Source organism: Ambystoma mexicanum, chromosome 13 (genome assembly GCF_040938575.1).
Source record: "Ambystoma mexicanum isolate Mex_15411 chromosome 13, UKY_AmexF1_1, whole genome shotgun sequence".
Lineage (NCBI taxonomy): Eukaryota > Metazoa > Chordata > Amphibia > Caudata > Ambystomatidae > Ambystoma > Ambystoma mexicanum.
Genome location: NC_090938.1, coordinates 653559043 through 654135758, shown reverse-complemented (window position 1 = coordinate 654135758; position 576716 = coordinate 653559043). Strand labels below are relative to the sequence as shown.

At 47.2% G+C, this 576716-nt stretch overlaps 1 protein-coding gene across 2 annotated transcripts; it reads left to right on the top strand.

Annotated features, from left to right (window-relative positions):
• Nucleotides 1-181729: 181729 nt before the first annotated feature.
• On the top strand, nucleotides 181730-449070 carry SP2 (Sp2 transcription factor). Of its 2 annotated transcripts, XM_069634642.1 has the most exons (7): nucleotides 181730-182003; nucleotides 216116-216192; nucleotides 221650-222579; nucleotides 290721-290979; nucleotides 338508-338682; nucleotides 379906-380099; nucleotides 447789-449070. In XM_069634642.1, exons 1-7 carry the CDS (start codon nucleotides 181976-181978, stop codon nucleotides 447887-447889), a joined length of 1764 nt encoding a protein of 587 aa, XP_069490743.1. In that variant the 5' UTR covers nucleotides 181730-181975; the 3' UTR covers nucleotides 447890-449070. The 2 variants fall into 2 exon arrangements, with proteins under 2 accessions (XP_069490743.1, XP_069490744.1); XM_069634643.1 differs by lacking the exons at nucleotides 181730-182003; nucleotides 216116-216192 and adding an exon at nucleotides 221009-221096 and having other exon boundaries at nucleotides 447789-448029.
• Nucleotides 449071-576716: the final 127646 nt, after the last annotated feature.

The following is a 576716-nucleotide window of genomic DNA, read 5'->3' as shown; positions in this document are numbered from 1 at the left end:
ATGCCTAGGCTGATCCGTTTTAGGGTTGTGGGGCTGGGAACCACTCTGATGGCCCTTCGCCTCAAGTCATACGCACTAGCCAACTCTTTAGATGGTTTGAATATCGCCACATCAAAGCCCAAGAGCAGCAAGATCATTAGTCTGTTTGCATATCATTTCCGCGGTCTCAGACAAGGACGTGGTTATCAGCACCCAACTGGTAGCACTGCCAATTTGTGGTAGTTCCAAAGAGGAAATATTGGTGAGTGTCAGCTTGGATAGCGAAGGAATGAGCCCAAACAGCTAGAAGAGCCATGACCGATTCAAAAAAGGACTTGAGTCTGAGAGGTCTTTCTCCACTATCTTCACGAACCTCGGACCCAGAGAGTGGCTTCCAGGCAATTTGTCTTGCCCGATGATTCCTTACGTTGTTGTAGTTGCTCCACAAATTGAAGCCAAGAAGGTTGGCTGTTGTTATCGCGGCTTTTGGAGTGGGCTGTTGAAGGAGCCTGCACATGGTGGTTTTGGGGGTGAGTCGGGACTGTCTGCTCAGAAACTGGCTCGGGCAGTCTTTTCGGATGATGGTTTCCACTTGATGGATGACTTTGCCTATCCTTGCTTGTCCATACTCAACGCACTCCTTTAACCATGTCCAGACCTCTGCCCCACTATCCGGTTCATTAGCTATGGCTGGCATCATAGAGGGAATGGTGGTGTGCTGAATTTTACCAGCATTTCCAGAGTTTCCCGAAGTGCCAAAATGATGTTCTTTATGAGGCGCTCTTTGCATAGACCAGGCCCTCCTTGCCCTTCCCGTTAGATACCGTGGCCCATCCATCTAAAGGGCCACGTAACCGTACCTGCCTTGGTGAACTTTCACCCATTTCCTTGGTAATGGTGTAGTATCCAGAGACTGAAACGGGGTTCCGCTTGTTTGTAAGGTCAGGGTGTCGAGTACTGACATGCTGAGAACCCATACATGTGCAGCTAATGGCAGTGTGGCTGTTATGATCATTGATATGGATCATGTCCAGCGGGCTGTTTAACATTGACATTTTAGCACAAAGTGCCTCAAGGGCATGACCCTCCGAGTGAGCCTCAATGTTCACTGTTTTCTTTTCTCTTTCTGTCTCTTGTGGTAACCTGCTGGGTTTGGACCCAGAAGGCCCAGCCAGGGGGCCACTGACTTTAACCATCTTGCTTCAATGTGCTTTGGGTGCCACCGTCGGTTGCCTGCCCACCTTAGGTGAAACAGAACATATTGAAAATGTTCACCAGCAACTATCCTCTCCATAATAATATCTAAGAGGGAAGTGGTATTTAATTGATTTTCTGCCAGTTTGGTCACTTGTAGCAAAAGGGCTTCCAATTTCGATTTGATGGATTGGATAGCCTAGCCTGCAAGGGACCACCTACGCCCTCACCAGAATCTAGGTCATCACTGTAGGTTGTGTCCATTTCCGATTCACTGTCTTCATCAACACTATTGAACGTAGAAACAAATGTGTCTAAATCTGGACTACCGAACAAGTTGGTAGCTGGAATTTGAGTGTGTACAGGAACTTCTCCACCCAGGGATTTCCTTCTAATATTTCCCCAAAGGTTGAGGAGAGATCCATTGTTGTCTATCGTGAAAGAATTGGCTATAGAAGGGGTCTGTGTCGTGGCGTTTGATGGTTCCCACTGGGTGCTAACCAGTATAGGCGGAGGAATCCGAGTTTCTTTGCACAGTGAAGGGAGAACTAACAATTTGTTAAAGTAGCCCTTGATTTTTGTTTGTCTGCCCAGCCCAGTTGCATCCTTTGGGCCTTTCTTGGCTCGGGGCGGGCCAATTTTTCCCTGTGCCTGAGGGGGCGGGCTATGCCCACGTTTCCCTCTTAAAGTCGAGGTGCTTCGAAGTGCATATCTATTTTTCTTGGAACCCACCTGGTTAATGGCGATGAAGCAAGTTTTAGGGTAAAGGCAATACAGACAAAACGTTCCCCTCTGTGCAAAATAAAGTCTTTCCAGTGACTCAATGGGAACACAACCCCGCAATCACTGTCTCGAGTCCAAGAGTAGAGAGATAAGGGTGAGGAAACAAGTGGGGGGAAGGAGGGAAAAGTCCAATCAGTCAATCGGCCTTTCCACCGCAGCACTTACTTATTATGGGGGGGGGCTCATGCCACACCTCCCACGGCTCCCGCTGACCAATTTTCTCTCCCACTTTCCGCTCCGAGTTCCATGGAACAAATGGCTACAAGAAGGCTCCTGCAGTATGAGTCCTTCTGGTGCCCTGCGTCCAGGAGTAGCCAGCAAAAAAAGATTCTGACCACCGGAGGCCACATTCTCTCCCACTCACCGCTCCGCTCAATTATATTATACTAGAGTAAAACTGAGGGTCATCTACATTTGGCCCATAGACATTCATCAATACCATTTCATTCCACATCAGTGTACCATGTAGTAATACATAACGACCTAGGGGATCCAGCTGTGCTTTCTTATGCACATATTGTATCGACTTGTGAATCAGAGTCATTACTCCTCTACATTGAGTGGGGTATGTCATAAAAAACCTTTGTGTGCCCCAGTTTCTGGCAAACCTCTCACAACCAGCAGTCACAGCATGTGTTTCATGCAAAAACAGATTACGGGCTTTGTGTCCCTCCACATACAGCTGGAGTCGCTGCATTTTACTTGAATTGCCCAATCCCTGCACGTTCCAGCTCATACATCATAATGTCTCAATCCCCATTAAGCCAGCGGATAACACAGGTCCTGTATACATAGCAAGCCCGTTTTGAGCACTGCAAAGGAGTTGCCACTGGGCAACGCTACACATTAACATCAATTACGCACATGTCAAGCACATTTTTTGTTTTAACCCCAGGAATCCCACCCCCACCCCTCTCCCAATCAGAGGAATGTATATCCCACACCCATCAACCCAACAACATTTGCATCTTAGCATGGGGGGCTGTTCGCCGACTACAACCCGGGAATCAGCACAGTTATAACATAGCATTATCTTAACCATATTACAGGGTTCATAGTTTAAAATCAACAATGTTCCAGATGAGAGATTTGTAATGACCATACCTATCTGAACAACTGGAATCAACGCTCAGATATAATCTACAGGCAACAGCTAAATGGTGCCGCTGAATATCAACACTTCGGCAGGTATTGGTCAATGAGTTCGCTCAGCCAGGGGAGAGTTTGTCTAGAAACTTCATTGCCTCTTCAGGTATGGTAAAGAAGTACACCTTGCCGCCATGTTCAATGTGCAGTTTAGCCGGCTATAGCATGGCGTACTTCACCTCTTGGTAACAGATTCTTTTCTTTACAGCCATGAAGGATTTTCTCTCCTGCTGGACCACAATGGAAAAGTCAGGTAGATGGGAATTCTGTTGGATCCCAGCAGCAGCTCTCCCTTGGCTCTTGTCGCTCTTAGTATTGCGTCTCTGTCCCGAAAGTTGAGCACTCTGGCTATTATTGGTCGGGGTGGTGTGCCCAACCTAGGTTTGGGGGGAGCAAGGGCATGATGGGCAGGTTCAATTGGAAATTTGTGGGAATAGTTTAGCGGCATCCAGTAGAGTTTGGAGGGTCTGCCCCACAAAGTCTTCCATGGGGACATCTGCACTGTCCTCTGGAATGCCTATTATGCACAAATTATTGTGCCTTGATCAAGATTCTAAATCATCATTTATCTTACCAATGGTAAGCACCTGCTTTGAAAGCGGCGTAACATCTGCCCTGATTGCCAGGTCCATTTTCTCCATGCAGGCTTTTAAGGAGCTGATCGTGCCAATCATGTCATCAAGCTTAGTATGTATGGCAGTAAACCCCTTTACGCATATATTCCATCATGCGATGTAAGTCACTAGGTTCACCCTGCTCAGTTGTGCTGCCCACAGAGCCACCTACCTGTCCCACAGTTTTAGATGCAGTTTTGGCAAACATGTTTATGGAGCTCTGCCTCTTTCCTGTGCCTTTCCTCATATCGCCGCTGTAGTGTTCCGGCAGAGAGGGCTCCACCACAATGTATAGCAGGGGTAACAGGGGAAGGGGCGAGAGAAGTGCTGCTGTATTTGGTTGTATGATAAGGCAGATCACAACACAACAGGATATTCAGTCCCAGGGCGCAGTGGTGCACAGGGGTTTTGGTACAGCCCGTTCTCTGTTGCGGTCGCCTCTCTCCTCACCCCAAACAGTAAAACCAATGAATGGGGGCCTGCAGCATAGCGGTTTCTTTGATCGAAGGGGGTGCATTAAATCAATAAGTGACTTTCTGTCAATGGTGCTTTACTCCATATGCAGCTGGGCCAAGTGTGGTCGGGGTTTCAGGGTTGACTCTTCCCCCACGCCGATACAGGAGGATAAGAGAGCTCCAGGTCCCCATCCAAGGCGTCTGCCCCACTGACCAACACTCCAGCAGGACTGTAGCTCCTGAGTGTGTGCATGCCACTTCAATAGTGCACATGCCGGTCTTGTGCATATTGGGCAATGTAGTTTTCAGCTTCGCATATCAGGGCAGGCCATCCGCTCAGCCAGAGAAGTATCAGCCTCGTAGGTTCCACGTCGGTGTCTCACACGTTCAGTTGGTTTCAATCCACGGGCGTCTGGGCTGTGCGCGGCCAGCATGAACAAATAGGCCTCCCACTCCTTCAGCATCAGGGGAGGGACGGAGAGCCGCACACTCACACGCCTCCCGCCTTTTCCTTGGCCGGCGCTTACCGCTGTCTCAACGCTGTGGGTGGACGTGGGCCGCCGCGGGGCAGCACAACTGGAATCAGCCGAGTGGTGGTTTAGCCGTAGCACGGCTATTCAGGTGGGCGGTGTGTCAACGGACACAATGGGGAGTCAGGAACTGGGTCAGCCCACTGTCGGAGCTCTGGGTTTTTAGCTCGATGCAGTGGTACAGTTATTCTGACACATTTCAGTGCAGGTATTAGTCAACGTGCACCCTGAAAAAGCTATTTTAGCTGCGCAAAAGTCCAGGGCTGCGGAGCTCCTCGTTTAGACAGCCATCTTTGGTCACGTGCAACGGCGCCCCCCACTGGCCATCACTACTGCCCAAAGACTGCGCCCCCCTGGAAAGAGGTAGGTAATAGCTGTACCAGATGTAACTATCTCTGGAGGGCAAAGGAAAGAGTTTTGCAAGCTCTGTGTAATTTTTCTCCTACTGCAGCGAGCCTGGGTTTGGCTTATGTAAGACCCTGCCTCTTTTTCTGGAGTTGGAAAGCAGAGAGGCTGAAGCATGTGGTGCTTATGGCATAGTACATTAGCTTTCAAGACCACACTGGTGTCTTCTTCAGATGCAATTTGCACACTTATATAAATAAAAAGGGATTGTGTGTTCCAAATAGATACCCCCACTTTGTGGCTTCAGAGTTCTCTTCGATCTGTAGATGATCCGGGAGGAGAGGTCACGAGATACAGTAAGCGCTCACCTCCTGACATGGGGCCAGCATAGGCGTGTCCAGGGAGTGGCCTGGAGTGGCACGTGCTACACCTGCAATCTGATTGGCCACCCAAAAAGCCACCCCATTATCCTAAACTATGATCATTATGTGTGTGTGTGTGCGCTCGTACTTCATGCCACCCCTGCATCAGTCAGTGCCCCACTTGGGCCAACCCAGGCAAAAGAGTCTGGACGCGCCACTGGCGGGCCAGCCTGTACTTTGCAAGTTTGAATCCTGGCACGGCTTACTCAGCTCTTCATCCTTATGAGGTCGATAAATTGAGTGGTAGTAAATTGGGCATGAACAACAGCTATTTTTATAGCGCTCAAAAGCAGAGGAAGCCTGCATGAGGCACTATATAAAAGCATTCCATTATCATCTTATTCTTTATTGCCTGAAGGTTATTCTCTGGAAATAATACTCCGTTACCCTCTATATCTGTGTTCCTGCGTATCCTGTAAGGCAAAATGACACCACTAACCTTTAACAGTGCTATTTAATGAAAATGAAGAATGCCGTACCTAATAATTAAATTAATATACTTTGAATGTACGCAGAAGCACTTATGGGGCGTCTTGCTTTAGGCTCTCTTGCTAGGGCGCTTTAGGAAAACCGCCAGATCAAACGATGCTACACCGTGCACTTCCGCTTCTCATTCCGTGTTCCTGTTACCCTCTGGTGGTCGGCGCCAAGGATTTCACGCACAGCGAAACCCACCGGAAGCAGGTGTCCCCATTGCAGACGCTGCAACAGCTGGTAGGATTAACCCCCTCCCCGCCCCCACTCCCTCACCAGTCAACGGCATCTTCAGAAGTCTGGGCGGAAGTCTGTCTGATGTTAATACGGGGACGCAGTCGCAGTCAGAAACGGGAGTGGTTTTTTTTCTCGAATGTGCGAATTTGTGTTTTGGGGGGCTCTGTTTTTCAGGTTTGCGCGCCGATCCGGATGTTTCCAGTGGTAGGCGGGCACTTGAAGATGGGCAGGACACTGGCACAGCAGGCTTGCTGGTTTTGTACAACTGTACGCAGGGGTGGACTGCCCTATAGGGAACTCTGGAGATTTCCGGGTAGGCTACTGCTCTCAGGGCCTCTTTTGTGCGGTAACCTTTTTTATTTTCAAATGTTCTGATAGGGAAAGGGTTGGCCTTGCTGAAAATGCATAATATGGGGCCACTTTGATAATGATCTCCAGGGCCTCTTTTGGTTCCCAGTTGTTATGTCCTGGCCTGTGGTCACTCAGGCAGACCAAGGCTGGGGGAACCCAGCCGACATGCTGGGGGCATCCAGCGGGCATACAGCAGACGTACCGTGACAGGGGGCACCCTGCCAGCCCATGAGCACATGTGCTCTTCCATAATGGCCCAGGCCTAAGGACAGCGCTGGCATTGCCCAGCAGGGGCACCAGCGTCCACAAGCAGAGTTGCCCAGCAGAGGCTCTACCAACGTGGATGGCAGCCATTATGGACAGCGTTGCCCGGCAGGGGACCTGTCTTGGAGAAGGGCCCTGCCGGTCAGGCCCCCAGCCAGATACACAGCACCAGCATAGCGCTGGTAATAAGGACACAGCACACAGTGGTCAGTTGGTTCCAAGAGTGATAAGCGGGAAGCTGCTCATTTCTTTTGTTTTCAAAGTCACGTGGTCACTAGCACGAGCCATGGGAGATACTATGCTCCCAGGAGGGGTGACACACCACACTAATCCACCCCTGACTGTATGCCAAGCAGTGCACCAAAATTGCACGTTTAAAATTGTTCCGAGTTGAGCTATTTTGCATTGCGGTCCAACACTGCTGAGCCCCGGTTATGTAACGTTTGAACGAATCAGCGTTAGATATTGGGCGAATCAAAATTTGGCCATGGAATGAAATAGTTTTGCCCATTTTTTATGACAGCGCAATTGGGACTAGAGCAAGTAGGGCTTGCAGCAAATGTGGCCAAGACCCCATTATGGAACATTTTGAGGCAAGGCAATTGAGCACACTAACTGATTTTTCATTTTTTTTTTCTCCAGGAATAGGAATACTATAAAAGTATTGGTCTGGGACTTTGAAGCAAAATCTGTTTCCTTTTATGTCACGCAGCAAACATAGTACACAATCAGACTGTCTCCTTTTTGCCCACATGCAAACATATTTCAACAACACGGATTGGAACAAACCCAGTTAGCTTCTTGCTGTATTACACAAGGAGCAGCACTTCTGCTAAGTGCGTGTGCTCATTTTTATGCATCAGTGCAAGCGCTAGATAGTGATAATAAATAAAAATGTGCACCAGTGCAAAAAAGTGAGCGAACACATTTGCAGTTTTTGTGCCTTCTGCATAACAGGGAATGGAGAAAACCGTTTTGCCCCCAGTCCATAGTGCATGGCATGCCTGCAGTTCTGCAAGGCCGTAGCAATGGAAAACTGGCCCTCTGCATCTACTGTATTTGCATCGGTACATTTGCATATTTTCTTTTTCATTTCATTTCATTTATTTAAATATGTATGTAGCCATCACTGGCTTTGCATATTACGCATAAAACAAACAATACATTTTAGCACTTTAAATTACACTTTGTTAAAAAGAGAGAAAAATTACAGAACTTCAAATCCATCTAAAAACCGATTATATATCACATATTTAACAAAATATACCAGCTGACAATTCTTTCAATACAGATAAAATCATTTCAAAAAAATTTCATCATATGGTACATTAAATTAATATCATTCCCATCCAGGAGCTGTAACCAAAAGTTCTCAAAATGTTCAGTGGACTTAGAATTATCATATCGCTTTACGTAATTAAGTCTTAGTGCATTAAGGCTTTCACAGTTACATATCAAGTGTTTAGTAGTTTCAATTATGTCATTACCACATAGGCGACACAGTCTCAACGATCTTGCCATTCCTAACTTAGCACCCAAAACTTCCATCGTATCCATTTTATTAAATTTAAATAGTAAATGCCTTCGTACTATCCAAGGATGTGGAAAAGCTTTTTGATACTTAGGAACTTCTTTTTCTAGACAAATTTTCAAGAAACAGCCCTCCTGTTGCTACAGTTGCCACATGTATCATATCACGCTCTTTCGCTTGATTGTATATTGCCATTTTTAGCTGCCTTTTTACGTATTCTTGCGACATATTCAACCAACTTAATTCGTTCCCTTTGGCCCACTTCTTATATAGCATACATAGATGCTATATTTTCTTTTTGAAAAAAACGGGGGCAAGGTCCGTGTACACCCCTTACCTGGTTGCTATACCCATGTGATATCAGGGTAGAAACCATGTGACCCTTTATAAACCCGAGGAAGGACATGATGGACATGTGAGTGTCAGGGCTGAGAAGGGGTTGGTTGAAACATTGAGCTGATTGAGAGCTGTCAGCATGTGCTGTATATCAAGTGACTGAACGTTCTTTGTGGGTCTGGGTAGATGGAATTGGTGGCATCCGGGCGATGAGGGATACATGCTATGTAACATGGCCACCGCGAGGCATGAGCCAGGGCAGTGACTTTGGCGCATTGCAGCCCAGAGTGAAGGACGCCGTGCATGACCGCCACGAGGCAGGAGCCCGTGAAGTGTTCTCCGCACGGTGTGGCCCTGATCAAAAGGGAGTATCGGTAGATGCCAAATGTGATAAGGGCGGTGTCTGCAGATAGGCACCCTGTGAGGAGCGGCCCCAAAACACAGGGTACACAGTGGCTCCCGGCAGACAGCATGCCACCAGAAGGTCACACCGACCTGGAGGAGGGACCGGAGGAGCATCAGCCTCCCTATCGTTGCAGCTGCCCACAACGTTCACCCTCACTGACACTGGCAATCTAGGACTGCGATGGGCATGCTGGATCAAGGATTTTAAGGTTTACATTGGAACAATGGGCCTAGAGGATGAACACATAATAATATTCTAACGGCTCTGGGCCCAGCAGTACGTGACATTCTGTATGAACTTTTGGATAATGTAACAGCATCATTCGAAGATCTGAAGGATACATTATCAACATACTAATGTAGATTATTAAAAGACCTATTTTCCACACAAGATTAAAGGGAAACCCGGGACAACTTTGTAATGTGACCGTGCATCCGAATAAAACACTGTGAGTTCCACAGATACTGCAATGTACAAGCATTGAGGTCTAAGGTGATAGCAGTGTGTGAATCCCCAATATTTAGGAAAAAACGACTTCAAAATCAGAGATCCCTGGAAGAAATACTAGTAATGGCGTGCACAGAATCGGCCACAGAACAACAAGTGGCGAACATGAACACGGTTAAATTACAACCTCAACCAAAATAATAGGAAACCATTAACAAACTTACACCAGCACAAGGTGACAACACACGAAGAGCAGAAAGGCCAGATGTGTGCCGCATGCGTGGGTGAAAAATTTTTCATGCAGTGTTTAGGAATGCGCCCATGACAGCCCACCAGAACATAGCGCTGCCTGGAGGACAGCACTCCACAAGATGCTCAACAAGTGGTAACAGAACGAGCCAAGAACGAAAGAAGCTCAGATACCCTGGGGAAGAGGACAACAAATATTGGTCCATAAGAGAATATCGCTCACTGAAGAGGAAAGACACCCAGCATCCAAGAAGAAATGTAAGGTACATGGAAACAAGATCTCAGTCAGGGAGCGAATCACCTTCATCCACAGATGACCAGATGAAAAAGGGATATGTGTGGGAGCATTGGGTTACGACACAACAAAAGAACACAGCCCCACACTGGTGATGCATGTCAACAACATGGCAATGGAATTTCTTATAGGCACAGGTGTGACAGTCAATGTACTCAGTGATGAGACATACCAAAATCTACACCACCCACCAAAATGAAGATCATTGATGGTAGATATGTCTGTATGGCTGGAACATTCCACTCCCCAGCAAGGAAATGTTCTCTGCAGTATGGATGGAACTGCACATGCTCACGACAGAAACAAACTGCAGATGCATTTTGAGTTTCAAGACGGCAGTGGACATGGGTTTGGTATACATTTTATACCACCTCATGGTGCACAAGTACATGGCGCAGGACGGAAACGTGGAGAAAGCATTTCCAGCGCTGTTCAAAGGTTTGGGAAAATTACAAAACTATAAAGTACAACTACACATTGATCAATCCGTCAGACCAGTCGGCCAACACTATTGGGGCATACCAATCAACATTCAAAGACGGGTGGAGGAGGAAATAAGAAGACTTCTGGATCAAAATATCATCGAAACAGCGAAGGGACCACCCCCTCGCTATCCCCTATAATATCAGTCCTGATGAAGTCAGAGGAGAGGTCCACATGATTGCGTGTGGACATGAGGAGACCAAAGGAAGCAATACAGCGCAAACGATGCCAGGCACCTAGAATTACGACATGATCCACTTACTAAACAGTGCAACCGTATTCTCAAAACTGGACCTTAACAAAGGTTATCATCAGCTGGAACTGGCACCCAAGTCCCGCTATATCACCACGTTTGCGACGCACATGGGGCTATATCGATAAAAGCGCCCGAGTTCCGGAATATCATCCTTCGCGGAAATAAGAGGAAATTCATCAAGTAATCAAGCATGTGCCAAATTGTTTCAATTTCAGCGACAACATCTTGGTATTCAGAAAATCAGTGAAAGCACATGACAACACACTCCATCGTGTCTGTCTAGCACTGGAGGCAGCTCGGTTGATGCTTAACAGGGACAAATGTGAATTTTGAAAAAGTACACCGAAATTCTTCATGTACATATTCTCCAAACAAGGCATAAAACCAGATCCTAACAAAGTGACTGCATTGAATGAAGCCCCAAGGGCAAATAATGTTGCAGATTTACAGACATTCCTGGGATTAGCGAACAGATATCTAAAAAAAACAATGCCACACTGAGTGCCCCCATACGAGAGCTCGCAAAGGACAGCAAACAGTTCTGGTGGACACCAGAATGCCAGGAGGATTTGAAACAATTCGAACAAACATCACATCAACAAAAGACCAGGCATATTTCAATTCCACCAGAGAAATGGAGGTGACTGTAGATGCCAGTCCAGTAGGGCTGGGCACTATCCTCACCCAACACAATCCCAAGACACCACACACCAGATTCATTGTGTTCGATGCCAGCAGGAGTTTATCGGTCACAGAACAGGCATATTCCCAAGCAGAAAAGGAGAGCCCGGCTGTGGTATGGCCCTGTGAACATTTCCTCTATGGAAAGGCCTTTACTAGTGCCACTGACCATCAAGCACTTCTCACCATATATGGGAACCCAAAAGCTAGAATTCCACAGAGAATTGCTAGATGGGGTTTGCACCTACATGATTATAAATTCACAATTCGACACCAGCCGGAAAGGAAGAGAATCCAGCGCACTACTTATCCCACCACCCCACAGGATCAGCGAGGGTGGAACACTCCATTGTGGACACATCCTTCAATTACGTCATGCATCAGATTAAACCTTCACCGATTGAATGGGCCACTCCTCAAAAAGAATCTGAACGAGATCCGGCGTTGGCCATTAATGCCAGATGTATAGCAACCGACAAGATGAGACACGCGAAGGATATGGCAAGGAATAAAGACTGGCCATGCAGGAAGATGTAAACAGTCTAACACTAGTCCAAGAAGAGCTCACGACCAAGAGGAGCACATAGTCCTGAAAGGGTGCGCAACTGTACTGGTTATGTCACTACATCAGCAGATCATTGACCTAGCCCACGAAGGACATCAAGAAGTAGTGTCAATAAAAGAATTACTAAGGCAGAAAGTATGGTTCTCAAAGCTCGACATCAGAGTAGAGGAGACGCTACGAAAGTGTGCTACATGCTGTGTGGTTGCCCCGGGCCCACTATCCAACCCACTGCAAATGTCAACACTGCCAGACGGTGTGTGGGAAGAGGTTGCAATTGATGTTTCTGGGCTGGTTACAGATGGATCGTATGTGGTGGTGGTAATCAATGAATACTCAAGTTTCCCTGAAATACAGCTAGTGGCCTCCACAGCAGCGATATGCATCCTCCGGGTTCTGGACCATGTACTAACGGCCTATGGTATCCTGAAAGTCATCAAGTCGGACAAAGGTCCGCCATTCACAAGCCCGGACTTTGTAAATTTTGCTCAACACATAAGTTGCAAACACTGAAAATTCACGTGACTATGGCCACAGGCCAATGACACTGTTCGAGCAATTTATGGCAAACATAAAGGGGGTACTACAAATTGCTAACATCACTGACAAACCGTTCAAACAAGTACTATACCAGTTTCTGCGAGACTACCGACACACTCCACATAACACCACGGTGGGGGGGGAGCCCGGCAGAACTAATGTTTGGGTGGAGAATAAGAACACGACTGCCTCAAGGGACAGAGAGAGAAGAGCTCCAGAATCGGGACCATCAGGTCAGAGAAAAGGATGCAGAACAAAAGAGGAAGATAGGTGATCAAGTGATGGTGAAGCCATCTCAGCGAAGAAAGGAAGATCCACATGTGTGCCTGAACCCATGACGGTGACACACAAGAATGGCACCATGCTCAAAGTGGGAGATGGATAGAGAAGAACCATCACTCAAAACACGCCAGGGAGTGGGAGACACGCAGTGGCAGACTCCTAAAAGAGGAGGCGCTGGATGTGACTCCAAAGATTGTATGTAGGCGAAGGTGAAGCATAGGATGAGGAGTGGAAAATTGCGACATAAAACATGTCGCCAGTGAGCCCATAACTACATAGACAGGGGCGTCCCGTCAGGACCCAAATAAAACCAGTAAGGCTCATAGAAGAGATGGCTTCGCGTGAACTCACTGTTTAAGAAAGGGGGAGATATAACATCGCAGTCAGCCACATTATGTAATGGGGGTTAGAGTTGGGGGAAAGAAGGGAAGTGACGCGGAGGGCTCGGAGGATCTCATTGGTATGATTAAAGTGGTTGGAAACAGTCTTTCCCGTGTGGGGTCCAATTTGTATTAAATAGGGGCCTTGAGTGGTTACTGAGGCCCTGGGGGCACTGGCACTTAGGACACACAGAGCACGTGGCTAGCCGTGGCTGCATGTTAGGGCAGCAAGCTAGAAGATCTGTAAAATATTCAGGTAGGACATGGCTCACAGAGAAAGCATGGAATGGCCAGAGAATGGACCTGCGTTGTTCGCTGGACCAAATACTCCAAATATAAAATGTTTACGACGAGCAAAGAATATGATGTTTTTAACCGTGTCTGTGAAATCCAGGGAGTAGCATACCCTTTAACAGCTAAATGGCCTATGTTTGGTGAAGCACTGCTCACCCTCTATGGATTGCTGGGAGAATAGCCCTTATGTGCACTGAAAGAACTGGCTGTTGAAGACGGAGACAATCTCCTTAAGGGGTAGCAACTGCACTTGTGCAAAGAACAATACTTTCAATGCATTTTTGCACCACGGTGAAGTTTGCTGTGGTGCTAATACCAGATTACAGAAACTTTACACTGGTGCAAGTGCAATTTTGCACAGTATTAGCACCGGGGCAAACTTTGCCCTGGAACAAAAATGCATCGAAAGAGGAGGTGAAGGGAAAGCTTTGCCTTAGTGCTAACACCGTGCAAAACTGCAATTGTAATGGTGCAACGGTTATTTAATATGGCCCGAATGTGTTTTCACCAGGTGCTAATACAGTTCAAAATCGCACTTGCACTGTGCAGAGTTTCTGTAATCTGGCCCTTTGAGTTAATGTCACTTGATTTTACAGAATCATGTAAGGTGGCATTTTTATATACATCAAAATCATTTTACAAACGTTGATTGCTGCAGCCGATTAAAATATTGATTAACAATTAAATTACAATGGACAACGACAAAATGTAGTGCTCTTTCTATCGATGGTGAAAGAAAGTGGGGTTTGAACTTTGCAAACGAAAATGGAGACACAGACGTATGAATAAGTATATGCACACATACAGAAATGTTTTTAAAAATTGAGTTAAGGTCACAAGCTATTAAAAAGCAAAGCCTACAAACGTTGGGAATGGCAGCATTGAGGTCACTACCAACACTTCATCACAACAAAAAGTAAAGTCTGCAAACAGGACAAAAATGTAAACTCTGCAAATGTTTGGAATGCCAAGGGTAAGATCACAACCAACACTTCAACACAACAAAAAAGTAAAGTCTGCAAACAGGACAAAAATGTAAACTCTGCAAATGTTGGGAAGGCCAAGGGTAAGATCACAACAAACACTTCAACACAACAAAAAAGTAAAGTCTGCAAACAGGACACAAATGTAAACTCTGCAAATGTTGGGAAGGCCAAGGGTAAGATCACAACAAACACTTCAACACAACAAAAAAGTAAAGTCTGCAAACAGGACAAAAATGTAAACTCTGCAAATGTTGGGAAGGCCAAGGGTAAGATCACAACCAACACTTCAACACAACAAAAAAGTAAAGTCTGCAAACAGGACAAAAATGTAAACTCTGCAAATGTTGGGAATGCCCAGGGTAAGATCACAACAAACACTTCAACACAACAAAAAAGTAAAGTCTGCAAATCTTGGGAATGCCCAGGGTAAGATCACAACCAACAAAGCAAAAAAGTAAAGTCAAATAAATGCTCCTAGGGCAGAAAGGATGCAACCATTAAAACGATCTAACTGCTCTCAAGTGAGGATTACACTGTCCGTTTCACCGTACTATGATATTTTACCCACTTGCTTCTAGAAAACATGTTCAAAGTTGTTTAATAATTCAATTTAAAATCTTGCCTGTCCCCAAAGCTGGGTGCTTTTGCCTTTAAGTAAAGACAGTTCACCCTCTTTTTCTGCGCCAATGAATTGTTGGCAAAAGCCCCACTGACTTCTCTGATTGGGTGGAATCTAAACTCCCAATTGCTAAACTGCTACCTATCAGCCGGTGTCTCTCCTTCCTCACTACTCTAAAATTCTTGGACGACTCGTCTTTAACAGGATCCCACCTACCTGAACATTAAGGACCTCTGTGTCCCTCTCCAGTTGAGATTTCATAGCCCTCATTCGCCTCTCAAAATCTGACCTCGGCTCTCCAACATAAACTTTCCTCTGTGCTACTCCTGCTGGGCCGCTCGGGCCACCTTTGATTGCCAACGGCAAGTTCAAATGTCTTGTCTCGTCCTTAGTCATATATCTTCTCCCTCTGATGTACAGCACTTGATGCAGTAGAGTTGTCTTGTTTTTGTGAGTGTTTCTGAGAAAAACACCTTACTCCCTCAATGAATAAAAATCTAAATGTTGACCAATCAGGAGTTTGAAATTTTCTGGATGCTTTGTTTAACTGGAATGAAGCACGTTTCAGTCAATCAGAAGTCACGGAACATGCTGCCCCCGTTTGGCCAAAAGGCCATCTCATGCCCAGGTGGGTTATGATGGACAGACTGGCTACAACCCCCACCTCCATTTGTTTAAAATGTATATGGGGGTGGGGTAAGGGGTTCAAATTGGTGGAGACAGTTTAAAAGCATAGGGAAACACAGGGTTTGGGGGGAACCCCCAAAGTAAAAAAATAAATAAAAAATCGATAGTTTTCATTATAACACTTTCGTTATTACAGCATTCGTTGTAATTTCATTCGTTAAAATCACATGTAAGCAATATTTCTCCCATGGTTATATCTGATGTGCCACAGGGGCAGAACCACCCGGGCCAGGGAAGCTTGTGCAAGTGCACACTGAGCTTGGAAGGCAGGGCCCATATTGATCCAACTCTGACCAGGAAACAGGAGAATAAACAAAAGTCCAACCTCCCTCGATGCAGCACAAACCTTCGATGATTGCTCTCAGATGCCTCTGTTTCACACAAAACTGCACCACAGCCCCTTTTTCAGCCCCTTCACCAGCGGACCGTGGACTCCTAGTAAAGCCTATACATACCCCTACAAAGGGAGGAGATTCCCCGTGCCATGAATGAGAGGGTTATCCAGCCCCACTTCTTTGCATTATCGGCTTTGTGCTAAAAAGCAAAACTGTAAGTCTCAGAGGCAGGTATTTAAGTGGGACAGGGCTAGCCAGGGCAGAGTCTGGAAGTCTCTGAAAAGTGCTCCTCAGCCAGGGTTCTGCCAGGCTCCCCCCTGCTAGCCCTAGTGGCAAGACCCCCGCAAGCAGCCCGTCAATCCAACATAGATGGTCTCTGCCACATGGTGAAAGGGCAGCCTGTGGGGGTCAGCGCTTCTGATTAAGAAACAAAGGGAGAGGCTAATGCACCAAAAGTTAGGATAGCAGTGTGCCCGCCTTTTCTTTTATTTCCTAATCAGAGGCGCGGAATCCTGCAGGCAGCCCTTTCCCCACATGGCTATATTGGGGGAAAGGGCTGCTTGTTGGTGTCAGCGCCTCTGATTAAGAAACAAAAGGAGAGTTGGGTGCACTGCTATCCTAACATTTGCTTCACCCACCTTTTTGTTTCCTAATCAGAGGCCCATACCCTTGCAGGCAGCTCTTTCACCAGGCAATAGTGACCATCTCTGTTGGGTGAAAGTGCTGCCTGCGGGTGTTAGCATCTATAATTAAGAAATAAAAAAGAGAGGCGGCGCAGCTAACCGAATGATAGAAATGCAACCGTCTCTCTTATCTGGCTCCCAGTGCCTGCCCGTTTGAGCAATTTCCATCCCCTACGCACTGCCTATATTTAGGGCTCGTCCCCTCGGCCTGCAGCTTAAAGTACTGCTCATGATGCAAGAAATAAAACCAGGATTGGATGACCTACCCATGCATGGCATGTGTACAATGGATAGCCGCGTAGTGTACACAGCAGTGGGTGCTACCATACTTCATCCCTTCGGCGACTCGTTTTTATGTTCTTCCAAGTAGCTAATCCAATAAAAACTGCAAGTCCCAGAATGCAAAGCTTATACCCAGGACTAAATAACCCACTCACTTGGGAACACTTGGGCTCTGCTGTCGACCTTCGTGGCCTCGAGTGTGTGCTCTACTAAGCGCTTAGGCTTGTGGTGTGCACAATAAAAATTGTATGCATGTAAAACAATGTATTTATGTGGGTAAGCTCCCAACATAAAGATTTATTGTAGAATGTGAGAGAAATGATTGGACTTTCTGTCTGAGGTCACTCCGTGTAAAAACAAATGTTTCCAGCTTGTGCTACTTAAATCCAGTTTTCATTCAACTGCAGGCGGATATTAAACACACATGTGTGCACATCAGATACCTTCGGCGAAGAGATGTGCACATGGTGCCCTCTTCTGGCAACACATATGTCTGCACCTCTACCGAAAAGAGATGTGTACATTAGTTACAGCTCTGCGTAAAAGATTCCAATGCTATTCAAACATGCTCTTTGTGCGTGTTTTGCAAAAACTATTTCCGGTTTTAAAGGCATGGCAACCATTTTTCATATACGACTACTTGTCTCTTCTGGTGTCAAACAGTGCTATGAGCCATGTCTGCCTCATCATTCGTTGTTACCGGCCCTCTGACCAAATATGACAGATTGCCACCCTCTCTCACAGTGCCCCCGTTGTTTCATCCCACCCCATACGCGCCCTACTTCCCTCCTTGACCGTCCTCTCTGTTCCTCTTCCTTGCAGCCTGTGCCAATCTCCAGACACCATCCCACATCTTACCCTATGTCCCCTCCATGCCTCCTTACTCCATCCTCCACTCTCCCCCCATACGGTCTGCTGGCCACTCCTCCCCCTCACGCATCCCCATGCCAACCTCATCCGCCCTATCTTTCATCATCTGCTCCCTTTCCTTAATCACCACCCTCTTCCTCCTCTACCAACCTCACCCGCGGCTCTGGAGTGCCCAATCCATCTGCAAACAAACGTCATTCCTCACTGGCCACCTGGATCCGGCCACTCCACACTCTCTGTGATGGCTGTCACAAAGATCTGCTTCTCCTCGCTGGCTGTCTTCTTCTTCTTGCTGTTGGATTTAATCCATCAGCTTTGTTTTTTGAATACCGAGGCTTGAGCCTCATTACTCCATCTTCTCGGGTTGAGTATATAGTTGTGGGTTAGGGCTCTTCTTGGTCTGTGTGGTCATGTCACAGTAGTGCTGGTTTCACGGTGTCTTCGCAGTGATGGGCCACGGGTAGCAGTCAAATGGGTTTTCAGTGGTGGCAGTGAGTCTTCTGATCAGAGGGTTTGGGTTCTGATCCAGTCCTTGGCAGAAGTTCTTACTAAGCTTCACTAGATGTTCGTCCAACATCTCGATGCCCAGTTCTCTGTGAAGGTCAGCTATCCTTGTGAAGATTGGAGCTCCAGACGATATCTGCAGGGCCTTGTTCTGGACTAGCTGAAGACTCTTCCGGTGTCACTCATGGCAGGTCATCCATGCTGGGGAGGCATACGTCTCCGGACACTGCCTCTTTATCCTCTGTTAAATGCGACATAGCTTATGAAATGACATAGGAACATGCTTCTACAGGGGTTATTTCCAAGATGTGCGCATGCGTAAAAAGGAGCAGGCGGTACATCCACACTCAGCCCTCTCCAGGTGGAACAGGAGCTATCAATAGCGCTATATGAGGATCAGTGGTCTGAGATCTGTGCTCTGACTAGGGATCTGCAACCTGAGGCTCTCCAGATATTTTGGACTGCAACTCCTATGATCCCTCACCATTGGCAATGCTGGCTACTGCTATTGATATTGATAATTTATTTGTATTGCGCTCGTACACAAGTGTTTCAGAGCGTGACGAGGCAAGGGAGGTGAACAAGGGAGAACAAAAACAACAGTCTTACTAGGCCTAGTGAGATTGAGAATGCGAAAGTGCATGGGAGAGATAAAGGGGTAAGTGCAAAGGAGGGGGGAAGAGGTGGAAAGTGCTGAGAAAAAAATAAAAATAAGTAAATAAAACGTGAATAAATACATAAATAACAAAAAGCAAAAAACAATGGTAGAGCAGCCAGCAAGTGGCAAATGCTAAGAACAAGGCAACAGACAGGGTGTGTCTGAATAAGTGCAGAAAAAGAAAGGGGGGGCTGTAGGGTTACAGATACAGACCCCAGTGCAGGGGATTGCCCAGAGGCAGTGCGGGTGGGTGGTTGGGTGAGCAGTTACCTGGGCCCTAAAGAACAGAGGGAGAACAGGTGCACAATGCTGAGACAGAACAGATCAACAGGGGAGAGGAGGAGAGAAGGCAGATGCAAAGAAGAAGGTCTTGGGGTGCTTTGGGAACAGCAGATGGTTCTCCTCAAGTTTCAGAGTGGCAGGGAGGTTGCTCCAGAGGGAGTCCCCAACTGGAGACAGAGATCTACCCCCAGCTTGTTTCTTAGAAAAACGACTGACTCTGAGGGAGTTAGAGGTGGAGGAGTGAAGGGCGCGGGATGGAAGGGATTTATGGAGGGACAGCTGAAGGTATTTTTGACCCAGGCCCCAGAAAGCCTTGTGGACAATGCAAAGGGTCTTGAATTTAATCCTTGTAGCCACTGGGAGCCAGTGAACAGATTTCAGGGCTGGAGAGATATGATCCCAGGGCTTGAGGCCAAGGACAAGTCTCTCAGTCCTGTTCTTGATAAGTTGCAAAGGGTGGAGTGTAGAAGCAGGTAGATTTAGAAAGAGGCTGTTGCTATAGTCCAACCTTGAGAGAACAGGGCTTGAGAGACAGTGAGTTTCTGGGGGAAGGAGAGGAAAGGCAGAGTACCTCTGAGGAGGTGCAGTAGGTATTTTGACTTTTTTGAGACATCAGAGATGTGGGCAGAAAGGAAAGCGTGGAGTCAAAGATTACCCCGAGGTTCTTGGCCTCACAGGTGGGGGTAGGAGGAGGGCCAAGGGAGGCCGGCCAGAGAGTGACAGGAAAGGAGAGTGAAGGTGTGCCGATGAGGAGGATCTCAGTCTTGCAGGCATTCAGGCAGAGATCATTGGCGGCACACCAATCCTGAATGTCAGATAGGCAGTTAGAGATAAGAGAAGGAGAAGAGGTGGCAGAAGGAAGTCTAAAAATTAGTTTGAGTGTCATCAGCATAGCACTGGAAATTTGAGCAGAAAATGTCAATGCAGTGGGCGAGAGATTCCAGGTATTGGTTAAAGAGTCAGGGTTAGAGGTTGAAACCCTGGGGAAACCAGGAAGTAGAGAGGGAGATAGAGGAAAGGAAGGACCCAAGTTGGACCTGGGAGTGTCGATCAGAGAGGAAAGAGGTCAACCAGGCCAGAGCCTGATCGGTGATGCCCAGGTTGTCATGGAGACGGTTGAGCAGGATGCTATGGTTGACTGCGTCAAAGGCAGAAGAGAGATCGAGTAGGATGAGGACAGAGTGAATGTTAGAGTCAAGGTTGGAGAGCAAATCTTCACAGATGTTCACGAGAGCAGTTTCCGTGCTTCTGGCAGCTCTAAAGCCAGACTGATGGTTGTGGATACAGCCAACAGAATCCGAGTGGAGGTTAAACTGAAAGATGGCCAGCTTTTCCAGGAGTTTGCCCAGAAAAGGAGTAATGGAAATTGGGCGATAGTTAGCCGGGCAAGAAGGATCAGCTGTGGGTTTCTTGAGAAGAGGATGCACAAGAGAGTGCTTCAGAGGGAAGTGGAAGGCTCCTGAGGCAAAGGAGTGGTTGCAGAAATCAGCCAGGGCCGGAGCGAGGGTGTCAATGTGGTCCTTTATGGTTTTAGAAGAACAGAGATGTATCTGTTTTGACGAGACTTTCATAGATGGGACTTGTCTAGCGGCCTCATCAGGTGAGAAAATAGGAAAGGAGGAGAAATAGGGTGGGCGTGGCTGAAGGAGGGTCTGAGTTCACAGAAGGAGGGAGGGGAGGAGGGCGAGGGCAGGAGAGGGTGGACAGGATGACCTGTGTTTTTGAGATTAAGTAAGAGGCATGGGCCGTGCAAAGAGCCTGTGAGGCGACAGGAGGGGTAAAGACTGCAGCAGAGTTGGTCAGCTCCTTGCAGATTTTAAAGAGTACGGCCGAGTTGTTAGATGCCGCATAGACACAGGCTTGGATGTGGGCTGTCTTCATAGGGTGGACAGAGAGTCGGTACTGCCTTTGGAGCAGGCAACTGGCTAGTTTATTAGAGGATGAACAAGAAGCCCTCCATTTCCTCTCAGCCGCCGTACACTTATCTTTAAGTGTAGCTAAGTCAGAGTCATACCAAGAATTTCACTTGGCTTTGGGCTTCAAATGGATCCTCATGACAGGGGCAAGAGCATCAAGAGTATCGGAAATAGAAGAGAAGAGTATAGACAGGGCTGTCTCAGGATGTGAGTCAGCCAAAGGTGGACGGGGGAGGGAAGTTGGCGTCGAAAGCCTCCAGTGACACACGCTTCATGGGCCGGATGTCCGAGAAGGTAGGTGGCAGTGTTGGGGTAGGCTTGACCTGAGGGGCAGAGAGGGAGAGATGAGAGGAGAGAGTGATCGCTCCGGGATAGAGGATTAGTCAGAGGGATAGAGAGGGGGAGGTCAGAGGAGATCAAGACATCAGGTGTGTGCCCTGCCCTGGGTGATTTGGGCCAGAGGGGAGGATAGAAATGGAGAGGGAGTCACAGAGGTCACAAAAGAGTACAGAGGAGGAACAAGGAGTGTCAAGATGGACAGAAGCCATTCCCGTACCAAGCCAACCATGTCCAACACATACCTTTTTTTCGGTCATTTTCACGCTTTCCCCCCAATCTATGGCATTTTCCGCTACCTAGTTGTTGCCTGACCTACGCAAATCACCCCTTCCTAAACTTGGAATTTTGTCAACTTTTCAGAAATATATGCCTTTCTGTCCTCCAATTCGGCTTTCCTACCCTTTTCTTCCATTCCGTCCATGCATGTCGAATTGGCAAAAATGGCCAAAACCGCCTACCTCTCACAAAACAGTTGATAACCACATCAAAATAATGTTTTTCCGTTACCACTCAACCTGTTCTTGAAAGTCAGGAAATTGGGGATTCAGCACAGCAAACCATGTGTTCCTATCTCTTACAAGGAAAAAACCACAGGCTTCTTTGTACATCATTTTATTGTCATTTTTAGAAAAAACCCAAACTTTTCACCCTTTTTGCTTATTTTCTCTCACCCCCCTACAGCAACCTAGGATTCCTGGGTGGCGTTACGACCGCCTACATGTGGGGAAAAAGGAGCCAAATTTGGCCGAGATATCTCATGTAACAAAAAAGTTACAAAGCATTGAATGGCCACATACCGAAATCACCAAAAAAGGCCTTGGCACTGGGGGGAAATACCCATGGCAGTTAAAGGGTTAAGGTCACCAAGAAGTTTAGTGGTTGAGGCCAGGAGAGAAGAGGCCCGTCCACTCTTGGAGAAAAGAGGTGATCTGACCAGGTGGTCGGTAGATAGTAGCCATGGTAAGACAGTGGCTAGGAGAGTGAGCCTGCAGACAAGGCATTCACAAGAGGAGTATGTCTGCGTGGGAATGATAGAGGCAGGAATCCACTCAGGAGAGATCAGGGCTACACCCCCTCCAGACCGGATGAGAGTTGTAGTCCAAAACGTCTGGAGAGCCAAAGTTTGCAGACCCCTGGTAGAAACATAATAAGCGTCAGGCGAGTGTTGCCTGTACACACTTTGCTGTATAAATACTCAACAAATAAATAAAATACACCGTGCATCTGTGCGCATAAGCTGTACTGCACGCCGGCTCAACTAAGGAAATACGACCCTCAAAAATCAGACACATGCCATGAAAGCTGGATCGCCACTGCAGACTTCTTTATACATATGGCTTGGTGCTGAACTAAACTGGTTTGTTTTTGGAGGCAGTTCAGAATGTATGAGAGATTCTGGGGCAAAATATCACACTGCCCATGACTGAATGTCTATTGGGATTTGACACGAAGGACAAACTATAAAACTACCCCGTTTCCCCAGATTGGCCATAGTCCTGGCTAAAAGGTACATAGTGCTGCGCTGCATGTGAAAACCTGCACTTTGGCCCGTATACACGGGCCAGTACATTAGTGTGATTATAAAAGCAAATGTTTTTGGTGAGATTAGAGAAACGCTTAGAAACTGTAGACGTCGAAGGATCAAGAGTTTGAAATAGTGTGTCCCTCACTATTACAGCATTTATAGGAGTAAATCAACTCAATGGCTAAAATTAAGACCCGAAAACGGTCCCAACAGACATAATTACGTGGATGTCAGGCTCCGATGCCAGGTGGAGTGTTTGTAATTGATGTGTTCTGTCTTTTCTCTTGTTTTTAAAGGTTTGTATAAGCCAATAAAAAGATCTTTAAAAAAAAAATGCAATTGTGTGGACTGTGTGCACTTTGCAGCACAACAGGATGCATTCAAGATATATAGATGCTGAAGCCATGGGACATAATTGGGGATTGTTATTGTTCATGTAATTCTTCTGTGTGAAAATGATACTATTAAGCCAGGCTGTATCCGTATTGTTCTTTGTTAACGTTTGTAAGGGAAAAAACAACTAAATAAAAATCTGTTTAAAAAAAAACCATGTAAAAAATATGATCTATCTCTCCAGTCACTGGACAGTTGAGGATGCCACGCATCTGCACCTTCGCTGCAGGCATCGCTCCCCACTCTTCTTAACGCCTGCATCTATTTTTCCGTTGTCCTTACTAAGGCTCTTTACTCCACTACATCCTTAAACTATGCTAGACTCTTATCCTCCCTTCCGACGATAATCCCTGTAAACATTCCTCTAAAAAAAAAACACACTCCACGTTCTCCTCTCTCCCCACTAATAACTTTGCTTCCTTATTTGCCTCCCAAAATCTCTCAAACACGTGAGAGCCTGTCCACTCTCTTATCTCTCCCTCTTCCACTCCCAATCCTACCACTTCCACTCTCTCCTCCCCGCCCCACTTCCTCCACCACTGAGCTCCTTCCCATTCTACACCCAGCAAAGCCCCCCTGTACCTCCATCGACCCTATTTCACTGCAAATAAGATCCCACCTTTACTCCCTCGTTAACCTCTCCACGGTTATCTTCTGGGCCTGCTACTGTCATTCCCAAAATCAAGAAACCAACTGCTGATGTAACAATCTCTCTTTCTATCGATGTCCAGAAATCCCAAATTCTCGAAAGAGTTGCCTTCAATCAAACTATCAGCTACCCCGAGGAGCACTCACTCTTCGACACCCTTCAGCCAGGCTTCTGGAGCAAACATTTCACAGAAGCTGCTCTCAATCAGGTCTCTGGCTTTCTCTCAGCGCTTTCACCTCTCCTCCATTCTAAATCTACTCGATCTCTCCTCAGCCTTTGACACTGTTGACCAGTCTTCCCTCCTTTAAAACCTCCCTTGCCTGGGTATTTTCTTTTTTACACTTAGTTTATGATTGTCTTCCCAAAAAGGACAAGGCCAATAAAACAGAAAACAAACCAACCAAAACCAAGCACACCTACTGTCATACATGGCAAACAGGTCACCATCCCCACATTTCTACAGCTTAATACAGTCATTATCGTCCCGTGAGCAGGGTGTGATCCCACCCCGCTTACACTCCGCCCATCAGCCCCTTACAATATATGCGAACTGAGACGTTGGTAGCTAAGCAGAGTCCATGGCACAGCTATCCAGAGCATGTACTGCAGAATCCTGACTAGAAGCCATGTTTTCTTGACCAGCCGTTGTACTATACATATACTCTCTCAGCGGGTTCCAGAAGTCCCTTGGTCTGCTTCGGCTTGGCAATATTAATGCATATTGAGTTTCACAACATTCACAATTGTTCAAGCAGTTCAACCATTCCAGGAAGCTAGGTGTCTTCCGTGGGCTTTAAGGACATCTCAGTTGACTGGGTGGACTCTTCCATCTCTGGCCGATTCTCCATCTCATGGATTTCCTGCACCTCCTTCCCTAGTTCCCGGTATTCTAGAGTCCCCCAAGGTTCAGTCCTGGGCCCACTCATCCTCACACGTGATACGTCCTCCCTGGACAAATGTATCTCAGCTGTTAGCTTCTACTATTACCTCTTCACCAATGAGACCCAGATCGTCTCCTTTTCCTTCTTCACCCGCGAACACAGCAAAAGCTGTCTCACTGTTATTGTCACTGGGTGGCTCTATGCTGCCCGATGCTGAACTCATCCAAAACAGAACTGCAACATCAGCCCCACCCTTCCGTCTTCCATCTCTACCCCTCTTGTCTCCCTTACTCCCTCATGACTCTCAATCTTGAGGAGCTGTTTGTCAGCGACCTGAGACTCAAACAATTCATCTGGCAATGGCCACTGGGCCGGATTAAAACACCCAACATATATTAATCTTCTTGCTCCTCACCTTTAATTCCACAAAAACCCTCTATTCAAACCTCGTCTTAGGTAAACTGGAATACTATTCCAGCTTAAAACTTGACCTCCCCCTCTCTACTCCATTAACCCATTATCTAAGCCAGTTCTACCGAGAACACTCTGCTTGCAAGTACTAAATGGTATATGCATATATTAATAACCTCCATTGGCATTAGGTACAGTGGCAGAGCCATGTTTTGTTGCCGGAGGGGCGAATTGCCACTCAGGGGGGCGCCGCCGCTGCACCCCGTCCCGCACGTTGCACCGGTTGTGTCAGAGAGGGGTCGGGGTCGGGCCGGGGGTCACTACCCTTTTCTTAATTATGGGGGTATAATAATTGGAACTGTTGACGCTTAATATTCAAGAAAAAACCGGCAGGGTTTTCAACCCAATATATATTTAATTCGTAAAACCTTACACTACTAGCCACATCTATTATCAGTTACACACCACACATTTGTTATGTAGGAAACGTCCAATTAAAATTTAACTTAAATGTGACAGTGAATTCTAGAGATCTGAACCAGATCCATCCATCAGCAAGGCAAAAATGAAAAATTCAGTAATCATTAGCAAGCAAGCAATATACCATACTGTCCTGGTAGTAACCAGGCCAAACAATACAAAACCACAGACTGCAATGGAAACATGTTTTAATAATTTTCCTAGATTCTCTGACACATTACACAAGGTTGTCTGCCTGGCACAAACAAGCCATTTGGCCCGACATTAGAGTTTGAAATAAAATACTCTGATCATATAAATACCAGATTGGGAGTAGGACCAAAATAACCTTTTGTCCCAACAACAGACATATTGATCCTCCTGAAACAAAGCTAAACATTAGCAAACAACTTAAGTACAATTGTATACATCCTTCAGTGTAATTGCCATTATTCCCTGAGTGCATCAGAGCAATATCTTTTGTAAACATTTCTTAGTACCAAAAAGCCAACATGTGACCAAACATTTGAGCTGAAAATAAATATCCCTAATATCAAATGCTTGTTGCATAACAATGACTCAATAAATACACACAAACATATACAATACATGTAATGAGGCTGAAACTGTTCCTTCAAATGCAAGGTGAGAATGAGATTGTTTCCCATGCGGCGGTAGGCAAAGGAAGACTAGTGCGCTCGAAGATGTTTTGCTGTGACAGATTAAGACCAAGAAGCCCTCTGCAACAGCAAATAAACTATGGAACATCTGCGCTACAAAGCCTTTCTGCATGGGTTCATTGAAGCAAATGCCTGAATTATGTTATCAAAGTCCACAGTGTCAGTCAGGCCTCTTTCAATACTTACGAAGGCTACATTTAAAAGTCTCTCTACACCCATTGTTGACTGTAAGTAACTTATGATCAACTTCAAGCTGCTAAAACTGTTCTGCGGCTGCACTACTTACAGAAAAGTGAGAAATATTCTGTACAAATTAGAAAGTTTTGGGTTAACACTGTGCATATCAGTGGCTATCAAGAAAGGCAGCACATTGTTCATTATTAACTGCTTGTTGTCAGAGAATATTTCCCCATACAACCCACCCAGGTCCGCTCACCGGCCTTGTGGTTCTGCACCTGGTATGGCCTCCCGCGGCCTGTGCGTGATCGCCAGGCAGCACCAGGGAGAGATGGACAGCCGGGAAGCCCCCCAAGACAGAGACATTCCTGCTGAGCATGTTCGCGGTGTGAGCCTGAGGAGAAGCCTGGAGGAAGCTTCAAAAGTTCTGGATTTTGCTAGACAAGTCATTAAGCACCAATCACAAGTGCATCACCGACAGCACATGAATACTTGCTCACGCTACTACTGCATTTGGAGTCTTGGACCCAGTTATGAAAATATTCCAGGCGATATGATTGATGCCCACGGGGCACCGTGCACAGGCGCAATAGCCAGATAGGCCTGGCAAGTCAGAATCCATGCGACTCCCGGTGCTTTTGGGCCACCGACCCCTTCAAGTGTTAGCTTGAATGGCAGTACAGAGCTGCACACACTGCGCGCAGTATGTTTCTGATCAGCCTCCTGAGAGTCCTGCGGACCCATTGGCTAAAGAGTTAGCCTAAGCCAACCGGAGTGAGTAGAAAATCAAATGCACTAGTCAGGTCGCCGTCGCAGACCATAGGTCGGGTGATAGGTCCCCAACAAGACGACTCTGGTGCCCCAAGACCCAAACTTCAACTCCCAACATTATATCGCTGTACTAGGAGTCTGCCGCCGCCACCCAAGAGCTCAGTCTGTGTACAAAGCCTCCCAGAGTCTAGAGAGAGCAGCTAAGAGCGCTACGAACGAAGCCACAGCGATGGCAGCAGAGATCTGCTTGCTATAAAACTGGTTAAGTAATATAGCGCAGCCTGGGAGGGGAGGGAGGGCTAGGGCAGGCCAGCAGGGCGCCTTGCAAGTCAATCCCGAGTGGAGATGCCAGAAGGTGGAAGGGCTAAGGATGGCTCTGGCTCTGCTCCACCTCGCCCTGCGAGCATATGGGCTACTCTAAGGCCCCCCTCCACCCCCAGCTGCCAGCAGTGGCACCCTGCTCGCTTCCATAGAAATGGAATCCCAAGGCCAGCCGGCCCCAGCCTGATGATGTGGGCATTACTGCACAGCACAGTCATGTGCTGTTTTGTGGATGTGCACATGCACACACAATGTCATAAACATAATATTGTCAGACAGTAAGACTCGGTGTCTCTCTCTGTCTGACTCAACTGCACAGCACAGCAACACAACACACAAGTACACAACACAAGTTGTACTGACTTAGTTACTTGTCTGTCTCCAGTTGACTTCTTGACAGTTGACAAACTTCGACACCATCCCTGAGACCCACTGACCTGACTTAAGTGGACAGGACAGTTGAGTTCACTCCGTCCAATTCCTTCAGAATTTGGGCCGGGACCGGGCCTGGCTCAGCCTGGCAGTGGGCAGCAGCATATCACAGGGCTCCCAGCAGAGCAGGTCAGCTGGGGGACGTGGGCACGCGAGGACTGGAGGATGTGCCGGACAGGCACAGACACAGCCCACTCCCAATACAAGGCCAGACAGGCCTGGGCTGCTGATCTAACTGAAGAAGACTCTGGCTGACTGAGACAGACACAGACAAGACAGCGTGGTGTGTGCCCCATGCCCCGTACCGTACAAAGTACGGCACGATGGAGGGCCTGGGGGGTTAGGTGGAGGGTGGGGGACGAAACGGCGCGAAAAGCAAGGGGAAGGGCAGCCAGGCGGTGCCCCCACCCATGGTGCTGCCAGGAAACAAGCAACACAACAGGGAAAGGTGCGAAGGAAAGGCAAAAGGTGTGCCAAAGGGACAACAAAGGAGCAGGGGAGTATAAGTAACCCCACAGAAACCAAGAGAAGGACAAACCAGGTAAGGAGCTCACCTCATTCGGGTAAGTTCCCAGGGCCTGGAAAAGGGATATAAGGAAACGTTTCGTGTTTTGCCTCTGCAGGCTTTTCGTGCTTTTGTCCTAGCTCTCCCCCCACAGCAGTTAAGGGCAGCGTAAAGAAGCTGGAGGCAGACCTACCATCGTCGCTGGGGCCGTGAGCAGTCAGCGACCGCTAGCGTGGAGAAGATTGCTGATGCCTCAGGGACCGTGTCGGGAGCCAGAAGTCGGTGAGCGCCGGAAGGAGCCAGGAGGACAGCAGCGGTGTGGCTGAGAAGGAGCCGCGGCCAGGGAGGAAGCCGGCGGTCGCAGCGGAAGTGCAGCGATGAGGACCGAAACAGCGGACGTGCATGCTGCTGGGAATCCCTTTCATCAGCGGGTAGGAGCGCCGTGACAAGGCCCGGCGAGGCAAGAGAAGACGCATGGTGTAGCCCGCGAAAGCCGGGCGAGGAAACGAAAGCACGGCAAAGGAGGGGCGTGGCCTATCCAGGCCCACGTGATCAGAGGGAGCGGACGCACTGGGAGTCTAAAGGGAAAGGCACACGTAACGCACTGAAGGAGCGGACGTGCTGGAACATTAAAGAGACAGCGCACAATTAACGCATTTTGTGCCACAATTGAGGGGAGAAGGCCCGGCCGAATACATTTACAGCAAAGCACGAAGCAAATCAGTGGGGGAGCAGGGCCAAAGGAGGGGGCAGCATCAGAGAAAATATTCTTTGCTCGGTTGACCGCACGATATTTAAAGGAGAGGCAAGAAAAAACAACAATTGAAGGCAATTTTGATCGTGATGGCAGAAGAAAGGGCAAGAAGAGCGCAAGAATTCAGCACGTGGGCCAAGAAACGGAAAAAGAGTTTGAGGGGAGAGGCAGCTGGAGGATCGGGGAAGCAGAGCACGGAGGCAGAGACAACGCTCGGCCACAGCGAGCGAGCCAGCGATGAGGGGTCGCACCACCCACACGAACGAAGGAGGATGGCAACCTTTGCCCGGGAGGCGTTGCCTGGCAACCAGGTTCAACAGAAGTAATTCGGAAAGAGAAACACGGCAGCAGCAGGCCTAAAAGGGATCGATACGGGGGAAAACAGGCACAAGGACCCCGTGGCACAACGGTAGCACCTCTGACTCCAGATCAGAAGGTTGCGTGTTCAGATCACGCTGGGGTCAAGTAAGACTCAATTTTTTCACGAAGAGGAGCTCCAACGGGCGGAAAGGGGGGCTTTACTGACAGCAGAGCCAAAGCGGCTTAAAGGGGCGGCTACACAGAAGCGATAAGCCAATCCCTGTGGTGCAGTCAGTACACGCTGTGATAGTGTACCCGAAAGGTTGGGGGGTTCGAGACAATCCTCCAACAACAAAAATTCTGAAAGCGTTGTGACAAAACAATTTCAATTTTCTGAAAGCTAAGAGCGGCAAAACCAGAACGCAATTGAAGGCGAATTGCTAAAAATGGCAGATGGAAGATCAAGAAGAGCGCAAGAACTCAGCGCATGGGCAAAAAAAAAAAAAAAAAGCTGAAAAATAATATGGAGCACAATGGGTGCTGGATGTTATGCAGAAGGAGGAAAGGGCAAGGGCCTTGTCGCCTTTGCTGCTAGAGGATTCCAGCGGCAGCGAGGAGGAGGTTACAATACCGCAAGGCCAGAAGAGGGCGAGAGAGGAGACAAGAGGGTCGCAGAAGCAGCCGGAGGAGCCTAGGAAGAGGCAAAGGAAAGAAAACAAAAAAGGTACTGTGAAAAGTTATAATAAAATTGGGAAAAAATTGTAAAAATGTTGAAAACATGCATCACGGCTCAGGGTAAGTCGCCCAGAAGCCATGGGGCACAGAAAGCACGGGGTCGAACAAAGGGTGGTGTCATCTGAAATGGAAAGTAGCGAGGACGAAGAGAGGGACCACTTGCAGGCATGGGTAAAATGGAAGGAGGTAATGAGTAAGGATAAACAGAAAAGGGCAAGGGTAGAAAGTGCAGGTGACGGTCAAGGGGCAGGAGGGCCAAGACCAGCAGACAACGGGGTCCCCATACCACAGGGGGTGGCACAAGGGATTCCGCCAGGGTCTATTCCCCAGGGGATGAACCCCAGCTTACCGGTGACACCCGCAGGTTTCACCCATGTACCAATACAAGGGACAGTCATAGTCCCAGCAGGGCCACTCACTGGCACAGCAGGAAAGGAGGGTGACCCAGTATGGTAGGCCCACGGTTGGTAAGGACACCCAAGGCCGGTCCATGAAGGCACAGGCATGGCACATTAAGGAGAAGGTAAAGGAGAAAATAGGGAGAAAAGAGTTCATAGATTTTTTTTGAAGGGCCCGGATAGCTCAGTCGGTAGAGCATCAGACTTGCTCTGCTAGAAGGCCAAAAGAGAGGACAGAATGCATCAATAGAGGACATAAAGGAGGATGAGAAAGGCTTATTAAGGTACCAGAGAGTTTTTGATAAATGAATGGCGGCTTTTCAAATAATGTCCACTATTATACTGCGAAAATACCCAGAGGACGGGGTACCGTTGGTGGCATACCAGCAGAGAGTATTGAAGGTACAAAGCATTTAGGGGGGGAGTATGGAAAGAGTATGACCACAAATTTAAGAAAGAAATGGTTTGCTTCCCAGATTTAGGTTGGGATGAGGAAAACTTCAACCTGTGCATATTTAAGGTTTTAAAGGAGAAATGGGACACCAGGGAGCAAAGTGCGGGAGGATATCATAGAAAGCAATACTGGCAAAACGATTACAGAAGTGATTACAAATAGAATAACAAGGGTCTCAGAACACCCCAAATAATCTGAAATCCACCTTAGAGAACAAAGAGTTTGTGGGCAAGGGGTTTCATCATCCGAAACAGAGAGCAGCGATAATGAGGAAGGGGATCATTGGAAGGCATGGGATAAATGGAAAGGTGGCGTAAACAAGGAGGGGGAGGCAGGGTCGGAACCCAGAGGGACTCCTGCCCCAACACTTCAGGGGGCACCAATAGTGCCAAACTCAGGAGGGGTACCGCAATATACCAATCCACAGCCAATAGGACCTATAGGAGCAACAGCAGTACCAGTGGCAGGGAACCCACCGCAGGGGGTGGCACCAACAGTGGTAGCAGCTGCAGTTAAAGCAGACAAATAAAGGGGACCTCTCATGACTAAATACGGCAGACCAACAATGAGAAAGAAAGGGGGGTCTGGGAATCTCTCTACCAGCACGAACACAGCCCAATGACCTGTTCTTGGGTGAATAACCCCTGGGAGAGACTCTACCAAGTCTTTAGCTCACTGTCCTTTTCACAGAGAAGAAATTTCCCCGCATATCAGCCTTTGTCCTGCCCAGGGGCAGTCCAGCGCCGAAATGCTAGGCAATTCTCCTCTGAACAAGAGTACCATCAGTAACCCCATACACGTGTTTCAGCCTTGTTGGGCATCATCAGTGAGGTGAAACTGTTGCCTCTCTAAGAACAGTGAACTGGTAGAGAGATTCCCAGACCCCCCTTTGTTTTGAATAAATTAACTTTGGGTTTCACCCTAAGTTAACAGGGCGATCCAGACGTGGACCTCTTGCTCACTGTTCTTAGAGAGGCAACAGTTTCACCTCACTGATGATGCCCAACAAGGCTGAAACACGTGTATGGGGTTACTGATGGTACTCTTGTTCAGAGGAGAATTGCCTAGCATTTCGGCGCTGGACTGCCCCTGGGCAGGACAAAGGCTGATATGCAGGGAAATTTCTTCTCTCTTCTCTGTGAAAGGGAGAGTGAGCTAAAGACTTGGTAGAGTCTCTCCCAGGGGTTATTCACACAAGAACAAGTCATTGGGCTGTGTTCGTGCTGGTAGAGAGATTCCCAGACCCCCCTTTGTTTTGAATAAATTAACTTTGGGTTTCACCCTAAGTTAACAGGGCGATCCAGACGTGGACCCCTTGCTCACTGTTCTTAGAGAGGCAACAGTTTCACCTCACTGATGATGCCCAACAAGGCTGAAACACGTGTATGGGGTTACTGATGGTACTCTTGTTCAGAGGAGAATTGCCTAGCATTTCGGCGCTGGACTGCCCGTGGGCAGGACAAAGGCTGATATGCAGGGAAATTTCTTCTCTGTGAAAGGGAGAGTGAGCTAAAGACTTGGTAGAGTCTCTCCCAGGGGTTATTCACCCAAGAACAAGTCATTGGGCTGTGTTCGTGCTGGTAGAGAGATTCCCAGACCCCCCTTTGTTTTGAATAAATTAACTTTGGGTTTCACCCTAAGTTAACAGGGCGATCCAGAAGTGGACCCCTTGCTCACTGTTCTTAGAGAGGCAACAGTTTCACCTCACTGATGATGCCCAACAAGGCTGAAACACGTGTATGGGGTTACTGATGGTACTCTTGTTCAGAGGAGAATTGCCTAGCATTTCGGCGCTGGACTGCCCCTGGGCAGGACAAAGGCTGATATGCAGGGAAATTTCTTCTCTGTGAAAGGGACAGTGAGCTAAAGACTTGGTAGAGTCTCTCCCAGGGGTTATTCACCCAAGAACAAGTCATTGGGCTGTGTTCGTGCTGGTAGAGAGATTCCCAGACCCCCCTTTGTTTTGAATAAATTAACTTTGGGTTTCACCCTAAGTTAACAGGGCGATCCAGACGTGGACCCCTTGCTCACTTTTCTTAGAGAGGCAACAGTTTCACCTCACTGATGATGCCCAACAAGGCTGAAACACATGTATGGGGTTACTGATGGTACTCTTGTTCAGAGGAGAATTGCCTAGCATTTCGGCGCTGGACTGCCCCTGGGCAGGACAAAGGCTGATATGCAGGGAAACTTCTTCTCTGTGAAAGGGACAGTGAGCTAAAGACTTGGTATAGTCTCTCCCAGGGGTTATTCACCCAAGAACAAGTCATTGGGCTGTGTTCGTGCTGGTAGAGAGATTCCCAGACCCCCCTTTGTTTTGAATAAATTAACTTTGGGTTTCACCCTAAGTTAACAGGGCGATCCAGACGTGGACCCCTTGCTCACTGTTCTTAGAGAGGCAACAGTTTCACCTCACTGATGATGCCCAACAAGGCTGAAACACGTGCATGGGGTTACTGATGGTACTCTTGTTCAGAGGAGAATTGCCTAGCATTTCGGCGCTGGACTGCCCCTGGGCAGGACAAAGGCTGATATGCAGGGAAATTTCTTCTCTGTGAAAGGGACAGTGAGCTAAAGACTTGGTAGAGTCTCTCCCAGGGGTTATTCACCCAAGAACAAGTCATTGGGCTGTGTTCGTGCTGGTAGAGAGATTCCCAGACCCCCCTTTGTTTTGAATAAATTAACTTTGGGTTTCATCCTAAGTTAACAGGGCGATCCAGACGTGGACCCCTTGCTCACTGTTCTTAGAGAGGCAACAGTTTCACCTCACTGATGATGCCCAACAAGGCTGAAACACGTGTATGGGGTTACTGATGGTACTCTTGTTCAGAGGAGAATTGCCTAGCATTTCGGCGCTGGACTGCCCCTGGGCAGGACAAAGGCTGATATGCAGGGAAATTTCTTCTCTGTGAAAGGGACAGTGAGCTAAAGACTTGGTAGAGTCTCTCCCAGGGGTTATTCACCCAAGAACAAGTCATTAGGCTGTGTTCGTGCTGGTAGAGAGATTCCCAGACCCCCCTTTGTTTTGAATAAATTAACTTTGGGTTTCACCCTAAGTTAACAGGGCGATCCAGACGTGGACCCCTTGCTCACTGTTCTTAGAGAGGCAACAGTTTCACCTCACTGATGATGCCCAACAAGGCTGAAACACATGTATGGGGTTACTGATGGTAGTCTTGTTCAGAGGAGAATTGCCTAGCATTTCGGCGCTGGACTGCCCCAGGGCAGGACAAAGGCTGATATGCAGGGAAATTTCTTCTCTGTGAAAGGGAGAGTGAGCTAAAGACTTGGTAGAGTCTCTCCCAGGGGTTATTCACCCAAGAACAAGTCATTGGGCTGTGTTCGTGCTGGTAGAGAGATTCCCAGACCCCCCTTTGTTTTGAATAAATTAACTTTGGGTTTCACCCTAAGTTAACAGGGCGATCCAGAAGTGGACCCCTTGCTCACTGTTCTTAGAGAGGCAACAGTTTCACCTCACTGATGATGCCCAACAAGGCTGAAACACGTGTATGGGGTTACTGATGGTACTCTTGTTCAGAGGAGAATTGCCTAGCATTTCGGCGCTGGACTGCCCCTGGGCAGGACAAAGGCTGATATGCAGGGAAATTTCTTCTCTGTGAAAGGGACAGTGAGCTAAAGACTTGGTAGAGTCTCTCCCAGGGGTTATTCACCCAAGAACAAGTCATTGGGCTGTGTTCGTGCTGGTAGAGAGATTCCCAGAGCCCCCTTTGTTTTCAACAATGAGAAAGGACCCACAGGGCACGTCCACGAAGGCAAGGGGATGGTATGTAAACGACAAGGTAAAGGGGAAAAAATATGGAGAAAAGAGTTGGTTGACATTTATTCTCTGCTAAGAAGAGTGATATGGGTCAATTGAAGATATAAAAGAGGACAAGAAAGGCGTACTGAGGAGGGCAACAGTAGTAAAGAGCTTCGACAGCTGGATGACTGCCTTCCAGACAAATGCCCACCATTATATTACAGAAATTCCCACAGGACTGGATAGCATTGGTAGATGAGAAATCGATTGCTTTCCGGATATGGGATGGGACTTTTTTAACCTGACATATTTAACGTATTAAAAGAAGAGTTGATCAGGAAAAAGGAATCACAGAAATGGCTAGTTATGCAAGGAGAGGAGGAATATTTCAGGGGCAAATGTCTACATATGGGGCGTGCCAGCTCATGGCATATGGATAGAGGGGAGGTTTAGTCCGGCAAGGGGCAGTCAGCTAAAAGGGAGGAACAAGGCCACCGTGACAGAACTGCAAGCATTAGCTGAAAAACTAAATACGGCGGGAAGGGTCATAGAACAAGGGAAAGTGGTTTTCTAAAGAAGCATTGCGCCAAGGACAAGGGGGACAGGATGCGGCTCCACATAGGTAGGATACGAGGAGGAACCAAGGGGAAAAGAGTGTTGCTCACGGGTGCGGCAAGGGAACTTGGCGTTGGCGCAACACTAGGGTGAGAGTGGTGCACGAAGAAATGACTAAAAGCAGGGCAAGAGGCTGCATGAGCTAGGAATAACACGCAGGCGGGAATTGTTTCCTAGCTGGGTAGCATTATGTGCAGTGGGAGAGGAGCTGAATAAAAAAGAAATAGTGGTGCAGTCGGATAACATGGCAGTGGTGCACGGGTCGAGTAAAGGGGGTGCATCATGCCCAGTTGTATTAAAAGTGTAGTTGTCACCTTGGCGCATTTTCAGTGGCGAGAGGTGCAGGGATCCAAAGCCAGGCGCCAGAAAGGAGAAAACGCCCACGCCAAACAAGGCATGGGTCCAATCAAAAACTCTGGAAAGGGAAGAACGGTTGACTATAAGGTTAACTCAAAAAGTAAAAAAAGAAAAAAAAATAATAATTTTTCGGCGGAGAAAAGGTGTGAATGCTTGGTAAGGGCATTGGCCAAAGGGAAAAGGAAAAGTGGAAATGTCCACGAAAAGCTCTGGAATGATAATAACGGTTAACTACAAGGTTAACGCAAAAAGGAAAAGGAAAACCGCAGGGGAGTGCAATGTAAAAAAAAATTGCGGCAGAGAAAGCGTGTGAAGGTTTGGAAGAGGCATTGGCCAAAAGGAAAAAGAAAAGTCCATTAAAAACCTGGAAAGGAAAGTACGGTTGACTACAAAGGTTAACTCAAAAGGGAAAAAGGATACAGGGCGGGTCATAAACAAGCGAGCAAGGAACGCCCTAACGTACAAAACAGGTAAGCAGTACGAGAAGCAGGTAATAAATGCAGTGGTGGAAACAGGAGCGCAGGAGGTGGGTGTAATTTCGGCAAAAAGGGGTGAATGTTGGGAAGAGGCATTGGCCAAAGGGAGAAAGAAAAGCTGGGCCGAGGCATACCATGGGGCTTTCAGGGCAGGGGAACTAATGGCCCGTCACACGATAGATGGGGAGGGCCAGGCAAAAAGCGAGGTTAGTATACCAGTCGGGTAGAGGGAGAGCAATATACCTGAACTGCATCGGAGAGAAGGACCACTACCATAGAGGCAGCAGCAGCAGGTATTCTGCGTAGCATGGCACGCAATGGGGAAAAAACAGAAAGTTTCACATCAGAATTTATAGCACGGAGAATCTGGGGCGCACCTGTCGACTAAGGGAAGGGGTTTTTTTGTTATAGCAACATTCTCAGGGCAGATAGGGGCGCTTTTGGGGGACCTGAGCGGCTGAGGCAACATCCTCTTAGGTGTGGCGGCACGTGTCCGGGGTCGGATGCCCAAGGGTAACAAAGACTTGCTGAGGAGAAGGCTGGGCATCTCCTCCAACCCTGGACACGATGTGCCCAAAAGCATCTGGTGTGATGTATTCTGTTATGTTATGTTTTGGTGTTATTTTCGGTAGAAAATAAATGAGCCTACGGCCTATAAGTTTTCCACACCCAAGTCTGCTTGTCATATTATTCCATAGCCGGGGTACAAGGAACAAGAGCGAAGGGGGGGGGCCCACACTACTCAGCCTATGGTGCGTTCGTGGAGCGTGGAGGACGTCCTCAGTCACTTCCAAAGGGCAAAGCAAACAGCAAGGCACTGGTTGGCTGGGATTTAATAGATTTGCTACATTTACACAAAATGTGCCTTGACTGCTTCGGTCCTGGGCTCCACATAGTCTGGCCTGGTCGGGCCGGCCGGGGACGGGGGAAATTGAAACTAGTGTTAGAAGTGTGTCACTTTCGCTTCATAGTGAGATCTTCAGACATTGCACGAGAGCATCAGGCCATCAGCCTGGCTTCAGGCAATGCCTGAGCACCTCACCCCCTCATCCCCCCAGGCCGGCGCCACCACGGGGCCAGCATCCAACATCAAACTGTACTGCTCCTGTGCCCTGAGCTCTGGCATGTGGCCCGGGCCTGGCTGGCTGCTGCTGCCCCCTCACCCCCTCCTGAGTCCTGCATAATTAGCATCCGTTTCATCCGGATGGGAAGGAAATCGTTACCACATACTTGCCAACATTCTATGACCAAAAAGATGTGGGATTTTTCAGGTTTCAAAAGTAATAATTCCCATAACAATGACATCACGGGAAAATACAAACCATACATTGTTGGCACCATTTAAGCATTCTAAAATACACAACCCACCAAATAGCACAACATGGAAAGACGCTGAAATGTTAAAACTGCATAATTCTTAATCGTAAGACTTAACACCAAATGTAATTAACTAACTTCACAGAAGGTAATCACACAGAGCTAGTAGGTGACGTTTGCCACTGCTCTGTAGCAGCAGCCCAGGCAGTAAATATTTATTGCAAGTTGAACACTGAATGACATTAATAATAATAATTTGGCATGTATATAGCGCTAGGAACCCTCAGGTATCTGAGGTCTGCTTATTATTACCCACGGTGTGTGGTGCTCATTGGCCCTGCCGGGATTCGAACCTGTGCAGGCTCTGCACAGATGTCAAAGCGAGTGCTCTACTCGCTGTGCCACTTGACATTGCGACTGATACCCCCCTCAGTCTGATAGGCAGATGCTGCGTGATGGTGTTACACTCTGCCACTTGCCTTCACTATTGGTTCACCTAAAGGTTGTCCCAGCCACAGTGCAGGACAGAGTCAAGTAGCTGTCAGGCCAGTGGATTGGTCTGAGCGGCTGAGCCCAATCAAAGTAATCACCTACCAGCCCACTGTATAGACAGACTAATGAATGTGTTGCGTACTTTGTCCTGGAGCCTGCCTTAGAGTCAAATAAATGACCTGCCACTGTAAAAAGCAGTAGGAACTGTCACCCAAATCTGTAAAAAGCAGTAACCTACTGCCTAAATCTGTAGGGTTGGCAAGTATGTTATTATCCCAGGCAGGCTGAGTACGGGGGACTCTCCTCTGCTGCTCCTGGCCTGCCTGGCATGGCACCTTTGTATAAAAAAAAGAAAAAAGTATGGCAACTGCTGGGTGCCACACTAGGGGGGCAGCCACCCAACCCCCAAGCCCCCTCGGCCAGCACACAACCTTATGTTTTTTTGCATTGCAGATGTAGAGAATCATTATATTAATATCAACTCCAAAAATGTCAGCCAGGCCAGCAGCCATTGTAGTGCTTCACACAGAGCTATGTGCAGTGCCGCGGCCATCACCATGGCTATGGTTAACCCAACCATTACTTGTTATGTTTGTTTAACATCGATCTCTGCAGTGCACTGCCAAAAACACAGCAGCCTGAACCCGCTGACTTGGCATGAATGTACTGGACATGGTCCATGGACAGTGCTGTGTACTGTAGTCGGATATGGGGGGTCGGGCCGCGGGACTCGCAAGTGGTCCTCCACTTCAATAATTATAATATTGAATAAAATACAGTGGCCTGTGGCAGCCTGCCAGCAGTGCCACACCGCGGCGGCCCGAGCCATGCCTCTGAGCAGTCTGAGCACAGACATTATGAGTTACTCACCGTAGTGACTAACGTAATCCTAGTCCATAGTCTGCTTTCCTCCATACTGTATGGGTGATTACAACTGAATGTAGCCCCGGGGTAGAGAGTTGCCCTTCATAGGAAAACAAGTTCCTTAACACTGCCTGACCAAATGCTGTGTCCAACCTGGAGCTGGCATCCAAGCAGTAGTGCTTGCAGAAGGCCTAAGGCTTAGCCCATGTAGCCTCCTTGCTGATAACCTACCAAGGGACATGCCTCTGGAAAGCAACCGCTGTGGCCTTAGCTCTGATAGCGTGGGCATGCCTATTTGCTGGGAGAGGCTTGTGCTGCCCCTCGTAGGCCTCCTTGATGACTGTAACCATCCACCTTGCTATGGAGGCCTTGGAAGCCTGATAGCTGGGCTTTGACCCACCAAATGTGACAAAGAGAGCATCTGATTTGCGGAAGCTCCTGGTTCTGTCCAAGTAGAATTTTAGAGCACGCCTGACGTCTAGACAGTGCAGAACCCTCTGAGCATCGTCCTTAGGGTCCTCGAAGAACGTAGGTAACGCTATCTCCTCATTCAGGTGAAAAGAGGAGACCACATTAGGTAAGAATGCGGGGTGTGTTCTAAGCACCACCTTGAAAAGTTGTATAAGGCTCTGAAGCCACCAGTGCCTGGATTTCACTGACCCTGCGTGCAGATGTAAGGCCCACCAGGAGAGCTGTCTTAATGGTGACTAACCTGATGTGCGTGCTGTCATAGGTTCAAATGGTTTATGCGCGAGGGTGCCCAAGACCATGGTGAGGTCCCAAATGGGGTGTGGCTTCTTGATAGGCGGGTAGAGGCCCGCCAGGTGTCTTTTAACCACCGGATTAAAGGATGAAAATACCTCCTCCTCCGAGTTCCAGTAGGCTCCGATTGCCGCCAGATACGTGCGACATGTGTCCACCTGCACCCCAAGTATGCAAGGTGTGCAGAGAAGGATAGGAAGTCGTCCAACGTGCAAAACAATGGATGGGCCTCCTTTGATTCAGCCCAGTGGCAAAACCTAGTCCACTTGCTTTTGTACTGGCTCCCGGTAGCATCGCTCCTGTTGCTTTGTATAATGTCTAGGTTAGCCTGTGACAAATGTAGATGCCTTAGTGTGACCTGTTCAGTAACCATGCTGCAAGGCCATGTTCTGGGGGGCGGGGTGGATGACTGTGCCTCTCTGCTGTGAGAGTAGGTGACCTGGGCCCAGCGGAAGGTACACCGGAGCCTCCTCCGACAGGCTGAGCAGTTCCAAGAACCATGGCCTCGTGGGCCACCACAGAGCTATCAGGATGATAGGGAGGTGCCTGCCCTCCCTGATCTTGCAGATTACAGTGTGCAGCAGGGCAGTGGGAGGGAAGGCATACGGGTTTATGTTGACCCATTGGATCTGCATCGCATTCCGAGAGAGCCCCAGCCCTGTCCCTGCCAGGACGTGAACTGGGGGCACCTCCTGTTGGACCAGGTGGCAAAGAGATCTACCTGAGGATGACCCCATCTGTCAAAGATCCCCTGAAGGACCTGTTCGTTCAACTGCCATTCATAGTTGTGTGCACCCAGCCTGCTGAGCCTGTCCGCCTCCAGGTTGGACTCCCCCGGGAGGTGGATTGCTGCCAAGTGCATGTTGTTTATCAGAGTCCACTCCCAAATGTTGACTGCTAGAGTGCAGATGGGAGGAGACCTGGTGCCACCCTGCTTGTTGATGTAATACATGCTGGTGGAGCTGTCCGTTTGAATGAGGATCGCCTTGCCGCTGATCATCGGGAGGAAGGCTTTGAGAGCGAGCCAGATGGCCATCCACTAGAGCCAGTTGATGTGGGCCTCCTGCTCCTGAAGGGACCAAACCCCATGGACACTGTGGCTGTCCAAGGTAGCTCTGCAGCCCTCTAGGGATGAGTCTGTGGTAATGGTAACCTGCGGTACTGGTTGACGAAAGGGACTGCCCCTCTGCAAGTTGTAGTCCGTGCTCCACCAGACTAGGTCCTAGTGGAGATGAAGTGGGATGCTGACCAGATCCGCCTGGGAACCCTTCTCGTTTCTCCAGGAGGCTGCGAAGTGCAACTGCAATGACCTCATTTTGAGCCTTGTGTGCGGCACTACCAGGAGGCATGCTGCCATGATGCCCAAGTGGTGTTGGCACCACCATGCCGAGGTCACAGCTCTGCTGAGAAAATGCCCCATGGCCCTCTTGATTGCTGTGATCTTGTCCTCTGAGGGGAAAACTCTCTCGGAGCTTGTATCCCAGATGAGGCCCAGGAATGTTAGGTTCTGCGTAGGTTCCAACTGTGACTTCTTGAGAGTGATGGAAAATCCCAACTCGTGTAATATAATCATCAGGGTGGAGGCGGTGTGGTGTCCTGCCTCCGGAGACCTTGCCCTGACAAGCCAGTCGTCTAGGTATGAATAGACATGGTGACCTTGGGCCCTGAGAAGGGCTGGCATTGCGTTCATCAGTCTTTTAAAGACCCTGAGAGCCGAATTGCGGCCAAAGGTAGAACCTTGTATTAGAAATGGAAACCCATGATCCTGAATCTCAGAAAGGACTGATGGGGTTGCCAGATCGGGAAATGTAGGTAAGCATTCTTCAGATTCAGGAGAACACGTCCAGTCTCCCATGCACAATGTCTCTGCTATAAGCACTGGGGTAACTAACTTGAACTTTTGAAGAGGAAGGGAAAGGTTCAGGGTGGAAAGGTCCAAAACAACTCTCAGGCCCGCCTGGTTCTTCTTGTGTATGGTGGAAATCCATGAATAGAAGCCCAGATCCTGCTGGGGTGCTGGGACTTCCTCCACTGACTTACTTTCTACGAGCGAGCGAATTTCCACCAAAAGAGTTGCTGTCCCAATCTGTGGGAGAGGAGGGGAGGAGAGAAGAGAAGGAGGGAGAGATAGGCAGAAGCCACTGGATACTACAGATAGGATCCAGGGACCTGCAAACCTTGCATGACAGCATTGGGAGTGAAGGGCAAGCCTTCCCCCCCACCCGAGACTCGTGGATCCGGATGGGAGTGTCATGCCCTTTTGCCGTCTGAGGCTCGGGCTGAGGATGGGGACTGAAAAAAGCCCTTGTGCGCCGCCTTGTGCTGCTTGCGCTGGTGGGGGCTTGGGGATCTGTCCGGTTGCCTGGACCATCTTTCCTGGAAGCCCTAGAACCCTCTGAAAGACTGACCCTTGTCTGAATGCTGGTGCGTCTGACTATATGTCTTAGGAGTTGCCTTAGTGAGGATGGATAAGGATTTGGCAGTCTGGGAACTGTTCTTCTTCTGATCAAGTTAATTGTCCGTAGTGGAATGGAACAGATCGCCACCCTCGAATGGAAGGTCCAGTATACGCTCGTGGATGTCCGGGCTGAACGTGGTAGCCCATAGCCAGGCTGTTCTTCTCATGTCCATGGCAATATAAATGGCACAACCTAAGGTGTCAATGTGAGCCATCGTGGACTCCATTATGTCCTGCGCTACAATCGTGGCTTCGGCTAGCCCCGCCTTGAAGCGTGCCTGGCTCTGTACCGGGAGAAGGAAGTCAACGATTTCCTGCCAGGACTTTTTATTGACAGCAGCGAGCATAGCGTCCGCATTTGACTGACGAAGATGAAGTGAAGCGTTGGAATAGATTTTCTTTCCATGTGCTTCCAGGATCTTCTCCTCCTTACCCAGGAGTGCAAAGGCTGAAGTAGACAAGGACGATTGTGGCTTGGAGTAGATTGAGGCTGCCACGATCACTGAGGAGTGTGGCTGGGGATGTGCCGACAGCACGTGGGTCCCCTTCCATCTGCCTGTACTTGGCGTTGAGGCACCAGTTGGTAGGCTACGCCGAATGAGGTTTAAGCCATCATTTTTTGGCAAGTGCCACCACGTCCTTTTGCATTGGAATCCCTGTTCTAGCCATGGGGTGTAGAGTGAGGACCTCCGCCAAGAACCCCGCCTCTGGTTGTTCTACCTCGGGCTCTGGAAGCCCCAAATAGTCAGCTATGCCTGCAAGCCTCTAGTGAAAGGCCTTGGCCGATGAAAGTGTGTCAAGGTCCGCCTCGTCCGTGTCCACCAATGTGTCCTGTTAGTCAGGTGCAGCTGGAGGAATGTTGGGAGCTGGGGGCAGAGGTGTACTGACAGCAGCCGGCAGCAGCTAGTGCAGGGCTGCCAGGACTGTTGGAGGCATGGGGGCCTGTGTAGTGGGAAATGGCATGGGCAGCTGCAGCTGCATCGGAGCCAGAGGTGCTGGACACAAGGGCAGAGTGGCCGTGGGAGCTAGCAGCAGAACCGGAAGGAGCATGTCCTTGATCACCTCCTTGAGGATGATGCGCATCTGTGGAGACCTCATAAGCATCAGGAATTTTTAAAAACACCTGTCCTCACAGGCCGCTGGAGCGCTTGGTGGTGCGGGCGTGGGTGCGGGCCACTGATGGTGCTGAGAACTGGGAACACTCTGCCTTGCTGCATGCGGGGTGTATCTGCCCTGCAACGCTGAAGGGTATACCGTAGGCCACGTGCCCGGTGAAGACCATTCTCGTTCCCCTACCTGTTCCCCCAAGGGGGATGGTGTCGGGTGAGCCGCCATTTTGTCCGGCCCGGCGGCCATTTTGTCAGTCTGCATACCATGTGCCTGTTTCGTGGCGCTTGCCACGCTGGGCCAGGCCTCTTCCTGGACTCTTGGCAGTGGAGGTTGAGGCCTACCCTGCACCACAGGACGGGGCCTTGTAGGCAGAGTGCCCTTGGCGGAAACCCGGTAATAGAACCTTGCAGTCCCTTAAAGGCATGGTCTAGTAAACATTTTTATTGTTGATTTTAGAAAAGTTTCCTATGGACCTTACCCGGGTTTTCGTCCATTAAACGCACGCGAAAACAAGCACCAGGGAGCCGCCTTTTTCTGATAATCCTATCTTTTCCCCCATCGCCCTGGCTGACCTGCTTTTGCGGCACTAAATCAATTCCCCCGCCCCTGAGCCTGTCATCAGCAGACTCGTACCGCCCATTTCCCAACGCCAAAGCACGTCTCGTGTCAACATTCGCTGCGCTTCAGCTAATGACGTGTCGCCATGGAAATGGCAGGACGCCTCTCTCCTCAATAAGTATAAACAGACCGTTTCACAACACACAACAGCCGATTTTCGATTCCATTCCTCTCTCTGTGTTAGAGTATTCTGTGACTCGTTTCAGTGCTCTGGTCAGCTACCTTCGCCGCTTGTAGCCCATGTGAACAGATACCAGTACCACCGCTATCAATTATTTTAGTTTGTTTAACACACAATGGCTACAATAATGCCCTACATGTACGAGCCCGAGTATACCGAGGAGGAACTACTGGAAAGGGAAGCACGCGAAAACGATGGGGATTCGGACGGCAGTTGGCAGGATGAATCAACAGATGAAGAGCCTGGGCTTAGTCGAATGGACGGCATCTCCACCTGGTGCACATGCAATCGGTGGGAGCTAATGCCAACTGAGGACGAGAACTGCTGCTGCCGAGAAAACTCGGGATGCCTGGCCTACATTTCGGAAGGCGAGCCATGACCGCAATGCATCACCGAGCTGCCAGACTTCAGGGCAGCCTGCCTCACACGGGCCGTGTTGAGAATAATGATGGTGCTTATGCACGAACTTCGAGCAACTGTTCGTCCTCGTAATCCGAGTAACGAGTAAGTATACTCTGCTTGTCATGCCACTCCTATTTCATGTTCTTCTACTATATCCAAAATTACATCTACATATCATTGTAACGCATGTAAGTCATTCAATAGTGTGCATTGTCTAGATAGCATTTGTCCGTGTAGAATGCCATTAGTTACAAGAATTGTCATTGACAACAAACGTTTATTAAACTTATCTGGGTCATTTAAAAACAGTTTGTTTCATTCCTTTTCACAGGTGGTACAGGCTGGTGGCCTATCGTTCCTTTACATGGTGGCTTCACGGGAGGCTTGGACACCGCGTTCGAACAGTGATACCCGCCTGTGCCGTTTGTGCCATTAGAGAAACGTTCGCGAGTGACAGCGGTCAGTACAGGGGATTTTCTCTCGCTGTGCTGCAACCTGACCTGTATAATCTTTATAGTCTTGCATTTTTGTTTCATGAAAATAAGATACAAAATAAACCACCACATATATTTTAACAACGTTTGTCTCGATTTTTTAAATTAATCACGTGTGTCTCCATTCAAGGATGGACGTCAGACATATGTGCTCCGAATGGGTGAAGGTCTGGTTGCTGTGAAGCAGGGTGGTCACTATCTAAGCTAACATAACATATTCTCGATAATACATGCACTAAATAACACTTGTTCAAAGTCTTTCAGTAGGTTATGTCTCTATAAAAGTCATACATATATCTATACTAACAATTACCATTGGATTATACAGGCCTTAGGGTCTTGGCCACTATAATACACCGGTTGAAGTGTGGGTCTGTGCTCACAAGAATCTCCGGTATGTGGCATTTGTTATTGATAAGCAACGATATACTATCATTGATATAAAGGCGATATACTGTATATTGATATAAAGGCGGTTCGCGCCGGTGGATGCGCGCTGGCATGGGGGGCTGTGACGGGCGCAAACGGCCAAGGTGCCAAACTACATGTACACTTCAAAAGGTGTCCCACGCCAAGGGGCCATCGGTCACATGGCCTCCTCAGACCCCGTGTCTCCAGGCAGGCCTCCCCTGAGGCAGGCCGCCCCCATGCAATCCACATAAGTGTGTCTCCATTCAGCAGTCTTCCTGTGCCTTATCTGCACGCCCCAGGGCCATCCATCCCACCCCCCTCTATCAAAGGCGGTTCGCGCCGGTGGATGCGCGCTGGCATGGAGGGCTGTGACGGGCGCAAACGGACAAGGTGCCAAACTGCATGTACACTTCAAAAGGTGTCCCACGCCAAGGGGCCATCGGTCACATGGCCTCCTCAGACCCCGTTTCTCCAGGCAGGCCTCCCCTGAGGCAGGCCGCCCCCCTGCAATCCACATAAGTGTGTCTCCATTCAGCAGTCTTCCTGTGCCTTATCTGCACGTCCCAGGGCCATCCATCCCACCCCCCTCTATCAAAGGCGGTTCACACCCGGGGATGAGCGCTGGCATGGGGGGCTGTACGGGGCGCGAAAGGCCAAGGTGCCAAACTGCATGTACACTTCAAAAGGTGTCCCACGCCAAGGGGCCATCGGTCACATGGCCTCCTCAGATCCCTGTCTCCAGGCAGGCCTCCCCTGAGGCAGGCCGCCCCCCCTAATACCACGACATACATACGTCATTCATTCACAAACACATCCCAGTTTCTAATACTTTAAAAACCACTCAATATGTCTCATGAGAACATCTTTGTGCTTTGCAAGTCAACTCTTGAACGTGCTACCTGGGAACCACTGAGATCTATGCTAATCTGCTCGTCGTCGTGCTATCCGTGAACTTCTGTGACCGCTTCGAGCATACCCATCAGTGCGCTACCTGTGGCCATCCACCTATTCTCCCGCAACATACTGCTCTGCTTGCTGAACCCAACTGTTTGTTGGTCAAGGTAAGGCCATGTATCCTGGTTATATTTCGCAGATTTTTAAATTTCTATCTATTTTCGAGTAGAGTACACAATAGTGCTATGTTCATTGGTCTCATTGGTATTGACTTGAGTTTCCATTGCTATGCTATCAATAGATCTATATATTTTCATCTGTGACTATTGTGATTGAATTGCATCCTTCGGGGGTCCAGTCAATAATGTTAGCATGTTTCCTTCTCGTGCAAGACAGAACATCCAAGGGACGAGTCACATGTTCAGATTTCAGTCACATCAATTATACATTTCTGCAACTTATGCAAATACTAAGCAGCACATAATGAACTGGTATAGTTCTTGCGACCAAAACAAACCTTGCATTGATCATTGTATGATTCATTTACTTTTGTATCAAATCTTTACTCTTGAAGATTGTATAATGATGTCGATATTTACTTTTCAGATTTATCAACAATGCCTGCCTGTTCGATTAGCGGTTACCCTTCGAAGACCCATGCGAAATCTGAAGGAACTACAATGCATGTATTCCCGAAAATTGTTGATCGAATAAGAGAATGGGTCAGACATTGCGGATATCCACTGGATGAGCTGGAAAGTAGAGTCCAACAAGTCTTAGAGGACAAGAGGGGTGATCGATACCGCATCTGCAGCCGGCACTTTTCCTTGGACATGTACACAACTTCTTGGGTAACAAAGAAGAATAAACGGCGAACGACACGGAAATTGCGCGAAAACGCTATTCCCACTCCATTCGTCCACATTCCGCTACCGGTGAGTCAAGTGTCCGGATTTAGCTTTAGGCCTTGTGGTAGTGTGTAGGTATCCGAACGGATTAATTGATATTGTAGGTGTTCTATCCCTTGTAATAATTTCGATATTGATTTGAGTGTATAGTTTTTTGAATAATGACATTTATCAATAAATTCTTTTTCGATTTCATAACCCACAAACGCAATGTATATATATATATGGGGACAGGGAACTCTGCTGTATTGAGCATTTTTCAAGTATTCTGTCGGCTTACATGGCTATTTTTAATATTGGCATTTCATTATCAATCATTAATTGACCTTTACAACTTCTTGACTATCCCTTGAATCTGAAGCAAGAACATTCTACATCCTTGACGTGGTCGCAGTTATCAACCACTTCTAGCGCGTATCAGGTAATCTTACTAGGCTAATCCGCTACATACTTGTTTTATGCATGTCAAGTAATAGTTTTATTCTATCGTGTAATTATTTTACCGAATGTTTGGTTACTGCTTTCCAATTAATATACACCTTAGTTATCATCCACTGGTGTTTGTTTTCAGCTATAATTAGTGTTATCCATACTAATGCAAGTACTGTCTTTCAGGGAGATGCTGAAGCGTCCGCCACATCTACAACATTTCTAGATGTTTTTCAACATCAGGAGGTATGGATACTGACAGCTCCATCGAACGTCATCATCAGAGCTGGAATTCTTGTCGTTTGATTGTTCTACACAATGTTTCATTTGTGGTTAGCCGTTGATATGTACCTGTGCTGTCGACCCCAGGTGTATATTATGTTTTCACAATTGTAATCCTCACTAATGCAAGTACTATGTTTCAGGCAGTTGATGGAGCGTCAACCCCTGCACTTGATGCAGAGCCTGACATTCAAGTATACGAATCGGCGCAACAGCTTTCGGAAGTGCGCACTACATTTGCAACATCCATAGATATTCTTCAGCAGCACGAGGTATGGATAATGACAGCTCCATCATGCGTGATCATATAATGTGATTCCATTTGCTATACTTTCTTCCCTATTATCGCAAGTGCTGTGTTTCAGGGAGACGACGGAGCTTCCACCACAATCACAACATCTCATTTAGATGATGCAGATGTAAAGGAATCGTTGAAATAAGTCAATGAAATGTGATCATATTTGGATTTTCATTGATTCTTTTGGACAATGCATCATTTGCGGTTATCTCTTTATATGTACCTGTGCCGTCGACCCCAAGTGTGTGTTGTGTTTCCAATATTGAAAAGCATACTAATGCAAGTACTGTGTTTCAGGGAGATGCGGATGCCTCCTCTCCAATACAACCATTCATGGCAGTCCATGCAGAGCCAGTGGTATGGATACTGACAGTTCCATCGAAATAGATCATCACTGGTCGAATACTTGTCCTTTGATTGTTGCACACAATGTTTAAATCGTGTTTGGCTATTGAGATGTACCTGTGTGTTCGTCCTCATGTGTGTTTTATGCTAACAATATTTTGATACATAGTAATGAAAGTACTATGTTTCAGGGAGACGATGGAGCCTCATTCCGTGCTGTCTATGCGGATACAGAAAATATAGTCCTTGCAGCGCAAGAGGAAGGGAGGACATGCGGAAACGAATCGGAGCTACAGCGTGCAGATGTTGAAGGTCGAGTCAAAAAAGTTGCAAAGAAAAAAAAACAAAAAAGGGTTAGTTACAAACAGTTCATAACTTTAAAAAAATGTTTGTGCTGGGGACTATTTTATGTTTTTTTCCAGTCAATTCTACTACACTCCATCTTGTGTTTAAACTGAACATCCCTTTTCCAATATCTCCTCCAGTTACCCGTGGGTGTCAGAACTATACACACACAGACAGTGAAGCGAATGAGAGATGTGGCTTGCCAGACCGTGTACACTATGGAGGAACTATTAATTGAGGCGAGGCGTGTTCAGGCTCGAGATGCTCATGTCCAATGGCCAGAACATGAATTAATTGTGTTTGGAGACTACAGCAAAGTTGCATTGGACCATAGCTACAGTGCGACCGCACCACCACAAGAAGATGTTATTAAATGTATTGAAGATAGCTCTGAAGTAGTTGCAGATCAATTTACACAATCTACACCCGCCAAAAATTTGCCACCAAAAAACCTGTCGACATTGTTGTGTTCTCCCATCAATGTTGAAGTAATAGATGTTGAAATGACAGTGAATGCACCAGCCGCAGCATCCATAGACGCATCAGAACTTGATATCAGCGATATTACTTTCCAATGTGTTGAAATCTCCACAACGTCAAAGGCCGAAACAACGTTGACGCAGGATGACAGTCTAATGAAAGAGAGCAAATACATTGTATTCGACAGTTGTTTGATGGAAATTATAAGTATGCTGAAATGTGTGCATTCCATTAGAGGGAAAGTATGTGGGAAGCCATTGATTAATGTGACTCGTCAAATAAAAGGCAGTAACGTCAAAATAAATGCCGCCTGTAGATTAAATCATAGGTTCTCATGGTCTGCACAACCAATGCTGGTGAAAATGCCAGCAGGCAATCTACTGTGTGCAGCTGCATCACTTTTTAGTGGCTCCAGGTTTAGAAAGTTAGAGGCTTTCTTTCAGTTTGTGGGACTCCATTTCATTTCTAAAGCGCTGTACTACACATACCAACGTGATTATCTGTTTCCGGCCATTAGTGATGCTTGGAAAATTGAACAATTGTCTCTAGCAAGTACATTCGAAGGCAAACGATTCAGGTTAGCCGGCGATGGACAGTGCGACAGCCCTGGATTTTCTGCCAAGTAATGCACCTACCACTTTCAGGACATGGATAGTAAGAAAATTGTGTGTTCGGTGGTCGTGCAGGTAACAAAATGTACATCGTCAGTGGCCATGGAGAAACTAGGTTTTATAAAATCAGTGGAATATCTACAATCGAGGGGAATGCACATCGACCTCATAGCCACGGATAGACACGTTTCAATTGCCAAGACAATGAGAGAGCAGTTCCCACATATTAAACATCAATTTGACGTATGGCATCTTCCTAAATCAATCAATAAGAAAATCTCGGCTGCAGGGAAAAAAAAAGGTTTTGAAAGTATTTTGCAGTGGTCACATTCTATCACCAACCATCTTTGGTGGAGCTCAAAAACTTGTGAGGGGTTAGTGGAAATACTACTTGAAAAATGGCGGTCACTGATGCATCACTGTGCCAACGTTCACCACTGGACAGCAAATGAACATTTCCACCAATGTGAACATGGCCCTTTGTCCCCAGAGGAGGCATGGAAGAAGAAGTGGTTGATTCCATCTTCACCGACACACAAAGCCATTGAGAAGATTGTTTTCGACAAAACTCTATCAAGAGATTTGAGAGGACTGACAGAATTCTGTCACACAGGAGATTTGGAGGTGTTCCACAATATGTGCCTAAAGTACAGGCCAAAGCGCTTGCATTTTAGCTTTTGGGGCATGAAACATCGCACTCTACTAGCGGTCTTGGCCCATAACAGCAATGTCGGACGTGAACAATCTAGGACTAGGGGTAAAGTAAGGATGCCTCGCTACACTAAGGTGTTTTCAAAACGAAGTAAGCAATGGGTGATCAAACCAGTCTATGATGAAATGCAGTTCGACTTTGTGAAAGGCCTTTTTGTTGCTGTGTTAGAGAAGCTCAGATATGGAATTTTGGACGTTTCTGTGCAGAGCAGTGATCCATTGCCACCGAACATTGCGACTGTGCCATGCCCACCCGATGCACAGCTGATTGTGAAGTACAAATCTCGGTTTAAATAATTGCAATACGATTGTCTTTTTGTAAATAAATGTTATTGTACAGTGTACCTGTAAACCTAACCCCTACCTTCACCATCATGGGTGGCGAACAAGCTGGTTGTCATCTTTGAATTCTCTCTATTCACCTCACATATGTGTATGTATATATTTTTCTAATGTCTCATCTCATGTAAATGTAAATGCTGCGCACTGTTAACGGAGGGGAGGCTTGCGTATTGCAAATAATAAAACAAACAAACAAACAAACAATAAATCTCACTTTTGACTCAACTCCTGTGGTACTTTATACTTTCCCTGACCTTCCGCCAAAAATTAAATGTCTCAATTTGGGCTGCAAAGCTCGCAGACAACGGGGACAAAATTGGGGCACTTAGAACGCGCCAGCCAAGCGGGCCGTGGCATTTGGGAGAGAAGCCAGTTCGCATTTGCACATTGAGGCGCACTACATAGACGGATTCCAAACTTCAAGTTCTCATAGATGCCTATACTACGTGATGTTGCAAATAAAGAATGCGAAGGACAGCGCCCAGATGAGGCCCACAAGTCGCACTAGAAGTATAAGTGTCTATTGTTTTTTGACCTTGAGACAGGGACCATGCCGAAAGAACTACATTTGAAGGGAGTGCGCAATAACGTAATAGACGATAAGGCAGAAAATTCAGAAACTAGACCGAGTTTCAGTTTTAGGTCAGTATACGAAAAATCATTGTTAAGAGCACGGTCCGTTTTACAGACTGCATTTCGAAGAGACACAATGGAAATTTCAAATATAATGTAAGTAAATCTTTACACGCTTTTATACCAGAATGAAGATTTAATGAATGGGTGCATGAATAAATGAATGAATGAAGAGCTAGGAAAAGCAAGTAAAACTGTTCGTAGTGGGCACATGGGCATGCAGGTCCACTGGTCTCACCGATCTCGCTCCTTGGCCCAGCCACTTTTCCCTGCACTACGGGACTGTCTCTGTATCCTTCAGCCCCTTCTCCCGGCATTTACCTTGCACTTGCCACCAGCTGGCCCTATTATTTAATTTGTATTCAACTAACCATGTACAGCCCATCCCCATGCGCGATCAGAAAGACACCTGGCCTAGTAGGATCGTTGTCTGTCTGCCCTTGTTCCCCACCTGCCTCGTCACGCCTAGTAACACTTGAGTATAGGCGCGTTACAAATACCATATCATATATCATATCTGTCAAGATCTCTGAACTTAAGGGAGAGTGGGTTTCAATCCTCTCTCCCGAACCACAGAAGCCGAATGGATCGACCCCTCCCACCGTGGTTGGCACGGGCGCCTGACTTTAGAATTACAGGTAGCCACGTGGCAGCCAATGGGGGGAAGACGGAGTTAGGGAAAGGGGATGGATAAATAAAGGAAAGGAAGGGAGAACAAGACATATACAAAATAAGAACACCTAGTTTAATTGAAGGAATTCTTCAATTATTACTCCTGCAACCTGACCTGACTCCTGAATTCACGTAACCTTACAAAACCTTGTGCGTATACAAAGAAAACCATTTGCATTAGAGAACATGCCTTGTCAATATTGTGTGCATAACCTTGTCCCACCCAGATACTTCATAATTCATGAAACAATGCACTGGGAAGGCACCTAGTATCCATGTAACAGGCGTACTAACAAAATATCTCTCTTGCATTCAGCAAAATTAGCTTCACAAAAATGGGGGCATCATTTGTATTTTACAAATCACTGTCACAGACCAGCGTAAACATAACTGCATTGAAAGTCAGAGATTCCCAAAATCCCCGCCGTATCTCTGCAAGTCACTAAACTTAACACAACTTAACTTTATGGCCCGGGGAGTCATCCGTGACTGACCCGGACCTGAAGAGAATGAGGCAATAAACAAGTTTTCACCGCCGCAGCCCAGCAAGTAAAATAAACATAGGCACCACTTAGCTTTATGGCCCGGGGAGTCATCCGTGACAGACCCGGACCTGCAGAGAATAAGGCAGTAATCAAGTCTTCATCGCCGTAGCCCAGGAATCAAGATTTCACACGGCATAGCAAGCGTGATTCCTTCACGCCTTCTCAGCCTTCTGCTTTGCTCCTGCTCCTGCCTGCTGCCGTCGCCGCCGCCGCCCGTGCTCTCCATTCATTAATCAACAGCACTGAAGCATGGGCGAGCGGCCGTTATGAAGACCCGCACTAATTGCAGATCACTAGCAGCTGTGACCTAACGGCCCCCTGAAACTACAATGCCTACTGGGAAGTGTAGTTTCTCCGTACCTGCTTTCGTTTACTCCACAATCCTTTATTTCTGACATTACCTCCCCTTCCAGGGCTCTTCCCAGGACCTGCCTTTTCTGGATACTTTGCATGAAACATTCTTACCAGACGAGGTGCATGTACTGCACTAGCAGGTTCCCAGGAACAATCTTCCAATCCATATCCAGTCCACTGGATGAGGTACCATAACACTTGTCTTCTTCTTTTTGAATCCAAAATCTTCTTTACTTCATATTCAACATGATCCTTTTTGTGAATGGCAGGTGGTCTCCTCATGCGTGTTCCAGGTACTGCAGGTTTAAGGAGACACACATGGAATACCGGGTGAATTTTCAGAGACTTAGGTAAGTCTAATTTCACTGCAACCTCAGACACAATCTTTACTATTTCATAAGGTCCAATGTATTTAGGAGCAAATTTTCGAGATCCTACCAGCGACAAGTTGCGTGTGGATAGCCACACCTTATTTCCCACCTTGTACTGAGGAGCCCCCCTTCTCTTTTTGTCTGCATACATTTTATATTGATGTTTTGCATATTCAAGATTATCCTGCGCCTTTTGTCTGATGTTTAGAATTAATTGCCTTCTGTCTTGCAGTACTGGAAGGTTTTCAATCTCTGGTAACTGTTCTGGCAACATTTCCTGTATCTGCCCATATAAGCACTCATTGGGGGACATTCCCAAGGATGCATGTTCAGCATTGTTATATGTGAATTCAGCTAACCATAATGCCCGAACCCACGACTCCATACCATCATGTAAATAACAACGCAGGTATTGTTCAAGCGTCTGATTAACTCTTTCAGTTTGTCCATCCGTCTGAGGATGATAACTAGTGGACAAAGCACAATCAATTCCCAACATCTGACAGAAAGCGCGCCAAAACTTGGATGTGAATTGTGGTCCTCTATCAGAAACAATAGTACGTGGTAGCCCATGCAGGCGGACCACATGCTGTAAGAACAATTCCGCCAATTTCCCTGCTCCTGGAATTCCTTTACAGGGCACAAAGTGAGCTTGTTTAGACAAATAATCCACTATCACCCATATTGTGTCGTACTGATCATCTGGTGGTAAGTCTGTAATAAAGTCCATTGATATGTGTGTCCAGATTTTAGTGGGAGTGGGCAATGGTTTAAGTAACCCTGCCTTTTTTGTATGATCAGATTTACTTCGTACACATGTTTCACATTCCTGCACATATTTGATCACCTGTTGTCTCAAATTCGGCCACCAAAAGTATTTTTCCACTAGAGTCTGTGTCTTTTTACTCCCTGAATGACCAGCCAAAGGGGAGTTGTGGCACCAATGCAAAGCCTTCTTTTGGAGTTCCAAAGTGGGCAAATACAATCTTCCATCATAGTAAGGAAGATTCCCTTTAAATGTTTCCAAAGGGTTACTCATTCCCCAACTTAGATTCTTTTGATTCTGCATTGCTTGTTTCACTTGTGTCATCAATTTAGAAATTACTGCCCCTACCACTTTCTCTGCAGGGATTATGGACTTTGTTTCCGATACCGGGTTGTCCAGGTTTTGTTGACGGGATAAGGCATCTGCCTTACCATTTCTTTTTCCTGGCCGAAAAGTCACCACGAAATCAAACTCATTGAAAAATTGAGACCACCGTAATTGTCTTGGGCTCAATGTGTGGGCAGTTTTAAAGTACTGTAGATTCTTATGATCTGTCACAACCAACACCTGATGTTTAGCTCCCAGTAGATAATGTCTCCATTCCAGGAAAGCAGCTCTGATAGCTAATAGTTCTTTATCTGTAATGGAATAATTTTGTTCGCATGGAGTAAGTTTTCGTGAATAATACGCTACTGGGTGCCAACTTCCTTCTGAATCTTTCTGCGATAACACCGCCCCTATAGCCACATTGGACGCATCGGTTTCCACTTGAAACATCTTATCCGTGTCTGGGTGTCGCAACACTGGAGCTGATGTAAATGCCGTCTTTAATTCCTGAAAAGCCTTTTCTGCATCCTCATTCCAACAAAAACTGGTTGCCTTTCTTAATAGTCGTGTTATAGGGGCTACGACCTGAGAGAAATTAGAAATGAATCGTCTGTAAAAATTGGCGAAACCCAAAAAAGACTGAATATCTTTGACACACTGGGGTTTGGGCCAATCCAAAACTGCCTGTACTTTGTTTTTGTCCATAATTATACCCTCTGGGGTCAATATGAAACCCAAAAACTCCACTCTTTTCACATGAAAGGCACATTTTTCCAATTTCACATATAACTGATGTTCTTGTAATTTCTTTAACACTGCCCGTACATGACTCACATGTTGCTCTTGTGAATTTGAGTAAATTAGAATGTCATCAATGTATACAATAACAAAAATGTCCAAAAACTCACTCAAAACTTCCTGCATAAAAAATTGAAATGCTGCAGGAGCGTTACACAAACCAAAAGGCATCACCAAATACTCAAACAATCCAAACTTAGTTCGAAATGCAGTTTTCCACTCATCCCCTGCTTTGACCCGAATCAAATGATATGCCCCACGTAAATCAAGCTTGGTGTAAATCACCGCTGTCTTCACTTGGTCCAACAATCCAGAAATTAAAGGGAGTGGGTATCTGTTTTTAACTGTCACCTTATTTAATGCACGATAATCAATGCATGTTCTCAAGGTACCCTCTTTTTTAGGCACAAAAAACAATGGGGATGAAACGGGTGATGTAGAATGTCTAATAAACCCTTTCTTTAACATATCATCCAGATACTCTCTCAAATGTTGATTTTCAGTTTCCGTTAATGCATATATTCTACTACATGGTAGCTTAGCCCCAGGTTCCAACTCTATGACACAGTCGTATGGTCTATGGGGGGGTAGTTGTTCCGCTCCTCCTTTATCAAACACATTCACATACTCTTGATATTGCCCTGGAACCTGTGCTCCCACCGCCCCCACTACTTGTGCTGCTGGTGGTTGATCTGCCAAAAACAATGCAGGGCTCACTTCTTCTTCAATGTGACCCATACATTCCGTACTTTCAAAAAATATCTCTCTAGCTACCCAATCAATTCTTGGATTATGCTGAGTTAACCAAGGAATTCCTAAAATAAGACCGAACTGGGGAGCTGCTATGAGATCTAGTATGATATCCTCCACATGGCCAGACTGACACCTCATTTCTAGGGTTTGAGTTTGCTGACAAATGGGTCCCGAAATTAAAGGTGACCCATCCACCGACTGTACCCCTTCCACTTGAGTCTTTTCTCTCAAAGGCAACCCTAGTCTTTTGGCCAAATCAATGTCAATAAAATTTCCAGTAGCCCCTGAATCTATCATGGCTGACACCATCTGTTTATTACAGGCAAAAATCAAAGTTACTAGTATATACAAGTGAGAATTACCTTTTCTTGAAGTATTTGCTACCCACGTGGGGAACTTTTCTACCACTGAGCCTGACACCTTTGTTCCCCCTAAGGCCGGCCCACTCCTTTTCCCGACTCGACCTTGCTCTTATCTCCATTCCCTACCTTCTTAGGAGTATTTGGACAAGTACGGATATAGTGTCCTGGCTGGCCACAATACAAGCATAAATTATTAGCCTTTCTCTGTTCCTTTTCTGTGGTCGATAATGGTCCCCTAACTCCTCCAATCTGCATAGGTTCCCCTTCACTGTTTCTGTTCACCCTACCTCTATCCAATCGTACAAAAGGTACCACCTCGGATTTTTTCCTATCTCCCTTTCGCTCATTCATTCTATGATCCAACCTTAATGCTAAATCAATCATAGCTGTACATGTGTTGGGTTGAGGCTCCACCTGTGCCATGGCGTCCTTTAGTTCTTCCTTCAATCCTTGATAGAATAGAACAGTTCGTTTATTCTCTGGCCAATCTGTTTCGATTATCAGTCTATTAAAGTGGGTCACATACGAAACTAGATCTCTGGTACCCTGTTTTAAAGCCAATAACTCCTTGTCTTGCGCCAATGACACTTCCCTTCGATCAAATAATCTACCGAATTCAGCCTGGAAATTATCCCAATTATACAATAATTGATCATCTTTTTGTACCAAAGGCATCGCCCAAGCAGCTGCATCTCCTGTTAGGTATGAAATCACAAAGGCAGTTCTTGCTTGAGTAGTCTCAAAGGCTGATGGTTTACACAAAAAATGTAATCTACACTGGGTCAAGAACGTCATGTATTTTTTTGGATCCCCAGAAAATCTTTCCGGTGGTGCTAACGGCACACTACTGGGTGCTTGAACCACCACAGTGGGCGTTCTACTTGTAGACGACCCTGCTTCCTCCAATGGTGTCCCTTGTGCTACTAATCCTTGCACTTGATTCTTCAACGTACTAGATTCCTGCCTTACATGTATCAATTCCACCTGAATATCTTGTAGTACCTTTAACACTTCTGCTAAAGAAGGAGGGTTATCCATTTGGCCTGGGTGGTTCAGTACTCCCGAATACGGGGGCTGTTGATTCTGTCAAGATCTCTGAACTTAAGGGAGAGTGGGTTTCAATCCTCTCTCCCGAACCACAGAAGCCGAATGGATCGACCCCTCCCACCGTGGTTGGCACGGGCGCCTGACTTTAGAATTACAGGTAGCCACGTGGCAGCCAATGGGGGGAAGACGGAGTTAGGGAAAGGGGATGGATAAATAAAGGAAAGGAAGGGAGAACAAGACATATACAAAATAAGAACACCTAGTTTAATTGAAGGAATTCTTCAATTATTACTCCTGCAACCTGACCTGACTCCTGAATTCACGTAACCTTACAAAACCTTGTGCGTATACAAAGAAAACCATTTGCATTAGAGAACATGCCTTGTCAATATTGTGTGCATAACCTTGTCCCACCCAGATACTTCATAATTCATGAAACAATGCACTGGGAAGGCACCTAGTATCCATGTAACAGGCGTACTAACAAAATATCTCTCTTGCATTCAGCAAAATTAGCTTCACAAAAATGGGGGCATCATTTGTATTTTACAAATCACTGTCACAGACCAGCGTAAACATAACTGCATTGAAAGTCAGAGATTCCCAAAATCCCCGCCGTATCTCTGCAAGTCACTAAACTTAACACAACTTAACTTTATGGCCCGGGGAGTCATCCGTGACTGACCCGGACCTGAAGAGAATGAGGCAATAAACAAGTTTTCACCGCCGCAGCCCAGCAAGTAAAATAAACATAGGCACCACTTAGCTTTATGGCCCGGGGAGTCATCCGTGACAGACCCGGACCTGCAGAGAATAAGGCAGTAATCAAGTCTTCATCGCCGTAGCCCAGGAATCAAGATTTCACACGGCATAGCAAGCGTGATTCCTTCACGCCTTCTCAGCCTTCTGCTTTGCTCCTGCTCCTGCCTGCTGCCGTCGCCGCCGCCGCCCGTGCTCTCCATTCATTAATCAACAGCACTGAAGCATGGGCGAGCGGCCGTTATGAAGACCCGCACTAATTGCAGATCACTAGCAGCTGTGACCTAACGGCCCCCTGAAACTACAATGCCTACTGGGAAGTGTAGTTTCTCCGTACCTGCTTTCGTTTACTCCACAATCCTTTATTTCTGACAATATCATTCCTCACGCATGTAGACTGTTGTTTATCATTGTGTGTTGGCCTCGATTTATCTCGTTACTTTTCGCATTGATTTTAGAGACGAACATACTCCATTGAACTACCCTTGCAAGCAAATAGTTTCTGATCGGCCGTAATAAATAAAATGAGTAATATTAATGAAGTTCGGCTAGCGAGACTAATTATCATTTTTTTGTTTTCATAACAGGTATTTGATCCCTTACTGCCACTGCCATCTGTTTGAGACACCGGTGGATGGATTCTTCAGCAGACACCTGCAGCTTCGTGTCAACAACTGGAGCACGATCACCATATTATGGGACGATCGCCAAGGGCCCACATGCCCTTACGCTGTACTAGTGGCTAGAAGCAACATATCAACCTTTAGGATGGACTAGTGCCTAGTTGATGGAACAGCCTTGCGGTTCACCGTGCTTCCAAAGTGATTCTTTTTACGAAAATGAACACCCTGTGTACCATAAAGGAACAGCGCGTGACTCAAGATGAAACGGAACAGTTATTGCGGATACAGATAAAAGAAAATAAATGGCTTCCGGAGTTCATATGTCAATTGCTGAATATTCTCTAAACATTTAATGTCAAATAAATGAACTTTACCAAATGTACCGTGTTGCTGTTTCATTTTAAAGTACAGTTTCATATTCCAAATTGTGGCGCGCTGTGTTGTGAGTTGATCTGCGTTGGTTTCCGGGTTCTGTGTAGAGTTGCGCAGAGGTCGACTGGGCGCGTTTGCCTACGCAGCACAGTAACGTCATGGGGAGAGGCGGGAAATATGAATGTTTTGATAATGTCAGGCTCAGGGGCGGGGGAATTGATTTAGTGCCGCAAAAGCAAGTCAGCCAGGGCGATGGGGGAAAAGATAGGATTATCAGAAAATGGCGGCTCCCTGGTGCTTGTTTTCGCGTGCGTTTAATGGACGAAAACTCGGGTAAGGTCCATAGGAAAGTTTTCTAAAATCGAGCCACTTAGGCTTAAAAAAACATGGCCAACCCGTTGGGACAATAACATTTTTTACTAGACCATGCCTTTAACGTTGTCACTGGTAGGATCTCACGACACCTCGGCCGGTATCTGAAGCAGCATCTGTACCTGCACTGCGACCGTCTTTCCTGGAAGCCCTAGAACCCTCTGAAAGACTGACCCTTGTCTGAATGCTGGTGCGTCTGACTATATGTCTTAGGAGTGGCCTTATTGAGGATGGATAAGGATTTGGCAGTCTGGGAACTGTTCTTCTGATCAAGTTCCTTGTCCGAAGTAGAATGGAACAGATCGCCACCCTCGAATGGAAGGTCCAGTATACGCTCGTGGATGTCCAGGCTGAACTTGGTAGCCCATAGCCAGACTGTTCTTCTCATGTCCATAGCAATAAAAATGGCATGACCTAAGGTGTCAATGTGGGCCACCGTGGACTCCATTATGTCCTGCGCTACAATCTTGGCTTTCGCTAGCCCTGCCTTGAAGCGGGCCTGGCTCTGTACCGGGAGTTCCAGAAGGAAGTCAACGATTTCCTGCCAGGGCTTTTTATTGACAGCAGCGAGCATAGCGTCCGTATTTTGCAGTCCCTTAACGTTGTCACCGGTAGGATCTCGCGACACCTCGGCCGGTATCTGAAGCAGCATCTGTACCTGCGCTGTTGCTAGAACCTTTTAGGTCCCTCCCGCTCAAGCGCTTCCTTGGGAAGGAGTCGCCTTTACGGGGTGCGGATGAAAAAACAGTACCCCTACCTTGGGCCTGGACTTGTGCCTGACAAATTCCTTCAAGTCCTCTGGAGGCGACCTTCCAAAGAGCTCCCTCCGCCGAGCTATCCTCTTCTTCAGAGCGCGAGGTGTGAGCGTGTCACACGCGGTACAACCCTTCCAGCAGTGGTCGGAGCCAAGGCAGCGGAGGCCAAGAGCGTGGGAGTCAGACTTAGGGAAGAGCCCCTCGCAGGCAGGGAGGCTGTTCCATGCGCTGGGGAGGAGTGTGGCGCCAGAGGACAGAGGTATCTAAATAAAGACAAGAAAAAAGAAGACAAAAGTACTTCTCCGGGGAGAGCGTGTGGAATTACTAGGCTGGAGGCCTAACCCTGGAGCGCTGGTGAAAGCGGTCCGTTCCCGTCAAAGCTGAAAAGAGGACTGAGGAGTGGGGCCAGTGGGCAGAGTCAGGGGAGCGCATGCTCCCAGGGCTGCGCTCCCGAACGTGTCTAAATTTAAAGGGGAAGTTCAGTTTTCTGGTGAAAAAGGTTCTGTCTCCCGTCCCTAGCGAGGGACACCCATACAGTATGGAGGAAAGGGGACAGGACGTGGGAGTATGTCTGTGACACTGTGAGTGTGCAGATATACAGCTACGTGGGGGCACGGCCGTGCGGGCGGGCACCCACATTAAATTAATGGCAAGGGCGTCGGGCACACACAGCAGGCACGATTGTGATGTGGTTCCACAGCCCACCAGGAGCCAGGGGGTCAAGCAGGCCCCTTGACCCTCCTTCTAGCTCTGCCACCGACTAGGTAGCCTTTGTTTAGGCTATTTATGTCTGTCTCCTGTTCATGCAACAACAGGTTCGCTTTCATTTATGCATTGACCTACCCACTGTAAATGCACCCAAGCCAGGAACTGGCTCCGTAATTGTAAACACTGCCTATGCACGTCATTTCTGATAGAACTGACATCCCTCTTATGCAATAAAAATGCAATCTGGAAAAGAAATGTGTTCAGAGCGCTCAGTTTTCCCAGACCCCGTGTAAATGGGTCACGTGGTCCTCTTTTTTTCTATGCATTCTGGCACCTTTAGTCCCAAACCTAATATGGGAAACCCAAAGCTACCAGTTCCAGAATGCATAGAATAAACTCACAACTAAATACACGAAGAAAGGCATTCACTGGCTTTCTTCGACCCGCTTCATTATGAAAGGATTCCCGGCATTAGCGCAAGAACCTCACAAGGAAACTAACTCCCAAATGGAGTTCCCGCGCAGGGATTCCACAGGGTAGGCCAGGCCTGAAACGTACACACAAAGACAGGAGGCAATGGTCTCCATAGACGAACAGGTATACTTATTCAATTAGAGTGTTGACTTTTGGGCACTACACTGACCAGGGCGAAGTTCGAGGTTTTGTATTGATATTGATTTTTTATTTCTATCGCACTCGTACAGTGTTTCAGAGCACGACAAGGCAAGGGAGGGGAACAGGGGAGAACAAAACAGCGATCTTACTAGGCCCAGTGACATTGAGAACACGCAAGTGCATGGGAGAGAGGAGGGGGAAAAGTGCATGGAAGGGGGAGAAGTGGAAAGTGCGAAGCAGAGAAGAAACAGATAAATAACAATAAATAAATAATAAAGGCAACAAACAGTTTTAGTGCAGCCAGCAATTTGCAAGTGCTAGGTTTAAGGCAGCAGACAGGGTAGGTCTGATAAGTGCAGGAAGAAAAAAGGGGGGGCGTTATGTGTACAGATACAGACCCCAATGCAAGGGGAGGCCCGGAGGCAGTGCGGGAGGGTGGCAGGGTGAGCAGGTACCTGGACCCGCAGGACAGAGGGTAGCCAGGTGCACAGTGCCAAGAGAGAATAGATCAGCAGGAGAGAGGGGGAGCTAAGGCAGAAGAGGAAGATCTTTAGGTGCTTCCGGAACCGGAGATGGTTCTCCTCAAGTTTTAGAGTGGCAGGGAGGCTGTTCCAGAGGGAGGCCCCAGCTGAAGACAGAGATCTACCCATTGCTTTGACAATACCAGGTGTTGTCACCCAAATAAATGGTACTCTTTTTGTAATAATCTGTTTAAGGTTCAAAAGAAGCAAAGCACCATGCTAGAATTAGACCCTATGTATGCAGGGTCCACAAAGATCTGTGAAGAGATGCATATATGTGAACCTGGCCCCATGGGCTGAACCCTATTAATTTGCCTCGTCTCCCCAGCTTCGCCTCAGTGATCTCTCTCTATACCCCCCTCCCCCTCCCCCCGCCGCCCATAAGTGCATTCTTTCTCCTCTGTCGACCAAGTTTAATCTGCATGCAAAATAAATACTGGAAACATTCTAAAGGTAGGAATGAAACAAACTACTGCCAAATATTCTTATACAACTTCTTCATTTACACTATTGTTTCATAAAAATATATTGAACGAGAGCTATCAAACCATGGCCATTATTAGCACATGCCATTTTGCATCCGTGCAAAGTTTATAAATACAGGACTACAAGTACCAGAATGCTTTGTTATGTCTGCCTAAAAGCCCAGACTGGCTGCTTGTATCTTGCTCGTCGCGCCTTGAAACACTTGTGTATAGGCGTGTTATAAATGCCATATCATGCCACACCTGTGTGAACCTGAGTTGTACTACTCAAGACTTAGACATACCCCAGGAGAGCCTACATCTGGTTTGCCGAAATAACCAAGTAACATAACCAATGAGCTCTGAGAAACAATTCTTTCATATGTAATTCGAAGGTAAACACTGACCTTCAAATAGAGCCTTGCAACAAAAAATATGCTTTACAATATATTTAAAAAAAAAACAGCAAAAATGGCATCCCCTGACATCTTTGGACGCAGATAGGAGCGGGAAATGTGAAAGTCGATGATATGCAACGAGCAGTCACTTGACAGTGAAGTGTCTCTTGCATTCAAAGATTGCCGATTGTCAGCAAAGCCCAGTCTACTCTGGACGATGAAAGCAACGTCACTAGGGAAGGAGGTGATCCCCCAGAACTGGCAACCATTAGGGAAGGCTGGAAGATGAAGTCAAAGAGTCGCGGGGAAACACCATGACAACTATGACTGAAAAGAATTCACTGATGTCTCCTCTTTGTAGTGTGTAAGTTGTTACAGAGATGGACGCTCCTGAGAGGGGCGTGAGGGGGCAACATGCTGCATGCATGCCAGCATGTCCCATTCCAGTAGGGTGATGCTAGCCCAATCTCGGTTTCAACTTTGTACTCTGGGAACTGAAGTCCTAGGTTTACAATGGAGAAATATTGGACTACACGTCCCAGAATGCAAAGTTAAAGCCAAAACTAGACAAGCATCTCCCAAATGGAACGGGGAATGTTGGCATTTATGATGTTGTGTAAAACGAAATGAGCAGTGGTGGGAAATGCAGGGTTTTGTTTTTTTTCTTTTTCCATACAAGCAATTTTTCTGCCCCTTCTTTCTTTTTGTCTTCCTTCGCTGCTCTTGTCCCTCTCTATAACCTCATTGCTCTAACTGTAATTCCTGTATTGCATTTAGCAATATCAACAAAATATGTTAACAAATAAAACTGACATTATTGGTAATGAATCGCATCAATCATGTTAGCCCATGGTTGTATCACAGCGATGAGTGCTTTGTTTGTTTGTTTTATTACTTGTATTGCGCACCAGACCCAAGGGTAGCCGGGCGCATTGCATACGACAACTTACAGCTTAGTTACAGAAACACAGAGGCAAATATGGAGACAATAAATATACACAAAAGGCAAAATAATGGTACAAATATTTACAGTCCTACTCAGACAGGCGGTAAATGCTGAGTGGTAGATGTGTGCAAAAATACAGTCAAACAGTGGAGGGACATGCGGAGTAGGTCCAGACAGTTAGTAGTCTGTTATTTGTCCGCGTCTTTGATCCACCTTGTAAAGTTGTGTCGGAAAGTGGGGTATGGTTGATCTGCCCACAGGGTGGTTGGTAGGGAGTTCCATAGTTGGACTGCTTTGACCTGGAAGCTACAGCCACCAACTCTAGACAGTTTAAATCTAGGTGTTGAAATGTTGTTGGAGTTAGAGGATCTGGTGAGTCTTGTTGGATTTATTCTCGTGAATCTCGTAGAAAGGTAGCGTGGTGCGGCATTGTTTAGACATTTGTAAACAAGTGAAGCCACTTTTAGCTGGATTTTGTCATGAGTTGAAAGCCAGTTATTGGCTCTTCTAAATTCAATGATGTGGGCTCTCCTGGGAATACCTAATGCTGCTCTAAGCACGTTGTTCTGCAAGATTTGAATTATTTTGATAACTTCCTTGTTGGCCCCAATGTAGAGCGAGTTGCAATAGTCCAACTTCGATAAAACGAGAGCTCTAGCAAGTATGATGCAGCTATTATTGGATAGGACAGGTTTGCCTGCTCTTATCAATTTACAGGTATAGGCGGTGGCAGAGGCCATCGCGTTGACCTGCTTGTTGAAAGAGAGGTAGAATCCAAGTAGAAACCCAGAGTGTTTACCGCATGACCGGTGGTGATTTGATTGCTATCAATGTTAAAAGAGGAATAGTTAGGACCCAGTTTTTTGAGGGTAGAGGGTGTGCCAAGGATAATGATTTCAGTTTTGTCATCATTCAGGCATAGTCCGTGAGTGGCCATCCATGCCTGGATGATGAGATACACCCTGTTCTTGTCGTAATCACCAGTAAGTGGTAGGAGAATCTGAGTATCATCTGCATAATTAGTGTAGATGATACCAAGAAGGTCCAGATCATCGAAAGGGGGCTTTGCGAAGATATTGTAGAGTGTGGGAGAAATGCAGGATCCCTGTGGCACGACGCAAGTGATGGGGATGGAGTCTGCTGCCGCTGTAGTGGAGAAGACTCTCATGGTCCTATTATTGAGGAAAGATTGGATCCATGCTGTGGCTTCTTCAGAGAAGTGTGCAGCCATGTCCAGATGCCTACAAAAGGACCTTGTGGTCAACAAGGTCGAATGCAGCTGAAAGGTCCAGAAGGAGGAGTAAGGCTGGTTTCCCTTGATCCCTCAGCTCGTCGATTTGTGCCTTTAGGTCTAAGAGGGCTGTTTCGTCCTGTGCTGAGGACGGAAGCCATACTGCCGTACTCCTAGCAAGTGGTTAGTTTCTAGGTGTTTCTGTATTTGTGAATAAGCCATTTTATCTATGATTTTTAGGAGGAATGGCACGGTAGTAATTGGGTGGTAATTCGTGGGCATGGCTGGGTCTAGAGTCTGTTTTTTAAGTAGGGGGAGTACCCAGGATTCTTTTAGGTTACTTGGTATAGACCCTGTTGCAAATGAGGCATTGATGAGTTTTGAGATGAAGGGAGCCAGGTCTCTGGCTGCGTCCTTTATCAGTTGGGCTGGACATTAATCTCCCTCGCACTTTGATGGTTTGAGTGACAATATAATTCTTTCAGTCTCAATAATGGATACTTTAGAGAACTTGAAGCGAAGGGTGTCAATGTTATTTTTAGGAGCGGTGATAGTTATTTTGGGCATGGTATCCAGACTAAGTGAGGAATATTTCTTGGCAATTTTGGATTGGAGAGTTGACACTTTATTGGCCAAGGCTTGCTGAATATTGGTGCACCATAGTTTGTCTTTGACACAGTTGTCTGGCACTGGGATGGGAGATTATATTTCCTTTAAGATGATGAAAAGTTACTTCATACTAGAGTTGGCTTGGGCTATTCTAGCGTTGTAGGTTTCCCGTTTAGCCGAAAGTATTTCCTTTTTGTAGAGGATGGATATATCCCTCAGAATGCTTTGGGAAAACATACATACTTGTAGCCCTCTGGACCAATTTGATCCCAGCTAGCTATTTTGTATTTGTATTTTATTTTTACTTATAAAGCGTTATAAGCGCTATACGCCAAAGATGCACGCTGGTCCTCTGAGGAAAATAAAGAACTAAAGACAAAGACACCACAGTGCTAATAATGTATTTATTGTGTAGTGCTTGTACTGTTTGTAACATCTACCGGTTTTTGTTGGACTAAACTATCCATCCGACCATAGAGGTGGATGGAATGTACAAGGGGAGAAATTAAGGAAATAATTGACAAAGCCTCCCCTGCCCTTGAATGGACTTCAACATTGACACTGAATCACCTTTCTTTGGTAATGCCACACACCACGAGTTAAAACTCCACACACAGGATACATCTTAGAACAACACTGTATTTTTCAAAACTACCACTGGGTGGTACTATTAAGTATAAATTGCTTTATATATTTTACGTAAGGAAAACACAGCTTCAAACTATGTGTAAACAAGAGTAGCTGTGCTGGGGGTCTGATTAACTCCATACATTTCCAAAACGAGCCGGGAATGGTTGAATACAACCCTGATAACCTATTAGTCACTGATGAGGCCCAACAAGTCTGAAACATGTCTGGGGATGCTTTTGGTCTTGTGCAGACGGGATGTGACCAAGCGGTGGTGGCTGGACTGCCCCTTTTGGGGTGGGACCAAGCATGATTTGCATATGGTTTTACGTCTTTTCTAATGGCTTGGCAGGTGAAGATCGATGGTATGGAGGGTTGCCCAGAGCAATGTCAGACGTTAAAATTAATTGTAAACCTTCCAGCCATCACCCCTTTTGTTTTGCTATAGTCACCCCGAGTGGGACAGGTATGCCCAGACGTGGGCCCTGGACCCGCTGGGCCTTGAGACCCAAGATGAGGCCCAAAAAAGCCAAAACATGTCTGGGGATGCTTGTGGTCTCATGCAGAAGGGATGTGATCTAGCAGTTTGGGCTGGACTGGCCCCTTTTAGGGTGGGACCAAGCCTGATTTGCATATGGTCTTTCCCTTTTGGAGTGGTTTGGCAGGCAAAAAACGATAGTCTGGAGGGTTGCCAAGAGCAATGCCAAAGGTTGCAATTAATTATAAACCTTCCAGCCATCACCTCTTTTGTTTTGCTCATTCACCTACAACCTACATATTGTTGCTCAGCACCTATAGGTTATTCAGAATAACTTCACTTATTTACACTGTCTTTTAGAGAAAAGTGGAGATTATCTGAACATTAAAGGGGGAAATACTGGCCAGAGCGAAAGTTAAGGCACTTGGGACTGAAACATGTCTGGGGATGCTTGTGGTCTTGTGCTTGGGGCAAGTTTAGCCAAGGCAGGCGGGCGAGAGTGAAGCTCTACTGCAAACACTTTCAGCAGAATGGGGTACTAATGTATAAGTTCCGCAGTAATTGGGATAACCTTTCTTTCTCCTCTTGTATTCAGACACTGTAGCCTGCAATGTGCAGCGAAGGGAAGTCATACCAACCTTCCTTCTTCTTACAAATTACAAATTGCGGGTCTCTCAAATTTAGCAGGGGTTCTGTCTCCTAATTGCATTGTATGATGTTTAGGTTGCACTGATAGGCCTCTCTCCCACGGTGCGGGTCTCTCAAATTTAGCAGGATCTATCTTCCAAAACTGCATTATATGAGGTTTAGATTGCACTGATAGGCCTCTCTCCCACTGTGCGGGTCTCTCATATTTAGCAGGGGTTCTGTCTCCTAATTACATTGTATGATGTTTAGGTTGCACTGATAGGCCTCTCTCCCACTACACAGGTTTCTCAAATTTAGCAGGGGCTCTCCCCCCAAATTGACGTGTAGGAAGTTTAGATTGCACTGATAGGCCTCTCTCCCACTGCGCGGGTCTCTCAAGTTTAACAGGGGCTCCCTCTACAAACTGCACTGTGTGGTGTTTAGATTGCGCTGGTGGACGTCTCTCCTCACTGTGCAGGTCTCTCAAACCTAGCAGGAGCCTTGCCTCCGAACGGCACTGTATGATGCTTAGACTAAACTGACAGGACTCTCACCCACTATACAGATCTCTCAAATAATCTAACTGCACTTAGTTCAGTACTCTACCAATCCCGGAAACCCACCACTACCTGACCCAACTAAATCCCATACCAGCAGACCGTTAACACCCTAGCCCCCCCCCCCGCCCCACCGACAGTGCACCCTTAGGAAATATACCCTACCCACCGACAGAAAACAACACTGAGCCAGAGAGCACCCCAGCGTATCCAGAGAAGGAAAACCGAGGTCACTGCGACCGCACAGCACAGCATAGAGGACCAACTACCACACCACGCCTGCACCTAGACTGGAAAATGGCCCGTACCAGAAAAGGACGCAGAGAAAGAGAACAAGATCATGCAACAAGAGACGCAAACACACAACACCGACAGAACCCACAAGAAACAGCCCCATTGGAAGAAAACACACCTAAAACAGCCACAACCGGAACAAAATCCACAAGAGAAAAATCCTTATACGTCACACCTTACCTCGCAACAACCACGGTACACCGACACCCCAACACGGAAACCTCGAAACATGCAAACATTTCCTGATACACGCGGAAAAAAGACGGGGGCACTCAACAAGAGAGTGGGAGGGCTCTGACCCCATTACCCCTTACATTACAAGAACAGAGGGGCAACATCGATTTCCACTACATCCCGCACAATACGGCGAAGTACCAACAACCAGCAACACCACCTCCCACCCAACAATCGGACCCAATGAAGAAACCACCGCTGATCTTCAGCCGAGTAGCATCACAGCAGAAACACCAAGACTAATCAGCCCTGTTATCAACTTACTAGACCGCTTCAATGAAGAAGCAGCTGTCGCCGTTCTTCATCCTACCGACATCAATGCGGAAACTCCACGAACAGACAATTACAAACTCGAGCAACAAATAACCTCAAAACAAAATCTCACCCAGAGAATGCACTGTAATCTAATAAACGCAAGGTCAATGTCCAAACACTCAACGGAAATATACGACCTTCTGTCAGAAGGAGGCATAGACATCCTATTTGTAACCGAAACATGGCTAGACGACAACTACAAGATCACCCTCAACAACTGCCTGCCTGAAGACTTCAAATGCATCCAAACAAACAGAAAATCCAAAAAGGGGGGGGGACTAGCGATCATCCACAAGGAACAAATGGCCATCAAAATGGAAGAACCATTAAACATCGATAAATGTGAGTCCTTAATATTACGACTTTCAGTAAACCCCAAAACCAACCTGAAATTCATACTGATATACAGACCACCAACCTACGATGCAACTTTCGTAGACGCCTTCACGGAAGCGATCTCATCACCAACAAGGATCTCATCACCACGGCACCCACAATTCAAATACTTTGGAGCAACCACCTCATTATTCCGTTCATAATCACAACGGCTGCTCCGACAAAAAAGCAACAAGAAAAGCAACCCATCATGATGAAAGGAAATTGGAGAACCATAAAAAACTCCAACCTAACCAAGCTCCTAGAACTCAGCAAACCACAAGCATTTGACCTAGGCAAAAAAGTTGCCCTACTTCATACCTGGATCGCAACAACCCTTGACGACATCGCCAAAGAAAATCCCTTCACCCCATCACGCAAGAAAACTACAGCAAAATGGTTCACCCCACTACTCAAAGCCATGAAAAGAAAAAACGAAAATTAGAATCTGAATGGAGGAACAACAACAACACCGCAAACAAATTGAAATTCCTACAACAGATCCGTGCATATAAAAAGGAAATACAAAAAGCGAAGAGGAAACATTAAGACAACCGAATCTTCATAGCACCAAACGCTCAAAAAGAACTATTCAAAATCATAAACGAAATAGAAAACCCACCAGCCTGCAACAACAAGCCAATCCCATCGACGAAACTTTGCGAGGACCTCGGAGACCACTTCAAAAACAAAATAACCTCCATCCAACACACCATACAAAACAGACCAAGCGTTCACAGCTCAAACCCCACTGACACAGACGAGGAACACGCAAACAAGCTACGAAACTTCCCAGAAATATCAGTTGAGGCTTTCGTCAAACTGGTAAACCAAAGCAACAAATCGGGCTCTCCTGAAGACCCTTGCCCCCCGGACATATACAAAACAATCCTCAAACAAGGAACCCCCATGGAATACCACAGGAACCTCCTCAACCTCTCAATCTCAACAGGTAAAGTACTGCAGGCCTTCAAATCGGCATACATCAAGCCGCTACTCAAAGACACAACAGGAAAAGTAGAGGATTTAGCTAACTACAGACCCATCTCCAACATACCCTACATAGCCAAACTGCTAGAAACGTATGCCTACCAAATAACCCAAGAATTCATAGAAGAGCATTGCCTACTAGACCAGGCACAAGTTGGCTTCAGACCTATGAGAGGAACAGAATCGTCTCTCCTCTCAATATGGGACGACCTAAAAACAAACGCAAACTCAGACAACAGCACCGCCCTGATTCTCCTTGATCTGTCTGCAGCCTTCGACACTGTCAACCACGCCATCCTCATAAAGAGATTAGAAGGACTAGGGATAACAGACACTGCCCTACTAGTGATCAAATCCTTCCAAACAAACAGAACAGAAACAATATGGATGAAACCTTGTAAATCCAAACCCAGAGTCTCCACGTGCGGAGAGTAGCACAAGGATCATCCTAATCCCCGCTTCTATTCAACATCTACATGTACCTATTAATCAAACTCATCAAAAAACACGGCCTCACATGCTACAACTATGCCGACGATACTCAAATAATCTTCAACATACAAGACACCCGAGAAGAAAACACCACACTAGAGAATTGCCTTTGTGACATATTCAACTGAATGAACCTCAACCATCTCAAAATCAACCCAGGCAAAACAGAGATAATGATTGTTTCAAAAAAGGGAGGAGACATCAAGTACATCCCCTGGCCAAGAGATCTCGGCACCACACCAGAACCATCATCAACTGTAAAAAACCTAGGGGTCCTGATGGATAACAACCTCACTCTGGAGCCACAAGTAAACTGGGTAATCAAGAAATATTTCTTCCTCCTGCGAGTAGCAAAAAGGATCCTACCGTTCCTGTCATTCACCAACAAAACACTTACCATTATCGCTCTGATCATGTCCAGAGTAGACTATGCCAATAGCCTATACCTGGGCATGCCCGAACGACTTCTAAAAAAACTGCAACGCATACAAAATGCAGCAGCCAGACTCCTCCTCAAGCTACCCAGAAGAGAACACATCACACCCGCGCTAAAAATACTATACTGGCTACCACTGAAACAACGAATAAAGTTCAAGGCCATGTGCATCACGCACAAAGCAATACACAAACAAGGCGCAGAATTCCTAAGCGACAAACTACGCCTACACCAACCGACAAGAACACTAAGATCAAGCACCGACATACGCCTGGAACCAAAGCCCTACAACAGAAAAAAACTTGGAGGATCATCTTTCTCTCACCAGGCACCCAAAACCTGGAATGACCTACCTAAGAATATACGGAATACAACAAACCACCTAGCATTCAGGAAACTCCTCAAATCATGGCTCTTCAAAACGTAACCACAACGGAGACGCACTAGAATGCCCAGACATTAAAACAATGACGAAAATAACCCCAATCTCGACCGCTCTCAAATTGGACAAACACTCAAACCAAAGAACCAACCATTCGACAGATCATAAGACATCATGGAAAATAGCCACAAAGGAAGGCTGCAGAGACTGACCACATACCTAGACCCAGACGAATGCCCCAAGTGACACTCCCACTCGTACGTACCGGACGAACATATCCAGACCGGCAGACGCATCTAGATAGATGTTGGCCTGCGTCGCATCTGGATAGGATCGATTGAAGGATAACATGCCCGCACCTAGGAAAAACGTGAATGCTAACATGTGCCACACCTAGAGTTGTGAACACCAGCCTGCGTGGCGCTCAGATGGAGTTGTAAATGTTAGCATGCCCACACTAGGACGGGTCTCTAGACACTAGCCTGCGCCGCATCTGGATGGGGGTGTGAGGGTTGGCACGACTACACCTGGATGGAGTCCTAAACATTGGCCTGCGCCGCGTCTAGATGGGAATGTGAGGGCCAACAGGTGCCACACTCAGACAGAACTATGAATGTTAGCATGGTAAAGGTCAGGTAACCGACTAACCAATATAAGCTCAAACTCTGCATACTTATCTCACTCAAAAAACTCACACAACCATCTCTCGCACAACAAACCGCACGCACTTCAGAACACTGCAACAACACATAAGCCGGAACAACAGCACACGCAGACTGACTCCGATCCGATACCCGCACCAAAGCTCAGCACCCGGTGTATACTGAGTTGAAGCTGCCAACAGAACACCACTCCTCTCACTATCCTACTCCCTTCTTCACCTTACTAACCCATCCCACCTTTATCGTTTACAGATCCGCCTGAGCGCCTGGGGACCAATTCCGTTGGTGACGGTGCGCGGTACAAATACCTTTAACATTTAACATTAAAGGTACCATGGCTCGAATGCCATGGTTCACAAGGTAAGAATAAGTAGTAGCAAGGTGTGGATCTTTTCTCTTGCACCTCACTGGTTTGCAGGATTTGGAGCAGGAGTAGCTCTACTACAGTTCAAAGTGGCGTAGAGAAGCCCCTCAACGCTCACACCAAAGAAAATAGGACCCACTAGAGAAAAAGGCCCAGACCACCTCTTGCAAGGAGAACATGTTTTTATTTGCATAAAAAGTCAAGTACGCGATAGCAAAGAACTCTGCTGCCACGAAGCGCTCTAACGAAATCTACATGAACGGCAGCTTATAAGGACAAAAAACATCACAACTGACGTACATCACCTAGGGTACAAATCCACGTAGCTGGTTTGTATTTACCTGTAAGGAAGGCATGGTATCAAAGCAAGACAGACACAAGTGATCACAGTTTAAGGATGTTTATTAAACTGTACAAATGGGTGAGATAAACGCCTAATCGAAACCTAAATCTAAAATGGGAGCAAGCTACGACCATCAAATAATAATAATACAGTATTAGTGGAGTATAGTCAAATAAAAAGGGCCTATACTAAAAGAAAATATTGCCAATCCTTACCGCTATGCTACGAAATAGTGTGGGATAATGCTTACAACAAAAGAAAGAAGTGTTCTCAAAATGATAAGTCAGGATATATAAGCCGGGGCCTCCCTTCCCCACGTTTCTAGCACGGGGCAAGGAGGACACTTGAGCATGGCACACTCCAAGGCTTTTCTGGCACAAGGGTGTAACTCATAACATAGTTCAGGATGTCCCACGATAAAGTCTCTTGCTTACACCACAGTGTCTTAATTGCAGGATGTCTGCTGTGCTTATAACAAAACAAAGTTTCTTATGTTTCAGGCTTTACTATTTCTCACAGGTCTCCCTCAGACAGGATCGAACCTCTCACCAGTTTCAAGTCTCTAAAAATGTACAATTCACAACAGGCCTCCCTCAGCTGGGATCGGGCCTGTTACCTTTTTCACGATTCCACAAAGTTCAATGTGCCTCCCTCAGCTGAGGTTGCACCTTTTACCTTTTCATTCGCACAGCTTTCCCTACAGCCGGGCGCAAACGCCAGTTTCACAATTCCCACGGTCGGATTCACACTTCCCACAGTTCACAATTTCTAAATCTCATCAGAAAGCGGGTTTCCCTTCCCCAAACTTCCTCTTGGCATCCCTCCACCGGGTTCACATTTGCCACTGTTCACTCTTCAACAAAAAGACATTCTGGACCCATTAGGTTCTTCCTTTTACCAAGTATGGGTCTCAGCCCCGAGTCAGGCTTTCTCTAAAGCCCCCAGTCAGGCTTCACACAGTTTATTCATCACAATTTATGCACAGGCGTCCCTCAGCCGGGTTTACGTCTGCCTCCACAACGTGTCAAAACATCTACAACGTGTCAAGGACTTTCGATTGTACAAGGGCTTAGGTTTGTCACTTGTATGACCACCTTGACACCTCACGCCGGCCTTCCCTATGGCCTCTTGGTACTCATGGTTTCGTGAGAGGGGGCACCAGCCAGAGAACTTTGACTGGACCACTATCTCTGGTGCCAGTTTCTCTCACAAAGTTCACAGGGGTCTCCCTCTGCCGGGCTCGTACCATTCTCACAAAGTTCACATGGGTCTCCCTATGCCGGGCTCGGACCCCTCTAACACGGTTCTCAAGGGTCTCCCTCAAGTGGGCTTGGATCCCTCTCACAAAGTTCACGATCTTCAAAAATGGTTTTGGGACTTCCAGTCCAAGAATGCACTGTCTGAATTGTGCTCCCACTTCTCAGCTCCCCAAAACGACATTTGGCATTGGGAGCTGCAGGAGCTAAAAGGGGATATTCTGGTAGGGTCAGGGTCACTTTCGCTGATCCTCAGAGACCTGGGTTTGCCTGACTGGCCAACGGGAGAAGTCTTATGCCAGGCAACCCCAGCTGCCCCTGGTCTTGCCCTCTGGAGGTACAGCCCCCTCTCCCCAGTGCAGTCTCTCCTGTACTCACAGGGTCAGTGTCAGGGTGGTTTTCTCCTCCTCCAGGTCTCCCAGGGTCTCTACAGCTCTTATGGTCCTCTTCTGGCTTTGTGCACCTTCCAGCATCCCCAACTTGCTCAAAGTGTGCTTTCCTGCCCAGCCTTTTATACTTCCTGGGAGTGGTGATTTGGTTCAAGTATGCATGGTTGTAAGGGAATGCCCGACTTTGCCTGTCCTCGTTAGCGGGACAAAATGGTGGTCGTCCATAGGAGTTACTTCCCCAGAGATTCCTATGGGAAATCCTTATTCCTCCTTGTTGCTTCCTCTTTTTTCCTGTATTTGAAGGACAGAGTGAATGAAGGGGATTCTGGGAAATGTAGTGAGTTGTAGATTTTAGGAGAAAATCGCTTGGATGTTTAAAAAAAGGTTTGTCAACAAAAGTACAGGGATTATGGGGTTTATAATGTTCGATTGAAGAGGAGGGAAGGTTATTCTCAGAAAGGGGGAAAAGATGGGTTGTTGCGGAAAAATATGTTTTCTCCTGCCTTTTCTTAAAGAGAAGTACTGGGGTAAGATGGGACTGTGGTGGCAATATCCCATAAAGACAAAGGGGTTGTCGGGTAGGGGTGTATCACAGAAAAGGGGATACTGCGTCTCGCCCAAGGGTGTTCCTTCCACGGTCCCCAAGGGCCTCTTGCAGAGGTGATCCTCCCTCGCTTGTCCGCCCCCAGGGTCGGGATCCAAGCTCGATGGCCCTCCCCTGGCCACCTGAACAAAGGATCCCTGGGGTCAATCAGTGAGAACACCCTTAGGTTTTTTACATACCCCAATTGAAACCATCATCATTGCACTGCTAAGCATTGCTTTAGCACAGCACCAAAGTCCCATCTGGCAGGTGCAGAAGATCACCAACACGAAAACCCTTACTGGTACCAGCAGTTTCACGATCGCCCCCAGCCACGATGGTGCCCAGGAAAAAGGTTGTTGAACCAGTCACTTTTTTGAATGCCAGCTTCTGTTTGCATGTTAGTGCTGAGGGTGTGCAGGGCCCCTATTATGTTGGCGAGGGACCCGTTGTCTACATCATTAGGAGTCACATAGGTGCAGCAATTTTCTTGCCAACCCCTCCTTCCATGGCTGAAAGGAGGTCCAGCAGATAGCGGTTCTGCAACATCATCAGTCGGATTGCTCCATCTTGATAGTGTTGAGGCCTTGTTCGGTGCCATATCACATCATATCATTGGCCAGCTGGATCACTTCTGAAGCTGTTTGCACTCCTGGTAGCAATAACAATGCAAAACACGTTTCTTCCTTGCTGTATAGTCTATATTGATCTGGTATTTCTTTGAGAAACTGTGAGGAATCTTAGGACAGATAGTTGGACCTTCTCCTCTGCAATGCTTCTACTACTTTTCTGGCAGGATACAGAATATAGGCTGCTGTGGCATCACTATTGTGGGGGCATCAGACACTGGTTCTGGTGTTGGGGCCGACAAGGCGCCTGGTCCCACTATCAAGTGCTCTTCAGGGTCCACTAGAGTGCTGAGTGCAACAGGCCCAGTGAGCAGGTGCGCATCCATAGTGGCGGAAGGTGCATAAATGCATGCTAGCCGCAGACCCAATAGTTATCCATCACGGCTGCTGTCCCTCTCTTGAACTCTGGGATGTATAATGTCATATTGAACCTGCTGTTGGTCCCCGCAAAGACGATTCCTTCATTGTAAAAACACTGTTCATATTCTTCCTGCTTTTGCACGTTTACTGGTTTTTCCATTGCCCCGATCCATGTGAGTTTCACCACATGCTCATTCCAGTTCTCGCTGCATACAGCATTCACCTTTTGGATCACTTCTCCTCCGAATCCTCCGAATCCTCCTGCCATGCAGCTCATTGTAGCTTCTTGCCATCTGTTTGCCACACATTTCACACCCTCCAGCTTCAAATAAGGTCTCTGTAATGTGAGAAACCTAAAGGTGTCTCTCTGTCTAGTCCCCGGGGATCTGTCATCCAGGTAGCCAGAACACAGCCATCGCTTTTGGATCCAGTTCCTAGGGTTGGACCAGTGCGAGAGGATCACCTGAATGGGGGTTGCTTGGGGAGTGGGTGTTGGACACCGACGGGTGTGACGCGGTATCCCCCTTCTTTAAACACCTTTTCCCCATCCTACCACATAGAATATTCCAAAACAATGCCCTCCCTTTTCCGACACGAACACTTTCGCACAACACGAAAGACAACCGACTAAGACCAGAGCCGTGTAACTGACATGTCCCAATACAAGGGTCAGGCAAAGTCAGGTAATTGACCAGAATCACACACACACCTGATCGCCCTTTCCCTTCCCCACAGGGATAAAAGGGGGAGAACGACAGCACCCTACAAGCAAGGCAGACCACACAACGTGAGTGCTAACTCAGCACGGCAGTTCAAGAGGAGGAGAAAGGCGGCGCAGACCGAGAGGGTGACAAGGAGAGAAGCAACCTTGCCCTTTCACGACTAAGGCCCGTGAAACCTCAGTGAAAAGAATGATAAGTCTGTGAACAAAAGCCAGCGTGTGTTGCAACAGATGTCAATGGCACACAAGACCCTCGTCCGCTGATTACTAAGCCGGGGAGAGGTGCTTGTCTCTGTGTTACCAACCTTGACTCCAAGAAAAAAGAAAGCAAAGCGGTTGATCACAGCCGGTGAGTCGAGGGGAGTATCGATAAGAAACTCAACTGTGTTAAACAAAAAGTAGCCAACGGCTAAATTTAACTTAGAAAAGCATAAAGATATTATTGAGGAAAGAGGGGGGAACCAGCAACAGAGGTGTTCAGCACCATGTGGGTGCTCACGCAGGAAACCTTGGGCGATTACTCGATGGTAGTGACTACCATAACCAGAAGACCTTGGGAAAAGGTGGAAGGGGTCAAAGTGGTCATACAGGGGTTTTGTAAAATCCTCTGTACCATCAAAAGTCATGGACCGACAGATGATTAAGCTAAGGGAAATGAATCCCAGCTGGTGAAGTGAGCGTATGAACAGTCTGTTGCAAAGGGTGGGAAGAGTGAACTCAGTCGAAGGATGTCCACACTGAATTGTTTGAAAAGACATTAAGATTCGGGAACACAGGGAGTAGTGCAAGACAAGGAGAAGTGAACTGTCCCCCTTGTCATTTGGGGCCCGAGCCCGACCAAGGGAGATCTAGGGGTGAAAAATCATTGCCCAAAGTTCTTTGAGAAAGGAACTGTTTATTAGTTGAAAACGATTTGTGAGAGGTCTACGCCCGGAAGAAGGAGACCCACGAGTGAAACCTTCACCCAAAGTATATGTGGAACATAAATTTTGTTTGTTTGTTTTGTTGAGCACATCAGGCCCTCGAAGGCAAGAGACTTGTATTGAAAAGAGACTTATCCATCAGAAAACCTGATTGCTGGTACGGAACTGTGGACTCTTGTTGGGAAGGCTCAAGTGTGTGCTGTGCTCAGGAGATCTACCTTGTCCCGTGCTCAAAACGTGGGGAAGGGAGAACCCTGGCAATCATATTGTGACTTATTATTTGGGGAAACATCTTTCTTTATAGAAACCCCATCCCATACTCTTTCTGTAATTAGTTGTAAGGAATTGGTATTGGCCTTTTTATTTTGAGACAACGCTGCAAGGACTGCCTTATTTTTCATTTGATGGTCGACGCTTGCTCCCATTTTAGATTTAGGTTTAATTTAGGCATTTTTCCACCCTGCATTTACAGTTTAATAAACACCCTTCAACTGTGATCACGTGTGTCTGTCTTTATTTTACTTCACTCCCCTTGCCTTACAGTATCTCCTGCTTTCACAAATCTTAATGTCTTTTCAAACAATGCAGTGTGAGTCTCCCACGACATGGTTCACCCTGTCACCACATTGTTCATAGGGACTTCAGGCCTCGCCCCTTCTGTTTAGCATCCCTCCGCCGGGTTCACTCTTGCCAATCTTCAATATCTTTTATACAGTTCATCTGGCTTTGCCCTTGGTTGTCAGCATACCTCTGCCGGGTTCACTTTTGCCAACTTTACGAAACACAGTTCATTACTGATTTCACCATGCAGAATTCACTTCCCTTCTTCACAATCATCTGTCGGTCAAAGACTTTCGATGATACAGTAAAGGCTGCTAAATGTTGGAACGCTCTGCCTCAAGACTTGAGAGCTGACCAACCCTACCTACACTTCAGAAAAAATGTTATAAAACACATTATCGCTTCAGACCCTTAGCCTCCGACCTTTTTAGGTTATGCCCGTTATTCCAGCTTACCTGCAAGCCTAATGACACACGGAGGGTATGACTATGCACTTTGTATTTCTGCACACTATTCAAGGCTTATTCTTGTAACTATAAAGGCCATCTTACTTCTGTATATATTGGCACATTCTATATACTCTGTATTTATGTAATTTCTGTACCTGGTGTATATTTGTAACTATGTAAGCTTTGCATCTTCATACTGCTGCGCCCTTATACCCAAGGGTCTGGTGCGCATAACAAATAAACAAACAAACAAGCAAACAGAGGATTTTACAAGACCCCTGTATGACCACTTTGGCCTCTCTTCGCCTCTTCTTAAGTACTTTGGCTATGGTAGTCTACCCTCGGGTAATCGCCCAGAGTTTTCTGCGTGAGCACCCACGTGGTGCCGGATGCCTTTGTTGCAGGCTTTCCCTCCACTCCACTTTCTCAATAGTTCCTTTGTTTACTAAAAGTTCAATTAGCCGTTTGCTACATTCGTTCAACACAGTTCGGTTTCTTTACCGGTTTTCCCCTCGACTCACTGGCTGTGATGAATTGCTTCGATTTCTTGTATGTAGTCAAGGCTGGTGCCATTGGCCCATGCGTCTCTCCCCGGGTTGGCTGTCAGCAGAGGAGGCGCCCGGCACCATTGACATCTGCTGCAAAACACGCTGGCTATTGTTCGCGGTCTTATGATTTCTTCTCTTGAGGCTTCATGGGTCTCTGTCGATAAGGACAAGGTCACTTCTCCCCTTGGTGTCCTCTCGACTTGCGCCGTCTTTTGCCTCCTCTTGAACTGCTGTGCTGACTTAGCTCTTACGTCGTGTGATCTGTCTTGCTTGTACTGTGCTCTCTTGCGCCACGTTTTATCCCTGTGGGGAAAGGAAAGGGGCATCAGGTGTGTGTGACTTTGATTAACTGCCCGACTGTGCCTGACGCTTGTATCGGGACATGTCAGGTAAACAGCGCTATGAGTATGTTGTGTTTGGTGGGGTAAAAAGGTGTTTGTGTCGACAAAAGGGGGAAGTAGATTGTCAGATTGTCCTACAGGATAGGATGAGGAACGGTGCAATATGGAATTACAACCCTCGTATTAGAGGGGTTTTTGGTGATCTCGGAAGGGTGGGTTTTGGAGGGATTTTGACATGAGTACGAGGGTATGTGAGGCACATGGGAATGACCAGAATTATTAGTATGAAGTTAACAGGGGGAATTGTGGGATAGTGTTTTGTCTGAGCAGATGGGGAGTGCAGGAAATAGTGACTAGAGGGGCATGGATAAGAATAACCTGGAGTATGCGGGTAGGGAACAGAAAAACAGGAATTATGGAAGCTGCAGTTTTGAAGTGCAACAGGGTTTGGGCTCCTAGGATATTTATCGGATATGGAGGGGATGTCAGATTGGGACCGGAGCGGGAAAATTTCAGGGATCTCACCCTCCTCGCCTTCTTCTCTGGTACAATACTGCGTCTCCCTTAGGTTATTCTCCTGAGCATAGCCCCGGGCTCCCCTACCAAGTGATCTATTCCCGCTTTCGGTCCCAGGGTTGGGATCGTAGCATATCAACCCTTCTTTGGCCACCTGAATAAGGGTTTTTCAGGGCTCGCCCGGGATAATACCCTCAGGTTTCTCACATGCCCTTCCCCTATGCTGGTTGGACAGTGGTGTTTCATCTGGATATTCCATTCCATTCCAGGTTGTTGGTCCAAGCCTTTAAGCATATCATTGGGATTGTTACTGCTGGGATTCTCGAGCCTTTCCTGGTTGTTTAGGACGTACGTGGGAGATGATTCAAAAAGTTCTCTCACCTCTTTTTCCCCTTTCTATTTTCCTCTCCCTTTCTTGCATGTCCAGTAATTTCTCCTCTTTCTTGACAGGGCACATTTCCATACTGTAGTCCGACTCTAGGGAATAGGCATTGTTTGGGTTGAGAGGTCTATGACTCATCTAGAGACCTAGTAGATGTTAATTCTTTCCTGTTCCTATTCAGGGGGCTAAAAACAATTTCCAGGGTATTATGGTTTGCTAGTTTTTGTTCCTCTTTTGTCAGTCTGCCCACTATTTTCCCCTCTGAGTAGTAAGGTTAGGGTTCCTGAACTTCATTTCCAATAGAAGGGGTGTAAAGACCTCCTTCTGATGTTTCATGAGATGGTATTTCCTTCAAGATTTTATATATTAGGTTTTCTTTGGGTATTTCTCTTAACTCAGACTCCATAGATATTTTCACTCCCAACTTTCCCTCTTCGTCTGTCCTAAAACTGTGGGAATAGGATGCATCCTGTACATCTTTCCCCCTCACCTGAAATGAAGTTGCAAGTAGATTCTTTAGCGACAGACTTCTGTACTTCCGTTGCCAAATGAGGTGATGATCTATTAAGGTTTCGACCTCCAGTGTTGCAGATTTGGATCGTCTGGGGAGGGGAAGGGATGGTCTATTGGAGACTCATTCAACCTGCTAAGGTTTTGAGTGTTTCCCTTAGATGGGGAATTCCGTATGGTCTCGTATACGAGGGTTCCCAGTACTTCGCCTCAGTGAATATTCGGAGGACTGCAGGAAAAATTGAGTAAGACAAACTTTATCTCATCTCCACCAGATAGAAGGGGAATGCCTCTATAGTAATTTTCTTTTGGGGTACCACATATATGGCTGTGCTGGTAGAATAACCTATTTGTAAGTCCAGAGAGACCACAATCTTATCCCTTTCAGGTACCAGATAGTCTTGAGGACATCAGAGGAAATAACTATTGCCCTCTTCTGTTTTCTGTTTGGGCAGGATGGCCTGGGCTTTTACAGGGTGAAATGCAACTCCCAGTCTAAAGGTGGAATTCCTGTGGGGTTGTCCAATTTTCTCATGACTGTTTTTATTTAAACTTGGTTCTCCATCGTGCCCAATTTGTTTCAATTGAGCCATATCCCACTCTGACACCATATGTAAGGAAGTCATGGTGGCAACAGTAAAGATAGACACAAGTAATCACAGTTCAAGGGTGTTTATTAAACTGAAAATGCAGGGTGGAAAAACACCTAACCTAAACCTGAATCTAAGATGGGAGCAATCGTTGACCATCAGACAGATAATAAGGCAGTCCTTGTGGCGTTAAGTGAAAATAAAAGGGCCTGTGCTAAGAAACACCTATTGCTAATTCTTTACAACTAATTATACAAAGAGCGTGGGATAAGGGTTCAATAAAGAAAGAAGTGTTCAAAAATAATAAGTCAAGATGTGATTGCCAGAGGTCTCCCTTACCCACTTTTTCAGCACAGTACAAGGTGGGAACTTGGAGCACGGCACACGCTCGAGTTTCCTCAGCATGAGCCAACAGTTTTGTATCAGCTATCAGTTTCTTCGATGGCCAAGACTCCTTTAACAAAAGTCTCTTGCCTTCAAGGTCTAATGTTCTCGACAAACATACACAAAGTTCTATTCCACAAATAGTTTGGGTGATGGCTTCACCCCGGGTCCTGCTGTTCTGGACACAGACCATTCAGAGTCGTCCCTCAACAATTCTATTAAACAGTTCTTTTCATACGGTAGTTAGGGGGTGACTTTCCACCCCTGAATCTACCTTGGCCAGGCTCAGACCCCAAATGACAAGGGGGATACTTCACTCCCCTTGCCTTACAGTATTTCCTGCTTTCACAAATCTTAATGTCTTTTCAAACAATGCAGTGTGAGTCTCCCACAACTTGGTTTACCTTGTCAACACACTGTTCATAGGGACTCATGTTTCGCCCCTTTTCTTTAGCTTCCCTCTGCCGGGTTCACTCTCGCCAACCTTTACGATACACAGTTCATTATGGGACTTTAGACTTCGTCCCTTCTGTTTAGCATCCCTCCGCCGGGTTCACTCTTGTAAATCTTCAATGTCTTTTATACAGTTCATCTGGCTTTGCCCTTGGTGGTCGGATTCCCTCTGCCGGGTTTACTCTTGCCAACAGACACAACTGTACCGACACTTCAACTAGAGATCGACTTGAAAGGAAACCATAACACCAGTCAGAAGACAACGCCGACACTAAAGCACAAACCAAACTATACCCTCAAAATCCACTGCAACCTAATAAATGCAAGATCCATGTCAAAACACTCAACAGAGATCTTTGACCTTCTCTGCGGCAAAGGCATTGACATCCTATTCATCATAGAAACATGGCTTGATGACAATTACAAAATAACACTCCAAAGCTGCCTCCCCACCAATTTCAAATGCCTTCAGTTAAACAGGAAAAATAAAAAAGGAGGAGGACTCGCAATAGCATTCAAAGAACACCTGAAAGTAAAAACAGACGAACCTCTTAACATCAAGAACTGCGAATCCATGGTCATACTATCAACGAATCCAAAAACCAACATTACATCCATACTGGTTTACAGACCTCCGTCATACGATGCGACCTTCGTCGACAACTTCATAAAAGCCATCACCAACATAGCCATCGAACACGAACATCTAATAATCCTGGGGGACTTCAACATTTGGTTAGAAGAAAAACACGCCAACTCTCAAAACTCATTAATTGGGCAGTTAACAATCATGAAACTACAACAACTGGTCAAAGGGGCAACACACTCGGCTGGACACACACTTGACGCAATCTTCGCCAAGAAAAAACATATCACCAAAGCACCACTGATACAAATACTTTGGAGGGACCATCTGATCATTTCTTTCGTGATCACACTACCAACCAAGTCAGCATTGAGTCCCTCAAGATCTCAACCACCACAAAAAGAAACTGGAAAACCGTCAAAGCAAGCAACTTAATAGAACAACTGGAGATGACCAAACCGTCTACAGCAGAACTGGAGTTGGTAGACCAAGACAGGAAAACAGAGCTACTCCACAAATGGATTGCTGATACAATCGAAAACATTGCCCCGGAAAAACCATTTACCCCATCAAGAAAAAGAGCAATGGCAAAATGGTTCACCGCATTACTAAGCTCCATGAAAAAGAACAACAAGAAGCTGGAATTGGAATGGAGGAAAGAATACGACCAACACAAGAAAATCCAGTTCTAGAAACAAATACGATCATATAAGAAGGAAATTCAAAAGGCAAAGAGAAGGCATTATGATGACAGAATCACCAATGCCACCAACACACAAAAAGAAATGTTCAACCTCATAAACGAAATGAGAAACCCACAAGGTTGCCTCAACACTCCAATACTCTCACAAAAACTATGCGACAACTTGGCAGACCATTTCAAAATCAACGACATCCGACAAATCATACAAAACAGACCAACCAACCCTAACACTCAACCAACCGGACCTCACGAGGAGTCACAGCACAAACTCCAAGGCCTCCCGTAAATATCAGTAGAGACATTTGCCAAGCCGGTAAAACATAGCTAGAAAGCTGGATCACCCAGGGATGCCTGCCCCCCTGACATCTACAAATCGATCCTCGGAAAAAAAGGAACGCCACCAGAATACTACAGAAATCTCTTTAATCTGTCGCTCTCAACAGGGACTGTACCAGAATCCTTCAAATCAGCATATGTTAAGCCACTTTTGAAAAACAAAATGGCGACGTGGAAGACCTCTCCAACTACAGACTGATTTCAAAAATTCCCTACCCAGCAAAAACTCCTAGAAACATACATCTACAAACTAACCCAAGAACAACATGTAGAAAAACACTACCTGCTAGACCAAGCACAAGTCAGCTTCAGACCCACAAGAGGAACAGAATCGGCACTGCTATCCATCTGGGACGGCCTAAAAACAAACGCAGACTCCAACATAACCTCAGCTCTGATCCTGCTCGACATCTCCACAGCCTTCGACACAGTAAGCCATGACACCATAATCAAAATATCAGAAGACATAGGTATAACTGACACGGCACTACTCTGGATTAAATCATTCCTAGCAGACAGAACAGAAACAATAGGGATACAATCCTTCAAATCTACTCCACGAGTTAACAACTGTGGAGTACCACAAGGATCATCACTTTCACCACTATACTTCAACATCTACCAGACTCCAGTAATCAGGATCTTCAAAAAATACAACATTACATGCTACAACTCCGCAGATGACACTCAAATAATCTACAAAATCGAAGAGACTCATCCCGATCACTCAACCCTAGTAGAATGTCTAAAATAAATCTTTGACTGGATGAATGCCAACAACTTGAAAATCAACCCAGGGAAGACAGAAATCATGACTATATCCAATAAAACAAGAGAACAATACCTACATTCCCTGGCCAACAGAAATGGGAACCCCGCCCACACCATCTAAGGTAGTAAAAAACCTGGGAGTCCTAATGGACAACGCCCTGACCTTAGAACCACAAGTAAACGCAATAATTAAGAAATGCTTCTTCCTCCTTCACACAACAAGAACAATCCTATCTTTCCTCTCCTTCACCCACAAAACAATGACAATCATCACCCTCATCATGTCAAGAATCGAATACGCAAACAGCCTCTACCTCGGGATGCCGGAATACCTCCTGAAGAAATTACAACGCATCCAAAATGCAGCAGCCAGACTCCTCCTCAAACTATCCAGAAGAGATCACATCGTTCCAGCACAAAAAATACTGCATTGGCTCCCAATCAAACATTGTATCACGTTCAAAACAATGTGCATAACACACAGGGCAATCAGCGGACAAGGAGCAGAATTTCTACAAAAGAAAATAATCTATAAACCAGTTAGACTCCTCAGATTAAGCAAGGAAATTTGCCTGGAACCAAAACCCTACGTGAAGAAAAAACTAGGGGGCTACCCCTTCTCCCACCTAGCTGCAAAAACCTGAAAAACCTCCTGAGAGAAACACCAAAGACCACCTAAAATTTAGAAAACTTCTAAAAACCTGGCTCTTCAACACTATGGAACCAAATTGAAAAAAATTAATTAAAAAATAAAAATCTAACAGGAAACGCAAAGAACAGATTGACAGAATATATGATGGCACAGACAACACCCAGGACCAACTAATGGAAATCCCTACAAGAACAAGAGAGACGACGCCAGGTGTAATAGAACACAAGCGACAACCCCACAAGGACAGACATTTAACATACATGCCCAACTCTAACAGCAACCTTACCCACTCAGAAAGGACGTAGGGCACGGACGTAGAGCGCAAGTAAATCAATCCAAACCTAGGCTACAGCAAAGACAAACTGAGATAAAAGGACTAGCCCAATACAAAGACGGAAAGACAAAAGTAGCTAAGTTAGCATAATGACAAAGACATGAGACAGCCTTATCACGCTGAAACCTAACCACTCAAAGGAAACAACCTTCTCGAAATCATGAAGGAAATGCAATAGGAATATTCATCTCTCCTAACATGGCTACTAACCAACCCCAAAACTACTAAAACCTCTCCCCTCCTCACACACCTCTCACACTCTAACCAAATACAACCACACCTCTTAAAGCCGCAGCAACCCGCACGCACTTCACCACACTGCAACAACAACCACACCCACACCACACAGACCCCCAAAGAACAGCACACAACGGTCTCAGAACCGAATAGCACACCAATACGCTCTGCGAACAGTGTTAACTGAACCGAAGCTGCCAACAGTACTTCACAGCTCCCTTGCTCTTTTCCGTACTTTGTCCAACTACCACGCTTAACCTATCCCGCCTTTTATTACAGAACTACCAGAGTGCCAGGGGACCACTCCGGTGGTGATAGTGCGTGGTACAAATATCCTTTAACAACATAACAACTTTACAAAACACAGTTCATTACTGATATCCCCATGAAAAGGTACTTCCCTTCTTCACAATCATCTGTCAATCAAAGACATTCGACAGTGCAGAGAATTTTACAAGACCCCGGTATGACCACATTGACCTCTCTTTGCCTCTTCTCAAAGCCTTCTGGCTATGGTAGTCTCTACCTTTGGGTAATCGCTGGGAGTTTTCCGGGTGAGCACCCACGTGGTGCCGGACGCCTCTGTTGCAGACTTTCTCCTCACTTTCTAAGTAGTTCCTTTGTTTACTCAAAGTTCAATTAGTCGTTTGCTATATTCATTCAACACAGTTCGGTTTCTTTATCAGTATCTCCTTGACTCACTGGCTGTTATGAATTGCTTTGCTCTCTTGTCTGTAGAGTCAAGACTGGTACCCTTGGGCCAAGCATCTATCCCTGGCTTGGCTGTCAGCGAAGGAGGCGCCCGGGCACCATTGACATCTGCTGCAACACACGCGTGCTATTGTTCAAGATTTTACGATTTCTTCTCTTGAGGCTTCACGGGTCTCCGTCAATAAGGGCAAGGTCACCTCTCCCCTTGGTGTCCTCTCGACTTGCGCCCTCCTTCTCCTCCTCTTGAACTGCCGTGCTGAGTTAGCTCTCATGTTGTGCGGTCTGCCTTACTCGTACTGTGCTCTCTTGCTCCACCTTTTATCCCTGTGGGGAAAGGAAAGGGCCATCAGGTGTGTGTGACTTTGATTAATCGCCTGACTTTGCCTGACCCTTGTGTCGGGACATGTCAGGTAAACAGCGCTATGAGTCTGTCTTTCGTGGGATAAAAAGGTGTTTGTGTCAAAAAAAGGTGGAAGTAGCTTGTCAGATTGGGGAAACAGTGCTATCTGGAATTACAACCCTCATACTAGAGGGGTTTTTGGTGATCTAGGAAGGCTGGGTTTTGGAGGGGTTTTGACATGAGTAGGAGGGTTTGTGAGGCACACAGGAATGACCAGAATTATTAGTGTGATGTGAACAGGGGGAATTGTGGGATTGGTAGTGTTTTGTCTGAGCAGATGGGGAGTGCGGGAAATAGTGACTAGTAAGGGGTGGAAAACCAGGAGTATGCGGGTAGGGAACAGAAAAACAGGAATTCTGGGAGGTGCAGTTTGAAGTGCAACAGGGTTTGGACACCTAGGGTATTTACCGGATATGCAGGGGATGTCGGATTGGGACAGGAGAGGTCTAATGGGAAGAAGGGAGATAGATATAGTACAGCCTACGAAGATTTCAGGGATCTCGCCCTACTCTCCTTCTTCTCGGGTACAATACCGCGTCTCCCTTGGGTTATTCTCCTGAGCAAAATCCCGGGCTCCCCTACCCAGGTGATCTATTCTTCATCTTTTGTTCCCAGGGTTGGGATCGTAGCATATCAACCCTTCTTTGGCCACCTGAATAAGAGTTTCTCGGGGCTCGCCCGGGAGAATACCCTCAGGTTTCTCACATTGTTAAGTGCTTTGCAGCCTGCATAATGTTGGATAGACCAAACATTGGGCCTCCAAGAGCAGAATCTCTTGTGGCATTTATACTTGGGGTCCCCCGACGCATGTGGTATCAAGGAACAAAACTTAGCACCCCCATTTACTCACTTTTCGTCCACTGGGCGCATGCCTGTGTACCAACTATTACTTAACTCTGGATGGTGCACATCCTCTACCACAGCTAGGCCAAGGCCTCTGTACAAACTTAGCTCTTTTTAGCTGTCTTCTGAAATGTTTCGAGGCAATAACGTGTGAAAGATTGAACCTTGCACTAATGTTAGAAAACACCATGGGAAATAATAATGGCATGACCAATTCAGTGAACCTACTCATTTTTTTAACAACTTTATTTATTTCGGTTACAGCATTATCTTTGTATTACATGTGTTATTGTGACTCCCTTTACATTTAGTATGCATGCGGCTTGACCATTACCCCCTCCCAGTGGTCCCTCTTCTGCCACCTCTTTAGTCCGTGGTGTTCTGATTGGTTGCAGACCCATCAGGGCTTTGGGGGCCCAGGAAGTTCGATACCAGATGGGATTGAAATGTTAGTGCCGGGAATCATGAGTGGTAGTCCAATACCGGGGCCCAGCAGTTGGTGAAGCGGTGGAGGGCACCCTCCTTAGCTGCTGTGACCTTCTCGGCCACCGGGATCTCCCAAACTTTTATCCACCAGAGGGCCAAAAGAGGACCTTCCTGGGCTTTCCACTTCTGTGCCACTGTGATCTTGGCTGCGAGCAGTAGGTGTGTGAGCAGTTTGGCAGATCGACCTGATTTAGGATAACAGCCTAGGCTCGCCACCCCGAGAAGGACCACTTCCGGGTCCATCGGAAGTTTGCGTTGGGTGAGGTCTTCAGCGATCCGCAGGACCTCCCTCCAGAAGGACTGTACTGTCGGGCATCCCCACCACATGTGGAAAAAGGATCCCTGTTCGCCGCAGCATCTCCAGCAGCTCGGGTCTATGCCAGCGTTGCAGTGGTGCAGGCGAACTGGGGAGTAATACCAGCGGTGAAGAAGCTTTAGGGTGCATTCCTTGTTTGCGACGCATCTAGAAATCGAGTTAATCCTGGACCATATCTCCACCCATGTTTGGTCCTCTATGGGGTGTCCCAGGTCCGCTTCCCAACCGGGCATGTATGGCAGTCTAACTTTTAGCATGTCCTCCTGGAGGAGGCGATACAGTTTGGTGATCCGACCCCGGCCTATGTCTTCCCCTATCGCCTGTTCAAGGGGGTGGGGGTCCCGAGTGGCTCCCATACGGACCACGGGCTGCGAGATGCAGTGACGAAGTTGGACGTAAGCAAACCTCTCTTGCTCTCTGATATCATCTGTGTGAACAAAAGATGCATTGATTTGATCAGTTTCTCCATATGATGTGGGCATACCAGTCATATTAGCATACAATAGGGACCTTTTCACATAACAATTGGCAATATTAGTGGTATTAGTAACATTATCCTGCCCCCCCTTTTATATGACCTCCCCATATAAAACAACCTCCTAAATAAATCCCCAATATAAACATTGACTGAGCAAATAATCCAGCAACACAATGCATGAAACACATGTAATGTACAAGTAATGTAAAGCGCTTTGGCGTAAAGTGCTATATAAACACAATAAACACATGTAAGTGGACGAAAATGTAGTAACAATAGAGTAGCCATTCAACCTCAAATATTTCTCTATTCCAAAGAAATGTTCACGAGAGTTCATGTTTTATTACATCCAAGAAAAACAAATAGAAGAAAAGAACGAGTGAAAGAGAGAAAGAGAGAGAGAGAGAGAGAGAGAGAGAGAGTTCGATACCAGACGGGATTGAAATGTTAGTGCCGGGAATCATGAGTGGTAGTCCAATACCGGGGCCCAGCAGTTGGTGAAGCGGTGGAGGGCACCCTCCTTAGCTGCTGTGACCTTCTCCGCCACCAGTATCTTCCAAACTTTTATCCACCAGAGGGCCAAAAGAGGACCTTCCTGGGCTTTCCACTTCTGTGCCACTGTGATCTTGGCTGCGAGCAGTAGGTGTGTGAGCAGTTTGGCAGATCGACCTGATTTAGGATAACAGCCTAGGCTCGCCACCCCGAGAAGGACCACTTCCGGGTCCATCTGAAGTTTGCGTTGGGTGAGGTCTTCAGCGATCCGCAGGACCTCCCTCCAGAAGGACTGTACTGTCGGGCATCCCCACCACATGTGGAAAAAGGATCCCTGTTCGCCGCAGCATCTCCAGCAGCTCGGGTCTATGCCAGCGTTGCAGTGGTGCAGGCGAACTGGGGAGTAATACCAGCGGTGAAGAAGCTTTAGGGTGCATTCCTTGTTTGCGACGCATCTAGAAATCGAGAGAGAGAGCGCAAAAGGTGCTTAGCAGCATTTATATTTTGTAAATGATGTACACAAAATAAAAAAAATGAGGGTACTGAGGCCATGGACAGTTGTGCTTTAACAAACTGTATTATGGGTACTTCAATCAGCGTGTGCTGACACACGTTTAGCAGTTATTCACTTTGTGTGGGGGTGCAGCATTGGGTGCTTTGCAGACGTCCGAAAGATGTATCCAATACCGCAGCTCCCTTACCTTTACCGCCAGGGAAGTAGCATAGGCAATGGTGAATGGACTGTTGTACCTAGGCTCGCTCCACCGACGGACACAATTTCTAATGTACACTAAGTTGCTGGGGAGAAGCTGAAGTAGTGGTGACATCAGTGAGGTAGTTGCAGTGCTGGATGCGTCTACAGATTGCGGCAGTGCAATCTGTTAAGAAATACATTTTATTGCTTTTGTTAAGTTATAAAGATAATCCCTGAATTTGTCCCCCAGAACGGACGCAGCCCTGTGAGCATCAAATGCTTTTTTTATGAGAGACAAGGGCGTGTGCATTTGCCGCCCAGTTACCACCTCATGTGGTGATAAATGATGATCCTTGCAGGGCTGTGTGCGTAAGCTGAACAGTGCCAGGGACAAACAGTACACCCGATTCTTCTGTAAGGTGGTGCTTAGCTTGGACAGTTTCCCTTTCAACAGACCATTGACCCTCTCCACAACCCTGTTGGCCTCGGGGTGGTAAATTGTGCACATTTAATGCTTGATGCCCAGTAATGCTGTGATTTCCTTAAACAACTAATTGAAAATGTGAGTGCCATGGTTGGATCTTAACACATCGCACACTCCCCATCGAGGGGAAAACCTGCATAACCGAGAATTTGGAGGCACACTTTATGTCAGGATGTGCACAAGGACCTGCCTCCACCCATCGGGAGAAGGGACACACCACTACTATTAGGTTAACAATAGCCATTACACCTTTCCCCATATCCGCGTAGTCGATATGCAATTCGCGGAAGGGCCCAGTCAAGCGGGGCAAGATACCTCGGATTGTTCTCAACCTATATCCAGTACTGTAAGACTGGCACGTAGTACATTTAACCACCATTTTGGATAATAACTCCTGCAGATTGGGGACAAACCAGTCCTCCTGTTAATCTGTGGTGATATTATGTTTGGACACATGCGACGGATGGTGCACCTGGTCAAAAGCGACCAGTAGCAACTCCTGTGGCATGACCACCTTGCCCGTTATATCTTGCCACCACAATAAATCTGTCGGGACTGGATACATCCTCTTCTCACCAACAGATCCTTCTCCTCCTGCGGGGCCCGTCTCTGTAGTTCAATAATTTTAGCAAGTGGCAGTGAATTATAGGATTCAGGAAGTTGAGTTCGGCTTTGTGCTATCACTGGATATTCTGAGTGTTGGGCACAGGGAGATATGTTGCCTGTTTGGCTGCCACATCTGCGGCGGCATTACGGAGTTAGACCTCGTCTGTGACATTGGTATTGGTGGTGCATTTTACTACTGCTGTTATCGAGGGCTGTGAAAGTGCATTTATTAGCTTGTCTAGTCATGTAGCATGCTGTACTGGGAACCCGTCAGCCCTCCTAAACCCCCTCCGTTTCCACCATGCTAAGCCAGAGTGCACCATTGTGGTGACGTAGGCGGAGTCAGAATAGACAGTCATGCGACACCCCTGGGATGCTCGGAGCACCTAAATGAGCGATAGAAGCTCTGCTGCTTGGCCTGAATAATGCATGGGCAGTCTCTTTTGTACAATCACTTCGTATTCTCCATACACTAGGTGGGCAACTGCTGCACCAGTGTGCCTCAGGCCTGTCCCTTGGTCAATAGTTGCTGAACCGTCAATGAAGAGGACGCCCCGCCCTGAAGAGGGCTATCCTTTGCTTTGGGAATGTCTTCCTCCTCCCCTCAAATGTTACGCAGTCATGCATTGCAAGGTCCTCGCCAGTGCACATTTCTGTGAGAAACGTGGCAGGGTTTACAGTCTTGTACCTCCCTTTGAGCATGTGTGGGCTGGACAAGATGACCTCATATGCAGATGCCTGTTTCCACTTCTTTTGATAGGAGATATTGCTTTACTCAGGGTAGCACTGCGCCTGCCTTGAGTGTTATTCTGACGGGTGTCACTTCCTGCAAAAGCCCTACATCGTGGGCACTGGTTGTCCATAGTTGCTCGGGGACCTGCTCTAGGTCTTTGTCAGTAACCGTGGGTGGGGCAACAAGGGCCATCAAAGAACATTGCACTTTACAATACTGCAAAATAATTTCACGCGGAATGCAAATAGCGAACACTATCTCTCCATCATGAACCCAACCCTCAATTAGCTCTGCATGGGACACCTCTCTCAGAGGCACGGTGGGGTGGATACACAACACAATACCCCACTCGCACCCATCTGAATCAGTTCCCATGACAACAGTTATTTTCGCAGATACTACTAGGCCTTGCAAATCCAATGAAAGTATTGTCCCTTCCACAAGCTCTGGGGTCACAACAGGCCTAAAAATGAAATCAGATGGTTCTCGCCAACATGATTTACCAAATTGGGGCACTGCGTCAAGTAAAACTGTGATCCCGCACACAAACATATCCGGGTCAACCAGTGTACTGAAGGCAGGGTATCAACAGTAAGACAGACACAAGTGACCACAGTTCAAAAGTGTTTATTGAACTTCAACAAGGGTATTACCATCAGGGCTTTCTGTGCCCAAGTCTCTTTACCTATCAAAGTCTCTTTATGCAGAGGGCCTTATACGACAAATCAAACGAGCAGTTCTTTTCCACATACAAGTACTCAATTCAGGTGATTTACCTTTTACCCCGGGTCCCCCTCAGCCAGGCCCAGATTCCTTTAATACAACAATCGTCCCTTTGCCACCTCTCTTCTGGGCCCAGATCCTCTTTCACAATGTTCATATAATATTATTTCTCGGGTCACTCACGGTTCACCCGAGATCCCCCTCCGCCGGGCTCAGATCCCCTTCTTAATACAATGAGTCTCCCTCAGCTGGGTTCGGACCAATTTCAGTTAGCATCAGGTATCGACGACTTTAGAAAGTGCACAGGGTTTGGCTTGACCCATTGCAGGACCACTTCGATTTCACAATTCCTTTTTACAATTACCACCTCTCAGTTGGATACCTAACACAGACCTTTGAATGGGCACCCACGTGGCGCTAGACCACTCTGTTTACGGTATCTATCATGGCTTCAAAGGTTCAGTCACTCATCTACTGTTGAATTACATTTGCATTGCTCGTCACATACGCTTCACACACTGTTCTCTTTAGTTTGCTGTATACAATGTTCCCGTTTGCAACCTTGGCTTCAACACAGGCCGGTCTGATATCTGTCTCCCCAACTCACCGGTTGTGCTGACTTCACGGGTGCTGTTTTGTTGTGGGAGCCAAGGACAGTACCACGGCGGCAAACGATCCTCCTCGCATGGCTTTCGACCCAGGAGAGCCCCGGGTACCTCCGTCACACGGTGCAGGCTTCTTCAGCTTTCATTCCAGGTCTTATGTTTCTTATTTCCAAAGGCTCTTGAAAGTAACAGTCTTTCTCTGAAAAGGTCAAAGGCACTTCATTCCCTGTAATCCTCTTCGGTCTTTCCGTCTTTCTCCTTGCATTAAACTGCCATCTTGGAACTGCTGATTCCTCAAGTGCTTTGCCTTGTTGCCTTGCTCAGAGTGTGCTTTCGTGCTCTGCCTTTTATCCATGTGGGGAAATGTGATGGAAGTCAGGTGTGCGTAATGATCAGTAATTGCCTGACCCTGCCTGAGCATTGTATTGGGACATGTCAGGTACACGGCTCAGGTGTCAGTCTGTTTTCTCTCACAGTGAACTGCCCGTCAGAACGTGTTTGTGTCGGTTAAGGGGGGGACGCTTGAGTTCCTAAGTATCCTACCTGGTAGGATGGGGAAAAGGTGTTACAGGGAAGGGGATACAGCGTCTCACTGTCAGATGTCCCACTTCTACTCCCGAAAACCCCTCATCCAGGTGATCTGGATGACAGATCCCCGGGGCCTAGCAGGTGAGACACCTTCAGGTTTCTCACACTGGGATGCCGTGAACCGCCTCCTCCCCTCCTCTTGCGGATATTATCACCATTGCTCTTATTGCGCACATTCATGGAGCGGCACACACTATCCCCCTGTCTCTGAAGGAGATGGTCATATTCAATTTGCTCAGGAGGTCACGCCCAAGCAAATTTATTGGTGAGGTTTACGAATATAGTAAGGGTGCATGCACAACTTTCCCTCCTATTTTTATTGCTACCTCTTCTGTGTATGGAACCATGGCGACAGCCCCAGAGAAGCTCTGCATGTCAAGAGTTCCACCTGATAGTGGGAAGTTTGCCTCAGTGATGCATGATGTAGTGGCACCTGTGTCAACCATAAAGATGAATTGTTTATTACCTATCTCAGCGCCCAACAAGGGTTCCATGTCAGGGTGGGTAGTCATGGATAGGACTCTCCTAGTCAGGATATGTGTTTGTTCCCGGGAACTAAAAGTGGTTTCTCCCATCACACTCATCCTCCCTGTACGGGGTCACTGTCCCATTTGGGACTGCATTGGCTGTAGGCGTGAGTCCCCCATACGATTGGGGTTGTGAGGTCGCTTGCATTTGGGTTTTGGGTGGGGCAGACAGCTGTGACTGCGGGGGCCTTGAAGGTAGTTGTGTGTATGCCTGGTATATTTAGTTAGGGATATATGTGGCCATGGGGGCAGGAATTCTACTGGTCGGGGTTGCTGTACCAGTCCTGCCACAATATACGGATTGTACCCTGTTTCCATTCTGTTCCTGCATTCTCTTGCAAAGTGACCCGACTTCCCGGTCGCCCAATATTGTACTGGCCCTGGACCCCCTCTCTGTCCCATACCTCTGAATACTCCTCTGCCCCCTCTGAACCCTCCTCTTCCCTGCTGCTGACCGCCTCTGTACTACTCGGAGTGTTGTGGCTGTGGAACGCCTCCCTGCTGTCCTTGTCCCCCTCCAGGCCAAAATGCTGCTATCCTCGCGCTGCTGCCTGCTCTGTGGAGCCGGCTTGTGTCACTGCCATTAACGCCCAATCAACTGTTATTTTAACTAATTTCTTTTGAACCAGTTTCCCTTCCTCAGCCTGCAGCCTCTGTGCTGTTTCTTTTTCCCTCTCTTTAATTCTCTTACAATGGTGTATAATTATAGATTGTATTTCGGCCCACCCCTTCACCTCGATACCCACTATCTTCTTGAGCACCTTTTGTACCTCTTTGGGCAACCCCCTTTTAATGACTAAATAGAAAAGAGGAACTGATCGGTCCCACTGGTCTGCCATCTCCGCTCTCCACATCTCCTGCAAAATGTACTGCGCTGGGTCTTCATCATCCCCCATGGACTGTAAGTCTGGCGTGTCGGGTATGTTTGTCGCAAGGCATTCGCACACTTGTGCTCTGATGTTGTTAAAGGGTGCCCCGTCATGCACGTCATCGTCTAGTTTAACTCCGGGGTATCCAGCATTAACCCATACATCCCCAGCTTGATCTCTTACAATAGCTACAAGCAAGCTTTGTATGTCTTCCACAGCTAACAGAATCCCAGACGTGTGCTTTTCAAATGTGTATATATATTTCCAGACCCCCGAAGTAAGAGGCGGGAGCGCCTTTATCAGATTACTCTTGTCCATCTGGGCCCAGGGCACATATTGTGCTCTCCCAGGGCCTTTGTGTAGCAATCGCAGCTGTGTGCCCATTCCTCGCCTTACTTTCTGTTTATCACTTCTCTTTTTCCATCTGCCCAAACCTGTTCCTCACCTGTTCGGGCTCAAGCTCTCCACCCGCGCAATAATCCCTGCCGCCTCCTGCACCTCCTTTTAGTCATCTAACTCATCCATCGTGTCCCATTCTCCGTCTAATAAATCCCTGACCACATCCCTGACCGCATCCCTGTCCGAACATACTGTCCCATAACCTACACTCTCCACTCCTCAGTCATTACTTTTCCCCTTCTCGATATGCACGTCTTTTATGGTGGTGCTGTCCAACCTAAACAAAATATGTCCGGCCCTCCATTTGTCCAGTCCACACTGTGGTTTGCTTTCCTCTCCCTGAGAGCCCTCAACTTTGCTTGTTCTCCTTGTAGCGCTTCTAATGCATTCTCTAAGTCCTTCTGTGGCTTAGTATCTTGCTGTGCTGCAGTGTTAGATGTTGTGTCATTTGTGTGGCGTGGGGGTCGTGCTGTGGTGGGTGTAGACACATACGTTGGGCTTGTGTATCCTGTGGCTAGGCGGTGGTAAGTGGGTAGAGCACCCCTCTAGTCGAGGGTTGTTCTACTGCCCCTGGGGCTGTTGGTTGAACTGTGGTTGGGGCGAGGCTGTCACCATTCTGGGATCTCCCCTCATCATTATTCTCTACGTCCTCCACCATTTTCTATAGATCTAAAATCTCTTTCCTCCACTGAAGCTTCTTACCTTTGCACTTAGCCACTAATAACGTGGACATATCGCTTGTACCCTGTTCTGGCCATGGACGTGGCATCCCTCCCTGTGTCTCTGACAACCACTGCTTGTGGTACTTTTCAATTTTGTCCCTATACAACTGCAAATTGCTATACATGTACTCCAATGGAGACATTAACCCCATATTAATGATTGTTACGTTTGATACCCTTTTATGCTATAAAGGTGCACAATTTGTCATAAATGTCACTACCCGTTCCCCATCCCCATTCCCCCGTCACCCCTTGTGTCCACTCCCACCCCTACACACCCTCTCTCACTCCTCACACTCCACACTCGTATTACTTCCACAGGCCATCCCTCGGCCTTCACCGGTTACACATATAATATTAAATACACTAAAACAATAAACTAAAATAAAAAGCTAAAACAACAACCACTACTTCATTTCATTCCCCCACCAAAAATATGCTGGGAACAGGAATCCGAGTTCTCTAACTATAAAGAGCTCCTACTTTTGAAGCCACTTTTAACATATAGAAAATATGGCACCACCTTCTCTCCTAGCTCTGAAAGGATCCCACACTTCTATTTCTCTCGTATTCTTACAACGATATCCTTATATCAATACAAAAATAAAACCATTAAAAAAAACTACATGGTCATTACCCATTTCTCACCTCAATCACACACTTGCTCACTAATCATCCTTACTCCCTCTCCGGCACTCTACACCCTCACTATCTCCTTGTTCTCCTCTTTCCCTCTTAGTACACACCCCTTGTTGTTGTCACCCTCAGCAGGTCCATCCCTGTTCCTCTAAAACCATTAAGGACCACATTGACACCCTTGCGCCGGCCTTTGCTGATTTCTGCAACCTCTCATTTGCATCTGGCTCTTTCCTCTCCCCTCTTAAACACTCCCTTGTGCATCCTCTCCTCAAGAAATCCACTGCTGATCGATCATGTCCCGCAAACTACCGCCCAATTTCCATGACTCCCTTTTTGGGTAAGCTCCTGGAAAAGCTTAATCTCCATTCCGACTCTGTTGGCTCCCTCCATGACCACCAACCTGGCTTCAGGGCTGCTAGAAGTATGGAAACTGCTCTCCTGAACATCCGTGAAACCCTGCTCTCCAACCTCGATTCTAACATTCCCTCTGTCCTCATCCTACTTGATCTCTCCTCTGCTTTCGATGCGGTCAACCATACCATCCTGCTCAATCGTCTTCATGACAACCTGGGTATCACTGATCAGGCTAAGGCCTGGCTGACCTCTTTTCTCTCTGATCGACCCTCCCAGGTATAACTTGGGTCCTTCCTATCTGCTATCTCCCTCTCCACATGTGGTGTCCCCCAGGGGTCTATCCTCTCGCCCTGGCTTTTCAACCAGTACCTGGCAACTCTCGTTTACTGCATCTCAATGTTCTGCTCAACTTTCCAGTGCTATGCTGACGACACCCAACTCATTTTCAGGCTTCCTTCATTCTCCTCCTCTACTTCCCTCATCTCCGATTGTCTAATCGCCATTCAAAATTGGTGTGCCACCAATGATCTATGTCTAAATGCCAACAAGAATTAGATCCTCCTTATTGGTACACCATCACCATCCTTTCCTCTCACTCTCTGGGCGGTCTCCCTTGGCCCTCCTCCCACCCGCACCTGCGTGGCTAAGAAGCTTGGGGTTATATTTGACTCTACACTTTCCTTCTCCGCACACATCTCTGATGCCTCCAAAAAATCTAACTTTTTACTTCACCTCCTTAGAGGTACTCTGCCTTTCCTCTCCTTCCCTCAAAAGCTCACTGTCTCCCAAGCCCTGGTTCTTTCCAGACTGGATTACTGTAACAGCCTCTTTTTAAATCTACCTGTCTCCACTCTCCGCCCTCTACAACTAATCCAGAACAGGACTGCAAGACTTGTCCTTAGCCTCAAGCCCTGGGATCATATCTCTCCAGCCTTGAAATCCCTTCATTGGCTCCCAGTGGATGCAAGGCTTACATTTAAAACCCTCTGCATTGTCCACAAGGCTTTCTGGGGCCTGGGTCCAAAATACCTTCAACTATCCCTCCATAATACCTCGCCTCTCGAGCCCTTGGCTCCTCTACTTCTAACTCCCTCAAGGTTAGTTGTTTTGCAAAAAAACAGCTGGGGGTAGATCTCTGTCTTCTGCTGGTGCCTCCCTTTGGAACAGCCTCCCGGCCACCTTGAAACTTGAGGAAAAACATTTTCGGTTCTGGAAACTTCTCAAGACCTTCCTCTTTGCCTCTACCTTTCGCCTCTTTCTCCCCTGTTGATCTGTTTCTTCTCTTGGCATTGTGTACCTGGCCACCCTCTGTTCTTTCGGGCCCAGGTACCTGCTCACCCTGCCACCCTCCTGCACTGCCTCCAGGCCACCATCTGCGCTAGGGTTCTGTATCTGTACCCATACAGTCCCCCTCCCACTTTTCTTCTGCACTTATCTGATATACCTTTCTGACTAACTTTCACCTGCCACTTGCTGGCTGCACTACCATGGTTTATCGCCCTTATTTATTATTTATTCTATTTAATATTTATTTATGTTTTCTCTCCTCTTCCTTGCACTTTCCACTCCCCCCCTTTCCATGCACTTTTCCCCCATTTTCCTTTTTCATGCACTTTCTTAAATGTCACTGGGCTTTGTAAGATCGCTGATTTTCTGTTTTTTCTCTCTTGTTCCCCTCCCTTTTTGCCTGGTCGCGCTCTGAAACACTTGTGTATGAGCACGATATAAATAAAATATAATTTAATTTAATTTCATTTCAAGAGGTGTACTTACATCTGCATGTTCACCCACGCTCCTCCATCACGGGATCCCAATAACATCCTGAACCTTCCTAGGAGCAGCTGTAAGGAAGGCATGATATCAAACAGTGAAGACAGACACACGTGATCACAGTTCAAGGGTGTTTATTGCACTTCAATGGGTTGGTAAAATGCCTATCTAACCCTAAATCGAAGGATGGGAGCAAGCTACGACCATCAAATAATAATAATGCAGCCCCAGTGGAGTCCAAGTCTAAATAAAGGGGCCTAAACTAATAAACCTATTGTCAATTCTTATTTCTAAATACAAATGGTGTGGGAAATAGATGTATGCAAAAGAAGAGTGTTCAAGAAACAATGGGGGTCATTCCGAGTGAGCCAGTAAGGGATTAACAACGCCGGTAATGGTGCCGGAGCTGTCAACCCCTTACCGCCTCATTACAAGTCTGCTCGCGGGAACCCGCTAAGGGCGCCTGGTTTTACCAGGCGCCCTTAGCGGGTCTCACGAGCAGACCAGGGTGCTAACAACGGGCCCGTTATTAACGGGCCGTTGTTAGCACCCTCCCCATTCCCATTGAGCCCTATGGGGGCTCGAATGGGGAATGGTTCCTCGAATAAAGAATTACCGGGTTTCCAAGGTCGGAATGGCCTGGTAATTCCTCATTTGAGGAACCCGGACCCGGTGTAAATACCAAATTCATGTAATTGCCATGTTTCTTTGCCTCAGCAAGACTTAAACCCATTGCCCATGTTATAGCATTATGTCCATGTTAAACCAACTGCTTTTTGTTCCGCGCACGAGGCCCAGGGTTTTCGCCTTGAACATATATTACTCATAGATTTAGGAATGTTCCCTCTGCTCTCCTTTCCTGTAAAGGCTACATAAATAATATCTGTTAACGCTCTTGCACTTCCCGTCCTGTCTAAAGCTGCCGTGCGAGTCAGCATGCATTCACTGACCCTGGGGTCTACTCTATGAATGATGATTGCTAGCATCCGCACTCTTCCCCGAATCGTAAGCATAAAGCGTATCTATATTTGGAGTTGTTATTTTCTGGGATATGTGGGAAGGGGAACTTGTGTCAGACGCTCGTGCATCACTTTGTAAAAAGATATGTCCTGCTATTGTCCGGCAGCCCATGAATGGATATTATTATCGCTACCGCGGCAAGATATGTGTAGTTTGCAAATTCCCCACTGTGTCAAATGTGATGAATTAGCTTGTTTATACGACCACGCATGTTAAAGATTACACGTGCATCCTGAAGGATATTTTGACGTGCTTAGATAAGCTATATGAGTAATGACCATTTGCAATGTCCGGCCTTTGTAAAATGTCACCGCAAGGGCTGGAATAACAGCCAAAAGTGTTTTGGCAGGAAACTGTATGTTAGGAAGTGCCTGGGCTTTGCGCCAGTCATAAGACTCAATGTAAACGTTTTCCTATAAAGAACATGCTCACTGTAATGTTATCAGCTCACTCTAGATAGCATCCCTATGGTGCATCTTGCAGTCAGCCCTTCCGCGGAAGCTTTGTATTGCAATAAATGATTGTTAAACTCACTTACTAGTGTGTTTATTGATGGAGACCTCCGCCTGGTGAATTTTAGTATTGACTAATTGGCTTCCCTGACTGATGGGCCTTGCAGATGCAGTCCATCGCTTTGATGCGTGCCTTCCATTGAGCTCCTGTCTCCGGTGGACGACTTAACTGGGCCCAAACACTATTGCACCTTTGAATGCAAAACAGCACGGTCCTCCCTTGAGACGGAGATCAAGAAGAAGGAGAGAACGACTGCTCTGCCAAGGACCAGACGAACCAGACAGAGGGGAGGCCTCGTTGGTGCGGTGAGTGCATTTGTGTCTGCAGAAAGTGTATTGGTGGATGGTAAGCCACATTGGTATCAGTTTTATGGTACGTATTATTTTTGATTGTAGTAAGGATATTGTAATTAATAATGGGGAATTTGTGCGATAGAAATAAGAATGAGGAACCTATGCATGCGCCTGCTGAAGGCACTCCATGTTACACTATGTTAACCAATTATGGGTTGGGGGCGGTACAAGTTTTGTAAAAACTGGGAGGAATACACAAAGAACTCCATTCAATTTAAATGGCCCAAAGCAGGCACTTTTTGTATATCCACAATCGAATATCTTGAATTAGTGTTATTAAAAAGAAAGGTTCGCCCCGCCCAGCACGATGCTATTCGCCAGTGGCGAACAGAAGCGATAAAGCAGAAAATGTCCCAAGATAAAAAGGATAGGAAAAAGCAAAAGCGAACCTTATAGGAGAAGGCATGTGAATTAGATAACAAAGAGTTTGAACGCCGGCTAGATGTAGAGGATCGGGCTGCATTGCTAAAATTCAGTAAAGGCATGTACCCACTCCTCCCCAAGCCAGAGAAAGAGATAGTCAGCCTTGACAACGAGGCTGATCAGGATACAATCAGATTGACAGAGAACCTTTTGCGATTAACAACACCTGTCAGACCCCAGCCTAACGGCGCGCAACTTGCCCCGTCTGCACCCCCTCCCCCTGAATACCCACCCCCATATTGTACCCAGACTGGTATTATGGACCCAAATGGTGTCGAGGAGCAGGAAATGGGGCACTTACCTAGACAGGGGCCCTTCTTCCCCCCGGTTGAATATGCAAGATTAGAGCGCCTGGCACAACAATTGTTTGGTAAACCGACCTCAGGGATAAAACAAAGGTTATATACCTGCCAAAAGAAGGAATTTCGACAGGTAATAAAAATGCATTGTGACCTTCTTCATGCATGGCTGAGGGATGAGGCTGAACGCCAGTGGCCCGTGGGTTTGTATGATATTTATAAGGCCATTGACACTGAGAAAGATCGGGCAACCCTGTGGCACCAATATGACCAAATCATTGACGAGGTAACAAAAGTTATGAAAGATTACGATGATCAGTTAAAAGGGGAGGAAGAGGAACGTTGTAGAAGAGAGCAGTCTTTGCATGATGCCAAACCAGGTGGGATATTGGACGGATCTATTTACCACCCATAGCAAGGCAACCCGACTGGTATGCTTGCAAGAGCTCTTGAACAAAATGGGATCAGAATGTGAAACAGGAGGGCGGGAGGATGTTTGCAAGAAGGTGAGAGAGTGCCAGGCTGAATTGAAAACGTATAAACCGAACTGGGAAGCGGAGGATCTTAGGACGGGTAGATTGTTCAAAGAATTATTGGAAGTGTTTCTCCCAGGGGCCCAGCTGGTCCAAGTAATGGCACCACTGAGGGAATGTGCGCCCATTGTTACAGCAGCCCACGACCCAAGTGGTAACCAAAACTTATGTCTATGTACCCCTCGCTAGAGCAGAACTGTTCAGTATAATAAAAAGCACCCCAGACCCTAGGACCAATGCCGCGGGATTCTACAAAGAGTTGAGAGCGCTATTTAAAATGTGTACCCTGGCTTTGCAGGACATCGACCCTCACGGTAACCAAAACTTATGTCTATGTACCCCTCGCTAGAGCAGAACTGTTCAGTATAATAAAAAGCACCCCAGACCCTAGGACCAATGCCGCGGGATTCTACAGAGAGTTGAGAGCGCTATTTAAAATGTGTACCCTGACTTTGCAGGACATCGATCATGTAATGTCCACTGTGACCCCGGCTGATGTATGGGAACCTTTTAGATCTCGGGACCCCTCTGGGCATGCCATCGATTGGACAGAATTAGAAAAACAGGATACAGACCGGAAACCAACTGTCCCCATTCCAGAGGACCTAAAAACGCTAGGGGTAAGAATATTAAGGGCACTGAGTAGCGTGTTGCCAGAGGTGGATGTGAATGTAGAAAAAATGGATGTAGTTATACAAGGCCCTGCAGAAACAGTTGGGGACTATTTTCTGAAATTTGAAAATGCATTCAAGGCACACAGTGGCCAGTCTGTTGGCAACCACACGGGTCAGAGATATTTCGCCATGGGCTTTGTGAAGGTTTTACGAAAAGGAATTAAGAAACCACTTAAATTGGGCGAGAGTACTTGGCAGGCAAGCACCCCATCCCAGATCCTAAAGATGGCTAAATATTACGAGCGACAGGAAGAGGAAGAAATGGAAGGTAAGAAACAGGCAGATAGGAATCTAAAAAATAAGGTGCTAATGCAACAATTGGTGCAAACGCCTTACAGTTAGCCGAAGGGCCAGAAACCCCAGGTAAGAAACCCTACAGGTAACACTGCGCAATGGACGCCCCCGCGAGTAGACCAATGCTCATTTTGCAAGCAGACGGGACATTGGAAAAATGAGTGTCCCATATTGATGGCGCGGAATGGTCAACCGGCGGGTGGGAGAGGAAGGGGCCGAGGTGGACCCCCCGCAGGACCACCTCAAGGCCAGGGAAGGTTTGTAAACCCCGAAAATAATGTATTCTCAAACAGCGCAGCGACAAATGGTTCGAGTGGATGGCAATGAGTTTGTGGAGGATGAACTGAGTGGAATGATGTTCTTTGATAACACAGCAGCAATGAGTTGAAACGCCCCTAGTGAACCTGGGGAGATGGTGTCTGTTCCTATAGGGGAGCAAATCCAAAGGGGTTAGTGCTTCACTGTCCAGGACTGGGGATTAGATTCTGGAGCTGTGAGGTGGTAGTCCGATCTGGATCGGGTTAGCTGTTCATATTCTGTGTTCTGTATAGTTTCTTTAATGGTTCCCGTGGGTAACAAAGGATCAGAGATATTTGCCGCTTGGAAATGCACAGATTAAAAAGAATTCTTTGGCCAAGGGGCCAAGTGTTGAGGGGAGGCTCTTCTAAAATTTCACACTCATACCATCTGGGAGTGTGCTGGAGCAGTTGTTTACGCAATATCTTATTCCTTTCGATTGAGATATTTGTTATAGGTCATGAGAGCCCTCATGACCTGTAGGGTCGACCGGTTTCAATGGCTAATGATATTGGAGCCATCTTCTTCAGGACCGTTGTTCAAAACAAGGGGTAAATCAAGAGGTTTCAGAGTGTCTGAAACAAGGACAAGCGCTGTAATGTAGGGATACAGGAAGGGTGGGGGGAGAGAAACAATTATAGAGCATGAAGGCTCATGGGTATAGTAATTGTATCCTTGACAAGCAGTAATTGCTAGACACCTTACCCAAATAGTAAGAGGAACAGTGTGACTCAAACCCAAATAAATTGGAGGTGCAAGGTAGCAGGAGGATTGAGGTGCCTGATCACCGGTGTCAAAAACAGTGACTCATCAAAGCGGGCAGGGGGTGTGAACAGGGAAGGGGGAGGTGATAATCCGGTGGCTGGACGTGCTGGGAAGGAAAGAGGAATGACTACATGTGGTCAAGGGTACCTCTGTGCAGGCTGGATGTGCTGCAGGAGGACTGTTGCTGTCTGAACGGCGAGTTAGAGGATACACACCTCCAGCTTTTTGCCTCAGATTTTTCAAGCATTAAAACATTATTTCCTACAAAACCGTTGTTTTTGTGCTACCACGCTTGATCCATATTTAACGGTTAAAAGGAATCCAACGGCTTGTCCGTGCCCTCCCTTGGTTTTTTACCCCAACAACATACCCTGTTTGTTGTTATACTCTCTTCGCGCAACTGTCCCAGTTGCTGGGTTTGATTAACTCAAATTTAATAAGAGGAAGGCCACCCTCCCTCTTTCCAGTTGTTACTCAACACTACGGTGTGTTTCAGTGCTCTCATCAGCACCCCCCTTCCCCCCCCTCCCCCCCTGTTTTTTCACATCCCTTTGCCCAATGGCCGATGGACATTTCCTTGCCTTTGCGGAAGAACTGGTCAACGGGATTCTTGCCAACCCCTCATTATTAGGCATTGACCTTACCCCACAGAACATCAGCAATAACGATGACACGTGACTGGTTGGTACTTATCATTAATACCGCTAAAACAATCACAGACAACCTAGTACGAGAACTGAACGAGAAAAGTGACCTTTTGAAAACCAAAATAGCCATAGATATTTACACAGCAAAACTAAGTCTACTGGACACCACACTGAAAGAATTCAAGGAAAACACCTTGAGCCGAAAAATTACAAAACTGAAAAAAGACCTTACAGCATTCACGCATGTGAAAGTGTACCCCTATGTAGGGGAAGAATATTTTTCAGAAGAGGCGAAACAATCCAGACGAGACGCTGCACAACTACGTTTCCAAATCCTCCAACGAGGCAACGCTAACCGCTCTTGGAACAGCTCGAGCAGCAACTCTAGCAACAGCTCGGCCAACAAAAACTGGAACAAGAGGCGTGTACAATTCGGTGGTCAAAATCAAGAAACCCCCCCGCGGTTCCTTTTTTAGGCCCACGAGGGAGAGGTCAGCACCGGGCACGATGGCAGAATCACCCGCCGCCCACGATAGTCACCCGCAGCAGAGGCCAAGGCAACATACCAGCACTGCTCCCTCATTGATTGTCAACCAGTCCACGCATTTATTGACCAGAGCAGAACAAGAAATTCTACAGAAGGGTCTATCCTTCATCCCTACAGCACGGTACGACCCTTTCCAAACACGGGTCGAATGCACACAACTGATGCGAAAAATAAGACTGAAACAGTACTTCAATAACGAGACCATTGAAGACACTGACGCCACAGGCTTACGCCCACCTTCACAATTCTTCCCTCCACACTGTACCAACACTCCAGAATCAATTACCTTCGAACAAGCACTGCTTAAGAAAATAGCAGAGTTCGAGCGGACTATTCCATTTATCAACAATAACTGTACTAAACCCCAACTGACAGCCCTTTCTGATTTAGCTGGAAATCCAGACATCACCATAAAGCCGGCTGACAAAGGGGGAGCCATTGTCATCATGGACACCACCAACTATATCAACATGGTTAACACCCTCCTGAGTGATAACACCAGCTACAAAATGCTCCGCATGGACCCCACACTCTCCCTTCAGGAAACAATAGCTCCTATCATCTATGAAGCAGAGGCCGAAGGTTACATCAGCGCCCGTGAGGCTGCTTTCCTCTCCCCGCCTCACCCTCGCATTCCGGCAATGTATGCCTTACCTAAAATCCACAAGGGCATCGTGCCACCACCCGGACGCCCCATTGTGTCCGGCATTGGCTCAATCCTAGAACCACTCTCTCAATTTGTTGATTTTTTCATAAAGGACCAGATTCCGAAAATGACTAGCTATGTAAAAGACTCCACCCATATGCTGAACCTACTAGACACCTTGCAGTACGATCCACAACAAGAATGGCTAGTCACTATCGACATCGAGTCTCTGTACACTCGGATCCCTCAACAAGAGACTTTGAACATGCTGAGCAGGTTACTACATTCTGGCATCGAATTACATGGCGTGCCGCCCACCTTCATCCACCAACTGGCAGAGATTGCATTGACCAACAACTATTTCCTGTTTCAAAATACCGATTACCAACAGATATCCGGCACTGCGATGGGAGCCACTTTTGCCCCCAGCCTAGCAAACTTATATGTCGACCTCTTTGAACAAGATCACATCTACCCAGCCACCAACCCTTTTGTCGCCAATCTTGGCATATGGCGGAGATACATAGATGATATTTTCATAATCTTCAAAGGGACAGAATTGGACCTGGTGTCCTTTCACGCCTGGCTGAACTCACTGAATCCACACCTTCAGTTCACATTAGAAAAAGATAAGCAATCTATACATTTTTGGACCTTGCAATCTCAGCCAATAATGGGGGACTAGTCTCAAGTGTGTACAAAAAATCTACCGACAGAAATTCCCTTTTATGCTACTCTAGCTACCACCCTAGAGCACTCAGAGACAACCTGCCTTTCGGACAATTCTTAAGATATCGCAGGCTGTGCAGCCAGACCCCCACATACACCACACAGTCCAGCCTCCTAAGGGAACAATTGGCAGCAAGGGGATATCCGCAGAGAATCATCAGAGACACTTACAAAAGAGCCAGAAACATTCCGAGATCTGTGACCCTCCAACAACACACGAAACCAGTCAACACCACAGGGATCACAGCAGTATTCAGTTACTCGCCCCTCCTCAACAAGATCAAACAAGAAGTCAAGAAGCTATGGCCGATCTTGAACACAGGAGACACTACCATCCCCATACCCCGTTTCGCCCTCAAAAGACGGACGAACTTGCGAGATAAAGTGGTAAAAACACTAACACCCACCACTCTACCCACAGGACCCAATCATCGCACCCTCTGGAACACAGTACCAGCCAGAGGACATGCACCCTGTGGCAACTGCTCCATGTGCCCCCAGACATCACGCACGACAGAGATCGACATAGGATGGCAGACACCTTGGAGGCAAATGACATTGACCAATTGCAATTCCAAAGGAGTGATTTACATGATCACATGCCCCTGTGCCCTTAGATACATTGGCATGACTGCCAGGGCAGTTCGGATACGCATGGTAGAACATAGGTCATGTATACGTACCAACAAACTTACTGCTCCCCTAGTCCAACATTTTACAGCTGAAGGACACACAGCAGACTCATTTAAATGGACCATCATAGAAAGGGTCACACCCCCTGTGAGAGGGGGCAACTTTAACAATATTCTCTTTAGAAGGGAACAGCAGTGGATTTACAAACTCAACACATGCTCTAAAGGACTCAACGAAAACATCCAGTGGCACGATCTAGCAGTGCTACCATAGACTGCCTGGAAGATAGGCCTTGTTCAGCTCACATCTCTTCCCTGGGTTAAGGGTCCGTCTGTGTGATTGTGTACTTCACACACACCCCTCCCCTTTTTGGGTTCTCCTGCCACATTGACATCCCTTTGTCTGGCTGCTTCTGGCCCCCCTCTAGCGCCCCGCACCGGGCCCCATTTTAGATTTACCCCCCACGCCCCTCCAAACCCCCCCCCCTCCCTGTCCATCCCACCCAGCCTGAAGCGATTTAAAATGTGCACCCAGCCCCCGGGCACTTTTTCCAGCTGGAGCCCCGTACAGCATCCAGCAGCTGTTTACACGTGTTTTTCGGGACTATTCACGGGCGATCGAGCACGTCTTCCCTGTGTGGACCTTTACCGCTCCACACAAGACGTGGCCACGACGCCCGCTGACGTCATTTTGACGCGGGATGAGTGCGCGCTTCTCCTTTGTTTTTAGAGGCGGTTGGCCTTGCTCCGACACCGCGCTCATTCGGAGCTGCACCATTGAAACGAGCAGACGCCTCCACGGAGACGCTAACCAGGTACTGTCCTTGCCTCCTCTGTACCATAGAACAGCCTGTTGCTTCCAGCACCTTTGCTAAGCCCCTTTTTTTTTGACAGAACCCTCTCTCTGCCTTCCAGAGCCACCGTTCAGACAGCGACAGTCCTCCTGCAGCACATCCAGCCTGCACAGAGGTACCCTTGACCACATGTAGTCATTCCTCTTTCCTTCCCAGCACGTCCAGCCACCGGATTATCACCTCCCCCTTCCCTGTTCACACCCCCTGCCCGCTTTGATGAGTCACTGTTTTTGACACCGGTGATCAGGCACCTCAATCCTCCTGCTACCTTGCACCTCCAATTTATTTGGGTTGAGTCACACTGTTCCTCTTACTATTTGGGTAAGGTGTCTAGCAATTACTGCTTGTCAAGGATACAATTACTATACCCATGAGCCTTCATGCTCTATAATTGTTTCTCTCCCCCCACCCTTCCTGTATCCCTACATTACAGCGCTTGTCCTTGTTTCAGACACTCTGAAACCTCTGGATTTACCCCTTGTTTTGAACAACGGTCCTGAAGAAGATGGCTCCAATATCATTAGCCATTGAAACCGGTCGACCCTACAGGTCATGAGGGCTCTCATGACCTATAACAAATATCTCAATCGAAAGGAATAAGATATTGCGTAAACAACTGCTCCAGCACACTCCCAGATGGTATGAGTGTGAAATTTTAGAAGAGCCTCCCCTCAACACTTGGCCCCTTGGCCAAAGAATTCTTTTTAATCTGTGCATTTCCAAGCGGCAAATATCTCTGATCCTTTGTTACCCACGGGAACCATTAAAGAAACTATACAGAACACAGAATATGAACAGCTAACCCGATCCAGATCGGACTATCACCTCACAGCTCCAGAATCTAATCCCCAGTCCTGGACAGTGAAGCACTAACCCCTTTGGATTTGCTACCCTCCTGTAACGCCTTGCACTTACGAGTTAGAGGATACACACGTCCAGCTTTTTGCCTCAGATTTTTCAAGCATTAAAACATTATTTCCTACAAAACCGTTGTTTTTGTGCTACCACGCTTGATCCATATTTAACGGTTAAAAGGAATCCAACGGCTTGTCCGTGCCCTCCCTTGGTTTTTTACCCCAACAACATACCCTGTTTGTTGTTATAGTCTGTTCCTATAGACCAGAAAGGACCGTATGTTAAATTGCAGATAGGACAGTACCCCACCGTTAGATGCTTGGTCGATACCGGAGCAGGTAACAGCTCGGTTGACGCCAAGGCCGTCCCCTCAGTTCCACTATCGGGTGAAAACAAAGTTTCCGTAGGGTTTGGTGGGGAACCCATATGTACTCCAGTGTCCCAGAGAGTTGAGAAGTCTATATGTGGAGTGAAATTGACTAACAAATAGTTACTTACTAACAGGTGCCCCGAGAATCTCCTTGGGTTGGATCTTTTGAAAGCTTTAAATGCAACTATGTATTGTTCCCCAACAGGCGTTCTTATGACCATATGTAAATCCAAAATTGGTGGTTGTTATTTGGTTGAACCATTGCCACCAGAGTTACAGGAACTGCCTGCAGAGCTTTGGGCTGCTGGTAGTAATGATGTAGGTGTTTTGAACATTCCCCCTGTTGTGATCAAGGTAAAACATGGGGTCCCTCTACCCCGAACCCCGCAGTAAAAAATATCTCCAGAAGGGGAAGCAGCATTGGTAAGGATTGTACAGGATTTAATGTGACGTGGGGTTGTTGAAGAGTGTGATGACAGCCCATGTAACTCCCCGGTTCTCCCGGTTCATAAGAAAGGAGATGAAGTGACCCCGTATAGATTTGTCATTGATTTTAGGAGAATTAATAAGGTTGTGGACCCCAGGTATCCAGTTGTCCCCAGTGTAACAAGTATTCTCACTATGGTCCCTCCCACGGCCACTCACTTTAGTGTCGTGGATTTAAAAAACACCTTTTTCTCTATACCCATAGCTGAAGAATCTAGATAACTCTCCTTTGTGTTAGCACAGCGACAATACAGGTTTTGTCGAGCACCGCAAGGTTACACAGAGAGCCCGGCTATCTTTAGCCAAGCACTAAAACAGCAGTTGGATGAAATTCTGTTGCCCTCTGGTGTGATGCTCAGACAATATGTGGATGATATTCTCATTTGTGGAGATACTGAATTAAGTTGTAAAGAAGGTACCCTGATTGTGTTACAGCATTTGGCATACCATGGCCACAAAGTGTCGCTCAAGAAAATGCAGTATGTACAGTCCAAGGTTGATTATTTGGGATATGTCCTCACTGCAGAGGGTCGATCACTGTCACCTGAGAGGGTACGGTTAATACAGGAAATGGCCTATCCCAGTACCTTTAAAGAATTGAGACGACTGTTAGGTATTACCTCATATTGCCGTCATTGGGTCCCAGAGTTCTCCCTGATAGCTAAGCCCTTGTTACAATATTTGAAAACAGAAAAGGATCAGACACCCTTCACTTGCACGCAAGAAATGAGGGAGGCCTGCGATGCTCTGAAAAGCGCATTGTGCAGTGCCCCGGGGCTCGGGACACCCAATTACGACAAGCCTTTTACTCTTTTTGTACATGAACAGCACGGTTGTGCCCTATCTGTATTGACACAGGAACAAAATGGAAGGCAAAGGCCTTGTGCTTATTTTTCTGGCACCTTGGATAGCGTGGCTGCAGCGCTTCCCCCATGTATGCGATCAGTTGCTGCAGCAGCGGTAGCTCTTAAACAAAGCGCTGGTTTAGTGTTGGGAACTGCCGTCATTGTAAGAGTTCACCATGCTGTGGATGTATTGCTCAATAGAACTCAGACTCAACACCTCACAGCTGCCCGCTTAACGCAATATGAACTGACATTGTTTGCACCAAATGTAACTATCATGAGATGTAATACTTTGAACCCGGCTTCCCTTTTGCCCTTGCCGAGTGGGGAGGGAGATCAAGACATGCATGATTGCCTTATACGCACTGATGAGTAGACCCGAGGTAGGGTCGGCCTGAGTGACCTTCCCCTGGAGGGGGTGATGGGATTCTATTTTGTGATGGCTCATGTTACAAACTGGAAAGTGGGGAGACAGTGGCAGGGTACGCAATAACAACTGAAAGTGAAATTGTCCATATGGAACGCATACCCGAGTTATCAGCGTAAACTGCAGAATTAAGGGCATTAACAAAGGCGCTGGAATTAAGCAAAGATTTAGCTGTGACCATCTATACGGATTCAGTTTATGCACATGGCGTGGCCTTTAATTTTGGTCTACTATGGAAAGAGCGAGGGTTTCTTACCTCGCATGGAACAAAAATAAAACATGGTAATTTGATAAACAAACTATTAGCGGCATTGGCTGAATCCGCCCAGGTGGCTATAGTGAAATGCTCCGCCCATAAAAAGGTGGTAGATTTTGTGGGGCAGGGGAACGATTTAGCAGACCAGGTGGCTAAATATGCTGCAGAACACTGTAAATTGCCCATTCCAGAGTGTAACATGCTGCAAAGGAATGAGGAAGGGAAAGGGGATGAGGGCGGATTGGGAAAGGGCCCTGAGGAGATAGTAAAGGACATTCAAAAGGAAGGGGCAGATTGCGAAATTAAAGTTTGGACTAAAGACAGTAACAATGGACAAACTTCTAAAGGGGTGTGGCTGGACAAAATCAAAATTAGGTGGTTGCTCCCTGACAGTTATTTACCCATGGTAGTCGATATGGCACATGGGAATGCCCATGTTAATGCAAGTGCAATGGAGGACATTCTGAGCAAAGTATGGAAAAACCGGAAAATTGGATCCTATTGCAGGAGATGGGCAGCACAGTGTGCCGTCTGCCTCCAGCATAATGTGGGCAAATCTGTGAAAGTACCAGCAGGTAATAGCAGACTTCCTACGCAGCCATTTGAGGTGATGTATATGGACTTCATACAAATGGAACCAGTTGCTAAATTAAAAAATATTGTCTTGTTATGAGGTGTGGGTTCTCTGGTTGGACGGATGCTTACCCCCTAAGAGACAACGCTGCTATTTCCACAGCTAAATGCATCCTGAAATACTGGGTGCCCCAGTACACAGTGCCCAGCTTTCTGTATTCCGACAACGGAGTACACTTTACAGGTCAAGTTGTGAGGTATGTATGTACTGCCTTGGGTATCGATCAGCGATTCTATTCCGTCTATCATCCCAAGAGTGCTGGGATTATTGAACGATCGAATGCCGTAGTCAAAAACAAACTGGCAAAAATATGTGCCTCTACAAACCTGAAGTGGCCAGATGCCCTTCCCTTGGCATTGTTGAGTATGCGGACCACTCCAAAGGGAATGCACAATTTGTCTCCTTTTGAAATTGTAATGGGCCGCCCTCCAAGTGCATGGTCCGTCCCAAAGCCAAGAGTTATTGGTAATATTGAACAACCGCTGTTGAGGGATTATTGTGCTGAGCTCACGCATAAACTGTCTATTATCCATCAACAGGTGAAAGACACAGCCCCGTCAGCTTTGGAAGGAGAAGGCCACGCCATCAAACCAGGGGACTACGTCCTCGTGAAGAGTTTTGATCGCACCAATTGCTTGCAGGCCCGCTGGTAGGGGCCATTTTTGGTCCTACTAGCGACGCAAACTGCTGTGAAGGTTGCTGGCCACATAACGTGGATCCATGCCAACCATCTTAAAAAGGCACCACCTCAGATAGTCCACTCCCTGACCAAGGACACAGGCCACTTCGCAGCCGAACCTACGGAGGACACTCCCAGGTATCATCTACGCCCTAGGAAGCAACATCGATTGCCTATGTTTGAACTCTGACATCTGGCTGAGAAAGGACTTGGTAAAGGGTCGGAACAAACAAAGGACAACCGAGACACAGATGAAGCGGTCTCAGCAGCCCCTCCTGGGTATGAAGTAGCCCCACCGAGACACAGATGAAACGGCCTCAGTGTCCCCTCAAGGGTAGGAAGTAGCCTCAACGAGACGTGTCAAGGTAAGGTGCCAGAAGCGGTGACTGCAGGACGGGTTATACTGTGCAACCCTTGCGATCTAGCGCATAAACGGACGGCACCGTTAGGGTAATTGTTGGGGACTTTTGAACATTTTTTTGTAAATATATAATATATATAACGTGTGACATTTGACGGCCAAGTTCCGGAACTCAGCCATTTGGGATTAGCCCTGTGCGAGGGAACAAAACAAGTTGTTACAATGAATGACGAGGACGCAGGGCAGAGGCGTCCACGAGTTGACAGATATGCATGCACCCCAAAGGAAAAGCTCTTCTTATCCCTTGTCTGCATTGTTATAACAGTAGGGTCCGCAATATTCCTCTGGTACCTTGAGCACCATGATATTTATGCTGCCCATAATTTGCTGCCTCCCACGCCTCAGCCTCCAACACCAGAACTAGTAACTATTCCCCATATAGATCAGGAGTATCGGAAAAAGCACCCTAGGAATAGCATCCTCACATGGATGAATGAAACAAACCATATACTAAATAAAACCAACTGTTACATATGTACATATGTTCCCCATAGCCATGAAAGCGGACCCGAATGGTACGCGACTCCTGCTACAAGTGATACATGCGTGCCTTGACGAGATTATTTTTTGCGTGCCTCCCGAAACTATACCGAAAATGTGACACTCACATTTGTGAACAGGAAAAATGAGACAAGCACTCAGACTGGACTACAGGGAGGAATTTATATTCCTCTAACACCCAATGTAACTAGGTATCTTAATAGATCCATTTCCTTCCCATATAAGGAAATAGAAATGATTCCTCTAACCGACTATATGAGAGACAACAAAGCAGTACTACCACACCCAATCCCTGTACAAAATATAGCTCGTAGGGCCCCCTTTTGCTACCAGCGAAACAAAACACATGCTCAGGCTGTTTTCATGGGTAGACACAACTGCCAGAATATAGTAGATTTGAATAATATATCCGCACCCTTCAGTCCCCCTAAGGGGGCAATGTTTATTTGTGGGGAAGAAGCATACCTCTGGTTACCCCGCTATTGGAAAGGTAGATGTACCGTTGGATACGTAATGTTAGGTTTGCATTTCAAATCTGTGGAGGAAGTGAACTTAAAACCCAAGGTAAAGAGAATAGAAATGGGTACACGGGATTACCAGCGAAGGAAAAGAGGTGTTATTACTAAAGAAAACACCACTTGGGATGAATTCTTTGATTTCCTAAAGGGCATAGTGATGCCCATGGGAATAGTTATGAATTCCAGAAGCATTAGGCACTTGGCTAGATTAGTAGAAAAGGAACTAAATGTGACCGGCGACATACTGGCAAACCTCACTAAAGAAGTACAAGCAGTCCGGATGGTCGCATTACAAAACCGACTAGTATTAGACACAATGCTGGCAGAGGTAGGAGGGGCCTGTAAAATAATTGGCACTTCCTGCTGCACTTTTACACCTGATTATAGCACCGATATCTTTAAAGGGATCAACGAGATGCATAAAATGGCAGCTCAAATCCATTCTGAATTTGGGTCTGGGGATGGGACATCGTGGTTCTGGGATCTATTACGGAGCTGGGGATGGAAGCTCCTCACCCCTCTTCTTGTCATAGGAGGATTAATAGCTGCTTGCTGCTGTTGCATTCAGTGCTTTCCCTTATGTATGTCCGTCATAGGAGATTGCTGCAAGAAAATGATGGGAGCACTGGCACCCAAACCCACTAATACCATGGCCACCAACGAGATGATAAAATTAGAGGAGGCAATAGAGGGGTTACAAAAAATTGATGTGTCGGACAACGACAATGAAAGAATGCATGAATACAAATCAAACCATGTATATTACTGATAAAGTCTTGCTGACGCAAAAGGGTCGTTTGTAAATACCAAATTCATGTAATTGCCATGTTTCTTTGCCTAAGCAAGACTTAAACCCATTGCCCATGTTATAGCATTATGTCCATGTTAAACCAACTGCTTTTTGTGTCCGCGCACGAGGCCCAGGGTTTTGGCCTTGAACATATATTACTCATAGATTTAGGAATGTTCCCTCTGCTCTCCTTTCCTGTAAAGGCTACATAAATAATGTCTGTTAACGCTCTTGCACTTCCCGTCCTGTCTAAAGCTGCCGTGCGAGTCAGCATGCATTCACTGACCCATTGGGTCTACTCTATGAATGATGATTGCTAGCATCCGCACTCTTCACCGAATCGTAAGCATAAAGCGTATCTATATTTGGAGTTGTTATTTTCGGGGATATGTGGGAAGGGGAACTTGTATCAGACGCTCGTGCGTCACTTTGTAAAAAGATATGTCCTGCTATTGTCCGGCAGCCCATGAATGGATATTATTATCGCTACCGCGGCAAGATATGTGTAGTTTGAAAATTCCCCACTGTGTCAAATGTGATGAATTAGCTTGTTTATACGACCACGCATGTTAAAGATTACACGTGCATCCTGAAGGATATTTTGACTTGCTTAGATAAGCTATATGAGTAATGACCATTTGCAATGTCCGGCCTTTGTAAAATGTCACCGCAAGGGCTGGAATAACGGCCAAAAGTGTTTTGGCAGGAAACTGTATGTTACGAAGTGCCTGGGCTTTGCGCCAGTCATAAGACTCAATGTAAACGTTTTCCTATAAAGAACATGCTCACTGTAATGTTATCAGCTCACTCTAGATAGCATCCCTATGGTGCATCTTGCAGTCAGCCCTTCCGCGGAAGCTTTGTATTGCAATAAATGATTGTTAAACTCACTTACTAGTGTGTTTATTGATGGAGACCTCCGCCTGGTGAATTTTAGCAACGTCTCTTTTCCAATAAAAGTCTCTTATTGCAGAGTGCCTGGTCCAGGAATGATGTACCAAGTGTGTGGGTATAATGAGAAAAATGGGTAAGTATCCTCTTTTTTGTTTTTGGGGGGCCCGACTCTTCAGGGTTCTATTAGTCCAAAGGGGAAAAGAAACGAGTGAACGCTACCCCACCCTTCAACGCACACGTAATGCGAAACAACCTACAGAGGGCTAAGGTGTATTTCCATTAGCCATTCATGAACAAATAAAAAGGTTATGATGCTGTTAAAACAAAATGTATTCTGAGTAAGGTATCACAATAACAACAAAAACAAACATTTGACTTGAGTTGTCATTCACAATACGAGAACATTTAGTTTTAAAAGAGTGAGGTTAGTAACAGAGAGGTGATTTCATGTACTGCAAACAGTGACAGCACATTTCTACTACCAACACTATTGCGTGTTTCCAGTTCGGAGAATAAACATAAACATATTTTCTGGTTAACACAGATTGGAATATCCTCCGAACTGTCCTCAGGACACTGGTGCTACAGGCAGTGGGAAGTTGTTTTCAAACACGTTTGGTGATAGATGTTCCTTTTCATCTAGATAAAAACAGATACAAATGTATCGGAATGGTGTATCTAATGTACGTAAGATCAATGAATTACCCTTAGCATAGGGTACTGGTATCTGGAGGTTGTAACCTACTGTCATGATTCCTAGCAGAAACCACAGTGTAGGGAAGATCTGGGCTCTAGGAATGGCTGGTTGGCACAGGTTGCGGCTTAGAACTGGTAATGCCACCTTCAAAATGGCCACTGGCTTTGGACACTCAGTGGGAACCAAGATGGCCCCTGGCAAATCCATTCAGAGACATCCATGGTGGTCTAGTGGTGCTGGGTGCAGCCCAGGGCTATATAAACCCCGGCCTGGGCCACACCCAGCGCTTAGCGTTTTCTCCAGCTGCAGAGGACAAGCTGCGTAACGCTTGCCCTGTATTCCCAGTCACCACATATTACGAGGCAACCTTTCTGCTTACCTGATCGGATCCGGCTCTGCTGCAAATACCTACGTGTTGGACGCTTTCACCACCGCTGAAGTCAGCATTCCACTGTCGCTTCCCGCGGCACCTGCAAGGCAAGAAATCACACGTTAGCAATTCCAACTGCTTCCCAGGTGCAAGCAGCACACGTTAGCAGTGTTCATCATCCCTCATTTTTACCCGCTTACCTCCGTGTTCAATCAGACCACTTCCCCCTGCTTTTTCGCGTCGGAGGCTGCTTCAATATCCAGCGGCCTGGAACACCGCAGGAACCCTGCAAAGAAGGAAAGACATTACACGTTAGAACCGCTTGGCAAGGGAGCGGACTTCTCTAACAGCTAAAGGACCCAAAGGAACTCGTAAGCAGCGCCCTACAGCACTGCAGCTTACAGACATTAACGCGCAGCTCTGCATTACATTAGAAGGACATCCGTAAGGACATATATTGTAACGTGCCAAGCAGGAACACTTACCAACCACATCACGTGTGCTGCAGCAGGTCTGAGTGCCACCACTTCCAGTGAAGCAACTGGAAGACAGACGCCCACCATTTCCAGTGAAGCAACTGGAAGACAGAAGCCATCCCAGTGAATCCTGCTTTAAGCGTAGATACAAGGTGAGCATATGCCCAGTTTGCCTACCAGCCAGTTCATCTAGGGGAAGTGGGGAGCTGGGTGGTAGGCACAAAAAGACACAAGGCACTGCATCTCACCTCTTTTATTGTTTCATCACCTATAGATCCACCCGAGGGTCGCACCAAAATCATCATCCCAAAGGCCTCCAAATCACTCCCAACCTACCGTGTGCTGGGCTGTTAGCCTCTCAGCTGGACAGTGGGAATGGAGTGGTTTGGGATCAGCAGCCCGCATAGCTTTTACCAAGAACTGCACATTCGGCAATCCAGACCAGGCACTCCTGCAGGGCACCAGAGGTAAACGTTACAGAACACTAAGCCCACGTGCATACGCCCTGCCCGAGTGTCATGGCTTCGGAGGTCGATCAGCTAGCCGCACTGTTGGGCGAACTGCAGGCAGAGGTATACGCTGCCTGGTCAGAAACAAACGCCATGAGGAAGGAATTAGTTGTTAACAGGGAAAGAACAGAGCTAGCTAAGCGTTTGACTAGGACGCAAGCTGGACAGACCCCATTACCTGGCCCACCTGATGGCGCTGCAGCAGCTCTCCCTCAGATACAAGTCACTACCCTGGCCACCGTCCCTTTGGCCCCAACCAAGAGATACACGGGGGACCGACACAAATATGCTGTCTTCATGAATCAGTGTTGACTCCATTTCCTGTGCCATCCAGGGGTGTTCCCGACTGACCAAACCAAGGTGGCCTTTGTCCTATCGTATCTAGGAGGGCATACAGCCAGTTGGTCAGTGCCGCTGGTTAACCGGGACGACTCTGTTCTGTACAGTTCGCTGGTTTTCAGCAGGAAATGGACAGGCTCTTTGCCCGCCGAACCCAGGGGCATGCTATGGATGGGGAGTTGCTGGCCCTTCGACAGGGGTCTCAGGACCCGATAGCGTATATTACCACATTCAATCGACTGGCGGCCGAGACCAATTGGCCCGAAGACAAGAGAACTATCCTATCTTACCAAGGTCTCCAAAGCGAGTAAAAGGACGTGTTGGCACAGGTTGTGAACCCACCCGAACGATGTGCAGAATATATAGATCTGGTGGTACAGCTGGATCACCAGGTACAGGAAAGGCAGTCTGACCGCTCTTGTTTTGAGGACCGACCTCTGTACGTACGTCCCCGGGAAGTTCCCCGAACCACAGAAAGTACGCCATAGCCCATGCAGTTGGACGGCATAAGAGGACCATTAACCAAGGAAGAGAGGGAGTGATGCAGGAAGCAACAGCTCTGTTTGTATTGTGGCAAGGCAGGACACTTCTTAAAGGATTGCCCAAGCAAGACCCCCAGAAACTACTGGGGGCCATAGACGTAAGCATTGCAGAACCCAAGGAGCCGTCTGAAAACTCTATGGCTTGACAAGAATGGAGATCGGCTTGTCTGGAAAGGAAAGGACGTTAACGGTCTCACACCTTACAACACTGGTAATCCTACTATGCCCCGAACAGCATCAACGGATGCATGCACTAGAAGCATACATCGACTGTGGAGCAGTAGGGAACTACATGGACATGACTGTGGCCCTACGAATTGGTGTGCCCATTCAAAGACAGGAAAAAGCAGATAACATCGTGTCTGTGGATGTATATATTGTAACGTGCCAAGCAGGAACACTTACCAACCCCATCACATGCGCTGCAGCAGGTCTGAGTGCCACCACTTCCAGTGAAGCAACTGGAAGACAGACGCCCACCATTTCCAGTGAAGCAACTGGAAGACAGAAGCCGTCCCAGTGAATCCTGCTTCAAGCTTAGCTACAAGGTGAGCCTATGCCCAGTTTGCCTGCCAGCCAGTTCATCTAGGGGAAGTGAGGGGCTGGGTGGGAGGCACAAAGAGCCACAAGGCACTGCATCTCACCCCTTTTATTGTTTCATCACCTATAGATCCACCCCGAGGGCCACACCATAAGCATCATCCCAAGGGCCTCCAAATCACTCCCAACCTACCGTGTGCTGGGCTGTTAGCCTCAAGCTGGACAGTGGGGAGGGAGTGGTTTGGGATCAGCAGCCAGCACAGCTTTTATCAAGAACCGCACATTCAGCGATTTGGACCAGGCACTCCTGCAGGGCACCAGAGGTAAGCATTACACCTCCCTAATATGTCTTCTCTGCTTCTTGGGCTGAGAGTGGGACGGACTATCGTCTGTATAGTAGCGTATTTCAAATTGCTCTGGTGACTGCCGTACAAGCCCAAATGCCCCTTTGTTAAGCACATTAAGGGCTTTTATGTTTTTCTGTCACTCATTCACGACTCGCAACAGCTCCTTGGCTAACTAATACTTTGTGTTACTTAGCAACGGTCCCAGCTGCCTTTGTTGTTAATAAAGCTGGTTGAATACACACAGAACACTAGCCCAGACGCATGCGTGTGAAGGTGCCACTATCTGATCCACACGCCGGAGCAGACGATCGGTAAGTCTGACTTCCTGAACATTTTGTAAAATATGTCCTTTATCCTCAATAATACGCTGCTGTCCAAGAACTACCTGACATTCAGTCACTGTTTTCTTGCCAACAACATAGTCACGATCGCTAATCATGATCGCACAGCTCACTCACAGCTCACTCGGGCTGTATACACGACGGACTAGTAGGTTGCTGGTGAAACAACAGTAAAACCGGAATTAAAATGATGTACATCTGAATGTGGGCAATAGAGCTGCACAGTGTTTTATGACAAAATATATTCAATTAATTAATTAAAACACCCACTCATGGCAGGTGCACCTACAGGGCAGTATCAAGTCAAAGGAGGGGGAATCCTCTTCCCAGTGACGGGAAATCTGGAATACAGTCCAATTCAAAGTATAGGAGCCCAACATGTGGCAAAAAGAATCATTTGTTCCATTTGAGCTGAAAAACAAGCAATCCCAGGTGTGAGAAACCAAAGGGTGTCTCACCCGCTAGTCCTCATGACCATGTCCTACAGGTGGCCAGGACACAGCCATCGCTTTTGGATCCAGTTCCTGGGGATGGATCAGTGTGGGAGTATCACCTGGGTGAGGTGTCTTTGGGCAGTGGGGGTGAGGCGATTGATGGCGAGAGGCGGTATTCCCCCCTTTCCTGTACCCAGGACCCCTCCTATTTCATAGGATTATCTGATGTCCCAACTCCCCCCCCCCATTTCCATACTAACACTGGGCCGAGGAGGAGGTTGACTGAGAGTAACAAGGCTAACCATAACACATCCCATTGGATATGTCCTGCTAATTGGGTCAGGTAAAGTCATGCACTTGATTTTAATCACATACATCTGATACCCCTTAGCTCTCACCACACGGATAAAGGGCGGAACATAGAGACACACTTTGAGCAAGGTGGAACACGAGAAGCAGCAGAACTTCCGGGGTGAAGGCAAACCTACTGCAGAAGAGCGACAGATCGAGGGACGAGAGCCAGGGCTGAAGGAACCCAGGAGTTCCCTGCAGGAAGTCATCGCCTCCAAAGAATCGTAAGAGATGTGTGGAGGCCAAATTCCAGACAAGAAGACCGCCTTGTGTTTCAAAGGCGTTGTAACCTCCTCGGATGAACGACAGAGTTGGGGAGGCGAGGCCAAGCCTGTGATCTTAATCTTGACTCAAAGATAAGAAATGAATGCACACAGCCAGTGAGTTGGCGAGCGACATGAAAGACCGGTGGTGTGATAAGGGAAGATTGAAGTTGCAAAAGTATATTGCACAATTGAAGGCTGCACATGTGTGGATGAGACGCAAACAAAAGCAGACCTGTGGTGAACTTTAAATTTCTGATAACTGTGAAGCCAGTGATATAGAGTAGCGGAGTGGTCCGGCGTAAGGAAATATCCCACTCGAAAGTCTCTTGGAAAGGTGAAATGTTTTATTCAAAAGCAACAAAGTGAATGAACATTAAAGAGCGTGATGATCAAGATTGACCCTGGCAAAAGGGGAAGTAGAAAGGTGAATATTTAACTCTTGTGCTTATGAAATTGAACTCCATAGACCAGGAAACACTGGGGCAAAAGAATGTGAGTTAAAGGGATAGTCAAAGTGGTCTTGAGGAGGTCTGTAGTCAAAGCCTTGCACATTCGAAAAGTCTTCAATATCAGAAAAAGGACTGAGCCCAACTGAGGGAGACTGGAAGTGAAGTGTGGTAAGTTAGGGGAAGGGGACACCTAACAAAGGTGAATAATGCTTGGGGAAGGGAACCCCACAAGCGCTGTGAGTCCGAGCCTGACCAAGGGCGGCCTAAGTAAACTTTTTACTTTGAAAGGTCCAAGCCCAATCAAACTTTTGGTTGAACTGCAAACCCTTTTGTTGAACTGTGAAAGAACATTTGTTAACACTGAAAAAGTGACTTTAACCTGGAAGGCCGGCGAGCCTCGATCCATGATTTGAACTGCTTTGTTTTGAGAAACTGAGCCAGAGTGTGTCATCCGGTCTACGGGGACCGCCTTACTCTGTGCTGTTGAACGTGGGGAGGGGAGTTGACTCAGCCACTTTGATTCTTTGTATTTTCCCACTGTTTTTCTTTGCATACATATTTCCCTTTACACACTATTTGTATAAGAGATAGGGCAGGCATTAGGTTTTGTAGAGTAGGCCATTTTGGTTTGACAGACCGAATAGGAGTGCATTTTCTTTATTATTTGATGGTAGAGACTACTCCCATCTTAACTGCATGGCATAGTAGGAGTTTCCTGAACCCAGAGAATTAAATAAAGGGTTTACAAATTGTACTTTTATGTCAGTGTCATACTTGTGATACCATGCCTCCCTTACACAGGGCAACAGTGGGTGCTGAGGTGACTTGGAAGCTGAGAGGGGTTTCAGAATTCTGAGCTGTGGAATGTTCCAGCTCTGCTGACTCATTGTCCGATGATCACAGTGCTGTCCATTCAAAGATATGGCTGTTGTGAGGGGCCAGAAGTAAGTGTAAGGAACTCATGGTGGTAACAGTAAAGACAGACAGATGTGATCACAGTTCAATGGTGTTTATTAAACTGTATACAGGATGGAAAAACGCCTAATCTAAACCTAAATCTAAGATGGAAGCAAGCGTCAACCATCAAATGAAAATAAGGCAGTCCTAGTGGCGTTGTGTCAAAATAAAAAGGGCCTATACTAAGTGTGAGAAACCTGAAGGTGTCTCCCTGGCTAGTCTTGGGGGATCTGTCATCCAGGTGGCCAGGACACGGCCATCTCCATTGGATCCAGTCCCTGGGGGTGGACCAGTGAGGAAGGATCACCTGGATGGGGGGTCCTCGGGGAGTAGGAGTGGGACACCAATGGGTAAGATGCGGTATCCCCCTTCCTTTGACACCTTTTTCCCCATCCTCTCACGTAGGACATTCCAAACCTCTGCCCCCCCTTTTCTAACACAAACACTTTCGCACAACACAAGGACAACAGACTAACACCAGAGCCGTTTACCTGACATGTCCCAATACAAGGTTCAGGCAAAGTCAGGCAATTGATCAGAATCACACACACCTGACAGCCCTTTCCGTTCCCCACAGGGATAAAAGGTGGAGCCAGAGAGCATAGTACGAGCATGGCAGACAGCACGACAAGACGGCTAATCAGGCGCGGCAGTTCAAACAAAGGAGAAAGACGGTAGGAATGGAGAGGGTGGAGTGGAGAGAAGTGACCTTCCCTTTTCATCCCAGACCGGTGGAACCTTCATGGAAGAGAGCCTAAGACTGCGAACAATAGCACAATTGTCTTGCAGCAGATGTCAACGGTACACAGGGCAAGCCTATGCCGATAAGCAGGAGCGAGGGAAGCTCCTGCACCCGTGGTACCAGCCTTGACTCCAGGAAAGCAAAAACCAAGCAGTTCATCACAACCGGTGAGCCGAGGGGAGAATCAATAAGAATCGGGCTGTGTGGAGTGAGAGAATCGCAAAGTGGCAAGTTTGAACCAAGTTTAATGTACCGTGTAAAGAACTGCAACAAGTATTGAAGGGGAGACCAGCTGCAGAGGGAAACCGGAACCACGTGGGTGTTAACTCGAGAGACTCTGGTTGAGCCCCATATGAGAGAAACTACAGATATCAAAAGGCCAAACGGGAGCCATCGGAATAGATCAAAGTGGTCATACTGAGGGTGAAGCAAAACACTTGTACAATCGAAAAACTTGTATCTATAAACTGTGTGAAAGCAAGGGAAGTGAATCCTAGAGTGAGAGGAAACCAGGGAAGCGAATCCCGAGAGGGTTAAAGTCTAAAGTCCTGAGAAAGAGTGTTGACAGACGTAAAACCCGACAGAGGGATGTCCACTATGAACCGTTTGAAGAGACATTGAGAAAACAAGGGAAGTGAATCCCGCTGAAGAGAGAGAAGGCTCAGCACCCAGAAGAGGGGGACCAAGGGGTGAATCCATCACCCAGTGAACATTGGAAACTGATCTTCATTTGTTTGTTAAAGAAACTTTCATTTTTGTTAGCTGAACATGTCAGGCCCTCGAAGGCAAGAGACTTTCAAGTGAGACAAGACTTGGCCATCAGCGGTCCTGAAAGCTGCCATTAGAACTGTCGCTTCGTACTGGAGAAGCCTGAGACTGTATTGTGCTCAAAGCTCCCATCTTACCCTGTGCACAAAACGTGGGGAAGGGAGACAGAAGCTACCGCATCCTGACATATTATTTGAGAAAACTTCTTTCTTTTCTTGAGAACTATCCCACAACCTTTCTTGTATTAGTTCTAAGGTTTGGCAATAGGTTTATTAGTATAGGCCCTTTATTTGATGCAACGCCACTAGGACTGCCTAATTTTTAATTTGATGGTCGACGCTTGCTCCCATCTTAGATTTAGGTTTAGATTAGGCTTTTTTCCAACCGGCATGCAGCCTTCATTGTTCAATAAACACCCTTGAACTGTGATCACTTGTGTTCTTCCTTGTTGACACCATGAGGTCCTCACATATGGTGTCAGAGTGGGATGTGACTCAATTGAAACAAATTGGGGAACCCTACAATTTCTAAAGCTTAGTCAGAGAGCCTCCAACCCTTCCATTGCCACCAAAGAATCAATAGGGTTTGATATCTGTAGCACTAGGGAAGCTATTGTTCCCCCTGGGAAAAGAGGAAGGATTCCTACAGATTTCGTTTTGATTCCCCCTTTGGGGTGTTACATACGATAAGCCCAAAAATCTGGCTTTGCATGGAAGTTCGGGATAGACATTTTAGCAGGTTTTATTGATCCTGGCTTCCGAGGAGACGTGAGGTTCTCTTACAGAATCATGGAGAAGTCCCTTTTGAGGTACGTCGGGAAGACCAAATTGCACAGGGAATTTTGGAGAGAGCTCTTTTCCCTCAATTCCAAGAAAGTGAACCTGATAAAACAGAAAGAGGTAATTTAGGCTTTGGAGAGGTTGATAAATCCCCTACCATTGAAGAAAGGATAGTAGAGGAACCCACATCTATCCCGGCCTAGACTTTGCCCAGCGAACTGATCCAGTCCTCGTTGAACCTTTTTTACAAGCAATTCCTGAGGAAGAAGGCCTAGAGAAGGGAAGTGATTTTTCTTCTTAAAACTAGGGTTACTTTACAGAAAGGAAACCTCCCCTGAAGGATTAGTAAAAGCTCAACTGGTAATACCTAAAATTCACCAAAGGTTTGTGCTAGAAATCACACATTCCCATCTCACGGGAGGACATTTGGGCCAAGCTAAAACCCAAGCGCATATTAGTGGAAAGTTTACTGGCCAGGTATCCACGCCGATATCACAACTTTCATACAAACATGCGTGATATATCAAAGACCAACCTACACGTTCCATTGCCTGCCCCTCTGAACCCGTTGCCAATTATAGAAGTCCCCTTTTCGCGAATTGGCATTGAAATAATAAGACCTCTGGAAACATCTAAATTGGGCAACAAGTATGTCCTGGTGATCGTGTATTATGCAACCCAATACCCTGAAGCATTCCCAATGCGAAATAATACCACTCTGCAGATCCTCAAACATCTTCTACTGTATTTCTCTAGGGTTGGGTTTCCCAAAGAAATACTAACAAATCAGAGTTCAAATTCTATAAGTAAGCTTATGGCTGAAATCAAAGAGCTACTCCATATTACAACTTTGCAAACTTCTGTGTACCATCCCCAAACCGATGGTCTAGTAGAAAGAGTCGATAAGACCTTGAAACTAATTCTACGAAAATTGGTAGACAAGGACGGGAATGACTGGCAGCAAATGATTCCATGGGCACTATTTGAAGTGAGGATAAGCCCCTAAGCTTCCATAGGTTTCTCTCCCTTTGAGCTACTCTATGGAAGAGAACCGAGAGATGTCCTGGACATGCTCTGGGAAACCTGGGAAGAACACGAGGAGGCCCCTATTCCAATAACACAAACTGCCACTAAAATGCGAGAACACATGAAATTAGTCTGGGACTTAGTTTGTATTCACATGGTAAAGGCCCAAAACCAGCAAAAGGCCAGTTACGACAAAAAAGTGAATTTAAGATCTTTTTCTATCGGACAGAAAATACTAGTCCTCTTACCGACCTCAGAAAACAAACTTGTCTCCTAGTGGCACGGATCTTATGAGATAATAGAAAGAACGGGAGCGTGCACGTATAAGGTAACCAGCCAGACCAAAAACACAGGATCCACTTATATCACATTAACCTCCTAAAATAGTGGAAAGAAATCCTGTCAGCCACCCATGCCAAAGTTCTAGACTGCCTGCTTCCCGAAGACATAGATAACTTTGACTTAATTCTACCCAAGTTATCTAGCCAACAACAAGAAGATCAAAAGAATGTAAGTCTCGTTCCCTGATGTATTCTCAGAAAAACCGGGAAAAATAAAAGGTACATATCATTATATTCAAACAACTAAAGGCAAAGTAGTTCACCTATCACCTTATCGTCAACAGGTAGTGATCGAGGAAGTTAACAAAATATTGAAGGCTAATATTATCAAACCTTCCTCAAGTCCCTGGTCCTCTCCGATCATGTTGGTCACTAAACCTGACTGATCCTGGAGATTCTATATCGACTTCCGTCAACTTAATGCCATATCGGACTTCGATGCCTATCTCATGCCACGCATCAATGACGCATCAATGACCTAATTGATAAACTAGGAACAGCCACCTATCCATCTACCTTGGATTTAGGGCTACTGGCAAGTTCCCGTATATGGGCTAGATCAAGGGAAAACTTTGTTTTCAACACCCCTAGGCTTGTTCCAGTTTAAAGTCCTCCCTTTCGGCCTACATGGTGTGCCAGCTACGTTCCAACATCTTATGGATAACATTCTACAACCTTATTCGGACTTCTGTGGAGCAGAAGCAGAAGATATTGACAATATCATCATTTATAGTAAGACCTGGGAAGACCATCTCTTCCGTCTTTATACCATCATGAAAGTCCTTAGGAATGCTAGTATAACTGCAAATCCAGCTAAATGCAGATTAGCCCAATCCACATTGAAATATATTGGCTTGTCCGTAGGGAACTGAACTGTACAGCGCCCACATGAAAAAATAAAAGCAGTCTTCGATGCTCCAACTCCCAAGACTAAATGAGACCTTAGAGCTTTCCTTGGGTTGATAAGGTATTACGGTAAATTTATCCCCAACTTTTCGGATAAAACGGCACCATACAGGGTTAGGAGCCGGCCTGTCCCAAATTTGCGATGGACTACAACACCCCATATTATACACCAGTTGCAAGTTATTCCCACGTGAGAAAAACTACTCTGTGGTGGAACTAGAGGCCCTAGCCATCAAGTGGGCCATTATCCATCTCAGGTACTATCTATTAGGAAGAAAGTTCACTCTGGTTATTGACCACTGACCCTTAGTCTGGATTATCCAATGCAAAGAGTCCAACCCTCCGGTCATGCAATGGTTTCTAGACCTACAACCCTATTGTTTCACGGTGGAGCACCGGAAAGGAAAAGACCAGGGAAACGTGGATTTTCTTTCCTGGTTTCCCTGTGAAACAAATGTGGCTACATTTCATGGAAGAAGGGTATGTGAGAAACTTGAAGGTGTCTCACAGGCTAATCCCCGGGGATCTGTCATCCTGGTGGCCAAGACATAGGTTTCTCAGTATAGGCTCTTTTATTTGAGGCAACACCACTAGGACTGCTTTATTCTTCATTTGATGGTCGACGCTTGCTCCCATCTGAGATTTAGGTTTAGATGAGCCATTTTTCCAACCTGCATACAGCATTCATTGTTCAATAAACACCCTTGAACTGTGATCACTTGTGTCTGTCTTACATGTTGTCACCATGTGTTCCTCACTTAGGAAACCTATTGCAAAACCTTACAACTAATACAAAAAGTGTGTGGGATGGATTTCAAGGAAAGAAAGAAGTGTTCTTAAATAATATGTCATGATGCAGTAGCTTGGATCTCCCTTCCCCACATTGTTAGCACGGGGTAAGCTAGGATCTCAGAGCACAGTACACACTCGAGCTTTCCCCCAGCACAAGTTGACAGTTCCGTTCCAGCTTATCAGGAGCCTTGTTGGCCAAGATGTGTTTCTCTTGAATGGCGATTGCCTTCGAGGGCCTGATGTAAATAACAAATAAAGGTTCCTTCAACAAAAAGGAAAGTTTGTTTTTTGGTTTCACTTTGGGTGAGGATTGTTCACCCCTGGGTCCCCCTCTTCTGGGCGCTGACCCTTCTCGATTTTATTGTCAGAAATAAAGTTCTATTTACAACCTCTCAAATCTTCCAGCCTCCCACTACCGGGTTCACTATGGCTTCTTTGTCTCGCACTTATTAAAATGTCTTTCTGAACAGTTCCTTGTGGACATCCCTCGGCCAGGTTCATGTCTGTCAACACACTGTTCCTTGGGACCTTAGACTACGCCCCTCTTTACAGACATCCCTCCTTCGAGTTCACTCTTGCCGTTTCAATACTTTCAACATTGGCGGGATTCACTTCCCTTTTACTTTCACTTCTGGCTTTTACTTTCGGCAATCTTTAGGTTGATGACTTTTCACGCTTGGATCCCCTCTGCCAGGCTCTGACCCCTTCTCGACTGTTATCCTTCCTCCTCCGGGTTCACTGTGGCTCTCGATTAGGGTGATAGTGGCTCACCCGAGTCCCCCTCTTCTGGGCAGTGACCCCTTATTTACTTTCACAATTCTCTTTATCCACAGTTCAATACTTGCAGGATTTGCTTCCCTTGTTTTCTCTCTATGCAGGATACACTTCCCTTGTTTTTTTAACCATTTGTAGATCAAAGTCTTTCGATTGTACAGGGATTTTACTTGACCTCCTGTATGACCACTTTTACCTTTCTTGGCATCTCTCCTATGGCCTTCTGGTATGTATTTGCAGTTTTACTCAGATGGGGATCGACCAGAGTCTCTTTAGTTAGCACCCACATGGTTTTGGTTCCTTCTGCATCTGGTTTCCCCTTCACACTTTTTATTGTTGTTTGAACTTGGTTCAAACTTGTCACTTTGCGAATTTCATTCACCATAGCCTGGTTCTTATTGGTTTCTCCTTTGACTCATCGGCTGTAATGAACCGCTTGGCTTTTCTCTTCATTGGAGTCAAGGCCGGTACCACAGTAGCAGGGGTTTCCTGTGCTCCCGCTTATCAGCGTCGACATGCTTTGTGTACCACTGACATCTGTTGCAGCACACTTGGGCTATTGTCCTTGGCCTTTCGATTCTCTCTGTGGAGGTTTCACGGGTCTGCGTCGAAAAGGGCAAGGTCGTGTCTCTCCTGGTCAGCCTCTCGATATTCTCTGCCTTTCTCCTCCTCTTCAACTAACGGCCTGAGTAGTTGTCTCATCCTGCAGTCTGCCTTGCTCGCACTGTGCTTTTATCCCTGTGGGGAAAGGAAAGGGCTGTCAGGTGTGTATAATTCAGGCTAACTGCCTGACTTTGCCTGACGCCGGAGTTGGGACATGGTAGGTAAACAGGTTTATCATTAGTCCGGTTTTGATCACAGTTCACAAAAGTGTTAGTCAGTTGTCTTTCATATCGGAAGAGAGTGTTGGTATCAGAAAAGGGGCAGGGATAGAGTTTCCAAGTGTTCTAGGTGGTAGGTTGGGAAAAAGGCATTAGATGGAATTATAGGTTTTGTGCCAGGGAGTTAGTTAAACTTAGAAGAATGAGACAAATGGGAACGACCAGGATTTCTATCTTGAAATAAACAAGGTGGAGTGTGGAACGGTAGTGTTTCATCTGAGAAGGTTGGGAGCGCAGGAAATAATAATCAGAGGGATGGGGAAACAAATGACTAGGAGTATTTTGGGCAGGGACCAGGAAAACAGACATTCTGAGAGGGATGGTTACTGAGTGTATCAGGGTTTGGGGCCTTAGAGGATTGGTGATTTACGGAAGGCTTGTTGGATCTGAATAATGGAGATCTTTTAGGTGAAAGGGAGGTTGAGTTGGTACACCCTATACAAGCTTTGGGAAGCTCGTCTTCCTCATTCCTTTCTTCGGCATAGTACTGCTTCTCACCTTGGATATTCCCCCAAGCATAACCCAGGGTTCCCCTATCCAGGTGATTCTCCCCCACTGGTCCACCCCCAGGAACTGGATGCAACAGCGATGGCCGTGTCATGGCCACCTGAATAAGGGATTCCCAAGGCTTTTCTTCGAGAATACCCTTAGGTTTCTCACATAAGACTCTGACAGTGTGGTTGCATCTTTGTGATCAGAAACTTTTATTATATGAAAAGAGGTTGGAAAATGCCTCTTTGTCCCTAAAACTAAGAGGGGTTTGCCTGCCTCTAAGAAAACGAATGAAACTGTCAGAATGTCCAAATTATAAAGTCTGCCCCTGTTATGTCTCACAAAACCTACTTCTGTCCCCAAAACATTCTTTCTGGTTCCAAGCAACAGAAAAGTTCCCAGTCTCCGGCAAAAAGTGGCAGAGATAAAGACATTTTCAAAACTGTAGGATTCCAACGTTAGAATCATGGCCCCTTCCCTTAGGATCCTTCTTATAGTGTTTCTCCCTTTACAAGGCCACTCAGGCCTGTATTTGCTTCCACAAATGTCAATATGCAGTTCACAAGAATGTCCTCCTTATGCCTCTCCTATTAATCCTATCAACTTGGCACATTCCAATTGCGAAGTATAGGATTTAGTTGCACTGTGTTTTCTTCTCTTGTTTTGGGTGCAGGTCCCAGACTCACAATATAACTGCTTGGTTCACTCTCCTGCCAAGCAGTTATCCTTTTGTAAACTTCCTACTTGGGTGCGGGTCCCAGACTCGCAACATTCAACTCGACTTGCTATACTCCCCTGCCAAGCCTTCATCCTCTCATGGACTTCCGTTATGGATGCAAATCCCAGTCTTGTAATGTTCACAGTTGCTTTGTTTACTCTCCTGCCAAGTAACAGTTCCAACATATGCTATCTCTCTTTAGGTGCGGGACCCAGATTTGCAATATTCTGTGTGGTTTTGTTTCAGATTGTCGTATGGGTGCGAGTGCCAGTCTTGGATTGGCTTTTGTCTTTGAATTTGAAATGAGCGCGGGTCCCAGACTTGCACACGGTTCCCAGGGTTGTAGGCCCACATTCTGTGGCCTCTGCCTTCACTCCTTCATTCCCCCAGACATCCTGTACCACTTGGGTAACCCGCGTACCTGTTTGCTTCCCACTGAAAAGCACCAGCATTTTCGGAGCAGCGACAGCTTCTCTGGAGGTTCCGGTCATGTTCGAGGCTTTGTTGTGGCTGGCAGCAGCTTCCTGGATGTCTGCTTCTTGCCGGAAGTGGGTCTTCTCTGCTAGGCGCTTTGCCGGATCTTGGGAGGCCTGGAGGTTCCAGATGGCAATGATGCAAGCAGTACTGGCTTCTGGGACCTTGCTCATGTTCTCATCCACCTTTCTGGGTCATCATTGACCATTGCCGTCAATTTGTCCACGAGGAACATGTGTTTCAGTTTGTTCTGCCATTCTTTTTTACTTGGGGTGTTCGGGCTCTTCCATTTTTGTGCCAGGGCTACCCTCCCCGCCCATAGCATCGTTTTCCACATCCTGGGGTATCTATACACATCATATTCCTTCGGTGGGAGACCGAGTAACATAGTTAGTGGGTCGTGATGGATTAGTTCCCCAATGATCTCTTCCATCATCCCCTCAATTCCTCCCAGTATCTGTGTATCTTCCCGCAGGGCCACCACATGTGCCCTATTGTTCCCACCTGACCGCACCTCCTTGGGCACTGCAGTGAGACCCCTGCAAACATCTTGGACAGCTTTAGCGGTTCTCGATCGCCAACCCTGTAGGACCTTCAACTGTGTTCCATGTCTGCCGTGAATAGGATTCCATGGAAAGCTATCTTGAAAACCTCCTTCCATGCTTCCTCAGTAAGGACCTCCCCCGCCAGTTCGTCCCAATAATGACAGAACCCTCTCCTCTCTGTGAGGTCATTAGTATTCAGTATTTTGTACAATTTAGACACCATACCCTTCCTAGTGCCGGCCGAGTCTAGTGCTTTCTCGAAGGGGGTTAGCGTTCTCTTAAACGTTTGCTCCCATTTTTGGTCACTTAGAATGCCCTTCAGGCAAAGATATTCAAATATGGAGGTTGCTCCAGGACCCAGGGCCTCTGTAACTTCCTCACATGTCAATAGTTTGCCTCCCTTGAACAGCAGGCCCACCCTTTCCATGCCTTTGTCCGACCAGTGCTGTGCGTTCCTGAATCCCCTGTTTCCCAGTCTGATTACCGGGCCCCACAGAGATACCAGTGGGGAGGGCCATGTCGTGAGGTGAGCAGTGTGTTTCCCCTCCCTCCATATAGACCAAAGTACCCCTAGGGTTGGGTGGTGCAGTAGTCTACTGGGGATGGTTTTTCGTGGTGCCCAGAGAAGGTCCCGCACCTTGAGAGGGTGGGTATCCATGTCCTCCAGGTAGGTCCAGTATGTGTTTGCATTATCTTGCATGTGTTCAAAGAGTATCCTTAGCTGGGCCACCCAAAAATAAAGACGGAAGTCAGGGAGACCAAAGCCCCCTTCCTCCCTCAGGAGAGTCAGGGTCGTTCTCTTAGTCCTCAGGGTTTTTCCTTGCCAGATAAAAGTCTGAATTGCTTTCTGTCGTTTGCTAAAGGTCTAGTCAGGGACTCTCGAAGGGAGGGGGACATGAAGAGATATAGGAGTCTCGGCAGGACATTCATTTTCATACGTCCGTACCATGACAGAATCATGCTGCCTCATCGCTTCATGTCCGTCTGGACCTCCGCCACTATAGGATCATAGTTGGCTGACGTCATTTCTGTGAGGTCCCTAGTGAGATGGATACCCAAGTAACGGATCAATGTTTTCTCCACTTTTATCCCCAGGAACTCGTTCAATGGGTCTAATGTTGGATCCTGAGCTCTGATAGGAAGTAACATGGATATCGATTTATTAATTTTCAAGTACGAGAATTTCCCAATGGCTTCTATTAAAGTGAGTAGCGGGGGTAGCGAATGGTGAGGCCGCTTCAGGTATCCCAGGATGTCACCCATGAACAGCGAGAGCTTAAATTCTACCTCGCCTCTCTGTATACCCCTAATGCCTGAGTGAGTTCTCACTGCTATGGCGAGGGGGTCCATTGTAAGAGTATATATATTAATGGGGAGAGGGGGCATCCCTGTCTTGTACCCCTCAAAAGCTTGAACGGGGCCGAAAGCTCTCTGTTTACCTGCACCTTTGCTATGGGGGCCCTATATAGGGCTGCTATCCACGTTCTTATATGCTTCGCAAATCCCATCTTTCGGAGGCGTAGCATCATATATCACCATTCGACTCTATCGAAAGCCTTCTCTGAATCTATAGAAAGCAAGCTCGCGTCGAGGTTCCGACACTTGTGCATAGTGGATCAGATCTATCGTCTTCTGGATGTTATCTGAGCCTTGTTGTCCCCTTATGAATCCCACCTGATCCCTGTGGACTAGCAATGGCATAATTCCCTCTATTCTCTTGCCTAGTATCTTTGCTAGGATTTTAACATCCGTATTTAATAGCGATATCGGTCTGTAGGAGGAACATTCAGTGGGGTCCTTTCCTTCCTTGGGTATGACCACCATGATTGCCTCCATCATAGTTTCGGGAAGGATGTCGCCTGCTAAGACAGTGTTAAATACCTTGGCCAGGTGGGGGGCCAGTGTGGATCGGAACCTCTTACAGCATTTCATTGAGAACCCATCCTTCCCTGGTGAGGTGCCTCCCTTCATACCCTTCATTGCCAGCCCTACCTCCTCCTCCTCAATCGGGGCCTCTACGCTCTCGGCTACCTCTCTCTCCAATCCTGGGACTGGGGTCTTCTGAAGGAAGTCCTTGACCTGGGCGTCCTCACCATCAAATTCCGACTCGTATAGTTTCTCGTAGTAGCTCCGAAAGGCCATTCCCATACTCGGGGTATCATAGCTTAGTGTCCCTGCCTCTGTCTTCGTAGCTATCACCATTTTGCTTTGCTGGGCCTCCCTAAGCTTACACGCTAGAATTTTATCTGCTCTGTCCCCTTTATCATAATATTTTTGTTTGAGTAGCTGAAGACTTCTCTCTGTTTTGTTCAGCAGAAGTTCTTTCAGCTGGGTTTTATATTGGTATAGGGCCGTCGCCTGTTCAGGGGAGATATGGCTGTCCGGGGTGCGGCCCGGTTGTAGTTCTGCTATTTTCTCACAGAGGGTTTTTTCATGCGCCTCTCTTTCCCTTTTCTTTTGTGCCCCTATTTTGATGAGGACCCCCCGTATTGTTGCTTTAAATGCATCTCACAGGGTGTGTGGTCTGACCTCCCTGTTGTCGTTCAGGGCGAAAAACTCCATTATGTTATCAAGGACCGTTCTTGCTGTCACCTCGTCTTTTAGTAGGCGTCGTTACACTTCCACCTCCCTTTCTCCGACGACCCCAACTCCCCAATAAGGTTATTCTCACCAGGTCGTGGTCAGACCAGGGAACCGAGTCTACCCTGTGGTTTGTTACATATGGAGACAGGGAGTTGTCGTCAGGATGTAGTCGATCCTGGAGAACGACTTGTGTATCTTTGAATAGTATGTGAATGGTGGGTCACCCATAGCCATGGTCGGAAGCGTATCTTCGAGGCCCAGCTCCTGGCTAACTCTGCGGAAGCTTAGTGACGTGGGGTCATCGGGGGCATGAGGCACGTGTGGCTTTAACTTCTTTCTGTCTCTCAAGGGGTTCAGGACCATGTTGAAGTCCCCTCCCACTATCAAGGAACCGTGTGTAAAGAGTCGGAGTTCGTCTCTCACCTTCTCCCAGAATTGTGCCTGAGCTTCATTGGGTCCCTAAACCACTGCTAGAGTCAACAGGGTTCCCTGGAGTGTTCCCTTCACAAATAGGTATCAGCCCTTCGGGTCTTTGAGTGAGGTCTCCGTTATACAACCCATATCCCTTGCTAGCAGGATTGCCACCTCTCTCTTTTTAGATTTATGGGAGGCGTGTAGGACCTCCCCTATCCCCCCCTCTTATGTTGGGTTCTTTTCCTCTAGCCCAATGTGTCTCTTGCAGGAAGAGAATGTCCAGTCTTGCCCTTTGTAATTCCCTACATATCAGGGATCTCTTAGTGGGGGTGCTCAGCCCTCTATTATTCAGGGTGCCCACTTCCAGCATTGGAAGCTGATAAACCATTATTGTAGTCTGTGTTTTCTTCGTTTGTGTTCCCCAAAGCACCAGCTTGTCCTATTCCCCTTCTCATTTGTTCCTCTTTAACTGAACATCGGTCGGCCGTGTTCATCTGCAAACTGTTGGGTCCCTCCTCCTTCTCTCCTCCCCCCTGAATTGAACCAGAGCCACTCCCCCCCTGGGTGGAGCGTGACCCCAACTGTCCCCCCATCTTACCCACAACCATGGCAACCAAAGCTTCCTTCGTCCCCGGCATCCAGCCTGATAGTTCGAGCATTCCTGGTACTCGGCCGGACCACCAACATGCCCACCACTGCCACACTATTGAGTCATCTACTGTCTCTATTGAGCCCCCCGTCCCCACCTCCTTATCAGTGAGTTCTCCCTTTAGTGAACCCCCCATACTTGCTGTTCACTGAGAGTGTTGTCGTGTCTTATCCCCATTTCCCGGATCCCCTTTCACAGCCAGGCCATGGTCTCCTTCATCCTTCAGGGCTTTCTCGTCTTCTATCTCTTTTCCTGGGGTTGGGGGGAGAGTGTTCAGTTTCTTAATTTTTCTGGATCCTGGGATCTTCCTCCTGTCTCTCTGCCTTTCTGTTCCACTTCCTCTTGCTGCAGCTTCCCCCGTGGGTCTTCTCTGGGATTCCGGGTCCTCTACGTAGTCTTGGATCGCTCCTCTAATGTCTTCCTCTGTGACCAGGGTTGTTTTTTGACCCATGTATTCAAACGACAGAGAAAATGGATACCCACGTCTGCATCTTACCCCCTTCTCCCTCAGGCATTGGGTCAGAGGGTGGCACATTCTCCGTTTAGCCAAGGTATATGCGGATAGGTCTTGAAATATCATGATCCTTGCGTTGTTGTATGTAATGTTCCCAGCTTTCCTAGCCTCCTCTAGCACCTTTGTTTTTTCCGTGTAATAGTGAAAGCAGACCAAGATGGAGCGTGGGCCTCCAGCTCTGCCACCCGCCCTGTGTGCTCTATCTATTGTGGGTTCCGTGGTTGCTTCATTTCCGAAGAGGAGGTTGATCACTCTATGTATATCTCTTTCCGTTTCCCCTTCCGCCTCCGGGACACTGAAAATTCTGAGATTATTCCTCCTCTGTCTATTCTCAAAATCGTCCATTTGCCTGGCTCTCGCCTCATCTCTCTTTTCCAGTGCTGCCAGTCTCATGTCCGTCTGCATTTCCTGGAGTGTGGTCGTCGACTGATTAGTCTCGAGCTGGAGCAGTCTGTCCTCCACCTTATCTACCCTTTGGTCCATTTTCTCCAGTTTTTGGGCTATGTCTGACCACATGTCTCTTATTTCCTGCAGCACTGAGGCAAAACCTTTTTCCATTACTGAGGCGGCCATCGCTGTGCCCTCGGCTGCACCATCTCGCCTCCTAGGTCTGGACTGACCCTGGTCCTCGTTGCCTCTTGAAATTGATATTTGTGGTGGGCTTCCTTCCAACTCATATGGGCTCCCCGAGTGCTGTGGTAGTAAGTTGGATGCTATACAGGCAGCTATCTTGTGCTCCTCCCAGATTTAGTGCTTGATGTCATGAAAGGTGTCCGCTGGTTTCTGTCTGTTGTCAGCTGTGAGTCTGGGGACATCACCACTGGTGTTCCCCTACCTGGATATCTGCGCCTGAGAGTTACTCTGGGGGTTAGTGCTTCTGGGCCTGAGATCGAGTATGGCCTCAGTTGGGGTCATCTTGGGCGGGCACACGCCCCAGGCTGGGGCCCAGGGACCACCACCCAAGGTATTGTAGACTCCGGGGCTTCCCACTGCGGCCCACATGCAGATCGCCTCTGGTGTGGTGTCTCCCCTTCCATGGGCCCTGTGTTGGGAAGTTGACCCCAATGTTAGTGCTGGGAAACCGGGGGTTTCTCTGGATTATCAAAGGCGGGCACTCGTCCCAGGCCGGAGCTCAGGCTTACCACCCTAACAGGGCTGATGCTCCAGGTACCTCCTGTCCCGGTGGGGACCGCTCCGAGACTAGAGGCCTGGCGGACTGGCCCAGGAGGGGCGTCCGGTGAATGTTCAGGCCCCCTTATCATTCAATGTGGCATGCTGTGCCTGTTTGCTGCATGTATAGGAGAGCCTCCTCCCCTCTCCAGTCTCCCGCTGCGGTGTGCCTTTGTTTTCCCAGGGTATAATCAGGTTTGAGGGCTGTTGCTCTTGTGTGCCCCTCCCTGCCCCCAGCTGGGCTGTGCTACGTCTCTTAGAGCTGGGGTGGGGGCTCTCCCTGGAGGGGGGGTGCCCGCATTGGTCAGGGGCTGTAGTGGGGGGGCCCCCATCTATGCTAGGCCTGCGGGCCACCACGTTCCCCGGAAGGTCGGGGAACAGCGTTGCTCCCCGCTCACGCTACTACTGTGGTGTTCTCTGCTCCCGCTGCTGTGGGGCGTGGGGGTGATGGCCTGCCATTGGATTGAGACCTCCCGCCTGCAGGACTCGGAATCAGCCAGTCCGGAAACAACGGTGGCGGAGGATTTATCGCCACTGGTGTTTCCGAACTGGCTGACTTGTAATGAGGCCCATTGTCTTTCTGAGTTTCGGCTCTTGCAGCAGTCTATGTTTAGATCACAGCACACAAAAAGGAAAATGCTTTCAAATTCCGCTCTTAAGTCATCAATGTATTTCATGACTGTATCCAGAAAGGATTCTCCATCATTGGCTTTAATGTTCCAATATAGATTGGTAAATGCTTGCGTTGTTTTTGCCGCCGATGTTTGTTGATCGTCTTGCATTATCACTATTTGGATAAGTGGCGATTGGGACATAACACGCACTACATTTCCACGTGAGTTATTTTTTATGATAGTAAGTAGGCCAAGAAGCAAGTGAAGCCATCCAGCATCAGAGTCTTCTGCAACCAGCATTCCTCTAGACAGATAATCTCTGATGTCAACAGTTCCTGGTTTATGTTTTCGAGCAGGTGTTTAAAACCTTGAGAATTCCAGGAAGAAATCTGGAAACTGTTTAACTCAGTCTGGCATACAGTCTATTTTTTGGCTGGAATCACAAGGGTAGAGGCAAGCCAATCCCATGATTTGACATTGTCAGCTTTCGTCTCCATAGGAGCTGTATTTAGACCCTTGGATACTTCATTGACTTCGGGTCCCCCTTTTATGATGATATGTAGAGCATTTGGGCCCCGCAGAACGGTTGGAGAAAATCTAATTGGCATGGCATTGACATTGTCTTCTAGTTCATCAAGGAGTTGATGATTCCAACTAATGATTTAATTTCCCAGCTGGACTCTTCTTAAATGTTACACTCACCTGTTCTCCACAGGGGCGCCGAACGGCGCTGGACGGTCCGGTGTTGAGTGGTTCCTTGTGTTCCCCTCCGATTACCCTTTTCGTCACAAAGCAGGTTGCCTGTATGTTATGAATGGCGGACTCTCCATCCTGCGACTGTGTGCAGGGGTGCGTAGTAGTTCAAGGATCTAGTTACTTCACTGCTCCTGCAGAGTTCCAGACAACTGTGACTCAATGGGTAAGTCTTTATTCCAAGGTATTGATTGCTTAAGAGTTGAAGTTTCCAAATGTTCACTCCTGTGCCTCTTCCTTACAGGTTTCCCCTTGGTGCTTAATATGGAGCGGGGTCCCTTCCGGAAATGGTAGCTGGCTTCCAAGGTAGGTTTAGCGGCAGCGTTATGCAATAATCTTTCCACACGGTATTGGTTCTATGCGCACCTAACCTGCTGTTCTTGTATTCTGCATGTGCGGTATATCCAAGGTGGAGAGTGCGTGGTGATGTCTTGCGGGACCGCAAGGAAGTGCTGCCTTCAGGTGAGTAGCGGTGCTGCGCAAGATTTTAAAGTCTGAATGAGGCCTTTCCCCCACTGCGCGGCTAACCTGATGTCTTCTTTTGTTTTCTACAGATGCAGTAGCTCGGGAGCAGCAATTGGATGATGGATCAGTGATCGAGTGATGGTGCTTCTATGGATCGCTGGAATGAGCAGCCCTCTGGTAAGTATTAGCGTTGCGCTGCTAACCTGGTGTCTTTTCCTTTGCAGCTCTGCAGATGCAGTGACTCTGAGCGACCGAGATGGAGCATCAGGTAAGAGTCTTGTTCTGTTCTCTTCTCTCTCTTTTGTCCTTGCAGGCAACACGAGAGGACGGGACGGGCGTGGCTGAAGACAGGCCTGGAGTTTGCAGACACAGTGAGCGTTACGCTGCAGGGGTGCAGAATAATGCAAAACATGTTCTGTACTGAAGGCGTGGTTTATATAGCCTTCAAGAAGTAGTTCCCAGGTAAAGTAGTCCCTCCAACCACACCCTAGCAATTAGTCCCTTGGTAAAGTAGTCCCTTCAGCCTGCCTCAGACTGGTCTGCACTTGGTTCTCTCCCTTTGAAACCTGCCTTACTTGAGATGGCAGCATGAGCCTGGCGCCAACGGCCGGTTGGTCTGTTCCTGGTGTCTGGGGGCAGGTACCGTGACAGAAAATGATCAATTCCCTTCTGAATGCGTTGGATAAGATAACCAATCGTTTGGCGCCTGTCAAAGCCAGGAAGGTTATTGACAGACCTACTATTGTATGGTTTTCGGATGAACTCAGAATCCTGCGGGTCCAGAAAAGGAAAGACTTCTACCAATGGAAATAGTCCTGTGATATTTATGATAAACAAAGGTTTATCATCTCAGCTAAGAACAATAAAATTGCAATAATTACTGCGAAAAAGACCATTTATAATGCCAGAAATGATGAAGCAAAACATGAATCTACAGAGATTTTTAGAATCCTGAAAGAACTTGAGAAACCGAACATTACCCAGGAGGACAGTACTATGAGAGATGCGGACTGGTGTACCAGTGTTCAAAAAGCCATGTTAGAGAAGTTAAAAATAATTAAGAGCACCATTGATAAAGAGAAACTCTTAGAACAGACTTCTCTACCAGTCCCCGATGCTGGATCCTCTCACATGGCCGGGACAGATGCTTCCTGTGAGACTCCTACTTTTAATTTCAGACTTGTCTCAGAAGCAGAGCTTAGATTCATTTTATCTAAGCTTAAACCCTAGGCCTTTAAAGGGGATACATTTCCTGCCACAACAATTAAAGCCTGATCAGAATCCCTCATAAGCTCTTTGACAAGAATTGTTAAGGCATCTCTTAAAGAAGGTTGTGTCCCGACGTGCTTGAAACAAGCATGGATGACGCCACTTTTGAAAAAAATAAGGTCTTAATCCCTCAATTGCCACCAACTACAGACCTATTACGAATTCCCCATTTGTTCTCAAACTCTTGGATAGAATTGCATACAAACAAGTTGTAGCTCATCTAGAGAATAATTCTATCATTAATAAATACCAGTCGGGCATTCAGCCGGGCTTCATCACTGAATCTGCTCTTTTGGATCTTAAATCCAACATGTTGAGAAGAATCAATGAAGGACAACATACGGTGCTTATGGCTTTGGATTTATCTATTGCGTTTGACTTGGTGGATCACCCGCTGCTTCTCCAAAGACTTCGGAAAGTTGCTAACTCAATGACCATGCTTTAGCCTGGATCAAATCTTTTCTGGGTAAAAGAACTATTAGGGTCTGTAGTAATATGTCAGAAGCCTCTCCTGTTCCTTCGAAGTATGGAGTCCCGCAGTGTGCCTGTATATCACCTATTTTTTGAAGTATATTTATGACCCCGCTTTTAACCCTACCCGAAAAGAATCACATCTGTTTTTGAAAATATGCTGATCACACCCAGTGCCTCTGCTAGGCCATAAAGACCGCATATGGAAACTAAGGCACAATAACCATATACTAAAGTGACACGTCAGACACGAGGTTCGTTTTCCAAACAAGTCTGGTTTATTTCAAAGTATTCTCAGTTGGCCGACTGGGTCTCACCGCCTCACGACGTGTGTTCCCAAACACTGTGAGATGCGAAATAAAGCGAGCAGCGCTCAAGCAGCAATATATATACATTAGACATAGGGCCTCATTCCGAGGTTTGCGGTAAGTATGGGTTCTTACCGGCATGGCGGAAAGACCGAGTCCGGTCTGGTACAACGCCGCAATTTACAGGCCATTCCGACTTCGCGGGCACGAGCTTTCCGCCATGCCGGTAAATCCCCTAGCGGCATACCGCTAAAGGGCCCGTAAAACCCCTTAGCGGCATGAAGCGAGACGGTCGTTACAACACCGCCACCGAAGCTCTGCTATCCGTTATTAGCGGTGACCGTAATTTACGGACACCGTAAATTACGGTCACCGCTAATTAACGGATACGGAAATTACATCATCGCACAGGAACGGGAAGGAGCGCGGCGGCCATCTTTAAAAACACAATCCATTGCCATCCCCTTGATACAGAACCCGGAGGAAGATTCTGAACCTGAGACTTCCCAGCATTCACCTATATCATGCCGAAAGCACTCAAAAAAGGAGCCGCACGCCTCCGCAAGGAGCGCTTTACACAGGATGAGCTACAGGTCCTGGTAGACACCCTGCATGCCAATGCAGAAGTGGTGTTCAGCACTGATATGCGCAAGGCCACCATAGCAAGAAAAAAACAAATATGGGACCTGGTTGCCCAGAGGGTGAGCGCTGTCGGCAACACCCCCCGCACAACAAGGGACTGCCGCAAAAGGTGGGACGACCTCCGTCTCAGGGTGCGGGCCATCCTATCGGCCAACAGGACCCAGGCCCTGGAGACAGGAGGAGGCCCAGCATCTCCAATCAAGATGATGCCCTGGGAGCAGACTTGTGCCGACATGATGGGCCCTGAATCCATCGAGGGGGTCGGCGAGATGGAGTGCGGTGCCCCGTCATCCGCAGATGGAGGTGAGTGTCATGAGTGAAGACAGTAAATGCATTCCCAATTCAAGCCACCGCCAAGGGATGGGCAAGCAGTCATGTCACATATGCCCCCCCCCCCAATCATGCCGTAACAAGTGAGACCCAGGCTGATGCCACTTGCAAGGCTACAACCCATACTGCCCATAGCACACAAAGAGGCAGTCACTGTGAGTCAGCACAGTACTCTGCCAGCGTGATTGACCCAGACACCTGCATGCATTTACCATCCTAGCCCAGATCAATGTCCCACTCACCACCCAAATGTCACCCAAACGCTGCAACACCATTCTCATACCATAGCCTTGAAGCGATGCTGACCCCCAAATCATAGCTAATGCCATCTCTCTCTTCCACCCCACAGGCAGCGGACATGAAACTGAGGGCCATGAAGCCACCCAGCCCTCCACCTCCAGGGGCACAGGCAGGGGACAGCGGAAGCCTGTAGGTAGGAGGAGGCCACAGGCAACACCATCTGCACCAGCAACCCCCATGGAGGCTGCACAACCCCCACCCACACCCCTACCCATGCCTGCACTGGGAACGGACACATACCCCACATAGACACATAGTCCACTCGGAGGAATCCAGTGTGGCAGGGGAGCACGCTGCCATGTGCCTCATCGACGAGCCGGAGAGCCCTACATCGGTTCACCTATCTGACGTGGGGGAGACATGTGACACAGCGTACAGGCCGGAAACACCATCTCACACACAAGTCGCACTCAGCGACTCTGGGGAGAGTGACACCCCAATCCTTACAGGCCAAGGAGCACCACCTGCCTGTCCTGTATCCTCCTCCCCTGCCGAAATCCCACATAGCCCTGCACGGTCAACACCACGGCTGGCTACCACATCTGCCACACCATCCACGGATGGAGTGCACGGGCAGCGCATCACAGCCCTGCTGGAGGACTTCCTACGGGACAACCGTCAATCACATTCACAATGCCACAATGACCTGCAGGCCCTGGGTGAGGTAATCACTTCAAACACCAACCGCCTCTGTGAGTTGCTGGGCCGGATTGCTGATGCACTGGAGGCAGCACACCCAAGACCACAGCCCCAGTGGGAGTACCCACCATCACAAAGTTCATCCACACAGACCAGCCCTGTCCGCCGGTCAATGCGGACACTCCGCCGCCAGAACATGAATCCCCCTGGCTCCGGAAGTGGCCAATGAACATCCTGGCACACACATTTGGGAGGGGGAGGGGGGTGAGGGTGTGTCATTGGGAGTTGGGGGGAGGGGGGGGTGAGGGTGGGGGTTTTGTTGTACACGTTCAAACTTAAACTTTTTAATACACTGGTTGTTCATTCACTAAAACAGAGTGGACATTGATCATTTTGCTTGTGTATTTTAATGTCGCACAGTACATGGTGTACATGTATCCCCACACCCCGTGCCCAATGTCCTCTCATCCTGAAACCCTCAGCTGACTTGTGAGTCAGAAATATTGTCCAATCAATGCTTGACGCACAGAACGTCCCTCCTGTGCATCGGGACCCGGCTGCTGTCCTGCCATTCCTACCTCCTCCCCCTCATCGTCATCTGGTGGTGGCATTTCCACGTCAGGGGGCAGTGGCACGTTCCGACGGATGCACATGTTGTGTAGCATTACACATGCCATGGTGATCTTGGACACCTTCTCGTGGCTGTAGATGAGTGCCCCACCTGAACGGCTGAGACTACGAAATCGTGCCTTCAAGAGCCCGAAGGTCTGCTCTATCACCACGCGTGTACGGGTATGGGATCTGTTGTAGTCCTCCTCGTGCCTGTTCTGTGGGTTGCGGACGGGGGTCATGAGCCACGGCTTCAGAGTGTAGCCAGCATCACCTGCATGGAAGTGGAAATGAGGTAATCGTGTGTGCCCTCATGCTGGAAAATTGTACTGGTCATGCATGGCCACAGATGATTACTGGGATGAGCATGCATCCCCCCCTTCCCGGCCAGGTAGAGTATGAACCCCCCCCTTCCCAGGCAGGTGGAGTATGAACCCCCCCCCCCCCTTCCCAGGCCGGTGGAGTATGAACCCCCCCCCTTCCCAGAACTACTCACAGCCCCAAAGCAACGCCATGGCCCATTCAGATGACTCACCAAGCAGCCAGGCACGACGTCCGGCATGTCGCTCCATGTAGCGTGGTAGTGTTGAGTTCCGCAGAACCAAGGAGTCATGAGTTGATCCGGGGTATCGGGCATTGCAATGTGTGATGGATTTACTGGCATTACACACCATCTGGACATTGATGGAGTGGTATTGCTTGCGGTTGCGATACGGCACCTCCATGGCATGCGGGACCACCAATTCAACGTGGGTGCAGTCGAGGGCACCTATGCAATTTGGCATGCCTGCCAGTGCATGGAAGGCAGCTTTGGTGTCGTAGATCTCCTGGGGAGTCTGGGGTAGGGATATGTATTCCCTTGTGTGGGTGAGGAGGGCATCCAACACTTCTTTGAGTATCCGTGAAAATATGGGCTGAGAAATGCCATGCATTTGCCCCACTGTATGCTGGTAGGTGCCTGTGGCAAGGAAGTGGAGAACAGACACTACCTTCAGTAGAGGGGGGATGGCAGTGCGTATTTCTATGCGGCTCACGATATCATCATGTATCATGTCCACTATGCTGGTAATGGTGTCCCAGTCAAGCCGGTACAGGGTGTGGATCTGCTCTGGTGTGAGGTTGAAGGGGGTGGCTCTGATGCGGGGGATTGGGGGCTGCCGGCGTGGTAATGGTGGCTGCACCGGTAGGGCATGCTGGGCCTGTCTCACCCTCCTTCTCCTCCTGTGTATCCTCTGTGGTGGTGGCTGTGGTTGTTGTTGTTGTTGCTGTTGTAGTTGTTCTTGCCTTGCAAGCAGGGCCGCCAGCTCCAGGAATGCTGCTACAATCGGTATCATTTTGGTGTGGGAGGGGGTGTGGTGTGTGGGTGTGCTCCTTTTGTGCTGTGCCAGACTCCATTGCCTCCACCTGTGCTAATTGAGTGCACCTGTTCCTCTTGGAAACACTGCTCAGGGTCCTTTACACCTTCTCAGCGATACCGGTATTTACTCCATGGCGGTAAGGTACTTTGCGGTCTTGTGGAGGCCGTTTTTTCCATGTCCGCTTTACTTGGGATCAGCTCCGGTTTACGCCATGCCGCTAATTACGGCATGGCGTGTCGTGCGCGTGCCACTAAACCGCTATTTACGGCATCGTACTTTACGACGCCGTAAATAACGGTGTGGTGGGTCAGAATGGGCCGTAAAGGGAAACGATGCCGGTAAGACTGATATGTCTGGGATATTTCTTCTTTGTGAAAGATAGTGAGCTAAAGACTCTGGGTAAGTCTCTCGTAACCAGGACTAATGTCTGGCAGAGGGACTCCCAGGACCCCCCTTGTTAATCTGCATATTTAAGTAACTTTGGGTCTCACCCTAAGTTACTAGGGGAATCCAGACGTGGACCCCTTGCTCACTATTCTTAGAGAGGCACAGATCCACCCTACTGATGAGGTCCAACCAGACCGAAACACGTGTCTGGGGTTTCTGTTGGTACTCTTGTTCAGAGGAGAATTGCCTAGCATTTCGGTGCTGGACTGCCCCAGGGCAGGACAAAGACTGATATGTCTGGGATATTTCTTCTTTGTGAAAGATAGTGAGCTAAAGACTCTGGGTAAGTCTCTCGTAACCGGGACTAATGTCTGGCAGAGGGACTCCCAGGACCCCCCTTGTTAATCTGCATATTTAAGTAACTTTGGGTCTCACCCTAAGTTACTAGGGGGATCCAGACGTGGACCCCTTGCTCACTATTCTTAGAGAGGCACAGATCCACCCTACTGATGAGGTCCAACCAGACCGAAACACGTGTCTGGGGTTTCTGTTGGTACTCTTGTTCAGAGGAGAATTGCCTAGCATTTCGGTGCTGGACTGCCCCAGGGCAGGACAAAGACTGATATGTCTGGGATATTTCTTCTTTGTGAAAGATAGTGAGCTAAAGACTCTGGGTAAGTCTCTCGTAACCAGGACTAATGTCTGGCAGAGGGACTCCCAGGACCCCCCTTGTTAATCTGCATATTTAAGTAACTTTGGGTCTCACCCTAAGTTACTAGGGGAATCCAGACGTGGACCCCTTGCTCACTATTCTTAGAGAGGCACAGATCCACCCTACTGATGAGGTCCAACCAGACCGAAACACGTGTCTGGGGTTTCTGTTGGTACTCTTGTTCAGAGGAGAATTGCCTAGCATTTCGGTGCTGGACTGCCCCAGGGCAGGACAAAGACTGATATGTCTGGGATATTTCTTCTTTGTGAAAGATAGTGAGCTAAAGACTCTGGGTAAGTCTCTCGTAACCAGGACTAATGTCTGGCAGAGGGACTCCCAGGACCCCCCTTGTTAATCTGCGGTATTCCTTTACCGGCATCATTTTTCCCTTACCACCCAACTCGGAATGAGGCCCATAATCTTTGTGAGGGCAATTCGATCCGCCCACATACATGTCATGCAGGCTAGGGTTCAGTGATTGACAATTATGACACGTTATGACAAGTCTTCATTCAGCCTAAACATAGTTATTCTAGCAAAGGCAGCAGAGACAGCTTTCTGTTATGGGGAACATGGAGCTCTGGCTCGGCAAGGATATCGTGTTCTTAGCAGGGAAACATTCCTTACTACGTTATCTGTGTGACTTGGTTCATGAGCTAAGGGTCAGATAGTTCTGAAGCAGAAAATACCATTCTCTGCGAAGGAGCACTGCTAGAAGAATATAATTCATGTTTTAATTGCCTTTTACTACAGCGTTTGCAAGACAACCCGGCACCTGGTCTGCTGATTAGATGCGGCTTCTGCTCGACTTCAAGGACTTAGTGAGAGAGAAAAACAATGTATTTCTGCACAGTTTGACATTCCTGTTTGTGTTAGTATTTCAGCATTCAGGCCGTGGCCTCGCACAGTGTGTGAGCTCGAAGCATAGAATATATTTGCAAAGCATTTTGACAGAAAGGAAAAAAGCAAATGGCCGACATTACACAAAATGGACGCCCTTTGGTTACATTGACGATTCTTAGGTTGCGATGTTTGTCACATGATGTGATTGGTTTCAGGACAACATACTATACATATCATTCGACTATAGGGTTACTTTTCTGGTTTAACACCTCATCACCCTGACAGGTAACTAACTATCTGTAGGATGTGAAACGGATTAAAAAGATCTATAGTCTGATTCATAGCTGGATGTGTATAAATGGCTTGGCACTTAATTGTGAAAAGACAGAATTTATGATCACAGGTTCCAGCCGTAAACTGAAAAATCTCAGTACTGATTATTCACAATTCCTTATAGGAGGCTGTATAATCAGGACATAAAATAAAATAAAGACTTTGGGGGTTACATTTGATCAATTCCTCTCAATGAATGCCCAGGTCAGTAGTCTTGTATCTGCGACGGCCTATTACATCAGATTATTATGCCATATTCGGCCATATCTCTCTCAGAAATCTTGTGAAACTGTAGCAAGGGCAATTATTAGCTCTAAGATTGACTACTATGGTAGTCTCTTGGTAGGCATTGGGAAAAAAGAAATAACTAGACTCCAAATGATTCAGAATAGTACAGTTAAGGCCATTCTAGGCCTCAAGAAATTTGATGCCAGGAGAAGTCTGCATTGACTCCCCATAGAGGCAAAAATTAAATTTTGCTTGCTTACGACCACATTTAAATGCCTAGGCGGTCAATTCCCAGCCTATGTGGCAGACAACCTGAAGAGTAAGAAAATTACCAGGAAATTGAGATCCAATAATCTCAAACTATTAGAAGTTCCTATGACCAACCTTGTTTTCATCAATAAATGGGTGTTTTGGGTAGCGGCACCCAAAAAAACAAAATGCCATGACATTGGATCTCAGAAGTTGTGAGTCCTTTGGTATCTTTAAGAAAAAACTGAAAACACCCTTATTTGGTCAGGAGATTCATTGCTTCTATTTGATAGTGTTCAGGCCAGGTTTGTCTTTGTCATCTGTGCTTAGAGCCTCTTTCCTTGGCACCCGTATGCCTCTGGGCCGCTTGGCCGCGCCAGATACAAATGACAAAATAAAATAAATAAGAGTATATATATGAACCAGAGGGTCATACCTGCAATATTTATGTACATACAGAAAATCATATGAGAAAATCCTGGTAAAGCAAGATACCAAGTGAATAAAGCATATAAAAAGCACTGGTAAACCAAAGACATCAGGCAAATAAAGCACATGAGAAGTCCTGGTCAGCCCAAGACACCAGGGGAGTAAAATATATATGAGAATTCTGCGGAAACGATATGATATATTTTATTTGTATCGCGCTCGTGCACAAGTGTTTCAGAGCGCGTCTAGGCAAGGGAGACGAACGGGAGAACACAGCACAACATAAAAACGATCTTACTAGGCCCAGTGACATTGAGAATGCGTAAGTGCATGGGAAAGGGAAAGGGAAAAAGTCCATGGAAGGGGGGAGAGTGGAAAGTGCGAAGCAGAGGAGCGCAGATAAATAAAATAAATAGAAAATGGAGGCAATAAACGGTGGTAGTTGAGCCAGCAAGTGGCAAGTGCTGTGTTTAAGGCAGCAGACTGGGTAAGTCTGATAAGTGCAGAAAAAGAAGAAAAATGGGGCGACTGTTTGGGTACAGATACAGTCCCCAGTGCAAGGGGTGGCCAGGAGGCAGTGCAGGAAGGTGGCAGGGTGAGCAGGTGGCAGGGTGAGCAGGTACTTGGGTCCAGGGGACAGAGGGGGGCCAGGTGCACAGTACCAAGAGAGAACAGATCAGCAGGGGAGAAGGGGAGTGAAGGCAGAAGCAAAGAGGAAGGTCTTGAGGTGCTTCCGGAACCGGAGATGGTTCTCCTCAAGTTTTAGAGTGGCAGGGAGGCTGTTCCAGAGGGAGGCCCCAGCCGAAGATAGAGATCTACCCCCCGTTTGTTTCTTTGAAAAACGATTGACCCGGAGGGAGTTAGAGATAGAGGAGCGAAGAGCGAAGGGGAGGTATTTGCGGAGGGATAGCTGAAGGTATTTTGGACACAGGCCTCAGAAAACCTTGTGGACAATGTAGAGGGTTTTGGATTTAATCCTTGCATCCACTGGGAGCCAATGGAGAGATTTCAGAGCTGGAGAGATATGATCCTAGGGCTTGAGGCCAAGGACAAGTCTTGTAGTCCTGTTCTGGATAAGTTGTAGAGGGTGGAGAGTAGAGGCAGGTAGATTTAGAAAGAGGCTGTTACAAAAGTCCAACCTAGAGAGAACCAGAGCTTGGGAGACAGTGAGCTTCTAAGGGAAGGAGAGGAAAGGCAGAGTACCTCTGAGGAGGTGCAGTAGGAAGTTTGACTTTTTAGAGACCTCAGAGATATGGGCCGAGAAGGAAAGTGTGGAGTCAAAGATGACCCCAAGGTTCTTAGCTTTGCAGTCAGGGGTAGGAGGAGGGCCAAGGGAGGCCAGCCAGAGAGTGAGAGAAAAGGATGGAGATGGTGTGCCGATGAGGAGGATCTCCGCCTTGCTGGCATTCAGACAAAGATCATTGGCGGCACACCAATCTTGAATGGCAGTTAGGCAGAGAGGAAGAGCAGGTGGCCGAGGGCAGCCAGAAAAGGAGTTGAGTTTCATCAGCGTAGCACTGGAAATTTGAGCAGAAAATGGCAATGTAGTGAGCGAGAGTTGCCAGGTATTGGTTGAAAAGCCAGGGTGAGAGATTAGACCACTGGGGAACCCCACAGGGAGGCAAGATGAGGGGTAGAGAATACTGCAGGGTTGGCAAGCTCCTTGCAGATTTTAAAGAGTTTGGCCGAGTTGTTGGATGCCGCAGAGACACAGGCTTGAATGTGGGCTCTCTTCTTAGACAGAGAGTCAGTATTGCCTTTGGAGCAGGCGACAGGCCAGTTTGTCAGAGTATGAGCAAGAAGACCTCCATTTCTCTTACGTTTAAGTGTAGCTAGGTCGGAGTCCTACCAGGAATTGCACTTGGCTTTGGACTTCAAGTGGATCCTCAAGACAGGGGCAAGAGCTTCAGAGCATCAGAGATAGAAGAGTAGAGAAGGGACGGGGTTGTTTCGGGGTGTGAGTCAGCCAGAGGGGAGTGGGGGGAGAGAAGGTGGCAGCGAAAGCCACAGCTGTCACACGCTTCATAGGTTGGATGTCGAAGAAAGTAAGTGGCAGTGTTGGGGTGAAGTTGGCTTGGGGGGGAAGAGAGTGAGAGATGGGAGGAGAGAAGGCAGTGGTCACTCCAGGAGAGAGGAATGGTACGAGGAATAGAGAGGGGGATGCCAGGGGAGATCAAGTCATCAAGTGTGTGTCCTGCAGAGCGCGGCGGGCCAGAGGGGAGGATAGAGAGGGAGAGGGAATCGCAGAGGCTGTGAAAGAGCAGAGATGAGGGACAGTGAGAATCGAGGTGAATATCGAGGTCACCACGGAGGAGGAGTTCATTGGTTGAGGCCAGGAGGGAGGAGGAGAGGTCGGCCCACTCAGAGAGAAAAGAGGTTATTTGCCCGGGGGGCCGGTAGAGAGTAGCAACAGTAAGAGAGTGGCTAGGAGAGATTGAGAGCCTGCAGACAAGGCATTCAAAAGAGGAGTAAATCTGAATGGGAATGATAGTGGCAGGAATCCACTCAGGAAAGATCAGGGCTATGCCCCCTCCAGGTCAAATGGATCTGGGTGCAGAGAGAATCTTGTAGCCCTCAGGGAGTAGAGTGTCAAAGCTTGTGACAGAGCTAGCCGTGAACCATGTCTCCGTAAGACCGAGGACATCAAGGTCCAGTTCTTCAAGGAGGTGGCAGATGTCAGAGGAGTGTTTGACATCAGAGCGAGAGTTGAGAGTGGCAAGATAAAGAAGGTTGCCGGCCTTAAAGACCTTCCGGGGAGGGGTAAAAATCAGAGGTACGCCCTGCGGAGTTGTGGAGGTAGCTGTAACGCTCACCTGATTCCCACGGAGGCGCTGATCCTGGCTGGGCTGCTATTGTTTCTTCAATTGAGAAGCGTAGAGCTCGGACGACTCTCAGGACTGGGCTTCCTCTTATCGAATGTCTGACTTGCAGGGTAAGTTTTCTTAGGCGTATAAATGCTGAGCTCTCCATCCTGCGTCTGGTGCAGGGGTGCGTGGATTCCAGTTACGTCACTGGATGAGTTCAGTGTTGAGGCTCAAGTCTTTTAAGGCCTTAGTTGTGGCACTGGTGCTGGGATGCCGAAGATCGATGCCGCCGTTACTGCACGAGCGGATGCCTGTAAGTATACTGTAGTCTTTAGGCTTTAAAAGATGGGCACCTCAATAATGTCCCTTTTCCTTTGTTTCAGGCCTCGGGATGCTGTGGGCGTAGTTTTCCGTTGCCGCTGCACGTGCCGATGCACATAAGTATAATGTTCGTTGGCCGCTTTTAATGGCACCTCTAATAATGTCCTTTTTCTAGTTTTCAGGTGCCGGGATGCTGCGGGCTTTATATCCGTTGCCACTGCACGTGCCGATGCACGTAAGTATAATGATCGTTGGCCGCTTTTAATGGCACCTCAAATAATGTCTTTTTCCTGTTTTTCAGGTGCCGGGATGCTGAGGTTGATGCGGCCGCTACTGCGCGTGCAAAAACTGGTAAGTTAAGATGAATGCGACTGCCTTCACCCGAACCCCCTTTTAATTATGTCCTTTGCCTTTCAGGTGCAGAGAAGCTGCCGAAGAGAAGGCCGCGGTTAGCTCCGTTGCAATCACGGATGGATCAGGTAAGCGGGCGCGGCTGCGAGCGAGTTGCACTTTTCTAACCTTATGTTTATTCTTTGCAGGTTTTGCCGGTGACTGGATTCCGGGATCTGGTAAGTATTGTTCTGTGTCTTTCTTCATCCACAGGTTGCTGCGCGGAAGCTGAAGATGACTCTGGACCTGGAATGCAGGAGCCGACTCAGTGAGCGTCCTGCTGCTGCTGCAGAATAACGCGAAGCACGTGTTTTCTATCGGGCGTGGTTTAAATAGCAGAGAAGTGCTTCCAGTGTGTGTTCTTCCACCGGTTCCACCCAGGTAAGAAAAGAGTTCCTGAATGGAGGGGATAGTTCCTCCCAGCCCTGATGGCTGGGGACTTCAACCAGACTGGATTGTTCTGGGTAAATATGCAGCATGGTCTGCCTCAGGTAAGTCCACCCAAGCATTATTACACTGTTTATCAATATGAGCCCGGCGCCTATGGCGCCGGGACTGAAACCCTTCATGAGCCTGGCGCCAAAGGCGCCAGGACACGGTCCAAAGGGCCCCTGTAGGGGTCTGCTGGGTCCGGAGTAGTGGAAGACGGGTCTGCTTCCGAGGGCGCTGGGCCAGTCCGGGCCCCTCGGGAGTAGCGCCCATGACAGCACCCCCCCTCAAGGCCCCTCCCAAACTTGTCCTCCCCGGGGGTTTTGGTTTATCGGGAAAGGTTTGGTGAAATTTCTGGACTAGACGAGGAGCATGGACGTGGTCATAGGGTTCCCATGACCTTTCCTGAGGTCCGTAGCCTTTCCAGTCGATTAGGTAGAATAGCTTCGATCTGATGATTTTAGAGTCCAAAATGTCTTTTACTTCAAATTCGGGCTCCCCATTCACTTGAATGGGTTCAGGAGGATTGGTCAATCTGGTTCCAGGTTGCATGGGTTTCAAAAGAGATACGTGAAATACAGGATGTATTCTCATATGGGTTGGCAATTCTAATTTAACGGCCACTGGATTAATTATGGCCGTAATTGGATATGGTCCCAGGTATTTGGGGTTGAAGGTGCGAGGCCCTTTAAGCGATAAATGTTTGGTGGACAGCCAGACTTGATCCCCAACCTGGTATTGAGGGGCATTGCTTCGGTGTTGATCTGCTCCTTTTTTGTACCTCTCTTTAGCTTGTTGTTGATGTGCAGTCGCTTCCTTAAAAGCTTGGGTAATAACGGTGTGCAATTGATCCACGGCGGGTGTTCCAAGATCTTGAGGTGGATCAAGGTTGGAGGTTCGAGGATGAATCCCATACAAGATGTAGAAGGGACTCTTCCCGGTACCCGAATGAACTGAATTGTTGTAAGCATATTCAGCTATCCAAAGGATGTCCTTCCAGTTACTCTCCGACTGTTGTAGCATGCATCGTAAATATTGCTCGAGAGTCTGGTTTGTTCTCTCGGTTTGCCCGTGGTCTGGGGATGATGGCTGGTCGAAAGTCTTACATCGATTTGAGCTAATCGACAACAGCTACGCCAAAAGTGGGAAATAAACTGGCTCCCCCTATCTGAGATTAGTACTGACCGGAAGCCGTGTAGCCGGACGATGTTTTCAAGAAATACTTTGGCTAGGACTGATGCTGAAGGTAAGCCTTTTAGCGGAATGAAGTGGGCCATTTTAGGAAACAGGTCCACAATAACAAGAATGGTGTTGTACCCGGAACAGGAGGGTAAGTCTGTGATGAAGTCCATGGAAAGGGTATGCCAGGGACACGGTGGGATGTCTAATGGTTGCAGAAGACCAGCCGGCCTTTTCTTCTGACCCTTGTTTTTAGCGCACACACCGCAGGACATCACAAATTCCTTTATGTCTTTTCTCCACGAAGGCCACCAGAAGTGTCTCTTCACCCTTTCTGTGGTTTTGGCAATGCCAGGGTGACCCTCAATTAATGAATCATGATAGCAGGAGATTACCTGTCTTTGTAAATCGGCGTGTGGTAGGAACAATCGTCCTTGGAAATAAGGCAAGTCATTGCTTACGGTGAAATCTTTTCCTTTTTGTAACCAGTTCAGTAAGTCTGGTGAGGTTACAAGTTGTTTAGTTTTTTCTTCAATATCCTCAATGGATTGTGAAGAAATCAGACCCACGATCCTTTGTTCAGGAATTATTGGTACAGGTTCTGGATTGGCAACGTTATCTCCCATTCCAATTCGAGAAAGAGCATCCGCTTTGCCGTTCTTGTTGCCGGGGCGATAAGTGATCACGAAGTCAAATTCAGCAAAGAATAGAGCCCAGCGAAGCTGTCTAGAGGATTGAGCCTTGGCGGTTTTCAGATACTGCAGATTTCGATGATCGGTGATCACTGTGACGGTGTGTCTGGCCCCAAGGAGATAATGCCGCCATGCCTTAAAGGCTGATTTAATCGCTAGAGGCTCTTTGTCTGTGATGGTGTAGTTGATCTCAGGCGCCGAGAACTTCCAAGACCAGAATGCCACAGGATGCAGTTGGTTAGTCTCTGGATCTCTTTGTGATAGGACTGCTCCCATTGCTAAGCTGGAGGCGTCGGTTTCAACGATGTAAGGGAGTTCCGGGCGTGGGTGTTTCAGTATTGGCGCCGAGGTGAATTTAGCCTTTAGCTCTTGGAAGGCTTGTTCTGCTTCTGCGGACCATTCAAAGCGTTTATTTTTTCTTAAGAGGACGGTGATGGGTTGTACCACTCGTGAAAACTCTGGAATAAATCTACGGTAAAAATTGGCAAAGCCTAGCATGCTTTGAACGCCTTTCACGGAAGTAGGAGACGGCCATTTGAGGATAGCGTCTACTTTTCTCGAGTCCATGTGGACTCCTTTGGGTGTCAGAATAAATCCCAAAAATTCAACCTCAGTGACATGAAAAACACATTTTTCGAGCTTGGCAAAAAGTTTATGTTGGCGAAGTTTTTCAAGGACGGCCCTAACATGATTTCGATGGTAAGCTTCTGAAGATCAGTACACAAGAATGTCATCTATGTAGACGACAACGCAGACATCAATGAGCTCTCTGAGGACATCATTCATAAAATATTGGAAGGCGGCCGGTGCATTGCATAGTCCAAAGGGCATCACTAGGTATTCAAATAGCCCATACTTAGTGCGAAAGGCCGTCTTCCATTCATCTCCTTCCTTGACCCGTACCAAGTGATAAGCTCCCCGGAGATCAAGCTTAGTATAAATACAGGCGTTTTTTACCTGGTCAAGGAGTTCCGGGATCAGAGGTAAGAGGTACCGGTTTTTTACTGTTATCTGGTTCAGAGCACGATAATCTATACAGGTTCTGAGGTCACCTTCTTTTTTTGGTACGAAGAACAGAGCCGAGGATGCAGGGGACTTCGACGGACGGATAAAGCCATTGGCCAGGTACTGATCTAAATACTGTCGCAGATGAAGGTTCTCAGGCTCGGTAAGGGTGTAAATCCTACTGCAAGGGGCAGTTGCACCGGGTAGCAAATCTATCTGACAATCGTATGATCTGTGGGGTGGCAAGGTGTTAGCCTGTTCCTTTTGAAAAACATCTTGGAACTCTCGATACTCTAGAGGTAATTGTGGACCGTCAGCCGTTACTGACGCTAGGCCAATGTTGGGTCGTGGATAACAAGTTGGTGTGCACTCTGGGAACTTTATCGTCTTTGCTCGCCAATCAATCTGAGGATTGTGTTTCTCCAACCAAGGAATCCCTAGAATTACTTGGAATTGAGGAGCCTTGATCACGTTGAACACAATTACCTCCTGATGCCCGTCTTGGCCTAGTATCGTCACTTCAATAGTGGTATGGGTCACTGGTCCGGAGGCGATTTCCGTCCCATCCACCGTGGTAATGACGTCTTTAACCACCTTTGGACAAAGAGGTAAGTTCATCCTGGAAGCCAATTCGCGGTCCACATAATTTCCTACTGCTCCGCTATCAATGTATGCCTTAATTGCATGCAAACTATCCGGTTGCTCTGGGTTTACGAGGACCATTGGCATTATGAAGTGCGAGGTCAAAGAACTGGTTTTTACGCTCGGCAAGCGGACCTCTACACTTGTCGGGCGAGGACGTTTCCCGGCTCAGGCTTTTCAGAACTCTTATCAGAAGCTCCCACTGTCTTCTTAGGTGGTTTCACCGGGCAATCTCGAAGAAAATGTCCTGAATTTCCACAATAGAGACATAGTTGCATTTGTCATCTCCTGTCGCGTTCTTTCTGGGTTAGGGGACCCTTTACAACCCCAATTTGCATAGGTTCGACGGCTTCAACTCCTTTGGTGTGACTTTGAGGCTTAGGGAACACTCGTGTTTCAAACCTGGATCGATCCGCCTTTCTGTTTTGTAGTCTGTGATCCAATTGGACCACCAAATCAATGTACTCTGAACAATCCTGAGGAGGATTCACTACCTGGGCAAGGACGTCTTTGAGTTCGCCACGCAAACCCCTGTGAAAAAGCGTGATTCTTTTGTCCTCAGGCCATCTGGTTTCCACGATTAGCCTATTGAATGATGCAATGTAGGCCAAAAGATCTTGATTGCCCTGTCGTAGGGAAAGGAGTTTGTTGTCCAGGGCCTGCCCCTGGGAATGCCTTGCAAAAAGTCTTTCCATATTTGCCTGGAAGGTCGGGAAATCACGAAGGATCGGGTCATCCTGTGTAACCAGAGGGATCGACCAATCAGCGGCACTGCCGCTAAGATACGAAAGCACAAAGGCTACCTTAGTCTGGTCAGTCGGAAAGGCTGCAGGTCTACAAAGAAAGTGCAATCGGCATTGATTTATAAACACTGCAAACCTTTTAGGGTCACCAGAGAAGCGTTCAGGCGGTGCCAATGGCACATTTCCGGGTAGGTTGATTTGAACAGGATTGGCTGAAGCCGCTGGGATATAGCTCCCTCCTGAATTAGGTAGCGGGGTTTGCCCCGCTTGTGTCTGTAATAACTGTCTGGCAAGATCATCAGTTTGTTCTTTTGATATTATCAATTCCCTCCTAAGGGCATTAGTTTCCTGGCGGGCAGCATGAACTTCAGCTCTTAATTCCCCTAATAACTGGGCCAGTTGGTCTGTGTCAGAAGTTTCCATAGCGCCTGGGTAGGAGGTTATTGGTGGGCTTCCCGTTCTGTAACGCTCACCTGATTCCCACGGAGGCGCTGATCATGGCTGGGCTGCTATCGTTTCTTCAATTGAGAAGCGTAGAGCTCGAACGACTCTCAGGACTGGGCTTCCTCTTATCGAATGTCTGACTTGCAGGGTAAGTTTTCTTAGGCGTATAAATGCTGAGCTCTCCATCCTGCATCTGGTGCAGGGGTGCGTGGATTCCAGTTACGTCACTGGATGAGTTCAGTGTTGAGGCTCAAGTCTTTTGCGGCCTTAGTTGTAGCACTGGTGCTGGGATGCCGAAGAGCGATGCCGCTGTTACTGCACGAGCGGATGCCTGTAAGTATCTTTAGTCTTTAGGCTTTAAAAGATGGGCATCTCAATAATGTCCCTTTTCCTTTGTTTCAGGCCTCGGGATGCTGTGGGCGTAGTTTTCCGTTGCCGCTGCAGGTGCCGATGCACGTAAGTATAATGTTCGTTGGCCGCTTTTAATGGCACCTCTAATAATGTCCTTTTTCTAGTTTTCAGGTGCCGGGATGCTGCGGGCTTTATATCCGTTGCCACTGCACGTGCCGATGCACGTAAGTATAATGAATGTTGCCCGCTTTTAATGGCACCTCAAATAATGTCTTTTTCCTGTTTTTTAGGTGCCGGGATGCTGAGGTTGATGCGGCCGCTACTGCGCGTGCAAAAACTGGTAAGTTAAAGGATAGTTCCGGGACTCTTTTTTTATTGTCCCTACGGTTCGGCCATGTGTTTTTAAGCATAACTCGGTAGATCGTAGAAAACTTTCCTATGGACCTTACCCGACTTTTCGTCCATTAACGCACTCGAAATCAGCCGCCATTTTCTGATAATCCTATCATTTCCCCCCATCGCCCTGGCTCACCTGCTTTTGCGGCACTAAATCAAATCCCCCGCCCCTGAGCCTGACATCAGCAGACGCGTACCGCCCATTTCCCAACGCCAAAGCACGTTTCGTGTCAACAATCGCTGCGCCTCAGCTAATGAAGTGTCGCCATGGAAATGGCAGGACGCCTCTTTCCTCAATAAGTATAAACACACCGTTTCACAACACACAGCAGCAGATTTTCGATTCCATTACTCTCTGTGTGTTACTTTGAGTATTCTGTGACTCGTTTCTGTGCTCTGGTCAGCTACCTTCGCCGCTTCTAGGCCTTGGGAACACCTGTACCATCTCTGTAAATTATTTTACTTTCTTTACCACACAATGGCTACAATAATGCCGTATATGTACGAGCCCGAGTACACCGAGGAAGAACTACTGGAAAGGCAAGCACGCGAAAACGATGGGGATTCGGACGGCAGTTGGGAGGACCAGTCAACGGATGAAGAGCCTGGACCATGTCGCATGGACGGCGTCTCCACCTGGTGCACGTGCAATCGGTGCGAGCTAATGCCAACTGAGGAGGAGAACTGCTGCTGCCGTGAAAATTCCGGGTGCTTGGCCTACATTTCGGAAGGCGAGCCAAGTCCGCAATGCATCACCGAGCTGCCAGAGTTCAGGGAAGCCTGCCTCTCACGGACCGTGTTGAGGATGATGATGGTGCTTATGCACGAACTTCGCGGCACTGTTCGTCCGCGTAATCCGAGTAACGAGTAAGTATACTCTGGTTTTGATGTCAGTGATGCCACTACTATGTCATGGTCGTCTCCCACATATAAAATTACATCTACATATCATTCGAATGCATGTAAATTGGTTCCATATTGTGCATTTTCTAGATAGAATTTTTTTCAAACCAGAATGACATTTTTTACCTGAATCGACAGTGATAAGAAAGTTTTGTCATTTTAATACAGTTTGCATCTTTCATTTTCACAGGTGGTACAGGCTGGTGGCCTATCGTTGCTTCACTTGGTGGCTTCACGGGAGGCTCGGACACCGCGTTCGGAGAGTAATACCTGCCTGTGCGGTACTTGCCATTAGACAACATTTCCCCAGCGACAGTGGACAATACCGCGGATTTTCCCTGGATGTGCTGCAACCGGAACTTTACAATGTGTAATGTTTATTATTTATGTTCAATTGAAATTAAGATCTAAAATAAAACCCAACATATATTTTAACAATGGTTGTTTTGATTTTTTAAATGAATCTAGTGTGTCTCCATTGAATAGTCTTCCTGTGCCTTGTCTTGTCACACCACATGTCTCCGGCCAGCATCCTCCCTCACGCTGGCCGCCCACCTTCAATCCACATAACCGTTGAACCCATATGCAGCAGACATACATATGTTATTTTGCGGGTTGGCATCAAGCCTCCCGGCCTTGCCTCCTCCCCCAAAAATACTTACCACACCACTTTGTTCAAGCGTTGGCAATAAAAGGAAGGCCGTTGGATTTTATTGATACAAAACATGGTTATAGGTAAATAATCAATATGGTTGATCATAATAAATCATCCTTTTGGGCACCGGGTACAGAGATGACCCCCTCTGGCCCGTGCCGCCTTGCCACCACAGGCCAGCCTGCTGCTGACTAACTGCCTAGGCATCCAGGGTCTCCAGGGTGAACTGCACCCATATATTCTCCTGGGAGGCTGAGGTATTTATAAACTCACCCCCCTGCCTTCCATGTACTAGATCCTTCAGCCTGCCTCTTACATGCAGTGAGATGGCCTCTCCTTGGTGAGGCCCTGCGGCAAACGAGTCTTGTCTGCACGACCAGCGCCCTAATCCACACCCCCCCCCGCCCTATCAAAGGCAGTTCGCACCGGGGTACTTGTGCTGCCAAGTGGAGCTGTCAGGGAGCGATAAAGGCCAAGAGGTGCCAAAGACCATGTACACTTCAAAGTGGTCTATAGAGCATGGGTTGTTGTTCCCATGTCTACCTCCAGACCCCGTGTCTCCTGCCAAGCATCCCCCCTCACGCTGGACGGCCCCCTGCAATCCACATAAGTGTGTCTCCATTCACGAGTCTTCCTGTGTCTTGTCTGCACGACCACCGCCCCAATCCACCCCCCGCCCTATCAAAGGCAGTTCGCACCGGGGTACTTGTGCTGGCAAGTGGAGCTGTCAGGGAGCGATAAAGGCCAAGAGGTTCCAAAGACCATGTACTCTTCAAAGTGGTCTATAGAGCATGGGTTGTTGTTCCCATGTCTACCTCCAGACCCCGTGTCTCCTGCCAAGCATCCCCCCTCACGCTGGACGGCCCCCTGCAAACCGCATAATGCCACGACATATACACGTCATTCATTCACAAACACACCCCTGTTTCGAATTCTTTATAACCCACTTCATATTTCTAATGAGCACTTCTTTGCGCTTTGCTAGTCAACCCGTGAAGGTGCTGGTTATCTGCTCTTCGTCTCTGTGAACTTCTGTGAACACTTCGAGGAAACTCCTCAGTTTGCAACCTGTGAACTGCTCCCTGTTCTACGACAAGAAACTACTCTGATCCCTGCATCTAACTGTTTGTTCGTCAAGGTAAGGCCATGTACCATAATCATTTTGCGTCCAATTTCTTTTCGTTCAAGACAGTACATGCAAGGAACTAGTCACATGTTCTGAGTTTACATTGGTATTCATAGAGAATTGTTGATCTTTACTTTTCAGAACTTTCCACAATGCCTGCCTGTTCCATTGGCGGTTGCCCTTCGAAGACCCATAATAAATCTGAAGGTACTATAATGCATGTTTTCCCTAAGACAATAGATCAGATACGAGAATGGGTCCGATATTGCGGATATCCACCGTCTGAGCTTGAAAGTAGAGTCCTAGAAGTCTTTGCGGACAAGAGGGGTGATCGATACCGCATCTGCAGCAGGCACTTTACCTCTGACATGTACTCCACATCATTGCTAATAAAGAAGAACACACCGCGAGCGAGGCGAAAATTGCTCTCAACCGCTATTCCCACTCTATTCGTCCACATCCCTCCACTGGTGAGTCAAGTTTACGTATTTATCTCTCGGCCTTGCGGTAGTGTGTAGCATTAGCTAACAATAATTTCCCCATTTATGTATCCACTCAATATGAAGGCGGAAGATTCTCCATCCGTGTCGTTATTGCAGTCATCAGCCACTTCAAGCGCCTATCGGGTAATCTTACTTGGCTATTCTGCCACTGACTTGTTTTAGGCATGTAAATCAATAGTTTTAATTTATTGTGTAATTATTTTACCTAATGGTACACCCTTGTACTCGTCCTCTAGTCTTTGTTTTCAGTTATAATTATTGTTATCCAAAATAATGCAAGTACTGTCTTTCAGGGAGATGCTGAGGAGTCCAACGTATTGACGACTACCGTTGATGTCACTCAGATGCTCGAGGTACGTTTCCGGACAGTTCCATCGATGGAGATCATCAGATCTTGCATTCTTGTAGCGTGATTGTTACACACAGTTTCTTTCGTTTTTAGCCATTGATATGTCCTTCTGTCGTCGCCCTCCTATGTCTCTTCTTTTTTCAATATTGTGTTCATTACTAATGAAAGTCCTATGTTTCAGGGAGTCCATGGAGCATTAGTCCAAGAAGAAGGGGGGCATGCAGTTACGGGTCGGCAAGTGTGCACCGCAGTTACATCGTCCCTTGATGTTCTTATGCATTTCGAGGTATGGATACTGACAGTTCGATCAAGCGAAATCATATGACGTGATTACATCCGCTATACTTCCTTCTTTATTAACGCAAGTACTATGTTTCAGGGAGATGACGGAGCTTCTTCTACAAGAACATCACCCCTAGTAGTTGATGCAGATCTCTGGGTGGTGACACTTCCAACGATCGAGCAAATCGAATCATATTTACATATCCATTATTTATTTTAGACAACTGATCATTTGTGCAGGTCTATTTAGATGAGCCGTTGACGCCTGCACAAAGTTTATGTTCTTTTTAACAAAATAGAAAACCATACTAATGCAATTACTGTGTTTCAGGGAGTTACTGAAGCATCATCTTCAATAATATCATCAATGGAAGTCTATGAGGAGCCCGAGGTATGGATCTTGACAGTTCCATCTAACTAGATAAACAATGCGTGAATAATTGTCGTTTGAATGTTCTACACAAAGCGTTCATTCGTGTCTTGGTATTGAGATGTACGTAGGTATTGTTCCCCAAGTCCATTTTGTGTTTTCGATATTATTATACATACTAATGAAAGTTCTATGTTTCAGGGAGTCGATGGAGCGTCAGTGCGTGATGGATGTGCTTATCATGAAAATATAGTCGTTGCAGCGCAAGAGGAAGTGGAGACATGCACACACGAGTTGGAGCAACAGCGTCCTGATGTTGAAGTTCGAGGCAAGAAAGTTTCAAAGAAAAGAAAGCAAAAGAAGGTTAGTGTCCTGGTCACTATATTATGTTGTTTTTCACTGTTAATAGTTCAATACTGTAAGTTGTGTTTAAACTGAACATCCCTTTTCCAATCTGTCCTCTAGTTGCGAGTGGGTGTACGAACTAGATCTACACAGACAGTGAAGCGAACGAGAGATGTTGCTTGTCAAACCTTTTGGCAGGGACTTGAGACTGGAGATGCATCGTGCCAATGGGAAGAATATGAAGTGATTGACAACGGATCTATACCACCACCAGCCATTGATAGTGAATGTCCTCCTGGTAGTTCGGATGCAGTCGGAGATCAATTCACAGAATCCACACCCGCAAAAACTAAGACCGCGAGAAAGTTGAAGAAATTGTTTTATTCACCCATCGCCGGAGAAGGAACAGATGTTGCAATGGAAGAGAATGAAGTGGACGACAATGAAACACCATCAATATCACTGAACATAGCGGAAGACGATATCAGAGATTCTACCTTTCATGTGAGTGACATGTCCTCAACGTTACAGGCCGAACCAGCTGGGATGCAGAGTGACAGTATAAGGAAAGAGGCCAAATTCATTGTATTCGATAGTTGTTTGATTGATATTATTATTCAGATGAAATGTGGGCATTCGGTTGGTGGGGAAGTATGTGGGGAGCCATTGATTAATGTGACTCGTGCAATTCGAGGCACTAACCTTAAAATACATGCCACCTGTACAAAATATCATCCTTTCTCATGGTCTGCACAACCCATGCTGGGGCAACTGCCAGCAGGCAATCTACTTTGTGCAGCGGCTGCACTTTTTAGTGGTTCAAGTTTTAAAAAGTTAGAGTCTTTCTTTCAGTTTGTGGGAATCCATTTCATTGGGAAAACTCAGTTCTACAAATACCAAACCGATTATCTATTTCCAGCCATTAGCGAAGCTTGGAGAATGGAAAAAATGTCTATTGATAGTACATTCGCGGGCAAACGGTTCAGGCTAGCCGGTGATGGACAGTGCGACAGCCCATGATTTTCAGCCAAGTACTGCACCTACCACTTTCAGGACATGGAAAGTAAGAAAATTGTGAGTTCGGTGGTCGTGCAGGTGTCACAAAGTACATCCTCAGTGGCCATGGAGAAAGTTGGCTTTGTAGCATCATTGCAAGAACTACAGTCGCGGGGAATGGTGATCGACCTGATAGCCACGGACAGACACGTTTCAATTGCCAAGACAATGAGAGAAGAGTACAAAAATATAAATCACCAATTTGACGTTTGGCATCTTGCAAAAACAATCAATAAAAAAATGTCGGCTGCAGTTAAAAAAAAAAGATATGCAAGGTATTTCACAGTGGTCCAAGTCAATCAGCAACCATCTTTGGTGGAGCTCAAAAACATGTGGAGGGTCGTTGGAAATTCTACTGGAAAAATGGCGGTCAGTAATGCTACACTGTACCAACGTTCACCGTTGGAACACAAACCAACATTTCCACAATTGTGAACATGGCCATTTGTCCACAGAGGAGGCACGGAAGAAGAAGTGGTTGATTCCTTCATCACCCACTCACAAAGCCATTGAAAAGATTGTATTTGATAAAACTATAACAAGAGATTTGAGGGGACTCACGGAATTCTGCCACACAGGAGATTTGGAGGTGTTCCACAATATGTGCCTAAAGTACAGGCCAAAACGATTGCATTTTGGCATGGAGGGCATGATAAATCGGACTCTTCTAGCGGTCTTGGCACATAACCATAATGTTGGCCGTCAACAAAGTAGGACGACCGGAACTTTAGGGACGCTTCGCTACAATAAGGCCTTCACTAAAAGAAGTAAACAATGGGTGATCAAACCAGTGTTTGAGGATATGCAATATGAGTTTATTGAGAGACTTATTGTTGATGTCCTAGATAGGCACATACATGGAGTTGTGAACGAACCTGTGCAGGGGACAACTGCATTGCCACCCAACATTGCCTCTGTTCCATGTCCACCTAAAGAAGAGCTCATTGAGAAATACACATCACGGTTTAAATGATTGTAATTTGATTGTCTGTTCTCTCGAGTCTCCTCATGTCGCAGGCCCATTGAATATGTGTATCTATGTAATGTGTAAATAAAAGTGATTGCTCTGTGTACATGCAATGTGTCTCTCCACCCTTGCCCCTCCCTTCACCGTGCAGTAGTGCGAACCACCCGGGTGTCACCTGTGACTTTGCTCTCGAGTCTCCTCATGTCGCAGGCCCATTGAATATGTGTATCTATGTAATCTGTAAATAAAAGTGATTGCTCAGTGTACATGCAATGTGTCTCTCCACCCTTGCCCCTCCCTTCACCGTGCAGTAGTGCGAACCACCCGGGTGTCACCTGTGACTTTGCTCTCGAGTCTCCTCATGTCGCAGGCCCATTGAATATGTGTATCTATGTAATGTGTAAATAAAAGTGATTGCTCAGTGTACATGCAATGTGTCTATCCAACCTTGTTTATTTGCGCATTAAATTAAACCAAACAGTAATATAAATCATTTTTCAAAAAATATAGAATGTCTCCGTATTTATGGTTCTCTGGGGCTGCAAAGCACGCAGACAAAATGCAAAGATGGAGTGTAAATTTCAAGTCCTGTGAGATGGCCTTACACTGAATGTAGCTAACTAGGAATGTGTGCTCGTTCAAAGTGAAGGTCAGCTGCTTTGATTTTTTGCTCGGGTGCCGGAATGGCCCACGACTCAGTATAAGGTTCTATTGTTATTTGACCTTGACAGGCCGGGACCATCCCGAAAGACTTCTTTTTGGGGGTGTGGTGCAATAACGTAAGAAACGATAATGAATAAAATTTCAGAAACGATAGCCATTTAATGTTCGTTCATTAGAAGAAATAACGTCGGCATAGAAGGAGTGGTATTTCGGGGCTGCCCTACGCACAGACACAATGGAAAATGCAAATATAATGTAAGTAACTCTTTAGATGAGTTTATACCGCAATTTAAACTTGTTCGTTCTATGTGGCATATTGTTTTGTACCGCGCACTATCTTGAGGAGAACCATCTCCTTTTACGGAAGCACCTCAAAACCTTCCTCTTTGCTTCTGCTTTCTCTCTCCCTCTCCCCTACTACAACTGGTCCACTGTCTGCGACCTCAGTCCTGGGCCCTTCCACTCTCCACCTGCACTGCCTCCCTGTCAACCCCTGCACTGGGGGACTGTCTCAGTATCCTACAGCCCCCCCTTGACGTATAATACCCAGTTGCACTGTCCTAGCTATGAAATAATTTCCCGACCTAATATATAAAATGAATAATTTTAATAAAGATCTGATGGTGAGACTAATTTCATTTTTTATGTTTTTCAAACAGGTACATCATTCATTATTGTATGTGTCACGAGTACCAGACACCGGCGGATGGCTTTTTTAACCGCCAGTTGCTTCTCCGCGTGAACAACGTTACCACCCTGACCATTTTATGGGACGATCGCCAAGTACAAGTATGCCCTTACGCGGTACTAACGGCTAGATGCAACATACAGACCGTTGTGGTGGCCTAGTGCCTCGTTGTTGGAACAGCCATGCGATTATCAGTGCGACCGAAGAGCTTATTTTATCGTAAACCAACACCCTGTGTACTGCACACGAACATCGCTTGCCTCAAGACGAACTATTTTGGATCGAGAGCAAATAAAAATGCAAATCGCTGAATATTCTCAAAACATTTGATGTCAAATTAAATGTACTATGCCAAATGTACAATCTTGCCGTTTGCTTTTAAACCACAGTTTCATATTCCGAATTGTGGCGCTGTATTGTGAGATGATCTAAGACCCTGTGTACAGCAAAGGAACATCGCGTGCCTCAAATGAACTTTTTGGAACGTGAGCAAATAAAAATGCAAATCGCTGAATATTCTCAAAACATTTGATGTCAAATAAATGTACTTTACCAAATTTACAATCTTGCGGTTTAATTTAAAAGTACAGTTTCATATTCCCAATTGTGGCGCGCTGTGTTGTGTGAGCTCATCTGTGTTGATTTCCGGGTTCTGTGTGGAGTCGCGTAGAAGATGCCTGGGCGCGTTTGCCTACGCAGCTCAGTCACGTCACGGATAGAGGCGGGGAATATGAATGTTTTGATAAAGTCTGTTTCAGGGGCGGGGGATTTGATTTAGTGCCGCAAAAGCAGGTGAGCCAGGGCGATGGGGGGAAATGATAGGATTATCAGAAAATGGCGGCTGATTTCGAGTGCGTTAATGGACGAAAAGTCGGGTAAGGTCCATAGGAAAGTTTTCTACGATCTACCGAGTTATGCTTAAAAACACATGGCCGAACCGTAGGGACAATAAAAAAAAAGTCCCGGAACTATCCTTTAAGATGAATGCGACTGCCTTCACCCGAACCCCCTTTTAATTATGTCCTTTGCCTTTCAGGTGCAGAGAAGCTGCCGAAGAGAAGGCCGCGGTTAGCTCCGTTGCAATCACAGATGGATCAGGTAAGCGGGCGCGGCTGCGAGCGAGTTGCACTTTTCTAACCTTATGTTTATTCTTTGCAGGTTTTGCCGGTGACTGGATTCCGGGATCTGGTAAGTATTGTTCTGTGTCTTTCTTCATCCACAGGTTGCTGCGCGGAAGCTGAAGATGACTCTGGACCTGGAATCCAGGAGCCGACTCGGTGAGCGTCCTGCTGCTGCTGCAGAATAACGCGAAGCACGTGTTTTCCATCGGGCGTGGTTTAAATAGCAGAGAAGTGCTTCCAGTGTGTGTTCTTCCACCGGTTCCACCCAGGTAAGAAAAGAGTTCCTGAATGGAGGGAATAGTTCCTCCCAGCCCTGATGGCTGGGGACTTCAACCAGACTGGATTGTTCTGGGTAAATATGCAGCATGGTCTGCCTCAGGTAAGTCCACCCAAGCATTATTACACTGTTTATCAATATGAGCCCGGCGCCTATGGCGCCGGGACTGAAACCCTTCATGAGCCTGGTGCCAAAGGCGCCAGGACACGGTCCAAAGGGCCCCTATAGGGGTCTGCTGGGTCCGGAGTAGTGGAAGACGGGTCTGCTTCCGAGGGCGCTGGGCCAGTCCGGGCCCCTCGGGAGTAGCGCCCATGACAGCAGCCTTAGGAGTGGCAGAGGAGGAGGAAAAAGTGGGCAAGGTAGCCAGGTAGTGAGAGGAGGGGACAGCTGGAGATAAAAGGAAGTTGATGAGGCGAGGAAAACGGCTATCGAAGAGGAGGAGATTGGCCTGAGGACCTTGGACCATGACACTGCCATTTAGGTAGACATTAAGGATGACTCTGGAGGAGTCAAATGAAGCCATGAGGACATTCCAGCGAGTGCCACCATTAATGGGAGAGGAGGAGACAGGACAAAGCACATTCCCCTTTACGCACGTTTTGTATAAGACATAGGGCAGTTATTAGGTTTTGTTAGTAAAGGCCATTTTGACTTTACATAGACTGACTAGGGCTGTGTTTTCTTTATTATTATATGGTAGAAACTGCTCCTATCATAGCTATAGTGCAAAGTAAGAGTTTTTCCAACCCCCAAGAATGTAATAAAGGTTTTGAAATGTGTAGCTGTTGCGTCAGTGAAGCTCTTGTGTCCGTGTTATACTTGTGATAGCATGCCTCCCTTACAGGAACATGTAGTATATCCATTCAAGTTCTCCTGAGGACTCTTTGTCGCTCTGCACTTCCTCCTCCTCATCCTAGTACTAAGGAAGCTCCTGTCAGGTCATCCTGACTCTTCCTCTTCTCAGTAGGTATGTAGCTATCAGTCTCACAGAAATACATGTGGTGTGTAACATGCAGGTGGGATATGAGGATGTATGGGAGGTGGTTGTGGGGTCAGAATACTGCATTCTCCCCAGTTGTCCTCCCTGATCCCCAGATGGTGAGTCTCTCCCCATGAGATCCTCCCACTGAGTACCACCCCCAGGGAGACTATCAGGTACTGCCCTCCCTTCCGTGTTCTCATGGAAAGGTGCTCGCCCTCATGGAGAAGTGACGACACCTCAGGATTAGTCACATATCCTTCCTCTTCTTAAGCTGATGATGCGGTTTTCTGCAGCTTTCATGCTGAATAGTTTATTCGCAGCTACAACACTACCTCCTTGTATTTCTGTCCTCATCCCGATTTTAGCGATTTGGGCCATCCACTGATTAAAACGGGGCACCGTTCTGTCGATAATCAACTAAGTCAGCAATTTGGGAATCACTGTCACCCTGATCCACAGTTTCTTCCCCAAGACGGTGATGGGGATTTGTGTCTGGGGATACCCCACACCGTGACCGTGGATACGTCTGACTCTTTCTTTTCTCATCTTCATCCACCCTTGGGGGAAGTAGCTCTGATCTCATGGCACATCTGCTGCTTCCACTATCTAGTTGGGCCCATAATTTCTTTCCTTGAAGAGTGACGGGGACTCTGTATTGAATTTTGTTCCCTGTGTGTGTACAGAAAGATGTTTGGGTCTTTCCTACCTTTATTTTTCCTACCTGTAGCGTGAGATTTCTCTGGATTTTCTTCCCAAAGTGCTATTATCTCACTGTGCTGGGCATAGAGGATATTAGCATTGGGAAGTCTAGTACTCAATTCCTTAATTCCCCCATCTTGACTGTGTTCTTTTACTGATGGTATGGTGGGGAAATCGACCCTATTTAAGGGGCAATGACTCGCAAGATGGTCAGACACTCCATAAACATATCTTGTCCCAAGGAGCAGATGGGGGTATAGAAGATGGTACATTTCCACCTTCCCCATCTACTATCAGAATGTCTGGCAACGGTTCGCTGTCCCTAGGTCTTTTGGGTGTCACCAACTCCTGGGAACTAGGAGGATATTTAATAAAACAGATGGTTCTCCCCTCTCTTAGTGTACTATCTGGAAGATATGCCAACATGAAGTCTTAGAAGGAGGGATTTTGAGGGTCTCCTGTCTCAATTCCCCACTTCCCCCCTAGATTGCATACATGTTCCCTAATAGAGGGTAGTGATGGTACTCTGGTGATAGGGTTGCTGGTGCTTTCTCTTGCAGGTGTCATAACTAAGGGTTCACTAATTTGAAGAGTTGGCTGGGAGTTCTCCTTCGGTGGTTCAGGTGTTCTAACCCTTTCAGGGTGTGCAGTGGTATTCTCAGCTCGAAGGTGATCTTCTGCTCTTCCAAATCATATAGTGTTGTTACCCCAGTGCGATGATATTGAGGTTTTAGCCTCTACAACTTTACGGTTTTCTATTTCCACGTGGAAGGAACTTTCTCAAGATGTTAGGGAACTGGGGAGGTTGATATTTTCCCACAAGGACTTGCCCTCGGCCTGTTTGTAACCAAAATGAGGGTCTAGTGCAGTCTTCCCTTTTGAGTGATAGAAAACATTTTCTTGTGCCTCCCTCTCCCTAGATTGATTCTCAGGGTGATCTTCCTCCTTTTTTCGATGCGTCTGGCAGCATGAAAGCTCCCATGGGTCTCATATATCAACCGTCCTATCAATTCTCCCCTTTCAATCTTACCTGGGCTTGATGAGAATTTCAGGAGGACAAACTTAATTTCCTCTTTACAGTACAAGTAGTGTTATTAGCTCCCTTTTTGGCTACTTTTTCCAACTGGCATTATAAAGGTGACAAAAATGGTGGCGAGGTTTACCCATACGTCGAGATTATAGTCTTGTCTCTCGCAGGAACCATATACTCTTGGGGACAAAAAAGCTTATAACTCTTCCCCTCCACGTTTTTCCACGCAGGAAGAATGGCTTGAGAGGTTAATGGATGAAATATTACTCCCATTCTAGGACTTAGATGGTTGTGGCTTACGCCAGTTTCTACCTCAGTCTCAAAAGGAGGTGTTGAGCAGGCAGAATGGTCTGCAGGGTTCGAAATTAAGGGGAGCTATTTAGCTCCTGCTTGTACCCTAGAAGAACCTGGTTAGCTTCACACCAACAGCCACCAGGAGCTACCTTTGGCTCCAAGGCCAACTGTTGCCAAACCCTATGTGAATTTACCTAGGACACATCTACGCGACATTTAAAGCACGAGGGGTCATAAATAATGGCCAACATTGATGTTTCATACTTATGTGTAAGTTAGATCTGCAGAATGCTATCTCCTAGCTCATTAGCCAGTGGTAGCACCTGGTCACTGGCTACTTTAAGCTCCTGCTTATCCAATCTTAATTTCGAGCCCTGTACTTGCACCCTTTCTTCTTTGGGTCTAGAGATAGTGGGGTAGAAGGACAGAGCATCTAACTTACTGCTCGCAAGGGTTCTCCAGTTTGTGTGAACTAGTCAGATCCCACTCCTAACACCACATGTAAGGGTGCCGAAGGAGGAGACTGACACACAGGTGGCATAGTGATTGCTATAGATGTTTATTGAAGATCAAAATAAAGAGACCTACCCTTCCCTATGTCTATGAGGGGTTTCCCTGCCACAACTGAAAGTGCTAATAGGTCTGTCAGGGTGCCGTTGAAACTAAAAAGAGAAAAAGAGTCTGCCGTCCTGTGTCAAACATCCATATCTCTGTCCCTTACACTTATAACTAAACTAAAGTTGCCCCAATGTTCGTGGTCCAGGAAAAGGACTCCCTCCTCCTGGACTGGATGGCACAATTCTGTTGGCAAGACTCTCACAAGGGGGAACGACTCCTTTCCCTTGACTTCAATACTTCAAAACAAAGGATTGCTGGCTTTGTATCAAAAGTTCATTATTTCTTCCCTCCAGGGGGAATGACTCCCTTCCCCTGGGTCACTGGCCTAATCGCCCAAGCAAACTCAATTACCAGGAGAATGGCTCTCCTTTCCTGATGTCTGGCTCTTAGTGGTTTCCCCCACACAAAGCCAGGGGGAATGACTCTATTCCCCTGGACCCTCTTTTCACTTGGTTTCACAATGCCAAGGGAATGACTCCCTTCCCCTGCCTTCCTTGCCTTTAGTTTCACAGCTCACTACACCAGGTGGAATGACTCCCTCCCTCTGGCTTTTCTGTGCTTTACTTTCACAGTTCACAATGTCAGGGGGAATGACTCCCTTCCCCATGCCTTTCTCAGGCTTTTTATCACAGTTCACAATGCCAGGGAGAATGTCTCCCTTGCCCTGGCATTTCTCATATATAAACTTGTTGGTGCGAGGCCAGACCTGGGTTTCTTTAGAACTTCGTCTGGGTAGACCTGGTTCACTCGCCTGCCAGCTACTGCCATGAAGAAAATGGCTAGTGAGGATCTCCTCCTCAAGTTGCTTGTCCCTAAACCGGTTTTCTCCTTTGTATTTTGTTCCCGATATACCTGGTTCACTCTCATTGCTTGAGATATTCTCCTTGAGTAAATCTGGGTCCCAGACCCTGGGTTTGAGGTTTCTCTTGCCCCGTTTCTCAATTCTGACAGCCCATGTACCTTCTGGAAAAATGCAGGTTCTTCTCTGACATCTTGTTTGGCTTATCGCATTCTTGTGTTGCTTCCGCAGCATCTGCAGTAGCACGGCAGTGTTCCCTCTGGGCGGGTTGCACATGTTGCCACAACTGTGCGGTCCAGTTACTTCTTCCACCCGGACCCCCACTCTTCCAGTTCCTTGCACTGCCCAGGCACGGCAGACCGGATAGGAACGTCTCAACTCCTTTGCATGCATTCCGGTCAGCAGCAGCCTCTCTCTTCCTTGGTGGAGCCCCTCGATACCCGCAGATCATCCAAGGAGTAAGTCCTTCTTTTCTTTTTATAATGAATGCTGAACAACAACTTGCATGCCCATTCAGGTTCTCCTGAGGACTCTTTGTTGGTCTACACTTCTTTCTCCTCATCCCAATACTAACTAAGGAAGCTTCTGTCAGGTCATCCGTACTCTTCCTCGTCTCAGTAGGTGTGTAGATCTCAATTTCACACACATACATGCAGGTGTGTAACGAGGACATGGGATATGAGGATTATGACGAATTCCAGGGTATTGTCACGGCTCCCATGGGGGGGAGCGCCTTCCCCCGAGCCCACAGAGGATGATACGTCGACCGACTAACTTACTACTGCAGATGTTTTTGCTACATTCTTTCTTAATAAAGTGTCACATATTAAATATTTTTTTCTGATAAGGTTTTGTATCCTAGGTTGGATTCTTTGCAAAGAAGAATAACAAATTGAGATATTGGAAGCAATCATTTTAAAAATTAAATGGAACTAGTCTGAAGAGAAGGGAAATTGAAAGAATGTATGTTTTAATTAGACAGGTTTGCAGATTAAATTGTCAATTTCTTTTTTCTTTTAAAGGTTTGCAACAAACTAAATAAAACATAACTATATTCTATTCTGCTTTTCACCAGTTTCTGAGTCTGATGTTGTTGAGGCAATTACTGGGTCTAATTTTACAGTAACTCCTTTTGAGCAGCTACCAACTTCCTTAGGTAAACCGGTCTTTCATTCTCTTTTTTCTTATCTAGCTTGTATTTTTAATCTATCTTTTCAATCAGGTGTTTTTTCTCAATCCTTTTAACGCCTGTTGTTATTCGTCTTTTAAAGAAACCGAATGTACATTCTGCAGATCCATCTGCTGGCCAATATCTCTTTTGTCTTCTTGTTTTAAATCATCAGAAGGTTTTGCTCATGCAAAACGTTCTTCTTATCTGAATACACATGGTTGATTCTCTCCTTTTTAATCGGGTTTTGATTCCAGTCATTCCACTGAGATAGCTTTTCTAGCTGCCTCTAACTCCATTTTGCATGCTCGTCAATATAAGCTATCATCTATTTTGGCTTTATTTGTTCTGAGTGCGACTTTTGACACTTTTATATCACTCTGTACCTTTTCCTTTCTTCTCTTGGGCTTTCTGGTTCTGGTCTGATATGGTTTGCTTGTTAACTTCACAATTGCTCTTTTTCTGTGTCTTGGAAAGGTCAGCATTCATTTTCTTTATTACCTCCACTTGGAGTATCCCACAGTTCAGTCTTGGGTCTCATGCTTTTTGCACATTTTACTACACTGGTCATCTCTTATGCTGCATTTTAGATCTAATGCTCTGTTTATGCTGACGATGCTCAGATTTATTTTTCCTTTTATTTTTTTCCCTTAGGATCTTCTTGTTCATCAGCCATTGAATCTTGGATGCCTTTTCATTTCGTGTGTCTCAATCTTAAAAACAAATTTAAAAAAAGATGCTGTCCTGCTTCCAATTCTGTCTTCTCCTGTTTCAATTTGCTTCCCAGTACTATTTTTGTTTCTAGTTCTGCACGCAATCTCGTGATTGTTTCTTGATTCTACATTTTCCTGTCACAATCATATTTTGACCATGGTCGGTGCTTGTCGCCATCAAATTTGTACCATTCGTAGAATTTGCACTCTCGTCACTTTATCCTCATCAAAATTACCTTTGCTTAAATTAGTGTTCTTCACTTTATATTGGGTTGCTTTGCTATACTTTATTCTCTAAATGTTTCTCCCCCATGTCTCTGTATTTGGTTGAGCTTCGTTGGCTGTCAATTCTGCAAGGTATGATTCATTTTTTTAATGTATTGGTTTCAAGCTCATTCATAAAATTACCCCTGGTTTCTTATTTTTATATTTCAACCTAACAGCTGCCTTTGTTCCAGTTTGTTTCTTTTCTCTACTTGTCTTCCTTGATCACCTTCTCGTTTCCATTCATTCCAACATTTTAGCTCCAAAACTATATTTTTTCCCCATTGATGTGTATTCTTCTCAAACTCTTTCTTTACTTAAAGAACATTTAAAAGGATATTTGTTAGCATAGGCCCCTTATTTATGTGATTTCTGGTAGAATTAATAAAGCTACTTTTTGAGTTGTTTTTATTATGGTCCTGGGCTCAAGAATGCTTTGTTGGAATGTACATTTCAAGTTTTGCTGTACCTTTGGTGCTAGTTTGAACTGTGTTCCAAATTACATTCCGCTCTTCTTCATGATTCTATTAAGAGCTTTGGATTAAAATTCGATATAAGCAACATTAAAATAAATAAAAATAAATGTACTCTCACAGAACCTTGTAGGCAGGTTTACCTTTCTTTGGGGGATCGATTGATCAAATGCTGAAATCGGAGCTAAAATAGATTTGAATAGGTTTGAGTACCACCATGCTTAAAATAGCTCAGCAAGTTTAGTGTGTGTTGCAGAACTGTTTTATTATACCATATCACAGTACTCAATCCTGGCGAGGCCAAGTCAGCCTGTCCTTTCTCTAAGGTTACTTGTGCATATAAACACTGTTGATAGTGAACACTTAATGTGCAACAAAACTACATACCTGCAAAAAAGCACTAGTTCTAAAACTAGCAGAACATCATTATGGTGCAAGTCTATTTACCATACCGAATGAAGTGCGCAATGCGTGGGTCGGGAACAGGCCTCGGAAATTCTGAAAATATCACTAGACCTGCAGATCTAGTTACTTAGTTTACCTACTCGACCAAAATAAATACACTTGTCCCATTATAACGTCAAACAAAATTACCAAGTGCTTTCTGTTAAATGATGTATTGCATCATAAATCAATTCATATTTGGCACAATGCTGCCATCCAGAGGCCATCCATGCACAGTGAAACTTTTATTTGCTATTTACATTTGTTTACACTAAATAGTAAATACAACTTTCAAGCCTCCCTGCACTTGCCATGAAGGTTGAGGACATGCAAAGAGTTCTCTGCCTTCACTTAATATCGACTATGCAGCTTGGTAAGGAGACTTTTGCGAGCCCTAAGAAGAGGTGGTTAGGTTGTCGGATTAGGACAGTGCCAGCTTTACCGTAGTCTGATACTGTGATCCTGGCCCAGATCACCTTACAGTGGCAGGCTGTCTTCATTAAAAAGGTTTGTTTCTCACATTGTGTTGGTGCTCTAAAACCCATTGCCAGCTCTTTCATCTAGGCCATTTGATTGGAAGGGGTTCCTAGATAGGAGCACTGGGCAATTGTCAAAGGCCTCTGGTGAGCTCATTTGACCCAAAGTATTATTTTTCAAGAATTTAAAATGTTCTTCTTCAACTCAGGAAAAACAATCTTCACCTCTATGTCAAACAACTACTATAAGCATGTGAACTTATCAAAGTTTAAGACAACTGCTGCTTGATGTATAATAAGATGTAGAAAACAATGTAGTTATGTGCTGAAATTGTATACTGCCTTAAATCCCAGCTTCACCACTTAACCAATGTCTCTGATCCTGGCAACATATTTAATCTCGTGTCTAACATGTCGATATTTCATTCCATAATTATTTAACAATTTTCAGACACTAGGAGTTATGTACCTCTCAGGGTAAGGTATACCTTCCTTGTGACTGCTATTGTTACATTTTCTTGATAGAAAACAAATATCACACCATGGACTGCGAATGTTGCCTTCGAAATGCCTCTTGTTTATTATTCTCATTCTAGCACAGATGAAGGGAGCTTGGGGCTATAAGGGACAACCCATGCTTATTTGTGTTTTATCAACTATGGGTTACAATTTGGATGAGAGGTGGTGTACAGATATTTTTGGCTGCATTCTTTTTTGTTTGAGAGGGTCCCCAAAAACACAGTATCAGATGAATAAAGGCAGAAGGAAGGTGGTAGTGGAACTGCTTGCCCCTGTCACAATAGATTGTGTGATTAATAGAACTTGAAAATAGTGGAGGGGGAACACTCTGGAGACACACCCCTGCTAAAATGCATTATCTTTGTAGATTTGTCATGCACATGGAGTTTTAATCTGAAGTTACTTCGAAATGTCCCTTTTACAATTAAAATGTGTGCACAATTTGATATATAAAGAGAGAGAATTAAATAAACATTTGTTTTCTTTTACTTTAGATCAAGATGTAGAGGCAGCGATTTTGAACAATATCCTTTATTGAAATGCAAGCAGCAAAGAACAATAAAGGAGTTGAAGAAAAAAAAAACAGAGGACAGCATTCTGTAATTTGTCACAGGTGAACATGAGTAGAATCAACAGTCTATAAATATCCAGGTGTCTAAGGTCCATCCTCTTCTTTGCTGCTGTAAGTCAAGTTCTGTTTTGCATGCTATAACAAAAGCAATTAGTTCATTGTTTTACATCCATAATGGTTATTTACTTTAGGTTTGCAGTACTCTGCAGGCAGCATGGCCCTTCAGGTGAGGTTGAAGAAGCGTTGACAGCCCATGTGTGTGGTCGACATCTGTGAGACTCCCACCCAGGTCCTAATAGGTACGTGTGCATCAGTGTGTGTGATGGCCACACGACACCACAAGGCACTGCCTGGACCACCAGCGTTGGCTGAGACCAAGGCCAAAATATACTTGTTTGGGGGTGATCATCCACTTCCCCTCCAAGGGGTATTTACAACGTCCCATCACGCACGCCAACCGCTCAATCAAGGCCAAGTTCTTTGTGACCAACGTCAGCCTGCACTCTCTGCTGAGCTGCACAGCGTCGGAGGCACTGGATATAGTGCACTTTGCTCTCTCGGTTTACCAATCGGACATCCATAGCATCACTGAACGATTTGCAGGACTTTTCGAAGGGGTAGGCAAGCTAAAAGGGGAACCTATACGCCTACACATCGACGAATCGGTGAGACCAACGGCGCTGAAACACCAACGCATTCCTTTTCATCTAAGGGCGCAGGTGGAGCAGGAACTTCAAAACCTCATAGACCTGGACATCATTGAGAGGGTGTAGGGTCCTACTCTGTGGGCATCTCCCATAGTTGTGGCGACAAAACCCAAACAGCCTGGGCGGTACGCATTTGCGTGGATATGAGGCTGCCCAACCTGGCCATCAAGAGGCAACGTCACCTGATGCCAAAGCTGGACGATTTGGTGGGGGAAGTTTCAGGGTGCCAAAGTATTCTCAAAGCTAGACCTACGTTCAGGTTACCACCAGCTCGAGCTGAATCCAGACTCCCAGTATATCACCACCCTCAGTGCCCTGTATTAATACAAGAGGCTGAGTGAGGATTTGTGACGTGGGGCTAACCCTGCATCGTGAGAAATGCAAGTTCTTGAAAGAGAGCATGGAGTTCTTCAGGTTCATTTTTCATTCAGGTGGGATATCACCAGACCCACAGAAAGTCAAGGACATTTAGAGAGGCCAGGGCCCCAGACACTCCCTCTGAGGTGCAGAGCTTCCTGGGGATGGTGAACTACTGCGGGAGGTTTATCAAGAACCTTGCCTCACTCTCGGATCTGCTCAGGGGCCCTCACAAAGAAGGACACCGCCTGGATGTGGTCAGCGGAGGAGCAGAAAGCTTTTAACACCATCAATGCTGGGCTCACTGGTGAGGAAACAATAGTGTTCTTTGACCCCGAGAAGGAATCTGAGCTGGTCGTCGATGCCAGCCCGGTGGGTCTTGGGGCGGTGCTCCTCCAACCAGACCCTCATGGGCAGATGCAGCCCATACCCTACGCCAGTAAAGCCCTAACAGATACCGAGCAACAGTATTCTCAGATTGAGAGAGCAGCACTGGCAATTTTGTGGGGCTGCAAACATTTCAGATATACATCCTGGGAAAACCGGTCTCAGTCGTCACGGTTCACAAGCACCCCATTCCCATCATGACAGGGGAATCCTCCAAACCACCCCCGAGGATTGAGAGGTGGATGCTTACTCTCATGGAGTATAGGGTGAAGCTGCAGTACAGGCCCGGCAGGGATAACCCAGCGGGCTACCTGTCCCGCCATCCTAGGGGCAGCAGCGCACAGACTGGACAGTCAGGAGGGGACTGTGCCGAGGTCATTCGGCATGTGGTGGAGGCAACCATGCTGATTGCCTTGACACTGGAGGAGTTGTCCGTAGCCTCAGGGACCGACGAGTGTTTACAACTGATACAAACTGCCATGGGCAGTGGGGACTGGAAATTGGTCCTCGCGGACCTGTCCAGGAAAGGAACTGCTGCGCAGCACGACCTGCAGGCGCTATGGCGATCGCGTCATGAACGGTCTGTATCCGATGAAGGATTGCTATTGAGGGGAAGGCAGTGGATCAGGTATTGAAACTCGCTAACAGCAGCCACCAAGGCACTGCCAAGACAAAAGCGCGACTAGAGCCAAAGTCTGGTTCCCAGATCTAGAGAGGAGGGTCGACGAGTACGCACAACGGTGCGTCTGGTGTCAAGCGGCCGCCCCAGTGGCCAAAGAACCCTGTATCGAGTCCATGGAGAGGAGCGACAAGCCATGGAGTACTGTGCATGGAGACTTTGGATCCACCAGGAGGGGCATGTACTTCCTAGTCCTCATGGACCAGTGGTCCTGCTACCCGGAGGTGGAGCTGGTCGAGTCCACGTCCAGTGATCACACCATCCAGGCGCTGGACAAGATCTTCGCCACCCATGGGTTTCCGCATGAGTTGTGCTCAGACAATGGTCCCCCGTTCCAGGGCCGCCAGTTTTCTGCTTTCATGGATGAATGTGGCGTGACGCACAGGAAGGTTACCGCAGGGTGGCCATGTGCCAGCAGGGAGGTGGAACGATTTATACGGACTCTCAACAAGGTGTTCTGGAACACTCAGGGCCAAGGGGGAGGGAAATTGAGAAGAAATCTGTACCAATTCCGCCATGAATATCGATCCACACCACACCAGTCCACAGGGGTGGCCCGAGCTGAGGCCCTGTTCAACCGGTGCCCCCGTGGCCTCCTACCTGAATTTGGAGGACAGGCCCCTGCAGTCGAGGACCAAAGGACCCTGGAAGCTGGGGACATCGGAGGCCGGTAAACATCAAAGTAGGGAACACCGTACTCATACGCAACCGGTATCCCGAAGGGAAGTTGTCCTTCAACTACGAGCCCACCCCCATGGGGGTGACTCATGTCAACGGCTCGAAGGTGACGGCGTCCGACCGGAGAGGAAATATCACGAGAAACTCTTGCTTTTTCAAGGTCGACATCCGGGATACCCCCAAAGAACCTTGAGGGCGGGGTGTCAACCTACACCTCCAGTGCAGCACCTGGACTTCAAGAAGACCCTGGGGATCCAGTGCCAGTGGAGCCTCCCCGTGATGTGAGCAGAGGAAGGACGATATGCCCGCCAGGAGGGTCGACGATGCCCGACCCGCTTCAAGGACTACATTATGGACCTGAGTTCCTAAGGGCCAGAAGGGACGGTAACTGCCCACGTTGGGCCTCATCTAATTTGTCTGATGAATATTGCTGTGTGTGAGTGTGACGTTGACATTTCTCCGTTTAGTGAAGTTGTAAGACTGTTTTGTTTGTTATGAAAAAAGAAGTGATGTACGCATGCGCGACCCAGAACGAGGACGCACATGCGAGTTGGAATAAAGAGAGCCTGTGCTCGGCAGTTGCCGCCGGGACTCTGTAGTAAGCAGACCTGTGTCCGCGAGTTCTTTCAGGTACCGGAGCTGGGGGCCTAACTACGGAGGGGACCCGGGGCTGTAGTAACTATTCAACAGGCAGGTGATGTGGCAGAAGGCTTAGTTAGTCTGTGTAACTGCCCAGGCCGCCTCAGGCTTGATATCCGGCCCTTTTGGAATTATCCACAGATTTTCTTAGAGCCATGTATGCGGAGGCACTGCTGGACCTGGCCGGGAAGTCCCACAACACCCGGTGTCCCTCCGGTTAGTAGCGTGGAAGATTACAGGCAATCCCTGGATATCCAGTCACATTCATCTACAGCTTCTTCCCTCGTCAGGAGTCTTGGGCTCCCAGAACTTCCAAGGGTTATCGAGCAGCTTGTCATGCTTGGGTTCACTGGCATTGATCCCATTAATTGCCCTTCTTTTCTTAGCCAAGAGAAACTGTGTGGTTAAATGTCTGAAACAATATGAAAGCGCAACAGCCGATCTCTGGGTGGCAAACATGACAGCTATGAATTTCTTTCCACAAAACTTTTCATTGGCTTTCTCTACTACCTCCATCAGATAGGTTGGATGTGGCTTGCCTCTGGCCGGCATTGATCCTTCCCGTATTTGCAGCCATAAACCAAACGCATGTTCCTACATACATAAACGAAATTGTTACACATCAGCTGCGAGTGCCAGGACATTTCAAACAAAAAATTAAAGGGACCTCACCCAATTTATTGCCGCGGACTTCCAAAAACACGTGACAAGCTCTCAACTCACACGCTTTTGGCGGGTGTCACCCGCCTTGTAAAGGGCTGACTCACCCGCCAAGCCTCCTGCACGCCAATTCTTTCAAATGGGCGTCTCACCCGCCTTTGCAACACAAATGGTTGAGAGCTATGCCGTACCTTGAGCTACGTTTTTTGTAACATGTTTCCCTTTCGGTGCTTCCCGGTTTTTTTCCTCCAGGCTTTAATTCCGCTCCTGTTTCCCGATGGGAACCTTAACAAAAGTACACAACGTACACGTAACGTGCGCGTGTCGCACGGTTGTCACGTGATGTGCCGTTCCGCCAAACCTCCGTCTGTTTGTGCTCGTCTGAACCCAACTACGCACTCCCGTTCCCTCCGCACTCTCCCCTACTCCACACAGTCGCTTTCCTTTGTTTACTTCCTGTTCCCTGGCCAGCCCAGTTTACGGGCGGAGCCAATTCGCCCGAAGAGCAGTAGAGATCTATTCCAGTGGCAAGAGAGGAAGCCGAAGTGTCCTGCGCATGCGCACCGGGTACCCTGCCTTCGCAGGCCCGCCCAGGAACGAAGGCTGTAGGCTACTATAGGAGCGGTTTCCAGTCAGTCAGGGACACCGGCAGCGCCGCTTGGGCCTGTAGTTGCCCACCCTGGACCATAGTTGCTTGGCTTTTAGCCTGGCCGGGTTAGGAGGAGGGGCCGGCTTTACCTGAGGAGTCTGAGCTGGATGTCGGCCACACAGAGTCTGGGCTCTGGTGAGTAAAGGGTTGGTCGCTTTGACGGCACGATTGGTGATTGGGGTGAGAAGGAAGGGGGGAGGGGGCATGGATGGATGGGTGTGTCGGAGTAGAGGGGGCGAGATGTGGCAGGGGGCGTGGTGGAGGAGGTGTGCTGTCATGTGGGTCCAGAAGCACATAAGAAGGCAGGGTTGGGTTTGTTGGGTTTGTGGTATCGACACGTTTGACTTTTTTGTAAGCTAAACACCAAGAGAGGCTGTAGGCGGGGTGGGGGGGACTCGCTATGGGGGACGTGGTATGTGGCACTAATCGGAGGGGTAGTGTTAAAGGGACCCATTTCATGCACCTCTGCCACTTGTATGGTCTTTCGGATAATTTTCGGGTTCTTGGAAAATGGGTGCAGTTGCCTATTTGACGGTGATAGGATAGTGTGGTTGTGTTTGGGAGGGTACAGTAGAGCTGCGTGGTAGAGCAGATAGGGCGTGAAAATCCTAAACTACCTACCCAATATTCTCCACACTATCACCGTAGTGACTTTGAAGTTGGATACTTGTCTAAAGAATTATATATGCGAGCCAGATTTCAGCTGTATAGAGAACGAGAGTGTAAATATAAGTACCTTTTCTTGCTTCCAGTAGCTCAGTTGCCTCAAAGAGGAACAGATGACATCCTGTGCAGAGAAGTTATAGGATGGAAATGCGTTGTAAAGATACTAGTTAGAACTGCATGATGATTAGGAGGGACCAAAATGGTGAATAACATCAAGGACGGGTTGAAAGGTGCTCCTTGTGGTTCAAGTGTGCCCCCGTCGGAATTGATTATCAATAACGCTCACAAGTAGTCTGGAGAGGAGGAAGACTGATCGTCCCGAAAAAAATAGTTGAAACTTTACAACTTTTTTCTGAAATCGTTGAAATTTCAGTTTAAAAATCGTGAGCTTAGCCGTTCTGGCCTTTCTTTCACATATGTGTTTTGAGTAATTAACCTTTGATGTAACTTTTGCGAAATTGTCAAGCTTTTTGCTTAGAACATTCTGGCCATCTTATCATTAGAGGATTTGAAGTTGGGCGAGGCAGGAGGTGGCATACATCAGGGGAAATTGAGATGTGGCGGGTTAAGGAACCAAGGAGCCTGGTATTGGGTTGCCTAAGCTGAGTTCCAGAAGCAATTGTCTGCTTGAGACTAGGCTGATCAAATCAAATGCTGACTATATCTTCCAGATGAGGCTTGCTTGATAAGTATGCACTTTATGCTTTCTAGCATAGATAGAAACGAGACGCTAACCCCACTGAACTACAAATGTATGTGGATGGATACATTAAACATTTCCTGACTCCAGGTGGCATTTAAAAACAAAACTCTTGAAATGCTGCTGTTGGCCCTGAATTGAATAGTTGCCTTTTGTTAACAAACTAGTACTATAGTGCAGTAGTTTACATAGAATACCTAGGCAGACACAGTATCTTGCCATTTTAAGGCAAACCATGTCATATTAAGTTCAGTTTTGTGATATTTGATGTTTTTACCCTTCAAACTAGCTTCTTGGCCATCCAAAAGACATAAGCGCTCTGCCCTCATAAAATATTGGGCCGGTCACAGTGTATCATCGACCGTGCTATTATGGTTCACCATCCTCCCACACTTGATGGACAAAATGATTTGGAATGTAAAGACAAAAGGAATTCGTTTTTTTTTTTTTAAGTAAAGTTCAAGGCGGTACTGCAGTTGTTTTGGTGGTGGCAGCAGTGTTCTCTAACAAATCTGGATCTTTCTGTTACATTTGTCTCCTTCCACCCTATATATTTTTTTCCCCTTAATGCATAGCCTCCTTCTTATGTGACTTTAATGTTTAGAGACCTGAAGGATCGTCTAATCCCTGAAGGATAGTGTAATTCCTGCAATATAGAAAGGTTGGGATATTGTCTCGACCAGGTGTCAACACCCCTGTAAGTATTGTTTGCTTTGAAGGGCACTTGACCGTAAGAAATTGGCTTCTGTGGAGCTCTGCATACACTAGAGTGTGGGAAGATATTGGTCTTAAATGCTGTTACAAACTATGCACCACTCTGCATGTGTCACCCACGTGCAAATGCAAGATAAAATCAACCTGCAACGTAATAACTTGCATCCTAAGACCCCAGGTTACATCCTGAAAAGCAGAGAAATGCCACAGACTTGCATGAGCAGTGTTTGGTAAGAATTGGTGCAATCACACTTTGTGAGATTACACAGGACTTAACTGCTTGGTATTAGGTAACCTACCTTTTGGTATTAGTCTGTACTACACACGTTGGTACTGTGATTGAGCAGCCTGGCCTATCTCAAGAGTGGTGAATGTGAGCAGTAGAGCTGTACAGATGAAATTCATCAATACGAGTAACCAAATAACACTTACACTCAAGGATTCAGTTATAAATATTTATTTAACATCAGTTTCAAATGAGCATTCTTTAAAAAGGCAATTGTTTGTAACGTTTCAAGCTAACTTTCTAATTACTTTTCATAATCGATGAAGCTGGTGAATACTCTTTGGAGATGCCTATACATTTCACCTACACACTGAATTGACTTCAATAACAAGGATAATATTGCATTAATATATCACACCAATATACTTTACAGGTTCTGAGTTTCAGGAAGGAAGGGTTAAGGAAAATATAAAGGTTAAAACAGTTTCTTATAATGTGAGGACAACTGAATCCTCCAATGAAATCTAGGTAAGCCTTTCCCAGCAGTAACACTATTCAGCAAGCTACAACCTATGGAGGAACAAGCAATGTCAAAGTCAATGGATTTAGAAAGGTGATTTTTAGGGAGCCAGGGCAGCCAAATTCATTTGGACAAAATCTAGAGTTCTGATGCTGAAGACACACAAGCTGTTAGGCCTGTGCAAAGGGGAGTTGAAATCAACTCAAAGTTGAGCAAGTGCAAATTTCAAGCGAGACAGCACGACTTAAGGTAAGTACCCCAAGCCCAAACAGTACCTATGGTTCGAACAGTGGTCCAGCTGGATTTCTTCTTGCTACATCCAAGCAGACCCTGGTTTGTGAGCCTCCGTCACAGGGACAAAGGGGAGGACGTCTGGAGGGTCCTGCGGCAATACTCTGAAAGGTCGTCGGCAGCTATGTGCTCTCTTTCAGCGGCACTTTGCATTGTCAACGCTTCGCAAACAGCACTGATGCAGATTGAAAAGCTCTGGTTGGACTTTGCTTGCTCCCTCGGTCCAGGACCCCGGTGAGGAGACTCTGGTTTGGGATTTCCTGCTTCTGGAGTGTCCTTGGGAGGACCTGGGAGCTTTAGTTCCGCAGCAGATGTTGCACTCAGTTATGGACACTGGACCCCTGACGTTGGGCTTGTGCAGCAACGGAGAAGCACAGCAAGCCGGGGATTGCACCAAAGTGGATTTCGTCTCTGGGTTACTTGGTCCCACTAACCCAGGGGTGCACAACTGATTTTGACAGAGGGCTGAAAGTATCTTACACGAGGGCTATAGTGGGCCGAAAAGTAAAAGTGGGCGGAACATGTCAGGAGGCTTTTTCAACCCCCAATCTGTATTAAACACATGGAAAAAGAATGTTTTTGAGGGGGTAACGATTTTTATTGCATTTCAAACTTACATTTTGTACTACACATTTTCCATTGTTATCATTTATTTCAATGTAGTTATTGTATATCGTCGGTTTAATTAAATATATATATATATTTCATTTACCCTTGATTGGACATTCCGTTATTTTGGGTTGCCCAAGAGGAGTATGGCCTTCGTTGAGTCCGGTTTCCTCAAAAAAGCAAAGGGTGTACATCTCCTACTGTGCCTGTTTTAGCTTTATTATTGAGTTCACTCTTGGAGTGCAACACTATGCCCCATGGCCCCCTCACCCCCAACCAACCACTATGCCCCATGGCCCCCTCACCCCCAACCAACACTGCCCCCTCACCTCCAACCAAACACTGTGCCCCATGGCCCCCTCACCCCCAACCAAACACTATGCCCCCCTCACCCCCAACCAAACACTGTGCCCCATGGCTCCCTCATCCCCAACCAAACACTATGCCCCAAGCACACTCAAGCATGCACCCATACAGACCCGAACCCCCCCCCAACTCGGCATACACACTCTCAAGCGTGCACCTATACAGACCCAACCCCCCAACTCAGTACACAAACTCTGAAGCATGCACCCATACATGCATCTCAAGATACACAACACGAACATTCAAAAACAAACCATCTCAACATACACAAAAAACAAACATTCATACACATCCGACACGCCCCCCCATCTCAACATACACAACACAAACACACAGACGACTTACCGGAGACGTGCTGGAAGGCAGGTAAGCTGAAACGCTGGCGAGGTAAGTGGAATCGTACTACGGCTGGCGTGGCAAGCAAGGCTGAAATGCCTTCCGGCATCAAGCCTTACTGGCCACGCCAGCCGTAGTGCTGGCACTCCATTGGTGCAGCGTACAAGCACTACGTGGCTCGTTGGAGTGACGTGGTGCGTGTGTGCTGAGCCAATGACAGCCAGTGTTTTGTCAGGCACGGAAGACAACAAAGACTTTCCTAATGGAGGGCGGCCGATGCTGCTTGCGGGCCGCCCTCCATTAGGAAAGTGTTTGTGCCTTCCGGGCCGGACAAAACAGCATGGCGGGCCACAACAGGCCCGCGGGCCGTATGTTGTGCACCCATGCACTAACCCAAGGAAAGAAGTCATCCCTTGCAGAGCTTTTTTGTAGATTCGGCGGTTACAGCGGGCTTCTCGTCACGATTTCTGCTTTGGATGGTTCTTCCAGTGGTCGACTCTGCCTCTAGTCCCAAAACCCTCGCCTTTTTAAAGCAAATTTTCCCATTCATGCACGGCCTCGGCTGTCAATCACACAGGAGGGTGGCTGTCCTTTCAGGACAGCCAATCGGGACTGGTTTTGTTCAGGCACTCCCAGAGACAAAGGACATGGGAGTTTCGTGACCCTCACATCCTGCACTTCCAGACACACTGGATCCAGGGGCGGGCTTCAGGGCTGAAGCGAGCCCTTTGTGCGTTTTGCCTTTGGCGGGCATCTGTCTCGGCGCACAGAGTAAAAGCCAAGAAAGACCTCACAAACAGAAAATGGTGAAAAAAGAAGACTGGCCATTTTGACAAAATGATCACCCATTGGTGCTGTACTGAGCTGAGGCCTGCTGTAAAAAAGCACACTGGTAGTAAAAATGAAACCACTCCTACCAGCCATTTTAAGTAGTGAGGGTAGCAAAACATGTTACATGAGAAAGTAGAATAAGGGGCTACTAAGTAACCCCCCAGCACTCCACATAAGATGGTATGTGCTGGACCTACAAAGGAAAAATAATTTCACCTTACTATTCTTGGGAACAGTAGTCCACCCAAGATCATTCTCGGTGACGCTGTACAAAGGGTGCTGTGTGTCACTTACAAAAAGCAGATGCCTATGGAGTTTGTCTGACTTCAAAAACAGTGAAAATGTAAAATCCAAATCGGTGGGGCGGGGGGGAGACACATGAGTGAGAAAAAGGTCCCACTCACTCGGGAGTTAAAATGACTAGGTCCAGCAAAAGAGCTGGGGGGTCTCTAAGGTTGAAGGGAATGAGCACAGAAATTAAAATTCTCCCTAACCAGCCGGTCTGCCAGGAAAAAATGAAGACAAAATAACCTCTTAATTTATAGATCAACATTCAGTTGCTGGCATACATGAATTTAGCACCGCCTTTGGATCTTAAAATATTTGTTCCAAGTTGCTCTGTAGCAGCTTCGTTTTTTTTTTTTCTTTTTTCGCTTGAATAAATCGTGACTGAGCACCAATTGCTGTGTGTAGCACTACTCTCTAGGTAACTAACTGCAGCATTAGTTGTAAATAGAAGCATGGCCCATGTTCGGGAATAAATGCACATAGCATGTCCACATTAGCCTGACTGGCACAAGATGGCCAATCCAATGAAAGTAGACACAGACTAACAAGTAGAGCTCTACAAGACTTGCAAGTATATGAGATATGGTTTTTAATGTCTGGGCCCTCGGAATAGGGGATGGAAGCGGCTAGCCCTATGCGTTGTATGGTTGAGCTCTCTTGAGAAGAGAGATGAGCCTGGAGAATCCACTCCATTGTGGAAATCATTAAAGATTATGCTATTCCTGGATGGTGATATTGTCAGAATTGGGTCCAAAGAGTTCAACAAGCAGTTGCCTTGTCCCCCCCAACCCCACCCCCTTTTTGTATCGTATTGTTAAAACAATTCCCTAATTGAGATGTTATTTGGCTGTGTCCACCTAGAACTTTACTTGCATCTTTTCTGAACTCTGTTTGATTTGACTATTTTATGTATTTATTGGTAATCCACTATCAGTAACCTAGCAAATGCGTTCATGATACAGACGACCACAAGTACAAATGTTGCCCTAATGCTTAGTTTCCATGCTTTTCTAAAGCGCGCCACCTGCTTTACAGAGTTTACAATGTTTGCTATATTTAATGGTGACCCTCAAATGTGTGCTGTGGTCCGGTTTATGTAAAAGAATGTTCTTCTTGAATGAAGAGTGCTGATTTTCTTTGGTAGTTGTGACAGGTGTCTATGTAATGTCTACCTTACTGGAAACTGCCAGTGGCAAAGAAACAGTTTACTTTAATAAGAACAGAAAAGGGTGTCTTAAACCGGCTGCACGTAACCCCAGGTACAACTTATCAGTGTCCGTCATGGTCTATAAATTACAATTTCCATACGCAGCTAGTTCATACAATTATTAGTATTTTAAGACACAGGCTGTGATTTTGCACACTCAGCGTATCCACAACACTTTGCAAAGCTTGCAGAATGAGCTTAAAGTAAAACGCCTTGAAAAAGTGGAATTGCTTGTCCAATCAGCTGATTTGAGAATATTTGGGAATCCGCCCCCCCCTCCCCCTGAACAAAGATGATTTTGTGGCCCTGGCTTCTCTTGTCAGGGGCTCCAAACTGGGAAACATCTATACCAGAAAATGACATGACCCCGCAAACCCACCTGACGAGAGGGAGTAGGTGGAAGACACAGGTCCAAAATGTTTCTTACAGGCAATAAGTGGGTGTGTTTAATTTTTTTAAAAATATATTTATTTGTACATTTTTTTTTATTTTTTTTTTTATTGGGGTTTCTTGTATCGGTCATGGCTCTTTCATACTGTTTTAAACATTTCACCACACACAATTTCTCTTGATCCAGAAAAGCTGGATAATTAACTGGAGACCTTTTGTTTACATCTAACGCCTCAACTTCCGACACTGTTTTAAAGGAAACTAAGCATCACGTTCAATTTTGCAGACCATTGTTTCAGTGACTGCGTTTTGCTAGAAAGCCATGACAAGAACAATGTTCATATCCCACAAGGCTGAGTATTTAGGTCCTGGCGATTTGAGTACCATAACCTCTTTAAGGAGGCAATGCACTAATGACTGAGAGTGAATGGCTGTCATCCACAAACCCATGCCCCGCTGAGCTAGCCAACCTGTATATATTCAGAGTAAAACAACCATTTCCCTGATTAAACAGATGGAGACAAGAAATGTACTAACTTTACTGGAGATGCCTAAACGAGCTCCCGTGATCTTCCCCACACACCAGCGAACCCAAGCTGCTGGATAACCCTCAAGTTGGGTGGGGGGTTGGGGGCAGCATTCCCTGACGATGGAAGAAGCTGAAGTGCTATCCATATGCCAAGAACTCGTGAAATCCTCCACTCCATTAGCTGCCGGAATCCCTGAAGAACAAGGTTGACCTGCTCGTCGTCTGGGTTCACAAAGAACATCGACAAATGATGGGAAGCATCCACTGGGATCTCTAACAAAGTCTGACACCAAGACCGAGATGGCTATAGCAAGGTCAACAGAATCACTGACAATTGTTTAACGATTACATGCCGATACAGTCTTGGAATCCTGAGGAACAGAGGGAACGCATAACCTTTGATGGTGCACAATTCTGTTGAAAAGCATACCAATCCACTGCTTCTAGTTTGGACTCCCGCTAAAGAAATATGAGACGAGAAGTAAACGAATCCACCTCTAGCAAACCCCACAGAGTTGCTCACAGAAAAGACTGCTTCCATTCCATAGGGTCACAAAGATGTATGGAATACCGCCACTGTATTGTCTAGGTCCAGTAGATACTCTTCCTGTAGCGCAATACGTCTGTCCAGACAAAAATGCCCGGGACAATCTCCCTTGCAATCTCTTCCAGCAGTTTACAATGGTGGGCTCCACATGCAACTGCATTAGAAGACATATAGACCTAAATTGATGATTGCCTTCCTCTCATTCACATGCGTGCGTCACAGTTATGCGATCCATACCGAGCGAGTGTTGGAGGAGCAGATCCTGCTTCAAACCTAGTGAGTTATTGTTCATTGCATATATATGCTGCCCATTCCAATCCCACCAAGTCAAGTCCCAAACCTTGCAGAGCCAGTCTTGGAGCGTGGGAACGGCCGTTCCCTTCCAGCGCTGTGCTATGAGCAACACTGCTGCTAATGTTGGCATAGCCTGAGCCTTCTTTCGTCCTTTGCATTTACGCTCCATGTGCCCTTCGTCCAACCCTAGTAACACCACCTCCGGCGGTGCTCTTGCATTTTCCCCAGAGGCCTGAACCTGTGATTCCTGCACCTCCTTCCAGAAAGGCTCGATTTTGGTCCATCTCCACCAAATGTGGGTCCACGTGCCTGCCTCCCCACACCCCCTCAAACACTCCCATGAGGACCCAGGGTAAATCTTGTGGAGATGAGCGAGGGTATAGGGCCACCTATATAACGCTTTATACCAACATTCCTGTGGTTGGTATACTTTGAGCACAATTGGTATCGGCCTCGTCTCTCCCAGTTGTCCCTGCTTATTTACCTCCAGATTGTCCTTTCCATGTAGGGCCATGTAGCCTGGGGTCTAGCCTCATCTAGGATTTTGTAGAGACTCTAGTATAAGACCCTTTGACCCATCATGTGTTAAGAGGAACTTTTCGAATGGGGTAGGCTGGCGAGTAGCCGCTGCCTTGACCTCTGGGTCTTGGAGCCAGTGCTGCATCTGGAAGTGGTGCAGCCTCTTGTTTTCGCCCACCCCAAAGCATTTCTTCCATTCAGTAAAGGGTCTGGCTGTTGGCCCCTGAAACATGTCCCGCAGTCTGTAGCATCCTACTTCTCGCCATTGAGTAAACAAACAACCCTGGTTCTGTTCCCACTGAAAAATGTGGGTTATTAAAGATGGGGCTGAGTAGGGATGGGAAGGTTGTGATCCATATTTCCCTGCCAATTTGGCCCACGTGTCTGCCACCAGTCTTGTGATATTACTCTGGTACATGTGCCTTGGCCTATGCTGTTGCAATAACCACAGTACCTCCCTCAAGATTGTGCCTCACCGCCGCTTGGTCCATTGCTTTCCACTGTTTCCCCTTGTGCCCCGAGAATCATTCCTGTATGATCCGCAGTTGGAATGCATCAGAATACAGTTGGACATTTGGGAGCGCCATCCCTCCTTCCCTCCTTGGGAACCTCATTAGAGAACGGTTAATCCTTGGTCTCTTACCTTCCCATATAAAATTGCCTGTTTTCCCCAGCTCGCCAAAGAAGCTATTCAGAACCGCCAGGTAGATCATCTGAGGGAGCATCTCCATTTTCACCTCTGCCCTTCTGCCCACCAATGAAGTCATCCACCTTTGAAGATCCGCTTTAATAGCTGACCGCATAGGTGGGTAATTGGCCGCATACCAGCCAGTAAGTAGTGGAATTTTTCCAGATTGCCAAATACTTGGTCCCACCCCCCAGGGCTCCATATGAAAGCCATGGAAGCCTTCAACTCCCTTCCTCTTACATAAGGTTTAGTAGTTCTGATTTTGTTATGTTAAGGCCTGAGACTTACCTGAACTCCATAACATCTCCCCACATGCTCTCCAGGACTCTCCTGGCTTTAAGAGCCATAGTAACATATCGTCTGCAAAAGTGGCTATTTTATGCTGTATTCCGTGCACCTCGCCGGACTTCAACAACGGCTCCAGGTATATTGCATACAAGAGGGCACCCCTGCTTGGTCCCTCTGCTTAGCTGAATGCTACGGGACAGAGACCCATTAACTGGCAGGCGCGCCACTGGTGTGATGTAATTAGCCTCATCCATTTGTAGGACGTTTCCTTACGGCTCCATCACCTTAAACAAAAAGGACCAGGCCTCCTCAGCGTCGAGGGATGGAAGGACCACAGGAGTTGAGGTCTTGTGGGCCTTCTCCACCAGGTGTGCAACTCGTCTGACATTGTCTCTGCCAAAAGGTGGCCAAACCCTGATTGACCTGGGTGAATTAATCGGTAGGAGTCCCTCTAGCCTATTATATCGGCTCCCAACGAGGCAACATGAACCCTATCCAGGAAGTCCACCATCAACTGAGTCGACAGATTCTTGGACGAGTACAAGCCCTCATAGTAGCTAGCGACAACACTCCTGAATCTCCTCAGTGGGAGAGTGATTGGGTCTTTGGCCGTCTGTTATATCAGTGATGGTATTGCTGCCAGCTGCCCCCCTCAGAAGCCGCGACAAGAGTGTATCAGCCTTATTGGCCTTTGTGTAAAAACGCTGGCGGACAAACGGTAACAACCTCTTTGCCCTCTTAGTTCTAAAGTCATTAAACTAGCTCACCGCTTGTCGGTATTCCCTCATTGACCTTCTGGAGGGGGCAATAATTGCTTATTCTCTTACACTTCAGCCTCCAGGTGAGTCTCGAGTATCCTCATTTGCCTGTCACTCTGTGCTTTTAAGGCAATGAGATCACCCCTAATTGCGGCTTTAAACGCGTCCCACCGGGTGCTCTTCCCCCATGTTGGAGGCTTTGTTTAAATTAAAAGTCCCATATCTTGTCCTCCAGCTTCTTAGTCTGGCTGGAGGTGTGAAACATTCGAGAGAATCCCTTCTTATTCTTGTCTGATCTTTCCTCAGGAGATATCTCCTGGACCGCAAGTACATCTGGGCCGGATTTCCTAGTGAAATGCTCAATTTTTTCCTCTTGAGAGAGGAGTTGAGCCCTCTCACATTATGTCTCGTCGACTTAAGTCATTGTCCTGATGCTCCCCTCCCCCAATCTCTCCCTATAGCCTCTCGTTCTGTTCCTCCTCGCATTTGGCCCCTTCGATGGGGATATCGGTGTACCTTGGTATGACACTGGTTCCTTCGCCCTAGCTGCTTGCAAGACTGCATGTAGTGCAAAAAGCCGCCAAGACCTCTCGTCCTGTTGTTGGACCCCCTTGCCATTCTGCTGGTTCTATGGGTCCAGTCCAGCTCAATCTCTTCCATGCTCTTATCTCCCAGGAGGTCTGCAAAAACCCTCTGGACCTCTCCCTTTAAGTCCGTGACTGTCTTGGGCAGATTCTTTTGCCTTATGTTGATCCAATCGCAATTGACATGTCTTCCATCTGCAACTCGAGATTTTGCATGGCCGCATTGTCGCTCTATGGCTTCACTGTGTGCTGTTGTATCCTTTTACATTTCCTGGAGTCTCCCTTCTCGAGGAGGTCTGTCCTTTTCCCCCAGCTGGCCGGCGTTCTGTCTTGTTTCTGCTAAGGCAGAGTTGAGGTCTGATCTCAATAATTGGAATTGTTCTTGAAAGGTTTTAGTGAGCGATATTTGGATGGCCATCGGATTGCCGTGGAGATCCTGTGCCCACGGGTTCTCTGTGGTCCGCCATGTCGTGGGATGCCTTATTTGTTCCCCTTGTGTTACTCTGGGCCCCATATGGTGGAGAGAGTGCCTTCATGTTGGCCTTTGACATCTGCCCTCTAGTAGTCTTCTGTTATGGGGACCCCCTGGGGTCCTCTTCACATGCAGTTGCTGGTCCCTCCTCTCTGGGTATTTATGTGCTTTGTTCCCTCACTAATATTTGGGTGGCGGGGGGGGGGGGGGCAGGAGCATTCTCTGTGAGGAGCATCACCCCTGATGACGCCTCTTCTCACTGCCCCAGCAGCTTCAAGCACCTTTTCTCACCTTGCGCTGCTTGTGGGCCTCGTTTGGGGATCCTCTGATGGGACAGCCTCCCCAACAGTTAGTTGCTTCTACTATCTGGGCCCGCTCCCTGGTGGGGAACATGCTCCTCCCACCCCCAGGGAGGTCAGGGGGTGTTGGGTGAGGACAGGCTAGGTTCACTCTGCTCCTGCAGCTCACCTCCTGACTGCTGGTGGCTAAATGGGTAAGTTCAATGCTGTGGTGTCTCAGGATCCTTCCCTGTTCACCACTGCGGCCACATGCTCTCCCTTTGCACTGAATGCAATGTAGTTACCCTCGATGGGCTCTCTCCTCCTTCTCTTCTTCTGGGAGGGGTGCGCAGCAGTGTACACCCTCGCTCGTGGTCAGCTCACTCCCAAGCTTCTATGTGCTCCTTCCAGCGGCTCCTGGATGTGCACCAGCAAGGCTTTTCAGCGGCCCAGTCAGCCCATCCCCCTCTTGATTGCCAGCTATATGCTATGCTGCTTGCGTCTCCCCTTGGGGGGGGCGGAGGGTTACACCTCCCCAAGCCTGCTCGCTCCTTGTATCTTGCGGCGAGGCCTCGGGAGGGCACAGTCCAGGTGTTCCCTACCTCCTTTTTGCTCACCAGGGCTTCAGATGTCCCTCTTCTGCCAGGCGGGGCCCCTCCCCGTCACGACATTCACTTGCTTGCTCACCGCTGCTGTCCGATGTCAGGAGTGCAGGCACACATCAACAGCCCCACCTCAGCTGTCCCAGCGTGGGGCTGGCAGCAAATTACAGCACCTGCCGGCATGGGATGGGAAAGTCTGGGCAAACTTCCGCTCTGGATAGCTGTTCCGGATATCCTGCCCGTTTGGCCGCCGATCTCTCTTCTGACCGTAGTCTGCCTCTGGTTCCAGGCGGGGACGTGCTCGCTTTTCGTGAAGCACAGCTCCTGCGGCTGCAATGCGCTCTGCATCTCTTTTTTTTTTGGGGAAGAACGCTTCCCAAATAGATTATTCACTTATGACCGAGTGCAATTCTAAAATATCACTGACTGCGTGACAAATCTGAGGATTTCGTCCTTTCTCCCCTAGGGGGAGACCTTTCCCATGGGCTAGGGTGGTGCGTTCGCCGTACAAGTCCCCCTCGGGGTGATACACAGGTGGAGGATCAAATGGCAGATAGGATGACCCTTCCCAGATAACACAGTATAATCCTGCTTTACATCAGACCCCCCCCCCCCCCCCCCCTCCTTACAAAAGTCCAACCCTTCCTCCTTATCTTTAGATGGGGTCAACCTTCTTTGCTGTCGGATAATATCTCTGATCTGACTAGAATACCAGGGGACACTTGATTTTCCATATAAGAACTATAACATTACTGTCAAGATGCGCAGAAGGATACACTGCAGTTCTCTGGAGTGATCGGTATCTAGTCTTCTGAAAAATTTGATGGTTTGTTCTTGACCAAACATGAAAGTGCAGGAGATTAGATGCCTGTCAGCTGGGACAGGGAGAAAGAGCTATCCTACGAGGAGGAAAGTAGAGGGCTGCTGGCAGCCGATGAGCAGCTGCGAGAACCACATTTGTAAGCCCGTTAAAGAAGGGACACACACAGAAGAAGGTGGTACAGTGCTGGAAGTCCAGAAGGAAGGGACACTGTGAGCAAGCTCCCGAGGCAAACCCTGGGGAGATGGGGAGAGAGAGAGAGAGAGAGAGAGGGAGGGAGGGTGAGACTGAACCCATGAGGATCAAATAAGAGGATCTGTGATCCTAGAAGAAACCGAGACGGTCCAGAAGGAAGTGTATGTTTGCCAAGAGGATAAACCCTCATTTTGTGATGCAGCTTTGCTAATCTGGGACTCTCACACATATGAAGGGCTGGGAGTAACCAGGGAAAGGAGCCATGTCCTGGTTACTGGGACATTGATTGTTAAGAAGCTGAACATTTGTTTTCCTTTGAACACTTCAGACTTTGAAGTGGCAAGAACTGTCACTACATTTACTTTGGGACACGACAGTGATAATTATTTGGACATTCTGACAGTTTTCTTGCAGGCACCGGATCCCCTTTTAGTTTAGGGCTAGGAAAGGCCTTTCTCCAACCCCTTTACTTTTATGAATGCAAGTTTGTAGCCAAACCATGCCACCCTTGTCTCCGAACTTTACTCCTGCACCCTTAGTGGTAAAACACAATAGAATATACACAAAATAGAAAGTAGAGAAAGAAGAAACCACTTATCGCTTATCGGCTGAAAGAGCAGCAAAGATAGAGGAGGATCAGAACCAGGATGTGAAATCCTAGAAGGACAATATCTTGATTGTACATTGATAAGTATTGTTAATTGAATTTGACACGTTGAAATCCATAGTGACATCTTAATTGCTTACCTATCGCTTTCTGTCTTCTGCTACCCTTCATCCTCCCACCCCCTTCACCCATCTTTCCTTCCTCATTTCTCTTCCCAGTGCCTCCCTCTTGCCTCTCTGTGGGACTGAACAAGAAATCTGGTGGGCGTGGCATTCCACTATGTTCTTTGCATTTGGTGATTCTACCTCCATGTGAGGAATTTTTATGATGTGTTTTTAACCAATGTGCAAGTGACCCTCTCGGAGGCTCGTTTGAAGAGTTGCATATTGCGATTCTGCCAGGGGTATCTGCAAGTGCTTGCAAAGGGGGAGAAGGGTCAAACGAGCACCTAACCAGGCCAGTTTCCCCGGCCTTGTTAATATGGGTGGCAGCCCCTGTGTCAGGTTGAGGTCCCTCCAGGGAGATGACGAAATCAGAAAAGGTCTCGTTTTACCCATCCCTCCTCTGTGCCATCGGGTTAGTGTGAGGACCCTTATTTCCAGCCTTGCCTCCTAAAATCGATAGTTCCCATTATATTTGTCTGTCAGATCCACCCCTAAAGCTATGAATGCAGCAGAGGAGAAGACTGATGTGTCAAGGGGCTCTGGAACAGGAAAGGGCCAAAGCATTAAGTATGGTGAATGGTATAGGGCCTCCACACTGGAAGAAGATGAAGAATGCTGAATTACACAGCAATGCACAGTCTCTTGTTATTGACAAGGTAAGTCCATCCTGTAAAATTAAGGTCTGCTGGACCACCAGGAAGCCATCAACACCCTCCCATGGAACATTTATCAGACCATGTCCCGAGTTGTGGAGCCGGAGTAAAAGCCACAACATTGACTCTCCTGAATGGCCATCACTAGTCCATGGCAAACTTGCACAAAGAAATTGGAGGCGGGGGCGGGTACCCCTTATTTTTGTTTTATTTTAAAAACATTTCTCTGTGTACTTGCACATCCTAGGGGGAGGGGGGAGGGTGTGGGGGACATGTTTGGCCAGGGGAAGCCACGCAGTCAGTCAAGAGCTGGGGAGTGAGACGAAGGGACCAGGAAGGAGGAAGTGTGGGTTATTTGTGTGATGTCCGCAGTGGAGGTGGACCAATTGACCAACAAACGAAGAAGCCGTGGCTTCTGGAGATGTGAAGTGGTTCTGTAGTGCAAGTGGGGATGATTGGGTGGCAAGTGAGTAGGATTTTGTGTAAAGAGTGTATGGTACAGAGTGAAAGGAGGGTGTTTGTGAAGAGTAGTGGGAGGAGAAGGGGAGTACTAAGAGGGGAAGAGTAGTGAGTGGAGGAGTGGTTGCATCAAATGGTGGAGGTGAGTAGGATGAGCAATAAGGCTCAGTATTGGTGGGATGAAGTAAGGTGGAGGGGAGTGAGAGTAGAACCGAGGAAGAAAGTAGGCGTGATTTAACTAACCTGAATCCAACCAAGGCCTGGTCCAAAATCCCATAATCATTATTCTACTAACGTCTGATAGAGCGAGAGAGGGAATGAATGAGAGAATGAATTTATTTGCACACCCACAATGCCTTTTTAAACCCACCATAACTTTCTGTGTGATGACTTTGTGAAAGATTGCTTGGGTATATTTTCATCTGTGGAATTCCCTGACACGCAATCATTAGTTCTGCTCTCCTGAACACCTGTGAAGATCTGCTCTCTAACCTTGATTTCAGCATGCCTTATGTCCTCCTCCTCCTCTTTGATCTTTCCTCTGCTTTCGACACGGCCAACCACGCCATCCTGATCAATCGACTCTGTGAGAACCTGGGCATCACGGATCATGCCCTGGAGTGGCTGACCTCCTTCCTCTTCGACCGACCCTCCCAGCTTTAACTTGATCCCTTTCTCTCTGCCACCTCTCTCTCTACATGTGGTGTTCCCGAGGGCTCTAACCTTTCAACCTCTACTTTGGCCCACCTGATCTCTGCCTTCTCTAACTTTCAGTGTTCTGCAGATGACACCGCTTTCCTTCAGGCTCCCCTCCTCTCCTCTCTCTCGCTCATCCATGAATATCTGCGATTCAGGATTAGTGCGCCTCCAACGATCTCTGCCTTAATGCCATTAAGACTGAGATCCTTCTCATTGGACACCTATCCCCGTTTCTCTCTCTCACTCTGGCCGCCCGCCTTAGGCCCTCTTCCTGCGAGGCAAAAAACCTGTGTCATCTTCGACTCCACTCTCCTTCTCTCCTCACATCTCGAACGTTGCCAAGAAGTCCCACTACCAGCTGCACCTCCTCAAAGGGACTCTTCCCTCTCTCACTTTCCCTCAGAAGCTCATTGTCTCCAGATCCTTGGTTCTCTCTAGACTGGAATACTGCAACAGCCTCTTCCTCAATCTGCCTTCCTCCAATGGCCGCCTTCCGCAACTAATCCAGAACAGGACTGCAATACTTATCCTTGGCCTCAAGCCCAGGGACTGTATCTCTCCAGCCCTGAATCTCTCTGCTGACTCCCGGTGGCTGCAAGGATCAAGTTCAAGACCCTTGGACAAGCCACAATGTTTCTAGGGCTGAAACCCACACCACATCCAACACTCTCTCCCAAAATACCTTCCTTCTCGAGCCCTTCACTCAGCTACCTCCAACTCTCTAAGAGTTAGACTCAGACAGAGATTGGGGGGGTAGATCTCTCTCTCCTCTGCAGGTGCCTCACTCTGGAATGGCCTCCCTGCCCCCCTCAAACTTGAGCCGGGACCACCTAGTTCCGGATGCAGCTCAAAGTGTTCCTCTTCTCCTCTGCTTTCTCTCTTGCTCCCCTGCAGACCTACCTGTGTGCTGTACCAAATGGTTGCTTGGCTACCCTCCAGGCTCACTGGGTACCACTTACTGCCACCCGTAAGGGAAATGTTGCGTAGCGGGCTCACCGCCCTAGCCTCATAAGGAAAGGCTCTCTTCTGGGGAGAAGTGACTGAATTATCTGTCGATTTGTCACAATCCTTATTATTGAACTCCTTTCTACATAGATTGTAAGTGTGCAATATTCATTTAATGTATTGTGTATATACTTTTCTAAAAGACCTAGAATTCTTTTGCGTGGTTTTTCTAAAATAGTAAATTTAGAATAATTTGCATATCTATTTGAGATTGCTCATTTCCATCTCTGTAATTGCCTGTACTTTTTTCTACAATGCGTTACGACATCTGTCATCAATACACGTAACGTTATCACGCTATGTGATATGACGTTTGATACATTAAGCTGCCATTTTATCACCACACTTTGTCGGTTTTCTGACTGAATTCTTGTTCAGTTCCCAGAACTACACTACTAAGGCCGAAATTGAAGGTAAACTACTAGGGTCCAAATGAGAGACTGAATTAAAACTCATTCGAACCCTTCCTAAGATCTTGTACTTGCTACAGTCTTTTATGCCCACAGAAGACTAAAATAAACGGCATACCTTATTCCCAGGCATGCCTTCATGTTATACACAGATGGTATGGGTTATCTGCATACGTATAATGTGAGAGGTTTTCCATTGATAGGTGGAGAATGTACATAAATTTAGTGTAAATAGTTAGGGTGCATATTTTATGTAGACTAACTTGGCACTGTTATAAGCTTAGAATTGTTATCACTAGCATTCCTTAGTAGAGCACAACATGTCAATCAGTTCCTGCGAATATTCAGAATGGTGGGTAGTTGAGTCCTGGCTTCAAAGGACTGGGGCTGCTGCAGCCTTATCAGAAAATAAAGAAACTTGTAAAGACTTAGCAATGCCTGCTGTCATAATACTGGAGCTGAGGATTAAAAGAGCAGCAGCTCCAGACTGTCACTATCAGCATTTGTAAGCACAAAGCTCCTGGGAGATGCCGCAGAACTGTGAGGGACGACGTGAGGATTGATCCGGACAGTTCAGCATCTAGAATGACAGAAACTTACGTGAGGGGCTGTGGAGCTGCGAGAGACAACATGGGGGAGCCAAAAGTGACCTCCCACAAGCCAGCAGCCAGGTTGGTGGAGGATTGGGCTGTGCGCGAGGATTGACGGGAGGAAACAGCCAGCTGAAAAGCCCTGGCGCTTTGTTTAACATATTCTCCCACTGCGAGCAAAGTCGTTGCTGCGGCCATTTTAAGGTCCGGTGGAGCTGCAGACAGTATCCAGGTATAATGCAAGCACAGACATTGATTGGTCAGGCAATATAGCTAAGCAATACGCCCTGAGAAGCCGGTGATTGAAAAGTGCAACTAACGCACCAATTTTGGTGTCGGGCAGAGTGGACTGAACATTTGTCTTTTAAACAAGAAATCTTAACTACCAACAGTAATTTCAAAACAAGGAATCTGACTTCCATTTGCCTACACTTTCACAAGCCTCTACCCACATAGTGCATTTCTTCTGGGGCAACTACACCAGCGCTATAATTCCAAGTCCCGTCCTATTTTTGACCCACCAGCGTCAAATCGGGAGACTGGAGGGAAGGGTTTCTGAGGTACTTACATGGAGTGTATGGAAGCAATTTTGCTGCAGATCGAAAAGACTTGCTTTTATACAACTGCCTATGCCAAGAGGGCCAAGTTAAGTTGCCGGATTCGCAAAGTCATGCGGCAGAAGGACTATCTGTTTTTTAACAGAGCTTGCTAAAATTGGACAAACACTTGATCGTTAAAGAAAACACATTCTTAGCGAGATATCACTTCGCGATAAGGAATCAAAAAAGTGGAGCGTCAATTGAAGAGTTTGTCAATATTCTACGTGGACTGGCCATTAAGTGCGATTATAGTCACTGCAGAGATGAGCATGTTGGAGACCAGCTAATAAACTGTGCTGATCATACGATCAGGGTGGTGCTGTGGAGAGAGGGAGCCAGTGGCATGGGGTTTTTTTTCGCTAGAGAGGGCCATGGAAGTTGCGAGGATGGTGGAACAAAAACGGAAAAGTGCAACAAACGGAAAAGTGCATTGAAGCTTTGGATTCTGAGCCTGCAAAAACGATATCCAACTAAGTTCAATTGAAGCAGTCAAAGCACGGCATAAACAGCAAGGACACGAGCAATATGGTAAACAAGAAGAGCGGATGTCTAAGGTAGGGAAGGGAAGACATTTGTCAAAAGGTGTTAATGTGGAAAACCAGATCACATGACCAGCGATAAACAGTGTTTTGCGCATCATGTGAAATGCAGAGACTCTGGGAGAAAAGGTCATGTGTCGCGCTGTTGTAAACGCGAACAAGTGTCGAAATGGTTCAGGATAGTAAGTATGACACTTTAACCAGGTAGACTGAAGCAGCAAGGAAGATGAATCCTGCGTAGTGAATGCTGTTGGTGCGCCCCCCCCCCCCCCCCCCCCCCCCCCCCCCAGATGGTAAAACCCCATGCAGCGATAATGGTCAATGCAGTGTCCGGTGAACTTAGAAATGTGGAAGCAAAAATGTAACTCCTGTGTTTTGCATGAGGCAAGTGTGTCAGCACATGCATACAGGGATGTGCCCAACAATATTGTGTGGGGGTTCTGGCACAAAAATGCCCAGTGCATGGTAAGAGGGACCACCAAAGGAGCTAACTTGTTATCTTGGGATGCCCAAGCTGATCTTTGCCTGAGCCACCTGATCATCTCTTTCAGGTGGGGGTTAGACACAAGGTACCAGGAGGGGTGGAGTCTGTGCAAATAAAGGAGACCAACATGGTGAAGATGTTTGCAGAGGTTTTTGCAGAAAAGATGGGATGCTTAAAGGGGGTTTGTCCATCTAATTGGGCTAAAGCCAGGCGCTATACCTGTAAGGTAGAGAGCTCGTACTATACCTCTTGTCTTGAGGGTGTATGTGGAGAACAAATTGAACTGCATGCTGAGTGAAGGAAGTATTGAGGAAACGGATGCGGTGAATAAGCCCCATCATGGCTCTACGCAAGGCAAATGGGAACCTGAGACTGTACATCGATCTGAGGGCACTTCACAAGAACGTGATGCCAGGCAGATTTCCTCTTTCTAAAATAGATGATTTGCTGGTGAGTGGGAAGAGCCACAATGTTATTCAACACTTGTTTGAAAGCAGCTTATCACCAGGTTAAATTGCATGCTGACACCATGGATCTTACTGCTTTTTATAACACGGTTTGGTCTGTATCGCTGTAAGAGAATGCCTTTTGAGTTGGTGTCCGCCTGCAGCGTGTTCCAAAGACTCATGAATAAGTTACATAAAGGTCTTGCAGGCACTTGTTACCAGAACGACATATTGGTCTGGGGCAAGAATGTGGAAGAGTATGACATGCGGTTGAAAGAAGTGTTGAAAAAAGTAGCAGAGGTAGGTTTGATATCTGTGGATAAATGTAGATTCAGGTTGAAAAAAGTGTACTACGTGGGTCAAGACTTCTCTTTAGAAGGTGTGAAGCCAAAGTATGCCACCATTGAGGTGATAAAGAGGAGGGTGCCAAAGGATGAGGAGGAACTATCTTCCTATTTGGGTGTAGTTGAATTCTATGGGAAGTTCATAAAAAATCTGGACGAGGGAACAAAGACGATGAGGATGCTGGTGAAGAAAGGTGCACGATGTGAATGGTGCGAGGGGTGCGAAAGTGAATTTTATGACATAAGGAATTGTTTGGTAAATGTTCACATTTTGAAGGGATTTGAGGATACATGGGGAGGTATTGTTGTACACACGTGCGAGTGAGAATGGTCTTGGATGTGTTTTAATGCAGAGAAGACGTGATGTATTGAATACAGTAGCCTTTGCATCACGTGTCCTAAAGGAGGCAGAGAAGCGTTATTCCGTTGTGGAGAGGGAAACATTGGCTTGTGTGTGGGGAATTGAAATGTTCTGTCAATTTGTCTGGGGCAGGAAGGTTGTGGTCGTGATGGACCAAAAACCATTGGCTGGGACTTTCACCAGGAAGGGGTTGGATGGGATCTCATGGAGGATCATCGGGTGGATTTCCTCTTTGCAAGGGCTCAACATGGATGTGAGGCATGTGAAGGGGGAGTTGAACGTTATTGCTGATGCATTCTCGCAATCCCATAGAGGACAGCGAGGAGAAATGTGAGGAGGAAGGGGACGTTTTTGTCAACTGCAAAGTGGCCAAGGAAAGTTATTGGAGGGAGGGGTGTGTGCAAAGGATTCGATTAACGAGGTAGTGGTGAAGTGTGTTCAGGAAGGATGGACGATGGAGTGTGATGAGTTGGGTCACAGGAAGGTGAAGCAAGAATTGAGCGTCGAGAGAGGGATTTTGTTCCGGAGGGAGCGACTGGTTGTGCCAGAGGGCATGAAAAAAACATACTTCAGATTGCCCATGAGGGGCATTTCGGAGTAATACAAAGGGTCTACTACGTCAACATTTTTGGTGGCTGGGAATGGACCATGATATTGAGTCATTTTTGAGGGAATGTGAGGCGTGTAGGGATAGAGAGTGCCTCTGATGAGACTGGTATAGCCTCGCAGTTTGGTCTGGGATGTGATGGCCATGGACATTTTGGGTCCCATATCGATTAGGAGATCCTAGAGTGCGTATTTTGTGGTGCTGGATGACCAAATGGCCGGAGGTGTGTATTGCGAGGGACATTAGTTCCACTAGGATCATAGCCTTTTTGGAGTCAGTGTTCTGGAGAGAGGGATTTCCCGGTAAGATTGACAATGGTCCACAGTTGTAGGAAGAGAGATGGAGGCATTTTTGGAAGATAATGGGATTGGTCATTCTACAAGAGCTTTGTATAACCCTAAAGGGGGAATGCCACTGTAGAGAGATATAACGGGGCATTGATGGAAGTAATCAGAATTGCTTGTGCGACTTCAGGTGATTGGGAGCGTGCATTAATGGAGCGGGTGGTGCAATATAGCATTGCACCACATGAGGCTTTGAGGAAGAGGGTTCCAAATTCCAGGTTGGATGATGAAAGGTTAGCGCTCATGAGGAAGTGGTAGTGGGCATGATACGCAACAGGATGTGGAATGTGCAAAAGAGGTCCAAGGAAAGATACGATGAGAGGAATTGTGTGTAGGAGTGTGTTTTGAGAGAGGTTATGTTGGTTAAGGTGAATAAAGGTAGAAGCGTGGATAAAGGTTTTATGAAGTTCTCATCACCATTGAAGGTTGTAAAGGACCTTGGCAATACCGTATTACTGAGTAATGGAGAGAAATGGGGGGGGGGGGGAGAGTGGCTATTGTGAAAGGTATGAAACTTAGTCGCGATTGATGATGATTTGTGGTGCCCTCTTTCTGGGCACTGCCCATGAGGATTCATGCTATATCAACACCTGGTAAAGAGAAGGTGTATTAACATGCATATGTATAATGTTGGAGGTTTTCAATTGATGGGTAGACAATGTACATAGTTTGGTGTAAATAGTTATGGTGCACATTTATGTAGAATAACTTGCCACTGTTATTAGCTTCGAATTGTTAATCACTAGCATTCCTTAGTAGAGCACACAACACATGTCATCAGTTCCTGAGAATGTTATGTTTCAGAATGGTGGGCACTGGGGCTTTTGCAGCATTATCAGAAAATAAACTTGTAAAGACTTGCCAATGCCTGCTGCCATAATAGTAAGCTACAATGATAATTGAAACGTGTGTGAGAAACCTGTAGATGTCTCACCCGCTAGTCCCCAGGGACATGGCCATCGCCATTGGAACCAGTTCCTTTGGGTGGATCAGTCCGGGAGGATCACCTGTATGAGGGGGGTTTTGGGGAGTGGAATTGGGACACCGAAGGGTGGGGATGCGGTATCCCCATCCCTGTAACACCACCACCCTCCCCCCATCCTACCAGGTGGGATACCTAGAATTCCCCCACACCCCTGCAACCCTCTTTCCGACACTCTGTATTAAGCGCATTATAAATAACCTATCATATCACTCCTGACTTCCATTATCCTTCCCCCACACGGATAAAAGGCGTAGCAAGAAAGCACACTCTGAGCAAGGCAAAACACACAAGGAAGCAGCAGTTCTGAGATGACTGTTTAATACAAGGAGAAAGACTGCGGACCAGAAGGGTTTGCAAGGAGGGAATTGCTCTTGGCCTTTTCAGAGGAAGAAAACTGTTACTTTCACGAGCCCTCGAGGATAAGAAACATAAGACCGGTAATTAAAGTTGAAGAAAGGTGCATTGTGTATCAAAGGTACTCGGGGCATTCCTGCATCGATAGCTGAGGCGGGGAGGAGCGATTGCCGGCATGGTACAGTCCTTGACTCCAACAACAAAGCCACTCCAATAAAGCCAACACAGCCAGTGAGTCTGGAAGACTGATAGCAGACCGGTCTATGGTAGCACCAAGGTTGCGAGCGGCAACATTGTATGAAGAAATCTGCAAAGAGCAAAGCTTAAGGCGTGTGTGATGCGTGATGCCTATGTGATTGAATATCCAAGGAGTGATTGGGTACCATATACAGAATGGTCCGGCACCACGTGGGTTCTCAGTCCAATGGTCTCTGTTGGGTATCCAATTGAGAGTATGAAATTGTGACCTAGGAAATCAAAGTGGTCCTGCAATGGGTTAAGCCGAACTCTAATTATGAAAAGGGGCTCTGAGCCCGGAAGAGGGGGATCCTGGGTGAACCGTGAGTCACCCGAGAAAAGGTATTGCTGATGTGAACCCGACTGAGGGATGCCAACAAATTGTACTGAGACTAGTCTGAGCCCGGCTGAGGAGACTTGTTGTATAAAAGGGGTTCTGAGCCCGGAAGAGGTGTATCCAGATTGAAGAGTGACTCGCCTAAATTGCATGTCTTTGAGAGAGCTTTTAGTTTGTTTTTGGTACATCAGGCCTTCTGAATCAAGAGACTTTGATAACCTAAGAGACTTGGGCACAGAGGCCCTGATGTTGGTAAAGGAACTGTGTCCTCGTGCCGATGAAGCCCAAGAGTGTACTATGCTCGAGTGAACTGCCTTGTCCTGTGCTGAACATGCGGGGAAGGGAGGTCAAGGGCCAGAACATCCTGAATTATCATTTTGTGAACACTTCTTTCTTTTTCATGGACATTTCCCTACACTATTTGTAAATTATCAGTAAGGATTGGCAATAGGTTTTTAGTATAGGCCCTTTTTTATTTTGATGAGACTCCACTAGTACTGCATTATTATTATTATTTGATGGTCATAGCTTGCTCCGATCTTAGATTTAGGTTTAGATAGGCGTTGGTCACACCCTTGATAAGGTTCAATAAACACCCTTGAACTCTGGTCACTTGTGCCAGTCTTACTTAGATACCATGCCTTCCTTGCACATGATACCAGCATATCACTGACATTGCTTCTTAAGATTTCAGACCTTCATCACTATTTTTAAAATCAATTTTTTTACCCTTTGTCAGACCTTGACATTTCATAAGAAAACCGTGCAGATGTTCCTTGTTGGACTGACCTCACATTGGGCAGCTACTTGTTCAGAATAATTTCTCATGTCCTTTGAGCATAAAATGTATTAATTAGGATAGTAACACATTCTCCCCGTTTCTACTTCATTTATACCATGGAACCTTTACCTTTTTAAGGTAAATTAACACAACAGTGCACACAGGTGAACCATTACTGAATATTATTTGTCCCAATCGCAATACTAAAAAATCTTTTACATTATATCTTTTGAGAATTATGCTCCTGATGAAGGGATTTGGTCCCGAAACTGAGCTACGGATCTCGAGATTGCACTACTAAGAATCGCTTGTTTAAATCAAAAATGTATCAAAGCCGGAACTCTTTTGAAACCTATCACCCCACATTCCAACAATATTTCTTTAATTGTAAACATTTTTCTTTTTTTAGTTAACTGCTAATAGGACGGGATTAATTTTAAACATTGGGGGACCGAATGTGGTTGGAAACAGTAGTTCGAGGGGATTGGGTCCTCCAACGTATTCCATATCTATGACATGTAATCACCACAGCTGTGCTGCTTCGGAAACTTTTTTCTGCGTCGATGACGTCGATGCGCCGTGGTCGAGGACCTCGTCTGACGTCATCCGATGTGATAAGTAGGGCGCACGACGCCCGTAGCCTCAGTTCCGTATTTTCCGCAAACGTGTTGCTTCGTGAATCTCGGTTAACGCCTCGACTCTTTGGAGTTCTGTTCTTCGAACCTGTTCGTTTTGTGAAAATCCTTCGTGTGAAGATGTCTTCTACTTCGTCTTCGACCCCGCGTCCGGGCTTCAAGAAGTGCGGGGAGTGTGGGTCCAAGATGTCGGTGACGGACTCGCACGATGCCTGCCTCTGGTGCCTTGGGGAGGCCCACGACACGGATGACTGTATCGACTGCCAGTCGCTCACGTCCAAAGTCTTACGCGAACGTAAGAAGAAGTTGTCGGTAGGTCGGGTGTCCAAGCCCCAGAAGTCGAGGTCTGCGGGGCTTTCGACGGATGATTCAAGGGGTGACTCTCCGCGTCATCGTCGGAAGTCTCATGGGTCTCCTTCTAGGAGTCGGTCTCGCCACTCCTCAGCCTCTTCGAGGCATTCTCGGAAGCGCCGCCGATGCTGGTGGCGCTGCATCTGACGTTGACGCCGATTTCCTCGACGCCGATGCCTGTTCGCTCGACGTCATCGACGCCTTTCGTGTCGGAGGTACCCCGTGGCACGGGGGAACCCCCTAGGAAGGCTCTGGTTAAGAGCAAGCACTCTCGGGAGCCTTCTTTTCACCACCTGGAATATATTTCAGAGGCGGATGAGGATTCTGATGGCCTGGTTCCTAGTCAGGTTCCAGATGAAATTGTCTCGGGCCATAGTCAGTTTGACGATTTGAGGCAGTCACTGCATGATGCCAGTGGACTGGACACCTCTCCGGAGGTGGAGTTTTGTAGGCCTGAGCCTGGCTCTCATGCCGATTCCTCGTAGCGGCGCCTTATGGCTAGGGTTTCTGAGTACTTGGGATGGTCTGCTCCCCCAGGGGAGTTTGTGCAGGATGATCTAACGGACATCCTTGATGTTGGTCCCCCAACTGACCCGGTACTGCTGTTCCATATGGCTTTACAGAGAAGGGTGGCGGCGGCTTGGACTGCTCCGGAGAGTCTCCCGGCGGTGGGCAGATCCTTGTCGCGAAAATACCGTCCAGCCAGTAGCGACCCCTGCTACTTGACCAGGCACCCCACTCCGGAGAGTTTGGTAGTGCAGGCGGCCACGGCCCCGGCAAAGCAGTCGTCATACCCTACCATCCCTCCTGATGGGGACGAGAAACGTTTTGATGGATGGGCGAAGAAAGTGTTTTCTTCTGGTGGTATGGCGCTTCAGGCGGCCAACTCCATTTGTGCCTTGTCTCGTTTAACACACACTCTGTGGAACTGTGTTGCGTTAGCGGCTGAACATATTCCCGAAGGGGACGAACTGGATGGTTTCCTTGCTATGGTCCAGGATGGTAAGGATGCCATGTGGGAGTCCGTTCAGTCGGGTTTGGACTTAGCTGAATGCGTCAGTAGGTCCATGGCGGCGAGCACCGTGATACGCAAGTTTGCGTGGTTGCGGAAGTCGGGGTTTGCTCCTGATGGGCAGTCCCGGCTCCTCAACATGCCCTTTGACGGTGAACACCTTTTTGGCAGCAAGGCTGACGAGAGCCTGAAGAGGTTGCAGACCTCAAAAGCTGCAGCGAAGTCGTTGGGCGCTGCAGTTCGCCAACCTCTGCCTTTTCGTCCTAGGGGACAGCAGTGGAGGGGTGGTTCCTTTCGCTATTACTCTTCCTTCAGTAAAGCGAGAGGAGCTGGCAGTCAAAGCGGCCAACGCAGGGGTACCAGAGGTGGACGAAAGGGTACCCGTGGTGCCAAGGCCGCTCGGGCAGTTGCCTCTTTGCCCTCAGGTAACGCCGCAGCCGCTCCCTCTGTCATGAGGCCATGTCCCATGATTCGCCGATTGGGGGAAGGCTGGTGCAGCATCTTGTAGAGTGGCAAGCCATTACTTCAGATGTGTGGGTTCTGGAGATCATAACCCACGGCTACTGTCTTCCCTTTCGGCACAGGCCTCGCGACAATCCACCGGGGAACCTCTCTTTGCAGAGTCCGGATCCGCTCCTTGCGCAGGAAATTCAAGCCCTGCTGGAGAAAGGCGCCATAGAACTGGTGCCTGTAGCAGAGAGGAACAAGGGATGGTATTCCCCTTATTTTTTGATTTCGATGAAAGACGGGGGATTGAGACCCATCATGGACTTGCGCGGTTTGAACAGACTCCTCAGGAAGGACAAGTTCAAGATGGTTACTCTCTCTCAAGTCCTCCAGGCCCTTCAGCTTCAGGACTGGTTGGTGTCACTCGACCTCAAGGATGCTTACTTCCATGTGCCGATCCATCCCAAGCACAAGAAGTACCTGAGGTTCGCGGTTGGCAGCTCGCACTTTCAGTTTCAGGTCCTGCCGTTCGGATTGACCTCTGCCCCGAGGGTTTTCACCAAGCTCATGGTGGTGGTGGCGGCAGCGCATCTCGGGCAAGGGGGGATTCACGTCTACCCCTACCTGGACGATTGGTTGATCAGGGGGAGCTCTCCCGAGCAAGTCCTGGATCATCTGTCCGTCACCTGCCACTCCCTTCACAGGCTGGGCTTCTCTCTCAATTTAAAGAAGTCCCATTTGACGCCAACACAGCGGCTCCAGTACATCGGAGCAGTGCTCGACACTTCCCTGGGGCAGTGTTTTCCTCCCCAGGTGAGGGCTCTTCACATTCAGCAGATGGTGCACAAGTCTGCATTCTTCTGGTGCCAGAGGCTCGCCTGCGGATGAGATCTTTGCAGTGGGCACTCAAGACGCAATGGTTGCAGTCCTCCGGCAGGATGTCGGACCCGGTTCAGGTGCCGCCCTCGGTCGCCCGGGACCTTCTGTGGTGGGCCGTCGAAGGCAACTTGATGAAGGGGGCTCCATTTTGGCTTCCCTGGCCGGAGGTGACGATCGTGACGGATGCATCCCTCACGGGATGGGGAGCTCATGTCAGCGGTCGTTGGTCTCCGTCGGAGTCCAGACTCCATATCAATCTGTTGGAGCTGAGGGCCGTCAGGCTAGCCCTGAAGGCTTTTCTGCCGATTGTGCGAGGAAAGAGTGTCCTGATCCTGACGGACAACACAGTGGCCATGCACTACCTCAACAAAAGGGGGGGGGGGGGCAGGGTCACTTCCTCTGTGCAGGGAGGCGATGCAGCTCGAGTTCTGGGCCATCCAGCAGGAAGTTTCGATCTCTGCAGTTCATCTGGCTGGTGACGAAAACGTGACGGCGGAAGCTCTGAGCAGGCAGAGAGCGATCTCTCACGAGTGGGAGTTGGCTCAGGAGATTCTTCTGGAGATCTTCGCCCTTTGGGGGACCCCTCAAGTGGATCTCTTCGCCTCCAGTGTCAACCGGAAGTGCGAAAGGTTTTGCTCGCGGGAATTTCCTCCAAAAGGAGCCTTAGGAGACACGTTCGTGGTGGAGTGGTCATTCCCGCTGCTGTACGCGAAAGGTTGAGGTATAAGGATTGGGACCTCCCTGAAGACGTGATGGAGGTGTTGCTTTCGGCCCGAAGGCCAGCAACAAAGTCTCTGTGCCGTTGGCGTAAGTTCTGCGACTGGTGCAGAGTTCAGAATGTGGATCCTTTTGCATGTGACATCCCCATGGTTCTGCCCTTTTTACTTTCTTTGGCCCACAGGGGCTTGCAAGTGGGTACCATTAAAGGTTACCTGGCGGCGCTGTCCATCTTTAAGCGCACGTCTGAAGAGTGTTCTTACTTTAAAATCCCTTTAATTTCACAGTTTCTGAAAGGGCTCACTAATGTGTTCCCTCCGTCACCTTTCCTGGTGCCCGGTTGGGATTTAAACCTTGTTCTTAAGTTTCTTATGGGTGCTCCGTTTGAGCCTTTACATTCTTGCCCTTTGAGGCTGTTAACTCTGAAAACTGTGTTTTTAGTTGCGGTTACTTCCGCTCGCAGAGTGAGTGAGTTACAGACACTTTCAGTTAAGCCACCCTTCACTGTATTTCACAAGGACAGGGTTGTCCTTAGAGTTCGTCCTTCTTTTCTTCCGAAGGTAGTGACGGAAATTAATTTGGCCCAGAAGGTTGTTCTTCCGGCATTCTATCCTCCTCCGCATCCTGGTAAGGAAGAGGAGAGGCTCCATAGGCTTGATCCTAGGAAAGCTTAAGCTTTTATGTTTCATGCATGTCCCGGGTCAGAGTGGACGATCGACTCTTTATTGGTTACGCTGGAAAGCGTTTGGGGCAAGCTGTGACGAAACAGACTTTGTCTCGCTGGATTATTTTGGCCATCTCGGAGTGTTACCGCTTGGCGGGTAAGGACCCACCGGCTGGCTTGCGGGCCCATTCTACCAGGGGTATGGCTGCATCTACTGCCCTGCAGAGGGGTGTTCCTATTCGCAACATCTGTGATGCAGCCACCTGGGCTTCAGTACATACATTTGTACGGCACTATTACCTCGATTCCATCCGAGGACAGGATCTGGACTTTGGCAAGGCGGTCCTTTGCTCTGCTATTTGATTGGCTATTCTAAATTTTGATTCTAAATTCTTTCCCTCCTCTTTGCTCTGGTACTGCTTTGGGAGTCATAGATATGGAATACGTCGGAGGACCCAATCCCCTCGAAGAACAAGTTACTTTCTTACCTGGTAATGTTCTTTCGATGGGATGGTCCGACGATGTATTCCATATCGCTCCCGCCCTGCCTTCCCCGCTGCAGAATTTCTTTTGCGATTGCAGCTTACGTTCCGCAAGGCTTTGTCTCTGACTGGCAGTTGACTAATGTCACACGTTCTGGGGGAAAAAACTACAACTGAGGCTACGGGCGTCGTGCGTCCTACTTATCACATCTGATGACGTCGGACGTCGGAGGAGGTCCTCGGCGACGGCGCATCGACGTCATCGACGCAGGACGCAGACGCCGAAAAAAGTTTCCGAAGCAGCATAGCTGTGGTGATTACATGTCATAGATATGGAATACGTCGTCGGACCATCCCATCGAAAGAATGTTACCAGGTAAGAAAGTAACTTGTTCTTTGGTGCTAACTGCACTGGAATAACACAGAGAAAGAGGTAGACAATGTTTATCCAAAACGGTGTATGGTTGCCATGAAGACATGAATTAGATAATACATCAGGTCCATTTGAATGAGGAGAAATAATTTGTTGCAGGTGGCATTAAACCCATGAATCTTGCAGTGAACGAAAAAAGAAAAACATACATTTATGGTACGATACCAACAGATTGTTTTTGAAAATAGCGTGAAACAATTACAAAAAAGGAAAACCTTGAGAATTTTTACAATTAAAGAAATATTGTTGGAATTCAAAACCCTCTGCTTTGTCCACAAGGCTTTCTGGGGCCTGGGTCCAAAATACCTTCAGCTATCCCTCTGCAAATATCTCACCCTCTCGAGCTCTTCGCTCCTCTACCTCGAACTCCCTCAGGGTCAGTTGTTTTTCAAAGAAACGAGCTGGGGGTAGATCTGTCTTCAGCTGGGGCCTCCCTCTGGAACAGCCTCCCTGCCACTCTAAAACTTGAGGAGACCATCTCTGGTTCCGGAAGGAGCTCAAAACCTTCCTCTTTTCTTCTGCCTTCGCTCCCCCTTTCCCCTGCTGATCTTCTCTCTTGGCACTGTACACCTGGCCACCCTCTGTCCTCCGGGCCCAGGTACCTGCTCACCCTGCCACCCTCCTGCACTGCCTGTGGGCCACCCCTTGCACTGGGGTCTGTATCTGTACCCATACAGACCCCCCCTTTTCTTCTTGCACTTATCAGACCTACCCTGTCTGCTGCATTAAACCTAGCACTTGAGAATTGCTGGCTGCACTACCACTGTTTGCTGCCTTTATTATGTATTTATTATTTATCTGTTTCTCCTCTGCGTCACACTTTCCACTTCTCCCCCCTTCCAGCACTTTTCCCCGCCCCCCTCTGCCATGCACTTGCGCGTTCTCAATGTCACTGGGCCTAGTAAGATCGCTATTTTGTTCTCCCCTGTTCCCCTCCCTTGCCTTGTCGCGCTCTGAAACACTTGTGTACGAGTGCGATAGAAATAAAATATCAATATCAATGAGGGGTGATGTGTTTCGGTATTTGAAAATGAAAAATTACAAGGCATGTTTCTATTTCTTTTGTGTTCTTTCCTTGTTTTTCTGTTTGTCAATACATTTTATTTTACCTTAACATTCCTCCCCCTTCACCACTCCCTCATCTCTTTCATGATACAAATGTGCATGGATATGTTGAAATTATTTTGTAATGAAGCAATGCATGTTTTTGCAAAAATAAATGCCCAGATTTGAAAAAGGCACGAGATGTGCCGAAACACGTGTTATCACATGGGATCTCCTACGGGAGTTGAGATATGATTATAATACTTAATCCAAGTCTTGAACAAATCTGTGGCGCAGTTCTTGTGTTTGAGATAACCCTTCTGTGCATGTATCAGAGGTGGGAAATTGGTCCTCCATTTTCTTCTCACATACGCGACACCTGAAATTGAAAGGAAAGTGGTTGCAGGGCATGAGATGCTGATCTCTGAAAACCCTGCTTGATTTGAGTGTACATTTTGAAGCCTGCCCAAGTTAAATGAAGTGTCTGACATGCGTGGCAAGCCAAAAGAAGGACTCTGACCAGAGGACATGTTTGCCGGTAGTTTTATTTAAAATAAGAACTCCTCAATGACCCTACTTCTAAAAGGGAGTTCCCTTCAGTCCTTGGTCCAAACCTATCAACTAAACTGGCCGTACCACTTAGCAAAACCTAAAAAGAAATGGGTTGAGTGCCTTGCACTCTAGGTTCTTCACAAAGGCATCTCTACTTGTCCCAGCACTCCCTCCTGGGTGTTGATCCAGTGGTTGGAAGTAAACAAGTTCCACTCGAAGGAAGCAGTTTGTTAATCCATCAAAGTGTTAACGATGATCCTCTGAAAGTTTACACAACAAAATCAACATATTACCATTTACCACTTGTATCACTTCTACCATTGGTACAGATGTTATTTTGGTTGTATTTGAGAAAGAGAATGCCATGAGAGTTGGTGTATTATTTAATGCTCATTCATGTACATTTGGTGCCAGATTGGAATGCCATCATTTGGTGATGACCAACAGAATACACATTTTCTGTCCTTTATCCCCTTTTTCTTTTTTGCGGGTGAGGTGAAGAGTGGGCGGCGGGGGGGTAAGGGGGTGCAGGTGTTGATTGCCACATCTATAAGGAGGTTAGTGTTTTCTTTTGTATACGTATAATTGATCTAATCTTATTTTTGAATGACCAACACAAAGGAGCTCATTTGGTCTATTTTTATCAATGATGTATAGGAAAGCATATGATCCCTTTCCTGATGAAGATTAGATAATAGATGCGAAACACGTTGCGGAACACTTAGGACAGAAGCCAATCTACTTCTTATTTGCTAATCCAGATTTTGTTTCTATGATGGGTTTTTTCTTCATTGAATTAATCCTCCCTGTGGAATGAATCATTTTCAGTTTGATTTTGGATAATTGTTTATTGTACTGATGCTCTCTTCAACACTCTTGTAAAAACCTGACTAATTCTGAAATTTTTACTTTTATTAATTCTCTTAATTTGTGTTTTTTCTTTTGAGTGGTATGTATTGAATAGCACTCTTAGCCCAATACTTAAATGCAAGTGGTTCTTTGCAATGCAGCCCCTACCTTTATAATCTCTGATCCACACAAGAGTGCATCAGATATATACTCATCTTTATTGTGTATCATGTTGTTCAGGACAGGAAAATACTGAGCAGATGGACCTCATTTAAAGACCCCCTTCCACAACATTTATTTAATCAAGCCCGTTTGTATTGTTTTGTTTGCAGACACTACTTGCGCATTTTTGGACTCTGACTTTCTAAGCTTTTGAAGGGTATTACGGTGACTTGACATGTTTACAAATGTGCTTTACTAAGCCCATTTGCAGGCCTCAAAATGTGCGCTCGCCAGTAGCCATTGATGAGTCATAATTGTCTTGGTCAATAACAAATGGTGATCTGTGTGCATGTAGAGAATTGAGTGGGTGGGTGAGTGACATTTTGTGTCTGGCTAGTAGCTTGCAACTTGACGTTTTTACCCCTCCTTTTAGTATTATGTGTTTGCAAACACTTGTGCCTTGCTGCCGCTGGAACAGTAACGGTTCCTTCAACTCCCTCACTCTCATCCCTCGCCCAGCTGGCAGAGCAGGCCAGATTGCATAATCTCAACCACTTCCTGACCCTATGCTAATATAAATGACGTATAATGGGTGTTTGTGGGGTCGCTATTCAGTCAAACATCTTCCATGATCTAGATCTGCCTTAGACATGTCAATCCTACTCTGAAAAATCATGTGCAGTAATTTTGACTCGCCTACTTGAGACGCAACTTTAAACAATGCAGGATATTAAGTAGTAGTCTGGGACTTTCTATAGATAACGGGAGCAATCTGGTCACGTTAAGGGCAAGCCACAATATGTCCATTGCGAAGTAAGCAATGGTGTGTTGTGAGCATTTGGTGAACTGGCGTTCAGGCGAGGGAGGGATTGAGTTTTTTTTTAAATGTTAGCCTTAATTTAAAATTGCGTCCATTTGTCCTCACAGGAGTGTCTATTCTGGACTTCATGAGGCTACTTTAAAGGATATTTATATCTGCTCCTGACGTTTTTGTTTTTGTAGGTACAGGAAACATTCTGAAGAATGACTGTCCCTGGCAGTCTTGTACTGGCAGGTGTGCAAAAGCCTACACCATCAGAGAGGAGACTTTATTTTGTTCATGCTCCCCAGTCCATCCTCTGTTTTTGCAGCCATTTATGAGTAATTCAACTTTATTTACAGAACAATCCAAACTCTCTGGCATCCTATTGAAGCTATTTTGTGGGCTTAATTTGGCTTCTTGGTTATTGGACAAAATATAATGCCATTCTATTGTTTCGATGACGATGAGCTCTTTTTTGGTTGTCACTTATTTCAGACTCGCAGGATAGCATGACGGCTACGGCAGCAGTGAGTCCCAGTGAATACCTGCAGCCCTCTGCAAGCACCGGTCAGGTAAGAGCAAATGAGTGTCTGATGGTGATCTATGAAATGCTTTTGAGACGCTGGCAAACATACTTTTGACCGTAAAGGACAAATGCACAGTCTTCCATAAAGATGTAGCAAAGGCCCCCTTAAACATTGTGCCAATGTAAATGCAGGAGGGACCTTTTAGCCTGATGCTTGTGGTCCAGCACCTCCAACGCCAGTCAAATAGTTTGCTACAGAGCACTTAGCCTTATTTATTACATGAACCTTTGGAAACCTGCTTTCTTTGTTTTTTGAGTGAATGTCGGCTTGTGTGTTTGTCAGCTCGGAAGTCTGGTATCGCAACCTGTCCTACCCTATGCCTGTATTTGCGTCCCTTCACCAGCTGGGGGGTGACCGCTGAACGTTTCTGTAGCTACTGGCGGTGTCTGTCCTTCCTGGCCATGTTATGTCAAGTTATTGGGTGCTCTACAGTGTGTTATGATCTGACCTGTGGCATAATCGAGGGTGTGTATCTTTGGAATGCGCTGTGACTAAGTTGTGGTGACCTGATCGCGTTCATGTAAGTCATCTGATTTGAAGTTGTGCTTAGCTGAAAGGTGAGTTTTGCCTTTGAGCAAGGAATTGTCACAGTATGCTACCAATGGGTGACTTCCATCTGTCCACTAGTGCATCATATTTAATGTAATTGAGTAAGGTATTTGCAGAATGTTGAACCCATTAGATGTACTTCCATCCTCGATTGCTGTTAGTTTACAAATCGAAATTAGGTGTGCTTTCATAATGTATCTGTTTTGTTCTGCCAGCTAAACTACTACTCACTCCCTTGCGCTATGTACTATGTTTCTCCCATTCCTATTGTGTGCTTCCTTTGTGCGCCTGCGCCCTGCTGTCTACTCTTTCCCCTGTGGCTCAGCTGCTCAGCCTGGTTAAGTGTACCACTATGTGCCCCCTCACAATGGCGCTCTCTATCTCTTCTATCTTCACTAACTGCTTCTCTATCTCCTTTCCTTCACCGCTCACTAAGTCTTTCTAGAAAAAACTCAGACACACTGGGCTCCAGCCCAGGCCTTCCTATCGCTGACACCTATGTCCGTGCATCCGCCAGAGATCCTCTTTGTCGTTCCTTCTCCCGATTTATGGACTCTTCTTAAGGTCACTCTGCTCTTTCCCCACTCTTCCTCACAGATCTTTGGTGGCACCCATTGGGAGGTCCTTCTTGCGGCGTCCTCGACTTCCAGGGTCATCATTAATATCTATCGAAATGGTACCGTCTTGGTACAAGGGACTCAACCCAACAACCTCCTTTTTGTGAAGCCCCCCCCTTTTTCCACCTTCCTCCTCACTGGCTCCCTTGCCGTCTGCACCTATGGCTCCCCTGCCTGCTATGCACACCTTGGCTACCTTGCCACCGCCTGATCACACCGCCTCTTACTATGGCTCCTTTGACATCTACTAACCTGGTTCCCTTGCCCACACACTCTGCACTAACAACCTCGTCAGCCTCTCCCACACTGGTGCCCTTGCCACCCACTGCTGATGCATTTGGGGCTCCCTTGCCCCCTGTGACCCTTCCTGCACTGAATTCCTTGCAAGCTACCACTGTCCCGGCCCCCTTGCCTGCACTCCTTTCGGCCCCTCTGCCTTCTCTTGCTTAGATCTCTCGGGCACCCTCGCTGCTTACGCTACCTCTGTCCCCTCCACCCCGCCCCTTAGTCTCTCAAAAATGGCAATCTGCTCCATGTTGCCACGCTTCACTCTTGCTCAGCAGTCAACCTCCTTGAACATCTGGACCTTGATGTTCTTGCTCTCACTGGGACCTTGTTTAAGGACCGCTATGTCACGAGTTTTGACACACTTCTCCCTGAAGGCTACAAGATCCTCTCTAAGCCCAGGCTCAGCAGGTCAGGAGGGTGGAGTTGCCCTGATCTTTCCAGAGTGGATCCCTGTTTCCACCATTCCCACTCGGGCCTACTCCTCCTTCGAATGCCTGGTCTGCATGCTCTCTGTCTCTAATCACTCTTTCTGTCTCTCTTTTTTTCACCAATCACTTTCTCTCCTCTCACTTGAAGCTTTCTTCTCCTTTAGCACTGGCACACCCTGCACTGCCTCCCACTTTCATGGTCACCCGAGTGTCTCCTCCTCTTGCGGCTGACTCCCACCCTGACACAGTCCTCTTAACTTTCACCTTTCCATCTCCATTACTCTGGACATCCTTGCCCCTGTCAAACTCTTGGTACGACTCGACTTAGCTGAGCTCAAGCGCAGCGGAACGGAAATGGTGATCTTCAGATGCACCCTCTGATAAGCTAGCCTGCCGCCTTCTGCAAAGGCAATATAGACTCTGCACCTGGTCCAAGAAAAGAGTCCATATTCAAGCCTGCATCTGCGTGGCATCCAATAACACGGCCAAACTTTTCAGTCTGCAAGGAACTAGCCAACCCTACTGCAGTCTCATTAACAGATCAGGCCCTGGTGTCGCTAGCGTCCTTTCTCTCTGACCGTCCTTCCCAGGTGGAACTTGGATCCTTTCTCTCTATCAATCTCTCTACTTGTGGTGTTCCCCAGGGATCTAATCTATCCCCCTGGGTTTTCAATGTCTACATGGCCCCTTTGGCCCACAAGATATCTGCCTTCACCTCCAACTTTCAGTGCTATGCGGATGACACACAGCTGTCCAGGCTACCCTCGGCCTCCCCTCCTCGCTCATTCCTGACTGTCTGCAATTCAGTCCTGGTGTGCAGCTAACGATCTCTGCCTTAATGCCAGTAAGACAGAGATCGTTCTCATTGGGACCCCTGCTCCCGCTTTCCCACTTTCACTCTGGCCAGCCTCTCCTGGTCCAGCGCCCTCACTCACTAGTGAGGCAAAAAATCTGGGGGGGTCATCCTTGACTCTACACTCCCACTATCAGCTGCACCTCCTCAAAGGCACTCTACCTTTTCTCACCTTTCCCCAGAGACTCGCCGTCTCCACAGCCCTGGTTCTCTCCAGACTGGACTACTGCAACAGTCTTTCTCAATCTTCCTACTGCTACTCTCCGACCTCAACTTGTCCAGAACAGAAGCACAAGCCATATCCTTGCTTCTCTCTACTTCTCCCCTGCTAACCTCCTTTCTCTTCTCCCCTGTTGCCCTCCTTTCTCTTCCCAACCTGCTCAGTTCACGGACTGGTCGCCTGGTGCACCTCTAGAGCCACTCAGGTCCCAGGCTCCCCCGCCAAGCCTGCACTTGCCTCTGCACTCTACTTGGCACTACTGCAGTCGGAATTCGCTCCATGAGAGGGGAAACCACTCTGCACTTAACCCAGGCCCTTTGCTGGACTGGACCCCTCGGCCCCCTCGCACTTCCTGTCTGCGCACTTGCACGACCATGAACTCACTAGGTCGGTCTGTCCTGTCCTCCCTGCGCCCACCCCCCCCCCCCCCCCCCAATCCCTCCCTTGCTTGGTTGTACCTGAAATATCCGAGCATAGGCGTATTAGTGTCGACCAATCAACCGGAAATGTCGCCAGGGCTAGCACGGTAGTTTGGTTTAGGTAGATTTGACTGTATGCAATTCGTTCGCAGCAATTTGACTGAAAAACAATTGCACGCAAGAGCGCATTCTATGCGTATTTATTTTATTTAAATTTGTTTGTCCCCCCGCCTCCAATTTTAACGAAGCGGACACCCCTGCACCCCCAAAATTGCTAAATACCAACCTTGGATAGCATGGGACACCCTCGCAACCCCTGCTCTCCAGGGTTGCTATTTAGTAATTTATGTGGTCAAATTGGCCCGAAGGCCAAATCACTCATGTGAAATTCAACCAGTGATTGTTAGGTCATTTCAAATAGGCTAATACCCGGTAGTTTATTATTCTGTATGTCCTCCTCGACCCCCACCTCTCACCAATCTGTCATGCACTTGTACTATCTGACAAGTCGTTAAGGCATAGTACTGTACGACTACCAGTACTTGTCGGCATGTTCTTTCCGCTGTTGCAATTTGTGTGAATGTTAGTTGCTGGTGCATGTTTAGCCGCACTCTATAGTCACCCTGTGTAAGGCTGTGTGGTGATGTACTTGTAATATGTTTGCGGTGTTAGTGGGCATTCGAAAGGGCGGGGGTCCAAAAATGTGACTACCAATTGTAGGCCAGAGTCTGCACCCTGATGATGTGGCATAGGTAACATTTCTAGCCCAATAAGAATTGCCAGGGTCTGTAGAGACCGGACTGCTACCTTTTGTGTTCCCATCCATCCCTGTGATTGCTGCTGGTCTTCACCTGTACTGTTACTGCTGCCAGCGTCTGATACCCCTTTCTCTCCCATGGGCACTGTGATTTATTCCAGTCTGTCACCAAGCCCTGTGACTGGTGTATGTCTGGTTACTTGTAGCTTTGTAACTGCAGCTAGGCTCTGCTCAGTCCTCCACACTTTACACACACCTTACTCGGCTCTGCTATAGCAGTGTCTCCCCGGCCCTGTATGTATCACTACTAATATTTTGTTTCCTGTCGGACCTGTCCTCTTCAGCCGCTTTTTAAAAATTAGTTTTTCCCACTTCAGTGTATTGTCTGCAAGTTGCCTTGCTTATTCTGAAAAGGAACAGTGGGCATATTATTCAGGACACTATTCGGCAACTGATGAGCAGCTGTCCCACTTCCTGAGTACCCCATCACATAAATTGTACCACATTCAAAAAACGCACTGCTGTAGCGTTTGTTTACTTTGCACATTTTTTGATTCCGAACTAGCTTTTTTTTTTTTTACGCTGTAGGTATTTGAGGGGTGCCCATATCTGATTTTGTTGCTTGCCTGTATTTAACATTTTTTTTTTTTTTTTTCCCCTCAGTTTGACTTTGAGCTAGTGGCTTCTTAAGGACCGGCTTGTATGTTTTAACAAAAATATGGGGCTGATAACACCTTTGCACAGGATCTGCATTCATGGTTTGTGTTTTTTGAGCAGTCCAAGTTATTTTCTATAGCCTATGTTTGGTGCTGTTGTAGCTTTCATGGTTCTTTTCCTTTTGGTAAATGTTAAATTATTTACTTGTATTGTATTTAATCTTTACTGCTTTGTTTGACCAGGTTCCCTTTTGAATTTCCAAATTAAGCCCTTCTTGATTAAGTCTTTTGACCTTCAATTTAGGGTGCTCTTGTATCTTGGGATGTGTGTACATGTTTACGATTAGCCTCAGAGTCTACTTGTGGAGTTTTGTCAGAATAGTCGGAATAGGCTATGGTTTTGTGAGGGGAGGTATTTTCTCATTTCGCTTACTATTCCAGTTTTATTCTATCAGATTCTTGTGCGTTGCAGTCCTGTCTCGATTTAGCAGTTTAGCTGTAGGGCTTTGAAGGACCAAAGCTAACTTGCATAAAATCAGACTTGGGATTTTAAATTTTTGGGGGATGATTGGTGATTTGTATGACATTTCGCACTGCCAGCAAGTACTTTAAGCCAATATGGTAACTCTAATGGACCCTTTCCTCTATTTTCTAGGACTCTCAGCCATCTCCTTTGGCCCTTCTTGCAGCGACATGTAGCCGAATTGGTCCACCAGTGGTGGAAGAGGCTGTTGCCCCCCCAGTTCCTTCGCAACCAACACCTAGAAAACTGGTGCCAATCAAGCCAGCGCCAGTCCAAGGCAAGGGCAACTTTGGACTCCTGTCCTCCAAAGGAAACATCATTCAACTCCAGAGCTCCCAGCTGGGGACTTCTTACCCTGGAGGGCAGCTTGTTTTTGCCATTCAGAACCCTCCTGTTATCAACAAAGGAGCCTGCACATCTGGCACTGTGCAGTACCAGGCGGCGCCACAGGCCGGGCAAACGTTCCAAGTCCAGCAGAACCTGGCAAACCAGATCCAGCTCATCTCCGGCACCAACCAAACCATGAGCGCCACCACCAAGCATGTGCCCATCAAACCGTCATGCGTCCAGAAATTTCAGGTGGCCCCCGGCTCCATGCAGAGCATGGTTAACATGAAGACATCTGATGGCTGCACAATCACTGTCCCTCTCAGTAACCTCATTGGAGCAGGGGACAACAGCACAACACATTATATCACGGAATGTCCCCCAATACTGTCACCAAAGACCAACAAAAAGACCAGGAAAAAAAATGCAACGCTGTCTGCCATGTCCCCCACAGCTAACCTGGGTGAGCAAGTAGAGACTGTGCTGATCGAAACGACAGCAGAAAACATTATCCAAGCAGGCAACAACCTGCTCATCGTTCAGGGACAAGGACAAGGTCAGCAAACTATGTTGCAGCAGATGCAGCTTGTGCAACCCAAACAGGACCAGACAGTGGTGCAAATCCCCCAGCAGGCTCTGCGTGTTGTCCAGGCAGCCTCTGCTACTCTGCCAACCGTTCCACAGAAATCCCAGCAAAACTTTCAGATTCAGACGGCTGATGCAATGTCCACCCAGGTACTAACTTGTTAGTGCCGCTTTGGGGGGAAATGGCAGTGGTTTGTTAGCAGATGGCAGGTGAGGCTGGAAGGAGATCCACTGTGGGTGTGCAACAACTGTGGGTGTGCAGCCACTAAAATAGTGGCTTATCCACTTCTGACATTGTTGACCAGTCTTGAGCAGGCAGGGTAGTGTGTATGAAGTCAACATGATTGATGGTTTGAATGTGGTGAGAGAATCGGGGCATCCATTTATTGAAGCAGTGTTTTAAAATGTTACTCTGTAGCAGGTGATGTTTATTATCTCATCAGTAACTAAGCTGAACCTTCAGTTTGGAACCCTTTTGCGGGTGATGTCTTCTAGGGGATGGTCATGGTTGTTCGCTGCAAGTAGATGTTCTGCTTTATGAGCCCTTTAAACTTCGTATTCTTGGATGGTACAGCAGTCTAACTGACCTTTTGTAACCCACCCACCTCTCCAGCACTCATAACTTCATATTTTCCCTCTTTAAATCAAAATTATAATTGTTTGCTTAAATTACCAACTGATTTTCACACCGTTGCATAAATCCTATTTTCCTACCCAAATCTGAAAGAACACTTGGACTAATACTTCTCTTGCAGTATTTAGTTTGTATAACACATCTTTGGATTCGCTTTTTTTCACACCTTCACCTGACTTAAATGGCCATTGAAAGATGCTGTTTTATAGATTAATGTATGTACCAACCGGAAGCAGCTTTGAAGTTGTTGCATATCCTGAACATCTGGAAAGCAAAATAAGAATCACAAATAACTGGTGAAGACTAGGTTTAATGGCAATAGCAGAATGCATTTGAATTTCTTTGAAGAACAGGGATGTCGATCAGCAATTATGGCACGTTTACTGATGGCGAAGGCATTCCCAGAACAGTTCTTATACAATAGCGCAAAGATGGCATGTGCTGCACTATTTATTAGGGGTTGATTGACGTGAGACATAGAGCAGGGACAAGACAAATCAAAACAACTAATGCATAATTTAAAAAAAGTAATTTTGTCTATTTGTACGTTACTACTTTCAGTTTGAAGCACTTGCCCCCTAGTAATGTTACCTTTTTTTGTAAATCACCTGTTTCTCATATATTTCTGAGGCCTGTAAATCTGTTTAGATTCACATGCTTTGGTCGCCATTTAGTAGCTAGCTTGGAGTTTTACATCTTGTATTTTCAAATTGAGGGGGTAAAAGGAGTGGTCGACAGGGTGTCTTGCGTGTGCAGGTACCAATGATCCTCCACGTGTTGACGTCCCCCAATTGTTTGTTTTTCTGACATGTAACAAGTCTGCTGCGTGATTGTAGGCTGTTCTTGAAGTGAGCCCCAGCCCCAATGTGGGGATGGTTGTTGCGCACATGTGATTCTAAACAGATACAAAGCACAGAAAGATTATTACTAGCTAAATAATGTTGGCTTTCTGAAGCTTGTGAATCTGCGTGGATTAGCTAGCCGTACCTGGAGAAAGTGGCGGGGGAGCTGAAGGGAAAATCGAAAAACGATTCTTTAGTAATGCCTGGCCCGCTTGAGGAACTTCTCTTGCTTGCAGGTCTATGAAGTAATGTTGTGTGCACTGAACACCATGTTGCTGCTTTGCAAATTGCATCTAATTTAACATTTGCAATGAAAGCGAATGTTGCCATGACACTAGGTTTGGAATGTGCTGTATGGGCTGACAAAAGAGGTTGTGTTTTTTTTATTTTTTACAAAAAAACTTTTTCATTATATCTCATCGTTTGTTAAAAAACATCAAAGAAATGGATGTGTTACAATTAATAAAGAAAAGGGAAATCCCATAAGGATCCTTAAAATATCCTCGATAAAATAATCTCTACAAAATAAGTCTATGCAATGTATTCAAGCGCCAGAAAATTCTTTAAGCTTTAAATTATTCCAGTTCAACAAATTTCCCACATCTAGACGATGCAAGGGGTTCTCTCAATGTTTAATAGTTTTATCCAATTATCTTTGTCCAGAATTGACTTACTACGAATATCAGCTTCTTGTCAATTACCAGCATCAATGTTGCCCATCTATCTTCGGGCGATAGAACCAGATTTGCTGCCAGTAGCATTGCAGCGAATCACTGTCTCTCGCCAGTCAATGCTAATCAGGTCATAATGATGTGATGCAGTGATTCAATCTGGTCGTGTTGGTTACAGAAGCTACCGGTTGTATAATCTGCAGCGAGTTGTATGCTTGTCGCAAGAACTTCTCTTGTGGGCAATATGTTGAGTCTCATCCTTAAAAAGAGGTCTCTGGTTTGCTGACATGGAAGAAAGCCAGGTACGAAGGCAGCTGGTTTAGGGCTCCATTTTCAATTACTCCTCTTATTGCGAATTTATACGGATCTTTCTTATTTGTCTCTATCCAGTCAGTTCTTTGCAGCTTTCTTTTGATATCTAGTGGTTTCTGCATCACAGTTTCCTGTGAAGAATCGAGAAGTCCCAACATTTGAACACAAGCTTCTTTCCACATTTCCAGGGTTGAGGCGCGAGAGGTAAGGGATCTGGATTTTAGAATGGCAAGCGGTGGATTATTTATTTATTTGCATTTGTAAAGCGCACAAGCAGCCCGCAGGCATTGAGGCACTGTTGCAGAGATTGTCTTATGCACATATTTGGCTTGGTTACGCAGAGATGGTAGGCTCTTGGTTCCATTGAGCTTAATAAAAAGTGTTGCATTAGTTACAAGAGGTGAAATTGGTATAGGAGTGCGCACTAGCTTGTGGTAGTGGAGTGCAGCAGTCGGGTGATCTAAGGAGAGCTTAGGTGAACAGCAGGGTTTTGATTAGTTTCCTGAATGTCAGGTGAGATACAGTATTCCTAGCATGTGGAGGGACGGCATTCCAGTGTGTTGCTGCCAGAACTGGAAAGCTGGATCCTCCTGCTCGTGCTGTTTTAGGAACGGATATCCTGTTCGCATAGGCTGATCTGGTGGGTCTCGTAGGTTCTTGCTTAATAACCCTTTGCACCAGGTATTGGGGTGCCTGGTTGTGGAAGCATTTGTGTTATGGCCAGGGCTTTGAAGGCTATCCTCTCCTTGATAGGGAGCCAATGGACTTGTTTTCGTGTGTCTGAAATGTGTTCCCTTTTGGAGATGCCAGTGGCTGCCCTAAGGGCGTTATTCTGGACTGTCTGTAGTTTGGAGAGGTTTTTATTGGAGGTTCCTAGGAAGAGGGCATTACAGTAGTCTAATCTTGATCCGATTATTGCGCTTGCAATGGTAAGACAGTTAGGCTTCGAGAGATATGGTCTAATAGCATTGATAAGTTTGGAGTGATATGCAGAGGTCGAGGAAATGGCATTAACTTGTCTGTTCATGGAGAGGTCAGAGTCGAGGTAGACTCCTAGGGTTTTTACAGTTTGCAGTACTGTGATTGACGAGTGGTCAATGGTAAAGAAACTGTTTATCCAACTTCTTAAGCGTGGCTGGTGAACCGATTATCAGAAGCTCGGTTTTATCCCCATTGAGGCATAATCAAGTTTCTGCCATCCACGTTTGAATTGTGGAGTAGGTTGACTCGAGGGTGGCCTTATCGGCTTCGTAATCACCTGTGAGGGGAATGAGGGCATGTGTGACATCACCATAGTTGGTATACATGATGCGCAAGGCATCCAGGATTTGAAACAGTGGCCTGGTGAACAGGTTGTATAGAGTGGGGGAAATGCAGGATCCTTGAGGGACTCCACATTTGATGAGGCTTGAGAATGCACACGCTGAGTCGGAGATGACTTTCATAACCCTTTCCTGAAGAAACGAGGTGATCCAAGCTATGGCTGAAGTGGAGAAGTTGGCGGCAGTGGAGAGGTGGTGACAGAGAGTATTGTGATCCACCAGGTCGAAAGCCGCTGATGGGTCCAGGAGCAACGCAGGTTTGCCCGCGCGTCTCAAGTCCATTTGATTTTCTAGGTCTATGAGAGCAGTTTCAGTGCCGTGCCGTGCCCTGGGCGGAATCCTGATGGTCTTAGACCAAGCACCTTGTTGATTTCGGGATACTTCTGGATTTGCAGGTAAACTGCTTTGTCCAGAATTTTTAAGAGGAAGGGGACTGTCATGATAGGTCTATAATTCCCTGGGGCATTTGGGTCTAGGGTTGGTTTTTTAAGAGGGCGTACCCATGCTTCCTTGAGACGGGTGGGGACGCGGCCTGTTTGGAATGATGCATTGAGGAATGCAGTGAGAAAGGGGGCAAGAGGGCCGGCGCAATCTTTAATAAGTTGAGCTGAGCAAGCATCCCTCTTGCAGGCAGATGGTTTGATTGAATTTAGGAGAGCGATAACCTCCTGTACGCTCATATCCTTAAACTCGAAGGATGAGGCGTTATTGCTGGTCATAGTCTGTGCCAGGGTTATCTGGTGAAAAGGGCTTGTTGATGGGCTAAAATTTTGTTCTGGAGCAAGATGGGTTTGTCCAGCATGGCTGTTTGGATTTGGTTGCACCACTCATTAATCTCATCTGACAGGGTTTTCCTGTAACGCCAATTTGAAGCATATTCTAAATATAGGAAATTATTTTGGCAATAGTAGGATTTTCCTCCAAAAGATCGCTTCTAGGCAGTCCCAAATTTCCCAGTGCAGATTTAGGAAGGTTTCACTACCGTAGTTTGGAATTGCTACAACATTTTGCCTGTAAAATGTAATGAGGCTTTAATGAGAACCTGACAAATTTTAGCACTACAGGCTCGAATTCCCGTGTCTGCGCCCACCTCTGGGTATTAAGTGCATCATAAATAACCCATCATATCAAAGGTTGAGGGCGTTGGAAGCTGAGGCCCCTCTTCCCAAAGCCTGAAGCTCCATTCGAATGAGCGGGAGCTTCAGCCCTTAGAACAAAAAGGTCTCTGCCTCCAGCGGCCACACCTTTTCTCTGGTAATGGTGGCACCGGCCCACAGGCCTCTCTTGATTTGAAGGGATGCTTTGCAGGTGCCAGCACCACCATTATGGATTAAAGGCATTTTTGCTGAAGCCTGACTCCCTCGCACATGAGCGAGGGCTTCAGCTTTTAGAAATAAAGTTGTGTCCTCTAGCGGCCGGTGCTTCCAGGGGACATTAATGAGCCCGGCAGGGATCCCGCCTCAGATATATTTCTGAGCCTAACAGGGCTCGGACCCCCTATAGCTCAGCCCACTTAAAGCTTATCTGCTACACAAGGAGAAGAAAAACAGAACTGAGGCAACGGGTGCTGTGTGTGCTACTTATAATTTCCAATGACGTCACCCTCGACGTAGGCCTTCGAGGGACATCGAGTCGACACTATCGACGCAGGGCGCCCTCTGCCGAACAATTGCAGAAGCTGGACACTACATGTCAAAGATGAGGAATACGTTGGAGGAACATCCAGTTGAAAGATTGTTACCAGGGGTAAGTAACTTGTTCTTCTCAAGGCATATGGATTGTGGGTCAGTCATTGCTGCAGGGTTGTGTAAAGTCCAGCATCCAATCCCAATATCTTGTCCCACTATGGTTGCAAATAAGGGTGGGTAATGATTTCAAGGGGTGGCCTAGGGACCACGTGGGCATCTGGTTCGGCGTGCTTGGTAATTCATTGTCTCAGAGTCTATGCAGCGATGGGCACGGCGATCTGTTGATGCAATCCTGTGCAGCACTTCGGGTTGTAGCCACTGACAGAATTTTAGCCACAGGCAGAATTTGTTTTCCCCATTCAAACCTATCCCGATTTTCAAAAACCTCACCACATAGCCAGTCCCTGGTGTCCATGCCCACTTTAACCCCATTGCCAGTGTCTCATGGTCATGGCCAGTAGCCAGATTATCAGTCATGGTCTTTGCCCATGACTCGGACAATCTGTCCACTGGCTATACCTCAGTCGCCAATGCTATATCACTATTTTATGTACATACATTATGACACTTTTCAAAAATAAGACACAAGCACGTTTGTAAAACCATGCTTACAAGTCCTTGCCAATGCTTCTTTATTTTTTGAAAAGTGTCAAAATGTATGTACGTAAAATAGCCCTATAATTTAGCTCCCAGTTTACAAAATCCATTCAGACTTTGCAGAAAAGGTTGAGTCTATAATCTTTTGTACACATTTGTCAAACGGCAACCAAGTTATAACCCATCTAAAAATGTTAAAACCCACCCCTCCTAATTTTGCCCCCTCTTCACAAAATCAACGAAACTTTGCAAAAACATTAAAATCTGGGTCTTAAATCTTTTTGCAAACATTTGTGCAGATTCAACAGCACCAAACTTTGTAGACCCATTGAAGGTCCCCTCTAGAATAATATCACATTTCAGACACTTTGTTGAGTAGCGCCAATGTTATATGCCATCCACATCTGCTTTTCACCAACCCTTTAATGCAAAAATATGTATTCATGCCCCCGAATAGCTGTAACGTTTGCGTATGTTACAGGGAACTGTTCGTGGACTTCGAAGGTTGAAAACCACCAGTTTGTTTTTTGGCTTTTTATGGCTATATCCAATCCCTACCTCATCATCCCTCATTCCTCCAGAGATTGTTTCATTAGTTTGACGCATGCAATGTTGTGTTTTTTAATGTTTTATTGCGATGTTCGCAGATAACGGGCATTGTCCGTGAAACCAACATGGCGGGCGCTTCCAAAAATATGACGCACCTCACGCTTTTCACCATCCAATTAGCGAGCGCTTCCGATGTCTGTGACCATCATGCCATTCTCTGGACCAATCGGAGGCCTGTTGGCGGACAGAACAGGGAAGCGAGTCTGCTGGCCAAACCCAGATATCACAAATTCTTTTGACCTACTTTTTGGCTGTTTAAAAAAAAAAGACTAAAGACTGGACCGATTCACACCAAATTTACCAACACACACTCTCGGGACCAAGCCCCAGCTCCTACCGTGAATTTGGTGAAAATCTGTCCAGAGGCTTGGACTGTAGGTGTGAGCAAATAATATTTTTCCATTGCGCAGAATCAATCTGACGGGGCCATATACTTTATTTGAAAGGTTTTCTGAGGATTCGTCTGGGGGGCAGTTATAAACCTCCCAAAAAGTGCTCTTCTTATGGGTTGAGCAACTGAACCATAACTACACTGCCACTACCGCAGGCCGTGTAATAATCTATAATGAGAACTGACACCAAAGGGTGCCTGGGTCGCACTAATCACACGGCAGCACAGGCGAAAAATGGGTCTGGAATAAAATGATTTTATTTGTACAATAGTCCACACGAGAAAAAGCAAGTACAGCTACACGTTTCGTACCACTTTCGGCATTCTCAAACAGATTTTCACATCCTGAGGACAATCAGGGGGCCTTTTTGTGACGGGGCAGAATGGAAAATACTCTGCCTTTACATCTAATGTACCTGTAACCGGGGTCTCTAGGCAACGCACTATGAATGAACTGGTCATGGATATTTGTATACACTTTAGCTCCCGCCCCCATTACTTCGCAAGGTGGTCAAGGAACTACTTCAGGAACATCTGGCTCTGATTCTCAATGTTCCAAAATGGGTGAGACAACCGTGGTATTCTCGCAGCCAGTGTATTAACTAATCCAGCTCTGCCCAGTTCACAACCTGCTTGCATCAACGTGTGAACACACCAAGACCTCACACTACGAACATGAGAGCCTTGCACCCAAAATGCAAGTTTGGACATTTGCAACCACGCTGGATGGGCATGAAGCGCGTGAAGCAAAGAAACCGAACACTAGACACTGCTACTTGTCATTTGATGCTGAAAGAAACGTGTACATCCAATTGGCTTCTTGCTGGCAGATGTTCTTTATCTTCCCTTTAAAAGTCTTGACTCGAGTTTAGTTTACACCTCGACGGCCATTCGGCAGCATACACTACCTGACAACACAGTGTCATGGTGGAAAGTGAGGCAAGGCCAAAGCACATTTACTCATCAGTCGCGCAACACCTGCCTGCCTGGGAACTAAATACAGTCATTCAAAGATTAATCGGGCCTCCGGTTGAGCCAATACATAAAGCCCCTTTAACGGAACTTGTTTACAAAGTATCTTTCCTTTTTGCAGTTACCTCCTATTAGATTAAGTGAGCTGCTAGCTTTTCTGTCAACAAACCCTTTGTCACTATACACAAACGCCTTACCTGTTTTTTCTGGACACTTGAATGCTTCCCTCCAAAATATACTTCAAAATTCAGTGTAACCCAATCATTTGAATTACCGGTCGTCTTCCCCAACCCACAAATAAAGGGGAGAACACCCTACCTATGCTTACATACTCTATGTCCGAGCAGTGATGTTCCACCCTGTGCTCCAGATAAGATTTAACGTAAAGTGGAGTAAAATGATTTTTGGGGGGAGTAACAAATTACTAATGTGAGTATATTTTAATTGAGTAAAATGTTAACTGTTCGTAATAAAGACCTAGTTCATGCACATAAGATACATTTTTACATCTTCAGATCAGGCAGTAATACTAGTAGTGTCTTCCTTTGACACTACATGTAATACTTGCCCGAACATATGCATGGAACTGTGTGGCTGATGGCAAGGGGGCAGGCACCTTATGTGTCAGTTTTTCCTTTCTTTTTCTTGGGAGTATTTGCCCCTTTTTAGGGAGTAAAAGTGGCTGATAAAGTCTGTAGGGGTTGTTCCACCTCAGCCAAACCAAGGAACTGCAGAAAACCAGTCAGTTCAGCTCCCTTCACAACAGGAAGGGAGGGTGATCCTGTGACAAAATTTGCCATTGCAAGATGAATTGTATGTGCCATACAGCTGTACATAAGCACGTTCTGTTCCCTCCTAGAGCACAGTCCAGACGTAGACCTGTGGCAATGTTAGATTTTGTTGCAAATGCTCCATTAGATGCAATTTCCAAAGCAGCAACATGGCGTTCAGTGGGCACATTTACATAACATTATTTCTGATGCTTGTTATTTTGCTTAGAATCACATGCTGTGCTTATAGTCCGACATCTAGTGGTAATTGCGGAGTATTGCATATTTCTTTCGAAGATCGAAAGCGGACATCGAGATGGGCATGACTGTAACACTACCCCTAACGTGACGTGCAGTGTAAACAAAATCCCTCATGCGTTGATGTCCCTCATTGTTTTTTCCGCCCAACTAGTTGGTCGCAAGAGTTTATATTGTTACTTTACCCCATGACCTACGGTCGTCGAGCCTTCTGACTACTTCTTTTTGACGACTCCTAGTGGAATTCCTGCCGCCAAAGACATCCGCCACTACTCGGCGACTGGTGTGCTGATCGACGTCTGTCGGCCGTGTGGCCTCAGGCTTCTGACCAGGCCCGTACAGTAGGAGAGAGTGGGGCCCTGGGGTTATTCTTTTTCGAGAAGGCATTTCCTTTTCCCTTCTCGGTCTGGCTGCCATCTACCTCTGCTATGGAGAGGACACCCTTTAAAATTGTGTCCGTTGTGTAACAGCAAATTTCTATGGAAGGACACCCATTGCCGTTGGGAACACTCCAAACTACAGGTATAGGAAACCCAACCTTTGGTATAAGCTTGTAGTACACAGTTTTGGTAGCGTGTTGAGCAGCCAGGCTTATCTCAAGAGCGGTCAATGTGAGCTGTAGTGGAGTTGCACAGAGATTTACAATTCAAATAAACTCTTACACTCAAGGTTTCTTGAATAAACAATTATTAATGTATTTATCAGTTAGAATAAGCCTTCTTCAGAAGGGAGCAATATAACAGTAACACTCAAATACACTTCATGAAATACACACTCTTAAAATCTCTAAATCAGTAGATGCCCTTTTGGGGTGGCCCACAGACGCTACCTGCACCCTCGGGTGACTTCAATTGCTAAGTTGCTGGGGACATTAATATGTCACTGTTGCATTTAGAATCATATAGTAATAAGTCAAAGGAAAAGGTTATTTAGAACATACAAGAGACCACATATTCTTAAGCCAAAGTCAATGGGCAAAAGTCTATATGAGCTGAAGCACTTCTTTGCAGGCAAGTAGAAATTCTTTGCACAGTGTTAGTCTTTGAAGAAAAAGAATCATCAAATGTAGGGCTACAAGCAGATTAGACTTGTGAGTAGCAGAAGATGCAAGCAACTCTACAGTAAGAGGTACATTCTCTCAGACTTTCCAGTACCTTTTTGTATAGAAGAAAAAGTGCAGCAGATGACTTCTGTTCCTGTGCAGCTCTGCAGATCTCGCTGTTCCTGGGCCTCAGTCGGGGGGACAAGAGGAAGGACTTCTTGGCACTCCTGCACTGCAATGGGACGGTCACCACTCGCAACCGGCAATCTTGAATTCAGTGGCTGTTCAGTGTTTCAGCTTCATGCGTCTACCGAAAATAGCAACACTGCGGTTCCTGGAAGTCGAGATGGACTTTCCTTGCTTCTGGGGTCCTGCACTCTGTAGAGGGGGCTCATGCTCGGTCAGTCCCACTTCCTGGGAGTCCGGAGGATCTTCCTGGAGCTCTTGGCCATCTTAAAAGCAACAGATACAATCGGGTGTTCCTCTTCCTGGCTATACGGTTTCCATCAGCAACTTTGTGGAAATTTAACCAGCTCAGCGATGGGATGTCCATGTGGCCTACTACTTTACCAACTCAAAGGGAGAAGTTGTCCTTGCAGGGGTTCCTCTGTCGATACGAATTTGGAGTTTCAGCACAGCAGCAGGGCTTCACCGGGCAAACCAACGGTCCAGGATTTGCAGCAAGCCTCCTCCTCAAGTTCTTCTTCGGTTGCTTCGTCCAGTGGTCGACTCTGCCTTCCAAGCCAAAAGCCTCGCCTTTTATTCAGTTCTGTCCCATTCATTCGAGCCTAGCGGTCAGTCACCCAGCATGGACCCTGGAGCTAGAGGCAGGCTTCACTCGTGATTCCCGCCAGAGGCAAAACAAACAATGGGACCAAACCTGGTTTGGCGCGCAGAGTAAATCTCAAGAAAGACCTTTCCACAAAGAAATGGCGAAAAAAGACTTGGCCAATTTGACAAATATGGCACCCTTGGGGTGCCTTACCGCGGCTGCGAACGCAGCACGCGGTAAATGCACACCACGGTAGTTAAAACAAAACAAAACCACTGCCACCAGCCATTCAGTGAGAAAAGGGTAACATAAAAATGTTATATGAGAAGCTAGACAAAGGGGATACTAGGTAACCCCTCCAGCACCCTATTGTAAGATAGTGTGTGCTGGGTCTATAAGGTTACAAATGTAAGTAAATTTCACTTTACTGCTCCGGGAAACAGTAGTTTATCCCAGAGAAGGTATTTAAACCTTTGGGAAATCTGAAAGACTTCCCTGTGTCGCTGCACTGAAGGTGCTGTGTGATGCAATGTAAAAGATGCCTATGGAGTTTTTCAGACTCCACAACCAAAAGAAACAGTTCAAAATCACATTAAAATACAGGAGAGTGGGGAAAAAGGGGTCTTACTCTCTCCAGGTTAAAAAAAGCAAGTCCTCAAAATCCTTCAAAGTTGCTGGGGTTCTCTAAGGTGGAGGGAATTGGCACATTTCTGAGAATTCTCCCGACCAGCTGTTGTAATAGGGGTCTACCTCATGATCAAGACAAGCGTTCTTGTAAGTCCTACAAGCTCTTTCGTCTCAAGATGTTAAAGGACAGGCGGACAAAACGGTGGACAGCCTACGCCATGCAGGCCGTTGTTCCCCCGTTGGCACCATCGCTTTGGATGACGAGGACTTCAGCTGCAGCCATGGCTCTGACCTGGCAGTCCTAGACCTTTCGGTGGAACCTTCTGGTTCCCAGATGCCCGTCCCCGACGGCCCTTCACACCCTGGCGACGGGGGCACCACCTAAGCCCAAGCACACAACCCTTAATGCCTCTTCGACAGACTCTTCGGCCTTGGCTTTCACCGACACATACCCCTGACCCTGATGTTATTTGTCTAGACCCACCATCTTCACCTCAGCAAAGAGAGTCATCACCTGTGGATGATCAAATGCTGTTTAATGCCATCCTAAAAAGAGCCGCAGATCATTTTGAGATTGCTACACAGGAGACATCCCCTGATGGCGAGTTTGTAGAAAATATTCTTAAGGAGAAGCCTCCCTCCCACTAGACAGGTTATTCCGCTACTCAATTCAATAAAGAAACGTTTAGCTCCTTCTTTGTCACCCTCCCTCTCAAGAGCAGTCCACCCTCGGGTTGAGAAATTGGTCTGCCTGCTTCATCTGACCCTATGTATATATGAGTTCATGCCACTCCAGACTCCCTGATTGTTAGAACCACTAGAAAGAGGGCAGGGCTACCATTATCCACAGCGGAAGCTCCCCCTGATGAAGATTGCAAAAAAAGTTATGTTCCAGGGAAACGGATGACTACTTCTGCTGCCTATTTTATCTGAATAGCTAATAATACAACTCTCCTCTCTAGTTACAGCGACGTCCAGTGGGGCCTGCTCCAGTAAGGCCTTCAAGAGGTCCCAGAGCCCACGCGATCACGCCTGCATGCGGTTGTGACTTGAGGGCAGACGGGTGACCCATAATATTTTAAAGAACACTCTAGACGCTGCTGAGACTGCGGGACGAACTCTAGCCCAGGGGACTCTTCTTAAGAGACATGCCTGGCTGAAGAACTCGGGTCTCTCTGAATAACAAGCCTGTCGAAGATTTGGCAAGGCTGTTGACAACACCTTTGAGACTGCTAAGAAAGAGCATGAGACACTCGTCCCTCGGCCAAATCACAGCCAATCCCTTCAACCAGCGAGGAGGCTCAAATTGATGCCGTTCCTTATGCGGTCAGTCTTTCTCAGTCTCCTCATAATCAATATGGCTCAAAGTAACCCATGGTCCTCCAGCCAAAGCAAAACAGCCAATACCTGTCGGAGGTCAATGCAGAGGCAAGGGCAGAGGCAGGAACTCTACTCCAAGAGGCACCCCGGCCTCCACCGCAAAGTGAATTGCTGGTTCGGGTCACCTCCATGCCTCCCCGGTCGGGGGACGTCTGTCATTATTCATTCACGCATGGGAGGGATCACATCAGACCAGTGGGTGTTAAAGACAGTCAACCACGGTTACTGCTTCGAGTTCCACCAGCCACCGCAATACCACCCACCGAAGAGCAGACGCCTATCACAGCACACCTGCAAATCCTGCTGGAAGAGGTGCAGATCCTTCTGGAAACAGGCCCCATAGAAGTCGTCCCCATTCACCAGGTAAACAAGGGTATTTATTCAGTGTACTTTCTTGTACCCAAAAAGGATCTCGCCATGCGCCCTGTATTAGACTTGCGCCCAGCGAACAATGTCAACCTCAAAAATTCAGAATGACAACACTGCAGGAGGTAATCCCACTTTTGCGGCAGGGGGATTACGTGGCCACATTGGATATGAAAGATGCATACTTTGAAATATCAATGTTGCCAGCGCACAGAAATGATAGAAGACGCCCACTATCTGTTCAAGGTTCTTCCCTTCGGTATTCCCTCAGCTCCAAGGGTGTTCACAAAGGTACTGGCGGTAGTAGCTGCTCATCTGCACAGGCAGTCCATCCTAGTCTACCCTTACCTCGACGCCTGGTTTATAACCAGGGATTAATACGGAACATGCCTATCAAATACCCAGAAGACGGTAGATCTCCTATTCAGCCTAGCGTTCCCGATCAATGAGAAAAATGTCCAACCTAGACCCCAGCCAGGTCAAACAGTTTCTGGGGGCCCTAGTTCGGACAAAAGACTGCCTCATCTGTCACTATTGTCGAATTCCACTTCTTCAGAAGTGTCAGATTACGTTAGGAAATCCCCCCCCATCTCACCTGATGTGCTGAGCTTTGGTGTGCGTTCCTTCTTTCATCATACTGGAATCTCTCTTTTTTATGAGATGGGTTCTGCCATTAAAGGAAGCCACCTTGACTGCCTAAAAGGCAGGGCAGGGGCTCCATTCCCAGAGCAGCCGATACAGAGGGGAAAAAGCCGTGAGGCATAAAAAAACTCTAGTGAGAGATCGTCATAGCCAGAGAGGGAGGCTGGTCGCCAAATAGGATCTCCTGTGTCTGGATGCCGGTAGAGTAGATGAGTGAAATCAATGGATCTCCAATAAGGAGTGAACAAGGAAGGAGAGGCTCCGGTCAGATGGGGGAACAGGAGGTAGTGGAGAGAAAACAGTGCCTGGTAAGTAACAAGGCCAACCGGCCATAAGCGATCCAATAAGCGGCTCAGCAGGAAGACCAGCTGTGGCGGTACCAGACCCGAAAGAGGCAGTCCTGTTACCACTGGAAAAACACAGAAGGAAGCGCAGCTAAGCCGCAACAAAGAAGGAAGCGGAATTCAAAGTCGGAGGGCAGCGGAGAGAGACCAAAAGCCAGCATAGGGAAGAGAGCCGGCAGCAGTCGGCAAGGAGCCAGAGTGAGAGAGGAAGAAAAGCAGAAAGCGAAGCGAGCGTGAAGACAGAAAAGGATAGAAACTGGGTAGATCACCGCCAAGAGGAAATGCACAGAGCGAGCGCAACAAAGCTTAGAAAAAAACAGTTGCAACACGCTGGCTGCCGGGGAACAAATTGAATTAAAGGTTCCCGGCAGCGGCCATGTTGCAAAAGACTAGACCGCACAAGAAACGACGCAGCTGAACGTGATGGCACTTTCAATGGAGTCTGCTTCTCCAACGATTCCATACCCTACAGCCGCCTGGAACCGTGACAGTATGCCTCCTCCTGTGCCGCACCGCTCCTGGCTTCCCAGGATGAGCCCGATGGTATTTGCGCACTAACAGGGAGGCATGAACAAAGGATACCGGTTGCCAGGAGTTCTCAAAATCGGGATAACTTTCCACTTGACCAAATACTCCAGCCTCCCCCCTGCGGTAGCGTGAGTCACAAATCTGGGAGACCTCGTACTCCCTCTGAGTGGTACCAACTGGAGATCTAAAAGTGGGAACCGGACGTGTTGTGGCATCAGGTTCATATGTTCGGAGCAAAGAGGAGTGAAATACAGTGTGGATGCGATTAAGGCCGCTGGGTAGACGCAAGTAGAATGCTACAGGGTTGACTTGAGGGGAGAATCTCGAAAGGGCCAATGAATTTAGGCGATATCTTGGTTGGATGGACCCACCGGGGAAGGAATTTGGTGGACAATCATACCTTCGACCTCCACCGTCCAATCTGGCGTCTTGCGTCTGTGTTTGTCAGCTTGTGTCTTGTAACATTCTCTAGCTTCCTGTAAATTTTGACTAGCTAAGGAGTTTGCTTCCGAGATTCGGGTAAGGATGTCTTCCAGGGATGGTATATTGGAGGTAGGTGGGAACAAAGGAACCACTGACCTGGGATGGAATCTGTATGTGGCAAAAAAAGGACTCATACCCAGGGCGGTATGTACGGAGTTGTTGTTTGCAAACTCTGCTGTTGGTAACAAAGAAACCCAGTTCTCTTGTTGTTGTTGGTTGATGAAGCAGCTAAGGTATTGTTCCAAAGTTCTGTTTAATAGTTTAGCCGTTCGTTGCAACGCACCGGCCCCCAGGGAACGAACTGAATTAAAGGTTCCCGGCGGCAGCCATGTTGCATAAGACTAGACCGCGCCGGGAACAACGCATCTGAACATAATGGCACTTTCAATGGAGTCTGCTTCTCCAACGGTTCCATACCCTCCAGCCTCTTTGAACCCTGACATCATCTTTCTCTCCAACGAGAGGGTTCAAAACGGGTTGTTCCAGATCCCTCACTATGTAGCCAGTCACAAGGTGACTGTATGCAAAGCCATGCGGCTGTTAGGGATGATGGCCTCCTGCATCTACCTAGTCCCACAGGCACGTCTGTGCATGCTCCCTATGCAAGAGTGTCTCCCGAGCCAATGGTGTCAGGCCAGCGGACAATGGGACGATCTAGTGGTTGTCTCGGCAGCCCTTGTTCAGTCTCCATAGTGGTGGTCCAGGGAAAACCTTCTACAAGGCAAAACATTCACCAACCCTGTAGGAGAAGCCACTCTCACCACAGATGCATCTCTGACCGGGTGGGGGTGGGAGGGGTGGGGGGGGGGGGGGGCTCACCGCCTTCATCAGACAGCGCCCGGCGTGTGGTCCCCAGCAGTAGCTTCCATCCGCATAAACTTGTTGGAACTGCTAGCAGTGTTCAAGGCCCTGAAGGCTTTCCAAACTCGCCTCCAGGGGAAGACGGTTCTAGTTCTCACGGACAGTACTGCAGCCATGTATTACCTAAACAAACAAGGGGGCACACACTCTCTAGGGCTGTCCAAACTGTCCCAGAACATATGGAAATTGGCTCTCAAACACGAGATGTGCCTCCTGTCGTAACACGTTCCAGGGGGACTCAATCTTCTGGCAGCTGTACTCAGCAGAGACTGCCCCCTACCCGTAGAGCACGAGTCGTAACTACACAAGGACACTGTACGCCACGTCTTCTCAGACTGGGGCTTCCCAGAGATAGACTTGTTCAAAACTCTGGAGAACGCACAATGGCCAGATTACACCTCCAGGTACCCTCCGAACTGCTCCAAGGGGAACGGTCTCTGAATAACATGGTCAGGGAAATTTGTCTCCGCTCACCCCCAAACACCCCATTGCCCTGCTGAACAGAATAGTGCACAAGATGCACCAAGACCCAATCGTGATGATCCTGTGGGCCCGCCAACCTTGGTTCTCCCATCTCATGGCAATGACAGTCTCCCCGCCCAGGCAGCTGCCATGCCCTTACAACATGCTGTCACGACCTGGGGGAGACCCTACATCCATGCTCTCAAACTCTCAATTTAGCAGCCTGGCTCCTGAAGTTATAGGGTTTGGGCACCTACAACTCCCTCAGAGATATATGGACATACTCGGGGAAGCACGGAAACCTTACACCAGGCATTGCTACTCCAGTAAGTGGAAACGCTTTGTCATCAAGTGTCATGGCAAAGTCTTCAATCCTATTGAATGTACACCAACACATATTGTCCTGTACCTAACAGACCTACTAAATTCAGGTCTGGTTTTCAATTCCCTAAAGGTCGACTTAGCTGCGCTTTCAGCCTACCCCACCTCCCAGAAGAAGGTTTTGTGGTAGAAAATTCAAAGCTTTTATGGAAGGGATAAAAAGACTTAGCCCCCCCCCCCTATTTGCAACCCAGCTCCTGGGTGGGACCGGAGTGTTGTACTTAACGTACAATTGGGGCCTCCCTTTGAAGCAATGCACAAGGCTAGCCTTAAAGCACTCCCCTACAAGACCACCTTCTTGGTGGCGATCACATCGATGAGGCGAGTTAGTGAACTGTAGGCCCTTTCAGTTCAAGGCCCATTCGTTACGATTCACAAAGATAAGGTGGTCCTGCGCACTCGCCCATGATTTGCGCCTACATTTATTTCAAAGTTCCAGGTAAACCAGTACATAGAACTACTCGCCTTTTTCCAGAATCCCACTAACGTGGCAGAAAGAAGCATCCACACACTGGATGTGAGGAGAGCAGTTATCTATTTGGAAAAGACAAAACCACTAAGAAAAACCCGTTTTTCGTTTCAGTGGCCGCTGTTAGAGGAGACTCTGTCTCTAAATCAGCTTTTTCAAAGTGGATCGTAAACTGCATCCCTCTTGTCAAGAGAGATATGCCCTTCATGCTACTGGTTTTCAAACTTCTTGGGTTTTTTGGTTAAGTTCCCAAATGGTGTCACGTGAAGTCCTTGTGGTTGGATTGATTTAAGTTGGTTGATTCCAAATCTTATTGTTTTGGGATCTTAGTTCATGGCAATCGGACCATCGCACGGGACACAGAAAAGCAAAAAATACACCACGGAGAACAATATAGTCTCTCCTATCGCGTCAAGTGACACCATTTGGGAACTTAAATAAGAAACCCAAGAAATTTGAAAACCAGTAGCAATTATGAGGATGAAGAATGAATTTTGAGATTGGATTCACAGCACTAGCTAATTTATGCAAAGAACGTGAATCTAGCATATTCACAAGCCTCATCTGGCAAACATTGCTTGCCCAGTAATTATCTTTCTGTGGTTTGTATCTGCTTAGAATCACATGCATCCACCCTCTCCACATGGGAGCTGTGCCTTAGTTAAAAAAAACTCGCACTCGGCACACTTGCGTCATGTTAGAAAAGCAATCGAAGGACGTTGGCACACTAAGGGTCATGGATACCCGCACACATAGGGGCATTTTTGTCACATTTTCCCCATCCTATCGACACCTACTTTTCGAATTTGAAACATTAACATAGGGGAAAATGCTTCAAACTACAGAGGAATACTGAACAAATATACATTACACAATATATATATATATATATTGTATGCCCTGGTTTATGTCCCACTTTGTAGGGGCAAAGCTTCAAATTAATGAGTAACACTATACAAATATGCAAAATGACATTAAAGACTGTACCGGAGACAAGGATTCCTAACATTTACTTGCCCCTCCCATGCCTGGGGCACATCTGGGGATGCCTGTAGGCAAAGTAAATGTAGTGTGACTTTAATCCCCACTCAGTACCATTCTAAACTCCTCAAATTCTTTGATTGCAGCCCTTTTCTGGGATTACATTTACAGTCCTCTACTATGCCCCTCTGTCTGGTGGTGTAGGAGCTTTTTCTCGAATGCATTAAGACCCGAGATTGAAGATAGTAGTTGCAACTGTACAGTTTTTTTTTTTTTTTTTTTTATAGTGTGCTCTGTTTAACTCTCGTTCTCTGCATGGCTCGCCATCTAGTGGCTGGTCTGAAATTGTAACGTCATTTTAAATTTTCTTAATGGTTGAAGCCCACATGACGTCAAAATACCTTTGCAATTCTCTTCAGAGTGGACTCCATCTTCTGATATTTGACTTGGGTCATTGGTTCAGTCACAGATGGAGGAAACTTTGCGTATGACCAACTAAAATGTACCCAATGTAAAATGTTCTCATTGGTACCCCCCCCCCCCTCCCCCCACTCATCTGTTCCTTTGGATAAATCAACATCGACCCTGTGATCCTTGTCACACGGGAACACATCGACTAGGGGGCGTACTCTGAATTCAAGCCAAAAGCTTTTACAATCCAGAAAGCAAAATTTGTTCAGCTTTGTATGCAATGGCAGCCACAAGGTCCGTGCCTTCAATGGCTATTGATTAATCGGCCAAAGCCAAGGAGCCAGAAACCAAAGTGATGGTTTAATCCCCAACCCAGAGCGTTATGCAGTCTGAAGGGTCTAGTAAAATAATTCATTCTCCTTAGCACACTGTCTGGCTTTCCCAAGCAGGCAGGGGTAGGGGCAATACACCAAGGTGCAGATTCAGTACAGTCCAAAAGCATGGTAACATAATTCAAAATGCAAGACGCTTTGAAGATTGCTTCAGCAAAACGAAGTACTTTCTTTGTAGCTCCTTAAAGTGCTCCCTCCTACATAAGACTAAAGAAAAGGCTAGCAAAAGGATGACCAGTTGTTGGGGAGATGCTTGCAGAACCCTCATGGGAGGGGTGTGTAATCCTCTAACCAAATGGTAGAACAGTGTGGTGGAAAGATCAAACTCTCCAATTGTATCTGTAACAGAGCAGTCAGGATTAACTTTAGGGAGTACGGCTGGCAAGGAGGTACAATTAATCCAAGTAAATTCCACAAAAGAACACCTTACAGAAAAATATACATTTATTATGAGGTCCCACACAAAATATTTATATGGAGAGGAGAATAAGTACTCGGGTTACACAAAAAATATAGCAGAGCATAATGTACATTTAAAAAAAAATAGATGTCCAGTTAAGACCAAACGGACCCTAAAATGTAAGCCCATACCTGGTAGCAGACACAATACATAGACTTTCAGAAGTTGAGAAAGACCTTTTATATAGTAATACACACAGTAATAATGACCAGTCATGCTCCAAGGGTACCACAACTAACTTAGCACAGGTTTTCTACTGTACTCTAAAATTATTCTCAATACATGGCAGGTACCTCAAGCAATCCTTGTTGCGCTTATTTAAATGTGCATCTCTCATAACAATTTTTCATTCTAGGTAATTAACAAGCTGCACTGGGATTATCTGCCACCAACCTAAAAGTGCCCAGCAAAATAACCTAATTTGGATCACACCGCAATTGCGCTAAAAATAATCTACTTTTGTGACCTGTCTTACTAGCTGTAGTTAATTGATCATATAACAATTCTCTGCCTGGTTCAAAAAATTGTTTATCTGTACCAACAATATTTCCTTCTGCAAGTACATGTCTTCCACAAGTCCATGCCAATATGTTTTGCTGAGTGGTCACAAATATATTGTGCCCCCGAGTGAGCTTCTTCAAGGCTGACTTTAAATCAAACAAAACGAACATTTGCAAATTGCCAAAAACATGTCAAGTCAAAATGTACCAGCAAGTCAAAAGGAAAGAGAAACAAAACACAATAGTCCGTCCTCACCAATAAATGCGTAAGATACAATTACTTTTAACATCCGTTTTCTCTTTTTCCCTTTCTTTTGCTTATTCTCCCTGTAGAAGGAGTCTGGGTGGAAGGTGAGTGCCTCCTAGAGGTGGAAGACCAAATATTACTGAGGGCAGACGATGTGGGATGATTTTATAATTTATGCCAAAATAAAAGTAACATCCAGGCTCTTCATCTCCACAAGCTGATGAGTACTTTTTTCAGCCAAGCACACCAGACATAAAACTTCTAAAATTCCTCTTTGAAATTCTAGCACTCCCAACTATTTCCAGTAATCAGATGACCAAGCGACCTAGACACTATTCTGACCACCACTGCCACATAGAGATCTGTTAATTCAAGAATTGCAAAAGTAGTACAAGCTTGATCTTCAGGGTCCCGTTATTGTTGGAAACCATCAGGCACTAGAATTTACGGTAGTTTCAACTGCCAGCAAAAGATCTGCAATGCCTGCTTCCACCTCTGAAGTTCAGCTAGATGGTGAAGGTAAAAATAAAAACCGAGGTGACTGACGGAAAGGTTGCTACTTCTGTGGAGTGAAAAGTGCGCATTGTTAACATCACCACTTTACTGCCGGAATATGATTAGGGCAAGTGGGAGGAAATGGAGAAGATAATTAAACTCCTGCCAAAGGAAGCCAGGAGACCAGGCAAGCTATTATGCAATTAGGTGAAATCGTGATTAAGACTAATCTCGATGGAGCTGGTTCATGCTTCAGGGTGGCTAGTTTTTTTACTTGATGTCCAAAAACAAATGATTGACCTGCCCTCTTTTTGGGCATACATTGTTTGGAGGCGTGGGGAGTCAGTGACCCACTTGAAAGTTCGAGAAATGACAATTCAGTTGGGTCATTACTTTTGTGAGAGCCTTAATAGAAAAGGGAGCAATAGAGAAGGTACCAGTGCCCAAAAAGGGACAAGGTAATTCTGCCCCATACTTCCTTACACCCCAATCGAAGGTGCACTGAGATGTTATGGATGCACCCAAGAACACTAAAATAATAAGTAAACACTCACTCAAAACCTCGAAATGACAATACTCCTGTTGATCCAAATTAGATGCCCCCATCAGTCCAAAAGATGCATGCTTACGTAATTCAGTGAACCCAGAAAGGACCTATGATTTTAGGCAGGGGGCAAAACATAAAGTTCTTCCTTTAAGAATAAAATTGCCACCAAAAAATGTTTACAAAATGTGTCCTTGTGACTGCACATCCAGCACAAAGGCAGTGCTTATGTACCCATAATTATATGCTTGCCTATCAAAAGGGGACACTTCAGGCAACACTTAAGAGATGTCTATAAGGCAATCTATATACAGTGCTGCTGCTTCCCAAAAGTCTGATTCAATTACCGGACTCAAGAAATAATTCTTAGGGAGGAGACAGTAAGATACAGAAAAGGCTCTGCTTACTCACCCTCTGTTTTCATGGTATAGTTTCCCCTTTACAAGACGTCTGTCTCTCACTGCGAGCAGCTGTGATGGTGATTAGCACAAGAAGACAGTCTAGTACCCAGTGTGGTACTGGACATGAAGCCAGCACGCTAATGGTTCGGTTCACTGTGGTTACAGTCTTCAACTAGGGAGATAGTGGTTGTAAACTCAAAGGATGTAAAATTGCTAAAATAGTGAAATGTTAAAAACTTGATGAGAGATGCGCATTCTCTTAAGGGGGGGGCATAATGACCAATGCATCTCTGTGAGGCTCAGGGGCACATTTACATAAATGCTTACCCCAGGGAACATGTTGGAACGTCTCGGAGCATCCATGCTATAGAACCGTTAACAGTGCATTTTAACATTTCATTAGCGCATACACCTCAAACAAATCTTAGTGGAATAAACTATACGACATGAGTTTTTAAAATCCACAAACTCAGAGAGAAGGGCTCTCCTTTCCTGTGTATTAAAATACTTTGGAAGGTCAGAAGGAGGACGTGGACATTTTATTGGCATTTCCACTTATTGTTAAACAATAAGAAAAAGACCTAACTTTCCCTATTAGTATGTGGCTGTTCCCTGCCCATCTAAATAACTAAGGTGGTCATCCGTCGTCAGGAAGTCCTAACATGAAAAAAGTCTGCTGTCCAAAACCAAATCCTAGGATTTGGTTTTGGACAGCAGACTTTTTTCATGTTAGGACTTCCTGACGACGGATGACCACCTTAGTTATTTAGATGGGCAGGGAACAGCCACATACTAATAGGGAAAGTTAGGTCTTTTTCTTATTGTTTAACAATAAGTGGAAATGCCAATAAAATGTCCACGTCCTCCTTCTGACCTTCCAAAGTATTTTAATACACAGGAAAGGAGAGCCCTTCTCTCTGAGTTTGTGGATTTTAAAAACTCATGTCGTAAAGTAAAAAAAACAACAAAAAAAGAATAGTCCTAACATGAAAAAAGTCTGCTGTCCAAAACCAAATCCTAACTAACCCTACCACTGTGGTAGGGTTAGTTAGGATTTGGTTTTGGACAGCAGACTTTTTTCATGTTAGGACTATTCTTTTTTTGTTGTTTTTTTTACTTTATTTTAATGAGTTACTTCGAAAGAAATCAACACAGCATCATATTCCATCATTACAACAAGCTGAGAGTTAAAATTAAAGCACAACAAATATTATTTCACTTTTCATGGTGTAGTGGGGGTGGGGGGTCGTAGTCATTGTCCGGCAGCTTCTAAAGGGGTTCCAGATATCTTTAGGGTGGCACGTTGCAGACAGTCAAAATAAATTGTTCTTTGCACTCATTCGCCATAGAAAGTTCTCTAAGGAAATCTTCCTTCCGGGGTGCATTAACGGACTTCCAGCATTTTAATATGCAGCGTTTTGCAACAATACATACCATATTGAATAGTCGTGTAGTGGTTTCCGCAGTTTTACCTATATCCCCAAAGAGGTATTTTAGTAGGGAGGGGGAGGCAGGGATAGAAGTGATCTCCTCAAGGACCACCGCCACCTCATCCCAAAGGTTTGCAACCGGGGGCAAGACCAATATATATCACATTTCAGGCATTTTCCCCTGCAGTTTTCGACAAATTTAGCAAGCCTTACAGGGGAATAGTGTAACTGATTTAAGCATTTTAAATTGGATTAGTCTCAACCCCGAATTTAGGGAAACTGATCTGGTGAGTTGACCATAGCTAAACCATTTTTTGTTGCTTATTGTATGTTGCAGGTCCCGCTCCCAGGTTTCCTTCATGGTATTGCGAGAAGGTGAATGTGCTTGGACAAGAGTATACAGAACAGACAGACCCTTCCTCCGACCATGTGCTGTTATTGCCCTTGTACATTCGTGTGCAGGGGGCTCCTCGGGGAAAGTTGATCATTTAGCTTCAAATGCGTCTTTCATGCGTTAAAAGGGGAATCTCCTGAGCTGCCCTTTCCCCATCGCATCCACACAGTCCTTTAGTTCGATATATCTGCCCTCAGGGAACATATCACGCATTTCTGGGTGCAGAGTTTCTGCAGTGATCTATCAAACGTGGGGGCAATATTGGGGAAATTCCACAGTGGGATTTCCGGGTCATATGGGTTGATTCCAATTCTTTTATATACGTTGAGCCATGCGTGGACAGTTGCGCTCACTGGGTCAAATTCACGGGAGTCTTTGTGTTTGAGCCAAATATAACTGAGTGGACATCAGATGGGGAGGTGGTGTATTTCTCTATAGGAATATGTGCTGCTTTGTCTTCCGGGTCATACCAGTGTTTAGCAAACTGTGCTTGGGCTACTAAGTAGTAAAACTTGAAGTCTGGGGCCGAGATGCCCCCACTCGAGAACGGTTCTGTCAGTTTGGTCCACTTCATCCTGGCCATCTTGCCATCCCATATGAACGTGGAGACTAATGATTGGAGTTTTTTTTTTTTTTTTTTTTTTAAACCGCTTTCCCGGGCCAGATGGTATATTGCCAAAGCAATAAAATAATTTGGGGAGGACTATCATTTTAAGGAGCGCCACTCGGCCATATAAGGAGATTGGAAGTCTGGCCCACAGTTGCAGTTTAATGGTTAGTGCCTGCAAGAGCATCTCATGGTTATCCGTGTACAAAGTGTGTTTACCCCTGAACACCACCGCTCCCAAATACCAGACCCGGACAGGGGTCCACTTGAACCCTCTCATATCAGATAGATCTTGGGTAGCCGGCGTTGAGGGGGCGGGGGGGGGGAGAGGGGAAAGTTCAGACTTTGATATGTTTATTCTGTACCCAGAGTATTCTGGGACTGCATGTATATCTACCATAATAGGCTCCAGATTGGCCCTGGGTTACCGCATGTACAGCAGGGTGTCCTCAGCGTATAGGGAGATTAACTGGGGAGGTCCAGTCATCCTGATGCCTCTGTGTATGGCGTTGGCGGATGAATTCTGCCGTAGGTTCGATCGTGAGGGCGAACAGTATAGGGGGAAAAAGGACATCCCTGCCTGGTACCCCTTCCCAATGGAAAGAGGGATGAAATGGAGCGGCTAGTGAGGACCCAGGCTTCAGGGGCCGTATACAAGAGCCGCACACACCTGAGGAAGTATCCAAACTGCTTGAGCACTGCAAGTAAGTAGGACCATGACGGTCAAAAGCCTTCTCAGCATCTAGAGTTGCGATTACTGCATAGGCTTTGGGATTAATCTGTGCCATCGCACCAAAGAGGCGTCTTAGATTTAAGGCTGTGGACCGTGTGGGGATGAAGCCCACCTGGTCTGGATGGACCAGCAAGGGCATGTGTGGTAGAAGTCGGGTCGCGATTATTTTAGCAAAAACCTTGGCGTCTGTGTTAATAAGAGAAAGGGGTCTATAAGAGGATAGGTCATGTGCAGGGTGCCATGGCTTGAGCGGCACAGTAATTACAGCCTCTTTGACGGTGGGAGCGTAGCCCCGCGACATTGCCTCCTCCCATACTTTCAATAAAATCGGGGCCAATTTGTCGTGATATTCCTTGTATAGTTCCGCCACCAAGCCATCCGAACCAGGGGCTCTACCTGATGTTAATTCCTTTATAGCTGCTGCTACGACTTAGTCTAGTGTTATGGGCGAGTCCAGCGCCAACCAGGATTCGGGGATAAGAGTGGGGAGTTAAATACCTCGCAGATAATCCGTGATCTCGTCAATGGATTTAGTGTCCCGGTTAGAGTATAAGGCTTTGTAAAAATCAACAAATGTGGAGTTAATGTCCGCTTCCCGATTAACTGTGTCACCCGCAGGAGTTTGTATACTGACAATTGGGTTTCTGTGGCTTTCTGCTTTAAGCATGTTAGCTAGAAACTTCCTCCCTTTATTACTTTCACCGTACCTCCGAGCCTTGGCGGGGATGGCCATGTACAGAATCTCCCTATCGGCTAGTTTGTGAAATTCGCTATTGCGTCATGAATTTTAGAAAGGATCTCTGTAATGTCTGGCGCTGTATTCTGCCACTTACCCAGCCAGTTCAGTTTTAGCTGTTCCCAGTTCCTTCCTGACAGTGGCTTGAAGACCCGTGGATTTACCTATGATGACGCCCCGTATCCATACCTTAAATGTCTCCCACATTGTGGAGTATGTGTCGACCGTTCCTTCATTTATATCCAAGAATTCCTCTATTTCTGTGTGGAGTGCCTCGCATATGTGGGGGGGGTCCTTGAGTATGGCCGGGGGCATCCTCCTTCGCCTAGTGTGAGGAGTCGTCCTGTAGGGTCAGGGTAATGGATATCAGAGCGTGGCCTGATAGGGAACGGGGATATATGTTGCAATTGACAACCGAACCTGCCAGGGACGAGCTCACAAGCCAATAATCTATGCGTGATTCCGAGTCCTGTACTGACTAGTAAAATGTGTACTGTTTCCCAAGTAGATGAAGTGTGCGCCAGACATCTGTAAGGAATACCTGAGACATAATATGTCTTATGATGGATGCAGCTTTCGTGAGACCCCGGGGAGTTGCAGAGCAGCGGTCAAGAGATGTGTCTAGGATTGTATTGAAATCGCCCCCCATAATCAGTGCATCATTGCCTCCAACATGTCTAGGATCGTGCAGTAGAGCTCAGGGTCGTCTATATTGGGTCCATATGTATTTACTATGACCATGGGCCGCCCGGAAATCTCTCCCCATACCAGTACATAGCTACCCTGGGCGTCTATCATGATGTCCAGGTATCGGAAGCCCACTGAAGGGTGTATAAGTGTAAGGACACCTCTAGATTGTGCAGAGTATTCCATCCCATATCTTGGGGGTGGCCATCTTAAAAAAAAAACTGGAAGCCATCTTTTGAAGTGCATGTGTTTCTTGGAAGAAGTAGAACTTGAGGATTGTGCCTCTGGACTTATGATGCAACCTTCCTGGCCTTAATAGGGTTATTTATCCCTCGTACATTCCAGGAGAGCAGTTTAATATTGATCGCCTTATGACCATCTGTTGTGTGCGCCATTTCATAGAGGTATTGGTTCGGGTGCCGTCGCACTGTTCAGCCGATAATGTAAATCTTGTAGCAGTGCTACTCTGATTTTATAACCATAACAGTCCCCGGGTCATGCCCGTCACTTCCCAACTTAGTACTGTGGATGCTTATGTTTCCCCCACCCTTCCTCTACCCGCACCATCAACCCCAACCTGATGATGAACCCCATTACACAACTTCTGGAACCTTCCGGGGGAGCGGAAATCGCGGCTCTCAACTAACTGCCATGATAGGCTATCACTCAACCAAACAATAAAACTAGTAGTTATCGGTGCCAAACGGGAACCTCTTTCCTGCACTGATACAATTATGACAAAGGATATTGGAGTCTATGTGATCATTCAGGTAGATCTCTTCTGTCTCCAGTGGGGCTCGGAGGCCTGTTTTGGGCATTCCTTAGTTCTTGTGGTGGCAAAGGGATCGAGGCTTCTATGTAGTCCATGGCTTCTCTAGGGTGTTCAAAAAAATGCGCATGACCTCCATGCTGTATATGCAGTTTCGCCGGGAAAATCAATGCATACGGGACCTGTCGTAGGCAGAGCTGCTTTTTGACCTGATCATAGGATTTTCTCTGGGCTTGCACCCCGGCCGCAAAATCCGTGTAGATGTGAATATTGCAGCTCTCATATCGGAGGGGGCCAATTTCCCTAACCAAGCGAAGAGCTGTGTCCCTGTCTCTGTAGTTTAACAATCTGGTGATTATAGTTCAGGGTGGGGCCCCGGGTTTGGGCATCGGTGCCAGTGTGCGGTGGGGTCTTTCAACTCGGAAATGCTCTGAGAAGGCATTTTTTCGCCAAACAAGGATTTCAGCATTGCCTCCACATGTGTCTCCGTGGGGCCCTTGCAGAATGATTCCGGCATCCCCACAATGCGAATATTGTTCCGGTGGGATCGGGATTCCAAATAGTCACACTTCCCTCGTATTTTGCCCCTCTCACTCTTCAACAGTGATCTCACGAGTATTTTGGCAAATGGAGTCTTCATTGTTACTGATCCTTGATTCAGCCTCAGTGACGTGCACACTTTCCTTCTCCACGCAGGCTTTTAACGAGCCAATGGGGGCGACAATATCGTCTAGTTTCACATTGACTGATACAAATCCTTTCTGTACCGTGGTTACGAGCTGTTCCTATCTGGCATTCTCCGGATGTGCTTGCCTAGGGTTCAGTGAGCGGAGGGAGCATGGTGCCCGAAGCTTGGCTGCTCGTAAAGGAGTCCATAGGTCCGGTCTTCATCTTAGAGCTGGCCCCCCTGGGCATCGTTGAGTGATCAAAGCGTTGGCGACAATCCGCTTCACACGAGGCCTGCACAATGAGGCCCGCACAATGGGGCTCGCACCAACAGATCAAGTTATTTTCGAAGTCTTAAGTCCCAGTGGCAACCCCCATTCAGCCAATTACGGTGATGCCTCTGGTGATGCAGCTTGGTTCACTGGGCTGTTCTGGTCATAGCCGGGGCGGTCCGCAGGGGAGTCTCATCAGGAAGGTCAGGTGATGCTGTGTGATGTTAGCCGAGTGTCGAGCCAAATAGCGGTTATCAACAGGTGATTCGGGATACCTTACGTGGGATTCTCACATTAGCAGCGGTTGTATTTCCTGAGAGGCATGTGTCTTTATTACGTGGAACAATGATGAGCTGCGTGTCTGTACATCAGCTTTTTAGGATGGGTTGTTATCTCACTTATCTCAGCACTGAGTATGTTTTGTTATTATTGTCCTATCTGGGTTGATTTTGCACCATAAATTGCGTCCGATGTGTTGTGTGTATACACTTTATCATAAGTAGATGCAGGCGTGCTCCGCTCCCCTCTGGCTGCGTGGACAAGCTGTCCAAAGAAATGTTGGCGCCTGGTGCCACGCGATGTCTCACTTTCCCCGGACCCTCGTGGTATCCTGCTTGGATCCTCTAGTACACACCCAATTCAGGTTGTATATCGTGCAGTTTTCATATAAAACAATGATAGTTCAGAGGGCCATGGGTAAATTGCTCTGTTCCACCAGCATGCACGTGGCTGTGTAGCCGTGAGGTAGCAGGATGATTGGATGAGTTGTGGTTTCTCACGCAGCCAGAACAGTTAATGTACGAGCTATATTGTTCCACCTCAGTGCACACCTAGTCTTTAATAGTAGCTTCCATGTCGTTGACCGTAGTAGTGGAGAATATATTCTGCCGATTATCCCCGTGCAGCTGACTGGGCGAACTCCCTAGTGCGACTCTGAAACATAACGGCCGACAGTTATCACGATTGCTACAAGCCTTGTGCAGAGTCCAGATCGCCAGAAGAATGAAGCGTCCTGTGTGGTGCAGATCAGACCGCATTCCAATCTACAGTCTATGGCATAAGTTCAGTTTCCAATGCTTCGGCCGTATTGTGCACCCCCACTTACCTTCTGCGGGGGGTCTAGCAGCCTCCTTGCGAAGCCTTGTGCAGTTTTTTTTAAAAACCAGACTCACTCATGTAAGTGCTATTATTGGATTTGGCGGTGTGCTCCAGGGAGAAACAATCTCTCGTGTGGGATTCCAGCCACGTTGTCTATGGTAAGGCTAATAGTTGTTGCGGCTTCCGTCACCACCGTCCCTGGAGTTATGGCAACCCAAAGTGCCGTCAGAGCTAGTGTTCCTGATCAGTGTTAGTCTTGTGTTGCAGGCCCAACAATGGAGGTGTTCCGGGAAAACCCGATCTGCGGATCTTCGGCCGAGTGTAACAGCTCGGGGCACAGGTCCACCTCATATGTCTCAGTGCAGGGTGTCAGCCTGTTGGGTCGTGTACCCCGCTCCATGCAAGGTGGACGGAGCCAGCAGCAGTGAGACAACAGGGGGGTTGCTGTCTACTTTCTCGGCCCCAGTGCTGCTGCCGCAATGTTCCCACAGGCTCCACCCATTCAGGGGCCTTGATGCGTTTTCCAGCCAGCGGGATAGATTGTCGTCTGTGTGGAGCTCCCAGCCGGCTTCTCGGCTCTGCAACGCTTGCTGACAATGTCGGATCAACTTCCTGGCCAAATCTTCTCTGTTTTCGATCGGGATTTTCACCGATGGTACTTTTTAAAGTTTTTTTAGTTTTTCTTTTTTAGCTGTGATAGGCTTCATTGAAATGTATTCATATCGCGCTCCACTGACCCGAAGGCTTAAGGGCGCCGAACATACAAACAATTGCACAGCAGTCAATAGCTCATAACTGAGCACACCATCAATAATACAACATAAAAAAGAGAAAAACATTGAGACATCTAAAACGAAGGGTGTACAGTAATGCAATACATTATACAGCCCTCTTCCGAGGGGAGACGTAAATTAGTTTGGGGCAATGCTGAACTTAGTGGCAGAGACATTTGCATGTAGAAAACTGTTCAAAGACATAGAATGGGCATCGGAAGGGGAAGGAGAAGCATAAGAATTCTAGAACTGGGAACAGAAGAGAAAAGGAGATCAGAAACAAGAAAGTCCTATTGGTTCCGGACAATGTTCAACTTTGAATGCATTGATGTTAGATTCAGGTTAGTTAATCGATGCAGGAACTGGGGGAGACTGCTCGAGCCGCATCCCACCACAATGCAATCGGTGTTTTCTAAAGTGCACCAGTTCACAATTTGAGTTCTTTGGAGCACTCTAAAATCCTGTGATCTAATACAATTAGGGGCTACTTTTAAATTTAACCAAGCAAGAATTTTGTTTTTTAAAGTCTCCTTGGATTCAAAGTGATCTAGTTTCTCCACATTGGTAATGATAGTTTCTTTTGTCCAGGACAAAATTTCTGAGATTAGGGTCTTTAATTTTAGGCATTGTTAATTTGTTTAGTCGTAAGTCCTTCTGATAAGTGACAGAGGGATTAAGACATTTGGCGGAAGATGAGGACCCCCCTTGTGGAGCCTCAACCTCAGGCCAAACGGGTGCCACTATTTTATCTTGTACTGCTGGGCGAGGGTTGTTAGATGGCGTCGGGGTAGTTTGGCAGGCTTTATGAATCTCATACTAGCCATGTGGAGTTTGAGATGATTTATCATTTCTTTTCACTTTAGGTATGACTGAGTCTTGTACAGTGGTCGAAGTGAGCGGGAGCGGGTGGGAGCGGTGCTCCTCTACTTTTTTAAATCAAGTGTTACCGTTCCTATACTTTTATTTTAAAAAGAAACCGTTCTGGAATGGTTTCGTTTTTAAAATAAAAGTGTAAGAAGAAGTTTAAACTTGCACTTTCACTGCAACCCACTGCACGTTTCCTTAAACAGCATTTGCATGCGTTTGTGGGCTAGTATTGTGTGTGGGAGGGGGCATGATGATGGGGTTTGTGGGGAGTAGGGGAAGGCCAGTAGGGAACATAGTTCCACTACTTCTTTTTCTACACTTCGACCACTGGTCTTGTAGTAAAGGCAGGGGCAACTTGAAGACCTCAGGACCCTCTGATAACACCCAGCATCGGAACTCCTCGAAGCTTGAGCAAGACCCCAGGTCTTGCATTAACTGATCCTTAAAGGACACCCAGCCTAGATTGTTTTTCGAGGTAGAAAATCCTTCATCCGGCTTCTCAGCGGAAATCCCTTTTCTCTCACCATGTTTTTGCAGAGACTCTACTACACGGTACTGGTTATGCGTCGAGATGGTGACGGTGGAGCATAACCCATCTGCTCCATTCTTGTTGTCAATGTTAAGCTTTACATTGTTACAGAGGAGTTCAGAAAGAAGATGCTGTTCCTTCTGAAGCATCTGCCTCCTTTTGGCGCTCAGCGCTAAGACCTCTGAAAAGCGACTGCTTTTCCCCTGATATTCCTGTGGTGTACAGGGTAGACATAATACAGGGGTTAGTGAGGGGTTCTCGGTTCTCCCCGTAGTCAGTTGGTCATGGAAGGGAGAAGAAGTGGATACTAAGTCTGCTTCTAAAGAGCGGACTATATTCCTGTCCATACAGAACTTAGGATATGACCTTGTATTAGGCATGGCTAGATGGCAGAAACATTAATGGCAATATGAAAGTGTAACAGGAAATGAAAGAAGAGAGGCACAATTACCCGCCCAATAGGTGCCGGGCCGATGTGACTTCAACCCCGAACGAGGTGCCAGCTATCGAGGACTCCCTTGGAGTGCAGCAGTCAGCCAATAACCTGCGGATGCCCGGCACCGCTGGTAGCGTGGAGAAAGCCAGAGGGAGCCAGGAGTCCATGCGGCCCAGACGGACCTCAGGTGAGGCCGCACACTGCGTATTTCCAGGCGGACCCCATCCTTTGACCGGCGCCCGAGGTTGACACGCCGACAAGCTCCACAAACCTCAGCCACACTTCCTGATTCTCTACGCGTCACAACTTGGAGAAAGGAACCCTACACTCCCTACGCATTTCCCAGCGTCGGGCTGCACCGCCTAACGTGGCCGCCTCCGGCGCTTGAGGAATAAATAGTAGTTAATATGGGCTTCACTTGCCTTCCTTTCATAGAATTCTCCTTCTTGTTTAAGTCTCTGCCTCTTGGTACATTCCCCTCTTCACAGGGTATTTGTGTCCCATTCTTAATCTCCTTTTCAGCTTTTATCGTGATTCACTCTCTCATTATTACAGTTCCATTTCATGGATTTTAATTTCAGTGCCTCATCAGTTCCACTGAGACAAGTTCCTCGTATTTCATGTTTCCTTGGCTGCCTCCCTGTTAACTTGGATTCTGCGGGGTGGGGGAGGGGGGATAGTCTCTGGGGCCTGTGTTCGCTCAGGTGCGCTTTGGTCATTCGCCTTCTCCTTCTCAGGTGCTCTTTAGTCGTTCACCTTCTCTTCTTCTCTGGTGTCCCACTTTCGGTGTTCTCTGTGTGTGACCAGTTAACACTGCAGGTATCCGGACGGTTCAGTGACTTCACAGCATGGTGGTTTGTGTTTTTAAAAAAAAAAAAATTATTTCTTTAAATTTATTTATTTCTTATGGGCTTCCTGCCCACCACAAAGTTGTCGTGGTCCCGTCCCCACGTCTTCTCCTCGGTTTCTCTCTGCTTGGAAGCTGCATGTCCTGTGTTGCTCTGACTCTCGGGGCAGTTCCATAAGTCGTGGGCACTGCGGCTCTCCTTGGCTCCACCTCTCTTAGGTGTTTGACTGCCAGGGGGCTTCCCATGCTTGCTTGCGTGTCTCTCCTTCACCTTGTCGTGGGCTCCTCCTTCAAATCTCCTCATCTCAGTTTAAAGGAGGTCTCTATTTAAAGGGACCGCTCCTCTTTCTTGGATGTAACAGTATATTTTAGTTTTGTCTTCAGCAAAGTCTCTGGATTTTATACTGTTCTTTACATCTGATAGTCCCATGTATTCCACTGGGTTATGACTTGGGGAGCTCCTCACAGGGATGGGTGTCCATTTCACCAAGGGGTGGGGGGTGGAGTTTCTATACCAGTGAGGACCAACTTGCCCAGACCCCTAAGAGGGGTCATGTGAAGTGGGCTGACACCCGCCTCACTCCCCCCCCCCTCCACCCCCCCCCTCCCCCTTGGGGAGAAGGGACACATTCCCCAGATTCGTCACAATACACATATGGAAGCAGTGTCTACAAAAAATTCTAACTCTTGTTTCAAAACATGTTCCAGGAGTACCAAACTTTGTTGCAGAGTAATTTGCCAACCTTCAGATACAAGCGAATGGGAAATAAACATGCAGAGGTGTTCTCCGTTATTGATCTATTCACAGCAAAAGATCAAAAACTTGCTACACTTTGCCTCCATTTGCCCGCAAGGGAACTTGCTAGGCAATGCACAGTTTATATTTGCCTATCCGTTTCCCATTATACTATGAATTTGGAGGCTGCATCTACTACACCTGTAACTGGCACCACATGTCAAGCTACCTCTGCAGCACACCCTTATCCGATGCAATTGGGGTGGGAAATCTCTAATCCAAGGACACTGACCTCCGCAACCTGACTACTGGGCTTGGAGTTTGGGCATTTAAACCGGCCTCCAAGCACAATGTCCTACGTGTAAAAAAAAGGTATTTTCAATGGTTACAAAGGGCTGTAATAACATGCTTTTCATTGATGGCATGCTTAACTTCACAACACCATTTTTCTGGTGGAAAAGTCCCTGTTGCGGCATTGATGAAGGTGCTGAAAAACCAATTCTCCCATTACTGGAGATTCTCCCAGTTGTGACCTTAATGTAATTCTACACAGACCTACGCTCCCTCTCCGAACCGATAAAACTAATTTGAAGATATTTCTCACTAAAGATTGCCTTCAGCAAATACTGCCATGAAAGATTACAAGTCGTATACAAATTGAGCAGTTATCGACGACATAAAATCCCATGAAAACGTAAAATATGCAACACATGTCCACAATGAGCGGTTCAGTGGCAAAACACAAAAGCATACAATGTAAACCTTAATGGGCATAAAGAGTTCAAAAGGCCCATTTCAGCTGTAAACCTTTGGTAAGGATTAAACCCCTAGGGCTCTAATAACCATTGTTCTGCATGACCATGCTCGGTTTAGATATGATCCAAGTGCAAATGCACTTTCACCTCTGAACACATTAAGAAAGTGATGAAAGCAGGTCTGTAATGTCTAAAACCGCATCCCGAAGTGTACTTTATAGCCAGATCTTCCCGACGTCTGCATATATGGGGCACGGCGTAAGAAAATACACCTTTGCTATTGCCCCACATAGACACGGGTGACTACCTCCACCTTTCAATCTACAAGTACGTGCTGCTAAGGGCAAAACATCCAACCTTGCTCTAGCAATCTTAGTCTGGTGTTGGTAGCTCACAAAGGTCAGGTACCTAGGCAACCCACAAAGGGCTAAGCGGTAGGCAAGTCCTAACCTGTGTACTAGTCTGCATACTAGTTTCCCTACTATGTGCTAGGAGCTGTTCAATTTCTCTTGGAAACACCAACCAACTGTGCAGCGTCCTTTTAAAGAATGCTTCCAAGCCCAACCTGGAAAGTAGAGACTAGATATGAACCAACCAATTGATTTTACTCCAGCTGCTGTGCAGCAACACATTTTGGATCAAAAACCTGGTTAAATCTTTCCCCTTTCAGTCCAAATAGTCTACCAGAAAAGGATCGGTCTTGCATAAATCGGGTCCGCTTTAAAGGGCTGCCCATCTCTCAAATGCGATATATATCTCGAAGTGGACTGAGGAATTTTCTGCAGGCTGGTCAGGGTGGTTTAACCTCAAATCTAACATCCATATGACTGACTGGGACAGCTTTCCCTTCATAAATAGTTAACATCTGGGTTGGCGTAGCGTGCCCCATATTCTTAGCAAACCTAAACCTTCAGCCTATGGTCGGTCTCATTTTTATCCCCGGTTTGGTTAGATGGTCATTCCAAGTTAATCATGACCATCATTAAATCTCAAACCAGGGGTAATCCTATCTTTTTCAGACCACCAATAACTTCCCGTCCAAATGAACCTTCTGCACAAGCTTTGAAAAGCACATTATCTGGCTTTTTTTGTACATTACATTTATTTTTACGCCCCTGTCTGACATATAGACACGGTACCAGTCGGCCAGAACCTGCATTGATCTGTGAGTAGTTGCAATTAAAACTGCATCATCTGCGTAGCGGAGTGTACCAGGAATCTTCTCCCTGAACATCTTGGAACGTCCGCCTTAAGGGTGAGCAAAAACATTGACGTTAATATATACATTAAATAAGCGGTTAGCCAGGACACATCCTTGGCGAACCCCTTTTCCCACCTGAATTTCCTCACTTCACCTCCAGTGCCAAAGCGCACCCTCACCCCCAGAATCTTCGCGGTTAGCCACAATGGCACGCAGAAGATATACCAGCATGCCCAAATCTTCTAACGTCCGCAGGCATCCAGATAAATGTCGTACCAGGCCTTTTTACGCATTAAAATCTTGCAAATACAACACCTTTTTATCTTTGTATGCGTACGTTTACGCACCAGTTGAGCGCAGAGGTAACTGCAAAGGGTAGGTGCTTTGACAGAAACCAGAACACATTCTATTTTTTTTTTTGTATGAAACTGCAGACCATGAAGGAGAGCAGTACGTTGTTCTCGGAGCCTGTCGGAGCACTCGGTGAGATGAAAAATGGTTTATTTTGGTTCAACTGCTGCTGTGTTGTGTGTCTGGAGAGGAACTAAACCCAAAAGTGATGAGTGGAAGGTTTAGAATAAACCTGCACCACTGACCCCAGAGCAGTTGCCAGAGGTTTAAGATTAATTCTAAACCTTCCAGCCATCACCTCTGTGTTGCTGTGTCTGGAGAGGGGCATGATGCATGCAGATTTATTTTCCTAGAATTTTAGGATTGTAGCAGGAATAAGATGTAAAAGTATCTTTCGAATAAACAAGTGATGCTTTTTTAGTGAATGCTTGCTTGCATTGCACAAAAGTATTTTTCATGGTTCCTGTGTTGTGATATTGATGATTTGTTTGTATCGCGCTCATACACAAGTGTTTAAGGGCGCATTTATCATAATGTTGCATCTATGTGGTGCGTTCATACACTGTGTTGGGGAACATTTTCCAAAAATGTCTGTTTGAAGCCAGACCTCTTCTGCTACACAACTGTTTTGGTTATATGTTATATTCATTTTTAAAGTAATTTTCTGGTTGCTTGTTGCATACTATTTACACACTTGCTGAGGCAAATTATTTTTATTCTTACAATTTAATTTTGTTAACAATATACAAAATACTACCCACATTAAGACCTTATCGCGGGCATGGATTAGTATTCAATGTCTAATTTAAACCTCCATTAAACCTTAACGGAGTACATTTGGTAAATGGTACTATGAATGGTCAGCGGCAGCAGGGCTCTTGCTGAATGGTGAGTGATTGTCATTAGACCATTAACAGGGGTTGTAGCCTCTTTCACATTTCCACAACTACACTTAAAACATTCAAAACCTGGTTCTCCAGCCAGTGCAAGCATTACAAAACAACAATAAAATGGTTGCATTTGTAAATTAAATCGAAACTCAGAAAAGCATGTCCCTGTAGTGGTAATCCAGATGGGTAATTCCATTTTTTTATGTAGAGCTTCATGCAGGATTCCTCCAACTTCTAAGCACTGCAATTATTATTAGCTCTGTTGATAGTCTGTTTACTGACTTCTGAAAAATGTAAGGCTCTTCTGAAGGATGCAAGGCTAACTCAGGCCAGCAAACATTTGACCATCAGATTAGAGGTAGATTTTAGCATTGGGCACTTGCCTGTCTGCGCTATTGTATCACAACACTGGCATACCATTAAGCACTACTAGTCATCGAGGGAGAACATTTGATCAAACCTCAAAACACATAATCGAGGCATGTTTGTGTTACTATGTAATTCATCGTTTGTTCTAAGGTTACAGTCCTTCTAATTATAGTTTACTAAATTGCTACTGTGTGCAGTTTCTGATTTTGAAAGCAATTGGCCTTCGTATTGAACTAGTCGCTATCAATGCTATATTAGTTCTATTATTGAGGAGCTTGCACTGTTCCTGTTAAATGTGGGTAGTGCTTCTAGTGCTGTTATGCTATTCCTATTCTGTGAGGAGAGCTTGGATCATTTACCTCATGCTGGACAAATTCTTTGTGATGGGAATATGCACTGCTGAGGCCAATTATCTTGCATTTCTGACGCACTTCATTTACCTTTTCAGTGTGGGGGTGCTTGCACTGTTCTATCCCATGCAGTGTCCTCTTTGAGAGTGGAACATCTATTGCTGTGACCAACTTCTCTGTGGCAATCCTGTACTGTTGAGGGCTATATAATAAACTAAGGGTACCTGGTACAGTCTCGATTTCCCCCCCCCCCAACCCCTAGGTTATCGGTAAACAAAACAAATGTCTGAGACCTAAAGGTTGGACAGAGCTAATAATAGATACTACTCGCCAGAGTTAATCAAAAAGATTTAGTTTATTGATTTGTATAGCACTCCAAGCCCGTGGGCATCTGGGCACATTTCTTGCATAGGAAGTTACATAGTCAGGATAAAGATTACAGAGGTTACAAGGAGAATTGGCCGAGGCGGCACAGATGTATTCAGCAGTTACATGAATACAGTGCAGAATACAAAAATCATATGGCAGGTGTCATGCACTTAACATAAGTATACAGATCTTCTAACAACATAAATGTACAGGTATATATGCGGATGCAGATTGTTGCAAGGTTGCAGGGCAGGAGGCAGCTGATCTTGTTGTTTTTGCGCAAGAAGCCAGGTTTTGGTGTTATTTCTGAAAGGATGGAAGGCAGGCTCCGATCTAATAGAACATGGTAGGGAGTTCCATAGCTTGGCTTCAAGTACCGGGAAACTTTTCCTTCCTGCCTTTTGAAGTTTGGAGGCAAGGACTTTGAGGTAGTTTACCTGCGCCGCTCTCCTGGGGCGGTCTGCAGTATTACGTGTGACATTTTTGGTGGGGTGACTGGGAGCTTGGTTGGCGAGAAATTTGTGTGTCGGAGGGTTTTGTAGGCGATCCTTTGCTTGACCGAGAGCCAATTCAGGTTGCGTCTAATTTCTGAAATATGATGGGTTCTGGGTATGTTTAGAGCAGCCCTAACGGTATTCTAGTTCCAAGATAAAGTGGGTTACAGTAATCTAGCTTGGAGAGTACTAGCGCTCTGGCTATGGTGATGCAGTTGGGTGTAGAGAGAAAGGGTCTGCAAGCAGTAATTAACTTGCAGGCATAAACTGGAGCTGAGGCTAATGCGTTAACCTGTCTTAAGTTTAAAGATGAGTCAATGTATATGCCAAGAGTTTTGACATCTTTCAAGACTTTAATAGAATTGCCATCAATGTTGAAGGCGTCAAACTGTTTGCTTAGTTGAAGTTTGAGCTTCGATCCTAGGAGGAGGAGCTTGGTCTTCTCGTCGTTGAGACAGAGTCCATGTTTAGCCATCCATGCTTGGATGATGCTGTAGATTTCGTTCAGTAATTTAGTGTCCGTGTCGTAGTTGCCGGTGACGGGTATGAGTATCTGGGTGTCATCTGCATAGTTAGTGTAGGTGACACCCAGACTGTCAAGATCGTCGAACAGAGGCTTTGTGAATACGTTCTAAAGGTTAGGAGACACGCAGGAGCCTTGAGGGACACCGCATGTGACTGGCGCAGGGTTGGCTGATGCTGTTAAAACTCTCATTGATATGTTGTCTAAGAAGGATTCTATCCACATTGTGGCTTTGTGAGAGAAAAGAGCAGCTGACGTGAGATGCTAGCAGAGGACTTTATGGTCTACTAAATCGAACGCTGCCGACAGATTTGCCTCTGTATTTGAGCTCTTGGGTCTTTTTTATTAAGTAAATAAACATTTATTTCAAAATACAATTCATGAAAAATCAAGGTAATATAAAAATTATACAAATAAATGCCTTTATACTTGACACAATAAAACTTTGTATCCCCAACACCGTTCAGCCTTGTTGCTCAGACGTACTCGATCATAAACTCATTCATACTTCTCCTTAAATGCAGCTATTCTGTGCTGGCCTATATGCATAACGGGCTCGGTAATGAGAATTTTACAAATATTATATACCCCATATCTCTACAGATATGTCCTTTTTATTACACAACCGATGTTCGATACATGTTTCAGCTGAATAGACATGCCTTTATACTGTGGCCCTCGGCTGTCTCCAACCTTCTTCAGGACAAAATGGGAGCCTCACTGTGTCCCACTTGTACGTCTTTTTGTGTTGGTGCCTCATCTAAAACAATAGTAAAAGAATCCCATCACCAACAATGTTGTCCCCTCTTGTTTATTCTAAGCTATGGCATATTTACTAATGCTTGTATTCAATCAATGTTTACATGTCCAGGACTTGCCTCCAGATGCATATACTGGATGCAAGATCAGGACTTTGGGATTTCTCCAAAATGTTCAGGCGACTGGATCACTTCGAACACAGCCGGTCTGTAGGCAACAAGGTGCAGGACAGGCAGCAAGTGAATGTACTGTGAACTACAATGTACCTCTAGCAACTTCTCAACTGACATTGAAGAAAAACTACTGGCTCTGTACTTACTATATACTTGTCATCTGTATGCAATTCAGGAAGACTCCCTCTTCATAAATGGCAACTGTCTCTGACAAAATGGACCAGTAATAATGAGGGTCAGGTACTGCATATCGAGTTATTGTCAAGCCGTGAAATTAAAAATCCATTTACCACTCGCAGAGATAATCTTGGTGACCTTGTTATAAATCCATGCACCAAGTTCTCTTAGTGTATATTCTCTATGCTTGCGCCGTTTTTGTCAGGTTCTTTTGACCTAATGCTGGAAAGAAACAAGCAGCTTTTAGCAGGTAATCTTAATACAGCTAAACCTGCATTCGCTCTGCATTGAATCCGCGTTTAACTGCTTGGGCGCCCTACTGAGTTTAAAATGGACTCCTAGCCCAGCGCTGGACAAGATAGAGAAGTCTTTAACAGCACTGGCGTCCCTCATGTGGCTGCATGTATCTATGCAGACCACTGCCCCAGCAAATGTATTCCCCGCCTTTTTACTGGACTATTAGTTACAACTCTTTTGAGTCAGTGGAACTAGAACAGCTGTACCGACTGGCCGCGCCCTGTTCATTGCTTTTCTATCTCCAAGATTACTCGTACGGCTCTTACCTTCCTGACACCGCTCCCGACACCTTGATGAATGGCACTTTCGCCAGGCATCTAAACAGAACACCCGGGATGGCTCAGTTAAGTATTGGCTGGTGTTGGTGTGTGTACATAGAGACAGGACAGCTCACAAGGGGATTTGGCCATTGTTAAAGCCGCGTTGCATGTTGTACAGCCTCAGCGTTCACAACAGTACAAATACACGTTCAATAAAAATGCATCGGTTCGCAGATGCCCATCGAGGCATCCTAAATACTGATGCCCCAACTGGCCAAGGCTCTTGGAATGATGCTACAGATTATTCAGCTTCTCTCCACTAGGAGAGCAATATGAAAGACTGGCCCCCTGATGCCTCCCTATACTACTCACCCCTGTTGAGGCCTATGACCTTCCTGTTACCTGTGAGTAAAGAATGCTATACCGAGGACCATGGCATACGTTTTCTTTATTAGGAGGGGAGTGTGTATTCCGGAATCCTATATTGCACCTGTTATATCGACCCAGTCCTATCATTTTTGTGTGGGTGTTTATCTTCTACCTGTGTTTAACTTGCAACAATCTACTCATCTGTTCTACATTATGGAAGCTTGCATTGCTGTTGCCCTGATTTGTCTTTTCTGTTTGTATGAGAGAAGCCCAATTGGCTCCTACTCAAAATGAACTGTCCCTTGTGAGCAAAACGTGTATGCTGCTTTTGTACCTATTCTTTGCATCCATGGGAAGCGCACAATGTTTATCCTTACCTGTGCAATTTGAGAAAGGGTGCTTGTTCTACTGCACATTATCTGTTCATTGTGAGAAACCTGATATTCTCTTATGATGTGGACCACTGCTGCATAACAATTTCCATACAGCTTTAAGTCTGTGGACAAGTTGGCTGGATTCCTACATACTTTTTACTCTCCTGCGAGGACATAACAAATTTTTACTCCTTTAAAATATAAAGTAAAAAAATAAGGAATACGATATTCCCACCTCAACATCTTATCTGTGGTACTGGTTGGCCACATCTGGTTCCTGTCTGTGGTCAAAAGTGGAACTTCAATCCTTAAAGGCCATGTAGACTGGAACCCCCGTGGAACATACTTGACCAGAATCAAAAAACAATTTAAACCTTGAAAAATGTTACCAGTGCCTGCCCTAAAAGCGAGTTTGGTATCTGACAATGTTTTTTCCCCAACCCATGCCTCAAGTCCAGCAAAGAGCTTTTATGATCCATTTAAGAACCGCCCCGGGCGGTCGGCACAGGGGTCTGATGGATTACCTTTTTAAAAAAAAGAAAATATGGATAATTATACCTGTAGGCCAACTTTGGGGGTAAGACATCTCTAGCTGTGAGAGCATAAACACAAGGACAGGTGTCCAAACATTTAAATTGGCTCAGAAAGCTGTCATTAGGTACCTAGTCAAGACCTGGGGATTTCAAAGGCATTTTCCTTCATAGAACAGAGTGTACCTCCTCATAGGAAAACAAGACCAATTCTTTTAAAACTCACCATATCTACCACGCCTGTCATCCCTGCTAGACTATAAAGATCAAAAATGATCCAGCCAGGTAGCCTTCATAATATGTTGTTAAGGAAGCTCCTGACACTCGACTCTTATCCGGCCATCCCGCAAATGCTCCTTAGATCTACTCTGGGCCCCGGGAAGCACTACACAAAACTGTCCCTACTTGGTGAAACTAGGGATTCAGATTTGGAAACGGGTCTGCAGGATCACGAAAGTAATAGACCCGATTTCCCCCCAGATCCCTATAGCAGCGATCATGGCGGGCAGACCCTGGGGTCACACAGAAATAAGAACTGAGTGGGAGCCCTGCGTAGTAGCCACAGTGGGGGATCTGTTGAACGACCATGAGATCTTGACCTTTGCTGAACTGCATGATACGGGACGACCGCAGGACAGTTCCTGCTACATAGAGCAGTGATGGAAAGGCTCATGGAAAGATGGCCCGACATTAAGAACCAAGAAACAGAACATGAAACTATAGAGAACATACTAAATGTCGCTGAAGGGGGCCATGAAATGTCGAGGCTTTACGAGACACTACTGGACAGTACATCAATGAAGAGCTTAGATGCAAGGCAAAATGGGAAAACTAATTGGGCATGGAATTCGAGGGCACGTCCTGGGAAACCATAACCCACTACCACAAAAAGGTCTCCAGAAATGCCAGATTGCAGTTAATACAGTTTTACATCACCAACAGAGCGTACTTTACACCAGACGTACTCTCTAAGTTCAAGGGGGCAGGAGCTAAGGAATGCCCTAAATGCAAAGAAACAGGTGCCGGAAGGACTCGCATGTTTTGGGGGTTGCCGAGAAGTACAACTTTTTTGGACACAGATAGCTACAAATGTGGCGGAGGTAGGCATAGACCTGGACATACGAACCCCGGTAGCATGCATTTTGGCCAGATATAAGAGAAGTCGAAAGAACAAACCACTGAACAAGCTAAAAGATTTGATGTACATATTAGCAAAAAGACTCCTCACCATGGGGTGGAAAAACACCAAAAGCCCAAGTGTGGTAGGTACTGTGGTGGGGAGACCTCCAAAAATGGGTAACGGCGGAATTTGGGGCCTGGGAAAACGCACTACTGGAACAGAAACTAGACCACAGTGAAGATCTGCAACAATGGGTGGCGCTCACGGTGCCTTTATTCAATTCAAGGAAAGAAGACACTACCACGGATGAAGCAGGCAGTTTGCAATCCGAGCCCTGTAATGGTAGACTCAATGGACAGACTGGTCCTGGGAGGGTGGGGAGGGGGACACGTGAGACTGCTGAACAATGTACTGATGATGATAAATTGGTTTGTTGGTATTGTTAAAATAAAAACAAATGTACAAAAAAAGTTAAGGAAGCTCCTGCATACCCAAGTCTAGCTCCTACGTGTTCCTGGATACCAAGGACCAAAAATCCTTGGAATTAGTTTGTCCTGCTGCTGCCACAAGCCTTTCCCAGCTCTTTTTAATTAATATTGCTTTCTTTAGAGTTGGTGAGTTACTAGCCATATCAATAGATTAACATACTTTAAAAAAACCTATACACATAAAAATGTGTGTTTTTAATACAACCCATCCAGCATTCTCACTTTTACTTTTCAAAATGTATGTTATCTGGAAGATTGCACTTCTGATATATATATATATATATATAATTATTATTTTTTTTTTACTAATGCAGAAAGTAATTTGCATAGTTTGTGTGTTCGAAGAGGTGTTGAGACAACATTGAGGAGACTAGGAAATGCATACCCAACAACACTAAAACTAGTCTACCAGTAAAGCAGGACTATTAGGGTGGACTCTACTGCTGTGCTAAAGTATCTACCACATAAATTGCTCATTAAGCAAGGGTTAAAGGAGCAAGTATTACATATGTGCTTTTATATCCGTTTCATATTAGTTTATTTGGAGATCACAAAATCCATCGACCTTTCAATTCTATACATTATAGTATCATAAATCACGTAGCAATCCTACCAAACTTTGCTTTGCTACATGACCTAACACGTTTGCCATAATCTATACAATGCCTTGTGCTTGTTACGTAACATTTGCAATGCTATTGCTGGAATTTACTTTATACTGTACCCTTTGATCTGCATAGATACTGTGGTAAGTCAGGCATAGGTGACTGACGAGAGGACACCTATATGAACAAGATGTTGAATTTTTTGCGGAAAGAATACCTTCAAGCCCTACTTATATCCTCAGTTCCCTACTCTAGAAAAACAACAAACTTGTGTTTGTCAGGATGTCTTCTAAATAAATGCGGTCCTCTGTCAAACCTATAGTATCCTAATGTCTGCCTGATCTCTATGAAAACGAAAAAAGATCTATAGACTTTGAATAGGATTACTCTGCTCTTGGTTAAATCGGTGGTGGCTGGTTTTCTGACCCCCACCCAAAGAGTCCTCCAGTCTTTTCCAGCTTTTGGTCTGGTAGTTATAACAAATGTATCTGTGTTCCTTTTGGCAAAACAGCTTTACCAACCAGCCGCAGCAGTTTCTGGTTTAACCCCTCTTCTGAGATGTATGAAACATGAGTTCCTCTGATTCGTATCCGTCAATATTCACAAAATGCCACTTTTTCTTCATCCCAGGACGGATACTTCTATTTTCAGCCTCCTGGTAGGCCGCAGGGTTGCTTTGCCTAACATTTGGTTGCGGTTTTGGTTGTTGTTTCCTCACCCCCTCCTGAGGTCTACGGATTGTCAGTCCGGCGTGGGCCACGGGCCTGCTCAGCCCTGTTTTGTTTGTGGTTTCTTTCACCCCCTTCTGGGGTCTTCAGATTGTCAACCCAGCATGGGCTTGGTTGTGGCCTCACCGCCTGCCGCTTGGGTAATGCTGTTAACCTTCTTACCTTCTTCCTAGCAGCGGTGCTTGGTAGTGGAGGCGGTCTCTGTTGACTGCGCAGTTGGCTTCTTCGCGCCGGTTCTTCCCTTCAGCGTCGGAGAAGCGGGTTGCTGGTACATCTCGTGGTAATTGCTTTTGTTCCTCTCTGCAGCACCGGGTTCGTCGGGACGTCTGAATTTTTCGAATCGGCAGCGTTCTGTTGGCTGCCTTGGTTCTCCACCCACAACACTGACTTTGAGACTTGCTCCTCCTACAAGGAAGTGACCCTCTTTGCTGCGCAAACTGCCATGTCTTGCTCTCTGGCTGGCCCTCTCCTCTTGAAATACAAGTGTATTTGGGCCCCTCTCTGGAATGGAGGGAAAGATTCCATTGGTCCTCTATTTCATAAAGCGGTCGCAACTAATACACTTTAGAAACTAAGCCATCCAACTTTCATGGGCCCTGTACCTGATTGCCTTGTTCAGTTCCCATATAACCAACAAATACTTGGGACTTTGCAGTAAGGGGAGCTGGACTGGAATCTTACTTGGCCATTCCCTGTCCCAAGGAAGGGGGTGGCGGGTCACCCTGTAGGATCCCGCTTGCCCTATTCCCTAGGGAGAGTATTGTGTAACAGGCTCAAATCCGCAAGTCCCAAAGCGGAGGGCTCACACTTGGGGACAAGGGCCAAATTCTCCTGATTCATCACAATACCCAAACCTGAGCAGTTTTTCATTTGTGAAAGGCTGTGTTCAAATCGGTTCACACAATGCTCCCGACCAGATCTGATGAATGCCATGTTTTGGGCTGGACGATGATGCGGGTTGACACTGGGTACCATTGTTTGTAGGCAGTGCTCCAGATTTTAAAGTGCGAGTACTTTACTCCCTATTTGGTAAAGTTGGGAGTAAGTACAATTCCCAATGGGAGTATTTTATAAGCGACTAAAATGTTTTCGCTGGAAAACTGAAATGTTTTGTTGTAATAATTCCTTTGCACCTAGTTATTCTTGCACATCAAAAGATCAGGCAGTAATAATAGTAGTTTCTGCCTGTGGTACTATGTGCACTACTGGTCCAAACATATCCATGGTGCTGTGGGTGTGTGAAAACAGGAACACCTGGTCTTGTGTTTTTTTTTTTTTTTTTTTTTTCCTTTGTGTTTTTTTGTTGCAAGTATTTGTACCCCCCATTTCTATTTTACCCCTTATCTGTAGGGCTGCTTGTAGGTGACAAGAATCTCGGCTGTGGAATTTCCAGACTGCACATAGAACAATTTCTCAGGCATTCCCAGTTCCCGATTGTGTGCAGGTTCTCTGAATTGGTATATGTTGGTAAGTAACTTTGTTGCAGCCTCGATTGCTCTTTTAATTTGGGGTAAACCCCATGTGCCTTCCTTTCAGCCTGTGCTTGCACTCCGTTATCCCCCCCATGGCCACCATCATGCCTCCTTTAGCGACCACGCTGCACACCCCCCAGTAACCCCTTCCACCCAACCTCCATATATGCCACCATTTCTTCAGTACCTTTTTATGCCCCAAAACCTCTTCTCCGTATCAGTTGGCGGCATGGCGTCGGCTTTCACCCACCACAGCATGATGGCGCAAGTTGCCTTTGTCTCGCCATGTTGGCAGCTGTTAAAAGCACCCTTCTCCCACACTGTGTTGGCAGCTTGGTTGTGCCAGTACACTGGTATTTAGTTCATCGCGAATATTGTTCAGGCCTGGACTGGGTACTATGCATGGGGGAAGATGGGGTGTTTAGGGCTGCCAAAAATTCTGCATCCCAGTGTCGTCGCCTGCTTCTTGCTGTTGAGCCTGGGGAAGGCAAAGGGAGGCTTCCAACAGGCTTCACAACCCATCACATAAAGTCAATAAGGAAGCACCATTTAACCAACTTGGGAAGGCAGGGTAAAATCCTTAAAGCCGCTCCACCCAAAGTAACTGTGGTGTCCTGTAACTCCTATGGGGACTCTGGCATTCTTTTCCCCTAGGACCTGGCCTAATTCCTTAAGATGTTCAGCCAGTCTTTACAATCCTTACGTATTACATCACCAGGGCTTGCAAAATCCACTAGCCCACTCTCATTGGTGAGGAGACTTCTAAGAAGGCGTGTACCTTGTTGGCGAATATAGGGCTCTTTAAAACTTTGATTTGCCATTTACTGCAAACAAGCTTATGGGGATGGGCACCATTTTACAGGAAGGACTGGTAAACATTTTGCCACCACTCACAATGGGGCGAGTGCATTTCTCCTGTTTGAACTACGGAAATCAGCTTGCCAGTCCAGTGGGATATTTAAATATGTGCAATGCCTGATTACCATCCAAACACCCTCTGTTGTAGCCCAACTAGCAATTCTCACCCAGAGGTTCACGCTAGTTATTATTATTTAATTTTTTTGCGCAACAGCAATCTGCATCTTATAAACTCTTCAACTTGAAAGACTTGTTGCAAGTAACTGAATTTCGAAGGGATTGTGTCCTCCAACGTATTCCTTATCTTTGATGTTACCCATTCCAGCTTGCTGGCCTCGTACATTTTTTCAGTAGAGGGCGCTATGCGTCGACATCCCTCGAGTCGCTGTCCCTCGACAGCCTCCGTATCGGCGCTGACGTCATCATGCTTATAAATGGACTCGTGCAGCGTCCGTTGGTCAGTTATGTTTTTCCGCGCTTCGGAAATCTGACGCTCAGTTCCTTTCTTCAGGAAGAGTCTGCTTATTCTTCGAAGATATTATCTAAATACGATGGCTTCTTCCTCTGAACATCGACTCCACGGTCTGGTTTCAAAAAGTGTTGCGACTGTGGGAAGAAAATGTCATTAACGGATCCTCACCGGATCTGTTTGTGGTGCCTGGGGTCGGAGCATCAATGTTCGGCATGCGAGGACTGTATGTCCATGACGGTGAAAGCCTTGAAGGAGCGTAAGGGGAAGTTGGAGAGAGGTAAGAGTTTTAAAACTTATACTCACTCGAAAGTTTCTTCGGCTGAGTTGAACATTCGTCTCCTCGTCGACACAAGAAACCTTCCCGTTCAAGGTCTCGAAGCAGTTCCCATCAGTCTTCGAGATCAAAACAATCTAAGAAGAGGCGTCATAGATGTCCCTCCTTTTTCGTCTTCCTCTGTCTCCCCAGAAAGGGTCACTTGCCCCACGAAACACAGCTCTCCAGCTAAGTGGGAGGAATTCCGTAAGAAAATGCTTAGCGTCTTCGAGAAAGTGGCCTCGACCCCCTCGGAGACGTCTAAAGGTGATACCCTGGGTGAAAGACCCAAAAAAATCAAAACACTGCGAGTCGTTGCACCTGGCGAGAGAAACTACCCGAGCGCGTAATGAACCCTCGAGTAAAGGCAGTAAGACTGCGTCATCGACGCCGTCGTCGAAGGTTTCTTCGACTCATAATCTGCGTCATCAACGCCTTTGTTGAAGGGCCAGTTGACGCATAAATCTGTTGCTTCGACGCCACTGTCGACTCCGATAAAAGACAGACCTACAACTGTTACTAGGACTTTGACCATGACGTCGAGGATGCCGTTGACAATTTCGACGACACAGAGTAGGATCCCGATCCTCTCGAGTAGATCGAGGTCGTTTCAAAGTTTTTTGATGCCCTTTTCGGGTTTGTCGAAGCCTTTGACTTCTACGTCGACAACCTTGACATTTTCTCAACCAGTGACAACCAATTTGGCTCCTCCTGCTCTAGAAATGGGTTTTAAACCATATCCTAGGTCTACCTTTGGTTTTAATTAATGGTCTGGTCACAAGCGTTGTTGGTGCATGTGGGTTTTTTTATTGTTTCGGTCGGTTTACCAGAACAAAAAATTCAACAGTGTGGCAATAGATGCCAGTTGGTCAACCATAGTGAGTGCAAACAGCCGATGCGCGTTTCGACCTAAATCTTTTTCAAGGCCAAGTGAGTATGTTGGTGGGCTCAGGGTATATAACACACATTGCAGGTTCGCTGCGTGACACAAGAACTACGGCTGTCCTCGCCGATCCCGGCATTAGACCAGGCTACCCAGCCCAACTGGCACCCGGACTTGGGAGGGCCAGATTTCAGCTCTACCCTGATCCCACCAACATACTCACTTGGCCTTGAAAAAGACTTGGGTCGAAACGCGCGTCGGCTGTTTGCACTCACTATGGTTGACCAACTGGCATCTATTGCCACTCTGTGAATTTTTTGTTCTGGTAAACCGACAGAAATAATAATAAAAAAAACCACATGCACCAACAACGCTTGTGACCAGACCATTAATTAAAACCAAAGGCAAAACTGCTAATTTTTGGACTATTGAATCCATCCAGCGCCCACAATCATACACATGTTTGTCATCCCTCCAAAACATTCAACCACTTGGGAACCCTGGAGTTGGTCCCCAGACAAACCATGATCCAGGTTGCAGGCTGTCTTTGAAAATCACCAATAGAAGGTGCACATTGGGTAACGAGTCCCGACCCAGCCAACTCCAACCAACTGAAACTTCATATCCTAGGTCTGACTACTTTAGAGCCTTGTCCTCTATATGAGGAAGGGGAGAATTCCGACCATGAGAGACCTTTTTGGTTTACAAAGGACCAGAACACCCGTGCCAGAGGAATTAATCTCTGAAGAGAACAGGTTAAAAGACCTTCAAGACTCCCTACAATGAGGCAAGTGGTTTAGATACTTCTCCAGAAGTAGTTTGCTAAACCAGACCCTGGGGAGCATGCTGAGGCCCCTTATAGGGTTCTGATGGCCAGAATAATTGAATTCATGGGTTGGTCTACACCTTCTTTTCAGCAGGATGACCTTACTGATATTTTAGATAAAGGTCCACAGGAGGATCCTGTTCCTTTTCATAATGCTCTGCAAAGAATAATTTCTGCAAATTGGGAAACTCCTGAAGTAATTCCCTGCAGTAAATAAAAAAACGTTCTGCTAAATACAGGGTATCTGCTACAGATCCTGAATATTTGAGCAAACCTCCAACTCCAGAGAGTCTGGTTGTACAAGCAGCAACTTCATCAAACAGTAAATCTGCATACCCTACAATTCCACAGGACAGGGATGATGAAAGATTTGATGCTATGTCAAAAAAAGTCTCTTCGGCATGTAGCATGGCGCTTGAATCTATTAACGCCACTTGCTCGCTTGCAAGTTTCAGCCATACACTTTGGGAGTGTGCTTCATCTGTGGCTGACTGTCTCCCAGAAGGAGAAGAAAGGGAAGCATTTTTAAACATCATAAAGGATGGAAAAGATGCAATGTGCGAGTCCCTTCAAGCAGGCATTGATTCTGCTGACCGTATCGGCAGAGCCATGGCGGCAAGTACCACAATCCGCAGAGTTGCGTGGTTGCGGAAGTCTAGTTTTTGCTCCAGATGTACAAGCCAGACTTTTGAACATGCCCTTTGACGGCACTTCTTTATTTGGTAAGAAGGCTGATGACAGGCTGGAGAGATTACAAACGTCCAAGGCAGCAGCAAAATCTCTTGGGGCTGCAATCCGACACTCCGAATCGCCCCTCAGGACCCTCCTGGAGGGGTAGGTCCTTTCACTTTTACTCCGCATTCGGAAAAGGCAGAGGACAGCCAGCTCAAAGGGGCCAGAAACGATTCACCCGTGGTGGACGGGTTAAAGGTACAAAAGCCGCAGCAGCAGGTGCCACTTTGCCCTCTGCATCTGCGTCAGCCGCTTCTAAACCCCTCTGAGGTCTCCCTTCACAAGACACCAGTAGGGGGCAGGTTAACTCAACATCTGGCAGAATGGCAGGCTATTACGTCAGATGGTTGGGCATTGGAGACAGTTGCCCAAGGTTACTGCCTGCCTTTCCTACACACCCCTCAGTCATCCACCGGGAACATCTCTTTGAAGTTTCCAGACCCGCTCCTTAATCAGGAGATTGTAGACCTGCTAGAGAAAGGTGCCATAGAACCGGTACCTGTAGCGGAGAGGACCAAGGGTTGGTATTCCCCCTACTTCTTAGTACCAAAGAAGGACGGAGGATTGAGACCCATCTTTGACTTGCGAGAATTGAACAAATTCCTCAGGAAAGACAAGTTCAAGATGGTAACCCTTTCTCAGATCCTTCAGGTCCTCCAGCTTCAGGACTGGTTGGTATCTCTAGACCTTCAGGATGCTTATTTCCATGTTGCAATCCATCTCAAACACAGGAAATACCTGAGGTTCGCAATTGCCAACTCTCACTATCAATTTCGAGTTCTGCCATTTGGGCTGACCTCGGCTCGAGGGTCTTCACCAAGCTAATGTCGGTAGTGGCTGCAAGTCTAAGGAGGGAAGGGATCCAAGTCTACCCCTACCTGGACTATTGGTTGATCAGAGCAGTATCTTCGGAACAAGCTCAGATCCATTTAGATTATGCCTGCCACTTCCTTCACAAGCTGGGCTTCCATATGATACCATCACAGAGACTCCAGTTCATTGGAGCAGTCCTGGACACTTCCCTGGGAAAAGCCTCTCCACCAGAGATGAGGGCTCAAGATATTCTGCAGATGGTCAACAAGTTTCAAAATGCCCAACGTCTACCAGCCTTCGACTTTCTGAGGTTGCTAGGCCTCTCATGGCATCCTACATTTTCTTAGTGCCAGAGGCTCGCCTGAGAATGAGATCCCTCCAGTGGGCACTAAGAACCCAATGGTCTCAGTTCTCAGGAAGAATGTTAGATCTCCAAGTCCCGGACAGAGTGGCTCGAGTCCTTCAGTGATGGGCCTGTCGGGAGAACATCTTGAAAGAACAGTTTTGGCAACCATGGCCGGAGATAACAGTAGTCACGGATGCCTCACTCACAGGGTGGGGAGCCCATGCCAACGACTTGACCATCAGCGGTCGTTGGTCTCCATCGGAGTCCAGACTACACATCAACCTATTAGAGCTGAGAGCGATCAGACTACGCTGAAAGCTTTTCTGCCTTCAGTACAGGGAAAGAATGTCCCGATAATGACGGACAACGCAGTGGCCATGCACTACCTCAACACAAGAGGAGGTGTAGGGTCACTGCCACTGTGCAGAGAGGCAATGCAGCTCTGGTTTTGGGCAATACAAGAAGGAATCTCTCTTTTGGCAGTTCACCTAGCCGGAGAGAAGAAGTTGACGGCGGACGCTCTGAGCAGGCAGAGTACAGTTTCCCACGAGTGGGAGCTAGCTCAGGAAGTCCTTCAAGAGATCTTCACCCTTTGGGGAACCCCTCAAGTGGATCTGTTCGCCACCAGCATCAACAGGAAGTGCGATCAGTTTTGTTCAAGGGGAATTTCCCCCGAGAGGAGCTCTAGGGGACGTGTTCGTAGTGGACTGGGCGTTTCCTCTAGTCCCTGTCATTCCTCAAATGATCAGGAGGTTGAGAAGATTCCGGAAATCCATGATCCTAATTGCCCCATATTGGGCCAGGAGAACGTGGTACCCGGACCTTCTAGACATGTCCATCTGCCCTCCGATTCGTCTTCCGCAAAGAGAGGATCTTCTCTTGCAGAAGGGAGGTCAGGTTCTCCATCCAGACATCAGAACCGTCAACCTTCCCGCTTGGTTTCTGAAAGGTTGAGATACAAGGATTGGGATCTCCCGGATGACGTCATGGAGGTGTTGCTTTCAGCTAGAAGGCCAGCAACAAAGACTTTATACCGCTGCTGTTGGAACAAATTTTGCAGCTGGTATAGAGAAAAGAATATTGAACCCTTTTCGTGCAGTACACCAATGGTGTTATCTTTCTTACTCTATTTAGCAAATTCAGATCTTCAAGTTGGTACGATCAAGGGCTACCTCGCAGCGCTGTCAATCTTTAAGCGCACTGCGGAGGAGCCTTCATATTTCAAATTACCCCTGGTAATCGAATTTCTGAAGGGGTTAACTAATGTTTATCCTCCAAAGCCTTTCCAAGTTTCATTGTGGGACCTAAATCTAGTCTTAAATTTTCTGATGGGTACTCCTTTTGAACCACTCCATTCTTGTTCATTAAGATTTCTCACTCTTAAAACAGTCTTCCTAGTGGCTCTAACATCTGCCAGAAGAGTGAGCGAATTACAAGCTCTATCTTGCAAACCTCCTCATACAATCTTTCATAAAGACAAGGTTGTTTTACAAGTGAAGCCTAATTTTCTCCCAAAGGTGGTCTCTGAATTCCACATTACTCAGAAAATAACTTTACCTTCATTCTATCCTCCTCCCCACCCAGGGAGAGAGATTACATAGGCTGGATCCAAGGTGTGCCTTGAGTTTTTATATCAACAGACTTGCTAGGGTAAGGCAAGCAGACCAACTGTTTGTAGGTTATGCAAGACACAAATTAGGATTGCCAATAGCGAAACAGACCATTTCAAGATGGATTATTTTAACCATTCTAGAATGCTACAAATTGGCAGGGAAAGAACCCCCTCAACATCTTAGGGCTCATTCAACCAGGGGTATCGCAGCCTCTTCGGCTCTCCAAAGAGGGGTTCCGATTCGAGACATGTGTGTGGCCGCCACATGGTCGTCCACACATACCTTTACAAAATTTTACAGACTGGATTCCTCCTCTAGCCAGGAGACAAGATTTGGGAAAGCTGTGTTACATTCTGTACACTCTTAAAGGGATATATTCCAATTTTACTCCCACCTCCTTTTTTACACCACTGCTATGGGAGTCTATCAAAGATGAGGAATACGTCAGAGGACACAATCCCTTCGAAGAACAAGTTACTTTCTACCTTGTAACGTTCTTTAGATGGGATGTTCCTCTGATGTATTTCTTATCGCCCCTCCCATCCATCCCCGCAGTAAAACTTCCCTTGTAGTTGCAGCTTACGCTCCTTCAAGGTCAATAACCAATTCATGCACAGCAAATATTAAGCTTCAAAACGGAACTGAGCAACAGACGCTGCACGAGTCTATTTATACGCACGTCGGCGCCGATACGGAGGCTGTCGAGGGACGCCGACTCGAGGGACGTCGACGTGCAGCGCCCTCTACTGGAAAAAATTCCGAGGCCAGCAAGCTGGAATGGGTAACATCAAAGATAAGGAATACGTCGGAGGAACATCCCATCGAAAGAACGTTACAATGTAAGAAAGTAACTTGTTTGTTTGTCCTTGGGTGCAGCGAGGAGAGGCTTGCAAGAACAGCACGAGTTGCTGGGAGAGCAAGGGGGTCCCACAGCCACACACAAACAACAATCCATTCATTTTTTGCCTTGTGGCAGGTAGATGGAATAGTTGGTGGATTCCTTGTGTGGGCCTGTGAGTGAGGAGGGTGACATCTTGAAGGAACCATTTCTCCCCCTCTAGTGTATTTCCCCTTCCACCATCCCCTACACAATCACTCCTGCTTTCTCTACCCATCATACCTCCTCTGTTACCCTACACCCAACTTAAAATCCTTGGGTGTGTTTCCCTTGACAAGCTAGAGATGCCCCTTATTGCCACATATACATACAAGCAAATAGACAGAAATTGCTAGTATTGGGATAACCAATATATCAGACTAACCTCCTTAAGTTCTGGTCTGTAGACTAGAGGAGAAACACTCTAATTCCTGCGTTCTGTGGGCTGCATTGCACAGCTGAACCTGATCAAGAATTCAGGGGCCCCATAGCAGGTCCACAGGATATCAAATTGCTTGGTGCTGTACTTAAGGTGATGGAGTTTCTTGATGGAAGGTCGTGGGGGATTAGGGGTGATGAGGAGAACGGCATAGAGAGCAGGCAGGAGGCCAAGGGAGGGGTCTTAAAGTAGAGCATCGGAGACAGAGGAGGTGGAAAGAAAGAGAGAGGAGGAAGGGGAGTGAACGAAGACCTGGAAAGGTAGCCCTGGTGAAGAGACTAAGGAAGAAACCAGGGTGGCACTAAAAATGGAAGGGACAGAGGGTAAGGGAGGATATGAGAAGGTGGCACGCAGCCACTAACCATTAAAAAGAAAGGAGTAAAGGGGACAAAGGAAAGAACAAGAGACGGGAATGGAGGAGAGTGCTCAAATAAGAGCACCTGATGCGAAGAAATTAAGGAGGTGGAACAAACAAAGTATTGCAATAAGAAAGGAATATCTTGAACGGGTTGTGGACAAGAAGTGCAACACTGGGGGTGGAAGAGCTAACAGTAGGAAGAGGGGAATGAGGTTGGCACCCAGCTGATAGAGCGCAACAACTGGGCTGGAGGAGGGAGACAAAGCGGCATTGAAAAGAGATGAGAGACGGTGGAAATTCAGGAAAAGAGACAAAACTGGTCCTATGCATTGAGACAGTGAGAACGTATTAGATGTGTTAGAGTGGTCATTAGCTATGTTGGGGAACAGCAGCAGGGAGGAGTGGAAAGCCACAATGGCTCCAGGCCAAGAGTCCCTGCCTGACTGGCATCACTTCAGTGTTTATGGCACAATGGTACCTTTTGGCCCTGCCTTTGCAAGCCCTGAGATGCCTGTCAGACTTTTGGCACCTTGACAACCGCCAGGAACCACTTGGAAGACCATGATCTTGATCAGATGACCACTCCTCTACCACTCAGACAAGAGTGGTGTGTGGGGGGCACTTGAAACCCTACAGACTGTGACTTTCACTTCACTTCACTTGACTGCCAGAAGGTGAAGCCCAAAAGCGGATCGGGATAGATTGACAGACTAGTTCCTCTAAACAAGCTGGAAATTGCTGGAATTGCGCATCATGCGTTTTTGGATAGTTCATTTCATTTCTAGCCAACTTAACCTAGAGTCTGTAATCGTCTTCATCAAGAGTCCCGAATACTCTGTTGATCCCTTGGGCCAAAACAATCTAAAGTCTGCTTGGTAATTGATGTACAATGTATTCATCAAAGGTGGCTACTGTGAGGAACCTGGAATGAGACTTGGACACAGAATACTCATGTTGTTGCTACAAACATTTATTAAATGATAAAGGGGTTGGAAAATGCCTCACTGTCACTATTTTTATATATATATATATATATATATATATATATATATATAATAGAACAAGTCCTCATCAAACTTTGCAAAAAAAGTATATTGCCGGCTCTGAATTCTTTTGCCAAGTTGGGCAAGGTTTCCTTTCTGGGGACTGTCAGTTGGAAGAGTTGTGCCAATCACTCCATGATGCCAGTGGCTTAGACACATATCCTGAGGTGGAGTTTGTCAGGCCTGAGCCTGGGGCTCATGCTGAGTCCTCTTATAGGAGACTGATGGCTAGAGTTACTGAATATCTTGTTTGGTCTAGTCTTCACGATGACTTGACGGATATTTTGGATCAAGGTCCGTCCACTGACCTGGTGTTGCCTTTTCATTTGACTTTGCAAAAAAGGGTGGCGGCTGCTTGGCAGACCCCAGAGTCTCTTCTGGTGGTTAACAAGTAGTTATCGAAAAAAATACTGCCCTTCCAATAGCGACCCCAGCTACTTATCCACTCGCCCCACTCCTGAGAGTTTGGTGGTTCAGGCGGCTACGGCCACCTCGAGGCATGCAACGTACCCTACCATCCCTCCTGATACGGACGACAAACGCTTCAGTATGGTGCTGAAGTCGGCCAACTCCACTTGTGCCTTGGCAAGATTTTTACACACACTGTGGAATTGCGTCTCTCTAGCGGCTGAAAATATTCCTTTGCGTGGTTGCGGAAGTCGGGTTTTGCTCCAGATGTACAGGCCCGTCTTCTGAACATGCCCTTTGATGGCTCTCATGGCAGCAAGGCTGAATAGAGCCTCGAGAGGTTGCAGGCCTCCAAAGCTGCTGTTAAGTCTTTGAGTGCAGCAGTGCTTCAACCTCTGCCTTTTCGTCCTAGGGGACAACAGTGGAGGGAAGGTTCCTTTCGTTACTACTCCTCTTTCGGTAGGACGAGAGGAGCCGGCAAGCAAAGGAGTCAACGTAGAAGTACCTGTACTGGTCGGGGAAATGGAGGTGCCAAAGCCGCTCAAGCAGCAGCCTCTTTGCCTTCAGGCGCTGCCACAGCCGCTCCAAAACAACTGAGGCCATGTTCCATTGTTCACCGGTTGGGGGCGGACTGTCTCAGCATCTCGAAGAATGGCAAGCTATTACTTCGGATGCGTGGGTTCTGGAGACAATAGCCCACGGCTACTGCCTGCCCTTCTAAAACTGCCTCGCGACAATCCCCCGGGGCGTCTCTTTAAAGCTCCCGGATCCGCTCTTTGTGCAGGAAATATTAACCCTGCTGGAGCAAGGCGCTATAGAACTAGTGCCTGTAGCGGAGAAGAACAAGGGATGGTATACTTTTTGATTCCAAAGAAAGACGAGCAACTGAGACCCATCTTGGACTTGCGTTGGTTGAACAAGTTCCTTTGGAAGGACAAGTTCAAGATGGTTACTCTTTCTCAGGTCCTTCAGGCCCTTCGGCTTCAAGATTGGTTGGCGTCCCTGGACCTACAGGATGCTTACTTTCATGTGCCGATTCCGCCAAAGCACAGAAAGTACCTGAGGTTTGCGGCTGGCAGCTCACACTTTGTTTCGGGTCCTGCCATTCGGATTGACCACTGCCCGAGGGTGGTGGCAGCGTATCTCAGGCGGGGGAGGATTCACATCTACCCCTACCTGGACAACTGGCTGATCCGCGCATGTTCTCCTGAGCAAGCCCTGGATCATCTGTCTTACCTGCCGCTCCCTTTACAAGCTGGGCTTCTCCCTCAATTTCAAGAAGTCGCATCTGACACAACCTCAACAGCTCCAGTATATCGGGGCTGTGTTGGACACGTCCTTGGGAAGTGTTTGCCTCCCAAGGTGAGGGTTCATCACGTTGTACAGATGGTGGACTAATTTCAACATGTCCATAGTCTTCCGGCTTTCGTATTAAGATTGCTCGGCCTCATGGCATCCTGCATTTTTCTGGTGCCAGAGGCCAGACTGCAGATGAGATCCTTGCAGTGGGCCCTCAAGATGCAGTGGTCCCAATTCTCAGGCAAGTTGTCCGATCCCGTTCAGGTTCCACTCTCGGTCTTGCAGGATTTTCTGTGGTGGGCCAGCCAAGGGAATTTGATGAATTGATGAAGGGGGAGCCATTTTGGCAACCTTGGCCGGAGGTGACGGACGCTTCTCTCACATGAAGGGGAGCTCATGCCGTCGATCTGACCGCCAGCAGTCGTTGGTCTCCGTCGGAGTCCAAACTCCACATCAACCGGTTGGAGCTGAGTCATTAGGCTGGTTCTGAAGGCTTTTCTGCCGTCTGTGCGGGGGAAGTGTGTCCTGATCATGCCGGACAACACAGTGGCCATGCATTACCGCAACAAAAAAGGGTTGGGGGGGGGGGGGGGAGAGGAGAGGGGGGGTAGGGTCACTCCCGTTGTGCAGAGAGGCAATGCAGCTCTGGTTCTGGGCAACCCAGCAAGGAATTTCACTCTTGGCAGTTCATCTGGCCGGAGATGAGAATGTGGCGCCAGTACGCTCTGAGCAGGCAGAGCATGATCTCTCTCGAGTGGGAGTTGGCTCAGGAAGTGCTTCTGGAGATCTTCGCCCTTTGGGGAACCCCACAAGTGGATCTGTTCGCGACCAGCGCCAACCGGAAGTGAGAGATTCTGCTCAAGGGAATTTCCTCAGAGAGGAGCCTTGGGGGACGCGTTTGTCGTGGATTGGTCATTCCCACTTCTGTACGCATTTCCTCTAGTCCCCGTCATTCCGCAGGTGCTAAGGAGGTTGCAGAGGTTCGGATCCCATATGATCCTCATTTCTCTGGATTGGGCCAGGAGAGCTTGGTACCCGGACCTTCTAGATCTGTCCTCCATGCCGTCTCCTCTCGTTCTTTCCCTCTCTTCCTCCATCTCTCGCTCTTCCTCTCTCTCTCCCTTCACCCCCCTCTCTCCCTTCACCTCTCTCTCCCTTCCCCCTCTCTCTCCCTTCCCCCTCTCTCTCTCCCTTCCCCCTCCCTCTCTCTCCCTTCCCCCCTCTCTCTCCCTTCCCCCCCTCTCTCTCCCTTCCCCCTCTCTCTCTCCCTTCCCCCTCCCTCTCTCCCTTCCCCCCCTCTCTCTCCCTTCCCCCCCTCTCTCTCTCCCCCTTTCCCTTCTCTCTCCCTTCCCCCTCTCTCTCTTCCTTCCCCCCTCTCTCTCTTCCTTCCCCCCTCTCTCTTCCTTCCCCCCTCTCTCTTCCTTCCCCCCTCTCTCTCTCCCTTCCCCCCCTCTCTCTCTCCCTTCCCCCTCTCTCTCTCTCCCTTCCCCCTCTCTCTCTCTCTTCCCTTCTCTCTCTCTCTTCCTCAGCAACCAAATCCCTGTACCGTCGGTGTAAGTTTTACGACTGGTGCAGAGGACACAATGTCGATCCTTTTCAGTGTTCCATTCCCATGTTTCTGTCTTTCTTGCTTTGTTTGGCCCACAGGGGCCTTCAAGTAGGTACCATTAAAGGCGGCGCTGTCCATCTTCAAGCGCTCGTCTGAAGAATGTTCTTATTTTAAGATTCCTTTGATTTTCCAATTTCTTAAAGGGCTCACTAATGTGTTCCCACCGTCCCCATTTCATGTGCAGGTTTGGGATTTGAATTTGGTCTTGAAATTCCAGATGGGTGCTCCGTTTGAACCCTTGCACTCTTGTCCTTTCAGACTGTTGTCTTTGAAAATACTTTTTTTTGGTTGCGGTTACATCCGCTCGCAGAGTGAGTGAATTGCAGGCACTTTCATCTAAGCCACCCTTTACTTTACTTATCCTTTATCCACAAGGATAGGGTTGTACTGAGGGTAGTCCATACTTTCTACCTTAAGTAGTGTCTGAATTTCATTTAAGCCAGAAAGTGGTACTTCCTGCTTTCTACCCTCCTCCTCCTCATCCTGGTAAAGAAGAGGAGCGACTCCATAGGTTGGGCCCTAGGAGAGCTCTAAGCTTTTACATTTCTAGGATGTCCAGGATCAGAGTGGACGATCAACTCTTTGTGGGGTACACTGGACACCGATTGGGCCAGGCTGTTACTAAACAGACCTTGTCCAGGTGGATTATCATCACTGTTACTGAATATTACAGATTGGCGGGCAAGGACCCTCCTGAGCGGTTGCTAACTCACTCCACTAGGGGCATGGCTAATTCCACAGCCTTGCAGCGGGGCGTTCCTATTGGGAATATTTGTGACGCAGCGACATGGGCTTCTATCCACACCTTTGTCAAAGATTACTCCCTGGATATGCTCCATGGTCAAAATATGGCCTTTGGTAAAGCGTTGCTTTTATTCTGCCATCTGATTGGGTATGCTAAATTCTTCTCCCCCCTCCACTTTCTGGGACTGCTTTGGGAGTCTGTCGGAGATGTGGAATACGTTGGAGGACACAATCCATTCGAAGAACAAGTTACTTTCCAACTGGTAACGTTCTTTCGACTGGATGTTCCTCCAACGTATTCCACGTCGCCCTCCCGGCCTGCCCCTCTGAAGAATTTAATGTGCGATTGCAGCTTGCGTTCCCTCAAGGTTATGTGCAGTCAAGCAGGCATTGTGTACGAACACGTCGCACGTTATGGAGGAAAAAACATAAACTGAGCCTACGGGTGCCATGAGTCCTATTTATAACATCTGGTGATGTCGCCCTCGAGTGAGGCCTTCGAGGGACATCGACCTGACGCCATCGACGCAGGACTTTCTCTGCCGAAAACATTTCCATAGTAGCACAGCTGTCGACATTACATGTCAAAGATGTGGAATACGTTGGAGGAACTTCCAGTCGAAAGAAAGTTACCCGTTGGTAAGTAACTTGTTGGTAAGTAACTTGTTGTTTTGTGTGTTTGGTGGAAATCCGACCAGTACTTTTGTTGCAAAGAACTGAAATGTACGTCCCAAAAAATTTGATATCTGGGTCCGCTCCACGGACCCATTTCCCTTTTCGCTCCGCGGACAGAAGTGTCATTGGCTGGCGGTACAGCGTGCTGTCGGAGAAGTTTGGATGTGGCCGGTGGTTGGCTGGAGGGAAGCGTGGTGTGCGTCAACCTTTTTTGAGAAAGCCGCCATGGTGTATCGACAGTGTAGCCGCGGAAGGGTCTGGAAAATGTACCGTACGGAATGGGTTGGCAACAAGAAGGGAAGTAACGGGTGGGGTAGTTAGTGGTTCATTTTACATAGGTAGGTAGTTGGAAGAAGACGGAGTGCCTGCAGTTTTCGCTTGTACTGCGTCAAGTCACGGGTAGCTAGACGGGCGACTGCTTTGTGTGGTGATTGGAGGCAGGTATCGTAACAGCCCGATAGCTTGTGCCGCGACCTGTTTGCGCAGACCTCTTTACGTGTCGAGTGGTGGTATAGCACTTTTAGAAGGGGAATGAAGTGCACATGACATCGGTTGAGAACCGATTGTGGGTAGTTTGGCAGTGACCCAATAGTTTGGGAATGGGAGTGGGGACTGCCATGGTTTGTGAATGAAAGTGCAGAGGGGTGCAGGAGACAGAGTTTTCTTTCTACATTATGGTAAGTGGTGCAATTTGTTGCTACATAGTTAAATGGCAGTGCGCAGGTTGGGTAGGAATGCTGGTGGTCGTGCTCTGTATGTGGATAGTCGAAGTTGGTGACATGGTGCCGTTACGTAGCAGTGACAGCGTTGAAGGCCTAGACCTGCAATCAAGAGGCTAGGAGTTTCCGACACACTCGGCAGTGCTGCATTTTGGATTGTGCAGCAGTTAGCTGCTGGTGACCTGTAAATGGTGGGTGTAGAGCATATTTCAGACGAAATAGAGTAGGAAAAGTGAGCTGCCATGCTTACATGTTTGGGTTTGCAGGTGAGTACACAGTTATAACATGGTAAACTTGGTGATGGTTCTGCGAAAAGTAATGCAGTGTGGGAACTGGGTGCTGGGTTTGCATACTGTTAGTATAGAAGAGGATATGGTAGAAGTGCACCTTCACTGTGCTTGGTAACTATGGTGTGTGCTGAATTGTTGAAATGGGCCCAATGTGGTAAAAAAGTTGCGGGTAGGTTGGTAGTGATAGAATACTTTGGGAATGGGTGTGGGTAGGGGTGGTGAAGGCTGTGGTATGTTTGTAGATTGACTGGATCGCGACATGTTTTCGTGATTGGGTGCCATGCAGAGGTTCAGTATGTGATTGGTGGGTGCGTGTACAGGTTGGGTAAGAGTGCTGGTTGAAGTGGTGTGTATGTGGATAGGCTTAGTTGGTGATATGGGCACATGCATGGTGGCATTACGTTGCAGTGCTTGTGTGTAAGGCCTAGTCTTTTGGGTTACTGGCCGAAGGCCGTAGGCCATGCATTGAAGAGCCTAGCACTTGAGGAAACCCACGCCCCTAATGCAATTTTGACTTTGTATCTGGTAGAGGGTGGTGACCTGTAAAGAATGGTTGTGGAGTATAATTCAGACACCATAGAGCAGCAGAAGTGAGGTGGCAGGTGTGTGTTTGGTTCCACCGGTGAGGTCGCTGGTAGGAGATGGTAAAGTTTTGGATGTGTGATTGGAGATGGTGCAATGAAAAGTGATGCAGTGTGTGCATACTGGCAGTATGGCAGAGGGTGTGGTTGAAGTGTAGTTTGTATGGGTTATATACGAAGCTGTGTGCAGATTTGTTGAAGTAGGTCAAATGTTGTGAAAATGGTGTGGTTAGGTTGGTAGTGTCACAATATTTTGTGAGTGTAACGGGAAATATGGAGTTGCGTACAGAAATGATAGTGTGCAATGCGGAGGGTCAGTATGTGATTGGTGCAGGCATTTGTGAAATTGTATATTCGCCAATAGGCGGCACTAAGTTAGTGTTGGAAAGTTTGAGTGCAAAGGGAAGAAGTATGGTCTGTTTTACTGGGGCGTGGTCCTAGCTGTAGCGGGAAATGCGCACATGCCACTTCATGGCCTTCTGAGCATGGGGGCTTCGCAAATGGAACTGTGGGGATTCTCTGAACTGTGGGATTCTCCAATGAGGATTTGAGGGTGTGGTTGACCGGAAGGGGTGGTGACATATTCACCCAAAGTTTGATGCAGTGAGGTTGGCAGAGATGTACAGACGGCGAGTGCTTATAGTTGGTGATACCTTTTATGCAGATCATGCACAGGTATGCTGTGGAAAGAGGCTTCGATGCAGACTTTCATTTGGATGGAGTGCAGGCTTTTTAGGGCCACAGTTTGAGTGGGGTTTCGGGTGCATGGATCTCCTTTGCAAATATGTGGCCTCTGTTGGTACTGTAGATGTGGTGGTCGTGCATTTTGGAGGACTACATTTGATGCGCATTTCGTGCTATCGTTTGCTGGCTTACTTACAAAAAGTTGCCGACAGCTGTGATGCAGATGTTTCCTACTGCAAAGATGATTTTCTCATCGATGACCCCAAGAGGACAATGGCAGAATGCCGGTGTAAATTGTGGACAGCAAGAGTTCGGGAGATGTTGGATAAACAGAAGCATGTGCGACTTTATGTGCAGTGCTGGATGTTCTGCACGGACTATGAAAGCATTGTAACCAGCCAGATTTCCAGTGGTTTCAAGGAAATGGCTTTTTTTTTTACCTCCATTGGCAATGCTGTTTGCCACTCTGCACGAAGCGTTGCAGAGAATTCTGTAGAAATGTAGGATAAGCGTTCATCTTCAGGTGAGAAAAATGTGAGGAGCAGAAGCAAACGGTGATCAAAAGACAGAAAATAAGGGGAAAAAAAGGTATGAATGCATGTACATAACAAACGCTCGATAAAAAGAAAAAAGGCAGATATTATGCGCAGAGCCACTTATAGTTGTGAACATACTGCAACAAATCTATCTATACCTTTCTTTTGTGGTGAAGGGTGCTTATGTGGATGAATGTGCATGTATAACTCATGCAATGTTTCACTGAAGTTTCCACTGGACATGCTTTACAATAACCGCACACATGCAGGCTGATTTTGTAACGGTACATATGAATTCTTGTGGAGAACTGACATTGTAAACTGCTGAAGTCTTGGAGGGCTTTGGTGGATGTGTGTGTCAGTACTTGGCAATACGTAATAAGGGCGTGGTGGGAAGAGGAAAGGGAAGGAGGACTGGTCATGATTTACTGGGGCGCGGCCCTTAAGATAACTTTGCGTGTCGCACCTGCTACATTCTGCGCTTTCGAACATGCTGGCCAATGGAAATGCGATTTGTTGCAATTGTCCAATCAGGTGGTTAGAGTGTGCGTCACAGGAAACGACGCCCATATTTTGTTTCATTACTGTGTGCTGAGACAGGCAGAGATGGCCAGACGTACAGTTTTCATAGTGGGGGATCGCTTTGTGCTCGATCTGCTCCAGTATGCCGTGGAAAGAGGCCTTAATGGCAATTTGAATTTGGACGAAGTGGAGACTTTGTGGTGCGGTGGCGCTGTCTGTACTTTCGACCATTTGCTTGCAGAGTGTTGGAGTGTCCAGTTTCGGTACTGTACACGCTGTGGTAGTGCATTATGCAGCATTGCTTTTGGGTTCCATAGCTTGTGCAAGTGTGTACCGTCAACTCAAAAAGATGATGAAAGAAGTGCAGCACATTTTTGCCACTGTGAAGGTGCTTTTCTCATGTATACCACCAAGTCCAGTATATAACTATCCCAATGAATGTTGTCGGCAGCCAGAGGTGGGAAGGTGTCTTATCACCAGAAGCATGTGTAACTTTTTGCGTGCTGCTGGGATGTACTGCTGCGACAATGACACTGGTGATCGATATGTGCACCTTTCTCAATGGAAATGGCATTTCATTGTCGCCCAGTGGCAATGAAATTTGGTTTTCCAATATACAGGCTGCACTGAAGACGGTATTGTTAGAATGTGAGGCGCAGTGCAACAAATGAAAACAATTCTAAAAGCCTGAAAAAAGAGTTATTACTGTATAAATTGCTTAAAAACTTAAAAACAAAACAGCTTTTTTCAGAGCCACCACTACATAGGAAACCCCCTACCTTGGTTGACATTTATTCTCCTATTCCCGGCCGCACACACCTGGAAAAGTGCACAAATCTCGATAGTTGCAGGGTTGTACGTGTAACAAACGCCCCTTTTGCACGTTGGCCACCTTACATTTGAGATTGTGGAGGACACAAGATTGCGCAATAAGCTTTCTGGGTGTGGAGTGTACGCAAAGACTGTGGTATACGGTATATTTGTCGACCTAAATGCAGAGGGTGAGCTTATGGCTGTGTGTTGTACGAGCCACAGAGTATGTTTTGTGGGTGAATTTGTACATACATTACTTCACAGTGAATGGCAAACAGAGTCCGGTGGAAGTTATGTGTGGAGTGTATCATGTGGATTTGTATGCTTATAGAGCAGCTACACTGCAGCTACACTGAAGTGATTGCTTTTGGTTTGTCTGTGTGAGACTTTGGGGGACGCTCTATCACGATGATGATGTTGTTTGTGGAGGGACAAATGAACACCATGTAACACGATTTCCAGTAACGTTTGTGCTGAGGGATGCAGTAGGCCAGGTAATGCTTCTGTTTCCAATTTCCTGCATAATTGTGTATCCCATTATAAAGACACCCAGGTAGGCGCGTTTATTTTTTTTATTTGGTGTGGAAATCGAGAAAGCGCGGTACATCTTGAAGTGTATTTGTCTTTTTACAACTTGTGCCATTATCGTACTGTACAAATCTATCGTTTCACAGCACAAACAGTTTTCCCCACAAATAGCGTTCCTGTTGAGATTACTGCATTTGCGAATTGTGCACGCTCTACACACATTGCCTTGCTGCCCTTTTTGGAAGTATAGGAATAATGTTTGTGCTTGCTTTTGCGCAGTTGCGCTCTTCAAAACGCACTGCAACACACAGAACCATCCGTTTCAACAGCCACCCATTTTCTACCCGTTTCCACTGCAGTGTTTTCCACAGTACCACAGTTCCTTCCATTCAGCATACAATTGTGTGGTGGGTATACAATGCATGGCGCACTGCCTTCCTTCATTGGCACTTACATTGTGACATTCTGAAAGGAGCTTTATTTCATAATCTGCCACAAAAAATATTGCTAAAGGGACATATGGTGAAGATGTGATACTACAAACGGCATCATTGTTAAATACACTATGCTAAAGCAACGTTATGTTTTTAGTGCCCAAATAAAAATTATGAAATTCACTAACAACAAAATGTTGTTACAGGGACGTTATGGTTACAGGTAAAACCCCAGAAATTCGCCAGTTATTGTAAGCTAAGCAACAATAACTCACGCTACCCTACCACTGTGTACTGCAAGGACTAACACCCATGACATCAAAGAGGACATACACAAATGTTAAGTTATGGTTTCTAAGCTTACTATTACTGGCGAATTTCGGGGGGTTTTCGGTTTTACCTGTAACTGTAAAGTCCCTGTAACAATGTTTTTCCATTCAATTTCATATATATTTATTCTCTCTCTCTCTGCGGGTATGGTTTTCCCCCCCAGGTTTCTCTTTTCCTGGTGCATTTGGAACCCCACAAATGCAGGGCTCATGAAACTTAGTTTGTGGTGTGAGCCATAGGGAACTTGCTCCTGTTTCAGTTGGGGATCACAAATGGCTTCTCCAGCTCACTCCCGGTGCCCTAACCTTCCACTCTGGGCTCATTGGTTGTTGGAGGGCTCCTTGCGCCTCTCCGACTTCTCTCAGGTTCCTTTCCGCCCTCGCTACCCAGCTTGAGCGGCGCGTTCGGACGACTGGAGACAATCTGCATGTTTCTCTGGCTTCCTGTGACTGTGCAAAGCTCCTTCGCCTTGTGTCTGGTTTCTGCTTCTCTCTCGCCGTCTTCCCATCCTTTTCCCCAGCTCGGCAGCGTGGTTCTGCAGCTGGAGGAGTTTGTGTGCTGCTTTGGCTTTCTTTGCCATTCTGAAGCTTCTCTGCTTTCCGTTTTGGGTTCCCTCTCGCCAACGGGAAAGTGGCACCTCTCGAGACGCCACCTCTTCCTCTCTGTGTGCTGTGTCCTCACCACACTCTCCAGCTTCTGGATTCTCTTGCGTCTCCTTGTGTTCTCCGGCAGCTTGAAGCTCAGTGTTTCTTGCTGGCTTAATTTTTAAACTCCCACTCTACGGAAGGGAGTTGTTTGGAACCATTCTGACTTCCGCAGCAGCTAGACTGCTCACATTGGTTCAGCTGAGCAATCTTCACTCTGTGTCCTCTCTTCCTCATGTCAGTCTTTGTTGCAGTTGTAATTATATTGTTACAGCTAAGTGTTGGAGAATATTGCAGGTCACTTTCACAATATGCCATGAGGGCCTGAAGTGTTCAGGGGGTATCCCTAAAAGGGAAGGCCAATACCATGTCACACCCAATTATGTCTGTCCCTTCCCCTGAAGGTTGCCCCCCCCGCCCCCATGTGGTCCTCCCTCAAATAGCTGCCACCCAGAGTCCGCATCAGGTCAGGGCTGCCATTCCCTGGCCACATGAGGAGAGGCTACCTCTGGGAAAGGAGTGATGACCTCATCAGATTCATCACAATACACAAAGCAAAAGAGAACTGTTACTTGCTATTGACAGTGTTTTTGCTGTTGGATTGGATTCATATGCAGCCAAGCCTGTTCACCAGAGGTTGGTTCAGCATCATTAAGAATCTACAATTTGTCATATTTATATTTCAAAAAGTGTAAATAATCCTCATGGATATGTTTAAGGTGTAAAAAAGTACTCTGGGTATTTCGTTACTTAATTTTTCATGATGCTGTATACCCAGTTGGGGCAATAAAGGAAAGTACAATATGGGAGCATCTACTCTGATATTCTGAGATGTATGGGGACATCATAGAGGTGTCTGGTTACTGATTCCCCATATTTCATTTGTTACATTTGAGGAAAGCAAACTTAAATATTCCAGGCTAATCACAGAAGGTGACCTACTCGAAGCTTGCAAATCTAAAATGGAAGAGATGAAACCATAAAGTTCCAGGTCTAAACTGTTACTATTCACTCTGAGTCACTGCTTGTTAAAATCCAAAATTACATATTGGGTGCTTCAGGCAAACGTGTCCTCCACTGACGGTTTAATTTTGCATTCATATTGCCGATTTTGTTTTTTTATCCTACTCCATGACCTACCCGGCCCACTTCTGGAATATTTTTGAGGGTGTAAATCGGAACTTGCCCTGCCCTGGTATTACAGTGCCATTTGCCAGGCCAATTGGGTTAACTGAAATGTTAAAATATCGGCCCATCAACCAACCTCTCCTGGGGTTTAGTCTTAGTCAAGACCTTTAACCGTTTTACTTTTCCTACAGGTAGCATGCCCAACATCTCAGGGCAGACCTTTGAAATTCGGTTCTTAGTCTGTGTGAAATTCTTTAATTGAATCTGTTGTGACTGGGTTTCTTCCTCCCATTGTTGTGCAATCAGAACATGAGTCTACGTGATAAAGACGGTGGATGGGGGCAGGGTTCATTCTCTGACTCTGGTATTGAAGTAATGGGCTCTCTAGTGATCAGCCACTGCAGGTATCCTTTTTAACATACTCCAAATACAATGCAACCAGCTCTGGCTCTGTCCTCTGTTGGTGCCACTGACTGCTTACTCTGATTAAAGTCTTTGATTTGAACATGAATGCCCCAGTGGCTTATGAGAACTCGGTGGCCTGGGCTTGCCCTCTGTAAGATCACCTATCTGTTAGAAGGATATGAAAGCCGAGCTCACTGCCAATTTAGTGACTTGATGTCAGAGGTGGGATAATGGGGCTTGTGCTGAATCTCATAATTTATGTTGTTCTTGCTCTTTGCCAGGTATACTTCCGGACTCCATCGGGTGAGCTCCAGACTCTGCTCCTTCAAGAAGGAACTACAGCTACTGCTGTGCCAACCAAAAGCTGCAAGAAAAGCCCAGTACGCAAGGAGCGCAGCCTTCCCAAGCTTGCCCCGGCTGGGGGTGTCATCAGCTTGAATGCAGCTCAGTTGGCAGCAGCTGCCCAGGCCATGCAGACTATAAACATCAATGGGGTGCAGGTGCAAGGTGTGCCAGTCACCATAACGAACACTGGGAACGGTAAGTTTTGATCAGGTAGGAATGCAATATTGCTGTCCCAACAGGTGATACAATGTGATGCCTCTATACAATAATGGATGCACGTGATTAACTGTCCTAGGGAGGGGAGGTGAGCGAGTGAAATCTGAAGCTACCCTTCATTCTTGGAATAGGTGAAGTGTGTGACACTATGACAACATGCCCAACTTCTCAGGACAAAGCTTCTAAATTGGGGTCTTCATCTGTGTGCTTTTGCTTTCTTGAATCTGCTGTAGCTGTCTTTTTCCCACTCGTGTGCAATCGGGACATGATGATATGAGTCTTAAGTCATGAGATGGCAGAGGCGGGGCAGGGTTCTTTCTCTGACTCTGTATCAGGTTGTCGCTGATTATCTGATTGGATCTGCACCGTGGCATTTTTGGTCTTGAATCCCTGGGCTCCCTAGTGATCGGCCACTGCAGGTATCCTTTTTAACATTCTCCAAATACAATGTAGTCATCTCTCTGCCTCGGTCTTCTGTTGATGCCACTGATTGACTGTGCAATGCTCTAACTGATTAAGGTCTGTCATTTGAACATTAACACCCTCGTGACTTGCAAGAATTCTGAGGCCTAGACTTGTGCAATTTCCAAACGGTTTTATTTGTCTTGGGAGCATCAAGCTCTCCTTGGAAGCAAGACACGATGCAACACGGGTTTGATCCTCGGGTCTGCGCTTAAAAGCCTCTGGGTATTAAGCGTGTTATAACCAATTACATTGTAAACGAGTTTGGTGGGGAGGTTTGCCCTGACCAACAAGCTGAAAAACATGCCGGCAGTGTCCCATTGATGGTGAAAGGTGACTGAGCTTTCCAACAAGGTGAAATTTAATGGTACAGCCTAAAATTGATTGGCATTTGGCAGTCATGTCTATGTGAAAAAGAAATGTGGTAAGCATGTAAAAAAAAGATTGTATAGTTTAATATTGACCCAGCGTGATGCTATTAAACATTATGGGGTGATATGCAATGGTACAATATAGTAGCTGTGAAATCGAATAAGTCTACTAAGTGTCCTTTATGATAATCTGATGGTGCTGTTTGGAGCAAGATGTGATGGTGCAGACTAATTGGGCACAAAATAAGAATTCACTTCCTTGAAATTCTTGATCCTTTTAATTGGGCCTAGAGGCGAGTATTATGCAGTCTCCTTCTTTTATTCAACTGGGAGCTGCAAAGAATCAAACATCAACAAACTAAATGTTCCATTAACCTAAGAGTAAAAATGTACTAAATCTAAACCTAATCTGCTGTGTATCGACTCATGTGAACTCAAATATATAAATGACTATTGGTAGCTGCAGTTATTCAGGAGAACCTCCAGCTGCTACATCCAAAGTTAAGCGGACCAATACTTGAATGTAGCCTTTCAGTAAATGTAACAAAATATCCCTGGAGGCGCCCTACTACTTGAAATGATCTTATCAAATCCCCAAATATCCTTATTAGGTAAAGTGCAAAAAAGCATTGTATCTCAACACATTAATTATTTAATACTCAAAAATGGTTTATTACAAATTAAAATGTCACCACAACCAAAGTTTGATACGTGATGACAAAAAAATCAGTGCTAAAGGCTAGCAATAGTTAAAACATCATGAACAAATATTTAAATGTTTGTGCCGCTAACACACGTGGCACCTTTTTTCTTTTTAAAGGGCTGAACGTTTTAATGTTAAACAATGTACGGAGACATTTTTTCTTTCATGTTATTGCACTTTCGTAAAAAGCTTATGAGGAACAGTTTGTCACTTAAAAGCACATATTGAAAAGAGACAGTGATCGTAAAGGACACAGTAGTTGGAGCAGGTAGAAATGCAAAGCTGAAGGCGTGGCAGGTAGAACTAGAAAATAAAATTGGTTGAAGTGACAAGTTGACGTGTTTTTTGATTACGTCCAAGATGAAGTGTGGGGATCAGGCTTTTGCCAGTTCTGTAGCCACGACTGTGAATCTGACCTTCTGGGCCATTTCTTTTAAACACTATTCTGGTAGGAGTAGGAATGTGCAGGATTGCAGGATTCCGGAGGGCTGGAAGCTCTTGAATCGAGTTGAATGAATGTAGGGGGAGCCTCAAATGACAAATTGTTCACCAATTGCCAGAAGGCACACTCCTTCATTCATTGCAACATCACAGGACTTGCCCAGAATGCACACTGCCTCAACTGTCGGATTTCCTGGCCAAGGCCACAATATAGTCCTATCCGGACAAAACTTTGCGCAGTAAGAACACTCCAATGGTGATAGAGACAGTATGAAGTTGATTAATGTAACCTAAATTTTGTTGCTTGTTAATATGCTTAGAATCACATGCTGTGCATGTAGTCCGACATCTAGTGGTAATCCTTGTCTTTCAAGGATCGATGGGGGACGTCGGCATGGGCGTGCCTGTAACACTATCCTTAACGTGATGTGTAGTGTACCCAAAATCCCTCACGCATCGAGGGCCCTTAGATTTTTTTCCACCCAGCTAGCTGGTCACCTTATGCAGAGCTTGTAAAATTGCTAACTATTTTCTTTGTCCACAACCTACAGTCATTTCGGCCCCTTCACGACGACTTCCTGACTACCACCGCGTAAGATAACTCCTGACTTCGACAGCTGGTGCTCCGATCGCTGTCGTTCGCGTGGCCTTGGACCTCCAGCCAGGCCTACACAGTAGGGAGAGTGCGGTCCGGGGCTCTATTTCTTTTCAAGAATGTATTTCCTTCTCCCCGCTTTTCCCTTCTGGCTTTGCTGTTGCTATGGACCGGACACCCTTTAAATTTTGCCCTTATTGTAAAGGGTACCCCTGGAAGGACACACACCAGAGGTGCAATAAGTGTCTCCCTCAATCACCATGCGGCGTCCTGTCGGTCTTGCCAGTTCTTGCGTCCTAAAACTGTCAAAGACCGGCTAGTTAAACAGTGGGCGGCCTACGCCATGATGCAGGCCGAGAGTAGCTCCCCCGCAGGCGCAGGGAGTGGTGAGGTACTTAGCGACACCCGTGGCTCCGACAGGGATGCCATCGACCTATCTTGGGAGCGGCCACGTTCCAGGTCGTCTGGCCCCGGTGGGCACACCGACGGTTTTGCTATGGGGAGTGTACATCTCAGCGACGGGGACGCACACACTACTTGCGTCAACCCACAACCCCCTGGAACGCCTCCATGGACTCGGGACGGTCAGACGCCAACGGGCATGCCGATTTCTTCGACGGAACCTGCCGATCCACAGGGTCGGCAGCCCTACCGCTTAAGCGGCATGCGTCCGGGCAGTCTACTGACAAGGGCATTGAGCCGCCTCTTGAGAGCGCGCTGACGCAGAAAGTTCTGGCGAAGCCTCTAGAACAGCTGAAACCCCGCCCAGACACACCGAACATCCGCAAGAGCCTCGCAAAGATTGTTTCGGCGGCTAGTAGGCACAAGGACTAGGGTCTCGGGAGGATAGCTAGACCTTGGTAGCAAGACAACACAGAGCCGCACAGGTTCGATCCCCGGGTCCGCGCTTAGAAACTTCTGGGTTTTAAGCACGTTATAAATAATCTTATCATATCGAGGACAGGTTGAAAGACACATCCACACTCCGAGAGAGGCAGGAAGACTATTCTGAAGGCCCCACTAGCCCCTGGCAAAGACCCTCTCTGATAAATCACAACAGTCTAAACACTCATATCCCCAAGAGGAGCTCCCTCCAGACCCCTCAGAAAGGTTTACCACTCCTAAAAGGCACAGTGAGGAAGACTTATACCCTACTGTGTCTAAATTTCAGATGACGACCTGTCCTCTTCATGATGAGGTGTTTGACCTGACAGAACCAGAGGAGGTTCGTCAGGGCCCCTATTTACAAGAAGATGATTCCTTTGAGGACCCTATTCACCAGTCCCCAGATTGGGGGTTGGGGGGGATGAACAACCAGTGGATAATCCACCATGGCTGTCGCCAACTAATACCTCTGATCCAAACACATTCTCCATGGATCTTCCTGCATCTCCTCCCATTCGACGGGCAACTCCCATAGATGAACAGATGGCATTTAATCCCATTCTGAAGAAAGCTGCAGAACATTTTCAGATTGCCCCCCAAGAAGCGGTGCAAGACACTGACTTTGTTGAGGATATTCTGAAGGAGAAACCACCTGCAAGCCAGGCTATACCCTCATTAAACTGTGTATTGCCTCTTCTTTGCTGACGTCATCGAAAACGAGGGCTGTGAACCCACGGGTTGAAGCATTTTTGCCCCTCACCTACCCTCTCTACATTCGGGGACATGTCACTCCAGATTCCCTAGAGGTGACTACAACTAGGAAAAGAGCAGGAGTACCCTTGTCCACGGGTGAGGCACCACCGGACAAGGACTGCAAGAAGTTGTATGCCCGGGGGGGAAGCTGGTCACTACTGCGGCAGCCTATTCCACCAGAATCGCCAACAATACTACGTTGTTGGCCAGCTACAGCTGCGTTCAGTGGAATCTGCTCCAGTAAGGCATGCAAGAGGTCCCTGAACCAACACGGTCACGCCTGCTGGTGGTTGTGTCAGAGGGGAGGCAGGTGAATCATAATATTCTTAAGAACACCCTAGATGCAAAATGCTTCGTTTTTCACTAACTGGAGTCTTTACAGGGCTGCATAGACCTTAGTCTTCCACAAAGAGGACATGCAAGGACTACGACTTCCATAGAGCACTTTCCCCAAAAAGGAACAATGACCCACTTCCTGCTAGTTTGCCCTTCATCCCTGCTGCTTGGCTCACCCACCCAGACTAAATTGCATGCAGATTGGGAGTCAGTAGATGGGTTTAGGAGCTGTTGCTGGGTGGTAAGAAAGGGGCTGAATCAGTCTTGCATGTTGAGATGATGCAGCCAACATCTGACCACATCCTTTTCCGTTTGCACCCTTGCCATTTTTAGATTGCTTCATGGAAGAAAATAAAGCAATCCGCCACTAAAACTGTAAACTAAACCACCTTGCATCATATACCTTTTCCCTCTGTTACCATTTGTTATGTGTGCTTTTCCAAATGTATTGGCACTGGCTAAGAGGCATGTCAATCTTCATCTAAACTGTATCTGAATGGGAGGCGCAGAGGTCCCCTGTTGCCTCGTGCTCTGTTTTCTGATTTTGTATTTTGGGTCTGATGACCTTTTAAATCTTGACTACAATGCACAGATTGCATAGGGGAAAACTTGGCCTGATGTCGTAGTGGAATGCTGCTTACTAGATCTAATTGGTGTCCCAGAAAAATACTTGTATATATCGTGACGCTGTCCCGCGTATGCGACAATTGTGAAATTCTTAGAACCAAACTAAACCTTGCATTTCAGCATTGTAATCTTGCAGTCTTTAGTTTGCAGAAGACCATAGACAGAAAGCCCTTGCACCACAGTTTCAGTGCCTCATGCATCCTACAGCCCCAAACGTTCTAGATGTTTTCTGGAATAACCTGCAACTATTGATGCATTTTGGGTGTGTTTAGTCTGAGTCTCTAACATTAAACGGAAAAGCAAAACTACAATGAATAAATTTCAAAGTATGTCTGTGTCTGGCCGTGGAGGAATACTTCGTATTTGATCATCTGCGGCCACGTAAGTACTGATCTGCGGCTATTAACTATGTGACAATGCCCATCTATACGTTGCAGACACAAAGCCCTCTGCTAAACTCGCTCTAGCACCACTCATCAACCTCTGAACTCCGCGCATGACACCCGCTTGCTAGAAATATTATTGTTACCATGATGCCTATACAATGCATGGTGAGCTGCAAGCGTGCATCGCTGTGCGCAAATATATAACTTCGCCTGATAAGGCGCCGGCACTGTTTCACATCGAACTTGTTGCTGTGACCAGTAACTTTTTTGCAACACCGTACCTACTGCTATGCCCTGCATATTGCCTGCCGCACACCTGTTATTCACTACAGGTTTAATTGTATCATGTAAACTGCCTATTAGTACGCCTTGCCACCTGCATCTAGTATCAAGCTTACCTACGGGCCTCTTCCCTTCTTACCTAATGCCCACTGCGGAATGCCTATTTCCTCCTTTACTTAAGCATGCATGATTAGTCTCTCAAACACGAGCTACACTATTTTGCAATACTATGTCCTACCTTTATTTTGCCCCACTGCTTACTCAACATTCTGTACTGTTTTTTTTTGTTTTTAATAGGTGCTAATCTGCCACTTTGTGCTATTTTGAATTTAGGTGCTTATCTAGCCATCTTGTACTACACTGCACTGCCCCACTGACCCACCCCAACCCAGACTTAACTAACCCAGCAGCCCAGGCTGCTCTCCAAAATATCTCTACAACATCAGCCTCCAACACCACACACCTTCGCAGCCACACTATGTTCACCTGGCTTACACCGATCATGTCCCCCCTTCTGCGTCATACTGGACAATGTACCTTGTAGCGCTAACTACATAGCCCACAGGAACGGCCTGGCTAAACTCGCCTGTCCTAGACATCACCCCATACCGTGCCCCACACCCTTCCTACCACCACTCCCCCGTTCCCACCCACTCACCACTTGCCCTCCACATCACCCACCAACATAGGCTCCCCCGCCACCACCAACACAACACACAGCCACCTCAGACCCAACACCGTGCCTAACCACACCAAGCCTCTTGCCAGCCCCAAGCCTCCGGGACCCTCCCGACCCCTCCTCTCTCTCTCTCTCTCCCAATCTCACAACCCGCAACAATAGACTAGGCACTACTATCTAACACAACCAGCAAGCCCACTGCCAAACTCAATTCCAAAAACTATAAGGAACACAAGGCCCCCAACAAACCCACACTTATCTTTAGCCATCCCGGATAATAACAGCATCCTCAGAGCCGATAGACCCAACGCTAGTGGAGGAGGCGTAGCAATCATCTACAAACCCCCTTTAAACTTCAGATCAGCGGCCTCAGTGTCACATCCTGCAAACTACCCACAGTCAAGTTACAAACCACCCCCACAAGTACCATCACTTTCCACCTCCTATACAGACCCCCAGGCTCCCCTGGGGTCTTCGAAGAAGACATCACATCCCTCATTGCTGAAAATGCCAAGCCCTCGGCACAAATCATCATCATCCTCAGGGACCTCAACCTAGGTTACTGCGACCCAAACGATGCACCTGCCGCATCCTTAGCCAACGCACATGGCTTCGTACAACTCATTGTCCACCCCACCCACCAGAAAGGCAGAATCATTGACTGGGTAGCGACCCACAACTGCAACACACTCTGCAAGGACCCCCAACCTCTGACACGGACGGATCACCACCTCATCCTCCTCGAGGTCAACACCAACCAACCAATGCCCAATAAAAGCCCCTTAGCTCCAGCCTGCCCCACCAGGAACAAACACAATATTACTGCTGAAGCACTAATACCCTTAATCCTACCCACCCTCAATGCATTCCCAACCAATGCTGACCTAAACCTACTGGTCGACACCCTCAATGATTCCATGGCCAAGGCGATGCACACTTTTGCCCCTCTGAAACTACGCAAAGTCAAACCAAGAGCTCACCTGAACTCCTGGTACACCCCCGAACTTAAGCTACTCAGAAAAAAGAAAGCTAAAGCACAACTCACCTGGAAAACCAACCCTACCACGGAAAACAAATCCACTCTCACGACCATATCTTCCCTATACAAAAATGAAATAATGCGCACTAAAAAAGAGGTATACAACATCAGGATTGATCAGGCTGGATCCTCTACTAAAGAATTATTTAAAATCCTAAAAGAATTGGAAAATCCCAATCCACCCGCAGATACCTGCTCAAAAGACAAACCTTGGTGCACCAGTATCCAAAACGCCCTTAACAAAAAATCATAGGGCTCCAAACTAAAATTGAGGACAAACGCCAACAACTCTCTAATAATAAACTCACCAACCTTGGCTCACCTACGCCCAGAAATACTAAATCAGGCTTCACTTTCAAGAAAGTAACTACGGTAGAAGTTTAGAAAATCATCACCTCACTAAAGCCCTCAAACTGCAAAGGGGATAGCTGTCCCGCCCAGATCATAAAGGACGCAGCCAGAGACCTTTCCCCCTTCATCACGAAACTCATCAACCTATCATTCCTCAACAATTCATTCCCCAGTAATCTAAAACAATCATGGGTTCTCCCACTCCTGGAAAAAACAATCTCTTGACCCAGCCATCCCCACCAACTACAGACCCATCACCACAGTTCCCTTCCTATTAAAAATCTTGGACAGTCGAATACCTCCAAATTCAGGAATACCTAGAATCCAACCAACTGCTAGGAATATGCCAATCTGGCTTCAGACCTCAACACGGAACAGAAACGGCCCTTGTTGACCTCAAAAGTCAAATTGATGAAATTAAAGACAAAGGCAATACCGCAATCCTACTCCTCTTAGACCTCTCAGCGGCCTTCGACCCGGTCGACCGTAAAATCCTCTGCAGCCACCGCAGCTCACTTCTCCTCTGCTGCAGTCACATGGATACAATCCTTTCTGACAAACAGAACCATGCGGGTCTTCTCATCTATAGATGCAGCAGACCCCATCCCCATCTCCTGCGGAGTCCCACAAGGCTCCTGCGTCTCCCCCACTTTGTATAACATATTTACAAAGCCACTATTTGACCAACTGGACCGTCTGGGTGTCGCCTATACAAATTACGCAGATACTCCTTACCATCACAGGCAACTACCAGACAGACGTCCCCCGGATAAACAAAATATTCTCCATCATTCAGGCATGGATGGCCTCCCATGGCCTCTGCTTGAACGATGAGAAAACCGAGCTCCTCCTTGTCGGCTCTCCCAGCAACCTGGCAAAATTGATTCCCAAATACAACATTGCTATCGATGGTCACACCATCCCCATCGCCAAAAGCTTAGAAACTAACATGATTGCCTCAGCTTCTGCTTACACCGGCAAACAACAGGGCCAATAGACCCTTCCTATCTTCCAACAGTTGCCTTACTCTTGCAAGAGCCCCTCATACAATCCAAACTGGATTACTGCACTGGCCTGTACCTAGGTGCCAACCAATCAATAATTAACAAACTACAAATACTTCAAAATAACGCATTACGCGCAGCACTCTCCACTGCCAGGAAATCCTGCAAATGGCTCTCCATCTGCCTCACATGCAAGGCCTTAAACCACTTAGCCCCACCTTATCTCACCAACAAATTCACCTTGAAACTCGCCACTAGAACTAATTGATCCTCCAATACCCTATGCTTGTCCGTGCCCAGATTCCTCTTAAAAAGAGCTGCAGGAGCTAGCTTCACAGTAATTGCCCCCCAACTCTGGAACACCTTACCACTCTACATTAAAACTATCGAGTCCTTTCAGATCTTCAGGAAACATGTTATCAGATGGCTCCTGAACAATGAGTAACCCCACTCTGTAAATTGTTGTTTTTTGGTATCTGTAGTTTCTCCCAGTATGGGAGTACCCTTCCATTGCTCAAAATGTCTGTATACCTTGTAAACTGCTGTAATTGGAATCTGTATGCATCACAACTATGTAACCGTCTTCTTATGCGCCCTTCTACCTCCGGGTTTGGAGCACTATACTCTGCGCTTTTGTAATTAATCAAAGGCGTGGCCACACTCCTGCACGCATCTGCTTTCACATAAAACGACAACATTTCTGCCATAAGAATGTAGCTACCTTTCACGACAAAAATTTGAACTGTAGCTACACACATAACCAACTATCCTCTTACACACCTCCAGCTTATTTCCGGAGTGTACATCTCTCCACCCATACACATGCCAATTAGATATGGGTGGCTAGCAGGCACTTGACCAAGCCCCCATAACCTTTACTGGTCATTATGCACGCACACATACTAACCTCTCCCAACTTTCCCTTACTTGGGTCCCTCCGAAGGCGTGCTGGAACCATACTCGTGGTGAAAGGCGCTATACAAATGATGAAATTAAATACCTCTGTTCTTAGTATCGTATCTTATCCTACAATTTCTTCTACAACCTTTTTGATGATGACTCATTCTTTCCTTAACTTTAAGCTGACCATATGAATCAAATTGTCTCACTGCTCTCTGCCACTGGATGACACTTTCTCGTGCCCTAACTGCCTTTGCTTCACTCCATACTTTCCTCTAGCTGACTTGCACGTGCGCCCATGCCTTTCAACCTCTGGGTTTCTATGAGAGCTTCACCATTTATTGCCTCCCCTAGAGTTTCAACACTGAACCTAACGCCAACACGTCACTTACCATCGATACTCCAGTTCACAATAGATTGGACTACTGCCTCAGTCTCCTACTGGACCTTTTGTACTCCATTGCCACAAAACCGTTCTTTCCTTTGTAACTTGCACTCTTTCCATTCTCCAACGCTCTTCTACAAACTCTGCCGATGGTATTCACGCTGGCTCTCTAGTCCATTCGTATGGACATTTCTCCTCTTGGTCTACTATGCCCGAGCCATCGATCTGGATCAGGAAACCAAGGGCACAGTGAACTGCTGGAGTTGAAATTACCATGCTGCACAGCATTTGCTCCGGTTGAGCAGGCCCTTGAAAATCTGAGGGCACTTGTGCAAGAATTCCCTTCTACTGGATCTAAACATTTAATAGAGTACGGTTCTGACCTAAATATTCAAATATTTTGAAGAGTGTGACCAAGCTCCATGATTGCCATAGCTCTTGGAAGATCGTGTTTATGGCTTCATTATATCTAGCATGGCCATCTAGGGAAGTCTTTAAAAGGCTTATTGCGGTGCTCGCTTTTCCTCTGGATTTGCAACGTGGAAATTGGGAGCAGTAACTTTCAGTTGCAAGATAATCAACAACACGTTATCAGGAAGGCAAAAAATTGCGTATTTGGTTTCCAGGTCGCCCAGGAGAAAAGCTTCATCAATTTTGGGGAATGTAGTACTAAAACGTTCAGATTCTGGTTACTTCATTAGACTAGTACAGTGCACTTTGGGATAGTTGCTACTGCACAGATTCTGTTTCGGCTATTTCAGAAGAGCACTATAGAGCCTTATGGGATATTTCTTTGCTTTTGACATGCCAAATGATGCAGAATGTATAAAGCGGTCTTGAACTGTGGAACTATTCCTCCCAGCCCTAAAAATAAGTGATGTATAGGCCACTTTTACTCCCTAAAAAAGGCACATACTCCCCAAAAATATTGGGCAGTAAAAATACTTAAATGGTATGCACACATGGTACCCTTCCTTCTACTTTCAGCCACAAAGCTCTGTGGAGATGTTTTGACCAGTAGCACAAGTAGTGCCACAGGAAGAAACTATTGCTGCCTGATATGAAGAGGTAAACGTATATCTTTTAATGTGCATAAATAACTATGTACAAATAATTATTACAAAACTGTTAGGTAGTATTTTATAAGAGTACAAATATTTAACTATTTGGAATTGGACATGTACTGTTTTACCCCCTAAAAAATCATTGTACTCCCAACTTCAAAAACGTTAGTAAAATACTCCCAGTTGCAAATTTTACCTGGAGCACCGATTTCCACGCTCTGCTGGCCAACGATGCAAATCCTGAGACCAATGCCCAAGTGTCCTCCAATTCACTCTACATCATCAGTAGACCTATGACACATGGCTAGCTGCCCCATAATGCACTTAGCTCGGAAGGGAGGATGCTGAACCCCAGATGGACCTCTGAACATTTTTGGGCCTTCCAGGCCTATTCATAAACCCACCCAGACTCCTATTGGTTGAAGACTAGCTAATGAACCTAGGAGCATAGATGGGATGTTAATAGTTGAACTGGCTTGTTCAAAAACGGCAACAAGAACCGATTGCCACTGTAGAGGAGAATGATTGGTTTCCTCTCCTGACTTCCCATCTTAGTGCAGGAATGCTTTCGCAGAACAAGTCACGCTGAGCATCCAGTGAAAACTGCTGCACCCTCTGCTAGCATCTTGTCTCTATTTTTTTGGCATGCAGTTTTTTTGTTTTTTAATTATTCCTTGCTCTTTTACCCTTACCTAAACACAAAACCTATTGATTCCATGTAATAAATTAAAAAAGCAACCGGTTTTGTGCTAGCTACATTTTTCAAAGGTGAAGCCAAACCAAACAGCCACAGTACTGGACAGATTAGTCAGGTTTGAGCCAAAATAGGGTTGACCTTCAGTGCTGCAATGCAATGGGTTAACATAGTATAGAAAGTATGCTACAAACCGAAGAGAAGTTCATTCATAGTGTCATTGCTAACACAATCAACAAATCCTAATGCACATAGGTAAAAACATACTTGTGAAGGAATAGGTTATATAAAAGCTTATGTACATGTTTATTGCACACAATCTCAAACTAAGCTTAAAATGTTTTCATTGTAATCTATTCCATCACAGCTGTGTGTTAATTTCACACTCTATAAATGTCACGCCATAATAAGTAAAATAATTCCTGCTTGGTCGGTCCAGCATTGCATCTGTGCCAAAAAAAGCACTCAACGTCTCTAGGCGACCAGTTGACACACAGTGGGTTGGAACTGTTCCGGTTGAAGCACAATGGTTTGTATTGGCAGCCAAAATGGAGAAGAAAAAGAATCCACAAGTGAAAATAATGAGGGGGAGGGCTGGGGGGGGGAGGGGGAGTGGGATAAGATCCAGTGGCTGGGATATGCCCTCATTTTTATTTTTGTATTTTGATCGGTGGGAGGCGCTACTCCCCAAGGGTTTCTAATTGCATGACCCAACTAAACGTAAGAGGGAAGGAACATAGAAGGGTGTTCAGACCACAAGAGATTCAACTTTTGATTCAGAAAATTGACAAATTATCAATTGAGCAGATCCAGTCTGGTAGAGAATTCCAGAGCTTGGCAGCCAGTATCCCCCTAAATATAACAAATGCCCTAGATCTTTTGAAGTGATGGATATACATGCTGTTAGGTTTGGTGAATCTCTGAGCGCTTGAGAAGCGCCACTTGAAGCAGTGTTTAGCTAATAAGGGGCAGTGCCACAAAGGACTTTGTCAGCCAGGTTATGCAGTTTAAAAGAAATTCGCCTTTTTATAGGCAGCCAATGAAGTTTCTACTGAATGGGAGACATTTGTGAAGCTCTGATTGCATCTGTGGCTATCCTAGCTACGGTGTTCTGGAGCACCTGCAGTTGATGAATGGAGTATTTGGCCGCACCTCATAATCTGCTACAGTAGTCCAGTCTGGAACCTACAAATGTTCGTGAAATAGTGGCATAATGATGTTCTGACAGAAAGGGCCTGATTATACCGGTGTGGCATTAGATTATCATTATTGTTCTTCTGTACTTGGTTTATACGCCAGCATATAAAGGGAGTAGTCTGAGGTCATGGCCAGTGTTTTAATCTTGGACTGAATTTTTATAGTATGCTCTGTGAGGGTGAAGTCTGAGGGACATCAAGAAGAATTTGAGTTTTACTTTGATTGAAACCTAGCTAATTCTAAGCCATTCACTGTTCTACAAAATTAAAAACGGACTGAATATTGCTAATATTGGAATGCTCTCCATCAAGATGAAAGATAATTGGTGTATCATCCACATGGTTTTGGAAGATGGCTTTCGAGGAGATCATGGTATGGCTTCACATAGTTGGTAAAAAGATGGGAGAGATGCAGGAGCCCTGGGTCACATCATTTAACAAGTTCAGAGTTGTACACAAATTCATTGTCTCTTACGCATGATATATGTTTGCTTAAAAATGATAATATCAATTTGACTGAATTCCTTGATGCTGAACCCACTTTTCTAAAGCTATCCCACAGCAGTGAATGATAAATGTGTTGAATGCAGCACAGACCCAGCAGCATCAAAAGACTCATAAGGAGGCCACCAAGTGGCGCATGCATAATGGCGGCCAGATCGCTTTGTTCCGTCCCCTGCCCTGGTTCCAAGCAGAGAATCTGCGGAGTTTTGCGCTCAGGACCCACACTAAACAGGCTTCAGAGCGGTGGAGATATAGTTGGGCACCAGTGGCCCAACAATGATATATCCCTGTCCCTGAAGTAGGGAAGAAAATCAACCATTTGGCGGGAAGTCACTCTGGACCGTTGAGAACCGCCTCAGTGCAAAGATACGATATACGATGCGGCATACCATGGGGCAGTCTGGCGTGCTCGTCGGCGAGAGGGGGCTCCCGCTCGGCCAGGACTGAAGGTGCGCGACAACCCAGAGTGGATCCGGTTGTGCTCAGGCCACCCGGGCAGCAAGGAGTCGGAACAGCCCGGAGACCTGAGCTGGCCGTGATCGTGCAACGGGAGGCTGACGGACCTCCAATACCACAGAGGATGCATACAGTTGGCAGGTGGAGCTGTTGCGGGGGCTCCCCTCCCTCCCTCCATATAGGAGAGAAGAGGTGAGAAATGTGGGGCTGCAACACAGTAGGGGACCTGGCGGAACCCCAAGGACTGGTGCTGGGCTGGCAGTGAAGATCCTGGCGCTGCACGCCCAGAACTGGATACGGTGCAAGGCAGTGAGGCCCTGGTGGGTGCATCTACTCGCCACCTCACTTCTGCCCAGTCAGTGAGGCCAAAACGGGCTACAGGAATGTAAAGGTCACCGAATATGGTTTTCTGGAACTTGCCATTTTGAGGCATGGAGGGAGGCACTAGGAACCCCAGATGGAGGCGGCCCCACTAAAAGTGGTGAGACGAGGCCTTGATTTTTGAAGACACTGGGTGAGTTGGATCGGGTGGGGTCTACGCGACCCGGAGAATAGACCGGAGTGGCCTGAGGTGCAGAACAGTAAACGGGTGTGACGAAGTAGGAGTGTGAGGATCGGCCCAGGACCGTGAGCGCCAAGACCCAGCACAGGCAGTGCAGAAGGGAGAGGCGAAACCCGCGGACTGGAGTGTGTAGGAGGCTCGCAAAAAGAAATCCAGGTGAGTTGAGGGGAGCAGAGGAACAATATGTCTGGAGGTTCAAGTCAGGTGGATGAGTTGGCAGGCAGCGCTGTTGCAGTTTCAGTACCTCAATGGAGGCAACATGACGGAGGCGAAGGGAGACGGTGGGCTGCACCCCAGGTCTGCAGAGATTTGCACCATCAAGAGCAATATTCAAATGATCCTGGAGGAAATGCGGGGAATGCAAACTGACATTCGGGTTAAAGTGGCAGACTTAACAGCGAATGTGAACACTTGGTGGAGCGAATGGGGTTGAGTCAAATCAAGCCGCCTCATGGTTGATGGAAGCACAGTTCGAGGTCTCTCCCTGCAAAATTGAGGAGGGGGAGGAGGAAATGGGCCTGAAAATGGATGATATGGAAAGCCGAGAGGTGCAATAATCTTTTTTCTTTTTGTATCTTTTTTTTTTTTTTGCCTAAAAGAGAAGGAAGGGGAGTCAATGGTTGGACTTGAGAGGATAGCCAGGAAATCATCGGGATGGTCCTAAGATCAAAGGCAGGTGAGCGAGTTGCCCTGCACCTGGTGCACTGTGCAGGTGGAGGAAACAAAGGGACCTGGTCAGTACTGGCCAGGCTGCATTACTACCGGGATATGGCTTACATCCTGGAGAAGGCAAGGCGGATGGGGGCTATTGCCTATGGAGACTCCAAGTGGCATTTTCCAGGGCCTCTCGGCCCAGACCCTCCTGATGCGCAAGAAGTGTGATTCCCTTACTAGTTGGCTTCAGGAGAAGGGGGTGCGATACAGGTGGGGGTACCCTTTTGCGATTATATTTGAATGGGGAGGAGAGAGATATCCCCTTGTGTTGGAGGAACACATTACAGGGGCACACCAGGACCACCACGGAGTGAAGGCCCGTTGGAAGGGAGATGGCTGCGGAGGCCGCAGACTGAGCATCGAAGGTGCAAGTTGCCAGGATCCAGGAAATTCCAGAAACGGAATACCCCTTCCCCAGGAAAGGAGGAGGGTACATGGGGGGGGGGGGGGCACGGAGGGGGCAGGTCAATGGCAAAGTGTTATTTGTGTTTCAGGGGTCGGTGGACCCAGAGCTTGGAACTCAGTTGGACATATTAGTTGGTATTGCGCGGGGTATAGTGGGGAGAATTGGATGAGTTACAGGACATTCAAGTTTGGGGAGGACTGTTCCCTCGTTGTTGTTGTTCTAAGCCTTAGGGGAGGGTGTTGGGATAAAAAGGGAGAAGCCTGGTGGGATGGGGTGGAAGACCAAGCAAGGCCCCAGAGAGAGGAGTGGGATATCGGGGTGTTATATCTCAGTGGGGAAGCTGGGTACCCAACGGAGACAGAACAGAGGTCCCCCTGCCTCTGTGGTATGGTTGGCAAGTCTGAAATTCTGGTCTGGGGGGGGGGGGGGGCTGGTTTGGGTTGGAGGAGTACAGGGGGGGGGGCAATAGCTTGGGACATAGTGGGAATGAAGGGGTGAGGGGAGGATGGGGTGACGAACAAGGTAATCCGGGCAGGGGCGGCATTCCCAGTGGTTTGACTGTTGTGGCCATAATGGCCGGATGCACGGTCGGATGCCACATTTGGGGACGGGAGAGGGGATTGGGAGTGGGGGGGGGGGGGAGAATCCATGCAGTGGCTCTTGTGAACGGACGGATGAAGTACCAGCGGGTACATGAGCAGGATAACTGGCAAAAGGTGAGAAAGGGTTATGGCTGAGGTGAAAATCGCCACCCTGAACGCTCAGAGACTAAACTCTCCAAACAGATCGCTGGGTAGCAACATGTTTTGCAAGCAGCAATTGGCAATTCCCCTTTTGGGGGTGATCAACTATAAGCAGGGGCCGGAATCTGTAATAAAGGGTAAGGATGTTGGCATGAACTTGGGATTCCCAAAGGGACCGCAAGAAGGAAGGGGTAGGTATCCTACTAGGGAAAGCCTTTAGGTTGACAGAGGTCCACGTCAAGAGAGGGTGTGGGGCCGGTTCCTGGGGTTAAAGGTACTGACGGAATGCGCATTACATTAGCTACCCTATACGTGGCCAGCGTGGGGCAGTTGAGGTTCTTGCACCAGATATTTGAGAGGCTGGGCAGAGGGTGCAACAATTTTAGGGGGCAATAATCTGGTTGCGGACCCAGTGTTAGATTAGTGATCGGCAAAGGGAGGAGGGCCAAGAGTGGCGGGTAAAGAAAAGATCACCTTCCAGAATCTCCTGCAGGACTATTACTGGGCTGAGGTTTGGCAGAGTCATTCTCCCGGGTCAGGGGGGTTATACATTTTTCTCCCCAAACATCAGACATATACCATGATGATCTGCTGCTGGTTCCGCTAGACCGTGAACGAGAGGTGAGGGCGCCCAAATTGAGGTGGTTACCTTGTCATTTCACAAGATGCTGGTAGCAGAGTGGAAGGTACTGAAACATTCGCAGCCATTCCGCTGGAGGTGTAATGACAATTTGTTGAGGGACCAAGTATTTTGCGATTTCCTAGGGAAGGAGGTGCACGCGTGTTTGATAACTGGAAGATTGGCATTGCAATATTGTGGGAGGCTGCTAAGGCCACGTTCAGGGGACTCCTCATCGCTAAAAGGTTGCACAAGAAAAGGGTAAGGTGGCCGATTGAGGCCAGGATCTGGGGAGATGAGGGACAAAAGGTAGCACTGATGGGGGAGGTAATAGAGTCTAAGGTTTACACGACAGAGGTACTACGAACGCAGAGACGGATGCAGGTTGGAGAGAAGAGTGGATGGCGTACGGGGCACCGACGGAAGTATAGTGGATAGAGATGATCACATCCCAGCTCGGTTTGCAGGCTTCTGTCGGGAGCTATACACCAAACCGGTGGAGGCGAGAGGAGATGTAGGACTCCCTGGCTGATCAACTCCCCAAGCTTACGGGGGTGGGGAGGTAACACGAGAAGAGATGCTGCAGGCAATCCAAAGACTAAAAGCTGGGAGGCCCCCGGGGGAGGACGGGTTCACTGCAAACTTTTACTATCCGTATCAATCTCTATTGGCGGCACCCCTGGCTAAGTTATTCAACTCAATTGTGGGGGAGGGCATGGTACTACTGCTGTTTCTCCATGCTTTAAAAGCAGCTATTCTGAAGCTGGGGAAAGATATGGCAGTGTGTGGCATGTACAGGCCAATCTCCCTGCTCAACATGGACTCCAACATTTTTGCTAAAATCCTGGCGTCCTGTTTGGAATCATGTCTGCCCAGACTAATCCAGACCAGGCAGGCTTTATAATACCTAGACGTGGGGCTGACAACATGCAAAGGCGCTCCATTTTCTTAACACCCCAGAGGTGAGGGATGAGAGGGCACTGCTGTTGGCATTGGATGCTGAGAAGGCTTTCAACCGAGTGAGCTGGGCCTTCGTGGGGGGAGGTCCTCTCGACCGTAGGGATGGGCCTGAAATGGAAGGGATGGATGGTGGCTTTATACTAGAGTCCGACTGCCAGGCTGGTTGTCAATGGGAGTGTCGCAGGCCTTCCCGCTACAGCGGGGCACGCGACCGGGATGTCCGCTCTCCCCATTGCTTTATGCATTGGTAATGAAGCCATGGGTGGCGGTGATGAGGGAATAAGTGGAGTCTTGGTAGGGGGAGTAAAGTGCAAGGTTAGCCTCTTTGCGGATGATGCCCTGCTTGTACACCAAGCCGCCGTGATCGATGCCCCCTATGTTGGAGAGATTGGCGCGATGTGTGGAGCTATCCGGTTTTTAAGTCCATTTGGGAAAATTGGTGGCCTATGAAGTAGGGGGACTGTTGGAAACAGAAAGGATATATTGAGGTTGCTGTTTCAGTTACGGGAAGACTGTTTTCTGGGGATACAGGTAACGCACCACTATGGGGATCTTTTCCCTGAAAACTTCCTGCCATTATGGATGGCTGTGAAAAGGGGCATGGAGAGATGGGCAAGGTTGGGGCTATCGTGGACAGTGCGTTTAAACTGTATTAAGATGGTGGTGCTACCTACATTTGTTTTCCTATTCGAAATGCTCCTGATGGTGATCTTTTCTCGTCGAAGTGAAGGCGGCCATGCTGAAATTCCTCTCGGCAGGGGCAAAACATAAGCTGGCATACAGGACATTGTTCTTGCCAAAGGAGGGTGTCTGGATCTTGAGACTTAGTACAAGGCGACTCAGCTCAAGATCCTGGTTGATCACCTGCAGCACTGGGTACCAATTGACAACGCAATTTTGGCCCCAGTTTCCCTAGATGACTGGTTGTCGGTGCCTAGATCCTGCATCCCATGGAGGGTGCTAAGCCACCAGGCTCTGTGGTCTAAGGGAGGGAGGGAAGGAGGCAGGGAGGGAGGGAGGGAGGGGGGGGTAGATGGCTTACTACATGGCAATAGTCTTTGAGTTGTATATGGGCCCCACTCCTGAGGGACAGGATTGAGGATCCGTTGCCAATCCGTCTCTGGTATGAGGCCGGGCCGAGCAAATGTGCGATGGGGGTGTCTTCATTGCGCTAAATCAGTTGCAGGGAGCTCTGGGCCTAGCAAGGCTGTCCCCATTCCGCTACCTGCAGTTGAAAGTGAAAATCTGAGGGAATTGGCTAGCTTTGAGCAGCTCCTGATAACGAAGAAAGGTTCCAAGGGACTCCTTGCAGGGCTGTGCAGGTCGATTCTATTGGTGAAACCCAGGGAGCCCCTCCCAGCCAAGGTCAAATGGGGTCACGATTTGGGGAAGGACATTGATGATGCATTGTGGGCACAGATGTGCAGGAGTGTGGCTAGCTCTACGATCACCCTGCAATGTAGACACCAGGCCCTGAAGCTGATAAACAGACTGTATAACCCGCCGGCTTTAATAGCAAAGATGTGCAAGGGATATGACCCTCATTGCTGGAAATGCCTCAGGGAGAGGTGGACTAAATCCACATGTGGTCGGGCTTCCCTGAGGTACAACTATATTGGAGGTAAGTTTTATCGTGGCTAAACGGGGTGGATGCGATTCAGAGGGAGCGCTCACCGTGGCTCCTCCTCTTTGGGATATGGCTGGAGGAAGAAACTGAGCCGGAAGCGAGGCATATGCTGCCGATCATGCTGGTGGCAGCTAGATGTTGCTAGCTCAAAGGTGGAAAAATCCAAGCATGCCGGTGAAAAGGGAATGGGTGGCGAAGATCCGAGCAATATGTGATATGGAATACCTCACACACCTTCTGGATGAGTCCCATCTAACATTGAGGGCCTATGGCTTCCCTTCTTTGAGAAGTCTGGAAAAGGAGGGGGAAGGAGACCCTGAGGTGAGGGGTTTGGTATGATCGCATCGGTTATGACAATGCACTTGACGTTTTGGGAATTCACAGGGGAAATGTGACTACTGAGAGATATGGTTATAATGCAGGCCTGTTGGTCCTCGAATTGTCCGGCTAGAAAGGTGGGGCTGGGGGGGTAATAACCATGGTTTGTAGTAGTGCGCACTGCAGGGGGAGGAGATTAAGAGGGGTTGACCATGGATGAGAGGTTTCAAAATGGTTTGTAATACAGTATTTGAAATGCCAATAAAGTTTAATTTTGAAAGAAAAGACCCAAATATCCTTGATCTAAGATCTGAAGGAGTGAGTCTTTGATAGCTAGCACTGCCATTTCAGTGCCTCTACCTGGGCAGACACTAGATTGTCACCAATCCCTGAATGATACCATTCTAGATGAGATTGGAATTGTAGATCCAGAGAGTTTAATAGAAACAGAGTGGTGGTAATAGGGTGGTAGTTGATAGTTATCTGGATCCAGGGAGGGCTTTTTTTTATGAAGGATGTTGCCAGCCCTGCAGATAAGGGGTGTATCGCTACTTGTACTCCCTAAAACCCTTAAAAAAATAGGCAATACTGACGCGTAGAACCTTGCACCCCTGCTTTCACCCACAAAGCTCCATGGATCTGATTGGACTAGTAGAACACGTAGTACCACAGGAAGAAACCACTATTAATACTGCCTGACTGGACAAAGTAAACCTGTTTCTGATGTTTGTTAATCTGCTTAGAATCACATGCTGTGCATAGGTCCGACATCCAGTGGTCACTGCGGAGTATTGCATTTTGTTTTTCGTAGTCGAAAAGGGGACGTCGACAAGGCGTGTCTGAAACACTATCCCTATAGTGACGTGCGTTGTACCCACAATCCCTCACGCGTCGAGGTCCCTCAGATTGTTTTTTTCCGCCCAGCTTCTGGTCGCCTTCACGCGGAGCTCCTCGAGAGACATTGCAACTCCTCGACCTTTGGTCGTTTTTTCTCTAATATTAATAATCCCTCCCTCGACGCAGTTGTAAGCTGTTCTCCGCCGAAAAGAATCTTCGACGGAGGGTCGAGCGGAAGGAATCCTTCGGCGCTGCCGAACACGTGGCCTGGCCTCGCAGGCCATATACAGTAGGGAGAGTGGGGTTGTGGGACATCTCTGGGTCTTTTCTGAGAATGCCTTTCCCTTTCTCCTTCCTTTCCCTTGGGGTGTTTATTGCGATTTATTGCCTCGGCTATGGAGAGGACACCGTTTAGGTTTTGCCCACTTTGTAAAGGCAAATTCACTTGGAAGGACAAGCACTCACGGTGTAACCGCTGCTTGCCCCTCGATCACAAGGAGGAAAGGTGCGCGGCTTGTCGGCTTCTTAAGCCTAAAACTCTAAAAGACCGAAGGGTTAAAAGGTGGGCGGCCTACGCGATGTCGAAGGCCGAAGGTTCACCCGCCGCTGCTACCACCGACAGTGACGAGGAACGCGATAACACGACCTCCGCTACGGAAGTCGAAACCCCCTCTAAGGAGCCCTTACGCGCTTCGTCGTCTGTCCCCGGCCCCGACGGGCTCGGCTCACGCCCTGCTTATGGGGATGAACACCCCGGCGACACAGACGCACACAAAGATCCACATAAACACACAACCCACGGCTCTTCTTCGACAAAGTCGAAAAGACCTTCGGCGCCCAAGGAGACGCAGGTTCCACCGGCGGCCTCCTCGGACCGTTCGGGTTCGAAGCCCCTCTCGCAGCCGCGACCTGCGACTGGGCTTTCGGCAAACAAGGGCGCTGCCACCAAACCATCGGCCGGTGCTCACCAACAGAAAGCGCAGACCGCCGTAGAGCGTTCGATACCCATAGCGTCAAACTCAAGCTTCCGCCGACAAACGAGTCGCCGACAAGCGAGTCGCAGATAGCTTAGCAAGGATCGCTGTAGCCGACGCCCAAAAGCGTACGCCGAAGATTACGTCGAGCGTTACGCATCAGTTAAAGGATACGCCAAAAAAGCCCGAAGGGAAGCAGGGACTACCCCCTTCAGTCAGGGAGTCTCCCGACTCACCTGAAGGTTTTTCGGAGGGCGACGGGACACTTTCCTCGACGCTTTGGGAGAGGTCGAGCCATTTCGAGTTAGATAACCCTATGTTTCCCCCGCCAGACCGCTCTGGGGTACCCCATGAAACAATGGAAAGACTCCACCTCTGTATGGAGAGGATGGAAAGGTTCATGACCACCCAGGCCTCTCAAACTCACAAGAGGACCAGAGAAGGGCCTCAGGAGGACCCCAGGGCCAAAAATCCGAGGCTAGTCGATCCCCAGCAGGACACAGCCTCAGACTTCCAAGATGTATATGACCTCACTGGGGAGGAACAAGACTTCGAGGAGGAAGATGATTTCATGGACAATGAAGAACAGAACCAGGAGGAATGTCTGGAAGACAGAACAGACATTATAGAAGAAGGCTTCGGGGTTAACCCAGAAGAGGGACCTCCACACCCCTGGCAATCACCATCAGTGTATTCCGACACTGATGTCCTAAACCTAACTCCTCCGGACAATTCTCCAGTTAGGAACACGTCTCCAATTGACGATCAGCCCACGTTCAATGCACTGTTGCGCAGAGCAGCAGCGCATTTCGAACTCGACACCGGGGAACTCTCTCCAGAATTGGACTTTGTAGAAAGAGTGATTAAAGAAAAACCCCCGGTCAGCCAGACCATTCCACTCCTCGCTTCAGTGAAGAGAAGGATCATACCTTCGCTGTCCACTCCCGCAATGATCAGAGGGGTCAATCCACGGATTGAAAAACTTTTCACTCCTTCACCCTCAGACCCCCTCTACATTAGGGGACATTCCATTCCGGATTCCCTAGTGGTATCTAATACTAGAAAGAGGGCAGGGGTACCACTTTCCACCAGTGAGGCACCCCCTGACAAGGAGGGCAAGAGGCTATATGCCCTTGCAAAAAGAGTTACTTCCTCGGCTGCCTTCTCAGCAAGAATTGCCAACAACAACAATTCATTGCTTGCAAGCTACGCAGACGCGCAGTGGGCCAAACTGCGAAAAGACGCCGAGGAAGCACCGGAGCCTTTACGTACGCGCCTACTGTCAACTATTGGCGAAGGAACCCAAGTGAACCAGAGCATTGTTAAAAACTCTCTGGACGCGGCAGAAACAGCAGGACGTTCCTTGGTACAAGGAATACTCCTAAAGCGCCATGTATGGCTGCGCAACTCAGGCTTTAAACCAGAGACACAGGCGTCTTTGATAAATAAACCTGTCGAGGACGCTAACCTCTTCGGAAAAGCGGTAGATGAAGCCCTAGAGATGGCTAAAAAAGAGTTCGACACTATCAAGACTCTTGACCAAATCTCTAAGCCCACTACCAGGCGCGGCTATGGCAACAAACGCTTTTTTCGTGGCCAACGCCAACACCAACAACAAAATCAACATCAGCAATACCCTGCCACCAATTACCAAACCAATAGTGGGCAGTACAGCCAAAGAGGCCAACGCCGGGGCAAAGGGAGGGGTCGGGGATCCACCCCCAGAGGCTCCCAAGCCCCCAACAACTCCAAGTGACGCGAAGATTCGCGTCCCCTCCCATGCAACACCGGTCGGGGGCCGGATAACATCCTTTCTTCCTGCATGGGAGGAGATAACGTCAGACCGTTGGGTACTGTCCACCGTAGCCCACGGATACTGTATCGAATTCAACAGTTCCCCATCCTACAGACCCCCGAGGGGACGTCGCATGACACCGGAACATCTTGCCATCCTTCTCCAAGAAGTACAACTACTGCTGGAAAAAGGAGCCATAGAGGTCGTGCCTCTATCTCAGGTAACGGAAGGTATTTATTCAGTGTACTTCCTTGTACCCAAAAAGGATCTAACCATGCGCCCTGTATTAGATCTGCGCCCAGCGAACAAGTTTATCAAACCCCAAAAGTTTCGTATGGTAACCTTACAGGAAGTAATCCCACTGCTTTCTCGGGGAGATTACATGACAACATTGGACATGAAAGATGCATACTTTCATATTTTAATGTTGCCAGCGCACAGAAAATACCTCAGGTTCATGATAGAGGGCAAACACTACCAGTTCAAAGTGCTACCCTTCGGCATAGCATCAGCACCAAGGGTATTCACGAAGGTGCTGGCAGTGGCAGCGGCCCACCTGCGCAGGTTGTCCATCCCAGTCTACCCTTACCTCGACGACTGGCTCATAACAGGGGATTCTTACGAAACATGCTTCTCCAATACCCAAAAGACAGTAGACCTTTTGTTCCAGTTGGGCTTCTCCATCAACGAAAAGAAGTCCAATTTAGACCCCAGTCAAATCAAGCAATTCCTAGGGGCTCTAATTCAAACAAAGGACGGCCTCGTCTTCCCCTCCAAAGAGAGGGTCCAAAACATGCTGTTTCAAATCCCTCAATATGTAACCGGTCGAGAGGTGACGGTACGCAAGGCAATGCGCTTGCTAGGAATGATGGCGTCGTGTATTTATTTGGTACCTCACGCGCGCCCGCGCATGCGCCCAATGCAAGAGTGGCTCAACAGCCAGTGGTGTCAGGCCAGCGGACTATGGGAGGATCTAGTTGTGGTCTCGCAGGCCTTAGTTCTCTCGCTACGGTGGTGGACAAAGGAAAACATGGAAAAAGGGAAACCCTTTGCCACACCCGCGGCGGAAGCCACTCTAACCACAGACGCATCCCTCACAGGATGGGGGGCGCACCTATCCCATCAGACTGCTCACGGAGTGTGGACTCCGAACGTAGCATCCAAACACATAAATCTACTGGAGCTACTAGCTGTGTTCAAGGCGCTAAGAGCCTTCCAGGAACACCTACAAGGCAAAACAGTAATGGTCCTTACAGACAGCACCACAGCCATGTACTACATCAACAAGCAAGGGGGCACCCACTCTCCAGGCCTGTCCAAGCTGGCCCAGAATATATGGAAGTGGGCTCTCAAACAGGACATGTTCCTACTATCACTACATGTACCCGGGGAACTCAATCTGCTAGCAGACAGTCTCGGCAGAGATTTCCCCCTGCCCAAAGAGTACGAATGGCGCCTGCACGAAGACATCGTCCTCGACGTCTTCACACAATGGGGATTCCCAGATATAGACCTGTTCGCAACCCTGGAAAACTCACAATGCCTAAGTTACGCCTCCAGGTACCCCCAGAACCAATCCAAGGGGAACGGTCTGTCGATGCAATGGTCAGGGAAATTTGTTTACGCTTTTCCCCCGACTCCCCTTCTCAACAAAGTGGTGCACAAGATGCACCAGGAACAAGTGACCATGATACTAGTGGCCCCAATGTGGGCACGACAACCATGGTTCGCTCACTTGATGGAGATGTCTCTATCCCCCCAGTAAAACTCCCCTGCCCGTACAACATGCTGTCTCAGGACAAAGGCAGGACTCTGCATCCATGCCCCCAGAACATGAACTTAGCAGCTTGGCTCCTGAGATCATAGAGTTCGGACATCTACAACTCCCGCAAAGATGCATGGACATCCTCAGGGAAGCCCGAAAGCCGAACACTCGCCACTGCTATTCTAGCAAGTGGAAAAGATTTGTCATCTGGTGCAGGAGTAAAAGCATCAACCCTATTGACTGCTCTCCCACACATGTGGTCCTATACCTGACCCACCTATTGGATTCAGGTCTAGTGTTTAACTCCATTAAAGTCCACCTAGCTGCACTTTCTGCAGACACCACTTCCCAACTCAAAGTGTCGTGGTGGAGGATCCCTGTTATAAAGGCCTTCATGGAGGGAGTAAAGAGAATACACCCCCCGATAGCTGACCCAGCTGTGGTACTTACCAGACTCATGGGCTCTCCATTCGAACCCATGCACAAAGCATCTCTTAAACACCTCACGCTTAAGACTGCTTTTTTAATAGCTATCACCTCCATCAGGAGAGTAAGTGAACTTCAGGCTCTTTCTATTCTAGACCCCTTCGTTACAGTTCACAAAGATAAAGTGGTTCTACGCACTCACCCTAGGTTTGCTCCGAAATTTATTTCTAAATTCCACGTAAACCAATCTATAGAACTACCAACGTTCTTTCAAAATCCTTCCAATTTGGGAGAAAGGACTCTGCACACACTAGATGTACGCAGAGCGGTCATGTTCTACATGGAAAGAACCAGACCACTGAGGAAGACTAATCAGTTCTTCGTCTCGGTGGCAGCAGGAAGAGAAGGAGATGCAGTTTCAAAATCCACTATTTCTAGATGGATTGTTCAATGCATCACTCTCTGCTATACTCTTGCTAAGAGAGAACTGCCCTTTAGGCCAAGAGCACACTCTACTCGAGGCACGGGGGCATCCATAGCATTCATTGCAAATGTTCCCCTTGAGTCCATCTGCAAAGCGGCTACCTGGAGTTCTGTGCACACCTTTACAAAACACTACTGTCTAGATACACACTCTAGATCTGACTCCCAGGTGGGACAGGCAGTATTATGACACCTTTTCTCTACTGTTCCTTCTCATAACCCACCGCCAACTCCGGGTACTGCTCGCTAGTCTATGCACAGCATGTGATTCTAAGCAGATTAACAAACATCAGAAGAGAATGCATTACTTACCGTAAAAGCATTTCTGATGATTGTATCTGCTTAGATTCACATGCGCCCGCCCTTCCTCCCCGCTCGGATGGAAGGAACATAGACTTCCTTTATATATCTCTCTCTCTCTCTTTTCTGTACTCACTCACGTCTAGAAGGCTCCCACAGGGCAGAAAAATACAAACAGAGGGACCTCGACGCGTGAGGGATTGTGGGTACAACGCACGTCACTATAGGGATAGTGTTTCAGACACGCCTTGTCGACGTCCCCTTTTCGACTACGAAAAACAAAATGCAATACTCCGCAGTGACCACTGGATGTCGGACCTATGCACAGCATGTGAATCTAAGCAGATACAATCATCAGAAATGCTTTTACGGTAAGTAATGCATTCTCATCTTTTAATGTGCATGAATAACTGGGTGCAAAGGAGTAATTATTACACAAATAAATGTGTGCTTGCTTATAAAATACTCGCATTGGGAACTGGATTTACATTTTTACTCCCTTAAAAATATAACAATAATAAATTGCTACCAACTTTACAAACTAGGAAGTAAAATACTTTTTCCAAATCTTATCTGGAACACTGCATGTTGTCGTGGATGTACGTGATTTTTTCGAATACAAACATTTAGAAGACTCAAATCTCCCTTTCGAATGGATTGTGTCCTCCAATGTATCCCAAATCTTTGTAATGTCCACAGATGTGTACTTCGGATATTTTTTGGCAGAGGGCGTCCTGCGTCAATGGCATTGGGTCGATGTCCCTCGAAGGCCTCCGTCGAGGGCGACGTCACCGGATGTTGTAAATAGGACGCATGGCGCCCGTAGCCTCAGTTCGTATTTTTCCCCAAACGTGTTTGCTTCGGAGACTTGGCGCGCCTCGTGTATTCCTTGTGAATATGTCTTCTTCAACCTCTCTGACTCCGCGGTCTGGCTTTAAGACTTGCTGGCACTGCAAGTCTAAGATAATCGCATTTGTTTGAGGTGTCTGGGCGAGAGTCCTGACACCGACGACTGTTCCAAATGGCAGTCGCTGACTGCTAAGACCTTGCGGGAGCGTAACGGGAAGTTACAGATAGGTAGGCGTTCCAAACCCAGTAAGTCGGTGTCCACCGACTATTCGAGGGGTGACTTTCCTCGTCGGAAGGAGTCCCGGGGATCTCAGTCCCGGAGTGGTTCCCGCCATTCGTTGTCCTCGTCTCAGCATTCCCGGAGGCGCTGTCACCGTTCGCCTTCCCCGTCGTCCTCCTCAGATGGCGCCGTGATGAAAGTGGCTTGTCCTACGAAGTCCTCGACTCCGGAGGAATGGGCAGCCTTCAGGAGCAGATGCTGGTGATTTTTTTTTTATTAATTTTTTTTTTTCCAATCCCAGGGCACAGTTCCGTCTGCACCTTCGGAAGAAGCCGGCAGGGAACAGTCTCGGTCCGTGGGTCGTGCGCCTTCGGGCTCGGATCCTCGGCGTGATTCTCATCGGGAACCTTCGAGGTCCCGTTCGGACAAGGTTCAGGTTGATCGCCAGAGACTTTCTTCCAGGTCTCAGTCCTCATCCCCAGCGAGACAGCCGAAATCCGGTAAGAGCTCGAGGTCCGCGTCGGCGCCGTGTCCATCGGATGCGGATGTCGAAGCTTTGTGTTCACACCAGCCCTCGGCGCCGTTGTCTGTTGGCGCCCTCGATGCCTTTGGGGCCTTTTGGCCGGAATTTGCTGATGGAGGTCCCTGGTACTGTGTATCCTCCAAGGAAGGCTGCTTCCAAGTCTGCGAGGCCTGTTAAGGATTCCAGACCTCCTTCTGTCCCGAGGCAGGAGTTTTTTCTCCCTCTGGATGATATCTGAGGATGAGGACATGTCAGATTTGTAATTTGAGCCTGATGTGGCTCCTGTCTTTTCCGGTGACAGTCAATTAAGAGTTGCGTCAATCTCTTCATGATGCTAGTGGCTTGGACACTTCTCCTGAGGTGGAGTTTGGCAGACCTGAGCCTGGGGCTCATGCTGGGTCATCCTACAGGAGACTGATGGCTAGGGTCACTGAGTATCTTGGTTGGTCTAGTCCTCCAGAAGCTTTTGTTCAGGATGACTTAACTGATATTTTGGATCAAGGTCCGTCCTCTGACCCAGTGTTACCTTTTCATTTGACGTTGCAGAAACGGGTGGCGGTTGCTTGGCAGACACTGGAATCTCTTCCGGTGGTTAACATCGTTAACTAAAAAATATAGCCCTTCTACTAGCGACCCGAGCTACCTTTCCTCCCAACCCACTCCCGAGAGTTTGGTGGTTCAGGCGGCTCCAGCCACTCCGAGGCAGGCGGCGTACCTTACCATCCCTCCTGATGGGGACGACAAACACTTCAATGGTTGGGAACGCAAGTGTTTTCTGCGGGGAGTATGGTGCTGAAGTCGGCCAACTCCACTTGTGCCTTAGCAAAATTTTCACACACTCTGTGGAATTGTGTTTCTCTAGCGGCTGAGCATATTCCCGAAGGGGAAGAAAGGGATGGGTTCCTTGCTCTCGTGCAAGATGGCAATGATGCCATGTGTGAATCCCTTCAGTCGGGGATTAGACACGGCCGACAGTGTTAGCCGGTCCATGGCTGTGAGCACCGCTATATGCAGATTTGCGGAGGTGTGGTTTTGCAAAGCTGTCTTTTGAACATGCCCCTTTATGGCTCATATTTGTTTGGCAGCAAGGCTGACGAGAGCCCTGAGAGGTTGCAGACCTCAAAAGCTGCAGCTAAATCTTTGCGCGCAGCTGTGCGCCAACCTCTGCCTTTTCATCCTAGGGGCCAGCAGTGGAGGGAGGTTCCTTTCGTTACTACTCCTCTTTTGGTAGGATGAGAGGAGCCGGCAGTGACGGGCCGGCGAAAAAGTACTTGTGGTGGTCGGGGAAATAGGGGTGCCAAAGCCGCTCAGCCAGCTGCCTCTTTGCCTTCAGGCACTGCCGCATCCGCTCCAAAACCAGCATGAGACCATGTTCCATTGTTCGCCGGTTGGGGGCAGACTGTCTCAGCATCTCGAAGAATGGCAAGCCATTACTTTGGATGCGTGGGTTCTGGATGCAATAGCCCATGGCTACTACCTTCCCTTCCTAAAGTGGCCTCACGACAATCCAACGGGGAATCTCTTTGAAGCTTCCAGATCCGCTCCTTGTGCAGGAAATCTTGACCCTGCTGGAGAAAGGCACTGTAGAACTGGTGCCTGTAGCGGAGAGGAACAAGGGATGGTATTCCCCATATTTTCTTTTTATTCCAAAGAAAGACTGGGGATTGAGACTTATCTTGGACTTGCGTTGGTTGAAAAAACTTATCAGGAAGGACAAGTTGAAGATGGTCACTCTTTCTCGGGTCCTCCAGGCCCTTCCACTTCAGGATTGGTTGGTGTCTTTGGACCCACAGGATGCTTATTTTCATGTGCCGATTCATCCAAAGTACCCGAGGTTTGCGGCTGGCAGCTAGCACTTTCAGTTTCGGGTCCTGGCATTCGGATTGACCACCCGCCCCTGAGGGTCTTCAAGCTAATGGTGGTGGTGGCAGCGTATCTCAGGCGAGGGGGAGATTGGGGGGGGGGGGGATTCACATCTACCGCTACCTAGACGACTGGCTGATCCATGCACGTTCTCCCGAGCAAGCAACGGATCTGTCTCACATGCCACTCCCTCCACAAGCTGGGCCTCTCCCTCAATTTCTAGAAGTCGCATCTGACACCCCCAAATCTACGCAAATGCTGGAAAAACTAATAATCGTCCTGGACCTAGCCTACGCACTCCTCCAGTCTCCACCACCTACCTGCCAACTCAACAAACAACTATCCCCCGACGCCTTTGACTCCTGGCTCAACGCATCTCTGATGCGGCTCACCCCCTCCTGCAAACCATCAACCCGCCGTGGCCTCTTCCCAAGATGGTTCACTCCTGAGTTAAAGATCACTAAACAACTATATAAATACCTAGAACGCAAATGGAAGAAAGACAACACTCAGGAGAACAGGGCCACCTTGGCCCGACACCTTTATCAGTACAAGGCCAAAATCCGGAAAGCAAAAAAAGCCCACTACAACTCCCGAATCCTAAACTGCAAAAACCCAAGCAAAGAACTCCACTTAATCATCTCCGAATTCACCAAGCCGGCTGACTGTCCCGACTCCTTCACAATCACTGTGTGACTCAATCTCCCTCCACTTTTACACCACAGCTCTCGAAAGAACAAATACTCTAGCCACCAAACTGGCTCTCTTACATCCACCAAGCAATTCTCCCCTCATACTAGCCTGTCCACCCGCTGCGACCACTACGCAACCAACGTTCGTATCCTTTAGTCCAATATCACCAGAACAATTTCTTAAACTTCTATCTGCCCGCAAACCATCTGGCTCGCCGATGGACCCTTGCCCAGCCACAACCCTCAAAGAAATTTTCGCCTCCACCTGCGGAGGAGAGCATGCAAGGGCCATCATAAATGCCCCCCTTTCCTCTGGTATCTTTTCTGACGCATTCAAAACGGTTCATGTCAAACCTCTAATTAAAAAACCGCCGCTCAAGCCCAAAAACTACCGTCCCATCTCAAACACCAGATTCCTTGCCAAACTCATTGACTGAACTGCCTACTCCCAATTAAATGCCTTTGTCGAAGCCAACAATCTCCTAGACCCCGCTCAATCAGGTTTCAGAGCCAGTCACGGAACTGAAACCACCCTAACCTCAATTTGGGATGACCTCAAAATGACGGCAGTCTTTGCGGGATGCGCAGCACTAATCCTTCTGGACCTATCCGCCGCCTTTGATACAATCACTCAATCCTCCTAGACCGCCTCCACTCCCTAGGAATTTGTGGAACCGCTCTTAAATGGATAGCTTCATTCCTCAAAGATCGGTACCAAATAACGATACTCTCCACCTATACCTCCCAAGCCCGACCAGTCGACACGGGAGTCCCACAAGGAGCATGCCTATCTGCCCTCCTGTTCAATCTCTACTTGATCACCCTCCCACCAATAATTCGCTCGCACAACATCCTGTGCTACAACTACGCCGACGACACTCAACTAATTCTAAAACTCCTGAACTCAAAACCCAACTCCCAACTCCCGACCTGACCTAGCCTCCTGCCTCCTCGACATAGAACTCTGGATGACCCAAAGCCACCTCATGTTAAACCCCGCCAAAACAGAAATCGTGGTATGTGGCAACTCCAAACTCCTCCCCCACCCACTACCCTGGCCATCTGCCATGGGCAACTCACCGACCCCCTCCAACTCAGTGAAAAATCTTGGATGCACCCTTGACTCTGACCGAACACTCTCGCGCCAAGTCAACAACGTCTCAAAGTCCTGCCGCTACCACCTTAAAACCCTTAGGCGCATCTTTCCATATCTCTCCTTTCCCAACAGACTCTCCGCGGTCCAATCAATCGTTATATCTGGACTACGCTAACCCCCTATACCTCGGAGTCCACGCGTACCAACTGAATAAACTCCAAAGGGCACAAAACGCAGCAGCCAAATTGCTACTTGCGCTCGGCCCAAGAGACCACATCTCCCCTGCCCTTAAGACGCTGCACTGGCTTCCAGTAGCCCGAAGGGTGACTTTCAAAACCTTGTGCATCTCCCATCGAGCACTGCATAAAACCGGACCTCAATATCTCCAAGACAAGCTAAAACCGTATCATCCCCCACGCACCCTAAGATCAAGCTCAGCAGGTCTCCTAGTCATATCGAAGACAAACTCAATCAGGTTAGGGGGATCGTCATTCTCAGCCTTGGCCCCCACGCTATGGAACTCACTCCCACCCCACATCCGCCTGAGGATCTAATGTCTTTCCGCAAACTGCTGAAAACCTGGCTCTTCCCATAAAACCATTCCGTACCAAACTAACCCAAACAGATCAACAGCAACTCAAGGACACCAATCCATCAAACCACCTGATGTGAGAAACTAACAGCTAATAACCCCCTAATATAAACTAGAAGGGCAAACCGAATTAAAACGAATAAAGTGGATCAAAGCGGTGAAACGGTTAATAAGAGTAAATCATACGGAAACAGCAAAGAGATTTAAACTCCTGAAATGAACAGATTGCATGCGGAGTAAACGAATTGAACGGCTTGGATGAATTAGTTAGAAGGGATGAAACGGGTGGAACAAAGGAATGCGCTGAGTGGCAGAATGCATGAGTGGAAGAACAGTGTAAAACAGATGAATGTCCAGAACGGATAAACCCAAACAGGATAAGTGTGTAGAACAAATTATGTAGTATGTAGAGTATGTAGAGCACATGAGTGTGGACAACGGATGAATATGGAAGTGCGGAGAGCGTGTAGATCACTGGAGCAGATGAATGTATAGAAAGAATGAGTGTATAGTGCGGATGAATAGATAGAGCGGATGAGTGGATAAGTGTACAGTGAGGATGAGTGTACAGGACGGATGAAGGTATAGATCAGAGAGGGATATATGGAACAGGATATTGCTGTTGAATGCGTGTAGAGCACGAGTGCTTAAAGCGGATGAGTGCGTAGAGGGGGCGAGTGCGTAGAGGGGATGAATGCGTAAAACAGGTGAATGCATAGTAGATGTAAGGGCATAAACCTGATGAATACTGGAGCGAACGAGTGCCAGAGTGAACGGACGTGTTGCGCAGAGCGGGCGAGATCGTAGAACGAACAAGCACAGATGGCGCGCCAGAATGCATGAGTACATGGCACGGACCGAAGTGTATGGAGCAGACTGGGATGCATGGGATGGATAGAAGTGCATGGAACGGACTAGAGCGCATAGAATTGCATGACGTATATAGTATGGTCTGGAATGCAGAGAACGTTGGAAAGAGCATATAACCCATCGTATCACACCACCACGCTTACTCTCTCCTTTACATCAGCACTCAACTAGAACACAGAGATACTATGACACCATTCGGTATAACTGTTCTCATACCAACATCCGCCGCTCACTCCACATCACTCTTAATTAAACACTGCTGGTTACACCCCCCCCCCCCCCCCCCCCCCCCCCAGCCAGGCGTTCTCCTCAGGCCTAACGCAGCCACATCCGGTCTGGATAAATCCGGCCAGAACGAACACATACTCCTGATCTCTCAACCACCACACCTACCGCTAAGAAGCAGCTATTACACGGATACCGCACGAGCTGCACACATACCCGGTGCTCAAACGCACCTTTTGACTCTCTCTACTGATCGGAACTTCGGTTCCCAAGGGCGTTCAACCTACCAGCGCCTTCAGACCATACCAATGGTATATAAGGCGCTATATAAATGCAAAATAACAACCTTCCCAACAGCTCCAGTACATCAGGACTGTGTTGGACACGTCCTTGGAAGTGCTTGCCTCCCAAGGGGAGGGCTCATCACATTGTGCAGATGTTGGACAGGTTTGAATTCTTAAGGTTGCTCAGCCTCATGGCATGCTGCATTTTTCTGGTGCCAGAGGCCAGGCTGAGGATGAGATCCCTGCAATGGGTCCTCAAGATGCAGTGGTCACAATTCTCAGGCAAGATGTCGGATCCTGTTCAGATTCAACTCTCGGTCTCACAGGATCTTCTGTGGTTGGCCAACGAGGGGAATCTGATGAAGGGGGAGCCGTTTTGGCAACCATGGCTGGCGGTGACTGTAGTGACGGACGCTTCCCTCACAGGATGGGGAGCTCATGCCGACGATTTGACCGCCAGCGATCGTTGGTCTCCGTCGGAGTACTCCACATCAACCTGTTAGAGCTGATGGCCATCAGGCTGGCCCTGAAGGCTTTTTCTGCCGTCTGTGCGGGGGAAGAGTGTCCTGATCATGACGGACAACACAGTGGCCATGCATTACCTCAACAAAAAGGGGGCAGGGGGCAGGGTCACTCCCTTTGTGCAGAGAGGCGATGCAGCTTTGGTTCTGGGCAATCCAGCAGGAAATATCGCTCTCGGCAGTTCATCTGGCTGGAGAGGAGAATGCGGCGGCGGACGCTCTAAGCAGCCCGAGCACGGACTCTCACGAGTGGGAGTTTGCTCAGGAAGTCCTTGTGGAGATATTCGCCCTTTGGGGAACCCCACAAGTGGACCTCTTCGCGACGAGTGCCCACCGGAAGTGCGAGAGATTATGCTCAAGGGAATTTCCTCTGAGAGGAACCTTAGGAAACGCATTTGTCGTGGATTGGTCATTCCCACTTCTGTACGCGTTTCCTCTGGTCCCAGTCATTCCTCAAGTATTAAGGAGGTTGTGGAGGTTCAGATTCCATATGATCCTCATTGCTCCGGATTGGGCCAGGAGAGCGTGGTACCCGGACAGTCTAGAGCTGTCCATCTGCCCTCCACCCTACCGGGAGGATTCTCTTTCTCTCCATCCAGAGGTCAAGACTCTCAACCTTCACGCTTGGTATCTGAAAGGTTGAGATATAAGGATTGGGACCTCCCAGATGACGTGATGGAGTTGTTGCTGTCAGCCGGGTGTCCCTGTAATGTTGCCGTATGTTTTGCGACTGGTGCAGAGGGCAAGATGTTGATCCTTTTCAGTGTTCCATTCCCATAGTTCTGTCTTTCTTGCTGTCTTTAGCCCACAGGGGCCTTCAAGTAGGTGCCATTAAAGGTTACCTGGCGGCGCTGTCTTTCTTCAAGCGCTCGTCTGAAGAATGTTCTTATTTTAAGATCCCTTTGATTTCCCAATTTCTTAAAGGGCTCACTAATGTGTTCCCGCCATCCCCGTTTCAGGTGCCGGTTTGGAATCTGAATTTGGTCTTGAAATTCCTGATGGGTGCTCCATTTGAACCTTTGCACTTTTGTCCTTTGAGACTGTTGTCTTTCAAGACGCTGTTCATGGTTGCGGTTACATCTGCTCGCAGAGTGAGTGAATTGCAGGCACTTTCATCCAAGCCGCCCTGTACTGTGTTCCACAAGGATAGGGTTGTACTGAAGGTACGATGGCACTGGTAATTGACCGTCAGCCTGAGCCAGTTATGCCAGAGGGCAGAGAGACTAAGCAGGCTTGGGCCATTTCTGGTATTGTTCTCTCCAGAACACAGGCAAGTGTCTGGGGTGCACGTATGTAGGTTTCTGATGCTTGTAAATCTGCTTAGGATCACATGGTGTGCATATAGTCCAACATCTATTGGTAATCGCAGAGTATTGCATTTATTTTTCAAAGATCGAAAGGGGACGTCTACATGGGCGTGACTCTTAACACTATCCCTAACTCGATGTGTAGTGTACACCATCCCTAACTTGACGTGTAGTGTATGCAAAAATCCCTCAGGCTTCGAGATCCTGCAGATTGTTTTTTTTCGCCAACCTAGTTGGTCGCCTATGCGGAGCTCGCAAGAGTTTTATATTGCTAACTTTGTCCCCACGACCTAAGGTTGTCTAGTCTCCCGACGACTGCCTCGTGGGTTCTTGCTGCCGCCGACATCAACAGCTGCTCGGCAACTGTCGACCGCGGGGCCTCTGTCCTCTGGCCAGACCCTTGCAGTAGGGAGAGTGGGACCTTGGGTTTATTCATATCTAAGAATGCATTTCCTTTAGCCCTCTTTCTCTTCTTGGTTTGGCTGCCGCTACCCTCTGCTAGGGAGTGGACGCCCTTTAAATTTTGCCCGTCGTGTAACAGCAAGTTTCCTTGGAAGGACACCCATCGCCGATGCAATCTGTGTCTTCCTCGAGACCACGACGAGTGCTCATGCAAGGCCTGTATAAGCTCTTTTGACCTAAATCGAAAGACAGGTGGCCAAAACCTTGAGCGGCCTACGCTATGAAGGCCGAAAGCCTTTACCCCATTAGCGCCGTCGCATCGGACGAGGAGGAATCTCTCGGCAGCCATGGCTCCAAATTGGAAGCCATCGACCTTTCGGCAGAGCCTGCAGGCTCCCAAATGCCCAGCCCTGAAAGACAGGCCACCGGCTCTGTTTTGGGGAGATCACACCCCAGCGACAAGGGCACCCACGCCCCAAGGATAAAAAAAACACACAAACCCTAAGGCCTCTTCGACGCAATCGTCGAAGAAGTGCGCAAAGCCAACATGGCCGCCCAAAATTTCGACGGCACCTTCCAAACCTTGCGTTTCGGCACCCTCCACACAACCGCTTCGGTGGCATGCAACTTGGCATCCCTCTGGAACGGGCGTTTACCCTAAAAAAATACCGTCATCTACACACCATCCAAGGGTGCACAAGCACCTAAGGCCAAAGCTCGGTGTAGTCACCGACCGTGACTACCGTCAGGCGAGTCGAAACCTTTGATACAACTGCCGGACATTCGCAAAAGCCTTGCAGCTATCCTTTCGGCGGCCACAGAGCACAAGGGCATCCCCTTGCGTCGAGAGGAGTATTCTGAAGCCCCTCAGCCTCTTTCCCCAATGCCTTATTCGGATAATCTTCCCCCTCCTGGGCAACCTTTTCTACCTCCAGACCCTTCTGCCTCTTCCCTATGAACTAGGGAGAGGATTGAGCAATACATGGACAAAATGGCCCAGTTTATTGACCTTTTAGGACAGGTACATTACACGGTTGTTGAGCAACTATATGAAAATGATGAACCTGCCTAAAAACTCACTTTATGAGGCTTTAAAAGAAATGGTTGAAGCAGCCAAATTGCCTTCAATTGTAAGCTACACTGACATAATAAACAAAATATTTTGGGCAGCTAACATAACTGTTGAAAATTTGGGGACTTGCTTACCAAGTGTAAAGCGTAAATATCAGGATTTTTGCTGGTGTCTGTTATCTGAGAAAAATGCGGGATATAACGCCTACAAAGAATATGCTAAATTTACAAGGAAGCGCAGCGATAGGGCACCGTACATAGACAAATTTCCCTGTAATAATGCACGGATGGTATATCTGCGATTCAAGTTGAATCAATATCCGCCCAACGAATGCTTACGGTATTGGTCAAAAAGTGAGAATAAGACTGATGGTCTTTGCCGCTTCTGCTCAAACCAAGGAGAGGTGGAAATACTAAAACATTTGACCATTTATTGTTGTTATGAAAACAGACGCTCCATCATACTGGGAAAATACATTGCAAGTAATACACTGTTATCCAGAGAAAATCTATGGCAGAGTTGTATGGTGGGGAACAGCCAAGCACTTGTGTTAGGGTTGACACGTTTACTACAGATAATTGCTGAAGAGCTCACAGAAAAAATCATATTAGACAAAAAACATAAAAATGCTCTACTAGATATATATATGGCAACATCAAAGAGGAATCAGCCTTAGGATTGCGGAATCTGGAATACGTGCATCAACAATGTGTTGAGGTTGCAACTGCTGTTTTATGTGTTCTTATGTATGTTTTATTTAAATACGGGTAAAATGTTCTTGCCGAATGGGATATAACCAATAAGACATGATGCAACTATGAAGTGATTTTGAACTATGGTGTAATTGAAAAAAAAAAACTAGCATCTGTCGCATGGTTGAGCAATGGTTTTAATGGTTTTACATGTTTTAATCTTTATTCAAATAGTTTGTCTTATAGATAATGGAGATGCATTGTTTTAATGTTATTGATGTTTATTCATGAGAAATATATTTCTATTTTTGTAAAGGTTTGTTTCATAGACCCAATGCAAATTTAAAATAAAATAGTTGCTTAGCCAGATTACGGCTAAACCCTTCCACCAACGTGTTGGCTCTAACTCACGCCCGTCCTTTCGTGGCCAATCTTTTTCCTGCTCTCCCCAAGAACAACACGGTTCAGGGAATAACCCCTGGTCCTCCGGCCAAGGCTCATCTGGTAGCCACCAATACCAACAAAGAGGCCCTCGTAGGGGCATGGGTAGAGGCGGGATCTCTACTCCTAGAGGCTCCCTGGCGTCCACCTCAGTGACTTTCCGGCTATGGTCCCCTCCGACTCTTCTCCGGTCGGGGGTCGCTTGTCATCATTCATCCACACCTGGGAGGGGAATCGCATCCGACCAGAGGGTGCAAAGAACGTTGCCCACAGCTACTGCATCGAGTGTCTGCGGCAACTTCGATACCACCCACCAAGAAGCAGACACCTGTTGCCAGAACACCTTCGCATCCTGCTGGAAGAGGTTCATGTCCTGCTGGAAAAGGGCACCATAGAAGATGTCCCCATTCTCCAGGTAAACAAGGGTATTTATTCAGTGTACTTCCTTGTTCCCAAAAAGGATCTCACCATGCGCCCTGTTTTAGGCCTGTGCCCGGCGAACAAGTATGTCAAACCTCAAAAATTCAGGATGACCACACTGCACGCTGCAGCAGGGGGATTACATGGCCACATTGGACTTGAAAGATGCCTACTTTCATATTTCAATGTTGCCACTGCATAGAAAGTACCTCAGCTTCATGATGGAGGACACCCACTATCAGTTCAAGGTTCTCCCCATTCGGCATTGCCTCAGCACCATGGGTATTCACCAAGGTACTGACGGTAGTAGCTGCTCACCTGCACAGGCAGTCCATCCCAGTCTATCCTTACCTCAACAATTGGCTCATAATGGGGGATTTGTACGGAACATGGCAAACAAATACCCAGAAGACGGTAGATCTCCTCTTCAACCTAGGTTTCACTATCAACAAGAAAAAATCCAGTCTAAATGATGGCTTCATGCATCTACCTAGTTCCTCACGCTAGTCTGTGCATGTGCCCCATGCAAAAGTGGCTCTTGGGCCAATAGTGTCAGGCCAGCGGCCAGTGGGTCGATCTAGTGGTTTTCTCGGCAGCCCTCGTTCAGTCTCTGCATTGGTGGTCAAGGGAAACCCTTCACCACCCCCGCAGTAGAAGCTACTCTCACCTCAGACTCGTCTGTGACGGGGTTGGGGAGCTCACCTCCTTCAACAGATGGTGCACGGTGTTTGGTCCCCAGCGGTAGCATCCATTAACATCAACCTGTTGGAACTGCTAGCAGTGTTCAAGGCCCTGAAGGCCTTCCAGACACCCCTCCAGGGGAAGACCATTCTAGTCCTCACGGACAGTACAAAGACCATGTATTACCTAAACAAAAAAGGGGTACTCGCTCTATAGGGCTGTCCCAGTTTGAAGTGTGCTCTTGAACACAAAATGTTCCTCCTTTCACAACATGTTCCAAGGGAACTCATTATTCTGGCGGACGTGCTCCGCAGAGACTCACCCCCCCCCCCCCACCCGTAGAGCATGAGTGGCGGCTACAGGAGGACATTGTACTTGGTCTTTGCAGAATGGGGCGTCCCAGCGAGCGACTTTTTTGCCACTCTGGAGAATGCCGAGTGCCCTAATTACGCCTCCAGGGTACCCTCGGAAATGTGACTATGCTTTGACCTCCCCCCCTGATTCCCCTGCTCAACAGAATAATGCAAGATGAACCAAGAGCCAGTCTGGATGATTCTGGTGGCCCCGCCAGCCTAGGTTATGCCACCTAAGCCCAGCGCACCATCACCACGTCATAGCACCCCCATGGCACTTACCAGTCACTCTAGCCATCCTCCTCCACAGTATCTCTTCCACTTCCCCCGTAAACCAAAAGGCAGACATGCAACTTCTCACCACACATCCAAACCTCACTATCCTGCCGCCTTCCACATCACACACAATCTGCCCAATACCATCCATAGGAACCACCTACTAGATTACTGCACCTCACCACACATCACTAGACCTAGCCCCTCACTCGCCACCCCCAACAAGCAATCTGACAAACCTATCACACCTTCACTCAAGCCTAACCCGTCCCAAATCCCTCCTCAACCTCCCATACCTAATCTAAAATGTGCCCTCATAAATGCCAGATCTCTAATAGCACACGCCTTGGGAATAGCAGACCTCGTACTAGCCAACAACCTATATCTCCTTGCTATCACAGAAACTTGGCTTCATCCAGCAGCTGGTCCTCTCCTCATGCTTGCTATACCGGATAATTATAAAATCACGAGAACGGACAGGACTACTAGTAAAGGGGGTGGTATTGCCATCATCTCCAAAACACAACTAGGCTTACGTGAATTCACCTTGCTGCCATTCCCTTCAGGGGAACTCATGTCTGTCAAACTACCCATCTCCTCCCAAAGCACTATACTAATACACCTGATCTACAGGCCTCCTGGCTTATCCTCGACCTTCGAAGAAGACCTCTCTAACTTACTTTCACACCAAACCAAACACTCGTCCAAAATCCTACTATTCGGAGATCTAAACCTAGGATACAAAGACCCTCTAGACTCACACGCAGCAACGATGGAACAATCTCTTCTCAATCTAGGTTTCAACCAACTCGTAATGGAGCCCACCCACTGCAAAGGCAGAACCCTCGACTGGGTTGCTCACCTAAACTGCAACCTGAACATACTCTCCAATACTCCATGTGCTTGGTCAGACCACCACATCATTCACTTTGAACTAGAAGCCACCCCCCATACCCAGACTCCGCCTACAAATGCACCTCCAGCCACTACTAGAAACAAGAAGTCCATCAATCATACCTCTGCTAGTGAATCAGACCCAGAAACTCTAGTCGGCGTGTTCAACAAGAATCTATTGCTAGCACTTGAGCAAATAGCCCCCCTCAAAACAAGGAAAGTCAAACCACCCAGCCACATAAATAAATGGCTTACCCCAGAATTAAAAGCACTGAGGAAAGCTAAAAGATAATTAGAAACTAAATGGATAAAGGACCCCACCCCCCAAAACATGGCCCTCTTAAAAACAGCCGCAACCAACTACAAAACAGCCATCATCAAAACCAAAAGCTATACATTCAACAGAATCCAAAAAGCCAGCTAAAATGTGAAGGAACTCTTCACAATCCTCAGGGAAATGGAATCCCCCATACCTCCTTAGTCCACTTGTCACTAAGAGGCCTTATGGTGTGCTAACATCCAGAAGGCCGTTTTGGACAAAATAACGCTTCTCCAAACCAAAATTAAAACTAAGAGAACTCTCCTAGCCACTAAAGGCACTACCACTGCCCTCCACAATCAACGCTCCAACAATACCAACCTCTTTGAATTCTCACTGGTCACCACTACACAAGCAGAATCCATAATTGCTAGTCTCAAACCCACCAAATGTGAAGGAGATGTATGCCCAGCCTCATCATCAAAGAAGGATCCAAAGACTTAGCTCCCTTCATCACCTCACTGATCAATACCTCCTTTGCCTCATGCACAGTTACCAAGAATCTCAGACGCCTGGGTCAAACCTTTGATCAAAAAACCCACCCTAGACCCCAACATCCCTACAAATTAACGCCCCATCACCACTGTCCCATTCCTGCTAAAAATCCTTGATAAAGCTGCATGCATTGAAATTCAGAACTAGCTTGAATCGCACAACCTTCTAGGCCTCCGTCAGTCTGGCTTCAGACCAAGACATGGCACTGAGACATCCCTTCTCGATCTGAAGAGCCAAATGGACGAGGCAAAAGACAATGGCCATCCCTCCCTACTCCTACTCTTGGACCTCTCTGCGGCCTTCGACTTAGTCGACCACAGCATCCTAACCTCATCAGCCGCCTTCTCACCGAACGCAGCCAAATGGATCCAATCCTTCCTTTCTGAAAGATCCATGAGGGTTTTTTCAGACGCAACATCAGCAGACACCTCGCCCATTTCATGCGGAGTCCCACAAGGCTCCTGCGTCTCCCCCACTCTCTAACATTTTTACAAAGATGTTATTTGACCTCCTAGATTACATGACTGTCCCTTATACCAACTGCGCTGATGATACGGATATCCTCATCACACTCACTGGCACCTAAGAGACAAATTCCTCCCGCCTCAATGAAATCTACAGCAAAGTACAAGACTGGATGGCCAAACGTGGCTTGTGTCTTAACGACAAAACAGAGCTTCTACTCATTGGATCCAGACAACGCCTAAACAAACTCAACCTGCAATACAACTCCTTCAACATAGATGGAAATGCGCTCACTGATTCCAACAACGCCAAAACCTTAGGGGTCTACCTCGAGTCTACACTGTATCAAGACAAGTAAACTCCATAGCCTCTTCATCTGCTTACACCACTAAGCTTATAACTGGTCGCAGACCATTCCTGTCTACACAAAGCTGTATCACACTGGCGGCCAGAGCTCTGATGCTATATAAAATCGACTACTGCAATTCCCTCTATCTAGGCACTAGCAAACAAAACATCCAGAAGCTCCAAATATTGCAAAATGACTCCCTTAGAGCAGCTCTCAATATCCCAAGCTCCGACCACATCTCCCACGCCAGACAGTCGGCTAACTGGCTACCCATAAAAGACAGAATCGCCTTCAGAACACTCATGATAACCCACAAATGTCTCAACAATACCGCCCCTAAATATCTGACCGATTAATTCACATGGAAAAACGCATCAAGACCCACCAGAGCCAAATATGCCCACTGCATTCTCAAATTCAGACTCCAAAAATCAAGGGGAACCAGCTTCCCACTTCAAGCTGCGAAAACATGGAACGACCTACCCCCTGTGTTCAGAGATGAACACTCCTTCCTAGCATCCAAGCATTCCGATTCAAAGTTAAATCCTGGCTCCTCTCACCGGCCACCACTTCCTAAAGTTACACCCACGCAACCACTCTCTGCTTGTATATTAATATAAGTATGTATAATGTATACCACTGTATCTCTCGATGACTGCAACTTGTAAAAATGTAGCACTCATCATCGACCTTCTATTTATTGTAAACTAGCACTCCTGCTATTGTGCCATATCTGTATATGCTCCTGTACCTTTTTTCTCCTCAAACTGTATAACATGCCTGTAACACTTCCTCTAAGTCAAGTGCCTAGCTGTGTCTGGGTTCAGGGTGCTATATAAGCAAATAAAATCAAATCTCATGGCAATGTCAGTCTCCCCTCCCAGGAAGCTGCCGTGCCCGTTCAACATGCTGTCTCAAGACCAGGAGGAAACACTACATCCGGCAGCCTGGCCCCTGAAGTTCGGGCACCTCTAAAGATGCATGGACATACTCCAGGAAGCACAGAAACCTAACTCCAGGCATTGCTACTCCAGCAAATGGAAGAGCTTTGTCATATGGTGCAATGGCAGGGGCATCAATCCTATTGAATGCTCACCCTAAGATATCCTTTACCTAACTCACCTGTTGGATTTAGGACTGGTTTTCAATTAAGATCCACTTAGCCGCGCTTTCGGCGTACACCACGTCCCAGAGCATGGTTTCATGGTGGAAAATTCCTGTAATTAAAGCCTTTATGGAAGGGGTAAAGAGACTTCATTTCCCCCCCACCCTCCCATTTCCAACCTAGCTCCCGGGTGGGACTTGAATGTTGTTCTTACCAGACTATTGGGGCCTCCCTTTGAACCAATGCACAATGCTAACCTTAAAGCACTCGCCTACAAGACCGTCTTCTTGGTGGCGATCAGCTCTATAAGGAGAGTTGGTGAACTGCAGGCCCTTTCAGTTCAGCCATTCATCACGATTCACAAAGACAAGATGGCTTTGCGCACACACCCTCGCTTTGTGCCCAAATTCATCTCGAAGTTCTATGTAAACCAGTCCATAGAACTACCCACCTTTTTCCAGAACCCCACTAATGTGGCAGAAAGCTGCCTCCACACACTGGATGTAAGGAGAGTGGTTATCGACTATCTGGAAAAGACAAAGGCACTAAGAAAAACAAACCAGTTCTTAGTCTCGGTGGCAACTAGTAGAGAAGGGGACCCTGTATCTAAATCGGCTATTTCTAAGTGGATCGTTAACTGCATCACACTGTGTTACACTCTTGCCAAGAGAGATCTAACATTCACGCTTAGAGCACACACTACTCTGGGCACAGGGGCTACCATAGCATTCGTTGAAAATGTTCCTCTTGATTCCATTTGCAAAGCAGCATCCTGGAGTTCTGTAAACACCTTTACACAACACTATTGCCTAGATACACACTCTAGGTTTGATTCTCAGGCTGAACAAGCGGTGTTAAGACATCTTTGCTACTGTTCCTTCACACATTCCACTGCCATCTCTGGGTACTGCTTGCTATACTATGCACAGCATGTGATTCTAAGCAGATTCACGGGCATCAGAAGACATGTATTACTCACTGTAATCTGCTTTAGATTCACATGGGCCCACCCTTCCTCCCCTTGTGGAGCAGAAAGAACATAGACCTCTTAAATCTTCTCTTATGTACTCGCTGACGATGAGGCCCCCTCACGGCAGAAAAAACACAATCGGAGGGACATCAATGCATGAGGGAGTTTGGGTACGCTACATGTCACGTTAGGGATAGTGTTAGTCTCGCCCATGTCGATGTCCCCTTTCGATCCTCGAAAGAAAGATGCAATACTCTGCGATTACCACTAGATGTCAGACTATGTGCACAGCATGTGCATCTAGGGCCTAGGCAATCATCAGAAATGCTATTGCGGTGAGTATTGCATGTAATATAGAAATATTTTGAAAAATCAGTGCTTTGATATGTGCATGAGGTTCACCCAAAAACAATCATATAAAGGAAGGAGGCAAGTGGGGTGTTGAGAGGGCAGGGTCGGGCCTCAGGGGAGAGGTGCAGGAAACCGAGACAATGCAGGTGTTTACTGGCAGATTTTGCCAAAGTTCCTGGCCTCCTGATTGGCAGATGCATAGTCCACTGTTAATGAAAAAACGCTAAAAGGGCTAGAAGGTGACCTGGTTATGGGTAAAGAAAGAGATTGTTGCAGTGGCTATGTGTGGAGTTCTGCCTGCCCATTTATAATATTGCTAGAATAATTCCCGATTATGGGTTGAGTAGTATACATTGGTGCACAGGAGGGGGTTGGGTATGTCAAAACGACAGCAAATGGGAAATCTCTTCAGGTACGGCCTTAATTGCTAAGCGGGTCTAATATCTTCCTGAATTACATAGGAAATCATTGCACCCCTCCCCCCTTTGCACTCTGTTTGTGAAGGCATCATGAAGCAAGACAGACAACAAATTCAAAGTTCAAACAAAATACTTTAACTAAAATGTCAGGATGGTGTAAGGCTTAACTTGCCCATTGCTAAGGTGGGATTTCCCTACCTAAAGAAACTAAGGCTAGTCCGAGTCAGTAAGTTCAACTTTACCCATGCTTGCATTCCATTCATAGGCTTGTCAAAGCTTTCCTTTAGTTCGGTATTCATAATGCTTACTTGAGGATCTTTCACTTCTAGTTCAACTTGCTTGTATTGTTCAATACAACCCCCTCACTTATAGCACATCTAGTTTCGTTCATTCAGCTATAAGCTATGCCCCGTAGTAGCCCCAGGAGCGCTCTGACGCAAGTGTTCCCTCTGATTCACTCACTGGTTAATGGTGTCTCCTCTGGGCATCTTCTCTCCTCGCTCTCTGCTCCACACACACTCCTCTGTAGCGTTGTAAGCTGCGCTTTAGAAATCTCTGGTTGCCGGCAACTCCGCTAGTCGCTTGCGGATGCTGCTGGTAGCTTGCAGCTCTGGGTTGTCTTTTGTGCCTCACAGCTCTGGCTATAGGCACCCGACAAAGGAGGCTCCGACCGCTTTGACCCTCTCACAACTCACTCGGGCTCCGGCGTTGCAGTCTCTCCTGGATAATTGCCTCCTGGCCGCCAGGCAGGACCCTCTCAGCAGCCTCATTCTTGACAGGATTTCTCTCCTCGCAGGCCTGCACCTCCCGACCCGGCTTCTCTCTTGCTGGTCTCCCTCTGCAGACTGTCGGCTCCTGCTTTTTATGCACCTGTGACCTTTTAACAGGTTGCAGGATCAAGTCCATTCGCCAGACCATATTTACTGGTGTTCTCTGGACATGGCTAACCCTCAAAACCGTCTTCAGGGCCTCTTCCTCATCTCAGTACTAGGTGAAATGGAATGGTGTGACTGAGGTTGAACTATGCACAAATCTTGGTGTTCTTTGGGTTCTTTTGGCCTGAGGGTTTCTTGAAATAACATTGAGGGGGCGATATGGGTTTACCTTCCCTGAATAAGATAATGTCCTCCTATTCAACCTCTGCCTAGTGTAAATACATTGAGCGCATTTTCCAGTGTACTCTCGAAAGGCAGAAAATGGGAACGGATGACAATATCCCATAAAGGCTGCTGGGACTGAAGGTTCATCAGGTAATGAAAATGGGGGAAATCGGTGTGGTTCTATCACCAGTGGGATCAGCCCAGCCCAAACTGCTAGGTCACTCTTATCTTCATGTGATTTTCGTGCCACCAGTGTGAGAAATGACTTCAGTTGGTGAGAAAGCAAGCCTTGTCCAATTTTGGAATTCACTGTTGGGAAGAAATTATTTTTGGTTTGGTTTTTTGGTACAAAATAAATTATGATATCCGCAAAGGTGCAGCATGACTTTTCCTGTGACATTCTATACGATTATCTTTCTAACCCAACCAACATTGTCTGTGTGTAATTCGTTGAGTAAAGGAATGTGGCTGCATCCCACAGATAGTTTGTGTATTTTTAATGCATTACAGTTGGCACACTGGTTTAGCACTGTACTGCCCATGGTACCAGATCAGGCCTTCTTTTTCCGTTTTTTTAGGTGAGGAGGAAATGCTGACTATTTTCATGTCTGGCATTCTGTTTTTTAAGTTGATGCGTTTGCCCAGTAAATAACTACTGGATATTAATCAATCAGAAGCCCTTTGCATTTAATCTAGTGTGAATGGTGCAGGGCTTCCTTTGTAGCATGGGTGGGTGGGGGCAGAGACGGTTCACAAATCCAATTTGACCTAGTCCAGAATGGATCCGTCATCTGAACGTCCTACTGTGGGTAGAGCAAAGGTTAGCCAGGTTCTAGAATGTACTATTAATGGTTTTTATCACAGGACAGGCAGTGCTGTAGAGTGTTCTATAGCTGAGAATTTCCATTGCCAGAGAATGAATGTTCGTTTCTTGTCCAACCCAACCCAGTCACTGATATTTACATTGCATGTTGTTCTTGGATGAGCATCCCCTGAGTTGTGTTGCATGTCATCCACAGGTCAGCAGCAATTGACAGTGCAGAACGTGTCTGGAAATAATGTGACCATCAGTGGCCTTAGCCCTACACAGATCCAGTTGCAGATGGAACAGGCATTGTCGGGAGACCTGCAGCCGGGTGAGAAGAGGCGGCGCATGGCATGCACGTGCCCCAACTGCAAAGATGGGGAAAGAAGGTGAGCAATGGGAGATTACAACATCTCTTCATACAGTCCCCTATAGGGTCAACCCTACACTTGAAGCCCTGCTCCTTGAACCCCATACAGTGATTAAGCCTAATTTCTCCCCCTTCAAAAATATTCCTTTTTTTTTCCGTACAAGCTCTTTAGCCCACATTTTACCAGCATGGGAACTTTCGCAGATTCATCATTATTAGGGAGGTGTTGCAGAAGACCAATCTGTAGGATCAAATACGAGTGTCCATCAAGTTATTCCCAACTCTCTCAAATGGTAGTGTAACCGGGCAGTCAGGCTTTCCTCTTAGGTTAGTAGGGGATGGCTTGGTATTCATTACAATTAGGGCTATCCCTTCTGGGGCTTGTGAATCTGCTTAAGTATGCATGCTTAGGGTGCTGTTGCGCGACAACAAAGATGGCCGCTGCCTGAGATCGCGCTGGCTTTGTTCACACATCCTGCAAGATATCCTTGCCTTCCAGATTGGCACAACTCTGTTCACAGCAAAATTACTTGAGCACACGCTCTGAAGCTGCTATACACCTGAATTCTGACGACTTTCGGAGCCGTCGGCTGCAGATGGAGCGGTGGAGCTGGAGATGCGGTCTTCATTAAACGAGGGACAGACTTCTTCCGTTTGCTGCTATGTGGGATGGTCCTGCTGCCCACATGGGGTGGGTCTCATGCATGCTGGGGAGGCGCCTTGATCCTACATCTCTGGTCTGCCTGAATCCTTTTTTCACCTCTGCGGATAGACGTGCGGCATCTTGAGCTGCCCGGGCGTGGTCTGCTGGCTCCTGACCGTACCCATGTACCGAGGAGTCGCTCCATGGCTCCCGAACAGCCATGTGGACTGGAGGAGGGTATGTAGGTGGGCTCGGTGACTCTGGCGGGTCCCACTGTTGAGGTGGCTGTTTTCGCAGAACGCCCGCGTGCTGTGGTGCGCCTCTGGCTGGACTGCCTGCGTCTTCTCACAAGCCACAGCAGCGGAGGCGAGATGTCTCACCCGACCAGATCGCACGTCATGCATGCATAGTGCACTTTAACAACATTAGATCCTCCGTGGTAGCCCTGAGTGGTAAATTTGGATCTCTGGTGCCACGCTTTAGTGGTCTCAGCTGGTGTGGCATTCCTCCCATCCTGGGAAAGTGTCCCCTGGGTGGCCTCTGCTCCCGTTGGTGAGGTGGGGGCGGGGGGGTGAGGGTGGTGTCTTACCACTCCTGATTGTGCTCGCATTGCATGCAGGGGTGAAGTGCTGGAGGGGCACTCGACTTGTGTGTTGTGTGAGGGGCAATATAGATCCTGTACCAAATCAAATACTGTCTGGCAAAGTGAAGGGATAGCGGAGACCTGCCCGAATTGTACTTTCTCTGTGGCTTGTATACTGGGGCATCACTTCTTGGCACATCCAGTCCTCGTGTGTACCGTGCCTCCAGCTATTTTCAATACACCTTGTGGCCCGGAGACCCTGTGCTGGGGTTTGGAATGGGTGACTCCAAGAAGCAAGCCAACATTGATAAATTTGCCAGATAAGATGCCTCAACACCCTCTCATCCTGCAGACTTTGGCCCCTCCTAACTCGATATGGTAGCCCTTGCTGGCTCTCAAAAACCATACGGATACACTTGGCACAAAAATCGGCACTCTTACCTGCAAAGTTGATGTCTCTGCAGTGCAGATCGATAAACTATGTGGCTGTATGACCGAGGCGAGGCTGAGAATAGAATCAATGAAGGCGAAAACCAGATTTCAGTCCTGCAGCATGAGGTCTCCCTCCTGCAACAAACTGTAAAGAAAATTGCGTCAAAAAATGATGACTTTGAGGAGCTCTAGACGCAACAACGTTTGCATCCTTTGGGTGCCAGGGTCAACCTCCATTGAGCACATGGAACAGTTCCATTGAAAAATTGCTATTGGAGATCCCGGTGACCGCCATTATCTAAAATGTTGAACAGGCACACCGCTCCCTAGCTACTAGAGCCCCACTAGGTGCACCCTAATATCCTATAATAGCATGTGTTCTTAATTACTGTGACAGAGATGTGCTACTCAGAACGGCCAGAGAGAGGGGCGAGTTGCGTTGTGACTCGGCAATAATACGTCTATTTCTGGACTTCAGCCCCCAAGTTCAGGAACAAAGCAAAACATTTTAAGCAGTCAAAAGCGCTTTGAGATGAAAAGGCATCAAGTATGCATTGTTCTATCTTGCCAAACTACAAGGGCAAAGCCATTTTCTTCACCGCTAACTTCCAGACTGTAGCGGCTCCCAGGACCATTCATCCTAGTACTAGTAGGCCGCGTGCAGAAAGTACTCTGTGGCTCTTGAAATGATAATCATGTGTTATTTATATAGCCCTTTAAGCCAAAGCATTTTACAGAGCACATATTTACATACAATAATCACCCAACCGAAATTGGTACTCATTTATTGACCTCGGAAGGATGAAAGGCTGAGTTGGCCTTGCCGGGATTCGAACTTGAGTCCTGCAAATCACTCAGATCGCAGCAGCGAGCGCTCAACCCGCTGAGCTATCTTAACGGCCAACTACCCCTGTTGCCCTGCTTCACCCCTGCCGGGGATCTGTGTTTATTTTATTTATCTTTATTTTTTACGATTCTCCTATGTACTGCACTGCCCCCTCCTCCTTTCCCCCCACACTTCTCCCCTTCCCTGCACTTGCGCGATCTCCATGTCACCTGTCCTAGTAAGATCGCTGTCTGTCTTCCCTCTGTTCCCCCTCCCTTGCCTCGTCGCTCCTTGAAACACTTGTGTATAGACGCGTTATAAATGCCATATCATATCATCTACTTTGCATCAAGGGTTGTACCTTTTCACAGGAAGGCTAATGTTTTGTGGTGTGAGCACAAGGCCTTATGGAGCCTGCGCCTGCACCGTCCCATTTCCTACAGTCACTGCCGATGTTGTGGGTTATTATTATTTAGTTGTAATAGGTGGGGTGGGGAATGCCGGTAGGTTTCGGTTACAGGTGTGGGTGGTAAGGGGGGGGTTGCAGAGTTCAGTGGGTTGGGGAGGGTACGGGATGGCAATATTACTGCATCAATCTGCTTATTCACAATCTTGAAAATGCTTCAACTTGCTAAACTTTCAGCAATCTATTCCTATGGCGGTGCCATGTATGGACTTGGTCGGTTGGTTGTCTTCGCAAGGGGTGAAATGGGTGATCTCACTATTACGGAATGTACTGGGATTCACAGAGCATAAAAAAATCTCGACTAATGGCCAATTATGCCAAGAATCATGGGGTGAATATTATGTGTCTACAAGAAACACATTTGGCCTTGAATGGTGTGCTCCCCAATATGCCGGGATGGGGCATACATGGATACGGCTCCTCATTTTCCACACTCACAGGGTGGGGTTGCTACATCATGCAGTTTGAATGCCAAGGAACAAACAGATTAGTGATGGAGAGGGTTGTTTCTTACTTCTGGCGGGGGAAGTGCTAGGTCTTTGGATTCTCATAAAAACATATACGCCCGAATGCTAATTCCCCTGATTTCTTTCAGGATTGTGCTTACAATGATATTCGAAATAAGAAATTATATGGGCTGGTGATTTTAACATGGCCCTGTCGCTGAACTTCGACAGATCTACGACACAACAAACCACACTACTCAAGGCGGCGATGAAATGGCAAAATCTTGCTGAATTTCACCAACTACATGATTCCTGGAGAGTACTGCACCCCACTTCCAGGGAATTCTCCTTTTATTCAGGGGTTTACAGTAGTTTGTCAAGGATTGATTACCGTCATGGTTACATCCAACTTGCTCCAGGTTTTCACTGACACTCTGTTTCTGTCACGCTCTATTTCAGATCAATCCCGAGTAAGGATCCTTTTTTCATGGCCTCCACAACCTTCAAGGCATTTGCAAGGGCGCATTAGGGCCTGGACCCTGGAAGACGTCCTCTTCCGTGAGGACATTAGGCTGGATACACATACCTTTTTGAAAACAAATATGGGGTCTGTCCCTGATGGCACAATAGAGTGTGAATCCTTCAAAGTGTTCATCAGGGGTTGTTGCATCTCTAGAGAGGGTGGGGTGCTGAAGGCAATCCTTAGGTTGATCTCCAGTAAAGAGTAGGAAATTAAGGACCTGGAAACACAACAGGAGTCGCTTGATTGCCCACTGACGCAAGAGCTCCTCGGGGCAAAACGGGAAGAAATGCGCCTCCTCGTGGAAAGGGAGGAGAGATTCTTGGGAGACCCCATTAGAGCCACAGCATACGGGGAGGGGGGACTGTCCCAGCCGTACATTTGCGTGGGCCATTAAGCGTGAGCCTCCACCTGACAATATTGTTGCGATTGAAAAGCCAGACGGAACCTCCACCAGGGATCCCCTGGTGATCAATGAAATATTCTGAGAATACTACGAACAATTGTACACATCTCAACTACAGGTAGGACATGATTGTATAGCTTCATATTTGGATCAGGTGGCCCCGAGATGGCCGGGCACGGTACAAGGGGGAAAAAAATGGAATGAACCTCCGTGGGAGGAAGACATTCGTAAAACCATCCTCTTCCCTCCCCAGTAGTAAAGCACCCGGTCTGGGTGCCATTAAGGTGGAGTTTATAAGGAATAGGTTGACCTAGTAGTCCCTCATCTATGTTGCATGTACGAGGTGGTCTTTGCCACGGGGTTCTACCTGAATCGACCTGAACAGCTATATTAACGATACTACTAAAACCAGATAAAGACCCCCTGAAGTGTTCATCATAAAGGCCTCTATCCCTAATTAATACAGGCAATAACATTTTGGCCAAAATCCTAGCAGATCGCCTCCCTTCCCATATGCCCGCTCTGCACCTGCCAGACCATGTAGGCTTTGTACCTGGAAGGTCAACGTTCACTCGGGCACAATGTAAACCAGGAAATTGCCATAGGAGTTGCAGCCCTGGTCGCAGAAAAGGCCTTCGACTCAGTGAAGTGGCCCTTTTATTTGAAGTCCTGAGACGCTCCTGTATAGGTCTTGTTTATCTCTGTTGGGTCCACCTGCTGTATAATGTCCCTCAAGCTGCGATATACACTAATAAAATTACGTCGAACTTCATTACACCACCTCTGGGCACGAGACAGGTGATCATTGTCCCCAATCCTTTTTGCCCTTGCCATGCTACCTTAGGGTAAGCTGTAGACACAGGGGTGTTTGAGTGTATTCTCTCGTATCGTTATACGCTGATGAACTGTTACTGTACTTGAAGCACCCTCAGGAAAACCTACAACCAGTAGTAGCGGCCATACAACAATATGGTGGTATCTCCGTATTGAGGATTAATTGGTCTAAAATTGGAGGTATTGCCCTTGACCCCTGTAGTTAATCACCTAGATCGGAATGGATTTTAGATGGTGCCCACTAGGCATGCCAGATCTGGGTGTACACATTACAATATGTATAGCATATTATATTTGGAACTTCCTGTTAAAAACTATAAAACACATACTTGTTCCTATGGGTCTACTGGGATAAGGAAGCGGGCCTGAGTAAAGAAATGCCCACCGAAAACCGCACAGTGCAGGCTAGTTCGGAACAGGTGAACAATGCCGGAAACTTTAAAATGCCCGACAAGCCGGGAAGATGGAAACTCGCTACCTAAGGCCAGTTGGGAAACTGGAGGGACGCCGAGCGAACTAAGGCATGCAAGATCGTGGCAGTGTGGGAAGAGGGAGGCTCTGATACCGGAGGTCCATGGAGTGGCAGAGCAAGAGGCGCTTTACTGGGAGAGCCGCTGCAGTGCGAGGACCGGGGAGCCTATGCGACGCTGGCCAGAAGACACAGACCAAGCCAAGGTTTACCGCTGGGCAGCACTGAATGCCGAAGCAGCAAGGAGAGACACTTCGATGCGTACACTACTCGACAATTGAAAGTAATTGGAAAGCCTGGGAGAACCCGAGCAGGGGGAAAGTCAAATTGTGAATGAAAGGCTGGCAAAGGCCTAATACTCAAATGGAAAATAATATCAACGTAAGAGTGTTACAACATTGGCAAAGTGTTGGCGGGAGAGTATACAAGGCAATTTGAATGCAAGTCTGGGATCTGAACCCAAAATACAAATAGTAAAGTTTTAACCAAGTCCTGGCAGGAGAGTACACTAGGCCTTTTTTTGTTCATGAGTCGTGAGACTTGCACCTGAACTGCAGAAAGCAAGCCAGAGGAGAAAGTAAAGAAACCTTGTGAATGTGTGAAACCTAGGAGAAGGAAAAAGTCCCTTGGATGGAAGAGATTGTAAGGAGAAGAAAGGGCAATCTCTTGATAACCAATACTTAACATATATTTGAAAGTGGAGGAAAAGCTGAGGAGAGGTAAACACCCTCTTGGTGCGTACATGACTGTTTATTTGTTTATTATTTGTAGGGTGACCAAAACCCTTGGGTAGCTGGGCGCACAACATATCAAGATTACTTAGAGCATGGTTACAGTTTGCAAGTTAGTTAGTTTAGTTACATACTTTATATACAGTATATACATTATGTACAGTCGTTTGCATGAAGGGTGTGGGCAGGTGTATGGGATCATCAGGGACAGTTACACAGTAGCAGGAATTACTAGGTAGGGTGAGGACGTGGCATAGGGATGCATCATGGGTCTAAAGGTTGTTGCGTCATAGCCAGGTGCGGGTATTGTGTCTAAAACTGTTGTATGGCTGGTCCCTTCTTAGTTCAACTGGTAATTCTTTCCAATGCTGAGCTGCTTGTACAGAGAAGCTATTGCCTCCTGGTTTTTTTTAGGCGGAATCTGGGTATTTGGAGGCAAAAGGAGTTGGCTGTCCTGGTTGGTCGTGCAGAGGTTTTTCTTATTATTCTTTCCGTGAGGTATGGAGGGGCTGCATTGTTTAAACATTTGAAGGTTAATGTAATGATTTTAAAGATGATCCTATCACTAATCTTTAGCTAGTTGTAGTTTCTCCGTACATTCGAGATGTGCTCTCTGGTAGGCAGGTTCCGGGCCGTTCTGAGCGTGTTATTTTGCAGGGTTTGTAGTTTACTGATGATGTTTTTATTTGCTCCTGCATACAGTGCGTTGCAGTAATCCAATTTTGAAGGATAAGGGCATTGGCTAGAATAATGCAGCTTGCTGGTGAAAGGAAGGGTCTGCATGCTTTAATAAGTTTGCTAGTATAGACGGTGGATGAGGCCAGGGAGTTCACTTGTTTTCTTGGACAACGTGGAGTCCAGATAGAAGCCAAGGGTCTTCACTTCTTTGGCGACTGGGATTATATTGCCATCGATATTGAAGGTGCTGTAGTTGGTATCAAGTTTTTTTTAGGTTGTTTGGCGAGCCTAAGATAAGATCTGTTTTTTCATCATTCAGGCAGAGGCCATGGGTTGCCATCCATGCCTGAATGAGGATGTAAATCTCACTTACTAAAGCTGCATCCGCTAAGAAATTGTCAGAGAGGGGGATGAGGATCTGGGTGTCCTCTGCATAATTTGTGTAGGTGACACCCAGTCTGTCCAATTTGTCGAATAAAGGTTTAGTAAAGATATTGTACATGGTTGGCGAGACACATGAGCCCTGGGGAACTCCACATGTTGTCTGGATTGGGTCTGCTGAATCTAGGGTGGAGAAGACTTGCATGCTTCTATTGTCGAGAAAGGATTTGGACCCAGGCTATGGCTTCACTTGAGAAGTGGGAGGCTGAGGCTAGGTGTTTGCAGAGAACTGCGTGGTCCACTAAGTCAAAAGCCACTGGCAGGTCGAGGAGTAGCAGCATAGCTGTGTTTCCTTTGTCGTTCAGCTCGCGAATTTGGGCTTTGAGATCTAGAAGTGCAGTCTCTGTGCCGTGCTGAGGTCTGAACCCCGATTGTCGAGTGCCTAGAAGTTGGTTGGTCTGAAGGTATTTTTGGATTTGGAGATGGGCCACCCTGTCGATTATCTTCAAGAGGAATGGGACAGTAGTAATAGGCCTATAGTTAGTGGGGATGGAAGGGTCTAGAGTTTATTTTATTTTTTTTAAATTATTATTTTTTTTAAATTAGTGGTAGAATCCAGGATTCTTTTAAACTACTTGGGACGGTGTTGGATGAAAAGGAGGCATTAATGAGTTTAGTGACAAAGGGAACTAGGTCTCTAGCTGCATCCTTGATTATTTGGGCTGGGCAGTGGTGACCTTTGCAGTTGAATGGTTGTAATGAGGCAATGATTTTTTCAGTTTCGTGAATGGAAACTTTAGAGAATTTGAATGGTGCTAGGTTAGGTTTGTTTATGGGAGAGGAAATGCTGGGAATTTCACTGAGTGGGAGCGAGGCTTTTTTATTGCAATTTTAGATTGTAATGTTTTTATTTAGTTTGCGAGGGCATTTTGGATGTTAGTACACCATTGCTTGTCTTTGGGTACGTTATCCGGTGGCGGTATGGGAGATTCTAATTCTTGCAGGATCAAGAATAGTTCCTTTGTGTTGGAACATGCTTTGGAAATTCTTTCATTATAGACTTCTTTTTTAGTTTGGATGATTGCTTTCTTATAGTTAGTAGCACAGAGTTTGAGTTTTAGTTTTTTTTCAGCCGTAGGGGAGTGTTGCCATATAGTTTCTAGCTTTCTTTTTTCCATTCTCAGTTCTTTTAGGTGGGGGGTGAACCAGGTGTTGAGGTGGGTTTGTTACTTTTACAATTCTTGAGTGGGGCAATGGTGTCAATGGCTTTGGCCATAGCGTCATTGTAGAAGTTCACCATTATATCCGGGTCAGAGTTACTTGGCAAGTGTTAATTGTTGGAAGGAGAAGGGGTAGGATATTGTCAGGTGTGATGTTTTTCCTTGATCTGGTAGGGACAGAGGGTACCATGATTTTTTTCGTTATTGGCCATCTTATTAAGTGTTGAGCTGAAATCCATGAGGAAGTGATCAGTCCAAGGTTGGGGTGTGATTTTGATGATCGTAGTGGGGCAGTTAGAGGTGGCGACCCAGTCTAATATTCTCCCTTTGTCGTGGGTAGGGGTGAGAACTTTTTGGGTGAGGCCATGTCTGTCAAGCATAGTGGCTATTGCTTGCGCTTGTTTGTCATTCGGGTCGTTAAGCCCGAAGTTAAGATCACCAAGGATCATTATCTGGGATTACTTTTTTTGTATTGCTCGCTAGGAGGCTAGAAAAGTCATCTTCGAACGAGCCTAGGGGCCCTGGTGGCCTATATATGAGATATTGTACGACATGGGGATATGGGTAGTTTCACAGCCAGTAGTTCACAGGATTTTAGTGGGGGCAGCATAGATGGCCTTCGATCCAAGTTGGATTTGGCAATGATGGCTAAGCCACCTCATCTGGCATTGCGACGGTCCAATCTTAATAGTTGGTACTCTTTAGGTATTGCTAGGGAAAGCGATGGACCTGCTGCGTCATGTAGCCAGGTTTCTGTGACTGCTAGAAGGTCAAGGTTATCTGAAGTTAGGATATCGGCTATTTCGGTGGCGTGGGCCACGACTGATTTAGCATTGATCAGTTTGCCTGCTATTGTAGTTTTAGGTAGGCATTTGGTGTTTGGAGTTACCAGGGTGGGTTCTTTCATTATGGTAATAGCAGGTATTTGTAGGTTTGCTTGCATAGAGTTCCTGGTAGGGTTTTTAGGGTTGGTGCGGCGGTTTAAGTGAGCGTTGCTAGGTAGCTAAGGTTTGTAGAGGGTGGAGAGTTTAGCGTGAAGCCTAGAGTTTCTATGAAGAGTGGGGCAGGGTGCATTTTTAATTTGGTCCATGGTTATCAGTATTACTTGTAGCAAGGGGACGTATGTCGGCAGAGTCGTACTGATATGCATTCTGCTGAGGTTAATGAGGTTGTGCCGTATGAAGTACAGATCAATAGGCTGAAAGCACATGACCACAGTGGGCTAGAGTAATGAGCACATGAATATGCTGCGAGCATAAATTCACAGAAAGGGCTAAGGCAATGGGCAAGTCGGTATGCTGAGAGCACAAATCACAAATGGGCAATACAATATGCTAGGCGCACAAATGCTAAGCGCACAAATGCTAAGCGTCCAAATTCACCATGGACTAGAAGCATTGCGGTGTATGATATGCTAGGAGTAAAAGTTCATAGTGGGCAATACAATATGCTAGGCGCACAAATTCACCATGGACTAGAAGCATTGGGGTGTGTGATATGCTAGGAGTAAAAGTTCATAGTGGGCAATACAATATGCTAGGCGCACAAGTTCACCATGGACTAATAGTTCAAAGTCACACAGTTTCTAGTGGTAGGCTAGTTCAAAGGCGCACGATATCTAGCGGTAGGCTAGTGAACTGTGAAAGAATGAAGAAACTTGGGAGTAGGGAAACCTCCACCGCCCAGTTAGAGGTCTACTTCGATGCGGTCCAGCCCCATATCCATATATTTGCCATCATAACATCAAAGGTCCTAACCACCACACAACGGAGAAGGGGGATCTGGCTGTAGCAATATACAGATTAAACAATGCGCAAGAAACTTGTTTATGAAAGCATGCAATCTGTTTTTTTTAGTCTATGAATATAATTAATAGGGATCTACTCTTTTCAGGTAAAATTGCCTGTTTTAGCAAAAGTTGTTCTGTCCCTGCCACTTTTGTATTCAGCCTGTCAGGTGTGAAAAACCTGACAGTGTTGTCCCACCTACTCCCCCCGAGATCCTCTGTTCAGGTGGCCAGGGAAGGGCCATCACCTTTGGATCCCGACCCTGTGGGTGGACAAATGAGGATCACCTGAGTGGAGGGTCATGAGGGATTGGGAGGATAACACCCTAGGGCTAGACATAGTACTCCACCCCCCCCCCCCCCCCGCCACCCTCCTTTCCCATCACACCTCAAGCCCCGCCCCCTCAGCCTTTGACTTAGAGGTATCTTCAATCTCACCCCATCTCCCCCCTCCCCATTTCCAATAAAAGACGAGACGAGGTAGAGGCAACTAAGATCAGTAAAGATTACCCATAGGAATAACATCTGGGAAAATAAGGGAAACCTACCCTAGAAAGAACTCCAGTGTCCCATTAAGTCGGGCAGGGTCGGGCATTCAATTCACACCTGACCCCACTTGGCTGGCCTTTCGCTATAAAAGGTGTGGTCTTATAGAAATGGATGAGCGAGTAGGCGAGCAAGGAGAAGATCGAGTTGGGAGGAGAGCAGAGATGCCAGAACTGCCCAGGATCAGAGGCCATAGACTGCGACACAGCTGCAGTTTGCAAGAGCAGAAACGTGACGAGGGAGCCGTGTCTCCAGGGAACCTAGGAGAGTCTGTGTATAGGAGCTGAGAGGTGTGCTGGTGTCCTCCAGAAACTGCAAATGCAAGTGCTCGTTCCCCTGGGCCAGTGAGACAGCCCAGGAGTGTCCAAGGGTCAGGCAGTGAGACCCTGACCTCGGAATGAAGAACCATTGTAAAGCCGAAGCGCAGAAGTCACCCCGGTTAGTCTGAAAGCATTGCAGAGCCGGATTGTGAAGAGTCCGATACAAAGTAACATTTGAAACGCGTAAGAAAGAAGGCCGAGTTTGTGTGGCTGTTCGAGTGAAGTTAAAGGGAAGAATTCAACGATGAAAAAGTAAAGTGAAAGCAACAGTGTAAGCGCGAAACTTGGGAGATTTGTGTGTGTATGTGAAATAAGTGGAATAAAGTCAGACATTGAAGTGATACGAGTAAAAGGCCCCAGAAGCCCATGGAAAAGGTACAAGAAGCACAAAAGAAAAAGAAACTGTAAGAGGGGGCCAGAAGCCTGTGGAGAAGTGTACAAGAGGCACAACAAAGAGGAGGAATCAAGGGCATTGCAAGTGTCCACAACAAAGGGAAAGAAATGCAAGAAAGTGGTGCAGGAAGCTCCTGAAGATAAAAAAGTGCAAAGAATAAGCAACCTAGAGAGGGGCAAAGGGTCAGTGGTCGTGCTGAGGAAAAGCAGAGTCTGGCATTTTTTAAAGCCTCCAATTCTACCTCATGGGAGGATGGTGTGCAAGAAAGACTATATAGAAGGTAAACCGATTTCTGATGTTTGTTAATCTGCTTAGAATCACATGCTGTGCATAGTCCGACATCCAGTGGTCACTGCGGAGTATTGCATTTTGTTTTTCGTAGTCGAAAAGGGGACGTCGACAAGGCGTGTCTGTAACACTATCCCTATAGTGACGTGCAGTGTACCCACAATCCCTCACGCGTCGAGGTCCCTCAGATTGTTTTTTCCGCCCAGATACTGGTCGCCTTTATGCGGAGCTCCTCGAGAGAAATTGCAAAAACATTTACTCAACCCTTTGGTCGTTATTTAAGATGGCTGCGAAGCTGTTTCACGGCCGAATAAGAACTTCGACGGCGGTGACTTAGACGGAGGAGATCCTTCGGCGCTGCCTAACACGTGGCCTGGCCTCGCTGGCCTAAGACAGTAGGCGGAGTGGGGTCGTGGGACATTTCTTGTTCTTTCTGAGAATGCCTTTCTCTTTCGCTTTCCCCTCCCTTTCCTTCGGGGTCGTTATCACGTTTAACTGTTTCCTCATCTATGGAGAGGACTCCCTTTAGATTTTGTCCGCGCTGCATGGGCAAATTCCCTTGGAAAGACGAGCACAAACGGTGTAACCGTTGCTTACCCCTAGACCACAAAGAAGACGGCTGTGCGGCCTGTAAGCTTCTTAAGCCAAAGACTTTAAAGGACCGCAGGGTCAAGAGGTGGGCAGCCTACGCTATGTCTAGGTCTGATTCCTCAACCACCGCCGCCGAGTGTGACGAGGATAGTGATAACCCGACCTTCGCTACGGAGGTTGCAGACCTCTCTAGGGAGCGTTCCCGCTCCTCGTCGTCTGTCCCCGACCCCAACAAGCTCGGCTCACGCCCTGCTTATGGGGATGAACACCCCGGTGACACTGACGAACACAGAAAACACAAACATAAGCACACAACCCATGGCACGTCTTTGTCGAAGACGAAGACAGCCCTAGCGCCAACGGAGACGCCGGGCCTACCAGCGACCTCCACCGACCGTAAGGGTCGCAAGCCCTACCCGCCACCGCAGCCGCGACTAGCGACTGGGCTATCTGCAGACAAGGGCACTACCACCAAAACATCAGGCGACGCGCCTCGTAAGAGTGCTATTGTTGCCGAAAAAGACTCTGCACCGCCCAGCACGACGCCAGACGAACCCTCGACGGAGAAACTAATCGTCAAGAGCTTGGTGCGTATAGTTTCCAAGGACGGCCAGAGACGGACGGTGAGTGACACGCCGAAAACTGCTCACAAGGCCAGGGAAGCGCCGAGGATGCCGGAAGGAAGGCAAGGACCGCTCCCGCTGTCGAAAGAAGGCCCCCTAGCCTGCGAGAAGGTTTATCAGAAGGAGAAGGGACCTTATTCTCGACATTATGGGACAGACCTAGATGGCTACAGGCAGGGGAACCTCCTTTTTCGCCTCCAGACCATTCTGGTTTACCATACTGGACAGTTGAGAGATTCCAGTCATGTATGGACAAGCTGGACAGATTCATATCCACTCCTGAAAATAAATCGCCCAAGGGAGGCACTTCAGGAGGACCCCAGGGCTAAATATCCTAGATTATTTAACCCCCTTCAAGAGGACATGAATACTTATGACCTCACTGAAGACGACTCTCACTTCCAGGAAGAGGAGGAGTTCTTAAATAGTGAAGACCAACAAGACCTCGGATTAGAAGGTTTTCATGAAAACACTGACATGGGTGGGGGGGCTTCGAGGAAGACCCAGTTGAAGGTGGCTCACAGCCCTGGCAGTCACCAACAGAGTCTACAGACCCTGACATCATAAACCTTCCCTCTCCTCAGACCACACCGGTCAGGAATCTATCACCAATAGATGAGCAACCCACCTTCAACGCGCTACTTCGGAAGGCAGCAGTGCATTTTGAGATTGAAACTGGTGAAATTACCCATGATACTGATTTTATATAAAGAATCATTAAAGAAAAACCTCCCACTAGTCAAAACATTCCCCTCCTCGCCTCAGTTAAGAGACGAATTACTCCATTGCTGTCCACACCTGCACTGGTAAGAGGGGTCAATCCCAGAATTGGGAGGGAGTAAACAATTTTTCATTCAGACCCATTATACATTAGGGGTCACTCAAATCCGGACTCCTTGGTGGTAACTACCACAAGGAAAAGAGCAGGGGTTCCGCTGTCAACCAGCAAAGCACCCCGAGACAAAGAAGGAAAGAAGCTCTATGCCCTGGGTAAAAGAATTACAGCCTCGGCAGCTTTTTCAACCATAATTGCCAATAATAATACACTACTGGCAAGTTATGCTGATGCCCAATGGGGAAAATTACGGCAACACCTCGAAGTCCCTGAGCCCTTAAGAACTTGCTTATTGGCCAATGTAACAGAAGGAACTCTGGTTAACCAGAGCATCATTAAAACCACACGTGATGCTGCAGAAACGGCTGGCCGTTCTTTAGTGCAGGGAATTCTTGTGAAGCGTCATGTCTGGCTCTGCAATTCCGGTTTCAAGCCAGAAACCCAGGCGTCACTCATTAATAAACCAGTAGAGGAGTCCAACCTCTTTGGGAAGGCAGTGGACGACGCACTGGAGACTGCGAAGAAGGAGTTCGACACCCTCAAGACCTTAGACCAAATCTCAATGCCTCCCGATAAGCGAGGATTCGGCAACAAACGCTTTTTTCGAGGCCAACGCCAACAACAGCAGCAACAACCGCAGTACACTGCAGGCAACTGGTCCTATACTCAGGGAACCAGGGCCACTACATGCAAAGAGGACAGCACCGTGGCAAGGGCAGAGGTCGGGGCCCCACTCCCAGAGGTTCCCCGGCTACTAACACCAAATGACCCGAAGATTCGGGTCCCCTCCCATGCATCACTGCTCGGGGGCCGGTTAACATCTTTCCTACCAGCATGGGAGGGAATAACATCAGACCGATGGGTATTGTCAACTATAGCCCACGGGTACTGCATAGAATTCAGTCGGTCCCCCACATACAGACCCCCAAAGGGACGACGCCTGTCACCGGAACACCTCGCCATTCTTCTTCAAGAAGTGGAACTACTGCTACTAAAAGGAGCAATAGAGTTTGTGCCTGTATCGCAGGTAACGGAAGGTATTTATTCAGTATACTTCCTTGTACCCCAAAAAGGACTTAACCATGCGCCCTGTACTAAATCTGCGCCCAGGGAACAAATTTGTCAAACCTCAAATTTTGCATGGTGACCCTACAGGAAGTAATCCCCCTACTTTCGCAGGGAGATTACATGACAACACTGGACATGAAAGATGCATACTTTCATATTTTAATGTTGCCAACGCACAGAAAATACCTCCGGTTCATGATAGAGGGCAAACACTACCAGTTCAAAGTGCTACCCTTCGGCATAGCGTCAGCGCCGAGGGTATTCACGAAAGTACTAGCAGTGGCAGCGGCCCACCTGCGCAGGTTGTCCATCCCAGTATACCCTTACCTCGACCATTGGCTCATAACAGGGGATTCTTACGAAACATGCGTCTCAAATACCCAAAAGACTGTAGACCTTTTGTTCCAACTGGGCTTTTCCATCAACGAGAAGAAGTCCAGCCTAGACCACAGCCAGATCAAACAATTCCTAGCGGCTCTAATTCCAACAAAGGACGGCCTCGTCGTCCCCTCCAACGAGAGGGTCCAAAATATGCTGTTTCAGATCCCTCAATATGTGGCCGGTCGAGAGGTGACGGTGCGCAAAGCAATTTGTTTGCTAGGAATGATGGCGTCCTGTATATATTTGGTACCTCACGCGCAACTGCGCCCAATGCAAGAGTGGCTCAACAGCCAGTGGTGTCAGGCCAGCGGACAATGGGACGATCTAGTGGTGGTCTCGCAGGCCTTGGTTCTCTCGCTACGGTGGTGGTCGAAGGAAAACCTTGTAATAGGGAAACCATTCGCCACCCCCGCAATGGAGGCCACTCTAACCACAGACGCATCCCTCACAGGATGGGGGGCTCACCTATCCCATCAGACTGCACACAGAGTTTGAACTCCGAGTGTAGCGTCCAAACACATAAACTTGCTGGAACTGCTAGCGGTCTTCAAAGCACTGAAGGCTTTCCAGGCACACCTGCAAGGGAAGACAGTGGTGGTCCTCACAGAGCACCACAGCCATGTACTATCTGAACAAGCAAGGGGGCACTCCCTCTCCAGGACTGTCCAAGCTGTCCCAGAACATCTGGAAGTGGGCTCTCAAACACAGCATGTTCCTGTTATCACAACATGTACCACGGGAACTCAATCTGCTGGCAGAGACCTCCCTCTGCCCAAGGAGTACTAATAGCGGTTACAAGAAGACATCGTCTTCGACGTTTTCACACAATGGGGATTCCCAGAAATAGATTTGTTCGCAACTCTGGAGAACTCCCAATGCCAAGATTACGCCTCCAGGTACCCCCAGAACCAATCCAAGGGGAACGGTCTATCGATACCATGGTCAGGGCAATTTGTTTACGCTTCTCCCCCCCCCCCCCCCCCCCCCCCCCCCACCCGACTTCTCTTCTCAACAAGATAGTGCACAAGATGCACCAGGAACCAGTTACCATGATACTTGTGGGCCCGGCAGCCGTGGTTCGCTCACTTGATAGAAATGTCTCTATCTCCTCCAGTGAAACTTTGCTGCCCGTACAACATGCTGTCACAGGACAAGGGCAGAACACTACACCCATGCCCACAGACCCTGAACTTAGCAGCCTGGCTCCTGAGGTCATAGAATTTGGACATTTACAACTCCCTCAAAGATGCATGGACATTCTTAGGGAGGCTAGAAAACCTAACACTCGTTACTGCTATTCCAGCAAATGGAAAAGATTTGTCATCTGGTGTAGAGAGAAGAGCATCAACCAAGTTGACTGCTCTCCCACACAGATTGTTCTTTACCTGACTCACTTATTAGACTCGGGTTTGGCCTTTAATTCCATTAAATTTCATCTAGCTGCACTTTCCGCATACACCACTTCTCAACACAAAGTGTCATGGTGGAAAGTCCCAGTTATTAAGGCCTTCATGGAGGGAGTAAAGAGAATACACCCTCCTATAGCTAACCCAGCTCCCGCTTGGGACCTAAATGTGGTACTTACCAGGCTTATGGGCTCACCCTTTGAACCCATGCACAAAGCATCCCTTAAGAACCTCACTCTTAAAACTGCTTTCTTAATAGCTATCACCTCCATTCGGAGAGTGAGTGAACTACAAGCGCTCTCTATACTGGACCCCTTTGTAACAGTTCACAAGGATAAGGTGGTTCTACGCACACATCCTAGGTTTGCACTAAAATTCATTTCTAAATTCCATGTCAACCAATCAAAACTACCAACGTTCTTTCAGAACCCTTCAAATTTGGGAGAAAAGAGCCTGCATACACTAGATGTGCGCAGGGCTGTCATGTTTTATATGGAAAGAACTAGACCTCTGTGAAAGACTAATCGGTTCTTTGTCTCGGTGGGAGCAGGAAGAGAAGGAGATGCAGTTTCAAAATCCACTATATCTAAATGGATTGTCCAATGCATCACTCTGTTTCTCTCTTGCTAAGAGAGAACTACCCTTCAAGCCAAGAGCACGTTCCACTCGAGGCACTGGGGCTTCCATAGCATTCATTGCAAATGTCCCTCTGGAGTCCATTTGCAAAGCGGCAACCTGGAGTTCTGTACACACCTTTACAAAACACTACTGTCTAGATGCCGACTCTAGATCTGATTCCCAGGTGGGGTAAGCAGTGTTAAGACATCTTTTTTCTACTGTTCCTTCTCAGAACCCACCTCCAACTCCGGGTACTGCTCGCTAGTCTATGCACAGCATGTGATTCTAAGCAGATTGACAAACATCAGAAGACAATGCATTACTTACCGTAAAAGCATTTCTGATGGTTGTATCTGCTTGGATTTACATGCGCCCAGCCTTCCTCCCCGCTCAGATGGAAGGAACATAGACATCCTTATCTTTCTCTCTTTTCTGTACTCGCTCACGTCTAATAGGCTCCCTCGGGGCAGAAAAAATACAGAGGGACCTCCACGCGTGAGGGATAGTGGGTACACTGCACGTCACCATAGGGATAGTGTTACAGACACGCCTTGTCGACGTCCCCTTTTCGATTACGAAAAACAAAATGCAATACTCCGCAGTGACCACTGGATGTCGGACTATGCACAGCATGTGAATCTAAGCAGATACAACCATCAGAAATGCTTTTACGGTAAGTAATGCATTGTCTTACTGACCAACTGAATCAGTGTTTGGGACTAGAGGCGCTGTGAAACCAAAAAGGAACTGTGATATAGCGTATTCTGTTTTGAAAGCTGGAAGAGTCCCGAGCTTGGGGTACGTAACCTGGAGAGGCCTATTGAGAAAAGTAAAGTGAACAAGTTGAAACTTGGGGAAGGGAGTCCCAAGGACACTGAAGGTATTTAAAAGCACTGCAATGGCCCTTTGAAGGTCTTACGAACAACCCTGTTCAGTTAACCCATCTTTGTGACATTGACCAAATTGCACCTGGTTAGACCACCTGGAACCAACTCTGATTTTTCCATTTTTGTTGAACACCCATTTTTCCTTTTAAAAAGATGTTGGGGAGAATTCTCAGAAATGTGCTTATTCCCTCAACTTTATAGACCCCAGCAACTTTGGTGGATTTTGAGTACTTGATTTTGTTACCTGGAGAGAGTGAGACCTCCCCCCCACTCGTTTCTTTTAAATGTGGTTTTTATTTTTTTTATTTTTTTCCTTTCCTCTTTCTTGTAGTTGTGGAGTCTGCCATAGGCATCATATTTTACATTGTGTCACACTGCACCTTCAGTGCAGTGGCACATGGAAGTCTTTCAGATTTCCCAAAGGTTTAAATACCTTCTCTTGGATAAACTACTGTTTCCAAGAGCAGTGAAATGAAATTGACTTTACTTACAATTGTAACTTTCTAGACGTAGCACACCCGATCTTAAAATAGGGTGCTGGAGGGGTTACTTAATATCCCCTTTTTCGAATGGATTGTGTCCTCCCACTTATTCCTCATCTTAGATATATATACTTACCTTCAGCTTTGCTTATTCGGAAAAAATGTTCTCCACCAGAGAGCGCTCTGCTAGAGTCCACTGCGTCGATGTCCCTCGGCTGTATCCGTCAAGCGCCAACGTCATCCGCAGTATATATGGCTCGAGCCGCTGCCCGTTGGTCTCAGTTCCATTTTTCTGATAGCTTTCGCTTCGTACCAAGAAAACATTGCTTCAGTTCTAATAATGTCTTCGTCATCGAACCCTTCTACGCCGAAAACTGGCTTCAAGAAATGTCAGAAGTGCAATAAGAAGATGACGATAACGGATCCCCATCGAAATTGCCTCTGGTGCCTCGGTCCCGACCATCGGATAGACTAGTAAGATTCCTGTCGGGCAATGGCCAATAAAACGATAAAGGAACGTAGAGGTAAACTAGTGGTGGGGGAGGAGTCCTCAAAGTCTTCTTCGAGAAGAAAGAAAGGCTTGACTGAGACTAGTGAAAGACTTCGTAAATCGAAGAAATCAAGGTCGAGGAGTAGATCTAGGAAGTCGTCCTCATTCTATCTGGTAGTGTTACAGGTGATATTGTTTCATAAACAATCTGGCACCGTTTTCCAAACATTGCCCTTTGTGTTTCAAGTAAGCAAGGACAAGTCTAGCTGAACCCCTGGGGTTAATTAATTCAGTTTCCCACATGTAAATGAGGTATGATTAGAACGGGGAGATAAGGTTCATCTGATGCCCCAAAAAGATATCCATGATTCCCATAAGATATGTAAAGTGAGTCGAGTATGTCCACTTAAAAGTGTAAACCATTTAGATAACATCTCATGGTGAATGGCATCTATATGATATATATTCTTACTGGATAGCAGCCACTTAAATTTAATATAGGAGTTTAGCAGTTCATACAGGATAAAGTGAAGTTACGATCTGCTTATACTCTCAAGATGGCAGCGAAACTACAGCCTTTCATCTAGGCTGGAAGCGCACTGCAGTGTTGCAGTAGTGTCAACGTGTGGTTAACTTCTGCACTTTTTTCATGTTCAGTGTTTTGCATTAACCCGCGGTCTGTCGGGAGGTTCTTTCTAAAATCAAGTAAGCTCCATTGAATATAAACTTCGAAACGTTCTGTAAAATCGATAACATGAAAATGATGTACAACTTTCTCCAGCATGGGGTCTGGCATGGATTCACATGCTCATGAATATTCCCCGTCGTCAGGCCGGGAATCCTCGGTAAAGAAAAAATCGGTATTCGTTTTGTTTCTGATCTGTCTTTCTTAGTAGTAACCAACCACTGATCTCTGGGTCATACTGCCCCCAGCCAATGACTGCCCTCTACCTAAGCCCCTCCCCTGGCAGCCATCCTCAGATTTTTACCGCACGTTCAAGTGTTGGGAGTCCTCGTGTTTTAGCTCTCGAGCTTTTACTGCGTTTTCACGCTTTTTCAGGAGATTTTTCTCATTTTTTTCGGTTAATCGAGCCTCAAGCTCCACCGTTTCTACTTCCGATAACGGGGACCCGTTTCGGAATTCTTCTACGCCCCTCAAGGGTGAAGTTTTCATCGAGTTACGCTTCTTGGAGGATTCCAGAAGATCTGTGGCCTACCTCAACGGACATGGCCCAGGACAAGGGAAGCTCAATGCCCGGATCCAAGCTGTTCAGGAGCTGGCCAGGATGCGGATTGCAAAATGTTTTCAAGGACGACGAGCATTCGAGATGTCTCTACTGCCTTCATGAGGACAAGACGCACGTGGAGAAGGACTGTGTGTTCTGCAAGAACCTGTCAGAACGGACCAAGCAAGATCGTCGTTCCTGCCTCGTCGCCTGGCTGGAGAAGGGCACAGCAGGTGAGAAGGCAAAGAAAAAGTCTGAGCGGTCTTCTAAGTCCTGTGAGTCTGCGGGCACCGGGAGCACCGAAAGGTCAAGCTCCTCGGCTGCCAGGCAGGGCGCGACTTCCCCGGCACGATCAACCATGAGCCAGCGCTCTGGTTCGGGGAAGAGTAAGTCCGAGAACCCGGGTAAGCTTCTGGTGAGGCCCTGGTCGATCTCGAAGGGAGCCGAGGGGGAGCGAGGCGATGACCCTCCCCCCAAAGCGAAGGCCCAGGACGCACCTAAGGTGGTGAGGGCCTTGATCCACCCGGCAAAGGCCTCCATCGAGGTTGTCGCAGCGGCCTTGGCGAAGCCGGCAGAGGCTACGACAGTGGAGGCGGCCTCAGGGCCCAGAGTTTCCCTGCCACCGCGGAGGGAATCCTCTTTCCAGACCATTGTTAAGACCCCCGTGAAGACCCCGGCGGAAAAAGAGAGGGGGGGGGCGCGGTGGCCATTACGGACTCGGATTCAGCCTCCGAGGAGGATCCGGTGGAAACCGTGAAAGGCCTCTACAAGAGGTTCATAGGCCTCAACGAGAGGTTCGAGAAGGTTCGATCCCAGGGGAAGGTTCCCGCTGATGTGATCGAAGATGGCGACGACGAGGGCCCAGTGGAGCAGTCATCCCATCCGTCGCAGCCATTACCCGAGCCCCAGGATAGCTCGGCGGCCATTTTGTTGGCGATCCAATCCTTATGTACTGAGATAAGGACGAGGTTACCACAGACCCCGACGGAGGATCCAGAACCAGGCCCGTCGGGAAGCCCTCCGAACAAGCGGAGGAGAGTCCACCCCGCTCCGCCCTTAGTACCCACGAGGCCTGTGGACCCTTCATCCCCCTCGCCGGACCCTCGGGAGGATACGGCGACGGATACAGCGACGGGGACGGACGATGGCGGCGATGACACTACGGACATCCCGTCATCACCCCCCTACCCCCTCGGGCCTCTCCGCCCGACGAAATTGGCTCTTTTCATGCCATGATAGCCAGGGCATCCGAGCTCTTCCAGCTCTGCCCTGAGGAACAGAAAAAGAAAGGTTTTCTTTACCAACGACGAGAGGCCAAGAGAAAGACGGTCCTCGCTGTGCCATTGCTCGACATCTGGGACACGAGGGGCTGGCTATCCTTAAGAACCCTTCCACGACACCCGCCAAGAGGGACGGGTACGAGAAGAAGTACCGGTTCTCCGATGCCGCCCCCTTGTGCCTCAGGGCCCAGCCCATGCCGGACTCTGTCATCTCGGCAGCGGCCAAGAAGAAAGCAGCGGGTGCGGCGGCTTCAACTTCCACTTCCCCGCCGGACAGCGAGGGCAAGAAGTTGGACTCCATGGGACGACGAGTCATCTCGTCGGCAATGACGACGATTAAGGCGGCCAATGCCTTAGCGATTGTGGCCCGTTACGACAGGGAGCTTTGGTTCAAGATAGCTCCTCTGCTAGACTTCCTTCCTACCGGACGACAAGAGGGCGGAGGCCGTAGAGATTCTGCAGGAAGGAGAGGTGGCGTCGGATCACGCCATAACGGTGGCAACGGACATTGCCGATACCGGATTTCGCCAACTGGGCAACGGGGTGTGCCTCCGACGACGAGGATGGCTCAAGGCGACGGACTTTCGCCAGGACGTCCAGACCAGGGTGTTGGACATGCCGTTCGACGGCAACAACCTGTTTGGAAAGACGGTGGATGAGTCCCTCCAGGCCATCAAGACAGACACGGAAACAGCCCGAGCCCTAGGAGTCCATCTGCAACGGCGGCCCTTTCGGAGCTCTGGAGGCAGACAGGGACCCTCCAAGGGATCCAGCGGCGGCCCTTCTACTTACCGCCAGGCGGCCCGCTCCTCGTCCCAGGAGGCCTACAGAGGCCGCGGCAAGCATGGAGGGTCTCGCCGCCGGCGGCAAGGCCTCTTCCAAGCAGGACTGAACTGGCCGTAGCGTCGGGCCCCCACCGAAGCACCCTGGTGGGAGGCCGGCTGACGAAGTTCGTCACCGTGTGGGAGTCCATCTCCACCGACCGTTGGGTGCTGGACACCCTGGCCCGCGGACACTCGCTGGAATTTCAAAAGAAGTGTTCTCGCATTCCTCCCGTGGCCAGGAAGGAGAATCACGTTCCTCAACTGCTGTTGGAGGTAAGGGCGATGCTCAAGAAGGGTGCCATCGAGCTCGTCCCCAAGAAGCTCCGGGGCTCCGGAGTACACTCAAGATACTTCCTTGTCAGAAAGAAGACAGGCGGTTGGCGCCCCATCCTGGACCTGCGTCGGTTGAACAAGTACATCAAGGCACAGAAATTTAGGATGGTGACCCTCCAGCACGTGCTGGGACTGTTGGAGGAGGGCGACTTCCTATCCTCACTGCACCTGGAGGATGCTTACTTCCACATCTCCATTCTAAAAGGACACAGAGTTCCTCAGATTCGTAGTCCAGGGGCGTCGCTACCAATTCAGAGCCCTGCCGTTCGGATTAAAGTCGGCACCCAGGGTGTTCAAGTGCCTCGCACCTGTGGCGGCGCGGCTGCGCCTGCAAGGGATCCATTTCTACCCCTACCTGGATGACTGGCTAACCCGTGCAAGGTCAAGAGAACTCTCCGTCGAACACACAGCGAAGCCCGTCCACCTGCTCTCGGAGCTGGGATTCGCCATCAACTACCCCAAATCCCATCTGGTCCCGTTGCAGGTGGCACTGTTTCTGGGAGCGAAGCTCGATACAGTGAAGCGATTGGCATCTCCGTCGGAAGAGAGGACGAAGGCCAGTTTGGGCAGGGTGCAGAGCCTGTTAGCCACGGATGTGGCCAGAGTGAGGTCCGTCAAGTCCCTCCTCGGGATGATGTCCTCGTGCATCTACCTTGTGCCCCTTTGAAGACTTCGGATGCGTCCGCTACAAGAGTTCCTCGACGCCCGCTGGATTCAAGCGGCGGGCAGCTTCGAAGACAGGATCCCGCTCGACGAGGAGTTCTGTCGGGCGATGCTATGGTGGGGTGCCCGTGTGCACCTCGCGGCAGGCATGGACTTTCAGGCACCGGCGTATCAGGAAACGGTAACGACGGACGCCTCCCTGGAGGGATGGGGGGGCCCTACACCAGAGATCTTGTGCCACGTGTGGGAACTACGCCAGGGTCAGGTGGATCGGCTCTTTCGACGGTGGGGCAAACCCCAGATCGACCTGTTCGCGACTGCGACGAACTCCAAGTGCCAGAGGTTCGCCAGCAGGTTCGCACAACCGAGGAGCATGGGCGATGCTTTCTCGTTCCCTTGGGACGGCCTGTTCCTGTACGCGTTCCCTCCGTTGCCGTTGCTGCTCCGTCTCATCAACCAGCTCAAGAGGTCCAGGTGCAGGATGATCCTCGTCGCACCGGCGTGGCCGAGACAGATCTGGTTCCCGGACCTTCTGGACTTGTCAGCGTCCCCACCTATCAAGCTGGCGTCGGACACGGGTCTTCTCTCCAGAGAAGGAGGCGCCATTCTCCATCACGACCCAGAGTCGCTGAACTTGCAGGCTTGGCTCCTGCAGCACTAGAGTTTGGAAGATACGATATCTAGGCTGATTGCAGAGAGGTTCTTGCAAAAGCCAGGGCGTCCTCAACTCTCAAATGCTATGGACACAAGTGGAAGAGGTTCTCTGTCTGGTGCCGTGCACAGAAGATTAACCCTCTGCGGATTACGGTCTCTGAAGTATTGCCGTACCTACTGTCGCTGGCCAAAGCTGGTCTGGCTTACGCCTCCATCAAGATACATCTGGCTGCCATTTCCTGATACACCAGAACTACAGGACGGGCGTCCTTGTGGTCTCATCGCCTGGTGAAGGAATTTATGAAGGTACTATTCTGATCATTCCCGCCGGTGAAGGCCCCAGCCCCGGCGTGGGAGCTCAACGTGGTGCTGACCAGGCTCATGGGTGCCCCATTCAAGCCTATGCATTCGGCGCCGTTAAAGTTCCTGTCGTGGAAGACAGCATTTCTTGTGGCCATCACCTCCGCACGACGAGTGGGAGAGATACAGGCCCTATCTTGCAAGCCTCCATACTTTGACTTTTCACGACACAAAGGTGGTGCTGAGGACGCACTCCTCCTTTATGCCCAAGGTTCCGTCGGACTTCCACCTCAACGAGCCCTTGGTGTTGCCAGTTTTCTTCCCGTCGCCTTCGTCTCCGGCCGAGAGGACTTTGCACTTGCTGGATGTGGCTAGAGCGCTGAAGTTCTACGTGGACCGCACAAAGAGTTTTCGGAAGACATCACAGCTGTTTGTGAACTTTGGACCTGTGAATCAGGGGAAGGCTCTCTCGAAGGCCTCCATTTCCAGATGGCTCTCTGGCTGCATCATGCACTGTCACCGGTTGGCAAACCGACCGCTGCCCGGCCGTCCGAGAGCCCATTCGACCAGAGCGATCGCTGCTACCACGGCGTTCCTGTCTGGTGTGCCCCTGCTGGACATCTGCAGGGCTGCTACGTGGAGGGCGACGCACACCTTCACAAGATTGTATTGCTTAATGTTGAGCCTGTTGCCACCTCCCGTGTTTTTGCATGTGTATACTGCTTTGTATTCTTATATTCATGAGCATGTGAATCCATGCCAGATCCCATGCTGGAGAAGGAACAAGTTACTTTCCTGCAACTGTTGTTCTCCAGCATGGGTCTGGCATGGATTCACATGCAAACCCTCCCTCCTTCCCCCTCTGCGGCTCTTCAATTGGTCATACTGCCACTTTACGTGCTACCAAATCTGAAGATGGCTGCCAAGGGAGGGGCTTAGGTAGAGGGCAGTCATTGGCTGGGGGCAGTATGACCCAGAGATCAGTTATTGGTTACTACTAAGACAGATCAGAAACGAAACTGATACTGATTATTTTCTTTACCGAGGATTCCCGGCCTGACGACGGGGAATATTCATGAGCATGAGAATCCATGCCAGACCCATGCTGGAGAACAACAGTTACAGGTAAGTAACTTGTTCCGTGTGACTCATTGCTTGCGTATGGATTTTTCTATACAGACAAGTGAAATTTAAACACATTCGCCCTTCTTGACTTAACCGTTCTCGGCAGCACACGCGAATACAATTTTGCTGCTTTCTAAAACTATTGCGTGTCCCGGGAAAATCTTATACATGTTGAAAAACAAAGAATACGGGGTCAACGACTACAATCCCACCAGCAATGCATTTTGACCGCATTGCTGGTGTATAATGATCCTCAGGCGGTAAATAACACATTTCGACCACTTGGTCATTAGACAGTGACCCTCGGGTGGTCACAGTATGATTGTTCATGGTAGAAAACATCAACGGAATTATTTTCCAAAAAATTGCAAGGATGATGTCTTTATTAAAATCCTATGTCCTGCTACATATGCAGTTTGACAACTGCAGCTAGTTATGTAATCACTTGTTATATTGTTGGCCTTCATGTCTAACGCCCTCTTTCGATATGGAGATCTACAAAAAAATATCAATATTGTTAGAAAAAGAGCTATAAGATAATGGAAAAGTGAGATGTTCTCATTACTTGGAAAGAGAACTCACTATATTCACTATCTCTTTTGCAGATGGCATTAAGCGCCACTAGATGACTGTTTGCTGTCACTCTTATGAAATAAAATGAACCCTTGCATGCCTACAAAGAAATTTAAGGTTGAAGTTTTCCACCACACCGATAATGGAGACCAAATGCTCGCTTTTATATGTTTATCAATACTACTTTTTTATTCCTAGAGTTCGGTGATCAGATGACCACAGCATATTGTGCTGATTTTTGACTAGCCTGTGCCATAAGTGTCCTGAAGACGGGCTCAACAGATCACGGAAATTAGATTGAATCAATTACGTCTTTTTTAGTTTTGAGACCCAGAAACACGATTGTGTGTCGACCAATTTAAGGAAAAAGAATAGAGGGTTTTCTTCCATCAAACATATCCCTCATGCCCTAACCTCACTTATTGGCCATGATGACTAAATCTAATTTAGACATATTTTTGTTGCATCATCTCCTAAATAACTGATGCTCGTTGGAAATGTCAAATCATGCATTGTTTTTTTAAGATATTTGATCATGTTTTTTGTATATTTTATGTCTAAAGATTAAAATGTTAATTTGGTGCAGTTTCTGCCTAAATGAAGTATGACAGCTCTTGATCGGTGTTAAGTGTGGACTTTCACACCTGGTGTATGTGAAGGTGGGTAGCTGCATTGTGGAACCTTTGCTGTATACTGTTGTATTCTGATCCTCCCCCACACAGCCCCCTAAAAAAGAGGACCACTCAACTCTGTACTTGTACACTCAGACTTCTCAATATGCCATTTGACGGCTTGAGGTTTTTCGGCAGCAAGGCGGATGAAAGTTTGGAGAAGCTGCAGACCTCTAAAGTGGCAGCAAGTCATAGTGCCGCAATATGACACTCAACAACGCCCCTACACAGGCTCGTCTTCCTGGAGGGGTCGTCCCTTTTTGATTTTATTCCTCATTTGGAAGAAGAGGACAGACCAGTCAAAGAGGACCAAGGAAATTTCCTCGGGGGGGGGGGGGGGGGGGGGGGGCGAGGAAAAGTTGCTAGATCTGCCCCAGCAGCAGCAACTGTCCCATCAGCCGCTACTGCAGCTGCCGCAAAGCTACTCTGAGGTTTTGACCCACATGACCCGCAAGACCCTGGTGCAAGGCAGAATCTCTCAGCATCTGGAAGAATGGCGGGGCATTACCTCAGATGCTTGGGCACTGGAAACAGTATTCCAAGGTTACTGCCTTCCCTTTCAAAAGAAACCTCAATCACCCTTCGGGATACAACTCTGCCAAAATTCCAGACCCGCTCCTGTTGCATGAAATGTTAACCCTGCTAGAGAAAGGTGCAATAGAACAGGTACCTGTAACAGAGAGGAACAAAGGCTGGTACTCCCCATACTTCATCCCAAAGAAGAACGGAGGATTGAGACCCATCTTGGACTTAAGAAACTTGAACAAATTCCTCAGGAAGGACAAGTTCAAGACGGTTACCTTTTCTCAGATCCTTCAGGCTCCCCAACTCCAGGACTGGTTGGTATCATTGGACCTTCAGGATGCTTACTTTCATGTGCCAATCCATCTCAAGCACAGAAAGTAGTTCGCTATTGCCAATTAATTATCTGTTTCGAGTTCTGCCATTTGGGTTGACCTCTGCCCTGAGAGTTTTCACCAAGCTGATGGCAGTAGTGGTAGCGAGTCTCGGGAGAGTGGGAATTCACGTTTACCCTTACCTGGACGATTGGTTAATCAGGGCACGTTCTCCAGAACAAGCCCAGGAACATCTAAGCATGACCTGCCACTTCCTACACTGACTGGGCTTCTCTCTGAATTTCAAGAAGACAAATATGATACCATCACAAAAACTCGAGTTTATCAGAGCAGTTCTGGATACTTTCTCGGGCAAATCCTCGCCCTCCGCATAGAGAGCTCACCACATTCTGCAGATGGTAACAAAGTTGCTCAGTCTTATGGCATCCTGCATTTTCCTGGTGCCAGAGGCCAGATTGAGGATGAGATCCCTACAGTGGGCCCTCAGGACTCAATCGTCCCAGTTTTCAGGGCAGATGTCAGATCTTTTGCAAGTGCCGACCGGAGTGGCACAAGATCTGCGATGGTGGGCTTGCAAAAAACATATCCTCAAAGGAGAATTGTTTTGGCAACCATGGCCGGAGATAAACGTAGTGATGGACGCCTCACACGCGGGGTGGGGAGCCCACACCAACGAACTGACAATCAGCGGTCGTTGGTCTCCATTGGAGTCCAAACTACACAACCTTTTGGAGCTGAGGGCAATCACTTGCGCTGAAGGCCTTTATGCCCTATGTACGGGGAAAGAACGTCCTGATAATGACGAGACAGTACATGGCCACTGTGTTGTCCAACAAGAGAGGAGGAATAGGGTCACTACCACTGGACAGAGAGGCAGTGCAGCTCTGGTTCTGGGCAATACAAGAAGGAATCTCTCTAACGGCAATTCACCTAGCCGGGGAGCCGAACATGTCGGCGGATGCGCTTGAGCAGGCAGAGCACAGTATCCCACAAATGGGAACTAGCTCAGGAAGTCCGTCAAGAGATCTTCGCCCTTTGGGGAACATGGCAAGTTGAACTATTCGTGACCGGTGTCAATCGGAAGTGCGAACTGTACCGCTCAAGGGAATTTCCCCCAAGAGGAGATCTAGGAGACGTGTTCGTGGTGGACTGGGAATTTCCACTTCTGTACGCGATTCCTCCTGTCCCTGTGATTCCTCAAGTAATCAGGAGGTTAAGAACATTTGGGAAATCCATGATCCTAATTGCCCCGGATTGGGCCAGGAGAACGTGGTACCCGAACCTTCTGGACATGTCCATTTGCCCTCCAATAGGTCTTCCACAAAGGGAGGACCTTCTCTCGCAAGAGGAAAGTCGGGTTCTCCATCGAGAGGTGAAGACACTCAGCCTTCACGCATGGTTTCTGAGAGGCTGAGATACAAGGATTTGGGACCTTCCGGATGACGTAATGGAGATTTTGCTTTCGGCCAGAAGGCCAGCACCTAAATCTCTGTACCAGTGTTATTGGAACAAATTCAGTAACTGGGGCAGAGATAAGAATGTGTCCCTTTTTCAGTGTAATATTCCTACAATATTGTCCTTTTACATTTTGCCAATTTGGGGCTCCAAATTGGCAAGATAAAAGGTTATTTAGCTGCGCTATCTATTTTTAAGCGCTCCTCAGAGGAGGAATCCTATTTCAAGATACCAATTGTACAGTTCTTAAAAGGGCTTACTAACGCGTTTCCTCCAATACCCTTTCAAGTACCTGTCTGGGATCTAAATTTTGTGTTAAAATTCCTCACATGTATTCCATTTGAGCCATTACATTCTTGCCCTTTAAGACTCCTAATTTTAAAAACTATACTACTAGTGGCAATTGCTTCAGCCCGCAGAGTGAGTTGCTGTCATGATTCCTGCCCATCCTGTCCCCAGCCCTCCAAGATGTCAGGCTGGAGCCAGGCCACGATCACCTACATGGCCCTCAAGGGCCTCTCCATCCCTCCAAAGACCCACTTGGAGTCAGACTTGGTGCTTGTGGCACCAGACTCACTCACTTCCATAGGATAACATTGGGGATTGGACTTGTAGTGCATTGATGGGGACACGATGGATGCCCCCACATAGTTCGGTTCCCAGAACTGCATGTGCCGTCTAGTCTTTTGGGTGTGGTTCAGCCCAGAGACACCTGGGGTACCCAGAGACTATTTAAGCCACGCCCAGGCTGAGAAACATGCTTTGCGTTTTCTGCACCTGCAGCGTGACACTCACCGTGTTAGGAGTGGTCTCCAGTAGGCCTGCATCTTTCTTCTGCGCTCAGCTCCTACAAGAACACTGTTAGGAACAGCCTTACCTTGCGGCGCTTCTGCCCATCATTCATCGCTCCTTCTGTTCTGCGGCATCTTCGGCGGTGTCATTCCCATCCTGGCATGCCGCGTCCCAAGGAAAAGGGAAAGGAACAAAAAAAAGGCATTAGTAAGCTTTCAGCAAATCTTCGCTTATTTTTAAAGACTGTACGAGCTTCAAACGCTTACCTGAATCCCAGCCGCTCTGGGGGAACTCTGTCTCCGGAACTTCTCATCCCTCTGCAAGAGGGAAAAGACACTCCAGGTTAGCGTGGAAACATCTAAAGGCGCTGCATACCGCGCTTACTCACCGCATTTCTTCTTCATAAAGGCATCCACGCTGAAAACGTTGCCACCTAAAAGACACAAAGAACTCAGTTCAGTACAAATACGAAAGGGGCGCATCGCGCATCGCGCTCTCACTCACCTTCAACGCTACTCATCTCAGCAGCACGTCGCCATCCCCGGAATGCCGGCCATCATCTAAGGAAGGAAAGGAACGAAGTTAGAGAACTGTTCAAAAGACTCATTATGCTTACCTGTCGGACTCTTGCCAGTGAAGTAACTAGGCAGCAACGAGCCCGCATCAATCAACGCGCCCCTGCGCTGAAAGCAGGACGGAGAGCACACTTTCCAAGAATACAAGGTGAGCTGTGGATCAAAGGGAAGGGTTGGACCCTGGGGAAGAAGGGGTTCAAGCACACAGAGACAATAGGGAGTTAAACTCTACCAATCCTGTGTTTTAGGCCCAGTCTCCAGTCGAGTATACTCCAGGGAAGGGTTTGAGGTCGTAAGGGGTCAGAACAGGCTGAGTGACGTCCCCGTGGATACCAGGTGAGCGTTACAGTTGCAGGCACTTTCTAGCACACCTCACACTATATTTTACAAAGATAAGGTTATTCTAAAGGTTAAACCCTCTTTTCTACCAAAAATTGTCCCAGATTTTCACCTGTCACAAAAAATAACATTGCCTGCATTTTATCCTCCTCACGCAAGTAAGGAGGAAGAGAGATTACACAGATAAGATCCTAAGAGAGCTCTTAGTTTCTATATATCGAGACTGGCTAAATTTCGTCAGTGTGACCAACTTTTTGTGGGATACACTGGCTGTAAATTAGGGTTGGCAGTGACAAAAGAAACATTGTCCAGATGGATAATTTTAGCTATAACTGAATGTTCTAGATTGGCTGGGAAAGATCCTCCAGATGGGCTGAGAGCTCATTCAACCAGGGGCATGGCAACTTCAACAGCTCTTCAGAGAAGTGTCCCTATACAAGATATTTGTGCAGCAGGCGCCTGGTCATCCATGCACACATTTGTAAAGTACTACTCCCTTGACTCAACTTCCTCACAGGGAGGTCTCTTTGCAAAATCAGTACTTCATTCTGTACATAATTAATATTAATGGTACTGCCTCCTCCTATTTAAACTGCTTTGGGAGCCTATCTAAAATGAGGAATACTTGGGAAGACACAATCCACTCGAAGAACAAGTTACTTACCAACTGTAACGGTCTTTCGATTGGATGTACCTCCCACGTATTGCTCATCGAACCTACCCCACAGTGCAGTTTACGTGTTTTACACTCTGTTCCTTTAGAGGTTTTGGTCGAAGGGACACGCCTTATCTGATTATTGACTACAATATACGAAAAAACAGAACTGAGGCCAACGGGCGCGGCTCGAGCCATTTAGACTGCGGATGACATTGACGCTCGACGGATACCGCCGAGGGACATTGACGCCGCAGACTCGAGCAGAGTGCCCTCTGGTGGAGACATTTATTTCCGAAGCAGCAAAGCTGAAGGTAAGGATATATATCTAAGAGGAATACGTGGGAGGAACATTCAATCGAAAGAACGTTAGTTGGTAAGTAGCTCGTTCGTCTAGCTCCTCATGTGACATTTTTAGGTTACCCTTTCCTCACTTAATGGCTGGTGGCAGTGGTTTACTTTTGTGGTGTGCATTTACCGCGGGCTGCGTTAAAGCACCCAAGGGTGCCATTTTTGTCAAAATGTCCCCGGTCTTCTTTTTTTGCCATTTCTTTGTGGAAAGGTCCTTGAGATTTACTGTGTGCCAAACCAGGTTTGGTGCCTTTGTTCGCTTTACCTTTGGCGGGATTCAAGAGTGAAGCCCGCCTCTAGCTCCCGGGTGTCTGGTGAGGGAGGTGCCCGAAACTCCCTGTGCTTAGTCTCTTAGAAGACCCAAATGCACTCTGTGATGATTGGCTGGCTGACTTTCCGGCAAGGACAGCCACCCTGCTGGGTGATATCTAGGCTGGAATGAATGGGAGAAACCTGCATAAAAGGTGAGGCTTTTTGGCTTGGAAGGCAGAGTCGACCACTGGACGAAAGAACCGAAGAAGAACTTGAAGAGGGTGCCTGCTGCAACTCCTGGACCGTTGGTTTCCCTGGTGAAGCCCTGTTGCTGTGCTGAAACTCCAAATTCGTATCGACTGAGAAGCCCCTGTAAGTACGACTTCTCCCCTTGAGTTGGTGGGACCAATCAACTCCAAAGTAAGCCACCTGAGCATCCCCTCGGAGCTGGTTGAATTTCCAGAGTTGCTGCTGGAAACTGAAACACCAGGACTGACCAGACTTGAGCCACCTGAACAGAGTGCTGGACCCCAGATGCAAGGAAGGTCCATCTCGACAGCCAGAAACCGCCGTGTTGCTAGTTGCGGTAGACGCAATGAGCTGAAACACCGAAGTGCCACTTGTTTGAAGATTGACGGTTGCGGTCGGTGACCATCCCATTGCAGTGCATGAGTCCCCAGAAGTCCTTCCTATTGTCCCTACGACAGAGGCCTCGGAACACCAGGATCTGCAGAGCTGCACAGGAACAGAAGTCCTCTGCTGGACTTTTCTTTAACCTAAAGGTACTGTACAGTCTAAGAGAACTTGCCTCTTGTCGTGTAACTGCACTTGTTCTCTGTTGGTGAGACTTGTCGTGTTTGCTCTGTAGAGTTGCTGACAGCTTCTTTACCTCACAAGCCTAAACAGCTTGTGGCCCTACTTTGAATTCTTCTATCTACAAAGACTTTTAAAACATTGTGCTAGACTTTTTACCTACCTCCTGAGAAGTGATTCAGTTTCACCTAGACTTTGGCACAAATTGACTTTGACTTAGCCTGGCTCTGTGAATGTGTTTGGTCTTCTTTCCAGGAAAGGGGTAAATAACTTTGCATTGGGGGTTTACAAAAGTACTTACCTACTTTGAGAAATATTTGTGAGATCTCTTGTTGTGTCAGACTTAATTGAGCAGTGATAGATTAATGACCCCAGCATCCTAACTATTGAACGTCACCTGAGGGTGTAGGTAGCGTCTGCGCCATCCCAAAAGGGTACTTATTGATTTAGAAATATTAAGTGTGTATTTTTTAAGTGTATTTGAGTTTTACTGTTATATTGCCTCCTTCTTAAGAAGGCTTATTCTAACTGACTGATAAATAAATTAATAATTGTTATTCAAGAAACCTTGTGTGTAAGTGTTTATTTGAATACTTGTCACTGTGAATCTCTGCAACTCCCCCTACAGCTCACATTGACCCCTCTTGAGAAAAGCATGGCAGCTCAATAGACTACCAACCTGTGTAGTACAAGCTAATACCAAAGGTTGGGTTCCTATTGCCAGGAGGTCAGGGTTTTTGTAGTGCACCCAAAGGGTACTACATACCATCTTGCCTAACAAAAGACTATCCCATTTGTGTACAGCATGAGGGCAAGCATAGGTTTAGACACAGAAAAACTTTTATTTTGGACAATTCGATAACAACGGTCATTAGAAACATCAGTTAAGGGAACCATCCCTTTAGAGGTAGGGCCAGTCGGGCATTCCACCAACCCAGGAACCTTCTTAAAGGTTTTAATACAAATCCTTTTGAGTTTGTCTCTCTTGATACCATGCGTGTCTCGCACAGGGCAAAAGAAGTTGTCTTTTATGTGCAGCATTGGGCTTTGGTTAATTCTTCCTGAACTTGGTATTTTGCAAAATCGGCATGTTTCACAGTGAAAAGGGTATTCTTGTCTAGGGCAGAAAGTACATTCTGGGCCTATGTTCTAGTAATAGCCATGGAAATGGCTGCTGTCAAAGGCCACATTTTCCAGTAGAACATTCCTTAGCACTACACTCTAACCCGGCTAGCTATTCCAGTAACTGGATTCTCCTGTTAATGATGGCAGGAAGTATGCAACTGGATGAAATATTCCTACCCCCCACCTTTTGCTTTTGCAGGTTTCGAAATTGGTGGGAGCCGTTTTGCTCCTGCTCCATCTGATCCTGGTTAGCTTAACACCAACAGCTGTGATGCATCTGTAGTGATTCCTCCCAAAACCTCAGCCTGCGACCTTCCTCATGTGGCCTTGGAAAGGCAGACTCTTCCTGATCCCGACCCTGGGGGTGGTCTGCGGGAGGATCAGATGAGGGAGGAAACGGGTCAAGAGGATGGGGAAAATCCCCTAATTTCCCTGTGATCCCAGTTTATTGATGGCTTATTGGAAAGAGTAAAGAAAACACTAAAGTCCCATCCTCAGTACTGAGACGAGAAGAGGGATACAGAGGAACAAAGATGCAAAAGTGTTCAGCTAATTGACGGGAATGAGGGAGGGAATGAAAGACTAGGAGGCATAAAAGGACCCCTCAGGTGCAGGTAGTAGAGAAGAAGCAATTTGAAGCAGAAGTAGTGCAGGCCGTGAATGCTGCTGGAGGCCAGCAGCAGAGGAGCGGAAGACACTGGGACCATTGCAAGTCCTGAGAGTGTCTGTGCCTCTAACATCCTAACTGCAGAGGTCGCATAGCTGGAGGAGTATGGAAGAAACGTGTACCCAGAAAGACTACCTTGTGCAGAGCTTTCACAGCAGGAAAGAAGGCGTAGTATGAGCAGTCAAATTTCAGGTGGCAGGGTTGCACCAGAGAGACTCGGAGCAACTCCAAATTAATGTAGCGGAGCAGGCGGCAGCGACTGAAGAGAGACGGTGCGCCTGGTCTGGAGAAGCCATGGTTGCAGCAGTCCTGCGAACGCGGAGTGGAGCACCTGGAAGCAACTTATCTGGTGAGTCTAAGCCACGCAAACGACTCTGGGGCCCTCCGGTGCAGGCCGTGTGTTCAACACAGGCAGGCTCACTCTCGAGCAGGTGAAAGGCAGTATACGCAACGTTACAAATGCCAAACTGTTAACGTACAAAAACAAACATAACGAATACTGAACTGTTAGAAGTTTACAAAGGCAAGCTAATATATCTTGCGAATATCAAACCATTGCACTTTGCAAAGGCAAGCTAATATATCTTGGGAATACCGAACCATTGCACCTTTCCAAAGGCAAGCTAATAAATCTTATGAATGCCGAACTGCTGCATACTTGCAAAAGCGGCTGATGGTAAACCAAACGAGGTCCATGAAAGAAAGTGAGAGTTTGGGCAAACGCCAACAAGCTGGTGGAGAGGTCGTATTAGAAACCCAGGCATACCACCAATACCCAAGCCAAGAGACGTGAGAAACTGGCAGTAGAAGTCCAATAAAGGTTGCCAAACACAAGAGTGCAGTAGTGGGAAGACCAAGGTTGTAGAGGTTGCTATTCAGGTTCGGAGATACCCATCATTGTGGTTGACGTAGATTCAAGTTGCTAAAGCCAAAATAGAAGCAGGAAAAGACTTGATCCTGAAGACTATTTTTCCACATTGATGCAGAAGGGCACGAAAGGTGGCGAACAAGCTCCCCTTCTGGAGGTGGTTATCCAGAGGGATATGAGCATAGTTTGTGGGGAGGTCCTGATGAGGATTAATGGGAATGTTGTATTCCCTGAAAGCTGTTAACCTGTTTATGATAAAGAAGGCCATTGAAGTTGTTGTTAGACCCGTAAGGCGAGAGGTAATGGCCCCAATGAAATCTGGTGAAAGGTGTGTTAGGCAAAGTTTGTATGCAGTACCCTTTGGGTGCACTACACACAACTCTGACTACAGGTATAGGAAACCCAACCTTTGGTATAAGCTTGTACTACACAGTTTTGGTAGCGTGTTGAACATCCATGCTTATAAGAGGGGTCAATGTGAGCTGTAGGGGAGTTAGAGGTTCACAGTGACAAGTATTCAAATAAACTGTTACACTCAAAGTTTCCTGAATACGCAATTATTAATTTATCAGTTAGAATAAGTCTTTCTCAGAAGGGAGCAATATAAAAAGTAACACACAAATACACTTGAATACTGTACACTTAGTTTCTAAATCAGTAAAGACCCTTTTAGGAAGGTCCACAGGCACAACCTATACCCTCAGGTGACTTCAATAGCTAGGGTGCTGGGGACATTAATATCTTACTTGTTTGAATTCATAATATTCTTAGAAGTTGGTAAAAGGAAAAGGTTATTGGAACAACAAGAGACCACACATATTCTTAAGCAGGCAGATCCCCCAAGAAGAGTCATTCAGTACAACAAGCTAAGCCAAAGGCAATGGGCAAAAGTCTTCTATTGGATGAAGCACTTCTGGTAGGTATGTAGAAAAGTCTTTGCACAATGTTTTAGAAGTCTTTGAAGCAAATAAGAATCAAATGTAGGGCCACAAGCTGATTACTTGTGAGTGGTAGAAGATGCAAGCAACTCTACAGTAAGAGGTAAATTCTCTCAGGCTTTACAGTACCTTTTGTATTGAAGAAAAGGAGCAGCAGATGACTTCTGTTCCCGTGCAGCTCTGCAGATCTATGTTCCTGGGCCTCAGTCGTGGGTACAAGAGGGAGGACTTCTGGGCACTCCTGCAATGGGACGGTCACAGCTCGCAATCTTTCCAACAAGTGGCACTTAGGTGTTTCAGCTCCTCGGGACTACTGCAAATAGCAACCCTGCGTTCCTGGCTGTCGAGATGGACTTTCCTTGCTTCTAGGTTCCCACACTCTGTTGAGGGGGCTCGGGCTTGGTCGGTCCTGCTTCCTGGCAGTCAAGAGGATCTTCCTGGAGCTCTTGGCCAGCTTAAATGCAACACACACCATCTGGTGTTCCTCTCCCTGGTTATATGGTTTCCAGCAGCAACTCTGTGGAAATTCAACCAGCTCCGAGAAGGATGTCCAGGTGGCTTACTTTGGAGTTGATTGGTCCCACTAACTCAAGGGGAGAAGTCGTCCTTGCAGGGGCTTCTCTGTAGATACGAATTTGGAGTTTCAGCACAGCAGCAGGGCTTCACCGGGCGCACCAACGGTCCAGGAGTTGTGGCAGGCGACCTCTTCAAGTAGTTCTTCAGTTCCTTCGTCCAATGGTAGACTCTGCCTTCCAAGCCAAAAGCCTTGCTTTTATTCATTTCTCTCCCATTCATTCATGCCTAGCTGTCAGTCACCCAGCAGGGTGGCTGTCCTTGGCGGACAGTCAGCCGGCCAATCACCAGAGTGCATTTGGGTCTCCTAGGCACAGGGAGTTTCGGGCACCTCCCTCACTTCCTGCCTACCCCATACACCCCGGAGCCAGAGGTGGGCTTCACTCGTGACACCCGCCAAAGGCAAAGCGAACAATGGCAACCAAACCTGGTTTGGCGCACAGAGTAAATCTCAAGAAGGACCTTTCCACAAACAAATGGCAAAGGAAGACTGGGACAATTTTTGAAAAATAATGGCACCCTTGGGTCCTTTACTGCAGCTGCGAACGCAGCCCGGGGTAAATGCACACCACGGTAGTTGAAACAAAACCACTGCCACCAGCCATTCGGTGAGAAAAAGGTAACATAACATTTTGTACATGAGAAGCTAGACAAAGGGGGATACTAGATAACCCCTCCAGCACCCTATTGTAAGATACTGTGTGCTGTGTTTAGAAAGTTACAAATGTAAGTAAAGTCAATTTCACTTTACTGCTCTTGGAAACAGTTTATCCAAGAGAAGGTATTTAAACCTTTGGGAAATCTGAAAGACTTCCCTGTGCCACTGCACTGAAGGTGCTGTGTGTCACAAGGTAAAAGATGATGCCTATGGAGTTTGTCAGACTCCACAACCAAAAGAAACCGTGTTCAAAATCGCATTAAAATACATGAGTGGGAAAAGGGTCTTGCTCTCTACAGGTTAAAAAAAGTCAAGTGCTCAAAATCCAGCAAAGTTGCTGGGGTTCTCCAAGGTGGAGGGAATTAGCACATTTCTGAGAATTCTCCCTAAGTTACGCAGGGTATTAGAAGGAGCAAGTGCTGAAAAGTGTTACTATTGGAAAGCAACATATTAAGTTGTGACGTTTGGGGGAAGAGTTGTGAAAGCTGATTGAGGAAAGTTACAATTCTTCCTGCAGTCATTCTTGAAGCAGATCATTCAAACCAAACCATTTGTTGCCAAAGATGTCAAGTTGGATTTTCTTGGTTTTCCTTTGAACTCTGAAGCAAATACTTGCTTGGATCTAGGGAAGGGGAATTCAGCCAGTCCATGACAAGACACATTGGTTATACTGTGAACAAGGTTACATGCTGTATACGTTTGTTGAATTGACTTGCCATATTAAACTTTTGTGTTTTGATTGTTGTATTAGTGTGAGGGTTAGAGATCGCTTGGTTAGTGTTTTACTATAGGCAGGGAAATCCACTTTCGGGTAGGGATAGTGATATGTTTATTTAACCTGTTTTAAAATGGCAGAAGTTAAAAACTCTTTACAAAATTGCCCGCCTTACCTTTCTGACCCCTCGCACAGCTCCCAGGAGCTACCTTTGGGGTCTACAGGCAAACTGGTGACATTCAAACATACCCATGTGGCATTTATTTTCTACATCTGGAAATGTGTATTAAGCACCATTAGAGACACCTAAAAGACATTTAAAGCATAAGGAATTATATATGATGGACAATAGGGATGTAACGGTATTACGGTGTACCGTTAAATATACCGTGAACCACTTAATTGAACAATAATAACCGTCACATTGTTTATACCGGTATACCGTTCATACCGTTAAGTGTGCTTTTCAATCTGATTTGGAAAGGCTGCAGTAAGCAAGTTCTGCGCAGTCTTGGTCTTGGTGCCGTCTGCCAAGTAGTTTCAGTTTGAGCAGTTTTTAATGCCATTCCATAAACCACACGTGCCTGACACAAAATCAACATGTTAGCAATAGGAAGAATAAATACAGTGCCAAGAAGGAAAGGGGTTTACTTTTTTTTTTATTTACATTTTTTTTAAAGCGCTCACACAGCCCCAGGGCATTGAGGCGCTGTTAAAGAAATTGGTTTTGTTTATTTTGTTGCGTAATTGTTTTTGTTTTAGTTGCGTATTTATAACATGCTTAAACACCCAGAAGTTTCTAAGCGCGGACCCAGGGATTGAACCTGTGTTGCTTCATGTCGTCTTGCTTCCAAGGCACGCACGTTGCCGCTGAGCTATCCTCCCGGGACTTTGGGTTGGAGGCTTTGGGCTTTATATATTTATAATGGATAATGTTTTCTAAACATATGACAATGGCGGATTTCCAAGGTTCGATCATTGAATTTACATATAATTCACACTGCGAAATTTAATCATCTCTGTGGGTATTCCCTGCTGCCATACCAAAGGGTAACATGTCCGTGATTACTGAACACCTTTTGGCCCAGAAGTAAACTAAAGGCTGTAACGTAAAGAGAGAGTGCGTCTGTGTGTGTATGTGCACAAGCGTATACTACCATCAGACTCCATTGATCTGTGGCATGCAGATTATCAATTTGGCAACATGTTCATCTTCACCAGTAGCCAGTGGGGGAGCTAAAAGCCTAAATGACCACTTAAGAAAAGCTATTCAGTTTGCTTTGCCAGTCGCAGCAAGGCCCCACATCCCCCTCCTCTCCACACGTGCGTTTGTGTTTGGTGCAAGCAAGGGGTGGCATTTCAGTGGAAAGTATGTTGAAAAGCCAAATTCTGGCCCTGGGTGCATGGTTTTGTTTGTGATGATAAATCTGACAATTTATGACCTTTTAGAAAATATTTGTTAAGATTAGTTAACTCCACCTGCTATACCGCGATAACCATGATATACCGTCATTTGGCAAGAAGGCTATTGTACCGTCATAAAACTAATAACGTGACACCCCTAAAAATGAAAGTTGGCATCTCGGTTAAGTTAGATTTGTGGCACGCTATGTAGTTGTTCTGGTTCTCTGGGGGAAGCTCCTGCTTACTAGGTCATGGCCAATACCCAGGAGATGATTTTAGCTTCTGCTTAGAAAATCTTAATTTGGACCCCTGTTTTTAGCCTACCCCGTTCTACTCCTGGCTGGATGGACGACGTTACAAACACCATGCTGCAGTTCTTCAAGGGAGAATGGCAGTGGTTGGCTCGTTTTGAAATCTAAGGCACCATACCAGCAACCACGTTTACTTGGCAACTGGAGAAAAGGAGTTGCAAACCTGTTGGCCAGCATTACCAGAAAGTACGAGTAAACTGTGCACAGACCATTTAGTTTTCTATTTCAAGATTGGGGTGGGAACTAGGCCTCCCTTTTGAAAATGGTGCCCTCCTGATTTAGGGTGAAGTCTCAGCATTCTGCTGCTGACACATGCTGTCAGTTGGTGGCACTCGTGCTCACACTCGGCCCTATCCCTTCTTCAAAAGGTTTAAGCGGTAAATTTGCTTACCACCTGCTTAGCAGCTATTAAATTTAAAGACCTAGTACTATTGTAATATAGTTATCCCTATGACGGCCCACCCAAACAAGGAAAAGACCTCCAACAAGCAGCAAGTTCTAAAAAGGTTATCTTAACGTAAGAAAGGTTTTGTCACAGCAAGCATGGTAAACTGGTTTCTTATGCCCGAGTTGCATAGAAAAGGGTGAACCTATGAGCAAATTCAGGCTTTTCTGACCAAGTTCTATTTTATGTTTGAAAGCTGGTTTTGTGAAGCAACCTTTTTTTTTTCATCTTTATTTTATTTTTTTATCCCCGAAGATGTAATTGGGTCAGAGGGTGTTTTTCTAAGTTCTGGACGCTTCCAGAGGCATTCACCCTCAGTGGTACACAGGGTACCACTGAGGGTTACTGTCATGCTCTGGTCTAAACTACAAGTTGCGCACTGTCTGAATTTCCTTTATCTTGGTGGATGAAGTGTCTGTTAACCAAACCTGTGTTCCCTTATTATGTCAGACCACAGGACCAAGGCAAGAAGCGCCACGTCTGTCACATCTCTGATTGCGGAAAGACGTTCCGAAAAACTTCGCTGCTGCGGGCACATGTACGCTTACACACGGGAGAACGTCCTTTTGTCTGTAATTGGGTGGTGTGTGGAAAGAGATTCACGCGCAGCGACGAGCTACAGCGACATGCCAGGACGCACACAGGTGTGTTGTACTGATTTCCACACAGCCAACTCTTGATATGTTACTGGTAGCGTAGGCAGGGTTTGCTGACACTCCTTTCACCACCTCCTATTTGTGAGGCATGAGTAGAAGACTTGTAAACAGGGTTACTGTTAGCACACACACCAAATTCCTAACTGCTTCTGCCAGTGTATACTATGTCAGACACATGGAAGGATAGAAGTATGAAAAGAATGGACATTTGTTTTTGAGTACAAGGACACTTTGCCACCAGAGCAGATCTATTTTCTGGCTTAGAAATATATAGTTTATTCCCTATTTTAAGTATTACATTTTGGGGCAGCGAAAGCCACCCGTCCATTCCAGCACGTCCGTGGTCAATGACAACAATGTAGTTGAATAGTGCAGAAGGCCCAGCTTGCAGCATGTATGATTTCTAATTTTTTTTTTTCAAAATTCTTCACCCAGTTTAACATTACAGCCATAGACTTTCCCCCATCAAGGTCACAAATGATAGCATGCGAAATCCGATTCCATAGCCATTAACACTTTTTAGATTGTGAGCAGCATAATGTAACACAAGAATGTGATCTGTAAGTTATCTGCCTTTTTGGTTTATTAACCACATAACATACTTTTGGGTGAACATTGTAGAAATGTAATTTGCAGGGTTTTACATGTGGAATGTATTTTCTTTCTGAAATTAAACTATGCAATTAAATTTGTTAATATAATTGGTTTACAGGATTACAGCCTGTACTTGAAATGATGGATGCTGATGATTTAAAGGCAGCTGTGCCTGCCTCTTATGTTTCATCCAAATGTGATGCAATAAAGACATTTTGTAACTCTCCCCATTGACTGTAGGGATGGGTTTTATACACCTGTGTATATGGATTGTGCAACTGATGGATTGTGGAGGATCCAGTTGAGTTGTTAATTGACATTCCAGCATAAATGTACTTTTAAGGGTTTCTCAAACTGTGCCAACTCCAGCACTGCCACCTACCTTCTCGGTTATCCGACCCATGAAGCGTGTGTCATTTGAGGCTTTCGCTGCCACTTTCTCACCCTCTCCCCTCCCCTATTCCCTTTGCTGACTCACACCCTGACACAGCCCTTTCCATGTTCCACTCTGCAATATCTGATATTCTCAATGTTGTTGACCCTGTCATGACGATCCGCTTGAAACCCAAAGCCGAGTGCAACTCTTGGTATGACTCGGATCTCGTCACCCTTAAACGCAAGTGCAGGGGTGGCTGAGAGGAAATGGCATACTTACGGTACATCCGCTGACAAACTGGCCTGCCGCCTGCTCCAAAGGCAATACCGGCTCTCTGTCCGCATCAAGAAGAGAGCCCACATCCAAGCCTGCGTCTCTGCGACATCTAACAACTCGGCCAAACTCTTTAAAATCTGCAAGGAGTTGGCCAATTCTGCTGTAGTCTCTACCTCTCCTGTCCCTTCCCAGGCCCTTTGCACGGCCCTGGCTTCTCATTTCATCTTTTAAACACACAATATCCCGTCCTCTCTCTCTCTCTCTTCCTCTACTCCCTGCTCTTCCTCTGGCCCTTCTTCGGCCACCTCTCTTCCCCTGTTCTCCTCAGACAAGGTTTCTAGACCAGTCCGATCTATGAAAGTCTCGTCAAAACAGGTTCACCCCTGTTCCTCCAAAACCATCAAGGACCACATTGACATCCTGGCTCCTGCTCTGGCTGATTTCTGCAACCACTCCTTTGCCACTGGAGTCTTCCCCTCCTCTCTGAAGCACTCCCTTGTGCACCTTCTTCTTAAGAAACCCTCTGCTGACCATTCCTGCCCGGCTAACTATCGTCCAATCTCTATTAGTCCTTTCCTGGGCAAACTCCTGGAAAAGCTGGCCATCTCCCAGCTTAATCTTCACACTGAATCTTTTGGTTGTCTCCATGACAATCAGTCTGGCTTCAGAGCTGCCAGAAGCACCGACACCGCTTTCCTGAACATCCGTGAAGACCTGCTCTCCAACCTTGATTCCAACACCGCCTGTGTCCTCCTCTTACTTGATCTCTCTTCTGCCTTTGACAGTTAACCATGGCATCCTGCTCAACCGTCTCCGCGATAACCTGGATATTGCTGATCGGGCCCTGGCCTGGCTGGCTGACTTCCTCTCCGATCGACCCTCCCAGGTCCAACTTGGTCTTTCCTCAGCTCTATCTCCACCTGTGGTATTCCCCAGGGGGTCTAACCTCTCTCCCTGGCTGTTCAACCAATACCTGGAACTTCTTGCCCACCGCATTGCCGCTCTCTGCCCCAACTTTCAGTGCTATGCAGATGACACCCAACTCATTTTCAGGCTCCCTTCCACCACCTCTTCTCCTTCTCTTATCTGACTGTCCGCCATCCAGGAGTGGTGTGCCGCCAGTGATCGCTGCCTTAATGCCGGTAAGACCGAGATTCTCTTCATTGGCACACCCGCTCCCTCCTTTCCTGCCACTCTCTGGCCAGCCTCTCTTGGCCCTCTTCCTGCTCCCACCTCCGAGGCTTAAAACCTCAGGGTAATCTTTGACTCCACACTTTCCTTCTCTCCTCACATCTGACGTCTCTCTAAGAAGTCACACTACCAGCTGCACCTCCTCAGAGGTATTCTTCCTTTCTTCACCTTCCCCCACATGCTCACTGTCTCCAGAGCTCTAGTTCTCTCTAGGCTGGACTACTGCAACAGCCTCTTTCTAAATCTGCCTGCTTCTACTCTCCGCCCTCTGCAAATCATCCAAAACAGGACTGCAAGACTTGTCCTTGGCATCAAGCCCTGGGATTGTATCTCTCCAGGACTGAAATCCCTGCACTGGCTCCCAGAGGCAGCGAGGATTATCTTGAAAACCCTCTGCATTGTCCACAAGGCCTTCTGGGGCCTGGGACCTCAATACCTTCAACTCTCTCTTCCTAAATATCTTTCTTCTCGAGCTCTTTGCTCATCTGCCTCCAACTTCCTCAGGGTCAGTCGCTTCTCCAAGCAACAAGTTGGTGGTAGATCTTTCTTTTGCTGGGGCCTCCCTCTGGAACAGCCTCTCTGAAACTTGAGGAGAACCATCTCCGGTTCCGGAAGCACCTCGTCACCTTCCTGTTTGCTTCTGCGTTCTCTGCCCTGCTGATCGCCTGGCTGAATCTGAAACTGCACTGGTTACCTGGCTACCCTTTGATCTCTGGCCCAGGTCCCCTCCCCTCCAGTTGCACACCTGCACTGCCCCTCTGGCTACCCTTGTACTCGGGGACTGCTTCTGTATCCCTACAGCCCCTACCAGCACTTGACCCCTGATGTCTGCACTTACCCTTGCACTTGCCACCAGCCGGCCACACTTTTATGTATTGTCTATTTATTTTACTGGTATCCTATATACGCCCCCCCCAACCCCTCCTCCCATCGGCCCTTTCCCCTTGCACTTTCACGATCTCAATGTGACCTGGCCTATTAGTATCGTTGTCTGGCTTCCCTCTGTTTCCCCTCCCTTGCCTCGTCACGCCTTGAAACACTTATGTATAGGCGCAATATAAATGCCATATCATATCGTACCCATTTGAGATTTATGTTGAGGCAAGGAAACCCCTCTTCGCGTTAGGCAAGATTGTGTGCAGTATCCTTTGGAAGTCTACAGCAACCTTGACCTCCTGGCAATAGGAACCCAACCTTTGGTATAGGTCTGTACTACACAAGTTGGTAGTGTGGCTGAGCAGCCAGGCTTCTCTCAACAGGAGTCACTGTGAGCAGTAGGGCTGTAACCGTGTTTCACAGTGACAGTTATTCGAATAAACACTTACACTTAAGGTTTCCTGATTAAACAATTAGTAATTTATTTAACGGTCAGTTTATAGAAGGGAGCAAAACATGTAACAATTATAATATACTTCAAAACACACTGTTTCTCTAAATCGGATGATACCCATTGGGGGAATGGCACACAGACGCTTCCTACACCCTCAGGTGACTTAAATTGCTAGGACACTGTGGACATTGATTTGTCACTGTTACATTTAGAGCAATACTGAGTTTAGTGTAAAGGATTAGATATGGGAATAAAACAAAAGTTAACAAATAATTCATAAATAGGTAAGTACTTTTTAAACCTTCCAATGCAAAGTAAATTAGCCCTTTCCTGGGGGAAAGGCAAAAGCACAAAGTATGTGGGAGAAGAGTCTCTCAGGGAGCCAGGACAGTCCATGTTAGTTGAACAAAGTCTAAGGGAGCTGAAGATCTTCTTTGCAGGTAAGTACAATTCTTGCACAATGTTTTAGAAAGGTTTGTTGAAATAAGGTTCACTTGAAGGGCCACAAGCAGGGAGGCTTGTGAGGGGCAAAGCTGCAAGCAACTGCAATGGCAACCAAGACTGTTCTCAACTGAGAACAAGTAAGGCTACACGACAAGAGGTAAGTCCTTAGGTTTACAGTACCTTTGGTTAGAAGAAATGGTTCCAGTTGACTTCTGTTCCTATGTGGCTTTGCAGATGCTGTTGTTCCTGTGCCTCAGTTGTGGGGACAAGAGGGAGGACTTCTGGGGACTCCTGCAACACAATGGGAAGGTCTGCGGCAGCAAAGGGCAAACTTCAATTCAGCGTCACTGCGCAGTTTCAACTCCTCGGGTCTATAGCAAATGGCAACACTGAGATTCTCGGATACCACTTCAGACTTTCCTCACATCTGGGGTCCAGCACTTTGTTGAGGTGGCTCAGCCTTGGTCAGTCCTGCTTCAGGGAAGTCCGGAGGATCTTCCTGGAGCTCGGGTCCGACTTAAAAACGATGCACTCGATCTGGTGTTCCTCTCCCTGGGACTTCGGTTCCAGCAGCAGTGTACAGCCAGCTTTGCGAGGATGTCCAGGCGATGTCACTTTGGGGTTGATTGTTCCTACCAACCCAAGGGGAGAAGTCGTCCTTGCAGGGCTTCTTTATTCGAAACAAATTCAGACCTTCAGCACAGCAGCAGGGCTTCACCGTGAAAACCAATGGTCCAGGAGTTGCAGCAGGCGTCTCTTTCAAGTTCTTCTTCGGATTCCTTTGTCCAGTGGTCGACTCTGCCTTCCAAGCCAAAAAGCCTCGCCTTTTATGCAGGGTTCTCCCATTCATTCCAGCCTAGCTGTCAATCACACAGCAGGGTGGCTGTCTAAGGACAGATCGACAGCCAATCACCTTTTGGGTGCATTCCTGTAACCAAGGGGATTAAGCACAGCGTTTCAGGCACCTCCCTCACTTCCTGCCCCTGCCAGACATACTTGAGCCAGAGGCAGGCTTCACTCATTAATCCTGCCAAAGACAAAACGAACAAAGGGACCAAACCTGGTTTGGCACGCATAGTAAATCTCAAGAAGGACATTTCCAACAAGAAATGGCGAAAATAGAAGACGGGTGGCATTTTGACAAAATGGGCACCCATGGGTGCCTTACTGCAGCTGCGAACGCAGCCCGCAGTAAAAACACACAATGGTAGTAAAAAGTAAACCACTGCCACCAGCCATTAATTGTTGAAAGGGTAACATCAAAATGTTACATGAGAAACTAGACAAATGGGATACTAAGGAACTCCTCAAAGACGCTATTGTAATATATTGTGTGCTAGGTTACAAAATGTAAGTAAAGTAAATTTCACTTCACTGCTCTGTGAAACGCTATTCACCAAGAGAAGGCATTTAAACCTTTGGGAAATCTCAGAGACTTACCTGTGCCACTGCACTGCAGGTGCTGTATGTCACAATGTAAAGAGGATGCCTATGGAGTTTGGAGTCAGACAAAGTCAGAAGAAACACGGAAAACACATAGAATTAAAAGTACAAACCCCAAAGTTCATCTAAAGAGCTGGGGGTCTCTAAGGTGGGAGGAAGAGGAATTTAGCACTAAACTGAACATTCTCCTAACAGCTGGTGAGGCCTTTCTCTTCCCCCCCCCCCTGCTTTTAATTTGAATTGGTCTGTAGCAACAAAAATGCCATGCGTGGTGTTCTCTCACTACTGTGCCCTCACATGGCGTAACCAATGCTGTCACTGAAATTATCATTTGGTATCGAGCTGCCATGACATCTACTTGGTTCGTAGTGCATGGCTTTGATGTTTGTTCTTGGTACCCTCAATGTCAAAAGTGTCGACGGCGGGATTTGTTTTTAACTGCGGAGCAACCACAGTAAACTGACTGCGCTGCACTAAAGAATCTGTCTCCGCCAAGCAGCGGCACCCCACTGTGCAAGCCTCCAAGTAAACCTTGCAGGTTATCGTTGTTAGAAACGATTTCTCTAGAAGCAACTTTTCCTCCATAGTCCATGGACCCACAAACCTTTTGCGTTTGTTTCTGTAGCCTAACGTGACTTTTTACAGTGGAGCGCAGCCTTCAGCTGCGCTCCACTGGACTTTACCGTGCAGTGGGTTACTTGTGTTTTATGGCCCTATACACCCTCTAAACAATGTTTGGTGATTGTACGATTGCCCTGGAACAGACTGGTGGCAGCAGTAGCTTGTTTTTGTATTTGAGTCACTTTATACCGAGCCATACCGTGTTTACCACATTTGGCTCATGACTGTGGCTAGTTATGTTATGTTATGTTATGTTAAAGGTTTCTTATACCATGTGCATGGTCCCCTGGTTCTCTGGCGGATCTGTAAGGCAAGATGTTGAGGGGGTGGTGGAGGTTAGTGGGACTGAGCGGGAGAAAAGCGCAAGAGCTGTTGGCAGCTTCAGTTCGGTTTACACCGTTCGCTGAGCTTAGGTGTGATTTTCGGTTGGTAGCCATCATATGCTGTTGTGCGAGGCTATATATGGTTTGTGTTGTTGTGGTGTATTGAAGTGCTTGCGGGTTTGTTTTGTAGAGGTATGGTTTTGTTCGATTCAGTGTTTGGGAGGTGTAGGCAGAGATCAGAGTTTTTTAGTGCGGTTGGCCAGTGGCATCACTATGTAGATGTGCCGCTTGCTAATCTCCACAATTCGAATGGATTGTGTCCTCCCACGTATTCCTCATCTTTTATATCTTTGTTTCCAGATTTTGCTACTTCGGAAAAATGTTTCTCTCGCCAGAGAGCGCTGTGCGTGTAGACGTCTACTCGATGTCCCTAGAGTGCTTCCATCTCGGCTGACGTCACAGTTGAGTACATATACCACGCGCAGCATCTGTTAGCTTCACTTCTGTTTTTCAGCGATTGCTTCGAGAATTACGGCACGCATCAGTTTTCTTCAAAAACGTATAAAAAATGACCTTGTCTTCATCGTCAAACACTACGAAGACAGGCTTCAAAAAGTGTAAGATAGCTATCTGGTGCCTGGGCGTCTAGCATGTAACCAACGACTGTCGATCCTGTCGGTCGATGACGGGTAAGGCCTTGAAAGAGTACAAAGCTAAACTGTTGGTGTGTAGGGTTATCCCAAAATCCCCATCCACTCCATCTAAATTTGGGTCATCCCACGAGTTGAGATTCCTCCCCTCGCCAAAAAAGATTAAAAAAAAAGTCCCTCTTAAGGAGCATACACTCTTCGTCGTCATAGTTGAAGAAAAGGCATAGATCACCATTTTCCTCAGTAAGGAGCGTAGTCTGCCTGACTAAATCTTCCTCCAAAGAGTGCTGGACTTTTTTTAGGAAAAAAAGTGCAACATTTTCGAGGCTTAGGCCCTTTCCTCCTCAAAGCACAAGAAAAGTGGCCATGCTACGGTCTATGAACCGCATGAAGCCAAGTCCAAACCCAGCGCGCCCTGGAGCCCGGTTCATAAGCCTAAGACTACACTATAAGCTTTGAGTACTCAGAGAAATCTTCAAAAACCATTGCGCCGAGGGTCAAGTCCCTCGAAGCACAAGACAAAAGTCAAGCCATCGACGCCACAGACGTCAACACCATTTATGCCGATACATAAAACATTGACGCAGATAGTTCATTCTTTTACTGCTTAACCACAAAAAAGCCATGAAAAGGTTTTTAACCTTAACCTAAAAAGGATTTCTTTAAATCCTAACATCTATATTTGAGGGCTATGAAACCTCAGATGATACCCCTTCATGTGGTCTACAATTGGATACTCCAGTATTCCAAAAAATACTAACATATCTAAATGTTTCCTTTCAGAAGAGACCATGGTTAGGGAGCTACATGACGCCTTACAAACAGCTAGTCAGGTAGACACCGCCCCAGAACTAGATTTTGGGAAACCGCACCCCGCTGATCATGCAGATGCATCTTACAGAAGCCTTATGTCCAGAGTGGTGGAATTCCTGGGATGGAGTAGACAGCTCCTGCTTTTGAACAAGACGACCTGACTGACATATTGGGCAAAGGTCCCCACTATGACCCTATATTACCATTCCATGTGGCACTGCAAAAAAAGGTTGCAGCAAACTGGGAGGCTCCAAGTCAAGCCCAGCAATAAACAAAAATCAGACAATAAAATAGAGGCCATCCAGTAGCGACCCTGGCTACCTGTCAATACAGCCAACTCCGGAAAGCCTTGTAGTAGAAGCAGCTACAGCTGCCTCCAAGCAAGCTGCATACCCAACCATACCCCCTGATAGGGATGACAAACTCATTAATTCATGGGCAAAGAAAGTCTTTTCTGCTAGCAGCATGGCTTCAAAGTCTGCTAATTCCACATGTGCCCTTGCACAGTTTACATTCATTCTGTGGGACTGCATAGCAAAGGCGGCTGATCACATCCCTGAGGGTGAGGAATGAGACTGCTTCATTAACCTGATAAGGGATGGCAAGGAGGCCATGCGTGAGTCTCTGCAATCAGGTCTAGACACTGCTGATGGCGTCAGCAGGGCCATGGCGGCAAGCACTGTATCCGTGGTTGAAGTCTGGATATGCACCTGATGTACAATCCAGACTCCTTAATATGTCCTTTGATGGCACTCCTCAGTCTGGAAATAAGGCTGACGAAAAAGCTGCTGACCTCCAAAGCGGCAGCCAAGTCCTTAAGTGCTGCTGCTAGCCTTTTCACCCCAGCGGATCATCTTGGATGGGTAGGTCTTTTCGTTACTACTCCTCTGTCAGAAGAGCGAGAGCGCAGGCTGGTCAAAGAGGACCGAGAAGTTTCCCTTGTGGTGCAAAGCCCGCCCAAGCAGCAGCGTCTTTACCATCAGCTGCTGCTACAGCCGCCTCAAAACCACTCTAGGATCTTGATTCACGACACCCCAGTGGAAGGGGACTATAACAGCATCTGAAAGAATGGCAAGGTATTACTTTGGATGCATGGGCACTGGAAACAGTAGCTCGGGGTTACTTGCTCCCCTTTTATACAAAGACCTTGGGATCAACCACCGGGAAACGACCTGCTGAATGTTCTAGATCTATTCCTGTTGCAGGGAATTTTGACCCTGCTAAAGAAAGGTGCTATAGAACCAGCACCTCTGATGTAGAGGAACAGAGGATGGTATTCTCCCTATTTCCTAATCCCCAAGAAGGACGAGCACTGAGACCTATCTTGGACTTGAGATACTGGAACAAGTTCCTCCGGAAGGACAAGTTCAAGATGATCATACTTTCTCAGATCCTTCAGGCCCTACAGCTCCAGGATTTGACGCTATTGTTGGACCTTCAGGATGTTTACTTTCATGTGCCAATCCATCACAAGCACAGGAAGTACCTGTGGTTCGCCATTGGCGGTTCTCGTTATCAGTTTCGAGTTCTGCCATTCGGGCTGACCGCCACCCTGAGTGTTTTTACCAAGTTAATGGCAATGATGGCAGCAAGTCTTAGGAGAGTGGGATTCTCGTCTAACCCAACCTGGATGATTGGCTGATCATGGCACATTCACCCCAACAGGCCCAAGAACATCTCTGTATCACCTGCCCCTTCCTCCACAGACTGGGCTCTCCCTCAATTACAAGAAGTCTCACATGATACCATCAGAGACTCAAGTTTGTTTATTGGAGCAGTCCTGGATGTCCTTGGGAAAAGCCTCACCACCTGAGGTGAGCGCTCGAGACATTTTGCAGATGGTCGCCAAATTTTAGAGTGCTCTGCATCTTCCAGCCTTCGACTTTTTGAGGTTGCTTGGCCTCATGGCATCCTGAATTTTTCTGGTGCCAGGGGCTCGCCTGACAACGAGATCCCTTCAATGGGCTTTCGGAACACAGTGGTCCCAATTCTCAGGCAGGATGTCGGACCACCTTCAGATTCCGAGCAGAGTCTCACAGGACCTTCTGTGGTGGGCCTGCGAGGACAACATTCTGAAAGGAGATAACTGTAGTGACGGATGCCTCACTCACGGGGCGGGCAGCCCAAGCCAACGATCTGACCATCCGCGGTCGTTGGTCTCCATCGGAGTCCAAACTACACATGACCTTTTAGAGCTGAGGGCAATCAGACTAGCGCTGAAGGCCTTGCTGCCATCTGTACGGTGCAAGAATGTCCTGATAATGATGGACAACACAGTGGCCATGTACTACCTCAACAAGAGAGGGGGTGTAAGGGTCACTAACTCTGTGCAGAGAAGCAATGCAACTCTAGTTCTGGGCAATTCAAGAAGCAGTCTCTCCATTGACGGCTCACCTAGCCAGACAGGAGGACACGGCAGCGGATGCGCTGAGCAGGCAGTGCACGGTCTTCCTCGAGTGGGAACTAGCTTAGGAAGTCCTTCAAGAGATATTCACCCTTTGGGGAACCCCTCAAGTGTATCTGTTTACAACCAGTGTCGACTGGAAGTGCAAACTGTATTGCTCCAGGGGATTTCCTCCAAGAGGAGCTCTAGGAGACGTGTTCGTAGTGGACTGGGAGTTTCCACTCCTTTACTCGTTTCCTCCAGTCCCTGGCATTCCTCACCTGATCAGGAGGTTGACAAAGTTCGGGAAATCCATGATCCTAATTGCCCCGGATTGGGCCAGGAGGACGTGGTATCCGGACCTTCTGGACAGGTCCATGTGCCCTCCAGTACGTCTTCCACAAAGGGAGAACGTTATCTCACAAGAGGAGGGGGTCGGGTTCTCCATCCAGAAGTCAAGACTCAGTCTTCAGGCATGGTTTCTGAGAGGCTGAGGTACAAGAATTGAGACCTCCTGGGTGACGTAATGGAGATTTTGCTTTCTGCCAGAAGGCCAGTAACTAAATCCTTATGCTGCTGCCGTTGGAACAAGTTCTGCAGCTGGTGTCGGGAAAAGGATGTGGACCCTTTTCAATGTGATACACCTATGGTGTATCTTTTCTACTACATTTGGCAAATCTGTATTTCTGTATTGAAGCGCACCTCAGAAGAGGCATCCTACTTCAAAATACCCTTAATTCAAATTTCTTAAAGGACTCACAAATGTGTTCTCCTACACCATTCCAAATATCAACTTGGGACCTGAACTTGGGTTTAAGGTTTTTGATGTGCACTCCTTTCGAAACACTCATTCCTCCCCTTTAAGGCTGCTAACTTACAAAACCATTTTGTTAGTAGCGCACATCAGCTCGCAGGGTGGGTGAGTTGCAGACATTATCCTGTAATCCTCCGTTTACAACTTTTTACAAAGATAAGGTTATCCTTAAGGTCAAACCCTCTTTTCTAACTAAGATTCAGATCCAAGGAGAGCTGTAAGCTTTTGTATTTAACTGATGGCAAAGTTGCGACAGCACGACCAACTTCGATTATACAGGACACAAACTAGGTCTGTCAGTTACCAGACTATCCAGATGGATTATACGGGCTATTTCGGAATGCTACAGGCTACCTGGGAAAGATCCCCCAGAAGGTTTAAGGGCTCATTCCACTAGGGGCATGGCCACTTCCTCTGCCCTTCAGAGGGGAGTTCCAATAAAGGACATCTGCGATGCAGCTACCTGGTTCACCTTCCACAAAACATTATTGTTTAGACACTTCTATCAATGAAGGAAGATTTAGGAAGGCAGTTCTATGCTCCATTCTGGACAAACAATAACTCTAAATGTTTACTCCCTCCACCAAAAAAACATAGTACTGCTTTGGGAGTCTGTCATAAGATGAGGAATATGTGGGAGGACACAATCCATTCGAAGAATAAGTTACTTACCCCTGTTAACGTTCTTTCGACTGGATGTTCCTCCCTCATTATTCCTCATCACCCACCCAACCTACCCCACTGTAGAATTTCCGAGCTTTAGACCTTTGCCTCTTTAAAGGTCTCATAATTTAAAGGCACTTTTCGAGGCTGGTAATTCTTCATGTGGGTGGGGAAAATATAGAACTGAAGCCAACGGGCGCTGCGTGTGGTATATGTACTTGACTGTGACGTCAGCCGAGATGGAAGTCCTCGAGGGACTGTCTCGACACACAGCGGCTTCTGCCGAGAGAAACATTTTTCTGAAGCATCTGAAGCTGGAAACGAAGATATCATAAAATGAGGAATATGTGGGAGGAACATCCAGTCAAATTAACATTACCAGTGGTAAGTAACTTGTTCATTTACATAGATGTGACGCATGCTAATCTCCACATTTCTACCTAGATGGGACGCAAGTGTCTAACATGGCTGTGCTACGGGATCTTGTGTCTGGTGTGCACGAGAACCCCAGTGGTCCCTGATTGGACGACTGCTGGTTTGCATGCATGAAGCAGATCTTCTATTGGTGGGCTGGGTGCACGCACTTGCCATACTGTTGATATGTGGGGTCCTGCATTCATTCCAGCAGATCAGCAACAGGTCAGAACCGACCTGCAGATGGAACCAAGTATCCTCAAGAGCCAAGCAGAACAAAGGACGATCCTGAGACGCACTGAAGAGGACTGGCACCTGAATCCTGTTGTCTCGGTGGGGCCCTGCTTTGCACTTGATCTCAAAAGACCTGTGAAGGTGCTTCAAAACCTTGGAGTGTTGGGAACAATCACTCTCAACGTCGTGTGATAACCGTGCAAGTGAGCCTGTTCGGAAGTGTCCCTGGGCCATCCAGTGGACTGTTCAGCTTAATCCTAGGTTGCTGTTCGGGAGCGTTGCCGTTTCGACCTGAGACCTTGGGGAATCCCAGCTTATCCAACAAAGCACCCTTCTGCTGAATTTCTTCGTCTCGGCACCTTTATGGTCGTGAGATACAGGATGCTGGGGTCCTACCAGTGACTGTCGCTGAAGGCGGTTTTCTTGTGTCCCTTCCTGTGCCCTGAAACTTGCTACATCTGTTTCCGTCTTCATCCAAATCAAGAGTTACAGCTCCTGTCCCAAACTGGACTTGTATCCGCCTACGCATGTGCATCTGGAAGCCGAGAAATCGAATCTCTGATGTCCCCTCTAGACCTACCAGTTCTTGATCAAAACCAAGCTAAGGTGCAGTGAGTAGTGAAGTCACTTACTGGAGGCCCTTTGTTCATTCAAATGCATTTACGCATTGGTTATTTTGATCTTCTCTCTGGCTTGGGTATTATTCGCTTCCCAAAGGCCTTCCAAAGTCGGGAAGAGCTTTGTTCATCGTAGCAGATGCTCTCCTGACTCTTTCAGAATTTCCTGCTCCCTAAGAAGTACGTTGGGAACTTTTTGCGCACCCGGCCGCTTTTACGCACGCATCGAACATTGAGCACAAGGCTCCATTCATCTTCGAGCTGGACATATAAAGTTAGGGTTGCCATGTCTGAAGACTGTTGGTGCTATGAAAGTTATTCGCCCTTTTCCTTTGCAGTTGTTGGTGGAGTTAACTTTCTCGCAGTGTCTCCAGTGAGTGTGTATATATTACATAGTGTTTTGCCTGTTGGGTATTTTACTATTGCATTTCAGTATTAATTTCTGTTACTGAGTTTATAATAGTAAATTTCTGTATACTGCTGTCTAATTGTAATTCTTGTTTTTTTTACTGTATGCTCACTGGAGACCCCTGATCTCCCTCACTCCTCCTGGAATTTAGCCTTGACTGCTCTCCAAGCTACCGTGAATTGGTCTGGCCGTCTTCCCAGAAGTGTCCCCTGCTCATCTAACAAGGGAGGCCTCCTAAGCATCTGTCAACTAGGCCAGAGTTTAGAAATGCCTTCTAACAATCGTCACTGACTCTGGTTGGAGTATGCAGTCAGATTTGACGTACAAATGAAGTGGTCTTGTATAGTGTCCTTCTGCCATTTTTGGTGGTCCTACCTCCTAGAGGGAGAAGCGTATGCATGACCTTGGGTGCTGACTGCAGGAACCAGAATCCTGAATGTGGCCCTGGTGCTTTGGTCTGGCGGTGACATACATATGTATATCTGGCAGAGACAACACAAGTTCTCATAAAGGTGGTGTTCTGGGTTGCCTGCTGCTCTAGGTAGGTGTGGTAGAGCTAAAGAGGTGAGCTTCATCATAGCTCTATTAATGTTAACGTGGAAACGGATTGGCATGAAATCGCTGCATGGGGGAATTAATGCATTGGGTGCTATTTTAGCGCAAGCTATTTGAGCACCAGTCTGGGAAAGAATGAGGCCTATTTGTTAGATATTTCCAGTAGTACTGGAAAGATTGATTTTGGGTTGTGTGGAGTCAGACCTGAATGAGTGAATTCACTGGTAATCTTTTGTGAACGATTGTCTTGTGGGTTTGTGATATGCTTGTAAATCATGTTGGGTTGGTCCTTTTTTTAAATTTAGCCTGGATCCTAATTTAAAAAAAAGCCTTTTCCCTGCCTTTTGGCCCCAGTAAGGGAATGGTGGCTAGTGTCTGACACCCCACCCACCCTGATTTCTTTCTCAATAGGGCTCCTCTACCTCTGTGCACAGTCAAGTAGGCTTAGTGTACCAATCAGGTGTCATACATTTCTCTTCTTCTTTACTCACTTGGGAACGTCTGGTCTGTACACCCACTCCCTGGGTTCTGGGTATTAATTTGACCAGGAATATTCCTAGTGTTCTTGCAGCAGTTAATGTTGTTCACCACCCAACCTTGGGGTTTGGTTTTTCTTACCCCACATGCTTGGTCTTCCTTCTCTCACCCCGTATTGGGGTCAGATTCCTCTCTCCCGCCCATCACCCGTGGTGTCTGTATTCTTTCTCCCCACTTTGGGGATTCACTTCTCCCATCCTGCTTTGGGATCTTGTTGGGCTGTGCTTCCCCACTCCCAGTTCCTCGGTGCAACCACATACTCTGGATCTTGTAGCGGTGCTCGTCAGGAGAATTGTGGAGTTTGGGCTTTGCATCTGCACTTCTTCAGCTTCTTCTCGTTACTGTGCTTCGGGCGGAGTTTGCCTCTTTCCCGTGCACTTCTGTAGGACCGCCGGTTGTCAGTGGCTTTTGCTTCGCACGGCACCTCTATGCTGGGTGCTCCCAGCTCCCGATTTGGCAGGAATGGGCTTGGCCGTGGTCGGGTCTGGCACACCGGATGTAGGCTCTCACCTTCCTGTCACACCTCTGAGGAGGAGGGTTCCGCACTTCTCCAGCTACATGGATGTCTCCTTCTTCCTGTTCCAATCCTGTTTGGCCCTTTTATCCTTCACTATGTCAGGGAGTGGGAAGTCCCGCTGTTCTTTCATCCCAGCGAGTACTGTGCATAGAGTGTTGGAAACAATACCAGCCATTCTCACTGGAAGTTTCAAGTCCTACAGTTTAACTCCCATGGAGCCAAGAAAGATATCAGGATCTTGGGAATAGGGAGGATAACCTCTATCCCTTTCTCGGGATCTCCTGCCCTCTAGGAGCTTGGGGAGGGCAGTAGGGGGTGAAGTTGGCCCCAGCAGGATCCCTCTTGCCTTGTCCCCAGGAAGTGTAAGCTTAGTGGGCTCACCTCCCTAATCCCAAAGGTGGTGGCTCCATTTGTGGAGAAGGTACAAATTCCATAGTTTCATCACAGAAGGCGTTTCAGCAGTGTGTTCCAGAGTTTGGTTGTGAGGAAGTAAATTGAAGATCCTCCATGTCTCTTCTGCATTAAGCTTTGCACCGTTACAAAGACTTTGTTCTATTGAAGCGTGCAGGAGAGTTTCCTTGTGATGGAGGCCAGGCCCCAGCAGAGGAAGGTGCATTTACCAATGCCTAGCACTTTGAATGTAATATATCCTGTTTAATTGTGAGCCAGTGGATCATATGAGGGGCTGCAGTGATGTTTAACTTTTCAATTTCCAGAGCAGTCAAGCTGCTGTTTTGGAGCCTCTTGAGTAGATATTCTGCATGTCCAAGCTACAAGCTGTTGGCATAATCTAGTTTTGAGTATACAAGTGTGGTGATCTTGAGCATGAAGGTCTGGCAGGACATGATGCATCAGAATTTTCTTAGGTGGAAGAAGCAGCTACTTACAGTAGCTTTTAACCTGTGGTTCCAATGTAAGATAGCGCTATATCAGGATTCTGAGGTTTCTGGTACTTTTTGTGGGCAGGAGGCATGTTCTTCTTTCACCAAGCCATGGGGATGTGTCAAAGATTAGAAGCTCTGGTTTGGTTGTGTTGAGTGGCAGTATGTATGTATTCGGGAGTCTGTGTGCAAGATATGTTTTGAGGTCCAGTTTGTTTGATGTAGAGTCCTTTTGCAGGCAAGCTTGTAGACGAATTGCATGTCCTCTGTGTTATTGAAGCATGTGAGGCCTGAGTTAAGTTCCACTAGCAGTGTCATGTAGATGTTGAAGACAAGAGACTGGATTCTTTGGGTACTCTGCTTGTTGACTTGCGGATATGTAGCCTGGGAGGGATGTTTCATAGCTCTGTAAGTAATGAGGAGATTCAGTGAGCAGTGGCTTCTTTTGCTCCAACGTTCTCTTGTTCAGGGCTTCAAAATGTGAACTCCAACAACTATTAGCTAGTGATGATTGACTTTTGGCGAGTAGGAAATGGTGTGCAATGTGCATGCTCAGTTCTTTTGGTTGGCTATTGGCTTATAACTTGAAATTGTAAACCTGCTCTAGTCTTTTTAGTAGGATCTCATTGCTGATGGTGCCGAAGTTGGCAGAGAGTCCAGTAGGATGTGTGCACTAGATAAGCCTTTAGGGCTAGGGAGGTGAGCCTGCAATGTTTTCTGTAGAGGTCTGGGTAAGCAGGATCCCACTGGGGGTGACCCCACCCTATGGAGACCAGGAATGCCCAAGTACGGATTCCATCCCACTTTAAATTCCCCAATGTTTGCAATGTGCAGTTCCCACATAACCAATAACCAGCAAATGTACAGAGGCCCTTGTGATGAATCCTGCATACTCCTCACAAAAATCCTACCTAAGGTCTCTCCTCCCCGGTGGACAGGGAAAGGCAGACTCTTTCTGACCCTGGGGGGCGTTATTAGCTGGGAGGATCACCTGGGCAGATCACCTGGGAGGACAAGAGCCCCAGGGGAACAGGAAGACTTTGTGAGATGAAAGATCATTAATACCGGAATATGTAATGGCTTGTCGGGGAGAGAGAGAGCTTTTATTTTCCCAAGCAAACTATCTGAGCATGTTTAAAAACCATTGTAACCAGTTATATATTGTGAATAAGAAAACCCCTTACAGACGAAGACTCCTATAACTTCCACGGAATAATAAAGAGGAGTCTTTAAATATTACCAATTTAGACCTTGAAGACCCTTATTGCTCTGTAAAGCCAAATCCTTCCTGGAATCTTTATAAAATTCCTTTGGCGAATATCGCCCAAGGCAGAAATGTAAGGATGCCTGTTCTGAGAGGGTCTTTTCCTGTGGCGATCTGCGATGCAGAGGCTGCGCAGCAGGAAGCGTTTTTTACAAATTTCCACCATGAAGATCGTGGTTGCAGAGGTAGCGCCGCAGAAAGCGTGAAGCAAAGAAGCTTCCCCCCCTGACACCCCCAGCAAGGCGGATTCCAGTGGCAGGCAAGCACGAGAGAGCCTTAGGAGCATGGCACGCTCCTGTTCCGCTCAGCGTGGGCCACAGAAAACCAAGCCGGGTGGTTTTCCCTGACGCCCGAAGCAGAAGAAGCCTGGAACCCGAGAGCAGCAAGGTGAGAGGACACGTGTGACCCCAAAGTGCTCAGTAACCACTCGCTGCATTTCTTTTGAATACCAAATTAATGTAAAAGCAGTAGTGGCAGAAACTTCAATATTAAGCATATCGAACTGATGTAAAACATAAAGATATTATTTTGCATACCAAAGGAATGTGAAGTGGCTAAAGCCGCAGAATAAGAGCTTGGCAAACCAACCAGCCAACTATAATTGTGAATTGAAAGGTCAGAATAATTACCAACAACACAGAGGTGTAACCATCATTGTCCAAGCAAAAAGGGAACATTAAAGACCCCACTTGTTTGTAAACCCCATTGTCCGAATAAGAAAGAGGCAATAGACGGGCTGACCTAAATGGGCATTGCCAAAGCCAACAAGGAGTACAAGTGAGAAGGTGCCATTATAAGAACTTTTAATACAAGAGGGCATAACAAAGAGTGGCAGGCAGACTTCCCTTATTGCAAAAGGTGTACAGGAGAGAGCATAACCTGCATTGCATGTGGTAAGCTGCAAGAGTGCGAAGCAAACGGCTCCAATGTGTTACATGTTTTACTCAAAGAAATAGTAGAAGTTGTTGATCAAATTATAAAGTCTTCTAAATTGCACGAAGAAGAAACTAACCACAAGACTACTTGTAGTAGTAGTTTTGCTAATCCTGGCAAGGGAGTACACCATGACAAAGGATCCTAGTGTAGGCCTGGCAGATGAGTAGATTAGCCAGAAGTGGTTAAAGTACTGTGGTGTGTTTAAGTCTTGAAGTGACGGCACCACTGGAATATTTTGTTGAACTGTTATTGAAGCATCCCGACACAATTTATATCACTGACGTAAGTGTTGTATAAATTGTTGCAGATTCATCCAATGTGGAGCCAAAGAGTTTCTCAGCTATTGCAGAATTATCATGACCGACATTTGGGTTGATCCAAAGGAACTATGGAAGTAATCTTTGTTGATGAGAAGAAGTTATTTTGAGTTCTTTGTCACAAGTGGAAGAAAACCTTGTTTGATAATCATGAACTGTTGGGTGAATACAAGTTGGAACTTTTGTTGTCAAAATTGAAAAGTACGAAGTGGAGCTTTGTTAAAAGACAGGCTTTCCTTATCTCTTGGAACTGTTGAACAGAATCCTGCTCAAATCTGGGAAAGGGGAATTCACCCAGATTATAAGGAGTGACTGTTATCAAGTTGTGAACCTTGCTGATAACATGTGTCTGGTTTGAGCTGCCATATATTACCTTTTTGAGTTATTGTATGTACAGGTGTGAGGGACAGAATCCTTTTTATTTTTTCCTTTTGATTTTAGGTAGGAAAATCCTTGTCCGTATAGGGATAATGAGGTGTGTATCCATCCTTTTGAGTTAAATGGCATTTTTTGAAAAAGCTTCACAAATTGTCTGCCTCACATTTCTGACCCCTCACCATTTAAAGTGGATGGCTTGGTTTCTAACCCATTTTTGTTTCTGCCTCTTGAGGAAGACCAGGACCAATGGAATCTTCTTCTCCGTTTCAGGGAGGAATGTAAAGGCCACTGTACGCCAAAACAGGAAGATGGAAGCTGGCGGAGAGCCAAACGCCGGCATGCGCGGATGCATAGCACAGGGAGATGCTCCTGCACAGGAGGATCTGCCAGCCAGAGTCAGCGTGGCTGGTGGAGACCCAGGGTAGCCCACAAACTGCTAGCCCTCGAGAAGGCGGGAAACCCGACCAGACTGGAACCATGGAAGCACAAAGCCGAAACAAACTAACGCACCAGTGTCCTACTGTGCTGAAGCCCAGATAAGTGAGGGGGCAATGCGGAACAGCAGGCCACATTCATTGGAGCAAAGGCAAGTATGCGGATCCGCCTGGGCCATAGAGACAACCTCCACTACAGAGCAGCACTGCTTGTAGTAAAGGTACACAGCAGCATCTAAGGAGCAGCTGGAGGGTGGTGAGGCGGCAACCTAGCACACGCTGCACTAGGAGTATGAATACCCCACGAGGAGGTGAGATAGCCTGACCACACCTGGCAAACGACCGAATACTCCAGAAGTGGGTGATGGAAGCAACCCGACAAACTGTGCTAAAAAGCCCAAAACCCTTGCAGGGCTGAGTAGCCGAATACCTCAGAAGGAGGTGAAAAATAATCTGCAGACCAAGCTGGGCAAAAGAAGCTCGAAGCCCACACAGAGCTGAGAAGCCGAATACCCCAGAAGGGGGTAGGTAAAGCAGCCGACCCAGCCGGGCTAAAGAAGCCCGCGCAGGGTTAAAAAGACAAATAATGCCGCCTGTAGATGAGAAGCAACCACACAAACTGAGCTTAGCAGGCCCGTAGCCTACGTAGGGCTAACTATCCGAATACCCGATGAGGGGTGAGAGAAAAGTGACGGGCCAAAAAATGTCTGAGCAGGCCCGTAAACCAAGCCAGGTTCAGAGTAGGACTACCCCACGTGGTGGTGAAAGAAAGGAGAACGCAATCATAGAGTGTAACGGACTTGGCGCCTAACCGAAGCTAAGATTGTGAACAAAACCGGAGGAACAATACCTGTGGGTCTAGTGATCATTACAAATGAAGGAATAAACAAACAAGAAGTGCACTTTGTTTTTGTGCTTACCAATCTATCCAGGTCAAGAGAAATCATCCCAGGCAAAGGGATAAACCAGAGACTATGCAGACTACCTGACGAGACCAGTATTTGAACCAAAGAACCTTTGAAAGACATTGATTTCCTTTGTTGGGAGCATTCTGTGAAACCAAGAAGCAGAAGAGACTGAGACCCCTCTTTGGAGGGGGGGGGGTCAGGAAACCAGCCACCACACAAGGGGAGTAAGCCAATAATCAGCTGAAGCTTAGGTTCTTTCTTTTCATAGTGGTCGGCTAGACCGTAGGTTAGCATACATTTGGACGGAGGACCGAGTTTATTTGTGAGACATCATGACAAGCACCTGTTTTTTGTTTTCTGGAGTAGAGAATCCATCATAGAGATGGGTACTAGAGGAAGGTTTCGTAATTTCTTTGATAAACATTTGAATTGGGTATTTCCTCTTGTCTGTCTCCTGTGTCCGACTTGCCACAAAGGTCTCATGTCAAGCATAGTGTGGATTCTGTACCTCTTGTAGATTAGAATAGGTGTTTTGACACGTGTAGGAAGCAGTTTCTGATGTGTTCTCGAAGCTGCCAGTAGCAGGATTTCTCAGTTTGGTGAAAGTTGTTTGATCGTTTGCTTGGTCGTTTGGTTCAATGATGCATTTTTTTTTTTTTTTTAGCAGAGGGCAGTTTTTGAGGCGTGTGGGATGACCCCTTAGTTGATGAAGGTTTTTAGCAAGGTATATGCTAGTTGGGGTTATTTAGTAGGTGTGTGGGGGTGGCATCTGTTCCTCCCTCCTGCGTGCCTGCTGGATTGCTGGTATTAAAATGTGGTGAGGAAGTCCTAGGATGGACAAGGGACAAAAGCCCATCGAGGTTAAGGTAGGTTGTTTTTTGGGTGCAATTTCCCTGGTTTGTTCAGGAGCTGGTCTTTCTCCTGACTGGGTAGTCTTGAATTTAAAGAAATTTGTTACTGATGAAGTTGCAAATTCATTGGGGGTGGGGGTGCTGGAGGGAGGAGTGAGTGTAGTAGACTTTCAAAGACTCTGGGTTGTTGCATTCATCTTTGCACAAGATGAGGTGGTCATTTGTAGGTGTCTGATGGGTCATCTTGAGTCCAGAGAGGATTGGTGGATTGCAGCTCTGGTTCGTGCTTCTGCCAGTAAGTCTCTTTGATGTTTTAGGCCCAGCAGTCGAGGGTGGTTATTTGAAGGTTGTAGCTACTTTACCTAAGATCCGGTCAATGGACTCTGCCCATATAGTCAGCCACACACTTGATGCTCTCCCGTCATCCTCACAAATGCTCCTATCAAGCAGTATAGTTAATTGTCTATATTGGACTGGCCATCACCTCCGTCAGTCAATGCTGTCCAAATCTGAGAAACCTCACCCTTTCACATGCATGTGGATCTATCTGTTGGACTAAAGACTAATGTGTCCCCCATCCTATTCTTGGAGACCTACACAAATCCCTCCGCCTGTACAGGCCCACCTTAAATCCTGTTTTCCAATTTGTACCAGGAACTCAAAAGAATCTGGCCTAAGCCATCTGGGGGAAAACAATACTTTCTACCTTCCCAAACGTCTTGTTCAATACCACTATAACATTTCACAAACGACAAAACTGAGCTCTTAAACGCAAGTGGTGCAAAACCAATTATCCCATTAATGAAATGGTTTTTATGACAGTATAGCCTAAGGTGTTTGTGTTTTTTAAGTCTTTTTTTATTTTGCATTTCCAAACAAAGAAAAAGACCAAAACAGAACTACAAAACCACGTACCATAAAAAGTAAAATAAACAGCTACAGGAGGGTGGACCAAGGATCATATCACGTTTTCTGTGTTTCTCAAGTGTTCATTGTTTGCATTATAGTTTGTATTGGGTGCACAGAATAAATACAGGCCTTCAATGCATGCCCCTGTTGTCCCCCCTTTAAATCTATCAATCCTATTTAGTCTCTTTAGCCATCAGCCAAACTGGGCGCAAGGCCCCAACTTTCAAACCGTAACAATAAATTGCACATTCCCCTCTACCCTTCCCTGCCCTCCCCCGCTCTTAAATCTGCCCAGCTCTGTGCGTCCCCAAACCTTACTGTGCTGGCTTCCTGGCGGTATGTCGTCCTAGGGTGCAAACATTGTTTGGACCAGCGTATGCCATGCCATGCCATCATTGCTCACCTCCCTCTGTCCCCTATACAACGCTCTGTGCCAGACAACTGTTTCCGCTTACGCCCATCTTCTGAGGTCTTCCCCACCAAGCCTCCATGCGCAGTCCCGCCGCAGACTTCCAGGCTAGCGCTATCCTGCGCTTGGCCAAGATACAAATAAGGTCTTTCATTCTGGTTATATGTACCTTCTGGTTATATGTACCTCTGCACGCCGCCTCAGGAACAGCTCCAGCAGGCATGTCTCTGGTAGCCACTCGTGCATCTCTATTCCCCCTTCAAGACCCTGCCTGCAATTTCCTGCCGAAATCTCCCGAACACCGGGCATGACCAAAATATGTGCAGCATATCTTCACACTCACTTGAACATGGAGGGCACCTCTGTGTCCTGGCTCCTGGGAATTGCTATATGGAGTGGGAGGTCATGTAAGCCCTATGCGTAACCTGTAACTGTATTAATTTGAACCTGCCATTCCGAGATTGTGTGTGTGTGTGGCATAGCAGCACCCTGGCCCATTTCCCCATCTGTAAAAGCTTAGCCTATGTCCCCTTCCCATTGAGCCTGCACCCTAAGTTCTGGGTTACTGAGCGAGTCTAGCACCCAGTCATACAGTCTGGAGATCACATGGCCCCCCCTCCGATAGGTCATAATGGGAATCCAGCATTACATCCCCTGAAATCCCTATCTTTTAACTGCCCATTTAGTAGTGATGCTTTTAATCATTCTATGGTATATGATATGATAGGTTATTTATAACGTGCTTAATACCCAGAGGGTTCCAAGCGCTGACCCGGGGATCGAACCTGTGTTGCTCCGTGTTGTCTTGCTTCTAAGGCAAGCCTGTTGACGCTGAGCTATCCTCCCGAGACAGGAACTGTCAAGAGCTGTCCTTGCGGTATGTCATGACTCTTTCAGTTCAGGGAAGCTCAGCAACCTATTGTTCCGGCACAGGTCCCCCAAAGTGATCACTCTATTCAGCTCCCAATGACGTCTTATGCTTCGAGCACCCTCATGGTCCATCCCACAGACTGCTACCAAAGGAATATTGGGGGGGGGGGGTGGAAGAGTATGGGTCTGGCCTACCCGCCACCCTCCAAAGAGTTTGCTGCAATTTCTGCCCCAGCGCCACGATCCTGCACAGGGTGGTTTCTAAGGAGGCTTTGTCTGCCAGCCAGGACATAACCAACTGCAGCTGACCGGCGACATAATATGCCTCAAAATGCGGTAGATTAATCCCCCCTGCCCCCTCATTGCTATAGTCCCTTCTCAGTACCCCTAATCAAATTCTGCGCCTTCTGCCCCCCAGATAAATACTCCCAACGCAAAATCAAGTTTATGAACAAATGATCGCCGAATTTCATGGGGTTTGTTCACAAAGTGGTAACAGCAAACGCAGTAGCACCAACATTTTGAGCAATTCAACGAGGCCCATCATTGATAGCTGAAGCTTCTGCCAAAACCTCATGAAGTTCTCAACTCCGCAAAAAACCTTCAGTGTATTTGCCTCGTGCTCTTTCCTCGGATCGTGGTAGATGTACACCCCTAAATATCGAAAGGGATCTGTAGCCCATTTTATCCGGATTCTGCAGATGCGGTCTTCTGAGCGCTGCCAGTCCCACAAGCGGGAACAACCTCGAATTTTCTCTGCTGACGGCTATTCCAGACAACTTTGCAAATCTATCCAATACCTCCAATATGTATGGCCGGTTGGTTTCTGGGTTCTGTACATAGAGGAGCATAGTATCTGCGTACAGCGAGACCACATGTATATCGCTCCCGGTCAGGCAAGATTTGGAGCAGTACCCTTTGGGTGCACTACAACAACCTTGACCTGGCAATAGGAACCCAACCTTTGGTTTAAGTCTGTACTACATAGGTTGGTAGTTTGGCTGAGCAGCCAGGCTTATCTCAAGAGGGGTCAATGTGAACAGTAGGGGAGTTGCACAGAGATTCACAAAGTATCCAAATAAACACACTCAAGGTTTCTTGATTAAACAATTATTAATTTATTTCACAGTCAGTTTGAATTGGCATTCTTCAGAAGGGGCAATATAATAACACACAAAACACTTCAAAATACACACTCTTAGTTTCTCCAAATCAGCAAGTGCCCATTCGGGATGGCACACACACTTCCTGCACCCTCAGGTGACTTGTATATCTAGAACACTGTGGACATTAATATATCACCGGTACATTTAGAGCAATACGGAGATGAGTGTTTAAAGTAAAAGATTTCAGAATAAAACGAGGGATCACACAAATATTCTGAAGCAGGCAAGTACTTAACCCCCCCCAATGCAAAGTAAATTAACCCTTTCATGGGGGGAAGGTAGGACACCAGCAGAGGAGAGAAGTCATTCAGGAGCCAGGCCAGCCGGTGTCCAGTCAAAGGATCGAAAATAAAGGATCGAATGACCTTTTGCTCGAATACAAAAGATCGAATTTTTTTATTTATATATTTTTTTAGTTTGGGTTGGTTAAAAAAAGTGTTTTTAATAAAGAAAACAGGGGTTTCGGGGGGAAGCCCCTCCATAAAATAAAAAAATAAAAAATGGATCCTTTTTTTCGGTCCTTTGACTGCCGAACAAAAGGCATCCGAAACTTTGACCTACAACCAGGCCAGCCAATGTCCATTGGGCAAAAGTCCAGGTGAGCTGAAGCAGTTCTTGCAGGTAAGTAAAAGTCATGCACAATGTTTTAGAAGTCTTTGTAGCAAAAGTAGAATCAATGTAGGGTCACAAGCTGGGAGGCTTGTGAGAGGTAGAAGATGCAAGCAACTCTACAGAAGCAACCAAGACGTGTCTCAACTGAGATCAAGTAAGGCCACCACACAACAGGTAATTTCTCTTAAACTGTGCAGTACCTTTGGTTAGAAGAAATGGTTCCAGCTGGCTTCTGTTCCGGTGCAGCTCTGTAGATCCTGTTGTTCCTGGCCCACAATCGTGGGGACAAAAGAGGACTTCTGGGGACTCCTACACTGCAATGGGACGGTCGGCAGCAGAAAAGAACAAACTTCTATTCAGCGGCACTTCGCGGTTTCAGCTCCTCACATCTCAGCAAATAACACCACCGCGGACTCTCGGATACCACCCTGGACTTTCCTTGCGTCTGGGGTCCAGCACACTGTTGAGGTGACACAGACTTGGTCAGTCCTGCTTGCTGGGAGTCAGGAGGATCTTCCACAAGCTCGGATCCGACTTAAGGGATGCACTCCGTTTGGTGTTACTCTTCCTGGCACTTCGGTTCCAGCAGCAGTGGAAGTACAGCCAGCTCCGAGAGGTTGTCCAAACGAGTTCACTTTGTAGTTGATTGGTCCCACCAACTCAAGGGGAAGTCGTCCTTACAGGGCTTCTCTAGTCAAGGCAAATTCAGAGCTTCAGCACAGCAGCAGGGCTTCACCAGGTAAACCAACGGTCTAGGAGTTGCAGCAGCCGTCTCTTGCAAGTTCTTCGGATTCCTTTATCCAGTGGTCGACTCTGCCTTCCAAGCCAAAAAGCCTTGCCTTTTATGCAGGTTTCTCCCATTCATTCCGGCTTAGCTGTCAATCACAGAGCAGGGTGGATGTCCTTGCCGGACAGCCAACCGGCCAATCACCTTTGGGTGCATTCCTGTAACCAAGGGGATTAAGCACAGGGAGTTTCGGGCACCTCCCTCGCCTGCCTGCCCCTGCCAGACATACTGGAGCCAGAGGCGGGCTTCACTCGTGAATCCCGCCAAAGACAAAACGAACAAAGGGACCAAACATGGTTTGACGCGTAGAGTAAATCTCAAGAAGGACCTTTCCAGCAAGAAATGGCGAAAAAAGAACTGGCCAGTTTGACAACACGGGCACCCATGGATGATTTACTGCAGCTGCGAACGGAGCTGGCGGTAAAAACACACAATGGCAGTAAAATATAAACCACTGCCACCAGCCATTAATTGTAGAAAGGGTAACAAAAAAATGTTACATGAGAAACTAAACGAAGGGAATACGAAGTAACCCCTCCAGCGCCCTATTATAAGCTAGTGTGTGCTGGGTCTAGAAAGTTCCACATTTTAAGTTAAAGTTAATTTCACTTAACTACTCTTGGAAACAGTAGTTTCACCAAGAGAAGGTATTCAAAGCTTTGGGAAATCTAAGACTTCCGTGTGCCACAGCACTGAAGGTGCTGTGTCACAATGCAAAGATGATGCCTATGGAGTTTGTCAGACTCCAAAACCAAAAGAAACCGTGTTGAATCACAGAAAAATACAAGAGTGGGGAAAAATGTCTCACTCGCTCCAGGTTAAAAAATTAAGTCCTAGAGTCCAGCGAAGTGCTGGGGGTCTCTAAGGTAGAGCAGAATTGGCACATTTCTGAGAATTCTCTCTAACACTCCCTGATGTCGGTATGCCCAAGTCCCTCCAGAGGTAGGTCGCCAGGTATATTTATTGATTATAATTTTTATAAAGCGCCACATGCCCGTAGGCCTCAAAGCGCACACTGAACATGACAGGACAAACACCAAGAGTGGGGAGAGATTCGGAAGTGGTGCAGGCAAAAGGAGAATCCTAGATTAGTCCGGGTTTAGGTTGAATAGATGGGTTTTAATCGCCTTCTTAAAAGTGGACAAATTGGCAGCTAGACGTATGGGAGCAGGAAGAAGATTCCACAATAGGGGAGCCAGAACGTCAAAGAAAGTCCCTCAGAGGCGTCCCTTTTTGTATCTAGGCTGAACGAAAGTAGGAGCCGTAGAGGAACGAAGATTCCTTGTGTTAAGATAAGGCTTGACACAATCAAAGAGATAAGCCGGACAGGTTTTAGAATGGCATTTGAAAGCCAGGGTCAAGATCTTGTGTAATCCTCCGCTTGATCGGCAGCCAATACAGAGCTCTCCCGGCATCAGCGATATGTGCGTGTCGAGAGTCCCAGATATGCTCGAACAGCATCCTTTTGGGTCACCTGCAGAGGCAGAATGTTGAGAATTGAGGTGCCCACAAACTGGCTGTTGTAATCAAGTCTTGAGTTAACAAGAGCAGTGGTAAGTAAAGCGCAGTTCTCACCAGTAAGGAAAGGACACATGTAGTTTATGCGTTTGGTGATGAGACCACATGTAGATCCGAATATAAGAGACATGTGCTCGTCCAGAACCACCCCCAAGGTCTTGACTTTCTTGGAGACAACGATGAAATTGCCCTCAATCCAAAAGTTGGAATAATCTGGCGCCAGTTTGCTCAGACGTGCTTTAGAGGCAACAATCAAGATTTTGGTTTCTTGAAATTAAGTGCTATAGAATTGCATGCCACCCATGCCAGGATGACATTGTAGATGTTGTTTATAGCACACAGGTCCTGCTCATAAGAACCAGAAAGCGCAAGAACGACCTGAGTGTCATCAGCGTAGTTTGTGTACTGGACACCCAGGCCATCTAACAGGTCAAGCAAAGGTCGAATATAGATCAGAGACCAGCAGGAGCCCTGGCGGACACTGCATGTTTGGATAACGGGTACAGAGTGCTCCTCCCCAATGGATGGATACCTGGACAGTCCGGGGTCCCAAAAAGGATGATATTCAACTAGAGGTTTGAGTGGAGCAATGTGCGACCTCCCTGAGTCTAGTCACTAGTAGAGAGTGGTCTACTAGATGGAAGACCGCAGAGAGGTCCAGTAGCATCAGCAGGGCAGAATGACCTCTGTCCGCCATGCCAGCCAGAGTGGATTTGAGGTCTTGCATGGCGGTTTCAGTCCCATGCTGTGCTCTAGCCAGATTGGCGCATGCCCAAGATCTTACGTTCTTCAACGTGTTTTTGAAAATGAAGATCGGCCAATTTATCCAGGATTTTTAGGATGAATGGCACATTGGGAATGGGCCTGTAATTGTCAACCACCAAAGGATCCAAATTGGCTTTTTTTTAAGCAGGGGTGTAACCCAAGCTGCTTTATGGGAAGATGGGACTACTCTCTCATCAAATGAAAGGTTGAGTTTCGTCAACCAAAGCGCTAAGATCTCGAGTCTTTAATGACATCAGTGGGGCAGCCATCTTCTGGGCATTCGGTGGATTTTAAATCCTGAATTATTTTACGTGCTCTTCAGAATAATGACAAAAAGAGAAGCGTAGGATATCATTGGTAGTACCAGCAGGCCCACGCAAGGTGTTTAACTGGGCATTAGATCCAAGGGATGTGGTTTGGCTATTCCTGATGGTTTCCTTTATGAGAGGCAATTTTGGCCATGAAGCCATTATGGATCACTTGACACTTTACAGGATTGCCGTTTGTGGACGGGGAGTCCTGAAAGTCAGCTAGGATCTTGAAGAGTTCACCAACGATCGATCAAGGATCACAGCGGCAGAATAAACAGCGTGGGAGAGAGCGGGCACCCCTGCCTGGTACTTTTCCCCAATTCCCATGCCTCTGAGATGTCTGCCAGTGTGCACGCAGGCCAGTCATTGCTCATACAGCAGTCATACGCATCGCGTGAACGCAGACCCACTCAGAAGCGCTGGAACACAAAGGGTATAATTAGAGACCTATGGTCTATTTACATTCCCACCGTTAAAAATGTAACGTTGTATCACTCTGTAACGGTCTATGGAGGACTCATTGGGGTAAAGTATAAGTACATCGCCAACTGTGTAACCACACATTTAGGTAGACTGTCCCTACTAGAAGAACACCCTGTCCCTTTCACTGTCGTAGCTCACCCTAGAAGTCGGGTGTTGCACCGCCTATATAAGAGGCATAGGGTAGAGACACTATCCCTATTCTGAAATGTTGCACTAAAAAGCCAGATACAAGTTATTTGTCACACAGAATGTATAATTTATAGACATTCTACATTAGATAATGTCTAAGTCTACGGTAAACTTGACAAATCTGATAACTGGGATTTCCTGTGTCTTTAATTACCATTACACTATCAGTTTTTCAGTATATTCTTGAACTTGTACTGGTGTTTAAACTGGATAAGCTCTGCCCTACGGCTTTCTAGGAAGGACCCATTCAACTTCCTCTATATGGACTATTAACCAGTTCAGCAGACCGTGCTTGCTATACAGCACTTCTTCCAACAACACACTGCGCCTAGTAAGAACATAAAGCCGGTAAGCCATATTTAGCATCTGCATCTATTAGAGCCTGCATTACTGGGTTTTAGCAGAGTATAACATACAGCCAAAGCTCAATCAATCATTTCATTCCCACGCTCAACTGTTGCTTCTGAACCTGCTATTGCCTCCATTTGTGCCTCAGCGATAGAGATGTTGTGCAGCAGGTCCTTGTGTATTCCGCCTGCCTTCCCAATTGCCTCTGCCCTCCTCACCACTTTGAAGGATTCCCACAGGGTCGCTGCACTGTCCACACATCCCGCATTGTGATTGAAAAACTCCAATATCCTCTTCCCCCATGTTGGTCCGGTACTGATTATCTAGCTATGCTTCCGCTCTGAGTTTCCACGCCGGGATTGAGGGTGCACACCCCGTTCTCTGCAACGCCACTGCGAGTGGACATGGTCTGTAAGAACTCTCACCCTGTATTCAGCAGCTACGATTTCCTCCAGGGTTTCACTTCCAGTAAACTTATAGGTGTGTACTCAGTGTGGACTGGAGTAATGAGTAACCCCTCTCATCCCAATGTAAATGCCTCAATGCCAACTCATACAGCAATGTAATTAGCGCCTTCGCGGTTGGCGCCCACCTCATGTGCTCTTCATCCGACCCATCGAGCGCCAGATTCAGAGTGCAGTTAGTCCCCTCCCCACAACCAGATAGCGCCTCTATTTGGGGGGCCTAGTGACCGAAAATAATTGGTAGCATCATGATTGGGAGCATAGATGTTGATTATGCAAACCTCTCTGCTTCAGGAACCCATACACTATGGTCTGCTTGCCTTCACTGTCACTCTTATTCCACTCACCTGAAAGGGCCAGAGGGGGCCACCCAAACAAGGGTTCCTCTGGCGTATGCAGAGTACGGCGACCCATACACTAGACCTCTCAATTATTTGGCTATGGTGGCGTGTCTGGTTGCTGTGAAGGGATCTCCTGCAGAAGAGCTATATGAATTCCTTTGTTAATCAAATGTGTGTATCCTGTTCTGCTTGATATAACTAGAAATCCTCTCACATCCCAGATCACCTTGATGTTACTCATCACGATCATGCAATATCTCTTTTCGGACATCCCACTTGACCCCACCCTGGTGACGCCATTCCCTGCACTTCCGTTGCCTGCAGGCACCAGCTGACTACACTCTGTCTGCCCGTCAACATAATTGTACCCACAAATGAAGGGCGGTGTTCTAAACCGGAAAGTATGCCATTCAAACCAACATAAAACCTCCCCTCCAGCCACCTTCCCCAACAAATGCCCAACAGCTACCAGGCTGTTCAGGTGCAGTCGCTTCTCACACTGAACCAGTGCTACTCATTCTTCTTGCCGGGCTTGCGTGCAGCGGTGGGATGCCTTTGCCCGGCACCCCAGGGTTGTAACTGAGGTTGCTTCACCCCAAGTCTCTTCTTACCGCCACCAGTATTTCCTAGTCGCTGCCACCACAGCAGGACTTCCATCACCGCTCTGCTTCTGATCGGGGACGACTGATCCCACGGTCGCCGGGCTCGAAGTGTGCTGCTTCCCTTCAGTGGGATGCCGCTCCGCTACTCTCCTCAGCAGGGCGAGCACCCGCACAGGACTACTTTCCCACCTGCCGCGGCCAAAGTTCCTCACCGTTTCCCCACCAGATGAGCCCACAACAGCGGCTCGCCGTTGTGCTCAAGCCATCGGATTAATTCAGGTCCGCTCTGCTGTTTGTGCTCTAGTAGCCGCCCACCGCTGCGGGGCGCAGATTTCAGCTCTCTGGTCATGCTCAAGCCGCCATTTTCCCTGCTCCGGCATATCACCAAGTTCAGCAGTTAATGCCGGGCTAATCAATTTTAACGGATCAGGCAGGAACTCTGTGACCGTGCAACCTTATTGCATGGCTGCAAGCCACGCCCCCATAGCCTATGCTTTTTATCCTTCATCTGAGCTCTTTTGGATTTACAAGTAACTTTGATCCCCACAGGACTGCACTTTTTTCAACAGCCTCCCAAGCCCTGATGGATTCCTTATCCTTTTTTTGTAGACCAAATTGAATCCATCCATCCAACCATCTCTGACCTGGTAAGATTTCATCACCTCCTGCGACGGAGGCCAAAACATCCTGCGTTCTTCTAGTCTTTCCCACCAATATCCCAAACTGCTCTGATGGATACGGTAGAGAAAATGAGTTTACCCAGAACAGATTACCCACGCTCCAGATGAAACAATGAAGCCCCTGGTATCCCCTCTGCCCTGGTGGATAACTATCTACATCGACTCAAGCATTCTTGGCAATTGCAACCCTATTGATTATTCCCTCTTGGTTAAATCATTGCAAAGGTGGTAATTCTGCAAGGCTACAATGATTTCTTAGCCTCTCCTGTGACCACTCCTCTAGTCTCAGGGCAGCCGTAAAGGGAATCTGCCAAACTTTTTATGGGATGAAATCCTGAGGTCTTTCGGTGTCCACGCCACTACTATTCTTAGATGTTCAACACTTTATCCTTTTACACTGTTAACCTTGCTGCTCTCCTCACACACACCTTAAAACCTCATTTTGATTTTAAGGTTCTGCCTTTCAAGATTTTCTTTCAGTCTGACTGGGAGCATCTCGTCAAGATGGCCTTTTTTTCTTTTTTTTTCTTCCTTTTATAAACCTACAATTTTAAGTCCATTTTAAACTATGTGGTATAGTGCCCCTGGTTCTACCCCGTCACCTCACCTCTTCAACACATATCTCAAACTTCAAGCTGATCTCTTCGTGCCTCGCACTGCCACCTTCGAACCTGTGCAGATGATGAACTCTTTGCTTTCAAGCTATGGGGGACAACTTCCAGTCTGCAACACATCCATAAATGCCTGCTCCAGATGAGGACTGGATTATTTTTAACTGTCTTTGGCTGAATGCTCTAAAAATGAAGGGCATCTATTTGGGTTTTTTCATTCTACCTACTTTGCACTTTCATGGCCTTTGTTCCGATGCGTTTCCTTAGCATCTGCTCCTCACCAATGAACTTTGGAGTAATCTGTGTTTCCTCTTCTTTTACCCTCATATTTGAGAAATCCCACTTTACCTTTACATTGTCATACAAGACCCCCCACTTTTGACTATCACCAAAATAATGTCATCTGCAAGGTACTCTTGTGCCTTGATCGTTGTAATAGCCTTCTGCTAGCCTTACTAAAAACTGTATCCAACTTCTGCACTGTTCAAAATAAAGCAACTTGGTTTGAAACCCCAGGATCATATCTAACGGACATTGCTATGATGACCTCCCAGCTTTCACCAGATCTCTGGAGAATCCTCTTTAGTGAGCCATAAAACTGAACACTTACCTCTTAAGAAAATGATTTGCTTTTGCAAATGAACACTCAACCTTTGAACACCTTAGCACTCCTTTTGTCTAGACAATACTGCGTCATGGGCCCCACTGACTAAATGTTGGTTTGTCTGTTCTTCAGCATTTGTTGCTGGCATTTTTTTGTTTGTATTGTGTTACATGCTGCAATTATCTCTCCAACACTACTTGCACTTAACTGATCTGAATATCTCCAAAGCGTCCCTTTACCCCATCGCTTTGGAGTAGCTAACAGTGTTTGAGGCTATTCCTTACAAAACTAAAGGTGAAACATGAAAAATCATTGGGCACATAGATCGGCAATATTTTCTTAACCCTTAGATTTGCCAGCTCCAGAGCCCTATCGGGTCAAGATATTAGCATCATTTATGCCAAAAGACCAGAAAGAAAACCTCTTGGAAGTTATCAGAGAAGGCTGAGTAGTCTGCGACAATATTTTCGGCATCTCCAAAGATATGGCAGACTTCATCAAACTACTACCGATATGGCCAGGTAAATGGAAGATTTGCCTATGTAAGGCTTACTTCCCTAAAGCTTAATAGTCCAAAATCATGCTTTAATTTTCTTGGACAGCATGCTTTTCGGTTCTCGTGCCAATTAAGAGGTAGCAAGAATGAAGACTGAGAAAGAAACCCGAAAATCAGTTATTTTAGTTCAGAACAAGTACCTCCCTTCCTTTAGCTCCTCTGCGAAGAAATGCTACTTCGAAATGCACTCCTCAGTGGGCCATGGATTTCTCCAATAGTCCTCTCATTAGCAGCACCAGCAGAGACTTTACCAACAAAGTTGAGAAAGGTGGGGGTTGGGGGGGTAGTGACGATCTGCTTTATTAAGCGGCAAACTAACTTCCAAAGCAACAGCTTCCTCCACCTTCCCTCCTGCAGAGTTCCATTTTCCTGTTTTACTGAGTGAGGTGGTCACTGGCCTGCCCTTACCCCCCCCCCTTACACCCCACCAAATCCTGCTGAACATCGGATGGGTTGCTGAAACCCACTCCCTCCAGGTAAGCCCATTAGGGATGCATTGCTCACAGATGTGTTTGTAAAACTTTCCATCTACTGGCAGAACTTCGCCAGGAAACGCTGGGCACTGTGATACCTTTTTGCCCACCTAATTCCCTGAAAGCACATGTGGGCTATGTATTTCGTACTATGATACTTTCTTTATGAAATTGGCGCCCTTATCATTGGCACTGGAGTGCCTCCGAGCGTTGCCATGTAGCCCTAACATTGTGCTCCTGCTGTGTGTGTGCTTTGGCGCTACTGTGAGTTGGCCCCCACATGAAGGCCTCTGTCTGGCCGTGGACGCTGGGTCGCCAGGTTTCGCTCTGCCTCACGTCCTCGCCTCGCCTGCACTCCTCCAGGCCCTCGGGGAGCTTGCCTCATAGCTCCTGCAACGTTCAAAGGGCTAATTGCCTTTGTTCTTTCCCTTCTGCACCCCGATCCAGTAATATCTTACTCTCCGAGCACCTGCCCGGATCCTCCTCCCGTTGCAATCCTCCTGAGCTCTTCTCCAAGCCCTTGCTGCCCTCACTGTGCTGCCGCAGTTCTCCCCTGGCACGTTTAAGCCTGCCCAAATATTCTTGATCCTTATCTTGACTGCGCACGCATTAGTCTCTTGCTTCATTTACCCAACAGAAATTTAAAAACCTGCTACTTCGATCCTGTGTGTATGACTTGATCTCCCAGCCCCTCTCCATATACACAATCTACATGCTACACTCTTCCCTTCCTGGCAACTTTTGTCTGGCGATTTTTGATACTCTGAACGTGCCTTTGTTTGCCTATCTGTTCTCTCGGGCACTGTCTCGCTTCCCACTGGGGTGATCAAACTCTGGTGCCCCGTTGGATATTTTAATGGTTGCATTTCCATATGGATGTGAAATTCAACTTGTTAGATACCCGCTGATTTGCCCACAGCGCCACATTTGCCCGCATTGTCATATATGTTCAACTTTCTGACGTTTTCACCACTCCTACATTTTGTACATGAGCAATTTTTAGTCTAACTTAATTGGCTACTTCCTACTGTATTACTTGAATCTCAAATCTGTGCTGCATTGTTCATCACAAATTTGTGATTCCTGTGACCCGATTTACAGTACTTGTTTTTTCCCCCCTATGTTGGCTGCTAGGCCGCCAGATGAATTTCCTCTTGCACAGTGCAGTCTCTCTTCCAGACCCTGCCTCCTCACCCTGTACTCATGGTGCTCTGTCTCCCCTATCTACTCTAACTGCTACTCTGTCACCATCCTACCTCTCTCGAAGTCTGTAAGGAAAACGTTGGAGACTGCACACCTGGCCTCCAACCCAGGTCTCCTCATTGCTGATACCTATGTCGATGGTTCCTCCCGACAGACTCACTGATATCCACTTCACCGTCCCTTCTCCTGACCTGTGGACTCCCCATACGGTCTCTATCCTCTCCCCTTTCTCCTCCTCGCCCATTAATGATGGAACTAGGTGGGAGGTTCTCTTGGCATACTTCTCATCTTTTAGGTGCATCAATAATGTCTATCAAAATGGCACTGTCATGGCTCGGGGCTCTCAGCCCAATCTCCTCCTTCTGGATAGGCATCTCCCATCTCTCATTAACTTCCTCCCCTCTCCGGCCATACCACTGTCAGTCTTCTCTGCCTCCCCACAAACATCCAAATGTACCACATCCATGTACCCCTCCTCCGAAGACCTTTTAAAGGTGGCAACCAGCTTCACATAGCTACCCTCAACTCACGTTCTGCTGTTACACACTCCTCTGACATCTGTCACCTCCTTGAAGACTTTGACCTAAACTTTCTCTCACTCACTGAGACATGGTTCAATGCCAGCTATGTCACTGCTTTTGACGCTCTCCTTCCTGATGGTTACAAGAGCCTCTCCAAGCCCAGGACTCACCGGTATGGCGGTGGAGTTACCCTAGGCTTCCCTGAATGGATCCATGCTACTATCATTCCCACTGAATCCTGCTCTTCCTTTGAATGTCTAGTCTGTAGGCTGGGTGTCTCTCCCGCCCTCTCCCTCACTCTCGCCACTATCTACAGGCACTCCGGGCCTACCTCTGTTTTCCTCTCTGAATGGGCAGACCTCTCTCCTGTCCTCCTCCCCCAAACTTCTCTTCCTTGGTAACTTTAATATTCATCTAGACTCTCTGGATGCAGCCACTGTATCTTTCTGTGACTCTTTCCCTCACAATTAATCACTCTGGCTCAACCCACCCTGGATGCTCTCATCTCAGCAGATCTCTCTCACTCACTCGCACAAATCCCCCTAGCCCCCCGGCATTGCCTCTGCCTGCATTGCCAGTAGTCTCCTCCTCTTCAGTCGTTCCACCAATGAAGCGTGTTCCCTTCCTTCTCCCACACCTGCTTTTGACTCTCATACTGACTCAATACTTGCTAACCTCAATCTCCGCATCTCCAACACTCTGGACATTCTTACCCGTGTCATGAGGATCTGCATGAAGCCTTCCTCCCAAGTGCAACTCTTGGTATGACTCCGACTTGGCCGCTCTGAAAGGCAAGTGCAGAGTTGTTGAGCGAAGTGGCAGGCCTTGGGCACATCCTCTGACAAACTGGCCTGCCGCCTGCTCCAAAGGCAATATCGACTCTCCATCCTCTCAAAGAGGGCTCATGTCCAAGCCTGTATTTCTGGGGCCGCCAACAACACGGCTGAACTTTTCCAAATCTGCACTCGCCAATCCTACTCTTCCCTCCCAGTCCCTCTGCATTGACCTCCCACTTCTCCACTAAAACTCAGGATTCTCTCTCTCTCTCTCTCTCTCTCTCGCGCCCCCCTCTCTCTCTCTCGCGCCCCCCTCTCTCTCTCTCGCGCCCCCCGCTCTCTCTCTCGCGCCCCCCTCTCTCTCTCTCGCGCCCCCCTCTCTCTCTCGCGCGCCCCCCTCTCTCTCGCGCGCCCCCCTCTCTCTCTCGCGCGCCCCCCTCTCTCTCTCGCGCCCCCCTCTCTCTCTCGCGCGCCCCCCCCTCTCTCTCTCGCGCGCCCCCCCCTCTCTCTCTCGCGCGCGCCTCTCGCTCTCTCGCGCGCGCCTCTCGCTCTCTCGCTCGCTCTCTGTACCGGATGAGGTCTCTAGAGTAGTCCGCTCTATGAAAGTCTCCTCCAGGTTCTTCCTTTGGCTGACTTCTGTAACCACTCCTTCGCCACTGGTTTTTTACCACAACCCCTCAAGCACTCCCTTGTGCGCCCTCTTCTAAAAAAGCAGTCTGCTCACCCTTCCTGCCGGGGTAACTATCGCTCTATCTCCATCACCCCTTGTTAGGGAGAATTCTCAGAAATGTGCCAATTCCCTCCACCTTAGACCCCCAGCAACTTTGCTGAATTTTGAGGACCTGATTTTTTACCTGGAGAGTGAGAGACCCTTTTATCCCCAGTCTCATGTATTTTAATGTGATTTTGAACTCTGTTTCTTTTGGTTGCGCAGTCTGACAAACTAGTATCCCCTTTGTCTAGCTTCTCATGTGACATTTTTGTTACCCTTTCCTCACTGAATGGCTGGTGGCAGTGGTTTACCTAACTACCATGGTGTGCATTTACCGTGGGCTGCGTTCGCAGCTGCGGTAAAGCACCAAAGGGTGCCATTTTTGTCAAAATGGCCCCAACCTTCTTTTTTTCACCAATTCTTTGTGGAAAAGTCCTTCCTGCGATTTACTCTGCGCGCCAACCCAGGTTTAGTCCCTTTGTTCACTTTGCCTTTCGCAGGATTCACGAGTGGCTCCAGGGTGTCTGGTGGTTGCAGGAAGTGAGGGAGGTGCTCGAAACTCACTGTGCTTAGTCTCCTAGGAAACCCAAATGCACTCTGTGGTGATTGGCTGGGTGATTGTCCGGCAAGGACAGCCACCCTGCTGGGTGACCGACAGCTAGGCTGGAATGAATGGGAGAAACCTGCATAAAAGGCAAGGCTTTTTGGCTTGGAAGGCAGAGTCGACCACTGGACGAAGGAACCGAAGAAGAACTTGAAGAGGAAGCCTGCTGCAACCCCTAGGCGGTTGGTTTGTCCGGTGAAGCCCTGCTACTGTGCTGAAACTCCAAATTCATATCGACAGAGCAGCCCCTGCAAGGACGACTTCTCCCCTTGAGTTGGTGGGACCAATCCACTCCAAAGTAAGCCACCTGGACATCCTCTCAGCTTGTTGAATTTCCAGAGTTTCTGCTGGAAACCGAATAGCCAGGCAGAGGAACTGTATGCGTTGCTTTTAAGCTGGCCAAGAGCTCCAGGAAGATCCTCCGGACTCCCAGGAAGCAGGACTGTCCGAGACTGAACCCCCTCGGAGTGCGTGACCCCAGATGCAAGGAAAGCCCACCTCGACAGCCAGGAACCGCTGTGTTGCTATTTGCGGTAGACACGAGGAGCTGAAACACCGAAGTGCCACTTGTTTGAAGATTGCCAGTTGCGGTCGGTGACCGTCCCATTGCAGTGCAGGAGTCCCCAGAAGTCCTCTTTTGTCCCCACAACTGAGGCCCAGGAACAGTGAGATCTGCAGAGCTGTACAGGAACAGAAGTCATCTGCTGCACTTTTTCTTCAACCTAAAGGTACTGTTGTGGACCACTTGTCTTTGTTGGAGACTGTTAGGCAAAGTTTGTATGCAGTACCCTTTGGGACCACTACACACAACTAGGACTACAGGCCTGTATCACAGTGTTTGGTAGGGAGCTGAGCAGCCAGGCTTATCTCAAGAGGGAATGTGAGCTTGTAAGAATGTTACACAGAGGTCTATAATTACAAGTATTCAGATACACTTAAACTCAAGGTTTCTTGGTAAAACACCTCTTCATTTATTTACACAATCAGTTAGAAAACATTCACTAAAAGGAGGCAATCCATATCACACAAAAATATACATTTGAAGTAGGAGCAAAATGGCATTCAGAGCAATTGAAGTAGGAGCAAAAAGGCAGAAGTTAATAAAAGTAATATTAGAGTTACTCTTAAACAATGCAAATAGTTTGTGTTAACCAGAGAAGTTGATTCAATGCAATAGGTAGGCCAAAGTCAATGGATTAGTGTCTTACATAGGTAAAAATGGTTCTGGTATTTAAACGGAAAGGTCTTTGCCACGGTTCTCGGAAGTAGTTCACAGAAGAAAGTTTCATATGTCTGGTCACAAGCTGACTAGGCCTGTAAATTGCCAAAGTTGTACGGACTTTCGCAGGTCGGGTTTTGACAATACCTTATTTTGAAGAAAAAGCTGCAGCTGAAGATTTGTTCCTGGCAGTTCCTGCAGATGTAGCTGTTCCTGAGCCTCAGTCGTGGGGACAAGAGGGAGGACGTCGGGCGACTCCTGCACTGCACAGGGACTGGTCACAAAGCTGGCAAATCTTAGATTCCGGTAGCTCTTAAAGCGCACAAGCTGGTGTCCTTCTCCCTGGTTAATCCTAACCAGCTCCGAGAATGGTGTCCAGGTGGCTTGCGAGTTGATTGGTCCTACCAACTCAAAGGAAGAAGTCGTCCTTGAAGGGCTTCTCTGTCAAGGTGAACTTGGCGATTCGGACCTGCAGCAGCGCTCCACTGGACAAACTAACGGTCAAGTAGTTGCAACAGCTGTCCTCTTCCAGCTAGTCTTCGGTTCTTTCGTTCCAGTGGTCGACTCTGCTTTCCAGTCCAAGAGATTCGCCTTTTAAACAGTTTTCTCCCATTCGTTCAAGCCTAGCTGCCACTCACCCAGCGGGGTGGCTGGCCTTGCCGGACCGTCAGCCAGCCAATCACGCCAGAGTGCATTTGGGTCTCCTAGGAGACTAAGCACAGGGAGTTTCGGGCACCTCCCTCACTTCCTGCCCACCCCAGACACTCGGGCACCAGAGGCGGTCTTCAGTCCTGATGGCCGCCAAAGGCGTAGAAACAAAGGGACCAAACCTAGTTTGGCACGCAGAGACAAACTCTAGAAGGATCTTTAAACAAAGGGGGCTCAGGCGCCGTCTTGAAAAACATGGCTCCCGCGATTTTTAGCTACCGGTGTTCGCAGTCGGGAAAACTCATGGTAGTTTGTTGTAAAACCACTGCCAGCAGCCATTTCGATAGGAAAGGGTAGAATTTGACTGCTACATGAGTTTCTAGACCTGGGGGGGGGGGGGGATACTAGGTAACCCCTCCAGGACTCTAAGATAGTGTGTGCTGGGTCTAGGAATTTAAAAAGACTAGTAAAGTCAATGTAAACTTGCATTCTCTGGGAAACAGTAGTTTATCCCAGAGAAGTTATTTAAACCTTGGGACAGCCTAAAAAGCTTCCCTGTGTCGATGCACTGAGGGTGCTGTGTGACACACATGAAAAGATGATGCCTATGGAGTTATCTAAAACCCATAATCAAAGAACACAGGAGAAAAACTCACATCAAAATACAAGAGAGTGGGGAAAAAAAGCTCACACTCTTTCCATGTAAAATAAAATCGTCCTCAAAATCCAGAAAAGTTGCTCGGGGTCTCTAAGGTGAAGGGAATTAGCACATTTATGAGAATTCTCCCTAACGGAGACTTGCTGGGTTGCATATGTAGAGTTGCTGGTAGCTTCTTTACTTCGCAAGCCTAAACGGCTTGTGGCCCTACTTTGAATTCTACAAAGACTTTTAAAACATTGTGCAGGACTTTTACCTACCTCCTGAGAAGTGCTTCAGTTTCGCCTAGACTTTGGCTCAAATTGACTTTGACTTAGCCTGGCTCCCTGAATGACTCTTCCTCCCTCTGTGAATGTGTTTTGTCTTCCTTTCAGGAAAGGGTTAACTAACTTTGCAGTGGGGGATTTACAATTGCCTGCTTTGAGAAATATTTGTAAGATCTCTTGTTGTGTCATAATAACCTTTCTCTTTGACAAACTCTTAAATCTGATTCTAAATGCAACAGTGATACATTAATGTCCCCCGCACCTTAACTATTGAAGTCACCTGAGGGTGTAGGTAGTGTCTGTGGACCATCACAAAAGGATACTTACTCATTTAGAAATATTAAGAGTGTGTATTTTTGAAGTGTATTTGAGTGTTACTGTTATATTGCCCCCTTCTGAAGAAGGCCTATTCTAACTGACTGATACATAAATTAATAATTGTTTCTTCAAGAAACCTTGTGTGCAAGTGTTTTTTTTTTTAATACTTGTCACTGTGAATCTGTGTAACTCCCCTACAGCTCACATTGCCCCTCTTGAGATAAGCCTGGATGCTCAACACGCTACCAACCTGTGTAGTACAATCTTATACCAAAGGCTGGGTCCCTATTGCCAGGAGGTCAGGATTGTTGTAGTGCACCCTAAGGGTACTGCGTACAATCTTGCCTAACACCCCTTGTCTTGGGCAAACTCCTGGAGAAGTTGGTCATCCCCCAACTGACCCTACACACCAATCTGTTGGCTGTCTCCATGACCACCAGTCTGGCTTCAGAGGAGCCAGAGGCACAAACTGCTGTCCTGAACAACAATGAAGACCTGCTCTCAAATCTTGATTCCAACTCTCCCTCTGATCCTCCTCGATCTTTCTTCTGCCTTTGACACGGTCAATCATGCCATCCTCCTAAATCATCTGTGATACCCTTGGCATCACGGAAAGGGCACTGGCCTCGCTATCCTCCTTCCTTTCTAACCGACCTTCCCAAGTGCAGTGGGGCCCTTTCCTCTCTTCCACCTCACCTTACTACCTGCAGTGTTCCTCAGGGATCTATCCTATAGCCGTGGCTTTTCTACATTTACCTTGTCCTTTTGGCCCACTTGATCTCCACCTTCTCTTCTCACTTCCAGTGCTATGCGCTGATGACACACAGTTCACCTTTAAGCTTCCTTCGTCTACCTTCTCTTCTCCTCTCATGCCGGAGTGCCTGGCTGCTAATCGGGCATGGTGTTGCTAATGATCTCTACCTTAATGCCAGTAAGACTGAGATCCTTCTCATTGGGACGCCTGCTCCCTGTTTCCCCTCCCACTCTCTGGATGCCCTTCTTGGGACCCCCCCCCCCTTTCACCCACTTCTGAGGCTAAAAACCTTGGGGTCATCTTTGATTCCTCTCTCTCTCCTTCTCCCTGCACATCAGACCTTGCCAGGAAGTCCAACTTTCCGCTCCACCTCCTCAGGGGCATTCTCCCTTTCCTTACCTTTCCCCAGAAGCTCAATGTCTCCAGAGCCCTGGTTCTCTCTAGGCTGGACTACTGCAACAGCAGCTTCCTAAATCTGCCTCTTTCTTCCCTTTGCCCTCCAACTAATCCAGAATAGGGCCGCAAGACTTATCCTTGCCCTCAAGCCTAGGGACTGCATCTCTCTGGCCCTAAACATCTCTCCACTGGCTTCTGGTGGCTGCAAGGATGAAATTCAAGACACGCTGCATCATCCACAATGCCTTCTGGGGTCTGGGATCCCACTACATCCAACTGTCTCTCCCTAAATACCTCCCTGCTAGAGTCCTTCGGTCCTCTAGCTCCAATTCGCTGCAGATCGGATGTTTCTCCATGACGAGGGTGGGGTGAGCAGGGGAGGGGAGGGGGTAGATCTTTCTTCGGCAGGTGTCTCCCTCTAGAGCAGCCTTCCTGCCCCTCTGGCTTGAGCAGGATCTCCTGAAGTTCTGCAAACTTCTCAAAACTCGCCTTTTCACCTCCTCCTTCCCTCTCCCCCTCCCTTGTTAAACTGTCCCCCTGCCACTGCGACTGGTGCCTGGACCCTTATTTGCCTTACTTGGGGTAAGGCCCCCCCTCATCCAGTCTACCCCAGGATCCCTTATCAGCCCTTGCCAACTGGCATTTCCTAACTGGCCTGAATCTAGTCTACCCCTTCCCCGCACCATCTACCCTGACCCCTGTCTCCCCCTGGCACTTGCCCTCCTGGGCCCCACATCAGCACTTGCCCAGCCCTGGGTCCCCTGCATTTCTCCACTTTGGCCTCCCCCCACTTTCCCTCACCCAAGCCCTTCCACTCTGACCTGCTGCCTCCCGACTGCACTTATTGTCACTGCACTTGCACGATCCGAATGTCACAAGGCCTAATAGGGGGCAGTTTCTCACTGTTATTGTTTCTCATCTGATTTCCCCCAACACCCCCCCAACCCCCACCCCCCGCACCCCTTGTCTTGTGGGACCTTGAAACACTTGTGTATAGGCGCCATACAAAGTTCCAGTAAATATGAAAAATAGTCCGATGAAATGGATCTGCCAGCACTACCTGCATTGTACTACATCTCAAAATTGTAAATGGGAATTCTTTGCTTCGGCTCCTCTCTCCCAAGCATCCCTCCAAGACATAGGATAGCTCAGCATCATTATTCTGCCTGGTTTTAGAGGTTCAAACTCCCTTGCAGAAAGGTGCACTATAGGAAGTTTCAAAGCACAGAAAAGCAAACTGCTCTTAGTACTTCCGGTTGGATAGGATTCAGATCACATGATTCATTCTGGGTCTAAAATCTGTAAGGTGTAATGGATTCAGAAATAATCTCCTTTCTCCAGTTCTTCCCTCATCTAAGGGAAAGAGAATGGATGTTCTCCATACACCTACAAAATGCATAATTTTTCATGCCATTCGCCAGGAAGCACAGGGCATTTATTTCTGGTGAACAGAACTAGTTATATCAGTACAAGGTCCTTCCTTGTTTACCTCTGCACCAAGTGTTTTTTCCAATTACATTGCAGTGGGGGTTGCACACCTCCTGAAAGACCAACCTGCACTTGAGTGACTGGTAAATTGAGTCATCCTCTTAAAAGCAAACACTGAAAGACTTCTAAACCACCTCCGTTGCCCAGCAATCTGGATCTTCAAATTAATTTGGAAAAATCAAATCTGATTCTGTGCAAAGGATTCCCTTCTTAGGATTAGTGTATGATGCACACGCTGCAAGATTGTATCCTTAAGTAGAAACGTTTCTATCATGCAGTGTGTTCTCAGAAAGAATGCTAAGTCCTCAGTAAGGGATCTTCCCTCCTGGGATTGAGGACCTTGTGTGTCTTCATACCTTAGGCCAAACTAGAGGTGAGGCCTCTTCAGGAGTGTGTGGAAGATAAGTGGTCTCAGCTGTCAACCTTAGGGAAATGCAAATTAGTCCTCACCAAGAAAGCATCAGATTCTGTCGTCATGGTTTCAAGACGGCAATCTCCTTGGAATGGTTCCTTTTCAGACACTACAAGCTCAACAAACACTGTTCAGCGGTGCATCCATGGAAGGCTTGAGAGGGCACCTAGGTCACGTCGTGCCTAAGGGACTTACTTGTTCAAAGAAAAAGATTTCTAATGCCAAAAGCTTTCTTTCCAGCCATACTTAGGACCATGATAAACTACCACCATTTGTTTTCTGTAAAAAAAGGGTGGGTCCATGTTAAGGAGCCTCTTGAAGCAATTTCAGGCGGTATGAGATGAGCTCCTAGCAAGAAACCTCAGGGCTGCCCATCTGCGGGAGATCAATCGCATCCTGGCAGACTTCCTAAGTAGATCCTACCTGGAAGAACACAAATTGGTCAGATGCTAGAAGATGATTCTTTATGTGGGGCTTCCCTGAAATCAAACTTTTCACATTATCCGACGTCAAATGCCCAAGCTTCTATCCTGGTACCCAGAACCGAGCTTGAGAGGGAATGACCTTTTGGGCTAAACATTGTTCAAACATTACAATAAATTGTCTTTCAATATTAAAAGTAGAACATTCCAGAATACATTAAAACATTGTTACTCCTTTACATTTCATTATTACTTATGTAAGAACACACAAATTCTATGCATAATCCATTTAAAAAACAATCAATTTAAAATTTTTATATTCTTTTGTTGTCGAACTTCAAATAAAATTACTGTAAACTTACAAGCCCTACATGCTTTAGAAAGCGGACTACAGCCAAGTTTAAATGTATGTGTTGACCACTAAATAAGGTGGCACACCATGTGTCCTCAGTCCTAACCCTGAAATTGTTACAAAAATAAATCCCGCCAAAAAAGGGTTCTAATATCACACAGGCAAGGACAATGTAGCAAAAGATGCGTTGAAGTCTCAGTTTCTGAGGATACCGTGCAAATGCGACAACAAGCTGTTTGATTTCAATTCTGTTGGGCTCCTTGTACCTCTTTAATAGGCAGTAAGTTCAACCACAGCCTAAGAAAAGTGTTTCTAAACAACGAACAAAGACATTTCCCGAAGTACATTGGCAGGGATTTAGAAGGCTTTCTCATTGTTAAAACTACCAAAAATCTATTTCTCATATTAAATTTGCACATCCATCCAATCGCTTGGCCATAGCTTTTGTTTGGCCTTGCAAGGATTATTAAGCAACATCTCCTGCTAATTTCTGCCGCTTGCATAATTTGAAGGCAGTAACAGGCAGTCAAAGCACAATCAGATCTTGCAGTTAGAAGAAAGGAAATGAGGAATTTGACTGCGCCAATATGTCTGAGGGGGTGCCTAAACGCAGCTCTACTGACCCCCGGGTTCGAGGGTGTCGCACCTACCGGGCCGAGACCCGAGGAGCAGTGTAGGCATCATGATCCACACGCAAGAGTCTTGGACGAGGCCAGGCCCAGCGGGCTGGGCAACACGTCGTAGGCACGTGGCGGGCAGCTCGACAAAATGGCCGCCGCGCCAGGAAGGGGCACCCATCAAGGGTCAAGGTGGGACTCGTCTCAACCAGGTTCGTAGCCTACAGTCTACCCTTCATTTGCACAAGGCAACTTTCTCATGCGTCCATATGGACAGGGTACGCAGAGGCTCCGGCAGCCCCCCGCTACCCTGTCGATACCCCCTGCCACCTCTTGGGCCAGTGAGGAGGTGCTCTTCGAGAAGTTTCTCGGCCTCATGAGGTCCCCTCAGATGGGGGTTATCATCAAGGACGCAGTCGGGGGAAGTCCTCCCTGCCATGCTAGAGGCACCACAGACTCCTTCATCAGGCCCCCCCGGCCCCAGTGCAGCCGCCGCCTCGAGCTCCACAGCCAACGCTGCAACCTTTTCCGCCTCCTCAGCCTCTGGCTGTGGTCCCTGTACCCCAGCCTCCGGCGCCATCTTCCCCTCCTCCTCCACAAGATCCTCCAGATCCACAGGATACGAACGAGGAGGAGGATCCGGACCCGCCATCCTCAGCCAGGGCCTTCCATGAATGACTTGCTGGCCTGGCGGAGTACCTGGGCCACCCCCAACCCGAGGTCGAACAGCCGGCAGAGGGGGTTCTGGCTGAAGTCCTCACAAGACGCTCCTCTGCCAATACAGGGATTCCACTGCAAACCGATGTAGTCTCCCTGGCTAAGAAGGGTTGGCTCAAGCCCCACTCGGTCCAGCCGGTCAACTGACACCTGGACAGCAAGTACAGGCAGATGGAGGGGGATACACTCTTGCTCTCGACACATCCTCAGCCGCACTCCTCGGTGATCGCTGCGGCATCACTACACTCCAAGCCTCAGTAGTCCTCTGCCTCTTCTGCAGTGCTGTTATGCAAGGAGGAGAAGATCTTGGACGCATACGGCAAGAAGATCTACTCCAACACCTCCTTGCACCTACGTCAAGCCAATGCAGATGCCATGCTGGCTGCCGCCAACCAACGGTTATGGCGGGACATTGCAGATTTCCTCCCGGAACTCCCCTCCCAATGCCGCTCACGCTTTAAGGCGGGGCTAGCAGAAGCCAAGCTCGTGGCGCATGACCTCATGGAATCCACAGTGGCTCATATCGATACCTCGGGCCATGCCATCTGCATTGCCACGGACATGAGAACAGCCTGGCTCCTGGCAACGAAATTCAACCTGGATGTCCATGAGCGCATTCTAGATCTGCTGTTCAAGGGGGGTATAGAGGGGGGGCCCTCTTCCACTCCTCTACGGATGAAGAGCTGGACAAGAAGAACAGCTCACAAATGGCAAAGTCTCTGTCCATTCTTACAAAGACAACACCCAATCTCAGCAGCGCTCGGAAAGGGGTTGTACATATGGAGGGTTCTGCGGCTTCCAGGAACTCGGATTCAGGCAGCCGGACCGCTTGTCGTCTCAGAACCGGCGCAAACAACAAAAGGGGGGGCAAGAGTAAGGGCTTTTTCCAGTCCCCCTCCTCAGCCTCTGAGGGAAAGAAGGCATGACACGCCCCTTCGGGTCCTAACGTGTCACCAGTGGGGGGCAGGCTTGACCTCCATTCGCAATTCTGGTGCCAGAATTTCAGACCTCTGGATCCTCTCTGTAGTATACACGGGGTACAGTCTTCCTATCCCAGCCTCTCCTCCCTCCTCCCCTACACTCCCACAGGTTGGGACAGCAACTCTTTTGGTGGAGATCCGGTAGCTCCTTGAGAGCCAGGCATTGGAGGAAGTCCCAGCCGCCCAGCGAGGCTTTGGCTTCTACTCCAGGATCTTCGCCATTCAGAAGAACCACCAGGTGGGCCTGAGAGTTGTGCTGGACCTTTCCACCCTCAACCTCTCCCTACACCTGTAAAAATTCAAGATGGTTACGCCAGCTTGTATAGCGGAGACATTGAACAGGGGAGACTGGATGTGCTCCCTGGACCTGAAGGACTCGTACCTTCACGTAGCGATTTGGCAGCCCCAACGTTCTTTCCTACGGTTCAAGAACATGGGCTACCATTTCCAATACAAAGTCCTTCCATTTGGCCTCAACTCTGCCCCAGGGTCTTTACCAGACTCATGAAGGCTGTGGCGGACCTCCTCAGAGCACAGGGCCTCCAAATCTACCCATACCCCGATGACTGGCTCGTGGGGCTACATCTCCGTAAGCGGTTTGCCACTATTCCCATGCCCTTATGAACACACTGCATGACCTGGGCTTCTCGGTCAACCTCAAGAAGTCACAGCTGCTCCCTACGCAGTCTGACATTCCTGGGCCTCATTTGGGACACGTGCGCCAAGAGTTTTACCTTCGGAACACAAAATCTCGGCCATCAATAAGGCCACTGCTCACTACTTCAGCAGAGAGAGGACCTCGACATGGTGGTACCAACATCTCATGGGTCTACTGGCGGCGGTCCTGTTAGCCGTGCCCCACACAAGACTAAGGATGAGAAGGATTCAGCTGCACTTCGCGGCCTCATGGAATCGGGAGTGGCGCTTGCAATCAGAGATTATCAACGTTCCTCCATCTCTCCACCCGGACCTACCTTGGTGGTCCATGGACTGCAACCTACGGACGGGCAAGCCCTTTCGTCGCCGTCCCCGCAGGCCACCATCACCAGAGACTCCTGGCTCGAGGGCTGGGGAGCCACACTGGACGATCTCTCGGTCCACGGCACCTGGACTCGACAGGAGCAGGAATGCCACATCAATTGGTTGGAGCTGAACGCCATCTGGCTAGCACTCAGAGCATTCCTACCGCTTCTCAAGGGAAAGGTTGTCCTCGCCCAGACAGACAACTCGACCAGCATGTAATAAGTCAACAAGCAGGGAGGCACCTGATCCCCTCCTCTGTGCAGGCTGGCAATCAGCATGTAGGAATGGGCCCTGGAAAACATTTACCTCTCGGCAGTCCACCTCCTGGGGGGAATCCAACCTGGAGGCGGACAGGCTCAGCAGGCTGGGTGCGGACAATTACGAGTGACAGCTAAACAACCTCGTTATTCAGGAGATCTTCAACAGGTGGGGTCACCCCCAGGCGGATCTCTTTGCCATCTGGCACAACAAGAAGTGTCCCCATTTTGCATTCTGCCAGGGTCAGGGACCCGGCTCTCTGGGCGATGCATTTCACCTCCAGTGGACCATGGTGGCCGGCCAGGCTGTGGTTTTCGGAGCTACGCAGCCTCTAGGAGGTGCCCCCGATATACCTTCCGACGGGCCCAATGGGGGGGGGGGGCAGAATCATCCATCCCACGTCGGGGAAACTAGCCCTCACAGCGTGGTACCAGAGCAGTTAATGCTTTGGCACCTTAGCATTTCACAGGCCAATCTGGAGATCATACAGGGCGCCAGGAGCAAAGCCACCAGGGCCCAGTACAAAAGCAAATGGGCCAGATTCTGCCACTGGGCAGACACCAAGGGAATTTACCCCTTGGCCTGCAATTTGGACGACATGCTCTCCTTTTCAGCGCACCGCACTCATTCGGGCATACAGGTGGACACCTGCCGTACATACCTTGCATCCATTGGGGCTTACAGAAACTCGGAGGGAGGCATTTTTTCCTCCTCCAACCCTATCGTCAAACATCTGACTGGTCTCGCTAGGCTCTACCCGCCCGCCAAGAGACCGCACCCCATGTGGGATCTTAACATAGTCTTGGGCGCCCTGGCGCACAAACCATTCGAGCCAATGGTGTTTGTGGACATTTGGCTGGTCACCATCAAGACGGCCTTACTAGTCGATCTTACCTCGGCTCACAAAGTCAGCAAAATCCAGGCACTGGTCGACTCTGAACCATATACCACCTTTCACAAGGACAAGGTAGTCCTGCGGACGCACCCAGCATTTCTTCCCAGGGTTCCAGCCACATTAAGCTTGAACGAAGAAATAGTCCTTCCTATATTCTTTCTCAATCCCAAGGATGATGCACGGAGAGCGATGCACTGCCTGAATGCATGCGTGCCCTAAAATTCTACTTTGACCGGACCAAGGGCTTCCGCAAGTCGGACGCCCTGTTTGTCACTTTCAGAGGCTCAAGGCCAGGCTATCGGGCCTCTAAGGCTTCCATATCCTGCTGGATGGTCTCTGGAATGTGGGACATGGTGCTGGAATGTGATGGCCGTTGCCTTGGCCCTGACAGCGTGGGCATGCATGTTGGCCGGGAGCGGCTTGTGCTGGCCCTGGCTACGTTTCTTTGATGGCAGAGACCACGGTGAGTAATTTAAGATTAATGTGGCAAAAATTATAAGTGGAGACCATTAGAAGCCGCATATGACTCGTGCTGCAAGCTGCATTTGAAGACCTACCTGTGCCTGGTCCAAAAGGACCAAATCATCTGCATACAATAACCGTCATTTAGAATGCCCATTAAGTTCGGGGGATGGCGGGAGAACAGGAGAAGTCTCCAGGCTCCTGTCTGCAATTAATACGTTGATTTACGTAGGGGCCAGGATGCACCCGAGCTTTAGACCTCGAGAAGTAGGGATAGATGCAGTCAGTTTCCCTGAAATGTTCAATTGGACTTGCGGAGACGTGTGACTGTACAGTTCCCTAATGTTTATCAAGTAATTGGAGCAATTCCAAGATTGCAACTTTTCCAAAGAAGAGACCCATGTACACTCAAATGCCATTTGAAAATCGATAAAGGCAAGATAAATTGGGGAACCAATCAACAATACCCTTTTTTATTTTTAATAATAATTTGGCATTTATATAGCACTATGAACCCTCAGGTATCTGAGCGCTGCTCCTTATTACCCACATTGTGTGGTGCTCATTTATAGACCTCGGAAGGATGAAAGGCTGAGTTTGGCATTGCCGGGATCCTAACCTGCGTCAGCGGTCTCGGCACAGATGTTGAAGCGAACACTCTAATTGCTGTGCTGTCGGACTGGTTTTTGTTTTATTAAACCCAAGATGAAAGCATTTAGTGAGTTGCTGATCCCTTCAATAAACCCAGATTGATTCAAATCCTAAAGAGATGGCTTTCACCCATTAGATATTTCTTTTTTAAATTGGAGATGCAAATAGTTTTCCAGGTTCATCCAAAACAGCGATCGGTCGATTGTTTGGGTTTGTCTGATCCCCCTCCTTTAAATATTGGAATTATGATAGATTTGTGTCTGGAAGAAGGTATCCTCTTGTTCTTTATCACTTGAGTAAGTAAGGTGTACAATACCTTAGCCCAAGCTTTAGGAAGGGCCTTAAACAGCATTTGAGAGACCATCTGGGTCAGGGGCCCTGGACTTGCTGCTCCTTGCAATCAAGTGGATAATGTCGTTCTTATCGAAAGAAACAAACCAATCCTCATCGAGTTAGGAGAGTTGGTCCTGCCCCCCGGGATGAGCAGCTGCAAATAGAGCCACAAAATTCACTTGCAATGCTGACTGCCGTACACCTTCTTTCTTAAGAAGCTGCCTAATCTGCGACAAACTCCTAGATGATGGGGCTACCAACATGCGTTCAACATCATTTTGAGCCATTATACTTACCATCGAGCCAGTTTTTAAATTTTATCTTCTGCTTTTTGATCTCCAAGCATGGGTGGTATAGCCCAGTGGCAACGCGCTCGTCATGAAAGCAAGACGCAGGTCTGAGTCCCGGGTCCGCGCTTAGAAAACTCTTAGGTATTTAGCCTTTATAAAAAAAACAATTATAATTATTATAATTCTCCAGCATGGGGTCTGGCATGGATTCACATGCTCATGAATATTCCCCGTCGTCGGGCTGGGAATCCTCAGGCAGCCATCTTCAGATTTTTACCGCACGTTCAAGCATTGGGAGTCCTTGTGCTATAGCTCTCAAGCTTTTACTGTGTTTGCAATTTTTCTAAGAGTTTGCTCTTATTTTTTTGCTCAATCGAGCCTCAAGCTCCATCGATCTATCATCCGACTGACCGGGACCAGTTTTTCAGAATTTTTCGTCGAGTTATCTTCTGGATTCCAGAAGATTCTTGAGGTCTAGGACATGGCTGAAGATAGAGGAAACTCAACTCCTCTGTTCAGGATTTGCCCTGGATGCGACCTACGGAACATTGTCCTGGACGATGGGCACTCCCTGTGCCTCTACTGCCTGCACACCGACCAGACGCATTTCGAGGAGGCCTGTGCGTTCTGCAAGGACATGGTTCCCCGCACCATAAAGGACCATCACGAGCGGCTTACCAAGTGGCTCCAGTCAAGTGAGTCCCGGTCACCCAGCAGCAAGAAGAAATCGGAGCGGTCTCGTCATAGTTGTAGCACCCGGGTAAGCTTATGGAGAAGTCCCAGTCGGCTCTGACGGAGAAGGCCAAAAGGGAGCGTGGCGTTGACCCTCCCCCCCCCCCTACGGTGAAGGCCCCAAGCACGACTGAGGTCGTTGAGGCCCAGATTAACCTGGCGAAAACCTGCATTGTAGGAGTGGTGGCGTCCCTGGCGAAGGCCGTTGATACGGGTTCACAGGACATGGGCCCCAAAGCAAGTTTCCCTGCCGGCCAGGAGCCAGCCGATGGAGAAGACACCGGTGAAAACTATGCCAGTGTCGGTCATCTCCCCTAAAACGGTCTCCCCTGATTGAGAAGAGGGGGAGGGGGGCGGGAGCACGGTAGTCCTACAGGGCACGGACATCTCTGAGGAGGAGGAAGAGCTTGCTGTTCTCAAGACTGGCTTGGACTAAAGATTAATCGAGGCCAGGTCCTACGGCAGGGACCCTGATGGGGCAAATGTGGAGAGTGACGGAGACAACTGACGAAGAGAAGCAGGGCGTTCAGGAGCCGGAGGACACTACGCCTCTGCCGCCGTCCCTTCCACTACAGCCACCGCAGCAGCCTCTTCTGCCTCCGGCAGACATCTCTGTGGACATCCTTCAGGCGCTACACACTGTGCTGAGATTCGGATAAGGATGCCCCTGTCGCCGGCGGGAGACCCCACAGTACCAGGGCCATCGGGGGAACCCCCGCACAAGAGTTCACCCTCCTTACCATCCATCGCCTCCCTCCCCTCCACCAAGGGACGAGACTGAACCGGAGACAGCGACGACTGGCATGGGTACGGACGACGGTGGAGTGGATCTCGCGTCCCCGCCACCGAGAGCCTCGCCGCCCGACTAGATTGGCTCGTTTCACGCCATATCGCAGGCCTCGCAGTTGTTCCAACTGACTCCTGAGGAAAAGGAGGGCTTCCTGCACCAGCGCCGGGAGGCTAGGAGGAAGACCGTGCTGTCTATCCTGCTGTTAGACGACATTTGGGACGAGGGACTGTCCCTCGTGAAGAACCTTTCCTCGGCCCCGGCGAAGAGGGACCGGTACAAGAAAAAGTATAGGGTGCTGGATTCTCCACCCAAGTGCTTGAGATCACAGCCTTCCTCGGATCCGGTGGTCTCGGCGGCAGCTAGGAAGAAGTCTGCGGGCTCGGCTGCGTCGACATCCTTCTCCCCGTCCCCCCCCGAACAGCGAGGGAAAGAAGCTGGACGCCATGGGACGACGAGTCATCTCGTCAGCAGTGACTACTATCAAGGCTGCCAACACCCTTGCCATTGTGGCTCGCTATGACTGGGAGCTCTGGTTCAAGATCACTCCCCTCCTGGACTTTCTGCCCGACAAGAGAGCGGAAGTGCTGGAGATTCTGCAGGAAGGCGAGGTGGCGTCTGACCATGCCATCATGGTAGCCATGGACCTCGCCGACACAGGGTTCCGCCAGACGGGCAACAGCGTTTGCTTTCGTCGGCGGCACTGGTTGAAGGCCACTAAATTCCGCCAGGATGTGCCGTCCACCTTCTGGACTTGTCAGCGTCCCCTCCAGTCAAGCTTTCTGGCGGCCGTAGACCATCTCGCCAAAGAATGAGGCGCAATTCTACATCACGACCCAGGGTCGCTGAACTTGCAGGCCTGGCTCCTGCAGCACTAGAATTCGGAGGATATGCGATCCCGGCAGACTGCAAGGAGGTACTTGCCAAGGCCAGGACTTCCTCTATGCTGAAGTGCTACGGACTTATGTGGATGAGGTTCACAGTCTGGTGCCGTGCACAGAAGATAAACCCTCTGAGTCATGGCCCCTCAGGTTCTGCCATACTTGCTGTCGCTGGCCAAAGTAGGACTAGCACACGCTTCCATCAAGATTCATCTGGCGGCTATCTCCCGCTACACCAGAGCTCCGGGTGGTCATCGCTGTGGTAGCACTGCCTGGGCAAGGAGTTCATGAAAGGACTATCCCGCTCGTTCCCGCCGGTGAAGGCTCTGGCCCCGGCGTGAGAGCTCAATGTGGTGCTGACTAGGCTCATGGGTCCTCCGTTCGAGCCTATGCATTCAGCGCTGCTGAAATTCTTATTGTGGAAGACCGCATTTCTTGTGGCCATCACCTCTGCACGACGAGTGGGAGAGATCCAGGCCCTCTCCTGTAAACCTCCGTACTTGACATTTCACGAAACGAGGGTGTTGCTGCGGACGCACCACTCCTTCATGCTCAAGGTGCCGTCGGACTTTCATCTAAACAAGCCCTTGGTGTTACCTGTTTTCTTCCCGACGCCTTCGTCGCCGGCTGAGGGAACTGCACTCGCTAAATGTGGCTAGAGCGCTGAAGTTATACATGGACCTCATGAAGAGTTTTCGGAAGACGTCACAACTGTTTGTGAACTTTGGCCCTGTGAACCAAGGGAAGGCCCTCTCTAAGGCTTCCATTTCCAGGTGGCTCTCCTGCTGCATCACCCATTGTTACCGGTTGGCAAACCGACCATTGCCTGGCAGTCCGAGCCCATTCGACCAGAGCGATCGCTGCAACTACAGCGTTCCTGTCTGGTGTGCCCCTGTGGGACATCTGCAGGGCTGCTACGTGGAAGTCGACGCACACCTTCACGAGATTCTACTGTGTCGACCGGGATTCCAGGGAAGAGTCCAGAGTCGGCCAAGCAGTGCTGTGCAACCTGTTTGCTTAAAGGTGAGCCTAGTGAGGAGGTAAGGGATGCTTAATGTTGAGTTGTTCAGATGCTTAATGTTGAGCCTTGCCACCTCCCGTGGTTGTGCATGTGTGTACTGCCATGTATTCTTTATTCATGAGCATGTGAATCCATGCCAGACCACATGCTGGAGAAGGAACAAGTTACTTACCTGTAACTGTTGTTCTCCAGCATGCGTCTGGCATAGATTCACATGCAAACCCTCCCGCCTACCCCTCTGTGGCTCTTCTCTTGGCCCTACTGCCACTTTACATGCTACCAAATCTGAAGATTGCTGCCAGAGGAGGGGCTTGGGTAGAGGGCAATCATTGACTAGGGGCAGTATGACCCAGAGACCAGTGATTGGTTGTTAGGAGAAAGACAGTTCAGAAACGAAACTGAAACTGATTTTTTTCTTTACCGAGCATTCCCAGCCTGACGACGGAATATTCATGAGCATGTGACTCCATTCCAGAACCATGCTGGAGAACAACAGTTACAGGTAAGTAACTTGTGCCTTTTGTTCCATTGGACCAAGACTTGAGAGGGAACAGACCTACCCTCTGGTTTGTATCATGCAATGATTGTATCAACTGAGATACTATTTCTATTTGTTTCATCAGACTCCTCCCACCCTATGCACCCCCGCCCACCCCCCATTCCCAGCGCAATCCACGGGAGGCGTGATTACTGAGTGTAGACTTTTTTGCAAGCCGCTAGTCGAGGGTTTTAACATGGCTTGTTGGTTCTTGGATTTTCTTTTAGCTTGGCAACTTTTCTCGATTTCTTCCTTTGAGAAAAAATAGGGTAATTGATTTGTTGGACTGTCGGCATCGGGCGTAGGCATCAAAGGCAGATGGCAAGAAAAATTTGAAACCAAAGTCGGATTTTCAAGTGGCATCGCTGGTGAATTATGAAGAGAATGTCTAGATGGTGTGATTTCTAAAGTGTTTGGAACAGTAACGTGCAACACAGGAGATGGCCGCAGTCCCTCATGGCTTCGTTCGATAGGCTTTGTTGCAACTTGCTTGTTCACCATTTTTTTTTATCCAACCTGGGCACGAGAGTAAGCTTATGTGCTATTAAAAAGCCTTCAACAAAGGAGATCTCTGTATTCAGTAGTGTAAGCAAAGCGACTACATCATTTATTTTTGCATTTAGGGACTCGTACAGCATACAACGCGTTTGTCTTGGAAGCAAGACAACGCAGTGGAGCACAGGTTCGAATCCTGATCCTGCGCTTCGAAAACACATTGGTATTCAGTGCGTTATAAATGAACAATTATAATTTGATTTATGGAGGAAAAAACAGCAGGTCTCCTTTCAACAAACACTGCTGCCAGACTGCCACCGACACTTGCCTCCTGCGCCTCTGTGCCACGGAAAGGAATGACCTTTTGATGAACTGGTCACTCATTTTTCTTTGCCTTTCCTTGGATTCTCCCTTCTGCCCAAAGGGATTGGGACATGTGTTTAATCCACAGAACCAATGGTGTGGCCTTGCCAATGCTGGTACATAGATCGCCTGTACCTCTCCATTGACCGATATCTGAGACTGCCGTGAAGATTTCCTGTCTCGGTTAAACCACAGCATGCTTCACTACAAACTACCATTGCAGAACTTAACTAGTCGGCTCTTCCGGTCCTACAATATGTACACCTTGGCCCTAAACTGCATGGAGGTCCTGAAGCTGCTCAATGGACCGCTCCACACGCCCTTCATACACCTTCAAGTGGAAAAGGTTCTTTCTATGTTGCCTAGACAGGAGCAGCCACTTGATATGTCCAGAATGGATGGTACAGCTGTATCACCTTTCTTTGGCTAATTCTATCTTGCCAGGTTTTTTTCCTTTTTTTTTTCTTATTTGATTTGTTTGCATTTTTTTCTGTTTGGTCTTAACACAACCCCATCAACAATTCCAGATAACCATACAACCCAAAAGAAGAAAAAGGGACTCGCTCCACAAAATATAAATTCTCCAATTTTCCTCCAGGTTCAGCCAGCCATCAAGTCCCTCCAAATCCAGGTCAGGGAAATCTCCCCCTTATGTCTTCATACATGTTGCTTTTCTTGTGGTCCGCAGCGCAACCCTCTCGATACTGGAAAGGAAGTAAATCTCCCGAAGCCACATATCTTTGGTTGAGTAGACAGTAGATTTCCAATTCCACAGGGTGATTTGCTTGGCCACCATAGAGGCCCTGAAGAGCCAGGTAACCTGCGGGTAAGATGGCTCATCCAGACTTGTATCCTCTTCCAAAATTAAAGTCCTGAAGTCCTACTCTATCCACAACAAGGAACCTTGTTGCCGTGTTCATCACTCCTGTGATGTTGTTTCAGAAGGTCTTTACTTTAGAGCGGTCCTTTAACATATGTTCCAAATAGCCTACCATTTGGCCACAGTCCCCAGCAAGCATCATTCACTGAGGCATGGTTTGCACAAGCACTCAGGTGTCCAGAAAATCCTGTTGAGTAACTTCACCTGCCTTGCCCGCTCACCAGTGTTAATAGACATACAAGGAATATTTCTGTAAAGAGCATCCCATTTTGGCAATGACCTCCAATGGGTCGGGCTGACCAAGTTTCTAAGAGTTGAGCATTCCATTCTGAAGATCCATTTAATTTGCATACCACCGAGGCCATATGTTCCTGACCACCCTAGCATACTATAGATTGTCAGGTCAACCTTTGGTAGCTGCCGGAAGGTTACAGCTGACTTAAGGAACCTATACTCTCCGTGTGTACTGTCTCTGAGGTCGTATTTAATTCTCATGCTCTGAAAGGGGGGAGCCGCGACCCTCCATGAAATAGACCACCTATTCTTCAAACCCAATTTATTGCATTTTAATCAGGGGACTCAACAATATCGATGCTGAACTAAGTTCCTCCACTTTCAGTTGCTTAACTATATCTCTCCAACAGCTGTGCATAAAATCTATAAGAACAGATGTATCCCATTTCTTCTAATTTTGAGTAGTCAACAACCCCAAAGGTTCGAGCGGACCCAATACACTTCCCTCTGCAATTGACCGCTTGTCAAAGGGTTCCTGAAAAAATGGCAGTGTGTCTCGACATAAAGGCAAGGTAATAAGAATCTGGCACAATCGGACCCCCTTTATTACTCTGAAGCTGAAGTTTCCAAAGCTTCAACCTCGCTTTATGCTCCCATAGAAATGACTGATCATGCTGTCCAACCTTCTCATCCGAGACTTACTGGGTTGGAGGGAGAATTATACTTGTGATGTAAGTGATCCGTGGTACAGCAGTCTTTTTCAAGACATTCACTTTTCCACCCAAACAGAGATTGAGGGAATCCCATTTTAACAGGTCTGCCAATAATCTGTCTATCTGCATTTTCAGGTTAGTTTCATTTCATTTTTTTTTCTTCTTTAGTCAGTCGTGCTCCCAGATACAACATCTTAAAAGGACACCAGTTTAAAGCCATAGTCTGTCAAATTAGCTGTATTTCAAAATTGTGAGCATGGCAAAGGCTACGGTTTGAGGCACTTTATTTCGAAAGCTGGCCATTATGAAGGAATTGAAGATGGCCAGTCCTGTAGCATTAGGTCATCTGCATAGAACCGCAGTTTTTGCATAACGCCCTGAAAGTTGACCATCACATTCTTATTCTCTGATCCAGTGTCAGCAGCCAGAGGTTCCAACGATGATGCAAAGAGCGGGCGTCAAAGTAGACAGCCCTGAGAAGTTACCCGATGTAATTCAAATTTGTGATTTCAAAATATTGGCACGAAGATTGGAAGTGGTCTTACCAAAGCTAGTGAATCCCAACCAAACTGGTCTTGTCAAAGTGAGCATATCTGCGGCAAATATGAGAAAGCTATTGCTGACAATGTAAGAAGCCAATAAATTAAAGACTGGAGTTGCAGCAATATCTTTAGATGCTGAAAAAGGTTTTGACTGAACTATTGGGACTTCCTATTTCAGACACTAGAAATAATGAATTTCAGGACAGAGTTTTTAGGCTGGGTGAGAATTCTACATGAAGGCCTGACTGCTGATGTGCTGACTAATGAGATTATTTCCTCCATATATATATATATATTTCTGATGTTTGTTAATCTGCTTAGAATCACATGCTGTGCATAGGTCCGACATCCAGTGGTCACTGCGGAGTATTGCATTTTGTTTTTCGTAGTCGAAAAAGGGGACGTCGACAAGGCGTGTCTGTAACACTATCCCTATAGTGACGTGCGTTGTACCCACAATCCCTCACGCGTCGAGGTCCCTCAGATTGTTTTTTTCCGCCCAGCTTCTGGTCGCCTTACGCGGAGCTCCTAGAGAGACATTGCAAAATACTTACTACGGACCTCGGTCCTTAATTATACTTATTATATTCTTAAAGATCCCTCCACTCGACGTTAGCTGTGAAGCTGTTTCTCCGCCGAACAAGTTTTCGACGGAGGGGAAGAGACGGAGGGGATCCTTCGGTGCTGCCGAACACGTGGCCTGGCCTCGCCGGCCAACATACAGTAGGGAGAGTGGGGGTTCGAACTTTTATCTTCTCTTTAAGAATGTCTTTCTTTCTCCCCTATCTTTCCCTTGGGGTTGTTATCACCAGTTATTATTGCCTCAGCTATGGAGAGGACACCTTTTAAGTTTTGCCCACGCTGTAGGGGCAAATACACTTGGAAGGATAAACACAAGCTCTGTAATCGTTGCTTGCCCCTCGATCATAAGGAGGACAGCTGCGCGGCCTGTAAGCTCTTGAAACCAAGAACTCAAAGAACGGAAAGTTAAGAGGTGGGCGGACTACGCTATGTCGAAGTCAGTTTCCTCACCCGCCGCCGCTGTTACAGAAAGTGACGAGGAGGGTGATAACTCGACGTCCGTTACGGAAGTCATTAACCCCCAGAAGGAGCGCTCGCGCTCCTCGACGTCCGTCCCCGACCCCGACGGGTTCGGCTCACGCCCTGCTTATGGGGATGAACACCGAGGCGACAAGGACGCACATAGACCCCATAGGCCTAAGCACACAACCCACGGCTCTTCGTCGAAGACGAAGGATCCATCGGGGCCGAAGGGGACGCAGGGCACTCCGGCGTCTACCTCAGACCGTAAGGGTCTCAAGCCCCACCCGCAAACGCAGCCGCGACCAGCGATTGGGCTTTCATCAAACACGGGCGCTACCTCAAACATCCGACGTAACGCTCCATAGAGCGGCCGTCGAGAAACAACGCGTAACGCAGGCAACGTCGATACCAGAGCCCTCTACCGACTAACTCGTCGAGAGCCTGGCGAGAATTGTTTCCGAAGACAAACGTAAGCGGACGACGAAACAGACGTCGAATACCGCACCAAAAGCTATAGAAACGCCGAAAAAGCACAAGAGTAGCCAAGAACTGCCCCCTTCATCTAAGGGCACTTCTGAACTACCGGAGGGCTTTTCTGAGGGCGAGGGAAACCTTTTGTCGACGTTGTGGGAGCGTTCTAAGCGTTTGGAAGGCGAAAACATTGATTTCCCCCCTCTAGACTATTCAGGGGTCCCCCATGAGACCCTTGAAAGACTCCATTCTTGTATGGAGAAAATGGAAAGGTTTTTGGGAAGCCAAAACCCACCCACACACAAAAGACCAGGAGAATGGCCCCAGGATGACCCTAGGGTCAAGATCCCTAGACTGTTTCCCCTTTCTACAGACGTATATAACCTCACTGAAGAGGAGCAATACCTCCAAGAAGATGAGGAGGGTTTGGGTGGAGAGGAAGAACATGAGGAAGAGGGGTTTGAAGAAGATCCTTACACTAGTGCAGGAGTTTTTGAAGAAGATACAGCCACCTCGCAGCCCTGGCAATCCCCATCAGTGCAGCCTTGGCAATCCCCATCTGTGCACTCAGACCCTGATGCCTTTCACCCTTCTCCTCCCAAGGATTCACCTATTGGAAACACCTCTCCCATAGATGACCAACCTTCCCTTAATGCACTATTGCGCAAGGCAGCAGCGCATTTTGAAATAGACACAGGGGAAACTCTTCCTGACATAGACTTTGTAGAAAAAGTTGTTAAAGAAAAAGCCCCTGTTAGTCAGTCTTTTCTGCTCCTGGCTTCCATAAAGCGAAGAATAACTCCTTCCCTTTCCAATCCTGCATTAGTCAGAGGGGTCAACCCTCGGATAGAAAAGCTCTTCAGCCCTTCGTCCTCTGACCCCTTGTACATCGGAGGACATTCTATTCCGGACTCCCTTGTAGTTACGAATACAAGAAAAAGAGCTGGGGTACCACTATCCACTAGTGAGGCACCACCTGACAAAGAGGGCAAGAAGCTCTATGCACTTGGGAAGAGAATCACGACCTCCGCAGCCTTCTCAACTAGGATTGCGAATAACAATTCCCTACTAGCTAGCTACGCAGATGCACAGTGGAGCAAGCTGCGCAGCGAAGCAGAGGACGCACCAGAACCCCTGCGTTCACGTCTGTTAGATATCATCTCAGAGGGAACTCTTGTAAACCAGGGCATCGTAAAGAACTCCTTAGATGCCGCAGAGACGGCTGGCCGTTCCCTGGTTCAGGGAATACTTCTCAAACGCCATGTCTGGCTGCGCAATTCGGATTTAAGCCGGAAACCCAGGCTTCCCTGATAAATAAGCCCATAGAACAAACACACCTGTTTGGGAAAGCAGTTGATGAGGCCCTAGAACATGGGAAGAAGGAATTTGATACCATCAAGACTCTTGACCAAATTTCTAGGCCCCCTAACAGACGCGGCTATGGCAATAGACGCTCCTTTCGTGGCCAACGCCAGCAAAACCAACAGCAATTTTACTCTGCTACCAACTGGCCCTCTAACCAGGGTAACAACCAATTCAGTCAAAGAGGCCAACGGCGTGGCAAAGGAAGAGGTTGCGGCTCCAGCCCCAAAGGTTCCACGCCCAATACCAACAAATGACCCGAAGATTCGGGTCCCCTCCCATGCATCACCGGTCGGGGGCCGGCTAACATCGTTCCTATCAGCATGGGAGGAAATATCGTCAGACCGCTGGGTTTTATCCACCATAGCCCACGGATACTGCATCGAATTCAACGGTTCCCCGAAGTACAGACCCCCACGGAACCGATGCATGACACCGGAACACCTCACCATTCTTCTTCAAGAAGTAGAAGAGCTACTGAAAAAAGAAGCTATAGAGGCTGTCCCCCTATCTCAGGTAACAGAAGGTATTTATTCAGTGTACTTCCTTGTACCCAAAAAGGACTTAACCATGCGCCCTGTATTAGATCTGCGTCCAGCGAACAGGTTTGTCAAACCCCAAAAGTTTCGTATGGTGACCTTGCAGGAAGTAATCCCACTGTTATCACAAGGGGATTACATGACAACACTAGACATGAAAGATGCATACTTTAATATTTTAATGTTGCCAGCGCACAGAAAATACCTCAGGTTCAAGATAGAGAACAAGCACTACCAGTTCAGAGTACTACCCTTCGGGATAGCATCTGCACCAAGGGTATTCACGAAAGTACTGGCAGTGGCAGCGGCCCACCTACGCAGGTTATCCATCCCGGTATACCCTTACCTCGACGACTGGCTCATAACAGGGGATTCTTACGAAACATGCTTCTCCAATACCCAAAAGACCGTAGACCTTTTGTCCCAACTGGGCTTCTCCATCAACGAAAAGAAGTCCAGCTTAGACCCCAGCCAAATCAAACAATTCCTAGGGGCTCTAATTCAAACAAAGGACGGCCTCGTCTTCCCCTCCAATGAGAGGGTCCAAAACATGCTGTTTCAGATCCCCCATTATGTGGCAGGTCGAGAGGTGACGGTACGCAAGGCAATGCGCTTGCTAGGGATGATGGCGTCATGTATTTATTTGGTACCTCACGCGCGCCTGCGCCCAATGCAAGAGTGGCTCTACAGCCAGTGGTGTCAGGCCAGCGGACAATGGGACGATCTAGTGGTAGTCTCGCAGGCCTTGGTTCTCTCGCTACGGTGGTGGACAAAAGAAAACCTGTTATTAGGGAAAACTTTTGCCACACCCGCAGTGGAAGCCACTCTAACCAGAGACGCATCCCTTACAGGATGGGGGGCTCACCTATCCCATCAGACTGCTCACGGAGCGTGGACTCCGAGCTTAGCATCCAAGCATATAAACCTGCTGGAACTACTAGCGGTGTTCAAAGCACTGAAAGCCTTTCAGGAACACCTACAAGGAAAGACAGTGATGGTCCTCTCAGACAGCACCACAGCCATGTACTACCTCAACAAGCAAGGGGGCACTCACTCTCCAGGACTGTCCAAGCTGTCCCAGAATATATGGAAGTGGGCTCTCAAACACAACATGTTCCTACTATCACAACATGTACCAGGGGAACTCAATCTGCTAGCAGACAAACTCAGCAGAGACTTCCCCCTGCCCGAAGAGTACGAATGGCAATTGCACGAAGGCATCGGCTTAGACGTCTTCACGCAATGGGGGTTCCCGGAAATAGACCTGTTCGCAACTCTGGAGACCTCACAATGCCAAAGTTACGCCTCCATGTACCCCCAAAACCAGTCCAAGGGGAACGGTCTGTTGATTCAATGGTCAGGGAAATTTGTTTACGCCTTTCCCCCGACTCCCCTTCTCAACAGAGTGGTGCACAAGATGCACCAGGAGCAGGTTACCATGATACTAGTGGCCCCAATGTGGGCCCGGCAGCCATGGTTCGCTCACTTGATGGAGATGTCCCTATCTCCCCCAGTGAAACTTCCCTGCCCGTACAACATGCTGTCACAAGACAAGGGCAGGACACTGCATCCATGCCCTCAGACCATGAACTTAGCAGCCTGGCTCCTGAGATCATAGAATTTGGACATTTACAACTCCCGCAGAGATGTATGGACATCCTCAGGGAAGCCAGAAAACCTAATACTCGCCACTGCTATTCTAGCAAGTGGAAAAGATTTGTCATCTGGTGTACAGGTAAGAGCATCAACCCGGTTGACTGCTCACCCACTAACATTGTTCTGTACTTGACCCATTTACTGGATTCATGTCTAGTCTTCAATTCCATTACAGTCCACCTAGCGGCACTTTCTGCATACACCACTTCCCAACTCAAAGTGTCGTGGTGGAAGATACCAGTTATCAAGGCCTTCATGCAGGGGGTAAAGAGAATACACCCTCCGATAGCTAACAGCTCCCGGATGGGACTTAAAAGTGGTACTTGCTAGACTCATGGGCCCTCCTTTCGAACCCATGCACAAGGCAACTCTTAAAGACCTCACTCTTAAGGCTGCTTTCCTAATAGCTATCACCTCCATTAGGAGAGTAAGTGAACTACAGGCTCTTTCTGTATTAGACCCCTTTGTAACAGTTCACAAGGATAAGGTGGTTCTACGCACACACCCAAGGTTTGCACCAAAATTCATCTCGAAATTTCATGTAAACCAGTCAATAGAACTACCAACGTTCTTTCAAAACCCTTCCAGCTTGGGAGAAAAAAGTCTGCATACACTAGATGTACGCAGAGCTGTCATGTTCTACATGGAAAGAACCAGACCAATGAGAAAGACTAATCAGTTCTTTGTCTCTGTGGCAGCAGGAAGAGAAGGAGATGCAGTTTCAAAGTCCACTATATCTAGATGGATTGTTCAATGCATCACTCTCTGTTACACTCTTGCTAAGAGAGAACTACCCTTCAAGCCAAGAGCACATTCCACTCGAGGCACTGGGGCTTCCATAGCGTTCATTGCAAATGTTCCCCTTGAGTCCATCTGCAAAGCGGCTACCTGGAGTTCTGTGCACACCTTTACAAAACACTACTGTCTAGATGCACACTCTAGATCTGATTCCCAGGTGGGACAGGCAGTATTAAGACATCTTTTCTCTACTGTTCCTTCTCATAACCCACCGCCAACTCCCGGTACTGCTCGCTAGTCTATGCACAGCATGTGATTCTAAGCAGATTAACAAACATCAGAAGACAATGCATTACTTACCGTAAAAGCATTTCTGATGGTTGTATCTGCTTATATTCACATGCGCCCACCCTTCCTCCCCGCTCGGATGGAAGGAACATAGACATCCTTTTCTATATTTCTCTCTTTTCTGTACTCGCTCACGTCTAGAAGGCTCCCTCAGGGCAGAAAAATACAAACAGAGGGACCTCGACGCGTGAGGGATTGTGGGTACAACGCACGTCACTATAGGGATAGTGTTACAGACACGCCTTGTCGACGTCCCCTTTTTCGACTAAGAAAAACAAAATGCAATACTCCGCAGTGACCACTGGATGTCGGACCTATGCACAGCATGTGAATCTAAGCAGATACAACCATCAGAAATGCTTTTACGGTAGGTATTGCATTGTCATATATTTGGATAGATATCCCTTACAGCGCCGGCTGCTCCTATAACTTCAACAGGGGGGGGGGGGGGGCGTGGTGGACCTTGACTCGGCCGTCAATCCCTCGAGTCGATGCAGCGGTCGTCGACGCCGGATGCAATGTCGGTTGTTGTACATACACTGCGTCACTGTGCCCCCTGTACCTCAGTCCCCTACCTCTCCCCCCACCCCCGAGCTCAGCCGCTGCAGTGGAAGAATTAAACGATTCGGCTGAAACAGCCACAACTCATAGAAAAAAGTGAAACCTAAAGTTTTTTTGTTGTTGTGAGGAACGAAACGGTAAGCGATTGCAGAAGGCACCAATACATTCTACGACAGTCCTGTCAAAGGGAGCTTGCCAAGGCACCAATACATTCTACGACAGTCCTGTCAAAGAGAGCTTGCCTCCTCCTGTCAATAAAGAAATCACTCCTCAAACAGCAGGCACTTCCATAGCGGGGTTGGATGGGAGGGTGATGAAGAATCCATAGAATATTACCGGTAAGTAATTTCTCCTCCAAATGGATTGCTTTACTCTGAGATTCCTTATCAGATAGACTCCCCAAGCAGTATGTGTGAAGGACGCGGGATGGAACTCCCTATACCAGGAACCTTTGTAAAACCACCCTCACAAAGCGATAGTCTACTCCATGGGCTACATCCAGACAGTAGTGTTTGGTGAAGTTATGCAGTGTGGACCAAGATGCCGCTTGGCAGATGTCTCTCACTGGCACCCCACTTTGGAGAGTTGGAGAGGCTGCCACCCCCTCTTCCCCCCAATAGTGGAGTGGGCTCTGTTGCCCGGATGTAAATACTTCCTTGCATTGAAATAACATTCTGAAATGCATAGTGATCCAACTAGAGATGGATTGCTTGGAGATAGCCAAACCCTTTCTTGCAGTTTGTATCCATAAAGATGCGTAGGGTGTCTTTCAGTGCCTACAGTAAATGCTCTTCACAGGAATCATTCTTCACTATCCCAGTGATCTGTTTAGAAGGTCTTAAATTGGATCACCCAGTAAGAACCCATTGCCCCCTTAAAATGTAACATTGTCCTGAACCAATTGATGCCCCCCTTGCCGATTTGCAGCTCCTTTCAAAGACCGACGTTTTGGTGGCCATCATTAATAAACCTTGTATATTTTGTTCACAATAAGCTGGACCAGAGGAGATGCCCTTCTTTTTTTGCCCTCCGCAGTCTTGATTTCTTACAAATCAGTTTAGTTCTTTACTTTCTTCCTTCCTGAATCCTACCACTACAGCACATATGGCTAGTCCTATCCTGGCCATTAAGATCACTGACGTATTTTTATTTAAGAGCACAGAAGACCTGGAGTCTAAAGTTGTTTGTAAACTATAGTATGGTAAAATCGGGCTTTCCTTCCTCAAAACAGTCAAGAGCAATGTTTTTTTTTTGTTTTTTTTTTTTTAATTTATATTTTCTTTCATAGGGTTAACCCAACTCTAGAGCAAAGGAGGACTGTACTGGTCATAGAACAAAACATTTGATGCGAGAATTTAACAAATCAAGTAAACATTTGTAATTATCTCCAGTCAAATATGCAGTTGGTGATGTGCACAAGATGGCAAGAACCTAGGTTACACCAAGGTGGTGTTGGAAGATCCAGGTGTTTTTCTCCTAAAATGAAGGAGACTTTGAGCAGTCTGGATTGGCACAGGTATGGGGTGCAAGAGATTCGGAGCATAACATGGGAAGGACGGTTTCCTAATTTCCCCATTGCGAATCAGTCGAGTTTTCTCTCTAATCTCTTCTGAAATCTGTAAAACTGCTATTTGGAAGTCTATTCATATGTTTGCGTCCCATTACTGTTTAGGGCTCCATGCTAGAGCTGATGCTCAAGTGGGTCAGTTGTTCCTAAGAAATAGTTGGATACGTCATTTCCTTTTTTCAGTTTATTTCCTGCCCCTGTCCCTCCCCCAGTCCAAAAGACATTTGGGGTCGTTTGATATTCCTTCCCCCCAGAGGTATGATGGATAGGCTTGCTATTCATCAAGATGTATGAATAATAATGGCAATCCTATGATGGCGAAGGAATAGTTGCTTGTAATTGCAGTTCTCCTTTATGGGTATTTTCATTATATTCATCAATGCCCGCCCTCCTCCCCTCCAAGAGCAGCATGTAAAACGATCTGAAATGAATCCGCCATTAGGGTGTATTATGAAAGGCTGCTGCATCCTTGCACTTTAAAGGGAAGTGTCATTTGCCTTACTTTTACATGTCTGCTTATCTGCAAGATTGTTTTTCTGGTTCAGGGCTTTTCATTATATTAATGTAGTACTTGGGTGCTTTGTGGAGGTTTATTGTACTTGGAGGTGCACAAAGTAAAGCAAATGGGGCACACCTTGTGTGGGAGGATGGATTGAGTATGTATGTTTAAGTATGTAGGTTTTCATGGGTGGAGGTATTCCAGCTTTATGAATATGACCACATCCAGATGGCGAACTGGAATTACACCTATTTCTTTTTCAGCATATATACATTTGTCTAGTATTTGGGATTCCCAGCGGGAGGTATTGAGCAAACTATGATTGGTGAGCATCATGGGACACGAATCAGAAAAACATTCCCTGTTTGATTTTTGAACTTGTTGCGTTGACTCTGGTTGTACATTGTGTACCATTCACATGCTCCAACCACTGTCCATGGCCATGCGCCTCTCACATGTACTAAACATGGCTAACTGCTGTAAATGTATATGGTTCAGCTCTTACACTAAAAGCAATGTGCCGCCAAAGACTGAGTAAAGCTAAAGATTGGTGGCATGTGAAACTTGTGCAGAATCATGCTTCATTTGCCTCACCCAGCATTCACTGATTCCCAAGTGGAGTTTTCTCTATGGAAGACTGAATATTTATTACTCTGGTTGAACTGAATGACGGGCAGCTGGGCAGCTGATTTGACAGTGAATAGGCAGCTCTAAGTCTTCATCTTCATGACCAGCCAACATAATCATTTTCAGCATGATGGTCACACATAACTGTGGCTGGAGAGGGAAAGGGGAGCAGAGCTGGTTTTTGTCAACAGTTGGTGCAGTCTTATAACATTTTATATTCTTTCCACTTGCAGGAGACAAGCGGTTTGAATGTGCACAGTGTCAGAAGCGCTTCATGAGAAGTGACCACCTAACAAAGCACTACAAAACACACTTGATCAGTAAGAACCTGTGATGGAGCTTGCCTAATTCTTAGAGTTGTTCAAGACATCCCCACATGATGGAGCAGCATGCCTGACAGCGGTTTGAGGTAGACTGCATCAGAAGGCTGAGCAGGACTCCAGCAGAGCTAAATCTGAAGAATAAGCAAGCCACCTTCATGCTTCAAAGCAAGAACTATTTAGGGTTTGAATAAGACCCGACGACCAAGCAAGTAGCCATCCTAGAATTCAGGAAAACGTTCTCTTGTGAGTTTAACTGGATCTGCTCCTCACAGTATGTCTTGGGGAATTAAGTTTGAGCTTGCCACAGCTCATGAATATGGTCCCTCTGCTGTTCTATCCAACGCAGGTTCCTTTGAGGGGGCAACCCATATAGACTGAGCAGCTTCTCACTTCCCTGGTGGTACTCTGATACCCAAAGATTGGCAGCCTGCAGCCCTCGTTGGAACAAGGTCGAAGTCCTTCAAATCCTTCTTGCAAGAAAATGGAACGTGGTTCTGGCGCAGCAGGCCTTTCCCCCTTTCATTGATGAAAGCACCTTTTGGCTCCGTTTTGGAGCAGTATGTTTATTGTATGGAACTAATCATGTCCCATGAGGGGAAGTCGTAAGCTTTGTCAGAAGTTTACGGTCCTGTGCCGAAATCTGTGCATGGCACCGTCCCGGGGCGTGATTGCAAATTCATAAATATTCCAAGGAAACGGACACTTGGTCCATCAGCTGTGCGGCTGCTGGGCTCTGCACTATCACAGGCTCTTTGGATACATCACACGCTAACCCGTGCTAAAACTGAAGCTTTTTTATCAACTTTATTATTCTCGAACAAGAAAGTTTCCTAGCACATTCCTTTTGTATTTAAATGGGGGCAGCAGCTCCTCCAGTACCCCACCCCAACTTTTATTAGAGTTGCCTTATGTGCTTCATGCAGAATAATGATTTGAAATACTATAATATTTTTTTATTTAATTAGTTCTATTTCCCCTGGATGAATTGAGGATGGGTGGAGTGGGCACTTGGCTCTGTCGTCCCATTTCATTTCAAAGACAATGTAATTTCTAATCCGAAATTTAAAAAAAGGAGAAAAAATAACTGTACATACTGTAAAATAATTATATTCGCCATTGTGTCACTGTGTGTTTAAAATTATATTACTTGGTATTTTTGAGCTTTTAAATTAAAAAGAAAATGCTATTTCTACTTCACTTTGAGTTTACCTTCTCTGCCCGGTCTGAAGAATGCTAGTTCTGCGCCATTATTTAATGTGGATATTGTATTGTGGTTGAAAAAGCACCCAAATGACTGTAGAACTCAAAGGCAAATTAGAAGCAGGTGTGTTAACCCTGTTGACACAGGAAATCCACTGCTCTTCATGGCCAGCCCTATCCCCATCGAGGAATTGGACTTGGTTTATGGCCAATTTAATGTGCTATAAGAAGTTGCAAGTGAGATTTGTTGTTTTTGTGACAGCAGAGAACTTGTTGCCTGATATAGGATGTAATTGTACTGTCTGTTGGTTGTGCCCTTTTGATCCTGGTGCACTTAAGGTGGTTTGCTCTGTAAAGTAAGGCTGTGCCTAGAGTGATATGCCTGTCGGGAGGCTTGGTTAAGCAGTCAGCAGAGAAAAGTGTTACTTTGCCTAGACTTGCCTGAACTTTTGTGTCAGCTGTGCACTCACACTTTGCTTCAGCTTTGCTACATTGACTGAGACTCTCATTCACTTCATTGCTACTTCACTAGGATACTACCCATTTATTACAACAACACTGCAGTAAAGAGTAATGTACGGGTCTAATTTAGAAATTGCAATGCAGAATACCACAAACCTTAACTATCAGCAGTAGCTCTTCCAGTTAGTTGCCAAAGAGACTGCCATTCTCCCCCTCAATAAAGCAGCTCTGAAGAGTTGGTATACTCCTAGTAGGGAAATTCAGAGACAATACTGCTCAACAGACACACTTTACAGGATGGGATTTCTTATAGGTTCTTAAGCGTGCACAAATGGTTATCTGAGTTCAAAACCTTACATCATTTGGATGTATATGCTGTTCAAATGTCCAAAGATCCCAGAAGCACCATGTTCGGGTGCTATTTTTAAATGTTCCCTGTTTTTTTTGCAGGTTTGGGAGGCCCTCTGGGTATGTTAGTTTTCAGATGGCACACTTTTTGAGGTGTCTGTGTGATTTGATGTACTCCTATTTCTGAACTCAGAGTTTTGTGAGATGCCCCATGCCGATTGGGTTTGGGTGAGTGGCGGGTAATGGCAATACTGGTACAATTCCTGTGCACCTATAAAATATTCAGGTGGGACTCCTCGTGAAACAGGCTCATCGCTCGCTTCCGCCGATCGCAGCGCCAGATCAGGCTAATCAGCCCCACTGGCACCCGGACACGGGAGGACCAACTACCAGCCCTAATCAGAGAGCACACCGTACCACTTAATTGGCCCTGAAAAAGACTTGGGTCGAAACGCGCGTCGGCTGTTTGCTTTCACCTATGTTCAACAGGCGTTATCCGCCGCTATGATGTTTCTAAATTGCCTTGTGGAATTGCAAAAGAAATAATAAAGCAAAAAGTTATAAGCACCAATACGACTCCTCGGATCCAACCATGACCCAATACCTAAGCATGACTGCTACATTCTTGGACTATTGAACCCCCCCCCCCCCCACCCCCCCAGCGCCTTCCATTATCCACAGGTTTGTCATCCCACCTAATTATTCAGCCAATTGGAAACCCTGGAGTTGGTCCCCAGACGAACCAGGAGCGAGGATGCAGGCTGACTCGCCACTTTTCCCGAAAGAAAGGTGTGCTGGAGGTTGGAAGTCCCGACCCAGACAACTCCAACTGTAAACCTATAAAATATTCATGTTCCACAAAAGGACTAGGCTGACACCCTGCTAACCCTACTAAAACTCTAATATTCTGCATACTCATCCTCAAACACAAGATATCACCCGCCTACCTCCACCATAGAGGCAAAAACGAAAACCACTGCAAGCTACACACACTCCCAACACCAACAGGAAACTAAACCATTCGAACACAAATCACCCCATACACACTCATCCACCAACACCACAACGCCTACCAACTAAAAACACCACACTAGCAGACAGTGGCTGGATTTTCCGAACTGAAGCTACCAGCAGCACATCAAAGCGCTCGTGTGCTTTTCCCCTCTCAATTAACACTAACTAAACTCCCACAACCCTCCTTTTTTTTTTTTTTTTTTTTTTTTTTTTTAATCCGCCAGAGCAGCTGGAGACCATGAAAGTGGCAGTGGTGCGCGGTTTAAATCAAAGTAACCCAACATGTTCAATCCTATGCAATATCTCGTCCCATAAGTGGAACCCTCTTCTCCCTTAAGCAGGTCGACTACTCTTCGGGCCACTCCGTTTTCCCTTCTTTAGGCAAACAGTTTAAATAGTTTTGAGTTAGTGTGACCTTTGCTATATATTCGCCCAAACCCCCAAAAGGGGGACTTGTGTTGCTTATGTCCCCCTGCCTGTGCGCCTCTGTTTGACGTGAAGAGGCTGCTTTCGTCTCTTATTTCATGTTTTATGGCAAGCAGGGAAAGCAAAATATTTTTTTTAAGTGACAGGATCCATGGAAACCAGCTCTTCCAGCTATCTTCAAACATGACCTTTCTTGTGAAAGTCACAGCTGTCAACCCACCAAGTGTGGGTAAATGGTTGGAGTGGCAGCGGAACAGGCTTACTTTGATGTGCCCCCAGCACCCTGCTCCTGTAGGGAGATTGCTTCTCCATTGTACTCCTGCCATAGTGAGAAGATTGTGCCCGATTGGTTGGATAGGAGTGGGTAGGAGAAACACATAATTTGGATCCAAGACCCTAGTGGTGACCTACACAAAGAGGATAATAAGGTCTGAGTGTCTCCAAAGAAAGCGGAACGCTTTGTTCTGCAAAGGGAGGCCTCACCCATTTTACTTAAGTTTGTTGACATGAAGCTATCACAACCAATGACGGGACTGATAAAATGGCAAAAGCAAATAAAGTGTAATGAAATTGATATTTTATTTCTATTGCGCTCGTACACAAGTGTTTCAGAGTGCGGCAAGGGAGGGGAAAAGGGGAGAACAAAACAACGATCTTACTAGGCCCAGTGACATTGAGAACGTGCAAGTGCATGGGAGAGGGGGAGGGGAAAAGTGCATGGAAGGGGAGAAGTGGAAAGTGTGAAGCAAAGGAGAAACAGATAAATAATAATAAATAAATAATAATAAAGGCAACTAACGGTGGTAGTGCAGCCAGCAATTGGCAAGTGCTAGGTTTAAGGCAGTAGACAGGGTAGGTCTGATAAGTGCAGGAAGAAAAGGGGGAGGGCTGTATGGGTACAGATGCAGACCCCAGTGCAAGGGGTGGGCCAGAGGCAGTGTGGGAGGGTGGTAGGGTGAGCAGGTATCTGGGCCCGGAGGACAGAGGGTGGCCAGGTGCACGGTGCCAAGAGAACAGATCAGCAGGGGAGAGGGGGAGCGAAGGCAGAAGAAAAGAGGAAGTTCTTGAGGTGCTTCTGGAACCGGAAATGGTTCTCCAAGTTTTAGAGTGGCAGGGAGGCTGTTCCAGAGGGAGGCCCCAGCTGAAGACAGATCTACCCCCAGCTTGTTTCTTTGAAAAACGACTGACCCTAAGGGAGTTGGAGGTGGAGGAGCAAAGAGCTTGAGAGTGGAAGTATATGCGGAGGGATAGCTGAAGGTATTTTGGACCCAGGCCCCAGAAAGCCTTGTGGACAATGCAGAGGGTTTTGAATTTAATCCTTACAACCACTGGGAGCCAATGGAGGGATTTCAGAGCTGGAGAGATATGATCCTAAGGCTTGAGGCCAAGGACAAGTCTTGCAGTCCTGTTCTGGATTAGTTGCAGAGGGGGGAGTGTAGAGGCAGGTAGATTTAGAAAGAGGCTGTTACAATAGTCCAACCTAGAGAGAACCAGAGCTATGGAGACCATGAGCTTCTGGGGGATGGAGAGGAAAGACAGAGTACCTCTGAGAAGGTGCAGGAGAAAGTTTCACTTTTTAGAGAGGCAAATGTGCAGTCAGATGACCCTGAGGTTCTTAGCCTTGCAGGCGGGTGTAGGAGGAGGGCCAAGGGAGGCCGGCCAGAGAGTGAGGGGAAAGGATGGTGAAGGTGTGGCGATGAGGAGAATCTCAGTCTTGCTGGCATTCAGACAAAGCTCATTGGCGGCACACCAATCTTGAATGGCAGTTAGGCAATCCGAGATGAGACTGGGAGAGGAGGTGGCTGAGGGCAGCCTGAAAATGAGTTGTCAGCATAGCACTGGAAATTTGATCAGAAAATGCAATGCAGTGGGCGAGAGTTGCCAGGTATTGGTTGAAAAGCCAGGGCAAGAGGTTAGACTCCTGGGGAACACCTGCTGCTTGTCTACAGCAGGTAGAGAGGAAGATAGATGATAGGAAGGACCTAAGTTGGACCTGGGAGGGTCGATCAGAGAGGAAAGAGGTCAGCCAGGCCACAGCCTGATCAGTGATACCCAGGTTATCGCGGAGACGGTTGAGCAGGATGGTATGGTTGACCGTGTCGAAGGCAGAAGGGAGGAGGATGAGGATAGGGGGAATGTTGTAGTCAAGGTTGGAGAGCAGATCTTCATGGATTTTCAGGAGAGCAGTTTCCGTGCTTCTGGCAGCTCTGAAGCCAGATTGGTGGTCATGGAGACCGCCAACAGAATTGCAATGAAGGTTAAGCTGAGAGATGGCCAACTTTTCCAGGAGTTTGCCCAGAAAGGGAGTAATGGAAATTGGGCGATAGTTAGCTTGACAAGAAGGATCCGCTGTGGGTTTCTTGAGAAGAGGATGCACAGGGGAGAGGGGAGGGTAAGGATCCTGAGGCAAAGGAGTGGTTGCAAAAATCAGCAAGGGCCGGAGCGAGGGTGTCAATGTGGTCCTTGATGGTTTTAGCGTAACAGGGATTAACCTGTTTTGACAAGGCTTTCATAGATCAGACTTGTCTAGCGACCTCGTCAGGGGAGAAGAGGAAAGGACGAGCAGGAGGGTGGGGAGTGGGTAAAGGAGGGTCAGCAAGCACAGATGGAGAGGGGAAAGGAGGGGTGGGGTGGAGAGGCTGGACAGGATGTCCTGGGTTTTTGAGATAAAGTGAGAGGCAAGGGCATTGCAAAGAGCCTGGGAGGCAACAGGAGGGGTAGAGACTGCAGCAGGGTTGGCTAGATCCTTGCAGACTTTCAAGAGTGACCGAGTTGCTAGATGCCGCAGAGACACAAGCTTGAATGTGGACTCTTCTTGGTGAGGACAGAGAATCGGTATTGCCTTTGTAGCCGGCGACAGGCCAGTTTGTCAGAGGATGAACAAGAAGCCCTCCATTTCCTCTCAGCCGCCCTACACTTAAGTTTAAGTGTAGCTAGGTCAGAGTCATACCAGGAATTGCACGGATCTTCATGACAGGGGCAAGAGCATCAAGAGTATCAGAAATTGAAGAGTAGAGTAGAGTAGAGTAGAGATGGACTGTCAGGATGTGAGGCAGCCAGAGGTGGAGGGGGAGGGGGGTGGTAGAAAGTGGCAGCAAAAGCCTCAACTGACACACGCTTCATGGGCCGGATGTCCGCGAAGGTAGGTGGCAGTGTTGGGCTAGGCTTGGCTTTGGGGGGGGGGGGGAATGAGGGAGTGATCTCTCCAGGAAAGAGTGGTCAGAGGAATGGAGAGCAGGAGATCAAGACGTCAAGTGTTTGCCCTGCAGAGTGAGTCGGGCCAGAGGGGAGGGAGAGGGAGTCGCAGAAATCACGGAAGAGTACAGCGGAGGAACAAGGAGAGTCTAAATGTATATTGAGGTCACGGAGGAGGAGGAGGAGGAGGAGGAGTAGAGAGGTAGAGGCCAGGAGGGAGGAGGAGAGGTCCGCCCACTCGGAGAGAAATGAGGTGATTTGACCAGAAGGGCCGGTAGATGGTAGCCACAGTAAGAGAATGGGTAGGCGACAGAGAGAGCGCCTACAGACAAGGCATTCAAAAGAGTAGGTCTGAGTGGGAATGATAGAGGCAGGAATCCATTCCGGAAAGGTCAGAGCTCCCCCTCCTTCCCCGCCCCCTGCCACCCCCCCCTCACCGGACCGTGTGGATCTGGGTGTGAAAAGGATCTTGTAGCCATCAGGGAGGAGAGTGTCAAAGCTCGTGACAGAGCTGGCCGTGAACCATGTCTCAGTAAGACCAAGGACCTCAAGGTCTAGTTCTTCAAGGAGGTGGCAGATGTCAGAGGAGTGTTTGACAGCAGAGCGAGAGTTGAGAGTGGCAATATGAAGAAGGTTGCCAGCCTTAAAGTCCTTCCAGGGAGGGGTACAGATCAGAGGTACGCCCTACGGAGGAGAAAGAGCCCTAGGAGGGCCAGAGGAGGAGGAGCGAGAGGGCAAGGTAGCCAATGGGGGAGAGGAGGGGATAGCAGGAGAGTAGAGGAAATTGAGGCGAGGGACACGCCCATCAAAGAGGAGGGGTTTGTCCTGAGGGCCTGGACCATGACAGTGCCATTTAGGTAGACATTGATGATGACTTTAGAGGAGTCTAAGGGAGCCATGAGAACTTCCAACGAGTGCCACCATTAATGGGAGAGGAGGAGATGGGACAGACCACAGAGATCATATGAGGAGTCCATAGATCTAGCGAAGGAACGACAAAGGATGTCGGTGAGAGTCTGTCTCGAGGAAGTATTGAAGTAGGTGTCGGGGATTGGAAGACCAGGCTTAGAGGCCAAGATGTCCTTTTTGAACTTCTTCCTACCAGACGTGGTGAGAAGGGAAGGATAGTCAATGGAGAAGCATTTGGAAAAGATATGAGAAATAGAAAGCGCCATGGGGTTGGAAGTGAGGAGCGGATGGAGAAAGTGCGGGGGGGGGGCTAAGGCAGGTAGGTGTGGGACAAAAGAGTGGTGAGGTCACTGGGCTGGCAAGTTACAGAAAAGCATCAGTATACAAGCAAAATACAGAGACTTTCGCAAAAACAGCAAGATTTAACTCTTTAGCAAAGACAGCACAGTCTGACTCTTTAGCAAAAAGCAAAAACAGCCAGATTTGACTTTCCAATCAGGGATTCAGATGTTAGCAAAGGGTTTTAGGAAGCAGTGCGCATCGGGATGACAACATGGTAGTAACAAGCAGAAAGAACAGTGATAGTCAAAGGTGGTAGGAGGGAGTCCATAAAGAGGGAACTAACCCATAGTTCTGGAGGTGGCAAAGTCGAGGCAGTCCAGATTTCTTAGAGGAGTGAGGTGGCAGCATCATTGTGGTTAAGGAGCAGTGAGGCCCCCAAGTAGAATTCCGTAAGCGGACAGGCAGTCAAATAAGCAGGCAATAGTGGGAAAACTTGTGCTTTCAAAATAGCAAGGCAGCTTCAGGTATCGAAAAGCTCAAAAAAATGGCAGCACGATGAAAATGCCCACAAAACAGTCCTTTCCAACAATTTAATGCAAATTTCTTTTTATATTTTTTCGATTTTGCAGGTTCAATAATTCCTCTGAAGGTGCAGTAATGCACAGAAAGTGCACCTACCTAATGAAATGGTCAGCAGCCAGGCACAAACTCAAACGCTAACCTCTTTTCAATATCTATACTGTTGCTCTACACCATGACCCATTTTGACTTTTGGACAGTGTTGGGGAGAAATCTCATTTCTGTGCTAATTCTCTTCTACCTTGGAGACCCACAGCTCTTTTTGCTGGACTGTATTCATTTTTGTCCTGGAGTGAGAGACCTTTTTCTCACTCTCAGATTTTTTTTCTGATTTGAACCCTGTGTTCCTTTTCCTTTTGGTGTCTGACAAACTCCATAGGCATCATCTTTTTGTATTGTGACACTCAGCGCCTTCAGTGCAGTGGCACAGAGCAGTCCTTTGGATTTCTGCTAAGGTTTAAATATCTTCTCTTGGATAAACTACTGTTTCCAAGAGTAGTAAAGTGAAATTGACTTTACTTACCTTTTTCTCTTTGAATACCCAGCATACAATCTTATGTGGAGTGCTAGGGGGTGACTTAGTATCCCCTTTGGCTACCTTCTCATGTAACATTTTTATGTTACCCTTACTACAATTAATGGCTGGTGGCAGTGGTTTAATGTTGCTACCATTGTGCGTTTTTACTAGGGGTGTACCGAATAGTGAAATTGCTATTCGACCGAATAGTTGGCCCAGCTATTCGTCCGGACCGAATAGTGAGCCAAATAGTTTTTTTAAACAAATATGTTCTAGAACATAATAAACAACATTTCATTAAATAAAATTAGGTGACATTCTATTGCATGAGTATTCATATTTACTTTTTAAAAGATAAATGAAACAGATTTGCCCCCATCGGTTGGATGGGAACTAACCCTTCAAATGTTGGGAGAGGCACTATCTTCAGAGACTGGGGGGGGGGCAAACTTACTTTTGTGGGAGCATCTAACTTGTTTATGCATGCTATTAAGTTTATTCTAGTGACGCTTCGATATTCCAGTTAACTCTTCATGTTTGAAACCACACACTTAAGGGCTGCTGTGAGAATTAGCGGTCTCCTGTCCTCCCTACCTTTCCAATCACTGTGAAGCATACTTTGGTAGTCAAATAGCATTATGTGCATCAATTGTTCATTATTTATTTAAACATTCCCCTCCAAAAGCTAGTTATGTGTGCATGACTACAAGTCCCGGAATGCAAAGCTCTGCACCAAAACCTGACCAATCTAATGAACTTGATAATGGAAATGTTTGTTACACTTACACAAATGCCTAATGCAACCACAAACTGGTATGTAGCAATTTGAGCAATTGCTAAACAGTATGTGAGGCTTTGGCTATTTCTGCATTCAGTGTCCGCAGCAAGCCTTCTGACGCGCAACCTTCAAGTTTCCTGGGCTTGCCCCTGAGCCTCCGTGCGCAGTATAGGCAAGGCAAACTTTGCCAGAGCAGTCAACCTCTGTTTGTTAGATGCAAAGATCACAGAAATGTGGAAATGCTCATGCAAAGCATAAGCATTTCTATTTTGACTAAGTCAGTGGGCCAGGTGTCTTTTCAGACCTGTGGCAGCATTGATATTGTGTATAGCCATGCCCTTTTTGTGGCTGTGCATACTGGCAGAGACAATTCCAACCCAGATGCATGCACATTCCATGGAGGCAAAAAGACAAGAGACCTGCCAAGATCACACAGTGCGCACAAGGGCCTTGCTTTCCAGCCCAGATTGCTTACTCCAAGCCTGCCACTGGGTCCGTTGCCCATATCATGGAGTTTGGGCAGTCTCCCAGGGCATCGCCTCCAGTGTGGGGGTGACGACGAGCAAATATATGGAACCGGTACACAGAGAACCGACTCAGCAACAAGTATAATAAATCACATATCACATGTTGGCGGGGCAATGTTTCACACAGCTCTTGGTAACTCGTGATATGCATCAAGGTTGAAGAGTGGGGGAGATGCAAGAATAGGGGCCTGGGTTCTACACACATGCGCGGCTAGGAACCACTATTGCCACACATGTGTAAACACAAGATGCTGTATACTGCACATGCGCAGGATGGCTAGACTTGCTGCTACCTACACACCTGCAGGAATGGACCCGCTTGTGCGACCCATGAACTGCCACTTCCAGCAGAAAAATATAATTGAAGAATTATTTCTAATTCCAGCCAGAAAATACGCAACTGCACCTATTCGCTGCTTCCACTACGGAACGTGGCAAAGTCACATGGTCAAGTGGGGGTGTCAGGGGGCCTAGTTGAGATGCAGATGTGCCTCGGCGGCGCTCTTAGGATGAATGCGACAAGCTAGTGGAAAAGAGGCACTAGTCCACAGCCCATCATGGTCCCTTGCTTCAGAACAGGGGGCAACACAGTGCGTGTGTGGAGGGGGGGGGCAGAAATGTTTGTAGCAGAAATTGAGGCTTTGCTGTTTATGTTAATTATCCTGGAAGGTGGGGGGCAGGGAAGTAAATCAGTGAATACCTGGCTCGGGGCAGCACTCTGCTTTTGACTCCAAAGAGGGGCTATTGAAATGCAGAGGTGTTTGTGTGGTGTGTAGCCTTTTATTTTGCCTTCCACCCATAACAAAAGGCCTTTTATCCTCTGCCACCGAGGAAGGCCGCTCGGGAGGGGGTGCTGACAACGATTGGCTGCGGGGTGGGGCAAGATGACAGGAAATGTTTTCTAATGTTGAAAGCGAACCGTGGGGGTTCATGCTTTCTGTCACTTTTGTGTGCAAAGTATCCCTTACTGCTGGATATTGTATGCATGATGATATAGCTGAGCGGGCTTGGCGCCAGCTGCTGAGAAGTGACTAACACATGGGGGCTGCACGTTATGAGAACTTCGGCTTCGAGTACCAATTCAAGTAACTATTCGGCCGAATGCTGAATAGCTGGTTTCAGCTGGAATTCGGCCGAATGGTTACTCAAAGCCGAATTTCGGTACAGCCCTAGTTTTTACTGCAAGCTGAATCCTCAGCTGCAGTATTGCACCCATGGATGCCCATTTTGTCAACATGGCGCCATCTTTTTTTCCCCATTTCTTGTTTGTAAGGTCCTTCTTGAGATTAACTGTGTGCGCCAAACCAGGTTTGGTCCCTTTGTTTGTTTTCTTTGGTGGGATTCACGGGTGAAGCCCGCCTCTGGCTCCAGCATGTCTGGTAGGGCAGGAAGTGAGGGAGGTTCCCGACACTCCCTGTGCTTGGTCTCGTTTAGTTACAGGAATGCACTCTAAGGTAATTGGCTGTCTGTCCTTGGAGAACAGCCACCTGCCGTGTGAGTGACACTTAGGCTGCGAATAAATGGGAGAAACTTGCATAAAAGGCGGTCTTTTGCAAGGAAGGTAGACTGTTGGGGGAATTCTCATAAATGTGCTAATTCCCTTCACCTTAGAGACCCCCAGCAAACTTTGCTGGATTTTTGAGGACTTGATTATTTTTTTTACCTGGAAAGAGTGTGAGCCTTTTTCCCCCCCACTCTTTCATGTATTTTGATGTATGTTTTACTCGTGTTCTTTTATTATGGAGTTTTAAGAGAACTCCATAGGCATCTTTTCATGTGTTACACAGCACCATCAGTGCAGTAACACAGGCATGTCTTTTTTAGACTTCCAAAGGTTTAAATACCTTTTCTGGGATAAACTACTGTTTCCCAGAGAATAGAAGGTTACATTGACTTTACTAGTCTTTTTAAATTCCTAGACCCAGCACACACTGTCTACCTATAGAGTGCTTGAGGGGTTACCTAGTATCCCCTTTGTCTAGACTCATGTATCAGTCAAATACTACCCTTTTCTTTCAAAATGGCTTGTGGCAGTGGTTTTAGAACAAACTACCATGATTGTTCCCGACCACGAACACCGGTAACTAGAAATCGCGGGAGCCATGTTTTTCAAGATGGCGCCTTAAGCCTCTTTGTTTAAACTGGTCCCGGTCTTCTTTTTTCGCCATTTCTTTTTGTAAAGGTCCTTCTAGTGTTGTCTCTGCGCGCCAAACCAGGTTTGGTCCCTTTGTTTCCTTTCCTTTGGTGGGCTTCAGGACTGAAGACCGCCTCTGGCGCCTGAGTGTCTGGGGTGGGAAGGAAGTGAGGGAGGTGCCCGACCCCTGTGCTTGGTCTCCTAGGAGACCCAAATGCACTCTGGCGTGATTGGCTGGCTGGCTGTCCGGCTAGGACAGCCACCCTGCTGGGTGAGTGACAGCTAGGCTGGAATGAATGGAAGAAAACTGTTTAAAAGCCGAGTATCCTGGACTGGAAAGCAGAGTCGACCACTGGAACGAAAGAACCGAAGACGAGCTGGAAGAGGACGGCAGCTGCAACTCCTGGACCGTTGGTTTGCACAGTGAAGCCCTGCTGCAGGTCCGAATTGCCAAGTTCATCTCGACAGAGAAGCCCCTTAAAGGACGACTTCTCCCTTTTGAGTTGGTGGGACCAATCGACTCGTAAGCCACCTGGATACCATTCTTGAACCTAGTTAGGATTAACAAGGGGGAAGGACACCAGCTTGTGTACTTGAAGAACAGCTACTCGAACTGAAGTGACTGTTTTGTCAGCGTTTTCCAACTATCCCGTGCAGTGCAGGAGTCCCCCGAAGTCCTCCCTCTTGTCGCCACGACTGAGGCTCAGGAACAGGGAGATCTGCAGGAACTGCCAGGAACCAACGTCTTCAGCTGCATCTTTTGCTTCATACTAAGGTACTGTGCCAACCCGATTGAGAGAACGCTTCTCTCGCGGTGAAAGTTCGTGGAACTTTCCCAACTTGTAGGCCTAATCAGCTTGTGACCCAACATAAGATTATTTTTCGTACAAACTACTTCTGAGAACTTTGGCAAAGACTTTACCGTTTACTTCAAGAACTGCTCTTTCCTATCCAAGACACTAGTCCATTGACTTTGGCCTATGCCAATTGAACTGAATCGAGTCTTCTAGTGAACTATTTGCACTGCCTAAGAAAGTATTTGTGATCTATTCTATTAACATGTGCCTTTGCCTTCCCATTCAAAGTGACTAAAATGCCCTTTGGCTACTATTTCAGGGGGGCATAAATTGTTCAGAAACTTATTGGTTTTGTGTTGAAGTATATTTGTGTATAATATTAAGTTGCCTCCTTCTAGTGAATGTTTTCTAAATGATTGTGTAATACATTTATAAGTGGTTTACCAAGAAACGTATATTTTTGGAACAGCATCATACAACCCCACCAGTGCAGATGTAATTGCAAAACTAGCACTGCTACACAACTTGAATGGTCCTCTGAGACTTCAACATTTGGTTTGATAAGCAAACCAAATCAGCACCCTAAGCTCCTACATGGCAGCTTTCATTTCAAACAGATGGTAAATTAGTGATACACTGCAGGCCACACCCTCTGCAATGTTTTCTGAAGAAGGCCTAATCCTTCCCTCCCCATTCAGGTACCATGGAGTGATCATCTATCAACATGCCAATGTTTAAATTCCCAACTCGTAAAGGACAAGCAACCACTGCCAAGAGAAGCTGGACAGTTCCACACCTGCCGTAACTCGAAAGGCTTATGAAAGAGACCAAGCACAACCCCAACGATCCAGAAAACTTACTATGGGAAGGAATTTTAGTGACACTCAAACTGGATAATGAAAGCACTAGACACCATTGACCCACTAAAATGCATCAGAAAAATAGACTTCAGCAATATGGTTCACACCCAAAGAAATTGAATATTTGAAAAAACATGAAGGAAACATTACAACACAATGTTGCCTACTGCAGACTGCTCTGCCACTACAAAGCAGACTTCTTTACAGCAAATAAATCTTATTCTGAATGAATCAATAATGCACCTCATCCACACAATGAAATGTACCAAATCATTTATGAGATGAGAAACTCTGCTTCCTACAGCAAAGTACTTTAACCTACCTAACAAAATTATTGTGATATCGCCAACCATCACGGAAGCAAAGTACTAAACAAACAACAAGCCATCAATGCAACAATAAGGGATGGAATTGCAAACAACCTTCACAAGCCCTGTACAATGACAACTCTACAGATGAACAGCTTTAAACCAATATTCAACCCAGAGTTCAAACATAGCAACAAAGCCAGCTCTCTGTTTCAGCCCTACCCCACAAACATCTACCAACATATAATTAACAATGAAACCACCATCTCACTTTTGTAAATTCATGATCTGCTTGTTCAAATAGGACATGCACCAAAAGCTTCCATGACTGCTTACGTCAAACCATCTCTTAAAAAACACACCTGGAGACTGAGAAGACCCTTCTGAACTACCATACCTTACCCAGCCATAACATTAGCAAGGATTTTATATAGCCAACTCGGTTCACAGTCAGTTTCGAAAACAAAAGGCTCGAATGCCTTTTTCTCGACAGTCAAAGGACCGAAAAAAAGTTAGAATTTTTTTTTTAATGGGGGTTCCCTCCCAGCCCCCCGTTTTATTTTTATAAAAAAACTTTATTTACATTCTAAACTTAAAAAAAATATATAAATAAAAAAATCGAACCTTTTTTCAATCCTTTTACTTTCGAACAAAAGGTCATTCAACCCTTTGTTTTCGAACATTTGACCGGACACCAGCCAACTCTTGGGGCATGTAGAGTCTATAAGTAGAATGCTCACAAATCTGCTTTAGGCCTATGAGAGCCACTAGTTTTCATGTCTGACGGCCTCCAATTCCCAGAGGAAGAGTATACTCCTCGACATCTCAGCATCCTTCGACAATGTGGACTTGGTGAAACTGGACTTTATAACACAACTCTGCATTGGATGAGATCTTTCTTAACGGAAACAGAGCAGAAGTCTTTGGGTTCAACTCCACAACCCTTATCTGCCAAGTTCTCCAGGGGTCAACCCTCTTGCTGCTCCTTTTCAACATCTAAGGATCTTAACATTTTGGGGAATAGCATGTTAGAACTATGCAGATAAAGCACAAATCATATAAAAAATGACTGCCAACAGAAACTCCAGCACCACTCTCAGCAACTGCCTCATACTAATAAGTGAATGGTTGTTGGCCAACTACCTTAAACTCAACCCAGACAAAATGTAAATGTCACCTCGCATTGCACCTGAAACACCTATACCACGACCTTTTGGAAATAACTTCCCTAAAACATTTAAAGTGATCAAGAACCTAGACCTATTAATGGACAACAATGGTATTGGAATCCTATGTCAAGACAACAGTAAAAAAACGGCTTCTACCTTAAATGCTGTATTTGACAGATTATGCCCTACCTCTCCTTTACACACAAAGTGCAGGCTGTCATCGACGTGATTCATTCCAGAATCGACTACGCAAACAGCATTTACCTAGATATTCCAGATACCTTACAAAAAAACTTTCAACAGATCCAAAACGCAGCAACTAGACCCATAGTCGGCAGGAAGAAACCCACAACACCGGCTCTCGGAGCATTCCATTGGCTAACAATTTTAAAAAAGGATCCAGTTCAAGGCCCTTTGCATTGCCGACAGAACACTTGAGGGTCAAGGAGCAGAATTCTGCCAATACAAAATCTCACTCTACCAACTAATGAGAGACATAAGATTGAGAAACCACGTACTATTATAAACCAAAAAAGTTTGCAGAAAAAGACAGAGGCTCCGGCTTTTCCACTTTGTTTGCTGATCACTGGAATGCACTACCAAAAGTCACACTTACCCTATAAAATCAAAAGAAAAGGTCAAAAACCTGGCTCTTAAGAGAATGAAAGCTTAGCCTACACTACTCAAGCATCAGAAACTATACAGCTCAATAAATTGACTAACTCGCAGACAGTATTCTAGAAAGGGGACCTTCAAAGTGAATAAAAACCCCTGTTTGCTTTCAAACATCGCATGAACTTGAGGGACAGCTTAGTACACACTGGCCGTGCCAACATTAAGCAGCCTAGACACATTAGAGGAATGGATATTGGCCTTAATACACTGTGGAAAAAGTCACAGCTGATTAACTGCAAAACACAAAACAAGTTGTTTATATGATAATTTGTGCTTGTGGACTGAAATCTATGGGTATTTAATGCAAAAGATTAAAATGCGCTTTAGTGAACATCAGAGCAGATTCAGAAACAACGTGCTCATGGCACTGCTGGTGGAACACTCCTTACAAGCTTGACACAGGGACATCAATCTCTCTTGGACTGTGCTCACTACTCAGTGGAGAGGATAATGTTAAAAAAAGACGCTTGAAGTTCGAACAGCGTTTAACTTTTAAAACCAGATCTTACATTTATGGACTGAATGAGGATTTCGAGGGGTTTGGGTCCTCCGATGTATTCCAGATCTATGACAGTAATCACCACAGCTGTGCTGCTTCGGAAAATCTTTTGGCGTCTGTGTCCTACATCAATGATGTCGATACGCCATCCTCGAGGGCCGCCGTCGAGCTGACGTCACGGGATGTTCGAAGTAGGACGCACAACGCCCTTAGCCTCAGTTCTGTCTTTTCTGCGAACGTGTTCGCTTCGGAGATCTCGGTACGCCTCGATTCTACTGAATCCTGTTCTTTCGGTTCTTCAAACCTGTTTCTTCGTTGCTACTTGTAAGCATGTCGTCTTCTGCTTATTCCACCCCGCGGTCCGGGTTTAAGAAGTGTCGGGTGTGCGGGTCCAAGATTTCGCTAACGGATATGCACAACGCTTGCCTCCGGTGCCTGGGGGAGGACCATGATACAGACGACTGTGTCGACTGCCAGTCGCTCACATAGAAGGCCTTGCGTGAGCGTAAGAAGAAGCTGTCAGTCGGTAAGGTGGCCAAGCCCCGGAAGTCGCGTTCAACTGGTCTTTCAACAGACGATTCGAGGGGCAACTCTCCGCGTCGTCGTCGTGAGTCTGGGGGTTCTCAGTCTGGGAGTCGGTCCACTCCAGGAAGCACCGTCACAGGTCGCCTTCCCTGTCCTCTTCCGAGAACTACTTGTCCCAACAAGCATTCCACTCCTGAGGAATGGGATTCCTTCCGAAAGGAGATGCTGGTGATTTTTCAATCGCAGGGCTCCGGTCCGTCCGCGCCATCTGAGGACGCCGGTCGTGGCCGTGCTAGACACACCGCTCCTCCGCCTTAGTGCTCGAGCAGTCGTCGGGACCACCGGGTGCCTTCGAGATCCCGGTTAGGCAAGGATGGTCGCTCTAGGCATGCCCGTTCAAGTAACGATCCTCGATGCCCTCGAGACCGCGAGAACCTGTGCAGTCTTCTAGGAAGACTTCGGCGGCGCCAAGGTCGTCGACGGACTCTCTCGAGGCCCCGCCTCCGCCATCGACACCCAGGCTGTCGAGAGACACGCTCGGGGCTCCGCCCTCGAGGCCTGTGTCGACACAGTTGAAGCTGTCGGCGCCGCGCTCGACGTAGACGCCGATTCCCTCGACACCTTTCAAGGCGGCTTTGTCGGGGATGCCTCGTGGTACAGGGGAACCCCCCAGAAAGGCTCTGGCTAAGGCAAAACATGTCTTTGTTCCTTTTTCAGTTCCCTCTTTCCAGCTTCTGGATTATATTTCTGAGGTGGATGAGGGGACTGAGGAAGGTGAGGTTCCTGCAGAGGTTCCTGATGGCCTCCGTTCTGGTCATAGCCAGCTTGAGTACCTGCGCCAGTCCTTGCATGACGCCAGTGGGCTCGACACCTCTCTGGAGGTGGAATTTGGTAGGCCTGAGCCTGGCACGCATGCCGACTCCTCTTATCGGTGCCTGATGTCGAGGGTCACGGATTACCTGGGGTGGTCTGCCCCCCCTGGGGATTTTCAGCAGGATGACCTGACTGATATCCTGGACCCAAGGTCCTCCAACTGGCCCGGTACTGCTATTCCATATGGCCTTGCAGAGAAGGGTGGCTGCGGCTTAGACTTCTCCGGAGAGTCTCCCAGCAGTCAGTAAGTCCTTGCCGAAGAAATATTGCCCAGCCAGTGCCGACCCCTGCTACTTGACCACGCACCCTACTCTGGAGAGTTTGGTGGTGCAGGCGGCTACGGCCCCAGCAAAGCAGGCGTCGTACCCTACCATCCCTCCTGAAAGGGACGACAAACGTTTTGACGGCTGGGCGAAGAAGGTATTTTCTTCGGGGGTATGGCGCTTCAGGCGGCCAACTCCGTTTGTGCCTTGTCTCGTTTCACGCACACTCTGTGGAACTGTATTTCTTTAGCGGCTGATCATATTCCCGAAGGGGAGGAACGGGATGGTTTCCTTGCTGTTTGTGCAGGATGGCAAGGATGCCATGTGTGAATCCGTTCAGTCGGGTCTGGACATGGTTGATTGCGTCAGCCGGTCCATGGCGGTGAGCACCGTAATACGCAGGTTTGCGTGGTTGCGGAAGTCAGGTTTTGCTCCTGATGTGCAAGCCCGGCTCCTCAACATGCCTTTTGATGGTGAACATCTTTTTGGCAGCAATGCTGACGAGAGTCTCGAGAGGTTGCAGACCGCCAAAGCTGCAGCGAAGTCGCTGGGCGTTGCAGTTCGCCAACCTCTGCCTTTTCGTCCTAGGGGACAGCAATGGGAGGGGTGGTTCCTTTTGATATTACTCGTCCTTTAGTAAATCGAGAGGAGCTGCAAGTCAAAGGGGCAACTGTAGGAGTGCCAGAGGTGGAAAACAAGGTACTCGAGGTGCCAATGCCACGCCAGCAGTTGCCTCTTTGCCCTCAGGCACTGCCGCAGCCGCTTCAGCTCAGTCATGAGGCCCATGCTTCTCTGGTTGGGGGGGAAGGCTGGTGCAGCATCTTGTAGAATGGTGTGCCATTACTTCAGATGTGTGGGTTCTGGAGATCATTGCCCACGGCTAATGTCTTCCTTTCCGGCAGAGACCTCACGACAATCCACCAGGGAATCTCTCTTTGAAGAGTCCTGATCTGCTCCTTGCGCAGGAAATTCAATCCCTGCTGGAGAAGGTGCCATAGAACTGGTGCCTGTAGCGGAGAGGAACAAGGGATGGTATTCCCCTTATTTTTTGATTTCGGAGAAAGACGGGGGATTGAGACCCATCATGGACTTGCGCGGGTTGAACAAGCTCCTCAGGAAGGACAAGTTCAAGATGGTTACTCTTTCTCAAGTCCTCCAGGCCCTTCAACTTCAGGACTGGTTGGTGTGTCTCGACCACAAGGACGCTTATTTTCATGTGCCGATCCATCCCAAGCACAAGAAGTACCTGAGGTTCGCGGTTGGCGACTTGCACTTTCAGTTTCGGGTCCTGCCGTTCGGATTGACCTCCGCCCGAGGGTTTTCACTAAGCTCATGTTGGTGGTGGCAGCGTATCTCAGGAAAGGGGGGATTCATGTCTACCCCTACCTGGATGATTGGTTGATCAGGACGCGCTCTCCCGAGCAAGTCCTGGATCATCTCTCCGTCACCTGCCACTCCTTTCACAAGCTGGGCTTCTCCCTCAACTTAAAGAAGTCCCACTTGACGCCAACACAGCGGCTCCAGTACATCGGAGCACTGCTCGACACGTCCGTGGGGCAGTGTTTTCCTCCCCAGGTGAGGGCTCAACACATTCAGCAGATGGTGCTCAAGTTTCAGCATGCCCAGATTCTCCCAGCATTCGAGTTCTTGAGGTTGCTCGGCCTCATGGCATCCTGCATTCTTCTGGTGCCAGAGGCCAGGTTGCGGATGAGATATTTGCAATGGGCTCTCAAGCTCCAGTGGTCAGTCCTCCGGCAGGATGTCGGACTCCGTTCAGGTGCCGACCTCGGTTGCCCAGGACCTTCTGTGGTGGGCCGTCGAAGGCCATCTGATGAGGGGGGCTCCGTTTTGGCTACCCTGGCCGGAGGTGACGATCGTGACGGACGCGTCCCTCCCGGGATGGGGAGCTCATGCCAACGAGCTGACAGTCAGCGGTCGTTGGTCTCCGTCGGAGTCCAGACTCCATATCAATCTGTTGGAGCTGAGGGCTGTCGGGCTTGCCCTGAAGGCTTTTCTGCCGACTGTGCGAGGAAAGAATGTCCTGATTCTGACAGACAACACAGTGGCCATGCACTACCTCAATAAAAAAGGGGGGGGGGGCAGGGTCACTTCCTCTGTGCAGGGAGACGATGCAGCTTGGGTTCTGGGCCATCCAGCAGGAAATTTCAATCTCAGCAGTTCATCTGGCCAGAGACGAAAACGAGACGGCGGACGCTCTGAGCAGGCAGAGCGCGATCTCTCACGAGTGGGAGTTGGCTCAGGAGATTCTCCTGGAGATCTTCGCCCTTTGGGGGACCCCTCAAGTGGATCTCTTTCCCTCCAGTGTCAACCGGCAGTGCGAAAGGTTCTGCTCGCGGGAATTTCCTCCTAGAGGAGCCTTAGGAGACGCGTTCGTAGTGAAGTGGTCCTTCCCACTGCTGTATGCGTTTCCTCCAGTCCCCGTCATCCCACAAGTGTTGCGGAGGTTCAGTTCCTGGATGATCCTCATTGCTCTGGCATGGCCCCGGAGGACGTGGTGCCTTGACCTTCTCGACTTGTCCATCTGCCCTCCACGTCGTCTTCCCTACTGAGACGATCTGCTCTCACGGGAGGGGGGGGGGGTCAGGTTCTCCATCCAGAGGTCAGATCCCTCAACCTTCACACTTGGCTTCTGAAAGGTTGAGGTATAAGGATTGGGACCTCCCTGAAGACGTGATGGAGGTGTTGCTTTCGGCCAGATGGCCGGCAACAAAGTCCTTGTTCTGTTGCCGTTGGAGAAAGTTCTGCGACTGGTGCAGGGTTCAGAATGTGGATCCTTTTTCATGTGACATTCCTATGGTTCTGTCTTTTTTGCTTTCTTTAGCCCACAGGGGCTTGCAAGTGGGTACCGTTAAAGGTTACCTGGCGGCGCTGTCCATATTTAAGCGCTCGTCTGAGGAGTGTTCTTATTTTAAAATTCCTTTAATTTCTCAGTTTCTGAAAGGGCTCACTAATGTGTTCCCTCTGTCACCTTTCCAGGTGCACGGTTGGGATTTGAACCTTGTTCTCAAGTTTCTAATGGGTGCTCCATTTGAGCCTTTGCATTCTTGTCCCTTGAGACTGTTGACCCTGAAAACGGTATTTTTAGTTGCGGTCACTTCCGCTCGCAGAGTGAGCGAGTTGCAGGCACTTTCAGTTAAGCCACCCTTCACTGTGTTTCATAAGGACAGGGTTGTCCTTCGAGTTCGTTCCTCTTTTCTTCCGAAAGTGGTGTCGGAATTTCATTTACGCCAGAAGGTTCGTCTTCCGGCATTTTATCCTCCTCCGCATCCTGGTAAAGAAGAGGAGAGGCTCCATAGGCTGGATCCTAGGAGAGCTTTAAGTTTCTACATTTCACGCATGTCCCGGGTCAGAGTGGACGATCAGCTCTTTATTGGTTACGCTGGAAGGCGTTTGGGACAAGCTGTGACTAAGCAGACTTTGTCTAGATGGATTATCTTGGCAATTTCTGAATGTTACCGTCTGGCGGGTAAGGTCCCTCCAGTGGGCTTACGGGCCCATTCTACTAGGGGTATGGCTGCCTCTACCGCCCTGCAGAGGGGTGTTCCTATTCGTAACATCTGTGATGCAGCCACATGGGCTTCGGTCAGGGGCGTTGCTGGGGGGGGGGGCTAAGGGGGCTATAGCCCCTGATCTTTTGATTGTAGCCCCGGATAGAATCTCAGGAGCTACAGCCAAAAGACCATCTAGCCCCCAGTCCCAACAGTTCCGACAGCAGCTTAGCCCCGGGTCTTTTCCAGACCTAGCAACTCCCCTGGCTTCGGTTCATACTTTTGTACGTCACTACTCCCTAAATTCTTCCCATGGGCATGATATGGCCTTTGGCAAGGCGGTCCTTTACTCTGCAATTTGATTGGACATTCTAAATTTGTATATTCTAAATTCTTTTCCCACCTCCTTACGTTGGTACTGCTTGGGAGTCTGTCATAGATATGGAATACGTCGGAGGATCCAATCCCCTTGAAGAACAAGTTACCCTCTTACCTGGTAATGTTCTTTCGATGGGATGGTCCGACGATTTATTCCATATCGCTCCCTCCCTGCCTACCCTGCTACAGAATTTCTTATGCGATTGCAGCTTATGGTTCTGCAAGGCTTTCTGTGGTCATACTGGCAGTAGAATGGTGCCCACACGTTCTGGGGAAAAAACTACAACTGAGGCTACGGGCGTCGTGCGTCCTACTTATAACATCCGGTGACGTCGCCTCGATGGAGGCACTCGAGGACGGCGAATCAATGTCATCGACGCAGGAGGCGGACCCTGAAAAATATTCCGAAGCAGCACAGCTGTGGTGATTACTGTCATAGATATGTAATAAGTTGTCGGACCATCCCATCGAAAGAACTTTACCAGGTAAGAGAGTAACTTGTTCATCTAATGGATTGAAAAATAGATTAGATTCTAAAATTGCCATTAGAACTGGATGTATTTTCTGAAGGTAATGATTAGCAGTCTTCAATAGGATGCACTCTTTGTGATTGACTTGCTTTAAATGAGGGACTATATATTCAATTATAGAATGACCCTAGATCTGATAATCTTGTTAAACCACAAACTATTATGTTTTCAGATTTATAATATCACAGGTGACACTACATTAATCCATGTGGAGCTGTGTCTACTCTGTATTTTAGTTCTCAGTATCATTTTGCATGCAACTACTCACAACCATGTTTGTCTCATTAACTTGAGATCTTGAATTTACTTGGAAAGAAGCGCATGGAATGCCGAGCTAATTTGCTCCGCTTGTGTAGTCTTTCTACTTTGCTTTCATGAGTAGTGGTCTAGTGTTCAGAGGCAGGTTTTGTTACAAAATGGTGATGGCTCAGAACCCCGGTTTGATCTTCCTATCCGCAGTGCAGTACCATTTTGAGGTCTTTTGTTAATTAAGCTCTATTCTCTACACATTGTGGACATTTCTTTTCATGTACATGGTGAGTGAAACAATTGATTTTGATGTGTCATGTTAAGTCATCCGATTTGTACAAATAGTGTAGGTGATTTATGTATTAATTTTTACTCAGGTTTCCACTCCAATACTCAAAGTTACTAAACTGAGGATAGACACAAAATATCTGTTGAATAGGTAAGATATATCAAATATACAGATTGATGATTTTTTTCGTCACACTACTAATTTAGTAACCCGCCATTACTGTTACTTTTTTTTTTTAACCCTAATTAGGTCCGCACTTTCATAGTAAGTGTCTGGGGTAGAATAATGAAAGAAAATATATTTCTAGGGATATGAGGAAATTTCTACAAATTAATTTAGGGGAGTGGGACAGAATTATAATTTCCTACTCTTATCAAATCAATTATAGCCTGCAACTAAGTATCATTTTCATTATTATTTTTCTTCCTTGCCTTAGAATCATATCAATGTGTGGAAGTTTCTTAATTATATGAATGTTTTCCTATGTATATTGACAAGTCACTTCCTTGATTTGCACATTAAGGTGCATTTCTTTTGACAACTTCCACTTAGCACCTGATATTCTCCACTTGAATAGCGAATTGAAACATGTTGTGCCATGCATCTTATATTTAATTGAATCATTTGTCAAACATATTTGTTGACTTGGGCCTTTTAGTCATATTTTATTTCAACACTTATGGAATGTTTGTTGTATTGTGCACTTCTTGAGTCTCACTATCACGCTCTGATTTAGATTGTATTTTTTATTATCAATTTTTTGTGACACATTTTAGGTATTAGGAGGATGTGGCTGTTGGTTTTCTTTGTTACCTTTTAGCCCTATAAATGGTACATTAAATCATTGTACATGTCTCCTTTTCTCCAGCGTGGGGTCTGGCATGGATTCACATGCTCATGAATATTCCCCGTCGTCAGGCTGGGAATCCTCGGTAAAGAAAAAATCAGTATCAGTTTTGTTTCTGATCTGTCTTTCGTATTAGTAACCAATCACTGATCTCTGCGTCATACTGACCACAGCCAATGACTGCCATCTCCCTAAACCCCACCTCTGGCAGCCATCTTCAGATTTTTACCGCAAGTTCAAGTGTTGGGAGTCCTCGTGCTTAGCTCTCGAGCTTTTGCTGCGTGTTTCACGCTTTTTCAGGTGAATTTTCACATTTTTTCGGTAATCGAGCCTCAAGCTCCACCGTTTCTACTCCCGTTAACGGGTACCCGTTGCGTGATTTTCCTACGCCCCTCAAGGGTGAAGATTTTGTCGAATCAACCTCTTGGAGGATTCCAGAAGATTCGCAGCCTACTTCGAGATGGCCCAGGACGCGAGTTCGTCACCCGGACCCAAGAAGTTTCGCAGCTGCCCTGGATGCGGGCTGCAGAATGTGTTTAAGGATGACGAACATTCGCGATGCCTCTACTGTCTTCATGGGGACAAGACTCATGTAGAGAAGGACTGCCAGTTCTGCAAGAACTTGTCGGAGCGGACCATGAGGGACCGTCGATCCCGTCTCGCCAGCTGGTTGGAGAAGGGCTCAACGAGTGAGAAGAAGAAGAAAGGGTCCGAGCGGGCTTCTAAGTCCTATGCGGGCGCCCCGGCGACGGGGGCCCAACACCAGGCCCAGCGCCGCGAGTCCGCTGGCTCCGGGAGCGCCAAAAGGTCGGGCTCTTCGGTCGCCAGGCAGGGCGCACCTTCCCCGGCACCGTCAACCATGAGCCAGCGCTCCGGTTCGGGGAAGAGGAAGTCCGAGACCCCGGGTAAGCTTCGGGAGAAGCCCCGTCCGATCTCGGGAGAGGGGGAGCGAGGCGTCGCCCCTCCCCCTAAGGAGAAGGCCCAGGACGCACCTAAGGTGGTGAAGGCCCCTACCCAGCAGGCAAAGGCCTCTATCGAGGCGATCGCGGCGACTCTGGCCAAGCCGACAGAGACCCCGCCAGCGGAGACTGCCTCCGGGACTAGAGTTTCCCTGCCGCCAAGGAGGGAATCCTCTTTTCAGCCCATCGTCATGGCCCCCGTGATGGAAAAAGGGGGGTAGGGGCACGGTAGCCTCCTCGAGCTCGGAGTCAGCCTCGGAGGGGGAACTGACCGAGGTCGCGAGGAATCTCGAAGTACAATTCGAGAAGGTTCGGTCCCGCAAGGAAGATCCTCGGGATATAACCGAGGAAGACGACGATGGCGAGGAAGAGCAGCCTTCCCTTCCGGTGCAGCCGTAACCTAGGCCTCAGGATAGCTCGGCGGCCATTTTGTTTGCAATCCAGTCCTTATGCTCTGAGATGAGGACGAGATTACCACGTCCCAGGCCGGAGGACCCGCAACCTGGCCCGTCGGGAAGTCCTCAGAACAAACGACGGAGGACCCAACCCTCTCCTCCGCTCACCCCCGTAAGGCCTGCAGTTCCCTCCTCAACCTCCCACGAGTCGGGAGATGACGGTGCGGTGGGCTCGACGACGGGTTCTGAGGGCGACGACGACAGAACGGGTCTCCCGTCGCACGGGCATCTCCGCCCGACGAGATTGGCTCATTCCACGCCATGATCGCCAGGGCGTCCCAATTGCTCCAGCTCTGCCCGGATGAGCAGAAAAAGGAAGGTTTCCTCTATCGGCGCCGGGAGGCCAAGAGGAAGACTGTCATCGCGGTGCCTCTAATCGATGACACCTGGGAGGAGGGCCTGTCAGTACTCAAGAACCCCTCCACGGCACCAGCCAAACGGGACCGGTACAAGAAGAAGTACCGGGTCCCCGAGACCGCTCCCCTGTGCCTCAGGGCCCAGCTAACGCCAGACTCTGTCGTCTCGGCGGCGGCGAAGAAGAAAGCGGCGGGGTCAGGAGCCTCAACGTCAAATTCCCCTCCGGACGGCGGGGGAAAGAAGTTGGACGCCATGGGGCGACGGGTCATTTCGTCGGCGGCGACGATGATCAAAGCGGTCAACGCCCTGGCGATCATGGCCCGTTACGAAAGGGAGCTCTGGTTTAAGCTGGCCCCATATTGGACTTCCTACCGGACGACAAGAGGTCCGAGGCCCTGGAAATACTTCAAGAAGGCGAGGTGGCGTCGGACCACGCCATAACGGTGGCAACCGATATTGCCGATACCGGGTTCCGCCAGCTGGGCAACGGAGTTTGCCTACGACGACGGGGTTGGCTCTGGGCGACCGACTTCCGTCAGGACGTCCAGACCAGGGTGTTGGACATGCCGTTCGACGGCAGCAACTTGTTCGGGAAGGCGGTGGACGAATCCCTCCAAGCCATAAAGACGGACACGGAGACGGCCCGCGCCCTAGGAGCCCTTCAGCAACGACGGCCCTTTCGGAGCTCTGGAGGCAGACAGGGGGCCTCCAAGGGATCCAGCGGTGGCTCGTCGTCCTACCGCCAGGCGGCACGCTCCTCGTCTCAGGAGGCCTACAGGGGTCGCGGCAAGCAGGGAGCGCCTCACCGCCGTCGGCAAGGTGGCCAGGGCGGCAAGGCCACCACCTTCAAGCAGGACTGAACCGGCCGTGGCCTTGGGGGCCCCCACCGAAGCACCCCAGTGGGAGGCCGGCTGACGAAGTTCGTCGGCGCGTGGAAGTCCATCTCCACCGATCATTGGGTGCTGGATACCCTGGCAAGAGGACACTCTATCGAATTCCTGAAGAAGTGCCCTCACGTTCCACCTGTGGCCAGGATGGAAAATCACGTCCCGCAACTGCTGTTGGAAGTACGGGCGATGCTCAGGAAAGACGCCATCGAGCCCGTCCCGAAGAGGCTCCGGGGTGTACTCAAGGTACTTCCTCGTCAGGAAGAAGACGGGCGGCTGGCGCCCTATCCTGGACCTTCGTCGTTTAAACAAATACATCAGGTCACAAAAGTTCAGGATGGTCACCCTCCAGCACGTGCTGGGACAGCTGGAGGAAGGCAACTTTCTATCGTCGCTGGACCTGGAGGATGCATACTTCCACGTTCCCATCCTCAGAAGTCACCGAAAGTTCCTCAGGTTCGTCGTCCAGGGACGCCACTACCAATTCAGAGCACTGCAGTTCGGATTGAAGTCGGCCCCCAGGGTCTTTACCAAGTGCCTAGCACCTGTGGCGGCGCGGCTGCGCCTGCAGGGGATTCACGTCTACCCCTACCTGGACGACTGGCTCATCCGCTCAAGGACGAGGGAACTTGCCGTCGAACACACTGCGAGAACCATCCAGCTACTCACAGACCTGGGATTCGCCATAAATTACCCAAAGTCCCACCTGGTGCCGTCGCAGGTGGCCCTGTTCCTGGGAGCGAAGCTCGATACAGTGAGGCGCCTGGTGGCACCGTCGGAAGAACGGACGAAGAACATCAAGTCCCTCCTGGGGATGATGTCCTCTTGCATCTACCTGGTGCGCCTATGCAGACTACGGATGCGCCCTCTTCAAGAATTTCTCGACGCCCGTTGGATGCAGGCGACGGGCACCTTCGAAGACAGGGTCCCCCTCAACGAGGTGTTCCGGCGGACGATTCAGTGGTGGGGCGTTCGAGCGCACCTCACAGCGGGCAAGGACTTTCAGACGCCGGCGTACCAGGAGACGGTGACGACGGACGCTTCCCTGGAAGGTTGGGGCGCCCACACCGGAGATCTCCACACAAGAGGCCTCTGGCTCCCGGAGGAGAAGCTCCTGCACATCAACATCCTGGAACTCCGAGCCGTGTTCTGGGCTCTCAAATCGTTCCTCCCGTCGCTCAAGGGCAAGCTGGTGCGGATCTTCAGGGACAACACCACAACAATGCTTTACATACGGAAGCAGGGAGATACCAAATCCCCAGCCCTATCCAAGGAGGCACAGGATCTGTGGCACTGGGCCGTCGCCCAGGGGATGTTCCTGGTTCCCTTCCACCTGGCAGGAGAACACCATCGCCGACTCGCTCAGCAGGGAGCTTCGCGCGTGTCACGAGTGGGAGCTGCGCCAGGATCAGGTGGATCAACTCTTCCGACGATGGGGCAAACCCCAAATCGACCTGTTCGCAACAGCGACGAACTCGAAGTGCCAGAGGTTCGCCAGCAGGTTTCCCCAGCCGAGAAGCATGGGCGATGCGTTCTCGTTCCCCTGGGACGGCCTATACCTGTATGTGTTCCCTCCGTTGCCGTTGCTGCTTCGACTCATCAACCAGCTCAAGAGGTCCCGGTGCAGGATGATCCTCGTCGCACCGGCGTGGCCGAGGCAGATCTGGTTCCCGGACCTTCTGGACTTGTCAGCGTCCCCACCTATCAAGCAGGCGTCGGACACGGGTCTTCTCTCCAGAGAAGGAGGCGCCATTCTCCATCACGACCCAGAGTCGCTGAACTTGCAGGCTTGGCTCCTGCAGCACTAGAGTTTGGAAGATACGATATCTAGGCTGATTGCAGAGAGGTTCTTGCAAAGGCCAGGGCGTCCTCGACTCTCAAATGCTACAGTCACAAGTGGAAGAGGTTCTCTATCTGGCGCCGAGCACAGAAGATCAACCCCCTACGGATTACGGCCCCTCAAGTGCTGCCGTACCTGCTATCGCTGGCAAAGGCTGGGCTAGCCCATGCCTCCATTAAGATTCATCTGGCGGCGATCTCCAGATATACCAGAACCACAGGACGGATGTCCCTGTGGTCCCATCGACTGGTAAAAGAGTTTATGAAAGGACTGTTCTGGTCGTTCCCGCCGGTGAAGGCCCCGGCCCCAGTGTGGGAACTTAACGTGGTGCTGACTAGGCTCATGGGGCCCCCATTCGAGCCGATGCACTCCGCACCGATGAAGTTTGTGTCATGGAAGGCTGCATTCCTGGTGGCCATTACCTCCGCACGACGAGTGGGAGAGATCCAGGCCCTATCCTGCAAAGCACCGTACTTGACCTTCCATGCCTCGAGGGTGGTGCTTAGGACGCACCCCTCCTTTATGCCCAAGGTGCCGTCGGACTTCCATCTTAACGAGCCCCTGGTGTTACCTGTTTTCTTCCCGTCTCCTTCGTCGCCGGCCGAGAGGACTTTGCACTCGCTGGATGTGGCTAGAGCGCTGAAGTTCTACGTGGACCGCACGAAGAGTTTTCAGAGGACATCACAGCTGTTTGTGAACTTTGGACCTGTGAATCAAGGGAAGGCTCTCTCGAAGTCTTCTATTTCCAGATGGCTATCCGGCTGCATCGTGCACTGCGACCGGTTGGCTAACCGACCGCTGCCAGGCCGTCTGAGAGCCTATTCGACCAGAGCGATCGCTGCTACTACGGCGTTCCTATCTGGTGTGCCCCTGCTGGACATCTGCAGGGCTGCTATGTGGAGGTCGACGCACACCTTCACGAGATTCTACTGCGTCGATCGGGATTCCAGGGAGGAGTCCAGGGTCGGCCAAGCAGTGCTGCGCAACCTGTTCGCTTAAGGTGAGCCTGGTGAGGAGGTAAGAGATGCTTAATGTTTTGTTGTATTGCTTAATGTTGAGCCTTTGCCACCTCCCGTGGTTGTGCATGTGTGTACTGCTATGTATTCTTATATTCATGAGCATGTGAATCCATGCCAGACCCCATGCTGGAGAAGGAACAAGTTACTTACCTGTAACTGTTGTTCTCCAGCATGGGTCTGGCATGGATTCACATGCGAACCCTCCCGCCTACCCCTCTGCGGCTCTTCACTTGGTCATACTGCCACTTCACGTGCTACCAAATCTGAAGATGGCTGCCAGAGGCGGGGCTTAGGGAGATGGCAGTCATTGGCTGTGGTCAGTATGACGCAGAGATCAGTGATTGATTACTACTACGAAAGACAGATCAGAAACGAAACTGATACTGATTTTTTGTTTACCGAGGATTCCCAGCCTGACGACGGGGAATATTCATGAGCATGTGAATCCATGCCAGACCCATGCTGGAGAACAACAGTTACAGGTAAGTAACGTGTTCCTTTTTTGACACGGGTAACCCTCATTCACCAAATGGGTAGTGTTAAAATCTAAGATTTCCTTGTTTGTATCCTTTATTTCTTAGACTATCTGATAGCGTCAGTTTAGTTCTTTAAGCAAATTTGAAAAGATAGAATACAAATGTAAGCATAAATGATTGTCTTGTATGACATAAAAAAATAGGTTAATTAACAATCAAAACTGGCATGCAACATCAATCAAAACAATTATATTTTTGTCCTAAATTGTGATTACCTTGGTGTAAAAAGTGAACTAACCAGTGGTTATGAATAATCATTTAAAAATGTTAGTGCCCATACATTGCTTGTAAAAGAGCGAATGTTGAATAATAAAATGGAGCAAGAAAAATTAAGGGAGGATGTACTTCCAAAACATTCTCAAGATTCTCCTCATAAGCGCCTTTCAAAGGAACCAGAACCTCTCGGTGAACCCGTTATATAAAATGAAGCTGAAATAGCAGTGCATGTTGTAGTTGCTGCAATGATTTATGCGCAACCAGATGAAAAACTACTATAACAATAAGTAATTTAAATTTACAACAAAATTTTATTTTCCCCAAAATTAGGAGTTGCATAGATCATGTATTTAAAGTTCAACAGCGAACAAACTCCGTTATGGTGAGTAGCACTCCCGTGACGTATCTTTCAAAGATTGAAAGGCCAAAAACACTCAAAGGTTTGGATGAAATGTATCAAACTTGTTTTCAAACAAACAAATTCAGCATTTAAATAAGTTCCTCCTCCCAGTGTAATTCATGCCAGCAGAGTGCCGGAAAGTCTGACGCGCTTTGCCACTGTCATGTGACTTGATCATGAATTTGTACACCTTCAATGTGAATGGGAGCACTACATACCTACTCTATTATAGATCAATGTACAGTAAGGCACAGGTAATAGCTACTTAACTGAAGTCCTATCCACTTTTATTAGGGTAATGTTTAATAATCAGTTAGCTAGCATAATGCCAGCACCAACTGGACTTGCATACCACATGAGCACCTGGAGACTGCCCCTGGGTGGTAGTGGTGCATGGTATAAATCAACACAACATAACATTAGTGAAATTACTTTACAATAGTTATTTGTTACTGGTGGATCACAATAAACATTTCAGTATTTCAAATTACATGCAAAAACAGCAGATGAAAGTGCAACAGTATTAATAAATATTCCTCATAATTGATCAGGTCAGTATGGTTCCAAATGTCATGTTTGCTTTCTTTTTTCTTAACTTTTAAGGAATATTAAAAACACATGATAATTAAGGTTTTGGAGGCAAGCATGTGGAGATCTACAGATGACTCCACTAAATGGGATCAAGACACCTAAAGAGGGACAGCCTAATGTAAATGGTTGAAAGTAAAATAGGCACCAAACACATAAATGACAGAAGACCTCAAAACCTATGTAGTGTGTAGTCACTTCCTAGGGGAGGTGCCAATTCCACCTTAACCAGCTTCTAGATAGAAATGTCCCGTATAATGTTAAAAAAAAAAAAAACATGTGCAGGGCGCTGTTGAGCAGCCTACAAGATGGCTGCCTGATCGTGTAGCGCCTTTCCTCAACAGAAAATCCTGATAAATCTGTTACCGCGCCAGACCGACCCTATCTGACCACATATAAGGGTGTGGGAAGCGACGGGGCATACATCTATCCGAAAATCAACTCAAGATATCCTGCATTCACTGAGAAGCAGATTTGGTGCCAGTTGGGAGACATGCTGTGTGGGGGGAGGTGCCCTAGCCTCCTCCGGAGCTCGGCATCCCCGGCCGCTGATACCCGTATGAAAGCACCGCAAGCTAATCAATCCTTTGCATCCAGTGCAGGGTGAGCAAAAACCATCGCCCTTTCTGCTCAACCAAGGCGGCTGAAGTGGCTGCCACACCAGGAGCCAAAAACCGCCCACTTGAAGCAGTAGACAAGCGTATGAAGTGGGGCCAGTGTTCGGACGAGGCCGAGCCCGCAGGGAAAAGACCTTTCTGACAGCTCCTGGTCCTAGGGAGAGAACCCTCAGCCTCCCCCCTCGTACACAGTAGCCCGGAGCGAGGCGACCGGTGGGGGGCTGCTACGAACATCAGACTGGCGGAGCCCTGCGCTAGCTTTGCCGACATAGGATCAGAAAGCTGGCGGGAGTGCGGCCGGAGCCGTGATTAACTACTATGCCCGATCATTGACCCACGAGGCACCTGGAGCCTCAAACCACCGCCGAGTCCCAGGCGCTCCCCAGCCTCAACACTGGGTCAGAGCGCCATGGCCTCAGCACAACCGGGGGAGACCACTAGGGGCAGCGTGCACCCCACGCAAGGCTGGAGGTGCTGTGGCACAATTGAAAACATCATAAGGTAGGATACTCCGGACCTCCCCACCCATAACACAACCACGCATCATATACTAACGCATGGCTGCAGGACACTGACACGCACTGGCACCCATCTGCCCTCAGATTAGACCCTAGTGTCTACATCCTCTACGGCACCCAAGGGCATACCTTCTTCATACAACAAACTCTGAGACAGGGTCGCGTTAAGCCCCCAGCCTGGAAACAATTAGGTAGATTAAACTGTGAACCAGGCCTCATGGCCCCCATGTGAGACACCTGGATAGTACAGCACCGAGACCAAGGAGCCTAACTAAACAGTGGTCACGCATATGAACCTCAAACTGACCCAGAGCTGCACACCTGGTGGGCATTGAAAGAGCTGTGCCACGATACAAACCTCTAACCGTAGAAGGCAACCCTATCCCCCGGTGAGCAACCCCTCCAAGACGGGAGAGCCCAACACCATACAACGGTCACAGAAGTGTGGAGGCAGAGCTCTGCTTACCAGCCACTCGGAGCGAGCACCACAGGAAAAAATGCACCACTGTCACCTCCAGCACTCTGTATGTGCTGAGACCATAAGCCCCTGAATAAACAATACTAAGACTCCAATAACATACCTGAACCACAGAAGCAGCTACTAGTATCAACAGACAACACATTGGGACTCAAGCTTCATATACGACTAAACGATCATTATGACTTAAGGTGCCCTAAAGAAAAAGGTCCCGATGGACTCCTTTTGCAGGCCCAAGATCCACACCAACTGAATCCGCCTCCCCCTCCACAAATCCGCAAACACAACCCAGTGAAAAAAACTCAAGAGACGAATATCTACTGCAAACCATGCAGAATTAATTCCTCTATCAATGTGAAACTTGACGATATTGTTGGCACAATAGGATTGCTGAATACAAAAAGCGAAAAGGAAAGCGCCTGCATCACTGAGGCGGAAGGGCGCATCAGTACAAACGAAGATACCATAGCTCACCACAACCACACAATAAATACTATACAAACTGAGCTTAAAGTGTTAAACAAATGTGAAGACTTAGAATCAAGGTCCCGGCGCAATAACATCAAGGTGGTTGGGATCCCATAGGCAGCTATAAAGGGCCCCATGGAAATCTTTCTGGCGAACCTCCTTAAATCCCTCTTTGACCCCTCAGGGTTCTCTCCACAATTCTTGATTGAGAGGGCACACAGAACACTTCCTCCTCCCCATCTTCTCCCTCCCCCCACCCACCCCCCTGAGAACAATCATAGCCAGACTTCTAAATTACCGTGACAGGGACATGGTACTCCGGTTAGCTAGAGAAAAAGGCATGCTGCAATATGAATCTAACAGAATACATTTAAATCTGGATTTTGCAGATGGTGTACAAACACAAAGGAGATCTTATAACACAGTGAGACGCCTTCTCCGGACTAGGAAGATCCCATATTTGCTAATGTTGCCTGCTAAGCTGCAAATACAGCACAATGGAAAAGCTCACTTTTCGATGACCCAATGCAGGCCACAGCTTATATGGAGTCGTATATACCGGCGTCCCGGCCGCTACTGCGCCCGGAAGCCAAAATACCAAGCAACAATGAAGAGGAACACTTAGACAACAATGATTGAAAAGGCTGAAAGACATTGCACCTATGCCAACAGACGCAACACCAGGGGTCACCGGCATCGGAAATAAAAAGTAACAAACCAAGGAAAGTCGAAAACACGGAGGGCAGTGCTGACAACATGGCCCCCAAGGGTTTATCCACAAGTTTGCAAAGGGTACATCATCAAGTTGGCAGAGGTGGTGGGCGTGGGGGGCCAGGAGATACGTTGGGGATTATGTATGTTTCATGTTCAAGTTGACCAGGCTGCACCATACTGGCCGCTAGGAGAAAGAAAGTTCATTGAAGTTGTGGCAACAGTCGTACAGTGAGCCTCGCAAGCAAAATTATCAAACAATGACAGCATATGAAGACAGAGAAAATGCATTTAACTACTTACCATGGCTCTCCAGCTGAAGTTGATCTCTTGGAATATTAGGGGCCTGAACAACCCGATAAAAGCAAGAAAGATCTGGGCTTACCTAGACCGCCATGCCCATAACATTGTTCTGCTCCAGGAAACTCACGCTCTGGAGCCAAAACACAATCAGATGGTGCATAAATGGGGCTAAAACAGACTTTACACCAACTACTCCTCACAAGCCAGGGGTGTTGTAACACTCATCCATAAGAATATAGACTTCAGAGTGGGAACTACACACACAGACCCGAATGGCAAATTTGTTTTATCTGGTACCATCGGCAACAGATTGATTATCATCGCAAATACTTATGGCCCCAATGCCGAAGACCCGACATTCTACATCCAGATAGCAACATATTTAGGTCGCACCCCTGATGTCCCCATCATATGGGGCAGGGATTTCAACACAATCTTGGACATATGAATGGACACATCGAGCATAAAACATAGAAACATGACTACAGCTTCCAGCACAATACGCCAGATTATGTCACAACACAGCTTAGTGGACATCGGGAGAGTAGAGCATCCGACTCAGAAAGAATATACATACTCTACCGTCCACGACGCTCAATCTCGCATAGATTTCTGGCTGCTCTCAGGATCATGGACCACTGGGAAATGTAAAACAACAATCCTACCACGCACATGGTCAGACCATTCGCCCATAGTACTCGAAATATCACAGGAATGCACTAATGTACTCAGACCCGCATGGAGGATGCCCCCGGCAGTACTAATGGATAGCTGCTTCGCCGAGACATTGAGAATCGATATTGAGACGTTTTTCTCTGAAAACGAGGGATTGGTACCCGAATTCTCCACAATCTGGGAGACGTTCAAAGTGTGGTTACGTGGAACAATGATTGCCACCAAAACAGGGATTTTAAAATCCACTAGAACAGAGCTGCGAGAAATTGAAAGTGATTTAAGGAAACTTGAAAATGAATATAGCACCACGCAAAATAGGGCATTACTGGGAGTCATCAAGGGTAACAGACAAAAATTCTGCAAACTGGCTGATCGAGAAACCCGATTCATATACAAAAAAATACAAGTAAGGAGGTACGGCGAAGCTGACCACCCTGAGAAGCTACCGGCTGGATTAATCGAGGGAGAACACGAAACACAACGTATCAGCGGGATCACCAGGTCCGATGGACATACAACCATTAAACATGAGGAAATTAACAAAATGTTTAGAGATTACTACCAGTCACTATACTCTAACAATGACAAAGTCATGATAGAGGAAGTGGACAGATACCTGGCACAAACCAAACTACCAACACTTGACATCACTACCCGTGCTAAACTAAATAGCCCTATCACCACTGAAGAAATCACCGAAGCTATATCCTCGCTAGCATCAAGCAAAACTCTTGGACCTGACGGGATAGGCATAGAACTATACAAAACCTTTAAAGACATCCTAGCCCCTAAACTACTTATGATATGGGAGGAAGCATGCAACAATGGGAAATTGCCCCCTCCCTTACGGAAGCAATGATAACTGTACTTGCAAAACCTGGGAAACCCACTAACGAAATTACCTCATACTGCCCACTCTTTTTGATAAACTCTGATACGAAAACCTTTGCCAAAACGCTGGTCAACAGACTACTGCCATACATGACTCACCTGGTGCACCCGGACCAGTCCGGATTCATGCCAGGGAGATCCACAGACCTAAAATTGAGACGTTTATTCGGGACCATGGCCCAAATAAACTCTGAACTCCCTGCAGCAACGATGATACTAGATGCTGAAAATGCTTTTGACTGTATCTTGGAACTTCTTATTTGGGGTCCTGAGACGCCTGGGGTTGGGGGAGAATTCTGCAAATATGTAAAATTGCTCTTCACAGACCCAGGGGCCAAAGTTTGCACCAGTCCGAACCACTCCATGACAATAAAGCTATCTAGAGGTACCAGACAGGGCTGCCCGTTCTCCCTGATTTTATTTGCATTAACGATCAAGCTCTTTGCAAGCAGAATCCGTAAACACCACCGCCAAAGGGGAATACACATACAAGGACCCCCACAAATGATATCCCTATATGTCGACAACACTTTAGTGTACTTGAAAGATCCCGAAGAAAACATTTCACCAATCCTAAGAGAGGTTGAACAATTCACTCTACACTCCGGCTATAAAATAAACAATACAAAATCTTTAGCTGTTCCCCCTCACTGACAAGACCACCAAACCCATGAATTTATTTGGCATGAAATGGGCAGGAGACACAGTAAAATATCTGGGAGTCCAGGTCGCACGGACACACAAAGAGCTATACGAGCACAATCATGCAAACTATTTTAGCACACTCGAGCATAAACTTACTTTATGGGGGAAGCTCCCAATGTCACTGGTGGGCAGGACCGCCGTCCTAAAAATGATTGTAGCACCTAAGCTACTCTATTTTTTCTGTTTAAAGTCAATAAGTCGAATGCAATAATTTCGAATGCCTTAATGTCGGATGCAAAATGTCGAAAAAAATGTATTTTTTTTAATGTGGGGGTTCCCCCCCAAACCCCTGTTTTTTGTTTAACACTTTAACTAACTAGACCCAAAAAAAACTATAAAATAAAAAACATAAATTTGAAAAAAAAAATTAGACATTTTTATTTTCGACATTAATGCATTCGAAATTATGCATTCGAAATTATAACTGCACACCATTTTTTCACCACAATCCCGATCTGGCCAGTCCGAATTTGTTTTTTTAACACACACTGCGGCTTGGCAACAGAGTAAGGGCAAAATGGGAATCACTTGCCGAACCCTACCATTGTGGGGGCCTAGCAGCCCCTGACTTTGAACTATATTATCTGGCTGCTCAAGCCCTGTACGATGGTCTATGGTACCACCCTGACGAACAATACTCCCACATGGCATTGGAAAAATACTCTGCTGCACCCGACGACTTAAAAACCACACTAATATGCTCCCACAAGACTGACCCATGCCTGTTCGATCCGCTACGCACAACACTGGACGTCTGGAGACGTATAATGTCGAGACTACATATCACAAAACCATCGAAATATCCCACTATGGTACACCCCAGACCTCCTCCCAACGATGGATGCAGACATACATGGGATCCGGACAGGACTATGAAAATGGGTGATCTGTTCCCAGAAGGCAGATGTGTTTCTATAACCGAGTTTAGACAGAAAATAGGAGACAATTCAGTAAGAACACTGCAATATTACCGGATGAGAGCTGCGGTACGACAATGGCCTTCCTACCCGAATGAGCCAGAATCCAACTAATGCATCGAGATGGTAATACAGAACGATGGCAAGAAAAGACTTTTAGCGAGAATATACTCTAAAATACAAGACAGTGCCCCGGTAAGCCCCAAACTGAGGGAACAATGGGGAAAAAGATACCGGATCAGCCATAGATGAAGTAAAGTGGCAAAAGATGTACGTCCTGACCAAGGAAGTATCACTCCATGCACGACTAAGATTGATTCAATGCAAAGTGTTAAACAGACTCACTATACCCCCAAACATATAACACAATTCAACCCTCAAGACCCACAAACCTGCCTGAAATGCAATACGGAGGAGGCAGACTTCTGGAAACAAATTGCACAATTGTTATCCGAAATGCTGACCATAGCACCATTACATCACCCGTTAAAATATCTACTGGGCGACAACAGCATAACCAATATAAAGACCTGCAGACTATTTAACATAGGATGTATAATTTCAAAGAAGTGCATCCTACTCAGATGGCAAGCAAAAGATGCACCCACATCAAAACAATGGTTCTCCGAAATGTCAAACGTCAATGAAAATGAGGAAGGATACGCTCAAACTAATGTGACAACTTCACACCAAAAAAAACATTTGGGCCCCTTTCCGGGCTTACACCGAGAAGACGTTCCCAACTCATCTACCTAATCAAAGCACAACATAGACTTATAATTACTATAAAGGGAGGGATAAATTGATGTTTTACAAGATGCACATTAATACCGCATTTAATTATGAACTGCTACGCGATTGTGTAAGACCTAAAGAACTCAAATGCAGTCTAATGCCACATACTGTATGACTCTGCCACATGTTTAAATAAAGTTTAAAAATGCAAAATTAATCAGTAATATGTATGTAAAGATAAATATGATTTTATACAGCAATTCATCAAGGATAATACAACAAATACAAGCATGAGACCAATATATGCAATTCAATTTAATATGTATGAAAAATAAATACAATTGAATGTTTGAATGTGAAAGATTTATTTAGAACAATACAATAAAAAAATACAATTCATGTCTCTGTCCTATCAATAATATCATAATTAAGCTACATCACACATATATATTTCAGAGGCTTGTGGATCTGCTTAGATCACATGCTATGCACAGACCGACATTTAGTGGTAGCCGCAGAGTATTAAATGTTTTGTTTTCGAAACTCAAAAATTGACGTCTACTATACCCATGGTCCTTCACGCGTTGAGGTCCCTCAGATTGTTTTTTTCTGCCATCATAGTCTGACGCAAATTGTGGTGTTCCTACTTCTGGCTGACACCATTACTTATACAAAGTTTTAAAGTTAGACTTTCTTTCTGTCCTTTCGTCGGCCGCACACCGCAAGTTCTCTGGCGACAACTTTCGAGGACAAGACCATTCGTCGATGACGACTCATGTCTTGACAAACTATGTTTGCGGCCTACCTAGGCCCCAATGGGCCTCGGCCCCGTACAGTAGGGAGAGTTGGGGGAGGTGATAATTCATCTCATTTAGCAAATGCCTATTCTCCTATACTTCCTTTTATTCCTCCAGGCTGTCATCTTTCCATACTATGGAAAACACACCATTTAAATTCTGTCCTTCCTGTAACAGGAAGTTCCCCTGGAAGGATTCACACAGTGTGTAACCTTTGCCTCCCTAGGGATCATTCCGAAAAACAGTGCAAGCCCCGCAGATTGTTTCGGGCAAAAACTTTTAAGGACCCGAAAATGAAACGCTGTGCCCACCACGCCATGCAGGCCATGGACTTTGAGGCAGCCTCCAGCGATGGCAGCATCGGCGTTGTAAGTGAAGGCGAGGGCGATCTGGGCCTGATGTATTCCCGCGTGCGAGCCCCTGATGCCAACAGGCAGGCCGGCGGTTCTGCTACAGAGACAACACCCGGCGGCTCAGGCACTCTCTCTGCACACCACATTAAACACACCCACCATGGCCGACAGTTGACTGCGTTGTTGACCGATAAGCCACATGCCGTGTCGAAGGAAAGGTCAGAAAAATACCTGTCCTCCTGGCCATCGCACAAGACTGGCCCCCCGAAACAACAGACGCCAAAGTCTGTTTCCGACACCCTCTGGTTCTGGTGAACATGTGTCCAAGGCCGCGTCAACGGCCCCTGCAAAAAATTCAAAAATGAGTGAACTCATTAAAAAACAGTCTCAGACACTCTCCTCAAAGCAAAGATGTGGAAAAACTCCAAATCTTCGACGCCCCTATCCTCAAAATCGCAGGTTACAAAGGATAAGGAAAACACTGCCCCTAGTAACACCATCTCAGGGGCAATGCACCACAAACCGCCCCCTGCTCCAGAGCCTTTCCCTGCCTCTGCCCCCACAGTGTTACCAAGCTCCTCCCAATGGACCCTGGAACAGTTTACGAGGAGAGTGTATAGCTTTGTTACCTTTTTGGATCAACACCCAAATCAACTTACTAACCTCCAGGGGCCCCCTCAAGGCGAAGCAGCTAATAAGCAGCCCGACACCAAAAGAGCCCGCCTGGATGGGACACAACCTAGTACCTCTACCTATCAAGACGTGTCTGATGACCTATACCATTATGACACTACAGGTTCGCTAAACCCTGGCTCATTAGCAGACCAAGGGGACATGGAGGATACAGACCAATACAATGACAATGATGACATATACATCATTCAATCTCTAGACCATAGTGACCAACCAGTGGCTAATTCTTATTTTAAAAGCTGCAGAACACTTTAAAATCGATACTCAGGAGGCACACGTTGATAAAGACTTCATAGAGGACAGCCTCTGGTATAAGAGATCTGCAGCACAGTTTATTCCACTGCTCCAATCTATCCAAAGGCGCATTCAGCCTTCTCTACTTAACCCAATATGACAAGGGCAGTCAACCCTGGCATTGAGAAGATGTTTAGACCGGCCCCATTGGACCCATTGCACATCGGGGAGCAACTAAAGCCTGACACTCTCGTAGTGACCACCACAAGGAAAAGAGCAGGCACACCTTTAGCCGCTGTAGAAGCCCCTGCTGACAAGGAGAGCAAAAGGATTTATGCCCTAGGTAGGAAAGTAGCTTCCTCTGCTGCTTACCAAGTGAGGATAGCCAACAACACTACACTACTGGCAAGTTGAAAATTGCCACAATTGGGACAACATATCACAACAGAGACTCTGTCCCATAGCCCCTAAAGACACAGCTTTTACAAATAGAAGTAAAATAGGTGACAAGCTGCATCCTAAAATACAATCTGGATGCAGTAGACAATGCAGGCCGTATAGTAGCTGAGGGTACCCTCATCAACCGCCATGCATGGCTACGTCAATCAGGATTTAAGCTGGAAACCAAAGCCATCCTTTTAAATATGCCAATCGAGCCTAGTGCCTTAATTGGTAAAGCGGTTGAGGATGCACTGACCAGTACCAAAGAGCAGTATGACACCCTCAAATCCATGGAAAACTCACAAACAAACCCTTTGTGCAGAGAGGCGGGTTTAATGCATGCCGTTTTAGAGGACAAAACTCCCAGTTATCCTGCAACTACAACCAAGGAGGGCAAAATCCATCTTGGGGTTCCTCCCCAGGCAGTCCTACCAACAACATTTTCAAAGGGGCACAGAAGGTCCAGAAGTAGAGGCAGATCATCCTGCCCCAGAGGCTGCTCCACCCCACCAAAGCAATGACCACCGGCTACAAGTCCCCTCCCATGCCTCTCCAATAGGAGGTCGCATTTCTCAGTTTACCCACGCATGGGAGGGGCTGACGTCAGACAAGTGGGTACTTTTCCACTGTGGTGGGAGGCTATTGCATAAAACTCTTACAAACACCACCCTCCAAGAAAAAGACAAACCACGCAGGAGGACCAGTGCATTCTACTGGAACAAGTCAAAGCACTGCTGCTAAATGATGCCATATAAACCGTCCTGGCAAACCAGGTAAACAAGTGTATCTATTCAATGTACTTTCTTGTGCCAAAGAAAGACCTAACAATGTGCCCTGTACTAGACCTGCGCCCTGCGAGCACTTATGTCAAGCCTCACACATTTTGCATGACAACGCTACAAGAAGTAATCCCACTGCTGAAACAGGGGGACTACGTGGCAACCTTGAACATGAAAGATGCTCACTTTCATATTTCAATGTTCCCATCACACAGAAAATTCCTGCGCTTCAAAATAGCGAATCACCACTACCAATTCAAGGTGGTACCCATCAGCATAGCCTCAGCTCCAAGAGTATTCACCAAGGTACTAGCGGTAGTGGCGGCATACCTACGCAGAGAATTGACCCCAGTTCACCCTTATCTGGACGACAGGCTGATAACAGGGGAATCCCCTCAAATTTGCAAGCAAAATATCCAAAGAACAATCAATCTTTTGTTACAACTAGGATTCTCAATCAACAAGAAAAGATCAAGTCTCATTCCAAGCAAAACCAAACCGTTCTTAGGAGCTATCCTAAAGACGGGAGAGGAGCTAGTCTTCCCGTCAAACAAAAGAGTACAAAACATACTGCTACACATACACTTTTTGGAACTGCTAGCAGTGCTCAATGCCCTACAAACCTTTCAAGTGCATCTAACAGGTGAAACAGTACCAGTCCTCACAGACAGCACCACTGCCATTTTTCACATAAGCAGGGAGGGACAAACTCTCCAGGTATGTCCAGAATAGCCCAAAACATTTGGAAGTGGTCACTGAAGCGGAACATGTTCCTAGTGTCCCAACACATTCCAGGGGAACTCCATTATCTAGCGGACTAGCTAAGCAGAGATCCCTTACCCAAAGAGCATGAGTAGCAGCTCAGCAGAGACATTTTAAACAATATCTTTTCTCTGGGGGGCTATCCTCCTTTGCACTTGTTTGCCGTAAGCCTAAACACACAATGCCCAGACTTCCCACTTCCCGTTCAGGTTTCCACAACCCAAATCTAAGCGGAATGCCTTGTGAATGATCTGGTCAGGGAAATGTGCTTACGCTCCCCCTTGCACCAACACTGCTCCTGAGCAGGATAGTGCACAAGATGCACCAGGAACAACTAACTCGAATCCTAGTTGCTCCTATGTGGGCGAGACAACCTTGGTTTCCGCATCTGCGCAAACTGACGATGTGCTATCCAATCAAGCTCCCGTGCCCCTTCAACATGCTCATCCGACACAGGGGGACAACGTTATACCCAACCCAGAAGCAGCAAAAACATGGGGAATATTGGGAATGTCAGTTTAGATAGCTTCTTTAGTTATTTTTAGTTGAAAGAAAGCATGTGACAATGCAAAGATCACCAATATGCTGGCATACCTAAAAGTACTTCAAATAAATATATATGGTCCTAATATAACGCAAGCAGATAAATATAATCAATGTAGTACAGAAGGCAAAAACAGTATGTCTAATACCTACATTAGCAGACTGAAGCATTCAATACGTCAGTGAGTACATTAATAGAAGCACCCTTTTGGTACTTAGAACATGTTGCATTTTGCCTACAGCTTTTATAAGTAGTAAAATGAATGATGAAAACTAAAAGAATGACTAGCTAAAGTTTCCAGAACTGGTGGCCTGGAGAGTCCGTCCTATTGTGCCGAAATATGAATGTAGAGAAATGCTTAGCAAATGGTGCCAGGGGTTATATAGTAGGTTTCCAAAACCTTGTCGGTAACGTGTGTGTGTGTGTATATGTGTATATATATATATGTAATATATATAATGTATGTATGTTAAAAAAAAATGTACTTCAGGGTGTAAAGCACATCATGCGATAAGTGAATCGGAACAGCGACCTACAGGATCATTGTGATGTCAATCTACAGAACCCGTTTGGAGAATGGGTACTTCTGCTAGTAGTCCATAAAATAAAATGTAACAACACTGACAAGGTGTAAACAAAATAAAAAATATCTACATTAAAAGACATTTGGAACAAGAAAACAATTACCTGTGACACCAGCATATGCTGTGAGAATACATTAATCAGAAGGAACAAGTTTAGGCACTGCAATAGTAGATGTAAGCACAGTATTTACTGATCAAATGACATATGTTGCACTTTCAAGAATATGCACACTGAATGGATTGTAGGAACTCATTCACTCACCAAATACAATCACTGCGGATATCCCCATATCAAAGAATGTAGTGATTACATTCTCTGTATGCAAGTCACCTGCCACAAATTGACATCCAAAGAAAATATGCAAGGGCTGTAAGAAAGTGTAACTTTATATATAGGGAAGAAACGGAAAGTGAAAAAGACAATTAATGCACCATCAAATATTCTGGCTAATAACAGTAGCTTTACAAAACCGTCCCCCCAGGTTTCTCAAATATTACTAGGGTAACACCTTTAAATTACTCCTACAAATAACACCTTGAATACAAGCCTGAGGTTAACTTGGCGATTAATACACTTTGAAGTTACTAGTAATCCTGGAACAGCCCATGTGTATACTCCTGTGCTTTGGGCCATTGTTAATGAATATCAGCAGCAACGTTTCAGAAACCAGGAACAAGATGATCCTTATGAACTGTTAGTAGCTAGTTTGGCAACTACACAGAAGCAATATAAGCCAGCTGACATATCTTGAACAGTGTCCTTTGGGTAAAACAAGTACAACAGCAGGACCTCAATAATGTAAAATGCAGCACTAATGTGTAGACCAAATGTAGATAAGATCCCTTTTAAAGAACTACTTTTAAATGCTATGCCTGGCGTGATGTGTGCCCAGTGTAGAATACCAATAAAATAAAGAATTAACATAACTAAACATGGTGTAATATAAATGCATTATAGTGTTAATGGAATGGAATGCTATACAATAAATAATTACACTCCTGATCAAGCCTCCATTTCAGGAACCAATTGCAATACACAAGTAACTATCATCATGGCAAGTCAACAAACAGTTGTCAATGCATTGTCTACATAAGACAAAACTCCTGTTGGTATGAATACAATGTGACACTATAACTATTAAAGAAAGACTTTCATAAAACATTGCGCACACAATGTTGCTTAATAGAGAAAGCGATCTTAGAAACATGTGGGAATTCTTTTTGAAAATAATTGCATAGAAGTTCAAATATGACACTGTATAAAAACGAGACAAAACTAATAAACCAAAGAAGGCCACCATAATGCGTACATCGGGCATCTCATAAATTGTGGACTGTACTAAAAAAGGTTACTGAATTTAAAAGCTAGCTATACTTAAAATTACTCAGACAGATAATAAACCTATTACAAAAAAATAGGCTGGACTATAAAGCCTACATGTTACAGCTCATTAAATGTGATTGGTAAATTCAATAAATCCAATACATTTAAAATAGACAACCATTTTAGACAAAGGATTGTATTGCACGATTTTTCTGTGCATAATTTATTATATTGAATGCGTTTGTCGGTTAATTCTCTTAATATAGTCAGTCTGATTATTCAAGTAAGATAACTCAAGATTTTTAATTTCTTCCATTGCATTTTCTGTGTTATTTGTCAACATTCCTTTTTTTTTTGGGCTACAAAGCTAATAATGAAACCCCTAAGAAATGCTTTGTAGGCATCCCAATTGTTAATGATAGAAGTATCTACTCAACGATTGAATTGAAAGAACTCTGAGGTAAAACAAGTAATTTCTACCATACATTTTTCATCTTTAAGGAGTAAAGGGTTAAATCTCAATCTGCAGGGTTTGTCAAGACTACCGAACCATTCTAAAGTGGTAAGTACCGGAGCATGGTCTAATATATTTTAACTGGAAATGTTTTGATCGCTTATCTTAGGCTACTTGGTGGAATTATATATGCTACATTCATAGAATAGAAAAGGGTTGCGCCACTTCTCTAATTGACGTACGTAAATATAATCAAAAGTGGAGTCCACTGATCGAATATCTTAATGCCTCCTCAGCAGTGTCCTTTTAATTTGTTGCCTCAGTTTGTTTTGTTTGTTCTTCCTTCTCCTCTTGTGTCTTGTATTGTCCTCTGTTTTGTTCTTCTTTTGTGTTTTTGTAGTCCTTTCAGATATATATTTCTCATATATTGCCTCAATGAATTATGATGTTAGTTTTGCAAGGAACCTTTATTGCACCGATACATTTATTGTAACCTTGATGCACTACGTTTTGCCTTTTTAATTGTTAACTCAACTTAAATTTGTATCTTGGACTATTGGTTAGCAAGTATAATGGTTAATTGTTGATTATATCCTGTATTTATCAATTACAAAGCCTAATAAAAATTGCTAAACAAAAAAGAAATGGACAACCATATTCCTGAATTCACAAAACTAGTGTGTAGTGTAATGCCTATAAGGTACAGCTCATATATTTTTCAGTGTCATGTGAAAATGGTATTACCTACTAAATCTGCATATTTGAAAATAGCCTACATGGTATAGTTCCAAAAATGTGAGGTCTACTGTTAGTATCTTGTTCTACAATTCAGTAACATGAAAACTCGGCAAATCGACAAGTACTCACCAGAATAAAAGAATACATTGAAGACTTGCAGAAGCTTAACTCTGCTACACTCCTACAGTGAGTCCCGAAGTATTTAGGGTATAACTGCTGTGTGGTTTTTGTCTCTTAACATAGCAGCCCTTCTGACCATGGCACCCTATTGAAATGCTGTCCCTTCAATAAGGCATTATGTCAAATGAAAATAATAGTTTCTCGATTAACTTCCTATACAAGTTTGAAAAGACAAAGAAGCATTGGGTTTCTTAAACTGAAGTGTGTATTGGCTAGGTTAGGCTTGACAGGAGTTGAAGATAATGCAGGTGTGCATCTACATTGCCTCAGCCTTCAGTATGGGTGAAGGCTCGTTGACAGCCGATTAAGGAGAAGCAGGAGTTACTTCATTTCCTGATGGGGCTGTCAGGAAATGAAGTACCTCCTTCTGCTCCTTTAAAAAAAAAAAAAGGAAAATACATCCAATTTATACTGCAGATTAAACAATGATAATCTGTTGGCGAGCCTATAAAATACACAGCCATATCCTCAAAGGGATTAATCAACAATTGAGCACCCCTTAACGCCCGAAGATTCACATTTAGTGGTGAAACACGTATAGAGTTTTTTTTTGAACAAATGTATAATTAATTCTTTGGATGAACACATTGTACTAAGCATTAGTCAAGTAGAAGAAAATAAAGACATTTAAATGGGAATGTATCCTCTTTTATTTGGTGCATAAAATCTAGAGATCAAATTCTAAGATACACTATTACTGTTGGGCAAACACACCAGTGAATCTCTAGTCAAGCGAAAAGGATACCAGAATCCAGAATCAGAATACTCGCCAAGTAACAGAGTGATTGTTTGCAAAAATATAAAGGATAGTTGTCAAATGGTATTGTGGCAATGATTACTTTATTGGCCAGTACTGTAGGGTCAACAAATCCCTATAAAAAAACACTCTTAATTGAAGAGCTAAAACTATTTTTCTGTGAAGACTAATGTAAGGGGTCTGTACACTCTGATTTCTAGGTGGACCCCTTATTTTGTGTCGGGAACTGCAGCAGAACCTTTTTTGCTGTCTCCCCGTACCTGCCGACCGGTTTCAGAGAGTCTTGCCACCTTTTTCAGGACTGTCTTTGTGCTATATTTGTTAGAATTATCTGCTTCTTGGAGTGCCTTTATTGCAATCAGTCACCCGAATTCCTTATCCAAGACACTGGAGTTATATTGGAAGGGTCTCACCTTTTTTGGTTTGTAGAGACATTCAAACTGCTTCTGCAAAAATTGAGGGGTAACAGTGTCACTTTTATGATCACTCATGTGTGATATTTTGTTTGTTTAATTTATCTTAAATGAAGGAGCATATATACATATAGGATTAATGATACAAGTAATTCTTGTAGCTACAGTTTTGTTTATGGCTTAAGGTGAATGTCACTGGTAACATGTAAGGTTCACACTGAGAACTTCCTGTGGGGAAAGGGAAGAGATGTAATGGCCCATCAGGTGAAAGTTGATAATGAGCTGATTCTGTGTATAGTTATAATCCATTATTGGCACTATTGATGGGTTTACAAAGTAAAGAACTTTGAGCGCTGCGTTTCTCGTCAGCTAAGGTGTAGTTTGGTACTTACAAACTGTGTATGCAGTTTTTGTTACAATATTACTTGCTGTGCCGTCCCTTGTAGTGAATGAGCTGCCAGTCGTATGAGTATTTTGTTTCCTCTAACAAACTCGTATTGGTACTTGGGTCTTGCAAATCCCATTGGGCTGCTCTGCGTCAACATATATCCCTATCTGGTGCCTCGGCACTTCGGTTTTCAAAAAATGTTTACACTGAGGGGCTGCTGTTATTGCCGCAAAGACTCCTATTCGTATTTGGAGCTTGGGACCGTGTCCAGTTTGGCAGCAATGCTTCCACTTATGCCTCTATCTGGTGCCGCGGCCCTGGTTTTCTATAATTGCAATAGGGGGTTCCCGTGCTGTGTATAATGCAGTGAGTAACTATACCACATTGGTTTCGGTATGTGGCCGTAACACTCACCTGGTATCCACGGGGGCGCCACACGATACTGGATGGAGGTTTAAGTGCTTTCCCGGACCCCTCTCTGCTTGGTTATGTGCCAAACATTGGGTAGCGCCTTAGGTTTTTGTGCGTTGAACTCTCCGTCCTGCGTCTCTGTGCCCGTGGTTGGTGCGGGCGTTCCGTGCACCTAGTTGCTTCACTGGTCCGTGTGCCCTTATGTCGGGTCCAGACCGGCTGTGACTCCGACTCTGCTTGCTGTCTTCCAGGTGAGTTATAATGTCTTTTCAGTCTTTATTCTGTCTCTTTTTTTCCCAGTTTTCTCAGTCTTCTTGGTCCACTATGCTGTTCCCTAACAATGTCTCTTTTTGTTTTCACAGGGATGGTTGCGATCTCGGAGTTGCCGCGCCGATGGCGAAGACCACAGTGAGTTATTGATGCGCGGAGCGCTGCACTGTTTATTGGTGTTAATTGCTAACTTGTGTTCTCTTCTCTTTGTACAGGTTGCGGTGATGTTCCGGAGTGATGAGCGATCGAAGCGCTGCTTGCCCAGGTAAGTGCTTTGTTAATGCTGACCTTGTTCCTTCTCCCTTGCAGGTTGTGGTGAAACCCGGAGATGGGCGAGGTAAGAGAAGCGCAAGGTGCTGCCAGGACTCGCTGGTTGCCCAGGTAGGAATGGTTATTAATGCTGTCCTTGTTTCTTTACCTTTGCAGGTTGCAGCGAACTCCTGAGATGGGCGAGGTAAGCGAAGCACAGGATGGATTCAAGACCGGTTTCTTCACAGGTAAGTGTTCTTGCTCGCTAATGCTGTTGTTGTTGTTCCAGGTTATTAATGGAATCCGGATCTATGGCTTCCGGATCGGGCCGCTGGAGAAGCAGATAAGCAGGTGCTGGACACGGTGAGCATTCCGCTGCAGGAGTGCAGAATAACGCGAAGCGTGTTCGGCTGTTTGGGTGTGGTTTAAATAGCCCAGGTAAAGTAGTTCCAGGCCAAGTAGTTCCAGGCCCAGCCACACCCAAAACACTAGACCGCATGGCTTGGTTCTAAAGAACTGAGCTGTGTAATAGGCCTCCATGTTGGATGAAGGATTATGTTTCTGATGGAGTTTTAAGGCCCTTGGGGCCAGTGTGAAGGGCTTTCGCCCCACTGCTATACCTGAGGTGTTATACCTGAGGTGGTCAGGGGCATGGATCGTGACAGCAGCAATCTTAAAGAGCGTTTAACGCTATAGTATATGGTGACACCAGGGTAGTGCTAAGAGCTTACCTGTACTAACAGGTCAATGTTTCTCTTTGAGACAGCGTTGCGATTTGGCAAAAGAATCAATAGTTTCCCTTGCTGGTGTTTTTAAATCGAACTACAGTTCCCATAGTTACCATGTCTAGCACGCCGTTGTTTGTTTCCACGAGCCATAGTACAACCTGAGCGCCATGTTGAATATGCTTTGATGTACGTATGTAGGAGTGTTGCAGTGTACTATTCGAAATTGAACTTTATTGGCATTTTGAAATATAACAATACAAGCTTTGTATGAGCAATGCTTCCCGGTAATACTCCACCCGCCGCCTCTCCCACTTTGTCACCTCTCGCAGGCTTACATCCGCGGTTTTAGTCCGTGGGCAGAAGTTCATGTGTGCGGATCAGGCTGCATCCAAAAGTTCATTCCTCCACCCCAGTGGTGATTTCATCTGCCCCCTACCCCCGCAGTGCCATTATCCCCTGACCCTCCTGCCTGCAGCCAACTCACAATATTTCCATAAGGCTCCCCTCCACTATGACAGTCATTCTCCCAGCGGGCAACCTCGGGTTCCCTTGAGTGGATTCACCCAACTCCCATCACCTCGTAGTGTTTCAACCGGAGATGCCCCCTCATGGTCCCACTCTGAACCGAGAGGACTGGGACCATGGGTTTCCTTGCCATCCAGCCCTGAAGCCCCGATCGTCTTGGCCCGTCGCCTCCCCACCACTTTTCAGCATCCATATTTCCCAAGGAAGAGCACCCACTGGCTCTCAATGTTGGTATGGGACTCATCAATCAGATGTATGAGGTATTCCATGTCGTATATTGCTCGCACCTTCGCCACCCAATCCCTTTCTGCTGGCATCCTTGGACTATTCCGCAGCTGGGTGAGGCAGCATCTGGGTGCCACCAACATTACCTTTACCATGTGCCCATCCTCACCCGCCCTACTGTTACCCCAAAAAGAAGCTGCCACAGGGAGAGTTCCCTATTGATCCCGTCTAACTCTTTAATCCATGACCAGACTTCCCTGCAGTATGTTTGCATCCTTCCACAGCCCAACCACATATGACCATAGTCCCCTTTGGATCCCCTAAATTTCCAACAGCGTGGGCCGTATCCCCTACACATCTTTGCTAGCACAGCTGGCGGTTAGTGCCATCTGTGTAGGACCTTTACAGCCTGGTGTCTATACTGCAAGGACGCTGTTGACTTTTCTGCACATCAGTGTCCATAGGGCATCGTCTATTTCTCTTCCTAGGTCACGTCCCCATCTTTTCCTGGCTGGGAGCGTGTCCCCGGGCTCCGCTAGCAGTATCCCCTTATATAACCAGCCTAGGAGTCAACCTCTTGAGCAGGAGTGTCTCAAAATCCGTCAGTCCCTCTGTAGTTTCACACACCCATCTACCTTCTGATAGGACTCCCTTCAGCTGTAAATAGTGGAATATGGACAGGGTGCCTATCTGCAAGCAGTCTGTTAGCCTTACTATTGTGATAAACTCCCCCTCTTCCCACTTCTGGCCCGCCCTGCTCAGCCCTGCCTTGTACCACGTTTGGAACGCCAACGGGTCTTCAATTCTGTCTCGTATTTGTGGTGCCCAAATGCAACTCAGAGGAGACAACCATGTAGACCACGTTCTATTCTCCCCTCCGGCCCTCCTAAGAGCCCATACAACTTCCGGGATCGAGTGAGTCAGCAGAAGCCTCCTTGGAATAGAAGAGCGTGGGGCCCACAGCCGTTGTCTGAGGGGGACTGATGTTGGAAACGCATTATCCAGTGGCACCCATTGCTTTTCCAAGGCCGGATCCAGATGGCCGCTTTATAGTATGTTGGGAGATCTGGGAAGCCCACCCCACCTTCCTCCTTAGGCAGGATCAGCGTTTTGTATGCAATTCTATGTTTGGCTCCTGCCTACAGGAACGTTAGCAGCGTCATTCTTACCTCGTCAAAAAAGGCCCTCGGAACCACCACCGGGAGCATCTGAAACATGAATAGGAATTTAGGCAATAACACAATTTTTATACAATTCAGGCACGCCATCCAAGAAAGCCCCAGCCTGCCCCATCGTTCCACGTCTTTGCGCACCGTTAACTACAATGGCAGATAGTTCCCCGCATACAGGTCTCTAAATTGTTTGTATACCTGCACTCCCAGATATCGAAAGTGCTCCTCCTTTATCTGAAATGGGAGCGCCCTCATATACTCTATCTCTGTTCCCGACAGTCCCCCAGCTAGCAGAGCCAATGATATATCAAAATTAACCTTGAAACCCGATAATCTTCCGTACTGCTTTAGGCTGTTCATAAAGCAGGGTATTGAGTTTAGCGGGTCTGCAATGTATAGCAGGGCGTCGGCCACAAAGTGGCTCATCTTGTACTTTAGTTCTCAGACCGCCACTCCCTTAATTTCTGCGCACCCCTCTGGCCCAGGACTCCATCACCAGCGTGTTATGCAGCAGTCAGAGTGGGCATCCCTGTTGCGTTCCCCGTTACAACTGGAATGTCTGAGACGGTCCCATTTGGCACCACCCTAGCTGTCGGTTTTGAGTAAAGGGCTGCGACCCATTGGCTCCATCTGCTGCCTAGGCCTATCGCCGAGCTGACTTCCCCTATAAAGGCCCAGTTTACCCTGTCTAACTCCTTCTTTGCATTTAGGGCTAGAAATATGGCGCTTTCCATTGCCACCTCTGGTGAGTTAAGAATGCGAACCGGCTTCTGCATATTATCGGTCCCTGCCTATGCACTATAAATCCTGTGTGAACCAGTCCCAGGAGATGGGCCTCTAGGTGGGATGCTAGCACCCTGGTGAAGATCTTGGCATCCATGTTTAATAACGAGATGGGCCTATAGGAGGCACAGCAGGCTGGATCCTTACCCAGCTTTGCGATCACTGTAATCAATGCTTGAAGGAACGTCGGCAGGATTGATCCTCCCCCGCCCCCGTTATGGAGTTAAATAGTTTGGCCAGTGGTGCTGCCAGCAGGTCTTGATACTGCTTATAGAAGTCTGTGGTAAACCCGTCCTCCCCGAGGCTTTGCCAGCCTTTAGCTTGCAAATAGCTAACAGTACCTCCTTCCTTGTCAGTTCACTGTCCAATGCTTCCTGCGCCTCTGTTGGCAAGTTGGGAAGCTGCATATCTTCCAGGAAACCGCAGATCTCCTCCCACCCTACCCCCTCTGGTTCGGAGCATAGCCCCTTGTAATATTCTGCAAATTGGGATGTGATTTCCTCCTCTCCCATGATCCTGTTTGCTTTCAGTATCCCAACAACCCTCCTTCCCATTCATCACCTCTCACCCTGTTTGCCAGGAAGACCCCTGCTGAGTCTCCCTGCTCGTAGTATTTCTGTCTCGTGTATCGCATCCTCTTGACCACCTCCCCTATGGAGATCAAGATTAGCTCCTGCCTTTTATCCCTCATATCCCTCGGGAGCTTCCCCTATCTGCATCCGATTGAGCCATCTGTGATCCGAGTGCTTTCAGTTCGCTCCACAACCTGGTTTCCACTAAACCCCTTTCCCTTTTCTTCTGTGTCGCCTCTGAAATAAGCAGTCCCCTGAATGTTGCCTTTGTGGCCTCCCATACCGTGCCCTTGCCCACCTCCCCCATTATCGTTTGTTGTGAAATATGCACCCATCTCCTTCCCTAGGAGAAGTCCCTGAACACCCAATCTCTTACCAAGGTATCGCTACACTTCCATCGTGCTTCCCTCCCTGGAGGGCTCTCTACCTTCTAAACTCCCACCAGTAGTTTGTTGTCCGGCCATGCTATTGCCTCAACTCTAGGCCCCTGTGTTATTGCATCTTGTTCCCAGGGCACCAATAGCATGTCTATCCTGGTGTAGGTTTGGGGTGGAGGGGGGATTGGATGGGGGGCAGGGGGAGAAAGTGTACGTACACCAGTCCAATGGTAGTCCTGCAGCAGGTGCCCGAAGTTAACGTTTTCTTTGATCTCTACCCTCTGCTTGTCCCCCTTAAGTGAACAGCAATCCATCCCTTATTCTCCCAGATTGAAATGCCCTCCCAGAACAGTGTTAGCCTCTGCCCAACCCTCCACCATCTTGAATATCCTGCGTAGGAACTTCACCTGCCCCGCGTTTGGCGCTTACACCGTGGCTAGGGTAAACTGTACACCCTTGTGAAAACCCTTTATCCCCAGGAACCGGCCCCCAAATCCCCTATTAACCTGTGTCATCATCAACCGAAATGTTTTCGCTAGTAAGATACCCACCCCCTCCTTCTTTCGGTCTTTATGAGAAGCCCAGTACATCGTAGCAACGTCCCTCCCCTTGATTGGGGATTCACCCCCTCGTTTGTAGTGAGTCTTCTGAAGAAAGAGGACCATTAAACGCTGTTTATGGAACATGTTGCCAGTCAGCAACCTTTTATGGGAGTTTAAACCCTTGACATTTAGTGTGGCTATGCTCAGCTCAGCCATACCCCTTTGTCACTATGCCTGCTGAATCTCCTCCGGTGTAGCAGGAGGCCTTGCCTCCCCTTTTCGCATTGACTTTATATGATACCCCTTTCCCCCTTCCCTCCTACCACCCCTTACCTCACCCATCCCATCCCACCCCTCCCTCCCTTCCGCCTTTGTCCACGGTCTCGCACTACTTGCATTGTAGTGCCGCAAACCGTACCACCAGGGCATTTGTCCCTGCCATGGTTCCCCAAACGTCCCATGTCCTAATCACCTAGGCGTTTCCACCTCTTTGCTTGCAACGTGTCATCTCCTTCCCATTCTCACCCCCCCCTGTGCACCTCCCCCCTAACCCCAACCTGAACTCCCAAAGTAACTGCCCCCTCTCCCCACCTTAAAACATTGAACCAGGCAAACGGTGCTCCTGTCCTGTGTAACATTCCCCCAAGAGATCTTCGTTGACTTCACCCCACACTCCCTGAACTTTCTTATCAAGCAATTAACCTTTTTGATACAATCCAGGGGTCGGCCTAGAAACCTCGCCAAACAGGCATTGTTCCCCTCAGGTGGTGTCCCCGACAAGGGTGTGGTGCCAAGCTTCTGAAACTTCCTGCTGCTGTGGACCTTGCATCGCCCCTGCGGTGTAACCAGTCCTGCTGCTCCGTTGGTTTGGTTGGGTCCTTCCCCTTCAATTCCGCAGCCATCCAGCACCCCCCCCAATAGTTCCTCCAGGGCCCGCTTGACATCCTCTTCAGTCACCACCTAGTGTCTCTCACCTTACCGTTCAAAGATAAGCGCAATGGAGTATCCCCATTAATATCCTACCCCCTTTTCTTTGAGCCATCGGGTCAGGGGACACATTTCTTGCACCTGAGTGGTGTTTGGGCAGCGAGGTCTTGGAAGAGGCCACATTTATTGCACCTGACTGGTGTTTGGGCAGTGAGGTCTTAGAAGATGACCCCTTTGGAGCTGTCGTATTCAATGTCCCCCATGAGTCTGGCTTTCTCCAGAACCTCCGCCTTGTCTCGGTAGTAATGTAGCTTGGCTAAGACTGAGCGAGGCCCCCTGCCTCCGCCGCCTGCCTGATGCACTCTGTCCAGGGGCACTGTCTCTCCTTCCTTGGAGCCCAGGGCCATCCCCATGATCTCCTGTATCTTTTGTTCCAGCCCAGCCAGGTATTCACCCTCTTTTTCCCTGTCGACCAAAGAAGCAGAGGTTGTTGTGCCTTTCCCTGTTCTCAATGTCCTCCACTTTAGCCACAGTTCCTCCTCCTCATTTCTCCATTTCTTGATCACGGATGAGGTTTGGTTTGTCTCCAGGCCCTCCATCTTGTCCTCCAGGGTAGTGACTCTCACTGAGAGGTATGCCACTTTTGCACCAATGCCAGTCCTCATGCCCCTTATCTCCTCTAGGATCACCTGAATGTAATTTTTGATGGAGCTGATTTTGCCCGTACACGATGGGATCCATTATCCCCCTTCCCTGTCACCATGTCCGCTCTCGGGGAATCGATATTGCTGGAGCACCCCTTTCCAGCTCATCGAGTTATGATATGCAATTGTTCACACCCGTCCACCTTGCCTCAGTCCACCCTTCCTGTGCCGGCTCGCGTAGCACCACCAGACCCTGCAGGTGTAGACCCAGGGGGCTCACTGTAATGCTGCCCTCTGGTGTCGGGTCTCTTGTGCCAGCCTACTGCCGCTTTTCCGTGTCTCTCTACTCTGAGGAAACTCTGCTTATGTTCTATGGTTAAGCGACCATGGGTGGCCCTGCTCTTCAAGAGCCCCTTTGCTGTTTGCCCGTCATTTGCCCTCTTTCTTCTACATACGGCAGTGGGAGGGTATTGTTCCACCTTCCCTTCAGCTCCTCACCCCTCGGGGTGCTCTTGTTCTGTAGTCCACATTCCATGCCTCCACCTTCCTCTGGGGCCAGTCCCCAACAATTCCTGGGCCCGGGGGGGGGGGGGGGGGGGTTCCACCAGCAATTCCCCACTTGGCTGCTCACTAGGGGGCCCCTCATGGTGCACTCACTGGTCCGTGGGCTGTGGTGTTACCTGGGCCCTGCGTGCACCAATCCGGCGGGCTTAGATGTTTCTGTTCACGCAGGGTGACTCAACCCAAGCGATTACGTGCTGTTTCGCTGTGCCTTGGGCCTTTCTGCCGACCGCGATTCCTCGGCCGAGAGGGGAGGGGTGTCCCTCAATGCCACCATACGGCTGCTCTCTTCCAGCAGGGAGCCTGGGGGCCCGGCTCTTAACCAGCCTGGTCTGGCTACAGCCAATCCGCATTCCGCTTGCACCAGGTAATGAGGTGCTGCCTTTACCCTCGCCGTCCTCCGCCAGGTTGTCGCTGGTGGTCTACGGGGGGCAGGGCCTCCATCCCCAACCTCATGGTGAGCCTCCAGCGACAATGGGGGGCACTTGCGGGTCTCTGGTGTCTCGCCCTTTCGAGGTGCATTGCAGCCTGGGCCGCCTAGCCTCCTGCCTGTCCCAGCTCCGCCCACCTCGCCGGGGGATGCTCCGTTGAGCTGCACGGCTAACTCGAGGGTGCCTTTAGTCCCACATGTCCGTTGCAGCAGGTCTTCCGCCGTCTAGAGAGCTGTTGTAGCTGCTCTCCAGGTCTTTCCTCCACCTTTACACTGCCATTTACCATGGCAGAGGACAGAGCCTTACAGTTCGGCGTCCATTTGACGGGCCCCCTGGTGGTCTTGCGTGTTTATTTTTAAAAATAGCAATTTGTTCACCCTACAGTCCTGACAAATAGAACAATCATTGCCACAATACTTTTCGACAACTATCCGATCTAACAGTTTTAAAATTCTATATGAGTAAGCTATCAAACTGGTAATTCCTGTTTTGAATACGATCACGCATGAAACAAACTGGTACTGAAGTTGAATGAAAAGTGAAACTATATTTCCTTTTCCTTAATCTATTTACTATTCGATAAGCGGCACACCAGCACCAACTAGGGATAGTCCCATAGGTAGGCAGAGAAAGATGGAATGTCTCTATCACCTTTGCCTTCCTGTCCTTAAAATAGCTGCCAATATTTACATCACTCAGTACCCATTCTCTAACCCTAACATTAATGTGGTTTTTGAGAGTTAGGACAGGATAGAACCAGGTCTGTCTGCCATCCCCTGAACCAGGTTGTCTGCCATGCCTGTTGGCTTCCACCGAGACCACTCAAAATCTTCAGCGCATTATAGATGCTCAGAATGTCATGTCTGAGACAACTGTTTACAGTAGGCAACCCCTGCAGGTGGAAGAAGTATGTGATTTGACGGAGACAGTCTGTTCTCGCGGTATGCAGTGTTAATAATGAAAAATAAATGACAAACTTTTTCAGTGACACCTGAATAATGACTGAAAAGTCAAATTATTTAGTTAAAGTATATATGAAGGTGGGGTAAGAGATGAAAAGGGGTTGGGGTAGTTGGGGGGGGGGGGTAGAGGGTGTAAAAAAGCTGTAGAAACAGGGTTTGGGGGGTAAATAAAATTTAAAAAAGAGAACACAAGAAAGATCCCTCCCCTAAACATCTCCCAGGGAACAGAGGGAGATATTGACCTCAGGGGACCCGTCCAGCAGCTTCAGAACCGGTACCCTGCCAGCAAGCTTCCTAGGTAGGAAGTGCCAGAGAGTCTCTGACCAAAGGACAAGGCTGTTGCCTGCAAACATGCTCCTCAGCTTTGGGTCGTCCACCTTAAAGGACCACACGTGCCCCGCGAAGAAGCTAGGAGGAGTGCCACAACAAGCATCAACCAGCATCCAACTTTTAAGGACATTTTCGAGCCAGTCGAGCCCTCAAACCCGCACCGGCTGCACCAGTGACTGTTGTCACGCTGCAGTCACTAAAGTTGTCCGAGATGCCTCGACGAGCATTGCAGATCTGCCAAACAGCACAGAGCCAAAGATTCTTGACCCTGAGCCGCCGTGTAGGCCAGCCTGCAGCCGCCCGTCCAGACTCGCTTGCCGAAGTGCCTGCCGCCTGATACCTGCAGCTGTCTCCCGTCTTGAACTCTATTGTAGGAGCTGCAAATCATCCTGGAACCAACTTGATATTGTCGAGCATCAAGATCCTCTCAAGCACCAGTTAAATTGTGGTTCTGTCCCCCTGGTCCTTCTCCGAAGGCCCCTAGTGACATTTACAATCTCTTGCTCCCTTGGTGCTGAAACCAAATAACCTTGAAAAGTTAAGACTGCTTGCTTTACCGACTACCCTCCTGTCAGTATCCCGAGTTCATAATTATCCCGAGTTCATAATTTTCCTTCGTGAAACTGCTCTGTGTTCCTTTACAGGGTGGGTTGTGTTTTGTTGTGTGCTTGAACTGTCTGTTGTAATAACAATAAAGTCGATATTTTTATACGATCTTGACTGGACAGTCCCTTTTATCATTGGGTGATTGTATTTTCGCTGTGTTGCAACTAACCAGCGATCCTCAACCTTGCGGAGATAAGCCTGCCATTCCATCCACGTTACCACAATTGTACAATGAGGTTTATTATTTACTTGTATTTTCAATCTGTTCGAATTCCTGCAGGTGTACTAGAGGTGTGAGGCTGATTGATAGTTTAGAAACCGATATTCATCCCTGGACCACTGGTGCCCCAGAAGTTGATTCGTCACAGGTTCCACTCGCCTCGACCCCTTGGGAGGGTATTCTGTAGCAGGCACATCTGCCTAGCACCACAGTGGGTGCCTCCCTCTTGGGAAGAAGGGGCGAATTCCCTCGATTCCTCACATTACCTTTGAGTTTGTTATGCCACTGAATCATGTCTACAAATAGATGGTTGGTAGAGGTGTTCACATAGGGGTATCCAACTGCAGGAGGAGAATTTGATGGAATGCGGCTCGCATTCTAACTAAGGTGGCGTTAGAAGTTATCCATCAGTAGATAAACTGCTGGAAGCTCATTTAGCACATTTTGATACCTTGCGTATATATGGTGAGCGGACTGCAGTCGCTGGCTACCGTTTGTCTATGAGTAGTAAGCTAGAAGTTAAGTTGAGGGCTGGGAGGAGGGATCCATGTATGCTAAACCTGACTTGATGGGAGCTGTGGGGAAAAACCTTTCTTTTCTTGATCATTTATAGTTTGTGTCTAAAGTTGAAAGTGAGTTTCTTCACATCAAGTCATTGTTGTGTCCTTTATTTTTTATAAGCGCCTTTCCTTAAAAATTGACTGATTTGATTGTATGATATACCATATGAATATTTAGCTTTGGTCATGTGTGTTTATATTTATATTGTCCTATTTGACATGTGTGGACTGGGACTCAAACTGCTGTCTGGCACTTTTCCATGCAAAGGACTTGTGTGAATACGTGACCCAAGAAACGGGTTCAAACCAGAATGCAGAAAGGCACTGCACGAGGCAATGTGAGGATGTGTTAAGAGAGGCAGGATACATTGTGCGACATGTTCCACTGTTATCTGTGTTGACGATGGACTATCATAGGAAGATTTGAAGGTAATCCTTGGGGTGCAGGCCACGGCTACCAAATTCTAGAAAGTTCTTGGTAGGTTTTGTATTAGTCATCTGACGTTGACTTGTATGCACAAAGGTCTGGAGAGTAGGTCCAGTTGTTGCAGTAGTTCCAGTGCTGTGGAGATGTTGGTCTGTCTTTTGTCCTGCAAAGTAAATTAAGCTGTTTTGATGTTTGCAACAAACCTACACTGAAGTGTGACCATGGTTTCTCTGACTTGTGGTGCCGCGACTTGGACCTTTCATGCTCTGTGGGAACACTGCTTGTTTGCAGACTGCTTTCTACCAGATACCTGCGGCGTACCTTATTGAGAGGTAAGAAGTCCTGTTTCAAATTCCCAGTGGGGCGGTCGGGAGGAGGCGTACCGTAAATGGTGCTTTCACATAGCGGCTCATTGGGGCAGAGGGTACTCGCTCTGTAGCAAGGCATGACCCAGGCTTAAGGTTTTTCTGGAATGTCTGGCAAATATTTGGTGAAACAAGGTCTTGGAATAGGGCAGCCTCTGCTTAGTTTCTAAACAAATAAAAACAGGAGTAAAGTACTCTGGAATAAGCCCCCTCTGTTAAACAATAACTGTAAAACCAGTAATAAATGAGGTATGGAGTACATTTGAGCAGATGGTGCATGTAGGGTGAGTGTCAACCCGGTCAGGACCTCTTAGCCTAGTCTCTGGTACCTGAATCCCCTATGTGAAGGGTCAGAAATGAAAGCCGGACACAGTTGTCATGTTTTTGGTTAAAGACATTTATTAAATAATAATGGGTTGGGGAAAATGACCCTCTGACCCTATTCTAAAGAAGAACTTCCCTACCTAAAACCAGAAACTTGGGATATGTCTGTGTCAGGATGTCAATAACTGAAAAGTCATCCTTGTCTCCAAAATGTCCTATCCCGACCCTCACACTACAAGCAAAACAATAAAATGTTAAAGGAAATTTCTTCAACTTGATATTGTCAAAAAAAAGTGTTCACCACTAAAAATAAGAATAGCTTCAGCAAATAAATGTTCCAAGGTGGAAGCCCTTGGATCCAGATGGTGTACCACTTCCCCTGGATTCTTAAGTAGGATGGCAATCGTCTCTTTTGCTAACAGTTCCTTTGTGTCTCTCTTTGATTCACAAGGTTCATGTTTAGACAACAAGTTCTGCAACAGTCTTTCTTTAACACACATTTCTCCTTTGTTTAGAAAACACTGTCTTTAGTAATTCTGGAAGCCTTGCAAACTGCCTGGTGTACTCTCCTGCCAAGACTTTGTACGTGATTCAATTTCTTGGTGTCTTTCCTTTGCCAGGACTTCTCAAGCATTTCAATTGCCGGGTTCTTTCCTTCGCCAGGACTTCTCATGTGTTTCACAGTTCTTCTGTATTACCAACACTGTATATATTTGTTTGCGGTAGGGTTTGTTCAAGTTTTGCCCCACACTTGCATCTATAGCTCATTGGGGATTGTTCTTTGCCTTTTCTGCATTCACACAATCTATTTTTAGTTTTAACAATGGTATCACATTCAAATTGTTGATGCGGTCGCCGGAACGCCCTGGGGTCCCCACTGGCTTCGGGTAGACTTGACTGTTCTCAACAGCGTCTCCGGTCTGCTTTGCACTTCTGCTTTCCACACTGGAGTGTGCAGACGTCCTTCCGTCACATGCCTGCTTCCCTTCAGGTCCCGGAATGAAGCACTCTGCCTCTTTGAGCTGCCGCGCACCTAGGACCTCTTACATCTCCCAGTGTTTCCACAGCACTTAAATTTTGCACATAGCATTTCTTCTGCTGTCTCTGCTCTACCACACCGGTATGTGATTCTAGTGTTTGTGAGCCTCCGTATAGGAACCAACATCTTCTCCTGTACTGCCACACTCAGTAGTGCCGTTGCCATCCTTAAATGTCCTGCGCACATGGGTTTTAGTAAAACTACTAAACTACATGTTGTGCTACAAGCTTGTTACCTTGTAGAGACTCATTCATCCTCCTCGTCTCAGTACTTAGGTGGTTATGGGAGTTGAACACCAAGGGTGTAGTTGAATACATGGGGCCTCATTACGAGTTTGGAGGTAGCCATGCCATTTTTAGTGGCATGGCTACCCCCAAACTCTGCCCCGGGTCCCAAAAAATGTGAATTACCAGGCCATTCCGACCTTTGTGTGTCGTAATGAGGCCCATGGTGTTTAAAAAGTTCTTCTCGGTGATTTTACATAAAGGTACCTCGGAAGCAAAAAATGTTGGGTTGGAGCTTTGTGTGTTTAGGTCACAGATGGGTGTTTGACCAGAAAAAAAATTAAGAAGAGGTTTCTTTACTTCCTCTACAAGGGGCAACAAGCAGATAACAATAGGCCATTAAGTTCTTTGGTATTAGAGGGTCTGCCTCATGGGAAAGCGGGAGATACTGTATCTCGTCCAATGAAGTTCTGACATCTCCCCAGTAGTCTCTTCCCATGTGATCCTCCCTCAGAAAACCTCCCTCCTCCCCCTCCACACAGGTTCAGGATAAGGTAGCGGCTGCCATCCCCATGCCACATGGGAGGAGGTGACGACTGGGAAAACCATGAGTCCATCAGATTCATCACACCTCCCTCTCAGGACAAAACAGATAGTGGAGTCATTGTGTGTCTCAACCATGTGCAATTGAAGATTGTGTGAAAGGTACTAAAATCAGGGTCAGATATGGCAACAGGACAGTCTAAGAAGTCCACATACAGGGGAACACCAGTTAATTTTCTGTTCACTAAATGTAACTGTGATAAGTGCATAGAATCATGGAACTATGAATATCAATAACCAGTTCCCCCATTGGCTAACTAATCTGAAGTGTGCATTAGAGTCAAGGAAGGGAAAGGATGGACCAGCGCAATATGGCAGCGCCTATGCCACCTCATATGAGGAGGCACATGAAAGGTTGAATGCTTCTTAAATTACAGGGTTAAAAGTTTTAGACACACAATTACAAATCAATAAAGGACAGAGGAGAATAAATAATTGGGCCAGCTTTTACTCTGTTGATAAAATGACCAGGATGAGGAGACTGTAGAGGATATAACAGATATTTTCACAAGTGTACTGAAGGCATGTTTTCAGGGCACCCGTGGACGGTGCAACCACTGCACCCCTGACTGTCATGCTCATACAGGGGGCAGGACAGCAGTGACCAATTGTTAGACAGCACGTGTCTGGCCAATGACCATCTGCCCCTCAGAAGCTTCCTGCCGGCTCCCTGGACTTTCAGAGAAAATGAACACTGGGCCACTGCCAATTTATGCCCCAATACTGACCTCTGGGGAGTTGGCCGCCACCTGGTTCTCACCAATACCCATATCATCTATGTTTACTGCCTCACTAATAGGAGGAGGTAGCAATTATGGAAGGGACCCTCTGATATTCCAAGTGCCTCTAAGAGGAGCCTGGGACTGGAATGGCAGGCACAGATGGGGAAAGAGAATATCCTGGTGACAGTACATATCCCGTGGTCTCCTGGAGACCCAAGGAACTTGGTCATAGAATTGCCAAACATTAGAGAAGGGGCAGGTCCATCCAGTGAGGAGGGGCTCCATTAATGGGGGTTGTAGAGGAAGGGGCAAAGGTGTGCCACAAGATAATCGACCCATAGTCTTCCCCAACTCAACAGCCTGTCATTCCTGAAAACAGGAGAGCCACCGGAAGACAGAATACCTGTACAGTTCACAGCAGAATAATCTGCTAACAACTCCAGAGTAGGGCACATTCCCTAATCCAAACGCCCCTAAATTCCTACCAAATCAGATGAACAATCCTGAGTGAAGACTTCATCATGAACTTTTTGATCCCTGTAAATCAAGGTTGACCTTGTGTTCAGTGTGAAGTTTGTAGGAAAATTTCTGTTTGGTGGACAGTTAAGCTAATAGATCAGCAATTTGTTCTGACTGTTTCCCAGACATCATTTTATCCTCTGAAACTGTTGATGTCCTAGGCATCTCAAAATACCCCAGTACCACACCCTGGTACTGAGCCTGTGTCTATTACCCTAGGCCCTAATACAGATAAATATGCCTTCTTCCTTGGTCCTTCTTCCCCCAGTAAATCTGTTAGGTAGAGACTTGTGTAAAATGAACTGTACTATACATTGCACACTGGAGTGTTCTTAAATGTTCCAAGTAGGAACTTTGAGGCAGAACTAGCACTTCAATGTCCATAATTGGAGAAGTTGCTAAATTCAGTCCCCAACATCCTTTTGTCTGCACACAACAATGAGGAACGATATGTTAGGAATGCAGAACCAGTCAGGAAAAAGGTAGATCAGTCCAAAAGGTTACCCCGGATTTCCCAATATTCAACCGGGATAGACTCCCTATTGAAGCAAGCCATAATAGTTCCCACCAATAGCACTTGTAATTCCTGTGGCGCAGTGGAGTAAGGAGTCGACAAAGGGGTGGCATGTTTCAACAGGTTTTATTTTAAATGTAAGAAATAGGTCCTACCTCGCCCCATCTCTAAAAGGTAACCCTAACTAAACAAATATCAACTGGGTTGCTTGTAGTTAGGATGTTTGTCCAAATGAAAAGGTCTGTCCAAAGAAAACTACTCTAAGCCTTCCACTAGTCTGCAAAAGGGCTAAGCTTCCAAATGAAAATGGTACTGGTAGAATGTTTCCCTTCTGCTGAACTGGCTCAGTCTTTATTTCTTTCTCATTGATCTTTTATTCTAGATTCTGATTTGACAAAGAAGGTATGGTCAGGAGAAGGACTTCCTTCTCCTGACCCACCGCGCACAGTCTTGAGGGCTGTTTTGGGATATTCTTTGACAATATTCCTCAAAAGTCTCTCCACTTCTTCCAGAGGGCTCTTGAAAGCTTGCTTTACAGTTCTAGCCATTCTTTCCTGTTGTAGGATGTTATGATGATTATCTCCAGATAGCTCTTGTTGTCTAGAATCCTCTTTAGTTTTACTTGGATTATCACTGTGACGAAGGAGATTACTCCCGAGGCTTTCTAGATTACTGGTTCGCTGGACGCCACCACTGTGACAAGGGAGATTACTCATGAGGCTTTCTTGACTCTCTGGTCTCCCCATAACCTACCTGGGTTTCCTGCATTTCCAGTTACCTTGTTTGTGTTGGGAACACATGTCAATTTCTTCCCGGGGTTGCTGGCGGTTTGCTGTACGTTTGCTGTTCGCTCATCGCTTCTTTCTGGTTCGCCTGCACAGCTCCATGCAGGCCTGGGGCTGTTGGTCTCATCGTTGGACCAAGTGGTCCACTTCTCAGGGGTCATGCCACCAGCTCCACTCCCCCTGCATTGGAGTGAGTCAGCTCTCTGCCGGCTCATGAGATTCTTCTGGGATTTCCACTTTCCAGTGTCGGCTCTTCCGAGGACCAGCTTCTCTGCACAGCTGACAGGTTCCCAGGTTCGAACTTCCTGTCCTTTGCTGACTCCTTGCGGATTGCTCTCTCCTTTTAGTCCTTCCTCTGTTTTTCTCTCGTAACTGAGCCCATCCCAGTGCAGTGTCAGTCTTTTTGTTGTTTCCATGAGCTACTCTTCATGCCTCGTCATAGCCGCTGCTTCCCAGTACTTTTAGAAAAAGGTATGCCATTTATTAATTTATAACATTTTTGTTAGGCCCGAACCCAAGGGTATCGCAGTGTTTGGTACAATAGGCAGATGGAAAAGAAACAGTTCATGAAGTCATTAGTTGTGTTAAACAATTGGTTCAGGTATTCAACAATTGGTTCAGGTATTAGTCGTATTTGTCGAACAACCAGGTGTTTACAAGCTTTTTGAAGGCAGTGAAAGATTGCTTGTTTCTGATGGAGACAGGAAGAGAGTTCCAGAGGGATGGAGCAGTAACACAAAAGCTGACGCCTTCAACTCTTTTGTTCTTGAAACGATCGGTGACCAACGAGATGCTATCGCTGGATCATATTTGTCTCAGTGGTGTCGAGTCTCAAGAAAAGAAGGGAGGGAGTGTTAAAGTAACAAACAGTACTATTTTCAGTTGCACTTTCTGCAGACTTTAGGGTTTTGATGGGTGCAAGGGCAAAAGGGTTACAGAGTTACTTCAATGAATAGGAGTCCTTATCCTTATGAGGGGAGTCTCTCCCTGTGAGGTCCCGCTTTCCACCACCCCTAGGGAGATTATTGGGTAGCGGCCTCACCTCCCTAGCCTCACAGAGAAGGGCTCCCCCTCAGGAGAAGTCGCGAGATCCCGTGAATCGTCACATACCCTTCCCCATCTTCCCCTAGAGGAAATCTGGCAAGAAAATCTAAATTGCCCCTGTTCCTTACCCTTCCTATGTTCAGAAACCAATGCATTATGTGGAGGTGTGTATTTTTCCTCAAGTTTAGCCAGGTTAGAGGAGAATGGTCAGTATTTAGTCTTAATTTGTGACTAGTTAATTAGTATTTTAAATATACTATAGCCCACTTGATGGCTAGAGCTTCTAACTCGATAGTGGCACAGTTCTTTTCCACAAGGAAAGAGCTTTCTGCTAATGTATGATACAGGATGGTCCACCCAATCCTATTCTTGGGAAAGGACCACTTGAAGACCCACCTTAGACGCATCTGTCTGTAGTATGAATCTCTTGTTAAAATTGGGAACCTTTAATGCCAGCTCGCTACAGAGTATGTGCTTCAATGTGTCAAAGCTGGTCTGATCTTGTTTTTCCCATCGTAACTTTTGCTGTTCTACATTCTTTCGTTTATCCATTTGACAAGATGTTATCATAGAATATCGAGATATAAATCTATGATGGTATCCGCTGAGACTAAGACATTGAGGGGGGGTGTCTTGAACAGCTCTTACTCTTTCTATCTGTGGCTGCACCAACCCATAAGGCCAAAAACCTTGGGGTCATCTTCGACCCCTCTCTCTCTCTCCCCTTCACACCCCAAATCTTGGACCCTGCCAAGAAGGCCCACTTCCAGCTTTACCTCCTCAGGGACATTCTCCCTTTCCTCACCTTTTCCCAGAAACTCATGTTTCCGGAGCTCTAGTCCTCTCTAGGCTGGACTACTGCAACAGCGTCTTCCTCATTTTCCGCCTTTCTTCCCCCCTCTTCAGCTAATCGAGAATAGGGCTGCAAGACTTATCCTTGGCCTCAAGCCCAGGCACGGTATCTCTCCGGCCCTTAGATCTCTCCACTGGCTCCCAGTGGCTGTGAGGATAAAATTCAGGACCCTCTGCATCATCCACATGGCTTTCAGGGGCCTGGGACCACACTATCATCAACTTTCTCTCCCTATATACTCCCCCGCCAGAGCCTTCTGCTCCTCTACCTTCAACTATCTGCTTGTCAAACACTTCTCCAAGAAGAGAGTGGGTGGCAGGTCTCTCTCTGACTTGTGCCTCTGTTTGTAACAGCAACCCTTCCCTGCTCAGATTCGATCCGTACCTCCTTAAGGTCAGAAAACATCTTAAACCTCTGCTTTTCTTTACCTCTTTCTCTTTCCCTTCCCTGCTAATCATCCCGCTGCCGCTGAGACTGGCGGCATGGACCTTCATGAATCACATAGGTTCCAGGCCCCTGCCCAGTCGACACCAGCACTCCTCCCCCCCCACCTAGCTCTGCATTTGTGGGCCCCCTCCTGACAGCTGTACCTCCCAGCCTTGGGATGCCTCTGCAATACCACTTTCCAGCATCATCCTCCTCTGGCTCCCCTTGGCACTTCCCTACCAGCTCTCATCAGCACTTGCCCATATCTGCTGCTCCCCCCCCCCCCCTTGACTCCACTTGCACGTCCGAATGTCACAAAGCCTAGTAGGACCACACATGTATATTTACTGTTTTTCTTTTGCCATTATTATTTACTCCCCTTGTCCCTCCTCACTTTGCCTTGTGGCACCTGGAAACATTGTGCTGTCTAAGCGCCTAACAAATGCTCAATAAATCAAAAATCAAATCATTTCCAACAGAAAAACCAAGATATTTCATGGCTGAATGAGCCAGGAGCCAGATGTCTTTTCTTGGGATTGGCGGTCACCCCAGCCTTTCTCAGGGCCCCCACAACTTCACATAAATGGAACAAGTGTTCTTCCTAAATTTGGCTGTGGATTAAAATGTAATGTAGGTATGTGCTGAAAAAAAGGCAAAAGGGTTGCAATACCTTATCCATCAATCTTTGAAATGTTGCAGGGGCCCAATCTAGTCCAAAAAGAAGAACCTTTAACTGAAACAACCACTGTGGAGTGGAGAAAGCAGTCTTTCCCTTATCAGAAACATTTAATGGGACATGCCAATAGCCCTTTGTCGGATTCAATCATGGAGATATAAGCCGCTGGTCCCAGTTTGTCAATTAAATCATCAATCCTAGGCATAACATAATTTTCATACTGGGAGATGGAGTTAAGCTTTCTGAAGTCGATACAAAATCTCCATGACTGATCTGGTTTTGCGACTAGGACTATTGGCGAGGACCTAGGACTTTCAGACAGTTCTATGATGTCCACCTCCAACCTTTTCCATACTTCCTGAAGAATCGCTTCCTTTCTGGCTTCTGTAACACAATATGGCTTCAGATTTACCACGTTTGCAGGGGGAGTCTGAATGTGGTGCATTAAAGATTTTACTCTCCCTGGTTCACTATTAAAGACATCGGGAAACTATGAAAACTGGATTTTGGATTCTTTCTTTGTTGCTTAGATGTTACGTCGGGGGAAATCAAGGTTTTTTCTGCTACTCCCTCAGAAGTGTAGCCAAGGTTACTGAGGTGGTTTCCATGGGATCAACGTTCCATTCTGTCAGGAGATCTATATGGTAAACCTGAGTTTGGGTCTTCGATCAGGTTGGGCCACATGATAATTATACAACCCTTATTTCGAAGGGATTGTGTCCTCCGACGTATTCCTCATCTTAGATAATATATCCTTCCAGCTCTGCTGGCCTCGGAACTTTTTTTCTCCAGAGGGCGCTGCGCGTCGACGTCCCTCGAGTCGATGACCCTCGACAGCCGCCGTATCGACGCTCGACGTCATCCTGCCTATAAAGGCCGCGCGCAGTGTCCGTTGCTCAGTTCCGTTTTTCCGCGCTACTCGGTGCCTCGGAATACCGTTGCTCAGTTCTTAGTAATATTTACTTCAAGTTATTCGAATCGTACTCGATGGCTTCCTCGTCGGAACCGACAACCCCTCGATCCGGCTTCAAAAAATGTCAAGATTGTGGGAAAAAGATGTCGTTGACCGATCCTCACAGAAATTGTCTGTGGTGCTTGGGAGCCGAACACCATTGTTCGGAGTGCGAGGACTGTATGTCCATGACAGCTAAGGCCCTGAAGGAGCGTAGGGGGAAGCTGGAGAAAGGTAAGACTTTTAAAGCTTCTTCTTCTTCGACGAAGTCGAGACATTCGTCTCCTCGTCACCATTCACGCTCCAGATCTCGGAGTGGGTCTCATCACTCCTCGAGATCGAAACACTCGAAGAGGAAGCGTCGAAGATACCCTTCTCCGTCTTCCTCTTCCTCTGTTTCGCCAAAAAGAATCCCTTGCCCCACGAAACTTAGTTCCCGGGCTGAATGGGAGGAATTCAGAAAAAACATGATGAGCGTCTTCGAGAAAGCGGCCTCGACCCCCTCGAAGACTGCCGAGAGCGATGCTCTGGTCGAAAGACCCAAAGGTCAAAGACGCCGCGAGTCGCAGTACCCGGCGAAAGAAACCTCTCGAGCGCGTCTCGAACCCTCGAGTAGGACTATGACCTCCAAACCTTCCTCGAAGGTTCCGTCGACGCCGTCGACGAGGGTTCCGTCGACGCCGTCGAAGAAGGTTCCGTCGACGTCGAGGTCTTCGACGCCGTTGTCGAAGGGACCTTCGACACACAGGTCTGTCGACTCGACGCCGGCCTCGACACCGGCGTCGACGCCGAGAAAAGTCACGATGACCACACATCCAGTGACGATTCCCAGGCCCTCGACGTCGATATTGTCGAGTAAAATTCCAATTCTGTCGAGGTCCTCGAGGCCTCCACCTCTGTTTTCGACGCCACGCTCGAAGCCTTCGACGTCGGCGTCGACGACATCGACGTTTTCGAGGCCAATAATGACAAGTTCAGCACCCTCTGCCTTGGAAATGGGATTTACTCCCTTTATTAATTCAGAACAATTGAGAACTTTATCCTCAATTTTAGAAGAGGGTGATTTGTCAGAACAAGATGAGTTACAGGGACCTGTAACCCCAGTTAGAGAGGAATTTTCCTCTGAAGAGCGCAGATTAAAGGATCTTCATGATTCTTTACATGAGGCAAGTGGTTTAGACACTTCCCCTGAGGTGGATTTTGCTAAACCAGACCCGGGGGAGCATGCTGAAACCCCCTACAGAGCCTTAATGGCCAGAATTACAGAGTTCATGGGGTGGTCTACACCTTCACAATCTTTCCAGCAAGATGACCTCACGGATATTCTTGACAAAGGCCCACAAGAGGATCCAGTGGTGCCCTTTCATAAAGCTCTTCAGAGAAAGATCATGACAAACTGGGAAACCCCAGATGTAATACCAGCAGTAAATAAAAAACTGTCTGCAAAGTACAGGGTATCTTCCACAGACCCAGAGTTCTTGTCGAAACATCCATCCCCAGAAAGTCTGGTGGTACAAGCAGCATCCTCTACCGACGTCAAGACAGCTTATCCTACTGTCCCACAGGACAGGGACGATAAAAAATATGATGCTATGGCTAAGAAAGTCTTTTCAGCATGTAGCATGGCGTTAAAGTCTGTTAATGCTACTTGCACCCTTGCTAGGTTCAGCCATACACTTTGGGAGTGTGCTTCTACAGCGGCTGACTGCATCCCGGAGGGAGAAGAAAGGGATGCATTCCTGAATATTATACAGGACGGTAAAGACGCTATGTGCGAATCCCTCCAGACGGGCATTGATTCGGCTGACAGTATCAGCAGAGCAATGGCGGCAAGTAGATCAACCAGGCGGTTCGCTTGGTTGAGAAAGTCGGGTTTTGCCCCAGATGTGCAAGCCAGGCTCTTGAACATGCCATTTGATGGCTCTTCTTTGTTCGGGAAAAAGGCGGATGACAGTTTAGAGAAACTGCAAACTTCAAAAGCAGCAGCAAAATCCCTAGGAGCTGCAATCCGTCAGACTCCTTTTCGTCCCACAGGAACCTCTGCGAGGGGCAAGTCCTTTCGCTTCTACTCCTCATTCGGTAGAGGACGACCGGCTCAAAGGGGTCAAAGAAGAACTACCCGAGGTGGACGGGGTAGATATTCTAAAGCCGCAGCAACAGCAGGTGCCTCTTTACCATCGGCATCTGCATCAGCCGCCACAAAACCACTCTGAGGACTTCCCTCACAGGACACCTGTAGGAGGCAGGTTGACTCAACATCTGGCGGAATGGCAGGCTATCACGTCAGATGCTTGGGCATTGGAAACAGTTGCCCAAGGTTACTGCCTACCTTTCCTACGTATACCTCAGTGTCATCCACCGGGGATCAGCTCTCAGAAAGCTCCAGATCCGCTCCTCTTGCAGGAAATTATAGACCTGCTAGAGAAAGGTGCCATAGAACCGGTACCTGTAGCGGAGAGGAACAAGGGCTGGTACTCCCCTTACTTTCTCGTTCCAAAGAAAGACGGAGGACTGAGACCCATCTTGGACTTGCGAGAATTGAACAAATTCCTCAGGAAAGACAAATTCAAGATGGTCACTCTTTCTCAGATCCTCCAGGCCCTTCAGTTTCAGGACTGGTTGGTATCTCTGGACCTTCAGGACGCTTATTTCCATGTGCCTATCCATCTCAAACACAGGAAATACCTGAGGTTCGCAATTGGCAACTCTCACTATCAATTTCGAGTACTGCCTTTTGGGCTGACCTCCGCCCCGAGGGTCTTCACCAAGTTAATGTCGGTAGTGGCGGCAAGTCTAAGGAGGGAAGGGATTCACGTCTACCCCTACCTGGACGATTGGCTGATCAGGGCTGTTTCTCCGGAGCAAGCTCAGATCCAGCTAAATCACGTATGCTACTCCCTTCACAAGCTGGGCTTCTCCCTCAATTTAAAGAAGTCTCAAATGATACCATCGCAGAGACTCCAGTTCATAGGAGCGATCCTGGATACTTCCCTGGGAAAAGCCTCGCCACCAGAGGTGAGGGCTCAAGATATTCTACAGATGGTTACCAAGTTCCAACTTGCCCAACGTCTCCCAGCTTTCGACTTTTTGAGGTTGCTAGGCCTCATGGCATCCTGCATTTTCCTTGTGCCAGAGGCTCGCCTGAGAATGAGATCCCTCCAGTGGGCACTGAGGACTCAGTGGTCACAATTCTCAGGGAGAATGACAGATCTTCTTCAGGTTCCCGGCAGGGTGGCTCGAGACCTTCAGTGGTGGGCCTGTCAGGAGAACATTCTGAAAGGAGAACAGTTTTGGCAACCCTGGCCGGAGATAACAGTAGTCACGGATGCCTCACTCACGGGGTGGGGAGCCCACGCCAACGACTTGACCATCAGCGGTCGTTGGTCTCCATCGGAGTCCAGACTACACATCAACCTGTTAGAGCTGAGAGCCATCAAACTTGCGTTGAAGGCTTTCCTGCCAGTTGTACAAGGGAAGAACGTCCTGATAATGACGGACAACACGGTGGCCATGCATTACCTCAACAAAAGAGGAGGCGTAGGATCACTACCCCTGTGCAGAGAGGCGATGCAGCTCTGGTTTTGGGCAATCCAAGAAGGAATCTCTCTATCGGCAGTTCACCTAGCCGGAGAGAAGAACTTGACAGCGGACGCTCTGAGCAGGCAGAACACAGTCTCTCACGAGTGGGAGCTAGCTCAGGAAGTCCTTCAAGAGATCTTCGCCCTTTGGGGAACCCCTCAGGTAGATCTGTTCGCCACCAGCATAAACAGGAAATGCGACCTGTTCTGCTCAAGGGAATTTCCTCCGAGAGGAGCTCTGGGAGACGCGTTCATAGTGGACTGGGAGTTTCCGCTTCTGTACGCGTTCCCACCGGTCCCTGTCATTCCTCAAATGATCAGGAGGTTGAGAAGATTCCGGCGAACCATGATCCTAATTGCCCCGGATTGGGCCAGGAGAAAGTGGTACCCGGACCTTCTAGACTTGTCCATCTATCCTCCATTTCGACTTCCTCTCAGAGAGAACCTACTCTCACAGAAGGGAGGTCAGGTTCTCCATCCAGACATCAAAACCCTCAACCTTCACGCTTGGCTTCTGAACGGCTGAGGTACAAGGATTGGGACCTCCCTGATGATGTTATGGAGGTGTTGCTTTCGGCAAGGAGGCCAGCAACAAAGTCTTTATACCGCTGCCGTTGGAACAGATTTTGCAGCTGGTGTAGAGAACAGAATATCGACCCATTTTCATGTGGTACACCAATGGTTTTGTCCTTCCTACTATATTTGGCAAATTCAGGCCTTCAAGTTGGCACCATTAAGGGCTATCTCGCAGCGCTATCTATCTTTAAGCGTACTGCGGAGGAACCATCCTATTTCAAATTACCCTTGGTAATACAGTTTCTAAAGGGGTTAACCAATGTTTATCCCCCAAGACCATTCCAAGTTCCCCTATGGGATTTAAACTTAGTATTAACTTTCCTGGTGGGGACACCTTTCGAACCTCTCCATTCTTGTTCGTTAAGATTCCTTACCCTTAAGACTGTTTTATTAATAGCACTTACATCTGCTAGAAGGGTGAGCGAATTACAAGCTCTTTCTTGTAAACCCCCTCATACAATCTTTCACAAAGACAAAGTTGTCCTGCAAGTGAAGCCTAATTTCCTCCCAAACGTAGTCTCTGAATTCCATATCTCTCAGAAGATTATCCTACCATCTTTCTATCCTCCTCACCCGGGGAAAGAGGAAGAGAGGTTACACAGACTAGACCCTAGGAGGGTTTTAAGTTTTTACATTAGTAGACTAGCCAGGATAAGACAGGCAGACCAGCTGTTTGTAGGCTACGCAGGTCACAAGCTGGGGTTACCAATAACTAAGCAGACCATTTCCAGATGGATCATTCTAGCCATTCTGGAATGTTATAAACTGGCAGGGAAAGAGCCCCCTCAAAACCTTAGGGCTCATTCGACCAGAGGTATTGCAGCTTCATCGGCCCTCAAAAGAGGCGTGCCGATTAAAGACATATGTGCGGCCGCTACATGGTCATCTGTCCATACCGTTACACGTTTTTACAATCTGGATTCCTCCTCTAGTCAAGAGACTAGGTTTGGAAGGGCTGTACTGCATTCTATTCACCAATAGAAGACAGCGTGTAGTCAGTACTCCCTCCTCCGAATATATAATACTGCTATGGGAGCCTATCTAAGATGAGGAATACGTCGGAGGACACAATCCCTTCGAAGAACAAGTTACTTCTTACCTTGTAACGTTCTTTCGACGGGATGTTCCTCCGACGTATTCCTCATCGACCCTCCCATCCATCCCCGCAGTTTTACTTCCCTTGTTGTTGCAGCTTACGCTCCTTCAGGGTGATTAGTCTAGTCCAAACAGTAATACTGTGGGCTACAAAACGGAACTGAGCAACGGACGCTGCGCGCGACCTTTATAGGCAGGATGACGTCGAGCGTCGATACGGCGGCTGTCGAGGGTCATCGACTCGAGGGACGTCGACGCGCAGCGCCCTCTGGAGAAAAAATTTTCCGAGGCCAGCAGAGCTGGAAGGATATATTATCTAAGATGAGGAATACGTCGGAGGAACATCCCGTCGAAAGAACGTTACAAGGTAAGAAGTAACTTGTTCGTCTCCCTAATCGCATAAAGCCCGTAGCACTTCGAATGCACTTTTCGATCTGTAGTGGGTAAAACAAGAAGTTCCTTTTGACCTATAGAAAAAGAGCTTTGGAAAGTCTTTTGATTATATTGAGCCTTCTGAGTTTCCTGGTCTTTTTCTAGATGTTTGACTATCTCTCTTACAATAGTCCTATGTTCTTTCAAATCCTGGGCAGTTTGGGAAATGGGAATGGGTGCCTCATCTCTCTCCTCCAAGGTTTCTCGGAGCATATCTTATATCTCATGGGTCACGCCCATTAAGAAGTTCAAAAGGAGAAAACCAGACGAAGCCTTTGGGGTACTTCCATATAGCAGAAAGTGTCCAGGGGATCATTGTATCCCAGTTGCGACCATCAGCTTCAATCAGCTTCTTAAGAATGTTTTTCAAAGTCTGGTTAAAGCGCTCCACGAATCCATCCATTTGCGGATGATAAACAGAGGCACACAATGTTTTTATCTGGAGTATCTCCTTAACCTCCGCCATTAATATGGGCATGAACTTGCTGACCTGGTCTGTTAAAATCTCACTCGGGAACCCCACCCTAGACTGGAACGCAGTTAGGTGCTTTAGAATCCATTGAGAGGTGTTGTTCTTAAGAGGAAACAGGTAGCATAGTCTAAAATAACTAAGATGTATTTATTCTTGAAGGCTCTAAAGGTCCTACTATGTCCATTCCAATCCTGAAGTACCTCAATAATAGGGGGAGGTTGAAAGGGAGTTGATGGCACTGTTTGGGCAGTGGTTTTCAGCATAAGGCACAGTTAGCAACAAAATTATTTATGTCCACATGGGCACCTGGCCAATAAAATCGGGAAATTACTTGTCCTTGGGTTTTTGCAAGTTCCCAAATACCCAGATGTCAAATGCGAATGAGCCATTTATAAGACTGCTTGCCTATGTCTGCCAGGTATTACGAGCTGTGTTTTAGACATACCCTTGGATATCATATCCCCTGGATACAAAAGCCCATGTTTAATGAAAAAGAAAGGTCCTCCTTGTGATTTACCCTCAGCCTCTGCAATGACATTCGAAAAAGTTTGTTAAAATCAGATCATTGCGTTGTGCAAAGGCTAAATCATGAATAACCTTTGCCTCTTCAGCTAAGGCTGTTACTCTCTCTGGTGGATCTATGTTCACTTTCACAAAAGCCATTGTACCTCTCTCAGTAATAGCTTGCTCCTGGACTTCAACAAGTATGGGAAACCCCGCTTTATCCACGATTCCTTGCACAATTTTCCTCACCAACTTTTACATGACAATCCTGTTTTTCATTATTGTGGATAAGTATTTTGATGTCACCTCGGTACCAAGATCTAACACACTGGCCATGACATCCAGGCCATACTTCCAAGCCAATCCAGGCTTAGAAACTAATCTTAGAAAGGTACCTTTGTGGGAGATAGAATTAGGCCATTGGGGATTAATTGACGTTCACCTACAGCAATGGTAACACCAAAACTGATAAGACTCTGCAGTGGCACCAGTTGGATTGGAGGCTTTAGGAGTAAGCTTGCTGAATTTAAGGGAACCACAATTTTCATCAGTTGGGCAAGATCCTACTACTGACTCCATATGTAGCATGGTGGAGTAAGGAGTTGGACAACGGGGTGGCATGTTTCAACAGGTTTTATTTTAAATGTATGAAAAAGGTCCTACCTCTCCCTATCTCTATAGGGTTATCCCTACCTAAACAAATATCAACTCCGGATGTTTGCCCAATGAAAAGGTCTGTCCTCTGCCCCAAAAAAATCCTATTCCAACCCTACAACCAGTACATTTAGGAAAAGGTATTGTGAAGGCATCATGAAGTAGACACAGCCACTGAATTAAAGTTTGGGTATAAACTTTTATTCAACAGAAAAAAGGTTGGAAAAAAGGCCTAGCTTGCCCTATGCTAAGGTAGGAGTTCCCTACCTAAATGAACAAAGGATAGTCTGCATCAGCAAGCCAAAATTAAGTCTGTCTGTGTACAAAACCTAAACTTACCCCCAGAGCTACTTGTATACAATGTGTAGGGTTGTCAGCATCAAAATGAGAAGTGTTCAAATAAAGGTTCAGTGCTTTTTCAAGCTATTGGTTTGTAAAGGGTTTCCCTTCGCCAAGATTCAAAATAGTTCACAATACAAAGGGGTTCCCTTCCCCGAGCTTTCAAGTCTTTAAACTTTTCCAAAACACAATTCTTTACGATACTCTCCAGCTCTTCCGGTTTGGTCACGTTTCAACAATTTTACAAAGTACATTTCCTTAATTTCAGTTCACACCAAAACTTCCTTTATATTCAATTACAAGCTTCTTTGCGGGTATTTCAAGTGGCTTTCCCATATGTAGGTGTCCTTGGTGTACGCGCAGTTGTCGGGCCACACGGTCCACCCATTTCAGGTCACACAACCAACACACCTGCCTTGCCTCTTCTTCCATATATGCATGTGGTCACTGTTTCAGCTTTACAGTGGAACTTGGTTTATTTCCATTTCACATCCTCGCAATGTTTTACCATTGCTTATTTTGCCACGATTGACTTGTTGCACTTGCATATGTTTCTATGGCTCTTGCCAATGCTTGTTCTCTCAAGTTACAAAGTTCCATCATAACGTAGGATTCCATCAAACTGCTTTTATTCATATCAGTTTTCAGCAATACTTGCTTTCATTCGGATCGGTATTCCAAAAGTGTTTGCTTTCGTGCTTTTATTTAAATCGCTATTCCAAAAGTGTTGGATTTCTTGCTTTCATTAAAGTTCTCACAAGTTTGACATGCTCGCCTGCCGCCCGGTATCCCTTTTCCTAGGTTGACTCACTGGTCGGTGTATACGGCACTCCAGCGAGGCTTCGGGCCACCACAACCTCTCTTTCGAATGGATTGTGTCCTCCAACATATTCTGCATCTATTTATTTTATTTATTTAAATTTATAAAGCACACCACGGCCCTGGGGCATCGTGGCGCTGTTGGAGTTCTTGCTTGGTTACAACAGTTAAATGACAGTTTAGTATAGAAGTAGTGTCATTGAAAATGTACAGGTTCCTTGGTTACAGTGGAACAAATGCATTGGTTGAGAAGCGGGTGGGCAGACAGTTCAGTTAAAGATAGGAAGAGGATGGTCGGCAGGTGAAACTAAGCAAACAGTTTGGTTTTCAGTATTTTTCGGAATGCTGTGTATGAAGTTTCGTTTCTGAGTGCTGTAGGGAGAGCTTTCTAGTTTTTGGGCACCCATATCCTCATTTCTGTTTTTTCTGCAAACGTGTTTGCTTCGTAAAACTCGGCGCACCTCGTGGTTACTGTTAAGTTTCCGTACTATGTCTTCTTCTACCCTGACGACCCCGCTGTCTGGCTTCAAGAAATGTCGGGACTGCGGCTCCAAGATTTCAATCACAGACCAGCATCGAATTTGTCTGTTGTGCCTTGGTGAGGGCCACGCTACGGATGATTGCTCGAAGTGCCAGTCGCTGACTGCTAAGGCCTTGCGGGAACGAAAGGGGAAATTGAAGGTAGGCAGGGTGTCCAAGCCCTGTAAATTTAAGTTCAGCTGGTCTTTTGACCGACGAGTCGAGAGGGGACTCTCCTCGTCAGAAGTCGTCCAAGCGCTCCAGGTCCTGCAGTGGTTCTCACCACTCGTCCTCTTCGATGAGGCGGTCCAGCAAGCAGCATCATCGTTCGCCTTCTTCGTCCTCTTCAGATGACACCCTCCCTGAAAAAGGTGACCTGCCCCACCAAATCCTTAACCCCAGAGGAGTGGGATGCTTTCCGGGTGCAGATGTTGCAGCTATTTCAGTCCTGGGGCACAGCTCCGTCCGCGCCTTCTGGCGAAGCCGGCAGGGAACAGTTTCGGCCAGATACTCTGGCACCTTTGGGCCCAGATGGACGGCGTGATAAACATCGGGAGCCTTCGAGTCCCCGTTCGGACAAGGCTTCGGGTGATCACCAGAGACGTGCCAGGTCCAGGTCGCGGTCTTCGTCTCCAGCGAAAACCATCTAAACCTGCGAAATCGTCAAAGCCCTTGAAGGTGTCGATGCCATCAGCGCCATGTCCGGCAGGTGCACCTGTCGGGTCTTTGCCCCCGGTCAGTCCCTCGAAGCCATCAGCGCCATTGTCGACGCCGTCGGAGCCTTCGACACCATTGATGCCATGTGGGCCGAATTTACCGGTAGAGCTCCCTGTGACTGTAGACCCACCGAGGAAGGCTACTGCTAAGTCTGTGAAGCCTGTAGCTGAGAAGAGGTGTACTCCTCTCCCAAGGAAGGACTTCTTTAAGTCCCTACAGGACATTTGAGGATGAAGAAAGGTCAGATGAGGATGATGGTCCTTTTGGTCTTCCGTATGGGTCTCCTGGTGTTCCGGACTGTCTAATTTCTGAAGAAAGTCGGATGGAGGATCTGTGTCAATCTTTACATGATGCCAGTGGCCTTGACACTTCCCCTGAGATGGAGTTCGGCAGGCCGGATCAGGGGGATCATGCTGACTCCTTATCAGAGACTAATGTCGAGAGTTGCGGAGTACCTTGGCTGGGCCAGGCTTCCGGTGCAGTTTGATCAAGATGATCTTACAGATATTTTGGACCATGGTCCGTCCACTGGCTGGTGTTGCCATTTCATGTGGCATTGTGCAAAAGAGGGTGGCTGCTACTTGGAACACCACAGAGACTATTCCGGCTGGGAACAGGTCGTTAATGAAGAAATACCGCCCATCCAGTAGCGACCCCGGCTACCTGTCCGCACACCCCACTCCGGAGATTTTGGTGGTTCAGGCCGCTACGGCCGCCTCGAAGCAGGCAGCATACCCTACCATCCCTCTTGATAGGGACGATAAGCGCGTGGATGGATGGGCACGCAAGGGATTTTCTGCTGAGAGCATGGCATTGAAATTGGCCAACTCCACCTGTGCCTTAGCAAAGTTTTTGCACACTCTGTGGAATTGCATCTCTTTGTTGGCTGAGCATATTCCCGAAAGGGGAAGAAAAGGATGGCTTTCTAGCTATTGTGAAGGATGGCAAGGATGCCATGTGTCAATCCCTTCAATCTGGGTTGGACACTGCAGATAGTGTCAGCAGGTCCATGGCTACGAGCACTGTGGTGTGCAGGTTTGCGTGGTTGCGGAAGTCCGGGTTTGCTCCTGTTGTGCAGGCTTGTCTTCTCAACATGCCCTTTGACGGGTCTCATCTGTTTGGCAGCAAGGCTGACGAGAGCCTTGAGAAGTTGCAGACCTCCAAAGCAGCTGCCAAATCTTTGGGCGCAGCTGTTCGACAACCTCAGCCTTTTCGTGCTAGGGGACAGCAATGGAGGGGTGGTTCCTTTCACTACTCCTCCTCATTTGGTAGGGCGAGAGTGATGGCCAGCCAAAGGGGCCAACGTAAGTTTCCTCGTGGTGGACAAGGTAGAAGTGCCAAAGCCGCTCAAGCAGCAGCCTCTTTGCCATTGGGCGCTGCCCCAGCCACTTCAAAACCGCTCTGAGGCCTTGACTCATTGTTCACCGGTAGAGGGCGGCTGTCTCAGTATCTAGAAGAATGGCGAGCCATTACTTCAGATGCGTGGGCTCTGGAAACAATTGCCCAGGGCTACTGCCTTTCTTTTCTACGACGGCCTCACGACAATCCAACAGGAAAGCACTCTTTGAGGCTTTAGGAACCGCTCCTTGTGCAGGAGATTTTGACCCTGCTGGAGAAAGTCGCTATAGAACCAGTGCCTGTGGCAGAGAGGAACAAGGGATGGTATTCCCCTTATTGTTTTGATTTCGAAGAAGGAGAGAGGACGGAGACCCATTTTGGACTTACAATACTTGAACAAGTTCCTCAGGAAGGACAAGTTCAAGATGGTCACTCTTTCTCAGATCCTTCAGGCCCTCCAACTTCAAGACTGGTTGGTGTCATTGGACCTGCAGGATGCTTATTTTCATGTGCCCATCCATCTCGTGCACAGAAAATACCTGCGGTTGGCAGCTTGTGCTATAAGTTTCGAGTCCTATCATTTGGGTTGACCTCCACCCGAGGGTCTTCACCAAGCTCATGGTGTTGGTGGCAGCGCATCTCAGGAGAGGGGGATTCACGTCTACCCCTACCTGGACAATTGGCTGATCAGGGCACGTTCTCCCGAACAAGCCTTTGATCTTCTCAGCGTCAGCTGCCACTTCTTTCACAAGCTGGGCTGGATCTTCTCAGCGTCATTCTTCTCAGCGTCAGCTGCCACTTCTTTCGCAAGCTGGGCTTCTCCCTCAATTTCAAGAAGTCGCATATGACACCTTCCCAACAGCTCCAGTACATCTGGGCTGTGTTGGACACGTCCTTGGGGTTGTGCTCGCGACCCAACGCGAGGGCTGAAGACATTCTCCAGATGTTCACCAAGTTTCAACAAGCCCCAGAGTCTTCCGGCTTTAGAATTCTTAAGATTGCTCGGCCTCATGGCTTCCTGCATTTTTCTGGTGCCAGAGGCCCGACTGAGAATGAGATACCTTCAGTGGGCTCTCCGGACTCAATGGTCCTAGTTATCTGGCCAGATGTCGGATCTCCTTCATGTTCCGGTCAAGGTCTCACAGGATCTTCTGTGGTGGGCCAGCAGGGACAATCTCATGAAAGGAGAGCCTTTTTGGCAACCATGGCCGGAGGTAACTGTAGTGACGGACGCTTCCCTCGCAGGGTGCGGAGCTCATGCCAACAATCTGACCATCAGCGGTCATTGGTCTCCATCGGAGTTCTAACTACACATCAATCTTTTGGAGCTGAGAGCAATCAGAATAGCACTGAAGGCTTTCCTGCCATCTGTGCGGGGGAAGACTATCCTGATAATGACAGACAACACGGTAACCATGCATTACCTCAACGAGAGAGGAGGTGTAGGGTCACTAACTCTGTGCAGGGAGGCAATGCAGCTCTGGTTCTGGGCAATTCGAGAGGGAGTCTCTCTAGCAGCGGTTCATCTGGCCGGAGAGGTTAACGTGGCGGCGGTGGTCGCTCGGAGCAGGCAAAGCACAATCTCCCACGAGTGGGCATTAGCTCAGGAAGTCCTTCAAGAGACCTGTTTGTGACTAGTGCCAACCGGTAGTGCTAAAAGGTACTGCTCGAGGGAATTTCCTCCGAGAGGAGCTCTAGGAGACGCGTTTGTCATAGATTGGTTATTCCCGCTATTGTACGCGTTTCCTCCGATCCCTGTCATTCCTTAAGTTCTCAGGAGGTTGCAACTGTTCGGGACCTACATGATCCTCATTGCTCTAGATTGGGCCAGGATAGCGTGGTACCCGGACCTTCTAGACATGTCCATCTGTCCTCCAATTTCCTATGCCATTACAGTTTTCGTTCCAACAAGGCTAAGTGTAGTCGATGCTGTATTATGGGCACATGTGCCACACGTTGTGGGGAGGAAAAAACCATGAACTGAGGCTACGGGTGCCATGCGTGCTACTTGAAACATCCGATGATGTCACCCTTGATGGAGGCCTTCGAGGGACATCGACCCGACGCCATTGACGCAGGGCGCCCTCTGCTGAAAACATTTCCGAAGCAGCATAGCTGTGGACATTACATGTCATAGATGAGGAATACGTTGAAGGAGGTGTCCAGTTAAAATGTTGAATCCATAATGTCGAATGACAAAAATGTCAAAAAAAATTGGGCGACATTTTTTTTTTTTTTAATTTACATGTTTTTTTTTGTTGCTTTTGTGCGTTAAAAAGAGTTTCCAACAGAAAATGTAAAAAAAAGACATTCGATTTTTTTTTGATTTTTTATTTTTTTTAGGCCATTTTTTTTTTTACATTTTGACGTTCGACATTATTATTCGAAATTATCATTATAAACCGTTGGAGGAACATCCAGTTGAAAGAATGCTACCAGTTGGTAAGTAACTTTTTCTTCTTGTGCGGCACCTCGCTCTGTGTCCACAGCGGCTCGACGTAGCTTTGCACCTGCCACTGATGCATCTCTCGCAGCTCGGGCCTCACTCTGAAGCTTTGCCTTCTCATGACTGGTCCCTTTCCATGGTATGCCTCAGGCTTCCATCTTACTTTAGTCTTGCTTCCTGCTGCATACACTCGGCATCTGGCCGGGGCTCTCAAGCACTCTGTCTGACACGCTGCCTTCCAGGAGAGGTCTGCGCTCCTCGAACAGTCTGTAGATTTGCTTCCATTTTCACTGTTCTTGCTGCTTTTAAACCTCCCACCAGGTAGGTTGGTCCGAAAAGGACTAGACCTCTATTGCCGACTGCATTGCTCTTGCTTGCCTCCTCCTTGTCCCACTACATAACTGTTGTGTGTGTATCAATAAAGAGAGGATGTATTTCTCTGGTTGGTCTCTTCCTCGTCCCAGTACCTAACTGGTATCTATTGGGGACAGATTTATGGGAAAAATAGGGAAGGGATTGATAACCGCCTATAAAGTCCAGGAAGATGTCACTCATTGTGGAAGGGAAATGGGGGGATACTGTGTCTTACCGGGTGCATCGTCTCCACGCCTCAAGTATCCTCCATGCAAGTAGTCCTCCCTCGCATATCCACCGCCAGGTTCAGAATCCGATAGTGAAGGCCTTTCCCTGGCCACCTTGCAGGAAGATGTTTTGGGGAAAGAAGTGAGTACGCCCTTAGATTCCTCACAGTATGTAATCATTCTTATTCTTCTTCATTTCAGTGGTGTCAAGTCTCAATGAAGGAAGGGAGGAAGTGTTACAGTAACACACAGTAGTACTTTCAGTTTCACTCTCTGCAGACTTTAGGGTTTTTATGGGTGCAAGGGCAAAGAGTTGGGGAGTTCCTTCAAGGAACGGGGGTCCTTATCCCCATGAGGGGATTATTGGGTAGCTGCCTCACCGCCCTTGCCTCACAGGGAAGGGGTGCACCTTGGGGAGAAGTCACGAGATCCTGTGAATTGTCACAGCCCCATATTCTGCCAGTCAAACTAGGAAGAGATACATACAGACTAGTTTAAGAACAGTGATATGTCAACACTGCAGTCAGATTGGTTTTCCCAGTAGTTCATAACCCTGCAACCATAATCTCATGTATCCCTCCGACGGAGATGCATTTTATGGTAGTAGGTTTGTGCTCTGCATGTTCCTTATTTCCCATACATCCAGGTAGCCAGTCTTTGTTTGCTTTTTCATACCAAAGAATCCAGTACACGTGAGGCTTCCACACAGGTACACAGAATCACTGGACCTCATTACGATTTTGGCGGTAGCCAAAATCGGGTCTGGGTTCCCAGAATGGGGAATTACCGGGCCATTCCGAGTTCAGAGGGCCTGGTAATTCCTCCCTCCAGGAACCCGGGCCCGGACCTTCCCCATTCCAGCCCCTATAGGGCTGAAATGGGAACGGGGGAGGGAGCAAACAATGGGGCGATTACGAGCGGCCCGTTGTTTGCTCCGTCTTCCCCTCGCGGGACCCGGTAAGGACGCCTGGTTTGACCAGTCGTTACTTACCGGGTCCCGCGAGGGGAGCTTGTAATTAGGCGGAACGGGTTTAACGGGTCCGCCTCCTTTTGCAGAGCCCGTTAACCCGTTCCGCCTCACTTGTAATGAGGCCCACTGACTCTTTTCTCGCAACAGCTCAAGAAGGATTTAAATGACAATACATTTCCTGGGAAGTCTGTTCTGTTTCAGTATGTAGATGATCTTTAACTCTCCTCGCCCTGATACGAAGCCTGCAAACAGGATACTCCAGTATCATTAAACACATTAGGTAACAGGACACAAAGCACCCAGACGTAAATTGCAGTTATGCATGCTAAGAGGTAACTATTTAGGACACAACATTATGTTAGGGCATAGATTCATGGGCTCTTACACAGAAGCTACTTTGAAGGTACCTGCACCTCAGACAATAACACCTTTTATTACATTTCTGGGGATGATGGACTACTGCAAACCGTGGATATTAAGTTATGCAGAAAACCCCTACAACCCTACACCAACATTCATGTACCAGAACCCCTTCTGTGGACTCCAGAAGCAGAGGAAGCATGTGACAAGGTGAGGGTTGCAAGATTACAAAAAATAAATCCTCTCTTTATTGTCATGAAAGAAATAGATTTGCTTTAGCCATCCTCATCCAGAAACAAACAAGCAGTTGCTTTTTATACTGCAGCCCTAGATTCAGTTGAGGCAGGGTGGCTCCCATGGTTTAGGTCCATAGCAGCAGCTGCCAGTGCATGACAGTATGGGACTATTGTATTGGGGTCACCCTTAGAAGTAGCGGTTCTCTATGCTATTGTTGCTCTGTTAGTAAAATTGCAAATCAAGCGCATGTCCTTATTGCGATCAACAAAATATGAAATGTTACTGCTAAATGAATTTAATTTTAAGTTTATTTCGGAAAGCAAAGCAGCATATCCATAAAAGCATCACTGTAATAATATAAAATCGGCAAACAATTAAGATGTATACTTCCCAATGTGAAGTAACATGCATGCCCAGTTCAAGTCTTCCAATAAATGTACCAAGCACTTAAAAACAAATGGCAATCATGAAAATCAGGAATAAGAACTTAAAATGACCTCATGATGGTGATCATTATTTTCTTTTGTGCCAGGTGTGTATTCAAAATATTAAAATTGCCCATGACATGTTGGCCACTGTGCCCACAATAGGTAAATTGATGCTGGGTGATATTGTGAAAAATGTGTTTCTCTTAGTGCAGGTATTCGAGTCACCTTCCATATGTTTGTGTAGGCAGGACAGAAGATTGGTCCCTTTTGCAGTGATGGCTCTGAGCCCCAAACAGTTAAATTTGGCCCTTATTACAATTCTCTGGTTTGGATTGGAAGCCCAGAGTAACTATTTGTGCACACTGCTGCCAGTTATGATTGGCAACTTTGTATTGGACATTTTCATATGATATCATGCTCTAAATGATATCAATGTATTTTTTAAAGTGCCTGCCATTGTGCTATTTAAGTTGTCTTGTGCTTCAAAAAAGTGCAGTGCATTTATTTCGGCGAGTTTAGTTTGTATAGCTCTAAGCCTTGGTATCTTTAGTGAGTTGTCCCTTGTTAGTAAACAATAGTTCCTGGGCTAGGGCTGCCTTATACATTTTTCTCATACGCAGCCAGTGCAGTGCTGGTTCAACAGACAATAGGTCATTAATATGTGCGCAACCCAGTTCCATGTGAGTGCATGGTTTGATATGGCACGCAGGAGCCCTTGAATGTGCTTAAAGAAGTCATTTCATTTTCTGTTAACATGCATTTCGTTAGTATTGGCATAACCCTAAAGATGCATACCATATTTTGCCACTGACCCCGCTTTGGAATGATAAACCAGATCTAGTGGGTTTGTGTTTGTCATGGACATAAATCGTAGTACTCCACCTAGGGCCTGCTTGAACCTATAAGCCTATTTTTCTATATGAGGTCAAATCCCTTGACCAGTGGAATTACTAAGCCGTTAATTAACATTGCTGGAAACTACCCTTCTGTTTATGTAGCAAACCATAACTGCTGACTTTGCTGCATTGACTGTCGTGTCAAGCGCATTCATGAAGGCTGTCAGAAATGAGATTCTATAGTGCTCTCGCAGTGTGAGCAATAAGACCATGTTGTCTGCGTACGCGAGCAGTGGTAGCATTTTATTCCCAGGTTTCCATATGTCAGCTCCTAGACGCACCAAGATTTTGTATAGTTCACTCCTATAAAGGCTGAAAAGTAGAGGGGCCAGCACGCATCCCTGGAGCACCGCTGCTTTGATTAAAAATTGGGTAGTACAATGTCCGTGAGCTCCATTCCTGGCACAGGCTTGTGTATTGTAGTGTATACCAAAAAGTAGTTCTAAGATCCCTGTTGTACACCCCATGGATCTGAGAACCTGCCATAACTTGAAACGGTTAACTTTATCAAAGGCAGTGCTCAGATCCATGAGGACCAGGTAGATCAGCTTAATCAGTTCTTAATGAATAACGAATTGGCCGCTATCAAATATAAATTCAAGATCTGGTCACCAGTGCCCAAACCAGGTTTGAAGCCCAGCTGGACAGGGGATAAGATGTTTGTTTCATCCCATTGTTCCAGTCTGGCTAGTAAAGTCTGGCCAAAGATTTTAAACATGGAATCCAGTAATGAGATTGGTCTATAGGATGTTGTACTCTCTCTCTCTAAGGCCTTTTTTTTAAATAAATGTGCTGAAAAATGGCAATTAAGGCATTCATTAGGGCATTAAAGTAGATGGTAAGCAATGGGACCCCATAGCTCCAGCTGGATCCGAAAAAGATCCGCAGGGATACTGTCTGGCCCTAGATAGTGTGTTGTCTTTTGGGCCTCAATTGCTGGAGTAATTTCAGCGATAGTGAAAACCAAATTGACCCCATGTTTTTGTTCTCCCTCATTCAAATTCAGTTCATTGCAGGACATCATTGACCTCGGTACGGCCTGGTTAGTGTTACTTTTTTTTAGAGAATTGAGTAATGCTCTACCCATAAATGCTACAGGACCATGGAATCCAGGCCTGATTCTGTGAATTTAGGAGGGTCCATGTGTAACCAATTCCCAGAATACATGTGTGTATGTATTATCTGCTGCATTTACTAGCTCAGCCCATATATCCTACTCTATTTCCTTTTTCCAGTTGAAAATTGTTTTTTTGTCTGTTGCTCTCGCTTCTATTATTTCCAATCTTGGCTTTGGGGGCTTTTTATTTTTAGCAGTGTTGGTAACCTAGTCTTGACTTTCGTGTACTCGGAATTAAACCATCCTATGTTATTGCTTGGCGATATATTCTTACAGGAGATCGGGAACAGATAGTCATGTGAGCTGTCAAAACCAAAAAATTGTCTATGGGTGGTACTTAAAGTTGACAGTCTATCCAATAATGAGTAAACTAAAATTAAATTGCTACCAGCCTGGTTTCTTTCGATCTGTGGCTGTTTGTTTAAGGTCCACCTCACTCTTCTCTCAGCGTTGTTCAGTATTTTTCTGGATAAATGAGGAAACAGAACCCTTATTAAAGAGTTATTTTCCATTGTAAAATTAGCGGGTGATGGTCACTGAAGAGTTCTTCAGCCACATAAAAATCAGCAATCATTTTCCAAATAGTCAATGCCAGGAGTACCTTGTGTCTCGATAAATGTATGCTTTCTCAGTCTGTCTTTGGGGAAGCAGCTGTTAATGGTTCCGAGACCCCACTCACAGAGGCTTGCTGGTAGTTTAAGACCATTAGAGGGCATTTTTGGCTCCAACATAATTGGTGGCGGTGTTCCCAGCAATCTATTGGCCATCTCATCAAATAAGCCATATGGGTGGCTATTCCCAATTTTAAAATTAAAGTCTCCTCCCCAGACTACTAATACATTCTGATTCAGGGAGCTCATCACATACGTGTCCATAAGACGCTTAAGCTCAGCTAGGCACCGATCGTTGGGTAGTATATGTGGCTTACTATAAAAATTAAACAACGCAATGTCCTTGGAATTGTTCCCATTTATTTTCACTGCCTGTATGAACATTGCCCTAGACTCCAATGGTTGGCTATGGCTATTGACTTATCTTGATCAAAATGGCCATGCCCACAAAATGTCACGTCTCTTGTTTTGTTTGCACTGGTATATAGTAAGTGGTATATCCTTCAATGAGTGGAGTCTCAGGCGACCATGTCTTTTCTAACAGGAGAATGGCTACTCGTTTAAGAAAGGCAAGGACAACGGGTTCTTGTAGTTTCCACTTGATCCCTACTACATTCCATGATAATACAGTTACAACCTGTTCAGAAGGTTCAATGACAATGGGAAACCTGTTTGGTGAGCTAAAGGCTGCCTAGTTGGTATGGGAGCTATAGTGTCCTATAGTAACTGGAAAAGGTTTCATTAGATTTGAGTCACGATGTGGATAGTCAATCAATTGCTTCCAAATCGGTAAGGCAGTCAAATCGATTTTGAATTTGTATTCGAGGCATGGCTAACGATGGAATACTGGACTGCCCTTGGTTGAACATATTCTCTCCCCCCACATTAGTAAGACTAGCATCTATTTTTAAACTGCCTAGATCAAGTTTTGGACCATCCTGATTACTGTCATTAGCACCAGAACCCTCCTATACTTATATTTTAAAACTAAACCATTCCGCAATGTTTTCTTTTTTAAAAAAAATAAAAGTATGGGAACAGTAAACATTGATTTAAAAAGTAGAGGAGCACAGCTGCCGCCCACTTCGACCAATGATGATTGCTGTTAGAAAATGAGTCTTAATTTCTTTTGACCAAAAGTGCAGTGTTGCTAGTTATCTCGTTAATAAAAGGACGCAAGAATTCCTTCGTGTCAAAGTCTTGCGAACTGCTAGTAATCGTAATGCTACCAGCTTCTTCTGTTCCCTCACATAGGGGATGTAATCTCAGTTTGTCCTGCTGTTCCACTGTAGTGGGATTGTTAGTGTTTGGCGCACTCCGTCGTTTGAGGGGGGTGTATTCCACCTCAGCGAGGTATTCTGATGGAGCAGCCAAAGAACATATGTTGTTGGCTGCTCCATTGGAAATGGTATCCTAGCGTGATTGTGTTGAGTTTGAAGCCTCTAATGAGCTGAGATTTTTAGGGGCCAGTTCAACTGCCTTAATCTGTCAATTTTTCCAGCTGCCTGATTCAAATACAATTCTAGGTACGGCAGCCGCGGCTCCATGTTTTTGTTAATAGATTTCCTTGATTTCTTTCCTGTTCATATGTCATGGTTATGCGCGTTTTTCCCTCTGATCCATTCCAGTAGGTAACGTTAAGCAGCATTACACTGCATTGTATGCTTAATGAGTGAGTCAGGGAGGTTCAAAGGCAGAGATGAATGCCAACAGTAACCGAATCATGGGCCCACTGAGATTGAAACAAGAGCCTTATTAACCCTGTGTGTGGGGAGGAGGATCACTCGTTGTGAAACACTGAGTTACCGTTCTATTCTTTGCCGTGGAAGAACTGGGTTCACCCAGTGTGGATTTTACAAATCTATTGTTTGCGTGCTACTGAGGGAATTGCAGATAAACTGCCCATGTTAATGGCACTAAATTCACTACTTGGAGGTGAGCACTACCCTGCCATTCAGCAGAGATCCCAGAGTTAACTGTGTGCAAAATGCCATGCTCCCTGAAAAGACTAAACAGTCACTATATAAAAGGCTTAAAGCTTGGGGTAGGCGTAGATGGAAGCTATTTGGATTTTTATAGATTCACAATGTACAGCTCATTAAGCTCCTCGTATCTTGTTATCTAGCACTGCCGGTGGAACCAAGTACAGGAGCTTTCTGTCCTGGGCCGCTATCGTAATGTTTGCTCCTCACGCTGCACCTTAAGCGATGTAATGATGAGCCGGCATGGCCTCCCGGATTTAGGTGAGTGATGGAGGCCACACTCTAGGACCTGCAGAGCACCAGCAGGAAGCAGCCTGCCCGACTCCATGGTCCTACAGCGAGAAAGTAATGAAGGGCGCTGAACCTTTCCAAGTGCATCTGGCAGCAGGGAGCGGCCTTCTCGCTGCCTGCACCACATTCATTGAATGTTAAACTGACCTGTTTCCCAGTGCTTAATCCCGCCACCCTAATACCTACTCCTAGAGATGGAGCACCCCATGGCTGTGAATCTATCGCTAACCTCTACAACCAAATCAGGACCTGCTTCACACACCAAACCAAAGTGCAAAACTACTATATGTTGTGAACGGATCTTGTTACAGGGACAATAACGGCCAGTCTAGCTGGGTATGCTGTTTGTTCCTTGGCAGATGTAAGTGGTAGATTGCCCAATGTCACTTGAGCGCAAGTAGCATAATTAGTAGCTCTGACACAAGCATGTAAGCTAGCGAAACAACAAACGAACAACCTATTTGCTGATTCCCAGTATGCCTTTGGGGTGGCTCAAGATTTTGGTCAGTTGTGGAAACAGAAGGGATTCTTGACATCATCTGGTTCACCAAACAAAAAACATTCTTATGGAGGGCCATTGGGGGCCGTAGAGATGTAGAAGTCCCTACAATCTGCTCCTCATCCAAGGGCTGAATTGTGTGTTCAGCCACCCCAGGAAGACCCTGTATGAGGCAGCAGCTCCCCCCTACCCCCAGGGTATGTGAAACCAGGGAGCACCTCCCCCCCACCGGTCCAACTTTCATCTCTCTAGGCGCAGGGAGACCGGAGAGATGAACAACAGAAACGGCAGCAGGACGTCCTGAGACCCTGAGCCCCCCCCCCAGAGCGCCGGGAGGCGTAGTGAGGAGAGCGCAGGCCGGAGGCGGCCTTGAAACAGTGTTCTGGTTGGTGGACCTTCTGCGGTGCTGGAGGCCGCCCGAGACCCTGCCATCTCCCCACCCCCCACCCGTAAGCGGAGACGAGGACAGAGAAACGGGGGGACACTGGGAGTGGGTAAGCATAACAGAGGCCTGCCCCCGGGACACCCGAGAGACAGTGGGAGGCAGCCAGAGTCCCCCTACATCCATCGAGAGGAGAGGCAAGAAGATGGGTACGCCACCCTGGATGGCATCATTTAATCGATAACGTAGCTGCGCTCTCCCCAAGTGCAGCGCTGCGTCCGCCTCCGGTCACCCAGCACAAGTGCGCCCAGAGACGCCCTCCCCAAACCGAGGCCTTGAAACTACGAGCTGGTCAGTGGACCTATCATGGTGCGGGAGGCCGCCAGAGACTTTGCCAACAACCCCCCCCCCCCTCCCCGCCTGTGAGCAGGGGTGAGGAAAGAGTGACTGAGGGATACCGGTGATACCGGGTACGGAAAAGCGAAACAGAGACCCACCACAAGGACAGCCATTACTCCATGGGAGGCAGCCAGAGCCCCCCATCCACCCACGGAAAGGAAAGCGGGCAAGACAGGTACGCTGCTCGGGATGGCATAATTTGTACTATAGTTGAGCCCCTCTCTCCCTAAGTAAAGCACTGCAACAGCCACCCAGCACAGCTGCACCCAGAGGCGGCCTCCCCCAATAAAGCCATCTAGACTCTCGAGATCCAGCGCACTTGGCCATACAGGGAGCCTGTTGTTCCCATACATGAGCCCCTGCTAATGCTGCCCTGAGACCAGAAGGGTGGTCGGAGAACCAAGTGTGGCCTGCCACCCAGCCTACCCTCATTGCTTATCCAAAGGAACCCTGTGGAGACCTTGGGGAGAAGCTCAGAGACCCCTGGTGTAACCTCTCTGCCACACATAGTCCACGTATCTAGTAAGCCCCCCTGGAAAGCTCCCACCTGGGGCCCTGTCCCCACACGGCACTGACAATGGCCCTCTGCCCCAGCCGTCTGAAACGGAGGCTGCCTTCCCCCCCAGAGGAACCTTAAGGGGCTCAAAAGAAGAACACAGTAACGTAGCACATCAGTGATAGACGGAGAAAGAGGTTTGAGGACCTCTGACCCCCCAGTGCTTTCTTGATTGGATCCTCCATCCTGAAGCCCAGGAATCTAGACTCCTTGCAATCATCCATGAGCTGGGCAGCCTCGGTCCAGAATTTCTGGCATGACCAGAGCCCCTCCCCAACACAGGCAATCATGCCAACCACATCTCCGGCCGATGAATCGGAGACCCAGTCAAGGAGTAAAGGCATGGCGGCACTCCTTGAATAAGGGGCTTTAGGGCAGACATTGGCAAGTGGCTCGATGTGTTGGACAAAAAAGTAGACGGTATGGATGACCGCATACAAGACCTAGAAACCAGCCGAACTTCCGTGGACCTATTGGAAACTCAAATTGATATGACACTCTTGGAGTTGGAGAGGAGAAAGGGAAAAGTGTGCACTAAATATGGATTATTTTGAAAATCCTGAACGCTGCAACAACAAGGTTTTTTGGGTTCTCAGAGCAAGGAGAAACCCAGAGCGACATCATTAAAGCTATACATGCGGTGGTCAGTAAGCTCTTTAATGAAGGAAACACCAATGAACCTACCATCGACAGAGCCCATAGAGCGGGAGGGCGCTCCAGGGGTCCAAGATCTATTCTGGAAAGATTTCATTACTTTTCGGAGAAAACAAAGATTCTACAATTGGCAAGGAATAGGGGCCCGATAGAGTGGGGGAACTCACCAATAACTGTGTATCAGGATCTCTCGGCCTTCAACCTGACAAGGAGGCTCTGCGGACCTCTAACAAAGTGGCTCAACGCCAAAGGAGTTTGATATAGGTGGGGATTCCCCTTCTCCCTTGCCTTCGAATATGAGGGGTACAAATTTAGCCTCATAACAGAAGATGATATACACCGATTGAGTCGGGACCTTCTAGGCGATGCAACCCCAGCGACCACATCATAGCCCCGAGGGGAAGAACCGAGTGAATCCCAGAAGATTAATGGGTTTGTGGACAGACGCCGTGTTCATGGCCATAGGAAATTTAAGAAACTAAACCCAGTGTCCCTGCCGTTCCCTGCGGGGCGAGGCTGAGTATTTGATGTCTGATTTAGAAGGCAACACAACCTAACACTTTGGGAGGGCCCGGAGTCTCCCCGTAGAGGAGATTGCTTTCAATCTAATACAGAGCATCAGATAAGGCTGGCCTCCCAAGAGGCCAGTGGGTTTTCTTGGCCCTTGGCTATGACCCTGGTGGTGGGGCAGTGCACCTGTGTGCCGTCCAGCTCTCTTTTGTGGAAGCAATATTGGTTTGGGGACCCCTTGGTGAGTGGAGGTGATTGGAGTAAGTTTATTCAATCTGGGCCAACTGGGGGGAGCTCAGAGGTTTAATCTCGCTTCATACAAGCCCAAATGGGGGGTAGAAAGTGGTGGCATGGCCCAGCGACGCGTTGAATGTCGCAAGTAGTCCAGGCGCTGGGGGCAGGGTGGAAAGTTGGGGCTTTTTTTGTTTATCAAAGGGAATGTCACGTTTTGCAAGCTACCAAAAACCAAGTCTGTCCAGGTGGGAGCTGTACAGCAGTCAATTCGATGAAATGGATCGCGGCCCGGCGGAGCGTACACTGGGGTGCTAAATCTGGGAGGCACAAGAGAAAAGCCCCCCCCCCGATGGCTGATGCAACGAATACACTGGCATTGGGTTCGCTAAATGTAAGAGGTTTGAACTCCCCCACACAAGATGTCCTTAACTGTTCGGGAATTCAACCATTTAAAGCTGGATTTTATGTTCTTACTGGAGACTGTAAGAGAGCCGTCCTTGGAAGCCAGGTCAATAGGGGAGGTATTTCATGCGTCCTGCCTATCCAAAAAAAGAGTAGTAGCTCTCCTGATATCCGGCAAGCTACATTTCATTCTGAAGGCACAGTCAAAAGACCCAGGGGGCCGCTTCGTGATGGTGAAGGGGGAGACCAAGGGCTACATGCTTACGGTGCTTTCCATTTTCTGCCCAAACTAAACCCAGGACCAGTACTGAGAATCGCTCTGGAGCAAAATTCAAACCTTTACTGAAGGCACACTGATAATAGGAGATGATTTGAACATGGTCTTGCATCCCACAAGTGACCGAAAAAGAGCAGGTCCCCACACCACAACCCAATCACAACAAAGGACGTCGTCCCGCTTCCAGAAAGTTAACATGGAGTTCGGAGTGACAGACTCCCACACGAGGGAACAGGGTCGGGACCCTCTATTTACATACTACTCAAAGGTACATGACACTTTGTCAAGGATAGATTATATCCTTGTAGAAGCCCCCTACTGGAACGTGTGAGTGAATCAGCCGTAGAGATAATCCCGTGGTGTGATCATGACCTGGTGAAGGCTAGAATTGGTGTGCTCCCCCGGGTGAAGCACAACACTAGGTGGTCATGCAATGGCTAGTTGCTACGGGACAAAGAACTAGCCCAGGCATTATTGAAAATGATCAGAGAATTTCTCAAAATTAACGACAACAGGGAGGTGAGGTCGCAGGGGTCTGAGAGGCATTCAAAACACGATTAGGGGAGACCTGATAGGAATGGGGGAAACAAAAAAGAGGGAAAGTATGATTCAGGAGAGGGACCTCAGGGAGAACATTGAGTCCATTCAGCCGGGGGGAAATTGAAAACCCAAATGTTCCCAGGGAAATGGGCCAAACTGCAAGAATACAAAGCTAAGTTGAAAGCCCTCATGGTCGGCCAAACAGAGAGAAAACTGTCATTTCTAAAACAAAAATACATGGAAAGAGGGGGGGAAAAGCCGACAAAATACTTGCATGGAGGTTGAGAGAACAGAGAAAGAGTAGAAGAGTGGACACGATCCGACCAATAAGAGGTGAAAAGCTCCTTGTTGACCCCCAGAAAGCTGAGGCGTTTTGAGTATATTATGAAAACTCTATACCTCAGAATACAATGGGGACGGGTCAGATATAGACCAGTTCCTAGACTCTCTTCCGATCCTGTGTCTCCCAGCAGAATAGGGGGAACCCCTGGAAAATCCCTTTACCGCAGAGAAAGGGATAGACACAATAAATAGTATGAAGGGGGGTACTATCCTTCTATAAAAGATTTCGCTCCACCCTTCCTCCATTCATGGCCAAACTGTTCATCAATGCAATGGAGACTGGCTCCCTCCCACAGTCTATGCTGGCAGCATTGACATTAGTGAATCCAAAGGAAGGGAAAGACCCTGCCCAGTGCCAATCTTATAGACCCATCTCCCTGCTGAACACTGTTGTCAAAATAATGGTGAAATTGTTGGACAACAGACTCAGTGACCAGATGACCTCACTGGTTCATGGAGATCAAGTGGGATTTATCCTGGGTCGGCAGGGAGCGGATAATATAAGAAAGTCAATGAACCTAACACACGAGGCAAGACGTAAGGGCCTAGAAGCACACCTGATATCCATAGATTCAGAAAAGGCCCTAGACCGAGTTGAGTGGCCGTATATGGGTAAAGTTTTGCAGAAGATGGGGTTCGGGAGGAACTTTAGGCAATGGATATCAGCTTTATACAACAGCCCAACAGCAAAAGTAGCGGTGAATGGCTCTATCGCTTGCCCCATCCTTTTCTCTAGAGGAACGAGACAGGGCTGCCCCATTTCTCCCCTGCTGTATGCCCTGGCCATGGAGCCTTTGGCAATTGCTATTAGGGATAACCAAGGGATTACAGGAATCCAGTGTGGGGATGTGGACTTCAAGCTCTCCTCGTTTGCCGATGATATCCTCTGCTATCTCACAAACCTATCAAAATCCCTCCACAAGCTCTTAAACCAGATACAGTGGTTTGGCAGGTTCTCAGGCCTGAAAATTAACATCCCCAAATTAAGCGTGATGCCCATAGGGGCGGACGACTTGGCAACCAGAGGTAAGAAGACAGTAGGTGGAATGAGAGTTGAGGACTTTCTCCCTGTACCTGGGCAGTCACCTCCCTAGAAACCTGAAAAGACTAGTAGAGCTCAACTACACTCCCATGCTAGAACAAATAAGGTTGGACCTCGTGCGCTGGGCACCCCTCACCCTCTCCTGATTTGGGCGAATGGTATCAGTGAAAATGAACATTCTTCCCCGCCTCCTATATTTATTCACGTCTTTACCCTCATCCCTCCTGGAGACCTTCTTTGCGAAATTACAGGCCATGGTGAACTGGTTTATATGGAAAGAGAAGAGGCCTAGAAACACATGCCACATTGACCCGGCACCCGGAAATGTTGGGTGCTTCGGCCTCCCTGACTTTATTATATCATAAAGCAGCACAGCTGCGAGTTATGTCAGAGCATTTATGGGACGATATGGGCCCCTACTGGACGTATATTGAGGACATACATACCCATCCTAAAAAAGTCAGGGACCTTCTGTGGGCCATGGCAATGAGATACCGCCACATATTAGACTCCATCCAACCCTATCAGTGCTATGGGGCCTCTGGAAAAACAAAGCAAACTCAAGCCTCTCCTCCTGGTCATAGCCCCTGAGCTCGCTGTGGGGCACCCTGTTGGATGTGGGAAACAAAGGCTTCCAAAACACGCAGCAGTGTCAGACAAGGGCGTGGAGTGAGTAGCCCACTTATTCAGAGGGAACTCCTTCATCGAGTATGAGGTTCTATCTGAGGCCCTGGGGACGCATAATATGAATGTCCTCGAATACCTCTGCCTGAAGGGTATAGTAACTGACCCCAAGTGGCATATTAATACCTCACAAGCCCTCACAACTTTTGAGAAAATACTCTGTGAATCCACAACGAGGAAGGGAGCTCTGTCGTGAATTTATAGGGTATTGGTCGTGACCGAGCTGGAGGGAAAGCAGAATTTCAGGCAATGCTAGGAGGCAAGGGCGGGGGAGGAGATAACAGAGAACACCTGCGGGAGAATTTATAAGTTAATGTTTGCTGGGAACCTATAGACGTCAGCCTTGAAGCACAATTTTAAAATCCTTCACTCTTGGTACCAGTCCCCTCTGAGACTGTCCAAACTGTTTGTGGGGGTCCTCCCCGTTCTGTCCATGGGAGTGTGTGCAAGGGGGGAACATGGTACCATATGTGGTGGGAGTGTCCTACTGTTCAGGTATACTGGACCGAAGTCCTTACTTGGATCAAAGATCTGGTCGGTGTGACTCCGACTTTGTGCCCCCTCCAGGTTTTGTTAGATGTCCCACCTGCTGATTCTGAAACCTCAAGGTTCCCCAAAATTATTGAAGCTATGCTAAGACCTGGAAGGGTAGTGCTAGCTCAGAAATGGACAGATAAAACCACCCCAACTAAGAAAGAACTGTCAATCAAACTGTGGGACATATTTACGTATGACAAGTTGAATGCGATGGTAAACGACAAGATGGGAAGTTTTTTAACAGTGTGGGGAACTTTCTTGTTGGAAGAGGGAGGTGAAAACCTTAATCTCTAACCTGGATTGTAAGATTGGGAACAGTACTCCTCTGGCCTCTCCGGTTGAATGGGACAGCCGATGTGCACAGGCACGATACACAGAATCTGCATCGCCAGAAAAAGCTGATCTTATGGACTCAACTAATCGCCTCAACGTCCCAATGGACGCACGGTCATGGTAGCACATGTGAGGGGGGACGGGTGGGGATAAATAAGGTTGTTAATGTTACTATTGTTCTATGAAACCGATTGTATTGCCTAATGAAAAAACCAAGAAAAACCAAAGTAAAAAAAAAAAATGATTCTTATGTAGCAAACCTCTTGTTGACCAACCCCTAAATGACAACGTCTATCAAGGTAATGCATTAGCGGGTGCAGCTGCTAAACTGGCGACAATTTCGGACTCGCAGAAGGAATGTGTTTTTAGGGTGCAACACAAACTCCTCTGTTGAACACACTTGAACTAGCATTTATTCAAGATGCTACTCCAGAGAGAAAATAATGTGTGGCCTAGAAGGGGTTGTCCTCTGCATGAAGGATGAGCACCCAATCTCGCTGAAAGTACGTTTGTCCTACATGGCTCATATTTATCACAGACTCGCTCATGTAGGAAAGAAGAGTGTGATTGCAACTGTCAACCAAGATTGGCACACTCCAAAGTTTACTGCTATGGCACAGGTTTATTGCAAACAGAGTGGCATATGTCAGCAGAACGGTTCCATGTCATTTAATCGCTGGAATTTTCAAAGCCTGGCATTTCACCGTGGAAATGTTCATCGAATTGCTTTTGAATGTTTTTTTGTGTGGGGGGCCAAACCCACCTCTGCCACCTATTTTACCTATTCCCTAACCCCCCAAATCCTTATCTGCCCCTTTCCCACCCACCCCCTAAAGATTTCGATGAACATTAGTGCACGTTGAAGTGGCAGTCTTTGAAAAATCAGGCGATGAAAGGACGTCGTACACAGCAGAACAATGTATGATAAACTGTTCCAATAACACAAGGAGTACACCAGCGGCCCTAGGAACTTTGCACTGCTCTCGACATCCAACAAAAGCTCCAGTCCCTCATCACCATCAATCTGCGGGGCTCTGGAGAGACGGAACAGGATCTTGAAAAGTTGCATGGCAAAGGTCTGCATAGAGATGGGCTTCAAGTGACCCAATGCATTGCTGCTCATATTATTCTGCATGCAGAGCAAAGCTAATAGAAAAACAAGGCTCAGTACACATGAGGTACTCTTTGGGCATCCAGTTTGTCTTCCCACATCACCACCAGCGAATAGCACACTTTGTTGTTTTCATTAAATACTGCCAGTGATTGATAGCATCTATTAGACGTATTCACACACAGGTATGGGACAATCTGCCAAAGAAACCAGAGGAAGTTTGTCACGCCATCCATCTCAGCAATTTTATTTATGTTAAGGAGTTCCAGCGCAAGACTGCACTGGCACTCGGGTTGCGTGGCCCTTTTCAGGAATTTCTGGTTACGGGTCCTGTTGTCAAAGTTAGGGAAATTGCTGCCTTGTTGCATCTTTCAAACTACATAAAGAGTGTGACACCAGAAAATGGGAAGCAAGCTGTTGGTGATTAGTGTAATACCAGGATTTGGGTATTTCCTTGTGGTATTCAATGACATTTTCTATTGGTGTGACAAAGTCATAGTGTCAACATCGCATCCAGCCCACTGTCCGTCTGAGAGTAGGACTAACCAGACCCTAATCCTCACCCCAATCCGACCACTTAAGCACCCTGAATGTGAAAAGGTGAAGAACTAATGCACAAGGGGTTGGGGGGGCGGAGTTTCCCTTGCAGAATAATACCACAGCATCCTCCCCAAAGACCCTACCATAGAGTCCATCTAAATCAAACCCAGGAGATTATGCCAACCAGCCTGGCCTATTTCCTGAACCGTCTGAGAGAGCAACTAGTTGGGAACTACTAGGTCCCAATGAAACACGGGATTCAGGACTGCTCTCTCAAGCTGCAACAGGTTTAGAAATCCAAAACCGGGATCGGTTTTTCCAGAATGCAATTTAGGGATTCAGAAAAATATATGCTGTAGGGAAACGCTACCACATCCAGAGAGACTCCTCAGTCAAGAGGTGTGGTTCCTTGAAGAACAAAAAACCTAACTTATCCCAACACCCTACCCTCCCAGCAGCAGGGAGGGATTTCTCCCTCCCTTGCAGCTGAAGTGTTTAAGCAGATAAATGCTTCTTTCCCGCTCCCCAAAGGTAAAACAATTTTGCACAAGTGTGATTTACTAGAGGTTTTCCTAGCTCTTGTGATTACCTTTCAGCACCAGAAATTCACAACACGAATTTATGTGCAGAGCGAAAGCAGCAGGAAAGCACCACTTCTGAATGGAAACAAACTGAAAGCAATCCAAAATGGTGGCAAGCCTTTAAAGAATTCCCACCCCTGGTTTGGAATAGGAAACCAATTAACCAATCAATCTGAAAGTTTGCATCAGCAAATGGGAGGATAGTGAGGGCTTTTAAACTGAGGCCAAAATCCACATACAGTGTCTCTGAGTTGGGAGATGAGGACAGGAGTTTTGTTGAGAAAGCCGGAGAGCACACGAGAAGGGGGAACTCCTTCAGTCTAGAAGAGAGGTGTGTGGCAATGAGGGGGAAAATGGCCCCAAGAGCCCCAGAGAGGGGGTCTCTCCTGTTAGCCCCTGGCACCTCAGAAGATGGGTGTGCTCCATTGAGAGGGAGAAGAGCCCTGTGAGCCCAGAAAGGGTATGGGAGGGTCCAGTGATGGGGACGGGATCCCATTGAGACCAGAGGAAAGAGACCCCAGACCCGAGAGAGGGGTAGTGGGGCACATTTAGTAAAAGAGAGAGTGACTACAATCCCTGGAAGAGGGGATGTGTATCAGAACCTCAGAGGGGTGTGCTCCAGGAAGAATATTGTGCTCCAGTGAAGAAAGAGAGTGTGACTTTGACCCCCAGGAAGAAGGGAGTGTGTAACAGAGGGGGAGAGCCCCTTGGCCACAGAAGAGGGGAGTAAGAAATTAAGAGGAGGAAGGACTTTTGGGATACTTGGCAAAGTGAGAGAGCCCTACAATCCAGAGAGAGGCGGGAAGGCCTTGTGGTCCCCAGAAGAAAGGATACAAACTGAGCTCTAGAAATCACTAAGCATGAGACTGTCCTGTCTAGAACCTTCTTCATGCTGTGGTTGGTCAGAGAGAGAATGCAGTGAAAGGGATATATTTTCAACCATTTGGGGTTTTATTAAAGTAAAATAAAAGCCCTCACTGTGCCCTATTGCTACGGTACGTTTTCCCTTTTCCAAAAATAAAAAAGCGCTCGGCAGGAGGTTGTACCAAACACAATGGTGTCTTTAGTCTAAACCTATTGTATATTTCTAACTGACACTATCACTAACAAAGAAACACACATTTAGCCCAGAGATGTTTTTCTTACTCCCCCTTACTTGGCGTATGCTGACTGGTACATGACCCCCTGCCAACAATGTCTCTGGATGTAGTCCTCTTGATTGCCCAGGGTTTCCCATGCACGTGTACAGTACAACTTGCACTCTCCTAACCCTTCCACCAAATTTTAGTTCTCGTCTTTTCACACAGTTCTGGGAAGCAACAAGTCTCTTGGATTTGTGGATTTGGCAGTTAAACTGCTGTGTCTTGTTCACCCATCCCAGGCATTTCAGATGTATCCCAATAGTAAGTTCTTGTGGGCCCACAGAGACCTGCTGCTCCTATTTGAAGGTTGGAGATGGTGTAGTTTCCGCCCCCTGCGAGTGGCTGGGATTTTTATTCCAGACTGGCTCTGGACTGTTAGCCAGGATACCCTCTCTGGGGTTGCTTTTTTTTTCTCTGAACCCATCTCAGGTATTTCTCTTAATCTGTCTTCCTTATGAACCCTTTGTGGTTTATGTCTTTCAAGTTTGTTCCCTTTATATATTGGCTTTGCTTTCTGCCTTTGTGAAAACCCTGACGCATTGTGATTTTCAACTTCAGCCCCTTTGGGTATTTTGCTCTCTTTCATATTTCTAGTAATCACTTGTGGAATACGGCTTTCAGTTTCACCTGGTATTTGATTTGCTTTCTGGATTCTAGTAACTTCCTGTGGCTTGCAGTGTTCAAGCTCACCCCTATTGGGTATTGTTCTGGCTTTATGACTTCCCTATACACGACATGGGCTGTGTCTTTCAGCTTCATCCCCTTTGGGTATTTTATTCACTTTTTGGTCTCTAATAACTCCTCAACGGTGGTAGTTCGCAGTTTCACTCCTGTTGGGTATTTCCTTCCCTTTATGGTTTCTAATAACCCCTCATGGGTTGTGGTTCTCAAGTTCAGCCCTTTTTGGTATTTCACTCAGTCTCTCGTGGTGTATATGCCTATTGGCTTTCTTTGGTACTTGGTCACTTTCTCAGTGTTCTTGCCCCCTGTTTGAGCCTCTCAGAGCTGAACCTCCCTTGTCCCTCTCCTTGACGAGAACCGTCTACCTGCTTCTTCACGGTAGTCTTTACGGGAGAAGGTCACTCCTTCTGCTGTGGAACAGGGCTCCTTGCGCTGTCGGTTCCTATTGCTTCCTTTGGCTGCTGTGGTTTCGGCATGCTGGTCTTCCCTTTCGATCCTCCCAAGAGCTTCGAGACCACACTCCTGGGCTCGGCAGTGTTCCGCAGGCTCTCTGTCCAGCACATATGCGTTGTGGTCCTGTCTCCAGGATACGTCGGCCCCATGCTACAGCAGCGGCATCCATCTGGCGTGGTCTCTCTCCAGTTCTTCTGCCCAAGTGGTAAACTCATTCTGCTACGGCTCCTCTGGTAAGGGTCTTTTCATTTATTAGTCTCTCCGTCTAACGAGAGACATAATTCCATTGTTCTGGGATTTCGGTCTCGGGGAAAAGGGTCAGCAGCCAAACCAAGCATAGTTAAATGCCCCTTTTCTTTAACATTGTTATTAGCCCCCATGTATGCATTAACCCTTTTGGACATTGGTAGTAATGTAGATGTTAGACTTGATCACTGGAGAGTTTTATCCTCTAAGGGAGGGTCCCCCCACTGAGTTCCCGCTTGCCCGATCCCCAGGGGAGTATTTTCCGTAGCAGCTCACCTCCCTAGTGTCAAAGGCGGGTGGCTCCCCCTTGGATTTGTCACTTAGCCTTTTTATATGCCGTCCTTCATCTATAATCCTGCTTTCAAGGACTACGTTTCCCACAAACCATCAAGTTACAGCCATGCACTCCCCAATTGTCATTCTGATGCAGATTATGCTAAAGCTCTAGCAGCAAATGAACCCCCAATGACATATGCATCAATTCGTCCAAAACAGGCCTTTGTTATGTGCATCTGCCATCTGTCCCTAATGAATTGAATTGGCCTCAAACATCACACTTGGCTAATGTGTGTTCCTATTGCCTTCCCACGCTTTATTTTCTATATGATGGTCTGTAAAGAGAGAGATTAATTAATTGGTACTGGATTAGCACCAACAAGGTATCGTCATGGGATATCGCGCCTTATTAAATAGCGTGGTAGAAATCTAGGAGGAAGTTTGCTTGACTTCCCTGAAGTAGTGAACATGGCGGCAATCCAAGGTTTTGCAATGTTGTTGAGAGAAGAAATAGAAGTGGGTAGTGAACTTAATAGGTACGATGACAAGTATTGTTGTTATATAGGATTAGGTCCTTATTGGTTATTGTTGCCCCTTTATCCTCCACAGATGCAATGCCTTAATAATTTAGCCAGGCGCTGCTGGTAGGAAAGAAGATCTGTTGGGAGGGATTGGATACATGGTAGACCTTACAGGCTAAAGAGCTGTAAGGGGAAATAGCAGTTGCATTTGGATGCCTAGAACAACAACAGTTGATAAACACTTTTTGCTCAAACAAGTATTAAGGTATAGAACATAGTCTGGCTCATTGAAAGGTCAGAAATGGTAAGTCTTAAACACAAATGATTAGATAACTGGACCCAGTTAATACTGCACAGATTTGAAAAAGCTTGTAGGGGTAATGCCCCAGGTTCAGAAAATTGATGAGGTGAGAAAACAGTTGCATGTGGGAGAAATAGTTTTTGATGAAGAGAAACCGGCCTTTCATATCATTCACCAGTATGCCACAGTGTCCACTCCTTACAATGTCATTTGTGTGATAAATGAACTTGCAGAAAACCTGTAACTGTTGCCACTATAAATCTGATACTGTTTTCTTAGCAGGTTTGACATCTTGCTGCAGATGTAAAAGAAGCGGAAATGCCATCAGTGTATGCCTGCAGACCTCCAAGCACAACCCAAAGTATGCTTTATTATAGTGTAAGAATTGAAAAGCATGTATATAACTGAGAAAAATGTAAGGGGGAGGAATTGACGCCCTGATGAGAATTATAATTTTAGAAAGTATTCAGGGGATTAATAAAGGCCTGTCTCTGTAGATCGAGTTCCCATTAAACCCTTTCCATGTGTAACAAGGCGAGGAGCATGACACTTGTAAAAATATTGTGTTGTACTTGAGTGCAAAATAGAGAACAGTGGAGAAAAAATCTTTTGTGATCATGGATAGATTGTGCCTGAAATTTAAAGGGAGCTTCTTTGCGCTGTTGTTTTATCCTTTTATTAACATTCTTCCTTAAGAGTGGACTCATTTAATAGCACTTTATACCATTTGAGTGTTTGGTAATGCTTCTTTGTTTATATTTTCCTATTTGACATGTGCGGACTGGGACCCAAAGTGCTGGCTGCGACTTTTCTGTGCCAAGAACCCTTGTGAACACCTGACACAAGGAACTGGTACAAACCCAAATGCACAAATAGACTGTGTGAGGGAATATGAGGATATGTCATCGGAGGCGGGCTAGTAAGCCCCTCCAGAAGGAGCATGCAGAGGGATCCATAATGTGAGCTGTCCTACTGTCACCTTCGGCAATGACAGACTATCGTAGTAAGGTTTGGAGGCAATTGTTGGGGGTGGGAAGCCCTCTTCCCACTTAGAAGTGTGGTGGACCTAGAGGTATAAGCCCTTCTCCTTCGGGGACGAGCACTACTCCAATGTTGGCAAAAAAACCTGCCCAAAACATTTTCTCTTCTTTCCCTGCTGAAGTTACTAGTGAAATGCGACACGGTATATATTTCACTACAGAAACACCAGCATTAGAAACAACTAGTACTGGTACGAGGAGGCTACAAAAGGAGGCACAGAACCATACACACCATTTTGGTCCTTCCTTTATGCTTAATAACGGTTCCATCAATAGGATAAAAGAAGGACCAAACATGTTGTGTGTGGTTCAGAAGTAGAAGTGGAAGACATTGGTGTAATAGTAGCTGTGGCTTGGAGGAAGGAAAAAGGGGAGACAGACTCAAGTCGAAGGAAGACCAAGCGCAGAAAGAGGAAGAAAGCATGGAAAACAACCTTGCAAAAGTGCCCCCCACCCTTAAGTGGCCTGCAACCCTTATATTATTTCAATAAAAGTATTTGTGAATCCACTAACTTTGTGTCCATCTCCTTACACTGGCCCCTCAGAGAAGACATAAGCTATGAAATTGAAGGTTCCTGGTAGGTTTTGTATTGGTCACCTGACGTTGACCTATAAGGGCGAAGGTCTGGATGGTGGGTCAGGTTGTTACTATAAGTTACAGTTCTGTGGAGATGTCTGTCTGTCTTGGAAGAAAAATCTGTCTCCATCTGGGATACTAAGCCTAAATTGAAGTCTGAGCTTTGTTTCACGACAGGGCAAAGAAGTGTGGAGATAGCCCGAGCATTGGGGAAGCCAGGGAAGGGTATCTAGAGCTAATTGCTAGGACGAAAAAAAGTGCACAAAATAAGTTGTAGGTAGCCCTCAAAATTGCAGCAGATTATATTGAGTTCAGTAGATGTTGGGGTATTGTAGCCAGGGGGTCCTTAGATAGGCTCTGTTGCTCTGATACTAGCATACATGAGAAAACATGGAGCAAGCCATTTTTCAGATCCCTTTGCATGCTCATAAGGGGTTGTGAGAAAATATTAGCATTACCTTCTGGGGAATTACTGTATATCCCTTCAAACTGAGCACCAGCCATATTTTGAGCTATTTGTTTAGCTCCTGGCCTGGATTGGCCAACCCCGTTATCTTGAGAGTCACAAATTCAGTGTTGGAAAGGAAGCACACACCTTCATCGTGGTGCAGTGCATCCATTGTTACAATCTTTAAAAAAGAGAATTGACTTGATCTAGCGGATTACTGTCTAAACTCCCTGTTGGGTTCGAACGCAAACCTTCCTGGGAAATGAATTATGAATAGACTGGCCGAGTGTTTGGAGGATGCAGAGAGACATCACAATGGGCCTAGGCAGGCTTTAGAAATTATTTGGAGTGTTGTTTTCTGTTATGTGTTTTGAATCTCAGTACCTCTCAAAAAAGATGAAATGATATTTTACTTTTCTTGACTATCCGCTTCCATTTGACCTGGTAAATTGTTCATTGTTATGGAATGCATTTGTGGTGCAAGGAGTGAGTTAATTCCTTATCAGTGTTATTAAAGTTCTACATTCCAGCAACGGTGCATCCGTGCGATGTGGGAAAGGTGGAAGAGGGTACAAGCCACTCCATGCTAAGCAAGGGGAAAGGCAGGCTTGTCTAGTAGCCCCACCTCTTTTCAACCTACACTTTAATGATATGCCGGCTAAGTTACAAGTGATGGTAAATGATGCCCAAAGATTGAATGTGGTGGAGGGCCGATACTGCTTTCTGTGAATGACGTTATTATAGGTTGGGTGGAGCTTCTATGAGTTTGAGCATTATTGAAGGATAAAATACCCAGGAACCAATCCATCAAAGTCTAAAATCCTGGCCCTGGGTACAGATGCAAGAGTTAGGAGGAGTGTGTGCATTCTAGGGTAGCATCGGTACTGGACCAAGTGTCTTAGTATGATTACTTGAGTATTGGGTTCTCAGTGAGTGGAGGCTTTGGGAAGCAAATTGATAAAGGCACCAGGTTCTTAAAGTAGGCTACAGGGGTAATACTGTCCTTTAACTGGCGGTGGGGATGCTTGGATGTAAATCCTAACCCAGTATGGGGTACAGAACCGGAGCTTCAGTGGGGCTGAATATCTGACAAAGCCCGAAAATGGCTTTATACAATCACTCTCTGGGTGACGCTGCATGGCCCTAGTATTAAAAGTGGAATTTGGAGTAGTAACAATCAAAGAACAAATGGTGATCAAGCTATTGCTCTTTGTGCTTCGTCTATTGTTGAATCCGCTGGCAACTATCCATCAAGAAGGCCTCTTTGATATTCTGAAAATGGACAGTGTGTCGGGCTGGATTAAGTAGGTCACGAAGTTGGTCGAACTAGAGTTGAGGAACTGTTGGAGTGACCCTGGGAATATATAGGAGATGGACCATGAAATGTTGTAAGAGCAATTTAGGTGCTGAGAGGACCGATTGTTCATACGTGTAGGCCAAAACACCTTGTTCATGCAGTATTATGAGTACTCAGCAGCCTGGGGCTTTGTGCAATATTTATTTCCTCCAGAATCAATCTATGCATAAACTGTTTACCAACTATGCTTTGGCCAACTTGTGGTGGACTGTCTTACTGGGGTATTGTATGGAGGTGCAAAAGATCAACGGGCATGTCACTGCTCAAGTGCCCAAAGGGTAACAATACAACGCCTCTTATTGCTTTGCCTTTCTTACAATAGACCATGGGACCTTCTGAAACAACTGCTTGTTGAACTTGGAGAAAGTTTTGATAGGGTTGCAAAGTGGCATTTACTGGCTACTAATGATCCCACGGTGACCTAGAAGATGGCTATCTTTCGGTCCAGGGCATGGGCTTCAAGAGTACTTAGAATGGGAGTACTGGACCCTGAGGAGATTGACTGCCCCACTGTTGAAATCATCTGACAATGGTTGGTGGCTGTTTCCAATGTTGTGTTACCTATGGAATCGTTGTTTATTCATGAATCAATTGAAAAAAATAAACTTTTATTGTCATTTTGCAAATGTAAGAACTGTAACATTCCCTGTCCAATATGGACCCAATACTTGGCATTTCCACCATATGGCTTTCCAGTGCCCGTTCCCAAGCACCCCCTCTAACCTTCCAGTGAGCTACCCATATACATTTTATGCAACTTTACTGGAGTGTAGTCCCACTGCATCAGAACCTTATACCAGGTTTCTCTCAGTTGATTGTGTCTGTTTAGGGATGTTCCTCCACAGATTCTCCCAGTGATCTATAGGGATAACCCCCATCCCCCAGGTGTCCTCCCATTGTGTCATGTACCCCCAGTGTGCTGTTATCTCCGCCTCCATCAGGATTGTATACAGCTTGGATATCATTTGTTTGGTCCCTGAGTGGGTAGCATTGCATTTTTCAAACTTGGCCAATTCCCTCCCTGCCACCTATTTGACCCCTGGGCTTATCATCCAATGTCTCATTTGATAGTACCCCATTAAATCCCCTTCTGTAAGTCCTATGCATTGCTTGAAATCGTCAAACTGCGTATTGTCCTCCCTTGCATCATATCCCCCGGCTTCCTCCAGCCCACCTTATGCTATTGTTTGAATGACCCCTGCGCCATCCCAGGCATAAATTGCGGGTTCCTGAAGAGTGGGGTGAAGGGGGACGGGCTCGACGACAGGGCTCCACGCTCCAACAGTTGCTCCCATACATCACACACTACTGATACAACCTGGCTTAGTGAGTGTCCTGGGCCCGCTCTTGTCTATCAAGCCATAGGATCTCCTCCAAGGGCTTCCCTGCCACCACCCTATACATCTACACCCACGGCATAGCATTTTCCCCAGAAAACCATTCCCGTACCACCCTCAGCTGTGCCACCTCGTTGTACTTTATAAAATGTGCGAGGCCCATGCCCCCTTTGTCTAATCGCAGGCTTTTATTCTGCCAGATAAATTTAGAGACTAGCCTATTCAGTGTCACAAAGAAGACACACAGAATCGGGATGGGCAGAGCCTGAAAATAATACAGGATTCTCGTAGTATAACCATTCTCACAGTTGCAATGTGGCCCAGTCACGATATCCGCAGTGGGGTCCACTTTTCCAAATCTATTCGGACCTGACGTAGTACTTTGCGGTAATTCCTGTCATATACCCGTGTTATGGTTTCTGCAATATTCAACCGTGAATACTTTATACTTCCCTCAGCCACGAATAAAGGGGGAATATTGTGTTGGGGCTGAGCACTGCTCTGAGGTAAGCGCCAGACTCAAAAGTTCTGACTTCTGTATATTAACGTTGAGCCCTGCAATTTGTTCTATAACATCCAGTTCCGCCATTAGTGCCGGTATCGATGTCTCTGGTTCCGTCAGCGCCATCAACATGTCATCTGCGAAAGTGACGACGTTATGTTCCTCTCCTCCAAATGGTATGTCACTCACTGTCCGATTAAGCCTGAGCTTTATGAGCAGGGGTTCTAAATATACACCGTATAGTAGCAGGAATAGAGAGCATCCCTGCCTTGTGCCGCGTGTGATGGGACAGATCTGGAGAGATGGCCATTGATCGACAATTGCACCCCTGGGTTTCTATAATTCGCTCTCACCATTTGCACAAATTTGGTCCCAGTCCCATAAGCATTAAGACAGTGAATAAGAATGGTCACTTAACCCGGTCGAATGCCTTTTCTGCATCTAGTGATATCAGCACTGACGGAACCTGGCATTTTGCAGCCTTCTCTACGAAATGTATAATTCGTCTCATAGTGTTACAAGTCTGTCGCCCTCTTATAAACCCTGATTGGTCTGGGTCAACTAACGTCAAGAGTAGCGGGGATAAACTAGCAGCCAAGATGCACATATATATTTTTGTGTCAATGTTCATCACCGTTATGGGCCTACAGGCCCCACACTGTGGCCCGTCTTTATTCGGCTTCCTAAACACCACCACCTTGACTTCCGTCATGGTCTGAGTCCCTCTCCCCTCACTTGCTATTGCATTAAAAAGTTTGAGTCTGGGCACTCGCTCCCCACTGAATTTCTTGTAAAAAGTTGCTGGTTATCTATCGGGCCCAAGTGCCTTATTCACGGCAGAGATTTGATTGCTGCCTCTACCTCTTCCTCTCTTATGTCTCCCTCTAGCATTTCCTTTTCTATCAACGAGACCTTTGGCAATGGCAGCGAGTTTAGGTATTCCTCTACCACACCCTGATCAGGGCTCACTGAGTTGTAAAAAGATTCATTAAATTTAGCAAACGTCTCCATTATATTCACTTACTCTGTTACCATCTCCCCTCCCGGTTGCACTATTTTTAAGATGGTCTTGGCTGTCGCAGTTTTTCTTAATTGCCTCGACAGCAGCTTATCTGCTTTGTGGATGCTCAATAGAGACCATTGGGCTCAGCAAGCGTGCAATACGTCTAGCTGACCCCGAAAATGCTTCAACGCCTTTTGTAAAGCCCTCGTCTGTTTTTCAGCTATGGCATCCATAACCTCCCATAGTTGGGACTCCAATTCTTCCTCTAATACCCCCCCACTACTTTTCCCTTTGGGCCTTAAGCGCTATTAATTCTCCCCGCATTACTGCCTTAAACGCATCCCAAATCCTTTCCTGTGTAACATCTTGGGTGTCGTTAACTGCAAAGTACCCATCTATCTTGTCCCCTATGGCCACCAAAATTAGCTTGTCGTTTAGGAGCTCTCATGGGAACATCCACCCCCCCACAGTCCTCTCCGGTCGCCATCCTCGTGGATCGTCATTATCAGTGGGGCGTGATCCGACAATACAATCGACCACAGTGTTACACCTCCCATCATTTTGGCTGCCACCCATATATAGTCTATTCTGGACATGGACTGATGAACATGCTAAAAGCAGGTTTATGCCCCCCCTTCAGTGTCCGCCACACAACCCGTAGAGTTAAGTTATCAAAAGCATCTCTAAGGGAGCGAGAGGGCCCAGCCGTCCCCTGTCGCGCCCCCATGCTTCTGTCTCTGCGTGGATCCCATGCCAGATTAAAGTCCCTGGTAAGAATCACTTCCCCCATTGCAAAGTGTTCAAGTCTTTATGCCACCTCCCGCAGGAACCTGTCCTGACCAGCAATGGGTGCATATACCATTGGTAATGTGATCTTCCTATGCCCCCACTTCACTTGCACAAAAAGGTTTCTAGCTTCTGGGTCTTCCTGAGTTTGCATGACTTGTATATTGCACAAGTCTTTAAACCCAATCGGTACCCCCGCCATCTTCCCCTGGGCATTAGCCTGATAAAAACCCGAGAACTGTCTCAACCGGATCCTGGTTTTATCCACCTTCCTTATGTGTGTTTCCTGGAATATTATAACATCTGCCTTCTCACTTATTTGCGCTTGACCGGGGTATTCAACCCCCGAACATTGTGTGTCAACACTCCAAACTCATCTAGAGGAGGAATCAATTTTAATGTAATTAATATACATTTTCTCTCCTCTTATTCATTTAGACCGCTGTCTATATCTGTGCGTTGCTGAACGTTTTAATAGCGTTGTATTGCAAGTAATTGTCTTTTATGGTGTCTTTTATTGAGAATTTCTAATCGATTACTAAAACTTGATGATGACGTACTGGCTGTTTGCTAACCTGAGATGGCTGTGACTTTGAAACCACTTAATGCCGCACTGGCAGATAAGGTGTGGACTCGGCAAAAGGGAGGGCCTGTGGAGGAAGTGGATGGCCACATCCTGTGCAGTAAAGTGGTTAGGGCCCATTAAGGGGGTATTTACATGAAGCACATCCTTCACTCTAGAAGCAGTGCCTTCTAATCAGAGCAGACATGGTATGCGCAACTTAGATGCCCAATGGTCTTCAGAATTGAGACACCACACCGCCGCTCGCATAGCACCCCTCTTCTTCACCAGGGGGTCCTCTGGTGACCAACAGCTGCGTGGGTTATTTTCCTGCTGGAGAACGTGTCTGGGTATTTTTTGCAGACACGGTCCTGTGCAGAAAATGGCCAGAGCATCGTTTTTTCTGTCTTTATTCCGTGAAAGAGATTATATTCGGAGAACACGATTAGAACACATTTCAATAGGCTACCCTTTCAATTAATCTTTTATTACAATCCATATTTCTTGGTGACATGTTTTGGTTAGACACTTCTGTCGGCTGATGCTGATATGACCCCTCCAGCAGTGTCCATGAATTCGGGACTTCCATCACTCCTCAAAGCACGCCAGAAGAGGGCGGACTTCAGATGTACCTACCCAGCAGGAAAGCAATCTATGATGGCGAACAACACACTCGATCCACCCGTTTCTATACGGAATCTTATGACCAGATCCAAAGATACATAACAGGTCACCCAAGGGTCATTCTACAAAAGCTGTTCTCATATATCATCTGCTACAACTGTGCTGCTTGTTTATCAGGGGATCTGTAGAGCGTTCCCCGCCACCTTCTGGCAGCCTCCGAGCGTTTACACATAAATGAGGGCAAAGGTGAAGAGCTGGCCCTCAAGTTCCATTGTAACCACTATTTGAAGCAGAGGTTTGTGAGGCACGTACACGTACACGTGATCGGCATCCGCCAGGGCTCCACCTTTAGAGAAAGGGGCCCTTCATATATAAATAAATGCATGTAGAGATAGACAAGCGGGATTATTTAACGCTGCTTCCCATAGACAAGAGGGGCGCTACTGCTACCCAGGCCCCTTTGTTGTTTAAGGGTGGTCGCTGTAAGGAGGGGGAGTGCTGTGTATCTGGCGCGGGCCCACTCTTCATCCCAGGGCCATCCAGGACATGGAGCCCAGGGGCGAGGACTCTGCAGGGCCACCTTTGCTGGTGCTTCAAGCTCTAGGCTGCTCCTGGCATACACAGCCTGGCTAGGACATACTTTTTGGGGCACCTTGCTGCTGCTAAATGTGCTACCCTGGACCACCCACCCAGCACACGTGACCAAGAGAACAGGCACAGGAGGACAATAGAACACCTTCACAGCAGAGTGGGAAGTCCAGGCAGCCTTTCAAGTAAGGACACGTTCAACAGTTTATTTATAAAAAGCAGACTTTATAGACTGGGATCATATTTTTAAAGACTATAGGCCTCATTATAACGCTGCCCGTCTGGTAATAGGCCAAGAGCTGGAGGTAACTCAGGCCCCCACTGGCATAAAACAGCCAGTATTCTCTGCACTGGTATTGCCGGTGCCGAGAATATCGGCAACCCCTCCCCCCCCCCCGGCCATAGAGTCATATAGGACTCCATGGATTGGAGATTTACTGGTTGTTCCACCGCCTAAAATATTCTGATATTGCCGGGTTATCAGGCGGCGGAAACGGTAGCTGCGTTTGGCGGTATCCTGGTGGATTTTCTGCTAGGACAATGGGAAAGCTATAACGAGGCCCTATGTTTTATCTTTTTAGGTATAAGTTTTAATCTTAGTCTGTTTTAATATTGTTGTTTATTGTTACCTTTTTTCTACATAAAATTGAAATTGCTGGTGTAACTGAGACTGTATGGGCCTCATTACAAGTGGGGTACCCGGCAAACAGACCTCATGTGTCCCCCGCCTGATATCCTGCAATTTCTGGGATATTACATGTGGTGGAAAGGGTTGGTCATTCCCCATTCCACTGAGTCCCATAGGCTGTTTTTTGCTGGGGGGGTGGGCCCGATTTACCTCCAGCTTTTGACTGGAGGCAAATCAGTAAACCCTCACTGGCAAACTTGTAGTTTTGCGGTGCGGGAAAAGGGCCGGTCACAGAATTACCAGCACTTTTCCCGCACTGCAAAATTTCCAGTGAGGTCGTGCATATCTAGCATTATTTTACCATTAAAAGAGACAGTACACCAGCATTCTAGTTGTCCACCTATCCGTGTGTCACTATGTACCTTGTGTACCTATTTTAACCCAGTATTTCCTTTGATAGGGGTTTGGCTTTCTGTTGACTTGAAGTATGAGTGGTGCTGAGAACCCAGAGTGACTTGAACATGAGAGGTGCGGAGAGCCCTTGAAACCTAAGGGATGATGAAAGCCTGAGCACACTTGAAACGGATAGGTCCTGAGAATCTGCAGGCACTTGTAAGTGAAAAGTGCTAAAGAGAAAGATCTTGTAACCTGAGAGTTGTTGAAAGCCTGGCTGCCTTTGAACCCTCAGAGGTGTTGAGAACCTCAAGGCCTTTGACCCTAATAGGTGCTGAGAAGCTGGAAGCTCTAGAGTCCAGAGAGGTGCTAATAACCTGAATGCCCTTGAATGAACATGAAAACCCCTGGAAGGTGCTGCCAAATGCAAGTGAACTTGAAGCTTGAGAAGTTCAGATGAAATTAACAAAGTAGTACATGGGAAATGCAAACCATTGCGAAACTGTGTTGGTCTTTATGGGGCCAGAGGGCCATATGTAAAATGGTTGGTATATCTTTCGAATCCAGAGTTAGAGAGGAAAAGAAAATATGGGACAGAGAAAAATCAAATAGTTCAAAAATGTGGAGCATTGGGAGAAAAATAACCTAGAAAGGCATTCAGAAAAGAGGCATTTGGGGATTAAAGGCCATTGGAAGGGACACCACCAGGCGGCGCAGGTGACATGGCTGCTTGATCTGTCTCCTCCCTTGCCCACCGTGGATAGGCGTGTAGCGAGTAACAGACCGCAGATTTACAAAGCAGAAACCAAGCGCAGTGCGGGCAAAGGTTTCAGGGCACTGAGGGACGACTGGTGGCCTCGCTCCATGTGTGTTTGTCGAGGCACTTGGGCGTAAGTAAACGAGCCCCGAGATTAGAGGGCCCGTCGGAATGGAACCCAATGCATGAGTGCAGTTCCGGCAGGAGGCATGCTGACGACCTGACGCATCACGCCGGGGAGGAAGCTGTGAGTGCCGGTACGGAGGCCCCCGGTGAGAGCGAACCGTGATCCCAGCTGAATGCAAGAAGGATCCAGCAAGTGGGTGCAGGCCGTGATGTGGACCTTGCGGGCCTACAGCTATGGGCCCCTTATGTGACAGTCCCGCGTTGAGGCAACTGTGGCTTGCTCTGGCCTCCCGCCGCACAGTGCATCTTTTGGGCGGCGGGGCATATCTTGAATGGTGTCTCTTTTTTCCTGTGGTGATTCCAGAGAGCTAGCGCTGACTCGGAGGCCCGAGCTATCTTAAACAAAGCGGCGAAGTGGAGTTAATCCCTGCAAGGCACACCATGCAGGCGTCTCGAGTAGTGGCGTATTAAACGGGACTTAATCCACTTCAATCTCATTTTATCAACAATCTTGGAGGCAATACGGAGGGGTTGCAGCTTCTCCCCTGGCATTTCAGCATGTACATTACTAAAGGTACGTTCTCTCTTCTTTTTTGTTTTTTTGCTTGGGGCACAACATTTTGCTGCAAACGAGGCGGCACACTCCGATCAGAGTGTCTTCATAGCGGATGCTTCACCCCAACATAACCACAAAGCTGCATAGCTTTCAATGTGCCCCTGACATGGCTGAGCCGCAGGCCTTGGAAATTGCGCTGTCCTCATTGTGGGGCGAGCATGAGGCATCCATTAAGGCAGACATCTGAATGATCCACGGAGAAATTAGATCAATAAAGAGCGGCCTGACTGGGGCAGTTACGGAACTCAAAGGAAGAATGGATAAGGTCCAGGATAAGGTTGAGTCATTGGAGAACAACCAACTCTCCGTCAACCGAATGGAAATGAGAGTGGATGTCCATTTTATGGACCTAGAGCAGAGAGAGCTGGATATGGTATGGCATTGAAAGTGGATGATTTGAAGAATCGGGAGCGCAGGTCAAATATTCGCATACTGAGCTTGCCGGAACCAGAGGGAGAAACCGTCTTGGCCCGGGAGCACCAGGGAAAGGCCCTCATTGGGGGCCTGTTTGCAGAATCCTCTCTTCCTGAGATCTCTTTTGACTGGATCCATTGGGGTGGCGGGCCGGTTGTCCCCCTAATGGCCCACGTACCGTGCTTGCCAAATGCCACTACTTCACTTGCAAAAAATTGATACTATGCGGAAAGACGAAATGAGTGCGAGCATCTAATGCAATGGCTTCAAAAGAAAGACATTTGTTACCAGTGGGGGTTCCCTTTTTCACTTTCATTTTCCCACGGCGCAGAAAACTACAGAATTGTTTATAAGGCAAGTGAGTGGTGTTTTGAAGCAGTTAACAGCTGAAGACCACAGTGCTAAGGTCAGGGGCATTGACCATGCCCTGCCAAGGACCTAGAAACTACCTGCCCAAACTGAGGCTGCTTCAGAAACCCAAGGAAATACTGCAGACTTAATAAACTTAAAAATGGATTAAACTTTCTGTGACTTTCTCTGTATTGCCCAGGGACCCCAAGGGTCCCCCGTGAGAATGCATTCTTGATGAGCCCCATGTCTGTTTTTTTAGCTGGCATTGATGATGGTACCTTTATCCTTTTGATATTATGTCTGAGTTCACCTCCTATAGCTACAGGAGTTTGTTACTTGGTGTCACGTTGTTCAAAGTTTGATGTTTCGGGCAAGGATTCCTCCTAGTGTAAAACCAGATATTATATGAAGAGGCCTGGTATGTTACCATTAGTAATTCATTACTCATTTAGGGATTGAGTTATCCATCATTCATTCTGAGTAGTGACGTTAGTTATCCATATTATTCAGCCATTTGGTTTGCTAGAGAAAGTGGCCCTGTTATATGAAGTACCTTGTAGAGACATGTTTAGACATATGTTATTATGTATGCATTTAGACACAAGCATGAATGTGCACTTAGAAGTATGCATTGAGCCATGGTATAGCGCTTGGTTTGCGAGAGAACGAGTTAAAGCTAGAATGCATGAGGTCTGTGGCTCTGAAGCCATTCTGGCACAGAAGAGCAGCCCCACACTAGGTTCCGCGGACATTGTTTTGAGTTACACTGGTACATGGAATGTCAACAGACAGATTAGGTTGCCTTTGCCCGAGTAGAAGCGAAGTAGAAGGAAGCTTATCAGGCCCTGGCTTGCTTGCAGACAGGAATGTGGGGGCATTCGCAGGGACTGAGGTGCCTTGCACAGAGACCTGCACGGATAGAGGGATTTCAATGAATGGAGAAATGGGAGGATGGTTTCGTAACACAGACAGGAGAAGGCCATAGAATACAGACAAGATAGGCTGAAATGTCACAGTGACTAAGAACACACTGGACCTAGAGATAGAACAAGATGTGTAAAGAGACCTTCAGGCGATGTCCGAATTTAGAAATGCTGGTTTGACAGAAGAGAGTTTTGACATGTAACCATGGAGAAAGAGTGACATGATTTGACACTATAACTGGAAGCCTGAAATGAGCAGTAGTTGTATGAGAGAGAGAGGCATTTGGGAGGGGTAAAGGCAGAGGTGTTTTGGAGGCTTTTGGAGAAGCGTTTTGGGTGCAGCAGAATCAGATGGCTTTGGCTGACATGTCGCTTGGGGAAGCATTCTGGGAGAGCTGATGAGAACAGATGAGATCGATTTGGCAGGGAGCTTTGGCAGGAGACCAGACTGGCAGGAGACCAGGCCACTGAGAGGCCAAGGAGAGAGGCCCTGACTGGCTAGCTGCAATGGAGCTTGAGAGGAGAGAGATGGGACACATTTGAGATGAGATCTTGAGAGGGGAGTATTGCTGATTGAGTATGAGGCCTAATTGATCTGAATAAGACACCTGCAAATGGGGAATTAGGACAGACGCTCACACAGAGCTTTTGGTTTGATAGAAGGGTAGATCAGACGGGGATTGTCTAAGGGAGAGAGTGTGGATTGGAGAGGAATGCTGAATGCTGTCACTTGCCATATGTATCTTGCTATTAGCATTATAGATCCATCAGGACTGGATAATTCATATTAGATTGCTTGCATAGAAGCCAGTATTCTTTGCTAGTATTGTTTATCATGCCTTTCTGTGCATGAATAAAAGTGTTTTTATTGTTGAATTGATTCATGTGTTTTCTTTGTGTCTTATGTTTGTGTGTCCATAGCATATCAATTTGGCAGTAACACAGTGCACAATCGCCCTGAGATACATTTGCAGGGGCGCCCAGAGTCCACATCCCCCTGAGGTAGAGTTGCAGATTGACAAATTGGTCGCCCATGTGGGGCTAGGCCAAAGGTAGATTATTTGGAAACTAACACTCGGAATGGCCCTTTTTGTTTACAGGGCGTTTCCACTCTACAGGGGTGGTTATCCCCTGCCCAACTGGTTTGGGGTGGGGATTTGGGGAAGTGGGGGGGAAGCACACAGAGGTGAAAAGGGAAGATAGAGCAGGGGGACCGAAATTGTCAGGTTCAGGTGGGCCCGAGGTTCCAGGTAGCACATGGAAGTCAGGGTGGCCCCGACGAGGGACATGAGACCGAGAGAGATATCAAACCTCCCTCCCCCCGATGGCGACGTATGGTAAGGGTATGCAGGTGGGATCTTTAAATGTGAAAGGCTTAAATTGAATTCCTTGCAGAAACGATTTATGATTATTCGGGAGTTCCAGCAGTCTGGGTTGGAGGTCTTTTTCTTACAGGAAACCATGTTTCGGAGGGGTGAAGAATATATTATTAAGAGTAGGGATTGGGCTCTGTCGATTGGTCCTCCAGCCGAGTGAAGAAAGCAGGGGTGGGGATTTTGATCAGGAAATCCCTTGGTCTGGAAATCCGACAGATCAAAAAAGGGATGGAGGGTTGACTATTGGCAATTAATGGGAGGATTGGTGACCTGGCGGTGACTCTTTGTGCATCATGTGCACCTAACCAAAACCAGTTCTAATTCTATAGTGAAGCCCTGGCGACAGTGAACAAGTGGAAGAATGGCATATGCAGGGGGTTAAGGGGGAGTCTGAACTCAATCCTGGGCCCAGCTCTGGATTGGTTTTCTTTGAGGGCGGGGGCTAACTTGCCAGTAATACACAACAGTAATAATTTGAGTACTGTATTATCTGATCATTTTCTTATTGACGCATGGAGAATAACACATCCACAACCACGTGCATTCACTTACTTCTCTCCTCCGCACAACAAATGGTCTACAATTGATTATATACTCGAGGTGGCACAGGAACACATCATCATAAACCCAAATATTTGAGTAATAGGCTAGTTAGATCACGATATGTGCATGGGGACATTGGACAATATGCAATCACGTTATGTAAGCTCTATGTAATGATTCAATATCTCAATATGTAATCACATTCTGTAAACCCCCTGTAACTAAGTTGTTTTCTATGTAACAGCACCACGATGCCCCCGGGCTATATGTGCACTTTATAAATGCAAAAAATAAAAATAAAATAAATAGGGCCCCGGACACAGATTGACCATAGATGGGTCTGTAACGATATGCCCCTTAGAGATTTGGTGTTCAAGAATTTTTGTGCAAGGAGATTGGGGAATTTTTTAAGGTTTGTGACACTGGGGAGACTTCACTATATATCATTTGGGAAGCATTTAAAGCCACAATGCGGGGCCTCCTAATTGCGTAAGGGGCGGCCAAGAAAAGAGAGAGGACGTTATGAGAATCCCAAATGAAAGTGTTGATGGGGGATAAAGAAAAAGCACTGCGGGACTACCCAGTCCAGCCAGAGACCTTGCTCATGGAGGTTGGGGGACTGAGGCGAGAACTAGGAGATCTCTGGATAGGGAAGGCATTTCTGAGTACTCCCATTTTTCAGGTTTCTGGCGCTTTTGAGGAGTCTGGGGACAGCATCCACTCTCATGAGGGGAAGCAGGAGGGTAAACTACCATAGACAACATAGAGTGGTCAGACCATGGGCACAAGGTCATAGAGGTGGGTAGACAATGCGTCAGAATCCAGTTGAGAGTATGTCCGCCAATGTAAATGGGGGTTGTCACTCCTTGTGTGCAGTGGTCGAAGTGTACGAAAAGAAGTAGTGTAACTATGTTCCCTGCTGGCCTGCACCCACTCCCCACAAACCCCATCACCACACCGCCTCCCACACATAATACAAACGCCCAAACACATGCAGCTGCTGTTTAAGGGAATGTAAAGTGTAGTGCATTGAAAGTGCAAGTTTCCTCTTCTTTCTAAACTGTTATTTTTAAACAAAACCATTCCGGAACGTTTTTTTAAAAAAAATAAAAGTAAGGAGCAGTAAAACCTAATTTAAAAAAGTAGAGGAGCACCGCTCCCAATGTCTCCCGCTCACTTCGACCACTGCTTGTGTGAAGCTGATGGTGCTTAAAGCTGCAAGGAGCGATGCTGCGTTTTTGTCGGTGGGGTCATTCGCCCAGAGGTGGAAGTTGCCCAGTACGATAGTGGGAATATTAGCTTTAGTGACCTTGTTTAGGAGGCTGAGATATTGTTCCTCGAAAAGAATTTGTATTACTAATTTGCAGGGGTACATCAGGTTCAATCATCAAGAAAGAAACGGATAGCAACCTTGTGGACTTCTCGCAGTTACTCTCAACTATATTCTATACAATCCCTGTTGTGTACTGTATTTATTGTGTTTTATATAGCGCCTTTGTCCGAAGCGCTTTACATAGGACAGTCAACAATATACTGAATCAGAATACAAATCAGCGTTCATAAACAGTAACATTCAAACTATTCTTAAATAGTAACAATCAATTAGCATTCCTGGGAGTAATCAGCCAATCAGTGTTTATAAATAGTAACAATCAATTAGTGTTCATAAGAGTAAATGAATCAGTGTTCAAAGCAGATTAAATCAATTATAGGACTGTAGCAGGTATGTTTTTAGAGAGGAACGGAACAGATAGGAAGTAATGGAGCGAAGAGACAGGAGAAGCATTTTCCAGTGAAGAGGGGCTAGGAGCTAGAACGAGCGAAAACGGGATTGAGCACAAGGGGGACGTGGGACATTGAGTCTATAAAGATTAGTAGAGCAGAGGGATCGAGATGGAGAGTAAAAATTAAAGGAGATGTGCAAGTTAGTCAGGAGCAAGGCCATAGAGACATTTGAACACAAGACAGAGAAAGTTGAATTTGAGTTGAGAATAGAAGGGCAACCAGCCAAGAGAGGCCAGGGAAGGAGAAATTGGGTCATGGTAGGAGAGAAGACAGAGTGAGCACATTGAAGAATGATAGATAGATTTAAGAGGAGCAAGGCGTGAGTGGGGAAGAACAGAACAGAACAATAAAATAGTTGGGAGAAGACTAGTGAGGAGATGAGGAGTTTTGTAGCGTGGAAAGTGAGAAAAGGGCAGACATTGCGAATGTTGTAGAGATGAAATCGACAGGCGCGAGATGCAAGGGAGATGTGGTGGTCAAAAGAGAGATTAGCGTCAAAGTAAATACCAACATTGCAGGCGGAGGGAGAGATTGAGAGACAGGAGGGAGGAAAAGAGATGGAAGAGGGAGGAGATTGCGAGATGAGTGTTTAAGAGAACATGTGTTTTCCCGCAAACATTGAACATTTTTCAATGAAAATGTGTTTCATTGAAAATGTGTACCCCTGTATTCTGCTTTCCCCCTCCCCTCCATCTGCCCCACCTCCCCGAACACAATATAAGGGGAAGAAGAAAACCAAAAGGAACCATCAAATAAGCAATACGCTTAAAAAAATAGGTACGACACAGAGGGAGCTCCAAGTGAACAACATCTTTCGCAGACAAAACATTGTCCAACAGACTCCTCAGGGACCGAGCAATCAGAGGAAAGCCATAGTTCTATTTTATGTGTGGGTGGCCGATGGTGCTGTATTAGAGCTGGCCCATAGTACAGTCAGGGTGTAGGGGCACTTCCTCCATGTGAACTGTAAAATTCAAGGAAGGGTAACCACTCCATATCAATAATTTCCTGTGATTCCATTAGGATTGATGTTAAACTTTACATGTCATAATGTTCATAGACGTTACGAGTCCATTCTGTCTTTGTTGGTGTGCAGATCTGCTTCCATTGAACTGTGAGGCATACTCTCGCAGCCAGCAGTACGTTTCTTGCCATGTGGGTGTGAGCTAGTCCCTAGGGATCTGTCATCTAGGTGGCCAGGACACGGCCATCGCTATTGGATGCAGTTCGTGGGGGTGGACCAGTGCGGGATGATCACCTGGATGGTGGGTCCTCAGGAGTGGAAGTGGGACACCGATGGGTGAGAAATGGTACCCCTTTCCTTGTAACATCTTTTCCCCATCCTACCCTGTAGGATATTCAGACATTCTAACCGCACCCCCTTTTCTGACACAAACACTTACACCATGAAAGACAACGGACTAACACAATGGCCGTTTACCTGACATGTCCCAATACAACGGTCAGGCAATTGCTGATAACTACACACACCTGACGGCCCTTTCCCTTCCCCCACAGGGTTAAAAGGTGGAGCACGAGAGTACACTTTGCCCAAGGCATACCACACAACGAGGCAGTTATTCCAGGACGGCAGTTCAAGAGGATGAGAAAGAAGGCGAGAACCGAAAGGACGACAAGGAGGGAAGTGCCCTTTTCGAACCAGACCCGCAAAGCCTCAGTGAAAGGAATCATAAGACCAGGAACAACTGCTAGCGTGTGGAGTAACAGATGTCAACGGTGCACAGAGCCCTCCTACACTGATAACCAAGTCAGGGAGAGATGCCTGCTACCGTGGTACCGTCCTTGACTCCTGAGACAAGAAATACCAAGCGGTTCATCACAGCCGGTGAGTCGGAGAGAGAACCGATAGTAAATGGAGCTGTTTTGAGCGAAGGTTGCAAATGGCAACAATGTAAATCAAAGAACAGAGACTTAGTGTGTTATCGAACTGTTGAATCAACCCAGGGAGAGATCAGCCACAGAGTGGTCCAGCGCCACATGGGCACTCATTTCAAAGACTCTGGCCAGTTCCCATTTGTTAAAACTACATATCCTAGGAGACCCGACACAAGAGGTCAACGTGGTCATAGAAGGCTTGAGTAAAACCCATGGTACAATCGAAAGTCTTTGACCCGTAATCAAGAGGAAAGCTAATGTAAGTAAATCCTGCATTGTGTGAAACAAAGTGAACTGTGTAACTGGCAAGTGACAACCTGGCTGAGGGATGTCCACAATGAAAGATTGTTTAAAAAGACATTGAAACTTGTGAATACAAGAAGTGAAATATTCTCAGTAAAAGACTGCAGTGAACCTGACGGAGGGAGGTTAACATTCGGGAAGGGTCTTAGCCCGAAAGAGGGGGGATCTAAGGGTGAAGAGTCATCACCCAACGTATATACAGAAAGGAACTTTTATTTTGTTATTTTGGACACATCAGGCTCTTGGAAACAAGAGACTTTGCAGAAAAGAGACTTAACCACCGAAGGTCCGGATATCGCTGAAAGTAAATGTAGCCTTGTGCTGGAGAAGCCAAGGGATGTGCTGTGCTCAAGAGTCCGGTCTTGTCCCATGCTAAAAACATGGAGAAGGGAGAATCCAACTAGAGCATCTTGACTTATCAATTGTGAACACTTCTTTCTTTTCTTGTGAACACTATCCCACACTCTTTAGTAATTTAGCGCTAAGGATTGGCAATAGGTTTTTTAGTACAGGCCTTTTTATTTGACAAGATGCCACTAGGACTGCCTTATTATTTGATGGTCGTAGCTTGCTCCCATCGTAGATTTAGGTTTAGATTAGGCGGTTTTCTCACCCATTTATACATTTTTATAAACACCCTTGAACTGTGATCACTAGTGTCTGTCTTTACTATTGCTACCATGAGTTCCTTACATGGGGCAATTGGACCTGGCTGTCACCCTGATCCTCAAGACCAAAAAGCACCAGCAGCAGAGACAGTATTCTTTTGATCCTCTCTATGGCCTTAATCAATGCTAGCATCTTTTTCCAGTAGCGCTGCACTTGGGGGCATTCCCACCATATGTGCCAATAGTTTGCAATCATGCCACAATCCCTCCAGCACATAGGGCTCACTCCTGGGTACATTTTTGCAAGCCTGTGCAGTGTTCAATGCCACCTAAGCAGTAGCCTACAATTATGCATTTTGTACTTTGGTGCGCTATTTGAGGGCCAGACTGCCCTAAAAATTAATCGCCATAGGTCTGAATCAACATTGATGCCTAGATCCCTAGACCATGTCGTTTGTGAGTTTGGTGACCGTAAGTGACACCTAGTTATAAGAGCAATATATATTTTGAGATAAGATCCCGGGAGGAAGTGTGCCTACTCATGACCTGCTCAAATTGCGTCAGGGGACATCTAAAGGCGTCTGCCCACCTTTGATCCATGAGAAAGCCTTTTAATTGTAAATATGTCAAATGGGTTCCTCTAGTTCTGACTTTAGTTAAACAGTTCTCTCTCCACAATTGTCCCACTTTGTATAGCCCTGCCTCGTAATATTTCTGAAACCGTAAGGGCTCTGCAATCATATCCCCAAAAGTGGGGCCCATATACAGCTAGGGAGAGAAGGCCAGGTTGTTATCACCTGCATATCCTGAGAACCCTTGGAACCAGATGTGTCTGGATTTTACAAGTCATTGAGCCTTTAGGAACACACAGCCACTCACCCAAGTGTAACAGGGGTAAATGGGTTATTTTCCAAGGTAACCCACTGTTTCTCAGCATTTCCCTGCAAATGATCCACTAGAATGCGTAAATGGGCTGCTCGACTATATTCATATAAGTCGGGAAATCCCCACACCCCTTTAGCTGTAGGCAGAATAAGGGTAGGGTATGCTATGCATGATCTCTTATCTGCCCATAGAAATACTAAAAGTGCCTTCTTCATCTCCACAAAGAGCGAGGGTGTCTCATTCCAGACATCTCCACCAGAAGTGCCTGGAATGAGAAGAAGAGCCTTGGCAGAACATCATTTTTATTGCCGTACACCAGGCAACCCAGGAAAGCAGATGCCTGGACTAGGAGTGGAGATCTTTTTGGATCCAACCTCATAGTGGGGTAAAATGTGTTCCATTGAGCTCAAAGTTTTTAGTAAGGACAACCCCCAAGTATTTAATTCCCTCCGGTTTCACCTGAATGCCATAGATCTGAAACAACGCAGTCGCTTGGGACAAGCGATCTGTCAGTGGAAGGGCCATTGTCTTGGAGACATTTATCCTAAAACCCGAAAGCTGGCCATAATCTGTAATTTGTATGACGAGGGCCGGTATTGACTGTGTTGGCTTCCTCATATAGACCAGAACATTGTCAGTGTAGAAGACCAGTTTGTATTTGTCGCCCTTATATCAGTCCCTGAATCTGATTGTTGAATCGGATGGCATTCGCTAAGGGATCCACGGTCGGGGTGAAAATGAGCGACGATAGAGGGCATCCTTCAGGTGCTGCAAGTTAACCAGAATTGTTCAGATGCTATCCCATTGACAATCACTTTGGCCTTGACATTCCGATATAGTGCCATAGCCCGTGCACACCATCTCGCCCATAGGCCGGATTTTTTCAATACTCCCTCCATGAACGATCACTCCACCCGATCAAACACTTTTGTAGCATCTATTCATAATAGAAGGGGGTTCTGCACTACTCCCTCCAGGTACACCATCTAGCCAAGGGTTTTATGAATATTGTCAGCCCCTTGGTGCCCCCTAACAAACCCCACTTGGTCAGTATGCACCAAATACGGGAGGACAACATTGAGTCTGGCCGCAAGTACACTGGCATAGATCTTAGAATCTGTGTTAATCAGAGAAATAGGGCAATATGAACCACATTCCAAAATGTCCCTGCCCTCTTTCGGGAGAATTATGATTCTGGCCTGGGTGAACGTACCCGGGGCTATCCCTCACTCTAGTATGGTATTGAAGAGCTTGGCCATGGATGGCACCAAGATTGCTCCATACCTTTTATAAAACGAGGGAGTAAATCCATCCTGTCATGGGGCTAATTCAGGCCTCAATTTTGAAATGGCAAGGAGGATTTCCTCACCTTGTATCAGAGCATTCAAGGCCACTCTCTCCCCATCTGATAATTTCGGAAAGGGGGGCCCTCCATACTTTCCTGTATCTCTCCTCCGTACTCTACATACTCGTATATGGTCAGGAACAACATTGTAAGAACCTCCCCGAGATATCTGTACGTTGGAGCATTATATGACACTAAACATCTTGTATTTTATATACCGCCTTCTCTGCTGTCTGCCTCCTGAGGCGTACCACTAGCAATGTATGGGCCTTATCGCCCTTCTAATAGTATTTTTGTTTCAAATAATGCAATGAAAGTGTTGATGGGGGATAAAGAAAAAGCACTGCGGGACTACCCAGTCCAGCCAGAGACCTTGCTCATGGAGGTTGGGGGACTGAGGCGAGAACTAGGAGATCTCTGGATAGGGAAGGCACTTCTGAGTACTCCCATTTTTCAGGTTTCTGGCGCTTTTGAGGAGTCTGGGGACAGCATCCACTCTCATGAGGGGAAGCAGGAGGGTGAACTACCATAGACAACATAGAGTGGTCAGACCATGGGCACAAGGTCATAGAGGTGGGTAGACAATGCGTCAGAATCCAGTTGCTGCACTGACATTCAGGTTGGGATTCATTGAGGGCTTCCACAATGCTACCGACCTTGCGGTGCACCTCACAACTGCTCTGAATGAAGCCATGAATGCCCTTGCCCCAATCAAAACCAAAATGATCAAGCCAGAGGCTATCAAAAACTCCTGGTTTAATGATTCCAACATCAACCTTCGATGCTCAAAGAGGGCCGCTAAAAAGAGAATGGTGGAAGCTCCCATCTCCCCATACGATTCTCTCTTATAAGCAATCTGTAAAGAATCTTAAGGTAGCCATCATAGAGGCAAAGACCACAAGCTTCAAAAATATAATTATACATGCCAAATCCAGCTCAAGGGAGCTCTTCATGATCTTGAAAGACTTTGAAGGCAAAGTGTCCAAGAATCCAGCCTCTAACAAAAATGCAGCCTGGTGCCAAAGAATTCATAATGAATTAGCCTCAAAAATCACCAGGCACCAACAAGCCATTCTAGACCACTCAAAAACCATCACTCCCATTGTGGTCTCTTGTCCTCCTCCGGCATGTGCAACCTCCTTGACTACGTCCCACTCACAGTTCAACTTCAGCCATTGCACAGAAGCTGAAATAAAGAAGATTATTGCAGGTATGAAGCCCACCACCTGCTTGGGCGACAGTTGCCCCTCCAATATCTTTATAGCATGCCTATATACTCTGGTTGCATGGGTAACAAGACTAGTTAACCTCTCCTTTTCTGAAGGCCATGTCTCTCTTCCTCTAAAGGAGGCCTGGATCACACCCCTGTTAAAGAAGAGCAATCTTGGTGCTCTCATTGCTAAAAACGATTGCCCCATAACAAAGGTAACCTTCGTTCTGAAGATCCTAGATCGTGTGGCATATCTTCAATTTCAGTGGCACATCAAGAACAACAACATCCAGGTGCCCACGACAATCTGGTTTTAGAGCCAGACATGGCACCGAGACTGTATTGTGGATAAAGGCCACCCAGCACTTCTGATGCTGTTGGATCTCTCAGCCACCTTCGACCTAGTCGACCACTTGTTGGTAGCCAGCCTGAGGGACCAGGCTACATGTTCCAGCCTAGCAGCACAGTGGGCTGCATCCTTTCTTGTGCCACATAACGCAAGAGTGGCGTCAATGACGCAAGCTTCTCCCCAGCCGCCATCCCCTGTGGGGTCCCCCAGGGCTCCTGCATTCATCACACTCTTTACAATATTTATGTTTTGCCACTCCTGATGTTGCTCAACTACTTGGGTGTCCAATACACTAACTATGCTGATGATACCAAGGTTGTCCTGGAGCTTTCAGGTTCGTACCCAGAGGACTCCCTGGCCATCAATACCATCTACGATGCCATCGAGGCCCTGGATGCCATAGAACTCCCTTGTGTTAAACACAGACAAGACTGAGCTCTTGATTGTCGCTTCTGAACATAAGCTACAAAATCTAGCCACTAAATACCAAAGCTTTACCATCGCCAATAGCAAAATCACAGTAGCAATGAGTGTGAAGACAATTGGCGTCATGCTCACCGCCGAGCTCACAATGAAACACCAGGTGACACACACTCGTACCACCTGTGGTTATATTAATAAATTGCTCAATCATATTCGTCCGTTTATCTCCCTCAGCAATAGATCCCTGCTGACCTCGGCCTTGATCTCTCGCCTGGACTATTGTAACAGTCTGCTGCTTGGCACCTCCAAGGCCAAAATGATGTCCCTGCAAGTTATCCAGAACGGGGCAGTGCGAGTGATTCATGGCCTTACCACTCGCAATCATATCTCCATTGCGAGAAGGACCCTTCACTGGCTGCGGTCAAACAGCGTATCACCCACAAGTTGCTAACAATCACTCATAAATGCAGGAACCTTGAGGCATTCTCCTACCTATCTGACCGCCTTAGGGTGTATCAGCCCTGCTGCACCCTCCGGTCACAAGATCAATTCCTGCTCCTACAGCCCCGGTTCAAATTGGCGAAATTCAGAGGCACAAACTTTGGTGTTAGGGCCCGAGCAGCCTGGAATGCCCTCCCGTCTGACTTGAGAACAATGAAGGCCCTCTACGCATTCAAGTCCAAGACTCATCCCTTCAATCTAGCACCAGGCTAGTCGCCTTCCTTCCCTGATTTGACATGCCCCTCCCCCGACCTGTCTACTGTCTTTGTCTCCAAAAAATCTAACTTTTTACTTCACCTCCTTAGAGGTACTCTACCTTTCCTCTCCTTCCCTCAAAAGCTCACTGTCTCCCAAGCTCTGGTTGTTTCCAGACTGGATTACTGTAACAGCCTCTTCCTAAATCTACCTGCCTCCACTCTCGGCCCTCTACAACTAATCCAGAACAGGACTGCAAGACTTGTCCATCCCTTCATTTCCTCCCAGTGGATGCAAGGATTACATTTAAAACCCTCTGCATTGTCCACAAGGCTTTCTGGGGCCTGGGTCCAAAATACCTTCAACTATCCCTCCGTAAATACCTCCCCACTCGAGCCCTTCGCTCCTCTACTTCTAACTCCCCCAGGGTTAGTCGTTTTGCCAAAAAACAAGCTGGGGGTAGATCCCTGTCTCCGGCTGGTGCCTCCCTTTGAAACAGCCTCCCGGCCACCTTGAAACTTGAGGAAAAACATCTTCGGTTCCGGAAACTTCTTAAGACCTTCCTCTTTGCCTCTGCCTTTGCCCCCACTTCTCCCCTGTTGATCTGTTTCTTCTCATGGCATTGTGCACCTGGCCACCCTCTGTTCTTTCGGGCCTAGGAACCTGCTCACCCTGCCACCCTCCTGCACTGCCTCCAGGCCACCATCTGCACTAGGGTTCTGTATCTGTACCTATATAGTCCTCCTCCCACGTTTCTTCTGCACTTACCAGATATACCTTTCTGACTAACTTTCACCTGCAACTTGTTGGCTGCACTACCATGGTTTAAAACCCTTATTTATTATTTATTCTATTTAATATTTATTTATGTTTTCTCTCCTCTGCTTCGCACTTTCCACCCCCCACCCCTTCCTTGCACTTTCCCCCCATTTTCCTTTCCCATGCACTTGCGCTTTCTTAAATGTCACTGGGCCTAGTAAGATCGCTGTTTTTTTTCTGTTTTTTTTTTGTTAATTATTTTTCTTCTCTCCCTTCTTCCCCTGCCTTTTTGCCTGGTCGCGCTCTGAAACACTTGTGTACGAGCGCGATATAAATAAAATATCATTTAATTTGTTCATGTGTCTTATTTGTGCGCCCTTAGGTCGACGTGTGTGTGGCGCGTTACAATAATTACAATAAATAAATACACAATTTTAAAAAAGCCATTGCAAGAAACTGAGAGGGAATAAATATTCACTCGAAAGACTTGGAATCTGATAGAGCGACTCGAGAGCGAGAAAGTCATAAAAACGGAGACTATGAAAGTTATTTGATTGATAACACTCTGGACCCAAACCCCTGAATCTCTTGCATGCTTCTCTGTTCACACTCTCTTAAGCACTCTAAAGTGGCCTTTCTGTGGCTAGTGCTATAATACAACACCAAATGAATAGCTAGTTCAAGGTCCGAGAGAAGACGGAACAGTCGTCAATGACACTGAGCAGCAAATAATATGGCAATGGAAATCAAAGCTGAAGCAAACAAACGTAAATAAATACCATGTTCTCAACAGCACCTCCTGAGTTCTAGGAAGTCACTGTCTCCATCTGGGGAATCCTTTCAGGCAAGGACGTGCGCTACATTGCTCTGAAAAGCTCAAAACAATCAGAGAAATTATGCCATGTGCCATGTCCTTTCTACAATGCTACAACCCACTTACTCTCCTTTCACCCCTAGGATCTGGACGTAAATGTACCCATAGGGGAAAGAGTTAGCA

Excerpts from the sequence above, each read along its gene's own strand:
- SP2 (XM_069634642.1), top strand. The coding sequence starts at position 181,976 with ATGTCGGCCACACAGAGTCTGGGCTCTG. Across the intron at positions 182,004-216,115 it reads CACACAGAGTCTGGGCTCTG|ACTCGCAGGATAGCATGACG; the intron begins GTGAGTAAAGGG and ends CACTTATTTCAG. Across the intron at positions 290,980-338,507 it reads CATAACGAACACTGGGAACG|GTCAGCAGCAATTGACAGTG; the intron begins GTAAGTTTTGAT and ends TGTCATCCACAG.